This window comes from Triturus cristatus, chromosome 6, assembly GCF_964204655.1.
Source record: "Triturus cristatus chromosome 6, aTriCri1.1, whole genome shotgun sequence".
In the NCBI taxonomy this organism is placed as follows: Eukaryota; Metazoa; Chordata; class Amphibia; order Caudata; family Salamandridae; genus Triturus; species Triturus cristatus.
The window spans coordinates 1,228,495,604-1,229,001,641 of NC_140589.1; the positions used below are offsets into that span (position 1 = coordinate 1,228,495,604).

Sequence of the window (506,038 nt, forward strand, 5' to 3'; positions counted from 1 at the left end):
AAATAACATTATATATTCTGAAAATTGCAAAACAAAATAAAATAAAAATCAAACTGAAATATTGATAAATTTGTTGTTTTCATTTTTTATTTTAATATATTCATATTTTCTTTTTAAAAAATTGTTTTCCAATTTTTTTTCGGAGTCGCGCACTCAAAGTGTACATATCACGGTGGGTGCGCAGATTCTAGCCGCCATTTTAGAACAGTTGTGAAGGATCCGTGTACGGTGTGCGACGGCTGCGTGTATTTCAGTTACATCATATACATTTAATATTACGTGATGTGCGCGATTGATATGCGACCAGTCCGCGACTCCTGCTCATTCGCGACACATGTGCATTACGGTACGAGATGCTTGTGCGGTGGTGGGTCCTGCGTGACGTCATACACATGCTGGGGCACGCTAGGTGCGCGACTCCCGCAAAAAAAATGTGTTCCAAAATGATATGTATGTGTCTTTAATATACATATTAGGGCAAGAGATTATCGAAGATACTCATAAAAATAATATATTTGTACTTATAATAAACATATTATTTTTAAATATATTTTCGAGGTAGTCGGGTGCATGCATCGTGAGTGCAGAGAACCAGGCCAGCAGAGCTGCTCTAGAGACCGAGAACCAGGTCAGCAGAGCTGCTCTAGAGGCCGAGAACCAGGTCAGCAGAGCTGCTGTAGAGCCAGAGAAACCAGGTCAGCAGAGCTGCTTTAGAGCCAGAGAACAAGGTCAGCAGAGCTGCATTAGAGCCAGAGAACCAGGTCAGCAGAGCTGCATTAGAGCCAGAGAACCAGGTCAGCAGAGCTGCATTAGAGCCAGAGAACCAGGTCAGCAGAGCTACATTAGAGCCAGAGAACCAGGTCAGCAGAGTGGCTCTAGAGCCAGAGAACCAGGTCAGCAGAGCTGCTTTAGAGCCAGAGAACCAGGTCAGCAGAGCTGCTTTAGAGCCAGAGAACCAGGTCAGCAGAGCTGCTTTAGAGCCATAGAACCAGGTCAGCAGAGCTGCTTTAGAGCCATTGAACCAGGTCAGCAGAGCTGTTTTAGAGCCAGAGAACCAGGTCAGCAGAGCTGCTTTTGAGCCAGAGAACCAGGTCAGCAGAGCTGCTCTAGAGCCTACGAACCAGGTCAGCAGAGCTGCTGTAGAGCCAAAGAAACCAGGTCAGTAGAGGTGCTGTAGAGGCCGAGAACCAGGTCAGCAGAGCTGTTGTAGAGCCAGAGAAACCATGTCAGCAGAGCTGCTTTAGAGCCAGAGAACAAGGTCAGCAGAGCTGCATTAGAGCCAGAGAACCAGGTCAGCAGAACTGCATTAGAGCCAGAGAACCAGGTCAGCAGAGCTGCATTAGAGCCAGAGAACCAGGTCAGCAGAGCTACATTAGAGCCAGAGAACCAGGTCAGCAGAGTGGCTCTAGAGCCAGAGAACCAGGTCAGCAGAGCTGCTTTAGAGCCAGAGAACCAGGTCAGCAGAGCTGCTTTAGAGCCAGAGAACCAGGTCAGCAGAGCTGCTTTAGAGCCAGAGAACCAGGTCAGCAGAGCTGCTTTAGAGCCATAGAACCAGGTCAGCAGAGCTGCTTTAGAGCCATAGAACCAGGTCAGCAGAGCTGTTTTAGAGCCAGAGAACCAGGTCAGCAGAGCTGCTTTTGAGCCAGAGAACCAGGTCAGCAGAGCTGCTCTAGAGCCTACGAACCAGGTCAGCAGAGCTGCTGTAGAGCCAAAGAAACCAGGTCAGTAGAGCTGCTGTAGAGCCAAAGAAACCAGGTCAGTAGAGCTGATTTAGAGCTAGAGAACCAGGTCAGCAGAGCTGCTTTAGAGGGAAAGAACTAAGTCAGCAGAGGTGCCTTAGAGCCAGAGAACCAGGTCAGCAGAGCTTTGTAGAGCCAGGTCACCAGGTCAGCAGAGCTGCTCTTGAGCCTAAGAACTAGGTCAGCAGAGCTGCTCTAGAGCCAGAGAACCAGGCCAGCAGAGCTGCTGTAGAGCCAGAGAACCAGGTCAGTCAGCTGAGCTTTGTAGAGCCAGGTCACCAGGTCAGCAGAGCTGCTCTTGAGCCTAAGAACTAGGTCAGCAGAGCTGCATTAGAGCCAGAGAACCAGGTCAGCAGAGCTGCATTAGAGGGAGAGAACCAGATCAGCAGAGCGGCTCTAGAGCCATAGAACCAGATCAGTAGAGCTGCTTTAGAGCCATAGAACCAGGTCAGCAGAGCTGCTTTAGAGCCATAGAACCAGGTCAGCAGAGCTGTTTTAGAGCCAGAGAACTAGGTCAGCAGAGCTGCTTTTGAGCCGGAGAACCAGGTCAGCAGAGCTGCTCTAGGGCCTAAGAACCAGGTCAGCAGAGCTGCTGTAGAGCCAAAGAAACCCGGTCAGTAGAGCTGCTGTAGAGCCAAAGAAACCAGGTCAGTAGAGCTGCTGTAGAGCCAAAGAAACCAGGTCAGTAGAGCTGAATCAGAGCTAGAGAACCAGGTCAGCAGAGGTGCTTTAGAGCCAAGGGACCAGGTCAGCAGAGCTGCTCTAGAGCCAGAGAACCAGGTCAGCAGAGCTGCTTTAGAGCCATAGAACCGGGTCAGCAGAGCTGCATAGAGCCAGAGAACCAGGTCAGAAGAGCTTTGTAGAGCCAGATCACCAGGTCAGAAGAGCTGCTTTAGAGGGAGAGAACCAGGTCAGCAGAGCTGCATAAGAGCCAGAGAACCAGGCCAGCAGAGCTGCTTTAGAGCCAGAGAACCAGGCCAGCAGAGCTGCTTTAGAGCCAGAGAACCAGGTCAGCAGAGCTGCTTTAGAGCCATAGAACCAGGTCAGCAGAGCTGCTTTAGAGCCATAGAACCATGTCAGCAGAGCTGCTTTAGAGCCATAGCACCAGGTCAGCAGAGCTGCTTTAGAGCCAGAGAACCAGGTCAGCAGAGCTGCTTTTTAGCCAGAGAACCAGGTCAGCAGGGCTGCTCTAGAGCAGAAGAACCAGGTCAGCAGGGCTGCTCTGGAGCCTAAGAACCAGGTCAGCAGAGCTGCTGTAGAGCCAAAGAAACCAGGTCAGCAGAGCTGCTGTAGGACCAAAGAAACCAGGTCAGTAGAGCTGATTTAGAGCTAGAGAACCAGGTCAGCAGAGCTGCTTTAGAGGGAAAGAACTAGGTCAGCAGAGGTGCCTTAGAGACAGAGAACCAGGTCTGCAGAGCTTTGTAGAGCCAGGTCACCAGGTCAGCAGAGCTGCTCTAGAGCCTAAGAACTAGGTCAGCAGAGCTGCTCTAGAGCCAGAGAACCAGGCCAGCAGAGCTGCTGTAGAGCCTGAGAACCAGGTCAGCAGAGCTGCAATAGAGCCAGAGAACCAGGTCAGCAGAGCTGCATTAGAGGGAGAGAACCAGATCAGCAGAGCGGCTCTAGAGCCATAGAACCAGATCAGTAGAGCTGCTTTAGAGCCATAGAACCAGGTCAGCAGAGCTGCTTTAGAGCCATAAAACCAGGTCATCAGAGCTGCTTTAGAGCCAGAGAACCAGGTCAGCAGAGCTGCTGTAGAGCCAGAGAAACCAGGTCAGCAGAGCTGCTTTAGAGGGAGAGAACCAGGTCAGCAGAGCTGCTTTAGAGCCAGAGAACCAGGTCAGCAGAGCTGCTCTAGAGAGAGGGTATGTATTATTGCTATTTCACATATAACAAGAAGATTAGGGTATGAATGGACATTATGGTTTCACTGGTTAACCCTGAAGCACCTTTTGTTATCTTTGGGTCTGGGTACTTGAACCATAAGGAGTATGTATGATATTTGTATGACTGGGATTGACATGAACTCGAGATTCGGTGAATTGGTCACCGGTAGCCGCATGCACTCACTGACAAATACTATTTGGGGCCTCTTGCCCGATAGATGTGTGAAAGTAGCGGGATTCCCGTCTCTATAAAGTAACACATGAGACATAAACCGCTGTGTATTAAAAATAATTTCTTTTTTGTTAAACATTAGACAATGCATATAACAATGTTTGTGGATGATTTACAGCAGTGGAACCATTATTAGTATTGTGGTTATAAAAATGATAAATCACCTCTATGATCCTAAATGAGGTTTCTTTTTCATTGTTTTAATAGGTTTTTAAATTGCTCAAAAATATTGGAGAGCTTTTATCTTTGTCCTGAAGAAGGTGGATTTTAATTAGAATTTACCACCGAAACGCGTCGACGCCTGTACCACTCAGAATTGGTCTAAAATCCAGAAACTGTCTCACACTTGGATCTACTGTATTAAAAATAGACCTGTGATACACACATACATATTAATGTACACTGGAATTATACCATTCTGTGATGAATGTATTGATTTCACATCGTACCCTTGCTCTCTAACTTTTATGTTTTTAGACATTGTTTATGTTCTTTTTTTGACTGTTTATATGAATTTGAGTATACAATCACCGATATGTGGATAAATTGTTATTAATAAATCACAATATTAATTTTTACTCAATTTGGTTCTTTGTCTTTGAGATATATGCGGCTATTGTTGTGGGTACTTTAGACCCTTAGTTGAGTTGGTTTGGATGTTCTGAGTGAACTTGACATGATTGTAGCCTAGGTGGTCTTATACACCCAAGAGAATCTCTCTTTTTTACATACTTGTGGTACCCTGTCTCTTGGGCAGTGGGGTCCCTCCCATGTTTTTTACATACTAGAGCCAGAGAAACCAGGTCAGCAGAGCTGCTGTAGAGGCAGAGAAACCAGGCCAGAAGAGCTGCTCTAGAGCCAGAGAACCAGGTCAGCAGAGATGCTGTAGAGCCAGAGAAACCAGGTCAGTAGAGCTGCTTTAGAGGGAGAGAACCAGGTCAGCAGAGCTGCTCTAGAGCCAGAGAACCATGTCAGCAGAACTGCTCTGTAGCCTAAGAACTACTACTCACTCTCCACTACTCACTCTCCACTACTCTCTCTCTCTCTCCCTCCTCCTCCTCCTTCTCTCTCTCTCTCTCTCTCTTCCTCCCTCTCTTTTTCCTCCCCTCTCTCTCTCTCTCTCCTTCCTCCTCTCTCTCTCGCCGCCTCTCTCTCTTGCCTCTTCTCTCTCTCGCCTCCTCTCTCTCTCTCTCTCTCTCTCTCTCTCTCTCCTCCTCTCTCTCTCTCTCTCCTCCTCTCTCTCTCTCTCCTCCTCTCTCTCTCTCTCCTCCTCCTCTCTCTCTCGCTCTCTCTCTCCTCCTCTCTCTCTCTCCTCCTCTCTCTCTCTCTCTCCTCCTCCCTCTCTCTACTCCTCTCTCTCGCGCTCTCTCTCTCCTCCTCTCTCTCTCTCTCTCCTCCTCTCTTTCTCTCTCTCTCTCCTCCTCTCTCTCTCCTCCTCTCTCTCTCTCTCTCTCTCTCTCTCCTCCCCTCTCTCTACTATACCCTCTCTATTACTCACTCTCTACCCTTCTCTCTCTACTATACCCTCTCTATTACTCACTCTCTCTCTACTATACCCTCTCTATTACTCACTCTCTCTCTACTATACTCTCTCTACTATACCCTCTCTACCCCTCTCTCTCTCTACTATACTCTCTCTACTATACCCTCTCTACCCCTCTCTCTCTCTCTCTCTCTACTATACTCTCTCTACTATACCCTCTCTACTATAACCTCTCTATTACTCACTCTCTACCCCTCTACCTCTCTCTACACGCACACACATATATATATATATATATATATATATATATATATATATATATATATATATGCATATGCCTTTATATATGTATGTGTATATATAAACATATATAATCTGCATATCTATATAAATACAAATATAAAGGCATGTATACATATATGCATGTTATGTACATGAAAGTTTGAAAAACACTAATACAAGCCAAGCTAAAAAGCCACCTAATTACAAACAGAATTGCTTTAACTTAAACGAGGGTGAGACCTATTGCATTTTCAATGCTTGTTTACTTTGGTTCCATCAAGAAGGCATTCAGATGTGTCACACATTTGCCATAAATTCTGAATGTTAGCACTCTAGTTGCTCATTAGATCACTGTAGTCAAGCTACTGCTCCCCAGGGAAGTCTGCTGCTGGCATTGAAAGTGCATGTTTCAGTCTGCATGTCAGAATTGTTTTAATGAAATAGAAGAGGATTTGAGAAGTCAAAATGTGCCCTAATTTTTCTTTCTGCAGCACTAATCATACTTTCTATGGCAAAATGAATCCCTCATTTTGTTCCTTTTTAAATTAAATGTTTTAAGAGTTACCACTTTATTCCAATCAAGATGGCTTCAGGTGTGCCATATGTTTGTCATAAGTAGGACTGTTAGCACTCTAGTTGTTCTTTAGAACACTCTGGGAAGCTGCAGTAGAACAGAAAGGAATCAACTGACAGGCTCTGCCCTTGTTGGATGTATATGTTTTACTGAGAATGTCAGACTTCATTCTCACATGACTGAGAAAGATAATGTGAATTTACAGAAAATATGCTCTCAGTTTAGCTTATAGATCACCTTCCAAACCTCTGTGGGAAAAGCATGAGAAAATAGTTTTCTCTCAAACATGATTCATGATATCCCAGCAGAAGGCTTTTTCACATGGTAAAATCACCTTAGAACACACCACAATTGCTAAAATGAGTATGGTACCATCAACAAATGATTTATAATGTAACTAAAGTCTTAAAACCTTCTATTAACTGCAATGCTTTTTAATGAGGTGCTATCATGTATATTGGTCCCAAGATGGCTGCCAACACTTATTGGAAGAAGTGCTGACAGCCAATCAGATCTCACAATGAGATGTGTGGTTAGGCTCCACCCAGATATATCTATGATTTTACTTTTGATTTTCTCAGGAACTACTGAACGGATTTACACCATTTAACCAAAAGCCATGAGTGTGAACCAAGGGCTACCTTTTTGCCAAATTTGGTGTAATTCCGTTCAGCAGTTCGGGCTGTAGCTGCAATTAAAGGTTCCTATGGAAAATTGCATGGGGAAAACATGTTTTGGGACCCCCCTTTTTTCTCGGCCCCCGCTTGACGAATCAGCCCGAGACTTTCAGGATAGGAGCGAACCGGCGCCCCACCAGTTTTGAAAATTTTGCGACGATTCATCAACCGGCGCCAAAGTTATTCCAAATAGAATGTTGCAGATTTCCTATGGATAATAGGTCCTAACTATAACTACCTACTGGCAACCGCCAGTAGGTAATATATATATTTTTTCAAAACGAAGGCATCCTTCGTTTTGTGTATGTATATGTATATATATATATATATCCAAACCAAGTTCCCTTCTGAGAAGAAGAACGAGCCACACACGCGCACAGCAGGTCCAGCAGCTTTAATGGGCAATTCAAGGCATGACGCGTTTCGTAGTCAAACTTTTTCAAATGCCTTTAAGTCATGAATGCTCGTAAGTGTCCACCTTTTAAACCAGCTTGTCTCACTGCGATTGGCTGTAGTCATCTGGCAGGTACTAGGGAGTATCTCAAAACTCAGCACTCCGAGTTTTTGTCAAGGCAGTCAAACGGCATAGGTAGTACCCAGGTGGGCGGTGACTGCCTCTTCTCCCAATGTACCTGGATCTAGCTTGTGGAAAAAGCAGCCGGCCTGGACGCTCACCCTTCCGCAAAGCGCAGCCGAGACCTCGGAACATCCCAACAGTGCAAGATGCCCCCTTGTCCAGTCACGGTCCATCCAGCGGGTAGGTAACTGCTGCAAATTGCGGAGGTTCAGTGTTTCCCCGGTCCGCGAGGTAATCCCAGAAGTTTTGCCACTATAACACTGAACAACTTGTAGGGTGGGGGCTCAAGTGCGCTGGGGCCGCGCACATAATATCCAAACCAAGTTCCCTTCTGAGAAGAAGAACGAGCCACACACGCGCACAGCAGGTCCAGCAGCTTTAATGGGCAATTCAAGGCATGACGCGTTTCGTAGTCAAACTTTTTCAAATGCCTTTAAGTCATGAATGCTCGTAAGTGTCCACCTTTTAAACCAGCTTGTCTCACTGCGATTGGCTGTAGTCATCTGGCAGGTACTAGGGAGTATCTCAAAACTCAGCACTCCGAGTTTTTGTCAAGGCAGTCAAACGGCCTAGGTACTACCCAGGTGGGCGGTGACTGCCTCTTCTCCCAATGTACCTGGATCTAGCTTGTGGAAAAAGCAGCCGGCCTGGATGCTCACCCTTCCGCAAAGCGCAGCCGAGACCTCGGAACATCCCAACAGTGCAAGATGCCCCCTCGTGCAGTCACGGTCCATCCAGCGGGTAGGTAACTGCTGTAAATTGCGGAGGTTCAGTGTTTCCCCGGTCCGCGAGGTAATCCCAGAAGTTTTGCCACTATAACACTGAACAACTTGTAGGGTGGGGGCTCAAGTGCGCTGTGGCCGCGCACATAATATCCAAACCAAGTTCCCTTCTGAGAAGAAGAACGAGCCACACACGCGCACAGCAGGTCCAGCAGCTTTAATGGGCAATTCAAGGCATGACGCGTTTCGTAGTCAAACTTTTTCAAATGCCTTTAAGTCATGAATGCTCGTAAGTGTCCACCTTTTAAACCAGCTTGTCTCACTGCGATTGGCTGTAGTCATCTGGCAGGTACTAGGGAGTATCTCAAAACTCAGCACTCCGAGTTTTTGTCAAGGCAGTCAAACGGCGTAGGTACTACCCAGGTGGGCGGTGACTGCCTCTTCTCCCAATGTACCTGGATCTAGCTTGTGGAAAAAGCAGCCGGCCTGGACGCTCACCCTTCCGCAAAGCGCAGCCGAGACCTCGGAACATCTCAACAGTGCAAGATGCCCCCTCGTGCAGTCACGGTCCATCCAGCGGGTAGGTAACTGCTGCAAATTGCGGAGGTTCAGTGTTTCCCCGGTCCGCGAGGTAATCCCAGAAGTTTTGCCACTATAACACTGAACAACTTGTAGGGTGGGGGCTCAAGTGCGCTATATGTATTCACTGAAAAAAACATAGGTTTCAGGGGGTTATAGTTAGTTGGGCATTTCGCTTGTAAAAAACCATTGAAATTCCCCTGTTCTAGTTAGTTCAGCTAACTATAATTTGCGCGCCCGCAATGTACTGCTGATGATGTCACATATTACATCACTCATGACATGGTCAGTGACTTTACTGATGACATCTCAAATGACATCACTGATGACATCCATTGAATGTGTGTTTTTCTGAAAATTAAATGTTTTATATATGTATATCTCAAGGTCGATGGAAGAATAATTTGGTATACAAGTGTCTAAATGGATGATTTTGTTAATGAAAAATTGATTGTATATCTGACTGATTAAGTGTATCTTTTTTTTTTTTCCTTTTTATTTATAATACATTTTTACACAGCAGTATCTGATTTCATAAAGAAGTTACAAAAAAATCGGCAAGTTAATACAGTAAATAAAAGCAAAAACATAGCAAACCTAGATTTCATAAAGAGGTTACAAAAATAGCCAAGTTAATACAGTAAATAAAGGCAAAAACATAGCAAGCCTAGATTCCCAGATTACAGCTTCAGCATTCGCCCGATTCAAATCCAGCCGGTATTGGTGCCTATAATTGCTCTCCCAGCTGCTTCCTTTTACAACCCTTCAATTTATACAAAGCCATTTCCAGCTGATATAAAGCAAGAATCCTAGCTCTCCATTCCAAAAAAAAGGGAGGATCCGGACTCAGCCACTGTGAGGTTATACAAAGGCGCAGCACTGCCATACATAAAAATAAAAAAACCCTATATGCTACTAGCCTTTTACTAATTATCATATCGAACTCGATACCAAAAAAGAAAAAAAGCCCGGATTAAGAACCACCAGTATTTCTAGGGAAGAATTAAAAAAAAATTGCAGTTCATTAAGGAAGTGGGCCAATAATGGACACAGAAAAAACATATGTGCAGCGTCCGCTGCTAACTCTCCACACGAGGGCATTTATCTCCCCTTCCCGACTTCCATTTTGCGATCTTTGCTGGGGTATAGTAGAGATCAAAAATTGACATAAAACACTGACTTTTTAAGCTTCCAGATAGCAAGATTGAATTTGCCAATTCTAAAATCTCCTGAAGATCTATGTTCTGGATTCCCAACCTTCTTTCCCTTTTTAATTCCTGCATAGAGAGATCATCTAACTGTCCTCTAGTAGCTTCTTGATATATTTGCGCCAGCTTCCCCCTGCTTATTACAGCCTTCCGTATAGGAATCCCCTCAAAAGAACAAATACCCTTCTTAATATATTTATCTAGAAAGCTATGCAGTTGTAAATATTTGAAAAAGTCCCCTTATCTAGTTCAAATTTTCCTCTCAATGAAACATATGACATTATTTGTCCATGATACAACAACGAAAACAAAGCTGTTCCTGAAAGTCAGATATGAGAAAGGGGAGGGAAAACTGTGTTCACGGACACTTAAAATGTTGGATTTTGAGGCCCTCACACAAACTCAGGGCTATCGTAATTTACGTTACCCCCTTGAATGTATTGCATCATCATCGGGCTGCTCCTACGTCGAGTCGGCTGGTGCAATACCCGACGGGCTCTTGTTCAAGGAGCACTTTGATGGAGATCTTTTAAATCCAATGAAGCCGGTGGATGCGTGCGTGTATGGGGCTCTAAAGTGATGTAGATGAAAGATGCGTGGGTATTTAAAATAGGGGTCGAAATACTTACTCAACTAATTTATTAGGAAGTCTTCTCCCCTAGTTAAAAGATTCTGAGGTTTAGTGTTATTAACTAGGAGTAATTAACTAAGTTATATACACTGTCTCAGTTAGGTCGACATGTTTCTCGCTCCATTTAGAGAAGTACTCTGGCGATTCTTCAGGACCAAAAAGATGTTTGTCTATCTACATCTAAACTAATATTAAAATAAACAGTATGCAATCTCTGTCACAAATTGGTATTACCTGCAGCTCGGTCTACCCTAATAATTCTTAAGGATATCCCACTGCAGTTCCTGGTAGATGAACGCAAGGAGTTCCTCGCGTTTGACACGCCGAGTCCGTGTCTCGTATACACCTACCCCGTTCTACCAGGACTGGGCGGCCATGTTCACATAGATCTCCAACAGTCCCTATGCCAATAGTGCGGCACTTCCGAGCAACTGAGTCCATGAGCACCACATCACCACCCCCCGTCAACCCAATCGGAGTATAACAGTTAACTTCCTTAATCCTGCATAACGTGCATATCCGTTTCCAAACATAAAACGCTGCAGACAGAATTTTAAATCTAGTTTTTCTGTAGTAACTTGGCTCAATAACTCGGACTAATAAATGTCGTGCTTCTAAACCTAGAACTAATTCATAAATAGAGGGAGAGATAGCCAAATCTTGGCTAGCCGTTTCCCCATTAATCAAAATTCCAAAATATTGGAGCATCGATGCATAATAATAAAAACGGAAATTAGGAATAGCCCATCCTCCACGAGCAATTGGAAGATAAAGCCACTTCATGGCTCTTCTAGCCCTTTTATAGCTCCAAAGAAATCGGAAGCACATCCTTTCTATCCTCAAAAATATAGCATTAGGAAACAATATCGGAACAGCCCGGAATAACCCACGTATTCACTAAGATACACTTAATTCCGGGATTAAGTGTATTTTAGTGAATACGTGGGTTAGTGAGTAATGTTTAAATATATAAATATCTGTATCAGGTCTCACTTTGTGTATAAGTGGCTGCATGGGTTGGTGAGTAGCTACATGAGTGTCTTTATGGGTTATTACTTGGTTTTTCGAGTATCAGTATGAGTGTCTAAGTGTCTGTATGGTTCAGTGGGAGGGTATTACTTAGTGCATAGATGCATAAATGAGTGACTCACTGTATGTGTTGAAGACAGTATGTGTGCAGGACTGTATAGGCGGATGACTGTGTGTATGGGTGTGTTAGTGAGTGAATGACTGTCTCAATAGTGTCTTTATAAGTAACTACATATATTTTAAACCAGTATATGTGAGTATTGGTGTATATAAGTGAGTATTTGTGAGAGTGAGAGATTGGAAGAGTTCCTGTATGAATAAGTATGTTTCTATAAGTGATTGTTCAAAAGAGTAAGTATGTGTAAGTTTCTGTAGAAGTAAGTGTGGTGGTGTGTGTATAACTGTATATGCAAGTAAAGGGATGTTTGATTCTTTATTAGCATGAGTGACTATGTGTGTGAGCAACTATGGAAGAGTGGCGGTGTGTAACAGGATGTATAGGTGTATGAGTACATATGATGAGTGAGTACATGTATGAGTGACTATATAGGACTGTTGGTGAATGAGTTGATGTGTATGTAGATCTTAGAAATCCTAATAGGTTGTTGTAACTGGTATTGGTATGTCCATTGTTTTGAAAATTTTAGTTTCTATTTTTGTATGTGTGTATCAAAGGTTAACTGAGGGTGAGAGGAGGTCTGCCACTCTATCACAAGGATGATGTCATCGGTGATGTCATTTGAGATGTCATCAGTGATGTCATGTGATATCACTGACCATGTCATGAGTGATGTAATATGTGACGTCATCAGCAGTGCACTGCAGTCGTGAGAGTTATAGTTAGCTGAACTAACTATAACGGGGGAATTTCAATGGTTCTGTAGGAGCGAAATGTCCAACTAACTATAACGCCCCTGGCACTCACTGGAGGTACCTGGTGGACTAGTTGGCCCCAGGGACCCTCAGGATCGAAGGGGAATTAATTCCCCAACTTAAAATGCGCCACAGGGCGTGTTTGCACACATGTCACCTCAAGCCCCACCCCCTTCCTTTACCACTGTGCAAACGCGTCCCGTGGCGCGTTTTAAGTTGGGGGATTAACTCCCCTTGAATCCTGAGGGTCCTTGGGGTGCAACTAGCCCACCAGATACCTCCATTAAGCGCCACAGAGCTGCGTTGCAGAGAGGTGTAAAAATGGGTGTGACCTCAGAACACCTCTCTGCAACGCAGCTCCCTGGTGCATACTGTGCATACTGGAGGTTCCTGGTGGGCTAGTTGGTCCCCAGGGACCCCCAGTATTCAAAGGGAATTAGTTTCCCATCTCCAAATGCGCCAGGGGGCACGTTTGCAGAGTGGTGCAGGGAGGGGGCGGGGCCTCCGCACGATGCTGGTCTTTTTTTTTTTTTTTTAAAGCAGGGGGCTGTGTGGCCCCCCTTCTTTTCCTAATTAATTGGCCCTGCCCCCTAATTATTATGTTTTTTAAACTTTGGAAGGGGGGCGCGTGGCCCCCTCCCTAGGCCATAATCGGCCCCGGGGACCCCATCCCCCGGGGCATGGCCATTTTTTTTTTAATAATAGATTTGGAGGGGGGCTGTGTTGCCCCCCTCCTCAGGCCACTTATGGCCCCGGGGACCCCATCACCCCGAGGCTGGATGTTCATTTGTTTTTCTTAATTTTTTTTATATTTGGGGAGCGGGGCCGGCCCTCTCCGTTGGGGACCGTGGGGGGGGGTCCCCAATCCCCCCACTGTCCCGCCGGCTCCCCGCGTCCTTCGGGAGCCGGCAATGCTTTTCCACACGGGGAGCTGCTAAGATGCAGATCCCCGCGTGGAAAAGCAATCGTCTTTGGTTTTTGGAAGAGAGAGCAGGAAACCTGCTCTCTCTTCCAAAAACCAAAGCAGTTTGCTATGTCAGGGCAGGAGCTGCGAGGCTCCCGCCCTGCCATAGCAAACTACAGTGTCCCGGGGTTGGGCACCCCGGGACACTGCAGGAACCGGCTCTGGGGGGTGGCGGTCCCCAGGGCCATCACAGGGCTCCAGGAGGGGGCCGCGCAGCCCCCCTCCCACCTTTTTCCAAGCCCCGAGGTGGTGGTCCCCAGGGCTTGGGAGTCCATCACGGACCCCCCAATTTTAATACTTAGTGCCCCGGGGAGGTGGCGGTCCCCGGGCCGTCTGGGGGGGGACTCATTCCTCCCCACACAGGTTTATTTTTAAAAAAATCCCCGGGGGTGACGGTCCCCGGGCCTTGGGGGGGCTTGGATGCCCCCCACGTTAAAAATTAAAGCCCCTGGGGTGGCGGTCCCTGGGGGGCCTTTGAGCCCCCCCCACCCAATAAATTCAAAGGCCCCGGGGTGGCGGTCCCCGGGGCTGGGGGGGGCTGTGAGCCCCCCCCATAATTTCGAAAAGCCCCCGGGGCTGGGGGGCCCCATCACAATTAAAACAATGCCCCCGGGATTTGGCCCACCAAATAGCAACAAAGCGCAGGAGCCCGCGCTTTGTTTTTTTAAAAAATTTGGGCCGAAATTCTCGCTGGGTGCGCGAATCTCGCCGATTTAAGAAACAAAAAAAAAAAAGCTTTTTTGGGCCGGGGGGGGGGGTGGGGTAGGGTGGGTTCCTTGTGGGGACCCCCTAAGCAGGCCTAGGGGGTCAGGGTGTTTGTACCCTGCCCCCTTTTTGCATTTTGCATGTTTTTTTTCTCTGCTTTCATGTGCCTCGGTTCTACCAAGGCACAAGATGGCTGCCAACACTGATTTGGAGTGTTGACAGCCAATTAGCATACAGCTCGTAATCGGGATGGTGCGTGGATCCAGCACGGCCATAGATATATATATGATTTTACTTTTGATTTTCTCAGCAACTACTGAATGGATTTACACCATTTAACAAAAGGGCACCTTTCTGAACCAAGGGCTACCTCTTTGCCAAATTTGGTGTAATTACGTTCAGCAGTTCGGGCTGAAGCCGCGGCTAAAGTTTCCTATGGTAAATTGCATGGGGAAAACACGTTTTGGGACTCCCCTTTTTTGTCGGCCCCCGCTTGACGAATCACCCCAAAACTTTCAGGATAGGAGCAGACCGGCGCCCCACGTGTTTTGAAAATTTCGCACAGATTCGTCGACCGGCGCCAAAGTTATTGTAAATAGAATGTTGCGGATTTCCTATGGAAAATAGGTCCTAACTATAACTATCTACTGGCGACCGCCAGTAGATAAGATATATATACACACACACACAAACTCTCTGGTTCTCTCTCACACAAACAACAAGCATTTACAATGCAATAGTTCTCACAATTGCGAGATTTTGAGCTATTGGCATTGTAAATGACAATGCCTTTTATTTATGTGTTTAAAAAACATGCAATAATAGAAGGCATTGTCATTTACAATACCAATAGGTCAAAGTTTCTAAAATGCGAGACCTATTGCATTGCAAATGCTTGTTAATAGAGCAATGACTCCATCTGGTGTGCCTGTGGGCCCCATAGGTCCTCTGGCTTATTCTCTAGGAGGTTTTCCGACATCTTTCCAGCTGGCGTCTTTTATGTCCTCATACCAATGGGCCAGGTTTCCTGTGTAATCCGGCACCGCTGGATGTTCCTAGAAAATAAGATCTCATTTGATCCTTCCTCCTATAGAGGTGTCGCCAGCTACCTCTGTACTGACGTCGCAACCTTCAACTCCGGTACCTCTTCTAGCATCTTCGATGCCACAACATATGTAGAGATGAGAGGCCTAAGGACATTATTTCTTTGGAGCTAAAGATCCCCAAGAAGAGGGTGAAATAGTAGAGCAGTCCTTATTTGACCCAGACTTCAAAGGGTTGAGGGAGGCCAGTGTTTTGGATATGTCTCCAGAATGGGAATTGTCTTCAAAGGACATTTTGCCTCCAGAAATCATTTCATACAATTCTGTGATAATGAAATCAGCGAAATGTTGGATTTGCCTTTTGCCACTGCAGAGCTGAAAATCAGATATACTGACTGAGGTACCTCATTCATCTTCATTATCATCTGAGCGTTTGTTGTTCTTCAGTGAGGCCTTAACTGAGCCAATTGGGCCTTAACAAAGCCAAATCTAGACATTTGGCAAAAGCCAATGACTGTCTTGGGCTGTTTTAAAGCCAATAGCCTGCAGGTAACACCAGTACCAGGAGATCCTCTTTGTTTTCTCATCCTTCACCTGAGCATTTAATTGTTCAGGTCTCATGTTCGTCAAAGTTGACTGGATTTTTCCCTTCTTCACATGCAGATAGAGAATACAAGGAGGTGGACAGCCTGCAAAAAAAAGAGTTTCTCATCAGGCAACATGGCATTAAAATATACATCTGCAGCCTTCCTGCGGGGTCTCTACATTCATGCACTGTTGGATTCTGTCAAGTCTGTGCCGAAATTTCCTGATGATGTTTAGAGACATTTTTCTGAACTTTTGAATGATGGCCAAGCTACAGCCCACCAGGTTATACAGTCAAGCTAGATACAGCCGATTTTGTGGCTAGAGCAATGGGTACTTTGGTTTCTACCAGAAGGCATGCATGTTTTTTTACCAAATATTTTTATCAGCATTTTCTTAAGTGAAACACGTTACATGAATGTACATGTGAATAAGCATTGTTATATGTGCTTCCGATCTGCGGAACCAGTCACAACTTCAATTTGAAAGTTTTCTAATACATAGTTTCATTTTTGCTATACACTATGTCACTCAACCTTACATGTCTTTTCACATGAGGATATATCTCCATACCTTTTATTGCCAGTGTGGTAACCACTGATTATGGTATTGAACTACTAACTGGAGGGGGCCTAACTGGGGTAGGGTTCTTATATTGCGGGGTATATGTATCAGACAGGATTTCGAGGCTACTGCGTATCCTTCTCATGCTTATGGGTGATGTCATCCGGTCGGGAACCTGCCCACCCGTCGCCGTCTATCTGGTGATCTAGTATGTGGGTGATTACGTCGTCGTGCCCTTCTATGCCCTTGTAGCTGTGTGGGAACTATTGTGCGTGTTGCCAATCGGAGTCTGTGGTTGCGAGCTTATCAGGGTTTAGGGCGGGTTATCGGAATTGCCTGGTGTTGTTTGCTGTTTGAATTGATGTAGCAATAGGGTCCACTCTATGGATATGGGATGCTTACGTATCCCTTTTACCTCCTCCTCTTGAAGCGCTTCCTCTTCCGCTGCTGCCCATTTGTTCACTGCACCCACCCAGGCTGCTATCGGGGATCCCCCAGGAGCTCGCCACTGCATAGCTACGCCTCTTTTTGCTAATAGTGTGGCTAGCGAATCGAATTGAAAAAACTGCTGTATCCGTTTCCGGAAGATACCAAGTGCGCAGGCCTCCCATGTGTCCATGTTAGGCAGACCCGTGAGTTCCCGAAGTGTCTCGTGGATAGTGTGCCAATAAGGACCTATTGTAGGGCAGGCCCAGATCATATGGTAAAAGTCTGCATCCAGTATTTGACACCAGGGGCAAAGAAACTGAGTGGATGGATAAAATCTCTGGAGTCGCGCTGGCATTTGATACGCTTTGTGGAAAATTTAAAAATGTATGTTCTTAAAGCGCGTCTTTCGGGAAACCTTTTTGGGATATTCGAGCGCCTGTACCCATTCCCTGTCGTGCAACTGGCGCCCAATCTCGTCCTCCCACTTTTCCCTCAGCGCATTCAATGTTTTATTGAGAAGCTCCCGTATGGCTTTATAGAGCCAAGTGACCAGGTGTCGACCCGCCCCCATGTGCATGATTATGTGAAGGACCGGGTGTGTTATTGGTTCTCCCTCTGTAAGATCATGTATTGAGCGGTAGCTTTCTATGATTTGTCTGTGGAGTAGAAATTGGCCGGGAGGAAGGTCATAGACTTCCACCAGCTGGTGGAACGGTCGCAGTTGTCCGTCCTCGAAGAAGGATTCGATCTCAGTGAGGGAGTGTTCTGTCCATATGCGGAGCATATTGGACGTGTAGTACTCCTCTCGTCTGGGCCAGCCTACCAACGGCAGTAAGGGAGAATACAGAGGCACCCCCACAGACATTCTGTGTATCCTCTGCATGCATTTGGGAGCCACCGACACCTGTATCGGGTGCATGCGTTGCGGTTTCGTGCCGGGCAGCAGCAAGCGGCAGAGTTCCGGTGTGGGCGTGGGGCCTGTCACTGCGTGAGTCTCCCCCATGTATCTGGCCGCCTTCTAATAGGACAGCCACTGCAGTTGCGCCTCCAGAAAGTATGACTGTAAGGAGGGTGTGCCCAGTCCTCCCTGAGTGGTAGGCAGTTGCAACTTGAGAAGGCATGCATGGTTGAGGGGTTCTGTGTTTCTCAAGATGTGCAGAACGCTATGATGGATTTGCTCTTTGATGGCTCTCATTTAAGTGCTAAAGCAGATTCGGCCCTAGAACGATTTAGAGAGCAAGGCAACAGATTGTTCTTTGGGTCTTCAATCTCAGCCCAAGGACTAGAGGCAATTTCAAAGATTCCGAGGTTTTTCCAGAAGCTTTTCTATTTGTGGGTGATTGCAGTAGTCATCCAACCCTCTCTGTAGAAGTTGCAGGGGGTATGGAAGGGGTTGACAGCTAGCAGTTCCCAGTCCCCCATCTGCCTCCTCATCCTCTTCTACCAACATTGCAGGAAAGCAGCCCTAGTTTTGCCATCTTAGAGCATGCTTTACCGGTGGGAGGACGGGTGGCTGTTTCTACATCAGTGCAGATTAATAACATTGGACCTTTTGGGTGTTAAATATTGTGGAAAAGGCATATTCCCTACCCTCCCAGGAACTTCCACAACTCTTTATAAATTTGCTTTCCACAGACCATCTTCAGCTCTTCCAATAGGAAGTCCAATCCTTACTTCAAAAGGGTGCAGTGAAGTTGGTTCTAGAGCAGGAACGGGGTCAGGGGTCCCACTCACATTATTTCTGAGAAGGAAGGTTGCCTGCCTCCGATCCTGGACCTCAGGACTTTGAACTGATTTCTCAAGCAGGACATGTTCAGCCTTAGCTCAAGTGCTTCTTGTGCTGGAGAAAGAAAAGTGGATAGTTTCAATCGAATTGTGGGATACTTACTTTCACATCTCTATTCTGTAGTCACAAGGGAAGTACCTCCACTTCATGGTGGAGTCTCAACATTATTTGCAATCTTCCCAATTGGTGCCGCCCCTGTAGTCTTCACAAAGGTGATGGCAGTGGTTGCAGCTCATCTTAGAAGGTTCAACAAGCCCAAGTCTCACCTGGAGCCCTCTCAGCGCACCCAGTTTATTGGGGCAGTACTGGGCACTACAATGAGTTGAACCTAACCTCCTCTTCAGAGAATCCTGGACATTAAGGCTATGCTTCTGATGTTTAACAATGGAGCAGTGGTTCCAGTGCTGAAGGTCTGCCGCCTATTAAGTCTGCTAGCCTCCTGTATTCTGTTGGTCTCCCCTGCATGCGGGCACAAGAGGGCCCTTCAGTGGTTCCTCTGTATGCATTTGGTTTCAGCACAACAGGGATCTCCAGGCTTCTGTCAAGCTCTCCAGAGACACTGCAGTGGATCTTCAATGGTGGAGTGTGTCTGGCAATTTGTGTCCAGGGAACCCATTTCCCCCTTCTCCGGTGGCCACAGTCATAACAGATACCGCCACCCTACGGTGGGTAGTTGATCTGGAGATCATAGGACTTTGATATGAAGTAACTGGTCTTCTGGAGACCAATCTGCTAGAATTGTGAGTGATACGCCTAGCCCTGAAAAACCTTTCTCCCTTCCATTCACAGTCAGTCAGTCAAAGTATTGACAGACAACACTACTGCAATGTGGTACATCCACGAGCAGGGTTGTCTGCTCTGTGCAGAGAAACTCTGACTCTGGTCTTGGGCTCAGGATCTTCATATTTGTGTGAAGGCAAATCACTTGGCCGGAGTTCATAACGTGCATGTGGACAATGTCAGCCAGTATTTTGCAGCCCATCACAAGCAGTATCTCCTTCCAGAAGTGGTTCTACACCCTTTCCAGTTAGCAGGGGGGCTCCTCAGGTAGACCGGTCTGCTACTTGAGAGAATGAACTGCTTGTCCTTCTGCAGCCTCCAGTATCCTATGCAGGGAGCATTAGGGGGACACGTTTCAATTGCACTGGAGCTCCCAGCTGCTTTATGCGTTCCCTCCAATACCTTTGATTCCTCAGGTGCTGAGGAAGATTCACCTTCACTAGGCCCAAGTAATCTTAATAGCCACAGACTGGTCACAATTTAGGGTGTTTTATACTGACCTCATTCATCTCTCCCTATGCCCTCCGATCTGTGTCCCTCTCAGGGCAGACATCCTCCCTCAGTCGCAGAGTCAGGTTTTACACCACCTACTCCGGATCCTGCACCTATATGCCTGAATATTGAATTGGGTCATTTTCACTCCCTCCTGATGGAGTGGATGTTATTTTTATCATCCAGAAGACTCTTCCCCCAAACTGGTTTCTGTTGGAAATGGGCTATATTTTGTAGGTCTTGTGAAGATAATCCATTAGATCCTTTAAAGGCCTATTAGTCTGATATTTCACATTTTGCTGTCTCTGGCTTAGAGTTATTTTATCTGCCTTTTCAGTGTTTCTCTGTTTACCAGAGCAACCATCTCTATTTAAGGTTTGTATGGTTTTAAGGCTCATTAAGGGACTTACAAATGATACCTACCCTCCCTCCTTTCACTCTGCCTCAGTGAGATCTTAATTTAGCTCTCACGTATCTGATGTGTTCGCCTTTTGAACCTCTTCATGGTTGTCCGTTGAGACTTAAAATATTTAAGACAATTTTTCTCATTGCCATAACACCTGCAAGGCGAGTAAATGAGGTACAAGCCTTAAGTGCAAACCTCTTTTTACAACTTTTTTCCTGATAAGTTGGTGTGGAGAATCAGGACTGCTTTTCTGCTGAAGAAAGTGGTCACTCCCTTCCATTTGGTTCAGTCTATTAACCTTTCCTCTTGCTATGTTACTAAACAGGAGATACTTCATCCATTGGACCCCAAAAGGGCTGTCCGTTTTTATGTGGACAGGACACATGAATTCAGGCTGGATGATCAACTTTTGGTGGGATACATCAGAAAAATGAAATGAAAGGCAGTTCACAAAAAGACGATCAAGATGGCCCATATATTGTATTAAGGTCTGCTAAGCAATGACTCATAAAAGACCCTCCTGAAGGTATTTGTGCTCACTCTACTAGATTTAAATCTTCTACTTCTGGTAGAGGAGTCCCTGTAGCCTATATTTGTAAAGCAGTAACTTGAGCCTATCTTCACACTTCTGCAAAACACTATTATTTGGATTCCAAAGTGTGGAGGGATGGTCACTTTGCATGCTATATTTTGCAAGTTTTTTTGGTATAGACAGAAATGCACCCACTTCAGAGTGTGGGATTGCTTGGGTTTTCTACTCATAGGGTGAAAATTTCAGTAGAACAAGTTAACTTCCCTTTGGTAACGCTTTTTCTGGTGGATACAGTGTGTACCTGTGGATTCCTCACCAATCCACCCTCCTTCCGGTTGTCCGTCTGTTTATTCTAAAGAAACCTATTTATCTATATGCATTTTAATATAGAAATCTTTGATTTTGAGTTTAGAAGCTGCATGCAGTTTTGATATTAGTTCTATCTACTTGCCTCAAAGGCTTGTGACAAATTGGTGGAAACTGATGTTAGCATGCTGATGGGGCTTCTTATGGCTCCGGTGAGGTCACGTGGTGCAGCGAGCAGAGCCATGTATATACTGACGTCCCCTATTGACGTGGGAGAGCTATTGCAAAGTTTCCAGTCCAAGCTGGCGCTTGGATATTCAGAAGGTGAGGAATGCGCAGGTAGATACTGTATCTACCAGAAAAACCATTATCGAAGGTAAGTAACCTGTGTAGAAAATAACAAAAACATAGATTTCTTGGATAACTACATTTCTTCAATCACTTGTATTTGTAAAGCTCCACAACCTCCTGACAAAGCTATCTTTGGTGGCAGCAAACCAAAAATAAGACTTCGCTCATAGAACAGAAGGCGTCTGTTATTTCTAACTAGAGGGAAACAGAATAGTCATTAATACTTTATGAAACTTCTGAGGGTCGTAGTAGACACTTCCACTCCATTCAGGTGAATGGGATCCCTGCCACTGTCCTGACAGACATGTGACAGTCACACCAAAGTAGTTGACAGTCCCTAGAAAGGGAGGTTATCCTTAGCTGGCACAGGGTGATAGTCAATCCTGACCTCCCCCTAGATTGTACCCTAGGCTGTGACCTCCCAGATGTTGGTCAGATACCAGAAAAGCCCCCCCCCCCCCGAGATCCTGGTGATCTAGTTCCTACAGTTAGGAGACTGGGATCCCAAAAGAAAGGGGGGAAAGGGAAGCCACTCAATTAGAAATCCAGTGAGCCAAGGGCAGTCTTCCCCAGTAAGTGGCACTGGTAAGGCCTCACCTGGCCCCAAGGAAGTCCTGAAAAGTTAGGCAGCTGTTGACAATCAGGGTGTTTCCCCTGAACTGGCAGAAGAGAGAGTGGAAGAAGGGTGTCTGCCACAGGTTGTGGTAGCTTCCCCCAACAGCATAAGAGGTTCCAAGAACTCAATGTCGCCCCTAAAGCAGCTCAGCCACCTGTCGGTGGAGAGCTTAGACTGTTGTTTTGGATTCTGATAATGTTAGTAGCCTCTGCTGGCCTTCATGGCAGCACTGTACGTGGCATGGGAGGCAGGCACCATAGCCAAAAGCTTGTTAGGCCCCTCTGACCCTGCTGATCATGGTGGGGTTGCTCAAGCATGGGATGACGTGTGTGTGTAAGCTAGGTGTTGCCCTAGAAAAGTTAGGGGTAGATGAGATGGGCACCACACTACCCAAAGTAAAAGGGAAGAGATAAACAACACATCTGTAGTAAAGTTTCAGTTTAAAATGGGTCAACTGCCCAGGGGTGTGGCCTTAATAGGAGGATGTAAGGTAGAGTAAGCCCTAGAATAGTACAGTCTGTTTTCTTTACCTTCTTCTTTGTCTGACAGACCAAAGAGGCTCTCCTAGGGTTAGGCTGAGTCAGCTGGGGGGAAGAGGGGGGGGAGGCAGGGTGTGTGTGTGTGTAAAATAACAGGGCTTTTTGCAGATGTCCCCCCCCCCCACTTTTTCCCCCATTTGGACTACTTGATGCTGGTGTTTGACTCCGACAGAGCACTGAAGCCTTCTAACCAGGCGCCAGTGCTCTCCCCCTAAAAGTGAGGTGTAATTGGCATCCCAAATTGAGAGCTTTCCCCCCTTGTAGTGGTACCGCGGTACCCAGGGAGTGGTTAGTAAAGTGGTACTCGGGGCCTGCAGCACTGTTTGTGCCATTCTGAGTGACCCAGGTAAACAGATGACAGCAGACCTGTCATTGCAGACTTCAGGAACAGTGTTCACTGCTCCATTTCGACTTTGTCCTCACCATGTGTGACAGGGTCACAGCACTGCTCTTAGTAGGTCAGTCACCCTTAGAGAGAGTCTTTTGTGCCCAAGAGGCAGGGTGCAGTATATTGGAATTGGAATCTGGTACCAAAGGAAGGCTGGCATGCACTCAGGTGGCACCTAGTGGTTGCCCACCTGGTTACCCTAGCTGACGTGCATTGGCTAGCAGGCCTGGATTTCCAGCCCCAGCTACCACCAAGACAAGCTTCTGGTCTCCTGCCAGGCAGTGTGTGCACTCCCAAGAGTCGGTACAAAGGTTTGGACAGGAAGGAAGTCACACCTCCCTCCTCCCAAGTAGGCCATTGAAGTGACACACCAGAGTAGAACTTCAATGACTGCACCAACTCTGATATGCATCTAGGCTGTACCCTTGAGGAAAGCACAGCCCTTCCCAGGTGCGCTTGGACCCTGGCACGGTGGGAAATTCGGTATGCAGGAGGTGTACACCTCCAGGAAGGCTGGCCACATCTCCAAGGTGAGCAACCTGTACCTGTACACCTAAAGTTAATTTCTGCCATCTTTGGGAGTGCAGAAATGGTGGGCTCTAGGTACAAAAGGTGACCTACACCACCAAATGTGGTCACCTAAGACTGACTGCCCATTGGCTACTAGCTCCCACACCCCCTAACTCCCCTAAATCTAGTATTTAAGAGACTCAACAGATACCAGAATCTCCGATCTGGTAAACTTACTTCAAAGAGGACCAAGAAGAGACCTGGGTCACCAACACATAAAAACGAGGGATATTGTGTCCCTAAGGCAACAGACTTGGAACTGAGTAAACGACCTTCATCCTTGGCTAAAACTCAACACTCTCTAAGTGAGGGACCCTTGTGGAAGCCAGAAGACTCCCCTGGATTTATGGGACCAGTCCCACGCATACTGCAGTTAAACACTTTGGAACCAAAGAAGCGCTGGCCAGTAGGCCCTAAGAGGAATCGCTGAAAGTAAATGGCTTGGTGCTTTGTGGGAAGTGTAGTCCAGCCTTCACCGAAGTTTCAACTCAAGACACTACAGCACTCCCTTGGACCGCCAGACGTCAAAGTTACATTTACTGCTAACGTGCCATTCGAGGTCCCGGTCACGAGGGAGGTCAAGGGACCGGTCACAGATCCACCACTATTCCTCCAAGTCTTTGAAGTCTTCGCACTTTGGGTCGGGTAAGTCAAAGCGTAGGAAGAAGTCGAAGAAGCACCTTAGCTCTTCGACTTCTCCTCGTTGGTCGGCCGACCCGACGAGGGACTCGGGCGGAGCTCCTCCCGCGGCTCCGCGCACAGAGCCCGAATAGTCTACTCCACGTTTCCCTCTCTTTCTGGGACCTGGAGCGACTCCCACTCAGCTGCGAATGTTCTTCTCCATCGGCAGCTCCGGCCCCGGCAACGCAGGCCCCCCTTGGATCCAGGCCTAGATCCGGATCGGAGCCTGCTGATCTGATTACTCCTCCACCAGCGCCGCTTCCTCCGGCACCACTACCGTGATCAACGCTGGTCGGTCCTCCGGCACCACTACCGGGATCAACGCTGGTCGGTCCTCCGGCCGGCGTGGACCCCGGCCCCCATCCTGACGTGGAGCCGGATCCTGCGCCGAGGAGGGGTATTTATGCCCCTGTTCACTCCTGGGGTCCCTTTTCAACCACAATGGCACCCAGAGGATGAGGAGGAGGACTGGGAGGGGTCAGGTGACCCTCTGACTGACCAGTTGGACAGTGAACAGGACTGGAGAGAGGAACTAGGGGATGCCAGTGATTTGGACACCTACCCTGACCTTGGCATGTTGTCTCCTCCTACCGTGGCTACGGAGGAGGGAGCGTTATACGCAGTGGTGTTGCGTAGGGCGGCCGAGGCTCTCAACCTCGACCTTCCTACGGTGGCGGTCAGGACTAACCTCCTGACAGAGGTGCTTCAACTGGCTGCGAGCTCTTCGGACCTCTTGCTGCCGTTTAATGAGGCCCTCACTGACGTCCTTTTGGGTGCGTGGTCCAGGCCCAACACGGGGGCTCCAGTGGACAGGATGATTGCCTGACGCCACCGCCTGGCTCCGGGCACCCTACTTTCCTTTCCCAACACCCCAGCCCGGAGAGCTAGGTGGTCCAAGCCTCCACTTCCAAGAGCACATTCCCTACCGCACCACCGGAAAGGGAATCCAAGAAGCTGGATCATCTTGGAATCAAAAATGTTCTCTTCCGCAGGCTTAGGACTGCGGTCGGTAAACACTGCACGTCTATTGGACCGTTATTCCCACTCAGTGTGGGATACGGTTGCGCAGGTGCTGCCTCAGTGTCCGAAGGAGGCCTGGGCAGTACTCTCCCAGGCTGTTGCCGCCGGGAGGGATGCAGCAAAGTTTGCCATCCATTGTGGGCTGGACACCGCCGACTCTCTGGGCAGGACTATTTCAACGTCGGTGGCTCTTCGTCGCTACACCTGGATGAGATCGACTGGCTTTTTAGGGGATGTCCAGAACACCTTGATGGACATGCCTTTTGATAGCCGTCGCCTTTTTGGCGACAAAGCAGATAACGCTCTAGAGCGTTTCAAGGACTCACGGTTTTGGCCAAGTCCTTGGGCCTCTCCACCTGCCCTGCGCAGTCTGCTTTTTGCCCCTTTCGTGGCTACGGAAGGGGTGCCCTGCTACATCCCGCCCAGAGCCACAGGCTGCAGCAAGTTAGACAACCTTCGCGCGGCCGGGGATGTGGGAACAACCGTCGTGGTTCCGGGGGCCACCGGGCGGGCCAGTCCACAAACCCTCCCTCTGCAGCAGCCTCCAAACCCTCCTAGTTTGACCTTTCAGGCCCATTAAACGCCAGTGGGCGGCAGGATTCGCCATCACCTGCCCCACTGGCGCACCAACACGTTGGACAGGTGGGTTTTGCAAATAGTCCGAAGGGGCTACTCCCTCCCCTTCGAGACTACCCCTCCAGCCATGCTACCGAGATACATCCGCATGTCGGAGGATCTTCTGGCCCTTCTCCAGCAGGAAGTTACGGCTCTCTTGGCCATGGGAGCCATCAAGCGCATTCCTATCCCAGAAGTAGGTCGTGGTTGTTACTCCCACTACTTTCTGGTCCCCAAGGACAAGGGCCTGTGTCCTATCTTGGATCTCAGGGACGTCAATCGCTTCCTCCGGAAGGATAAGTTCAAGACATTGACGCTTGCTCAGGTCTTGTCTGCCCTCGACCTGGAAGACTGGATGGTAGCGTTGGACTTGCAGGACGCTTATTTTCACATCCCCGTCCTGTCGGCCAACCGGCGTTACCTACGGTTCACGGTAGGCCATGAGCATTTTCAGTTCACCGTGCTCCCCTTTGGCCTTACCAGTGCCCCTTGGGTGTTCACGAAAGTGATGGCGGTGGTTGCATCACATCTGTGCAGATCAGGGGTTTCAGTCTTCCCCTATCTCGATGACTGGCTGTTGAAGGCAGGCTCGCCCCAGGCAGTCGTCTCCCACCTCCAGACTACGGCCAACCTCCTGCATTCGCTGGGGTTCTCCATCAAAGTGCCGAAGTCACACCGGATTCCCTCTCAGAAGCTCCTCTCCATCAGAGCAGTTATGGACACAACACAGTTTGGGGTCTATCCTCCCGAACAGCGAGTCCAGGATATTCGGGCTATGATTCTGATCTTTCAGCCTCTATCCCGGGTTTTGGTCAGAATGACCCTGAGGCTGCTGGGCCTCATGGCCTCCTGCATCCTGCTGGTCGATCATGGCAGGTGGCATATGCGGGCTCTGCAGTGGGACCTGAAGTTCCCGTGGGCACAGCATCAGGGTTATCTGTCCGATTGCGTCCAGATCTCGGAGGGCACTGCACGACAACTGCAGTGGTGGCTCACGAGCCAGGATTGGGTCAATGGCAGATCCCTCTCCCTTCCCCAACCAGACCACACGGTGGTGACGGAGATCGGAGGCCTCTGGTCTTCGGTGGAGTCCGGGCTCCACATCGACCTTCTGGAGCTCCGGGCGATTGTCTTGCACTGAAAGCATTCCTTCCCTTTGTCCGGGGAAGAGTAGTGCAGGTGTTTACGGACACCACCGCCATGTGGTACTGCTACAAACAAGGCGGGGTGGGGTCGTGGACCCTATGTCAAGAGGCCCTCCTCCTCTGGACATGGCTGGAACATCAGGGCATATCCCTGGTGGTTCAACACCTGGCAGGTTCTCTGAATGCCAGGGGGGACGAACTCAGCCGCAGGTGCATGATGGATCACGAATTGCGTCTTCACTCGGAGGTGGTGCAAGGTCTCTTTCAACAGTGGGGAGAGCCTTGGTTAGATCTATTTGCCACCGAAGAGCACGCGCAATGTCAGCAATTTTGCGTGTTGGAATTTCCAAGGCGGCACTCTTTAGGCGACGCTTTTTGTCGTGAGTGGAGTTGCGGTCTATTGTACGCCTTTCCACCTATACCACTTCTGCCCAGAGTGCTGAAGAAGATCAGGCGCGACCGGGCCCAAGTAATTTTTGTTGCTCCGGATTGAGCACGAAGAGTCTGGTATCCTGAGCTGCTCAATATGGCCATTGATCCTCTGATCAGACTGCCTCTTCGGGAGGATCCTCTGTCGCAGCTTCAGGGGACGGTTCTCCACCCGAACCTGTCCAGCCTCCACCTCCTTGCGTGGAAATTGAGCAGCAGCAGTTGACGTCTTTCAACCTGCCTCCTGAAGTCTGCGATGTAATCTTGGCAGCCAGGCGTCCCTCCACTTAGACGGTATACGCCTGCCGGTGGAACAAGTTTGTGACATGGTGCACAGCAAAGGCTGTGGATCTCCTTTCTGCCCATCTTTCTGAGGTCCTCTTGTTACTTTTTTCTATAGCCCAGCTGGGCTTTGCTCTGGGCTCTATTAAGGGTTATCTTTTGGCCATCTCTGCCTTCTTCGGCTTCTGGATCAGCCTTCCCTTTTCAAGTCCCCAGTTGTAAGACGCTTCTTGAAAGGCATAACTCATCTCTTTCCTCCTATTCCCTTCATTATGCCTCAGTGAGACTTAAATCTGGTTTTAACTTATTTAATGTGCACTCCCTTTGAGCCGCTTTACAACTGTCCTTTAAGGCTCTTGACTCTCAAAACTGCGTTCTTGGTGGCCATCACCTCTGCCAGACGAGTGAATGAGGCTTCAGGCGCTTTCTTCTAAGCCTCCTTTTCTCTCTGTACATCCGGACAAAGTTGTCCTTCGGACTCGTCCATCCTTCCTGCCCAAAGTTGTTACTGCCTTTCACATCGGGCAGACTATCGCTTTGCCCACCTTCTTTCTGCCTCCACATCCTTTGAAGGAGGAAGAGAGACTCCACTGTCTGGACCCAAAACGTGCGCTTTCTTTCTATCTGGATCGCACAAAACAGTTTCGGGTGGATGACCAACTATTTGTTGGCTATGTGGGTGCCAAGAAAGGTCAGGCCGTACACAAGCGAACCATTTCTCAATGAGTTGTTTTGTGTATAAAAGCATGCTATTCTCTGGCTAAAAAGGAACCTCCAGTGGGGCTACGTGCCCAAGCCACCAGGGCGACGGCAGCCACTACTGCTTTGGGTAGAGGTGTTCCTCTACATGACATCTGTCAGGCAGCTACGTGGGCATCGTTGCACATGTTTACGAAACACTACTGCCTGGACAGCCAAGTCCGGAGAGACGGCTTCTTTGGCCGTTCTGTTCTCCGGGACTTTCTGGTGGGATATTGGTGCGAAGACCCACCACCGGGGTTGGTGTTGCTGGGGTATCTATTCTAAGGTAAGGAATCTATAACTAATGTGTTTCTTTCAGATGAACAAGTTACTTACCTTCAATAACGATATATCTGTAAGAAACATTAGTTAGTTATAGATTCCTTACCTCCCTACCCATCCTCCCCGTTCTGCAAACTGATTTCTAGGCTTAAGGACATCCTTTCAGCTCCCTTTTTTTGTGCACCAGTGGTCAGTGTCTTGTATGGCTCTGCATTTCTGGCGCCAAAAGTCGTGTACAGAACTGACGTCAGTGCGCGAGGGCGGCGTCTAAGTAGCTGCCGCGATGTCATCTCGGTGACCACGACGCCAACGGCGGACATCGAGCCGACCGACGCCACCGTCCGACGCGCAGAGGTACTGCTGACAACAAAAAAAACTTTCCGGATCCAGTCTGACGCCTGGGGTAATTCTAAGGTAAGGAATCTATAACTAACTAATGTTTCTTACAGATATATCGTTACTGAAGGCGAGCAACTTGTTCATCACTGCAGCAAAGCAAGCACTCTTCTTCTGTTGGTGGCCCAAGAGGGGAAATCAGCTCTGTTTCAGAGGACATAGCAAGCACATTGGCTTCCCTTAAATCCATGTATAAACTGTCATCATCATATTGTGTGGGTAAATTATGCCCATCATCATCTGAGTGGTGGTAAACTCCAATCAGATTCAGAGCCAAAAAGTTGATGGAGCCTGTGAGGATGGCTTGGTAATTGTGGGAATGAATTATCTGTATCATGTTGTACTGGGACTCGGTGTGCTAGAGTGGTGTTGAAGTACGACCATGGTTGGTGTCAAGATGGCTTCAGTTCGGGTGTTGGGCATTGGAGTTTGCACCAGATCCTCCACCATTGCCAGCAGGACCAGAATCAAAACTAGCATTTACAATGCAATAGGTCTCGCATTCACAGGAGTCTGGGCTATTGACATTGTAAATGACAATGCCTTTTATTTATGTTTTGGGTTTTAAAACATAAATAAAAGGCATTGTCCTTTACAATACTAATAGCTTAAATTCTCGCAAATGTGAGATGTATTGCATTGCAATAAAGGGCCTTCTCGACCGCTTGTTACATTGTAAATATCAGAGGAAGAGACTGGCCTGCAACGTCTTCAAAGTAGTGATAAATAGTGCAGTAAAGAAGATGTGGAAGTGTTGTAAATTACACAGACACAAAGTGTGAAGTGAGAGTTACATATGATTCGAGCTATAAACACTAACAAAGCGCTCCAACACTTTTCGCTCTGTGATTACACTGTCGCGGCTCAGGATGAAGAGCAGGAGGGGGGGCTATTTCCTGCCCTCTCCGTGACTTGAGTGTGCAGTGTGGCATTGCGTAATCTCATTGCTATCTTTGGCCTAATAAACACTCCAGCTGTAGTAGGACACTGGCTTCACCTCCTGGTGCAGGGCAGGCTGTGCTTTATGGAAGGCATGGAGGGAGGGATGGTCTCGGCTGCAGCTCCGGCCTTGTACAGTGCCCCTGCTATTACTAGTGAGCGAGACGCGCTGAGGTGGTGGTGGTATTGGTACTATTGGTGGTATTGGCGGTTGTGGTGGTATTGACAGTGGTGGTATTGGTGGTGGGGGTGGTATTGGTGGTGGTGGTGGTGGTGGTAATGGAGCAAGGATTCAAGGAAAATAAACATGCTCGGATCAACCTCTCATTAACGGGTACTAAAATAAGAAATAGTAGATAAAAGAAAACTAACATACACACGACATTTACATATGGGGAAAAGAGCTTTTATGCATGCTTTAAATAACAAAGAATAATTGCTACGTAACTGAAATCCCGCTTGAAACCGAAATTTGTTGTGCGCATGTGCGAACCGCGCAAATAACCCATGTGAGAGGGACACTCTCACGCATGCGCAAAGAGTTACTAACTAGGTCTCGAGGCACCGCGTGCCTGGCATATGCTTGCCTGAATGTAAAGAGAGCTGTCGCTTCTAATGCTTTTACTTAACAGAGAAGAAAATAACATGGGATAGAGTAGAAGTGGGTGGTGAACATTGATAATAACATATTTGAGAAATTAACATCTGTTTATGATTCTTTTATTAAATAGTGTGCGTTTGTGCCTGATGTGCTAAGCAAAGGGAAAAGATGGCGGTTGAAACGTACCACAAGTTGAGTCTGCGCACTGAAGTTTTGAAGTGACCAGCTTGTGGTAAATATTTCATTACCGGTACTATTTTTTATGCGGTAAAGTCTATTAAGAATAACTCAGTAAATATAAGAGGCAGAATCCGTGGTATTAGAGGTTTTAAAAGGCTTTATTCCTATACAAAGGAATACAATTCGAATTGTAGGCATTCTATTCCATCACCACGAAAGTTCAGGAAGGAAGGGCATACATTATTGACAGATAGGCAGTTTTATAGAAAATAAATTACAGTGAAACAGATGCAAGAGGCGTAACAGCTGATAATACAGATAAACTGTGCATACGTAACTAATAGAGGCGGTCTTATGGGCGTAATTTAATAAACGTCATCATACATGATGTCACAAGTGGGTGGATCCATAAGAGAATCCTGCAATGTCAGCAGAAATAGTTGGCAGAGATGCGCGCGCAGCCGCATGACGTGTGATTGACGTGCAACTAGAGGGTGAAAGGGACTTGACATTTAGCTCTACATGTGGAGACAAAAGTCTGGGGGTCATGTCAACCTAATCCCAAATCATATCTAATATCCTATGTTTAAAGAACTGTGTTATCCAAAAGGAGAGGTCTCTAGGATAGAATCTATCTATACTGACTGTTAGTGCGTGTACAAGCGTCTAAGTGTCTACACTAGATGCGAGGGGGTAGGAATATTCCATGGTAACGGGGCTATGAATTACTTGCATGAGGACAGCGAGGCCTGGCCCTTTGCACGGTAGCTGGAGGAATGTTTACCTAAACTGCTAGACAGGAATGCATCGGATGAGGAGCGGAGGAGATAATCTTGAAGGTGAAATACAGTTTTTGGCAGGCGACGGGCTGGATCAGGCACCGTTAGCCGCGCAGGGAGTAGGACAAAGTTCATGGATACAGATGCAGGCTCAGACTGGAGCTTTCAGAAGCAGAAGGCAGGAAAAGGCTTGATGACAGAATTCGGGCCTACTCGCCTGAATCTGTAAAATGTGGAAAGTGAACCACATAAAGTCGGTGGCCTTTCATACTTAGGAAAGGAATATCTGACCCATTCATGGCGGATCTGAAAGAGGACATGTTGACGGTGGACGCACATATATTTGCGTCTTCAAAACTGGAGCAGGAGGGAACATACATGTACTTATAGCATGCACATGGAGCCGTTGGGGTCTACGATAGGGGACATAACTGATCACAAAATTCATATTTCCTCATTCCCTCCTTGTCCCCTACGGACCCTCAGGAGATATCGATCTTCATCAATCCATCGATCTGTTCATATAGCATCATTTGTTCTTCTTTCTTCTTCCGGGATTTTGAACGAAAACTTGGATGTGGGATACATGAGGTGGCACACAGACCACAAATCGCTGGCCCACATTGTAGACATAAGCAGCAACTGAATAGTATGAGAAAGCCAATACCTAGGAAGGATAGGATTCTCCATCCCCAGGCTGACAACACGCCCCAGAACCAACCGGACCAAGTCCAGGTGCCTGGACTCTGGTGTATCTGGCTTACAATCTTATGAAGGCGAGTTATGGCTCTATATACTGACGGCGAATTTTCTGGTATGAAAATGCAGCAACTTGATCCGATGACCCTGCAAGCTCCGCCCCTATCGGCCAGGATGACGTCAAGGACAAGACGATTTTGAAGCACAACAATCCGCATAGCAGACTGCTCTTCTGTTAAATTGCCTAAGGCGGAAATAGTTTCGTTCACTACTGCTTCAAGGGTTCTGGTTAATCTACGTATCAGCTTACTATTAGTGACTGTACCTATATAGGGAAAGAAACCTTTATTGAAATCTGTGTATTTTTCCCATGCTGTTTCAGTGTAATCGACAATTGGGAGATCTCTCTGCTGTCTATTGTGTACTAAATGGGTATTTCTATGATAATCAGGAGGGGCTAGGAAAACAGGTGGTAAAAGGAATGCTATGTAACAGGTACCATCCCAATCTAAAGGTAGACGTATATATGCGGTCTGGCCACATATAAAGTAGGAATGACGGGAAGCTCTAAATGTAGACTTGCCTTGATCACTGAATTTTATTACAGTGGTGCATTTACTATGGCCCATGTGTAAGGAGCCATTCTTTCTTACACATAATTCCCCTTTTACTGGGAATACTGACATGGCGGGCAAGATTGGTGCAGCTTCAGATTCAACGTTCAGGATCATAAGGTTAAGTGTAAAATTACCTAATCCATATACTTCATTTTCTAGATCAGTTCCTGTTCTTCTAGGAAGTCCCTCCTTGTTAGGGTAGCAGACTTTAAGCAAAACTAAGTTCAGGTTTCCCCATACCCAGTTGTCTTGATAAACTGCGGAATTTGAATCTAGGGAATTAATCAAACTAAACCATGCTCCACAGGAGCCATTGTGTGTGAACGGATAGGGAAAGAGGGGCAAAACTCCCTTATAGTTCTGATAGGGAGGGAGTCGGCCACATATCCAACAATTTGTGGCATTGCTGGTTTGATGGGAATGATGTAACATACTAATGAATGTGTTGTTGCGCAGCGCAAATCTATAGGACAATTCATGCGGAGGTAATTCGCTAAAAGAATGTTCTGCAGTTACATTGTAAGCACGTTTAAGAATAGGGTAATACATGTGCAATAGTATGCTGACAATGATGATCAGAAGACTTAGAAAAAACAAAATTAATAATGTTACTGTGCAGTGACTACGAAATGATTTACAATACGCATGCTTCTTGAGCTGCATCTGATGATTTCTTTCTCTATTCCGGTCTAGAGGATACATGTCAGAGACAAATTCAACCGATTCACCTTGGAGAGGACTTAAACAATCAAATTGTCTGACTTACTAGACCTTAATTTTAGTTTGTAAAGTTCTGAGTTTGTCTGCTCAACCAAGGGGAGCTTTGAGTCTGTCTGTGAGGGAATACAGGGTTGAGTATTCACACTGGATGGTAGTCCATAAAATTTCTTGATATGACTAGAGTGCAACCACCCTTTCCGTCCCTCGATTTTCACGGCTGTCCTTGTAGTGAGTAGAACTAACTTCGGTGACTTCCACCTAGGATCCAGTTGGGTCTTCCGGTCAAAATTCCTGACCAGAACCAGGTCCCCAGGAACCACGTCATGGGGCTTCACCTCAGTATTATCGGGAAAAGCTGCGGATACCTGTGAACGACAAGATTGTAGTGCAGACATCAAGGATGCCAGGTAATCTGTCAGCATATTACAGTCAACATCAGTGATTTTGCGAGGTATAGGCGTCCCCCACATATTTGGTGGTCTACCGAAGATCACCTCGTACGGGGATAGCCCTGTTCGAGAATGTGCTACCATTCTCATGTAAAAGAGCGCAACTGGTAAGGCTACTATCCAATCGACTCCTTTTTCTCTACATATTTTGGACAATCTAATTTTCAGAGTTTGATTATGGCGTTCCACGAGACCTGCCGCCTCGGGATGTCGGACACAGTGGAATTTCCATTGGTAGCCTAATAAAAGGGAAACGTGTTTCATTAGTTCGGATGAGAACGGCTGGCCGTTATCTGAGTAGACAACACGTGGTAAACCGTACCGTGGGAAGAATTCTCGAACTAACTGTTTGGCAGTAGTCGGGGCAGTGTAATCTGAAACCGGGTATGCTTCTGTCCAACGGGAAAGAGCACAGACAACTACGAGAACATATTTGAATCCTCGACATCATTCCATCTGGATATAATCCATCTGGAGGACTTCAAAAGCATGATCGGGAGTTTGAAATCCACCCTGTTCTACGGGGATGCTTTTACCTGGATTAAACTGACAACATATCATACAGGTACGAACTTTTTGTTTAGCTGCGGCTCGTAAATGTTTGTTGAACCAAATGTGTTGAATGCTGTCTAGCATAGCTTTTTCTCCTAGGTGCGCTGGACTATGTATAGTGTTAATGATGACTTGAACCATTGAGTCGGGAAGAAACCATATAGATTTTTCCTTCGTCATCCATCCTTGATCTGTTTGGATCCCTCCTAATTCAGTCCATTTCTTTATTTCTTCTGGTGTAGCATGTGTCTGTATGTCAATTACATCAAGGGCGGGATCCTTAACTGTCATGCAATGTGTTGGTGTCGGAACTATTGTCTTTGTCATATCAGTTGTGTGAGTCTGATTCTGAGCAGTCTGTTTAGCTGTTCTGTCAGCTAGGTCATTACCCTGAGAAATGATATCGGTAACCTTTGTATGGGCTTTGCATTTCATAATCGATATTGCAGTAGGTAGATGAATCGCGTCTAATAGGGCTTGAATGAGGGGTCCGTGTTGGATGTGGGCACCGTGAGAAGTTAAATAACCTCTCTCTCGCCACAGTACGCCGAAGTCATGGACGACTCCGAATGCATAACGTGAATCTGTGTATATGTTGACTTTTTTATTTGTGGCTTGAATACAGGCTTGTGTCAGAGCGGTGAGCTCTGCTGCTTGAGCTGACAAAGTGTTAATACAATTTGTTTCAATGACTTCAGTGTCTGTTGTAACTGCGTAAGCGGCCACTAACTCTCCTGTACTTGTTCTCATACATGACCCATCTACATATAATGTTAAGTCTGGATCTGACAAAGGGATGTCTGTCAAGTCTTGTCTGGGTTTCGTCGTGATAGTAATGACTTCGACACAATCATGTGCCAATGGATCTGTTCCGTCTACTGGTAACAGTGTGGCAGGATTTAACGTATTACAACGTCTGATTTCTATATGTGGCTGAAACAATGTTAATTCGTAACCGGTGAGTCTCGCTATAGTCAAGTGTTGTGTCTGTGTGCGGTTCAAAAGAACCTCTACTGCGTGTGGTACTTGTACTGTCAATTGATGTCCTAACACTATGGCATCGCTTTGTCTGATTGCTAAAGCTGTTGCTGCCACCGATTTCAGGCACGCAGGAAGAGCCTGAGCTACTGGATCTAATGTACTAGAGAAATAAGCACATGGTTTGTGTGATCCTGCTTGTTCCTGAGTGAGTACTGACAAGGCAGTACCTTCGCGTTCTGTAACAAAGAGTGTAAACTGTTTACTGTAACATGGTGTTGCTAGGACAGGTGCTTGGCATAAAGCTTTCTTTAAGCTTTCAAAGGCGTGTGTATGTTCTTGAGTCCAAGGGAGGACAGTCGATGTGGCTGCCTCCTGTGTTGTCAACTGGATGAGTGGTTTTGCTAGAAATGCATATTGAGGGATCCACTGCCTACAGTATGAAGTGAGGCCTATAAAAGCCCGCACCTCCTTTTGTGTCTTGGGTGGTGGCATGTTAGCAATTAACTGGATGCGGTCGGATGTAAGCTGCCTTCCCTCCTTGGACAGCGAGTGCCCAAGGTAAACAACTCGCTGGACACAGAATTGCAGCTTAGAAGGGGACACCTTGTGCCCCTTGTCAGCCAGAAATTTCAAAACCGTCAGTGACGCTGTCTCACATTCAGGTTCGCTTCGGGCGGTGATCAGCAGATCATCGACATATTGAAGCAAGGCAGTGTTAGTTGGCATGTGGATACTGTCAAGTTCTCGTTTCAGTGCTTGGCTATAGATGCTGGGGCTTTCTGTAAATCCTTGAGGTGCGCGTGTGAATTTAAAACTTCGTCCATTTAAACTGAATCCGAACAGATATTGACTTTCCGGATCGATTGGGACACTAAAGAAAGCATTCTTGAGATCAATTACAGTGAAGAACGTTGCTTCTGAGTCAATAGCTGTGAGTAATGAAGAGATATCTGGGACCACAGGGTATTGTGGTACAATACATTTATTTAATTCGCGCAGATCAATAACTAATCGATATACTGGTGGTGCTTTTGGATCCGTTCTTTTAAGAATCGGAATTATCGGGGAATTGCATACATTGGAGTCGGTTTCGACAACCACTCCTTGTGCAATGAGCTCGTCAATGATTTGCAGTAAAGCCACTACAGCATCTGGTGGTAACTTGTATTGTCGCATTCGTGGTAGTACTATTCCTGTTTTCAATGTGACTCGATATGGGGTAATGTTCATGCAACCAACATCAGTGGGGCCTTGTGCCCATAAATGTGTAGGTAAATTCTGCAGTCGGTGATCCATGTCTCTGGACACGTAGTGACCTTTAAAGTCACGTAAAAATAGTCGTACTCCTTCCGGAGAACAACATATTATGGCTCCTAGAGCTTTCAATGTTTTTATGCCTAACAAGTTTTCTGGACATGATTTAGTAAGCAATAAATCTGTAGTACGTGTCAATGGACCGACTGTAAGTGGAAGAGGTTGTGTTACGTCATTAATTATAGGTTTTCCTGAGAATCCAAGGGAAATATTCTGTGAGCCTGAGAGGGGTGCCCCTGGAACTTCACTGCGTCTTATAGTTGTTCTGCTTGCCCCTGTATCAAGTAAAAACTTTCTGTCTTCCCCTAATAGTTCACTATGTACATAAGGTCCCTCTTGGTCTACAGGAACCTCAATATGGGGTAAGCCAACTTCCCTCTCTAGGCTATCTCATGAGTATCGCTGATAATCGGGATAATCTGTCTGTGCATACTGATACATCTGTTGTGTCGTTGCTTGTGTTGCAGCAATAGGCTGCGCTTGTGGTGGTGCTACGATCTGTTGTGGAGCTGCCTGTTGCGGAGCTAGTTGTTGCGGAGCTAACCTAGGTTGTGCATGCTGAGGGATTTGTTGTTGATTCTGATCCTGTCTAGATGGACGTGGTCTTTCCTGCGTTCTACCTGTGGCAATATTATGTTTCAGGACTGGACAATCGTGTATATAATGACCTGGTTGTTTACAATAGTTGCATGTCCCTTTCGCAGGACCTGCGGAATCACCCTTTTGATGACTATCGACTGGAACTGACTGTGCAACAAGCATTTTCATTTTTGTATCTTTCATACGTCTTTGTTCGTGTTCTTGTTCTTCTCTAATTCTATTGTGGTGATATTGTAACATCTGTAACATCTGTGATGGAGTATTAGCTTGCCAGGTACTTTCGAATTTCAATACTCTATTCTTGACTTGCAGCAGAGAATTTTCAACTAATTTTGTCACAAACAGATGTGGATATGACTCACTACTGGCTTTTATGCCACTATTTATACTAAAACATTTTTCAAATCGGGAATAGAAATCACTAGTGTCTTCATCTGGCTTTTGTTTACAGGCTGAGATTGCACCCCAGTCTTCCTTTTTCGTAGTTAATAAACGTGGCAGTACCTGTATTAGTAATCCTGCTAGTGCTGTAGTCTTTTCCCCAAGCCCTGCTCCTGCAGCTCGGGCCTTTTCTTCGTTTTCTAACGCTGTCCAATCTATCTTTTGGTCTCCCACCTCCCATTCCTTTTCTTTGAGTTTCTCATAAACACCGGCGGGTAATAGGACTTTTAATATTTTCATAATATCGGGGTAGGTATACTCTCCCATGAGTAACATGTCTTTTATCTCACGGTGGAAACCTGCTGGATCCTTGTCATGGCTGGGTACTACTTTCTTCATTTCTAATAATTCCAGTTTAGTTATAGGCGTGTACACAAACACGCGTGTAAAATTATCACCGGCACCTCTGATTGGGTGCACTTCGCGTAACGGGTTCTGTCTATCTATGTGATACATTTTTCTTCCCTTAATGGGAACTGGAACGTGTTCTGGGCATACGAAATTTAAATATTGGTTTCGGGATTCTAGAATTTCCTTAATCAAATCAGTACCTGACCCTCTCCATATATTCGTGAGTAGTTCTGTCAATATGTCAGGTAAGGGTCCTGGATCGGAGTGTTGGCTTTTATATAATATAAGGAGGTGTTGAATCATGTATATACTAGCTAAACGCTGTTCATATGGGTCAAGATTCAGAAACGTGTGTGCAAGTACATCATCATTGTATTCGCCGGGACTGTCAGCCCATTGTACTGCTGACCTGGCTAATTCTTGTTCGTCCATGGAATCGAGCATGTGGTACCCCCTTCGATCTCGGAGTAATTTATCAGCGGCTTGGAATAGGTGTTCAGGGGATTTTGTATTTAACATAGGGTTTGGAAAATGTCTATTATATTCTGGACGTATTGGACGTATCGGGTCATTAAAACCTCTGGTATTATTATGGGGTCTTCCTCTACCTACATAAGCTATTGTTTCTAATTGCTCTGATTCTTGCTCCTCCTCTTCTTCTGATTCTACTCTGTCGGTTTCTCGTCTTTCTTTATGTATTCGTTCTACTTCCTTGCGGATCTTTCGACACATGGCGATTATACACGCCTGTCTATCATGTTTCTCTTCTGATATGTTCTGACCCCATTTGGCAAGTCTTTGCATGGTATCGTGATCTGCCCCAGGCCTGTCTTGATTCCTGATTACACAATTTATGAAAAAACGTAGTAGTTGTCTTTGGACATCCACTTTCTGGTATTCCATAGCTTCGTTAATACTTTCTGGACCTTGCCCTGTTTGGACAAAGCGATATATTTCGTCTAGGTGTTCACCCATTCCTGGTATTGTCATTAAATATAATGTAGCTCGTCTTATACGTAGTGATGATATGAGCAATTTATCCTGTCTACCTGGTACTGGGTCGTATCTACAATCCACAAGCTGTTCTTTAAACATGTCAGATGTCGCTAGTTGGGGTGTACGTTGGAGTGCTAAATCTCTAAGGGTCTGTTTATTTCGCGGCGGGGTGGCAAACATGTCTGTCGTACCTCCTGTAGCACCATCTGAGGTGCTAGGCACGAAAGGATTCGTTGGGCGTAGGATAGAGATTGTAGATGCGGGAAAAACTGTAGAAACGGACGGGCCTGTTGGAACTTGTGTAGGAGTTTGTAGTTGCGGGGATACCGACGGATGCTCTTGGTGTTGAACACCATCGACAAGCGGTGTGGGTGGTATGGCATTAGCATACTCGGGAGCTGCGTCATCTAAATAGGAGGAAAGGAAAACGTCCTTTGCTGTTTTGGGATGAGTTTTGGGATGTGCTTTTATCGGGAGCAATGGAGGAGTTAAGTCTTTTGGTATTTCCGGGGTAGCCTTAGGTAACCCTTTGGCCAGAAGTGGATACATACCATTCATAAGAGCGTTTCTTTGTCTATCTACTTGTTCTGATTTTACTCGGGTACCTTCCTCAAGTAATAGATTTTCTCGGGTTTTATTTGAATTCTCTCTACCTTTCTCTTCCTGTCTGAGTGCTTTTTCTGTACGTCTATATGATTCTTTACGCCATAATTCAATGGCATCTTTCTGTGACTGTCTGGCTTTCTTTTTCCATAATTCTTCTTCTACTCTCATGATGCAATCTGCATCCCAGGTCCCCGCTGCGGGCCATCTCTGATTCTCTGGTAATTCTTTGGTGTAGTCCACCCATAAATCAAGAAATAATACGGCATCTAGGCCATGCTTATGATACATAAAGTACCCTGGAGTGTCCCTAGGTGGGATGGGAACAGCTTCTTCGAGTACACCTTTTCTAGTTTTGATCTGTCTTAGTTTCGAAAAGAGCGGCATTTTTAGACCTTATTACTAGAACACACTTTATACAAGAAAACACAATAATGAACAGTCATTCACACCACAATATATAGAACGTATTTAAAACATTTAACACTTAACAGTTTTACGAACAATGATAACTAATAGAAAACTAGTTACTGACATAATACTGACACTAGATAATACTTATTTATACTTATTTATATGCAAAACATACTATATATACTGCTAAACAGTACAGATACACTGCTAAAACAGTGCAGACCGGATTTGTGTACCCAAACCCGTCTTGACCGGCACAGACTATGTGCACGTTAAATGCCTCCCCGGTAATGGTACTCACCGGGTAGCTCGGAACGGAAGGCCTCGGAACGGAACTGAAACTGGACCGGACTGGACTCGACTCGACTGGACTCGGAACTTCGGAACCTGGCGGGTCTCTGTATACCTCGGATCTTGCTCTCTCAGCTAGGCTCTGGTCGGGATACTTCGCACTTCTCACCGCCTCGTCTGGGTGTTGATCGCAGCCTCAGTCGTCCCCGCTTGGCCGGAGGGAGATACAGGAAATCCTGCAGGTACGCGTTTTTGTCCGTTCAGCTGTGGCAGGAGACCGGGCCTGCAACGCACCGCCGGCGTGTGAGATGAGAAAGTGTCCCTGTTCGGGCGCCAATTTATGTGGTAAATATTTCATTACCGGTACTATTTTTTATGCGGTAAAGTCTATTAAGAATAACTCAGTAAATATAAGAGGCAGAATCCGTGGTATTAAAGGTTTTAAAAGGCTTTATTCCTATACAAAGGAATACAATTCGAATTGTAGGCATTCTATTCCATCACCACGAAAGTTCAGGAAGGAAGGGCATACATTATTGAAAGATAGGCAGTTTTATAGAAAATACATTACAGTGAAACAGATGCAAGAGGCGTAACAGCTGATAATACAGATAAACTGTGCATACGTAACTAATAGAGGCGGTCTTATGGGCGTAATTTAATAAACGTCATCATACATGATGTCACAAGTGGGTGGATCCATAAGAGAATCCTGCAATGTCAGCAGAAATAGTTGGCAGAGATGCGCGCGCAGCCGCATGACGTGTGATTGACGTGCAACTAGAGGGTGAAAGGGACTTGACATTTAGCTCTACATGTGGAGACAAAAGTCTGGGGGTCATGTCAACCTAATCCCAAATCATATCTAATATCCTATGTTTAAAGAACTGTGTTATCCAAAAGGTGAGGTCTCTAGGATAGAATCTATTCTATACTGACTGTTAGTGCGTGTACAAGCGTCTAAGTGTCTACACTAGATGCGAGGGGGTAGGAATATTCCATGGTAACGGGGCTATGAATTACTTGCATGAGGACAGCGAGGCCTGGCCCTTTGCACGGTAGCTGGAGGAATGTTTACCTAAACTGCTAGACAGGAATGCATCGGATGAGGAGCGGAGGAGATAATCTTGAAGGTGAAATACAGTTTTTGGCAGGCGACGGGCTGGATCAGGCACCGTTAGCCGCGCAGGGAGTAGGACAAAGTTCATGGATACAGATGCAGGCTCAGACTGGAGCTTTCAGAAGCAGAAGGCAGGAAAAGGCTTGATGACAGAATTCGGGCCTACTCGCCTGAATCTGTAAAATGTGGAAAGTGAACCACATAAAGTCGGTGGCCTTTCATACTTAGGAAAGGAATATCTGACCCATTCATGGCGGATCTGAAAGAGGACATGTTGACGGTGGACGCACATATATTTGCGTCTTCAAAACTGGAGCAGGAGGGAACATACATGTACTTATAGCATGCACATGGAGCCGTTGGGGTCTACGATAGGGGACATAACTGATCACAAAATTCATATTTCCTCAAGCTGACCGGACCATTGACAGGCTGCCAAGAGCCTAGGACAGACGCCTGGGAACGCTCTTCAACTGTAGAACTACATATACATTTGTATCTAATCTGTTTCTTTGTATGTTTGTGAAAGGAAATGGCACCGAAAAATGAATACATTAAATGGGAAGGGTTTGTTAGACAAAAAAGTTCATTAAGAAATCGAGAATGACAGAATGAGGTGATGACAACTCCCCTATTCATAAGAAGGGGGGTCCCTAAGGATAGGATGGGTAGACAGGGGAAGAGGGAACAACGAAGACCTTCAGAGAGAACAGACCCCACTGTCTACACTAAAATGATATCGTTAAGCCCAAGGATGGGTCAAATCAAATAGAGTTAGGCCTCGGGCCGGAGCGAGTTCAAAGGAATCAAAAGAGCAAAGAAAATAAAAGTAACATATTTTATTGAGATAACAATGATCTGATAATGATTTTAACCAAAAATGTATACAATGGTGATAGCTATAAAAACACAGTCCCACACAGAGACACAAACACGCACACTATCATTCACACGACACATTCATATATGTGAAAAAACCAAAACAAATAGGTTCTTTATATATATAGTATTCTCCGCACATAAAAATTCCCATCCATATTGGAAACGGGCTGATCCAGTCCCGTTTGGTGGAAATAGTTAAAGTTCTTCCAATGGGCCCACAAGGGCAGGAGCCAACGCACGTTTCGGTGTAAACTACACCTTCATCAGGGCAACGACGATGTGCGGTGTGTGGGACAACACAAAACGGATCACGGGGAAGATGAAATACACTGTAATCCTAATTCAAATTTAGGGTGCTGCAGTCAAAGGGCCACCCCCATTCGGCCTATCAGTGGTAGGTCCCCAGATTATGTAAGTCCAGCCCAGGGAGTATTTCTTTGGCTGGTGGTCCAATCGAATGGTACGCGAATAGTCCACACGCAGATTCTTGGAGATGGTATCAATTCCGATCTTCGCCATTCGGAATTGATACCATCGCATTCATCCTGCTGGAATAGACGTTCGTTTGAGCATCGTGCTCATTTACGATTATCCACTCCATTGACGAACCGGACATCTGCCTCATCCCGTTTTTTCCGACCACCCCCCCCCCAATTGCTGAGTCTCCAAGAATCTGCGTGTGGACTATTCGCGTACCATTCGATTGGACCACCAGCCAAAGAAATACTCCCTGGGCTGGACTTACATAATCTGGGGACCTACCACTGATAGGCCGAATGGGGGTGGCCCTTTGACTGCAGCACCCTAAATTTGAATTAGGATTACAGTGTATTTCATCTTCCCCGTGATCCGTTTTGTGTTGTCCCACACACCGCACATCGTCGTTGCCCTGATGAAGGTGTAGTTTACACCGAAACGTGCGTTGGCTCCTGCCCTTGTGGGCCCATTGGAAGAACTTTAACTATTTCCACCAAACGGGACTGGATCAGCCCGTTTCCAATATGGATGGGAATTTTTATGTGCGGAGAATACTATATATATAAAGAACCTATTTGTTTTGGTTTTTTCACATATATGAATGTGTCGTGTGAATGATAGTGTGCGTGTTTGTGTCTCTGTGTGGGACTGTGTTTTTATAGCTATCACCATTGTATACATTTTTGGTTAAAATCATTATCAGATCATTGTTATCTCAATAAAATATGTTACTTTTATTTTCTTTGCTCTTTTGATTCCTTTGAACTCGCTCCGGCCCGAGGCCTAACTCTATTTGATTTGACCCATCCTTGGGCTTAACGATATCATTTTAGTGTAGACAGTGGGGTCTGTTCTCTCTGAAGGTCTTCGATGACAACTCCCCTGCCCAATCACAATCCATGGTCCAATGAAATTTGCAACTTTTGAGGGAGGGACATGCAGAAATAAAGACTATAACTAGAATGATTTAAGTTAAGAAAGTTGTCGACGTCGATGCTGAGTGAGGTGTAGGCGAGAGCTGCTGCTGGAAGAGAACAGACTGGGAAGATTCAATCCTGAAAGACAGCCTGATTAGATTGAAGATTTGCGGAAGAATATCGAGGAGAGAGAGAGAGAGTGTAAGAGCGATGCACTCCGGTGCGTCGGGGTTCCAGAGAAGTGTAGTAAGTATCATCCTATCCTGCACCTGTCCTAAAGTCTTTGTCTCCTGACTCTTAATCAGGTGACCTCCACCAGTCCTTTTGGCCAGCGGTTGAGTTTCCCTGTTTCACCATTTGGTAAATATTATTTTGTCTTAAAATGTGCAAATCTTTTGCAAAAGTATGAGTTATTACGTCTTTTGTCTCTTCCTCTATCGCTCCTAATGCATTACAATTGTTGAATGCGTCTGTAATTTGAATGTAATTTGATAAATGAATTTTTCTCTCCCATGAAAGTTGAAGGAATTTGCACTGTGAATCTGTACAAATAAGCATTCATTTTGAATGAGTTATTAGATAAAATTCATTGAATCTTACCCGGAGTCTGTGATTATTTTACTGAGCGTTATAAGATAAATTAATGAATTTGTTAATATCACCATCAACTACTCGACTAATGGTCCATTGACCAAAGGAAGAGTGTTGATCTGTGAAAGTTAGTTAGACATTGACTAATTCACATCAAGGGGAAAATAAAACTTGACCCCCAGCGAAAGTCAGGAAACTTGAATGTGTATATGGGCCCATTTTTGAGTAATTAGTTGATTGGGAAATGTTCGTCCTGGCTTTTCGCTGGATCAGTTTTTCTAGTAGCAGAGTGACGGTTATTATCGATTAGTTTGGTGAGTATTGATTATTGAATTGACTAATTGACTATATGATTAACACAAAGAGTTAGTGTCCTGTTCTATGTTGTCTGGAAGCACAGGTACAGAGATACCTGGGAATCTCAGGAATGGAATTTAGAAGTGTGTGGTAAATGGAAATCACACTGCAGAAGGTTACTCGTCTGTTGTCATAATACTGAGAAGCTACGCAGGGCTAGCAGTATTATAGTAGGGACTATATAATATAAGAGTAGAGTGTGAATGACAGCAGAGGGCCCGCCTGTGAAACTTGTGGCCTTACCCAAAGGAGGAGTATCACTCGAGGAGCAGCAGGCACTCCCCGAGCTTAAGTGAAGGGTAAACAGTGGTTTTTACTCGTAGTGGCAGGAAGGAATTTTTCTCTTAGTAGCGAATTAAGAAACTATCTTTGGTTTAGCAGGGCAGACAGAGTAGCGCTGTTTTTTCGTTGTTACTAACAAGAATTTGTATAAAGAAAAACTAGAAAAGACATTGTTGTATTACCTTGTGAAGGGAGGGTCAGTAGTAGGAGCCATACTCATGTCACCGAGAGCCGCGCTGGTATTGGTTGAAGCAGCGGGCGTGAGAAAACTGCTGATTGTAAAGGGAGGGTCAGTAGAAGGAGTAATACTGAAGTTACAAGAGTTGCACTGACATTGGTCATTCAAGTGGGTGCGTTGTAAGCTTTGATTGGTCAGAAGACAGGTAGCGTGCTGGTATTGGGGGAAGAAGGGAATACGTAGTGAGCCCTGATTGGATTGTTGGTGTGAGTCGCGCAGGAATTGGACAAGTGTTGGCTAATAGGTTTAGTGAGAACGCGGAAGAGTTCTTAGATTTTGTCGAGTGAATTAGATAAAAGAACGAGAAAATGAAGTTGAATAATAAGATCAAGAATTTCTATAGGAAGGACAAGCGCATAGTAACTAGGGAGGGAATTCATATGCCGCCCCCTAATACGCCTGCTTCCTATATGATGATGGGAAGTGGACATCATATGGGTGTATGGTTGGAAAATTGGGTGGAGTATACGAAAGATGATGGTGTTTTAGCTTTTCATGGTACATTTAATGTAAGAATTCTTCAGAATTTAAGAAATAGGATGAATGTGTTAGAACCGAATCCCAGGCTAACACAGTATGAGGCTTTGGAAGAATGGGAAGTTGAGGCATTTGAGCATGAGAAATACAGAGGAGTTATGAGGATTAACAGATGATTTTTACCGAGATACCCATTTGACACTTTGGGAGATCAGATGAAATGATGGAGAAGAGCTGTGGTTTGTATCCAGTATTGATGGCTGAAGATCAAGAAGGGAGTGAATGTAAAGAAAAAACGAAACACCTAGGTGTGGCAGGAATTGGGTGTGATGAATCTGATGATGAGTTATTGGAATATATTTTAGTAAAAAGACCTCTGCCTTATCAGAAAAGTGCCAGAGATACAACTCCAAGTGCCCCCATGATGGGAACTCCATTGGTTCCACAAGTTCTATGTGATCCAACAGTCATTCGAGCATCACAAGAAAAGAAAAGGGGTGCATTGAACAAAACTAAAGAAGAGATAATTCAGAAAATAAATCAGTTAGGCTTAAATGCGGAAGCGCTGACAGTACCAGTAACTATTGGTCCTGTTATTCCATTGTATAGTGATAAACGAGGTACACCAAAATCACAAAATGTGGTAGTCTCTCAGAATAGTGCTAGAAAGGAGATAGTCATGGTAGACGATCAAATTAGTGAGTGTGAGTTGAATGTTTCCTTATTGGATCTCCCAAATATCGAGACTATGACTGAAACCCTAAAGAGAATTTCACCAATAGTTGCAAGAAGAAAGGTATTAACTGTCACTCCAGTGGCAGGAGGTTCTTCTGGATTTTCTCCTGAAGATCTGGAGGAATGGGCAAAAAGGATTAGAAAAGAAGAAACCCCAACCAAAAACTTTAGATGTAAGCAAGTTAAGGGTGAATTTAGAAGAAATGATCATTGCTACAATAAATCTTGATAGACTAGGTTCATATGAAGATGAAGAATTGTTTCTGTACAAAAGTGTAACCTCGAGGACAAAGAGTTTACATGAGGCAATAGCAGAAGTTGCTTTAGAATTTGGAATAGGTATAGAAAAGTCAAAAGTACTACAAAATCCCTATAGATCAGAATTTACTGAAAAGGACTTAGAAAGCTTGAATGCATCAGGAAGGAGGTTACAAATAAAGGAATTGATAAAACTTTTGAAGAAATGGGGAGATGTAGATCAATGGAGAAGTAGATGGACAAAGAAAAGAGAGGAAGTAGTTACAAAAGAGGTATCTACATTTCCATTGAGAGAAATAGAAAAGATGGAAGGGATGTGTCGGAAGAGAGAAGTTCCAGGTGGTGGTTATGTTAATGTTCCATGGAGCAGACAGGATATTTTGTCTTTTACAAATGATTTCCCAAGATTGAGAGAAAAACCAATTGAGTGGTACAAGCTCGTAGAGAGGTTTGTCAAAGTTTCAAAGGTTTTGTTGAAGGATTTGGATGGTCTGTTTGACATAGTGGTACCAACTGATTTGTGGACAGAATGTAAAATTACAGTATATAGACTTTATTGTTTGGTTAAAAACCATTACAATTTAAAAACATATTCAATTCATTCATAAAATGGACTGCTGAAACACAATCGATTCGTTTAAAGAAAAAAAGGCTGCATCAAAAAATACAGAGCTTGTAAATTGCTTAAATCCTTCAAATACATTGTGGACAATTAATGTTCAGCTGGGAGGCCAGGGACGGATCGGCTAATATTAGCAGTCTAGGGTTCTGTTGTTGAGCTGGCAGACTGAATGCCGCCCTGCTGAGGTAAGGGAGATTTGGCGGCACTAATGTCTCCCAACAGTTTTGACGCCTTGTTGACAAGTTTGGTAAGCCCAGTGTTCAGCTTGATGTTATCTGGGTTTAGGGCAGCTAGTATGGCCTGGCGGCATGATCGAACTCCTAGCCTGATCCATTCATCCTGCAATAGTAATCGTCTGTCTGTGAGCATGGCGGGGTGTGCACAAACTATGAGTTCCATTGCTTTGGAGTGATAGCTGCACATCCTGCATTCGATACTATTGCCTGAGCGGCGCTAATCAGGCAGGTTCTTTAAAAATGGCCAGTCACCCATCCTCAGAGCTAAAAACTTTTGTTTCCAGTAAAGTGCAAATGTGCTCGATAAGTAGGGCAACTCAGCGCCTGGTTTAAAATTGGAAATTACTGCCCAGGCGTGTTTCCTTTATGACAGTGTTGCCCTGTCTGAATGAAAAGACCACAATCTGACGCTCTTCTTGATGACAACCTTTAGCTCCGGCTGGGAGGGAGGGGTTTGTTCCCCAGAGTTCTTTGAATCCTAGTAATTGTAGGCCGTGATCCAGGTGTTGCCGATACTTCTGGCTGGTCTGGTATTTCGATATTTCTTGCCAAAGTCTGGCCTCCCTGGCATGGCGCAGTCTGTTACAGAACTTTATGAACATGCCAGCCTCTAGGCCATGATAGTCCAGTAGGCCCAGTTCAAGTCAAACTTGGGCTGGCGAAGCTTATTTTGGCAGATGAAAAGTACGTTTAAAAATGTTGCTTGTTAGTTTGTTTAGTAAAGTACTTGTTGTGCTCTTCGTGATCTCGTACCCGTATGACAGAGTTGATTATCTTCACCTTCATCACTTTCAGCATGGGGGCAAGGCTTGAGCCAAGTAGCTCTTTTTGACAGTTTTGCGGCAGCAGCCTCTAGTGACAAGGCTTTGGACCTTAATGTTTCTCTTTGCTTGACGAACGAACATCTACGGTCGAGAAAGATTCCCAAATATTTATAGAAAGATGTTGATTTGAGTTATGCGTTGTTAAAAAACCACCCTCCGCTTGGCCTCTTTTGCTTCCTGAAAGATATTGTTTTAGTTTTGAGCAGATTCAGTTCTAAGGAATTTCTTATTGTGTAGGGAAGAAGTTCATCGAGAAGCCTCTGTAGGCCCACTTTTGTGTGGCTTAGCAACACCAAGTCATCAGCGTACAGCAGATTGCTGATGCGGGTTCCATCTAGTTGAGGGGGGTGGCAGGGGACACTATCGAGTGATGGGCATAAGTCTGATATAAACAAGTTAAAAAGGAGTGGAGCCAGCACACAGCCTTGTTTAAATCCGGATTTAGTTCCGATTTTCCTGGACACGTGGGAGCCTTCGCCCAGCTTGATTCTGATACATGTTTCCGAATGGAGTTGGACGATAGCGTGTAAAAGGGTTGGAGGTATGCCCCAGGACTCAAATTTTTGCCACTGTAGGCCCCGGGGTGCACGGTCGAAGGCCGCTTTAAAATCAACAAAGCAGCAATGCAATTGGGTTTGTTGAGCTGCCGCTTTCTCCATCAGGACTGTTAAGGTGAGTAAGTTAGTTGTTGTGCCAGAATTAGCCACAAAACCAGCCTGGTTAAAAGGGAGGCGCTTTGTTGTATCGGCCCAGGCCTGCAGCTCTTCTAATAAAATACTGGCATAATATTTGGACTCGACGTCTAGGAGTGCTATCATTCGGTAATTATTAGGGTCATTTCTCTTCCTGCCTTTATGAATTGGGTGAATGATAGCGCCTCGCCAGGACTCTGGGACGGTGTTGTTTAGCCTGCAGTGGAGAAACAGGGGGCAGGTAAGCTTACCATAGGTCTACGTCGGATTTAAACATAGCCTGGGGAAGACCATTTGGCCCCTGTGCTCCATCGGCCCTGGCTTTCCTTATGGAGCATGAGATCCTGTCTTTTAGCTCATCCAATGACAATGTGGTCTCCGACGGTAAGTCATTGTTTTTCGCTGAGCCCTCGATTATTGGCACTTCTGTCACGTTAGTAAATGAGTGACTGAGATCAGGTCGTCTTGAGCTCTTGGTTCTGAACATAAAATCACAACGTTTGCTGAACTGTGGGATTTGGGATGGTCATCCTTTGTATTATTGTCTTTCAAATGCAATGATAAGAACTGGCTCCATTCGTCTGCGCTGATGTTTGCATTTCCATCACCATTTCTACCTCGTAGACCCCGGTTTACGAGAGACCAGAATTGCTTTGAATTGGGATTTTTGCTTTCATGAATAAGCTTCAGCCAAAATTGATTCAAAGCCGCTTCTTTTTCCCTGCGTATCGCGATCTTGAAAGCTACATGGGCTTGCCTGTAGCTATTGAATTTGGTTTTGTTGCCTGGGCTCTTCCTAGATAGGCGTAGTGCTCGATTTCTTTGTGCTTTTAATTGCTTTGTAGCTAGTGAGATGCGAAATTGGAATGCTTGTTGTCTAATGCTCCGCTTTGGTGGCGAGTCTTCAAATAGTAGATTTATTAAGCTAGCCCAGCTGCTAATAACCGAAGTATCTGACTCCAGTGGTGAGTGTAGTAGAGCTCTACATTTTTCCATCATAGGGAGAGCCGTGGTATCTGACCATTTAATTCGCGTTAGGTTTTCTATTTGACAATCTGAATTGGTGTGAGCGAGTTCCTGGTGACATGGGATATTGATGGATAGTGTTACAATTTGTGGCTGATGGTCGCTCTCGCCTTGTGGTGCAATGTGATAACTCTTGATCAGGGGAAGTAGCTCTCTGCTCCCTAAGGTGAAGTCCAAAGAGTGTGTTCGACCGTTTGAACGGGTCCAGGCAGGGGAAATGTCAGTGTGAAGACGCCCATTCAGTATGGTGAATCCTACACTGCTAAGCTGAATGACTGCGTACTCCCCCAGTTTCTATGGTCTATTTCCTGTAGGAGTCGACTGGGGAGAGAAATGTGAGGGAACCATTGGGGGATCAATCCCTATGTCCTCTAAAGAGTTGCAATAAAGATTGGTGTTGAAGTTTCCTGATATTATAGTGGGTATGCTGCGTGCTCGCTAAGTAGATTGCAGACGATGTTGGTTAAACTGTCCATTTTGGGGGTTTTCTCGATGGTAGAGGGGGAGATATAAACATTAAGGAGAAGCAACTGCATATCAGTAGGTAAACTTCCCAACACTATGCCAGAGAGCCAGTTTACTTCACATTTTATCTGTGTGATGTGTTGGGATAATTTAGTTGATACATAAATCGAGAGGCCGCCCCTTCGACTGTCTTGAGGCGAATTACGTAAATTCCAGGTAGCCTTCTATAAGGATGCTATCTACTGCCCAGGTTTCCTGTAAGAGAATGATGTCATGTTCCTTTAAACAACCGAGGGTGGCGGCAGATAAATTTTTCAGCCCAAGTCTGTTGATGTTCCAGGAGCATATGGTTAGGCCATGGTTAGAGTTGTTCAATCGTTCCGGCTTCTTGATAGAGCCCCTGGCAACCATGACCAATCTACCCTCTCAGGAATTTGCTGGTTAAATATATGCTCTTAGGTTGCTGTTGGTGAATGGCTTCTTGCTGACTTTATAACTGAAAAAGGGGCCGAAGTTGTGCTAAGGTAATTACCCTGGTTGTTTTCTAATATTGATGGATAGCGGGGGCATTGGGCGTTGTTATTTTTATCCCTCAATTTGAAAATGATTCGTTTTTTGACTGAACCAATTCTAGAATTGCTGGGGATGATAGTGTGAGTAGGGTTGCTTCACACATATTGGATCCTATAGTTGGTATAAATTCAATCGCAACTATGTCTTTCGATTGCAGGGTGCTTAAGTCTGGGGATGATTTGAAGAGTCTAAGAATGTTCCCTCGATTAAGAATGTCGTTGGGGCCTCTTGAGACGTATTCTGGGATTAGCAGCAGTTTGGTGGCTGGACTGTTGGTTGCTTGCATGAAGACCACATCAATCGTTACTGACTTTGTTTGTCTTGAATTTTCTTCAAGGGTCAGCTTGGTTGTGCCTATGGCGGGCGATTGAAGGTGCAATTATCGGTGATAAGTGATTGGAAGTAAAACAGGGGGTCTTTTACTTGTGGCCGCCAACTGTTGACGATTTGATACATTTAAGGGATTAAAGTGGGTTTGCTCCTCGACTGTGCACTGTGTACCCATGGTGTTGTCCTCCACTATAGGTGGAATGCTGGAGCTGGTGTCTACAAATGGCATCTGGGGATTTACGGATCTAGTTGCCTTATGTCGGGTGCTGGCGCTACTATTGGGAGTTGATTAAAGCCAGGTTTTACTTGAGTGAGTAACTGCGAGGAGGGTCGTAGATCTTGAAATGGCCCTACTGATTGACTGTTCTGTCGTGATAGTTCTTTCTGGGTAACCAGTTGAAGCGCCATTGGCAGTGGGGTCAGATTTGCTCCTGTTGTAACTGGCATAGCTTGCTCTTCCCATGGTAACTCTGAATTGGTCTTTGGGGAATAACTAACTCTTGAGCTTTGGTTTCTGTTATTTGTTTATGCCGGCTCTTCCGCTGTCTTTTTTTTCCACGTTTCGACAGCCGGTGTGTATTGTGAAGGTTAGATGATTCTGTAGGAATTACATTGCCATCAGCTGGCTCCGCGAGGGACAGAGAGAAGGGTCGGGGTTGCACTTCCGGAGGAGTAGGATCCTGGCCCAAACTAGAAGCATGGGGCGGCGAGTCATGAAGCCCCGGCTGTGGTAGCTTCTTAATTTCTGTTAATACTGAGGAGTGAAATTGAGGTAAGGACAATAGAGAATCAATTATGGGGAAGCAGCAGCAGTATACTGATTGGACCAGTTGGGCTTGGGATTGGGCTTTTATGATCAGAGAGTAGAGCGCCTCCAGTTTTTGATCAATCCCTGCGGTGTACACCGCAAGTGTGTTTAAAAGGTGCACCTGCAGGTCCATCGTATCTGAATGGTAGGTCAGTGCTGCGGCCGTGGTTTGAAGGGTTTGCAATAAGTGAGACCATGGGTCATTAAGATCAATTGATGGGGACTTTTCATGCACGGTGAACTTTTGGGTTCATTAGCGAAGAACGATAGATCTAAAGAAGTGAGGATTACATTCTCATTGGGCCACTCTTGGTTGACCGTTTGATCTCCTTGGTCAGTGTTGTCTTGAGAATTTTCTGGATGTGACTGGTTGAGATTACTTCAGTGGGCACATGGGTGGGTCATGACCTGTGGTGACAGAACTCTAGTATTCCTTGTTTGATATTCCGGTATGAGTGAGGTTGGGAATGTTAGTGCTATTGGGGAGAACTGACTCTAGTTCGGGGTAGGCTGAAGAGTTGGCAGAAATACATCTTTGGAGATGGTAGCTTGAAGAGAAGCCCGTTCGGTTTGGGCTGTCTGTTGATCAGAGGCCTGGTGTAATTGACTGTCATCTGGAGCATCTAAGGCGTCTGTTAGAAAGGACTCTATTATTACTGGTAGGCTTGTTGGTGTCGGGCTGTCAAGCCCTCCAGCAGCCGCGTGAATCGTGGGCTGAACCAGAATTTGATGCAACGCTGCTTCTATGTTCATAGGAAGGAGAGTCTGAAACTTGTCAGAGGGACTGGAGTTTTTACTCAAGGTTGTCGCTGGTGCTAAATTCCTGAAGAAATCCCTTAATGAGACCTTTTTTATCATGGAGTTTATGGGCTCTGTCTGGCCTGATTCCGGCATGTCAGTGATCAGATTTTCATGTCTTGAGTCAGAAACTGATTTTAGATTTAGATTTGCGGGTGAGTGAGTTTGCAAGAGGGCCATTGATGATACTGCCTTTGTCTTTGCGCTTTGTTTAGTAGGCCTTGTTGGAGCTTTCCTTACTCGTCCCGATCTCATTCTAAGGTGGTTTTTGCTACTGAGAACGGCGCTGCGTCTACCTGATTGTTGACAGTCTTTAGGGCTTATTCGTTTGTGGGGAGGGTGATTGTTTTGCAGTTTCGCCGGTTGGATGTCCCACCTGGGGAACTGATGAATGATGGACGGTGGGTTGGCCGGGTAACTGGGACTACAAGGAACAGCTGTGGGGCGGCCTTGATATCTCTAATCCCGCACCCTGGCTTTTCTGTTTATAGGTGGGGTTGCTGGCAATAGTGGCCTGTGAGCTGAACACAGCGATTTTAACCTGGAGTGAGTCTGTGGCAGGTTTGAGTCAGGTTGTAGTTGTTAGAGTCGTTGCCAAACGTACTTTAAGACTTTAACTGGGGTAGTGTAGGGATGAATACAATGAGGCAGTGGAAAGCTGGAGCAAGGGCGGGGGCAGGCGGGGCACTCAAGGCTGAGTTGCTGGCTGCACCTGAACTAATCAGGCTGCCTCCGCAAGATGCCAGGGGCACACACTTGCTGCAGCCACCTGCTAAAGGGCAGCCGCTCTTGCCTCCCACAATCACCGACAGGCACCAGTCACCAGCACCAGCAATCCCCTGCGACCCCAGGCAAGGGTCTTTCTGTCGAGAGTCTTTCCCTCTCCAAAGTCCAAAAGTCTTTTCCTCTCCAAAATAACCAAGTGAGAATGGTAGTGTTTGGCGGGGGTGGTAGGGGGTTGGCGGGGGTTAAGCAGAGCGAGCTAGAACCGAGGCCGGAATGTGAAGGGAGGGGGAGAGGCGGTTAGAGTTTTGCCACAATGTCTCTGCAGGTTTTCTCCGCTCCCACTCACCCGTGCGCCGCACTGCAACCCCTCACTTTATCTGGTCTTTAGTCCATCTCTAATCCGATGTTTTCGGCATTGTTTCACTTGTTGCTGTTCCCCCGCGGCTCGGGGCTCCTGCTACTCCCGCTGCTCTGCTACTCTGTTACTCCGCCTGCTCGCTGCTCTTGCAACCACATGATCAGAGCTAAGATAATAAATTAACCAGATGATTCAGCAGCATATGCTTTGTTGGCAAAGCAAGCAGATCAATGATATTCTGAAGTATGCAAAATACTGTAGTGATGACATTGATGCAAAGCATAAAAAGTTAAAGGAGAAAATGATGTGGGCACAAGTGAAGATAGCAGAAAGCCAAGAAGCAAATTCTGGTTCTCATAATGATAATCAGATGAATGGACAGAATCAGAATAGTCAAGTCTCGAATGGAAGCAAGGGAAAAGGACGAATGAGTAGAGAAGAAGCGAGAAAGGAATATCCGTGTCATGGGTGTGGAAAGCTTGGACATTGGAAGAACGAGTGTAGAAATATTCAACAAAATAATGGGGTAAATCAAATTTTAAATCCACAGATGCAGAATGAGGTGGATGTGAATCAACAACAGCAGCAGCAGCAGATAGTCACTCCTCAGTTACAGATGCCACTAGCCCCTTTACCCAACAATGTGAATGCTCAGGTGCAGAGACAGTGGAACACCGGATTCCGTGGAGAAAGTGGTAAGAATACACAGACTGTTCAACAATATTGGATGCAGAGTGATGCAAGTGAATTGGGGATGTCGCAATGACGGTGCCTGGGGGGGGGGGGTGGGAGTGTGTGTGCTTGTCACATCCTTGGCAGTAGATCAGTCAGGTTCATTTGTTGATGGAAAGGTTGAAGGAAACATCACTTTCCTAGTGGATACTGGTGCTATCCGTTCTACTGTAAGAACTGCAGAAATTCCAAACCTACCCCTCTCAGGAGAAACCATCCAAGTTTTAGGAGTCTCAAACAAGCAGATTAGAACCCCAATCACGAAACCAATAGAAGTGAATATTGGAAATTTCAGAGACATGCATCAATTTGTGGTATGCGACTCAAGTCCTGTAAACCTATTAGGTAGGGATTTGTTGTGCAAAATGAATTGCACCATCTTTTGTACGCCTGATGGTGTGGCTTTCCAAACACTGGATGAAGATGTAGCTTTCAAAATGATGCTAGCTAAACAAGGAATTGAAGTGGATGAGATGTTTTCACTTCTAACAAAGTGATTTGCCTGACGAATTAAGAAATACAGTGAGGTCAGATGTGTGGGATTTTACAGGAAAAGAAATTGGTCTAATGGCAAAGGTAGACCCCGTCAAAATTATGGTGAAGGGAGGTGCAATATACCCAAATAAACCACAATGCAGGATGACCCCTGAAGTAAAAGAAGGAGTTGCCCCAGTAATTGACCAAATGATTGAACTGGGAATTTTAAAAGAAATATTGAGCAGTCCTTGTAATTTGCCAATCATGGGACTTATAAAACCGAGTGGAAAATATAGAATAGTGCAATAATTGAGGAAAACTAATAAAATAGTAGAACCATGTTGTCCTGTAGTACCAAATCCTGCAGTGATTCTTTATCAGGTACCTTTGGACGCTCACTGGTATACTGTGATTGATTTGTGCCAAGCATTCTTTTCAATTCCACTGCATCTGGATAGCCAGTATCTTTTTGCTTTCCGGTTCGTAGACCGTGTTTTGGCATGGTGCCGAGTTCCTCAAGGGTACACAGAAAGTCCGTAAATATTCAATCAGATTTTGAAAAAATGTTTAGAGACCTTGGTTATGCCAGGAAACTCAGTCTTAGTCCAGTACATTGATGACCTATTGGTGGCATCAAAGACAAGAGAAGCTTGTGTCCCTGACACAATAGCTTTACTGAACCATTTGGCAGAAGGAGGACATAAGTTGTCCCCAGAGAAATTACAATTTTGTAAACAAGAAGTTCAATATCTTGGACATAAGTTAGAGAGAGGAGTCAGAAAGAGGACACCATGAAAGAATAAAAGTGATTCAGCAAATGAGTATGCCTAAAACTAAAAAGGAAGTGCGAGTGTTTTTGGGAGTGGTTGGATACTGTCGTCAATGGATAAGTGGATTTTCACTACTGGTAAAACCTTTAATAAGGTCGCACGAAAAGATATGACAGATCTGATTGAGTGGGATGATGAAAGTGAAGAAGCATTCATAAAACTGAAAAGTTGTTTGTGTTAAGCACCAGCATTAGGAATGCCAGACTATACGAAAGAATTTGCGTTGTTCTGTTGTGAAAAGGAAGGGTGTGCACTTTCGGTGTTAACCCAGAGACATGTATTGTCTCGACGTCCAGTAGCATACTTTTCTGCAACTCTTGATCCAGTGGCTGCAGCTTTTACCTGCCTGCTTAAAAGCAGTAGCTGCTACTTGTGTAAATCTGGAGCAGAGTGAATCGATTGTGATGGGACATCCTGTAAAAGTAATTGTTACGCATTCAGTTGAGATTCTTTTAACAAGACCTCATACTCTTTTGACCCCTAGTCAGCTGACTAGGTATGAAAGAGTAATCTTGGGTGCTGAAAATTTAAGTGTGACAAGATGCACCATGATGAATCCAGCAACATTGTTGCCCGATTCCTATTGTGAGGAAGTGAAAGAGGAAGTTGATCATGTTTGTTTGGATGTGACAGAAATGTGTACAAAGCCAAGACTTGACCTCCTTGACGTTCCATTGGAAGATTCAGATTTTGTACTGTTTGTTGATGGGTCATGTTGGAGAACGGAGAACTGATGTCTGGTTATGCTGTATTTACTGTATCAAGTATCATAGCAGCTTCCTGTTTAAGAGGAATCAAGTCTGCACAAGTAGCCGAACTGTTTGCATTGACGAAGGCATGTAAATTTGGGGAAAAATTGAAAGTAGCCATATTTACGGGCAGTCAATATGACTTCGGCCAATTGTGGCTACAGAGGGGATTCCTGACGTCTTCAGGATCTCCCATAAGAAATGGCAAAGATGTTAAAGAACTGTTGAAAGCATTACAATTGCCAAAAGAAATTGCAGTGGTCAAACGTGCCGCACATAAGTCAGGAAATGATTATGTGACACTGGGTAATCGGTACATAGACCAAGTGGCACAATTTTGTGCAAGAAATACAATGTCTTTGAACAGAGGGATGGAAAAGGAAGTTACCAATTGCCAACAAATGTTTTTCTCTGCTTTTGAAACATGGGATGAAGTTAGGCAATTACAGAATGAGGCAGACATGAAAGAAAAGGAACACTGGATCAAAACAGGTTGCACAAGAAGGGCTGGCGATGAAGTGTGGGTGTGTCCAGATGGTAGACCAATAATGCCAGATAGCTTGTTATCGCAAATAGCTAGGGTATATCATGGAAGAAGGGATGCCATGATTAGACATTTCAGACAGACATGGCTTAATCCCAAGTTCAGGGTACTTGCAGAAAGTCTCTGCCAAAAATGTTTGACCTGCCAACTGCAAAGCAAAACTCAGAGACGAAAACAGTGGTCAGTTGGGGAAAAATTGGAAAAGCAGAAGGACCATTCACGAGTTTGCAACTAGACTTCATTGAGTTGCCACCATGCAACGGTTTGAAGTATGTCCTTGTTTGTCTATTGTCTCGATGGGTAGAAGCCTATCCCACGAGAAGGACCGACAGCCTCACAGTTGCTAAACAACTGTTAAGAGAGCTTATCCCTAGATTTGGATTTTCAGTCACTTTGGAATCAGATAGAGGACCTCATTTTAATAATGAAGTAATTAAACTAATTTGTGAAGCTTTTACAATTGAGCAGAAATGACATTGTGCCTACCGGCCAGAAGCCTCTGGAGTGGTTGAGCAGCTCAATGGTACAATAAAATCTAGGTTAGGAAAGGTGTGTGCATCCACTTCACTGAAATGGCCTGATGCTTTGCCTATTGTATTGATGAGCCTTAAAATCATTCCTGACTGAATACCAGGATTAAGTCTGCATGAAATCCTAATGGGAAGAGCAATGAGGCAATCATTTGTACCTGGAAACAAATTGATGAATATAACTGATGATTTAGTATTGGACTATTGCAAAGGACTAGCTGATCTGGTAGGTTCTGTGTCTCACCAGGTTGGAGAAGATGCAAACGCAGTACAGCCAAATAAAGCTCATGATTTGTGTCCTGGAGACTGGGTCGTGATAAAGAAGCATACGAGGAAATCGTGCTTGGAACCCAGGTGGAAAGGACCTCATCAAGTCATATTGGTCACGACAACAGCGGTGAAGTGTGCTGGATTTCCAAATTGGATCCACGCTAGTCATACTCAAAGAGTCCCAAGTCCCCCAGAAGGACAACAACATCAACTGGTAGAACAAAGAAAAGAACCAGAAGCTGAGAGTTGTGAAATCGCAGAAATCAGAGAGACAGACTCTGAAGAACGCATTGATGAAGAGCAACCAAGTTCAAGTCAAGTAGAGTGGGCACCAGTTACTGGGACTGAAGAGACTTCTGTAGAGACTGAGAAAGAGTTAGAGCTTGAAAGACCAGAACAAAATGAACAAAGAATAGAAGAATCTTTTTATGGAAAATCCAGATCAAGCTCAGGCAGACAAAGAAAACGACCAGAGGATTCGGAGCAAATACAAACAACAGAAGGAAAAGAAGCTGAAAATCAGAACAAGTCCAACCAAAAGAAAGATAAAATAAAAGGACACTTGCAATAGGTGAAGACTGTGAAAAGGCAGTACAGACAAAGAGTTAAGAAGGGAGATCACTGCCAGAGTGGAGTAAAACGACTGAGAAACATTCTAAGAAGAAAAACGGGAAAGAACTAGAGCAAGTAAACAAGGTATCAAGTCAGGTTGAACAAGAACAATCAAGAAGATCATTAAAATTGTCAAAAAGAGCAAGGGTAACGAACAGAAAATATAAGGATACAGAGTGGACCTACATTATATTGGAAGATTTTGAAAATCTTGATCTGAACGGTGAACCAGAAAATAACATTGTTGAAGGTTCTGATGAAAGGGATTTGAGACCACCTTAAAGACAAGACTTTTGTACAAAGGGTGGATCCATTGAGGAATTATCAAAACAAGATGATCAAGAGGGAAGAAGGACTGACCAAAAGCTGAAAGCCTTTAAAGTGTGGGATCACACAAAGTTTTTTTTACTTTTTTCCCCAAACGTTTTTGTAAAGAAAATTACATTTAGAAATAATATTTTAGATACTAAAATGGCGGAAGTAAAAGTGATTGAACATCCAAATTCTAACTTAAAACGACGGTGTTAAATGTTGTCTATGTACTATTGCAATATTAATTTTGATGTGGTTATTATTAACAGTTGTGATACCTGTCCTAATAATCAGAATAACAGAAATGTTAGTGAAAAAGTGAGTGTGGTTACTAAGAAAACCACAACTACAGATTTACTTCAAAGGGATAAAAGCATGTATTATCATGATAAATCAAATAGTGATACGTCAATAAATGTATTTACGAAACTCCTTTACCAGTATGTTAAAACAATGGATGTGAGTGACTTGCATGAAACTACCTACTTCTGTCAAAGAGGGTGTGACATATCACCATCTTCCATTAACTTATGGTGTGTCTTGTACTGTTGTAACTAGTTTGTTTTATGTTACTGGTAAGTTACATTATTATAGTAACAAGGATTTAGTATTTTCAGAAATCCCTATTAGAAGAAATATGAATCCAGTACTTAGTGGTAAAGAAGCAGAGTTCATGAGAGAATTCTTTCTAACAACGAATCCCATAGACATAACACATGCACATAGAAATTATCTAACATGCCTTTTGCGTGATGAAGAAAAAGATTTTTTTAAATTTAGTAGAAGAAAGAAGGCAGGATTTCCAAAAGAAGGCAGTTGAGCAAAAGTCCCATATACCTCCATGGGCTGCTTCAGAAGGGGATTATAAGAAAGGCGAGACTCATGCTGCAATGTCCCTGGACTTGTCGAAACTGGGGAAATTCTGTCTACATAGATTAAAAACTGAATATAATAGTATTTTCATTGGTACTAGCGAATGTGAACATACCTTCCTAATGGGGGATGGGGACTAAAAGGGGGAACTGATCCTGTATTCGCAGAAATTTATTATGAGTGCGGGAAAATTGCCTATTATAGGTAACTTGTACGATGGTTTGGTAGCTGTTACATTGCCATTGTATTTCCGAAGGTATACCACATCACTAACAGCAATGAAATGTGTGACATAAGTAAAGGACTAACAAGAAATAAAAGAGCAAGCTTTTCAGAATTAGTAGGTGATTATTTGGTGCACTGATACCGTCAGTTGGAGTCATATTGAATTCACACAAGATATGTCAATTGTCCACTGTAGTTGACCGTTTATCAACAGATACTGCTGGAGGATTCTTAATGATCAATACTGAAATGGTTGCGATCAGATCTATGGTTTTGCAAAATAGACTTTCCCTTGATACCTTGTTGACAAAAGAAGGAGAAGTCTGTGTCATGTTGAAAGTTCAACACTGCTGTACATATATCCCAGACAAAAGTAAAGGTATTGAGGGATATATCAAGAATATTACAAAGATTCATAAAGATTTGACCCAACTGGAGGTTGACGGTGTATGGGCAAAATTTAGTAAAAGTCTTTCTAAAATAAGTAACTGGTTTTCCACCTTTGGAAGTAGTTTATTAGGAAAAATATTAATCACTGTGATTTCAATAGCATTAATGATAGTAACGACCTATAAATATTGCAAGGGAAAAATGAGAACTGGGTCAATGATTGAAATAAAGAATAGAAGGATGAGAAGAAAGAGAAAAAGGGAAGAAAAAGAGTTAGAGGAAATGAGAGAATCTATATGGTAAGATGAAAGAAATGAACATAAAAGAGAAAAATAAAGAATGTGTAGAAACCAACGTAGGTACTAAGATTAAATGATAAAGTTTGCAATTGGTAATGATTGGTATTTTATGATGGCTCTAAAATGCCATCAGAGGGGGGATTTATGGAGCAAGGATTCGAGGAAAAGAAACTTGCTCGGATCAACCTCTCATTAACAGGTACTAAAATAAGAAATAGTAGATAAAAGAAAACTAACATACACACGACATTTACATATGAGGAAAAGAGCTTTTATGCATGCTTAAAATAACAACGAATAATTGCTACGTAACTGAAATCCCGCTTGAAACGGAAATTTGTTGTATGCATGTGCGAACCAGAACCGTGCAAATAACCATGTGATTAACCCATGTGAGAGGGAAACTCTCACGCTTATGCAAAGAGTTACTAACTGTAGATCTCAGGCACCGCGTGCTTGGCATATGCTTGCCTGAATTAAAGAGAGCCGTCGCTGCTAATGCTTTTACTTAACAAAGAAGAAAATAACATGGGATAGAGTAGAAGTGGGTAGTGAACAGTGATAATAACATATTTGAGAAATTAACATCTGTTTATGATTCTTTTATTAAATTGTGTACGTTTGGGCCTGATGTGCTAAACCAAGGGACAATATGGCGGTTGAAATGTAACACAAGTTGAGTCTGCGCACTGAAGTTTTGAAGTGACCGGCTGACCGGACCATTGACAGGCTGCCAAGAGCCAAGGACAGACGCCTGGGAATGCTCTTCAACTGGAGAACTACATATAAATTTGTATCTAATCTGTTTCTTTGAATGTGTGTGAAAGGAAATGGCACCGAAAAATGAATACATTAAATGGGAAGGGTTTGTTAGACAAAAAAAGTTCATTAAGAAATCGAGAATGACAGCATGCGGTGATGACAACTCCCCTGCCCCTGCCCAGTCACAATTCATGGTCCAATGAAATTTGCAACTTTTGAGGGAGGGACATGCAGAAATAAAGACTATAACTAGAGTGATTTAAGTTAAGTAAGTTGTTGACGTCGATGCTGAGTGAGGTGTAGGCGAGAGCTGCTGCTGGAAGAGAACAGACTGGGAAGATTGAATCCTGAAAGACAGCCTGATTAGATTGAAGATTTACGGAAGAATATCGAGGAAGGAAAGAGTGTAAGAGAGTGATGCGCTCCGGTGCGTCTGGGTTCTAGAGAAGTGTAATAAGTATCTTCCAATCCTGCACCTGTCCTATAGTCTTTGTCTCCTGACTCTTAATCAGGTGACCTCCACCAGTCCTTTTGGCCAGGGGTTGGGTTTTACCGTTTCACCATTTGGTAAATATTATTCTGTCTTAAAATTTGCATATCTTTTGCAAAAGTATGAGTTATTACGTCTTTTGTCTCTTCATCTATCACTCCTAACGCATTAAAAATGTTTAATGAGTCTGTAATTTGAATGTAATTTGATAAATTAATTTTTCTCTCCCATGAAAGTTGACGGAGTTTGCACTGTGAATCTGTACAATTGAGTTATTAGATAAAATTAATTGAATCTTACCTGGAGTCTGTGATTATTTTACTGAGAGTTATAAGATAAATTAATTAATTTATTAATATCACCATCAACTACTCGACTAATGTTCCATTGACCAAAGGAAGAGTGTTGATCTGTGAAAGTTAGTTAGACGTTGACTAATTCAGATCAAGGGGAAAATAAAACTTGATCCCCCAGCGAAACAATCAGGAAACTTGAATGTGTATATGGGCCCATTTTATTTTTTTCGTGGTATCAACTGTTCTTTTATTGCCGTTTCCAAATCCTATTCTAGTCCTCACACTCGGACTTTCAACTTGCCCAATTGCCAACATGTGGCCTGACCCAATGAGGCAGCGCTAAGTCTCTCGATTTCAGCATTTATTTTTTCAAATATTTTTATTGGCATTTTACAATTAATGATTACTGGTACATAACAATGGTATTCAGTGGCATACACATGGTGTTCCAAAATATTATACGTGAGTTGTATATCAGACATCCTAACTAGTAAGTATGCTACACACTTCCACCAAATGTCGATAGAAAGTAACTTTACACATCTTAATCTCTCTGTTTTGGTCCAGTTGTTCCCTGACATCCGACAATGAATCCTCATGTGGGGGCTCACAAATATTCCCACGAAAAGCATTCCACCTGCCCCAAATTTGAGTCAATTTTTGGGGGCATCCCCTGTGGACATACACTGATTTTTCTATTATCATTACATTGTCCTTGTCTCAACACCATTGGTGATGGCTGGGAGCCTGTCATGTTCCCCAGTGTTGGGCTATATTCCGCTTTGCCAATGTCATACCCAGTGTCACCCAGTCCTGAGTCATGTGGTTGAGATCCGTGGGTTCCCAAATGTTAAGAATGCATCTCTTTGGTTCCGGCCCAACCTTGACTTCCTTTACCTTCGAAATTGTACGCATAACCGCCTCCCAGTAAGGTGTGATGTCTGGGCATTGCCAGAGTGTGTGGAAGAATGTGCCTTCTGCGCCATAGAGTCTCAGACAGAGTGGTGTCTCCGCCTTACCTATTTTGTGTAAGAGTGTCCGCGTATTGTAAGTGCAATGCAGAATTTTCAATTGTATCAGCTTGAGTTTGGACGATATTGCTACCTCTTTTGGGGACACGAGTGCCTCTTGCCAATCTGCATCGTCTAATTCTCCCACCTCTGTCTCCCATCTTTCCTTGAGGGCTCTTGTGGGATCCGGTTGATTATTTATTATTTTCCGGAATGTTTGGGAGATGCTTTTTTGTGCAGGTGATCCGTCAGGAGTCTATCCTCCAGCAGTGACGCCTCTAAAAGTTGAGTGCCTGATGGAATTATTCCCATGAGTGCATGTCTAATCTGTATATAACGAAAGGTTTCTGTCTGCGTTAGTCCGTAGTTGACCTGTAACTGTGCAAATGGGACTACTTCACCTTTTTTCCACATGTCCCCCACCTTTGAGATTCCTATCAAATCCCACTGTCGAAAGCCTTTGGTATTGCATAGTTTACCTAAACCTTTAGTTTCCCATAGTGGCGTGGCCTGCGTTATTACCCCTTCGCAGCCCAGCACACGCTGTGTCTCAAACCAGATCTTGACGGTGTGCGCCGTTGGACCTGCAAAAATAGTCCTTTTAGACTTGTTGTACAGTGCCCCCATAATCCCTTCGGCCTCCATGAGGTGTCTATCCATGCGGAACGCTGGGTCTTCTTGGGGTGCGTGAAGCCATTGATTTTTTACAGTGAGCTGTGGCGCCCAGTATTATACTTTTATATTGGGGAGGGCAATGCCACCGTCATACCAGCCCTTCACAAGTTTATTCATGGTGATACAGGCAGATTTTCCGTCCCACAATAGAGTGGTCACTTCGGCATTTACTGCTGCAAAGTATGCTGGGGAGACCGGGAACGGTGTATCTGCAGGACATACAGGAATCTGGGAGCGCCATCATCTTAAAGAGGGCTACCCTTCCAAGTAGTGTGAGCGGTAGTGATCGCCAGTGTTTGACATCGCGCCAGAAACACGCCAGGGGTTGCATTAAGTTTTCAGCGATAAACTATGTTTTTGTGCGTTACATATATGCCTAGGTATTTGAAGCCTCTATCTGTAATCTGGATTTCACAGCCTTGTGGGAGCCTCGGTGGGGGACCATGAAGCACTTAGAGAACCGATTTTTCCCAATTTATAGAGTAACCGGAGACCCGCCCATATGCCACACATATATCCAATAGGCAATTAATAGAGTGTGCCGGGGATGCCGGGTAGAGAAGGACATCATCCGCATATAATGAAATGCAATCTTCCCAACCCATAGCCCATTTCAACACATGGATAACCGGATCCTGTCGTATCCATGCCGCCAGTGGCTCCAACACCAGCGCAAAGAGTAGCGGTGACGGGACAACCCCGTCTTGTCCCTCTGCCTAGCGGGAAATCTGCCTAAATGCGACCGTTCACAACCACCTGTGCCAGGGGTTTTGTATAAAGTAACTGCAACCATGCACAGAACTTTAGGCCAAATCCCAGGTGGCGGTGGAACGTGAAAAGAAAGGGCCATTCAACATGGTCGAATGCCATGCGTGCATCAAGAGAGAGAATGGTCGCATCCTCCCCGATAGAAGGCCTGTACGCAATAACGCTATGCAGTCTTCGTAGATTAAGTGCCGTGTTGGGGTTTGGCATAAATCCACATTGATCCTGGTGGATCAATGTTGTGAGATACGGCTGTAGCCTCATTGCCAGCGCCTTTGCAAGTATTTTGGCTTCTGCGTTTATCAGGGAGATCGGTGGTGGCTTGCCCGGTTTATGTATTGCGACTATCGTCGTGAGGCGCTGATCTCTGGGCAGCACCCCCTTCTCCAGGCGATCGTTGTACATATTAACTAGGTGTGGTATGTGCTGAGTTGACGCTTTCTTATAAAATTCTACTGGGATACCGTTGGGTCCTAGAGCTTTTCCCATATGCAACTCTCCAACTGACAGCGCAAGCTCGTCCGGAGTCAAATCTGCCTCCAGAACTTGAGCTGCGTCAGGGGTCAGTTTGAACATCTGTATGTCACTAAGAAAGGCCAGATTTTCTACTATTGTGTTTGTGGCCGTGTAAACCTTTTCATAGTGGGCTGCTAAAGCATTGACTATTTGCTGGGGGGTCTGAGTCATAGTTCCATTCTCTAACCGGATTTGTGCCACCCACCTGCTAGCCCCTTCCCTTGTATCTAGCCAGGCTAAGAGCCTGCCCGCTTTGTCACCCAGTTCGTAAATAGTGTGTTGTGTGCTGGTGAGTTTGGTTTTTTGTCTCTTCCCATGCATAGGCCCTGTATTCCTGTTGCGCTAAATGTACCCTGTGTGCCGAGTTCTCACTAGTGTCTGCGGCATATTTGGTCTCTGCCTGGGACCCCCCCTGCTCCAGACTCTCCATCTGTTTCCGTTGGTCTCCGTTTATGTCTTGTAACTAGGGAAATGGCCTGGCCCTGCAGTACAGTTTTATATGGCTCCCACAACGTCATTGGGAATGGGACGGAGTGTTGGTTTTCCGCAAAATAATGCTCTGTTGCTTTAATCAGACCTTTACCAATCTTACGGTTTTTAAGCTATCCGGGATAAAGCGGAAACAGACGGCGTCGACCCAGGATGAAGGATATATATGTAATGAGCACAGGGGAGTGGTCTGAGATACCCCTAAGTAAGTGCTAGATCTCCGATATCCCCCCCCCAGCCCTGTTGCCAGTGTGAATATGTAGTCAAGTCTTGAAAGAGTGTTAAGAACTCCCAAGTGGAAAGTGTACTGCCGCTATTTGGCCCGCCAAACCTCTATGGGCCCATTTTTGAGTAATTAGTTGATTGTGAAATGTTCATCCTGGCCTTTCGCTGGATCAGTGGTATTGGTGGTTGTGGTGGTATTGGTGGTGGTGGTATTGGTGGTGGGCTTATTGGTGATGGTGGTGGTATTGGTGGTATGGGTGGTGGCATTGGTGGATGTATTGGTGGTGATACTGGTGGTGGTGGTATTGGCGGTGGTGGTATTGGTGTAGTATTGGTGTGGTTGTATTGGTGGTGGTGGTATTGGTACTGGTGGTGGTATTGGTGATGGTGGTGGTATTGGTGATGGTATTGGTGGTGATGGTATTGGTGGTAATGGTATTGATGGTGGTATTGTTGATGGTTTTGGTGGTGGTTGAATTGGGGTGGTGGTATTGGTGGTGGGGGTGGTTTTGGTGGGGGTGGTATTGGTGGCGGTGGTAGTATTGGTGGGGGTGGTGGTATTAATAGTGGTGGTGGTATTGGTACTGGTGGTGGTGGTATTGGTATTGGTGATGGTGGCTGGACAAAAAATATAAAGCTCCAGATGATGCTCCCGCCTGCTTAATAGGTCATCCAAAACCAAATTTGGTGATCTCGTAAGCAGGGCAGAGACGTTCTAAGAATCATTCTGCTCCCCTGACTGCTCCTCCTGATAAAGAAGGCAGAAGGCTTGACAACATCGGGAAGAGGTTTTCAACTATGTCAGCTTTGACGTTACGAGCCGCAAATTCTCTGGCTTTATTGGGCCGTTATAATAGACAGATGTGGTCAGATTTGGCACCGTTCTTGGACAAACTTCCACCAGATGACAAGGAGGAAGCTAAGATAATTCTTTTTGAGGCCTCTGAAGTGATAGACTGTTCTATGGATGTGGGGTCTATTGGTTTCCAGCAGCTAGCGGGAGCAGCCTTCTTGAGGTGTGAAGGCTGGCTTAAAGCCACTTTATTCAGGCCGGGGACGCAGATGAAGTTTCTTGACCTATCTCATAATGGAGAAGAATTGCTTGGCAGCCAGGTTGACGAAGCTTTACAAACCATCAAAAAAGACCCGGATACGGCCAAGTCTTTAAGTATTCTACAGTACAGAAAGATGCCTTTTCGTGGCTCCTGAGAAAGAGGTTGTCAATCATACAGACCAGGATACCAACAGCCTTGCTTTTCAGCATATTCTTCCACCGCTCAACAATACAGGCCTCAGTTTACTAACTGCCAGCCGACTGCGACGGCCTACAGCAAATCTTCTTTTAGAGGAAAATCAGGATGCAAGGATAGCCTCTATCCCACCTATACCATAACCGGTGTGTGCAAAAATATCCCTTTATCTTCAGCAGTGGCAGGACATAACATCGGACCAATGGGTCTTAAACCTAATCCAATTCGGCCACTCCTTGGAATTTACAGAGATCCCTCCACCAACTCCTCCTCTGTCTCGCTTTCAAAAGTACCTACATCTCTTAAGGATGGAAGTTGCCAACATGTTGCAGGAAGGAGCAATAGAACGAGTTCCCCTCAACCAAAGAGGAAGGGGTTTCTACTCTAGTTTCTTTTTGATCCGAAAGAAGCTAAAGAAGTGGAGACAGAGCTTGGATTTACGGAACGTAAACAAATTCCTCAAAAAGCAATCATTCCGAATGATCTCTATTCAAATGTGTTACACCTCCTCAACGGCAATGATTACATGGCGTCTCTGGATCTCCAGGACGTATATTTTCATATACCCATACGCCAAAAACACGAGATGTTTCTGAGATTCACGGTGGCCGACAGTCACTACCAATTCCACGTCCTACCTTTCGGACTAAAATCCGCTCCCCTCATTTACATGAAGTGTCTAGTGCCAGTCGCAGCATATCTAAGACAAAAACACCATCACATGTTTCCCTACCTAGACTGGCTTCTCAAGGCCCCCACTTACGAAGCAGCAAAAACATCCACCAAAGTCTGGCTGCAACATTTCAAGAATTTAGGTCTCACTTTAAATGTAGAAAAATCTATCCTGCAACCACCCCGTCGGCTGGTGTTTCTTGGTGGTATCCTGGACATCACTTAAAACGAGGTATATCCCACTCTGGAGAGACAACAAAGGCTATTATCCTTTGCATAAAGGGTCCAAAAAAGAGTCTCTTTCCGTACGCCTGTTCCAATCTCTCCTAAGAATGATGTATTCTTGTATCCCCCTCATATCTCACCGTCGCCTCAACATGCGTCCTCTTCAGGAGGCTTTAAACAAACAATGGGTGCAGATAGAGGGCTCATTCGACGACATGATACAGATCACTCCTCCCATGATAGCGGCCTTGGACTGGTGGATGCAACCTCACCAATTCTCGCAGGGTCTGCCGTTCCTGTCGCAGGCCGGTCCTCTCGTGATTACAACAGATGCATCTCTAGACGGCTGGTTCCATCTCTGTGGTCCTGCAGGCTAATCAAACAGTTTCTCAAATGTCACTCAAGAATGTTCCCTCCAGTAAGGGCACCTCCTCCTGCATGGCAACTGAATACAGTGCTCAGTCAACTGATGAAACATCCGTTCGAACCTATTCACAAGACGGACTTGAAGTTCCTATCCCGGAAAGTGGCTCTTCTCCTAGCTCTCACTTCAGCAAGAAGTGTTGGGGATGGGGAACTTCAGGCTTTTACTACTTAAGAACCGTTCTTGCAATTCAAACAAGAGAAAGTTATTTTACGAACAAACCCTAAATTCATCCCTAAGGTTCCTTTGGATTCCCACCTTAATGAGCCAATTGTTATGAAATCCTTCTTTCCAAAGCCACAGACTGCAGCGGAGCGTGCTCTGCACTCTCTAGAGATGTTAAAAGGTGCCTAAAATTTTACTTGAACAGGACAAGGCCACTTCGCAAATCAAATGAGCTTCTCATTGCATACAGTGCACCTAGAAAAGGTTTCCCTATCACTAAACAGAGCATTTCAAGATGGATTTCAAGTGCCATTGTATTCTGTCAACAATAAGCGGGTCATCCTCTGACGTAAGGAGTTTGTGCCCACTCTACGAGAGAGTTATCTACGTCTACAGCGCGGTTCGCAGGGGTATCCTGCATGACATTTGTAGAACAGCAACTAGGAGGACGCCGCACACATTCACCAAGCACTATTGCTTGAATGCTGAGACTAAGCGAGATGCGGTAGTGGGGCAGGCGGTTCTAGGACATCTTTTTCAATAAGGTGAGCCTTTCTTTTCTTTAGTTCCTTCCCACCATCCTTTACTGTCTCACATTTTCAATATTTTGTATTATAGATGGATACTTTGAATAATTGTGCTTGTATATTTATATGACTATATTACTGTTTGTGGGCAATGCTATCTTGCGTGCTTTTCTGCAGTTGTTATATGACATGAAACTGTGCTACTGACTGCTTGCTACTCTGATTCAAGCATGTGAATCTATGAAAATTCCAATCCTGGAGTAAGAAACAAGTTACTTACCTGTAACTATAATTCTCCAGTATTGGAATCTTTCATAAATTCACATGCGACCCGCCCGCCCGCCTCCCCTGGAGAAGGCTCACTTACTTATCTCAGTTTTTTCAACTTGAGCGTACTTGTGCTTGGAAAATCTGAGAGACTGGAGCTTCTCTCAGGAAGGTTCTACTGGGTGGTCTCTTCTGATTGGCTAGTTCTAAGTTTGGTCCTTTTTTTTACTAAAGCACAGAGATATTACAAAAGATTTTTAGGCCTAGGGCCTTCTGTTCTATGTCTAATAGGACATTTCTTTTAATAATACCGTGGACTCCCATCTCGATGACGAGGAATGATTCAAGCATGTGAATCTATGAAAGATTCCAATACTGGAGAACTATAGTTACAGGTAAGTAACTTGTTTTGTCTTCCCAGACCACTGTTCTTTTTTTAATTTTTTTTTTGCACTCACCTCAGCGGATCATTCGGCCACCCTTCTGAAGGAAGTTCAATAGCTTTTAGCCAAAAGATCCATAGAAAGGGTCCCTTGGTAGAGAAGGCAAGGGTGCTACAGCTGCTATTTCTTGGTGCCCAAGAAGGATTTAGGACTCAGGCCAATTTTAGATCTTCTCTCCTTGAAAGCCTTCCTACGGAAGGACAAATTCAAGATGGTGACTCTGGCCTAGGTTTTCTTCTGTGGATCCAAGGAATTAGGTGGTGTCCGTGGACCAGTAGGATACATACTTTTCATGTGCCTGGCCTGCAGTCCCACAGATGCTACCTTTGTTTTGTAGTGGGTTCTGAACACTTCTAATTTGCCACTCTACCTTTTGCCTCACCTCTGCTTCTCAGGTGTTTTATGAAAGTCATGGTGGTGGCGGCCTATCATCACAGGTTAAGGATACATGTATTCTTGTACCTCAATTACTGGCTGCTGAAGGGTTGTACAGTCACTTATTTCACGCGAGGACTCTGAAAACACAAAGTCCACTTGTAGCATATCATTTAAAGTCACCCTGCCCCGTACCTGGAAGTTCGACCGTCGACCGGGGTGCGAGGCTCTCGGCTCCGCGGTGTTTGAGAGATTTGGAGAGGTGGATTTGTCGGCGGATTTATCGGCAGCTGCTGCTGGCTTTGCCGCTCGGGCGGTGAAGGGAAGGGAAGAGAAGGGGGTGCTGCTCCAGTCCCGTTGAAATGTCGATCCTGCTGCGGCCGTCATCCAGCATCTGGTGAATGAAGACAACTGTTCTCTTTAGTGTTCTTGAATAGGGCCTGCTCCTTCTGCGTCGTTGCTGGAGTGGGTCTCGCCTGCACCGCTAACATCTGCCCAGACTGCTGCCTGTCGGGGGCGGCGCCTGGGGGTCGGCCCTCGAGTGTACTGAGCACAGCGGGGTCCAGACTGCATTGAGGCCTATGCGGCGTGGGAATATCGTGGCGAAGACATCAGCCTGTGCGCCGAGGCCTCTGCCTGGAACTGCCTAGCATCTATACAACCCCCCTCTGCCCGGATTGCCGCCTGAGGGGGCTGATGCCCGGAGACCGGCCCTCGAGGATAGCTTGCACCACTGGGCCATCCCCTCCTGCAACGTGCCTGCCCCTGCCTGATCTGCCACTCGCCTGGGGAGACCCTGATGCTGCTGAGATTCCACTTTCCACAGGGGAGCCCAGTATCTTTGTACCTCCAACCTGCCTGCCTGCTACCACTATCACCGCGAAAGACCTGGGGGAGGCGGGGAAGCCTGTTGCTGTTCGGGCTGACCGGAGGCTGGAAACTACATTTCCCAGCAACCCTCCATGCCGTGTATTGTTACCAGCGTGCCAGGAGGAACTCAAAAGGGGCATAGGGCCCGTCCGAACCCGTAGGAGACAGGAAGAGGATGGGTTGGGCCACCCCCTGAAAAGCGTGGATCCTATTTTACGTCTCCGCAAAACTCTGCAACGTATTGAAGACCCAAGGTACTGTGTTAACATATAGAGAACACCTGGTTTGTTAAATTTATTAAGAAGTGTTAGAATGGAAAAAAGTAAGGGGGTTGCTGGTACGTTAAGACGCTTTCTTGGTTAGGGCAGAGTCACTTCTAACCCATGAAATCCAAATGACTGAGCGACGTCTTTCCGTGGACCCGTCTACATTGCAGAGACATATAATAACCTGTACTCCTTCACCTGTACTGGGGGCTACTGGTCAAGAGAGTGTGTCCAGCACTGTTACAAGTGTTCCACTTACCACCTCGCCACCTTCCTTGGAAGTGGCCTTAAACTCTCTGGCACTATCGAGCAGAGCTACTAGGACCTCAAAAAATGTGGGGACTGGAAAAACCGAGGCACTGTTAGATAAAGGAAAGCGGGGGGGTTGGGATAAGAAAAACTAAGGGGAAGGGTAGTAATGGTGGTAAGGTCGATCAAGGTAATGCCTGCGCTAATTGTAACCATAATGGTACTCCTTCCCCTGCGAAAACCACTTCAGTTGGTACACAAACCGAGATGATCCCGCCCTTAGTAGCATCGAGCGATATTAATACCAAGGGAGTCATGACCGATTTTTGAGCAGGGTTAAATAACCCAGGGCTGGGAGCAGCTCTAGCTTGTGTTCGTGACCTGGTTGAAAAACATGTTGCTTTACTTTAGAAAAAATTAGCCTTCTAGAGTCTGCAATAAAAACCTTAAGCTCCACTAATGTGGGTTTCCAACTGCCTAGTTCGGAAAGGGACGATACAAAGTTAATGGTGGGTAGTTGCCCATCGCTTATGCATGATGGGAAAATTGAAAAAATTTACAAAAACTATGTGAATAACGCATCAGGGTATTATCTGAAGGATTGAATGTGTCAGGTTTGCAGGGTCCTCAAAGTGGAAGTGGAACCCCTCAAGTCGGGGGAGACGGTGTGAGTGCCCCTGTTGGGAGCCTGAGAGACGAGGAACCCAGCGGCTCTTCGGTTCCTAATATGGAGATACTAAGTCTTCCTCCGGCTTCGTGTCCTTATGTTTTGATTTTGGCTGGGGCTCCTGCACTAAGGATTGGGCAGAAAGAGAATTGGAATGACTGTAGACTGGTTGACGAAACACAAGAACTTTCATCCTTCGGACATTGATGAGATTTTTAATGGTTCGTAGGGTAGTGTGGATAGGCCAATCTACTAAGAGCATAAGGGCTGATTGCATTGTGGTTAACGTCCGTAGGCCAAAGATGGTTCATTATTTATTACATCACCGTGATGCAACTTCTTCCCATAACACTGGGATCAGCGTACTCCCTCTAAGATATTTTTATAAACCGCAAGATGGGGACAAAGTTCTTAGATTTACACCGATCACGACATCTAATAGGTTTCAAGCATTGTCAGATTTGGATATCCAGGACTGACAATTACATAAAGTCCAGCAGGGAAGGATACTGTTAACTGTCCCCAAAGATTTGGAACCTACAGTTACTGATAAGGTAGCTGCAGAACTCACACCAGTATTGTAACTGCCCCTAGTGTTCTGGGACCTATAATTACTGACAAGGTAGCCGTAGGAACTCTCACTAGTATTCTTAAAAGAGAGCCAGGAAAACAAAGCATGAATATGTGCCAAAGGGATCAGATAGGCAACCTTAATAATAGTCCGAATGACACAGTGTGTAGGAACTCTGAAGGAATATTAAAATGCATGGCAGATACAAATAGTGTGCATGCTGAGACAGACCTAGTAGCTCAGTGTAGCGAGGAGGATGTCATAAATGGTAACTTTACTTGTAACTTTGTTAATTACTGCGAGGAAGCCCCAAGACTAGAAAATGAAGCTGAGGGAATAAACTGTGATCAAAATATGGAAGAATGTAAAACCGAGATAAAACTGATTTCATGGAACATTGCATGGATTAGGAGAAACCTAGGAGATGCAATATGGCAGGATTATATTGGACACAGTGAAATAGTCCTATTCCAAGGAACTTGGGCCTTGGAAAGCCCTCACAAGGTAGGTCATAAAACCTTTAGTATAGCTGCTATTCCCTCAAGAAGAGGAAGGCCCTCGGGAGGTCTTGTTATTTGGATAAAAACTACTCTAGGTGTTGATATTAAGCAAATTGACTCCCCTTGCCAAGATATTTTGGGAATTAAGATTTTAGCACCTGATAAAAGGGAAGTCTATATTTTTAACGTATATAGAAGACCGAATGTAGCAAGTAGAGAATCTGAAGTTATTGAATTCCTGGATCAACTTTTAACTACGGTTAACCAAAGTGCTTTGATAATTGTGTGTGGGGGGGGGGGGAGGGGGGGGGGGTGATTTCAACCACAAATTTAAACCTGTGGTTGGATTTGAAAATATGTTTGAGGATGAGGACTCGGCCAATAACATCCCACAACTGGACAGTAGCCACGTAGTACTGTGCACATGTGCTGTTGCGCAGTTGTTAAGGCTGGTCTCAGGCCACGGTCTACGTGCCTGTAATGGGCGATTGTCTTCTGACAGCCCAAATTTACCCACATTCATACAGGGTAGCTTTAAAAGCTGTATAGACTAATTAAAAAGATCTGTGACATTTATGTAGAAATAGTTTCCCCGTCTGTAAACTTACCAATAGCTGAGATTCCAATTATGGAGATGCATGACTGACTGATAGAAGAATTAGGACCAATACTAAGTAAGGCTCCAAAGGAATCCAAAAAAGGAATTTCTGAGGTAGCCACATTAGAGAACCCATGGTATAATAAAGAATGCTGTGATGCAAAAAAAGATTTGATCCAGGCAACAAAGGTCAAAGATATATCAACCCTAAGGGAAAAAAGGATCTGTTACAAGAGGTTACTAATCCAGGCTAGAAAGAACTGGGAAGATAACATTTGGACTGAGCTGATTATTGCAGGCAAAACAAATGATCAATCAACCTTTTGGCGTTTGATATCTAAGGGTAATAAAAAGGGGAAATGTAATTCTTTTTTTTTGTAAACAAACTTGATTGCAGTTTTATTAAGACATGACAGTAATCACAGCAATGACTAACGTGAGATGGACCGTGCCTAAATAAATCATATTCCCTAGAGCTCCTGTCAAGACCTCCCAAACAAACTATTTTGCATCAGTATTCCTCTACTAGCATCATCATAAGACAGGATCGTTTCCTAAACACTCAATGATGAGTTCTCATCCTGCACGTGCAATATCAAAGGCACCTGGAAAGAACATCACTCCCATTCCCCCTCTTGGCCCTGCAAACCCGCACATAGTCGGTAGTTCCAGGTTAGGCACGATCTATAGTCCCATCCGGAGGATCCAGTTAATAAGTGTCCCTGCAAGACCTCGCTGCAAGCCTCCGCAATAGATGACGGGTTAACAAAACACCCTCTGCCCTCCCCCCACCCCTCCAACTCCCTCCCCCCCCACTGTCAGACATGTCGCTCCGTCCGCTATCTCTCAGTATTAATAATGAGCCCCGCTGATTGGACCACTGGTATCACAATGTCAGGGGACAAATGGACGGGAATAAGGACCTTTTCTGAGATGCAAACACCTGGGCAACCCATTTTTCACAACTTTATTCATCCTCTAACGATGATACTGATTATAATCAAGAAGACTATGAAATGTGTCCAAATAGTGCCCCATTATGTTTCAGTATGAAGGAAACAATAGTAGCAATAGATGCAATAAAAGTAGGGAAGGACCCTGGACCAGACAAGATACCAGGTGACCTATGGAGGCATGAAAAAGAGTTTTGGGCTCCTTATATTAATCTTTTATGTAATTCAGTTGCAGCAGGTGCACCGATTCCTGAAACGTGGAAGGGGGCAGAGATTGCAACTATTTTTAAAAAGGGTAACCGCCATGACCCGTCGCATTATCGACCGATTAGTTTAATTGATGTTTTACAAAAGATATTTGCACGTCAAATTTTAAATAAACTGAGTAACAGGATTGAGGAGTACAGCATTTTATCCAAATATCAGGTTGGTTTTAGAGCCAAAACTAGCACAATTTACCAGGTTTTTAGATTTCTTTGTATAATTTGGAAGTATATCACAGTCAAGAAAGCAGATTTGTATATTGCCTTTGTGGACCTTAAGGCAGCCTTTGACCTCATCCCCAGAAATCTCCTGTGGAAATCATAAGAGACCAGGGTGTCCCAGGGGAAATCCTCGTGCAGATCATAAGACTACACGAGGATAACTTTGCAAGGGTCCGATGGGGTCTAAATGGTGAACTTACAGATCGCATACAAGTAAAAAGGGGGGTAAGGTAGGGATGTGTGTTGGCCCCTACCTTATTTTCGGTGTATGTTAATGACATCCCTGAATATCTCTTGGGCTGCCAACATGATTCTCTCAAGTTAGGGGGCGTGCCAGTACCGGCACTTTTATTTGCCGATGACACAATTTTAATATCACAAACCCCCAAAGGTCTGCAAAGCCTATTAAATACTTTCGAAATTTACTGTGAAAGGAAGGGCTTGGAAATAAATTCTACCAAAACTAAATATATGGCAGTTAATCTACCCAAATCTTTTTTTTTTTTAAAGTAACTGTCAAAAATGAGAAGATAGAATACGTGCTAAATTTTAACTACTTAGGCATTACATTGGATTCTAAAATGAATTGGAGATCGCAGTTGGAAAAAAGCAAAACTATATTAATCCAAACTCAGACCCATTAATAAGGAAGCCTGAGAATAGTTTGTCTAAAGCTGTTTCCCTTGCACTTAAGTTATATAAATATAGGGTGCAATCTGCATGCCTTTATGGGGCTGAATTGTGGGGCCACGTAACAAAGAATACTTTTATGGTGGTCGAGAATAAATTCTTTAGGAAACTGCTTAGCTTACCTATGCGTACACCATTAATGCCAGTAGTGATGGATTTAAATATCCGTTGCATTGATTTGCAGGCAACTTTACGGCCATTTCTGTTTTGGATCCGCCTGTGGTCAACAGATTAACTTGTTCATTATAGAGAAGGCCTGGAGGACGTTTTTAGAATTAAAAATGGTACAAGGCTGCCATGGTTAAACCACGTTCGTGATTGGTTTTTATAAACTAGGACTAAAGAACTTCTGGAACGACCCTCGGGGACTGTCGATGGGCTCAAAAAAACTGTTGAAACAGACTTTTTGTGCTTTTAATCAAGATATTTCATCCCACAGCTCAAAAATAGGCATTTTATCTACAAGGTTTCTTTCAATAAAACCAAATGGGAAATTTGAGTCCTTTTTAGATGAGATACAACAACAGCTTGCTAAATCTCTTTATCTGAGATTCCGCTAAGGTGTTCTACAGATAAATGCAAATACAGTAAAATGGGCACGTAGCGATGGGGATGTAAGCGACGGTTGTTGTGTTATTTGTCACACAGGTGCAATAGAGAACGAACTGCATGTGTTATTCTTCTGCCCAGCTTATATATATTCCTGGAAGAAATGGATTAATCCTATTTGTCAGCTTTTGGGCATTAGATCCTGTTATGAAACAGCAAGAATACTGCGATCAGATACGACTCAAGCAGTAGTTTTTAGTGTGAGCAGATACCTCTTTGGGGTTGACTTAACAAGAAAAAGAATAGGACTGAAATTTTAGAAATTTGTAGGAACCTGTGTGTTTTATCTGAATTTATACTTAACCTTACACCTTTCTGGTTCTGCATGAGAGGGACTATGCCCTAGTATTATTTGAGGTGTACGCCATGGAACCTTGTATATTTTTGGACAGAGCCATTGATTGATTAGATTATAATATGTACTTGTTCTATGAAGGTATGAATTTAATTATTGTTAAAATGCTATCCTATTACTAAATGTATCTATTGACGGAATTTTATTTATATTTATTGAGCTTTTTAATATCTAAGAAAAGTCTAGTATTAGGACATTGATTTTCAACAAACGCGTATCTGTCGGGCGGGGTACCCTTTGAAAATTATATGATGTCTTTTATATGAATTGAATGTAATCTTTTATGGGTTTTTTTAAATCGAAATAAAGATCATTGACTGACTGACTGCTGAAGACAGGTTTGCTGCAGTCAGTCGTAGACAACCTCCAAACCAAGGTGAATCTACATTCATCCTTCGGGGTTTCCATCAGCAATCAGAAGTCTAATCTGATACCGACACAGACGTTTCCTTCATATGGCCCATCATGGACCTGGTGGCACTCAGGGCAACAAGTCCAGGCCCAATCTTTGGTTCTGGTATGGATGGCTATGAGGCTTTTTGAACTCTTGGGCTCATTAATCTTTCTGGTGCTACATGCCCCTTGGCACAGGTAAGCCGTGCAGTGGAACTCTGCTTCCAACTGGCACAACGTTGGGACTGCCTGTGGTACAACATTTGCATCTCAAAAGAGATAGCCCAAGACTGTGGCAGGTGGACATCAACCTGTCAATCGGCATAAGGTTTTCCCTTTTCCCCTCCAGAGATCACATTAGTGACAGACGCATAGTCTCTGGGTCATTTGGAAGAAGTGGGAATCAGGGTTCCCCAGTGGAGCAAAAGCTGCACATCAATCTTCTGGAGTTGTGTGCCATCCGGTTGGCTTTGAAGGACTTCCATCCGTCAAGGGGAGGCAATTCAGGTCCTTACGAACAAAATGACTGCCGTGTGGTACTGCAATAAGCTGGACAGTGTAAGGTCATGTACCTTGTGCTGGGGGCACTGCATGTTTGGACATGGCTGGACCATCAGGGATCTCCTTAGTGGCCAATCATTTGGCCGGATTGCTCAGAACCATGGTGGACAAGCTCAGCTGACATAGGCTGGTAAATGGCTGCTTCATCTGAGATGGGCCTACTGACTTCTCCAAGTGAGGCATGCTCTGGCTGGATCTTTTTGCCACTGTTGAGAATGTGCATTATCATGAATTCCCTCCAAGAGAATCCCTGTGGGCAGTAGTCTAAGTGGAGCACAGGTCTCATGAACGCCTTTCTATCATTATTTTCCCTTGCCTCGACTTCTGACGATGATCAGGATGAGCGGAGCTTAGGTCATCTTTTTTTTTTTTTTTGTAAATCTTTTTATTAAAACTGATTCGACAACATGGCATAGTAGCACAGAATCATAGCAAAAGTGGCAGCAAAACAAAGGTTCTTCAAAATACATTGATGTCATACAGTAGGAATTAAACGGTGAGGGAGACATCTTCTTCGAACAAGTGGGGGGAGCAGATATTACCGCGGTATGCGTTCCAGGGGGCCCAGATTTTGGACCACTTGCGAGGGCAGCCACGAGCAAGGTATACAGACTTCTCTCGTTGCATGCACCAGTCGAGATCTTTTTCCCAGTCCGCAGTTGTGGGTGCGTGTGAGGCCCCCCAGAGTTGCGCAATATTTCTTTTGGCTACCATGCATCCGAGTGTGACCCAGCGCATGGCGTCATTGTTAAGGTCAGTTGGTTCCCAAATATTAAGGAGGGGGAACAACCTTTACAACGCAACTTTTACAACGCACTACCATTACAACGAAACTGTTACAACGCGAGTGCATTGACAACGCAGGACATTACAACGCAAGTCTTTACATCGACTTGCACTAGATGGCGTGCTAACATTAAAAATAGTGTAGTTTACTATCCCAACACCTTCCCTACTGTTACGTGGACTGGAGTTGGAATAGTAAATTACTAATGGGGTATAGGCCCCATTAGGGAGGATCCAGCGATCCATCCGGAACCCTGGAGCATCAGGGGGGTCATAGATGCCGTGGTTTATGGCTGTTAGGTGAGCAGCCCAGTAGTATTTTCTGAAGCTTAGGTCATCTTGATAACTCCAGATTGAGCCAGGTGAGTAAGTTACCCAGATCTGTGGAACCTGAGCATTTGCCCTGCTAATGTTCTACCGCTTCGTGAGGACCCAATGGCTCCGCACCAGGAGCAGGGTGCTGCACTTACATTTCCACAATGTACAAATATATGCGTGGACTGTGTGCAGCAACAACTGATTGGTTTCGATTTATTTACAAGCTGAAGTAATGGATGAGCGTACTGTGGCTAGACGCCATTCTACAAAATCTATCTCCTTTGGACATTGAGTGATATTTATGACCTAGTGTGAGGACCATCAACTTGATCCTCTACAGGTCAAGTTATCTGATGCTTTGTTGTTCATCCCACTGCTGGTCCAGCAAGGTTTTATAGTGGGAACAATTAAAGGTTCTATGTCGATCATTTTGGCCTTTTTGCATTCGCTCAATTGAACTCCATTCTTAACGTCACCAGCTGTGAGAAGATTTTTCAAAGGACTGATGTATAACTTAGTTATGCTGCAAAGTGACCTTCACTTGGACCTTACGTTTCTAATGTACATGCCTTTCAAGCCCATGCATAGATTTCCATGCATCTGCTCACCATCACAACTAAGGAGCATATTTACAAGCCCCTGTCACCACCACGTCGTCACTTTTTTAGACGTTGTGGTGGCAATAGGGACTTTGCCTTATCTACAAGGCAGCGTTAAGCCACTTAACTTGGCTTAACGTTGCCTTGTAAATAAGGCACCCTTTCACGCTAGACTTAGTGTGTAAGGGGAAGGCAATGGGGGGTGTGGTGGGCGTTCCAATGCAACACCCATTGATTTTTTATGCTGCCCCATATTTACAAGGGTGGCGTAAATATGGGGCAGCGCCAAAATTAAGACCAGGGAAAACCTGGTCTTAACCTGGCGAAACAAGGATAAATGTTTAATTTCTCCTCGTTTTTGCTGTTTCTATGTGTGCTGCGTTGTGCAGCACACATAGAAACTGCAAAAGACCATTGATTGTTTATGTGCAGGAAGATGTCCCTTCCTGCACAAAAAAATATATTTTTTTTTTAAAATGATGTTTTGCTAATTTTATGTGTGCTGTATTAAGCAGCACACATAGAAGTTACAAAACGCCATTTTATAGATTATGTACAGGAAGGGATACCTTCCTGCAGACAAACAATTTTCCCCTGCAAAGCAGACACCCTTGCACTATGGTGCAAGGGTGCCTGCGTTGGTACTAGGCAGCTAAAGTTAGCATCAGTGCAGGGGGAAATGCAGGGCTGCACCATATTGTTGTAAATATGGTGCAGCCCGGTGTTTCAGAAGTGGCAGAGCGCTGTGTTAGGCCAAGAAGGCTAACGCAGCGGTCCGTCACTTCTATTGTACATATGCCCCTATGTGCCTTACATAGATTTCCCTGCATCTGCTCACCATCAAAACTATGCTCCTTATTGCAATGACTGCTGTGCAGTCAGTAAATTACATGTGCTGTCAGTGCATCCACAGTGCATGACCTTCTTCCCTAAAGATTTGGTGCTGAGAATCAATGGCTCATTTCTGCTGAGGACTGTACAGCCCTTCCATGTGGCTAGTCCATTACCAGTCTGCCTTTCTCTCTGCTCCATGTCTCTCAGCAAGAATAGAGGCTTCATTAACCAGACCCAAAAAGCGCTCTTAAGTTTCTACATCGAGCTTACTAGAGAAAGTTGATGATTGTGTTTTTTTGGGGGGGTTCTGGTACTGAGGAGGCGGGGCAGAAATTGACTCTGCCCTGGTGGGTCGTCCTGTGCATAAAAACATGCCATGTCCTGGTCACTAACGTTCCCACAAAGACTTATGAACCCATTTCACTAGAGCCAATACTGCCACAACAGCACTGGCGAGGAGGTTTCAGAACTTCACAACTGCCAGGCAGCTACATGGGCACCCGTGTATATGTTCACAGAGCAATACTGCCTTGCAGTCAGGTATTCAGATTTGCCAGTTCTGTGCTGCAGGACTTTTTGGTGTTTGTCAGCTCCTTAGTCCCCTCAACCTTTTTGGGAGGTATTGCTTTGGCATCTATTCCAAGATGAGGAATTGGCGAATAGAAGTATCCATCAGAAGAACAAGTTACTGACCTTTGGTAACGCTCTTTGTGGAAGATTCTTTAACTGCAGATTTCACTCCACCCTCCCTTTTGCATGTTCATTCACCTGAGTTTAAAACGGTTCCAAATTAGATTTGGCACCCTGTGATCTCCAATCTTTCACTGCCGATTGCCATCTGAGGGCACAGAAGAGTTCAAAGTAAACAGATCTCACCACACACCGGTAGTGCTTATATGCGCCAGTTGTGGGCACCAGTAGGAGCACCATTTAGCAGGTACTAGGTAAAAAAATATATCCAGTCTGGCATATGGGAGATGTTCAAATTATGAGTGGTCTGTAGTTGGAAAGAGTATACTTCAGAAAGTTTGTTACAAATTCTAAATAACTTGTGCTTTAGCAGCAGGTTTAAAATTTCATGCTGAAGCCAAACAAATGCAGAATAGAAAATATTTTCAAAACACGACCAGACAGTTCATTAAGAGAGACACATTTTCAGCTGGATAAATAGTTTCCCTTTTCAGTTGTATCTATGTTCGAATAAAAAGTGCACTCACCATTAAAATATTTTTAAAATGTTTTTATTAACATATGTACCATAATTGTGAATTTTCACCCAAATTTTGATATATAGAACATTAGCAAGATGTAAACCGTCATTAACCATTTTCTCATTTCCTATGCTTTGATAGCATTTAAACATTAGCAAGATTCTCTTCTCACTCTCATACACACGCACAGATTTTAAAGATCCCTTGTCTTATGCCTCTTCCCTATCTACATGTCTGTCACATTGTACCTCTATGGTAAATGTACATTTTCAGTATCATAATATCATTCTACCTATATCTGCAAGTTAATCAAAGATTACTGCCCTCAGTGTGCTGGGGTTGAAACAAAAATTTCAGAGAACAGAAAAACAAAATCTGCAAATGACAATTAAGCCTCTATTTGTCCAAGACAGACTCTATTGCAGAGTCCAATCTATATCACTGCAATCAATTACGAAACCAATTCAAACAGGCATTTATGAGAACATGAAGAACTGGAGCCTATTACCAATAAAACTCAACTTTTTGCTTTTCACTACTAGAGACCTGGTCAGAAAACGTCTACTCTTCAAATGGGAAAACGGTATGCCACTTTCCTGAACACCAAGAGCAATTTTTTGTTTAATAGAGAAGTTCCTCTCGATCAAAGGCAAACATTTTCACTTGTTTTTACACAGTGCTTTACCACATATGTTTAAGGGTCAACATGAATATTTTCCCATGTGTAGTTCATGGCCTCGTTGATAAAACCTTCAACCTTATATCTTACACAAAAGTTTGAAACTAAGTTGTAATTAATGGGTAAGCAGCCTAGTGTGAAATGTGAAAGCCTACTGTGTCAAAAGTGCATTTTGCTTAAAAAAAACAATTCCTATACGTCGCTATTTCCCTTCTACAGAGTTTAAGACATTAAAAGATGTGCCATTAGCAATAGAAATATAGTACTGATGATCGAAAAACAGTGCAATGGTAGAGGCAAAAAGAAACCACATTGCAAAATACTGTATTAGCAAAAGCAAATTATCAAGTTTTAGATGCATGCTATAGACTTAATAATCCTTTACCAAGTCCCAGCGGTATTTTTTTTTTTTTTTTGTTGTTGTTGAAAAATGTATGCCTGCACTGCTATACCCAAGAACTGCTTTGGCGCTGATAAATAGCTAGCAAGGCTACAAAAATATCTTTTAGTTATAGTTATGTACACGCTTCCATCACTCTTGAGTACAGCAATCTTTGAACACTTTAGGAGTGAGCCCATTTTGTTTTCTATCTAAGTGCGAAATGTACAGATGCAAATAATATGGTGGTAAGCCTGGAAAAACTATTGTGTGACTTGAGCAAAAAAATACAGCTTTCATAAAAATCCGAAGTGTTCTGTAATGAGTAAATAGTTCTCATGGCACTCTTTCAGGCACAGTATAAGTTTAGGGGTCTGCCCACTGGTTCCCCTGCTCCAGTCACGAAAAATAATTTAATTAGACAAAGCAGGCTTACAATCAGCTGAGGGCCTATGGAACAAAAGACACCCACACCGACACCGGCCATTCTAGAATGGCTACACTTGTTCGATGGACTGTGGAGCACACTGTAAATAAAATGGCAACTTTAAAAAAAAATAAAAAAAGTGAAGCAGCTGCAGCATAACTTGTATGGTTAGAGACTAAGCTGCCAAATACGTCATATTTCTAACCCTGCATGGATATAAAATGAGCTGATCTACAGCTGAAAAAAAAACTTCTACAAAAACAGACAACTGAAGAGGCACATTAGAATTGTGCAGGTGTTGTCATTGTGCTCTGCAGAAAGGAGCAGCACTAGACCTAAAGATATGGAACCAACTACAGTTCCTTAAGCTGGTCCGACAAAGCGGCAAACAGGTTTGAGTTTTAATTTAACTCTCACATTTTCTTCAGTCTTGATCACTTGCAGGTCTGTATAACTTGTTTTTAAACAGATTTACACAAATCATCAAATATGATGAGTGCCTGGCACCTGAAGCTAAATTTAAAATCTCAGTATAATAGTTATCTATTACCTGTGGTGAGGGACCATGATTTGCAAGAGTTTAACCCTTGAGTGGATCAAGATTCATCTTTGCTCTCTCTCAACAATAGGAATAAATAGCATTACTCATAGCAGATCTGAATGTACGATTTAAACCATGCTAGGTATGGAAGTCAGGAACAAATATTTAATAATAAGAAGCAGAAGGGGAAAGAGGTTAAATTCAGGCAGTGAGATACAAATCTCATTTAAATAATCCTTTTGAGTATGGCCAAGTTATTTCCATCTGGAAAGTAATTTCTCTGGTTATTTAGGCTCCACTATAGTAAAAACGTCACAATTGCTTTAGCAGTGTACTGTTAAATGTTGACATGCACGTATATTAGTGTAATTGGGTCCGATAATGTTTCTTGGGGCACATTTATTTTTATCGACACTCACGCTGATACACACAATGGTTTTCCCAAAGAACATTATTTTCGCATGAGTGACTGCTGCACCATTATAGACAATGTGCCATACATTTATGAAAGCTCTTAGGATTTTACACATTACTTGCAGCTGAAAACTAGTTCTGCCATCAACGTTTCACTGATAACGTCTTACCTCACTTAACACAATTTTACATGACAAGAAAGAAAGGAACTATAAAGTGCCACAATCTGTAAGCGAACAGCATTAAAAGAGGCTTAACCATTAAACAAATAACGAATACCAACATGCAGGAAGAAACAGCATGTACTTTTACACAGGCTGGAACGTTGGAGCATCAGAGACATTTAAATAACCCTTGCAGGGACTACACTGGAAGTCTAAGTATGGAGCACATGCGTTATTTGCACTTCTTTGGCATAACAAAAAATACTAATATTCAAAATTTCCTATGTTTCAATATCATTCAATGATTTACAATATCGTTTTGAAAACCGTACTTCCTGCACATTTTTGAAACTTTTTGTACCACCATGCCCCGTCAAGCAGGAATGCTCTAGTCGGGAAGGATAATAAATCCACTGTTCAGGGACTGCAGCTGCAATCTGTCGAACAATAGGACAGCGCAGCTAATCGGCTATTCGAATAATGTCGTGTAATGCAAGTTTACCATTTCTAATCACAAAATCTATCTAACATTTCGACAGACAGCAGCAAAACACATCTGAAAAAAGATTTTTGAGCATATGGCACACTTTGGAAGCAGCAACAGATATATATATATATATATATATAGTAAATGCACTGCTTAATTAACAAAGGCAAATGCAACAACAAAAAATTATCAGCAACAGAGAACTGTACAGATGCCCACATTTCTGAGGAAATGTGTGTATATAGATAATAGCTTGTAAACAACACAAGGAAGTTGGAGTGGTGTTAACGGTTCCTTTGGACGCATCCTTCAATCAATCCATGTTTCCAGTTCTTCACCACAAAAATGTTTTCACACCCACTTCTTTGCTTCCAGATCACATTAGTCTGTTCCACCACACTTACTCTAGACAACTAAACAGCGGCTGTACAATCTCAGCTGAAATCTGCACTATTTTCGTACTCCAATTCCTTCAACTAAGGTTAGAGAGATTTATCCCGTTAATAAATTACTTATAAAATGCAATCATGTGATGAAGATGGGCGCATAGAAAAGATAATTTCTATTTACAAATTTCGTCACAAAGACTATTTGTTTTATTTATTTATCCTTGTTTTTACATAATCATTATTTCATCAGTGTTACCCTCCTTCCTTATTCCCTTCAAGCTAAAAGGAAACATAGTGCTTTGCATCTATGGGTGACTATACTTTTGGCCATATTTTCCATGTCCTATGTATTCTTCTCCTTTCTTCATTTCGGCTGGAAAATTGAGATTTCCAATGCTAAAATGCACACCACAGGTGCATTACAGGGCACACCACATTCGATGCCTGCAATCGAAGCCCAGTAATTGTATAATGTGTACTTGCACTATCTTATTTACAGTCTGTGATATTAATTTGCTAAAAACAGTGCAAATCTGTGTTCAATAACCAAAACAGAATGTCTGACACAAATATCAATCTAAAATTTTCATTATTAAAAGTCATTTCCACCTTAATTTTCCATGTAAAATGAGTAGCGACAGATACTTTTTTTTGTGAGCGCATTTGAACAAAAGAACATGCAAATTTTACAAAAACTGTCACCGCCGAAACCAACCTACAGGAATAAGCTGCATGTAATTCTCTGAAAAGACACAAACATTTTGAACCAGTCAAAAGACTACAGTAATCAGACGGAAGCTACCACTGGAATCCTGTCCGATGCCGCAGTGTATGCTCTCGACAGGCGTGGAGTAAAAATTAAATATATTTTCTTAGCATTATATCTTTTTTAATACGTCCTCCTAAGAAGGGTTTCCTTCAGTTTTTGATAGTCCAGTAAACAAACACAAGTAAAAATCCTTCTTTTATCAAAAGTATTCCACGCGCTAGCAGACATCTGCACAAAGCGTGGAAGTGGTCCCGAAAGGAAAGCCTCACAATCGCTTGTCCTCTGGTAGATCCCATCTCACCTCTGAAGTTCAGTCACTATCAGACTCTTCTTTGTACTTGGCCCGGATGGCTTGGCCATTCTGGAGTGGCATTTCTTCATAGTCGCTCCTGTAAAGAACACAGAGTTTACACAGTGTAGTAATTCATAGTATTCATTTTGATACCGTCAAAGAGCCTGTTGCTGAGGGCATTCCCTGTGCAACACCATAACATAGCAGACGTACTAAGAATGCACCCTCATCCTATATTAAGCCCTGGCATGAGTTGACGAGGATTTAGGCAGGACAGATGTAAAGTGATCAGAGGAACAGATTTCTGTGCCACTTTCGACATGTGCCATACAAGATGCTTTTTTGATGACTTGGAAGTACGGGCACGCAAAAACACAACTGTTTGCGCCTATAAAGTAATGCACCTTTTAAAGGCAACTCCAACGCAGACATATTCTCTTGCTTTCATTCATTCATTCATTCATTCATTTCTTTACTTTATTCGATCAAGTTAAAAATTATCATAAAAGTACAAGTACATACATCATCAAATTGAACAAGTTTTTGTTTATAAAAATTACAGATATTTCAACAATGATTCTAGAATAAAAACATAAATGCGTTAAAATCTTTAAAAATAAACCATTTCATATACACGCAATACTCTTCCTCTTCTTCATACAGGCCCATAAGAATGACGCTACTGAGTAGCAAACCAAAGGGTCAGGTAATGATTTTAAAAAGTAGAGTGCCACCCGACACTGCTTAAAATTCCCTTTCTTTAAAATTGGTTTTAAATAATCATTTCTTTCATTTTTATATAGCCTGCAGAATAAAACTAGATGCAATTCAGTTTGTGATGACAAATTATCACAAGGGCACGCACTAAGCTCAGAATGATTATATGTTTTTCCCGAATAGCCTAGCATAAGAGAGATCAAGTTAGTGCGGAACCTGAGTAATATGAATCTGTGTTGGGTCCAATTTACATTCACTAAATAGGAGAAACCCCCATCTGTTAATGGTGGATTAAGGCTGTATATACGGACGGTGTGTTTCTCTTTTTGCTGTTCTCTACGCTTGTACTCAAACATTAGGAGGAACGAGTTGGCAACCTTCTGCTTGGAGACCTTCTTACAGGTCAATGGATCTTTAAATAATTCATGAAGGCCAATCTCCCTTAATCCTATCTCTACATAGCTAAGCCAGCTAGACCCTTTACACTTATCCATGGTTAAACAGCTCCTTATTATTGATTGGGTAAGTGGCAATGTATCTCTGCTCCAAATTGAGTGCCAAAGTAGGAGTGGGGCTAGTTGTATGTAATCTGAAAAATAGGGCAGACCTAGTTCCGTATGTAGGATACTATTTGCAATAGATGGAGGGAGGCCCACTATAGATTTAAATTTTTTATTTTCATTTGTTTGTAGTGGTGTTGGTACCACCAGACGCCAGCTCCATAGGTTGCTGCTGACTTTACTCTTGCCTGATAGATATTTTTTATTGGTAATAGGGGTTTAGCACCCAGTATTCTAGCAAAAGATTTTACAGCAATAATACCTCTCTCCATCACCATCTTTCTCCCTTCCATCAGTTTAGCTCATGTCAGGTCTTTATCGAAAAGAATCCCCAAATAGAATTGCGGGATTTTTTCCTCTTTTTGTTGTCCCGGCTGCTATCATAAAATATCATGTGCTATCATGTGACATACGCGGTTATCAGCCTTTGTAACCCAAGGCCTGTTCTGGCAATTAGCACCGCGTCATCCGCATAAGCCAGTATTAGTAGCATTTGATTTTCAAAAAGAGGGTCATCCCGTGTGGCCATGGTGAGTGCTTCCTCAACTCCATTCGTATATATGGAGAAGAGAAATGAGGCCAATACGCATCCCTGTCTTACTCCCTTGGAGGTTTTCAAAGAACGTGTACAGTCTCCATTTTTTGTGTAGTGCACTGATGCAGTCGCATTTACATACGACTGCCTGATAAAATTTAATATAGCTGAGTGTACCCCCATCATCTCCATTATGTTCCATAAATTGTCATGGACCACGCAATCAAACGCAGCGCTCAGGTCCATGAATGCCATGAAGATTTTCCCATCCTTCGTTCTAGTATACTTTTCTATGGTCAATGCTAAATTCAAGCATTGATCCACAGTGCCCCTTCCCTGCTGGAATCCATATTGGGCCTGGATTAAGATTTTATTCTCCTTTGCCCATCCCTCTAGTCTAGATAGGAGAAGGCGACCCAAAAGCTTTGGTGTTGTATCCAACAAGGAAATTGGTCTGTAGTTCTTTGGGTTGGCCCTATCTACTTTTTTGTGAATGGGTACAATGACCCCTGATGACCATGATGGGGGGGGGCTACCAGGGCTATACTGTTCAGGACGTTCGTCAGGAGGAGTATCCATAAATCTGGGTTTTCGTGAAAAAAGTCAATTGGGACACTGTCCGGTCCCGGGGCCTTTCCCAGGCTACATGAATCCAGCCCTGCTTTAACTTCTAAAAAAGAGAACAATAAAGACTCTGGGCGTATTTCCTGCGCTACCACCTGATGGGATGAAGTATCAAAATTAGAGGAAAAAATATTCTCAAAATGGGAGACCCAAGCCTCCTCATCGACATTTAAATCTGTTGTTGGATCACTAATGGTTTTTTAAAAAGGTGCATTTACTAGCTTCCAGAAATCACAGCTATTTCCTGAATTGGCTGCCTTATCTAGGTCGGCCCACAAGTCCTCCCTAATTTCCTTTTCTCTACTTTTACGTCCTAGTTTATATGAGGCCCGCAGTGTTCTTATCTGATCCTGGCTTCTAGGTCTGACCTTTAGGGCGTATAACAAAGCCTTTCATGCTTTAGTACATGGTGAGTCGAACCAGCCTCTACCTTTCTGTTTGTTTTGCGCTTTTGTTCTTGTAAGGGCCATTTTTATGTATCCTAGGATATCGCAGAAAGCTCCGACAACCACCCCTGCATCTCCTTCTGGATCTAAACGCAGTTGTATATTATCTTGTGTGTTTAATATGATTTCTGGAATCATCTTGAGTTTGTCTATGTGTGCCCATTTTAACTGAACCCCGTTTTTCCTTGCCACGATTGGTGTTTCAACATTGGTACGCCTTTGTTCCCATGTTGATATTTTCATCTCTATTGAAACTATAGCATAGTCGCTAAAAGTCATGAAGGAGTTACCTATCTTAGTAACCCTTACACTAAGAGGGAGCGTTAAAAGTATGTTGTCAATCGTGGACTTAGCCCCATTTCGGTGGAAGGACTTCGGCAAAGTATCTGTTGGAGGGTCTGGGTCCCAAATTATTTCCATGTTTAAAGAGGCTATTAGCTTACTTAAGCCATTGCCATACTCACTGTGTGTAAAAATGGTGTATCGGATTTCCCGCCATATCCTCAATTCCACAGACAGGCAGTATGTTATGTTTGCAAGAGTGTATATTAAAATCACCAAACCATATAAAATGTATGTTCTCATTATTAATGTTGCGCACTGTATCGGCAATTGCTTTATAACCTCCCCTACAATTGAGTGCATATTTGGACCAAATCTATTATTATAGTAATTTATTAATATCCATGTCCCTTCCTGTTGTACCTCCAGAGTCATTGTATGAAAGTTTACATTTGGTTGGGCATTCATCTTTACTTTTACAGGTAGGTCATTCCGGATTCCCGAGGTAGATGGATTAGCTTGGGTCTGAAAAGATCGATAACGATTAATAAGGAATATGCTACTTACCAGTATGCATCTGTTCTTGGCATGTAGAACTGCAGAGTCACACACTGAGGATAAGATCGCCATCTGGTGTTGGGCTCGGATGATTGCAGGTTGTTGTCGTCTTCGGAAGAAGCCTTTGGTCACGAGGTTGGTGACTCCTCCCCTGGACAACAGTGCGCATGGGCATCCACTCCATCGTCAGATTGTTTTTTCGCCATGAAGGGAAAAGATGGAGTGTATAGGAATGAAAGAAAGGATGTCCATGTGTAATGTCTAAGTAAGACAGATGCTGGAACAGATATAGGTCCCGGGGAGGCGGGCGGGCGTGTGTGACTCTGCAGCTCTACATGCCAAGAACAGATGCATACTGGTAAGTAGCATATTCCGTTCGAGGCATATGAGCTGCAGATCACACACTGAGGATAGATTGTATAGCAGTGCTTCCCCTTAGCGGTGGTCGCCTGTATCCGTTGCAGCAGTTTGAAATAAAGTTTTTAGGACAGCCTGGCCCACTGAGGCCTGTTGTTTGGCTTGCACATCAACACAGTAGTGTTTAGTGAAGGTATGCGTGGTAGACCACGTGGCTGCCTTGCAAATGTCTTCTAAGGGAATGTTACCTAAGAAGGCCATAGAAGCCCCTATTTTACGCGTTGAGTGCGCCCTAGGGGGAACTGTAAGTGTACGTTTAGCCTTTTGGTAGCATATTTGGATGCATTTAACTATCCACCGGGCTATACCGGATTTGGAGATGGGATTGCCTTTATGTGGTGGTGCGAAAGCAACAAAGAGTTGTTTTGTCTTTCGAAAAGGTTTCGTCCTGTCGATGTAATAAAGCAAGGCTCTTTTGACATCTAAGGTGTGTAGGGCCCTTTCAGCTACGGAGTCTGGGTTTGGGAAAAAGACTGGTAGCTCTACTGATTGGTTAAGGTGGAAAGGGGAAATCACTTTTGGGAGAAATTTAGGGTTTGTCCTAAGAACCACTTTGTTACGGTGTAGTTGTAAGAAAGGTTCCTCTAGTGTAAGGGCTTGTATTTCACTTACTCTTCGTAGGGAAGTGATTGCGATAAGGAAAGCTACCTTCCATGTTAGGAATTGTAATTCACATTTGTGCATAGGTTCAAATGGGGGACCCATAAGTCTTGTTAGAACCACATTGAGATTTCACACTGGGGAAGGTGGTAATCTTGGGGGAAGAATTCTTTTGAGACCTTCCATAAACGCTTTGATGGCTGGTACCTTAAAAAGGGACAGGTGTTGCCTATTTTGCAAGTAGGCTGCTAAGGCTGCTAGGTGTAAACGTATAGAGGAATACGCTAGATTGCATCTTTGCAAGTGTAGTAGATAGCAAATGATGTTTTGGATGGAAGCATCCAATGGATGTATGTCATTATTAGCGCAGTAGATGGCAAATCGTTTCCATTTCGCGGCATAACACGCTCTAGTAGTAGGTCGTCTGGCTTCCTTTATGATATTCATACAGTCTGGAGGGAGATTGAGGTATCCGAACTCTAAGACCTCAGGAGCCAGATCGCTAGGTTCAGTGTTTGAGGATCTGGGTGTCTGATTTCTCCATGGTTCTGGGTTAATAGATCCGGGGAGAGGCGTAGCCTTTGCTGTGGAACTAAAGATAGTTCCAGAAGTGTTGTGAACCACGGTTGACGTGCCCAAGTGGGAGCTACTAGTATTAGTGTTAGCGACTGTTGTTTCAGTTTGCGTACCACAAATGGAACTAGTGGGAGAGGCGGAAAGGCGTACGCAAATCTGCCTGACCAGTTCATCCATAGGGCATTGCCCTTCGACTGTGGGTGTGGAAACCTGGCGGCAAAGGTTGGGCATTTTGTGTTTTCGGGAGTGGCGAACAGGTCTATGTCTGGTTGTCCCCATTTTTGGAAGAAGGGGAGTAGAACCTTGGGGTGTAATTCCCATTCGTGGATCTGCTGTGTGTGGCGACTCAGGAGGTCGGCCACCTGATTGTGGATCCCTGGGAGATGTTCTGCTAACAGGTAGATGTTTTGGGGAATTGCCCATTTCCAGATTTGCTGTGCCAGTTGGGACAGTTGGAGAGAATGTGTCCCTCCCTGTTTCTGTATATAATACATTGTCGTCATGTTGTCTGTGCGTATGAGGACAGTTTTGTTCTTTAGGTGTACCTGAAAGGATTTTAGTGCTAGGAACACTGCTAAGAGTTCCAGGTGGTTGATGTGGAGCAGTTTTTGTTGACTGGTCCATCTGCCCTGAGTGGTATGGTGAAGGAGGTGGGCTCCCCACCCTGTGAGAGATGCGTCGGTAGTTAGCACAACTTGTGGAAGAGGCTCTAAGAACGGTCGCCCTTTGGACAGGTTGATGGTGTTCCACCATTTCAGTGAGCTCAGTGAGCGACTGTCCACCAACACCAGATCGGTAAGTTGTCCGTGAGCTTGGTTCCACTGTTGTGCTAGACATTCCTGTAAGGGACGCATTTGAAGTCTTGCGTGTGGGACTATGGAGATGCATGACGCCATCATGCCTAGGAGCTGCATGAACAGTCTTGCTGGAAGAGATGGATGAGTTTGAAATTGAGAGATGAGATTTTGTATACTGGCTATCCTGGCAGTGCTGGGATAAGCAATGGCTTTGGATGTATCTATGGTTGCTCCTAGATACTGATGTAAGTGGGAAGGATGTAGATGGGATTTGGGGTAGTTGATAGTGAATCCCAAATCGTGGAGAGTTTGAATCGTGCGATGAGTGTGGAGAACGCATTTTTGGTGTGTATTGGCTTTTATGAGCCAATCGTCCAGATAGGGGAAGACATGGATCTGTTGTCTTCTGAGGTGCGCTGCCACGACTGCTAGGCACTTGGTGAACACTCTGGGTGCTGTTGTTACTCCGAATGGGAGAACTGTAAATTGATAGTGTTGCCCATCTACCACAAATCGTAGATATTTTCTGTGAGCGGGATGCATAGGGATGTGAAAGTATGCGTCCTTGAGGTCCAATGTGGCAAGGAAGTCTCCCTGTTGTAAAAGTGGGAGGACTTGTTGGAGGGTGGTCATATGAAAATGATCCGAATGTATATACTGGTTTAGTAGTCTGAGATCCAGTATGGGCCTTAGTGTTTTGTCCTTTTTGGGAATGAGGAAGTATAGAGAATATACCCCTGTTCCCTGATGTTGAAGAGGGACTGGTTCTATCGCATGTTTTTGTAACAGGGATTGAACTTCTTGTTTGAGGAGAGAGAGATGATGTGAGGACATTGGACGTTGTTTGGGCGGTATGTTTGGGGGGGATTGTATGAGTTCGAGGCAGTAGCCAGACTGGATAATTTGTCTTACCCACCTGTCTGTGGTGATGGAAGTCCAGACAGGTAGGAATTGTTGGAGCCGCCCCCCGACCGGAGTGGAATGGTCTGGGGGGAGTGGTGGCAAGTCACTGTTTAGTGGCTGGGGAGGTGCGGGTGTTATTGTTGTTGCCCCGCCCTCGACCTTTGTTATTGTTTCCCCGATAACCTCCTCGGAAATATCCTCTGTTAGGGGATGTTTGTCCCGAATTTTTAAAGGTGGATGTGGTCTCAGTTCCCGTGTTTTTGGAGCCTCCTCTATAAAAGGAGCGACGAAAGGAACCCCGGGTTTGAGGAGACTGCAGTGCTCCCATAGACTTGGCAGTTTCATTATCCTTTTTCATTTTCTCTAATGCAGTATCCACTGCAGGGCCAAATAACTGCTCTTGGTTGAAAGGTTGAGCCAGAATTGCGGTTTGAACCTCCGGTTTAAAACCGGAAATACGGAGCCAGGCATGTCGTCTGAGTAAGACGCTAGTATTGACCGCCCTAGAAGCAGTGTCTACCGCATCTAAGGCGCATTTAATGGAGGCATTAGATATTAATTTGCCTTCTTGGATGAGGTCAGAGGCCTGGGACTTAAAGGGTTCAGGCAGATGTTGCATAAGGTCCTCAAGTTGGTCATAATGCGCCCTATCATACCGGGCTAACAGGGCCTGGGTATTCGCAATACGCCAATGGTTCGCCGCCTGCGCGGCGACCCGTTTGCCTGAGGCCTCTAAAAGTTTAGACTCCTTGTCCGGGGGAGGCGTTTCTCCAGTTGTCTGTGAGTTAACGCGCTTCCTGGCATTTGATACGACCAAGGAGTCTAAAGGGAGCTGGGCTTTAATGTATGCAGGGTCCTGCGGGGCTGGTCGGTACTTTTTTTCGATGCGTGGGTTGAGAACCCTAGCTCGAACAGGGTCTTTAAAGACTTCAGTGGCATGCTTTATAACCCCTTTGATCATGGGCAGTATGTGAACAGTTTTTTGTGACTGCTCAAAAGTATCGAGGAGAAAGTCCTCTTCAAGGGTGTCTGTGTGCATTGTGACGCCGTGGAATGTTGCTGCCCTATTTATAAGTTGGCCAAACCCTAAGTGGTCATCAGGAGGGGAGGGCTTGGAGGGGTAGGTAGTGGGATCAGGCATGTCAGGTATTGGATAAGACCAGTCATCTACGGGTCCTGTGTCAGGGAACGTAAAAGGGTCGTTTGGATCAACAGGATCATTAAATAAATCAGGGTCCGCCCCTCCCCCCAAGTCATCATTATCATCCTGTGGAGGAGGTGAATGATAGGGGGATGGTAAAGGTAAAGGTAAAGGAGAAGGAGGAGGAGGAGGGGGGGACGGGTTAGGAGGTAATAAAGGAGAGGAAGGACGAAGTGGTGAAGTAGCACAGTCCTTCTTCCGTATGGGAGCTGGAGGTGGTGTGATGTCCAGCTTCCGTTTCTTGTATGGGACGGCAGTCACATGTCCGGTTTCGGGATTGATGTAGATCCGCTTTTGAGTAGGATCTGGGCGAAAAAGTTCATCTGGCTCCGAAGGCGGTGACGGTGATGACCGTTTCGGGTCTTTATGAACTTTTTTCGGCGTGGACGGAGTTTTCGGTACCGATGGATTTTTCGGTGCCGACAGAGGTTTCGGCGTCGATGGGTTTTTCGGCGTCGATGGGTTTTTCGGCGTCGATGGATTTTTCGGTGCCGATGGTTTTTTCGGTGCCGATGGACTTTTAGGCATCGATGTCGAAGAACGTTTCGGCGCCGGTGGAGATTTCGGTGCCGAGGAACGTTTTGGTGCCGAAGGAGATTTCGGTCTTGAAGCCTGTTTCGGTGCCGACAGTGGAGTTTTCGGTGCCGAAGGTGTTATAGGTACAATCACATGAGGTTTGCTCGAGCCCGAGCCACCTACAGGCTTAGATGCCTTCGGAGCCGGGCCCGAGGGCGGGGCTTCTGAAGAGGATTTCCGGTCTCGACTGGGCCCAGCTGGCGGAGTCTTGACCAATGTCTTTTTGGATGGGGCAGGGGGGTTGGTACTCACACTCTGCCCTGGAGTGATGAGGTCATCGGAATCGTCGGCCTCGGACACGATCTCGAGATCTTCGGTGTCATCTTCAGGAACATCCTGAGCAAAGATGTCCTCCGGTTCTGGAGCTGGTTTGGCCATAATATGGCGTCGAGCTCTTCGGTCCCGGAGGGTCTTCTTGGAACGGAAAGCGGAACAAGCTGGACAGGTCGATTCGTTGTGTTCCGGCGACAGGCAGAGGTTACAAACCTCGTAGTGATCACTGTGGGGGAACTTCGCTCCACACCGGGGGCATTTCTTGAAGGGTGTCCTGTCCATCAGCCGCTTCCGGAACCGGTCCGAGATGATTTCGATGTCGATGGAAAGAAGATTGAAGAATTAAATCGATTGCTGAAAGTTTTCTGCTGGAGCGGAAAAAAGTTCATCCGAACCCAATGGCGGAAAAAAACAATCTGACGATGGAGTGGATGCCCATGCGCACTGTTGTCCAGGGGAGGAGTCACCAACCTCGTGACCAAAGGCTTCTTCCGCAGACGACAACAACCTGCAATCATCCGAGCCCAACACCAGATGGCGATCTTATCCTCAGTGTGTGATCTGCAGCTCATATGCCTCGAACATACTGGTTCCGTGGTCCATGACTCCTGAAGACCTATTACTTCATGGCACTGCCATGACTTTATCCAATTAATATCATTCAATTTGGGGATGATGCCAGTCACATTCCACGATGCTATTTTTAATACTGTTTTTTGTGTAACAGTGTAGAGTGGTAACTGTGCACTCTCTCTGCTGGCCCTAATCTGAGAAGGCTTCCTTTCACAATTAATTTCTGTAGTCAGTCACAGGCTTCGAGGTTGGACAGAGGCGCAAATCGATTCTCGAGCCCCCATTCAAGCAGCCCCGATTTACCTCAAAATGGTTCCCCTATCGGTCTCTCCCTAGGCGATAAAAAGCCCTCCCTTCTCTGCGGCGCCAGAGGTCTATAGAAGAAACCCAGTGGTAAAGCAGTAATCTGAGTACTTCTAATGGGAGCATTGCCTAGTTGTGTCAGGAGAAAAACAACCACAAATTCACTTTTATTGTTCAATACAACACAGTCTCCCGGCATTTCCTTCCTGGCTGGGCCCACCCATGATACTCTTCTTGCCATGATCATCTGACTTGAGATGTTCCTACCCACGGCCCCCACCTTATTTAGGTTTTGAGTTAACCAATGGAGAGCTCTTGACATTAATTGAGCTGTTGGTTCTGCTTGTCTCTCCCGCAATGGTGGTACATTTCCCAACACTAATACCAAAGGGGCAGCTTCTGGTGGGAGATATAGTCTGATGACCATTCCTTAGGGTACCCAAGGCCGATCTCATTTCCCTCTGAATATCATCTTGGCTGTCCCCTTCTTACAGTGTTCTTTCGTAGCCTTTGGGTGCTGTGTTGCGATTAGCCCTTTCTCCATTCTGATTACTACAAACAGAATTACTAGGTATATCTGTTGTTACATTGGGAATTGCTCTCGCCAAGTTATCACTAAGGTGGTGGGCCGTATTTAAAGTAGTGGGGAGCATATTTGGGGCCTTTAAAGTGAGCTCTGATCTAGGTTTCTCCTGGAGAGTTGGGGACTTTGGGGTGGTCAATGGGCCAATCTTTGTTACTATGGCCTCAAGTGCGCACAAATTATCTTTCGCCTGGGCTTCTAGGCCAGTTAATCTCTTTATTTGGCTTAATATTAATATGACAGGATTAAGTATGGTGGAAACCAGTATCTCTAGTCTCTGCCACATAGCCACATTCATCAGGGGGCATGGGGCAATTGTGTTCCAGAATCACTTGGACCACAACCTGCTGATTCTGTTATTATACCCCCCACACATTTTTGTTTGATCTCGGGGCATTTGCTGGTTTCGGTCTTTGTGGCCCCCCCCTCTTTCTTTTTGCCACATTTTCAGTACTGTTTCCCATAGGTTTTTTCATGGCCGCCACCCTGGTGGAAGTTCTTTGTGAGACAGCAGTCAAAACAGAGTCATGGAGTGTAGGTCCTATATTTGTAACTCTGATCGTAGCCATTTCACTTAGCCCTGGTCCATCTAGCATATTATGGTGCGGTATTCCCCCCAGTGAGGATCTTTTGTGGTTAAAGGGTTCCAATGATAGACTACGTTCAGTCAGTTCGATCTCATGCTCCAGAACTGTTGTTGCCCTAGTTAGAAAAGAGTCAAGTGTCCCCACAATGTTACCGCCCACTTTGGTGCTCAGGCCCTCTTGTTTACTCATCCTTCTACTAAGGTGCTAAGGTGCTGTCAAATGACATGGGCCCGTGGTAGTAATAGTAGTAAGTAACAGAGTTGAACACTTTACCTTGGGAGATCAGAGGGGGGCCCAGCCCAGCCTCTTCCGGGCTCCGACGGGTCCGCCCTTGGCCTGGGCGCGTCCCACGCTGCGGGTTAGCACTTCACTTTCGAGCGCAGCCTGCGCGCTAGGGATGATGGGAGGTGTAGTCCCCCTCCTCCTCTGTGACAGTTCCTCTGTCGGCAGTCCCGCTTCCCGCTTTCCTGCTCCTCCAAGGGACCTGCTGGGTTCTCTTCAGGCTATGTCTGACCAAGCTCTTCCTTGCTTCTGATCTTGACCGCGATGATCCACGGACTGTAGAAACAGACGCAGAACTGGGAACGACACGTCTGACCGCAGCTCTACCTTGCTTCTGATCTTGACCGCGATGCTCCACCGACTGTAGAAACAGATGCAGAACTGGGAATGACAAATCTGACCGCAGCTCTACCTTGCTTCTGATCTTGACCGCGATGCTCCACCGACTGTAGAAACAGACGCACAACTGGGAACGACAACTCGCTGCGAGAGTGTTCCGGAAAGAAGCAGCGCGCGCTCTCTCCCAGGAGATGCTGCAGAGCAACAACCAGGCCAAGTCCAGCAGGTCCCAGAGAAGATCTTTCTTGGAAATAACCAGAGGAGCATGCCCTGGAGATGGGGAAACGTTTCTGCGTTTTTAACATTAGAGAAGAAATAAACGCAATACTTTCTGGGTCACGTAGTATCTTCGATGTAAAGGTTTCCACACTTTGAAGACTTATGCTTGAGGATGCCGGCATTAGAGGCGCTGTAGATCATCCACAAATAATTTATTTTGGCTGCTGACAAAGAGATTTGTTCTTGAAAGGACTGACTGTCTCGTGAGGCACATTATATCCCCTGGCCCAGAGAAAATCCTAGAAACAACTCATCACTAAGTGTAGCTAAATCCATTTTGGTCTCAATTACCCAGTGAATACAAGAAAACAAAATTAGTTCGGTAAAACCCCCTGAAGAAATATACAGTTTACAGCTCTGTCTGTGACTCACTCACACTTGCAGTGCAGTTGCAATGTTGATTTTTGGCAGTCTTTTGGGGAGTGGACTGCTCTGCACATTCCACTCACCCACCGGATGAGGTTTGGGCAGTTCCAAATTAGGTGGATGTGCTACTAAACAAACACCAATGTATTTTCAGGGGTATGTTAATTAGAAAGGTACAAAATCAATTTTTTTCGTGAAAAACAGAAACCTTTACTTGTCAGTACTTTGCATGAAATTTGGAACAAAAGGGTATATCCCACTTTCAAACATTGTGCAAGATACCAGCAGGAGGTTATAGATGGAAGTGTCATCTGCAAGGAATGTTTTTTACTCAAACTACTATGGTATGAGCAAACAATGGAAAATTTTGCAAGCGTCAAACAATTTTGCTTACGTGTAATGTTTATATGGTTTATTGTGCTGTTAAAATAGCAAAAGATCCAATGCTCGAGAAATAAGGTTTGCCTTAATAGAAATTAAGGCAAACCTTATTTAGGATATCTTGGACAGTATGACAATTTTGAAACTCCACATGATGGCAGCAATTTTACTTACCCATAAATCACATCATCGTCCGAGTCATTCAGCATGGAAAAAGCAGGATTGTCTTTCAACTGCGACTCTAGAAACAAAAGACATCCAGCACAGCAAATGAAAAAGGGGTTAGTGAAATCCAAGCCTTACGTTGTAATGAACCTTATAACGATTTTCACAAGAGTAGGGTAGAAATAAGGACACACCCTAGTTTCACCCAAAAGGTAGGGTTAGACTTTCATATTCAATAATTCGTCCTCCCTCAAGAAAGACCTCTTTGTTATCTAGACAGTAAAAGGGTGGTAAAAGTTTGCCTAGATACCACTAAAGACTTCAGAAAAACTAAGCATCTTATTCCAGTCATGGCCCTGTTCGAACAGGATTAGCTACTACAAACGTCTTTCTTGGGGTAGTTTTCTGTTTTTACTTTGTTACCAGAACTCCAAGAAGTCAGGTGAACCCAGGGCACACTCTACTTATGGGCAAGGCCTTTGCTACTGCTCTGCTGAGAAACATCCCGATTGCAGATGTGTGCAAAACGACCACCTAGAAGCAAATTCACTCTTTCATAGGGTATTACTGTCTTGAATCAGATGCTGGAACTTATGTCCAAGTAGTACAGACGTCGCTGAGGGACCTGTATGCATAGTAGGCTTTTATTCTTATGTTCTTTTTCCAGCTTTCTGAGAGGATGGTCTCGCTACTCCATTACCTGAATTACTTCTGTTCTCCATTGGATCTGAAATTAGGGACTACCCACCCTTATCACTGTAAGGAAAGGAACAAGGGAAATGAGTCTTATCACCCCAGGATCTAGCTATTTGAAAAATTAGAACTGGCCTAATCACGCCAATCACATTGCATGACACTCTGGTCGAGAAATGGGCTTCCATTGAAGAATTGAGTTTTCCAACGTTTTTTAATTTTTAACAAACAAAATAACATATCACCCCCCCCTCCCAACTTTCGAAGGCATGAGAGCAGTCATACAGCAGAAATTATTCGGAATTTCTGAAGGAACTGCTTTGGCTTTTCAAAATTCGTACTGGATCACATCATATCCCAGCAGCTGGAACATTTCACATCAACTCAAAAGCCCAACACTGGGCCTGGCTCACACCCCAGCAGAATTTTGGACCTTCCCTCTCTCCACATACACTGTTTGCGCTTGCCCCCATCCAGGGACCCCAAAGTTCTTAAATTCATGTGGGCAGCCTCGTGCTTGGTACATCAATTTATCCGCCCCATGCACCAATCCAGGCCTTCTTCCCACTATCGCATGGTAGGCAGAGTCTGCACCCCCCAGTATTTCAGTAAATCCCTATGTGCTACCATTAGGGAGAGGTTACTCAAACGTAAGTTATATCGTTCCAGAGATTGTTCACCCCAGATGTCTAATGCAATCAGTTGGGGAGAGTCGCACCTCGTAGTTCAGGAACTCTGATAGTCTGTTACCCACCCGCTTCCAGTAGACCTCAATCCTCGGGAATTCCCACAGAGTATACAGCAGGGTGCCCTTCATCTGACAGCCCCGCAAGCAGTACTCGTTAGTTGCTCTTCCGATACGGAATAGACAGGTCTGTGTATAGAGTGAAATCTCTCCTTAACGGCGACCACGCCAGGGTAACCACATGCCTGCCCCTAGTCATCACCCTCAAACCTCCCCAGGTCTCTTTTTCATTTTTCTCTAAGAGGTTTAAGCAATTGGAGACTATTGTTCAGTAGCGTAGAGCAGAGGCAGGACACTGCTTGGTCAGTCGGGGGGGTCGGGGGCACCAATTACCCTCTATTCCAGTGGAGATTACTCCTCTACCTCCCCACGGTGGGCCTCACATTTGCTCAGTATATATCCCATCAGTTGCTATCTCAAGATCTGTCTCCCCGATAGCTCATATTCAATCTGTAAGTTGGCAAACAAGATCACTGCACCCTTCTTCCACAAGTCCCCCAATTTGGAGATCCACAAGAGATCCCACTTTCTGCGTCCCTCTACCTCACGCAGACCACTCAAGAGTTTGGAATCCCAGTGTGGAGTCTTTAGGGTCAATCTGCCTCGTCATCCAAATGTATGTGTTGCCCTCTTCTATATACTGACCACTGTTTCTGCAGCCCCCTCTCTCCACAGAGTCATCAGAGGTAGCCCTCCGGGGCCATAGCAGTAAGGTCCACTCTCAGGGACGGGTCCTTCTGGGATAAAAATGCCCAGTCTTTGACAACCAACAACTGTGAGGCCCAATAATGGAGCCAGAGATTCAGGAGGGCAATGCCTCCCACCATTAGGTGTCTAGTCAGAAGTGAAAGGGCAATCCTCGGGACCCCACCGTCCCACAGGTGGTGTTCTGCAAAATGCACAAACATTTCGGTAAGTAGATCATTTTGTAGAGGGCTGCATGGCCCAGGAGGGATAGCGCGTGTTTCCTCCACCATTCCACATCGCGAAAATAGGCCTCCAGGATGTTTGTGAGGCTTTCCCCTGAAAGAAAAAAAAAGTTTTCCAACTTTCAGAGGCCAAAGCCTGTCTAAATTGCAAGGTTCCACTTATGTTTTCTTCAAAAATGTCTGTGAAAGGGATTTTTCTGGCTAATATTCTGCAGCTAAAGCTTACATTTATTTAAATCTAGCATTCTTTAAAAAAAAAAACAAATGGCCAATGTAGCTGGTTGATACTTTCCAAAATGATTCCTTATTTTTAAGACCGGATCTTCCTGTAAAAAAACTTTTAATGTGTATTTTTAAAGTGCTCCGGGATCCAGAACCTGGGTAGGACTGTTCAGTGCTTATGGCTATTAATAAAGACGCCCCGGATGGGAATCGACTTAATTACAGTATTTCAAAGATCCCACTGTTATTATTCTCAGAAACATTTATTTTGATTGAAATTAACATGCTTGTTCAACTGCGCATCTCTGCTTACACTCCTTAGGCACTTGTGTGTGGACACTGGTTAGAGTTTCAAACATTTTTCAGTTGATTTTACCTGCAAAGCTAGTAAGCATGTCTTTAGTATTGAATCCTTAATAAAAAGGCAAGTCCCACCACTACAGGATACATTTCAATTTACAATAAAAATATTATTTTAAAGATATATAAAGCCTGAACGTCTGTCGAGCATCAATCTGAATCCACTCATTATCAACTCAAAAAGTTGTTAAAAAGACTAAGCTCACTTACCATAAAAAGCGAGCAAAAGAACAGGATCTGCTGTTAGAAAAAATTTAAACTATCCTTTTTAGGTCTCGCTGAGTCAGCGCGCATGAGCTGCTTGGAGAGAGATTTAGAAGGTGAGTTTTCAAAGTGTTGCTGGCTGGCCTAGCACTTGCATTCACGCGAGCGTGCACGCACGCAGCCGGCAGCTTTGCACTATGTACAGCCGCGATCACTTTCGCACGCGTAGCCTACTTTCACTTTTCCCATCGCGCGCACCACTCGCGTCCACTTTTTGCTCCCGCTTCTTGAGGACCTGGGCAAAATCACTGTTATCAGTGTGCTTCATAACTTCATCCGAAAGGAACTGGTCTCTTTTAAACCGTGATACGCGACGTCAGCGTACCAGAAGAGGTTTCACGCACAGAACGCGAGGTAACGGTGGAACGCAGTGGTCGCTGCTTTACGAAACAACCAACTTGTGCAACTTCCCTTCTCCCTGTGACCCCACCTCTTTCCATGGGCGTGCGCTCAACCTCCTAGACTCCCTCCCTTTAGGGCGGACCTACCATCACGTTCTGAAGGAGGTAAGCAAAATGGCTGATTATCATTGCCCCTAGAAATGTGCGTAATAAGACAGATCTGTAACTCTAGGTTTGCTTCCAGCCTTCCACCCCTAACATGCATTACAGTTTTGCTACGGCCAGAGTGTCCGTACTCTCTCTATCTTTGTTTCCCTCCTTTGCGTCCTCCCTTCTGCCCGTCCTTCCTGCTAGTTCTGTATATTCATCTCTCTCTTCTCTTACCGATGTCCACTCATCACTCGCCGTCTCTTCCTGCCTCTTTTATTTAGCCTGCTCTGGTGCTTCTCATCCGTGTGTCTAGCATATTTCACCTGCGTTGCTCCCTCTTTCTTCTGCCTTATTCTCTGTCAATGTCTTCCCACTCTCCCCATATCGTGCTCTGCCTTGATATCTCCGTGGCTTTGCCCTCCCCCCTGTCCTTTTGCCCCTCTCTCACCCTGTCCATTGCTCTTTGCAGTGTCTTCGCACCTTCTCTATCCCTTTCTCTTTGGATTCTGCTCTGTTGGCCTCTTCTCTCCATCCCTCCGCATTGCCACCTATCTCTGTCTATCCCACTTGTTACTTCTCCTTCTGTTCTCTCTCCTGCACCCTCTGTATCGTTTTCTGTGTTTCTCCCACTCTGACCAGGTGTCTCTTGTCCATCTGCTGTCTCCCGTGCATTGGCCCCTCCTCCCCGGTCTCCGTCACTTCTCCCATATCTATCTGACACTCTCTCATCTGGCATCTTTTTCCCTTGATCCTTCCACACTCTTTATCTCTTCGGTTCATCTCCTTTCCCTGCAATCTCTTATCTCCCTAACTCCAACCTGCCCCCACAACTCCCTCCCTCAAACCACTTCGCATGACCGGAGAAACAGGATATTTCCCATAGCATGCAGTGCTTAACTATAGTAAAACCGGGAGTTCCCGAGGTGGGTATTTGTAAAGCGCCCAGTCCTCCGTGCTTCGAGGTGCAGAGTGCCCTGTATAGCGCTATACTCTTGTTTTGAGAATATGTGCTTCCAACTTTGACATGTGTGGTGCCGTTTCGAGAGAGGACGCAGGGGCAGAAATCAGGTCTCACGATTCCACAGCTTTCAGTCCAACCATTTAGGGCAGGCCAAATAAATGACCATCATTCTTACTTTGTAGACACCCAGCCATAGATGGGAAAGTTTATTTATTTATTTAATGATGCATTCCCTAGCTGGAACAAAACTCGTTAATGCAGATGCCTTACTGGGACATCCAATGTTTTAATGAGACACTTGACAAATATATTACCCATCTTCATGGTACTGAATATATGAAGCTCTACCAGACAAAATGCTTAGCTGAGACTCGAAGCAGCGATTTGCTGGTTTATGGAGATAGGATGCAGCCCTCCTATTTACATCTTAATTATATCAAACTGATTTTTACCATTCTATGCAAGAATACAAGCAGCAGACACCTCAGTGAATCATGAAGGGTTGCCAGAAGAAGTGTAAACAATCATTGGCATAGCCAATAGGTCTCGCCTTTGGGACCTTAGAAGTGTTTAGTTATCCAGCACAATATACTTGGTGCAACAACATCAAGTGTTGCATGGCTAAACACTTATAAGGTCCCAAAAGCGAGACCTATTGGCTATGCCAATGCTTGTTAAGGAAGAAACCAGGGTGGCTAATGAGGACTGGGCCAGCAGTACAACTTTACACCAGAAGAACACCAGACAAGACACGACTTACCAGTAGGGGCCTCAACAGAGATGGTAGGCAAAATGACTATTCAGTTTCTAATCTTACTCGTAAGCAAGGATCCTTCTCTGTCCCCACAAAAAAAACTGACATCTAAATTAGAAAAATACAGCTAATTACCTATTTTTCTAACAGACCCTGCAAGAGGAGTATAACAGAGCTTAGGCTTCCCTCCACCTTTATTCTTCCCAACGCTGCCATGTCTGCAGAACTACTAGCCTTTAAGAATGTGGTACTTAAGAGACCTCTCTCTACATTTTAAAATCACACCTGAATGTGTTCCATATAAAGACACCAAAGACAAACACATTGCATTGAACCTAATGAGGAATAGTCCACTCTATAACAATAAAACCTCCAGATAAATATGGAAGTACTGTTATATGGAACACCCTAGAATTTGAGCAAGAGAATCAGAAGGCTACTGTTGACCACTACTTGTGACCCAACTGCAGCCTCACAGGACACACACAAAAATGAAACCTTTAAGATCTGTATGGATACATAGGATGGGAGCTTCCTAACTCACAATTAATTGTTATTACTGAATACTCTAGTACTACCTACCCTATTACTGTGCAGTTGGTAGATCTACAAGTACAACCAGTAGGAAAATATAGTTATTTAAAATGTTATACAAGAGACAGCAGTGAAAATCAATAAAAATCGAGTACTTTTCCTTAGATCCTGACCTTGATTTCTTTGGTTTTATTGGACATGGAGTCTCTATACACCAACATGTCACAGCAAGAAGGAATTGGGAGTAATTGAGGGTCTTATATATACCCGTCATATCACAATGGCAGAGTGTACTAATTTCATAACATTATCTTACTACGAACTATTTCAAGTTTGATGGCACCTAATAATTATAAAGCTCTGCTACAACAGCAAACCGTAGACCCAGAGATCAAGGGTATCAAATAAATAATAATACAGTGACTCTAAAAGGTATCATTCACGCTCAGTTATATGTTTGAAAGTTAAATGACGTCATGCTATCAATGCTTGTGTGACAATAAGAGAACAGAAAACCACAAAAAAGCAAAAGGAAACTTTTATATACTCAGTTGTTAATTCAAAGACCAGTGACATACTGAAATCACACAAAAAAGTACATCATTTGGTACAATGTGACCCCAGTGTGATGCACAACACAAAATGAAACAAACACAAAACACATTTACAATGGGGTTGGCTTGTTGCTAACAAACAAACACCTATAGTTTCAAGTACAACAGATAAAGATTCCTAGGCTGTTCTGCTTGTTATATGTTGATGACGTTTCTACCATTAAAAGGTTACAAGGATCTCATGAGGGCAAATATATTATAGGGACATCTGTGAAAATGTTCATCTGTGGTTACAAGCGTGACAGATCAATGCAGAATGCTTTAATCTGTATTAGTCTCATGACACTGATATTTACCACATCTGTTTTATGGTAACATATAATCAGTTATTGATTTGTAAATTCAAAAATCACACATCCAGTACATTTAACAAAGGCTGCAGTATTGTTTATCTAGGAGTTTTCTTTCCTAATGTCACTACTGAACCTATTAAGTCTCCAAAATAATTTCTAAATTCGTTTTTTACACCTTATTAAATAAATGGCCCATTTATTCCTTTTCTTATTGTTATGGTATGGCCAACACAATACACTCAACACTGTATCTTGTACGATCACTTTTAGTGCCAGCCTGCGCGGACGCTCCATTACTGAAATCGACATGAACACCGACGGTCACCGTACCATGCACAGCTTATAAACATAAATAGGTTTCTTTTCTTAATTTACTGATCATTTGATTTCTCAGCAAGTACATCAGTAAATTTAACAAATTACTCCTTATTATAATTGTTTAGATCTAGTACAAAATGCCTTCGAGTCTACAATAAATTTAAGTCATCAAAACATTATGTCTAAGCAAGTAAGTACTACACAAACGCAGTCTTACAATTCGCTTTTCTGTCTTGCAGTGTTTTGTTTCTAAAAATATAATAACTTGTTTAGACATTAGGCTCCAACTTCATTTTAAACATATGTTGTAACTGCACTTTCACACAAGTATACATTTCTCATGTGTGCCACTCCACAAGCATGTCGCTTTTTGACTTACTTTTTTCACCATAACCTTTTACATTTTTTTCTCAAGGGACTTTGGGACCATATCAGCCTTGAATGTTAACCTACATAAGAAACAACTTGGCTACACATAATTGATTTTGCTAAAGAGTACTTTCCCCCTCTAAAACTCTAGTTATACTTGTTCGGTATTAACACAGCCAAATTCCTTCAATTTTTCAGAAATGTTATGTTTACGCTCCAAATAGCCCTAGCCCAGAGGATGAACCATAGAGCACCTCAAGGTTGAAATACCATTGGCGCTGTGGACAATTAGGTGATGAAAATCACTGCTTAAAGTAGGCCATTCATTTTGAACAAATACCATTATTTGGCTCGTATTGGTCTTTTGCCCCATATCTATAGTTACACATGTACCATTTTTTAAAACTGTGGAACCCTTGACCGCTAACCATTGTTTTGCAGAATAATTGCTGATGTAATTTACTAAGAATTAAAGTAAGCTATTCACTACTTATGAACATCTCTGCATGCCACTATCTTTTATTAGACACTGTGGTAGTAGTTGCCTTGTTACAATGAATATGTAATGTTTTTTCTCAACTCAATGTTAAATTCTCTTGATTCTCACACACACCTACCTACAAGGCCATGACATATGAGAGGCCAAGCCTCAAGTTAATCATAATACCCCTCCCCTCCCTCAACTATAGTAATATATATATTATACTCTGCACATCTTCGAATATGGTTTATGTCAAGGTATATTCTTTCATGCGGATTTTCTGCAAAATAAAGGCAGAGAGAGCTTCTTCCTGGTTTAAAGTAATTGTTAAATGCAATCAACGAGGAAGGAAAAAGTAGCTCTCTTTAATCAATGTCGCTTTATTATGTGAATAAACTTGAATTTGACATTTGACCTGTAGTAATTTGCCCACCGACCTGCAATAAGTTGTTGCTCTATGTAACACATTACTGTGCCACCTTTATTTTCACTGTCATGGCATAAATATATACATGCATACCTACATTGTTGCTTACACACTTACCATACAGAGCATTCTTTGATGGTGAATAAACAAAGGCCAGGGTGTAAAGATAGAAGTTCAACAGGCCATAAAAAGATAGAAATTCTGCAGGTGACAGTAGTTAAGGATAGAAATAAAACAGAATAACTTAAACAAAATTCCAAAATACACTACTTCTGTGACATAATATTTTTCAGCTATCAGTAGCTTACTGTGTGATTTTTTTCTATGGTACAAGAACAAGTTACTGACCTTCAATAATACTTTGTCTTGTGGATACTCCATCTAACTACAGATTCCTCACTGTTGGAAATGTGCCCCTTCTGCAGGACTACCCCATTTTTTTGGCTGGCTATCGACCTCTGTGCACTTTACCTCTGCTAACCAGAGGGAAAGTGCTTTCAACATGATAAAATGGTATACTCATGATTGGCATATTTAAGTTACATTGAAGTCCCTAGTATACAGTACCAAGGGCCTTAAGTTAAATGTCACAAGTAGACTGCAGCAGTCACTGTGCCATTCACAACAGTGACCATGTAAACATTGCATGGCTACCCCCATAAGCTTGACTGTGCAGGTTCTAACTGGAAATCTGACCTATCGACAATCTTTTTGAAATGCCTAAACCTTCCTTTTAAATATTTACAAGCCACCCCTAAAATGGCCATATAGCTCATATAGGTTGGGTACATGGTATTTAAAATAAGTACCTGTAAAAGTGTAATGTTAAACATGTCCTTACAGTGAAAAGGCAACTTAAATTGTAGCAGGGTTAGCTGTTACATTGAGAAACATTGGGATACAATATTAAGTTTAATAAATGTTATTTCTGCTTAGGAAGCAGCTAGAGAAATATTTCAAGGACTCTTTTTTAATAGTTAAACAAAATTCAATTTAATGGTAACTTTAATTTTGTCTACTACTGAAAATATAATTTAAAAAAGTTATCTTTTACCTGCCCAAGACTTTGTGTCTTCTGTCACCTGGCACCTGATGGCTCCTCTCTGGGGAGGTGTGAACTGCTCCCAGGAGTAAACAATAAGCTGACCAGAATGGACAGAAATGATCGATCTGAACCCAATAGAATATCCAGAGGAGGCTGTAATGATCCTCTTTTACAAGTGTCAATTCCTGCTTGAATGTCACATCCTGCCCGATAGGTCTGCCAGTGTTTTTCATGGCACATTGTGTCACTTCAAAGAGACTTCCCCCGTCACAGGCAAATGTTAGCTGTCACTTGTGCAGGGCCCTTCTTTTGCCCCACCAGCCAGTCATGCCCCAATCGCAGTGGGACTTTAACATTATAGTGTCAGAGTCTGTTTGAGCATATTTTTCTGGTTGCATGAGAGCCCAGCTCTGATTTTACCAGATTTTTGTCTGAGTTTGTTGGGAGTACAGGGAGTGCCTGAAACTGGATTTTATTGTTAGACACTGGAGGACACCACGATTACCATTGTACACTCCCCACAAACACACACATAGCCCTCAGAGCCCAAGTTCAGTATGACCAAAGACTTCAGCCATCTTGAAAATGTCCAACATGGGTAGGGTTAGCCTCAGGAACCCTTTATCCAGATTGGTTAGGACGTCCACAGGGGTCTTTCAAATTAATCTTTATTCGATCTTGTGGAAGGCAGATCATAAAAGATACATTATAAAAACACAGTATTTTACGATAGATAAAAAAAAGATAAAACACAGTGGCAGACATATAATAAAAACATCAAACTCAGCTAGCACATATCAATTTAAAATGATATAGGACATAAGAATGACAACGCTATCTGGGTAAACAACCCATGCAGAATCCAGTTGTCCCTACCAGAAAAATCATGGTTATAAAAATTAACAATAAAAACGCCAAATTTTGGTCCCCACCTTAGCTCAAACACCTGCATGTATTCCTCATCCAGCAATATTGGTGTTATTTTGCAGCCAATACCTATTCTAAACCATGCAGCCAAGCCACCCTTCGCTCGCCCCACAGTGGGGGAAGATGCAGAACGATTAAAACAAGTATACCCATCAATACAAATATTCTCCTGTGATGTCTCTTAGAAAAAAAAACAATATTGTAAGTCTTAACAAGGGTTATCCACTCGTAAATATATATAATTTAGAAGACCAGCGATATTCCAGCTGACGAATTTAAGGTTGGTGTTGTCCTTAATATCATCCGTATAAGCAAGAGGTGACCACGGACCACTCAGGCTATCCCCAGCTACAAACTGATGCAGATCCGAAGCATGATTATCCCTTGAACACATGTCCAGGGGCTCTTATGGACTACGGGAAGCAGTGGGATGATCAGAAAATATGCCAATGGGTCCAGGAGAGCTCTGCATTGGCAGAGGAGGTGTATACGCTGGGGGGGGAGGGGGGGGGGGGGGGGTGAGATGATGAGTAACCGCATGTGTGTAGTTTTCGATAACCACAACCTTGCTAGGAACACATTCCGTCTTTGTCAAGCAAGATCCTCGAGGTTAGCAAGGGCCGCAATCTGTTCCCATGCAGGGGTTGATTGTGACAGTAAAGTTGATGTTGGGGTTGACATCCACTCAACAGGAGGGTAGATGGCGTCCAACGTGTATAGAAGAAACACAAGGAGCAATGTTTTATAGCTCTGGGATTTGCTACACCAGTTATGGCCTGGAGCAAACTTTCCCCTACAATTGATGGGTTACGGAAGTTTATAACAATGCAATCACCCTGAAACATTCGGGATAGTGGCCCAATCCCCACTCTGTGCATGAAAAGAAAGTCATTATGGAGATTGTGGGCAGAGCCGATATCATTGTAGATCCAGTGTCACCTTATTTCTGAGATCTAGTGTGGTCTCTGTTGCTCCAGAAGGAAGACTTGGGGCGTTGGCTAATATGACCACGTATGGACAAGAGACAGATTAATCACCGTGACATGATCCAAGCAAGATTGCAGGCCATCTACAGACAAAGGACCCCCAGCTTTCAGCAAGGTTCTGGGTTTCCTGGGTATCTTTAAGACTTCTCCGGTAGGGGGATCGGAGGAAGAAGTAGTAACCCCAGGCAATATGATGACATTGCCTCCACCTTGTGGGCCCCTTCCATTGGGCACAATAGTAGGACCAGTTGTGATGGAGGGCCGTGGTTCACTCCTGTGAGCGCAAAGTTGCTCCTTTGGGGAGCCTGATGTCCATCCCTCGTTTTTTAATTTTTTTTTTATTAAGAGCCTTCTAGCGGTCCTCAACAACTGTAAGGCACTCATGCAAAGGGCGGAGTTTACGATATAAAAGATCGCTTCACTCAACCACCCACAAATACTGTCCCAAGGATCCCAGGGAGTTATGTGGGATTTTGGAGAGCTAGGTACTAAAAGTGACTGCCCTTTCCTTGAGTATGTAGTTTTAGGATGACCCCGATTGGATCTAGTTTAGAATGACATTCCCTGAACATAGCCACAGGAGACTTCTCCCTCATAATCCCTCCAGTGTTGTGGTTGCCATGGGAGCACAGACCCCAGGAGTTCGGACTTGAATGCTACCATCAGTCTGGGCCTCGCCGCAAGATTCAGCCAGTCTTCAGTTTAGACCCAGTCATATGCAAATCAGCCGTAACCCTGCTCCAATAGGAACAGTCCAGCCTCAACTGCCAAGCCAGGACCTCCCTCAACTGGAACACAAGCAACTCAAGGCCAGTTTGGTGGTGTGTATCTTGGCTCCAGTGGCACAGTAATCACATGACCCACATATGGGCATACCTGTTGCACTGAAAAAAGTGATTGGAGAAATGCCTGAATTAATCTCAACCACTGGTAATAACTGTGAACTGCATCCCAGTCCATTGTTTTTCCCCCCTAACAATGGCAACTTATATTAGATCCTGACCCATGTGCCTTTAGATACTACATTTTAACGTATGTTGGTGCTGAAGAAGGTGGCACTAAAGAAACAATGGCCACCGTAATGAGTTGACCGCTCCTGTTTGGGTCCATCGGCTGGGTCCCATCTGTATGTAATACATCTGAAATACACACAGCACACTAATACTTGTGTTGGGCACTTTGAGTGATTTTGAGGAACCTTGGTTTTTATTAGGAGTATGATGACAGAGTATGAATGTTTGCAAGAATGCTGTGCGGGTGCAGGGTACAACCACACTTATGAGTAAATGGACTTTTGGACAGAAATAATGAATTATTGTACAAATAACTAACTGTATTTCAATATTAATATGTACAATGTATATCAGAATCAATTTGTGTAAACACATTGTCATGATGTTTTTTGTATGAATTTAAATTGAATATTGTCAATTGGTAGATTGAGATGGTTCATAGATCGTATATATGTTTCACTAAACAGAAGAAATGTAGGTTGAGCGGGAGGATAAGTGTTGACAATCTAATTACCCCGATGGCCAACCCAAAATGAAATATTTTGAGTTACCCTCTGGTTGTGTATTGAAGTTGGTTTAGGTTCTGACATCAGACTCAGTGCAGAGTATGTAATGGTGCCTCTGAAGCCAAAGCTGGCACAGAAGTGCACACTATGGGCGGGGCCTGTGGCAAAGGTGTTGAGGTGCAGTCTGCCATCAGCCAAGAGTCAGGCTGGGGCCGAACAGTGTCAGCACCATGGAAGAACCCATGGCAAAAGTACTACTGAAGGCTCTGACGGTTACGTGGGGCTATAACGCAGGCAAGAGAGACCCATAAACATCCAGAATAACTGCAGCATTGCCTCCCTAAAAGCTTCTACCTGCTGTAGAGTCGACAGCGGCCAAGGAAATTCAAGGTTGCATTGGCTCCAATCACTGAATCGTCTCAGAGTTGGACAATACTGATGGAGTATGAGCTTTTGAGTGCCACATGCGTGTGTACACCCTGAAGCAGGCACAGGAGAAAGGGGTTGAACCCGCTTGACATTCTTATACTTGCAATGAGGCTTATTTTACAACTTCACCTTGGACTTATCACAGGACAACAAAAGGGAATGGGAGTGGGAATGGCAGTAGAAACGGACCTGGGACCTCGAACAGGACTAGCACCACGTGTGCTTGCAACGTAGGGCTTCACTTCACACTCCCTGAGGGCCTCAGGTGCAAGAAGAAGCATTTGTGGCAGACCTCAGAGTCATATTTCGAACCAAGCCACCAAAGGCAGCCCTGTGTGGATCGGTGATCGACATCTGTTTCCAATAGAGGAGGCATAGAAACTCTGTAGTTTCTGGAGGATACATCTCTACACTGTGTCAAGAAAACAGCAGTTGTGAAATCTATAAACACACTGAAAACATTGGGAGCTAAGCAAAAAGGAACTGAAGTCTGCACACAATGATGTAACCTAAAGGCAGCTCTCTGCTGTCTCTTTAGGCGATGGTATGGAGCCGCCAGTCAGATGGCATCCCCTGTTGGCACAGGGAAGCATCGTAGAAAATGTTTTCAGATCCAGTCTCGTGCCCAACAGGAATCAAAGGAGGTGGAACCTGCTGTTACAATGACCCATCAGAAGAGATACAGTTGGTAAGTGGCCAAAAACAGCACTGTAGTGCTTTCCCATGTTTAACCACAATGGTAATGCAAATAACACTTTATAAAGGAGTCAAAGGAAATATCTTAGCTCACTGCAACACATTCAATGTTAAAAGAAAAAAAAAACTAAAATGAAAATTCGGTACTATAAACATGTTTGTGTTTGTAACCATATACAAATCATGAGCACATATGGCGTATACAAATCAAGAGAACACATTACTGTTGTAGGCCCAGCCTACAACATTTTCCTGGATTGTTTTTAGCCTAATTTTATTCAACTTTGTTTCACTCACAGTCTTTTTACTGCGAGATAATCATTTGTGTGCTTTTTGTTTTCTGCTATTGGGATAAAAACTCCCTCAGATTATCCACTTGAAGTTGCACTACCTTCTGGAGGGACTAAAAACTGCTACATATGCTGGCCATTATTATTATAAAGCATGGCTAGCACTGCTTTCAGCCGCTCATGACCCCATGGTCACCTCCTCTCGTATGCCTCCTTTGCGTATACCATAGTCACCACCATTTGACAAATCCTGTCAAATGGAAATGGTGAATCACGGATGATTAAGACTTTACCTTTCTAAGATTTTATGTCCATTTCTCTGCCGTTTCCAAATTCTGGGAACAAATAACCAAAAAAAGACAACACAAGCCAAAGTGAAGGCTTATCGAGCTATCCACACATCTGGCCAACAAATTTCCCTGCCGGTGACATGTATGTATTAAGTTTCAAAGACGCTGCCTCCCTGCTCATGGGATGAGCATACATATCCTGTGGATCATATTGGCCTCTTATTCCATGACAGCCATAAAGGAAAATATATATATGGATGCCTGAAAATATTTTCCACAAGAGACATTTGTAATGCAAGTGAGACCACTGCGAGAGCTTCTTAAAGTCCTCATTTCTTTTAATACTTCAGGGTTCGTCTGCCCTCAAAATAGTGGACAGATGTTTGCCCTGAAGCACAGCAAAGTACTGGAAAATACTAGAAAGCAGACATTCTCTAATCAGCTTAATGGCAATTAAGAGGCAATATTCTAGGAAAGGGGTTTCTCTCATAGACCCAACACATTTGTTCTAAAATATCCATTTGTGAAGCAGGTTCCCTCATAAAAGGAACATGTGAACTGATCCTCACAATCAAGTCTCTTATTGCTTTGTTACCTAAAGAAGCAAACCCTTTCAACAAATGTATGTATGCCCTAATTAAAAAACAATATAATTTTACTAGAAACATAAGCATGGCTCTCTGCTCATTAATGTATTATATACAACTCAACAGACCTCAATCAGGCCGCCCAGAACTTTACCGCCTGGATCACCAACAAAGTCGCCCCACTGAAACCTACAAAATGCAACAAGATCCCCAAACATGCCATCTAGCACACCCCAGAACTCAAGACCACCGAGCGCAACTGCCACTAACTATAGAAATGATAGCGCACCACCAAGAACCCCGCTGACAGAGAAGCTCACAAAACAGCCCTCAGCAACTATCACCAGCAACATCAAAGAACCCAAGAAAGCAGCAATATCTACCCACATCGACTTCGCAGCAAACAAAACACAGAAACTCTTCAAAATTGTCAAAGAATTTTCCAACCCGACAGCCAAACAGAACACCATTCATTCCAAGAACTCTGCAATACCCTCTCAAGCTACTTCCACAGCAAGATCATCAACATCTACAACAAATCCAACCTCCAACCCGCTACCCCCAACCCCAACGACCTCAACCAGCCAGCGAACACCAGCCAAATCATCACCTCCTGGTCACCGCTCACCACCCTCACCACCTCACCCATGATGTCTTTCATCCATGTTGGGGCGCCCACCGACCTCTGACCCCCTCCACCTCTACAACCTCACAACAATCCCAATCAGCACTCAACTCACCAGCATCCTCCACACCTTCATCTCCACAGCAACCTTCCAGGACATATGTAAACACGCAAACGTTAGACGTCAGAACCCTCTTTTGAAAAGCCTCCACCGAACCCAACGTTAAAAAAATTATTGCCAGATCTCCCTGCTCCCCAACCCAGCCAAAGTTCTCAAGGAAGCCATCAACCAGCAGCTCAACTAATTCTTGGAACAAAACCATCTACTTGATGCCTCTTAATCAGGATTCTGTGCCAACCATAGAACTGAGACTGTGATGATTTCCACCAGAGACATCAGAACACTCCTTAACCATGGAGAAACGGTGGCCTTAATCCTCCTCGACCTCTCCGCGGCGTTCAACACAGTCTCCCACAACACCTTCATCAATAGACTCCACAACATAGGCATACAGCAAGACTCCCTCAAGTGGATCGCCTCCTTCCTTACAGGATGTACACAGAGCATCCGACTGCCTCCCTTGACCTCCGCACCCAAAGGCATCATATGTGGCATACCACAAGGATCATCCATCAGTCCCATCCTTTTCAACATCTACGACTACCCTCCCAGACGTCCTCAGATCCCACAGACTCAACATAATCTTCTACGCAAATGACACTTGACTGATCCTCTTGCTCACCAAGGAATCCTCCAACGCTAAAACCAACTTGTGCAAAGCCAATGCCAATGTAGCCAAATGGATGAGAGACAACTGCCTCCAACTCAACTTTGACAAAACTGAAGTACTGATCTTTGGAAATAACTCCTCTGCATGGGACCACAGATGGTGGCCTACAGAACTCAGACCCACACCTACCGACCACGCACGCAACCTCGAAAGTCAACTACCCATGAAACGAAAAGTTAACAGTCGCCTCCTCATGCTTCCACACACTGCGCATGTTTCGTAGAATCTTCAGATGGATCCTTACCAACACCAGAAATATTGTCACTCACAACCTCATCACCAGCTGCCTTGACCACAGCAACGCACTCTTCGTCGGCATCACCACGCAGCTCCTCAGAAGACTCCAGACCATAAAGAACGCTGCAGTCAGACTCATCGTGGACCTCCCAAAACAAACCTACATCACCCCCACCTGACAGACCTCCACTGGCTCCACATCCAGAAAAGATGCCAGTTCAAGCTTCTCACACATGCCTACAAAGCCCTCAGCGACCTAGGACCTGCCTACCTCAACCATCGACTGAACTTCCACCAAACCGCTAGACACCTCTGCTGCTATTCACTCGCCCACACACACACACACACACCCTGCATTCGTTGCAGCAGTGGCTACTCCTTCTCCTACATCTCTGCCAAGAACTGGAAAGACCTTCCTCTCCATCTCCGCACAGCCCCCTCGCTGACAGACTTCAGTGAGAGACTCAGAACTGGCTCTTTGGCGGAGACACACCACCCAGATACCCTTAGGGGTGATGGTGCTGCACTTTACAATTGCTGTTGATTGATTGATATACACTCTTTAAAGTTCAAGTAACAATATTGACCACTTTCACAACTGCTCAGTAGTGGAATCTGAGCCACTTGCTTTGGAGAGAGAGTTCATAAGTAATTTCAAGCATCAGACAAGCCATCATAAATGGGTTTTTTCAGCATGAGGGAGGGGCAGGTGGTGAAGGTGGGTGCGACAAATCTTGCCATTTTCTCAGGTCAGAATAAAATACCCAGAGATCTAAGAACAAACATTGGAATGGCAAGACTGAGACATACCTTTGTATACACATATGAGGATGAGAGACAAAGAGCCTTCTGTCCTCACCCCGACATGCATGCAAAATACTTTTATTAAATGCCAGCGACCACTGCGGTTTCACCCACGACCACAAATGCCTCCACAACACCGGACCCCAATACCTCAACAATGGAATCACCTTCCACGTACCCAAAAGAAACCTTCGATCTGCCAACCTCGCCTTTGCCAAAACCCCACATATGCGCAAAGCCAATGCAGGGGAAAGAACCTTCTTCTACATTGCAGACAAGACCTGGAACGAGCTCCCAACCCTCATCAGACGCGCCCCCTCCCTAAACACTTCAGGAAGGCTCTCAAGACCTGGCTCATCGACTGAATGGAACTGCCCCCCCCCACGCCTTGAGACCCTCACAGTGAGTAGCGCACTTACAATTCCCTGATTGATTGATTGATTGAATGTCCTCCCAGACAATGTCAAATGTATTTGTTAGTAATGAAATTACATTTTAGGGTAAAAAAACAACATGGTAGGAGTAAACACCCAAAATACATAAACAAACAATGAGATTAGATTGATTTGGAAGCTGATATTAGGGGCTTCATACTCACTGAAACCAGCTGTAATAAAAAAGCGTTTGTAATGATTTGTAAAAGGAAAACATAATTTCACAATAAAGGATATAGTTCTGGTAGTGAGTGGACAGCTCAGCTACAAAGTTGTCCTGCAGGGCTCGAGCCCCAAACCTTAAGTAGAGTATAACAATGCTGAAAAGAAAACAAATAGTTAAACAAATGGGAGCATGTTACCTAAATAGGAGCAAATAAACCTTTCAGTAGGAGGCGGGTGATTAATACAACAGCTTGAATACCAACGCTTAACTTTCTTACCAATGGAAAACATTACAAAACCAAATTACGATCTTCACATTATAAACAAAAGATTGAAACTTTATGATAAAATTCATCATCTGCATTCAGTCATTAAAGGAAATACAACTATTCTTTGTTAATTGCAGCAATTTATTTTTAAGAGCAGTCATTGTGTGTTCTTGTGTTCGGTTTTTAATTGTGATATTGTGAAAGTAATTACCATGTGTTCTACAATTTTGGTACATCTTATGATGTTGGCCTACACACATTTGTTAAAACAAAATATGCTAAAATGTAGATGTTGTATTGGAAGAGTCAAAAAGCCTATGGAAGCGACACTTGGTGGCACTGCTACATGAAGATGGTTTTTCATGATTAGGGTTGAATACGTTTCTCAGGTTCCTAAACAGATGTTTGAGGACCTCACTTTTCTATTTGACGTGCAAAGCTAGGACAGTTAGGTGGTACACACTATTTACTATCCAAACAGGGCAGTGAGGTGCTACATGACTTCAGACAGATGTATTCGGCCCTTCCAAAGCCGCCATGACAAATTCCAAGCAGGATATAGACCTAGTGCAGTACCTATTTCTTCACCCTATCACCTCCTTTGGAGTGCCAAGACAGAAAGTAGCCAGAATTATAAGCTAGATACTAGTTTTTTCTGTGTCATTCCTTACCAGCAAAAATCAATGTGTACTGTTCATTAAGCTCCCTTTCTCCGTATGCGGTTAAATAAATGTCCCTGCTGTGACACTCGCTTGCACACCAAAAAACATTTGTGTCTGCTGCATTACTGTATTTTTACCCGTCAGACATTCAAATATGAAATTTGGCATTGCTTAAATTTCTTTTTACAAGATCTGTTGCTAGTTAAGTGAAAGCTGGTTGACATTGTGTACCCATTTGTGATATAGGGTATAAGAAAGAGCTCTCTTTTTGCATGGTTGCCCCCACTATTTGCCAAACTGTTGACGTACTTTGACTGAGTGTGGCCTGGGTTCCTGCCAACCAGGTACCCAGGGCCTATGTTCTTTCCCTGAACTGCATTAATACAAAACCCAATTGGCACTGTTTTGCCCCATGTAAGCCTCTTGTAAATGGTACCAAGTGCCCTGTGGCCAGGGAAGTCCTCTAAGGGCTGCAGCACATATTGCGCCACCCTTAGAGAATGAACACACGCGCACACGCACACACACTTTTATTTTTGCAGGCTGCGTATGTTGGTGCAGAACAAAGTGAATTGTCGACATGGCACACATTCTAGTTTGCCATGCCTACAACCCACTGCCCTGGCATATGTAAGCTACCCCTCTAGCTGGGTGCACTATACCAGTGGTGAGGAGACAGGTGCATGAGCCCTGTACCCCTATAGTGTCTAAACCAATTCTTAGACATTGTGAGTGCAGTATTGCTATTAAGAGTATATGGTGCTGGGAGTTTGTCATTACAAACTCCACAGACCAGAATTGTTTTGCTGAAAACTGGGAACTTTGGTATCAAACTTCTCAGCACATTAAACTCACACTGATGCCAGAGTGAGATTTAATGAAAAATGCACTCAGAGAGCATCTTAGAAATGCCCCGTGAAACGACCTAACTTCAGTGTCCTGGATGAGTGGCTGCTCACCAGCTGCCACCACCAGACATGTTCCTGGACACCTGGGTCGAAAGCCTGCTATTCTCGGGGGTCTGAAACAATGCACATCCTGGGAAGAGGTGCCAAGCCTCCTCCCCCAGGATGGGCAGGGTCCACGAAGTGGAAGCATCAAAGGCTTGCTGCCTATGTGAGTTACCCCAGCCATTTGCTGCTTCCAGCAACTGGCCCCCACTGGTTCTGACCCCTACTTTGGGCGGGAGAATCAGCGGGAAAACCAAGAGAAGAAGGGAGGTGTGCCCACCTCTGCCAACCCCAACCCTCAGGTGGGGGGAGCCAAGGTGAAGCACAACTCTCAGTCCCCGCCATCTTGCAGATGGGGTTCCCAGCCAACCAGCGCGAGGCATATGCCCCCCTCCCACTGGAGGATGGCATAATGGGGTTGTTCCCACCCCAAGGAAGGGACCCATTTGTCCTGACTTGTACCTACCTGTAATGCCCCTAAATTTAGTATTTAGGGGCAACCCTGAACCTTGCCTCCTCAGACAAGAACCGACCAGAAGAAAAGAAGAAGGACCAAAGAAGCCTTGCTGAACTAAGAAGAGGATGACGCCCACTGACTTGGCCCAAGCCCTACCAGCCTGTTCCCACCTCGGAACTGCCCCACCGAAATCCCGGTGTGTCCTGCAGCCAGCAGCCCCGAAGAACCCGGAGGACCTGCCTTGCCTTCCCAAACAAAAACTTTTTATCCCGTTAGCACTAGATTTGCTCACCCAGAGACTCTGGCTCCAGCTAAATCCACAAGTCTGCACCAGACGGTCACGGCCCGAGTTCAAGTGGCCCAACACCACAAGGAGGTCTCCCTGGTGATCCTGACCTGAGATCTGTGATCTCTGATCTGCCTAAAATCTCCAATAGACGCCTGCAGCCCCTTTCTGGAGGATCTCCCCGACTGCGACCGGAGCTGGTAAGAAAACCCCACGCCTAAAGACATCCCTGCACCCGACGTTCCATGGCCTTGGGTAGCCCAACCGACTGTGTCCCAGCATCCCCAGGTATCCCAACTAACCTCTCCAATAGGTGGTCACCTCCAGAAGATCTTCGTCCCCGAGCTTGCAGTATATGTTGCAACCGGAGAATCCCCATTGAAATCAACAGGGCACCTGACGCTAAACCAGCACCGAGCCACCCATGTGCCACTGCGGGTGTACCTTGAGTGCTAACTTGGATCCCCCTTTGCCCTGAGCCTAACACCAGGATCTTTGTTCCCACAAGCTTGTGGCCTGCTCGTGAGTAGCCACTAACCGGAGGCCCCTATCCCCGTTAGATAACATTGGGCCTCAGCACTCTGCACCGGCCACCCTAGTGCAGCTGAGGGAGTTCTGAGAGTGCATCCTCGACCCTGGGGGAACCCTGGTTCTAACCCCAGACTACCAACTCCCACAAATAAGTACCTACCTGTGAGCCGCTAACTTCATTTCCTTCCATTGGATTGCATTGACTGTTGAAAATTCTTTCAAGTGTGGAGTTGGTTTGTATGAAACTAAAAATGAAGTACTTACTTTTTGTCTAGAAAATGTCTCAGTGTGATATCTAGGCATATCACACTGATTAGCAAAAGTAACTTGAAAAGTCATCTAAAACGTAATGTGCTCAGTAATCTGTAAAGTAACTGAAAAGTAATTTCGAACTGTTGACTTAACTGTAATTCAGCCAACTGCATTTGAACTTGCATTAAACTGTAAATCACTGCAAGTTTTATTTCACTTATCTGCACTAGGCTTGGCTTGGTTCTAGAAATAATAACGAAATAATATTTTTATACAAACAAAATTGGTCTTTGAGTGTGTGACATTTCTTGCTTGAGTGTGTACAACAAATGCTTAACACTATCCTCTGATAAAGCCTTACTGCTCGCCCATTCTACCACAAATAGAGAGTAATGTGCTATCTACTTTTACTGCTGCCTACCTTTGGTATTCCACTGGACTCTGTGCACACTATACCTCATTTTGGTGCAGTATATACAGAGCCACCTTCCTACATAGAGAAAATACTAATTTTCTTCTGTAGAAAGCTGCATCTTCATATAGTACACCAAAAAGAGGTATGCTGTGTAAAGAGCCCAGGTATCCTCTATGAGTGGACAGGGGCTTGCTCTAGCAATCCCTAGGTGCTCTATCTAGGGTAGTGTGGTCGAGCAGCATTAGGCTTATCAGAGAGGAGTGTTAGACATTTGTTGCGCACACACACAGTCAATAAATGATGCACACACTCAAAAAGAAGATCCACACCCATTTGGAAAAAATAATAGGTATCTTTATATATATTTTGAACCCAAGAACTTCGTTAGCAGGAAAGTTCTTTTTCGTAATAGACTTTTTACAGTTTTTGCAATGTTAACCAACAGTGTGTCTTTACGCGTAATGCTTTCCGATGGGAGAAAACATTTACTGCATACATATACGTGCAATGCATTTCTGTTGAACTCCTTTCAGTCTTAAGGTGGTAGAGGGACAAGGACCAAAGTTACACCAGCCGATTAGTCATATCTGAGAAATATTCAGTAATAGCACTTCCTGGATATATTTGTAAATGGCAGTGTCTGCCTTAAGTTAAACAGAAAAAAAAGGTTTTTTGATGTTATTCATGAAGAAATGTCCACAAACGATGTGTATAAGTCTTCTGTTATTTATTCTTGAATGCGAAAATTGCCAGCAGCAAATGAAAAACAGGCCAACACGTGTTTCGTCTGTACCACAATAGGTATGCAGACTTTGTCAAGGCTGGAAAAAATGAGAGTATATACAAGTAGATAAGACTTCAAAAAGCAAGTATTGAACAAATTAAGTACTAAAGTAAAAGTCTAATCTTATAGATAAGCATGGAAAGGTTGCGGTGGACGGTGAAAAAGATGTGCGGTAAACAGTGAAAAGGTTACGGTAAGCAGTGTAAAAAGATGAAGAAGAAGGGAGCCAAAGAGAACGAAGAACCAAGATACAACGAGCACTGTGAATAACTAGGAAGAGAAAAAAAAGAGAGAAATAATATATTATGAATAGTGAGACAGGTATCCAATGGGCTATTTGAGAGGTAGAGCAAAAAGATAAACCCCACCACCACAGGTAGTCGAAACATAAAGGAAGAGGCTTATATAGCAGTAAAGACAAGCCTAATGTCCTAAGTATAATAAAGGAGAGAATGAAATAGCGCCAAAATCACACGCACCAATAAAATCGATAGTAGACAAACACAATAGTACTGATGTGCTCCAGTTTTCAGAGCGTGCCAAAACCTGGACAAGGATAAAACAAAAAGAGAAAAAACAAACAAGAAAAAAAAAAAATAACATGTAAAGGACTAATGATACTTAGTCACGGAATGCTCCATATAACAAAGCAAATAAACAAGTCAAGCATACGAATTTGGTTGCTAATGGTAGAAGAAGAGGCCGTATCCCTAAGCCAGCGGCAGTAGCCAAAGAAGCTGGTTGAAGATAACGTTAGTGGTGCATATAAGGTAAGGTAAATAATGGAAACAACTGCAAATCGAGGATCTACCAAGTAGTAGACTCCTATAAAAACAAAGACATGCTAAAGTAAGCACTGAGAAAATATGTAAAAAATAAAGGATATCAAAAATGAAAAGCGCCGTATGGACAAAAGCCATGTGGTCGCAACCTGAGTCAAAGCCAATAGTAATGAGTAAAGGGTATGATAGGTTATGTTAGGCTGTCTAACGTAAAGGCAGGGACGGCAAAAAGAAGGAGCAAAGTAGCACTTACCCATGAAAGAAACGTAATAGGCGTAACACATCAAAGCAGTATCTTGAGCACTCTTGGAAATATATGGTAATCGCTACAAGTATCGGCAGCTGCGGGACAGCAGGACCTAAGTGATAATAGGTAGTACGAGTAAAGAAAGCCAATATGGCGTCACACACAGTAAATAGCTAATGTTGTATAAGTATAGAACACTCACCAATGTGAGTCGGATAGTAAATATAAGCTGAGTATCTCTATCTCGCTGAATCCATTCTGGAGAACTCGTGCAGGTAAGTTTGTTAGGTGGAGTGAACCACGCCTTGATAAGCCGGCTATCTACATAGACAAAATGTAAGTATGAGACACTAGTCTTAATGTGGTTCGTAAAGTGAAACCATGAGTTATAAGGTGGCAATGAAATTGGAGCAATAAGGAGGTTAAGCTCCAGGAAAAAGAAAAAACCTATGTTTAACCATAAAGCAAAACGTACCTGTGCGTATGTAACAAGACGATAACAGATCGTCAGAGTAGTAGATAGGGAAGGGAAAACCACGCCTTGATAAGCCGGTTCCCTAAATGGACGAAATGAAATATAAGAGACTAGTAGTAGGTAAAAGTCAAACCACAGGAAAACCAAGAGGCCAGTGTCAAACCAGAAGCACCACGTACCGTTAGTGACACCACGTGAACCGAGCGTCAGATGCTGTAGTAAGCCAGAGAAGCATTGGATCAATGCTCACTCTAATTAAAGTGAGTATGTACGTAAGTCACGTGTTAACATGGGACCACGTGGTCTGGACCCCAGAAGATGCAAAAAATAAATATAAGGACCTCTGGCGGAAAACTAGGCGCCATCTTAGAATGTATAATAGAGATCGAGAAATGTAAACGATGACTATTAAACATAAGTGGCAAGAGTCAAACAAGGTGCAAAATAGGGCAAAAAGCAATGTATGGCCCATATTGGAGTATATAATAAATATCGAGAAATGTAAATGATAAATCCTAAACATGAATAACAAATATCTAACAAGGTGTAGTAGCGTAATCGCGTGAGACGATGAATGTGTAACTCTGTACGGGCAATGAAGATAAACGTTAATAGAGACACATTGGTAGCCAAGAAATGTTTGTAACAAGAAACCGAAAAAATTTCAAAAATAAAAGAAAGAACAATGTTAAAGACAGTGGTGCTAAAAAATATAAGGGATTGCTATTACCCTCTTCTTGTTACCTAACGATTAGTCATATCTGCCCGGGTGAGTCGGGCTCAGAGGTGCTAGGCGGGTTGGTAGACTTGTACCCTACGCAGTAGAAATGAAGGGGGGCCACCTGGAAATAGGCTGCAAGGGGGGACTTGGGGACAGCTCCCAATGGGCGGCTCAGGTCCTGAGAGTCCTGGGAGCATGGGCAGGAGTTGATCTCTCTTGGCGGTTCCGGTGCAGTGTTTGCAGGTGACTGGCTCTCGTGCGTCAAGGTGCTCAGTGGTGTAGGGCAAGACCAGCAAGGGGGAAAAAAACAGGATACGTGGGCCCCCTCAGTACTGGCCTCTGCAATGCGGTCATCCCTCGTCGGCTGGTTGTCGGAGCTATTAGAGTCTGGACTGGACTTTCATCAAGTTTTAGTTATGGCAATTGCCAATACCTCAGGTATTAGTGCAGGAGGGCTCGTGGAGGTCTTGGCGTCTTCAGGATTGGCATAAAGATGGATGTGACCTCCTTGAGTGCACTGACCTCCTGGGAGGCTACTGCTCAGTGGACCCGTTGAACAGCAGCTTCTTTAAACAGGACATCGTGGTGGGTGCCTGCAGGCGAGTAGCTCCACAGCTCCAAGGGAGATCCTGGGTGCTGAGTGAACTGTTGGCAACTCCCTGGGGCTTGTGGAAATTGCAAAGCTGGAGGACGAGTCGGGTCTTTGCAACTGTCGAGTCTCTGTGTGGAAGGCAGGATTTGGTGCCAAAAATCTGCAACAGTCTTCAGTTCTTGCAGGGGTCGGCTCTTCAGTGTCCTCCTCTCTTTTTCAGTCAGTGAAACCTGAAGTTCTGGATTCAGGGAGCCCATTAAATTCAGGGATGTTAGAGGAGTAGAGAGTGGTAGCAAATAGGCTACCAACCCGTGGGGTCACTACGCCCCTATATGACCACTTCCTGTGGGAAGTGGGCATAACCATGTTCCAGTTTCCTAAATTCTGCCATCACCAAGATGGTGGAATTTTCCTAGAATGGGGCACATCAGGCAGCACACCTTAGGTGTGTGACTGACCTAGGTGTGATCTACGCCTACTTCATATACTGGGCATGCTCCATGCCAAATGGGCCTCAGGGCAGAGGGTGGCATCTCCCTGGTCTGGGGGATGCTGGGGTCGCATATTAAAGGCAGCATGGCTTTGAAGCCTTCTGCCTTGGTATGCTGATTGCTAGCCATCCTGTTTGGAAGAGGTGTAGACAGCTCCTGCCAGAGCAGGCATTGTTCCTGAGCTCTAAGAGTGGGGTTCTCCCCTCCTAGGGGGGTCAGAAACTAGTCTGTGGTGGCAGGCTGGACTGGACCAGTCAGTCTGCACACTAGTGGACTAGTAGGTTTCATGGGGTACCTCTAAGGTATCCCTCTGGATGCATGTATTAATAAATGGTTTAATAAATCCATCACTGGAATCACTGTGGGTTTATTAATGTGAGATATTTGATGCCAAACATCCTTGGTTTCAGCGAAGCCATCAGTAGTTGGGGAACTTTTATTCTACAGTGCCCTTTACATATACTCAAGATGGCTTCCCTGTTTACTGGTAATGTCCAATAATCGACTTGGACATCATAGGGGCATATCTGCACATGCAGATAGTCAAGTCAGCGGAACTTATTAAGCGCACATATCACCATGGGGTCTCATGGCGCTAGCGAAGACTCCGTGAGGACTGACGATCGAATGTGCAGGCGTTAAAGATGGTCAAATAACCAGGTTTTTAGTTCCTTACAAAAAAAGCTTATGGTCAGAAGTGGAAAGAAGATGAGGCGGTAGTTTGTTCCAGAAAACTGGTGCGAGAAAAGAGAAGGATCGACCGCCGTTCCTTGCGGTGCGGATTCTTCGAGGGGTGAGGAGACATTATTTAGTATATGTCCTCACATGTAATATAATGCACTCTGCCTTAGTACTGTAAGGTCTGCTGCAGGGGTGATTTACATATATTGCATGCAGTGTCTGCAGGCATGACACACAGGAGGTGTGCCATGACGTGTCTTCACTTTCGTTGGCACCATGTCACGCAGCCTGCTTGAATGTAGTGAGGGGTGTCCTTTTGGGTGGCACAATACAAGTTGCAGCCCTTAGGGACCCTCTTTACTATCCATAAACCCAGTACCAGGGGTACCATTTACTAGGGACCTACAGGCATGCTAAAGGTATTGCCAAATGGGGGAACAATTGTACGATTTTAAGGAAAAAGATCTGGCAGTGGGGACCTGGACAGCAGGAATCCAGTGCACTTCTGTCAAAATTGCATCATTTACCAGAGAAAAAGTGGGGGTGACCATGTAAAAACCATGTAAAAAAAGAGTCACTTTCCTACAGCTTCTATTTCAAAGTGAGCGAAAGAGACAAAAACGGTGAATTGTGAAAGCTAAGTATGGAAGCTGAATAGAGAACAGTGGGAAGCAAATTCATACACATCTGTAGGTGTAGCATGAAAAGTCAAACCGATTTACCAAAGCGCAACCAGCTCAAATCTACAGAGGAAGCTTTGAGGACCAAATGAAGGAAAGATACCAATAGGGACCAGCAATCCTGACATCCTAATGGGAATGCAAAGCTGCTTCACCGGCAAGATAGACCAAGCCTGAGGCAAAACAGCTGGAAAGACTTGAGCGTAACCTTGAGAGTGACAAAGAAGCAATTTGAAAGGCAGAGGAAATCCTCCTTACTAAGGAGAATAACTTGACCCATGCAATGTATTTCACTGCAGGATGAGGAGCACCTTTGGGAAAAAAATAAGAAACATTCTGTCAAGAAAAATGTGCTCCCAAGTGCCTAATAACCAAGAAAATAAAGTTAGTCCCTTAATTAAAGTGTACCAGGTGAACTAAACGTTAAGTTTGTACTGAAATGGCTAGAAATTTCCAAGAAAAACTCAATCTCATAATGCATCAGAGAAGCCCTGCTGCTATGCCTTCTCTGAATAGGAGAGAAACTGAGGGCAAGAGTAAGGTCCAGTTGAATGGATTTGCATGGAGGACAACTTGAGGACATTTGTCAGTCCTGGGGCCACCAATGTCTGCAGTGTCTTGCCCTTGACCAGACAAGACATTTGTTTCATCTCAGGATTGGGTACTATTTAGGAGGCTGCATCCCTTTGCTTTTAAGGTAAGAGGCACACAAGGGATTTCTCTTTCACTGTTGATCCCCGGGGGAGAGGCACACCAGCATGATGTTCAATTAAACTGGCGGGAAGTACCCCAATTGGAGATTGAAAGCTACTGAAGTACAAGAGTAACTTTGACTCACAGGACAAATTATTCCGAAAAAGGAGAACTGCTGGTCTGCGTGCGAAGTCAGAGTAAAGGGGCAGTGCTCAGAAGGACTAAAGAAGTCCATCAAAGGAAACATAAGATACAAATGCCACGAAAGAGAGTTAGCTCTCTTGGATCATCTTTCACAGCAGACACTCATCTCACATACCCAGAAACTAGTGACTTAAATGAGAAAATACTAGAAGTGATAAAATGACCTTAAAGGCAGACCTTTGGCCTAGTCTTCAAACCTTTAAGTGAGAACGGAGACAGGATATCAAACCTGATCTTACCAATTTTTTTCAATACAGATGTGCCTGAGATGGGGAGGGTGGGTCACATGAATCTATGACAGGTACCAACAATATAAAACCTCAGTTACAGATAAGTAACTTTTTTCTTTTTCAACAGTGGATCTTTCATAGATTTACACTGTTGTATCGGAACAGCAAGCAGTAAGTACCATTCAGCGGATGGAGGGTAACAAAGGCAAACCAAGCTTACCTCACTGAACTATATAACATATCCTTTTGTACTGTTGAATCTAGGCAGTAAGGTTGCTTGAAAGTGTGTCTGTAATTCCATGTTACTGCCTTGCATATGTCCACAATGGGCACACCAGCAAAGAGCTGTAAACAGAATAAGCTTCCTTGTGGAGTAAGCTCCACATTCCTTTGGTGAGAAAGACCTACATGACAAAACATTATAGCTGAAGACAGCCAGCGAGTTAAACTTTGTTTCGACAATGATCATCCTTTTATATGCCAAAGGCAGCAGGTCAGACAACTAAATTGCTTGGTTTGGTTAATTAAAAACTTTAAACATCTTATAATATCCAACTATTAGTGCTCTTTCTGCTGCAGTAGTCCGGTTTAGAAAATATGATTTCAAAATCACTGATTCATTTAGATGCGAGTCTGATAGCACCTTTCCTATAAAATGTGGATTATTCCTTAAAATGACTATCATGACTGATTTGGAAGAATGGTTCCTTGATTGTAAAGGCTTGAATGCCACTGACCCTTCTAGCGGATGTTAGGGCTAAAAGAAGGACTACCTTCCAAGAGAGATAATTTAATTTTGCCATATGTAATGTATTGTTTCGAAAGGAGTTTATCAGTTGAGATAGAACTACATTTAGCTGCCATGAAGTTGGAGGATATCTTATTGAGGCGGAGACTCTAAAAAGACCTTTAATAATTCCTTAATAATTTGGTTAGACAAAAGGGACAGCTGGTTCCATGTTCTATTGAAATGTGAATGGACAGCCAAATGAACACTGACCAAGTGCTAATAATATGATAATAGCTGTTGAAGTAGTGAAGATATAAGAGTGCAAATAATGTTCATTACACCAGATGAAAAACCTTTTCCATTTTGCTGTGTTTATTTTAATGGTGACTACCGCTTTGATTTTGGACAAGATTTCTTTGCAGTCTTTTGGAATGCCTAGCAGTGCGAATTCATTGAGTTTAGGAGCCAAGGTGACAAACTAAGAGTATGTTGATCAGGATGGATAATATAAGCCATACATTGTAGCTTTTCAACAAACAGTTAGGGACTCTCCCAGAGGCTGTTTTTAAAGTTTTCTCCTTGACTAACCAGTTGTCTAAATAGGGAAATATCTGACCGCTTTAGATGAGTAGCTACTAATGTCATACACCAAGATTCTTAGGCCAGATTTGACACCGAAGGGAAGGACTTTGAACTGATAGCGATAAGCCACTTGGAGTTTTAAGAACATTGGATTAGCAGCTGTACTGGGATACGGAGTTATGCTCCCTTATGGTCCAAAAATATCATTTAAAATTTGCTTTGGAGAAATTGTAGACCCTCATGCAACGTAACTATGCAGAATTTCTACCTTTTCGCATGTTTGTTGAAATTCCAAAGATTTAATATCAGTTTCCACTCTTCCCGTATGGAAATAAAAACTCTTCCAGTATGGAAATAAAATTTGACATTCCTTTATGATTTTCCAACCAGTTCTACCACCCCTTTTTAGGTCGAAGTCTACCAGAGAGTGCAGCTGTCTGGTTGCAAAGATATATTGGGGACATACAGAAAGCTTACCTAGAAATGCATTCTGCCCATTGCTTACCATTGGCTTTGTCATTTGTCACTCATTTTTGTTTGCTTTCCATTTGCTAGCTTTATTTATCTTAGGCCGTCCAGCTTGTGTTTGCCCCTCTCATGTAGCATAGCCTGTTTACAACCGCTTTGGCTGGCTCCTTCCATTTTTTAAGAAGTACTGGCTTATGAGGAACTATTTTTTTCCGTATCTGTGTAGCGCTGCATGAGAGGGCAAGTTTTCCTTTTCCAGCTGTTTCCTTTCTAGGCTCGGTCAGCCAGATGGTTCTCTACCCCATCCAATCCTCTTGCTTCTTGTTTAGTCAGAAATTGAAAAATAAAGGGTGAGTGAAAGCAGGCCTGATGTCTGTCCAGTAGAATCCCGATGCCAGTACTGAAGGCAGAGGGAGGTACCTCTGGAGCTTGTACTCACAGCGGTTCGATCTGCCTTATGAGGCTCTGCTGGAAATCCTTAATGCATCAAGCCCTACATTTATTTCTTTGCTTCTGGACGGATAAGAGGGTTTAAGAATGATACGATTTTTTTATCTGTGTAGATGCTTGATAATGGATCACACTGCTTGAAAATGAGGGAAAGTGACATCTACAGTCCAATTACAACAATGGGTGTCTGTCTGAGAAGTGACTTCTAAAGTGTTCGGGAGCTCATTACAGAAGTTCTATTTCACGTATTCGAAAATCAGGAGCAATGTTGCATAGTTGCTAACTCAATATGATAGATAACATTTAACTGCAGGCCCTCGTTCCCTATTCTTTATTGCAACCAATGATAAAAAGGAGGCTATGCATCATACAAAAATATTGAAGCATACATGTTTGAGAACTGGCTGTGCTGACATTAACATTAGAGCTGTTCTTAGAACTGGCCATGTTAACAATAGAGCATGGTTTACTGTATAGTAACATTAGGCACATTGTATCTGGTGCTGAGACACTGACTTTGGAAGCTAGAGACCTAGACTATGGTCCCAAAATCCCAACCGCTATGCCACTCAATGAAGAAACCGTGTTACACAAGGTATATCACATTACTACCCTGCTTGTAAAATTGTAATGTACATGCCTGCAAATGTGAAACTATGCCTAATGTAATCTAAAACTATCTACATAGAGCACCGTCCCGATGATTTGTTTTCCATAATGCATTTTCAAGCAGATTCCACGCCATTCAATTTGCTCGTCCGATTCACCCCCACCAACACACTGGCCCTCTTGTTTAAGAACCTCCTGTTGAAATGATGATCCCACTGGGACTAGATTTGCATTGTATTTAATAAGTAAACTTAAGAAATAAAAAAATATATATATTCCAGAAGAGCTCCAAAGTAAACGCTATAGTTAAATTTGGAGATTTCTTTTTGGTTAATATCCATAATGAACAGGTCTAAGCAACGGATCCTTGTCCTAACCGCGTGTTGCCAAGCTAAAACTGCATTTACTATGAGCTAAGTGGAATTAGCGCAATGTGTACATATACAAATCAGAGTCATTTTTCCATGGAAACATGCATTGTAATAACATTTACATATGTACACATGGCATGGACAATCTACTATGGTAATGACAGGGTATTTACCAACAAATAAGCTCTCATTTAAAATAACGTAGTGTATAAATGATGCCTGCCTAAGGGAGGCCCAGCTCACGGGCATCGATGGTATTGGCCTGACTTTGGTGTGAATTTATATGTATCTGATGTAGTCTGATATCAACACGTCAACAGGACTTTTTAAAGTACATTCTGGGTGTTCTCTTTACGCTCTAGGATGAGTAGGATCCTTGAGTGAGTGAATACGTAAAACCTCTGTCCCTGCTTAAGAGCCTACTTTGAGTTATAATGAAAAATTCATTTGTCAAGTTGGTGTTTCCATTGATATCACAAGCACAGATTTCAACAACTACCCTACACAAACTACTTTAAGTTCTCCAAAGCAACTGCTATCACTTGAAGCACCTGGGGGTAACACTTCTGAAAACAGAGTTCAAATAACCCATTAGCCACACACTCTTGGTTCTCAAACCATGTCTAGCTACGCTATGGTCTTTCTACGCCTTACCAACAATTATTAGAACCACACAAGGGGAGACCTCAGTTTCGCTCTTGGGAATTTGTGCTCCGCATAACAGAGTTCTCAACCAAAGCCTATTCCAGTTATCAAACCAAAAAGAGAGTGCACAAGTGCTGCCTTTCATTCCACTTCTCTTTGAGCAGAAGTGGCTATTTTTCGTTTCCCTGAAAATGTGGCATTACCCAAATGAGGGAAAGAGTATCCACCCACATGGATCCTCACTATTAAAGAAGTAGGCATGAAAGCATAAATACACCAAATAATGTATTTCCAGGGTACTATGCAGGAGACGGAGCCACAACATGTGCCTTTTGGGTGGGTGTGCAAAGGATCCTGAGGACACCCCTCCATCCCCACACTGGTTGGGTAGTCACAGAATTCATATGCTCTGTATGAAGCTGGAGAAGCGAAATGGCCCACTTCCAAAGGGAGATCCTGGCCAGAGACTGGCCTTGCATCAGAGGCAGTGCTGTCAGTAAATGCACAAATGTTTTGCACTGCAGCCTTCAAGGCCTCCAAGTGCAAATAGGAGAGGCTCCTAAACAAACGTAGTGGTAGGTGAACCACTGTATTTGTTTTTCAAGTGCACCGTCTCCAGCACATACGCTAAGTTGTTTAGTTAGTGCATTTAAGGTAGACAGATCTTTAAAGGTCTTTCCTTCGGTTAGCTTTTCCTGTTAGTTATTGAAGGCCTATTCTGTACAATACCAATACAAAGAGTGGGTGGTGGGTGAGCCCACTGCTGCTCATTGGTTGTCTTTCTTGACAATCTCATTTGTTTGCTTCTCATGTGATGGCTTTCCTTCCACTCCTTGTGACTGTCCCTCACTTGGAGCATAGATTACTTACTATCCTTTTGAATGAATTACTTGTAGCCTTTCAAGGCTGACACCATCAAACTACTTTTTTCATTTAGCACTCAGTGGGAGTCTATGTATTTATTTTATTTTGCTGCTTCCCCCTCAAAGTCCTGCAACACGTGCTCCATGTCCCTACCCCAGCACATCTGAGGCATCTCCTGCTCCACCGTCCTACTTCTCTTTGTTGTGGCTCTTTCCCTCACCCTATCTCATTAGTTGCCTCCGCCCACACACTGATTGATACTCTTCTTGCGACACATCAGATTTTATTTGGGTCCCCCAAGTAATGCTCCTCTGCCACCTTTTTTATTTCGGACGAATAAAAAAAAAAAAAAATCTGTTTTGGGAGACCTGGCAGCTCCTTTCTGATATTGGCCGCACATTTCTTTTTTAAATGTATTGCTCCAGGATTGATGTGTGTTCCTCTCTATAGGTAACTAGAAAACGAAAAGGTAGCTGCAACGTCCTGACACCTACGTGGGCATGTCTGGAAATCCCATAGGACCATAGTTTATAAAGTCCAAAATCAGTCAGTCTGATGTTATGTTAGCCCACTGGTTGTAACTAAAAGATCATTCCACCTACAGACCCATTCCGATGTTTCATGACCATCGCCAACATGTCACTGCTTCCTTGATCCCTCATTGCCGCAAGTCTGATTTCCGGTCCTTGTATGATGGGCCTCTTTATGGTATGGAAGTAGATGGTAGCGCCCTATACTGTTGGTGGTCGGACTGACGGTAGTGCAGTTGGGGGGGTAATGTACTGCTATCTATTTGATGGTAGACTCCTCTGTATTAGTACACAACTCTTTCTTGCACTCATCGAAAAAACTGCAGGCATTTTGTTGACTGACACCTAGAGGACTTGTCATCTCAGCATCTTACTAGATGGACTGCAGAGCGCTATCAACAGGAGATGCCCAAACAAGGCTTCACTATCATATGCCACGTCTAGGATTTTCGGCTGTATCTCAGGCCTGAAACAAGTAGATTGCAAACAACTCTGCCTTTGTAAGCAAAGCATCTCCAGCCAGCTGCCTGAAATCAGTAGAAGTGATGTCCATAGTGGTGTCAATTATTGTAGAAAATATCTGCTCTATTCTGTGCAGAATAGCTTTCGCCTCAACATTTTTGTCCCCAGGCAAATGTTCCGGATGGCATTAAAATGTATCTATTATCACTGAAGCGTTTGACGCTCTGATGGTGGTAGCTGCTGTGACAGAAAAACGCTTACCAAATTTGTCCAGTCTCCTGCATTCTTCGTTCAGTGGTGCGGCACGAGGTGAAGTTGGATTTATGAAGCGCCTTTGAGCAGCCTGTATCAATGTTGATGAGTCAACATCGGTGTGACCAATGAGACACAGAACTGCTTTCTGGCACTTTATATTTTTTGGCAAAAGGTGGGTTTATTGCTGGGACTGTGGCAAATATTTTTATGATTTTTAATCTATCCACACAAATGTAGTCAATGATTTGTATTGACCTAACAGTTTTTCCAGCTGGCTCTTAAAAATATAATAAAGAAAAAAAAAATCAGGTTCCTTTATAGTCACTGGCTAAGTCAAATCTCTTTAATGCTCTCTATTAGGTCTACCACAGAGGAAGTGACGTCACCTGGATTAGGAGTAACAAAGTTGTCCCACTCTGGGCCAGAAACCTGAGGTGCATTTACTAACTGCCCTTCCTCTTGCTAATCATCTCTAACTAGACCATGTGACAGAATAAACTTTGCTGCCAAAGGTGAATGACGGAAATAGCCTTTACAACGCAGGCATTACCACTCAATGACTTTACCATGCATCATTTACCATGCACTGCCTTTACCACCCATGCCTTTAGCACGCATATACCTTTACAACACAGGGTAAATATATTTAAGGTGAGGGCATTTTTAGGGTTGGGTAGGAGTAAAGAGTGGTAAGGGTGTATTTAAGGTTTAGGAATGGGTGGAGGCATCTTTTTAAGGTTTAGTGGAGCGTAGGGGTATAGGTTGGTAAGGGTGTTTAAGATCTAGGGGTGGGTAGAGGTAATGGGTGGTAAAGAGTGTTTTTAGGGTTTAGGGATGGGTCAGGGTATGGGGGGGTTAGGGTGTATAGGGGTGGGTAGGAGTATAGGGTGGAAAGGGCATTTGAGGGTTTGTGGTCGGGTATAGGGTGGTAAGGGTATTGTTAGTGTTATGGGGTGGGTAGAGGTATAGGGTGGTAAGGCAGTTTTAGGGGTGAGTTGGGGTATATGATGGTAAGGGTATTTTTAAGGATGCTGGGGTGGGCAGAGGTATTGGGTGGTAAGGGTGCTTTTAGGATTTAGTTTGGGTAGGGGGTATAGGGTGGTAAGGGTATTTTTGGGGTTAGGGGTGGGTAGAGCTATTGAGTGGTAAGGAATTTTTAGGGTTCAGGGGTGGGTAAATAAAAAAAATGTAAATTTTATATAATTTAAAAAAAAAGAGGGGGTTACAATTACAACATATATATATATACGTATATATGATCTACTGGCGGTCGCCAGTAGATAGTTATAGTTAGGATCGTGTTTCCATAGGAAATCTCAAAATTCTATTTTGAATAACTTTGGCGCAAGTTGACGAATCCTCGCGAAATTTTCAAAACAAATGGGGCGCTCCGCTCAGCTCCTACCCTGAAAGTCTCGGGGTGATTCGTCAAGCGGGGGCCGAGAAAAAAGCGGGGTCCCAAAACGCGTTTCCCCCATGCATTTTTCCATAGGACCTTTAGTCGAAGGTACAGCCCGAACGGCTGAACAGAATTACTTGAAATTTGGCAGAGAGGTAGTCCTCAGGTCAGGGAAGTGCCTTTTGCAGGTCTGGTATCAATCTGTTCAGTATTTCCTGAGAAAATAGCATTTAAAAGCATATAAATATCTATACGCGCGCACCGTGCAGGCACGGTGCGCGCACGTGCGCGAGCGAAATTCTGATTGATGTCGGTAAACATTCGAATCGGTCGAAATCAGGAAGTGTCGGCCGCCATTTTGTCTCTCGCACTGAAAAGGAAAGGGGGGAAAAAAGGTGGAAAACGTGAAAAGGGGGCAGGGAAGAGAGTTCCTGACCCCCTAGCCTTTGTCAGGGGGTCACAGAAGGACCCCCAAGTGGTAAAAAAACATTCAATTTTTTTTTTTTTTTAAATCGCGGGGTGCGGGCAGCGCACAGTGCGCGCACGGTGAAAAACCTTGAAAAAAAAAAGAAATTAATAAATACAGAACTTAGCATTTAAAAAACCGTACAAATTCACTTAAAAAACCATAGGTTTCACACACGTTATAGTTAGGAATTAGCATTTAAAAAACCTTGCAAATTCACTTAAAAAACCATAGGTTTCAAACAGGTTATAGTTAGGTGGATATTTCACTCGTAAAAAAACAATGAAATTCCCCCGTTATAGTTAGTTCAGATAACTATAACTCGCGCGACCGCCACTCTATCACAAGGATGATGTCATCAGTGTTGTCATGAGTGATGCCACTGACCAGGTCATGAGTGATGTAATATGTGACGTCATGAGCAGTGGATTGCGGGCGCGCGAGTTATAGTTATCTGAACTAACTATAACGGGGGAATTTCATTGTTTTTTTACGAGTGAAATATCCACCTAACTATAACCTGTGTGAAACCTATGGTTTTTTAAGTGATATATATATATATATATATATATACATATATATATATATATATACATACATTACCTACTGGCGGTCGCCAGTAGGTAGTTATAGTTAGGACCGTGTTTCCATAGGAAATCCGCAACATTCTATTTTGAATAACTTTGGCACCGATTGACGAATCCTCGCGAAATTTTCAAAATAGGTGGGGCGCTCCGCTCCGCTCCTACCCTGAAAGTCTCGGGGGGGATTCGTCAAGCGGGGGCCGAGAAAAAGGGGGGGTCCCAAAACGCGTTTTCCCCATGCATTTTTCCATAGGACCTTTAGTCCAAGCTACAGCCCGAACGGCTGAACAGAATTACTTGAAATTTGGCATAGAGGTAGTCCTCAGGTCAGGGATGTGCCTTTTGTAGGTATGGTGTAAATGTGTTCAGTATTTGCTGAGAAAATAGCATTTAAATCAATATATATATTTATAGGCGCGCTCCGAGCGCGTACCGTAAGCTTACCGTACGCGCACGCTGCCATGTGCGAGCTTAATTCTGATTGGTGGTTACATGACTGTAAACATTCAAATCGCTCGAAATCAGGAAGTGTCGGCCGCCATTTTGTGTGTTTCATACTGATAAAAAAAGGAGGAGAACGTGGAAAGGGGGCAACGAAGAGAGTTGCAGACCCCCTAGCGTTTGTCAGGGGGTCCAAGAAGGCCATAAAAGTATGAAAAATACATTTAAATCTTTTTTTTAAAAATCGCGGGGTGCGCGTACGGTAAGCTTACCGTACGCGTACGGTAGAAAAAAAAAAACAAAGAAAAAAAAAAAATTTAAGTGTTAAGATATTAGGGGGCTCTAAAAAGAGCCGTTGTGTTCATTGAGTGTTTTTTGGTACCTACAAGTAAGTACCGATGCAGAGTGTAAAGTTCAAGAGGAAGACTCTGTTCCCTTCATCATTGAAATGTACACCGTCTCCTCTATAAATGTCTTGCATGTTGAAACGCAAGTTGTTGTGGTATATAGAACCCATACCATAGTCTCTGAGGAAAGCAGAAACAGATTTGTTGACGTGCTTTCTTGCTTTGTCAATCTGCGGACAAAATTGGTTGGACCAGTTCCACTTTTGCCTTTGGCATATGTTAGAATATACAAAGGCAGATTGAGGAAAAAGCGACATTAATTGCACAAAGGTGTCCTTAATAAGCATTTCCAGACCTACACCAGTTAAAGTGCCTAGGTCATTTCCACCACAGTGCACAATAATAAGGTTAGGCTGTGGGAGATGTTGAAAGGTTTTCACCAAAGGCAATAATTGGTGCCACTTTAACCCTCTCTGACCAATCCATTTAATGTCTACATTTGGCAAAGCAAGGTCTCTCACCATACCTCTTTTTTCTGCATACTTTTCACTCCAGAAGACATAGCTGTGACCTACAATCGACACTGTGAACATCTTTCAAGGAGATCTGGATGCACTCTGAAGGTGTCTTTCAGTAGAATGGCAATATGAAAAGAAAGATAGTTGGAAAATGGAGGCATACATATTTTTTTAAAATAAAAAGAACTCATTGGCTGTTTCACACCATTCTACACTAAAAACTAGGCTGTATGTGTACATTTTTAGAAGCATGTTTTGTATTGGTTCAGAAAATTGTGTTCCCACAGAAGAATAGTTTGGATTTGCTGTTAGGTTGGACAGGTGAAGCACTCTTGGTCTTTCGATTTGAAACATTGTGTGGTGAACTTCTGACCTCTCTCCTCACAGCAGTGTTCCATGAGCTGTTGCTATGGTAGCAGGCAGAAGTCAAGTTGGGGGAAGGGTACATTTGGAAAAGTGTTGAAGTTTTCAACCAATAGAAATGTATGATTTCATTTGAAAAAAAGTTGGAAGCACTGAGATTTGTAATTAACATGTATATGTGTGAAAAAAGAGAGGGAAACATTGCCATTAATTGGTTCTGCTCAGAGGAGAGAGGTGTACAGCTCTGATAGTCTGACTCTGATAGTCTGCTGTTTGAGTGCCACATTTCTTTCTCAACTAACTAATTTTAAAGGTGAGTTATGAGTTTGAGAGGGGATGTATGTGGTGATTTTTGCATGAGTCTGTGAGCACAGAGGAATTGCTGTCAGAGATGTATTTTGTGTCTCTCTGGTTCTTTTTGGAAGTGACCATGCATATGTCTCTTGCAACTGAAAATACACAGTCTGCATAAGCAGACTGTTAGCACACACCCAGCAGTTTATCCTGTACAATCATGCTGAGTATTCACAAGTGAGTGGTGTTTCAGGTAGCAGTGAGTAACGCTAATACATTCAACATCACTAAGGCTGATTTCTTTTGCTGGAGTGTAGTCAGTCACCAAGGTCACACATGTTCATGGTCTGAAAAAGCTGTTTGCACATGTGCTGTTTTCTGTATCTGAAAACTGTAATGAAAATGTATGCGACTGTTAGAGTACTTAACACTTGCAGGAAAAAACAGTAGTAAGTGTGCTTTGAAATTGGCAAGCAAATTTCATTTTCTGCCTAAAATCACAGAAAACAGTAGTAAGTGTGCTTTGAAATAGGCAAGGAAATTTCATTTTCTGCGTAAAATCACAGCATGAGTCTGGGAGCACAGAGGAATTGCTGTCAGAGATGAATTTCGTGTCTCTCTGGTTCTTTTTGGAAGTAACCATGCATATGTCTCATGCAACAGAAAATACACAGTGTGCATAAGCAGACTGTTAGCACACACCCAGCAGTTTATCCTGTACAATCATGCTGAGTATTCACAAGTGAGTGGTGTTTCAGGTAGCAGTGAGTAACGCTAATACATTCAACATCACTAAGGCTGATTTATTTTGCTGGAGTGTAGTCAGTCACCAAGGTCACACATGTTCATGGTCTCAAAAAGCTGTTTGCACATGTGCTGTTTTCTGTATCTGAAAACTGTAATGAAAATGTATGTGACTGTTAGAGTAATTAACACTTGCAGGAAAAAAACAGTAGTAAGTGTGCTTTGAAATTGGCAAGCAAATTTCATTTTCTGCCTAAAATCACAGAAAACAGTAGTAAGTGTGCTTTGAAATTGTCAAGCAAATTTCATTTTCTGCGTAAAATCACAGCATGAGTCTTTTATGGCCTTCTTGGACCCCCTGAAAAACGCTAATGCATTCAACATCACCAAGGATCATTATCTTTGCAGGAGTGCAGTCAGTCAGCCAGGTTACACATGTACATGCTCTAAAAAAGCTGATTGCACATGTGCTCTTTTCTGCCTCTGTAAACTATAAAGAAAATGTGTCAGACTGTTAGAGTAATTAACAGTTGCAAAAAAAAAAAGTAAGTGTGCTTTTGAATTGCAAATAAAATATCGTGTTCTGCCTAGAATTACACCAAGAGTCTGTGTGCACACAGGAATTGTTCTTAGAGATTAAATTTGTGTTGGTTTTCTTGTGTTTTTCACTTGTAGCAAAGGGGTAGATAGTGTTATAAGAAAAGAAAAGATCATAACAAATATAGTAATATATTTAAATTACAAAAAGGTATTTTTTTTTAGTTTCTTTCAGGTATTGCTCCAGAGCAGTGAAGGAAATATAAGATGCCTATAAAATCAAGACAGCGAAAACAACAGAAAAAAAAATGTATATTTTAAGACAACTGGAGGACCAAAGTTAGTTGAAGATGCTCATGTTGGTAAAAAGAAAAAGTCTTCTGGTAAGCAGACAAAGGAATTCTTTAAAAATATATTCAAAAAAAGAAAAAAATTAAAAAATGCCCCCATTGGAAAAACTGTTTCAAGTAGAAAACAACAGGAGAATAGTGAGAATTTACTAAATGCTAATGTACAAGCAGAAGCTATAAAAATTAAGTTGAAAAGAAAATCAGCATTTAAAGAGATCCGTAGGAAAATGTTTCAGAGAAGAGTGATGTCCAATTTGCTAAAGGATGTGAAAAAATATAAGAAAAGAGCTAAATTTTACAAGAGAAAAAAAGATATTGAAGCCATTGTAGCTAAGGCTTTAGATTTAAAAAGAAAACTATTCATTTTAATTTTGAACAGGATGCGTACATTAGAAAAAATAGTTAATGTAATGAAGTCACAAAGCAAAACGAAAAGAGTAGTAAAAAGAAATAACTTTTGTAAAGTGTTTTTAGGAGAATGGATGCATAGTTCAAGTACTGAACCATTTTTTAATGAAGAGAGTTATCTTCAAAGTAATAGTTTGTTGCATGCAGTTGACACCAGTGGACGAGCATATGAAGTAAAAGATGGTTGTATAATGGAAAAGGAGAAAATGGTTCCAAGAAATGAGGAAGAAGTGATTGCAGATGAGGTTATGGGGAGACGTCCTAAAGCCCCAGTGTATACTTGGAATTGTAGTAGTATTTGTACTTTGCGACAGGAATCTATTGATAAATTACGTGAGTTTTTAAGAGAATATAGTAAAAAGAGTGTTAAACAGAAGATTAAGGTGCTTCAAGGACTCGATCCATGCAGAGTGAGAGAGAATACTGGTTTGCAAGGACACTCTCTGGCTTGTCTATCTAGGAAAGTTTGTCAAAGTGTTTTTCACCATTTTAGGATGCTGGCAGTTCATCATACTGAAATTAGGACATTTGTGAGAAGATTGTATTTTGCTAAAAGTCCAGCACTAAAGTTAAATGAGTTGAATAAGGCTCTGTTTCGTGGATCTGTATCAGATGTTGAGAAGGTTACTGATGAGATTCAGTTTTGTTACTTTGGTCCAGAACAAGAAAGTGCAGGGAATGACACAGTTATTGAGGAAAATGTGGAAGAGAATGTAGAACCCTCCATAAATAAGAAATTTGAAGATCAAATTACAAAATTTGCTATCATCTCTAATGAAAGACCAAATATTACTTTTATTTGTTGCCGGAGAAGCCATTATAAAATCCAAACAAGGAATGTTGATCTCTACAAAAAAAGTGAAGAAGAAGATAATTATAAGTGGAAGGATTTTGCAACATATATATTTCTTGAAAATTGTTTTGATTTGGGTGAAGATCATCGTATTTGTAAATACTGTTACAACAAGCTAGAAGAAAATAAAATGCCTGCTAGAGCTGTACATAATAATTTAGAATTGGTTGAAGTTCCTGCAGAACTTTCTGATTTAAATACGTATGAGTCTATACTCATTCAATGTGTTCATCCGTTCCAGACCATAGTACGTATGGAGCCAAAAACAGGCAAATTACCTCCTTCAGATTTACAGAGAGGTTTAAAAGGAAGAGTTGTCTATTTGCCGTTGGATTTGAAAAAAAATATGGAAACTATTGATACAGATACTTTGGAAACTGAACCATTAGTTATTCTGGTTAATGGTGTACCTACAAAGAGTAAGAAAATTTGGCAGGAGCTGGTAGATGTACGGAAAGTACAAAGAGCAAATTTATATTTGAAAAGGAATAATAAATGGTATGAATCAATTTATATAGATGAAGATGAAGAAGATTTAGTAGGAGACACAGACACACCAACTGGGCAAATTGAAAAAGTTGACAAGTCAAAAGAAGAAGAAATTTATGAACATTTCAGCATACATCCTCTTCATTCAAAAGAAGTAATGGCAAACACCATTGATCTGTTTCAAATGAAAAAAGCACAAGGAACTCCTGTGAGTGTATGGGAGGAGAGTTTGGAAGCTCGTTGTTTTCCCCAGCTGTTTCCTACAGGAGAAGGTGGACGATATGATGAACGTCCAGTACAGATTCCTGCTTCTGAGTATCGGACTACAAGATTATATGCAGAAGATCCCAGATTTCGTCAAAGTATTCCTTATTTGTTCCAGCTGTTATTTGAAAGTGACTTGTCTGCACTATCTCATGCAGTAAACCACATTTTAAAAAGTGGAACACATCTACATAATGTGTCTGCTAAGGATTTTATGAACAAAGTGCAGCAGCGAGATGATCATTTGGAATCACAATTGATCAATCTGATGGCTTGTCAGCGTGGGACGAATGAATATTGGTACCGACGCCATGGAGAATTGAAATGTATGTTACGGAATTTAGGAACTCCAACATGGTTCCTAACCCTAAGCTGTGCCGAGTACGCTTGGGATGATTTACTGGATTTTCTACGAGAGGCAAATTCAAACATTAAAAACATCGAATACAAGACAGCAGGAGAACTGTGCTCATTGGATCCGGTTAATGTTTGCAGATATTTCAATCATAGATTTGAGGCTATGATGTCCTTCATCTGCAATAAAAAAAATCCACCACTTGGAGAAGTTGTGGATTTCTTTTGGAGAAAAGAGTACCAAGCAAGAGGTGCTCCTCACATTAATATGCTGTTGTGGATCAAGGATGCTCCAAAATTTGGAACAGATGCTGATGAAGCAGTGTTATCTTTCATTGAAGAATATGCAACATGTGCTATACCTAAATGCACAGAAGAGAAAAAGTTAAGAGCAAGTTTTACGTTTCCAAAGTCATCGGTGTGGAAAATACTGTCGATGGAAGTACAAGACCAAAGATAAATTCTACACAAAATGTCGATTTGGATTTCCTAGACCTGTTCTTTCAAAAGGAAGAGTCAACAGTTTTAGGTCAGCTGTGCGACATACTATTACAAGAAAATCTCCCAAAAATACGTACAACCTAAGAAGAAAAGAAGAGTCAAAATATATAAATGACTACAACCCAGTCATTTTATCCATGTGGAATGCTAACATGGATATTCAGTATGTGGCAGACAATTCTATTGCTGTTGCTCGGTATGTCACATCTTACATCACTAAATCTGAGAAAACAGAATTGAAGGAAATGTGGGAAGAGATTTCTCACGAGAAGACTGTCAGTAAGAAGCTGTACAGTTTCAGTTTAAAGATGTTATCACATCGAGAAATTGGATCCTACGAATGTTCAGATAGGTTATCATCTGCAAGTCTATACTCGAAATCAAGAAGAATAATTTGGGTCAGTTTAGGCCTTGCAGGAATGCGAAATCGGGTACTGAAATCTGTTGGAGAAATTGAATATTTGGCCGAGAACGACCCAGAAAGTACAGATATTTTGAAAACAAACATGTTGGACACATATTACCCAAAAAGAAGTCATCATCTTGAGAACATGTGTCTCTATGAAGTGCTGCAGAACTACATTTTTTCACGGAAAGCCACAGAAGACATCAACAATGGAAAATATAAAGTCATTGGAGAGGAAGGATGTTTGGTGAAGCAAACAAAAGGAAGTTTGATTAATCACAGGAAGCTGAGTTGTGACACTACTGACAAAAAGGAATTTTACTACTTGGCACTTTTACAGCTGTTTAAACCATGGCGTTCAGAGGACGAACTACTTGGAGAATTTCAAAGCTATGAGGATTCATTTAATGCATGTAAAGATACCATTGAATGCAGTATTTTCAGGAATTATGTCCAAATGTTAAACGAAGAAATTGAACAGGAAGCTACAATTGCAGCTGAAGTAGCTAGAGACAGTTCTCAAGACAGCCAAAGTTCTGGAACGCTCAGTCAAGATCCACTAGGACAACCAATCTTAGAAAATGAAGCTGCAATAGCCATGACTGAAGTGGAAACGGCTATGAATCAAGCTCAGGAAGATTTAATAGAATTACCAGATTTGGAACAACAACTGAATGAAGAACAACGACAAATTTATGAAGAAGTCAGAAAAAAAATTGATCACGAATTACTACTTGAAAATAAAGAGTGTACATGCACATCATTTGAACCAATTAGGTTGTATGTGAGTGGACAAGCTGGAACTGGGAAAAGTTTCTTAATTAAAGTCATCAGAAGCTACCTACAGCAAAAAACTGATTCAACTTTATCTTGTGTTGTTACTGCTCCAACTGGGTTAGCAGCATATAATATAAAAGGAATTACTCTCCATCGATTGCTAATGTTACCAGTGGAGCAGGAGAACAAAATAGAATATCACAAGCTAACTGGCGAAGCAGGTTTCGAAGTTTCAAGAGTGTTGAAGAAGATGCAAGTTCTCATTATTGATGAGGTAAGCATGGTATCAAACTTAATGCTTGCCTTTGTGCATTTAAGAATGCAGCAAATTCTAAAAAGAGACTATGACGTGTTATTTGGTGGAAAACATGTTATAGTTTTTGGGGATCTACTGCAGCTCACTCCAGTTAAAGGACAACCAGTGTTTAATACTGTGACACATGAGGACACGAAGAAGTCATTAGGAAGCATTGGTTATGCGAATATTTGGTCGTTCTTTGAGTAAAAAGAACTCACTACCAATATGAGGCAAGCAAATGATGAAGAATATGGAAGTATTCTGAAAGATATCAGAATTGGACTACTCACAGAAGTTGGCAGAAAAGCATTACAGAGTCGGTTGCTACATAATTTATTTCCAAGTGAAGAAATAGTTGCAGAGAAAATATACAAGAACATTGCAGAAAAAAATACTGTAATCTGCTTAATGCCAACACTACGTGAATGCTCAATATTCAATGAGGAACTTTTGAAATTGGAAAAGGAAGAGATTAAGAAAATGAAAGCAGTGGACAAAATCCAACATGAAAGAATTACTATTACATTAACAGGCGAACTGAAAAATAAATTGGATTCTCTAGAGAAGAACATTTTGAAAACAGCTGGATTAGAAAAAAATCTATATCTTTGCATGAACTGTCGAGTATTTTTAAGGAGAAATTTGGATGTTGAAAAAGGTTTAGTGAATGGAGCTATGGGTAAAGTTGTGGGTTTTGTTAACTACCAGAAAAAAGAAGGAATTGAGTTTTTAAAAATAAAATTTGATCAAATTGAAGAGGTAAAAGACATTAGTCGTTGTTCAGTCCGTTTTTTGCTTGTGAAAGACTTATATGTACGTAGGAAGCAGTTTCCATTTTCTCTAGCATATGCTGTAACTATTCACAAGTGTCAAGGATTAACTGTTGATAGTGCATTTGTAAACATTGGATCTACTGTGTTCAAAGAAGGTATGGCATATGTTGCTTTGTCACGAGTGAAAACATTATCTGGTTTATTCATGATAGACTTTGATGACTCAAAAGTTAGTGCTGATGCAAATTGTGTTAAGGAGTATAATAGATTAAGAAGAACCTATGCTCCTCATTTAGGTCAGTATCCTGTGTTGGAGAAACGTGTTGTTTGTCGGAAAAGGAGAATTGAGAATTTCTGTAATGAGGTTGTACAGAAGAGAAAACAAAAAGACAGTGATGTGATTGCAAGCAAAAAGAAAAAGGACAATGTTTAAGAGGTTGTTGGTTGCCATTTTGAAAATAGCTCTGGTGTCAACTGCTACGCAAATGTAGTGCTGAATGTTGTATTTTATCTTGAAAGTTTGCAAGAGCAGATAATAGAAAATCATGAAAAATGATTCTGTTCTGTGCTAAGTCTTCTTTATGAGAAGCTGTGTTGATAAAGCTAAAATAGAAAGTGCGACTGAAATTAGAAATCTATTAGATGTTTGTTCAGGACGAACACAGTTTTCTCAAAATGTCCAGCAAGATGCACAGGAATTCTTGATGTACATCCTTTTGGTGCTTGAAGATGAAGAGGTAGAAATAGAAAATATGTTTGGTCTCTCTTATAAATGGGAACATAGTTGTGAAAACTGTTTCTACACATGCAGCTAAAATGTTGATTCTGAAAGGTTTATCTATTTAACATTGCCAGAGACTAAATCAGTGACTTTTAGTAAATTAGTTAAAGATGCCAATCACAACATGGAATGTTCTAAATGTAAATCAGACATGTTTTCAACGTTATTTTTAAAGAAATATGGACAGTATGTAATTTTAATGATGCAACGTTGTAGAGCTGATGGAACAAAATTGGACACTTTAATAAAGAAATTTACAGGACAGCAATTATCAATTTCTGGCAAAACTTTTGTCACAGTTGCAATAATTTTCCATGATGGGCCTTTTGTAACTTCTGGTCATTACACAGTTTTTCTTAAATGTGAAAAAGGCTGGACACTGTGTAATGATTCTCAATTGGTTTTCAAACAACGTTTGCCTTTTGATTTAGCAAATTCCTATTTAATTTTTCTGAAACCAAAATTTTAGACAGAAATTGCAACATCTGTACAAAACATTATTACAATTTAATTGGATTACCATTGAAAATGTCATCAAAAAATATTTTAAAAATTACCATTTGGCCTAAAGGAAAGGTTATAATTTGCATTGTGGATTTCTTTGACAAAAATTATTTTGGTGATTATGCTTATACAACAGAATTTTCAGACGATATTTACTGAAATTAGTTATTGTTCTTAGGTGAGATTTTTATTGCAAATGTTTCATTTCTATTACGGTATGTTTTAGTGAGAAGAGATTCTGGGCTTTTTTTAAACAATCTTTCAGATTGTTTTTTTTTTTTGCCCGCTGTTAAGTGATGAATGCAAATGCTTTTACGATTTACAGTAAAATGCAATATATTCTGAAAACAGCAAAAAAATGTTTGTTGAAATATGAAAATATGTGCACTGTATTCTAAAATGTATTGTTAAATATTAATACCTTTTTCTTTTTTTACAGATTGGGAAAGGAAAAATATGAAAAATAAACTTTTTTATATAAAGTTAAAAAAATCACTTATTTTTATTTAAGTTATTTTCATTGTCAGGTAAGTGTGAAATTTCTGGAATTATCACACATTTACTTTAATGCTCACTTTTTTTCACTACTCTTCTCTATGCTTTTCTCATTTCTGTAGTAGTCCCTCATGGACCTTGTAGACTGATTAAAAAATTTTTGGTTTAAAAAAAAAAAAAAAAAAATGCGCGGACCGTACGCGTACGGTAAAACAAATAAATAAAAAAAAGTCATTTAAAAAATTTAAAAAAAAGTTAAGAGGTAAGGTTGGCTCTTAAAAGAACCGTTGTGTTCATAAAGGGAAAGAAAGAATGGGAATACTAACAAGGACCACAGATGTGCTGGTCTATCCTATTGTTTATGAGGGAAACACTGGTCTCCGCATGAACAATAAGGCCATGACATCTTGTGCACCTCATTGTAACCCTCCCAAAACGAGGGTTTATATCCAGAGGAGCAGAAAAGGGTGATGCTCCCACCGCAGAGGAAGGGCTCAGCTGAGCTGCCGAAGATGTACTCGGCTGAGCTTCTGCAGGTGTGCTTGGGTGACTTACTGGAGATGTTTCTCCAGTATGTCGAGCATAAGTCCTGGGATGTTTATCCTAAATGTGTCTAACCATAGAGTGATTTCCAAAGGAATACTTCTTCCTTGGATTCCCTCTAGATAAGACACACTCACAAAGTGAGCAGGTGACTAAAGGAGCATTTACCTTTTTCTGCCCCTCTGGATAGGTGAAATATTCCCATACAAAAGAAGTCTTTTGTTTCCTCCTTCTCTCTCTGAAGATGCTGCTGCCAGGCTCACTCTCAGAAGAGGACTGCTGTTCTGCCATCGTATCACAAAGACAACTCAGCTCCTTCTCCTAAGGGATCACAAGCAGAAATGAGGGGAATGGGTGTGGTGTAGGAAGGTTCTAGAACTGAAAGTTGTTTAAACCAATCAAAAGTGTTGTTTCCTGATCACATGACCAACCGTGCGCGTACGTTACGCTTACGGAGCGCTTACGGTAAAAGTACGCATGCGCGTACGAAAGACACGCGCACGCGCGCATGCGCATAACAGGCACGCTCGAACACTTCCGCTTAATGTGCGCGCGCACGTACGCGTGAAAAGTATGCGCTTACGCGTCGCGTAGGAAGTACGGACGTCTACGCAAATTGCGTAACCATACGCAAACAGCGTAGAAATATTACGTACATAAAGCAAAACGTGCGCTTACGGTAAGCTTGCTGCTACCAGGCTCACTCTCAGAAGAGGACTGCTGTTCTGCCATCGTATCACAAAGACAACTCAGCTCCTTCTCCTAAGGGATCACAAGCAGAAATGAGGGGAATGGGTGTGGTGTAGGAAGGTTCTAGAACTGAAAGTTGTTTAAACCAATCAAAAGTGTTGTTTCTTGATCACATGACCAACCGTGCGCGTACGTTACGCTTACGGAGCGCTTACGGTAAAAGTACGCATGCGCGTACGAAAGACACGCGCACGCGCGCATGCGCATAGCAGGCACGCTCGAACACTTCCGCGTAATGTGCGCGCGCGTACGCGTGAAAAGTATGCGCTTACGCGTCGCGAAGGAAGTACGGACGTCTACGCAAATTGCGTAACCATACGCAAACAGCGTAGAAATATTACGTACATAAAGCAAAACGTGCGCTTACGGTAAGCTTACCGTACGCGCACGGAAAAAAAAAAAAAAATTGTAAAAAAGATTCACTATGTTATACTACTATATCTTACCTGTTTTTTAAAAAAAAGGTGAAAATTTATATATTGCAGAATGCATTAAATTTTACCATAGTGTTTAAAGGGAAAAAAAAGTAAAAAAAAAAAGATGTAAAAAACCTTGCACAGATAAAAAAATAAAAATGTTTCACACACGTTAAATATAAGAATTAGCATTTAAAAAACCATACAAATTCACTGAAAAAACCATGGGTTTCACACACGTTATAGTTAGGAATTAGCATTTTAAAAACCTTGCAAATTCAGTGGAAAAACCATAGGTTTCACAGACGTTATAGTTAGCTGGACATTTCACTCGTAAAAAACCAATGAAATTCCCCCGTTATAGTTAGTTAAGCTAACTATAACTCGCGCACCCGCAATCCACTGCTGATGACGTCACGTATAACATCACTCATGACATGGTCACTGACATCACTCATGTGGGAGTTCTAGTGCATTTATAAAATTGTCCATTTATCATGTTGTGAAGAATATGAATCTATACTCAAATTTACATGTGTACACAGATCTGATGCTACTGTTTTTTTAAATGATTTTACTATGACATGTTAAAGTGCCTTTTTTAGGCTCATGTTAATTGGGCTTCAGTGCCATCTTGTTTAAAATGGAAGTCTCACTGTGCATGTTCACTATTTATTATTTCTGCTGCAAACAGTCAAGCAAAATAATGTTTGTTTATTTCCATGGATGTTGTTACTGTTCTCGAAGAAAACGTTTCCAACATGGGCTCATTAACGTTGCCGCCAATCATGGTTTCTTCCACTAGCTCACTGTACTGCACTCATTCACAATTGTTTGTTGTTGTTTTTGGAACTAGTTTGTCCTGCCATCTCCGGATGACATAAGCATAGAAGGGCTAAATCAATATTCATGTAGTGGTATAGTGATTAGATGAGGTAAGGCAATGACGTTTAATAAAACTGTGCTCTGATTTGCTGAAATTTTAATTATTTTGCTCCCATCATGATGAATTTTCAAATTTAGTTATGTTCTATGAGCAGTTTTCCTATATAAACCCTCAATTTTGGTGGTCAGCCAGATATTTCATGAGACTTTTCAATGGTGCTATGAATGCTGTCTGATTTCTTACGGATTTTGCTACTTATTTGGGGCTTAGAATTTTCCAGATTTTGATCATTGTTCTGTAGTGCCCTGTTACTGAGAGCCTTCATGACAATGATCAATTATCATTTCTATATTATCCCCTTTTGAATTTTTGTAATAAATATTTTTAAATGTTCTACCTCTGACCTAGAACTCACTTATTGAGTCTATCTTTACTTAATTGACTTTATTTTTGATATGTCCTACGATGCCTTGCCTCATGAAAATGAGGTTTAACACTGTTCCCGAACCAGCCACCAATAGGCGTGCTATTAAGGTGTATTTTTGGTGTGCAAAAATGAAGGGATTCCTTGCGCCCACAACTTCCCCATGATGCAAGCCAAGATCCTTGTAGCAATTAAATCACTTAAGCTTAAAAAAATCATCAGGCCCTGATGGCTTTACAGGACATTTTTTAAATGTTTGTCAATACATTTACAGCCCACATTGTCTCACTTTTTAACACACTGGTAAAATAGGGGAAGTAGCACCAAGAATAGGAGAGCGTAACATCGCTTTTATCCCCAACCAAGGTAAAAAAACAAACTATAATGTGGACCTCAGAAAGGCCATCGCACTCCAGAATGAGCTCTGAGCAGAGTATTTTTGTTGTCCATAAAAGCACATATTTTATTCATTCAGCTGTGAAATCCTACATTTTTATATGAATACAAGATTTACTGACAGTCAGTAACCCTTTGGAGGGTGAATCTGTGCATATCTTGAGAAAATAGTTAGATAAACTCTTACCTGATTACGAGCACCACAAACGTAAGTGCAGTCAAAAACTTTAACCTAAGATCTGCAAAGGGCAAAGCACATTTGGACATTTAGACAAATATTTTGTGATCTATATATTTACACACAGAAATAAATACTGCACTCGATGGAGCCACTATCCCACTATCTCAATCACACCTCCACTGATTTTAATACCTCACAATCATTTTAGAAAAGTAAATAAAACTGAAAGAAAGTACTGCAAATTTTCATTCAGCACCCAGGAGGCGCACTCATGTCAGTCCAGAAGGTACCATTACATTTAAGTAAATTTCTACTAAAAAGAACACTTTAGTAAAGATTAAGCTTGGGGTGTGAGGGAGGTTGCTAAGGGTGGGTTGTATGAATTCACGAAGAGCATTAACCAGACAAGAAATCATCATTATTGGATTATCAACAAGCAGTTTATTCACATACTATGAACTAAACATGAAGCACTCCACAACAAAAGACATCTGAACACCTCTTTGCCTACACAGAATGAAACTCGAAAAAATATATATAGTTAGGATGCTGGGTGGGGCGGGACTGGGGGAGGGTACAAAAATCATCTACTAGGGAGCAGTGGATGACCGACATGGAGCAATGTATGGCGGCAGAGTGGATGGTATATATGGGCAGGGGCTGTCCCAACATATTTGACATGATATGGGGGAAATAAAGACAGTATTATGGCCTTGGAAAGGAGAGGGCAGCCACACACAGAACTTTAATATTTCTGGGGCAGAAGAATAGGCTCAGCTGGGAAAATGGGTCACTAAATAGAACCAGGGGGAAAGGAGGAGGGAGAAGTGACAACAATGCTTGATTATTAACACAATCGTGAACAAGGCAGCAAATGCTGCGGAAAGAGATGTAAGACACTATGGCATTTATTGTATCAACATGGATGTAAGCTGTTATACGTTCTTAAAAATGCAAAAAAAGAATGATAAAAAAAAACATAATTTGTCCACAATTTTAAAAATGCCATTGGTATTGGAAATAGGGCCTAGACGATCTATGGGACAACGCCTGTGCAATCACGCAGAGTTCCAAAGGCATTGCTAAAGGTACACAGATGCATTTCCCTGGGCTAGTTTACTACTAGATGCATTGTTCATAAGCCATTCTCTAGGTATGAAGCATGTTTATTCTATTCCACCACTGTTGGCTAGCTACCCGTTTATGAAGTTGCGTTTTGGAGTCCTTAAAACCAACTCGTCAACAGCTAAGTGGGACAACAGCTCAGACAATACTGCCTTATGCAATCTGTGCACTAATAATGCTGTTGAAAACATTGAACATGTCCTATTTTTCGGTCCAATGTATGTAAAACCCAGATGCAAATGGATTAGACCTTTGTGTATTACCTTGGGTTTTCACACTTTCCAGCCATCACTTCTATTATTTCTAACTGATACCTCATTTATTGTTGTCTTTGACCTGAGCAGATTTTTTCCACATTGTATATTTAATAAGAAAGACGAAAGGTAAAGAGTTTTGATTCGATCTAGCACATGCTGAAGCCTTTGAATTGATGTTTTATTGAAAGTATTTGTATTATTTTTTAAATGTACATATTTGTTCAGATTTTGAATGCACTTTTTGATATCTTTCATTGTGTTATTCATGCCACTCATACTGTATACAGTTTGTCGCAGTATTGCTGATTTGATTGTCATGCACCTAGGTTTGTGCACGAGGGGGTATTCTCTATGACACCAGGTTTATAGGTCCTGCCAGCAGATATTAGCATAGTCGGATCGCATTGCGGACTGTTTTCTAGGTTTTTGTCGCTGGTCTGGGCTTGATATGTTCCTCCATGGCGCTCTTTTTCTTCCTTGTCCCCCCATGCTACTATGCACATTGTTGATAATATGATAATAAATTGTGTGTTTTAATTATGTACTACTTTTTAAGTTTGTTTAAACGAATAAAGTACTTTGAGAGACTGAAACTAAATGAGCGTGCCTGGGGTACAAAAAAAAAAACTGCAGTAAAACTATCATAAAGAATAAGTATTGTATTGTATTGTAATTGCATTTATATAGCGCTTACTACCCCTGACGAGGCGTTGAAGCGCTTTTTCAGCGAGTAGTACTCTACTCCGGGACCCATAAAGGATTAGTGTTCAATTAGTATAGTCAAATATGAAAGTAATTAAAGTGGTGGATAGGTTAGTCAGTTATTTGGATTCTGAAGGATGGCAGAAGGATAGAAGAGGAAAAAAGGTTTGTATCTATATAGCGCCTTTTCTTTTTTGGCAGTACCACGCTACTCTGTAAACCCATAAAGGATTAGTGGTGAATTAGTATGGTGAAATATGAAAGTAATTTGAGTGGTGGATATTAGTCAGTTATTTGGAAAGAGAAGGATAGCGGAGGGATAGAAGGGGGAGAAAGGTTTGAATTCATATAGCGCTTGTTACCCCTGAAGGGGTGTTGAAGCACTTTTCTGGCGAGTAGCACGCTACTCCGGAACCCATAAAAGCTTAGTGTTGAAAATTATTATAGCGACATATGAAGTAATTTGAGTAGTGGATATGTTATTCAGTTATTTGGATAGAGAAGGGTTGGGTAGGGGTAGAAAAGGGGAAAGTTTTGCATTTATAAAGCGCTTGTAACCCTGATGGGGTGTTGAAGTGCTTTATTGGCGAGTAGCACGCTACTTCGGAACCCATAAAAGATTAGTGTTGAAAATTAGTATAGTGAAATATGAATTAATTTGAGTGGTGGATATGTTATTCAGTTATTTGGATAGAGAAGGGTTGGGTAGGGGTAAGAAAAGGTTTGCATTTATATAGCGCTTGTAACCCTGATGGGGTGTTGAAGCACTTTTTTGGCGAGTAGCACGCTCCTTTGGGACCCATAAAGAATTAGTGGTGAATTAGTATAGTGGAATATGAAATTTGAGAAGTGAACATGTTAGTCTGTTATCTTGATTGAAAAGGATTGTGGAGGGATAGGAGAGTGAAGGATTTTGATTATTATTTTTGTGGAGTTCATAGCAGAAGGAGGAGGCTTTTGGATGAGTAAAAAGGTGTTGTGGAGGAGAAGAGTCAGAGGGAAGAGTTTAGAGAGGTTTGTTTTGGGGATAGGGATAGTAAAAGAGGTGTCAGATGATGCAAGGAGTGGTAGAGTAAGGGAGAGTCTAGAAAGGGTTATTTTGGGGTTCATAGTAGTGGTATGGGGTTTGGGATAAATGAGAGAGTGGGTGTAGAGGATATATTGATAGATATAATAGGGTAGTGCATTGGAAAGAGCAGTAGAAAGAAGTTTGAGATAAGTCAGAAAGTTGGGTTAGAAGATATATTGAGAGAGGTATAGGGTGAGAAATAGGGTAGTGCATTGGATATGCGAATTAGAAGAAAGTGATAAATATATAGATCCATACGTACATTGAAAGTATATAGATGCATAAAGGAGGTAGGTATATGTAGATTAAAGATATTGATAGAGGTACAGGATGAGAAATAGCGTAGTGCATTGGATATGCTTTTCTGGAGGAAGGTACATAGATGCACAATGGAAGAAGTACATGTAGACCAAAGATGCACCAGATAAACTCTGGTTTTCAAGTGTTATTGTACTTAAACATTTTTTTTTAACAATTATTCTACATGTTTATACAAAGCAATACACAAAGATAGGTAAATATCTATAGTAAAAATAAATGATTATATACAGAGGGATATACTGTAAATTTCTGTTTGCGTATGGTGCTTATGTGGGGAAGAGCCACTTCTTGAGTAGTTTTCTGAAGATAAGGTGGCTGTATGTGGATCTTATGTTGAGGGGGTAAGAGTTCCATAGTTTGGCTGCTTGAACAGAGAAGGATGTGCTACCCTGGGATTTTGAAGCGAGGTGGCATTTTAGAGCGGAGGTTCCTTTGTTGAATGTGTTTGGTGATTTTATTCCTGATGAAGAGCGGTCCCATTCCATGTATTGCTTTGTGAGGGATACAAATCAGCTTGAACGTGGTCTTCTGGCAACCGGTAACCAATGCAGGGATTTCAAGGCAGGTGAGATGTGGTCTCGCGGTTTGATATCCAAGAGTAGTCTGGCAGCCGAGTTCTGAATCCGTTGTAGTCTTTTCATGGTTGTTAAAGGTAATCCATGGTAGAGGCTACTGGCGTAATCGAGTTTAGACAGAACAAGGGAGATGGTAGCTTGGACCAGTCTGAAAATATCACTGGGCAACAAAGACAGAACACAAAAAGGATAAACTGCTAACAGTGTGCCTGTGGAAAAAAGAGACACTCGTCCTACAATACCCGCCATGCACAGTCAATATGGGCACCTGTAATTTTCAACAAAAATGTTATTTGTAAGTAAACACCAACCCACAACTAGAAATAATAATGAGGGAGGGAACTCTGAATACCCCCAGAGAGGCTCTGAAAAAGACTGGAGGCTGAAATGGCCACTACGAGAGAGCTTAGTAATTATATTTTTTCATGTAGATTACTACGGCGATACTGGTCTCACGTGTCATGTCAATAGCATGCTTTGCATTATAGTGAAACTCCCCACCATACATCCAAGAAACAGGACGCGACTGCCCAAAATTCAAAAGGATCTATAAGCTTCAAACCTAGGACACACGCCCCCCCCCACCCCTCCCCCAAAAATGTGTGTGCTTCTTTATAAGCAATCTCAAAATTTAGTTAAGAAGAGATGTTTTGAAAACAGATATCCACAGAAAGTATGGAGAGAAGTGAAGAGACAAAACAGACTCACAAATTCCTGCTAGGTGTATGATCAGACAATCATTCCTATTGTCTGCAGATCTGCAGAAACAGGAGTAACATGAAACTCTAGACTACCTGAAGGAGACTGTAAAATACTACAGTCAAACTGGTGAAAAAATGGCAGCCAGAAATAGGAACATTTCCAGTCTCTCTTTCGCAAGCACTAAAGAGGGAGTATGTGCCTGACATGTGAATGGATGCTTTATTCTACTTAATGAAAAGGTAAGAGGCTACCTGCACCGACTAATACACTCAACACGTAAGGACTCTTGGAAATAATATAAAGATTGCACAATGTACAGCATCTTGATTATCAACTGGTAAAGAAATTAACAGAAATGTAATTACCAGAAGCTCTAGGTATTAGGATGAAAAATATAATTTGTCTCTGTGCTTGAAAATGAATGGCTTATTTTTTAAGGCAGATGTTAAGGCAACTGATATATAAAATAAAATCCATCTTACCAACATATGGCATGTTTTGTAGTTCTGAGCAAGCACGTACAATTAGGAAAAGCAAGTATAAGACATACAGAGCAGCGACCACGAGGAAGAAAGCTTTCATTCCCTGTAATAAAAATGTAACAATTAGTCACTAACAGCTAACAATGGCTTTGTTTTGAGATAACTAATGTACTAGGTGCAAACCATAAACAGCAAGAAATGTAGAATATATTTCAATATATGCTCACACAAATATCCTATTTGTTAAATTGTATTCCAATTGTTTAAACATACATTTCCGAGTGCAGTTCGTATTAATACACAGATTAGTGGTTGGAAATAGCTCACTTAACAAGGCTATTTAGTCAATAATAAAATAAGGGTCCACCTCACTACCTACCATTCACGGCATAGCATGATGGAGCTGCCATACAGGGTATATCTCTATAAATCCCCAACATTTTACCGCTTTAGCCTGATCAGTGTGTCCAACTTTGCACTCTGCAGTTCATTTCCTTTCACTAACTTAGTCAATATGGGTAACTTATTTTTAAAACTATCTAGGTGGTATGCTATGCATATTTATTAATTTAAACAGGAATATTGATGCAATGGACATAAACTTTTATTTCAAGATGTGCTTGCAACTGAGTGGACAGTTTTACACCTTTATCAACCTTACTCTGAAGTGTCCCAAAACACAGCCTAAATATTATTTCAGATTGACCGTTTCAATCCTATATACATTTATATCTAGAAATATCAATGAGAAAGGTGCAGAGTCAAATAGTAAATCCTTAAACATGCTTAGTTCCAGGACACAGATGGTGAAACTTTTGACCTGATCCAGTTGATGCTTAAACCTGACATGTCCCCCCAATTAGGGAGTAATTTATATGTTTGCTGTAGGGCGACTTGTATACAGTAAACTGTTTCTTGAACGCGGGAACAATATAGATTCTATTCCACATGTTAACTTATTCTTTCCCATGAGCTTTGCCCTCAACGGGAAAGCTAATGGCCCTAGAGCTAACTCAAACAATAAGAAGAACTGCAGACATGACTTTCAATTTCCTTTTTAGGTCTCGCGCCTAGCGTTGCAGTGCGTAACACTGCTTGCGGAGCGCGAGACCTCATGTAGGGGGTTCTGAAAGCTAACCACACGCTTGTGCGTGTGGTTTTGCTTTCGCCGGCAGCCATTGGCTTTAGCGTTTAAAAAATAAATAAGGCACGCAATTGGGCAAAGGCGGGCGCATGTCCTGCCTTTGCTCCGCCCATTCCCATCGGTGTCTATTATGAGCTGCAGCGCGCGTTCGCCTCACTCCCTCGCCCCCGCTCCTCTGTGGTGCACGCGCATTAGCACCCCTGTTTGAGCATTTCCCGTTTTGGCTTGCAGGAGTCTTTCTGACAAGTATTGGTCTTTATGTGGTTGCTCGGCCAGGACACATCCCTTGTGCACTTGAATGTCACGATCGTGTTGTTAACTTTATGCCTACTTTTGAATCTGAGGCGCTTCGATGTCCGTGGTCTGATTTCTTCTTGCACATGTCTTATTTTGCACCTATATATATGGGGCATTTTCATACTTAGTTGGGTCCCACAACATTCACCGTATGTTTGCATTGTGTGTAGTGGGTTTTTATTTGAAAATCAACACGTTTTCGGAATACTTAACTATAAAGACGGGCGAGAGGGTGCAAATGCACCGTAGTTTCTAAATCGTCGTTCAGGATGTGTTGTCACAATATTTTAAAACGCCTACATTTACGTATTGATTTCTTTGGTACAATCTTTGTTCGCAGTAGTACTGGCAGACATCAGAAAAGGGACGCGTGCAGAGTTGCACTTCCTGATGATTTATAGCCTAAGCAAATATTTAATGTTCAACCTAATTCGCCGAGATGTTACATTGGCATCTAATTTTAGTTACTCTGTTTCAATACGATAAATGAATCCATGTATGCTATCTGTGTAGGGCCTGGAATGTAAACATTGCATTTGTTTGAATTTTGTAGGGATGTGTCACCAAGCTCGTTTGCAGTCCCTGTTTCAAAGCAGTCCATCTGAGATTCCTCTTACAGCTTCTCACCACACCCCTGCTCCCCACGGGTTCAGGGGTGAAAGGTCTGGCTGGCAGCACTGTCCTGTGCGAGGTGGGCACGAGTGAAGTATGAGTGGGAGCTTCTGAGGCTGTGAAAAGACCAGAGGCCCCGGTGCTGCGCTCACGAGAGCCACAGGCCCACTCCAATGATAGGTACAGTAACAGGCACAGAAAGATACACTGGAACTTAGACACACAGGGAAAGCAACAGGCAGGGATAGACTGCCACTGGGAGTAAGACACATAGGTACCGTTACAGGCACTGGTGTAAAGACACTGGAATTTAGAGACACAAAAGGACATGAACGAATAGTCTTTATATTCATAACCTTGTGGAATATGAACACTGTTCCACGGTGCAGAACACGCGTGTTCATAATGCTTAGACCTTCGCCGTTGCCTGGAAGCGAGGGTGATATACATGTACAGATATGCGTAACTTTGTAGTTCGTTAAATTGGCCCCCTTTCAGTTCCCTAGTTTGTGTACGTGCTGCGCAAAATTCGTAACACTTGAGCAGTAAAGACTCAGAGGACACGATTTCTCATTGCTAACATCACAGAGAAGTCGTGTCTGTCAGTTTTTAAAATTAATTTCTTCTTTTATTGGGAGCCGGAATCGCCGAGTCCAATGTTTTACAGCTGCTTTGTAGAGCCTAAAAACTCTCACTGCTTTGTTCCATGAGGGCGACATGCGTCATACTGCTGATGACGTCACAGCACATACTAATACAGTCGGGCACCGGGTGTCGTCACAGTGCATACTGTCTCACCGCTGATGGCATCACAGTTCAATCTGTCTCTCTGCTGATGACGTCACAAAGGACTTTATTACTGCAGCAAGATATCTGCCTGCTGATTACACCACAGCGGACAACGCCTCCATTATTTTGTTTTAATTTAAAATGCATATTTTAGGGATGTAGAACGCAATAGGTCTCGCATTAACGCGGGTTTGAGCTATTTTTATTGTAAATGACATTGCCTTTTATTTATGTTTTGGTTATTGAAACATAAATAAAAGCCATTGTCATTTACAATGCCAATAGGTCAAACTCGCGTAAATGCAAAACCAATTGCAATGCAATAGGTCTTGCATTACTGAAACCTTGAGCTATTGGCGTTGCATTATAATGTGCAACGCCAATAGCTAAAACTTTTATTAATGCGAGACCTATTGCTTTGCAAATGCTTGTTTTTAATATAGTCACAGGACTCGTTTCCTAGGGCAAACAATTGCAAATGGACCCTTGTAAAAAAAGGTGATTAGGTCACAGGAGAACCCCAGCAGCTGAAGTAACTGCCCAAGCATCTACTATCCTCTCCTAAGGGGGAGCTTCCCTTTGAAAAAAACCTAAGCAGTTCAGGTAGTAGAAGGCGAACAACTCCACATCAAATCCTTAATTAAATATATGTATCTCAGGGTTACAGTAGTAAAGCAATTATATATTGAAACAAAGATACCCTGGGATACTACAGGATACTGTGACAGTTTTATCCCCATTTACAATAACCATTTTGAAAACTTTCAAAAATGTCAAGTGAAGATACACTGTCAGTCAAGTTAACACTAAGTGAACAACAAAATATATTTGAAATAACCACAGCATCTTTTAACAAAGCCTTATTTATCTGGACAAATGGCAATTTATGTCCTTGTCCACCTGGATAACGACATGAGATTAAGAACAGACTCCGGAGGAGGAGCACAAGATATGTAATCTAGGGGAAGCATGTGCACAAGCATCTGACCCCACACATCTGAACTCGGACAAGACTGGCTGCTACTTACTCCGGATGAGGAGTAGCTGGAGTAGCAGGATTGTTGCTAAACAACTAAACAGCCCATTCTCCTAAGTACAGGAGTTATAAGTAGTATTTGTTAATGACAGCTAACCTGAAAATTGCCGGTGTCGACTCTGTACTGGTATGTTGGGTCTCGTAGTTCATTTACCCTATAAAAAGGAAATTAATAAACAGTTTAAAAGCATCATACTCTAAATAACATTGCAGTCAGTCATATGCCAAACAAATAACCTCCTTTGCTTCTAATATTGTTTTACAATGTGTAATATTAAATTACTTTAATAATTCAGTGGCCAGAAACTTTGTAGGGGCCCTGACAAAACTGATGAGTGATACCACTTGTCACAAATCGGAACTTCCCAAAACCTAGATATCTGATACTGCGACACTCTAAATGTTTTATAACTCAGCTGTACCACGGACAAGCCTAAAACTAATACACTGCAGACCATCATACTTTCTAAACAAATACAGCTGCATCCTCTATATTAGTTTGTCAATATTGTTAAATTAATTGTCACACAAAGGAAAGGTCATTGTGCATGTGAAATGATCACCAGGTAAGAGTAGGCTGATATGAACATCCCACAGCAAGGGTGAAATACACTTTGACACGATATACAAAGTGTTCAGCGTTACATTTTTACAAGAATGCAACTTCAAGCTTTCTAAACAAATTCAGTAAAATCTCTGAATAAACATGCAAACCAGTTTCTAAAGCGTTGGAAGCAAACATTTAGACTAGTGTCTTACAAATTAGAAATCCAATTAGTTTATACTGGAGAATGTTAAGCCTGCATGTCAACTTCTTGAACTGACACACGGACCTCTGCAAAATTACCAAAATCCATGAGTGTGGCAATTTGAGTAATGAGGATTCCCTTCATGACCACACAGACCAGCGATATTGGCTGAAAAGTGTCACAGGTATCACGCACTAGTCTATTGAAAAGAGTTTTGTATTACTTATCTTCTGAGAAGCTAGGTGTAAAGTCTTGCCATCCATTATGTGTGTTCTCTTGCTGCACAAACAAGCACAACATGCACAGAAGATGCTGCCTTTACTTGTTGGTTTAGATCTTGTATCTAGCACTCTCTGGTAATGCAGTAAGAGTCATTGTCAGGCTCATTTTGTGTTTATCTTCTGAGGGCACCCCTCATTGCTTTGGGGTGTAGCTGTTGGCTGGCTGAATAAAGACTGTCTTTCATCTGGATATGAGACCAAAAATTATATAAGCTTCTATATTTCTAACACTCTGGACAAAGACTGATAGGCATAGAGCTTTATAGACTTAAGAAACTATACACTTTGCAGCCGAGGAGGAGTATGTATGGAAGGCATAGTTGTCCGAATTAACAACCTCTGTAGGATACTTCAATGCTGGCATTATTCAGTTACTTGGGTCAATATGAACTGATCTCAGAAGCGCACAGCACGTAGTCAGTAACTGTGTTGACATTCCTGAAATTAGTGCATGCACAGTCTCACCAAGAGTGCTAGAATGATGCACAAGGTTATCATGCTTTAATGTACTTTCAAAACCTCGACTGTGGTATAAGGATACCTGGAACTTGGCTTTGCTCAAAGACCACACTTGTGTTTAGGATGGTCACTAAAATAACATTTTCTGTGAAGGGATTAATTTGGAATCCGTGACATATACGTTGTATGTTGAAGTTTAGGTCTATCAATCTTGCAGCTGCTTGTAGTCAGGCTTCCTGAAACTGTTCTTTAGGGATATTAGCTATAGATAATCTCTTTAGGTCTTAGGAGCAGGTGAGTTTATTACTAGCTTGGCAATCGTGGAATGAAGTACCTAGTTTGGTTAATTCAACTGCAAAGTGATTAAACATTTAGAGAGATAAATGTAGTGGAGTTGGGTAAAGGTGGTAAGATCTGTTTCAGCTGAAACTAAGAATGAAAGGTTAGTAAGCAAGTAACTTATATAACTTGTCTTGGAGGATTTAAGCACAACAAATAAACCCAGATCAAATTCTATTAGCTACAAAGTCACATCTCAAACAATAAAAAAAACAAATAAACAAATAACGAAATAACTTACGTTTGCCAAATACCAAGAGTCACGGATGCCATCCACAGAAGCCCAACAATGAAAATTTTAGGTAAATAGAACGTCAGGCACTTCCTTTCTCCCTGCATGGAAAAAAAAATAAAAAAAAATCATTCTAGCATGGAGAACAATTTTTAGAACAGATAAATTGATTATATATCAATTCACAGTAGGCTCTCAGCTTAGCAAGCAAATTACTCACACCTGTTCAGAAATGGATAAAGTCTTCCTAATGCTAGTGTATTCTGGTTTGCCAATCCTATTGTGAACAACTGCTTTTGCAGAAAACTGCACAAGTATATTGCTTTTCAATGTCAATTGTTATTCTTCAGATTGATAGAAATATAGACTTTATAATATGAGATTTGGATCATTTCGTCATCCAGTCCGCCAATTTCCTGCCTTCTCTTTACAAGAAGGATCCTCTTTGTTGTCTCCATATTTACCTCGTCTTACTCTGTAGTAATGCATCGTGTTTCTATTCTAACCTTTTTAAAACTGTCTGGATTTTGTTTTCACAATTTTAGCTGTGAAGATATTAAGTGCATTTGCTAACCTCAGAGTGAAAAAAGCATAGAACAATAATGCTAACCCCCCCCCTCCGTTTCATATCGAAACATATAGTTATAGAAGCAGTTTCCAATTAAACATATTTGCCAAGTCTACTGTATACATTCCTTTCTGGGAATTTGACTGGTTCCTGCCCAGGCCTCTTTTCCACCAGCTTACAGATTTAAATTGTTTAGCCTTTGCTCATAGGATTTGAGATGTATACTATGAAACCATTTAAGTATTTGGTCTCTGGATATGTACTAACCAGTCTTCATCCATCTGGAGATATTATTTCTAGAACCATGGACATACGACAAGAGAGGGCCCTAAAGTCACACGTATAGTGGTAAGACAACCTTTCATTTTTACAGGGCTATACCCTCTCTTTGAATAGCGAACAAGAACTACTTCTTGCCCAACACGTCAGACACTGTTCGGGGGCCACAGGGTAGACAGGGGGCCAATGGATCACAAATGTTATTTGGGGCCATTTGCCACTCGTGTCCTAGTGTCCATCCTACAATGGTTCTGTAAACTGTGACAAGTGCACACTTTCTGCACTAGACTCTAAGGGTAGTGAGAACGTACAATCAAAGGCTTCAGAGGGAGACCATGTTGGGGGCAGACTCAGTAAATCAATACCAGACCACTGCTTTTTTTTTAGTAAAACACTTCACAGCAGTACAGAATACTACACAATTAGATAAGGGTACAAACACAAAGTTAAACATGGCTGTTAAAACCCATGGACGTTAAACACTGCACCCTCTATGATGCCCTCTGCCCTGCTCTGCAGTGCCCCCTAATGTCCAAGTTCAACTCCCTGCACACTGAGATTAGGCACAGGTGCAAGTTTCACTAAACTGTCACCACATTGGCAACTTGTAGTCCGTTCAAACAGTCTTAGTCTGAAGAGTCTCACCCGTAAGGGCAATTTCCTATTGACTTTGCCTGTGTTACAGTCTCTCAGTTTCTGGAGACCACACATCGGGTTTACCTGTTTTAGTGGAGATGTGGCTGGTCTGCCGCTGGAAGGTGGCGGCATCTTTGGCCTTGTTTGAAAGTGGCGTGGTCTAGCTCCTTGGGCTGGCTGCGTTGAAGTTATCAATGCAGCAGGTCAGACTGGCAGATGCTCGACTTCTGTGGTAGTTACAACATGTGAGTCGGACTAACGGGCCAGCAGTTGCAGACTCTGGGCTGGGTCAAATTTACAGCTTCGACATTGACAGCTCCTGTGAGGTTGCATATCACTTTGGCAGTGGCAGCAGTAATCCTTCGGGCTGCACGGGTGTCAGACAGCACCTTGTTGCTTGGATCAGTTCATGAGAACCATGCTCTGGGGGACCAGGCGACCCCTCATGGCATGGGTCAGTCACAACAATTCTCCGACTTGGTAATTAACTTCTTCTGGGTGGTCCACGCACAGGGAACACAATTCAGCTTCTCTTCCTGAACAGTCTTTCCTACAGGTTCAGATAGTCTCCTTCCCTCTCTGAGCGGGGAGGCTTCTAGGCACTAAGCAGACCCAGATGTTCCTGAACAGTTTCCTCACCTCTTGCTTAATTGCCGTTATGCAGACACCAGCCCTACGCTCACAGCAGCTCGAGTATTCTGCAGGTCACTCCATTCCTTCGTTAAGAAGAACTTGGAACTGGAACAACGCGAGGCGTTTTAGGTTCTACATGTATACTCATTTTGCACACAGGGGATGTTCACCTACTCTCTAAGGTCTTGGAACTGGTTTGGGGGGTCCCTTTCAAATGTCATTTTCTAGCTGTAGTACAGATACATCCTTTGTGAAAGGTGATGCTCTTACAGCAGGAGCAGATGATGCTGGCTACAAGCAGGAGCATCCAAATCAAGGGGCACGATGAAGTGTGAAGACTCTGCATCTGACTGTCATCGGCCTTCCTGAGGTGTCACCAGGGACAAAGGGCAGACATTCTGCTTAACTCACTCCTCTCCCCTACCATCCACCAAATAGCAAAGCTCAGGAAAATCTAATCGCAATCTCTTGATAAATGGTGCTCAAAAGATATCTAAGGGTATCCCTATCTCCATCCTCTCATTTTAGTGCCTGGAGGAATGCAAGCAATACACTTACACTGTCTGAGGAAGCTGTGTTCATCCTAAATCTTGTGCCATGCTAAACAAGGGTTCATCCAAATTGGATCCCACTGGTCCCAGCAAACAATCACAATGCATACATTCATGTATGGGCCACACATACACAATGTACACACAGATTTGACGTGCACACTGAATGTCAGTCCAAAGGTCTGGGTGCCACACTGAAGCATAACTTTTAACAAAGTGCGGATTTATGACAGAGAAAAACATCTGGTCAGGGCAAATAATTGGTTAGACACAAATGGTACACTGTCATCACGGTTTCATGTCAATAAACCAGGACATGGACAGTAGTCCTGTGTTGCCATGCTTGGTACACACTTCCAAGTCACAAAACCATTCCTGGACCTTGACATTACCAGGAACAGGATTAGGCTGCAGTATGCATGCTAAATCAGTGTGCTATCTGGGTTGGTAAAGAGTCAAGATACCATTTTGGCATGCAACTGGGTCACTCTGGGCAAATCCACACTTGTATACCATGTCACACAGTCATAATATAGCCCCGAAAGCTACTTCTAGAATGACATATGAGACCTCGCCGCTAAAACCTGTGCGCCTCTTCAAAAGTGCTGGAATTAAAGTGCACAGCTTTGAACTTGACTACTTGGACCCCAAACTCCAAAATGTAACTATTTTTTACATGACCTCTTTTGCACCAATCTTTACCTCAACATCTTTCTAGAACTGAAAGCAGGTTCAGGAAGAGCACATATATTATCACCAAACAGGGAACAACTCTGACAAAAATCCTGCTATTGCCAAGGCTAGTAAGTGTCATCACGTTTGACTCCCTGGAATGCACAGGCAAGATTTTTATATTATTTAAGGTTGACTGATCTGGTGTACAACAAATACCTGGTGACAGATTTTACAGATGGGCACATGTTAAAGAGGTGTGGCACCTTCAAGTGTGCTGTCAGAGAAAGCTTTTGAGCTGACTGAATCGATGGTAAAATTAGTGTGTGCACCCACAGACGTTAAATAGGGAAGTAATCTATGTGGAGAGCAAAACATGAGGACAGATTTACCAGCATGTAGATCTCACATTTCTGTGCATGTGTGTTGGGAAAGTTGCTCTCATATCATAGCTAGTTTGGGATTTGGAAAATAATCAGACTTTAAAATTAAAATGAAATAAATGACCTGTGTTCTCAATAAGTCGAGAAGAGCTAGAAGAAGCAGACATAGCCCCACTAAAGAGAGGAAACAAAACATCCCAATTCAGGGATAAACAATAGATAGATCCACAATAAATAAAGGTAAACAATGTAGGAAGTAATCTTAGAGCAGAACATTAAGAAAATTAAGCAGGGCTTAAGGAGTGACACAGATGTGGTCTACATTACATCAGTCTCTGAAAGTAACGTTAATGTATACAAGTGGATAAAGCTTCCATATTTCCTTTCTATGCTACAAATCATGGCACCAATGAAAGGAAATACACAGTTCTTTAGCTAAAAACTTCAGAGTACATGAATTTGAGGTTACAATTCATCAAGAATCGGACTAGAAAAAATAATGCAAACATGTCCAAAAATGAGTTTGGCAAAGCCTCAAAATAACTTGTGGGCCATGGAAATGAAATTCTTGCAATGAAACACAAGAATACCACAAAATAAGAACAAAGAAAGGCAAAACCTACAGGATACAACTGTAGATCACAATGGACAAAACCACCATGAAAAGTGATAACTAGAACACACCAAGTTTAAGAAAGAGTCCGGCTTGTAATAGGAAGGACCATGACAAAGCAGTCCATGACATGCCATAATCGATACAGTGAAAATATGAAGACAATTGAGTCCAATACATTATTACTTTACAAAAATACTTATATTGTTCAGCCTAAACCTATTACTTCGGAACTTAATTCTTGATCACAGGCGGAAGTATTAAGACGAGTTGAGAGTCCTGTCTGCTCCTCTATCCCATGCCCCTTGTTAGTGTCTCCAATACCTGCTATTTGTCCTTGTTGGGACAGGGACACAGCCCTAGGGAGCATGGAGCTAGGCCAGCTAAGGCTATTCTTCTGCACCAATCCATGTATCTGCATGCCCACACCTACAGTCTGCTGTTTATCAGCCCTGGCACTTGTGTGTGAGAATGTGTCTGATAGCTGAACCCTCAGCATACAGAGACAAGCTGAATCCACAGGCGCCAAATCCCCATTCTGTGTATATGAGTGAAGGGACCTTGAAATTCTTTTCCCAAGGCTGTATATGTTCTTCAAGCAAGCACAGCTTGCACGGTGAATGCTGTGCTATATCCATTGCTAATACCCAGGTGGTACATGTTCTGTGGATCTAGAAGAAAATGTTTTTTTTGCAATACAAAAGTCAAAAAGATTGGCATTGCTAATACTTGTAGTATTCAGCTGTTACCTGATCTGCATGTGTTCCATCGTTATCAAAAAAGTTTTTAAAATGTACTTTTCCATTGCACCTTCCAATGTCTTTTCTTCATTCTCCCTTTTTACTTTCAAATGTGTCCAGTATTTTAAATAAAGCAACGGCACAGTTTTCCAGTGTGCAACAGGGAAATCTCATACATGTAGGTTAATCTGACACTGCTTGCCCAAGGTGGCATGACGAAGATCCAGAGAGGCGCAACCAAACTTTTGGCTGATGTAACTGGATAAGATCCTGAATGGAAACAAACTGAGATCGAGCATGGAATAAATGAGGTTGTTTGAGACACAACTGACATTCAGGTCAAAATTAATCTCCTAGTTTGCATAACTGGGATGCTGGTGCTCAAAGCCAGGATACTAGTTGCATGAAGGTGCCCTTTTTAGGTCTCGCCTGGCGTTAGCAGAGCGCATGAGCTGCCCTCGCCATGCGAGGGCCTTTTGCAATCAATACGATTTCAGAAGGGGGCTTTAAGCCACGCCCTTCTTTTTAATTGGCTCGCGTCATCGTTTATGTTAAACGACGGCACGTGATTGGCAACCGGGGTTTTTTGTTTCCGCCTAGTCCACTTTTAGGACGGCCCATTCCGACTGGCCGACGCCATCATTGTTTGTGTTGACCTGGGAGGGTTCGGTTTCGCGCATGCCCACTTTCACTTTTAAAGCACAGCCGAGACAAGGCGCCACACTTTCACTTTCAATATGGGGGCCGCCCTCTTTTACTTGCTAATGCATACTTTTAATTTTTTATTTTTACAAGCGCTACTGTCCGCTTGTTTTCTTTATGTTTCTACTGTTGCTTGAGCATATTGCCTGAAATACATCTCCTTCTTAACTCTGCTTTCACCCACTGTCGCACGAGCGACGTTTATCGTTTGTCCCTACCCCTTTTCTATTGGCCCTTTGCCCTGCTACACTCTTGGCTATGCCCAGCGTGTTTCCCCAGACCTGTCCCTCTGGGACAGGCCAGTATTATGGCACATTTCGACAGATCAGGGGGCGGTGCTCGTGGATTAGGCATCTCCTCAGAAGCATAGCATGGCTCGGGATCGGTCACCTCCCTGAGACTGTTTACAGTCTGGTAAGCACTGCTCTCTGGGACTGAGGCTTTGTTAAGTGGGCTCCCGTGTCATGGGTGTGGCTAAGGGGGTGTTGTATTCCGTTGCAAGTAAAATGTTCTAACGTGAACTGCCTGTATTTTTTAATATGATGAAATCCGGGAGATGTTGTGAACGTATGGCCAGAGCTGCCGACTTTGGATAGAGCTGGGGAACCAGGTTCGAGCCTCAGCGTCAGCTCAGCTTCCTGTGATTCTGGGCAAATCTTTTTATCTTCCCGTGCCTACCAACAAACCGATACCGATACAAATAGCTTTATTCGACAATATGTCATAAAAGCACAAACAATACATATAACACAAACAATTAAATAGTACCTAAGTTTACACATGTTAAGAAGTTATTAAATACAGTTCATTATTGTCGAGTAATTCATCATAAAATTCATATATAACCACATTGAAAATGTTTTCCTAAAAACCAGCAATAATAAAACCATCCTACATTATTTAACTAGCAGCTAGGATTGTGCAAAACGTGTCCGTATAATCCAGGCCCCTCTTAAAAATTTTGCTACAGCAATAGCTATACAAGGGGAGCAATCTGACTCCAGTATCCTCATGGCTTCGATATGCCGTCGTGTGCCCATGTTTGAGCAAATGGGTTTCAATCACTTGCGTCTTGGACCAGTGTAAAGGGGACATACAAAAAATAAGTGAACAATTGACTCAGCCATATCAGGACACTTGGTGCATTTGTCATCTGGAGGTTGCACCCATTTGCAAGTAAAAGCTTTAACTGGCAGTGATCCTACCCTAAACTGAAAAAACAGTTTGCGGTCTAGGGGACTTGCAATAATATCCCAGTAGGGTTCACACCATGGTTTAGACTTAAATGTTAGAAAACAGCCTGTAAGGTTAGTATTCATATTGGCAGAATGAAGTGTTGAAAGAACCATTTCCCAATATGTGGCTTTTAGTTGCTTTTTTGATGGAAAGGATGTTGAATCCGGTGCTTCCCATAATGAATTGAGGTCTAATTTTTTTTATAAGCGACCTAATCTCGCCAAGCCAATGGATTTTGTGGAATCGATCAGCCCGAATTACGTCCTTCAGAGCTTGAGCATAATGTAAGAGTTCTGGTGTGGATAGCGGCGGCCCGAGCATGGGAGGCACTGGTGGTGGAACTTCAGGGGCTGATGTCTGATGCGGGGGAGAAGGGAGCACCTCTGCTCGACAGGAGGAAGCGGCGAGCGGGGAGGAGGAAGGGGGCCGTGGTGAGAACTGGATGCATAAAGTGTGGGTCGACATGGGGGAAAGCCCGAGTTGCCTAGGGAAGGTTGAGCACCCGTACACGATTCATAGTAATGAGGGGGGCGCGTCAGGAGGGAGGTAGGCAGAGGGGGGCACACTGACATGGGTTGCGGGAGGGAGAGGGAGGGGGGGCTCCACGCGGGAAGGGTGACTTTTCTCCTGCATACTCGGGGGCAATGCTGAATGTAAAAGTCTCCTTTGGAGGGAGGGGGCTGTTGGGAACTGTACTGAGTTGTTGGTACGAAAAAAATGTTAAAAAAAAAAAAAAAAGAGTTCTGGTGTGGTCCAGATTCGCCTCCAATATAGGAGAGGACGTAACCTCACTATATCAACCACATTTTTCCTACCTAAATCAAGTAAAAGAGGAACAGCGGGAGTACTTTGGGGGACGCCAGCTAAACTACGTAGGGTTTTGTTTTCTGCTTTGGACAGTTGGCTCAGGTTGTTAAACCCCCATAATTCTGACCCATACAAGGTGGCACTCAACACTTTCATATTGTTGGACTTGGCCCTTCTGGCAGGTTCACCCCTGAACTTTTTTGATTTTTACTGGTGACTTGGTGTGGTGATTTGTTTGGTTTTCTGCGCACTTTCCCTGTGTCCCAGGGTAAAGTGCGTGCGTGCTCTGAGTGCATGTGGTGAGATAGGCCTGCCCTCCCATAGGAATGCATGGGGAATGTATGTGTCCCTAGTAGTTCCTGATGCGTGGGGTGTGCAGGCCCGAGTTTGGTATGTGCGGACTCGTGGGAGTGAATGCTGCGCGATGATGTGTGCGGCGTGTATGTACCTAGTGTGGAAGTGCCACTTCTAGAAGTGGGCACTTCTGTGTGCAGTGTGTCTGTCGCGTGATTGGCTGGTCGTGTCATGTGACGGGCTAGGGATTCCCCAGTGTCAGGATGAGTCACCCAGTGGTGAATGGGGAGATCATCAGCTAGATGGGTGGGAGGAGTCCACCTGGGTCCTGAATAGGACAGGGTTTTCCAAACACAATGCTGGCCCCGCCCCCTGTGGTGCGACTGACGACCCTAGCCCTGCCAGTGAATAGAGTGAGGGGCTGAGCACATCAAGGGTGCTCCCCAACCAGCTGCGACTGGTTTTCCCCCTCACCCTGAACCCAGAACAAAGGGTTTGGCTGTATAAAAATGGGGCTGTGTCCCCACAGAAACTGTTCTCTGCCAGGATCTTACCTGAGGGGGGCTGCTGCTGCTGCTGGACCAGAGGACCGCCACTTGGATTACCTCCCTGCCTGGAGGCCCAGTGGGCTGGCTCTGGGTCCAGCCTTGCCCCCCTGCCTTTTGAAGGACTTTATTGCTGGACTTTGGACTTATTCTCCCCAGAGCGTCTGGGAGCTTTTATTGGCCTTTAGCGCTGAGAGCGCTTCTACTTTTTATCCTTAGCGCTAGGAGCGCTTTAATTCTACAAACCGGTGCCCACCCGGCGTTTGCCCCGTCTATACAGATCCTGAAATCCCCTGGCAGGTGCCCACCCTGCCAGGGACCTTGCTGTGCTCGTTGGCGGGTGCCCACCCCGCTTATTTGTTTATTTTACGGCGGGTGCCCACCCCGCCGTACATCCACTGTAACGAGGGAGCCTACCCCTCTTGTGACGGGAAAAATCACCGCTGCAGCCCGGTCCGGGCTCAAACAGGAAGTCAGGCAGCGCTGACTAGGACGTGGGCGGAGCCTGACCTAAAAGCAGGAAGCGGACGGGAGCCTACCCCGTGCTCCTGCACAGAGGAAGAAGATCGGGAAAGCAGGACGGCGGCAGCGGCTCCTCGCGCAGGGCTCCCGCGTGTGGAGGGAACCCTGCAGGTCACCAAGACGAGGAGGAAGCGCCGCCGGAGTCCCGGTGAGTGGGGCTCTGTGTTGAGGTGGTGGGGGGAGTGTCGGGGCACAGCTTCGGTGCCCGCCCCGTACCGCGTTCAGAGCACTGCGGGGGCAGTGCTCATTTCTCTTTTTCGCTGCCCCGCCTGACAGTGGGCAGCGGTGTGGGGGACCGAGGAGGTTCCTAAGGGCGCGTGTGCGCTCCAACGAGGGCCGCATTTGTTTGCTCACGAGCCCCGTGAGGCTCCCACGACTTGGGCAGCAATTGTCTTTAGAGCGCGAGGCGCTCCAATTTGGGATTGCTTAATCCAAGAGTCCAGAGGGACTCCAACTACGGGGGCATTCTGTTGCAAGTAAGAGCGGCCCCGAAAGGCAGCAGGCCGCTCCAACGTCGCCCCCAACTTTGTTCTAGAGCCCGTGAGGCTCCAACGTCGGGGGCAATATTTTAATAGAGCCCTGACAGGCTCTAGGAGGCATTTCCTGGTTCACGAGCCCACGAGGCTCCACGGGGGCAGAAGTTGTGTAGAGCACAAAGGCTCCGACGACGGGGGCATTTCTTTGATGATCTTGAGTCCCTGAGCAGGACTCCAACAACGCCGTGGTTGTTTGATTGAGGCCCACAAGGCAGCCCCATTGTCATAGCTCAGAGAGGGCTCCAAAGGCACAGTAGTGCCCTCACTCCTTGTCCTACAGCTGCCCAGCACTTAGTGGGCAGCTGCAACGTTTAGGTTGTGGCCTCGGTGTGTTGGCTGGCGCAGCTTGCGCAGCCTTGCCCTAACATTTGGACGCAGGGCGTCCTTGCCCCTACTAGGCCAGTTGGCCCAGGGACTGCCACAGTAGTGGCTAATGTGAGTTTTGGCGCTATTGTTCCTTTCCTGCACCTGAAATGTTTTTATGCATCATGTGTTTATTTCCTTACACCCCTAAATGTATTTTATGCATCCTGTGTTTATGTGCTTAGACCCCTACAGGTAGAGTGATACTTAGGTGGTTGTTTTTCCCCTAGTACAGGTGGTACTAGTGAGGTCCTAGTTCCCTGCGTGGTATTCCTAAAGGTGGTTAGGGTTGCGTAGGTGGTACTTCCTGGTTACCAGTAGTTACTGGTTGTGTGCTATATGTTCTATTTTTAGTGCTACAGTGATTGTATGTGCTATGTTCTAAAATATTATTCCTACGTTCTAAGTGCTATTTCTACAAAGTGCTAATTCCTGACAGTGGTCCATGTGGCCCTGTCCCCTGTATATATAATCCCTTGTAAATTCTGCCCGTGCCTGTTGGCACATTGTAAAGTGTGTGTTTTTATCTAATGTGTTGTGTATAATACAAAGGCTATTTTTATAGAATACCTTGTGTGGAGTTTCCTTTGTGGTGGGCCTTGGGTGTTGTTGCTGGGTGCGCGCGCAAACGCTTTACACATCGCCTCAGAGATAAGCCTGACTGCTCGTGCCAAGCTACCAAGGGGGTGAGCAGGGGTTATCTTTGGCGTGTAACTTCCTTGCCCTGACTAGAGTGGTGGTTTCTGCCTGGCTTTGGCGCAAGCCTCAGCCAGCCAGAAATCCCATTTCTAACATTGGTGATCAGCGGTGGGATTTGGACTTGCGTTTGCGCTGTACCGCAGCGGCAACTGGCCGCACTACAAAACTCTGCATTTAGATAAATCACATGGTATAGGGATTATTGTTTTAAAATTGTTTTTAATTGTCATTTCCTTGGAAATGTGTTTTTGTGCACTGTGAGTTAGGTGTCCCTAGCTCGGGAGGGTAGATCATCCCCCTTAGTGCATTGTGTTTTCTGGATTCACCAGAGGGTGGGATCCAGTGGTGGCAGCGTAATAGTGTCCTGTACATTTGTCCCCCGCCCTGCGCCCAGAGTTGGTACCTGTGTCACGTGGTGGTCAGGTTGAGGAATCAGGGGTGGTAGAAACTGCCTTACCAGTCCGAGGGGAGGGTTGTGTGTGGATGAGTGGTGAGTGGCACTAGGCAAGTGAGTGTGAGTTCTCTGGGTTAGAGAGCTTGCTGAATCTTTTTGTGAAGTGTGTACTCCTGTTAAGCTCAGACCCCTAGGTTCCCTGTGTGATCTTTTCTCTAGAACGTCTGCCAGAATGGAGCCTGCTTTTGATCTCAGTGATCTAGTTTATTACAGTATGCAGGAGTTGGAAAGGTTCTGTAGAGAGAGAAACATAGGGGTGAGCGAGTCAGACACGGTGTACGAATTGAGGAACTACATGATTGGATGGCAAGCAGATGAATGGGAACGTGAGCGCAGTGAGGAAGAAAGGGCCCGGGCCTCACACCTGGAGGGTGGTGGGTCCGTGGGGAGCCCTGAAGATTTAGAAGAAGATGACAGTACCTGGACTCCAGTAGAGAGTGAGGACCCCGTAGGTAGGGAGTCCCTTGCTGGGTCCAGCGTAGGAGATAGCGCCTCATCCCTTTCCTTGTCCCCTGAGTATAGTGGTAGTTTTCTGGATTCCCCAGTGAGGGTGGAGTCCAGGGGGGGCAGCGATATAAAGTGCAGTACAGAGAGTCCCAGTCCCCCGAGTGTGGTACCTTGTTCCCGAGAGGAGGAATGTAGGTTGAAGTTCAGGGGCAGTAAGAAGCTGTCTCACCAGTCTTGGGAGGAGGCTGTGGAGGAATGTCATGATGCACTGGTGGACTGGTTGGTGTTTAACCCGGAGCAGGATTTGGATGGAGTACTAAATATGATTATCAAGGAGCAGATGCTCAGTAGTTGTTCTCCAGGGTTGCGCCAACACCTGTTGAGGTATAACTCTTTTTGTCCATTTAAACTTGCAGAGGAAGCAGAGCGCTGGGAAAGGGCCAGAGGTTCTCTAGTGTCATTAGTGAGTGATTCCAACAATAGTGGGTCAGAGATCCTCCAGCCCAGCGTGGTGGAGGAGGCTCAGTGTAGCCCAGCTAGGTCCCAGGATAGCGAGGAGCGTGTAGGGGCTCGCTGCCTGGCTCAGTGGAGCAGGAGTGAGGGGGTGACCGAGGGTCCCCAGACGCCCGAAACCCTGCCTCAGGACTTGGATGGTTTCATGAGGGAACACCAAGTTGGGGACCTAGGCTGTCCTGTTAGTCCACTTGAGGAAGATCTCTTAGTGAGTGGAGGACCTGGGGCACCTGTAACCAGGGCTCCTGTGGTTCTGGAGTCTGGCGGTACCGCTCCGGTAGGGAGGGTACAGGAGTCCAGCGTGAGTGATTGGGGGATGAGTTCCCCAGTGGAAGAGCCGGTGGGTCAGGGACTTCCCAGTTGGGCTAGGTTCCCGTGTAGTGACCAGGGTGACACCACTTCTGTTCTGGGGGATCTCCGCGCACTGTCAGGTGGACAGGGGACGGGAGATCAGCGCCAGACAGACAGTCGCTCGACATACGTGTCATTTGATAGCCTCAGGGGGATGGAGTGGAAATCCCCAGAAGTCCTGGAGTGCCAGGCAATTATTCCACCAAAGGTTCTAGGCCGGAGGTTGGAAGGCCAGGTTTGGGATCAGCCTGACCTGAAGGGTGGGACGTCTGTAACCAGCGTCCCGACCAGTTCTTCTTCCAGAGGTACCGCCCCAGTTGGTAGGGAGCAGGGCTCTGGAAGGGGGTGCGGAGGGTGGGAGAGCCCACCTCTGCCCCCGGTACAACCTGAGGGGTTAAACCCTGGGTTGGAATGGCGTTCTAGGTGTACCCCTCGCCAGAGGAGGAGGAACCCTAGGAGAAGAGGTAGGGGGAGGAGAGCCTTCCCTGAGACTCCTGGTCCGCCTGAGGGTGTAGACCCTAGGCTGGAGAACCAGTGGCAGTCTAGTCCTGTCTTTCAGAGAGGAAGAGTGGAGAATGGCCGCTATGTGCCAGGGGTTACTACCCCCCACTCTGTGGTTAGGCAAAGACCAGTGGCACCTGGGTGGCCTAGGGCCTGGTCTTGGCCGCGGACAACTTGGGAGTACCAGTGGGGTAGCCCAGTTGGTCCAGACAGTGGTGTTAGGAAGAATTCCATGGGTTCGCCGTGGCGTAGAACCGGAGGGTGTCCCTGCAGTTGCGGGCCCGCGTCCGTGTTCTATCGCCCCAAGCAGGGAAGTCCATCACGGTGGTGATTGGGCTGCCCTGCGTTTTGGCTGGAAGGGGGTTGTGTTGGACTTGGCCCTTCTGGCAGGTTCACCCCTGAACTTTTTTGATTTTTACTGGTGACTTGGTGTGGTGATTTGTTTGGTTTTCTGCGCACTTTCCCTGTGTCCCAGGGTAAAGTGCGTGCGTGCTCTGAGTGCATGTGGTGAGATAGGCCTGCCCTCCCATAGGAATGCATGGGGAATGTATGTGTCCCTAGTAGTTCCTGATGCGTGGGGTGTGCAGGCCCGAGTTTGGTATGTGCGGACTCGTGGGAGTGAATGCTGCGCGATGATGTGTGCGGCGTGTATGTACCTAGTGTGGAAGTGCCACTTCTAGAAGTGGGCACTTCTGTGTGCAGTGTGTCTGTCGCGTGATTGGCTGGTCGTGTCATGTGACGGGCTAGGGATTCCCCAGTGTCAGGATGAGTCACCCAGTGGTGAATGGGGAGATCATCAGCTAGATGGGTGGGAGGAGTCCACCTGGGTCCTGAATAGGACAGGGTTTTCCAAACACAATGCTGGCCCCGCCCCCTGTGGTGCGACTGACGACCCTAGCCCTGCCAGTGAATAGAGTGAGGGGCTGAGCACATCAAGGGTGCTCCCCAACCAGCTGCGACTGGTTTTCCCCCTCACCCTGAACCCAGAACAAAGGGTTTGGCTGTATAAAAATGGGGCTGTGTCCCCACAGAAACTGTTCTCTGCCAGGATCTTACCTGAGGGGGGCTGCTGCTGCTGCTGGACCAGAGGACCGCCACTTGGATTACCTCCCTGCCTGGAGGCCCAGTGGGCTGGCTCTGGGTCCAGCCTTGCCCCCCTGCCTTTTGAAGGACTTTATTGCTGGACTTTGGACTTATTCTCCCCAGAGCGTCTGGGAGCTTTTATTGGCCTTTAGCGCTGAGAGCGCTTCTACTTTTTATCCTTAGCGCTAGGAGCGCTTTAATTCTACAAACCGGTGCCCACCCGGCGTTTGCCCCGTCTATACAGATCCTGAAATCCCCTGGCAGGTGCCCACCCTGCCAGGGACCTTGCTGTGCTCGTTGGCGGGTGCCCACCCCGCTTATTTGTTTATTTTACGGCGGGTGCCCACCCCGCCGTACATCCACTGTAACGAGGGAGCCTACCCCTCTTGTGACGGGAAAAATCACCGCTGCAGCCCGGTCCGGGCTCAAACAGGAAGTCAGGCAGCGCTGACTAGGACGTGGGCGGAGCCTGACCTAAAAGCAGGAAGCGGACGGGAGCCTACCCCGTGCTCCTGCACAGAGGAAGAAGATCGGGAAAGCAGGACGGCGGCAGCGGCTCCTCGCGCAGGGCTCCCGCGTGTGGAGGGAACCCTGCAGGTCACCAAGACGAGGAGGAAGCGCCGCCGGAGTCCCGGTGAGTGGGGCTCTGTGTTGAGGTGGTGGGGGGAGTGTCGGGGCACAGCTTCGGTGCCCGCCCCGTACCGCGTTCAGAGCACTGCGGGGGCAGTGCTCATTTCTCTTTTTCGCTGCCCCGCCTGACAGTGGGCAGCGGTGTGGGGGACCGAGGAGGTTCCTAAGGGCGCGTGTGCGCTCCAACGAGGGCCGCATTTGTTTGCTCACGAGCCCCGTGAGGCTCCCACGACTTGGGCAGCAATTGTCTTTAGAGCGCGAGGCGCTCCAATTTGGGATTGCTTAATCCAAGAGTCCAGAGGGACTCCAACTACGGGGGCATTCTGTTGCAAGTAAGAGCGGCCCCGAAAGGCAGCAGGCCGCTCCAACGTCGCCCCCAACTTTGTTCTAGAGCCCGTGAGGCTCCAACGTCGGGGGCAATATTTTAATAGAGCCCTGACAGGCTCTAGGAGGCATTTCCTGGTTCACGAGCCCACGAGGCTCCACGGGGGCAGAAGTTGTGTAGAGCACAAAGGCTCCGACGACGGGGGCATTTCTTTGATGATCTTGAGTCCCTGAGCAGGACTCCAACAACGCCGTGGTTGTTTGATTGAGGCCCACAAGGCAGCCCCATTGTCATAGCTCAGAGAGGGCTCCAAAGGCACAGTAGTGCCCTCACTCCTTGTCCTACAGCTGCCCAGCACTTAGTGGGCAGCTGCAACGTTTAGGTTGTGGCCTCGGTGTGTTGGCTGGCGCAGCTTGCGCAGCCTTGCCCTAACATTTGGACGCAGGGCGTCCTTGCCCCTACTAGGCCAGTTGGCCCAGGGACTGCCACAGTAGTGGCTAATGTGAGTTTTGGCGCTATTGTTCCTTTCCTGCACCTGAAATGTTTTTATGCATCATGTGTTTATTTCCTTACACCCCTAAATGTATTTTATGCATCCTGTGTTTATGTGCTTAGACCCCTACAGGTAGAGTGATACTTAGGTGGTTGTTTTTCCCCTAGTACAGGTGGTACTAGTGAGGTCCTAGTTCCCTGCGTGGTATTCCTAAAGGTGGTTAGGGTTGCGTAGGTGGTACTTCCTGGTTACCAGTAGTTACTGGTTGTGTGCTATATGTTCTATTTTTAGTGCTACAGTGATTGTATGTGCTATGTTCTAAAATATTATTCCTACGTTCTAAGTGCTATTTCTACAAAGTGCTAATTCCTGACAGTGGTCCATGTGGCCCTGTCCCCTGTATATATAATCCCTTGTAAATTCTGCCCGTGCCTGTTGGCACATTGTAAAGTGTGTGTTTTTATCTAATGTGTTGTGTATAATACAAAGGCTATTTTTATAGAATACCTTGTGTGGAGTTTCCTTTGTGGTGGGCCTTGGGTGTTGTTGCTGGGTGCGCGCGCAAACGCTTTACACATCGCCTCAGAGATAAGCCTGACTGCTCGTGCCAAGCTACCAAGGGGGTGAGCAGGGGTTATCTTTGGCGTGTAACTTCCTTGCCCTGACTAGAGTGGTGGTTTCTGCCTGGCTTTGGCGCAAGCCTCAGCCAGCCAGAAATCCCATTTCTAACACATATTATATACCTCCAATGCAGGGGTGATTGGTTTAGTGAGAGAAGATTTAAATGTGGACAATAAAACGCCCGCATGCTGATGGAATTTTAAAGTTGCCATATCCAGATGACGATTCCAACACATATTACTCTGGAGTAGAATTCCTAAGTATGTGAAAGCCTCTACTTGCTCTAAAGGAGTATTATTTAGTATGATGCTACCTCTAAAGGATTTATGTGGATTAATAGACATGAACTTTGTTTTCGATGTATTAATTACAAGTCCACGCTCCTGACAAAAATCACCAAAGGCATTAACTGCCTTCTGTAGCCCGCTAGGAGTCCTTGAAATAATCATCGTATCGTCCGCAAACATGAGGACAGGTATTACAGGGGCGTCAGTGGGGGAGCTACGAAGATGGTTGACTATTCCGTTTATGTATAATGAAAATAGGGTGGGGGCAGGACACAACCCTGCCGAACACCACGCTCGACAGGGAATGTGTCCGTGACCTCCCCCTGCGTCCCCCTTCTGATTCTAGCAAAATTGCCCTCATGCAAGCGGACGAGAATAGTCAGTAACTCCGGGGCCATCCCCAGTTCAGCAAGGACTCTCCAAAGTTTGCAACGGGGAACCAAGTCAAAGGCCGATTTTAAATCTACAAAAACTGCGTAGAGCGACCCTTTAGTTAAAACCACATTCCTCCAATAGAGCATAATAAAATAAAAAACCTGATCTACAGAACTGGTACAGGGGCGAAAACCAGCTTGATATGGGGATAAAATGGTATCTCCCTCAATCCAAGATTGCACTTTATTTAAAACTAATCGACCCACCAGTTTTTGCGCAGAGTCAATAAGACTGATGGGTCTATAGTTACTTGGGAGGGATTTGTCACCTTTCTTAAAAACCGGGATGATTTCTGCTCCCTTCCAGGATATTGGGATTGGAGCACCCCTGGCCACAGCATTTGCTAGAATTACAAAATATTGACACCAGGTTGATCTGTCACTCAAAAAAACATCAGCCGGAATGCCATCCATACCTGGGGCTCTGCCCCCTGTCACACAATCCAATGCCAGGCTGACATCGGTAATAGTAAATACCTGGGTTTGATAGAATATTTCTCGTGGTAATGGACACTCCTCCTCACCTAAGCTGCAAGCATATTGGGGTTTAAAAAAGTCTAGCCATTGGGTCTGGGCAACATTATTAGCTGCACAAGCATGTTTCAAATCCTGCCACCTCTCCTCATCCCATTGTTTTTTCGCCACTAGTTGAACAGATCTATATTGATCACTCGCCTCTTATTTTGGTAGGGTTCCTTGTCCTTAGTGCAGAACTTAAATTGTGCCGAGCAGACTTGCAATGTGTGTTATACCACTTAGCCTTTATTTGCTCTGCGCCTCTTTTTCCTGGGTTCCCATCCCTCACAAAAAAGTTTTAAGTCTAGAAAAGAGGAGAGAATATGTCTCTGTCATGATGGTGGAAAAGGCTGGATCACTGCTTTGGATCTTGAGTCGGGCCAGTTCACCCACAACCTCCGCTTTTAGCGCATCCATTTTTCCAGGATCCTCTAAGAGTTTACTCCACTTGATCCGACGCTGGTTGTTGGAAGCAACTATATCTAGCGTGACTAACCCTTCTCTTGTGCGTTCAGCTCTGTCCCCCTTTTGAACTTGGAATTTCGAACAGAGGGGGTTATGATCTCTTTCCAACCGGGTTTCAATGACCATATCTATTAAACAGCGCCATATCCTTAAGTCCACCAGGAGATAGTCAATACGACTACTATTCCTTCCGTTATCAAACGTATTGGCTCCCTGTGTGTCTGAGGGAGTTCTCCCGTTTGTTGCTCTAAGACCTCTTTCTAAACACAACGCTTTTAATTGAATAGCTATGGAGGACCATCTTTTTATTACGGGAATTTCCAATTTAGGTACTCCCCATCTAAGGTCCTGCTCCTCAGAGAGGTACTGGTCCTCAAGGCCTAGTGGTTCGTAGGTGGTGTTAAAATCCCCTCCTACTATAATAAAAATCTGTTCTGAGAGGGCTCCCAGTCTGGTATCAAGGGCTGCAATTACCTCTGAGCTATGCCCCCCTAATATCCCCCTAGCATATACGTTAAAAATAGCCACCCTGTGGCCATTGGGACATTCTAATTCAATCATCAAAATATCCTTTTCCCTAAACTCCGCCTGTACAACCTTACAGCCCAAACTCTGTCAAACCCAAATCACAAAACCCCCTGCAGGCCGGCCCTTTGGTTTTTTTGTGGCTGGAACATAAAAATTGAGATATCCCAGGCGACATATAGGAGTAGTAGACCAGGTCTCCTGAAAAATGGTAATATCATATCGGTCTATAAATCTACACCACTCCGGGGACTCAATCTTGTTACCCAAGCCCGCAATATTCCACGAGAGCAGGGTTAAATCTACCATTTGTTGTAGAGAGGTATTTAAGATGGAGGAACTCTCCTTTCCTCCCTTTGTTACACCCTCCTCCGTTAGAATCTGATTAGATATGTTAAACCTGGAAGATTGGGAATTCAACATAGTGCTAGTCATTGTAGTACATCCCTCATTCATTCTATGTTTATGATTTATGCCTGAAGGGAACTTAGCATCGTGGGTTAGACCCAGGTTGGCAGGCTGACATACTTTGGAGTAGGGGGGTATAGTGAGATCTTGGCGTGTGACATTATTACCCAAGGTCCGGTTGGTAACAACTCCATTGCTCAGGGAATTATTACCTATAGATTTTGATTGTTCATCCTGAAGTCAATCACAATCTTCCATATTGGTAAGAGCCCCAAACCTGTTCCTTGTACTTATTCTATCCCACAGAGGTACTGTTCGCCTCCCAATTGAATTGTGGATATGCAAATTTTTCACCCAAAACCTATGAGAGTTTCTTGTGCGTCCAAGTTCTCCATAGAAAAAGTCCAATGTCAAGGGTTTTATCATCGACTCTCTGTGTTGTGGGGGAAATAGATTATCCAATACATTTATCAACACATGGGGACTGGAAAAGTTTATAGCTATACAGTCACCCTTAAAACATTTCTTTTGATTACCAAGCCATGGGACCCTTCTAGCCATTATAATTTCACTTGCCAGTTTTTGCCTACCCTCGCTGGATATCCTCATGTTATTGGTTAACCAATGCCTTGCATTATTAATAAGAGTGGATGTTGATTCCACCTGACCTGGACCCAGGGATGGAGCATTGGCCAAAACAAGTACCAAGGGGAAAGCCTCTGGGATAAACTGGAATGGTTCTCCCTCTAATGGTGGCTCATAATTAACCGCCAGGACATTCCCATCTGTCACAGAATTAGCTGGTGGAGCCTCTTTCTCTGTTATTATGCTGTCACCAGTGGTTGGTTCTAGATCTTTTACCATTAGAGTAGAGCCTTCATTCTCAGGAAGGACGCATGGATTAGAGCGACTTAGAGGTATTTTCTTTTTCTCCGCCAGTCTCTTGTTCATAGTAATTGGTTGCCTATCAGCCTCCTGCGAACCAGACATAGGTCGTCTGAGGGAAGGGATAGCTTGGGATACTATCCCAATATTTCGTTCTAAAGCAGACACCTTATCTTCTAAAGCAGTCAATCTGATCATAATAGGTGCTAAGGCGGTGTCTAGTTTCTCTTGAAAAATCACTGAAAGGGAACTAGATAAATCCTCTAGGGAAGGATAGATATTTGGAGACGATTGGTCAGATACTGTAAGTATGGTTTTTGATACCAGACCTCTCTTTTGTTGTATAGCTTTGCTAGTACGTCCCAACCCACCAGCCCTAGTACGTCGTTTCAACATAGGCGAAGGAGATAGTAATAGAGATGTATTGACTAGTCTATCACGAGACATTTCAACAAGGGAATGATCACAATTTTCCTGGGGGACGCCAGATGAGTTTACTTGACTAATGAGGGCCCGGGGAATACCTGGCGATGTGATTGATACCAGGGGAGTAGTGCTTTCTACTCTTTCTCCACCGGTGGGATCAATAATGCAAATTGGGTCCAATGAAAGCCTTCGTTCTGTTCTTTCAATTTCATCATTTAACAAAGTCGAGACCTTCACCAGATATGAATCCAACGTTGCTACTCCTCCTCCATTAGATTTTGCCATGTCAAGACGCTTTTTCCCCATAGTTTTACAGGTTTACGGAGCTTTGCTTGGCACAATACCTCTTTTTCTTGCAGATGTCAGGGGGGTGGCCCAGTCTCGTCCTGCCCCGGACGGCCACAGACGGCCCGCCCTTTGCCCGGGATTCGCCCAGCGCGACCCGCGCGCGATCCCACGACGCGGGGCCTGTCGGTGATCTATGGCGCCTCCGGGCGCGGGAACAGCGGTGCTGAGCAGGCTGGGAGGTGTAGTCTCTCTCCTTCCTCCGCTCGGCGGCCGCTGGCTGGACTACTACGGCGGCGGGAGGGAGGGCGATGAAGGCAGCAGCTTTCAGGTAAGTTTCCCCCTGGAAAACACAGCGCCCCTGATTTTACTATCAAGGGAGTTGCTTTTAACCTTCCCAGGTTTTATACTTCTTCCTTTTACTTAGTAAATTTGGAAAGCCGTACAGTTAAAGGAGGTTACAGATTTAGGGGAGCCTTCTGATGCTTGAATTTTAGACTGCTTTTCTTTTTTCCCCCACTTGTGGCCTTCACTGAGCCCCCAAAAACCTCCAAAATCTCTCTTCCCTGCTCCAGGGAGCAAACCTGTTTCTCCGGTTTCTCCTGTACTCTCGCAAGCTGTCTTGCCTCCTTCGCTGACACAGGCGCTGTCTCTGAAAGTATCCCGTCCGGTGAAGAGGAGACAGGGGAGGCAGAGATGGCAGCAACAGAGGGGGAACAAGTTCCTTGAAGACAGACTCCAGCTTTCTCCCGCCCTACTTCACCGAATCAAGCAAGCTGCTGTTGCTGGCGCTGCCTCCGTCGACCCAGAGGAGCCCGCGCGCTGCCGCTCTGCGGCCCCTCTGAAGCTCCAGGGCGGCCTCGTCTCAGCGTGACAGGCGGGAGGAGCAGCCAGAGCCAAAGGCACCGTACCACATTCCAGGCTGGTGCACCCCCAACAACAAGAGGGCAAAGAAGCGACCTCAAAAACCCTCCGACCTCTCAAAACCTCATCGAGACCAGGTAAGGCGGTATTCTGCTACGGTACAGGAGAGTGGAGCTCCGGGTGCAAGCGGACGCTCAGAACGCGGTCGCCATGTTCCAACACACAACAACCACACAACGCATCCCCAGAGGCCACGTCAGACTCCGGCCTGTAACAGAATGTATGCTTCTATCTGGAGAGTTGCCCAAACTGCCGAAAGCGCCGAGACAAACAAACAAATGTGTCACCTTGTGTAATGTAACTAGTACTCATGTAATGCACTCCAATACCTTCGGGTCGAGTTCGCGCTATATAAAACTGCAAAAAAGAGAGAGTTCCTAAGCCTGATCGCCGGTGCAGAGATAGCTTTAGCCACTTCTTTTTTTTTTGCAGATTTATATAGCGCAAACTCGAGCCGAAGGTATAGGAGCGCTTTACATGAGCACAGTTACGTTACACAAGGACACACTCATTTCCTGACCGTGCATGAAGATGCGCCTAATAGCTTGCTATAAGGTAACTTGGGGCAAGGGATCAACTAAATTTGGCAGACCTGGTCAAGTGAATTGGGCATATTGCCATATGTATGATCACAGAGGTGTTTAACATAACTCTTCATGACGGGGAGCCCGCCCAGCAGCCAGATGGGAGTATGCTTCTATTTCTTGAGGCTAGTGAGAAGTTTTCATGCTGGCTCAAAAGCTGCACCTTTTCTGTAATAAAGCCTAGCTTGAATTCAATCACTGACTGCTGGGACATCATTATCGGAAACCGTGAAATGTTGAATGTTTTAGCACTTTTAAATAAGCACCTATGGTATTTAATTGGCATAGTTAATCAAGTGACGGCACCATGCTGCTTCTTGAGGGCTTGTGGCACAGTTATCTAAACTCTTCTTTCACCCTCCCGTGACGTAGATTTTCATGTTTGGTGAAAGTAGACGTGGGTGTCAGCAGCATTGATGGTGCGCACAGGCATAATTCTAAAGGTTTCTGTTTTTTACAATTTCGGAACATTCCTGCAGGGACATGAAGAATGCACATCCTTATAAACAACCAGTTAGCCCCTCCTAGTTTGGCTTAGACTTGACCTAAAATAACTTCTTCTAATCGTTCTCCATCCCTAATATTAAACACTGCTCCTCTCCTACTAAACTATGCTTTAAACTACTACACAGCTCACAAATACATTTCTAAAAGCATAAACTAACTACATATCACAAACTTAAACAAAGGCGAGACCTATTGCATTTCCAATGCTTGTTGTCATTGTCACCCCCACTTTTTGCCCACAAGTACTGATGTTTTTCAACTGATGGGCACTAGGTCCCTGCTTACCAGGCCCCAGTACCAGTGCCCTTTCCATAAAAAACAAGGTACAATGTCTAATTGTAACACAATTGGCACACCCTTACCACCCCTATAAGTCCCTATTTAGTGGTACCCCTGGTACCTAGTGCATGGGTACTAAAAAGGGTCCCTAAATGCTGCAGCATGTATTAAGCTACCCAAATGGACCCCCATACAAATTGCATGCAGCCTACCATTGCAGACTGCGTGACATTGTGCAAAGCATGACATGGCACACTCACTGTGCACCATACCAAAGTCACTGCATCTAATATATCTAAGTCACCCCTACAGCATGCCTTGTAGCCCTACGGCAGGGTTCATTATATGACATGTGCGGGCATATCTGAGTGAGCAGGTATGCCCCTGTGCTGTCTAGTTTGATCACTAGATGGTACAAGTAAACAGGGAAGCCATCTTAAGTATATGTACTGGGCACTGGTCATTACGAGTTCCCCAGTTACATGATGGCTTTACTGAAATCTATGGTCTATAGTATCAAACACATTGTCTGTACTGTTGCCAGTAATAGATTAATAATGACATGCACCCAGAGGGCGCATTAGAGGTGCCCCCTGAAAAACCTACCAATAATCTAGTGTGCTGGCTGACTGGTGTTGTCCAGCATGCCACCACAAACATATTTCTGACCCCCTGCAGGTGATAGTACGAGTTCTGAGGTCAGCAACAATGCCTGCTCTGGCATGATTCAGGACAACCTCAACCCTCTGATTACCCAGATGCACTGGGACTTTGAGAAGTGGAGGGCATTGGGACTCTCGCTATGGGGTAGAGTGCAGGCAGTCCGCATGGTAACATTACCGCGCTTCAATTTACCCTGGGGATGCTTCCAATGCAGATACCCCTCACCACACTGCGACAGATCGATTCCAAGATGAGGTCATTTGTGTAAGGGTTCTTCGAAGCCTTGCATAGCCTTGTCCAAGCTATAAGCCCGCAGCACCCGTGGGGGACTGGGCCTTCCCTCGATCGAACTCTCCACTCTGGTTCTACATCTCTCCCAGAGGGCGTGCTTTCTACCAGACTTTCCGGACCTGCCGCAATGGATGCCATTGGAGCGCCATTTGATATCAGCTGAGGCAGGACTATCTGCCTTATATAGGACAGAACTAAAAAAAAGTGGCGTTAAACACATGATTCTATCTGCCACACGCACGGCTTGGCACCGGGCACACAAACTACTGGGTGCACACGCCCGTCTACATGTGAAGGCTCCCCTATGGGTGATTCACGCCATACATATAGGAGGGAAAGGCTTGAAGTGGCATGCATGGCAGGCGGCTGGCATCCATATGGTTGACTAGCTTCTCTGCAACTGCTTTTTGAAATCGCTGGTCCAACTCGGGGAGGAGTTCGGTCTCCCTGCAACACAGTCCTGGAGATACAACCAATTACAGCGCTGTTTGAGGCAGTGTTGGGCCCCCCCGTGGTCCTTGTCTACCTTGCTGGTACTATTATTCCTCCTCACCTAGGCGAGGTATAAAGGGTGATGTCAGACCTCTACGGAGTACTTTCGTCGCCCCGCTTCTTGACCCCCCTGTAACAGACGCTGCATACCAGATGGCAAGCGCGCTTGGCAATCACATATGAGGATGACAAATGGACGGACATTTTAGAAGCCCTGGACAAGGGTGCGAGAGAGGCATGGATGAAATTTTGTCTCTTCAAAGTTCTGCAGGACTGGTACTGGATGCCCACAAAACTCCCCAGAGCGGGCCTCCTCCCACATGCCAGCTGCTGGAGATGTCCCAACTCTCGTTGCGACATAACACACATCATCTGCGAGTGCCCATCAGTGCACGCCTTCTGGGAATACGTGGGGCGGACCCTGAGTGCCTCTATGCCACTCCACCTAGTGTGCTCACCTTCCGAAATTCTTCTGCAGGATTTTCAGAGGTCCCCAGACCTATCAAGACCACAACACCGCTTTGCTCATACAGCCTTGACCACAGCTAAGCTTTGCATATTGCGCCAGTGGAGGGCCACAGCCCCTCCGACACAAGAATCATGGCTGGCAGCTATGATCCAAATGGCCTCCCACGAAAAGATCATATACAATTTGCAGGATCAATTAGACACCTTCCTAGAGACATGGACACCTTTTTTACGTACAGAGGTGCCGGACACAGATTCAGACATGCCAGTAATTGGCAGCGGGTGACTTGGTTGCAGGACACGCTTCACCCGCCCTGGACACCGTCCCCCTCCCCTTTAATCTCACACTTTTATTTTCATTTCTCTTTCTCTAGTTTAATCTCAGCACTAATATTCATTTTTATTATCATTAATATCATTATCATTCTTAATATTAGGTGCTGTTCTCCCCCCCACCCTTTCCCCTCCCTTCCCCCCCTCCCGCACACCCTCACCCACATTGTCATATTTGCTTTTGGTCATATTGTTGCACTGGCATATATCCCATACACTGTTGCTGTTTCCTCGCTAGGGCTCCCAGTTCCCCTGTTCTGTTCTTTCTCTTCCATACAATCTCCATCCAAGTCTTCGGCTCTTTTCTTTCACAGGAAGTGAGGAACTAAAACACTCACCCGGTCCCAAGCACTCTGGGGTGACGGTCGGGAATAGAGCAAGAGCCAGGTTAGGGCTATAGCTCACCATAGTACGGCATGAGAGGAAGTAAAGTGTGGAGGCATATAGTTGTACAGGCATATCCATGCCCACCCAGCACCCCTCTTACCTCCCCCCCCCTCCACTTCCGCCCTGTATAAAAAGTTGCAGTGTATGATTGTTATTTGTAGGAACGTTTTGTAAACACTTTGGGACTGTACCCCATTTTATACCTGGGTGGAGATGAACATGTGAAAGTAACACATCTTAGTGCATGTAAATGCTGTGTTCCTTATGTTTACTTGTTTGAATATTTAATAAAGAAAAATATCAAAAAAGCAATGCCTGCTCTGGAGGAAGGTGTTCACACCTCATCCAGTAGGATGGCTAGTGATTAAGAAGATCAAGGCGAGGTGCTCCAAAGCACCTGCCGCCTTTGATATGCAACCTCGGATTCATCCAGACCTGGCAGTTGCCACCCACTGCCCTGAGGCCCTTTGGGCATCAGGGCAGGTGGGAAATTAGCTTAGCAGTAGGCATGTTGCACTTCCAGGCTAGTCACATCCCTAAGGTGGGCTACCTGATGTGCCCCACAAAAGGATTCCATCATCTTGCTTGTGGTGACATTTGGAACTCTGGGACAGGGTTATGCCCACTCCCCACAGGAAGTGGTCATATCGGGGAAGTGTAGTGACCCCAGGGGCGAGTAGCCCAGTCGCTACTCTCCTTAACCCCCCTAAATGTAAAAGTTAGGTGGCCCCGTGACACCAGGAACTCAGATTTGTCTGCCTGAAAGAAGGAGGACAAAGAAGAGCCGAAGATGTGAGAACTGCGGACCAGCATTAATCATGGCGCAAAACCATGCCTGACTGCTGCTCTCTCAACAATCACTGACACCGACTGGTCCAGAAGTGGGACAGCCTCCTCACATCCTTAGAGGTCTGCCCAGCACTTCATTAACCCAGCAACATCTCCATTGGATTGGAGTAGCTACCGCCTGCACTTTCATTTGCATGGTACACAGTTAGGTCGAGCCCTGGGCCCACCGAAGGAACAGCGCCCCAGCAAGAGTTCTTTGTGCTCCAGGAGGTTGGATCCATCGCTCTACCAAGTGTGGGGATGCCAGGACCCCCAGGAGCTGTCCTGACCTGAGGTACCGGAGCCAGTTGCGAGCACCAAGGCTTGTTTGTGTTCAGTCAGAACACCACCACTGCCAAAACGTACCTGCATGTCGAGGAACTTCAAGAGAGACCAGCTCCCCAATCATAGCATTTATAGAGCGCACTACATACCCGTGAGGGTCTCAAGGCGCTGGGGGTGTGGGGGAGCTGCCACTGTTCGAAGAGCCAGGTCTTGAGAAGTCTCCTGAAGGTTAGGAGGTCTTCGGTCTGCCGCAGGAGGATGGGAAGGGTGTTCCATGTCTTGGCGGCGAGGTGGGAGAATGATCTGCCGCCGGCGGTCACTCTTCGGATGCGGGGGGACGGTGGCGAGGGCATGGTCTGCGGAGCGGAGTTGGCAGGTGGGGGTGTAGAGGCTGAGTCGGCTGTTGAGGTACGCTGGTCCGGTGTTGTGGAGTGCCTTGTGTGCGTGGGTGAGGAGCTTGATGGTTATCCTCTTGTTGATGGGGAGCCAGTGCAGGTCTCTCAAGTGGGGTGTGTTGTGGCTGCGGCGAGGGATGTCAAGGATCAGGCATGCTGAGGCGTTATGGATGCGTTGGAGGCGTTTCAGGAGTTTGGCCGGGGCTCCTGCGTAGAATGCATTTCCGTAGTACAGTCTACTGCTGACAAGGGCCTGGGTGACAGTCCTAGTTTCGGTGGGGATCCACTTGAAGATCCTGCGAAGCATGCGGTGGGTGTTGAAGCAGGAGGAGGAGACGGCGTTGTCCTGCTTCGTCATGGAAAGGCTGGAGTCGAGGATGACCCCTAGGTTGCGTGCGTGGTCGGTGGGTGTAGGGGGTGCTCCTAGTGCAGTCGGCCACCAGGAGTCGTCCCAGGCCGAGGGGGTGGAACCGAGGATGAGGACCTCCGTCTTGTCAGAGTTCAGCTTCAGTCACTGTTTCTCATCCAGTTGGCGATGGCCTTCATTCCTTCATGGAGGTTGTTTTTGGCGGTGTGGGGGTCTTTGGTGAGGGATATGATCAGCTGGGTATCGTCGGCGTAGGAGATGATGTTGAGGTCGTGCCGTCGTGCGACATAGGCGAGCGGTGTCATGTAGACATTGAACAGCGTTGGGCTGAGGGATGAGCCTTGGGGTACGCCGCAGATGGCCTCGGTGGCTTCGGAGCAGAATGGGGGAGGCAGACGCTCTGTGTTCTGCCGGAGAGGAAGGAGGTGGTCCAGTCCAGGGCCTTCTCTTCGATTCTGGCGTAGTGGAGGCGTGTTCGTAGTGTGCGGTGGCAGACTGTGTCGAAGGCGGCTGACAGGTCCAGGAGGATTCTCCATTGTCAAGCAGGGTCCTGATGTCGGTGGCGGCAAGGAGTGCAGTTTCGGTGCTGTGGTTGCTGTGGAACCCGGACTGGGATGGGTCCAGGATGCTGTTCTCCTCGAGGAAGATGCTTAGTTGCTTGTTAACGGCCTTTTCGATGAGCTTTGCCGGGAACGGGAGCAGGGAGATGGGTCGGAAGTTCTTCAGGTCCTTGGGGTCCGCCTTGGGTTTCTTGAGTAGGGCTTTGATCTCTGCGTGTTTCCAACTCTCCGGGAAGGTCGCTGTCTCGAAGGAGATGTTGATAGTTTTTCCGGAGATGGGGTGCGATGGTGCTGCTGGCTTTGTTAAAGATGTGGTGTGGGCAGGAGTCTTCCGGGGATCTGGAGTGGAGTGGATGGTATTCATGATCTTGACGGTGTTGTCCTCGTTGATGTTGGTCCAGGAGAGCAGGTGGTTGGTGAGGGTGGTGGTCGTGGGAGCGGGGGTCTCAGCGGTTGCCGGGGTGGTGACGGCATCAAAGCTGTCATGGATGTCTGCGATCTTGCGATAGAAGAAGGTGGCCAGCGAGTTGCACAGGTCTTGTGATGGTGGGATGTCGTTGGTGTTGGAGCTGGGGTTGGAGAGTTCCTTCACGATGTTGAAGAGCTCTTTGCTGTTGTGTGTGTTGTTGTCTAGGCGGTCTTTGAAGGAGGTCCTTTTGGCGGATCTGATGAGGTGGCGGTGTCTCCGGGTGGCGTTCTTGTGGGCTGTGTAGCTTTCCAGTGTTCGTTCACGGATCCAGTTTTTTTTCGAGTTTTCGGCAGGTTCGCTTGGAGGCCTGGAGGTCTTCGGTGAACCAGCTGGCTTTCTTGCTGGTGTGGGTGTTGGAGGGCTTCTTGAGCGGGGCAAGGGTGTTGGCGCAGTCGTCGATCTGAGGCTACGGGCTGTGGCGTCGGGGTCAGTCGGGTCTGCGGGTGGACTCTGGGCGAGGGCGGTGGTTAGCTGGTCCTCGGTGACTTTGCTCCAGCGGCGACGAGGCATCTGCTGGGTGTGGTGGTGTGTGGTGGGTTTCTGGAAGGTGAAGTGGATGCAGCGGTGGTCGGTCCAGTGGAGTTCGGTGGCGCGGTTGAGGAAGACGTGGGAGCTTGCTGAGAAGATGGGGTCAAGCGTGTGGCTGGCGGAGTGGGTAGGTGTTGTGACGAGTTGTCTGAGTCAGAGGCTGGCGAGGTTGTCGATCAGGGTGGAAGAGTTGGAGTTGTTATTGTTCTCGAGGTGGTAGTTCAGGTCCCCGAGGAGGATGTAGTCCGTGGAGGCGATGGCGTGTGTGCTGATGAAGTCGGCGATGGAGTCGCTGAACTGCGGTCGGGGTCCGGGGTGTCTGTAGATGAGGGTACCTCTGAGGGTGGTGTTGGGGTCGGTGTGGATCTGGAAGTGCAGGTGTTCGGCGGTGCTGAGGGTGTCGTCGGTGTCTGTCGATATTTTGAGAGTGTTTCTGTGGACAATGGCGATTACTCCTCCTACTCCGTTGGTGCGGTCCTTGCGGGTGATCTTGTAGCCTTCCGGGATGGCTATGGCGATGTCGGGTGCCGAGGAGGGGTTCAGCCAGGTCTCCATCAGGAAGGCGACATCTGGGGCGTTGGTGTCGAGTAGGTCCCAGAGTTCGACGGTGTGTTTGCGGGCTGAGCGGGTGTTGAGCAGGATGCATCTGAGAAACTTGGGTTCTTCTGTGGGTGGGTTGGCGGGCCGGATGCTGGTGAAGCTGCAGTTCCGGCAGGAGAAGGGTCCTTGGGTGCGCTTCGGGACGGCCAGGCAGCAGGTGCGTGATCGTCCAGCGTTGTGTGCGTGGAGGGTGCTGGAGCCATAGCGGAGGCGGGCGTCGTGGCGTTCGCAGGGCCAGGGGGCCTGGTGCTGGGCGCGGTTCAGGCGCGGACGGGCGCAGACGGGCTTGCCTTAGGCGCGCCTTAGGCGCGCCTTTGGCACGCCCGCTGCGTGGCCTCCATATAAAGGGTTAAAGGAGGGAGGAGCAGCTGGGAGGTGAATGGGCACTAAGGGGGCGGGAAAAAGAAAACGGCGGGAGCAGGCACAGCGGGATAACAGAGAAAATGGAGGATGAAAGCACGTTAACACATAATGAAGTTACAACAATATCAACAGGGGGAGGAAAAAGAAAACGGCGGGAGTGGGCACAGCAGGATAACACAGAAAATGAAGGAGGAAAGCACGCTAACACACAATAAAGTTACAACAATATCAACAGGGGGTGGCAATTACAGCAGTGGCAAAACAACAGCGGTGGCAAAGATGAGCAGCAGTAAGAGGTGTGGGGAGCGGCCTACATTGAACCGGAGTCAAGGGTTGCTCCCAGGACAGGTAAACTTGAACTGTTGGTGCTTTCTTGCACCTTGGCCCCTACTCACCTCAAGTCCAGAACAGACCTGTAAGTCGTCTGTAAGTTTGCCTATGCAATGTTTGTTTGTCCTACACGATAACATTACCACGTTCGAGGCTCATACCTCAAATCTGATAGCTGTCCTTTTCTACTGTTTCTACTGTAAAATTTGATAATAGCCAAAGTACTTACCTGAATCCGATAATCCTGGTGTCTAAAAGGATATAATTTTTTTTCTTTTCTTCTAAATTGGCCTCAAGTTTTTTCTTGATTGTGTGTACAACAAATGCTTAACACTACCCTCTGATAAACTTAAACTGCTCCCCCACACTACCACAAAGAGCATTTGGGGATTATCAATTTAAACCCTGTAACGCCATCTGACCCCGAGGGGGACCCCCCGGTGCATTCTACCCACACAAACACAGGGAATGGTTAAGTACTTCTGAAATGTACCCCAGACTAAATCCTACGGCCGGGAACAGTCGCAGTCGCGGGCGGGGGGGGCACGGGTGGCGGGGAGGGAGGGAGGGCGGACGGGGGGGTAGGGATGGAGGAGGGGCAGTGCTGAAGGGGGGGAAGGGGGGGGGGAACTCTAAAGCGGAACGCAGACGCCCTCCTATGTTAGTGGCAAAAGTGTAGGTCGCAATATAGTTCGGTGTTATGGTACCCTGAATGTCGCTGCCCAGCCTCCGGGATGTGGGCTCATGAGCTGTGTACGGCGGTCTACATGACCACGAGGAATGGGGCGCTGGTAGAAGCGATGCAGGAAAAGTAAGAATGTACACTGCTGATAATATTGTTCTGCAATAAAAACGGTTTAAAAAAAAAAAAAAAAAAAAATCAATTTAAACCCTGTAATCCAATAAATGTAATCTGGACTTTCTACATGGTGTACCTCTTTTTGGTACACTACTAAAGCCGGATTCCTGCACTGGTGGACAAGAAAGGCTGAATTAATCAATATTATAAAGTATATTTCTAATTCATGGCAACATTCCGATTGGCAGCTATTATCACACAAGGTTGTCTTGATTGAGGTCGATTATAATATTTTTACACAGCATTAAAGCGAATACCTATATTGGAAAACGAGGCTTGCTAGCCAGTATTAAACTCCCAGACAACAGTTAGAGTTCAGAAAGGCGAAGTTCGAACAACCCCCGTTTCATTAGTTAAAATAATTTGCAATAAAAACTGTTTCTTTTAGGCAACATGACTAGAGAGTTTTTAGTCATTTCAATGTTGGTACCACACAATCTAAAGCAGACTAGTATCATTCGCTTTTCACCCTTGTCAAAAGAAGCAATACAAGACGAAGGCTATGACTGTAACCCCCTTACAACCTGTTCCTTAGCTTATTTTGGTGACAAAACATGAGCTAAGCATTTACCTTATAGCAGAAAAATGCTCAAAACTCAGACAGACAATCATTCAACAAATAAATATGCTTTTCAATTAAAGTGTTTGATTGGAGATGTAGCAACAAAATACCCCCCTATTTTTTTTTTAAATCCCATTCCCCACCTGCACTCGTATCCCATGGTAGACACACAGCCAGAAGAGCAACAACGAGCAAAGGAAAATGGATTGGAAAAGATCATCCAACATTCCTGGAAACCAACTATTCACAAGGAAGGAGAGTGGGAAAAAAGGGTCTGCAAAAAGACAAAGAAACAATAATTAGTTATGAAAATCTGCACAGCATATACAACCCTGAATGGTGTGTTAAAATTGGGGACAAAGCCATCATCACCAAAAACCCAAGTACAATCAGTATGAATGCCAAGAATTGACAAGCCTGCTTTTACCATTCGAAAGAAGGTACTAAAAATAGTTAAATGTGAACTTAACTTACAATACCCCAAACATACAGGTGTTGCGGCTCCTCCCTAAGTAGGGCTTGCTCCACAATGGTAGCTATTGATCAGTCTTGATTTCTAGGCTTAGTGGCATTATAAAGACTACTGGTGGAGATCCTATTTGCAATGTAGGTCTTTAGGAGTTATAAGGGGCATTAAATAACATTGGCCATCTTGATAAAATGCCCGGACTGGTTTCTCTCTTTATGAAAAATGTATTTGGCCAGAGCTCGATCCCATTTTTCTTTGTGCTTCTATCTTTTGGCTCCTAGAACACACAAAACATTACTTATTCATACTTAGAGTGATGTGTATGTTTGACTACTTTTAAATTGTTAAATGTCAAGTTCTTATAATGATGCTGATGCCTTTACTGAGGTTGGATGACAAGATGACAAACTGACAGACTGAAGAACTGGCTAACTATATGCGTACCAACACCCTTAACTAGAAAGCATATTAGACCAAAGTGATCAAAATAAGTGGTGGTTCTAATCCTGGCAGTGTGTCAGATAGTTTGAAAGAAATTCCACTATCTCGCTCAGGTTTGAGAAATAAATACAAATAACAGCAATACATATTCTTGGTTGACCTACAGCACTGCACCATGCTTGTCAATGTCTTGGTACCTCATGAAAAGCAATGAACAGGTTAGAAATTCTGCTGCCATACATATAGACAAACATGATGGGCATGACTTTCTCAACCAGCATTTTAGATTTGCAATGGTTCCTAGCAACAAAGCACATTCTCTTCAAAGCATGTGTCTGAGCCACCAGGCTTACTTTGTTCTTAGCACGCTTAAACTCTCTTATGCTGATTGATACTAGGATACACATCAGTTAAGCACGACCTATTGGCTTTTCCTCCAATTTTAAAGATAATTAAAAAGGGGAGGGAGAGAGGGGCCTTAAAAGGCTGCTCTGCTGAACACACTTCTATATTTTGTCAAAAATATAGAAGATCATTTTGCTTTCAGACAAGAGCTTAAAGCATGGCTATTTCCACTCTAGTGCTCTACTTTAAGCAAAAAGATTATCCCAAGTGCCTACATTAGCTTACATAATGGAAAGCAAGCAGTGAATGTGTATCACATACACTACACTAGGAAAAGACCCAAGAACATGCAGAGCAATAAAAAGGAAAACAAAAAAACGAATCATGCTACCTGAGCGAAACTGGATTTGTACTATGTGTGTTTTCCAATAACAGAAATCTTGTGCTGTACATGTCTTTGAAATTGCTACTTTCATCTAATATGTTAAATGTTAGCATTTTTGCTAACATGCTTCAATATACATGAATCAATCAAGTCTAGCTTGCTATATTTTACTGACTAATACAGCAGCACAGCTTTTTCCTACTCAGAAGTCGGATAAAGAATGCAGCATGTAGAATTCACATCTACTGTATTTCATGCAATTATACTTTCACCATGAAACTATCTTGCCTGTCCTGAGACACTATTTGTTAAATGAAATGCTAAACGGTTGCTAAAATAGATCAGATACTGGGTCAGTAAGTATTAGGTAAACCTTTTTAATTGACGAGATGTGATTTCCCAGTGCATCATACCATTATAAAGTAGAAGAAGAGGCAAAAGAATGGACATCCACTTCTGTTCAATTCCCCAGTCTCTCATGGAGAATTTCCGCAAGGAATGAGCAAACAGACACTAGAAATCAAAAATGACAAATATAAAAAAGATGTAAAAGGATCCCAACCTAGAATTAATAAAACGTTACTGACAGACAGCAAAGCAGAAATACTTCTTGTCATGGATTAGACTTTTAAGATAATTTATGCAACAACAGCTGACTGACACTAAGCACAGTGATACTGTTCAAGCCTTTTTAAGTGTCTTTTGAGACAGAAACCAGTTTGCTATTTAATATTATTCTCAGCATGAGACAATAAGGCTCGACACAAAATGCAATCTACATCTTAGCATTATCTCAATGGCCTCTCAAGATGCAGGTGAATTGTTGGCATCCTGCACCACAAATATTTCTATGTAGTTATTTTAGAACGTAGAAATATTTGACAAGAAAGCTTACTAACAAAAAGGTAAACTATATTAAGCGCTACTTACCGTGACCATAAACGTAAGAACCACAAAAACAAATCGAAACCATATTTCCACTTGCGAAAAGGACGGGTTGTAAGATTTCCACTGAAAAACAATTGTCAGAATTCAAATAAGGAGATGCACGGTGGGACAGCAAGCAAACATGACATAGTTGCATTAGTACATAGTTTGACACAAAAGACGTTAGGCTCTGATTAAATGGAAATTTAATGTGCATGGAAGGGCACACTTAGGAACATTTCCATGCTCTGTGCACTTTCAGAAGAAACAACAACTGCAACATTGTTGGATGGTTAACTCCTTCACATGGGTGTAGGAATACTTGCCTGTGTTTGTGTTTAAGTAAACTAATGTTTCAGTGCTCGGTGTGAGAGAAGGAAGACATTGAAGTAATTATTTTGCGCTAGTTCATAAACCCCCTTCTTTTATCAACACAGGGAACTTCTTACCACTTCATAATGGGAGTCAAGCCTGTGCAGTACTAATGCATTTAAAACAAGCATTGGCAAAGCCAAGAGGTCTGGGGGTTGGCTGCTAGCCTTTCGACTTTGTTGAGGCTTGTTTTGTTTTAAGGTTTTTCCAGAACTTTATTGTTGAGAAGTCTGCTGGGCCTGACTCAATCTAAAACGAACAGTGGCTAAAAAACATAAAACATGTTTTTGGTCTCAAAAAGCAAACATTGCCGTGGTATACTCTTATACTGTAGGGAACTACTTTGAGTGCGGATGTGCTCCTTGTGAAAGGTAAAATCTGCAGTCAGCAGCAGTGAAGTTTGGAAATGACTGACCCATCCTGTAGTGGTCGGACGAAACGAACAAGTTACTTACCTTCGGTAACTATATATCTGTAAGAAACATTAGTTAGTGATAGATTCCTTACCTTAGAATTACCCCCAGGCATCACACTGGATCCTGAAAGTTTTCATCAGCAGTACTCCTGCGCGTTGGAAGGTGGTGTCGTGTGGCTTCGCATCTGTTGTTGGCGTCCTGGTCGCCGAGATGACGTCACGGCAGCTACTTAGTCGCCACCCTCGCACGCGGACGTCAGTTCTGTACACAACTTTCCGCGCCAGGAACACAGAGCCATGCAAGAACCTGACCACTGGAACATTGAAACTAGGGCCCTGAAAGGGATGACCTTAACCCTAGAAATCAGTTCGCAGAACGGGGAGGATGGGTGGGGCAGTAAGGAATCTATCACCAACTAATGTTTCTTACAGATATATCGTTACCGAATTAAGTAACTTGTTCATCTGAAAGAAACACGTTAGTGATAGATTCCTTACCTTAGAATAGATACTCCAGCGATATCAACCCCAGTGGTGGGTCTGCGAATAAATATCACACCAGTAAGTCCCGGAGAACAGAACGGCCAAAGAAGCAGTCTCTCCGGACTTGGCTGTCCAGGCAATAGTGCTTAGTAAAAGTGTGCAACGAGGACCACGTAGCTGACTGACAGATGTCTTGTAAAGTGGCCACCACGTCCCAATGCCGTAGTGGCAGCCGTCGCCCTGGTGGAATGGGTGCGCAGCTCCACCGGAGGCTCCTTTTTGCCAGAGAATAACAGGATTTAATACACAAGACGACCCATCGGGAGATAGTCCACTTGTGTACAGCCTGACCTTTTTTAGCGCCTACGTAACCAACAAAGAGCTGGTCATCCACCCGGAACTGTTGTGTGCAATTCAGGTGAAATGAGAGCGCACATTTTGGGTCCAGACGGTGGAGCCTCTCTTCCTCTCTGGATGGATGCGGAGGCAGAAAGAAGGCGGGCAAAGTGATTGTCTGCCCGATGTGAAAGGCAGTGACAACCTTTGGCAGAAAGGATGGACGTGTCCTGAGCACAACCTTGTCCGGATGGACAGACAGAAAAGGAGGTTTGCAAGAAAGAGCCTGGAGCTCACTCACTCTAGCAGAGGTGATGGCAACCAGGAAAGCAGACTTCAAAGTTAACAGAAGAAGAGGACAGTTGTGAATAGGCTCAAATGGAGCGCACATTAAATATGTGAGAACCAAGTTCAAGTCCCATTGTGGCATTATGAAGGGAATAGGAGAGAAAAGATGAGTAATGCCTTCGAGGAATCTATTTACAACAGGGGACTTGAGAAGAGAGGGCTGATCAGGAAGCCTAAGAAAAGCTGAAATAGCAGAAAGGTAGCCCTTGATAGTGCCCAGAGCAGAGACCTGCTGGCCCAAAGAAAGAAGGAACAGAAGGACTTCTGAAAAAGGGGATCCACAGCCTTTGCTGTGCACCATGCCACAAACTTGTTCCACCTGCAGGCGTATACCAAGTTAGTGGAGGGACGCCTGGCTGCCAGAATGACACCACAGACTTCAGGAGGCAAGTCGAAAGGAATCAACTGCCACCGCTCAATCTCCACGCAAGGAGGTGGAGACTGGACAGGTTCGGGTGGAGGACCGTCCCCTGCTGTGACAGAAGATCCTCCCGAAGAGGCAGTCGGATCGGGGGATTGATGGTCATACTGAGTAGCTCAGGATACCAGACTCTTCGTGCCCAATCCGGAGCCACAAGAATGACTTGTGCCCAGTCACGCCTGATCTTCTTCAGCACTCTGGGCATAAGTGGTATAGGTGGAGAGGCGTACAACAGACCACAACTCCACTCGCGATGAAAAGCGTCGCCGAGCGAGTGCCGCCTTGGAAATTCCAACACGCAGAATTGCTGACATTGCCCGTTCTGTTCGGTGGCGAATAGATATAACCAAGGTTCTCCCCACTGTCGAAAGAGACCTTGCACCACCTCTGAGTGAAGACGCCATTCGTGATCCATTATGCACCTGCGGCTAGGGTCGTCCGCCCTGGAGTTCAATGAACCTGCCAGGTGTTGAACCACCAAGGAAATGCCCTGATGTTCCAGCCATGTCCAGAGGCACAGGGCCAACTGACATAGGGTCCACGACCCCACCCCGCCCTGTTTGTTACAGTACTACATGGCGGTGGTGTTGTCTGTGAACACCTGCACTACTCTTCCCTTGACAGAGGAAAGGAATGCCTTCAGGGCATGTCGGATCGCCCAGAGCTCCAGAATGTTGATATGGAGCCTGGACTCCGCCGGAGACCAGAGGCCTCTGATCTCCGCCTCTCCCATGTGGCCGCCCGATCCCAGGAGGGATGCATCCGTCACCACTGTATGCTCCGGTTGGGGAAGGGAGAGGGATCTGCAATTGACCCAATGCCGGTTCGTGAGCCACCACTGCAATTGTCGTGCAGTGCCCTCCGAGATCTGGATGTAATCGGACGGGTTCCCCAGATGCTGCGCACACCGGAACTTCAGGTCCCACTGCAGAGCCCGCATATGCCATCTGGCATGATCGACCAGCAGGATGCAGGAGGCTATGAGGCCCAGCAGCCTCAGGGTCATCCTGACCGAAACCCAGGATAGTGGCTGAAAGATCGAAATCAGTACCTGAATATCCTGGACTCGCCGTTCGGGAGGATAGACCCGAAAGTGTGTCGTATCCAGAAATGCTCTGATGCAGAGGAGCTCCTGAGAGGGAATCAGGTGCGACTCCAGCACATTGATGGAGAACCCCAGCAAATGCAGGAGGTCGGCCGTAGTCTGGAGGTGGGAGATGACTGTCCGGGGCGAGCCCACCTTCAACAGCCAGTCGTCGAGACAGTGGAAGACTGGAACTCCTGATCCGCGCAGATGAGCTACGACCACCGCCATCACTTTCGTGAACACCCGAGGGGCGCTGGTAAGGCCAAAGGAGAGCGCGGTAAACTGAAAGTGCTCATGGCCTACCGTAACCGCAGGTAACGTGGATGGGCAGGCAGGATGTGAATGTGGAAATATGCATCCTGCAGGTCCAACGCTACCGTCCAGTCTCCAGGGTTGAGGGAAGACAAGACCTGAGCCAGAGTTAACATCTTGAACTTCTCCTTCCGGAGAAAGGGATTGACGTCCCCGAGGTCTAAGATAGGACGCATGCCCTTGTCTTTCTTGGGCACCAGAAAGTAGTGAGAGTAACAACCAAGTCCTCCTTCTCGTGCAGGAACGTGCTCAATGGTCCCCTTGGCCAAGAGGGCCATGACGTTCTGTTGAAGAAGTGCCAAGTGATCCCCCGACATGCAGTGCTACTGGGGTGGCATGGCTGGAGGGGTAGTCTCGAGGGGAGGGAGTAGCCCCTTTGGAGTATTTGCAAAACCCACCTGTCCGAAGTGATGGTGCGCCAGTGGGGGAGGCGATAGCGAATCCTGCCACCCGCCTAAAAACCCGGACTAGGAAGGTTTGGAGGCAGCGGTGGAGGTGGACTGGCCCGCCCGCTGGCCCCCTGACCCGGCTCGGCGCGTCCCACGTCCACGCTGAGACTATTGCTGCGCAGGCCTGTGGCTCTGAAACGAACGTGTCGGGGCGCCCCTTCCGTGGCCACGAAAGGAGCGAAAAGCAGAAGGCGGAGGAGGGCGCGAGGCGGAAAGGCCCGAGGACGTGGCCGTAGCGCACGAGTCCTCAAAGCGATTCAACGCACTATCTGCTTTACTGCCGAAAAGACGATAGCCATCAACGGGCATGTCTATCAAACTGTTCTGGACATCCCCAGAAAAAACAGTTGTCCTCAGCCAGGCATGGCGACGGAACGCCACCGTCGTGGAAATCGCCCTGCCCTGAGAGTCGGCGGTGTCAATGCCACAACGAATAGCAAACTTGGCTGCATCCCTCCCTTCAGCAATAGCTTGAGAGATCACTGTCCGGGCCTCCTCCGGAAATTGAGGCAGCACGCGCGCCACTGTATCCCACACAGAGTGGGAATAACGGCCGAAGAGGCATGCAGTGTTCACAGACCGCAGTCCTGAACTGGCGGAAGAAAAAAATCTTCTTACCGAATTGCTCCAGTTTCTTGGATTCCCTGTCCGGTAGTGTGGAAGGGTATGCGCTCCGGGACGCAGAGGCTTGGACAACCAAGTTCTCATGGGTGGGGTGTTGGGGAAAGGAAAAGGGGGTCGCCCGGGGCCAGGAGATGGCGTTGGGCCAAGTTCCTATCCACTGGAGCCCCTGTGTTGGTCCTGGACCAGGTGCCTAAAAGAACGCCCAAAAGGGCATCGTTAAAAGGCAGCAGTGGCTCCGAAGAGGTAGCTGCTGGCTAAAGCACTTCTGTCATGAGGCTAGTCCTGACGGCCATTCTTGGGAGCTCGAGGTGGAGGGCCTCGGCCGCCCTACGCAACACCACTGCGTAACTTGCATCCTCCTCCGTAGCCACGGTAGGAGGAGAAAGCATGCCAAGGTCAGGAGAGGTATCAAGACCACTGGCGTCCCCCAACTCCTCTACCCAGTCCGGGTCAAACTCAATTAGTGCTGTGAGAGGGTCCTCAGACCCCTTCTCCGAAGGCTGATACAGGCGGAAAATAAGGAGGATGGACATAGGGAAAGAAATCCGGCGTCGGAATTGGCATCAAGCGACGCCGGTCTGGCGCCGTATCCATATCGGGACTGAAAGCAGGGGCTACGTCGTCCGGTGGGCCGGGCGACGTCAGAGGTGATGCCGGTGTGGTCGATGTCAGTGGAGGTGTCACAAGGTCTACCAGGCCCGGATCCATAGAGGTCCAGCTGGGCCGGGGCCGGAGCCGACAGCTATGCCGGAGCTGCCGGCAGTAAATGGCTAGAACCCCCAGTCAGGCCCGCGGGGCCTAAAAGCGCACCGGCGGGGCACGACAGCCCAAAGAGGCGAGCCATGGCTGACAGAAATTCCTGCAGCTGGGCCTAAGTCGCCGACGGACCCGGGAAGGGCGGGTAGGCCGGCGGCGACTTCGTAGGCTCTGCCGAAGCTGTGGGGGAGGCACCACCCACACCCTCACGACGGGAAGTCGGAGAGCGATGGCGTTTCTTCGACTTCTTGGAAAGCTTAATCTTACCTCACTCCGAGTGCGTCGACTTCGATCCCAATGAACGGTGGTGGCGGCTCCGCGACCGGTCCCTCGACGTCCCCGGGACCTTGAGCGGCACGGAGCCGCACTGCCGGACTTCTAGCTATTTTCAGGACCACTCCCGCAAAGTCTTCGGTGCCATGGTCCGGCAGTCGGAGCACGACTTGGGGGTCGTGGTCGCGCTACAGTCAGTAAAGACACACGCGGTGCGGGTCCGTCACCGACATCGGGCGATGACAGTCCCCGCAGGTCTTGAAGCCGGGCATCCCTACTGCACCAGGAGTCGATCGACTCAAAAAATAGAGACAAAAAGCCTCGATAAAACTCAGTCAAAAAGTGGCTGGGGGGTACCGCTCTCTCCGGATCTGCACTTGCTGGAGCGGAAAAAGAAAGAACTGACGTCAGTGCACGATGGCGGCGTCTAAGTAGCAGCTGCGACGTCATCTCGGCGACCACAACGCCAACGATGGACGCGGAACCACACAACGCCACCTTCCGACGCGCAGGTGTACTGCTGATGAAAACTTTCTGGATCCAGTCAGACCCCTGGGGGTAACTCTAAGGTAAGGAATCTATCACTAACGTGTTTCTTTCAGATATGTGAATGACCCAATCACAGAGCAATGGATGAAGAGGGATAGCAGCCCTTGTAGGTAAGGATATTATGCATGTAAATTTTGTAAAATCTAACGGTCTTGGTTAACATCAGAACTAAAAATATTATGCCGGATTCACAGCTGTTCTCTCGCATGTGTCCTTGGCTGTACCCTATTAAGTTGCCTACTTGTCTTATATCTCAGTTTTAATATTGACAGCTGACCAGAAGCTGTAACTTGGGAGCATATCATTAAGTGGAGAATTTAGAGAAGAGGGTACCAGATCAGAAATCATGAAAGCTCAAAGTAGTAGGACTATCTGGTCAAACTGAGGTCCACAAAATGTTTGTTAGTGTATAAGCAATCACCTAGCTCACACAGGGTTAGAAAAGAGGTACCTGTAGAAGCTGATGCAGCATAAAAAATAAGCATTGCCAAAGCCAAGGTCCGGTTTAGTGTCCTGACTCAAACATTAAAAGAAAATGTGCTGTGGTGAAAATAGATGCATTGCACACAGAAAACAATATATCAGATGAATAATTTGTGAGATGATTCAAAGTAGTTTTTGAGGTGATAAACACTCTATAAGAGGTAGAAACATTCACCTAACAGTCAACTGCATGAGGTAAGCGGAAAAACTCCCCTGGGGAGAGCTAAAGGCCTCTATATGTATATATTTAAAAAAAGATAACAATAGGTCATACAAACACCTACACTATCAAGTAAGACCTAGAAACATACACAGAGCAGTGAGGATTCATGTATCAAAAGGTGCGCTTGTTGGGACTTGTGGTAAGGATGTTACTAAAGTATTCTCTTGGCCCACTAGATGAAAAGCTTCCCCAAATCTCCACACCGTTTTATCACTATACTGTTTGGTATATTTCTAGAGCTGTGCTTCCTGACAAAGGATCTAAATGCTCATTACATTTAGCAATAGGCAGACATTTCTCAATAGAAGACACTTTACTGCAAAATGTACTTTTAATGGGGGCCTTCCAAACATTTCAGGAGTGAACCGAAGTGGCCGGCTAGCTGTTCTCAGTTTTCGTGATTGTTGGAAGGGCCCCTTTAAAAGTAAACTTTGCAGTAAAGCGTCTTCTATTGAGAGATGTCTACAGCCGAGCTGTGTTGATGTATTTCATCCCCAAAGGATTTACCCCACTGAGTTTTCATACAACTATGGATTTCTCCATCCTCAAGTCCTAATGCAGACCCACCCAGATTGTTTTATGTAACGCGCCATCTTGGAATGTCGATCCTCTCAAAATTACACGTACAAAGACCTAGTCCCATTTGGACATTTAAGACCTCATTCTCGTTGCCCTGGATTTAGGAACATTTTTAACTCTGTTATACCCGACAGGCAGCATGCAGGTGGCTGAAGCACTGCAACCTTTTTAGGTCGAGCCTAGAGCAGCGCATGCGCTGCTCTAGGAGATGACCTTTAGAAATCGGTCTGCTCTTTTCAAGCACTCCTGCGTGTGTGGAATCCACCTTGCGGAAGCGAGCAGCGGTGTGCAGGGGCCATCTGTTTTCAATTAGCGTGGCCACGCGCGCTTGTTGACATTGCTCTATTCTCGCTCCCCTGCCTGTCTCACCCTCGCCCTCCCTTGTTTTGTTAGGAGTTTCTCGTCACTTATTGCACTGTATGCACCGGCCTTATACCCATTTCCTTAATAACCTGTCACCCTGTTTTATGAAGTACCCTGTCACCCCTCTTACGAGTCTGGCTCGCCCTGTGGTACAAGTGCAAATAAATTGATCCCACACTTGGTTACGCTGTTTGAGGATATGGTGGTGGACGGCATTATGCCACAGTCGATGAGAGAGGCGGTCATTGTAGCGAAACTGACACCAGACAAATCTCCAGCTGAATGTTCTTCGTACCGACCCTTGTCCTTAATAAATGTTGAAACAAAGCTTTGTGCCAAAATCCTTGCTATCCGACTGACACCGCTAGTTCCGTGCCTAGTGGCCCCAGAACAAGCGGTATTTATTCCGGGTAGGAACTTGACCTATAATTTGAGAACAGTCTTTGGGGCAATACAGCACACCAGACAGGACGTACAGGCAGTGGCATTCTTTTTGGACATGGAAAAGGCCTTTGACTCGGTCGAGTGGCAGTTTATGAAGATTGTTTTAACGAGGATGGGATTAGGTAATATGTTCCTACAAATTATGGGGGTCTTATATAACTCACCAACTGCTAGAACAAAAATCGGCACTTTGGTTACAAACCAGATACACATTACCAGAGGTACACGACAAGGATGTCCTTTATCCCCGATTTTATATGCGCTGGTGGCGGAACCATTAGCCTGCGCCCTAAGAGAGTATCACAATCATAGGGGTATCCGTTTCCTGACCTACCAGCTAATAGTTTCCACGTATGCCGATGACACGCCTCTCTACATTAGAGACCCTGAGAATTATCTGTCTCCTACACCAAGGGAAGTAGTGACATTTGGTGCAATTTCGGGCCTGAGAGTAAGCTGGGCTAAATCTATAATCTTTCCCCTTACCCCGACCACTGTACCCTTCAAGCGTGAATACCCGCTACAGTGGACAACGGAGCCAGTCCGATACCTAGGACGTAAGATACATACTGACTCAGATGTGGTGTTCCGTGAGAACTATGGGGTGGCTGTTAATAAGTTGGGGGATGAAATAGAGAAATGGATCCGACTACAACTGTCACTAATTGGGCAAATCTCGATCATGAAAATAGTAATTTTCCCACGCTTTTTGTTCCTGTTCTCCAATATCCCTATGGTCCTCCCGGGGTTTTTATTTCCCGCACACTCACCACGATGCTGATTAAACTAGCATGGGCAGGTAAACAAGCCAGGGTCAGATGGGATGTACTCACACTCCCTTACCGCTTAGGGGGGCTGGGGGCCCCGAATCTTGACTTATGCTACAGAGCGGCACAAAGTGCACACGCTCACCAATGGATACACAGCTCACCAGAAACTCTGCACTTACAGATAGAACGGGTGGCGGCCTCTCCTCTTCTGTTACTCACCATGTTGTTTACACCCCCTGACCGCAGGTCAGGGATCCTAGACTCCATAAAAGTGACGAGACACGCCTGGCATCACCTGCTGATGTTACATTTTGGAGCGATATTATACTCCCCGCTGGCTCCATTAGAGTGGTGTAATTGGATTCCCTCGTGCAGAGACATAGGAGTGACCAGAGCGCTCAGCTCTATGAGGGCGAAGACTATTGGGGATATGTTCCTGGAAGGGAAAGCCAAGACGTGGGAACAGTTTGAGGGGCCCGATATCAATGCAACACTATTACATAGATTTCAGTTTCACAGAATGAGTCACACAAAAAAACACATAAAAAAACGAATGCAAATAAATGGACATGATAGACCTTTTGTCCCACCGATCCAGAAGCAGTTGAGTTTTGCCACGCTGTCATTTACCTGGCTTGCCTTGTAAGCGTGGACGTGGGGCCGAAAGGAGATTGGCTGCACGGCTGCCTCGAGGCTGTCAGCACAATGGGCTTCACTGGAGATGTGAGTTTGTTTGACAGGCGCAAGTGGTCGGTCACTTGTACAAAAATGGTGCGACTCCACTCGACAAGTTTACCAGTGAACTCGTTCCCTTTCATTGGAGGCTCACGTCGGCTCACTGGTGCCTGTTTTTGCATGTTTCTGGTTCAGTAGCCTTCTGCAGCTTGCTAAGTAAAGAGGTAGCGTGTCAGTATAGGTTCACTCCTGGGCTCCAGGGTCTTTTAAGTGAAGGGCGGTTTTAATTGTAGGTTGTGCCACCTCACAAAAAACAGGCGGAGCGCTGACATCAGATTGGTGCAGTGTTGACCCAAGGGGCAGAATTGTCATGATGAACGATCTCTCCGGACTACCGTAGCTGAATGTACGCCATTAGTATTTTTGTGGTGGATTTGCACACTCCTGTTGTAGCTGACCTTGGTTTTTAGGGGGTTGTGCAAGGAAGGTTTATTACAGTGCAATCGTCACTTTAGTAATTTAAAAAAATGCCGTACCTTTACAAAACAAGCATTTACAATGCAATGGTCTCTGCATTGTTAAAGTTAGAGCTATTGGCATTGCTCATGACATTATTTTTATTTATGTTTTTAAAACATTTAAAGAAACGGCATTGTTATTTACACTGTCAATAGCTTAATCACTCTCAAATGCGAGACCTATTGCATTTGCACCCACACACAGAGCCACCCACACAAATAGAGCCACCCGCACACACAGAGCCACCAACAGAAAGCCACCCACAGAGCCACCTACACACACAGTTATTAAAAAATGGATTATGATGGCGTGACAATTGTCTGCTCTAAATACACAAACACAACCGGTATAGTCATTCGCCGCAAAGCATGGATACACATTAGGGTTTTTATTATCTTTAATAAAGTTTTTTTCTTACAGCCTCACAAGCACGCACAAGAAAGGCACACAAACTTCAACAAACACACATTTGTGCATATGAGTGCACCTTCGTTGGCATAAGGAACTGCGTTCAACGCTTAAACGCATTTCTATATCCAAAACCATCCTAACACAATAGTTAACACAACCACAACGCATGCGTGCATTTCGCGGCACACATAACGGCATAACACTGACACCACACACACACCGGTAAATGTGAACCGGTGGTTGCAGGTGGCACTCACCGGCACTCATTTTTTATTTTTAGTTCTGCCCTGACTGCCCAGCAGGACACGCTCTTTCCAGGGCAAAAGTAAACTGGCCAGTGTGCAAAACTCTGCTCCGGGGAAGATCGCGCAACGTCTAATAGTTATCGAGACTTTTAATGGACGAGCAAAACGGTTCCAGCTTGGGGGTTGAGCGAGCACTACTCAATACAGCCTTCTATAAAGCAGCAACGGTCATAAGAAACATTCCCATAATGCATTCATCTGAATCTGAGAGCGGATGTGATGCAACAGGCAGAGCTGCAGACTTTGGACTTGGGGAACATGACATCGGCGTCAGCACCACATCCTGTGATCCTGGGCAAATCACTTTAATTTTCCCGTGCCTAAAAAAATGAGCGTGACTTTTGATGCTCATATAAACCGTTTCAATACCTTCAGGTCGAATTCGCGCTATATAAAACTACTACAATAAAAATAAATAGACAGCACATTAGCACGACTTTCCTTTGTCCTTAAAGTCGTACAAACACTACATTTGATGCTTATGACACCCACTCCCATGCTAGTGCGAAAAAGTTACATCTTGGAAACAGAGAAAGTATTTGGAAACAAAAGTATATTGGATTAATTCATTTGATGATTAACGACAGAGTGAATACATATGTTTTTGAAAATGGTCAGAGAAGCTATTTATTGCTGACTGAAATAGCAATTGACTCCCCGTGCGTGGTGTCCCGCCACTTAGCAACATTTCTCCCAACAGTGATTTACCCACTTTTCTTTTAAAGAAAAATGTAAACATGTTCAAGCTACATTGTCAGTGGGAGTTGAGGAGAAGCCGCTGGCGTCCCCCAGCCTCCCCTCCCCTGCGCGCCTGATAGCAGCTCTCAGATGTTGTTCAGTTTGTGTGACTCACCTCACTGGGCACACAGGAGGGAAACTGCAACCACAGCACATTCCGGCTGAAATTGGGAAACCTGCTTTGAACCTTGGCCCGGCCTATCTCCCGCCTGCACAATACGAAGTGTTTGTAAAAAGCGGGCTGTGTGCTGACACAGGAAGGGCCCAAGCTCCCAATTAAGGCGAACATTGGACAGATCCTGTTTAGTGTGGTTTACCAGTGGCCACTTTCAACAGTTTGATACCAACACTGATTCATTGCGCCACTCTGCTCACATGATTGCAAAGGGCCATTCATTCGATATCGTCAAAAATGTAAACATGTTTTTTCTCTTTTCTGTTGCTGATTAAAGGATTAAAAAAATCGTATGGTGTGTTCCCAAAATGAAAACACACACACACACACACACACACACACAAGCCTCTCTTATTTTTGCACTAGCGAATTCTAGAATTCTCTCTTGTTCCTGCATACATGTGGCAACCTGAGCCCTCTCCCCTCCCCCAGCCGATCTGCTCTCGCCAAGCATTGACAACCTACAGACGGGTCAGGCCAGATGATCACTAAGCGGGTGGAGAATCTCGGACCGAACTAGTTTCAATTTACAGAGCAAACAACTTTTTTTTGTAACGGTAATTGCTTTGCCAGAGGCTGTTGCCCGTTATTTAATAAATCCATTAGATTTTTCCAACACTCTTAGCAATATATACGTGAACTTGCACGTTACACTGCCTGTAGGAAAGGCATAGACTGTTCACTTTCAGGCATCTTTTTCGATCGATTCACCTTAAGGCAGGAAAAGAGCAAAGTGCCGCTGGTCGGATTCCCATCAATTAATAAAAGTCAGTGCTTTCCTTGTGAAAAAATATGTGCAGGTACTCACCAAAGCAAGCCATGTACCAAAGGTGGAGTTTGGGCCGGGGCTATGGTACGTGCACAGCCTGAGAGGACAGGGGGAGGAGACCAGAGCAGCAGCCGGACACGGGAGCACCGAGGGAGCCGAGAGCAGGGGGAGAGGAGGAGCACACCACTGCCTTTCTCCGAGGTCAAGCAGAAATGCCTCAGAGAAACGCAGCGGCGTTTTCGGATTCAGGGGCGTGTTTTTCTTTCTCTCCTCTTGCCATTGGCTGGAATGTTTACATTCCAGGGGAGAGAAAGAAAGGAAAAAACACGCCCCGAATCCGAAAAAGACGGGGCTTGTTTGGAGAGACAATGCTCTTCTCCAATGGCTGACCAGTATTTCAGAGGCCAGCCAATGGAGAAGAGGTAAAAAAAAAAAAAAAGGAGAGGGTTAAAGCCCCACTCCTAACATTAAATCTCGGAGCGAGACTGCACAAGCGCAGCCTTCGAGCCGAGACCTAAAAATGTGCAACTTCGAGTTGGAACAGTGGCTACTCAGTTGATTTTGAAGTAGTATCAGTGCTTAATTTGTGGGGGGAGGGAGGGGAGTAGGGGGAGGTCTGATGGGGCTAAAGGTTATTTTTAGGCGCTAGGGGTTGGCGAATGCCGGGGTTGTTGAAGAACAAGGCAGCCTTCTACCTGTGCCCACCACCTAGCCACCTTCATAAATTAGACACTTGAATCAGGCCTGCCAACTCACACAGTGCTCCCATCTGATCCCTCAGCCACCTGGGAACAGTCCATATCACACAGCAAACACAAGGTGCACTGGAGACCCGCACAGAGGGTAGTTTATGAGCGAGTGTGTGAGGGCTCTGCAGAGTAAGAATGTATTTCGCATTTTGCAAGCTTCCCAGGAGAAGGGAGGCAGTGCTTTATGGTGGAGAGGTAGTGGTGGTTCTTTAGCCAGTCCTGCTCCCTCTTCATTGCCCGGCCCCCCTCCATGACTTCTTAGGTAGTGGTGGGCTGACTAAACAGTTATAAGGTCCCAAAATCGAGACCTATTGGTTAGGCCAATGCTTGTTTTTGTTGTTGATAGTTTATGTACTCCGTCACTTCATTCTCACTTGTCACGCTGCAAGAGCACTTTCTTCACCTCTCGCACGTTTTGGGCAACCTATACTACAGTGTACATTAATACTTCCATGTTCTTGCGCCATAATATATGCAACAGAGAGAACTTAACTTCTGGTTGTGTTTTCTTTTTCCTTCAATTAATTTTTCTGTTAAGAAATATTGTTTATTCGTTGCCGACAGGCCTACTTGTTTACTGTACTAAACGCTACCCAGGCTTTATTCTCTTCGTCTTCCTTGTTCCCCGTCCCTACTCTAACTGCCCGCCTCAACCGTTGCTCCTCCTCTTCCCCTCCACCCGGATACTCCGCCCCCCTAGCTACTAGACTGCACATAATCTTACAACTGGGTTAACCCACAGTAATGTAATGGGCTGAAGACTTCAATGGGCTAGAAAGTAAAGAATGGCCAGGAAACTCAGGACCTTCGGGACTAACTAAGGTATTGGTTCCGTGGTCACTGATGTCGAGGGAGCCCGACTTAATTATCGACACCTCGTGCCTTTTCTTTACATTCAGAGTGGCGGGACGGGTTTAAATCACACTAAGCTCTCTTATACTTGCACTTAGACTTCAATTTATGCGAAGATTTTGAGAGGGTAGTGAAGAGTTTGCAGGGGCAGCCCAGTGACTTGAAGACGGAGCGTAATCCGTGTGAAGACTGAGAATTCTTGTTTTCGGCAACATATAACTTTGCCTCCTGGTCTCGATTTATCTCCAGGTGCACACACGTCTTGGAGCTGCATACAGAGCCCATGCATTAAAGGCACACTTTGCACGGATCGGTGGCTCACATCTGCTTCTTGTAGGAATAGCACTGCTGGAATCCTCTCATTATCGGAGGGGGCACTGTTCCCCAGCACACTAGAGCGCAGCTCCAGATCCACATAGGAATGCAAAGGAAGGCAGGAACAGATGTCAGCGTGCCGGGATGGCCTGAAATTTATTTTCATTTATGAATAATTACATTTTGAGCTAGGATATACTTTTTTCCAACTACAACATTACACAGATGGTAATAGGATTATATACTTTTTCACAGTCAGCTAAACAGAACATGAAAATTATAATACCACTGTTTGAACATATTACAGTACTGTCCCTCTGTACTGTTCTCATTTAAGAATGAAATGATCTCGTCAGCCACTTTTTTGAGGCCCTGAATCTATGTAAGTGTAATATGCAGGTGTTTAAAGGTTTGTGATGGAAGTGACTGCATGCATAGACACTGTGCAAGCCTGCAATAACAAAGGTGTACATGCACATGTATGTGAGACAATAGCCATGTATAGGTATGGTAAGGCTAAGATAAACCAGACTGAAAAATATTTTACTGAAAAATATCAGTGACCATCTCTGAATAAAGTGTGAATACATGGACCAGCTTCTCTTTTCAAAATTATTTGTCAACATCATCTTATGTGATTCACAAAACATGCCTTTAACTCACTTGAAAAAACAAGATTTTTACAACACACTGAACAAAATACATAGAAGGTAGAGTTTGGTAACCTGATAAGCGAAACTTTAAAGATAAATGGTTGTAACAATAAAACAATTGTGTGGCAATATACCTACAGTGAAATTAACTCCTGCAATTGTATATTGTAGGTCTTCAAAACCAACTGCAATCTTGTATTGAGTGAAGTTCAAATAGCCAAGGTGGACCACAATAATTTCTGCACATTTCTGCAAAAAGACAAAAAATGCAATACATGTTTCAAATAGATGCTTGTGGTGTCCCCTAGTAGTCCTGGACTGAAAAGTTATCAAGCAAGATGTTCATAGTTAAAACATACATATTAATCAGCTAGAAACACCCTTGCGAGACATCAAAACTAGAGGTCCTTCGATTACCACCTTGTCTTGAAAGCGTTCTCCATTTCACAAGCTCTGCCATACATTAAAAATGCAAAGGAGGGCGAGGTATATTTTGTAAACACTTACACACATTTTGGAGGAGAGGGTAAAAATGCAATTTAATTGTGTGTGTGGGGGGGGGGGACACCCAAGGGATTAAGTGGTACAGTGAATGTAGGCGATGACCTACACTTAGTGGAGCAGTAGAGAGGTGCAGAGAAGCCAGACCATAAAAAAGAAATCAGCAAAGTATAGGAGGCCAAGACCGTAGTTGGGTAAAACTAAAGCAGAGAGGTGTTGCTGCCAACCCCGCAGTTATGAAAACCTAAAATGCTTAGATACAAATACATGGTGTAGCAATAGCTGAACTAATTAAACAGCTGTTGGATTCCACCTACCACAGTGCTATGGGGCTTTGCTGAAGGCAGCCTAACTAAAGTAAAACACATGAGAAAAGTTGTGCTGCTTTGTGTGAGCATTACCACATTCTGTGTTTATGTATGTGAAATGTGTGACTTCCAGGGCTAGTGGTCTGCGCGGAGAGGCTGCTCCCTTGCTGGAAGAGCTATCTTGCTGTCTTACTACGTAAACTGTTTTGCTGCATTCTGACCAACTAGAGTTTCTCTAAAGCGCTTTAATAAAAGGGAAAATCATACTAACAGGAAAGTATCTTAGTGAAAGTGGAGCTGTTTAAATGAAAGAAGATTACCTCATTCAAAAATTGGTCGGCGTTTTACTGTTAACCTAAGGCTGAAAAAAAAGAAATAAAAGATTTGACAGCTCCATCTTACACAATGCTACAGGACATTATCCTGGACAGCCTTACTGAAGGCAAACACCTGAGAAACGGCTGAGCGCTACCAGGATCTCTGTTTGAGCATTTGGAATAGCTATGTCTTGATCTAGCTTTGCCTTCCTACATGCCAAATGAAGGGAAACTTTGAACAATTTGTTAAACAAGGGTTTCTCCTGTGCAGGATAAACTGTTTACAACTATTAAATGCCTGTAGGTTTTGCCAGTTCTGCCATGGCATCCAGCATATTGGAATAAAAATAAGATTTGAATGGTTTGTAAAAAGTCAATTTAACAGGACATGACATAAAACATGCATCTGTGAAGCCCACTTTCATCCCAAGTGGTTTTTTTTTTGGTCCTGCATAACAGATGCTACTCAGCTCACTGGTCTTCACTTCATCAATCTCTAGAGTGGTTTTTTTTTTGGTCCTGCATAACAGATGCTACTCAGCTCACTGGTCTTCACTTCATCAATCTCTAGAGGCTCAGTGGACATGCTGCGATTCAAACCTGTGACCTTGTGGTCACAAACTGAAACCTTCAGTCGATGCATCAGCCCAGAGAGCCAACAGTCACGGCACCCTATTCTCCTAGTAATTATTTTATCAAAATAACATTAGAAAAACCCTCGTTTAAATATGCCAAACCAGCTCATTGCGTGTCTGCTCAGAATAGTAATCGGTTGTTAAGGAGTCAGAATGGTGTCCTCGACTCTTTATGTGACAATATAGGATGTATAACTGCGCCTGGGTCTCTACACAAATCATGGTCCCCGCTCGTTAGGCATTCAATATTGTACAAAAGGCGTCTACATTTGGTACAACTAATAAAATAGTTCTGCTTTCCTAAGCTCGGACTAACAAACAAGAAATCACATCCCCCTCACATCCTGGTAGTTTCAATTTACTGGGGCAGGCCACAATGTTCTCAATTTTGTACGGATTTAAGAGAACCATGCTCGCTGTGGGTGCGTTTCAGAAACTATTTGAGCACAATGCTGCTTGAACCAAATAAGACAGTGGTTTACTTAGTTTTAAGAAAGAGACCACTGTTCTCTAGCGCCACTTATACACGGAGAACCAGAACACATCGTAACAGTTTTTACCTGAAGCAACTTATCTTCCTCTGTCCAAAGGGCACAATCATCCAGCGATTTGAAAATTCCAAAGCTTCAACTTTAAAACAATTAAATGTATTTTATTATTCCTGCTATTGCGGGATGCCTTCTTGACTTGCATCGGCCATTATATGCTCTGTTGTTTAAAACAGCCATGCCTTCACTCCCAGTTCAGTCTCTGTTAACATAGGACTGCCCTGATACTTTGACCGATCCTTGCCTGACACTGGGAGATGGCAAAGAAATCGGTACATTGATTTGCACAAGGGTACATCGGCGGGCCACTTGTGTACATGGATAATGTTGCTATTGCACAGAATTATTTTTATCCACAGGTAAGTCTGTCTCTTGCTACACAGGTGGCTCACAGGACATGGCTACAGCTACTCCTCTCCTGATATTGTAAAGGACCACAAATCATTGTCTAGAGGCAGCTAGAAATGTGTGAAAATCATGTCAAAACTAACAAACTTGAAATTTAATTTAAATGGTCTCATTTGGTTTTAAAGTTATCAGAACATAACATGTTTACACTTTATCCAGCCTTTTACTATTATGGGCTAAGAAGAAAATCTAATTTAAGATATAGAGATAGACCTTTTAAAGCCATTTGCTTTCCCAGCCTTTCATGCCTTCTGTACATTAAACAGGGAGATTTCTTGCCTATAATTGGAAGGTAGGTGTAAAAAGAAGTCCATACACTTTTCTGGGGTTGGGTGTCTGATTTCCCCCTGGTTCTGCATGAGAAGGTCCTGCCTATTCCGCAGTACTTTGTGGGGAACTACTGACAGTTCAAGTAGCGTGGAGAACTATGGTTGTCATGTCCATCTGGGAGCAACTAGGATGAGGTTGAGATATGTTTGAGAACCACATATGGAAGCAGTGGGAGACGTGGAAAAGCGTAGGCCAATATCCCCGACTAACTCATCCATAGTGCGTTGCCCTTGGACTGTGGGTGTGGAAACCTGGAAGAGAAGTTTGGGCATTTGACATTTTCTTCTGTGGCAAAGAGGTCTATTTGTAGTTGTCCCCAATGCTGGATGTATTGCAGGAGTACTTGCCGGAGGAGTTTTTGCTGGTGGACTTGTTGGCGCCTCCTGCGGAGGAGATCAGCAAAGTCGTTGTCCACTCCTGGTAGGTACTACGCTAATATGTGAATGTTGTATCGGACAGCCCACCTCCAAATGGTCTGGGCTAAACGAGAAAGCTGAGGGGACTTAGCGCCCCCCTTTGCTTTTGGAGAAAATGCGTGCCTGTCATTTTGTCCGTCTTGATGAGGACTACCTTGCCAATAAGGTGAGGAAGGAAGGCTTTCAGCGCTAGGCAAACAGCTAGTAACTCCAGCTGATTTATGTGGAGATATCGCTGAGTGGCCCTGGACAATTTGATCTTGGAAATGTGCTCCCCATCCCGTAAGGGAGGCTTCTGTTAATATGGTTCTCTGCGGAACTGGGTCTAGAAAAGGCTGCCCTTTTAAAAGGTTGTTGGTGCTCCATCATTGCAGAGAGCAGCAAGCATGACGGCCGACCAACACTAGATCTTCCCAATGACCCTCTGCTTGAGTTCACTGGTGTAATAAGCACTCCTGAAAAAGACGCATGCTTACTCTGGCATGAGGTATTATGGCTATACATGAAGCCATCATACCGAGGAGACCTATGGCTGTCCTTACTGTTACCTGTTAACCTGGTTGAAACTGGGAAATGAGTGTCTAGAATGATGGTTTCCTGGCAGTATACAGGTAAGCTATCCCTAGTTCTGAAATGAGAATTGCTACTAGGTAAGGTTGGATCTGAAAGAATTGGAGGTGGGATTTTAAGGCATTGATGGTAAAGTTTAGGTGGTGAAGTAGGTTTATGGTGACCAGAGTGTGTTGGTAACACTTTTGACGAGCTAGTCTTCTAGGTATGGAAAGACATGTATGCTTTGTCTGTGCAGGTAAGCAGCTACTACCGCGAGACGTTTGGTAAAGACCCTGGGTGCAATGCTTTTGACGATTGTCTATTTCTTCCAGCTGTCTTTGAAGAAGGGATTCCACGGAGCCCGATCCATGAACAATTTTGCTGGAGGCCAACATTCTCGGCTCAGACGCCGATATTTTCGGCTCAGAAGAGCTCGGCCTCGATGGGGTAGGTTTCGGTACCGACAGTGGGCGGTGGTTACATTCCATAACTTTTGGTTCCGAAGTTCAACTAAACTTCGAAGCGGGAGTGGTCAGCTCAGAAGCAGGAAGCATCGAATGTTTCTTTGGCGCCAAGCTAGGGCTGGAAGTGTCCAAAGACGACCGGCTGTGCCGACTATGGCCCAAAGGCAGTGGTGGCACGGCAATGTGTTTAGTTCGGTCTTAAACTGGACGTCGACTATTTGGGGTGGCCTGCTGGGGTCAATGTCGAGGTGGTGGGGGCACAGTACTCACGGCTGGTTGAGCAGGGGGTAGATCTTGCGTCTCAATCTTGGAGCCAGAGCAGTCGCCAGGAGAGAAAATCCCTTCGTCCACAGCAGATGCCTGTGCGTGATGTTCTTCTTGGATGCCTCCGGGTCTAAAAAGGTCTGGTGTATCGTCCGTGGTCCTTCAAGACAGTTTGATACAATGGGCCCCGACGGTCGCGTAAAGTCTTCTTTGACCTGAAAGAGCAGCAAGCCTCGCAGCTGGCCTTGTCATTTTTGGGGGCGCGGGACAGATTACAGACCTGGTGGATATCGGTGCGAGGATACTTAGCGTGACACAGAGGACAGGAACAAAAAGGCGTCCATTCCAGCACAGAGTAGACATGGTGTGTGGGGGGACGCCACGAGCGGCTGAGGTCGGTGAAAGTCACAGACTGAAAGCAGATATGAACCGAGAAAAGTGCACCACGACGGTGTCACACCAGAGCAGAAGAGCACACATTCAAACCTGACGGTGTAAGAAAAAATTCTAACAATGGAATTGATGACCATGCGCATTACCAATGAGAGGAAGAGTTACATTATCTCGTTACTTTGAAGGAATTTCTTTGAACAAAAACAACTTGGACACATCAGAGCGCTACACTAGATGGCAGGATTATGCTACGCATGTTTATCTTCTACAACCACACATGCATTGAACACAATTACTTACACACATTTCTCTCAAGGTTTGGTGTGCCAAAAAGGCCTTCTAACAAAGGTCAGCCAAGTCATCACTGTTAATACTGGGATGAGTGAAAATTCAGCCACAGTTCTTTACAAGACTGTGGCCTTTTCCTTCCATCACTAGCAAGATTGTTTTACTAAGCTTGTATCATACACCATCAAGAGACATGCATTTAGGCACACCCCAGTCGAGATTTTCCACGGGCTCTCAAAAGGAAGAGCAGTGAATCTGAACTTCTTGACTTCTCAAACTAGGGGAACTAGAAGGACAAAATGATTGGTAGGATTTACACAACAAATTCTACCAAATAAAGAGACTTGCTCTAAAAAGGTGAATGTGATTTTGTTGATGGTGCAGATTCCCTTGTTAGAAGGGAAACTCAAGTCCACTTTTGCGGTCGATTTTCTCTAGAAAAGAAAAGGGAATTTGCACTGTAGAACCCATGGGTCATACAGTGAACCACTGCAAGTACAGCAGAAAGCATTTCAAAGAAAATCACAGGGTACTGAAAACTCTTATGGTGTGAAGTTCAGCATTGAGGAATACTGATTTAGGCAACAATACCTTGACATGAGCACTAACGGATATTGACCAGTATATGGTTCAGTAAAAGTATCCAATTGGCAAACGTATAGGTGAAGATGCACTGAGCCATCTGTGGAGGCATAAGCAACATAAGTTGAAACTAGATCCTATTAGGTAGAGTTGGATGACCATCCTCTACAATAACTTTCTCCAGGAGGCTATGGTTCTGAGACCGTGGAAAACTGGAGAAAGGTAAATCCTACATGTCTTCAAAAAGCTTTTATACCTTCAAAAAAGTTGCTTGATATGCTGATGACTACTAAGAAGTCCATCTGTGAGTGCAATGGCATAACACACTGTTGACACAGGATGGGATAATTAATTCACGGACTTTGCCTTGCTAGACACAACCAGGGCAAGGTTTGACTGCAGAAATAAGAAGACAAAAACGACTTTACTAAAGTTAATCAAAATTAATGGTCAACGAAATCAAGCAAATGGCTTTTATTGCTATGTTTAACATTTCACAGGGCGAGTGTAGGAATCCAATTTTGTTGCCTGGTCACCACAGAATGTTTACCTTTTTATGGAACCTATTTTTGCTTGCATTATGACTGCAGAGAGGGAGAATGAGAGAGAGAAAAAGAAAGCGAAAGAGTTCTGTTCCTAAATCTACTCTGAAAATTGGAGAATGAGGCTTTCTAGCTAAATTTTAGGTTTGGAGCGGATTCTGGGAAGGAAAATGTTAAGGGATCAACGCAAGCCACACCTCCCTGGACTCCCACGGGTGTCTAGTTTTCAGACATGTCTGGGGTTTGTAGATTCCCCTAGATGTCCACAAGACTGGGACCAAAAACACAGGTGCCCAATTATCTATCACAAAACAAAATGGTTTTTCAAGGGGGTCATCTGCGTTTTTAGTCCCGGGCTCACACCTACCAAGCCCAAACATTTCTGAAAACTAGAAACTTAGAGGAGTCCAGGGAGGTGCAGCTTGAGTGAATCTCCAATCATTTTCCTACCCAGAATCCCCTGCAAACCTCAAATTTAGCTACAAAAAATGCTTTCCTCACGTTTGTGTGTGGTAAAGTTGTAGGATCACCAGGCGAGGTTTCATTTTTATCGGGAGACCGAGAGGAAAGCTTAGTGATAGGAAATTTGTGCGCTGTGATCTCACACACAAATGTGAGAATTTTTTTATTTTCTTCAGCTGAATTTAAGGTTTGCAGGGGATTCTAGGAAGGAAAACATTGGGGGATCCACACAAACCACAACAAGTCGGTCTGTGGTAGATCATTTTTATATCTCCACAATACGTTTTGGGCACTTCCCTGTTGCGGGTACTAGGCCAAACCACACAAGTGAGGTACCATTTTATCGGGAGACCTGGGGGAGCATTGTGAGGAAGGACATTTGTGTCAGACCGGGTTTCCCACAAATTTCCCACACAGATATGTGAGGAAAATTGGTTTTTTTAGCTACATTTGAGGTTTGCAGAGAATTATGGGTAGGAAAATGTTGGGAGATCCATGCAAGCCACACCTCCCTGGACTCTCCTAAGTCTCTAGTTTTCAGAAAGGTTTGTGTTTGGTAGGTTTCCCAAGATGGCCGCTGAGCCCGGGATCAAAAACTCGGGTGACTCCCTTGCAAAACTGTTGCAGGGATTCTGCTCATGCACAGAACTATGCGCAGGAAACCAGGACCTCAGTAAATTGTGGTGTACCAAAAACTCACCTCAGAACCCAGAACCCCTATCCGACCAGAATCAGTGTCCCATTCGTTATCCGTATTATCTCAGAGGTCCCAATGTATAGACAACCCAGAACAAGCGACTTAGAGTACTCTCAGGAACGGTGGGAATCAGAAATACCTGTTCGTAATTATTCTCATATCAGTCCACAACAAGAGTAATCAGAGACACGGCAAAGTTTAAAAGGTTTATTTTATAAACTACGTGTCCTAAGATGCAGTACTTTGGCTAACATAAGCAGACAAATGATAATTAAAACCATCAGCATTGTTACAATATCATAGAAAATTAAAGGAGAAATCATAGTTTAAATGACAGTGGAGTACAGCCACCTTCCTTTCGCTAGTAAACTAGTACTATCAGACTAGTAGAAGGTCTCTAGGCTTGAATGGGGAACCCCATACCGTAAAGATCAGCTTAGTGGAATCACATCACAGGATCAGGTGTACTCTGCTCCTGGGAAAGCTCTTCTTCCGAATGTGTGTAAAGCATGCAGTCTGCAATATTAAAAGCACTCGACTTTCAGGTATTTGCAGCTGCATGCCTGTTATGGCTAAATAGTGGGCCGATCAACCTGAACTCAAAAACATGCATTGTCTGGCGACCCAGACTGTTTCTTTACACAATGTTCAGACCAAGGTCGTAGCGCACTTCTAGGGATGTGAACAGACAGTTCTCATGCGAAGAAAACAGCGAGCAAGCAGTTTTCAAATAATAACATGTATCTGCAGTGTCGTGTGCAAAGGCAGCAAAAAGTGGCAAGATGGCTTTCTAACATCTAACGCGCTTATGCCAACATAGCAATGTATGTATCTAAATCGCAGCCCTCACTACAAAACCAGGCAGTTTTGCGATCAATAATTTTGAAGTCTCCACAGTATGTTTTGGTGCGTTTCCTGTTACGGGCCTTAGGCCTACCCACACAAGCGAGAAACCATTTTTATATCGGGAGACTTGGGGGAATGCTGGGTGTGTGGAAGTTTGTGGCTTCCCGCCGATTCCAGAACATACCATCACAGAAAAGTGAGATCCATGTGGTTTTTCTTTTTGACAAAGTTTGAGGTTTGCAAGGGATTCTGGGTAACAGAACCTGATGAAAGCCATACAAGTCACACCATCCCAGATTCCCCTGGGTGTCTAGTTTTAAAAAATGTACAGGTTTGCTAGGTTTTCCTAAGTGCCGGCTGAGCAAGGGTCCAAAATCCACAGCTAGCAACATTGCGATAAAGGGGTTAGTTTTCACGGAAAAAATGTTATGTGCCCAAGATGCGTTTTTGGCTGTTTCCTGCCGCGGGCACTAGGCTTAACCACACAAGTGAGGTACCATTTTTAAAGCGGTCTACCAGAGAACCACTACACTAACTTGTCATAAATTTTGAAGAACGTCATGAAAGCCGCCCTGCGAGGGGGAAGAGGAAGCTACAACTCCATTCACAGAGGCTGGGGAAAACTGTGCGAGAGAGCAGCGAGGCAGGGCGGAACTCTGAGAAGAGAGCTGCTATACCATTGTGCCAGACCCAGCCGATGTATGCTCCCAAAAGCTATGGACGGCAGCGAGAGAAGAGGAGGAGCGGTGGGGAGAGAGAAGTGGTGGTAAGGGGAGAGGATTCGCACGTGACAGATATTATTTACAGATAGCTAGCACCAAATTATGCGTTGGGGTTGATTAAATTATGCGGCAACAAAAGCCAAATTATGTGGCATAATGCAGCACATTTGATAGTATCACTTCATTACTTTGCAATTTTTACGCATGGCAGTACTCTGTGCATACATATGTCACCTCATTAGTACCAGTTTAACAACCAAACAGAAATTAGCAACTGAAATATGACCAGTCGACCTGTGCAAAGAGCCTTCCACTGCGCGGGAACACGTCACAACGTTTTAAGTGACTTTTGATATGTTTGCGCTAGAAAGAAAATTTTGCTAAAATCTTGCAGATGATTATGTGGCAAATCGATAATTATGCGAAAAAAGCCAGAACATCACATAATGCCAGTGGCCTTGCTCATAATGACTGCTGAATTGGTGTTAGAAAATGTGAATAAAAGGCGTTTGCTAACCTCAGACCTAAATCGAAAGGTCTTTGCTAACACCCAGTCTATATATCTAGTGACCACATTAATTGTTTAAGCATTATTTCAAGTTCTGCAATTTGGTCTGCCTTTCACATGGACTGCTGACAGCAGGTATTGTTAAGTTAGAACTAAATGGTGGTAAGTAATTAGCGCTAAGACATATCGTTACGGAGATAGCCATCTAAACATGAATATAATGTCTGTAAAGCGCGCACACAGCACCTGGAGCATCTTGTGCTGAATAGGCAATATTTGTCGCCCAGATCGATGGCATTTATTTAATCGCCCATAGAATGATGAAACGCTGAGTGGTTCTGTCGGTATTCGGATTGTCACAGTGAGGTCAAATAGGCGTTAATTCACTGGCCCCCCGACCCCCCGCTTCGCTGACTGTATGCACATGCATGCGTATACATTTGGAAAAAAACACAATCCCAGACCAGCTTTTCTAGCCTGCAGGACTGCATGTGTAAACATAACTAATGGTGTCCACTTAATGCAGCCTATAATTTTACAAGAGTTAAATAAAAATAAATACATCAAGCGTGTGTGCACGGATACTTAAATGCAATACTTGCACAAATACTACTCGAGGGTACAATGTTCCTCCAGTGCAGGGCAGGAAGAGGTTTCTCAAACCCAGAAGGGAAATGCTCGCTCGAAACAGGAAATTGGAACTGGAGTACTTTCCATGACATGGGTTAATAAGACCTCAGTTCATGGTTGGAAAAAAACAAAACAAAGACCAGACAGCGAAAAAAGCATTTGAATATATAACCTTACTCTACCGACACAAACACAGCTTTTCTTGAAAAGAAATGGTGTAAGCCCAGGGCAGACATTATCTGCTTTTCATTCAAACAGACGGCTTCACAATGGGGTCTATGGGCGGACAGGGCAGTACGGGGCAGATTGCAGAGGAGGCTGCCTGGGCAGATGACAGAAAAAACGTGGCAGATTAATACGTGGCAGCCTGGGGCAGATTACATAACGATGTGTACTGGTTACACACCAGGTTAGCCAGGTTGATACACTGAGTACTTTTGATACTACCATCTGCTGGTGGCAGCAGCTAAGTCTATAGGCCATGTAAAAATACATGGTGGCATATTTATACTCTTATTACAAATGTTTAAAAATAAGATAAAGTTTCTTCAAAATTTAAAAAAGTGTATTTCATGAATATGTAGAAGCCTTCCACATAAGTAAATCAGAACAATTTGTTGCTTTAAAGTATTTTTTTTTAAATGATAGTTTTTAAACATATATTTAAAACATTGTTGCTTCCAATCAACCAGACAACAATGCCAATAGTGAACTAAGAGGCAAATCAGTTGTCATGTGAATCCTATTGGTGGGCTGGGTTGCTATTAAACTTGGACAACGTTATGATGTAATAAATAAAACTCGAGAAGGTTTTGTACTGCATATGCCCTGAACCCAAGCATTTTGAGGTTCTCTTATATGTCATAAGGAAGAAAAAGGAGGAAAAGTGAAAAATACAATTGCCATGGATCACACCAAAAAGGTCAAGTGGGGAAGCCGGGATTGAACTCAGGTTTTCTGATTAAACATTGTGCAATTCAGCCACCAGATGTGCATACTTTGCTTCCCCTACACCGACCTTACACAGGTTCCTCACCCCGCCCTTCACCTTGCTGGCATCAGTGCGGCCCTCAGTCACTTCACAAAGCATACTTTGTGGCCCCTGGAGAAATGTTTGCGAGTGCCCATGCTTTAGAGCATGCAACCAGTGAAAACATCTACCATCCTGGCATAACCACCTTCGGACTTGAAGAAACATTGGGCTTATGTGATGCCCATATTCCTGTGATGAACAGTGGCACAAACAAGTCAAAGATGCAAAAAGCTTTAGATTGAAACTCTATATTGTGTCAAACTTAGGTCCTTGAGCACAGTCCCTTTGTCAGGTGTTCCACATGCGTTTACGTACAATAAATCTCAATGAAAACCATTTACATAGCTGCTATCCAGAAATTATGGGACAGGCGCGCTTGGACCTATGTTGGACACCCATCATCGATTTGGACAAAGAGACACAGGAACTTTCCGAACAGCTAAGAATCAAAATCCGTGATTTTAAGTCCTGGAACACACTCTTAAAAGGGTTTTTGGGTAGTTTGTATACAAGAGAATTCAAAAGAAACTTTTAGTATCCTTGCACCGTACGTAGATGTTATATGTAGGCAGGCTGTTTGCCATTACCATATGTTTTAGCACATTATACTGCGCCAATAAAAGCCCACCATTAATGTAACATCAGTAATAGATTTACAAAACATACTGTGTGTATTCCCAAAGTAAAAATAGCAGTGTCGATCGCGAATGGCCAACAATAATCACACCATGCTCTAGAAGGGCAGATCCACTAACTTTGCAAATATTCTGAGCAGAGTTCCTTAGTGAATACTAGTGAGCACTATGCAAACGTTTTCCCTCGCCTCTGCACTACTGCGCAAGGTGTGTATTCAACATTATTGGACGAGGTGGTACTGGTCGCGAAGGTACTGTTGGTGGTACTGGGCATCGTGGTAGTGATACTGATGGCTCTTCTGGTGATGGTGGTGGTACTAGTGATGGTGGTGTTGGATCTGATGGCACTGGCAGTGGTGGTGCTAGTAGTAGTGTTATTGACGGTGGCACTGATGGTGGTGGCAGTAGTAATGATCATACTAGTGGTGGTGGAACTAACAATGGTGGTAATGTTCGCCGTTGCAGTATGGTGGTTGTAAAGTGCCACAGGTGATGGTGGCACTGATGGTGGTGATAATGGAGGAACAGCTAATGTTGGACGGTACTGTTAGGGGTAACTGGTGAAGGTGGTAATTGTGGTGGTAGCATTGGTGGTGCTAAACCCCAATCTTCGCAGTGCTTTTTAAAGGTCTCTTTCTGATGATCACAAAGTGAGTGACCACCGTGAAAGCGGATTTGATCTTCAAAGAGGGAAAATTCTAAATTTAATAAATGGAGAGGATATCGGCCGTCTAAGTATCCTTAAAAAAAAACTAGGACGCCAGTGAATGTCCCCAACACTCTGCATTTTTAGCCATTCAGTCATGCATTTTTGCTACTGTTGAAAGCGGTGCGAAATGGCAGCGTCTGACCTGGAGTCCTTGGTGGTCTCTCGAAGGACTCTGGTTAACAAGCCGCTTTTATTACTTGCTGGTAAGCTGCGTCCCTGAAGACCCGGTGGAGGCGAGCTGCTTTACGGAAGCATTGCTGGCGTAATGCGCATTTTACTTGCTAGGAAGCTGCGTCCCCGAAGACCCGGCGGAGGCGAGCTGCTTTACGGAAGCATCGCCAGTGTAATGCGCATTTTTAGGTCTCGCTGAGTCAGCGCGCATGCGCTGCTTGGAGAGACTTTAATAGGTGAGCTTTCAAAGGGTTGCTGAAGGCTGGCGGTTCGCACGTGCACGCTCGCGTGAACGCAAGCTTGTCGCCAGTCAGCAGCACTTTGAAAACTCACCTACTAAAGTCTCTCCGAGCAGCGCATGCACGCTGACTCAGCGAGACCTAAAAATAGTTAACAAAATAGGTTATGTCCTAGTAAGATGCCAAAATTGTGTAGAAAATGTTGGTTTTCTGACAAAGGTCTGCCTGATCCTGAAAGCTTGGAAGATAGTGATTTCAGCACCACAAACCCTTTGTTGATACCGTTTGCAGGGAAAAAACCTGACGCTTCCTTTAGCTGCACTTTGTCCCCATTTTTCCAAAACAAAAAAAATAATATGTTGCTGTATATTGGCTAATATCTGGGTCCACTCCAGGGGAATCCACAAACCCTGGGTACCTTTAAAATCCTAAGGATGTTGGAAGAAAAGGATGCAAATTTGGTATGGATACCTTATGTGGACCAAGCGTTACAGGGGCCTAAGCGCAAACTACTCCAAATAGCCAAAAAATGGCGTAGCGCGAGGGGAAAAGGCCTAGCAGCAACAGGGCTAACATTCAATTGCATAGTTATGGGAGACTTCCAATTTTGAAGTATCAGTTTCAAATGTTGTCTGCCTTAAATCATGAATATAAAAAGTTATGGTGTCTATTTTAGTTACAAGAGTGTTACACATTTTATGGACTCCAAATGGTAATTTCAAAAGCTAGTTAGGGTATATATGGTTACATCTTAGAGGTCCAACATGTGTATGTTCCTTAACTTTTGGCAATGCATCCTCAACCGGTGCACACTACTCTTGCATAACATTAAACTTTTGCTCAAATAACAGAAAATACATCTTTTATGCGGCTGTCACAACTCTCTAGACTCATTCCTTTCTCCCAGAATCCTTTGACTTTGGTGAGTATTAAAACATGTTGAGATCACCTTGCCATTTATTTTAGAAGTTGGATAATGCATATCCTGCTGAAAGTACCCTATATTTGCCTTTCCAATTGTTGAAAAGTAATTCACTGTAAATACAAGAGTTTACAGACTACCTTTATAGGATCATCATGGGTATTTAGAAGAGCACAGTTCTTGCATGAGTGAGAGGTGGATATTGTGAGGACAAACAAAGCTCTGCAAAACTATGCACTGGAATGCATGCTTTCCAGTCCAAGCAACACTAACCACAATTGAGTTCAGGAAAGCTTTCAGTTATAACTCTTCTTATAGACTACATGTTGATATGTTCAAAGAGCTGTGGCCTGCAACCTGAAGCAGCCATAGGTTTACATAATGCAGTGCAAAAAAATAAATTTTAACATAATATATTCTGTAAAATTTGTTTTCCAATCGGGTTATTCCCACAAGAGTTTATGTACTCAAATTTGTACAACCATTGTACAATGGTTGTTTCTTGGGCAGATCTATTATGAATATATGGCTTAGTCTTGCTGTTGCACTAGAAATACCATTTGATATAGAAACTACCTACAAGCTTGTAAGTTTAAAAATAAATGTTATGGGCTTTGTGTCCTTGAGAAGTACAATGCATTTAGCACCAAAGTTAGTTTTTTAGGTGACAGAATGCTACTCGTCTTGTTAATAAGAAAATGTAACGATAGTTAAATTTTTAAGTAGTGTCAGTAATCTATCTTGACAGCTCTAAATTACAGAAAATGATGTTATGTCTGTTCACGTATTGACATTTTGCCAATTTAAGATATCCTCAAAGTGCTGAGGAGATGGAGGAGTGATGGAACAGGGGTTGGGGGAGGTATGCAAGCAATGGTATCATCTTCCCCAAATACCTACAGGTATCTAATTTGAAGGGAGGAAAAGAACATTACTGGCAAGGGGTGGAAGGAGTTCCACCAGAAGGAAAGAAGTGTAACGCAGGGTAGCAAAAACGGAGATCGGCATTTGAGAAGTCTGAGAGCCGATAGGCAGCTAAAGAATCAGTCTTCACCAACATTTCACAATTGCCTCCACTTTGCCACTGCATTCGGATTGAGAGAGAAACAGATAAAGCTGGTAGGCTCAGGTACTGGGTGTATGGGCTTCTGGGATGATCAAGGCATCTTCTGTGGAGTCCATTACAGGGCACTGACGTTTCGGCCCCTACACAAGTATATGCTGCCCTGGAACGGGCACCCAAAGATCTAGACCTTGCCCATGGTTGTCTATCTGGATGCTCCAGTGAGGCCCCTGTTCTTCTAACTTGACTAGGGTTGGCTATAGGCCACATCTCTTTTGTTTTCAAAGTTTTCTTTACCTTACGTAAGATGGGGGCAATGCATGGAGCAATGTTGCTTAATAATTTGCTGCTACATCAGTAACACTAAATCCACATCACTTTGATGCTAGACATATTTACCATACCTGCACAATTTTGTTTGCACTGTTCTCTTGGTCTCCATTAACATTGTACAGGATTTACAATTCTTAGTGAGCTTAACATACCAATTAAAATCAAATAATCTGTGCACTTGCTAAAGTATCAAGTAAAGTCCAGCTAGAGACTGCGTTAGGGATGCAGAGTGAAGAAACCCATGTTGTCTCAGGATTTCTGTACCAATACAAAAGTTCTGTTTTTGCAGTACTAGGCCCTTATAAAAGAAAGCAGGAAACTAGAGTTTTGCAATACAATAAAGCACAATGTAAAGGTAGTTTATTCCTATAAGAAATAATGCACATGTTCTCAACAAAACAGCAACGGATACATAAAGGACAATTTAGTAGGTTATCTTTCCTGGCAGTTTTTGACAAAATGCTGCTTTTTTTCCATCTGTCCATCACTCGTGGTGCCATGCAAAAATATACTTTCTACCTTATCCTGAACAGTATATATGGAGCCTGTGCCCAGAATAATCCTTTAATTTTTCATCCCAAACTTATATTCAATTTCAGACTATACTGCTACAGCCCAGTTTCCATCTTTTCTTTCAGTCGTACAAATATCTCCGACTGCCATATTACAGTCACTTTCTTATCCAGCAAGACAGAGGGAAATGCACTGTTCTTGTACTTAAAATGGATAAAGTGACTAACACGATTCAGCTAAAAGAACTATAACAACCCATGAGGATTCAAGGGAAGTTTCAGGTTGCGATAGTTTTCTGCAGATGTTGCCATACAGCCATACCAGTCAAATTCCTGTAGCTATGCTAAGAAGGAATGGTCTATGTGTCTAAATGTTCTCTACTGAGACAATACTAGCTCCCAATCTAATACTTTCTTTCCAATCTTTATTTCGGTTGATTCCAACCATAAAAGATAAAATAAAATTAACAGTAAAATACATTCTTAATAAATCCAATAGTTTCAGAATAACGTAGTGGGGAAAATTGATCAGTGGCAATTACATGATCCCATTCAAGTTCGCCAATAAAACCTATCTACATCAATAATTATTTTTTTTAAATACATGTAAAAAGCCAGGGTTTTTTTTTTCCTTTGGCAAAGAAAAGGAAAACAAAAAGAAACCAAACATTTAAAATCATGACTTACTCCAACATACAATTATTATACGGAGTATTTGATAGTTTTAATTTTACAACTAAATAACAAAACAGAACAGTAGTATTGACGGGAAGAAGGGAAAAGGAGAAGAAAAAAAAACAAAGGTTATTCCTTTAATTGCTTGGCTTGCGGGATGATAGAATGGGATAATAAAAGAATAAAAGAATAGTATAGGCATGAACTTAATTACAGCTGAGTGCTTCGCGTTATGCATCTAAGGTGCCGAATTCTGGACTAGGTCCAGATTTTTGGGGCAAGGGTTTCCATGGGTGGGTTTCTAGGGGTGGTAGGGGTGGCAGGGTTGGGACGAGGGCACGGGGGGGTGAAAAGGGTGGGTGTTGCATTGGGAAAAAATAAAAAAATAGTCCTCATTTTCCTTATTACAGTCCATTCTGTCCTTTTTTTGGGAGTTAGAAACATGATAAGTTTGTGTGGGATTTACAGCCAAGAGGGTTTTTTCTTTTTTTTTAGGATGACTCAGAATCATGAATAGCTTAGGCATTCTCTCCTGGAATGTTAATGGCCTGCGCACTAATTCAAGGAGGCATCGGATTTTCCAATATTTACGGGATAGTAGTGCGCGGGTCATTATACTGCAGAAGACACATTTAACTGAGTCAGAACTATCTATTTCAGTTAAGAGGTTGGGCTGGTTGGATTTTGCAGTTTGTACCACTCAATCTGTTAATACCAGGGGTGTAGCTATACTGGTTAAAAAATCGTCTCAAGCAACACTCCTTTCTAAAGTCGTGGATTCAGGGGGGAGATGGGCCATAGCAGAGTGCCAAGTAAAGGATGTAAGATTAACAATTGCTGGTTACTATGGTCCAAACCAGGACGACCCTTTATCTTTCAATGGCATGGCATCTGCTTTAATAGCGTTTTCTAGCCCGGTTATTTTAGCAGGTGATTTTAACCTGATCTTGAATCCCCTGTTAGATAAGACCTCACAGTACAGGCCAATTACATCTCACAAAACTAGAACATGCCTTACCGACTTTATGAAACAATTGGGTTTCCTGGACATATGGAGGATAAAGGCAGGGACTAAAAGAGAGTACTCTTTCTGCAACTACAAATACGGGCATAAGTCTAGGATTGACTTTATTCTAGTGAGTCAATCAATAAAAAGCTGGGTAGAGGATATTTTCTATCTTCCATCTCACCTCTCTGACCATTCTGCGATCAGCCTAGTCATCAACAAACCGGCACCCCCAGTGGAGAGGACATGGTCAATGGACCATACTCTACTTATGCAGGAAGAGGTATTAGTGGACCTTCAGGTAGAAACTAAATTATTTTTAGCTAGAAATGCCCTGACTGCTTCAACCACTACTATATGGGAGGCTTTTAAGGCCTATTTGAGGGGGCATATTACAAGTATCTCCTCCTATAGGTCAAAAAGGTACAAGGCAGACATCGCGGATATCGAAAGTAAAATCAAAGCAATCCAAGCAGTTATTGATCTGGGCAATCGAGAGAGCATTGAGGGTGCACAAGAGACTCTACGGACCCTGAAGGGGGACCTGGAGTCTGTCCTTAATTCCAGACTATCACAAAGATGGGAAGCTAGCAAGATCGCCCATTTTGAGTATGGGGAGGGCGCCGGGAAACTTCTTGCCTGGAAAATTAGATCAGACCGGGCAAGGAATTATATTAGTTCAGTTTCTAAATCTGGGATATCGTATACCTCTGATGAGGATATCAAAACACAATTCTATTCTTTTTTTTCGGACTTGTATAAGGAAGAGGGACACCATGACTCCGCTAAAGCTCAGTCCTTGTTAAACAACATAAACCTTCCTGGGTTAAATCTAGATCAAAAAACGAAAATAGATGCACCTATTACATATGATGAGGTATATAGGGCTATAATGAGCTCAAAGAAAGGGAAAGCAGTTGGGCCGGATGGTTTACCTTCGGAAATATATATATGCTTGGTAAAAGAGATCATCCCTTTCCTAACTACCTTGTTTAATGAAATTTTACAAGATGGTACTCCTCTTCCTCCCTCGTGGAATAAAGCGACAATATCACTAATATTGAAGCCTGGGAAATCAGCTTCAAATTGCGAATCTTACAGGCCAATCTCAATTTTGAACACCGATTACAAGATCTTCGTTTCCATCATGGCCAATAGATTGGGAGGAGTCGTAGGTGCTCTATTACATCTAGACCAAAAGGGTTTTGTTAAGGGCCGTCACCTGTCTGATTTAACCTATGATTTCATTGGAGCCATAGATATGGCTTCAGCACGGTCTCTTCCTTTGGCGGGAATGACACTGGACGCGGAGAAGGCCTTCGACAGGGTCAATTGGCTGTTCATGTCGGAGGTCTTGGCCAAATTTAAGCTAGGCGATAAATTTAGACGAGTCATCTCTCTTATATACTGCAATCCATCGGCTAACATCATGGTTAACGGCTCCCTCACAAAATCTATTGAGATAACAAGGGGTACGCTTCAGGGATGCCCTCTTTCCCCTTTATTATTTAATTTATATATTGAACCCTTTGCGCAGATGTTGCGAGATGACATTAGGGTGTCTCCATTTAAATGCGGAGAGTGGGAAAGGAAAGTGGCACTATATGCCGATGACATCCTTATTCTGACAGACAATTTGAATACGGCATTCCCAGCCGTTATCGAACTAGCCCAGAAATTTGGATTTGTCTCAGACTATAAGATTAACACCTTGAAGACGGAAATTATGGCCTGGAATATGTATGTGGATTCTCACCTTCCCTCCTTAAAAACTGATATAAGATACCTGGGTGTCCATATCCTACATGAAATTGATAAGATTCCCTCTCACAATTTATCATTATTTACAAAAGAAACCAGAAAATTATTGAAAAATTGGGCCAACTTACCTCTGTCAATGTTGGGTCGGGTTAATTTTATCAAAATGTCAATTTTACCAAGGTTTACTTTTCTTTTCGATTGTATCCCCTTATTTTTTGAGAGTGCTTCTCTAGCAAAAATACAGAGTGAGCTTAACACCTTCATTTGGGCTTCTAGAGGGTCCAGGATCGCTTGGAAGAAAATAAGAAGACGTGGAGAGAAGGGCAGCCTGGCAGCCCCAGATCTGCAAATATATGCTTGGGCCTTCCAATTCGTCCATTCACGGATGCTACTAAAGGTTCTAACAAGTAGTGGTATGGGTTTGATGTTCTTGTCCATGCTAAACGTGAGTGGCTTTTCCGAAGATGGCTTTCTATTTAAATATGGAGATCCAAAGTTTTTAAAAAAAGTTAGATTAAAGGTTTTATGGGGTTTGTTAAAAACTTGGGTTAAAATGCGAGCCGCAATGAAGATGGGGTATTTTTCTAACCTAGCCCCAATCTGGGACTCGCCTGGGACGCCTGAGTTCCTAAAGGATAGGTTGTCCTTACCACTGAGGGTAGCCGGTATAGCGAGGTGGGGTGAACTTTTCATGGAGGGCTCACTGATTCCTTGGAAGGCCCTCCGGGAAAATATTGGCTTTTCTATCTCCAGGTTCAAATTTCTCCAGCTCTCTAGCTGGGCCACCACAAATTATGCTATTAGAAGCAATTACATTTTAGGTAGGGTTACACAGTTGGAGACACAGGCTACGCAGAAACCTCCATTTAGAAAAAAGGTTGGTTTTTGGTATCGCTCTATTCTTGAAGAGATCGATGGTGATTTTAAACTCCCAACCTCATTGTGGAATAGCTGCATCCCACAGGTTGATCTTGAGCTGCTGTGGCTTAATTCGTGTAAGACACTATGGGATATTGTAAAGCCTGCTTGGTTAAGAAGGAATCATATCTTCACGATCCATAGAGCCTATTTTTCACCACAGAGGCTAACTAAATTTGCAAAAGATCTTCCTGTGTGCTGTGCTAGATGCGGTGAAGAAGCGGCGTCAGATGCTCACATGTTTTTGACTTGCCCTCTCTTATCGAGCTTTTGGTACCAAGTGGGGAAGGTTCTGTCTAGTTCTTTAGGGATATCTATTAGCCTTGACTTTCCTCTGATTTTCTTTGGATTAATACCCAATCTGACCGGTCCACCCAAGCATCTGCTATTTTATGCCATCTTAATAGCAAGAAGAGAGATTTGTATTAAATGGAAAGATCCCAAGCCTCCGGAATTTTTAGACTGGCAGGCTTCTCTCCTAAGGATATCCAAGATGGACCTTATAAGACCAGGAAGTAAGAAGAAGCAGGAATTTTGGAAACTTATGAAGTGGTGATGGGTTTTTTTTTTGTTTTTTTTTTTTTTGTTTTTCCCCTGTCCAATGATTTCACTGCCCTTCCTACCTTGACAGATTTTCTCCTTCCCAAATATAGGGGATGGATAAGTTGCTATTGCCTCCTCGGCCTAGCAATTGGGTCCCCAGGGTATATCGCCGCTGGCTAGCGTTCGAGAAGGAGATACACCGGTAAGCTTGTCTGTTGATAAAGTTTACAAATCCAGTGCACTGAGGCGGTCTTACTCTTTTCTTCTCGCTCCAATGCCTGGGTGGCTTTAAATGGGCTGAATATGAGGACAAAATAAAAAATAAAAAAAAAGTAGTATTGACAGCAGAGGGAAACACAATTCATCACTAAGGCAATCATTTTTCTAAAGTGCAAGTGCAAAATGTTTCGCAGTTTATGGTTATTAGTCCCCTAGTGGCTGATATTTTAGTCCCAATTTATTCCTTATAAGATATACATTGAATAGGAATCTGCTTACACTGAAGACGACTGTTTGTGACGTGTCTGTCTTCAATATACGTTCTGCCTCTTTGCAATGCCTAATGCTCAGGATTTTACAGAGTGGTCTTATCCATTTTTTCCTAGCCGCATCATATGCAGAGCAGAAGAACAATATTTGTAGGTCATTTTCTACGGCCATTTTTGCACATAAAGTGCACTGATCACCACTGTTATCATCATGGCTTTTGCCCCATCTTGATTTATTAATATTTAGCTGCAAAACCCCATACCTAAATTTCAAACACAGGGATTTCGCTAGCTGGGGGCGCACCTCGTCTAAAAATGGTTCAAACTGCGCAGCTTTTTTAAAAGCTAAGAATCTTAATGTGAGAGACCCCACGGAGAAACCATGTAGCACCCTGTCATTAATGTGTGCCCAAAATAATAGTTTTCGTTGTTTCTTGCAGGCCGAAGTTAATTGGAGGGGATACTCCCAATAATGGGAAACACTCAACTTAGTCATCCATATTGCTACATGTTTGAACCAGGGAATTTCCTTACACTGATCAAAATTCATGATCTCTTCTAGACCTTCTCTATAATGAAGGAGCTCTGGTGTTGACCAAATTCTCACCCAAAAGAAGAGGGGTCTTAGCAATGCATGATGGTCAGTCCGTTTAAGATTAAAGGTCCATGACCACTGGGATTAGAGGTGTTCTAGTAGGGATACTTAATTTCCGAATGAAATTATTTTCTCCCTTTTCAAAGGTATTTTTACAATAAGGCTCCCATATTTCCGCTCCATATAGGGAGGCTGATTGAGCTTTATATTTAAAAACCTCCAGTGCGGTTGAAACCGCTTTTGATGAACTAGCCCAATGTTTTTTTAAAATTGGCGATGAGTTTTGGAGCAAGATTATTTTATTCGTTTCCATTTGCGGCTTCCAAGATAGTTTGGTATCCAATGTTATTCCTAGATAGTTAAAACTTTGCACGTATTCTAGTTTTTGATCTTTTAATGCTAAATTCTTTTAAAAAGATTTAGGAGGATTTATAGACATGTATTTTGTTTTAGTGGAATTGATTTCAAGGCCTTTCGTAGTACAGTATACATAAAAAGAATCCACAAGACATTGCAGTCCCTTTGGGGTTTGCAAGATTAAGATGGTACCATCGGCAAACAATAATGCTGGTATTACTTCCCCCCCCAAATCCCCCCCCCCTTCCCCCCCCCCCACCCAACTTGGGAGAGTCATTTTTACAAGATCCCAGATATTTTGGGATATCGTTTACGTAGAGTGAGAAAAGCGTAGGTGCCAATACGCATCCCTGGCGTACTCCTCTACTAACTGGTATTGCCTTAGTTAGTTCTCCCCTTGGTCCCCATCTTACTTTGGCAAAATTCCCTTCATGGAGCCTAATTAACTGTACAAGTAGTTCAGCCGGCACCCCTAAGCATTTTAACGTATTCCACAATAAGTGCCTGGGTACCAGATCGAACGCTGCCTTTAAATCTACGAAGGCAATATATAAACTGCCTTTCTTTACATTAATATATTTCCAGCATATACATGTAAATCTGAAAACTTGATCGACCGTGCTGGTTTTAATTCTGAACCCTGCCTGATATTTTGACATAACTTAAGTCTCCTCTATCCACTCAGTTAATCTATTTAAAATATGACTGGCAAAAACTTTCTGTAAAATGTCGATTAAACTAATAGGGCGATAATTTGCAGGATCATGCCAGTGACACTTTTTAAAGATTGTCACAATCTCTGCCCCTTTCCACGATTCGGGTATTGGTGTGCCTGTAACTATTGAATTACATAGAAAATGTATGTATGGTCCCCATACCTCAAAGTCGTGTTTCAATAAATCTCCTGGTACTTTATCAGGTCCCGGGGCTTTCCCTCGTTTGATGGCCTCAATTGCCTTATTTGTTTCATCCAGGCTAAACTGCATATTGGCAGCCTTTGCGGCTAGCTCTAAGTCTTTAGTTAAGACAAATTGGTCCCAGTTTATATCCGAGTACAGCCTAGAAAAATGTTCAACCCATGTTTTCTCATCTAGGAACAGGTCTTTATTAGACCTACCCATTTTATTCCCTTTCGCTATTATTCTCCAAAAGCCGGCTTGATCTCTGGACTTGGCTGCATTTATTAGATCTGTCCAATTATCTTCATCCCATTCTTTTTCTGCTTTTGCAAGAGATCTTTTAAAATTATATCTCTTTTCCCTTACTGTTAATATGTTGTTGCTTTTAATTGCTTGGATTAATTCAGTCTTAGCTACCCGACAGTCTTTGTTATACCAAGGAATACCCATCTTGTTGTGCCCATTACCATCTCTGTTCTTTTCTTTAGGTATGTTACTTAATATCGGAGCTAGGGCATTTATCAAATTGTTGTGCAAGTCCATAACTAGGATTTTCTCAACTGGTAGTTCTAGGAAGGGTGTAATTGTCTCAGCAAAGGTATTGTAGATATTGGTCATAGATCGAATATTACCTAAAATGTTCGGCCACTTAACAGCTCACCTATTATTGCTTATTAGAAGCACATCCTCAGTGATACTATTTTCTTTCACCCACTGGGCTAGATACAAAAAGTTCAGGTATTAACGTAAGCTTTAGAGGTCGGTGATCGCTCTCAGATCTAGGGTCAATTTTAAAATCTATAACATATGACCAAAACTCTACAGAAACCAATATGTAATCAATATTGCTCCGCGAGCTGCCTCTACAGAATGTATGTGCATTTGGCCTATCAGAAGGTAAGCGCCCATTACACGCTCTCAGATCATGACCTATCGTAAACTTCAATATTTGGGCCACTGCCACCGTACACTTTACCTCCCTATTACTTTCTAAAGCCGGGATATTGTTTGCCGTATCTTGTTCTTCAAAGAGCTTGTAAAAACCTGTTACAGGTTCGAAATTACAATTGAAATCACCACCTACGATCATCCTCGATTTAGGACCTAAGCCATCTAAAAAGGTATCCAACTGTTCTATTAATAGTGATTCTTTGTTGGTACGACTTGGTCTATTGTAGATGTTAAATAAATATAAGTCTTCGCCATCCCTAGTAACCATTTTTAGACCCATCAGATCACATGATGGTATGTACAATGGAACAACATTAATTTCGAGTGTAATTCTAATCCATATTACCAGGCCCCCTGATGGTCTGCCCCTTAGTGATGGGCTAGCGTCCACACTGAACGTATTAAAACCAATTCTATGGGGGGTTTCCAGTAACCAAGTCTCCTCTAGGAGAATGATATCACTCTGTTCTATGTATTCATTCCATATCATATCAGTTAGATTCCTATTTAGCCCAGCTATGTTCCACGAGGTGAGCTGTGCTTCCAAATTCTTACTCACTTCTATAGCTGAATATCGCCTAACTCCTATATTTTCATTAGATTGTATTACATTTTTGTTATCCATATGATAATCCACGTATGACTTTAAGTTAGAAACCTGTGGCATCAATTCAGGCTCCGTTTCCCTCTGCCTTGATGACTCATTTGTCCCAACCATTGGAACACTCTGTACATCTATGTACTGTCCAGGTACTCCAAGGGAATTTAACCGGGGCACTGCATAGGTATTCACTTTATGTAGTCAGTCTTAATCATCTAAAGACAACAGACCTTCATATCTATTTACCAGTAGAGGAGTGCCCACATTATTAGTACTGCTCCCTATCGATGGTCTATAAAAATAGCCTAATGGGAGGGAACAAATACAAGTGTGTTGTATCTACCCTTTTACTCCCACCTTGGTACCTTCCGTCCACCCCCTCCTTTCACCCTCCTTGGTATCTCCTGGAGCTCACCTTGGAATGTTGGCATACCGCTTGCCAGAGAGAGCGGATGGCCTGAATAAAGTGACAGTTCTACTTACGCTCTGGTGTCACACTTGATTACTATACTGGCAACGAACCTGTGAGGGGGGCAGGACAGGTCATTTCCCCTTTGCGCTTGCTCTCGAGAAGCGGAGAGAATCCACCAGCTGTGCGTTCTCATGCCGGAGGATCAGTTAAGTTCTGTTGGTGTCGGGAGCGTTTGAGCTTCACAGCGTATGGTGCCTTTGCCAAGTGCTCGGTCAGAATTTCAGGGCGTACTTCATTTCCTGTGTTCAGCCACCTTTGTGACGCTGCTGCTGATGTGCAAAAACTCCTCATCGTATGAGGGCTCTGATGATCTTTCGCCAGCTGATCTCATCTTCGCTGCGTAGTCCTTCCTCAGCAGCTCTTGTTCTTTCAGACTTCCGTATTGCTGACGGCTTCCTGGGTCCCGATTGTAGACGCGGCTACTGACGCCTCCTCACGCCCACCAGCGGGCGGAGTTCATCGTAGCCGTGCTCCGTTGGGTCCTGGTGCACCCTGCCTGTTCAGCGTTTGGGGGAATTCTTGGCGTTTCCACGGTGACGAGGTTGCGGACGCCGTGTCACTTCCACCAGCGGGCGGTAGTCACTGCAGCGACCCTTCGTGGGATGTCTGTGCACCCAGACCAAGTATTCGGTTGTCATTGTTGAGGCACGCTTCTTCAGTCTGCTGTCATCAAGTATCCTTTGTTATTGCTGAGGCTCGTTTCTTCTCAGCCTGCTGTCAACATAGAGGTTGGTGTTGGTGCAATTTTCTTCACATTTGGTCCAGCTGGGGGTAGAGTTGCCACGCAGCAGTTTGCGCTGTCGCATCTAGGAAAAAACATTTTTGCTATTTTTGTTTTGGCATACCAGGAACTCGCTCGTTGCGCCAATGCCCATAGCGCTATATATGTACTTTGTTCCTTGAACTTGTGGTGATTTTTCAAGTTTTTTTTTTTTTTTGAAACCGTTTATTACAAGACTCAAAAAATATACAAATATGGGCCTACAACCTTCCGGCCGGCCGCTAGCAATAAAAGGAGCATACGATATACATTTATAAAACACATGGTGCTGCGGCCGAGCATGCACAGGAGGTAACATCGTTGCGAGCCACACTATCCAGACCCCACTATACGGTTCCATTTTAAACTTAAAGAACAACAAATACAAACAAACCCACAAGGCAATCCTCAATCGGAAATAGCAACACGTGCTCCCCTAGAGGGGGGATCCTAGCCATCCATAGGAATCTCAAGAGGGGGGGGGAGAGATCACAACTAGGGCTGGGTACACCTAATGCCCAGGTACCGGGGAGATGAGTTGGCTAAGGGGACGGGGCCGGCGACGGATCGGGCAATAACGGTGGAGCACAGATTCCCCCGCGGTAGGCGTTCCAGGGGCCCCATACTTTCACCCATGTCGCAGGCTTACCTCTCGCCACATACACCACCTTTTCCCGAAACATACACCAATCCATATGTTCCTTCCAGGCCGAGACAGTCGGGGGCCTCTGGGATCCCCACAGTTGGGCAATATCACGCTTGGCAACCATATACCCCAGAGTCACCCACCACGTCTGCGGCACCGAGTAATCGGTAGGCTCCCACACATTCAACAGGCATCTCCTCGCTTCGGGCAACAGCGCCACATGCGTGACCACTCGCAGCACCTCATGCACACCACGCCAGAACCCCTCCACCTCCGGGCACTCCCACAAGATATGCAGAAAAGTCCCCAGCGCACCACACCCACGCTTACACAAACCGTCCTCAGCATAGCCCATACGCAGGAGCTTTGGCCCCGTCATGTAGACCCTGTGGAGTATCTTGAGCTGGACGAAACGAAGGCGAGCCGGTATGGCCACCTCTTTCGGGGAGGCCACCGCGGAGATCCAGTCCTCGTCGTCCAGCTCCAGCCCATCGGCTACCCAAGCCTCACGAAGGGCAGTCAACAAGTCTGAGCGGTCGTTGATCAGTTTTTTGTAGATCAGTGAGATCGTGCTGTCAGGGACGTGTCCATCCAGCACTCTATCCTCCAGGGGGGAACACTCCGGGATGGAGGCAACGTCCGGAAAGACGGAGCCCAGCGCATGCCGGACCTGCAAATACCGAAAGTACTCGCTGCCCTGCAACTGAAATTCCGTCTGCAGCATCTCGAACGTTTTAAATCCTCCCCTCGTCCAGAGATCCCCCACTTTGCTAATGCCTATTAAATCCCACTTCTCAAAGCCCTTCGAGGTCCACAAGGAGCCCAACCGCTCAGATGCGTATAGTGGTGACGCCCGGATCAAACGGTCCTTCCACCCCATTGCAGCATTGGCCGCGTGCCACACTCGCACCATGACACGCGTGGGGCCCGTTAGGCGAGCGTCGGGCGCGCTAGAGTAGAGCGCTCGATTATGGTCACCACCTGGAAGTAGCATCCTATCCATTTCAAACGCCGGGTTTAAGGCGGGCCCATATAGGCCCTGATTAATCGCAGCTAGCTGGGAGGCCCAATAATACCGTTTAATATCCGGGAGGGCAATCCCCCCGTCATACCAGGGGAGCGTCAGCTTAGCCAGGGCAATACGTGGCCTCCCGTCCCAGAACAGGCGGCGCTGCAAACTCTCCACTTCGCGGAAGTAGCGCGCTGGGACGAGGTCCATAGTGTTCTGCAACGCGTATAGGAAACGCGGCAGCGACATCATTTTAAACAATGCCGCCCGGCCGAGCGGCGAAAGCGGCAAACGCCGCCAGCGCGCGACATCCTCTTTCAGACGCTGGAGGGGGGGAAGCAAGTTCCGATTATACCGATCCTCCGGGTCCAGAGTAATGAAGACAACCAGGTACCTAAATCCCTGCGGGGCGACCTGGATCGGACAGCCCCGCGGGAGGATAGGGGCCTCCCCAGAGAGAACATACACACACAATTTAGCCCAGTTGATGACCAGACCGGAGTTACGACCGAATGAATGCAAAACATCAACCAGTACTATGAGTGATTTACGTGGGGAAGCTAGGTACAAGAGGATGTCATCAGCGTATAGGGATACGCGGTCTTCATACTCAGGGGTCCAGCGGAGACCACGGATGGAAGGCTCCCACCGCAGCCACTCCGCCAGGGGCTCCAAGGCAAGTGCAAAGAGGAGCGGCGATAAGGGGCAGCCCTGCCGTGTGCCCCGGCCCAGCTCGAACGGAGCCGACACTCTTCCGTTCACCACCACCTGCGCCAATGGGCCCGAATACAGCAATTTAACCCAACTGATGAACCCTGGGCCAAATCCAAACTTCGCAAGCATCGCCCAGATATATGGCCACTCAAGCGTGTCAAACGCCATGGTGGCGTCTAAGGACACCAAAATGGCCGGCTCCCGTATGAACGGGGCACGTGCAAGCACACCGTGCAAACGCCGCAGATTAAGGGCTGTGTTGCGATGGGGAATAAAGCCAGATTGGTCCTGATGAACCAAATCGCCCACCACGCCGACCAGCCGATTGGCCAGTACCTTGGCGAGAATCTTGGGCTCCGCATTCAGTAGCGAAATGGGCCGATAGGATGTAACCCGGTCCCGAGGTCTCCCTTCCTTGTGGATGACCACGATTGTAGCCAGACGCTGGTCCGGCGGGAGGGAGCCCACCGAGGGTGCCAGCGTATCCGGTCGCAACTTGTACAACTCGATAGGGAGACCATTCGGACCCATGGCCTTGCCGGAAGCGACCGAGCGTATGGCGAGGGCGATCTCGTCGAAGGTGGGAGCGGCGTCCTACGACACCCTGTCCTCCCCGGAAAGGGACGGCAGCGCGATATCACTGAGCAGGGCACGGGAATCCTCTTCCGAGCAGGGAGACACCGGGGAATACACCCCATGGAAATAATCCGCGAAGCAGGAGACAATTTCTTCTGGCTCAGTTACACACACACCATCCGTTTTCTCAATCAGCGGGACCACACGATTCGCTCTCTCTTTTTTGTCCAACCACGCTATAAGTTTACCAGCCTTATCACCCACATCATACAGTCGCCCCTGTTGCTCTCTACTGAGGCCCCTGGCCGCCTCCGTGACGAGGGCCCTGTAGGCCGCTTGCTTGAGTTGGAGGACATGTAATGCAGCATCCGTCACCCCACCTTCTAAATTCCCCTCCAACTCGGCTATTTCAGCCTCCATCCGGGTCACCTCCTCCCGCTCGCGCCTCCGGGCGTCGGAAATAAGGGATAGGGCCTCCCCTCGGAGTACTGTCTTGAAGGCCTCCCATAGCGGTACGGCCGAAGGCACAGACCCCACATTCTCATCAAAATATCGCTGAAGGGATTTAATCAATTCAGCGCGAATGGTGGGGTCGCGCAGGTACCAAGGATTGATTGGGACCACCCTACCCTCACCCCTCGGAAAGACATCAAAGTGCAGTAGGAGCGGGGAGTGGTCCGAAATACCCCGTGGCAAATGGCGCACCTCTCCCACCCTCCCAACATAGGCCGCCGGGACAAGGACATAGTCTAGTTGTGAAAGACTACCATGGGCTCCCGAGTGGAAAGTGTACTGCAGCTGCGTGGGGTGTTTTAAACGCCAGCAGTCCACTAATCCAAATGTATCCAAGAGGCCGGGTAGCCACGCCTGTGCCCGGGGGAGGTCCCTAGGGGGGTGACGATCCAAAGACCCAGATACCACCGCATTAAAATCCCCCCCCACAACTAAAAGCCCCCCCGGAAGGCCAAGGAGAAGGCGCCCAAGGTCCGCAAAGGTGGTCGACTGCAGCCCCGGTGGGATGTATACTGACACAAAGACAACCACTTTGCCCTCCAGCCTTCCCACCAAGACCGTATAACGTCCCCTGTCATCGTGGAGCACCTCATCAATCTCCAACGGGAGCGAGTTCTTCACCATGATGCCCACACCCCGTGAGCCGGACGTGAAGCCCGAGTGAGCCACTAGGCGATAGCCACGCCGATTCATGGCGCAGAAGGAGTTGCCAATGAGGTGTGTCTCCTGCAGAAAGACTACATCGGGCGAGATTCGCTTCAAAAACTGCAGGACCACACCCCGTTTGATCCTGTCCCCCAGTCCATTCACATTCCAAGACAACAAAGTTAGTTCCCTACCCCCCATCATATACAGAAGCCATCATTCGTCCCCCGGAGAGCACTTTAGAACTAACACAATAATACGTTTGCCTTGTGATAAAAACGAACAACACCCCATCCCTACCCACCCACCCCAACAGAACTCCCCCCTCCCTGCACCCCTGCATGAGCCCAAACAGCCCCCCCAACGTGCAGTGTGCCTGTCGCCCCATATATAGTTAGACTAACTAAACCCCCTAGAGGAGGAGGGAGAACCCCCAATAGACCCAACACAACCTCCATAGGAGGGGAACTTACAAAAACTGACGCGGAATCAAAAGTGGCATCATTTTCGTCCAGAGTGAGGCCCAATATTAGACCCTCAGTCCTGATCCAGCGTGCCGTCTCCCCCCCCCCCCCCCGCCCCCCCGATCACGATCCCCGGGCAGAGTATCCAGCCAGTCTCCGGCCGCTTCGGGACGATCAAAGAAGTGCGTGCGACCATCCACCTCCACACGCAGCTTGGCCGGGAAAAGCATGGCGTATTTGAGGTTTAGGTCCCGAAGACGGCGTTTGACGCCTAGGAAGCTCAGTCTCTGCTTCTGGACCGCTGGGGTGAAATCAGGATAAAAATTAACCTCCATATTGTCAAGCTTGACCGGTCCATGCAGTCTGGAGGTTTGCAGGATAGCGTCTCTATCCCGAAAATTGAAAATCCGGGCGATGAGCGGTCTCGGAGGGGCTCCGACCTTCGGCCTTCCCCCGGGAACCCTGTGGGCCCTCTCCACAGCGAAGAATTTGCTCAGCCCCCGTGGCTGGAGATGGGTAGCAATCAGGTCCTCCACAAAGAGATCCGCCGCCGCCTCCTTGCGTCCCTCGGGCACCCCGATAATGCGGATGTTGTTCCTCCGTGCCCGACTCTCGGAGTCCTCCAGGCGTCGATCCATAAGCGCAGTCGCCGGACTAAGCCGGCGCACCTCTGTTTGCGAAGCCGCCACATCTGTCGTTAGGCCCGATGCGGTGTGGGCCAAAGACTCTACTTGGTCGTTGGTTTTGGAAAGATCGGCCCTCACCAGGCCAACATCCACGAGGACCGAGTCAATCTTCTGCGCCAGTGTATCAAACCGCTGGCCCACCGAGGCCTTCATCTCGGCAATGGCGCCCATAACATCTCGCAGAGTCAGATCTGCGGGCAGGTCTGGGGCATCAGGAGGGCTCTCAGGGGACTTGCGCGGTCCATCGGGAGATCCCTTCTGGAGGGTATAGCGGTCCATACTGTTGGCCTGATGGACGGCGCCACGCCGGGTCGATTTGGTCTTTGCCCGGTCTCCATCTTGTTTCGTGGCCATGGCCACCAGTCTCCCAGTCGCACCAGCCACGTCGTGTAGGGCAGGAAAGCAGGGCCACGAGCTCCGGGGGGGCCCCCTCAGAGCAGCGGGGTGGATCACAGCCTGCAGGCAGGCAGGGTCTCCCAGCAAGGCCACACCACACCAACACCAAGGGCTCCGCGACCCAACCTCGCAGAGACGACAAGGTGGTGCGAAAGCGAAAGTGCGGGGTACGCGAGTCGCCAGGCCCTGCCTGCCGCTGTTGTTCACTTTGTCACTGGATCACCCCACAGCGCAAATCCGGGGTCCGGCGAGGGGAAGGCCGCACACCTCAATCGGTGCTCACTCCGGTGTCCGAGGTCCGATTCGGAAGCGGGAAACGGGTGCCACCTCAGCTCAGGTTCACCAACATAGTCCCCTCATCCAGGGCAGGATAATTTCAGGATAATCGTAGGAGGCTGCGGAGGTCCTCGGGAGCCTCGCACCTACGCGGCCATCTTGGTTGCGCGCTAGGCTCCTCCCCGATTTTTCAAGTTTTAATACTTCACACGCTAGAGTTCTGCCTGCATTTGAACTAATTATTCTAAGCATACGTTTTCTTCTTACCTGCCTGCCCTGGACCCTCTGGTGTGTTCTTCACTCACTTTGGATTAACGCATTTTTGCATACATATTCTTTCCTCGTTCCTCTATAATGGGTACTCCAGGAATATGTCAACCTCCTTCATTTTTAAATGAACGTGGAGATCCTGATATCCATTGGAAGGAGTGGACTAAACTTTTTGAGTCTTATTTGATTGCTATGGGTGGAGAAAGGTTTTCTGCTTTACGGAAACAGCATATCCTCTTACACAATATTGGAGTTCATGGTCGCAAAGTGTACGAGACTCTCCCTGAACCAGAGTTGGACGAGGAAGATGACCTTGATGTGTATGAAATAACTATGTTAAAGTTAGGAAACCACTTTGGGGATAAAATAAATGTGGTTTTAGAACGTCACAAGTTTTTCAGTCGGTCTCAAGGGAAAAATGAATCTGTGAAAAACTACATTGCTGATTTAAGAGGTCTTACTCAAAGGTGTGATTTTGGGGATCTTAATGACTCTAATACGTGACCAATTGGTGAGATGCACAAGCAACAGTAAGATCCAGGAGAAATTGTTGTCAAAAAATCCATCGCTGGAAGAAGCTATTTCTATAGCTCAGTCTATTGAACACACTGCTAAGTGTATGAAGGAAATAAAAATCTCTGAGGAAGTGGTTGCAGCAGTTCAGGTTGATATTCCCAATAAAAAAAATTCGAAAGTCAGAAGTAAAGGAGAGTCATCCAATAAGTTTCCAAGAGAACATTCTGACCTCAAGTGCTATAGATGTGGGAGTAATAATCACTTAGCCAATAATCCTATATGCACAGCTCGTAATGCTCACTGTAAGAAATGTAACAGAAGAGGTCATTTAGCAAGAGTGTGCAGGGACAGCGACAGCAGCCAAGTCAAAGCCATCAATGAACCCAGCGATGATCAGCTTAGATTTGTGTTCCAAGTAAAGAGTGCTTGCGGCAGTAATTTCACGGAATACCCCAAATGCAACATTCTAATCAATAACAAATCTATTGAAATGTTCGCAGACTCCTGCTCTCCGTTTACCTTATTAAATATGGAGGATTACAGGAAAATCAAAGGGGAACCAGCTATGCCTATTACTAAACCTGATATTACACCTCATGGGTATACTAAAGACCCTATCCCGATGGTGGAGACACAAATTATTTTCAAAGGGAGATCCACTGTGGGCAAGGTCTACCTCGTCAGCTCAGGTTCTAATCTTCTAGGGTGGCGACACCAGAGGGAACTTGGTATCATAAAATAAAAATTAGACAAGGGGCAAAACCAGTTGTACATAAAACACGCCAAGTTCCTTTACTCTTAAGACAGCCATTGAAGGATGAACTTGATAAACTCTGCCACTTAGGCGTCATTCATCCTATTGACGCCTCGGAGTGGTTATCTCCCATCGTCATAGCTTCTAAAGCTAATGGGCTAGGCATTCGCCTTTGCATTGATTTACGCAGCCTGAATGAAAACATTTGGATCGAACGTTTCCCCCCTTCCTAATATCAACGAAATGCTAAGTACTATGGGTAAGGCTAAGTTTTTTTCTGTCATAGACCTTTCCATGGCCTACTACCAAGTAGATCTCCACCTGGATTCTAGGCCTCTAACAGCATTTTCCACCCCTTTTGGCACATACATGTTCAGAAGGATACCCTTTGGCCTCGGCGGATCGCTGTCTTTCAAAAAATGATGCAAAGGGTCCTGGAGGGGATCCCGAAAAGCATGTGTTTTCAAGATGATGTTTTGGTCTATGGAGCCAATGAAGAGGAACATGACTCCATATTTAGGAAGGTATGTGCCAGGCTGTCGGACGCAGGGTTTACTGTGAAAAAGGAAAAATGTAAGATCAAAGTCACAGAAGTGGATTATCTGGGGCACAATCTTTCTTTCGAAGGGATAAAACCTAAACTCAGCTTAATTCAAGCAGTGGAAAATGCTCCCTTCCCCACGAACAAGGAAGAGCTTACATCTTTTTTAGGCTTGGTTGAGTATATGGCCAAGTTCATCCCTAGATTTTCAGAAAAATGTGAGTCTTTACGTGAACTGTTGAAGAGGAAAAATGAATTCAAATGGGAAGAGATACACTCTGATTCTGTAACTAACTTAAAGAAGGAAATCATTGGCTCACGTGCTCTTGGGCCTTTTGACCATAGGAAGAGAACCATCTTATGCACTGATGCCTCCAACAAAGGTCTTGGGGCCACCCTGTCTCAGAAGGGGGAGGGGGGAGAAACCAATATTGCCTTTGCCTCCCGTACCTTAAGTCAACCTGAACGGAACTACTCCGTAATTGAAAGGGAAGCATTGGCCTGCTACTGGGGCATTAATCATTTCAAGTTTTTCCTTTGGGGCAGTAAATTTACAGTCCGAACGGACCACAAACCTCTGACCCACATCTTTTCATCCAGGAAAGTACTCTGTGAATCCCCTAGAATAGCTAAATGGGTTTTAGGGCTAGAGAAATTTAGCTTCAGAATTGAGTATCTTCCTGGTCAGGATAACGTTCTTGCAGACTATTTATCCAGATCTCCTCTAGCAGTCAACATTGAGGCAGACCCTTTGGATACTCCCATTCTTTCAATCCATCTCCCTTCCTTTTCTAGGGAGGAATGGAATGTTGAAATGGAGAAGGATTCCAAAATGAAGGCACTAAAAAATCTAATCATAAATGGTTGGCCTGACAAATGTGGTGAGGTCATGGATGATTTAAAAGAATTCAGGGAAGTTAGAAATGAGCTGACCATTTGTGAAAGCAAAATCTACCGCAATACCAAAATTGTTCCACCTGAGGCCCTAAGAGACAGAATAAAAGATCTCGCCCACGAGGGTCACTTAGGGAGAAGTTTCACTAAAAGTAAAGTGAGGAACAGTTTTTGGTTCCCCAAGATGGATTCAAGAGTAGAATTAAAAGTAAAGGATTGCTACAATTGTGCTAAAAGTGACAAGATTAAGACCTTACATAAAGTTCCTCTATCCCCAGTGGAGGTACCCGTAATTCCTTGGTCTAAACTTGCCATGGACATAATTGGCCCGATGGATGCTTTAGGTCCACAGAAAAGGTTCATGTTTGTCCTGGTGGACTACACTTCTCACTGGGTAAATGTCAAATTCACCCCATCCACTAAGACCAAGAACCTCATTGCTTTCTTAAAATCAGTGTTTTCTTTTGAAGGGATTCCATCTATTTTAGTAACTGACAATGGGGTGCAATTTACATCTGATGAAATGATGACTTTCCTAAAGAACCTTAACATCAAGCATGAGAAAACTGCTCTTTACTGTCCCAAAGCTAATGGGTTAGTAGAGAGGATGAATCGTATGATTAATGATCACATTCAACTGGCGATGTCTAATGGGTTCAATGTAGATAATTCCCTGAGAGACTGTTTGTGGGCCTACCACACAGCACCTAACCTTGTAAGTGGCATCTCTCCTTTTGTGGTTTTAAGAGGGAGAGAACCTGGCACCAAACTGTACCCTCTATGGCTAGATGAGGGTAAGACTTGTCTATGACAGATCAGAAAGTCATCTTAAAGTTCAGCAACATCAATCCCGCTACAATGAATGGTATGACAAGAAACATGGAGTGAAGAATTTAAGACCCAATGTTAATGATCCTGTGTTGATAAAGAAACCCACCCGGGTACAGGTGGGACAAAGTAAATTTTTCCTTCCACAAAAAGTTAAAAACAAGGGGAAAAATGTGGTGGAGTTGGAGGACGGTCATGTTTGGAGCGGGGAAAGAGTAGCAATGTAAAGTTCTCCTGTGTTCCATGGTTATCTGTTATGTTGGGCAAGGAGATGTGTTGTATCTACCCTTTTACTCCCACCTTGGTACCTTCCGTCCACCCCCTCCTTTCACCCTCCTTGGTATCTCCTGGAGCTCACCTTGGAACGTTGGCATACCGCTTGCCAGAGAGGGCGGATGGCCTGAATAAAGTGACAGTTCTACTTACGCTCTGGTGTCACACTTGATTACTATAAAGTGTTTTTGAGCGAGCTCTCTTCGTGGACATTTAATATGTTCCTAACCAGGTGGGGGCGTCTAAAGTTAATCACCACGCAATCTCCTCTTATGTTCTTCGGTGATTCCCCCAGACACCCTACTCTGCGAACCATAAAAATATCTTCAGTATTTAGTGAACGGAAGAGCTTAAATTTTGATAACCAGTCCACTACTTTATTGCGTAGGTTAGCCCAAGTTTCCTTCTGCTCTCTTCTTAGGGCAGGCACTCCAGCTAACACCAATACATATGGACATGATGCTGGGGGTAACAGTATAACCTCCTCATTAGGTATTAAATCTGTACCTTTTGGACTGTATATTACTGTATTAACAGAGTGACTGCTTGGTCTATCAGGGGCTATTAGAACCTGCGGTCTATTTATCAGGCTCGTTCCTGTTCCAGCTGTAGCCCGCAACCTGCCCTCAATATGCCCCTCTTTAGGATGTTCCAAATTATTAGATTTAAGTAGCGGTGCATCCCTGGGCACATTACCCCTCCTGCATGTTCCATCCTTTTCATTGGTGACCCAACCCTCCATTTGTGGTTGCATTTGCAAATACGTCTGTACTTGGGGGCCTCCATCCTGAGTATCCATGCAAGTAAGGCAGTCAGTCAACCTCGAGTGCCCTAATATAGTATTCAGTTGCTCCATTTTATTCTCTAACAGGCTTAAATTCACACTCATACGCTCCTCCAACTGAATTAGCCTTGCCTTAAACTCAGATTCTAGGGACATTTTTATTGTGTGCTCTAACCTTCCCACTATTTCCTCTGTTTGTAAGGTATATGGAGCATAATCTAATTCTGTCTGTGGGCTAATAGAATTCTTAGATAACATTCGTGCTTCCACATAACAATCTAGTTTTGTCGCTTTAGTTGGCCCCCCCACCTTTCTTACCCTTAGGATTCCTCACAACAGGTTTATCTTTCTTCTGCACCCGCTGTTCTTGCCCCTCTTTCCCCACAATCAGACTTTGCTTCCGTAGCCTCGGTGTTATACCAGGACTAGATGAGCTACTCTTCGCCTCTAACGACACTTGTGGGGAAATTATAGGAGTATTTGACAGCCGTGAGTCATTATGGACCGTTATCACAGGGCTCAGCTGGATTATTTGCGTATTGTCTGTAGGTTTAGGCGAAAGCAGTAACCTATTTACAGAGAAATTTGTAGGGTCAAGAGATAAGCGCCTTTCTACTAGTTGAATTTCGTGGTTCAATCGTGATTCTGCTCTTATGATAAAGGCGTCTAATGTGGCAGCAAGGCCCTTGCAATTACTCATAATTATATCTGTAGCTCTCAACTTACAAAAGCAGAGAAACGCAATAATTAAGGCCAGGAACAAGTATATACAAGAGAACAGTCTATTTAACAGCTACTAAACCCCCCACCCACTAAATTGGGTTTAACACAACTAATTGGGCTTACCCCACAGATGTCAATGTTCAAACGTTAGCGGGGTAGCCCAGTCCAGTCTCAGACGGGCCCGGGAGCCCTGCGTTGTTTTTAGGCGTCTCCTGGCGCTTTGCTGGAGCGAGCGTGGCGTGGGCGGCGTTTCCTGCCGGTAAGGGTGTTGGGATATGTGGTCCCGGCCGGCGATCTCCACTCCCAGCCGAAACCGGGGCTACAGGGCTGTCCAGCTGACTCTACTAGCGGTGGACGGCAAAAGAGCAGCGTTTTCCCCAGGTGAGTTGCTCTGTGAAAGGGACTCCCCTAGCCACAATCACCTGGTTCTACTAGGATTGTGAACTCTCACCTGGCTTCTTCTCCACTCTCTGTCACCCCGGTCAAGCCTGGTTGCAAGTAGCAGGTAACCCACGGGTAACAAGCGAGTAGCAAGCGAGTGGCGAATAGCAGAAGGCAGGCTGTGGGAGAGAGGAGGAGGCAGAGGGTGGCAGACAGTAGGTCTCCAGCAAAACCAGACCAGATCAAATCCGCCTCTTCAAGGAACTGTTGATTTGTTGATGGTTTGGCAGCTTAATGGCCGATTATATGTCCAAGCGGGAGACCAAGCGGGCCTTGCACCTGTGTCTCTGTGGCGGGAAGACAGGCGGGGCACCCACAAATTCACGGCACTCGCGGCACCCGTGGATTCGCGGCACCCGCTGCTCTGTGGCTCCATTGTCTCTGTAGCTTCTGTAAACCCGCGGCTCAAGTTCACAGGCTCACAGTGCACACGGTACCTGCAGTGCTCAGTCGTGTTACCGGAGCAGCCGGATTCACCGCTTCTCTCCAATCTAATACACTTATTGCATAACAACAAGCAATATTTCCAAGCTATGTCAATGGTCTGCAGTACCAAATATGTTTTACTTTCAAAAAGCTTTTTGCGAGAAAGCTGGGTTTCAATGTGGTTAGTAGCAACTATACACGTTTACATAGAAATTCATTACTTTACTGTTTGGCCCAAATGTATTTACAAAACATATTGCAGCCCTAATGCAATATAATATTAAAGAGTCTTACCCTTGCACAACTGAGGGTCCTTCTGCGATTATGAGCCGGAGTACTAATCATCTTTGTTGTTGCATCCCCGACCACTCCACTTATTTTAACTGATAAATTAAATTTGACTGAGATGACGGATTCTGTAATGATAGGACAGAAATAGGTTGGCAAAGTCTGCTCAAGGAATTAGATCAGTTTCAAAAGAGATCGAAAAAACACATAGCCAAACATCCTTAACAAGAACGCTTACTGGCATGAAAGGTGTACAGACGACCTTAAGATAAAGTAGACATTTATCCCACAAATGGTCAGATGATATGAATAAACTGAGGTCAGAATACAACAGGATCAGCAATGACAGCAGTTGGAATTTAAAACAAGCATTGAAAATGCAACAGGTCTCGCCTTTTATTAAGTTAAAACCATTTGCTTTGCTATACAATACCATTAGAAAAGCAAATGGCTTTAACTTAATCAAAGGCGAGACCTATTGCATTTTTAATGCTTGTTTTGGTATTGACTTGAAGTGAATTTACATTTTACGAGGAAAAAAAGCAAGAAAATTTAAGAAAGAGCAATATGTTTGGCTATAAAAATCAAGTAACCCTTGTATATAGGGAAAGTTATTATCCTGCCTTTGTTGCCCTTTAGGGTGTACTGAGAGACACTTTTTAAGTGAACGAGATGATAACAAAAAACCGAGACATCTAGTTACACATTAGGGTAGTGCTGGTATCCCATCACTGATTTACAACAGATTTCAAGAAACCGCTTTGAGTGCGGTGAGATGCGGAGAGCTGTGAAGACAGCGGTGGCATTAGGACATATTTGTGGCTTGTGGACACATTTCTTGGAGGTAGGCAGCTTGTTTGTTCTAGACCTGTTGGCTCCTCACCTCGCAACCTCAAACGATGGTGGGACAGTTAAGGTCAGACCACACTCGTTAGGACGGTTAACTCCATGAATTTTCCTTTGTGCAACTTTTGAATAGTTCCTGCCATTTGTGTCCCTAAACCGAGCCCTGGGGAAAGCTATTAGGGAAAGTGAATTTTTGCGCGGTGAAAGAACAAATATGGCACAGAACTTCCATAGGGACGGTTTGCCGGGCTCCCGCGGCCCTGGCTGATTAGAGTCCACCTGGAAGGAGGGGGGCTGAGGGTCGAAAAAAATGAACATGTAGGAAGTAACTTGCAGAGTGAATGACCTTTCCAAGCAGCACCCAAGCCCCCCCCCCCGCCTGAGCCGCGGGAGTTCAGATTTCACTGAACCTGGTTACAGCCCCTCTCCGCCCTCATGTTTACATTTTCCCTGGCTCACGTTTGGCAGATTTCAAAATCCCACCAGAGCTCGGCACGACCAGCAGCAGCTTCCCTCTGAGGGGGGGGGGGGGGGGGGGGAGCGCACCAGTTAGTCAGTCTGCCTCCCTCCCCCTTGGACCCTCGTGCCGGGGACGTCCATGCACATCAGCTTTCTGTTCAGTGATTCCTGCAGGGGGTGTCGGCAGGCTGAGGAGGCCGCCGCGCAGTGCCTTCGCTTCTCCAGGAAGGTAGGTGGCTTCCATGGTGGACTGAGACAAGGGGGGGCACGGATCTGAACACGCCGGGGTAACGTGGATGCAATGTAGCCACTAGGAGCTAGGTCTCACGGCAACTAGAACAAGTCACGCCCACATAACGAAAAGAATGCTGCTGTTGCCGTTCGAGAGATTGCATGACACCCTAAACCAGGAAGTCAATGACGAGACACCAAGTGAGAGGTACTGACAGAGGGAAAGCGAAAGCACGCCACCATGCACGCATACGGACAAAAGAATGCGCGCGCATGTGCACATCCCTACGCTAATGAAAGTAAATAAAGATGGCGTCGGGCTGTCCACATGCGCGTGCATTTTTTTGGTCCGTACGTGTGCATGTTTAGCTTTGTGGATGGCGAGAGCAGCCATCTTTGTCCATCTGGACACGCGTGCATTCAGCTTTGGCTGAATCGATTGCAAAAGGTCCTCTCCATGGCGAGAGCAGCGCATGTGCTGCTTTCGCCAGGCGAGACCTAAAAAGAAGAGGCAAGAAACTTATTGGACATGGTCATTTCCTCCAAACAATATGCACAAACAGACTTTGAACTGCCTATAACAAGAGGATAAAAGCACAGACTAAAGAGCCTTTAGGTGCAATCACGACAGAATGTGAATTTCAAATGTTTGCGGGTAAAAGACGAAAGTAGAGTGTGGAATACTAAAGAGAAGGCTAGTTTTGAAAATGTCATGTTAAAGGTGATTTGTAGAGCGCACGTTCACCAGGCGGTTTCTTGGCGCTGAGGGAGGATGGCGGCTGTTGCAAAATAGTGAATGGGTTTTCAGTTGTACACCTGGGTGAATACGTCCAGCAGCCGCGGCAACCGGGTAGGTGCTACGGATCACAGAGGAAGATCGCGAACCTCCTCTACTTCCACACGGCTATGCTGACGAGGTCCATCCTTTATCTAAGGAGGGCCGCATCTAGGGACACGCATAATTGACGTGTCCCCTACCTTCTTTCCTACTTGATCTCCTAAATATAGGACTATTGGGATTATAGGGCGTCTCTTCCCGATTCCCTTGTTGCACATTCTTTTTTAAGGTCCTGATGAAGCGCTCTTAGATCCATTAGGGACTCATAAAAGCGCGAAACATGTCGACCCTTTAGATCCACCTTCTGCACTACACGGGTGAGAGAAGAGGGAATGTATTTGTTCAAATTCCCCTCTCATAAAGGCAAGTGACCTTGCTTCTCCATCCCCCGTGACATATCTTAACCAGACTCCAGGGACATCCTCAATAAAGTGCTAGTGTCCTTGGGCTCTTTTTATATCTCACTCACCACCATCACCTTGTCCCACACACCCCCATGCACAACTGCGGCAAACTCCTAAAAGATCTCCACCAAAGAGCCCCATCAAACGGGCCCGTGAGGGACTGCAGCGCCACCCCCACGAGGAGCACCAGCCCGATGATGATGCTATACACCTGAAAGGGTGTGTGAGGGCACCTCTAGATCCCCACAGGAGTACCTCACTCTTTCTCGGCACACTCGAACTCTTTTGGAGACATCTTACACTTCTCTCCAGCCTATCTGGCCGTCTACTTGCATCCCTTTGCCCATAGGAACTGTTACCATCCTATTTTGCTACCACCTGGGTGAATAGCCAGGTCTTAAGTAATTTCCTGAACTCGGTGTAGGAATCAGTGGTGCGCAAATTAGAGGGGTGGGTGTTCCAGAACTGGGGGGCCAAGGTCGTGTATCTAAGACCTCCATGTTTTTTTAGTTTGAAAGTGTGGGGGACAAACAAGTTTTATTTGAGGAACGTCGATCGCGAGACGGGATGTACTGCTGTATATTAGAGGCGATGAAGGCGGGCCCGCGTCCTGAGAGGGCTTTTTGGATGGTACAGCCCAGCTTAAACAGGCAGCGTTGGGGTAAAGGAAGCCAGGGAAGGCTTTTCAACAATGGACTCACATGACTGTGTTTAGGCTGACCGAAGATAAGCCTAGCTGCCTGATTCTGGACCAGTTGCAGCCGATGTAACTGGTAGGCCGGTATGCCAGTATAAAGGGAATTTGCGTAGTCAGTACGCGAGATGACCAGGGCAAGAACCACTTGGGTCAGAGCTGCGGTGGAAAGGAATCTGCTGATTTTCCGAATTCTTCGGGATGGAAAAAACACGCAGAGACCACTGAGCTGATCTGAACCTTCATGGTTAGATCATTACTGATGACGATTCCCAGACTTTTTACCGAGCTGGCTGGGAGGGGGTGGCTCCCTAATAGCGGTGGCCAGAAGTTGGAATTCCAGGGGTTGGCCAGACCACCAGTAAGGATCAGCTCCGTTTTGTCTGGGTTTAGCTTGAGTGATTGGTATTCATCCAATCACTGATGAAATTCATAGTAGATTGGAAGCTGGACACAGATGATGCGGAGGTGTCAATGTTAAATACTTTTATGTTAAATATTGAAGAGCAATGAACACTGCCTCGCACCAATAGGCTCACTGACCTCTGATTTATGCTAGTCAGAAGATGTTAGATTAGGATTGTGAACTAATAGGTTTTCATTGGATTGCTCTGCTTGGGCTACCTTAGGTCGTGCAAGTATTAACAAGCATTGAAAATGCAATAGGTCTCGCAATGGTTTGATTTAGAGATATTGGCATTGTAAATATTGATGTACATGTGTTTTAAAAAAATGTAATTGTAATTTAAAACTGTAAATTGCATTAAATATTAAACCCCCAAATAAAACTTTTATTGTGGCAAAAAAAAAGTGATGGTAGACAATTTTTTGTGGGTTTTGTAGTTGAGGTGAAAAAGAATTAATATAATGTGAACAGTCATGAAAAAGAATTAATATAATGTGAACAGTCAACCACTCTTTATATGCCTTTGTTCCACAACACCCATACTTTGTAGGCAGTCGTACCCTGCGTGTTCCTGTATGCAGCGTTCGGTGTTTTAACCTTATGCTTGTGGTATATATTTGCCAATTTATGCGAATATAGATTTCCTCCACTGTTGTTTCGTGTATTTGTGGTTTATATGACGGGAAAAAAAAGTAACTTCTAATGTTGCCTTTAGGCTACCTTTTTGTGTCAAGCTTGTTTGAAGTGCGTTTGCACCTTGTTTTCGTCTGAAGAAGTCTGGAGTGGTGTTAATCCTTTGGGAATAGATTCTGTATGTGTTTGAATTGGAGGGCGGGGGGCATTACGGAAACGGGGGGGAGTGAAAGGCACGGACATTACGCGCAGGGACAGGGGGGAGTGAAAGGCACGGACACTACGAGCAGGGACATGGGGGAGTGAAAGGCACGGACACTACGCACAGGGGGGTAGGGGTGAGTGAAAGGCAAGGACAATGGGAGTGAGGTAGGGCAGGCGGGGGAAAGAAGGTACCAAAGCAATGGAAAGGAACAGAGCCCAGAATGTCCGTGCTGAAATATATAGACTTTAACCCCATGTAAATAATAAACCCCATGCTGAATCCCACCATAAGAATAACCCAATTGAGAATTAAAGAAACCGAGACCAAACGTAAAGGAAAAAAATAAATAAATAAACAGTGCTCCCAAACTTTTACATCTTTCACTGCGAAAATAGGGAGCATAGCCAAGCATTTCTAATCACAATAAAGCCAAGACAATTGTGCTCCAGACCCACTCTTCATTCATAAACCCATTCTGGCTCGCGCATGTGAAACTCATCCATTTAAACACCCTGTGTAGTTTAACAACAAGCGACTGTGAAAGCTAATCTTAAATAAACATAAAAGGAATATGTGAACACCCACCGCACAACCTACCGTGCTCACATGCAACTATGTGAAATCTTAAAACACGTCGATGCCTATCTCATATCCTAATTAATTAGACAACTTCTGTAAAACGATATTAATCAATGTATCTGGTCCATACACCGACCATCCAACTATGCCAATCAAAACTGTGTCATTAATGGTCTGGTCATCAGGGTCTAGGGCAATTGTATTTTCCCACAGGTCCACAGTTATGTAATTCTGTATTGCAGATGTCCCAATTATTTTGTAAATCTACGTGGTATCACCAATATTCATCAGAGACACTTCGGAACGTTTATTTCCATCTCACAACATTCAAAGTTTCCTAGGAGTGGATGAGTGTGCCGGTTTCAAGCAAACAGATCTCTGCTGGCATAAAATTCACATTTGGAGGGGCCTGGATTCAGCGCAACTAAATCACTCTTTGGCACAAGGACCAAACTCTCAGAACCCATTCAAGGCAATCTAATTGCAAATTTACCTCACACCGAAGGCCATCGAGCTTGCGAGTATTATGGACCCAGACTCAGTTCGGGGCAGGATGATGAAGCCCCGCGTCACTTCTGTCCGTAGAGCTATATTGGTGCATCTTCAAGACTTGGTGAGATAAACACCCAAATCACATCCTCTTAGGTAAAACAAAGTACCAAACATGACCCTGAATGCCAATTTGTGGGACGGTCCTAGTCCACCACTGGTTTACGAGGGAGGAGTTCCAGCTGTCCAACATCAGCCCTTGGGCCAGGGACCAGCCAGAACTAGATAAAATACCACACTCTCCTGCACTTGTTCCAAAAGGGTGAAAGATAAGCACAACAACATGAGCTATCCAAAGAATTACTGACTTTTCAGAAAACAATACACAGGGTTGCTATAATTATGAAAAACAAGCCTTTTCGTTCTTTCCCTTGCCTAGAAAACATAGATACCATGCACTGTCAAACATTCAGTCAAATTAACTCAGGCACTCTAAGAAACACAAACCTGCCAGAGTAAAGAGATGGTTATTCACTCCTGCAGCCAATAACAATAGTTTCTCTAGCCATCTCACCAGATGACATAATGCACTCTCATTCATACATTCTTCTGTCAGTCTGTCTATGTAAGCAACAGCCACCACATTCTCTAAATTCTGTGCAGAAATTCTTAGCTTTAGAAGTGCACAGAATCAGTTGGCAATCTGATCAAACCCCTTTCTACCAGCTGTAAAATACACCTTACACATACAGGCGACACTCATCTGCATATAACAAAGGCCCATTCACACACTCGCCACTAAACTAACCCTTACTATGTGAAAACATTATTTTAACAAAACGTTATCCTGTCCACTACACCCTTTCCCTGGTTATAAATTAGACCAAAATATTTATTGGATATTCTGCTTAGCCAATGAATACGTCACTGAGCGCTTTGAGACATCATATTGCCAATTATCAAGGAGTATGTGCATTTCTAAATTAGCCAATGTCACGCGCAAATCACTCACAGAATATAAAATATTTAAAGGTTTTCGTGATGGTGGAGCTGAAGCATTAAGTTGCGAGTACTGCAGAGCCAACTGTCACACTTCTGTGCCAAACAACACCAAGGGTATAGTTATCGGCGATACAGCACTTGTAGTGGCACCGGGGCCTTGAACGCTAGTTGTTTTATTTGACAAGCCAAATATCAGTCTTGGAGTGCATGTGCCTTGCTTTACCTGGGGCCCATGGAACATATGCTATGTCACTGAAAGAGAAGGGGGGGCTTGTGCTCCGACCCACATTCTCCCACGCTGGTGTCATTTAATGCAGACACACAGCCTGTGCTGTGAAGGTGCGTCTGGGTGACATCACGGGCAGCTTGTGTTTGTACGGCCCTTCCTGGCGGTGGCTGGGCAGTTATTCCCCGGCCAGTGCCTTGTAAAATGCCTGCTGCAGTAGACCTGCAGGATGCTTCTGAAAACACACCGTTCCGGTGCCCACTGTGAGAAGTAAACACCAGTGGCAAAGAGACCCGAATAGAAACGGAGACGTGGTATCTTTCACTGACCTCTTTTTGACTGAGGTAAATCCACACAGGTGAGGTCTAGTGAAGTGCCCAGGCCACCAGAGCTCATTAATTGATCAATTATAAGACGGAGGGAGGCTGGTCTGGGTGAGGGGATTAGGTGGGCCACCTCGGGCGCAAATGCGGCAGCGCGGTTTGATCCAGTATCATGGTATCGCAGACACACGCACTGCGGGCAGCGGCGTGGCTGAGGCCGAGAGCTGCTTGCCACCGCCTGGCCCCAGAGGTTGCCGTGGTGTCTGGAAAGAGAGAGTGGGGCTAACCTGTGGGCCAGGAGGAGGGGACGGTCCACCAATTGATCCTGCCTACACCCGACACGCTGTGGCTCAGTGGTAAAGGCAGGGGGTGGGAGGGGTCGGGCCCTCCTTTTAGCTTGCTTTGGGTTCCTCCTTTGCTTCCCTCAAAGCTATCCCTATAAACAAGCGCGGCCACAAAATTGAAGGTGACTAGCATGAGAACACTAACTGGAGAGAAGGTTAAAGTGACAGTGAAAGACAGTGAGTGAGTCTGTGTGCGTGCAGGATTGTCTGAGGCTTAGGGCCTAGAAAACAAATATTCTGAATGGCAGTATTAACAGTGTGTGTGAGATGAACAAGTTATTTACCTTTGTTAGTGCTCTTTCTGGCTGATAATTGCCAGTAGATGGAGTCATGCAGCTCCACACCAATGACTTCACTCTGGAAGTGACTAGCAGGGCCACATATAAGTGCCAGTCAAGCACGCGGACGTCAGTTGTTTTTGAAGGCTTGTCTGTGCCTTCAGAAGCAGAGGCCATTGCAAACTGGCTTGATATGTGGGCAGATCTCTAGTTTGGGACCTTTTTAGATAGAAAAGAGTCCAATCCACAGAACAGGGAGGCGGGACGGTGGTGAGGAATCTGCGGTTAGCGTTTCCACCACAAAGAGCATTCCGAAGTTAAGTAGCTTTTTCTTCTGATGGATACGTATAACCACAGATTCCTCAACTTATGGATAGATACCAAAGCAGCACCCTGGTGGTGGGTCAGACCAAAACACCTATCCCAAAGGTCCAGACTGTCAAATAAATAGTGCTACAGGAACGTGTGCGCTGATGGCCACGTAGGAGCCTGATAGATATCCAGGTCAGGTACTTTGCACGAAAGAGCAGTAGTAGCCTTGGCTCAAGTGGAGTGAGCCCTTAATCCTTCAGGTGGCTGCTTCTTAGCTAGTGCACTGCAGATTTTAATGCAGAGGGCTATCCACCTAGAAATGGTTCTTTTCTGCCCTGGTTTGCCCATCTTTGCTAGTCAAGGGAAGACTGGCACACCCAACCTCGGAAGATGCGCTGCAATCACCAGCATTACTTTGTGAACACCGAGTGTCTATAGTTAGGCCCAAAGATGAGCACACAAAACTGAAAATGCACCAGGCCCACTATGAACTGCCGATCATGCCGGAAGGCCTGCAGAATGTGAATACATATCCTACTAGTCCAGCAGACAATCTAGTCCCCAGGATCCAGGGCAGACAAAATTTGGGACAGTGTGAGCATCTTGAATTTGTACTTTGGCAGAAGGCGTTGAGAGGATGGAGATCTAAAATAGATCAAAGCCCTCTGTCCTTCGGCACAAGAAAGTAGCGGGAGTAACAAAGATGATCCTACTTACGAGGCCGGAACCTTCTCTACGGCTCCTTTGGCTAAAGGGGCCCACACGTCCTGCTGCAAAATGGGCATGTGTTCCTCTGTCAGCCACACTGATGGAGATGGAAGGTGCAGCCGGTTAGAAAGAAATTGAAGGGTGCAGCCCAGTTGGACAACTTGGAGAACCCATGTTTCCAAAGTGATGTCTGGCGACCCTTAGGGAAAATGTCTGATCCCAACTCATATAGGATGGGTGAGTGTCTAAAAGGACACACTGAAATGGTTTAGCAGTTTTGGATGTACAAGGGGAAGGGGACCGAACTGCAGGTTGTCTCTGATGGAGCCATGGCCACGCAATTTCTGAGAAGGTTGTTGTACTGGTGTTGGGAGTCTAGTGCTGGCAATACTGGAAACCCTGGAAAACTAGGAAAGGGGTGAAACCGTTAGGGAATTTGCCTCGGAGGGGCCAATGTTGCCAGGCAAAGCACTTTGTAGCATTCAACAGTGTTTCAGAGGGTATTGTTTGAGAGGCAATTTCTAAGGAAGCACAATTAATTGCTGTGACCAAGAACGGGGGAGCAGGGAGACAATAAATTGCGGATGCATGTGGCAAATGAGAAACCTTTGCATATATTTAGTCATACATTCAAAGACAAACAAAGCACTGTGATACATTGAATGACATATCCTGTGTTATACTGTGTACAAGAGCTTGTGAAAGAGTGAATGGTGCTGGTGACACGTTAGGGAGTATGTACAGCGGGAGAAGGGCGCAAACAAAACAATTTATATATACAAAGTAAAATCGTAGTGATGCCCATACAATGAATGCAGATAGTACAAAATAATTTAGTTGGGCAATCACAAGAAAGGCGCCTTAAATTACGCTGTGAAAGTCTACGGCGTTTCGGCCTATATACAATGTTAGACCAGGATCAGGACCAGGTTACAGATAGAGAACAGTGCTGGGGGGTCTGACCGATCAAGACCAGTTGGATTGGGCACTGGAAGAGAGCTTGCTACATCTGGTGATTTAAGCAGCACATGAAGTGGGAGCGGGAGTGGATGAATCCCGGAGGAGGAGTAGACAGGATCCTGAGCCAGAGGCTGCAGTGATCCAGTGAGTATGCGATAGTGGGTAGGAGACCCTTGGAAAAGTGGGTCCAGGTGTGAGGGTAATAAGCCCGGGTAATCGGAAGACTTTCGTGAAAGCTGTGAGTCGGGAGACCTGCAAGGCGCATCCCTCATGAATTCTGCGTTAAGCGGGGGGGATCCGAAGATTTAAGGAAGTATTCCTGTGGAGAATGAAACCCTGGGCAGAGGGCCAGAGGAGGGAAGTGAGTGCGACTGTCTCCCTGCTCCCCCTTTCTTGCTCACAGCAATTAATTGTGCTCCCTTAGAAATTGCCTCTCAAACAATACCCTCTGAGACACTGTTGAATGCTACACACTTCTACCCTTGTCTCTACAGGGTTTATTGGCTACCTCCTGTAGTTTGTTACTGTAGGCAAAGTACTTTGGCATGACTTTCCATAAATAATTCCAGGTCCTTCTCACCTAAGCGGCGGGAGCTGTCAAATGGCATGTCCATTAATGATGCCTGGACAGCCAGAGAAAAGACAGCAGACCTCATCCAGGTGTGGAGCAGAAGCACCACACTCTTGCCCGCTGACCAGCCAAAGCAATTAGTTGTGTCCAGACATGACATGGTAACACATGTTACAGTATTCCAGCCATCCATTATGTTTTGGGCAAAGATGTCCCTAGGTCCTCTAGAACTGCCGTCAGCATCTAACCAACTGTATCCCATAAAGCATAGCTGTAGCGGCCTAGGAAGTAGCAGTATTGACTGACTATAAAGCATTGCTTTTCAGAAATGTATTATATGTTATGCTGAAGTAACTACGGCTAACTACAATACGCATTGTTTCTACCCAAGGGAACCATTGTTCTTTATACGTTAAATACCCAGGTTCCTAGGGACACAGGGTCACCCCATTGTGTTAATATATGACTATAAAGCAAGGCTAGTAGAAAAGAAAATGTGCTGGCCAAAAGTCTCCATGCGTTTGAACTTATAGTCAGGAGGGAGGATCAGGAAGAGAGACACGTCCAGTGTCTGGAAAGGTGTCCAGACCAAAGCCATCCTGTATTCCTGCATACCTATTGTCCTTCTCATATTTTAGGGCAAATTTGTCCTCCTCATCATAGTCGCTGTCGTCAGAATCTGAGCCAAAAAACGAATGTAAAGAAGGAGTTCTGCTGCATGTTAAAAGCAGTGTCTCAGAGTCAACAATGGCTATAGGCTGAGCTACAATGGGAAGGGGTCTCTGCCTCTTTTGAGACGAGGCTGTCTCGTAGTCAGAAACCACTATAGGTAGCGGGTCCTCTCATGACACCGGGGCATCAATGTTAAGTGAAATGAAGTAGGGAGTGACACAGTAACCTAAGTTGGTACCGAAGCTGTTGCACAAACACGAAGCAGGTTCCAGAGGCCCGCCGGCTGGACCCTGACTGGTGGCCTGAGCAGATCCTTTGGGCCTGCTGGCATGCTAAAGGGAACCAGAAGCGTTCCAGATATGGACAGCATTGCCACCTGAAAGCCTATCTGCTACAACATCGCTGACAGACCCAAAAACTCGGTTTGCATCGGGATCAAATTCAGAATCCGCTCTTCAGGAGTTCCGGAGTGACACAGTAGCACGTAACCACTCTTGCACGCACTCTGGAGTTCAAGAGCAGCTTGGACTTTTTGTGCTTCTTCACCTTACCCAAAGACTTTGGCAACAAGGACGACCTGTCGGGGGAATGAGTTATGGAGCACAAATGGGACCTTCCTTTCAACCGGTCGCAGTGTAGAGTTTTCCGATGTTTGGCAATGAAACTTTTCACCTTGCAGTTCAATATGGCCTTCAGATTCATGTGGACTCAGTCATCGCAGGCTCTGGAGCCCTGCTCCAAATTCAGGCATACTTTGTAGGCTCCTCTCACTGACACTTGTTTATGAGAGTCCCTAAGGGATTACACCCTGTCGTTTTGTGAGGTAGCATATTTTCCTTTCATACTGGTAAAAAAGAGACATTTTGGAAGTAGAGCTCCGAATACTCATCTGAAGCCACGGAAAGAAAGAAACTGAACTCTGTGCACCTGGGTAATGTTTAAATGTGGAGCTGCTCATTGTTTTCAGAGTGGAACGACTATGGTGCAGAGCCACACCATGCCACCTATGTCACAGGTGTACTGCTTTTGAGTTTATGGATTCATTCTGATGCCTGGGGAATATTCACAAGATGAGGAATCTGCACTTAGAGGCATCCATCAGAGCCCCCAAAAGATTATTCTCAGAGCTGTGAGATGACATTAATAGTGCTAACAAACTACAGAACTGAAACGTTCCAGAAAGTTGCAGGATTACGTACAATGATTAGAGCTGCAAATCTATCTGTTCTGTCTAAAAGCAGGCTTGGAATTAAATAAAATGGCATAATTTGTCTTCCTTATACGTGCTTCTGTTTCAGGAACACTGCTGGCGTTTCAGAGTGATAATATGAGAAGCAGTACAGGAGCTCCACCTCCCCTCTCCAAAGAAAATTGTTGGAGAAGATACACAGTCTCTAAGATTTGGGTGGGGCAGTCACGAGGATCAATTGTTAGCAGGACATGCCAAAGTACAGTCATCCGACTGCAGCCTTGATGGCTCTCTGAGTTATGTGGGTATACTCACATGGCCTGGCATATAAATAGCTAGGGAATTCCAACAACTGTCCAGCCAATAAATTAACCATGAGGCTAATAACATATGTAGATGTGTAGGTAGGGACTAGATTGATCTAGAAGTGCTGACTGCTGAGATTACTGTGATAATTAGTATCGTTTTGATGCACACTATTTATGAACACATAGTGCATAATAAATCTTTTTATTGTATAATACCCATAACTGCATGTGACTACTGTTTCTAGCTGCTAGGATGTTGATCCGCACACGAGTTATTCTGGTAGAGCTCTCTGACTCTTTACGTATAGGAGTATAACTCGTGGTGAGACGTGAGACACACCTGCCTGTTCTCCTTTTAGCCAGAAATAAATCATTATGTATTAATCCTCTTGGGGATTAGGAGATCTACCAGTGTGTGCGCTCAAGAGGCGTTGAGTTCACAACATTGCATCCAGAATGTGGGGCGTGACCCTAAAGGGCCCCTGCAGTCCTCGGACCCTGGATATAAGTTAATAAACGAATTCTTTGCCAGAGACGTCTGCAGGTATTTTATGATCCTCCTCATAAGATAGAAGAGGTGTTCCCATCTTCTGCTGGGGTTTTTAGGGGCTTAACAGATGCAGAGGATCAGCACTAATGGGAGTACTGTTACTGAGTATTTGCGAGCAGAGGCTGGTGAATCAGAGGCGACTGAATTAGATGTGGTTGAGTTACCATAAAAAGGTTCACCAAGCCCTTACAGCCCATTACAGGCTACGGGATTCCCATTAAATGGTGGCAAAATATTACTAGAGGTTGGAGCAGACCCAGTATATCCCAAATATATGTCTCACTCCTACACTGAATTAGATCTGCAGATACAGCAAAGCTATTTACAAAGTATGCAAGGATTTCTCCTCCACCAAATATGATCCTTTTGTTTAGATTGAGTGCCACTGACATACACTGGATACTCAACATTGTTTCAGGGGAAACTTCCACACGAAATGTATGGTTCGGTCCACACATTTTAAAAGGGCAGATTTAGCCTGTATTAGCTACGTACATACCACATCTACAATAGGATCACCTTCCCATACCAGAGACTAAACAATGCTTACATAAGTTGGAAATATATACAGACAATTGAGACCGAACATACTGCAGCATTGAGGTACTGAAGTAGGGATGGTATAAACACCAAAAGATACAAATACAACCATCAATCCACTCAAAATAAGTACTATAATGGGGCATTACCCAGCTAAATGAAATGACACACAGTATTGGTTTATTAGTAAGGAAAACCTATGAATTAGAAGATTTGTTTCCTACTTTTCTCTGTAAGATAAGCACCAAATTTTGAATATGTACTTGGAAATATTGAAAAAGATAACAAAAGAACAGAGCTTTACCTGCAGTAGATTTAGGAGCAAGGCCTACAGGAAACAGACAGTAGCTGAGATAATTATTGGTAATATTAAAAGTGATGCAAAACTACTGGTCAGTCCAGAAAAAAATCTTCTGCAACTCCACAAGATCAGAATGAAGTGCAACTACAAAATTACATCACTATGGAGAGTCAAGCAAAAGTACCCATTCTTCCCCAGAATCTGACCCATCATCCGGGAAGAGAGGGTAGTAATTTCAAGGGGGAGGGGTTGGGTGGGAAATAGGGACTACCAAAGTAACCTTTTTCAGAAGAAAAGAGTAGTTGTGGCAAGGAAGCAAGATGCCTCACAGACAGTTTTATTAAAGAACGGGGCACTAGAGGTGCCTGTACCATTACATATCCTAAAGGAGCATTACTGGTGGTCATTAATGCCAAAATAAGCAACATAATATGCACCACAATGAGAAATCTGTCAAAAAAATAAAGCACTCTACACTGTGAGACCCACACAAGCTCCCTTGCAGAAAGCAGCTCATCCCTTCTAAATTGTGTACTTAGACCATGACGGTCTGTTTCAGTCAATAAATAAATTCAAATATATACAGTAGGGGTTAATTTGTGTCCAAGATTTATATCTGTGTGGCAACAGCATCAATTCACAGCTCCCGCAGCCCAAAGACTTTTTAGGCTTAGTAGTAATGGGTGGATTTCATACATTTCATTCTGATCAAGCACCAGTTTTTACTTCAAAGGCATTAGCAGAGGCACTTGTTAAGCTAGAACTAAATAGCCAGTTCTCATCTCCTTTTAGGTTTGGTTCAGACTGAATATTCAAGAGACCGAACAGTAAGGTAAAACAAGCCTCTACTGCAATGGTTGTAAATAATAGTGGATCAAGAGTCTACAACTAATATAGTACAGAGAGAGCGTTAAATAATAATCGATGATCTGAACTATTAAATTGCACTCCTTATAGGTTGCTGTTTGGAGTCACAATATGTGTACCTGACCTTCCAGGAGGGAACGATTGACGTGATCAATCACTTCTTGCTTTGCTGCAGGATTTACAGCAAACCTGCGATTGTCTAGGCCAAACTACAAACCTATTTCCAGTTTTTGGCTGGCTGCCGTAGGAAGGTTAACTCGTAGTAGAGGGATTGTAACTAAAGGAATAGTTCAGTCCGCCCTGCCGCAATCCTGTGTCAGTGTTGTGGACAAAAGGAACATGTATGTTGATATTACAACCATTACCTTGAAAAAACAAAGAATGCGATTGTGTCAGTGTACACAGTAAAGCCATATCACGTGACTCATCCTATACAAAGGAGCAGTGCAGTACAACTTTCAAGCCACTGATGACTGTGCAACTGAAAACCCTGTCACAGAATGTGTACCAGTCAGATATTCCTCGTGAAACTGAAGTTAAATCCATCCTAAGCAAAAGCGATAAGCACTAAAACAACTGCTGATGACTTATTGTTGCCAACTACACTATCTTTAGTACTCAAAAGTGAATAAGAAGTAACCTTTTCATGTTCAAGTATTTGTACCTCACAAGATTCAGATGCAGAACTATCAGAATGTGAGACTATCCCACAAAAAAGTACAATAAGAAAATATAACTAAGTGAGAACAGTTTCCAGAGATAATTCCTTGCAAAGCAAAAGGATGAACTTTGAATGTGGCATGGAGCAACATGTGAAACCACCTTGGACTTGGGTTTGCCACACACTAACATTTATTTTAGTGGTATTTTGGATCATGATGGAGTGTTGCTTGTAAGGATGGTCCATGGAGAACATGATCCAGATACAGAAATTGCAGCTGCAACAATTTAAATGGCAAAAATATAGAGAGGACTCGAGCCAGATTGTTCAAGGGAGCTTTTACTCCTGCGAGTCAATACAATACTGCAGGAACTATGGTACCAGAGCATCCTGATTCATCGGATGCAACATTAGGGTAAAATGTTGCAGTCACCATTACAGGACTCGGTTCCCTAACCTTGAAAATCTAAAAATGCATATAAAGAGACAGGAAGGGTACCAGCAACTAATAAAAACCTCTTTTCATCACAGGTTGTTCAGTACCATTGCGGCAACTAAAGAAGCCCCTTTGAGGTACAGTGCCACCTACTGTACCACGGTAGTACCACAGCAACAAAAAAATTACATTTTTTTTTAATAAAGGTGGCGTGGACTGGCTCCTTGTGGCAGGTTGGGGGAAGGGACTGGAACGAGGCTGCACATTGCCAATGGTTGTGGCAGTGGAGGTTGGCAGCAGCCTTTGAGGGACGGAGGGGGAGGGCGCGCGTTGGTCATAGGGCGTGGACTGCCCCCAGAGAAGGGAGGTATGGGTGAGGGCTGGGCACTGTGCCTGGCCTTGGCTGTATGATGGCAGCAAATGTAGGTTGCAATCTGCAAGAGCATGAGCACTGATGAGCGAGGTAGGATTCAGATGCACTATGATCCAGTATTTTGTGAACCAACCTTTCAGTACATAAGTTGGTTAACAAACCATCATACAATTCACAAAAACGTTGGAGCCCATATTGTGACCCCCTTCTGCAACTTCAACATTACTAATTCTGGACCAGGTACATAGTAAACTTGGTCAGGCATGAAACACAGAAATAAAGATCTAACCCTATCATTTTTTAAACGCTGTAAAAAAAAATCAATAGCTTTTTTGAGGGGAATAAAATAGCATTTAGTAATGGACACCATCATTTTAAGAAAATTATGATGAATTGAACATATCGTCAAAAGAGAACAAGACTTAGTCACATTGGACCCCAGAAGGCAAATAGAAGACAAGCAGGCGCAAAGAACACCTGGCAGCAAACTGTGGAAACAAATATAAAGTCCCTAAACCACAGATGGTCCACGATACAGAAACTTGGCCAAGACAAACAGAAGAGGAGGCACTGCTGTCCCACATGCCAGCCGGCTTAGAGGGGAGTATGTAAAATAGAAATAACTCAAAAATAGGGTGTCTGGTCATAGGAAGAGAAATAATAAAATAAATAAATCACATTTTTAAAGTTGCCTGATGAGCTATAGTCAGAGTTTTATTAAGCGCACATGTCACCCAAAAGGGTCTCAGGGCGCTGCAGCGATAGCTGGTGAAGACTAAAATAAAAAAGCTGAAAACGGGGAAAAAGTGAGCTGTCAGGACAGCCGAAAAGGGGGGGTGGAAGGTGAGCGGTTAGAACAGCCAGGTTTTAAGCTTCTTTCAGGACTGTTTATAGTCTGATACAGTGCGAAGCTGCAGTGGGAGTTCCTTGCACAGGCGGGGGGCTAGATGGGAAAATGAGCGGCCACCATACCTAGCAGTCTGCACCCTGAGCGGGATGCGATGATGTTTAGCTCCAGACCTAAGGTTCCTACGAGGGAGGTACCAGTTTAGTTTTTTTGGCCAGATAGTTTGGTCCATTCTCAAACAGGGTCTTGTGTACCAGACAGCTGACCTTAAAGCGGATCTGCTTCCTTATAGGGAGCCAGTGAAGGGTTTTCAAACTGAGGGCTGACAAGGACTGAGGAGGAAGGTTTAATACTAGCCTGGCAGCTGTATTCAGTAAAATCTGGAGCCTGGTGACCCGCTCTTCGTTAATTGAGGCTAACAAAGCGTTTCCATTGTCAAGACGATTGATGATCAAACCTTGGACAAGAGGTTTTCTTGACTCTAAGCAGCTATCACCTGGTTCTACCAAAAGTAGCACTCTGCTCGCCTACAGATGTTACTTTGTCACAGTCAAGACATTTCTGACAAAGGACGGGTCACAGTCTCGCTGTTGAGCTTCAAGACTACCCAGGGGATGTGAATCTTCAAGAGTCACCCTTGCTGGAGGGAGGTGCTATATGGAGATGTGCCCTGCTCTTCTTGCCTTTTCCATTTTGCAGGATTGAACTGGCAGGAATGACAAGGCATGGAGATGATTATGCACCCCTTAAGTATCAAAGGAGTACTTTTCCCCTGCTACTCTGCTGAATTTCAGATTTTGAACGTGACTTTCTTTGCAGAGACCTTCTATCCTGGTCACATTGAGAAGAACTAAAGTATTGATTCGGGAGGGTCTCTGCTTTCCTCCTCCACATATTCAGGGTCTCATTCTTTTCTCAGTGGTCTCATCCTGATTGCTTTCTCCAAGTTAATTTTGATCTAATCCCCGAAAAAAAAGAGGCAAGTCCAAACAAAAAAGAAAATAAGAACAGATTGCACAAGTGATGAACCAAATGATATCGCAAGATAATGGGGCTTGAATTACTTCAGATTGGTTGTATACAATCACACAGCCAATCCGAGTGATTTTACTGGGAGTATTTAGTACCATTTTTAGGTACCATGATACTTGCAGAAATTACAATAAAAGCAACAAAGTCTCTCGCTTATTTGGGCCAGTCAGGATAACCCAAAGCTCAAACTTTAAAAACATTACCCCTTCATATTAAACTGAACTTCAGTTAAAACCTCCAGGTCCTGCTGGATTTTTTTGGGTACCATGGGCAACGAAAAGGAAGTAAACTCACTAGAGTATGGTGACACTATCATTGTCTCTATGGGTGCAGCTGGAGTACCATGGTACCAATAGGGCATCACAAAAAACGAAAGCAACAATCTGAATGGACACTCAAGGTTCACTACTCAAAACAGTACACCCACAGGCTTCAGAAAAAAAGCACAAAGCAATTCCCTGAATACCATTTATACAATGCTATTTTACAAAGGAAGGTTGCTGTCCAGGGAATGTAACACTGTTGGAAACCGGGCAACCGGGTTAGCAGTCACCAGGTTCCCAGCACAATGGTAGCTTGGCTCGAGCGGTTGGGGTCAGGCACCGTGTTAAGCGTACGTCACACCCACACAATAACCATGCGTTCATCCGTTCCAAAAACGACACTACACCGTAAAAATAATGGAAGTCAAGTTGAAAATATATATGTCTTTATCTTATTTTCTCTTAGTTGCAGGTTTCGTAACATAAATACAATACAATAAGATTTTCCTTTAAAAGAGCAGGTCAAATAAATAATACCACTTTGGAATTTCAATAAATAGGTTCAGGTCAACATTCAGCAAAGAATAAATAGATGTGCAATAAATACAGATGGCTAATAAATACAGTCAGACAATAAATATAGTGCAGGAATAAATTAGTGGATAACAATAAATAAAGCACCTTCAATAAATAAAGTAAAACAATCAATGACAGTTATAGTTCAAATCATTTTCATGAGGTCACTTGGTCTTACTTTGCCCATACACAACTTAAGGACACTTGGATGGCATGGGGGTGTCCCACCTAGATTGGTCAAGGCTGGGGCCTAGGCTGAGGCAGAACAAGAGTAATCTAAAGATCTGGCCCTCCAAACTACACAACCCTTTATGGAGGTCACTACACCAGTCTCAGTTCACCCCTGGCACTCCCAGGCTGGTTCTAACACCCCTCTAGCCCCTAAAATGGTCTTTTAGGGCTCCACGGGACCTCAGACGCCCCCTCTACCACTTACTGCCCTTTTTAAGATGATTGGCTCCGTTCGGCACCGTGTCGACGCCGTGAGGCGGCTCCGGATCGATGTCGTTGGGCGGCCTCGATTTGATGTCGCTGGGCGGTCTCGACTCGATGTCGCTGGGCGGTCTCGACTCGATGTCGCTGGGCGGTCTCGACTCGATGTCGCTGGGCGGTCTCGACTCGATGTCGCCTTTCGCCGTCACAGGGACTCGGACTCCCCACTTCCTGGTGTCTCCGGAGTGCGATCTCCACTCCCGACCTCCGGCGCGCTTCACCTCAGCTTCCGGCGACTCCGGTGGGCGGACTTCACTCCCCCGTCGACGCCTCACCTCGACCTCAGGTGACTCCGTACTCGACCTCCGGGGCCTCTCCACGACCTCCGTCAGCGTCCTCACCTCGACCTCGGGTGACTCTCCACTCGACCACCAGCGCCTCTCCACGACCTCCGTCGGCGACCTCACCCCGACCTCGAGTGACTCCGTAGTCGACCTCCAGTGCCTCTCCACGACCTCCGTCGGCGCCCTCACTCGACCTCTGGCGGCTCTGGGTACGACGTCTGCTTTCTGTCAGCGCTGCTTCTCGACCTCAGGCCCCAGGTCTCCAGGCTTCTCGACGTCAGGACTCCAGGAGGACACTGCTGAACAGGTCAGGAACTTGCTGTTCTTCTTTAAGGCCTGTTCCAAATATTCAGTTCCTTAGGATGGTTCCTCTGGTCTTGGTCCCACACAGGGCTCTAGGTTGGGCTTGGTCAGTAGAGACTAGCATCAAGGGTGGGTTTCTGGACCCCACTCCAAGCACTGGTTTCCACCTCTGCTGCCTTACTCCGACCTCCTTCTATCTCTGTCCTCTCTCTTCTCCAGTCAGTTGCCAACTGCCACTCTGAGATGGCCTCCCAACATTCTAAACTGCCTCCCACTGTCACAGGGTTCTAGAATGTTCCAGGAGGTTCTGATGATGTCACAGGTGGCCACCATTTTGTGTCTCAGGCCCTCAGACAGAAGTTCCAGGGGTAGGGAAAATGGCTCCCTGACCCTGCATCAACACTAAAAAGTCTGGTGGTTCCCAAAAAGGAAAAATTATAACAGGGTTTGAGGCAAAAGTGGGACAAAATAAATAATGATGAGGAGGGACCACCCAAAGGGCTGACAGGTCTAACAAACACCATCATGGTTTTCAGGAAAAAACTCCAGAGCAGGCATCACCACTCCCTCCTGTGCTGTAATATCACAAGATGATGTGATTGCACTGCCATCAATAGCAACACCTTCCACTAGACTCAAAAACAGAACCAGTGGCCTGGAATTCTTTGGATCATATTCTAAATTTAGCATATGTAAAGCATGGCCCTAGGTCATGAATAGTAGTGCTACTCACCTTAAGAAGGTTTTACATATGTTAAATTTAGAATATGATCCCAAAATATCCCTCAGAAATTCACTGAAAAAACCGAGTTTGGTAAGACATTTTAGTTAGGTGTTTAAATGAGATAAGAACTAACATATGAAAATTTTACAAATACTTCAATTTTCCAATTATAGTTCAGTCAACTAACTATAACTTGCGCTCCCATCATGCACTAGCGATAACCATACATACCATATTTTTCATTTGAAATTACTTTACTTATGACGTCATCCAGTGACTGTGACAGTATGCTGTAGGCATGGAGGACTAAAAATAATTCATCAATCCACACCTGTGCCTAATTTTCTATCACCAACTGAGTTATAATGGATATAACCTTGCGCAACATGCTGGACACACAGCACATCTCTGACCTCACCTACATTTGGAGGGTGCCACCCTCTCTTTATTGGTGTTCACCCGCCTAATAAACAGTATTCCTGTGTACACTTTAATGTGGTCACCCACTTTTTGAACCTTGAACATCCTCCAGAATAGTTGTTTTTTTGTTCAACTTGACGAGATCACCCTCTTAAATACCTCTCATAAGCCACAATTTTGAGTCAAGAGGTTGACTGGTATGCATTAGCCACCGATAACACACCTTTAGTCAGGATGTATACACAACCCTCTATAGTTTGGTAAAATACACTACACACATTACTGAGATGAATATACTATCTTAGAGTCATGGCAACAACTACCATCTGAGTTACACCATCTCTAAGTGTTTCAACCGTGTACATTATTAAATAATGTGAAATGCATCAAATCATCGGGGAAGTTATGCAAATAAATGTCCACACCTTATAAACTTCCAGTTTACATAGACTCGGTCTACAGCAGTGTATGACATATTTAATATGGGCCTACGTGCATCCATCCACAGGCGAATTATCAATTGTGAACAGAAGCTTTCGCTGACAGATTTCTGGCAACGCCTTCTCGTTAACCACAACCCATTTTGAAAAGTGCCCCTGCAACCTGCACCAGATGTACTCATCCTTTAGCTTGCCTAACATAGAATACGGATCGAACTGTAACCAAGCACCATATAACTTTTAACATGCAGAACCAGACTTGGCTCCATGGACTACAATATTTCAATTCTATGCAGCCCCATCTATGCACAAAATATTTCTAAGCTGTATATGGCTATAGGTCCTTTATACTAACATACTATTTTAAAATGGGGTAAAGATTTATTGCATAATGAGAATGCCATAGATATGGATGGTGTCATCAATTATGTTACCAATTATGTAATTTAACATGTTGTGAATGATGTAATATGTGAGGTAATTAGCAGTGAATAACGGAGGCACAAGTTATAGCTAGCTGATTAAACTAGAACTGGTGAATTTCAGTGTTTTTCCATTTTCAACTTTTACAATAAGAGAAGTTTTTTTTTGTTTTACTTTAGGGTTATTTTACTTAAAAAGGGATAGCAAGCGTTTATTTGGGTGTCTAGATGAGTAGTTTTAAAGTGTTATAGCGGTTATAAGGGCTCCTGGTGGGTAGTTATAAGGGATATTAATGACTTTTTAGGGGTGGATAGTGTACATGGGTAGTAAGGAGTTAGGAGTCCCTAGGATTCAGGGATGGGTAGTGTACGGGGCAGTATGGGGTTTAGGATGGGCAGTTTTAAGAGGTAGTGAGGAGTTTTAGGTATTAGGGTGAGTATAGGGGAGTTACAAAATAATTATATATTTTTATATTGACATATTTTTTATATTAAAAGGAATGTGCGTGGGTGGTTTGCCATATCACACACACACATATATATACACACACAAAGGGAAAAATATATATATTGTGTGAATACACACACACACACACACCATATAACAATATTATATATCATATTAAAGTTTTGTTTATCTAATAACTTTGGTACTGTTTAACAATGCTGCGGTACATCGAAAAATGTGTGTGTCTGTAAGCAATTGGGCAGTGGCTGCCCGCGAGGAGTTGAGTGCAGGCCAGGCCCTTGTTCAACCTCCTAGTGGGCCTGGTCAAAGGCTACGCTCATTGAAGAAGTTGGGCGCATATGATCAAAAAAAGATAAGCAAAGGTTAAATTAAAGATATAGTTAGGTATGGTAATAAGATCTGATTTTTTGTTCAAGAAATTCACTGGAAAAAAGTGAAAGTGATATTATAGTTAGGTATAGTGTTAAGATTTTTGCTTACGATAAAAAAAATCCTAGAAATTCACAGAAATAAGCAAAGGTTAAAATGACAAATTAGGATTCATTACAATGTCGAGCGGACGTAGTGGTCTGGAACTGCCCGTCCGTAGGTCAGCAGTTCCGAGCTCAGTATCAGGATGTGACTGCCCTATGGGCTGTCGGAAACATCCATTTTATAACGGCAGCTTGTGCGGCGAGCGGAAAAGGCCCACAGCACACGCTGCCGCTGCAAAGTGGATGTTTTTAAAAATCCCTGCACCGTGTGGCAGGCACCGTGGGAACCATAGGTGCCCCTCAGACCCCATAGCGGAGGGCCAGGGGGGGAATGAGGACCCTGCTAGGTGCCCCCAAAGACACTTTCCAACAGCCTTTCCATGTCGGATAAGCCGACATGAAAAGCCTGGCTCCACCGTCCTTGAGCCCCACAGAAACACGTCCGGATCCCCCCCGCAGGTTTCACTCCGACCGTCCTCATCCTGAAACGGTGGTCAGACTGAAAACTGGTCGGAGGCTTTCCGCAAAACATCGTAATTGGGCCCATAGTTGGGCCTTGTAATAATATAAAAACTTTGGTTTTAAAACAAAAAAATAAACTGAACTTCACCAGTTAGAGTTTACTGAACTAACAATAACTTGCACTAGTTATGAACTCACATATTACGTACAGAAGAGGAAGTGACAAGGGTGGAAGGGATAGGGTTCTAAAGGAGGACCAGGTCTGGAAGCCTAGACACCCAGGAGTGACTCAGGAAGACATCGGCCTAGTTGGGGGGTATGGATAGCGGGGGGTGGGGGGGAGGCAGGAACAAACATCTGTATGAGAACTGTGAGCAAGGAAAATTGTGTCAATCAGTCATGAATTTTAGCCGGGCTGACGAAGGGAGAAGGCTCTAATGGCAACAGTTAAACACATGCCACCTATATATTTTTTGATCTTTGAAGTTAATGAGATTGAAATTTGCTTGGGATTTTTTTTTTTAACTGATTTGTGATGCGGGAAAAATAATTTTCATAACATTTTTGTTCAAACAGAAACCTGCTCTGTAACCTCCCAACATGCAGGATCTGCTCACTGCATGAGTTGGCCTAGTCAGATTGTTTGCCTAGGCATCTACAGCTAACCTCTCCGCAGAACCCCGGTATTCGTGATAACTTAATGGCCTGGAATTGAATGAGGGCTGTCGTCTCCTAGGAAAATCCAGTACCCCACCTCAACTCCCTTTTCACCCATCAGAAAAGGTACATGGTTCCCTGGAAACTGCTTGAGCTACATGTTGACTAAAGACTCCAACCTGTTCAATGTCCATCCAAAGGTTCATTGCTCTGAAGTGCCAGCAAAGGAGGCATTGGAGCAGTCTACAAACAACTTGAAGTAAATAAAATATATAGTAAATAAAATACTTTCTCCAGCAAGGACTATACATTTCCACTCTTTATGACCTTAAGCACATTTTACACATCCATTAATAAATGTTCTTTTGAGAAGTTCAAAGGAAAGAATGCTTACCCTCTGGCTGCTTCAAAACAACAACACATGTTAACCAAAGTTGCTGATCGTATGTAGACAGTGGTTGAGATTCCAATAAATATGGCCCAACCTAAAATACAAGCACAAGAACATCATACTTAATTTTTTAGATTACAAAACAAATCACTTTTGCACCTCGGGTTAACTCTTTTGCGATTACACTCCCACCACCACTTGCTGAACCCCATCACAGAAAGACACAAAATCAAGGTATGTTGCTGTTAAGGAGTACAGTGCACAATCTTGTATGAACAGTAAAGATTAAGTTCTCTATAACATGAACATTATTCAGCAAGAGTTTTAAAAAGGGATTGAAAGAAAACTGTAATTTACACTAAAGTGAAATATTATTACAACTACATCTGACTAATTAAATTTTAAATAGACAAGTCAATCCAACACAGTCAACGTAACTAACAACATGGCTTGGGAGTTAAGAGTTAATGCAGTGGATAGATTCCTGATGTTAAAATTCTCAAATATGTGAGGACATATTGTCAAGTGGTGTTAATAAAACTTCAACAGTGATACTGCTGCTTCACACACAAAAAATTAAGGCAGTGCATTTGAATCATATTCCATTCCATAATATATATGCTTGCTGGTAACACATGTTCAACTTCAGAAGTGATACTGCTGCTTCACCAAAAAAATAATTTTAAGACAGGGCATTTGAATCACATGGCATTTCATTAACAAATATGCTTGCTGATAACAGTTGTTCTTCTGACGCAACATCAGCCTTGTTTCATTGGGCAATCCTTCGTAACAGAACCGACTAGCTAACACATATAAGGATTAATTGTCCAGGTACAAAATAATCAAAATCGGTTATATATTCTCTTCTTCCCTACCTAGCTTTGTGGAAATGTGATTCAGCGGCAGTGGGACCAACAGGAGGATGGGCCGATTTAATCTACAGGGGCATGACCAATCTGGTAGACTTAAAGCACCGTTTTCTCAACTTCTCTGGAGGGCTTCCACTACCACATAGTATTGGTAGTTTAAAATGTAAAGTAAATAAAATAAAAAAAGTAAATACATTTAAAAAAAATTGCCTTAGATGGCACGCTGTTGATTATTACATAATCCCAAAAGTTTCACGTTTTTAATTTCTTCAGCTCACCCAGTGTTCGTGAACAAAGATGTTCACTCCTTGTAGCCCTGGTCCCAACAGCCCAGCAGCTGATTTAGAGATGTTGCAGCTACATCTTATAAAAGAATGTATTCTAGGTCTGAAATCTGCCGAGGGTGGCAAGAAGCATGGAAGTTTTACGGAGGATTTGAGGTGGGTGCGAGGGATAGGTCCACTAGACCCAATGCCCACTTATGGTGACCCTTAAATGAAGAGCAACAAAGTCTGCAAACAGCCTCCTCCCAATTCGTTCTGCTAGCACAAAATGCCATGGAAGTGGCACTATATAAACTGTAACATGGCATCTATCCAACCGGTCTGATACCGTTCTATTAAACCCCTTCCAAAGAGATTACTGGCATCCCTCTCTGCACATTATCTAAGTCAGACTGGAACCTGCAATTGCTATCTTTTGCTGAAATGTCCTTATTGTGCCTGATCTGTGTGTGTACAGGCCCTGCAGCCACTACCATAATCGAGTGCACCACAGATGAATGTATTGCAAAAAAAAAAAAAAGAAATAGAGATGCAGGTTTGCGTATCTGCAGAATAGTTATGGATATAATCCCACAGTGATGAATTTAGTACACAAACAGTACCAAAATGACATAGTAAATACATGGGCCCTGCCAAGTCGCAACTTTATTGGTTTAGGACTGAAAATATACCCAACTTGAATAATAATCGGAACACCATTTTTTTAATCCTACAAGCCTTTCTATAGTGATTACTTACATTTGTTTAATCAAATTATGAAATGCATTGAATATTGTAGAGTTGATGGTATCTTCTGTGGGTTTTTTTTTTAAAAGAGTGGTTGACAAGGTAATGATACAATTTGTGGTTGGTCTTGTTGAAGGTTCATCAAACTGAAAGTGGAGCTGAATCAGTTGTGGACCTTGAAACCACACCCTGTACACCGAGAACTGTTGGCAATTTAATAAGGCAATATTTGTGCAAAAGCAAAGTATATCCATTTTGCAAAGAAATCTGTAGGCATCAGAGTGTGCTGTTTAAAGTGTTCCCTTTCGTTCCTTCTAACATCTCTCTAAAAATTATTTTGAGGCATTCTCATTTACTGAATTCTTCCTCTAAAACTGCTCCGCACTACTCAAGTGCGTTTTTTTTTATAGTGTCCCACCACCCATCTTGGTATTGTTTCAGTATAATATTATGTTAAAACTTAGCACAAATTAGACATTTGTTTATAAAATAATCCAATGATCTTTAAAGTGCATTTAGATTTCTAGGTTAAAGGACTGCTTAGACACAGGTATGTGTTCAATCCAAAGCACTTTGTCGGGTCCACAAGGGATTACATCAGGACGGTCCATCCTAGCAGGACATCTTCAATTGGTACTCTCCTTCTCGTACCCTATGGTTTAGTACTGCAAACAAAATATGGGTCCTCTTCTGCCCAGATGCCTGCGTTTGCTGAGGGGGCCCACGGGGAGAGCCACGCATCGCCTACTGTGCCCAGAGAAGTCCAGGGGAGAGCCTGCTACTCAGTGTATTGCTGGGGAGTGGACTACTATTCCCATCTCCCCCAGCGGTCAGCTACCGGTTCCTGTTTCCGCCTCCCTGATGCCAAAAGTGCGTTGCGCACCGGCGGCCCCGTACTCTTCTGCCCAGATACCTGCTGTTTGCTGAGGGGGCCCGCAGGGAGAGCTGCGCTTCGGCTGCTGTGCCCAGAGAAGTCAAGGGGAGAGCCTGCTACTCAGAGTAGTGCTGGGGAGTGGACTACTTTTCCCAACTCCCCCAGCGGTCAGCTACCGGTTCCTGTTTCCGCCTCCCTGACGCCAAAAGCGCGTCGCGCACTAGCGGCGTGAGAAGTGCGCAGGGACATGCCTGGGCCAAGGGAGGGTCCGTCCACACCCGTTGGAGCCTGGAGGAGGCTAGGTTGCCCCCCAAAATTCCCCTAGTCCATCATCCGCTCTCATAGTCTGGACTTGGATTTGGCCAGGCCAACGCACATGGGTAAAAGGAAGTCCACCACCAATGGAGGTGAGTCAACTAACACTCTAGATGCCTTCCTCACAAGAGCCTCTGACGCCCGGAACAAGGCGATTCAGACTGTGGAGGGCAGACTATCAATGGTTGACTTAGCAGTGCCTGATTGTATGACTGACAACACTAACATTGGGCCTCCGACTGCAACTGTGGTTGACTTGCCTCCCTCTCTATCACCTAAGCAAACTAACTCGCTCCAAATGCCAAAACTCTTGGGCTAATGTCAGAGTTCACTATCCACCCTACCTATGTTGAGCCGCCGACAAAAAGGAAAAAAGGGGGTGGAAGATCAGTAACGAAGTCAACTTCCACTATCTTACAAGAGGTTGCAACAGCCTCCATACCTTTAATGGACGCGTTGCTACCAAAAATGGAGCAGTCTTTCACCCGCCTATTTCAACCCCTTTCAGAGAGACTAAGTAAAATTGAGGCAATTTTGGAGTCCTTAAATCTAACTATAACAAGCACCAACGGTCACAATCAGGCTGGGGCTATGGTGACACCCCTACCCCTCTGAGTTTACTGTAATACCTCAGCATTCTTCAACCACACGGGTAGTGTGAGACTGGATAGCGAGGCCCTTAGTTTAAGAGGTCCACAATCAGTGGGCATGAGGGCCGGTGAAGTTCAGAATCATCTTCAACCTTTAAATCTGCAAGTCACTCACCCCCCTCAACACCCCTCCGCACAACCTTTGCGACTACAGGGGAGCACTTACCCCATCCTTATCATCCTTTCATACGCCAGCGCCACGCCCCAGAGACATTGACTTCGAAGTGAGGTATTTTAACTTTGTTAAAGGACACCTTAAAATTAGCAGTCCCCAGGGTTCAGTGACCACCACGCTAGAATTACTAACCTGGTATGGGGAGGAATTGTTCCGGAGCATTCAAGACACATTAACCCAGTGATAGCAAGGAAAAATGGGATAATTTTAAAAAGGGAAATGATAGATAAAGAGATATTTATCACAGAGGTGGTCAGTAACAGTCTTGATGACATTATGATCTGTCTAGCAGCAAGCTGACCCAATACCCACAATAACAGCCTTTGACAGGGTACTATCAGAGACTAAAAAGTTATTAACTAGGGAAAGAAGAACCCCTAATACCTCAGGTCCTAAATGGTTCGACCAGTCCTGAACGAAGGCCCTTTCAACCTACACCAAGCTCTTAGATCTACCCCATGGGATGCAGCACTGGTCAAGCCCCTACAGCATTGCTACGCATAGGCCAGGCAGCGAAGAATCAACACTCTCAAAGAAGATGCCTGGGAGAAACTCCATCAAGCGGCTCTTTCAAAAAACCCGAGGGATTTCTGGAGAGTCATTAATGCCCTTTTTCTTAAATCTTCTGAAGATCCGAGTACTGCGTGCCATGTGGACGAGGATTCTTGGATTGCACATTTTTCCTCTATTTTTAACTTTCATCCAGAGGGGTTGGCTATTGGCTAGTCAGTTGCCATCAAATTGTCACCCTACAAATCAGCCTTTGTCTTTTAACCTAATTAGACTGGCCCTCTCACGGTTCTCTACCAACAGAGCTCCCGGCCCGTATGGCAACCCAGTAGATTTTTTTCAGGGGCACCCCGACCTGTGGGGGCCGGTGCTCACTAAAGTTTTTAATGTAATTGCCACAGTGGGCCCACCTGAATCGTGGAAGCTGTCTAATATTGTGCATATTCATAAAAAAGGAGACAAAGTCCAGCCTAAAAACTATCGGCCAATTACCTTGCTAGATGGTACTGCCAAACTGAAGGATCGCATTCTACTCAACAGACTTGAGGAATGGGCCACTGACAACAACATTATGATCCCGGTACAAGACGGGTTAAAAAAGGGGAGTGGTACCCAAGATCAAAGCCTCAACCTGACCCTAAAGTAAAGAAGGAGAAACTATACCTAGCATTCACGGATCTCTCAGCAGCATTCGACTGCCCATCACCACCTCTGGGAAATAGTGTCAGAAATGGGTATTGACGATGCAATAACCACCATTATTAGAAAGCTCTATTCCTCAGCATCGGCAACTGTGCGCTATGGAAACCAAGGTGAGTGCTCTAGGCCAGTCCCAATTTTGAGGGGAGTGTGCCAGGGGTGTGTTCTTGCCCCATTCCTTTTTTCCATCTATACAAATGGGGTAGAAACACCCCTGTTAAGCTCCACACCTGACGTCCCATCGATTAATACTATACGCACCCCAATTCTGCTATATGCAGACAACGCTGTTCTGATTGCCCGCACTGGCCGAGCCCTACAACAACTTTTAGGTACTTACGTAAATTACATGAGTACTTTAGGCTTAAAAATAAAATGAGGTGAAGTATCTTGTCTGAATAACTGGACGTAGAGGGAGGAGGGGCCCACACTTTTACCTAGAAGGTCGTGAATTAGCCCACACAGATATCTTCTCGTATCTCTGAATAACCTTTGAGAGACAACTATCTTGGTCTAATACGATCACGACTAGGGGCCTAGCACTGGAAAAAAGTATTATAGCACTTCACTCCTTTACAAAGAAACTGGATGTGAAGCCCCTCGAGATGATCAAAAAGGTTTACTCTGCCAAATCAATATCAGTGGCAACCTACAGGACAGGAATTTAGGGATACACTAATGCCCACTCTCTCCAGACTTTTGAAAACTCCTTTTGGAAGAGATTCATTGGCCTTCCAACCAGCTGTTCCAATTTTCTCTGTCATGCAGAGTTGGATGTCCCTTATATTAATGATATAATTAGGTTGGTACCCATATTGTTGTGGCACTCCATTTGCAGAAGAGCTTCAGCAAACCTTACACAGAGACTAATAGAAGACTGTCTCACGCTGGCACACGCACTAAGTAACCCATGGTTATAATGCAATAAAAACATCATCATCTCCCTCGGAATAGGTAGACTATTTACATCCCCTTTAACCTGTATCACAGTAACAAAAAAATAAATCAAAACATAATTTCTTAACCAATGAATATTGGAGTGTTCTAAATTAAACTGCTCAAAAGCATCTGTAAAGTTATATTTAGAGAGGCCTATTGAACAGGAAGGCGCCCGGATATTTATTTTTCATGACCAACTCACGCCATCGATTTTTCCTGGTACAGTTTCGTTTGAATGTTATTCCTTCTATGTTTTTCTATGCGGCTGGCACCTATTCTTTAGCCGACTTGCTGCCCTGCCTGTGCAATCGCTCCTCCTCCCAATCAAATCTACATATTTCTATCTTCTGTATATTTTATAAGGTGCACCGCAAAAAGACTTATTTGGCCGCTTATGCATAAACACCATTTTACTCCATGTCGCCCAGCTTTGTATTTTTTTACAATCACTACCTAATGAACTTGTATGTTTTACTGTGGCCTCATATTTACTTCTTTCATGGAAGACTCGGCGGCTGGACCACTTTGTTTTATGAATTACGAATCATGCATTTTAATCTTGTTTTTCAATCTGTTGGTTATCAAATTACTGTCACCATTCTAAACGTTTTATTTTCTAATTGTATATTGTGCATTTCAGTACTTGTATGATCTTATAAATTCAAGTATCGAATAAAGTGATTTTGACTGACTGAGTCCTCTTAATAAGAAAATCTCATTGGGGAGTTAGAAGTATTTGATATTCTGCAGCAAAATGCTGGAATTTCTTACCCATCATCTACAATTCCAACCCAATCTTCTGAAATTCAGGAAGGATTTAAAAACCTGGCTTTAACTCTCTAGCTTAATTTCACTTTATCTTCTAGGTTCCTAATGTTAATACTTCTGGTCAATTGTTATCTCTCACTGTTGTTTTCAATTTTGCTCTGTTTCTGGTACACTAGCGCCAGGATGCCTTATTGATATTAGACTGCACTACAAAACACTTAACATAATTGTAACTCTACAAATTGAAGAATCTTTTTCAGTAGTCTCATGTTAGACCCAGATACATAAATTCACATTACTTTTACCCAGGTGCCCAGGTCTACAAAACGGCCCGGTATCTGTACCACCACCAGAACCCGGATCTTTTTAGGGCCAAAAGGCAGACTCGGACAAGGGGATAAAATAAAATAAATCATATGAATGTTTAAAAAGATTGGAGAAGATTAATTGGCAAAGAGTCCAACTCATGGAATAAGCTGGCATATGCCAAAAGTGTGAAATTGGTATATATAATTGTTTATTGTTCGATTACTTAAAATCATGACAATTTAGAATAAAACAGACAAAAAATAGGTTTCATCTTAAATGCAACAAGAAGTTAAAATTGTTAAAAAGATACACAGTGGTGTGAAATATATATATAAATTCACTGAAAATTATATATATATATATATATATATATCACACACGTTATAGTTAGGAATTAGCATTTAAAAAACCTTGCAAATTCACTGAAAAAACCATAGGTTTCACACATGTTATAGTTAGCTGTACATTTCACTCGTAAAAAACCAATGAAATTCCACGTTATAGTTAGATCAGGTAACTATAACTTGCGCGACCGCAATCCACTGCTGATGACGTCACATATTACATCACTCATGACATGGTCAGTGACATCACTCATCACATCAATGATGACATCTCAAATGACACATTGTGGATTGCGGTCGCGCAAGTTATAGTTACCTGATCTAACTATAACGTGGAATTTCATTGGTTTTTTACGAGTGAAATGTACAGCTAACTATAACGTGTGTGAAACCTATGGTTTTTTCAGTGAATTTGTACGGTTTTTTAATTGCTCAGTTATGTATTTATTTTTAATTTTTGCGCGCGTTGTGGTGCGCTTCGCGCACCGTGCGCGCGCTGTGGGCACTCGGTGCGCTTCGCGCACCGAGCGCCCACGTTGCGCATTTCGTACCGTGCACGCCTCGCCATTTTTTACAAAATATCAATTGTTTTTTTCTCTCTTGGGGGTCCTTAGATTTATATATTACATGTGATTGTTAATTCTTCTTTTTTTATTTTTTTTTTTTTTTTTTTACCGTACGCGTACGGTAAGCTTACCGTACGCGCACCCCGCTATTTTTAAAAAAAATTATTACATTTATTTTTCATACTTTTTGGTCCTTCGTGAACCCCCTGACGAACGCTAGGGGGTCTGCAACTCTCTTCGTTGCCCCCTTTTCATGTTATCAACCTTTTTTTTTCAGTGCCAGAGACAGAAAATGGCGGCCGATACTTCCTGGTTTCGACCGATTCGAATGTTTACTTTGATCTAACAACCAATCAGAATCGCGCTCGCGCACGGCACCGTACGCGTACGGTAAGCTTACCGTAAGCGCACGGAGCGCGCTTACAGATATATATATTGATTTAAATGCTATTTTCTCAGGAACTACTGAACAGATTTACACCAGACCTGCAAAAGGCACTTCCTTGACCTTAGGGCTACCTCTCTGCCAAATTACAAGTAATTCTGTTCAGCCGTTCGGGCTGTAGCTGTGTCTAAAGGTCCTATGGAAAAATGCATGGGGAAAACGCGTTTTGGGACCCCCCTTTTTTCTCAGCCCCCGCTTGACGAATCACCCCGAGACTTTCAGGGTAAGAGCGGAGCGTAGCGCCCCATTAGTTTTGAAAATTTCGCGAGGATTCGTCAACCGGTGCCAAAGTTATTCAAAATAGAATTTTCAGATTTCCTATGGAAACACGGTCCTAACTATAACTATCTACTGGCGACCGCCAGTAGATTATATATATATATTATTTTTTTTAAACAAGAAGCAGCTAAAGTATGTTTAAAAACATAATGACCTTGTTGAGGAGTCTAAAACCCACCCCTAGCTTTCAGTAAAACATGCAAAGGGTCCATAAGTAGGAGTCTTGAGGTTTGATAGGGGACACGGGGGTCCCAGATCGGTCATAGATTTAAAGATTGTGGCAATGGTTCCTGCAAACCTACGGAGTTACGTTTTTTTGCAGTTTGGAAAACAAATTTCGTAAACTTAACATTGAGTATCGTGTTGTTGGGGCTCATTGCTGATGACATACCAACATTACATAAATTTAAAAACAAAGAACAAAATAAGGAGAGGAGGGGCAAAGCAGCAGAATTGTACAGATACAGTTAAGGCAATCAATTGAATGAGCCTGTACTTAGGACATCTTCTAATCCTCTGTCACTGCAATGCATCTTTTGGAACTGGTCTGTGCACTAGAAAGTTGCAAATGGAGTGCAGCATGCATCTTCAACTCTACTAAATCATCATAATTTACCAGCTTTATTCGGATAAACATTGTATCTATAAAAGTGCAACAATGGTTAAAAATGGCAAAAGTAACAATACATAATAGTAAGAATTACAGTTGTATAAACACAATATCATAAAATTTAATAGCAGGATGAGACAAAAATCATCAATAGTAGGTAAATCGTTAATAAATAAAACCAATCCATTCAAAATTAAGAACTGACCATGTATGATTAAAACTCAGTGATTAAACATTGTCCTACTCGCCCTAGTAGCAATTCTCAAAAATGTGCTTAAGCGGAAAACCAGCTCTTCATCAGCCAAGGCAAGCATACATGAGTAAGCAGAAACCAAACTAATAGGCCTGCTCTTATTAAAAAATGGGAGGAGAAGCCACTTGATATATTTCATGTAATATTTGCAAAAAAAACAAGTAGTGTTGTGTTGATTGACCACTCACCCCGTCACATGGGCAGGGTAGTGAATCAAGTTGCGGGTGATAACCCAAAGGGAAACACAATGAAAATGTAACTGTCCCAGCCCTCAGGCGGAAAGAAAGGCTCCTTTCCCACCGACTCATGGGTAGGGTAAGATAATCTGGTAGGGAGTAGCAATGCCGTTCGTAAGTCATATATCTGGAGATGGAGGATTTGTTTGATTCCAACACAATTCTTGCGGTGCTATATGACAAATAAAGAGCGCTTCTAATTTCTCTTTTGTTTACGGTTTCGGCTTCGCTAGGGTTTAAGAAAATGCAACCCTTATTGACGCTGCATAAGCTTTGATGCACTCCAGATAACCAGGGAATATCCATCCCCTTCTCACACTTCAAACAATCTGTTATGATGTTTTTTGTTAAGGTGGCTGCCTGATTCTTCCAAACTTATAGCCAAAAAAGGGCTGGGCGTGCATGTATAAAATCAGATATATAATTTAAATTCAATTCCTTGTGGCAAATGTATTGGAAGGTCGAGATTGGGACACTCAACTATTTTCTGCAGAACCGATTTTCTTCCTGCTGAATGCAGGAGCTATCTACGGGGCCCCAAATCTCAGCTCCATACGTAGCCACAGGGACACATTGTAATTTAAAACATTTGAAAATAGCACCTGTATTCTTTGGGCGGGGAAAACTAAAAATGGAGTTAATGGTCTTTGAGAACTTGCTCCTGGAGTGAGTAAGGTGCTCAGTCCAGGAGCTGTTCGCAGCAAAGACTACTCCAAGGAAGGCAAATTTACAGGTACTTGTCAATTTTTGATTGCCAACATCAATAGAGCTAAGCTAGCGTTTTCTGGGGCCGCAGGACATTAAAAACGATTTTTTTAAATTTACGCACAAGTCCAAACTATCCATGTATTTAACAAAGGACTGTACTAAAAGTCTGCAGGTTGCACTATAGAATAGTTAGGCTCTTTGCATGTTTTCAGTCCTCTTTCTTAAAATGAAATGGTTGAGATGGAGATGTGAGGTAGTGGGCAGCCCTTCTTTCCTCGGTCATTACTGCCCGCCATCTCCACCACACACCATCCTGTCAAAATTCCACCCACCCGATGGCTCAGGCATATTTGACAGGAGCTGAGAGCAGGATCTCTCTGGATATGCCTCTACACTGTAGCCCAGCAGAGTTTGAGCGGATGCTTGTGTTACTGTCCTAAACTTCAGCCGATGTGCCTCACAAAGCCCTGCCCAGTTCCCATAGGCACTCTCTCCACTGCACCCTTGGTCTTCATGACAGCGGCACCTGGGACATGTAAGTGACACACTAATAACCCTGACAGGAAGACAGCAGTTTCTCTGGAGCTTGAAATGCTAGCTGTCTAGTTCACTACATCAGCAGCCTATCGAGGTATGTACACTCAGAGACTACATTATATTTTCTCTGTACTGCAAACACAAGGAAACTTCTGTCTTTCTCAAGATCAATGACGGAATCTGGCACTATTCCGAGCCAGCCTGTTACTTTAGTATTAACCTGGGACTTTCTACGTGCTAGCTTTTTTTATGGTATAGGAGGGGGTCACTGCCTCCATGACCTCCCTGCTTCCAGGCACTGTTAACTGCAGCCCTACAGGCCAAACGCTGAACCAAGCCCCTATCCGGAAATTCAAACACTCTCTTGAGGAAACAGACATGCATGTTTGCCAGCTATAAAGCCTCATTCATTAGATCAGCGTGCCATTCTCATACGGATAATCACACACCACTCATTTGGGACTCGTTGATCCCTCTAATAAAATATTTTGCCCTAGAAAAGCTCTACTGCAGTCAAACCTCAAACAAGCATTGGCCAATTCACTAGGTGTGGGTTTAATGTGCCAATACCAGCAGCATTAGCATTTTACAATAAGACACAAAGGGACAAAGCCAAATGGAGAAGACAGATAAGGGTATAATTGTAAAGATGTCCTTCATGGATTTGAATGCAAGCACTTGTGTCAAGGCAGAAGGATACACCTGAACAGAAAACACTAGGTGACAGGTAAAATACTCCAATGGGCTGAGGAAAGACGTGATTTCTAAAGTCTCAAGCCAATGGCTGAAAGGGATGCACTTAAAGCTCACTTAAAGAATATTGTAAGCAACTGTTCCTATGAACAAATGTTCTTTCTAAACCCAGACCTAAAAGGACAATGTGTTCCATAACTAATCGGGATGCACTTGGCATACAACAGATTGCTAGCAGCCCTTACCTGTGTAGTGGTATTTGTATCTATGTGCAAAGTTGAACTCTCAATCACTTTAGGGCCTGCAAGAGAAAATTAGCAGAGTCAGCATTAGATGTTTCCAATAACAAAGAAAATTCATTGATTTGTACATACTACATGGCCACTACACGTCTTCAGGATAGTTCTTGATTTTGTCCTTTACTTGAGAGGGTAATCCAAGTTATTTACCCAAGTTCAACTCTTACTTTTGGATTGTTTATTAGATTTTATACAGATAAAGGCAAGAAACAAAACAAGAATTGTGAAAGGCAATAGGTCTGGGTTGCATTTAGTTCAGACTAAAATATTTAAAAACCTGCAACAGTGAAAAAACAAAACAGTAGATTGCTTTCTCAGTTTGAACACTTCACACAAATGCAACACCAAGCAGAATAAATATGGTGGCAAACCACTGAACTGGTCACTACTAAGCCCAGTGGGAGTGACAACTCAACTATGTCTCCTAGAAAGAAGTTGGATAGACAGTCTTGATGCGGTAAATGATGGACTTAATGAATATGATGAATTGCCAACACGATCACTACTTTCTTGACCCACCTAACTTTAATGCCTAGAAATGTATGAGATATAAAATATACTATGTGAGATCTTTATGATTTTTATATACTACTGTTTAACAAACTGTTGTTTTTGGATAAAGAGAACTTCTATTAGGTGGCTAAAATCACTACACATACGTATCAACCATGTTGTGTGAATTAAACACCCCTACTGTTGCTGTTCTACCAAGTGCTGTAGAAATATTTGATAAAGTGACCTGTGTTTCTATTCATAAGTTCACTGTATGTCCCAAATCATTTTTCTATGATAATGTATAGACATATTTTAAAATGTTTTAGTCTTGACACTCCATCTTTGCAATAATGATATTTATGTGTACGTTCAACAGTCTTTTCAACTCTTCCACTGCTACTCAATGTTTGCAGCATACCTCCTTCTTTTCGTGGGATATTTGGCCCGGGTTACTTTTGCAGGTGTTACCTCTTTATCCATTCTCTAAACGACATGCCACAATCTTGCATCCTAAGAGACACCTAAACCGTGCCTCCTTTCACAATGTGCTAGTTTCTGTGACCATTCCTTTTACATTTCGGTGGGCTCCAGCCAGTGTTTAGGTTTTTGGCCATTCCCTCGTTCATCGGGCAGAGCCGTTCTTCAGTCAGTTCCGCGGCCAGGTGTGAGGTAGGTATTCTCTGTTGGCCATGACAGCTCCTGCAGAAGTGGACACCAGAGCAGTGTCTGCTTGCACACGCCCACCTACTATGCCCCTAAATTCATTTGTTGCTTTCATCCAAGTGGTCAAGGGATGGAGATATCATCTAGCCTGCAACTATGCAAAAGCCCTTTTCTTGACCAGGGATTCTAACTCTGCCCAATACTGGGCCCACTGTCAGCAGTCCAGCGGCTTCCATGCTTGTGTACTTGAGGAGACAATGCATTTGGAGAAAACTAGAACTCAGGATGGACCCCTTTTTAGCATGAAACATCCTCACCACATGTTCCAAAGGCTACAACAAATCACTAAAAATCTATTTAAAACCTAAAAAATAAATACGTCATGTAGCAAGCACAACCAAGTAGTATGAGGAAGTCAAGAAGGTTGGCTATATGTGAAGAAATGAGAAGTGATAACCTGGAGATCAATGCATCTTCTATAATGCAGTCCAATCGGATAGGTTTATTTTCGTGATTAGGTCGCTTTCAAGCAGTATACCTTTCCTCTTCACATTACGGTGAACTTTGACCTGCACTCCAGAAATTTGTTTTATTCTCTTGGGTTGAATATTTGTGTATATGGACTGTTCGTGTTGTTTCACCATTGCTCAATATTGATGCACCTTCTGTGATAATGTACTTTATGATTTGTTACTTCTGTATCCATAATGCCAACTGATGACATGTCTTTCTACTTAATTGTGCCAGGTTAGAGATCAGCATTTCGTGCAACACGCAGGCCCTCAAAGACATATCATCATATTTCCTTTATGTCGGTTGAATAAAAACCATAAAAGGTGCAGTGTAAACGATTAAAATTAAAATGTGCAAATTCATTATGCGAAAGAGTTTACAAATAGTACTGATTTGTGTGGGAAATTTCGGTCCAACAATACAAATCTCATCTTAGATTTTTTTTTCTTATCCATAATATTATAGTAAGATAAATTATAAAAGAAGTTCAGGTGGACCATCCCAAAGCTAAAATGATTTACAAGGAGGGCAAGTGAACTCCTAGATGAAGAGGAACAAAACCAATCAAACACAATTGAGACAGTACATTGAGTATGCATAAAAGCGCAAGGATATATCTGTTCTGGCTGTACCCCCTTCACAGTAAGCAATGACTAGACATTTTTTTACTGTCCTTCAAGCAATTACTGTGCAAACCATAATTCCTAGGGCACCACTGCTGCCTGCTAATACACCACTACACACTGCAGCACGAGGAACAGAAATGGGAGCACTTTTTAGCAGAGTCAGGAAAGTAAAGAGTAATGACATTTCTGGTCTCATTCCCCACCTGTTATCAATTATGACTTTCATGTCTCTGCTGATCGACCACTACACCAAAATTAGAAAACCTTACTAATTTCTATCATTCTACTTCTCTGATAGTTCTACCCCCATCTTTTTTTCGAACTACCGGTTTAGTTTTGTCTCTTGAGCCACACAAACAGCAAATCGGCGCTATGTCGATACAAATATTTTTTGATAAACAAATTTTTTTATTGTGTTTTGCGGCATAAAAGACAGTATCAAGAGTAAGATACAGCAGTGCATTGAACAAGGCATCAGTAACTGCATTTGGATAAGCATCAATAAACCATTGCAAAGACCCTCCCACCCTCCCCCATCCTCCGCCCCCACCCCCCGCGCCCCCACCCTTCAAATCATGCCCCCCAGCCACTTCCCCCATATCCTGCGGAATTTTTTGGGGCAGCCTCGCGCAGCATACAACGACCGCTCCTGGGCCGCACACCAGTCCACCCCTCTACTCCAGGTAGCCACTCTGGGTGGGTCCGGTTGTGACCATACTGCCGCTATGTCTCTCTTAGCCACCATAAGGGCAGTGGTGAGGAAGTACTTTTCGTTACGGGATCCGTCGATCCCATCCATGATGCCCAGCAGGGCCATTCTAGGCTCATGGGGAACCTCCCAACCCAAGACCTCCGCTAGCTCAGTTTCAATCGCTGCCCAGTAATCGTGTAGACGGGAACAAGACCACACCATGTGGAAAAAATCTGCCGGAGCCACCCCACACCGGGTGCAGGAGGCGTCCACGCGGAGACCCGCCCGGTACAGGCGGTCTGGGGTCAGATAGGCGGTGTGTAGGTAGTAGATTTGGATGAGCCGCAGCCTGGCGGAGGTGGTAAGCGACCGAGGGCCCATGAGGGCGTCCCTCCAGTCCGCCTCGTCCAGGGGTCCCACCCAGGCCTCCCATCGCTGTTTGAGCCCGCTCCAGTCCACCGGGGAATTGTTAATCAGGGATTTGTAAATGCAGGATATACCCCCCTTTCCCAGATACCCCAGCATCACCTGAGCTTCAGGTGGGCTATGGGGGGGCAGTCTGGAGTCTAGAGGGACGTGAGCCCGGACCGCGTGGCGCAGTTGAAGGTAGCGGTAGAATTGGGAGGGCCGCAGCGAGAAGCGGGTCTGAAGCTCTTGGAAGGAACACATGCGGCTCCCACGCCATAAGTCGCCCAAACAGGAGATACCAAGAAGATCCCACTGCCGAAAGCCCGCCAATCCCACCACCTCCCGCAGCCAGGTCCCGTGCCAAAGCGGAGTGAGTTGTGTGGACGTCCCCGACCATCTAGTGTGCCGCAGTGCCGCGTGCCACGCGAGGAAAGGAGCCCGCACGACGTCGGGGAGTGATAGGGGGACCGTTGTGCCATAGAGCATGTTTTGGATGGAGGAGAACCCAAGGCCTTGCACCTCGAGACGGTAAGCCGGGTCGCCCCAGCCTCCCGAGAACCAGTCATGGATCACCAGTAACTGGGTGGCCAGGTAATAAAGATATAGATTGGTCATGCTCAGACCGCCATCATAGGAGGGGACCCTGCATCGATCCAAGGCCAGCCGAGGCCTACCGCCGCCCCAAAGGAATTTGGTCACCATTTTATCCAGGTCTCGGAACCACGGGCGCGGAAAAGGGCATGGAGTATTTTGTAGCATGTAAAGAAATTTGGGGAGGATCATCATCTTGTATAGAGCGACTCTCCCTAGCGGATTCAATGGGAGGGACTGCCACCGGAGCATGTCTGACCTGGTTTTGTTGACTACCGGGGCCACATTAAGGGCCCAGCATAGTTCCGGGAGGAGGGTGACCCAAATCCCCAGGTATTTAAAGGAGAGTCTCCGGAGGGGGATGTCCGACTGCCAGTCGAAACATTCCCGCGACGGGTGTAGCGGGACTAGGACGGATTTTTTGGGGTTCAGGTGAAGACCCGACGCTTGGCCGAATCGATGGAGGATCCGACGGACCCGGGGTCCCGAGGTCGCTGGGTCCGAGAGATAGAGGAGGACGTCGTCCGCGTATAGGGCGATCTTGTCGGGGGCCACATCCGGCCATTCCCATCCTCGAAGAACAGGATCCGCGCGAATCAGCACCGCCAGGGGTTCCATCGCCAGAGCGAAAAGGAGGGGCGAGAGCGGACAACCCTGGCGCGTCCCCCGGCCTATGGGAAATGGGCGAGAAAGTGCCCCATTGACCAACACACGGGCCCGTGGGCGCGCATAGAGGACCATTACCATGGCTCGGAACCGGGGGCCGAAGCCCATACGCTCCAGGACCTCACCCAAGTACGCCCATCCCACGGAATCAAAGGCTTTTTCAAAGTCTACCAAGAGGAGGGCCAGATAGGGGGAAAGGCAACCGCGGTGCGCCATCGCGAGGTGGAGGCGCCGTAGACAGTGTCTGGTCCCCCGCTCCGGCATAAAGCCACATTGGTCCGGATGGACCAGGGAGGCGAGCGATGGGCGTAACCGTTGCGCCAGGACCGTGGCATAGATCTTGAGTTCTGTGTTAATAAGGGATATCGGCCGGTAGTCGGAGCAGGACCCGAGGGAGGCTGTGTCTTGGGGAGTGCAACTATGGTTGCTGTATCCGTTTCGGGCCGGAACGAGCCCGTCTCCACCACGGCCGCAAAGAGGTCTCGAAGCCTCGGGGCCAGTGTCTCACGGTAGTGAGCGTAATATTCCTGGGGGAATCCGTCAGGTCCCGGGGTCTTCCCGGGTGCCAGGCGGCCGATCGCTTCTTCAATCTCCTGAAGCTCGATCGGCGAATCCAGGGTCTCAGAAATCTCAGGCGGCAGCCGCGCTAGTGTCGCCCCGTTTGTTCCCAGTAGCTCATTCAGGGAGAGCGTGGACGGTCGGAGACGGTACAGCCGGGAGTAGTAGTCAGCGAATGCCTGGGCTATCGCCACTGAGACCGTGTGGACTCCACCCGCGGGGTCCGCGATGGCTGGAATGATCCTGCCCGCCCGGGGATAGGTCGCCAGGCGGTGGAGAAGAGTGCCGTTTTTGTCTCCCCAACCGTACACCCGGGCCACCGAGGAGCGCCATAGGATCTTCGCCGCTTCCAGGGAGTGCAGGCGAATCTCTTCCCGCAGGAAGGCCAAGCGACGAGACCGTGCGGCATCGGCTAAGTTACCCAGACTACGCTCCAGTTCTAAGGCCTGGGCCTCACAGTCCGCGAGCTTCTGGGATTGAGCCCGTCGTTGACGTTGCAGGTGCCCTTTAGCGGCGCCCCGAACCGTCGCCTTGCCAGCCTCCCAGAGGACGGCGGGGGAGACGACAGAGCCCTCATTATGAGAGTAGTAGTCGACTATCTCGCCCCCGACCGCCCTCCGAAAAGCCTTGTCGTGAAGGAACCAAGCGTTCAGACGCCATATCGGACGGGCAGAGAGGGGGGGGGGACCAAGAGCGAGGAGCACCGGCGAGTGGTCCGAAAGGCCCCTCGGAAGAATGCGTGCGTCCCGCACCCCCACGCAGTCGGTAGAGGGCACAAAGATGAGGTCGATCCGGGCGTGGGAGTGATGGGCCGCCGACGTGTGGGTGTATTGGCGCTCCTGCGGGTGCCAGATCCTCCAGACATCGCAGAGGCCCTGGGATTCCGCCCAAGAGGAGAGTTGTTTTGCGCGGGCGACGCGGGTCGAAGAGACCGGACCCGTCGAGTCCATATGGGGCGAGTAGACAGCGTTAAAGTCCCCGCCGAGTATCAGGGCCCCTGCAGGAAGTGTCGGGAGGATATCCGCTGCGTGGGAAAGGGCTGACGGCAGGAGGGACGGTGCTGCGTAGAGGGACATCAGGGTAAGGGGTCGGCCCTCCAGAGTGCCACACACTACCAGTAGCATACCCTGTGGGTCTAAAAGCACCCGAGTCAGGACAAAGGAAAAAGACTTGCGAAGCAATATGGCCACCCCCCGGGATCCCCGAGCAAAACCTGAGTGCCATACCCTGTCATAACCGTAACGGCCAAGGAAGGGGCAGTTGTTACCCAACAAGTGAGTCTCTGCCCGTTGTGCATATTTGAGGACCGCCATGCGTTTGAAACGGTCCAGGAGGCCATTGACGTTCCAGGAAAGTATGCGCATGGCGGCCCTAGGGACAGGTGGGTCAGCCATAATCAAGGACAGAAGAATGAGCCAGTGGAGGCGCGTCCGAGTAGGTTCCCAGAGAGGAGGGACAGCGGAGCGCCAGGTGAGAGAGCGGGATAGACAGTACATGATACCTTAGCACAACAGATAAGGGGGAGTCACCCCCCACCAACAAATTCTCCCCAACGAGGAAGAAGCAACCCCAAACCAACCCCAACCCCCCACCCCCCGCCCTATACTTCAAAAACGGAAGCATCTGTCGCCCGAACCAAATGGAAGAACCACCAAACTAAAACGCTTGGGCTTGAGCGCTAGTGGACCCCTGATACATCAAAAGTGAAGCCTGATTTACCTGCCCTGGCCTAGAGCAACACTGACAGCGGGACGTTCCACCCCCGCCCAAACATTTCCCACCCCCCCCACCCCAAAGGTAAGCAAAGAAAGTCAGATGGTAGGGCTGCGAGAGAGGTCCGAAGTGTCCGCCAATTTAACCGGGTGGGTTGCAGGGCCTGTAAGCCGAGGTGACGCGGCCCGCTGCCCATCCGCCACGGGACTGGCGTGCGCGGCTGAGGAGGCCGATGAGGTTCTCGATCTCTGGCTTGGCCGGCCCCCAGAGCGCGTGGTGATCGCCTCCCCCGTTGTGCGCTCCCGGGGCAATGTCCGATGCCGCCGACGGGTCTTCGATGTCCGGGGTCTCCCCCGTCTCCCCCGTGGACCCAGAGGCGATCCGCGCCCAGAATGCTGCAAGGGGTGCTCCTCCGCCAACCAGGTCCAGGCCGCCCGCGGGGTATCGAAGAAGAGAGTCTTTTGCTGGAAGATGACCCGGAGGCGGGCTGGGAACTGGAGCTGGTATTGGAGTCCCAGGGAGCGCAATTTTTGTTTCACTTCAATGTAGGAGCGGCGCAGCTCCTGGACTTCGCGAGTGTAGTCCGGGAAGACCATGATTTTGTGGTTCTGATAGTGGAGGGCATCCCTGCGCCGGGCTTCACGGAGAATGGCATCTCGGTCACGGAAGTTCAAGAGCTTTAGGATGAACGGCCGGGGTGGAGCCCCTAGGGGCCTGGGGGCCAGGGAGCGGTGGGCTCTCTCCACCACGAACGAAGCCGACAGGCTGTCCTCCGGCATCCAGGATCGGAACCAGCGCTCCATGAAATCGTCCGCCCGGCCCGATTCAACTCCCTCCGGGAAACCCACCAAGCGCAGGTTGCTGCGTCGGGCGCGATTTTCCGCATCCTCGACCCGGCGGTGCAACTCCTTAGAGTGGGTGGTCAACTCCCGAACCTGGTCTTGCAACTGGCGGATGTCGTCCTCGGCCGTGGATATCCGGGACTCAGCTTCCGAAATGCGGGCGGTGGCGTTCCTCAGATCTTGCCGGAGAAGAGCAACGTCCACTTTGACCTCACCCACCATGCCCTCGAGCGAGGCGCGGGACGAGTTGATGGCCTGCAGGATGGCAGCCAGGTCTGCAGCAGGGGCCGGGGCCTGTTCGCCCGTGGGGCCGGGCCCCTTGTCGGAGGTTGTGAATTTGTCCATCCTGGTTTGGGTGGCCCCGGACACCGGTTTGGCGGCTCTGTCCTTACCCATTTCTGGGCCGTCCGTCAGCGAAGGAGGGCAACTAGCCGGTGACAGGCCCGTGGGACGGCAGCGGGCAGCCGGGCCGCCGCGGGACAAACAGGAGGCTCGTCCGGGAGGGCCACCGGCCGGGAACGGCTTGGAAGCACCAGCCTCAGCGGTCAAGCCCTGCCGGGCAGCTCATCAAAGCGGGATCCAGCAATGTAGGTCTCAGTGCCAGGCCCCCGGCCGTCGCCCGGGGCCCCCAGCCGGCCGCAACCTCCGGCGCAGCCCAGGTCTCCAAGGGAACAATTAGCCGGGTCTCCCCTCAGTGCCCAGGAGGGGCAAAGTGTCACTCGTCAGGGTCCGCAGCCGGGATTCCAAGCGATGGAGGGGGGGGGGGGGGAAGAGGAGGGGGGGACAGCACATACACCCCCTCCGACCGCCGGTATGCGGCCCGAATCCGCGAGGGCCCCCCCGCACCCGGAGTCCGCAGCCGGTCTGGGATCGATGGAGCCGGTTCCGCGCCGCCACCAGGAGGAGAGGGGAGGGAGAAGGGGGGGGAGCCAGGGGCCCAGGCCCCCCCGGCCGCCGACACACGGCCCGATGGGGGGGGCTCCCCCGGACAGCCAACCCCGCAGTTGCCCCGATGCAGCGGTCGCGGCCAGCCCCACTCACCGCCTGATTCGCCGCTCTGCGTCACGCAGGGGGGTCCGATCCAGCACCCCCGGGGCTCCGGATGGCGTCGGCAAAGCAGGGCAGAACCGGGCCAGTGTCAGCAGCCCCCGCGGGAGCCCCGCGGCCACCGCGTCCCCCAGCCAGCAGTTGTAGGCCTGCTTCCCTCGTGGGCGCCGCGGGCTAAATTTCTGCAGCGTGGCCGCGCCGCGGTTCCACAGCCGCCACTGCACGCCGTCGGTCTGGCTCCGCGACGGCTAGGGAGGCTCCCAGAGCCCGCAGCGCCCCAAGATTCGGTACGGGGCGGCAGGGCAGCTTCACGGACCCCCGCACTCCGAGGGAGCCGGCCAGGGCAGTCCAGGAAAGGAGGAAGCCGGATTTGCGGGGACCGATGCCGGGAGCCCTAGTGAAAGGCGGCCATGCCGGTCAGGCGCCACCTAGCGCTCCCGATACAAATATTTTTAATAAGTCCTCTTGTAAAAGTGCAGAGTCCCACTCATCCCAAACTTTTCTGAGTACTATGAACTCCCAAACATCTCTCTCAAATGTTCCTCTTCTTTTCAGCCAATTCACCCAACAGGCGCACACGGCCACTAATCACAGAAAAAAACTTACTACTTCACCTTATCTAATCCATTCCCATCATTCTATCCCCACTAAACACACTAGCAATTAAGAGCACAAACCTAACACAGCGAATCCACGAGGAACATAAAGCACTTGCTACTTATTGATTAGACTCTATTCTTGGATTCCGGAGTAGCGTGCTACTCACTGCAAAGCACTTCAATGCCTCATATGGGGTAGTAAGCGCTATATAAATACAGTTTGCAATTACAAAGGTAAATCTATATATAACACCTGATGCCAATGTCCTATCATACAAGGACTAATTCCAAACCTCAGCATTTCAAACTAGGAATGCCATATGTTAACTAAAGCCCCATAACACGTGTGTATATCTGTGCGTCTCTCCTTCAAGGTTTCTGCTAACTAAGGAATTTTGTGAAATGCTTTATGATGAGGGATGCACTATAAAACAAACACAATATACCTGTGCTAGAAAAAAACAGCAAATGCAAATATGAATGTCCTTAAATTAAACAGCTGCACAAAAGCTAATACACATTATTAAGCCTCCCAAGTTGTCCGTGATTGGCCTGCTAAGAGAATGAATGGAGTCTGACAATTAACAAAGGTGGCAAGAATGATTATGAAATTAATAGCCAGCACAGACATTTCGCACCAGATGCCCTTTAGACAGGGTACAAGATGCAGGGTCTTGCAAGCAGGACCACAATTCACTACGAAAGCAACAACAACAATGCTCACAATCACATGCACTTTATGATATTTTTACTTGAGGCAATTAAGCCAGAAATGGTCAACTTTTTTGCTGACCGGTATCTGAAGCATGTGCCCTGTCATGAGACCTCAGCAGATCTTCTGCAGCTGCCGCGCCATATGACCCTATCCGGATCCAATGAATGGAATGTACGCAAGTGATATTTTTGATCTCAAGGAGTAGCCATTTTTAAACCATGTATAGCATGCATTCGAGTTTTGTCTCTCTCTGCCACTCTTGCAAGTAATTTGCAATGCTCCCTTCTACAGAGGTGGGTTACTGTGAAGGTGTCGTGGGGTAGCTGTTGTCTGTAGGTCTGCTGGGACTTCCTAGCGGTCGTGTAGGACTGCGGGTGGTCTTTCCTATTAATGATCTCTTGTACCGATGGCGTTGGAGTGGTTGCTTGTGTCCCATAAGGAAAGGACAGTGAGTGATGCAAAATGATCGGGCCCCCTGCAGAATGTGAAGAGGGGTTCCTTAGCCTCCCATAAATTGCTAGTGTTTATTGGTCTTAGGATAAACGGGCCCACCTTGAAGAATAGGGGGTGCAGCTGAAGGGTTGGGGGCCCCCCCACCAAAGGGGCTACAGGGACATGGGAAGGGAATTGGCCTGTCAGTTCGAGCTGGACTGTTCCTCCTGGAGCAGCTTTTATTGTACAAAATTAAGGCAACCAGTATGATTGTAAACAATACAAACAAGCATTGGCATAGCCAATAGGTCTCGCCTTTGGGACCTTATAAGTGTTTAGCCATACAACAGTTGCATAAGTAAATACTTATAAGGTCCGAAAAGCGAGACCTATTGGCTATGCCAAGCAGCCACGAAAGAAATCAAACATCAAAGCGGCCATGAAAGTGAAAGTAATCGCAGTAAAGCGTGGCGCACACGCCCGCGCACATGCACTGTAGCTCTAGGCTGGCCTGGTTGCACTTTTTGGAGCCCTCTCAATAAGTCTCGCCAGACCAGCACATGCGCTGGGTTAGGCGAGACCTAAAAAGTGATTAAAGTGCTGTCAAAATGAACCAAGAAAACAACCAAAGGATTTATACAAATCCAAAAATGAGCTGTTTATTGAATTTATAAACAAAACAAATCAAAATGAAGACATTCATTCATCATCTTGCATATCCATCATGTACACTGCCAAACATACTGACATTGTTAAAAAAACATAAGATTAATATTGACAATTGTAATTAAAAAGTCACAAGCGGTTTAAAAATAGAAGACACAATCACAGTGGCACAATTGGGGTGACTAGATGGTTCTACGCGTGTTTCGGCACAGCAAGGTGCCTTCGTCAGGAAAAAACACAGAGCCACAGGAATAATCTAAATAGTTGGTAGCCCTAAAGAGGGTAACTGGTATCCAAGGTTTAATCAAGTTGGAAAACCGATCTATGCTAAAGTTTTAGGAGAATATTAAGTTGGTGACCACTTCGAGGGAATTAGTTGCTTTCTCCACAAATAGTAAAAATATATAATGCTATATATCTTGAATGGAGATCAGTTAAAATGGAGAGGCGTCTATCTCATATGTTGCTATAGTAGCTTGCCAAATACACAATGATGCTGGGTTTTTAAAGTCTCTAAACCGGAAGCTAATTGAGCAGCACCATGTCCGATTTGCCTAAGGTTGATATGTCTGGAGTGAAACAGTGGGCAAAGAACACGAACTGGAAAGTGGCCCAAGTAATTAACAAAGGCAAAAATTCATTCAGGCATCACGTTTTTTTAAGCTGCTATGGTTGTTGGTAGTAAAGTAATGGATCTGCTAGTATAATAAAAAATATTATGAATAAAAATAATATAAAAAATTCCATCAAGTGGGAGACCTTTTACACTCTATTTCCTTTCAGAAAATGATGTTTAATTTGCAATATGTTGCATTCTGGGACATGCAGTTTTCCTTTTTACAATGAAAGTATAGGCTCAAAACTTCAACATGCAAACTGCCTTGGTCCAGAACCCAAGACTGGCCGGCCTACATATACAGGATAAAATAACATCTCAGTTTTACATTATTAAGAATACTGTAAGTCACCGCAGAGCTTTGCGACGATAAAGGGACTTAAGTCTCCAGTCTCATCCCCTTATTCACACACAGAAACTCTTGCAATTTCCAATATTTTATACTGTACAGAGGGGCGACTTTTTATCATATGCAACAGTGAATTTTTTTTCATTAAGCAATTCATAGCACCCTGCTATTGTGTCAACACACTGTATATTATTTGTGTACTTATAGTTGAATGGTAGTGAATGTACTGGCCTCTCAGGGAACTGCAGTTCACTGCTGCCCAGGGTGAGTGGAGTCCTGGCCCGCCTTGTTCATTAAAAAACTTTGGCCTTGTTGAATCTTTTAATGGTAAAATCAAACCACACCCTACTACCTCAAAGCTTGTCATAGTGTCTCAGGCTAGCTTTCCTGGACCCTTGGTGACATACTACTGATCTTTATCATTACAGAGATATCACCCGCAGCCTGCTTTCATGAGTGAGAGAGAGAGAGAGAGAGAGTGTGAGAGTGTGAGAGTGTGAGAGAGTGTGAGAGTGTGAGAGTGTGAGAGTGTGAGAGAGTGAGAGAGTGAGAGAGTGAGAGAGTGAGAGAGAGAGAGAGAGAGAGAGAGAGAGAGAGTGAGAGAGAGTGAGAGAGAGAGAGAGAGAGAGAGAGAGAGAGAGAGAGAGAGAGAGAGAGAGAGAGAGAGAGAGAGAGAGAGAGAGAGAGAGAGTGAGTGAGTGAGTGAGTGAGTGAGTGAGTGAGTGAGTGAGTGAGTGAGTGAGTGAGTGAGTGAGTGAGTGAGTGAGTGTGAGTGAGTGAGTGAGTGAGTGAGTGAGTGAGTGAGTGAGTGAGTGAGTGAGTGAGTGAGTGAGTGTGAGTGAGAGAGTGAGAGAGTGAGCGAGCGAGAGAGAGAGAGAGATTTGTCCCTATTCAGCTGAACTTTTTAGGTCGAACCTGGGCAGCAGCCATACTGTATTGGAATATGGATTAGAAGCCCTGCTCATATTTGTCATTGGCTTCTGTCATTGTCCTTCGTAAATGCTGGCTTCTGATTCCTTAATAGGCTTGTTAGTCCCTCCTTAGTACCGCCTTGTCTTTATTTGTAACCTCTCAAGAGGACTGGCCCTTTTACTTCGGTTGTTACACGGCGAGTCTGTTTTTTAGTCTGTAAGCACTATTTTCGTTAAGTGGTTTCTTTTACTTCAGGCACGACATGCTTTCCTGCAACATTCAGCACAGCATGCGCACTTTCACCTTCTAACCAGCGCGGGACAATGGCGGAAGCTTCTTTGCATAAGTCTCGCAGTTTGAGTTATTGGCATTGTACATGACAATGACTTATTTATGTATTCATTATCAAAACATTTAAAAGGCATTGTCATGTACAATGCCAATAGCGTAAACCCCCACAAATGCGAGACGTATTGCATTGCAAATGCTTGTTTTCTGTCTCTGTAGGTCTATGCCTATATCAATTTGTATGCGTTTGTCTCAAGTCGGTCCGTCTATGCGTCTCAAAATGTCCATGTGTGTTTCCCAATCTACAGTCCGTCTTAGTGCCTGTATGTCTCTCTGTCTCGGTGCCGGTTTGTCTGTGTATCCGTGTCTGTGTGACTCTCTGTGTCTTGGGTTGTCTGTGTGTTCAAGTGCGCGTGCTTGCCTCTGTTTGTGTTTGTCTGCATGTAATAGTCAAACCCTCCAGGGCCTGCCAGTCATAATCAACCAACAGTTAAAGCTTAATTCAGAATTCCCCACACGTTAGCCACAAAATTCCTGTTTGAGTGGCAAAATGTTGGTGGACCAAAGACTACCAAAAGTGCACAGAATTACCACCGAATCCCTTATTGTAGGAAGAACTTTCCACACATTCCACTGTAAGGGTTTCACCTCTCGTTGGCACCTTCCAAGAAAGTCAATAAATGTGTTGAAGTAAATCACTACCTAGTCATGGTTGATCTAGCAGAAGTATTGATGATTTTATAACATGATTTCATGTTTTGTATTTATTTCAAGGACGTTGACACAGGTTGGTTTCTCATTCTGTAGGCAGTCTTGAAGGAGAAACAACTATCAACAAAAGTTGGCCTAAAGGTTTCCAACATTTAAGAGATCTGATTAGGCGAACGCATTCAAAGAAAAAAATAGTCTTTTAAAATTAAAATGATAGTTACAATAAAGTCTTACCTGCAATGCCAATGAAGACTGTTAAACCAAAGCAAACGAAGAACACAACGAACACAAGAACAAAGTGGCGCTTGGAAAGTGTGTAAAGTCGCATAGGTGCCAACCTGAAAAGAACAAAATCGAGAAAATTATTAATGCTATCGACAGGACCCTCAAGACACTGATCACCAAAAATTTAAGAGACATTTTGTTTGAATGAAAGATCCCCAACGTAAGCTCGGGGAATTAGATCCTGGACAAAACTTTGGTAGAACCACTGACATAATAACTAAAATTCCTTTAGATTTAATGTATGTACACCTTCAGCGATGTTCTGATAATCTGCATGGATCCTGCCATCTAGGAATATGTTGGACTCTACTGGCATAAAGGGTGGAAGACCGAGTTAGCGAAGGGTTCCGGAATCAGCAAGTGAGCAGCCATTTAGAGAATTAGTTTGTTTAATTTTAAAAGTAGTGACTGCTCTGATGCAGCTACATGGGCCAACTTCACATCTTAGGAAAACTGTTTTCGGTTATTATTCAATATGCATAGAAGTTGACAGCATACAGAATACCATCCACTGCCTCGGTACGAAGCCAAAAGCCATGCCTGTCCTCCTATAGGACCCAGGATGTGCTTGAAGGTAAAAGGAAGCAGCTTTGGGCGAACAGGTTTTCTCCCTATAGGCCTTGGAATGAGGAGTCCAGGATTCTAACCCAACCTTGCACACTTGACTGCATCAATCTAAGTAAATCACTTCATCGCTTTCTGCCTTGGTTCTTTGATCTGACACAGTTCTGCAGCCCTGACAACAGGGTAGGACTGGGCCTGAAACCTGCTCCGCTCGCTGAGTTTTTCCCACGCAGAGTAGTGCGCGGAGCTCTGAAAAACGGAGCTGACTTTTTTCCTCGCTCATCAACGTTAAGTTGGCTAGCGTGAATGAGAAAAACTTTACTCCAGACCACCTCCCGGCGAGATTTCTCAACGCGGGCGGTCACGGGTGGCCGCCACAGGTCGCGTTGAGAAACCTTCCATTCGCGTTGAGGAATATGGAACTGGAGTAGAAAATGTACTCAAGTGGCAGAAAGAAGCAGCACCCTCTTGTGCTGCACATGGTCCAGTTCGTGCCGATTTTCCAGCGCGGGACAAACACCCGGCACTAAAAATCAGCGCGAACCATGTGACCCAAAACACAAAACTGTTTGCGGAACTCCGTGTGTCGCGGTGGAGTTTTGTGGTCACTTCATGGAATTCCGCATAGCGGAACTCCGCCCAAGCCTACAACAGGGCCAGTATATAACATCAGTATTTAGCGCTACATAAACTCAGTTTTACATTTACTACCATTTCATTAAATAACTAAAAATCCATAGCAGCAAGCTATGAACTTAATGCTGATGATGGATTTCAGTTTACCAAATTATTTCATGGGTAAGTGTTGCAGAGGCTCGGTCCACTAAATGAAACAGGAATTGACAAAGCCAAAAGGTCAGGCCTTTTAGAAGTCTTGTTAAGTCTGAAGCTGTGAAAGTAGCAGACTAAAGCTTTTTATTTCATTCATTTTTTAACACGTCTACATAAACTCTAAGCAGGGAACAAAAAAGAGCGACACATTGGCAAAACAAGCAGTTTTGCCTTTAGTACGGTGCATGTACCTAAAGGCGTACAACGTACAGCAGCACATGCACAGATCGAAATTGCACGCAAATTGACACCCCTAAAGACACTCACTCTTATAAGTCTAAGAGACATACAGTCCCCAGTGCACACAAATCAACAAATTGTTGCACATAAACCAACAATCATAGGTAACTGTACAACAGGACATACGTAGTGATGGGCGTCACAGAGCACAGGAGGGTGGCAGCAAGAGAACACAAGGTGATGCGCTTCACAGGAGTACTAGGTGAAGAGATTTAGGAAAAACACCAGGATATGCCCTGTGGGGAGCACAGGAGGATGCTTCTAAACGGAGTACCAGGGATGCACATGTCAGGAGCACAGGGCTGTGTGCATTATAGGCTGCAGGATTATATTCAATGGGGAACCATAGAAAGTTAGAGGGTGAAAAGTAAATACGCCAGCATGAACCCTCCTTCACAGTCACACACCGTCTTATTTATTTTACTTTGTATTGTTTTATCGAACGCATAGTAGACCAAACAGATGCCAGCGTACTGCTATACAGCATTATAGAAATATTTGTTAAAAAAGCAGTGTTTTTAAAAAAAAAAACATTTACATGGGTAAGGAAGCTCTATCCCACGATTATGCTAACATTTCTGAGAGGAGTAGCAAGGACAGAAATACAAACTGGGAGAGAGCTATACAATAAGTAAATAATGCAACCGTATAACATTACAACAGTAGGAGGAGCCTAAATAATATCAATTCATGAACAGTATTAGGAACAATACGGTATTAAGAAGCAGGTAATTCAAAATAAGATAACAGTGAAAGTACAGTACTGCAGGGGCTGGCTAATCTGTAGTGATTTTTTGATTAACATGTTAAATTTAAGGGGTTTCACGAGGACAACATTTTAATGATTTCATAAAGATGCAGACGTATGTCAGGAGTGTTCGAGGTTCTTGGAGAGTGTCCGGTTAAGGATCTAGCAAAACTGCGTTTTAGTATTTTAGGTCTCAGCTAGACAGCTCTTGTGCTGTCTCTTCGAGACATGTTTACACTCAGTGCGCTTCAGCCCGCCCATACATTTACCATTTGTTCGCTCCGACGTCGCTCTCGTGCCCTCCATTCCAGTTTGTCTCTAGCATGCTTCTTCTTGTGTTTGGCCCTCCCTTAGAGCATGGACCAAGTACTTGTTCCCATCCACTGCTCCCTCTATAGGAGCTAATTTTTCTTCGTGCACTCCACACGATTGCTTGCGTTTTCACTTGTTCTGTCTCCTACAATCTGCCCCATCCCTGTTTCTACTCTCCTTCCACAGAGTGTGCTGTAATGTGCGTCTTTCTCTATCTCCCTCCTCATCCGCTGCCTTTACTCATTTTTTTTTATTACCCCCAACCACCCAGCACCATTTCTGGACAGGAAACCAAAAACCCTGCTTCTTGGTTTAATTGCTGCCAATGTAGATGCTCGTAATTTAATGGGTATCCAAGAAAACATCACTGCAGAGAAGCTGCCATGGTCTAGCAGGAGGAAGAGAATAACTTTTTTTCTGCCCCTCAAGCCGATGCACGTTTGAAATAAATATGTTACCAGAGTCAGAGAGGCAGAAACACCACTGGCCTGTGTTGAAATTTCAAAGCGGTTATAAATCCATCTGCCCGAAGTTGAAGTCGTCTCAAGACTCGAGCGCTGGCAGGTGAGGCATCAACAGCTGCTGGATAGCATTCACACCGTTTGAGGCAATGTCAGGGGTTGAGAGGAAAGAGAAACAACATTGTCTCACTTCCAATGAAGGAGGCTCCCTCAGCACTGCAGTAGATATGCTGCCTGCAGCAATCCAAGTCCTGCAGAGATCAATGGACATTATAGCCAACCGTACAGACTGCGCCCTGCCCTCAGCTGGCCTGTGAATACAAGAAGCATTCAACTCAACACCACACAATCAACTGCCATGCAATTCCACAACACACAAATCCACACCGCATAATTCCACTACGCACAACATATTTCAACATCTCAAACTTCCATGCCACACAATTCGGCTCCACATCATTCCACTCCATGCCACCCAATTATAAGCCAATAAATTGAACTCTACATAGTTTCACTCCGCTTCATGACACATAATTCCACTTCATAAAATACCACTCCATGCAACACAATTCCACTCCAAACCATATAATTACATTCCATGCAACACAATTCAAGTCTAGATATTTCCACTACACAATTCTACTCCAATCTACATAATTCCACTTCATGCCACATAAACTCCTCATATATCCACTCGCTCCAAAACATAATTCCACTCCACAAAATTCAGCTCCACACCATGCCACACAATTCCAGGACACACAGTTCAAAGCCACACAATTCCACTCCATGCAATATAATTACACTCCACATGCCACTCAACATCACATAATTCAATACCACATAATTACACTCCACACCACATTACACTCCACATAAATCCACTCCAAACCATTGTGTTCTACATAATTCCACTACTCAATACCATATAATTACTAGCTACATCATTCCACTGCACACCATACCACATAATTCTACTACACAACTCCACTCAACACCACATAATTCCACAACCAATTCCACTACAACCCACATAATTTAGCATCACATAATTGCAATTCACACAATATAATTCAACAAAACACCACATAATTCAATGCCACTATATGCCACTCGACATCACACAATGCCACTCCAAGTAAACCCACACCATTTATTTTTACACTACACAAATCCATTCAGAATCATGCTACATATTTATACTACACATTCCAACTTCACACCACATACATTCACACCACTTCATAAGGCTAAAAGACACTGACAACTGCAATAGCTCTCAGATTGCCGAAACCTACTGGCTTTGCCAATGCTTGTTTTAATTAGGTCTGGCGAACAGACAGTCATCACCCTCATGTACTAAAAAATATAAATAAAAATACATACTTCTATACATGCACAAGGGGGTTTGGATGAGCCCTTTTTATCATCTAGCCTTTTAAACTGCTCTTCGCGTTCTACTACTGACCATCACTGCACGCAGCACGGGTCAGTTGTAATCCTGCTACTTGGTACGCTCCTTCTCCCCCCTCCTCCTCCTCTCCTCCCTTTGGTTTCACCCTGTCCCTGTCACCAACATTCCACTGCACCCTTCCTGAGTTATGATGGATCCTGTGGTGGTGTATAGACCATTAAAGAAGAGTTACTTTCTTACCTGTTGTTGGTCTTCATTATAACACTGGCGACGATTCGCTGTGTGGGGACGGCTCACCACCATCCCCAATTTCTTCAAGAGATCCAGCTTTCCTGCTCTGACGGCGGTTTTGAGTGCCTGGCTGTCCTTAACCGGTGGTGCTTCAATTTCACCAAGTAAGACTGTGCCAGTGTGCTTCGTTTATCGGCTGCCTGCCATGTGCTGATGGAAGCGCATTTGCCAATTTCATTTGTATTTGGACTGGGTGCTTCCTCATGTTAATGCTTGCCTTGCGCTATTGGGAGGAGCGCTTTGATCGCCTTTGTTCACGTTAGAGGAGCGCTTTGATCACCTTCGAGCGCCTCAGTGGCAGTGTGACTTTTCCCTGCCTGGGCCCCCAGCGCTGCCGCTCCCGTTCCTGCAGCGGTATCTCTGCCCCGTCGGCTGCTGGTGGGTGTGTGTACCAGCGCTTGGCGCTTTCCACTTATAGCTTGTGCCTCTGTGACCTTCCCGACTTAGTATCCCTCGGCGACGGCCTGCCTTTGTGGCGAGAGACTGCATCCCTCTGCCTCAGCGTGTCGCCTACCGGTGCTGGTGATGTTGGCTGCCGTCTGAGGCGCTATCTGTGCGGTCGCCTTCCTTGTTGGTGCCTCCTGGGAAGTTGTGCCTTCTCGCCTAGGGGATCGCTTGTTTTCTGACAGGATTCCGCGCGCTCGCAGCTGATCCGCCTCAGCGGAGGTGAAAGGAGGGTGTGGTTCCGATTTCACCCGGCAGGTGGCAGTGCGGCTCCACGTTTCAGTCCGGTGTGGGAATACAGCCTATGGAACGATATTTTCCCTAATTTTGAGCCTCCAGCTTTATTCTCCTCGCAACGTAGCAGTTGTGGAATTCCTCCATCAAGTATTCAGTTCTTGTTCTTTCGCTGATGGGCTCAGCTTTTGAGATTGTCCTGCCTGTCATTTCACGCTGACGGGCACAGCTGTATCATATTGTCATCACTGATGGGCACAGTTGGTCGTGCTTGGCCGCGTACGCTGACAGGCTCAGCTCCTCCTGTGGAAAATATTGTTTGGTCACAAGTTCTAAGGGTTTTTCTATGTGTGGTGATGCTCACCAGTATGGCAGTGTAATTTTGATGATTTTCTTCTTCGTATTCCTTGCGGACTGTCCTAACGTGTACCATTTTCTTATTTCTATTTTTGTATTGCAATGTACTTGAAGTTGTGCTTTTTGGGGGATGGTAAAGCAATAGTTAGTTAAGTTGTTTTGCTTCCTTTCATTCATACCAACGCTGTCTCGGTCCTGGGTTCTTTATTTTACCTCCCCCAACCAGTTATTGTTAAATTATGGCAGCTGCTAATATGTCGCAGCCCCCACCTTTCCTTAACGAAGCAGGAGAACCGGTTCTGCCTTGGAAACAATGGTTTGGGTTACTGGAGTCCTATCTAATTGCTATCGGGGGGGAGAAATTCTCCCATTTACGTAAGTTACACACCCTGTTACACAATTTGGGCATTGAGGGACGTAAAGTCTATGATGATATTTGAACTAATGCAGAAGGTGGAAGTGATAGTGATGAAGATGAGAATGTGTATATGGTGGCAGTAAACAAACTACAAAAACATTTCAGTAAGAAAATAAATGTAGTGTTAGAGAGAGACAAGTTCTTTTCAAGAACACAGGGTAAAAATGAGAAAGTTAAGCCATTCATCGCAGCTTTAAAGGGTCTGGCGAACACATGTGAGTTTGAGTCCCTTTAGGATTCCCTAATTAGGGACCAGTTGGTCAGGTGCACCAACAATCATAAGATTCAGGAGAGGCTTCTAGTGGCCAATCCTGACCTCAAGGAAGCCATTGATATAGCGGTAGGGACTGAGCACACAGCTGATTGTATGGTCGAAATGAAAGGAGAAGGGGGCAAAACCATGGAGGTCAATGCCATAAGCAAAGATCACAAAAATAAGATGGCTAACACCTTACCTCAGAGCAATAAACTCAAGTGTTATAGGTGTGGGAGCCCAACACACTTAGCCAACAACCCGATATGCCAAGCACGTTCGGTGGTCTGCCACAAATGTGGGAAAAAAGGACATTTGTCCAGGGTTTGTCACGATCAGCGCTCGAAATCTGTGTTGGAGATCGAGCCCCAATCATTTCCCGATCCTAAGTTGATTTTTCAACTAAAAGACCCTGACAACACGGACAAATTTCCTTCTTGCAACATCACTCTTGATAACAAAACCCTAACTGTCTTTGCTAATTCATGTTCCCCATACACCCTTGTTGATGCTAAAGTATTTTCACAACCGTTTCCCTCATGGGAAGGAACGGTACAGCCCCCTGACATTCAACCAGGAGGCTACAACGGGGACCCCATACCCCTTTTGGGCATGACCACTAAGGAAATAGTGTTCAAAGGGAGGAACACGGTGGGCAAGATTTACATTACCCAGAAGGGGTCCAACTTGTTGGGATGGAAACACCAGAGGGAACTCGGGATTAAGTTAGATCCCAACAGTCCCGATCAGGTCCTCTTAGTCGATCCCTCAGTGGGAGGGATGGATGTTTGCAATGATTTCCCCAAAGTGTTTTCGGATGACCTAGGCTTACTCAAGAATTATCAGCATTCCATCAAATTAAAATCAAATGCCAAGCCGGTAGCACACAAAGCCAGACCCATACCACATTTAATGCACGTTCCCCTTCGTAATGAGTTAGACAGATTGCTGTCTTTGGGGGCGATTGAACCCATAGAATGTTCACAATGGTTGGCCCCCATTGTTCTTACCACCAAGGCTACCAGTAAGGATATCAGGCTATGTGTAGACCTCAGGGACCTTAACCAGAACATATGGGTAGACAGGCACCCTTTTCCACGTATTCATGAGGTGCTTACCCTCATTAATGGTGCGAGTTGTTTCAGCGTTCTCGACCTATCCTCTGCCTATCACCAGGTGGAGCTTCATCCTAACTCACGGCATCTCACCTCCTTTGTGACACCCCTGGGAGCATTCCAATTCCTTTGCATTTTCTATTTCTATTTAGGGGGTTTTGTAAAGCGCTTGGTGACGCACAGCGGCGTGTCCCCGCGCTAAGGAGCGGCTGCTAACTGGAACCTACAGATGTGCATACTTACTGTTCAAATAATGCAGTTTTGAGCTTAGCTCTAAAGATTAGTTCAGAAGGTTCGAGACGCAGTGTTAAGGGTAATGTATTCCATCTGACGGCCGCAAGGTACCTGAAGGATCTTCCGCCCATCCGTGCTCTTGATACCTTGGGGACAACAAGGCGTCCTGAGCCAGAAGATCTGAGGGAGCGGGGCGGTTCATAAGGCGACAGCAGTCCTTTCAAAGGGAGAGGAGACCTCCCGTTGATGATCCGATGGCACATGCAGAGTGCTTTGAAATCAACCCTACTTCTGATTGGGAGCCAGTGCAAGGACCGAAGGGCCATCGAAGATGCGGCTCTTCTGGGTAGTCTAAGTACCAGCCTAGCAGCGGCATTCTGTAGGACCTGTAGACGGCTCAAATTCTTTTTCAGAGTCCCTAGATAGAGGAGGTTGCCATAATCCATCTTAGAGGTGACCAATGCGTGCACAAGGGTTTGACGGGCCTTTACCGGTAGAAACTTCAGTGCCTTCCTGAGACTTTTGAGGGTCCCAAAGCATGATCCGACCACCCGGTTGATCTGAGGGCCGAAGGTTAAGTCGGAGTCGAACCAGATGCCTAAATTCTTCGCTTTCAGACACGGAATAGGTGTTGAACCTAAGCAAGGAGGCCACCATGCCGACGTCCACGCCGAGCGATCTCCCCCTACGACAAGCACCTCGGTCTTATTTCCGTTAAGCTTCAGGCAATTAGCGGACATCCAGGCAGCTAGATCTTGCATACAGGCTCTAAAGGTGCCCGCCGAAAGATCGGGTGCGCGCGATAGGGAGATGACCAGCTGCGTGTCATCGGCATAGGATACCATTCGGAGGCCGTAGCTCTCTACCAAGGAGGCAATCGGGGCTACATAAAGGTTAAAAAGTGTTGGGCTCAGGGACGAGCCCTGCGGCACCCCCTGGTCCAGAGCGATTCGCTCAGAGTAGTAGTCCCCCTGCCTTACTTGGAAGCCACGGCCAACAAGAAATGAATAAATCCATTTCAACGCTGCCCCTCTCACCCCACCTTTGCTCAGACACTGTAGCAAGATGGAATGTGCCACAGTGTCGAACGCCGCGCTCAGATCTAAAAGGATGAGAGCCATGGTTTGACCCTCGTCAGCGCCCTGCCTGAGGGTTTCGGAAGCCCTGAGAAGGGCGGACTCCGTGGAATAGCGTGGCCGAAACCCGAATTGAGTCGGATGAAGGAGGTTGCTGTCCTCCACATATTTCGTTAGCTGCTTATTTACCACCTTCTCTGCTACCTTCGAAAAATAAGGCAGGAGAGAGATGGGGCATAGGTTATCCAGCTTGTCGAAGCCGATATTGGGCTTCTTCCGAAGAGGAAGCACCACAGCCTGTTTCCAGTCCTCAGGTAAAGAACTGGAATGAAAGGAGACATCTAGCAAATGCCTGATATAGGGTTCTAGTGTCTCTAGGCTGTCATACAACCTTTTTGGGGAAGCAGGATCACGTGGGGAGCCAGATCTGACGGATCTGCAAATTTTGACAAGATCCTCCGGGGGAGGAGTAGTGAAGTGAAGTAGCAGATCTAGATCGACTTCAGCTCCTGCTAAGTCTGCAGGTTCTTCCGCTAGGGGTGGCGTGTCGGGAAAAGCGGAGTAAATCTTACGCACTTTGTCTCCAAAGTAGTTGGCAATACGATTACAAGCTGTTACTGAGTAATCTTCATCTCCAGTAACGTTTTTTGGGGTGGATAGAGATTTATATATACTAAACAATTCTCTGGCCGAATTTTCTGCCCCAGAGATTTTATCTGCATAGTAGGTGGCTTTTTCTATCCGAATTTTATTATGATTGAATCGTCTCTTAGTGAGGTAGGCCTCCTTCGTCCGATCATCATAGCTCATTCTCCATTGTCTTTCTGCTCGTTTGCAGTCCCTTTTGGCACAACGCAACGCCTCGCTGAACCAGGGGGCAGTTCTTTGTCTTTGGACAGCTTTAGTTGACCGGCCCAGTGGGGCTGTGTGGTCCAGAGCAGCCGTGATACGGTCAATGAGCAATTTATTTGCCGTTGTCACGTCAATCCCTCCTGGGGGCCCTTGCACAGGGAGAGCCTTATTAAACTCTCGCAGGGAGAATCTTGCCCACTTACGTCGAGGATAGTTAAGAGGGGTGGGAGCGCCAGCTTTATGCTTAGGCAAGTGAATAGTAAACGGAACAAAGAAATGATCTGTCCAGGGCAGGGGCACCGGGGGAGCGGCTAAAACACCCTCCCAGTTGGCGAATATTGGGTCTAACAGGTGCCCACGATTGTGTGTAGGCAGCTGACCTTTTAGCTCTAGCTGTAGGGTGTGAAGTTCTTCCCGGAACTCCACCGCCCCTTTATCTAGGGCGTCTTGCAGGTGGATATTTAAATCTCCCAACAACAGAAACTTGTCTCTCCTAATCGCTGTTTCTGTGACCCACTCTAGGAGATTTCCTTTAAAACTGGCCATTTTCGGGTTGGCATCCGCTGCGGCTGCCTTCCAGAGGATCATGCAGCACGTCTTGAAAGACCTTCCCAGAACTCTCTGTTTCCAAGACGATATACTAATCTACGGGAAGGACTTAGCCGAGCATAATGCCACTCTCAGGATGGTCTTGACCAACTTGGAAAAATGTGGCCTCACTCTAAAAAAAAAGAGAAATGTCGTATTGGAGTGGGATCAGTTGAGTACCTGGGGCACACCATCTCTCAAGATGGTATCAAACCTAAAGTGGACCTAGTTAAGGCGATTCGGGACACTGTGGCCCCCAAAGGTGTTCAAGACCTCAAATCATTCTTAGGCCTTTTCGAATATTATTCCAAATTTGTGCGGAACTATTCCTCCATTGTGGAACCCTTACGCAACTTACTCAAATCCAGAACTTCATTTGTGTGGTTTGATGCCTTTGATTTGGTCAAAGAAAGCATAATTTCTGCCCCATCGCTGGGTAGGTTTGACCCTAACAAAACCACAGTCCTTTGCACGGATGCAAGCAACAAAGGGTTGGGGGCCAGTCTCACCCAAATGCATCTCAAGCTCTAAAGGGTGCTGAAATCAACTACTCGGTGGTGGAGAAAGAAGCATTAGCTTGTTTCTGGGCGATCAAACACTTCCGCTTCTTTCTGTGGGGTATTCCTTTTACGGTGAAGACAGACCACAAACCGCTGATGTTTGCTTTCACCACCAAAGGAGCCAACAAAACCACCCCCAGAATTGCTAGATGGATTTTGGGACTGGAAGGCTACAATTTTTGTGTGAAATACATGCCAGGTCATCAAAACACGGTTGCTGACTTTTTGTCACGGTCTCCATCAGAGGGAGAGCGTGCTCCGGTTAGTTGTGAATGTGATGATGTGATACTGCAACTTACCTGCTTGAACAAGGAAGAATGGAATGAAAGTATGCAAACTGATGCGGAAATGTGTTCGATCAAAGAGTTCATCAAGAATGGTTGGCCTGAAAACAAGAGTGACATTCCTACAAATTTAGGTAAATTCTGGGATGTCAGAGTAGAACTTAATATACAAGGTAATGTGATTTGCAGAGGGGAGAAAGTTATTCCACCAGAGAATTTGAAAGAGAAGATTGTGGGACTGGCACACGCAGGACACCTAGGGCGGAGTCTAACCAAGAACAAAATCAGACTGGAGTATTGGTGGCCAGGCATGGACGCCATGACGGAACAAGTGGTGAGAAATTGTGTAGACTGTAGCCGTAGTGATAAAACTCACCAGACCCGCAAGCCCCCCCTTTCTCCCGTCGAAGTGCCTGATCGTCCATGGTCAAAGTTAGCCTTGGACATCATTGGTCCTCTCAACTTAAAAACATTGAAGGAACGCTTCATCTTCGTGCTGGTGGACTATCACTCACGGTGGTTGGTCTACAAATGCGTCCATCAAATCGACACAAGAGTCCTCAGACAATTCTTAGAAAGTGTGTTCTTTGAGGAGGGGTTACCTGACACCCTCATAACAGACAATGGGGTACAGTTCACTTCGGACAATATGAAAGAGTTTCTGAATCACAGGGGCATCACTCACCACAAATCTGCATTGTATTGTCCCCGTGCAAATGGTTTAGTGGAAAGGATCAACCGGTTGTTCAAAGAGTGTTTGCAGAGGGCAGAAGTAATGGGGACACCAGCTAATTCAGCGTTAGTGGAAATGGTATGGGCCTATCGCACTTCTCCAAATAGTGTTACTGGGGGTTTCCCCATTCACTTCTCTTAAAGGAAGGATCCCGAAGACGAAACTTACTCCACCTGTAGGGTCAAGAAAGGACACTTGTGTGGTAAACAGAGGTGCAATCTCAAGAAAAGTGGAAGAACACCAAGCTAAATACAAAGTCAGATACGACCAGACAAAACATGTAAAGAAACAAATGTTCGAAGAAGGAGATTGGGTCTGGGTGGATTTACCTAAAGCACGCAGGAAAGAAGCGTCAAGATTTTCGGATCCATGCAAAATATCTAGTGTAGGAAAGAATGTAGTCCATCTCGACAATGGCCAAACATGGAGCATGGACAGAATCATTCCTCATGGACAAGGGGGTGTCTTCGACAACGGTAGTAACCCAGAGACAGAGTCTCAAACTCTCAGTCCCAGAAGATCTCTGAGAACAAGGAGCTCACCTATCTGGACCAGAGACTACTGTGTTAAGTGAGAGATAATGTAAAATTTTCCTCCTTGTCCTCTCTCAAGCCTTGTTGTTCATCCGCTTACATGTTATTGCAGTGACCTCGTCGCTGCCTGTTTATACTGCCTTCTTCTTTTAGGCTCTTTGTCCTCCCCCGCTTCCTCCCTCCGTCTTCGCCCCTTTTCTCCCCTGGCTCTTTTCCTCTCTCTTTTGCCCTATGCAGGGAGGTGTGTTGTAATCCTGCTACTTGGTACGCTCCTTCTCCCCCCTCCTCCTCTCCTCCCTTTGGTTTCACCCTGTCCCTGTCACCAACATTCCACTGCACCCTTCCTGAGTTATGATGGATCCTGTGATGGTGTATAGACCATTAAAGAAGAGTTACATTCTTACCTGCTGTTGGTCTTCATTATAACACTCACTCCAGCCAGTGGTTGGCCAGACTATGAGGGATGGTATTTTTACTGGTCAATTGCTACATACAACGAATAAGTAGAGCTAGTCAGCGCTAGGATTGGTGGGACAATCTTTCCTTCCAATTCTTTCAAACTTTAAATTTCTATTGCATATGCTTGCAAAATAAATATGTAAAAAATATACATGCTTGCCAAAGTCACACTTATTGGTTTTCACGATTCCTGTTTTTTTTAAGTGCAGGGTAGTAAGTGTCAGAGTGTTCTTACTTCGAAGACTCCTGAAACTTTCAGATATCTTGAATGTTCGTGCATGGTTTTAGGGCGAAGTTTAGGCCGCCGTTTATGGGGCAGATAGATCTCAATGAGCGGTGTGGTGCAAAGGGCAGCCATTTCAGACAAGTACAGGAGTTATACGGTTGATTTTTGTGGCATTTAGTAAAAGGACAGATGAGGCACGGAGTATTTCTTTTAGTGAAGTAAGATGTTGCTTTTTGGTAGATCCGAAGAAAAAAAAATTCTCCATCTGACACTGTTTTTGGAATTACAATGAAAAAGATTTAAAAAAAAGAAAAAGAAAAAAATTCTTTGACTTCTAAAACTGCACGGTGTTCTGTCCTGGCCTTACTTGAGGGTAGGAGGAGGGTTGGTTATAAAAAGGGTACATGCCCCGATCCTCCTTTGGCCTCGCCGTTTTTAGGATGGAGGAACTCGCAGCTAAGAGCTTAACTGTCGAGCAAAATCATCCAGGGCACAGATGACTTCAGCAGCCTCCCCATCTTGCTCACTAACACCCCTTGGAGCCCTTGAGCTTTAAATCACTACTGGTGTTTTCACAAACCTAGATTAAAAAAATGATTCTTTAACTTAAAGTCTGGATCACTACCTTTCACACCGTTGAATGCAACTGCATAGAAAGGCATTTCCATTTTACTCCGGCCTACCCAGGAAGCCAGTAAAGGCCTCTGAATGCAGTGACTGCATGATCTCTTCTGTTTGAACAGGCTTTTTATCAACAGAGCAAATTTATCTTTGGTGACACCTGAATGAAGGGCGTTACAAACGTGGAGCTGGAATGGCCTAGGGATCCTATTACCAACCCAAGAAATCTTGGCGGAATATAATTGAGCACCAATTTTAAAAACCATAGACTGAAAAGTGTATCATTTGACGCACAAATGAACTCACTTCATGAGAAGAGTGATCTACCAGAGCAATCATCAGCTGCAGTGTCGACCAGACCCAAACAGCACACTTTGCTGGGGGAAAACAGTCATTCAGACAGACTGACTTTTGCAGAGGCCACCCACATAGAGGGCTTGAAGGCTGGCACCATAACAGCCGCCGAGCCCCCAGTAGAATCCGGTTTGGGCCGCTGCAAAGCGCCCAGAAGTGAATGGGCGCTACCCCTTGCGCCGAGAGTGCGATAGAGAGGTGCCAAACCGCCGGGCCAATGGGGGGGCAGGCTTTATTCGAATCCCCCAATGGGGACAAACCGCCTTCAGAGGCGGGAAAGCTGTGGGGAGGTTAAAAGGCGCTGCTCCCCACACTACAGCTCAGTATCATCTTGGAGCTGGGGGAGCGGCGTAGTGAACCAGGCTCTCACCACTGAAGCAGCTATGCGCTACAAGAAATATGCAGGAACAGTGATGCAAATAGGAAAAATCCAGGCACCGGGAGATGCAGACGAGAAACGCTGTTGAGCAGTTCATTCAGTGGGCATTCACGAACAGAAAGTCAAGATCCTGGGTGCAGACCAACCTGACAGCAATAGTTCACTTCTCCAATATAATCACAGGTCGGGACTCCATTACCTCTCACTACATTAAAGCAGCAATGAAGGGGTGGAAGCCCTCAGAGAGGGACAAAGCAGACAACCAGCAACCCATAGACTTCACAAAATTGACCCTGCTCATGGACACACGGGGGTTGATAGCAAGGGACACATGCGAGCTAAACCTTTTCAAGGCAGCCTTCGCAACCTAATTTTTGGGGCATTTAGGCTTAGTGAGGTTGTAGCCCCTACAGTCAGGCCTTGCGGTGCGTTGCTTGCAAGCAGCTGACGTCAAGCCCGGCTTAGCAGAGGTGGAGCTGCTGCTGAGATGCTTAAAAACGGATCAGGCTGGCATATGGCAGTGGTACGGCTGGGGTGCATTAAGGACCACAGATACTGCGCAGTCTGCTGCCTCCTAACTTACTTGACATCACGACCAACAGGGGAAGGCCCACTCTTCAAACATAGGGATGGGAGCCTCTTACGTAAATTTCAGTTCACAGCAGTGATTCGCCAAGCCCTCAGTAGAGCAGGGACGCTCCCGGCCGCATTCGGCTCTCATTCATTTAGGATTGGGGCAGCTACCACGGCAGCCCAACATGGGATGACCGAGGCGGGGATCAAGGCGATCAGCATGCGGCGGTCAAAGGCATACCGGACTTAAGTGAGACCCCAGTTATTGTAGACAAACTTAGCAACACCAGGACCGGCGGGACTGTGGGGGGGGCACAGCCTCACGAGCAGGAGGGCATCTGACATTGTGATTATTGCTTCAGCAGGAAGGCGCCACCGACTGTTATGGGTGGTGGGTACTCATTTGTAACCCGGATGCAGTCATGGTAGCAGCGGAGGGAACACAAGCAAAAGGAAAAGGCTTGTCAACACATGCATCCGATGGCTGGGTTGCCCGGGGATGAGATGGACCAGCTGAAAGCGACACTCCAGGAATTACAGGCTGACACAGCGTGGCGTCCAGACATCTTGATAATCCACCTCGGGGGAACAACCTGGCCCAGCTGGGGAGGAAAGATCTCCTCCAGGCTATCCAGACGCACTTAACAGAGGAGGCGATGTGCTTCGGTAGCACTTCCATCACATAAGGCATTTGAAAACTCAAGGACGAACCTTAACATCGCGTTAAGCAAGTTCTGTAAAATCAATGGCCTGAAGAGCATCAGGCACGGCCTAATCAACCCGGGCCGCACGGAGCTTTATGGGCAGGACGGGGTTCACCTATCGTATGAAGGACTGAGGGTGTTTTGGGACAAGCTGTGGGGAGCAATGGTTCTGGCAGGCTGCAAATAAAAACAAAAAAACTGATGAAGCAGGGGGGGAGCCGCAGGAAGACGTTAGCTTTCCTGATGGCGATGCGGATAAGAAGATGAGAAAGGGTACAATAGTTGGTTATGGAGACACGACGACAGGGCGTGTGTACGAGTAGGGCCACTCACTTTGGGATGCCCTACGGCAGGGTGAGTAGGCCTGACAAAAGGGGATAGCAAACAGAGACGGCACTCGCAGCCCAGACCCTGCCAGACGCCAGGGCACAAAAGAGACTAACAAGATAGCGAGTTGGGGCCTAAGTCTGGGGAAAGGCTACCCCCGCCCCACACGCAAGGAGCGTGGAAACCAACAGAACAATTTTATGACCCATAAATGGCAACAAATGAAATAGGCCTGCAAAAGAGCGGATCAACGAACAGGCAGGGAGATTTACAAATCTAGGATGTGCTAATGATTTATGACAAGCTATGAGATATGTAAGCAAAGCAAATGATTTATGACAAGCAATGTATGACAGTTCACAATGGTGATTTATGGCCCGGGCCATAACAATATGATCAGGCTGTTGTAAAAATGAAGAGATGATTATGCATATAATAGTAATAAAGCTGCGGCCAACAGCGACCACAAAAACTACAACGCATGTTGGTTGTTTTATTAGAGATACATGGGTAAGATTATTGCATGCTATTCTGGAGTGGGCACCATGTGGGGGTTATTGAGTTTTCGTAAACAGTAAACGTTATCTGTTTGGCTACTATTGTTTTGGACCTAAGTCAGATAAGAGATAACAGTGAATAGGGGCAATTTGGCAGGAATCTTGCAGAAGAGATCCCAATGAAAGTTAACTTGGGAGACATAAAACATTGTTTTTGCAAGGGTCACAGGTCAGAGAAGAGCCAGACTAAGACTTAACAAACAAGAACTACCAAATCTCTGCCATTCTGCTGTTCGAGCCGACAACATGGAAGCCGGAGAAATTCTCGTCTCACATTTGTCTTGCAGAAATGCCATTTCCAACAAATAATGAAAGTGGAAGTTGTCTAAGAAGATATTTTACAAAGCCGGAGGATGGCTCCTTGTGTAAACTATAAACAGCAGGTAACTAAAAAGTATTGGCTCATGTGGAGGAATGAGGACAGGACGGAGCGGGATGCGTGCTTTTGCCGTCAGCGGAAGACACAAGCATCTCCCTTATCATGCACCCCTGACATCAAAAGAGTTTCTACACTGTATTACAACAAATACAAGACTGCTAAACAAGCACTCCGCCACACTTTGCTGTGGGCTACCCATCAGAAAATTGGATTCAGCACCCCCAACAGGGTGCAAAGCTCAATATAAATGGCAAAATACTCACATCGATCCCCTTTAAAATGGGGTTACATGAGCTTAGCTATCACACTTTGAAGCAAGCATTTGCAATGCAATAGGTCTTGCATTACTGATAGTTTGAGGTATTGGCGTTGCAAATAATAATGCAACACCAATAGCTCATACTTTCAGTAATGCGAAACCTAGTGCATTGCACATGCTTGCGTAGTGAGCCAGGAACCAGCATTGTATGTCTCAGTGCAGTACCACAAGCTGCTCCTAAAGGTCCCTAGTGAGCAAGACACCAGCATTTTACGTCTCGGTGCAGTACCGCAAGCTGCTCCAGAGGTCCCTGGTGGGCAAGGCACCAGCTCTGCATATCTCGGTGCAGTACGGCAAGCTGCTCCTAGAGGTCCCTAGTGAGCAAGGCACCAGCACTGCATGTCTCGTGCAGTACGATAAGCTGCTTCTAGAGGTCCCTAGTGAGCAAGGCCCCAGCACTGTGGACCTCTTTTGGTCACATGTGGTACTACACCCAGTACAAGATATGGTAAATCCACCCTACCCATAATGCATTGCATGCAAGACAGTACTACGAGTACATTCAAATAGCTATGGCCATATATACAATTAGTAGCTTTGAAATGTGACGAAAGAATTAATACATAAATTTCGGATTAGGTTGTACTCCGTGTGGAGCTGATGACGGGAAATTTATAGACGGTCTCATACAAATGTGAGCTGTTCTAGTGAGTGAATCAACCACTTCCAGCCAAACTTTGGACCAAGTGTGTGTCTTTCCTAAAGCCATTTAAGAAAATAGTGTCTTAATGCTGTAATTAAAACCTAGGGAGTAACACCACATGTAACAGGGGGTGTCCTCATGGGAGGTTACAAGAAGAGACAAGGCGGTTCTGAGGAGGGACTACTAAGTCTATTGACCAATGAAAAGACACCATTTACAAAGGACAGGGACAAGAGCAAATTAAAAAGATGGGCGGAAAATGGGCAGAGCTTTATGAACATATCCTGAATACAGCATGTCTCGAAGAGACAGCGCAAGCACTGCCTAGGCAAGACCTAAAAAATTAAAGGTAAGTAGGTATACTGTAATAAAACTCATGGACTGCAAGAAGGTAAGTAAAACTGGATTTATTCCAAAGTACAGCAACCACGACAGGCAGCGACTGGCCAGCTACGATCACAGAGATAACTGACCAGGCCAGTTGGAATATATGCTGACCGCTCTCCGCCGGCACGGGCCGTAAATTACAATGCACAATCAAAACATAACACCATTGAAGATAAACATGCGGTGTGACTCAGCCCGCGAGAACACATGCATGGGACATGTGGCGAGTCACACCGTTATACACTACATATACGTTTCTCAGCTGCAGTATTCATTCATGGCAATTAACCCCTTCAGCACCGTTTAGATGCTACCAGGAAAACACGTACATAAGCAAAGTGGGCGCTGACAGTTGAGAGTCTTTACTTGATGACTTTGTTTTCTACATCTCCCTTATGCCAATGAGTGAGAGCAAGTCGTGGTCCAAGACAGCTCTTTCTTTACAGACAGCAACCCAGTCTATCCATGAATGCAGGATGCCTGTCCAACGGGAGAACATCCCCCTGACACCTATATTTTTGGGAGGTGCTATAACCAGACAATGGAGTTGGCACATGACAGTGATAGCTAGAGTTCTCCTTAGTTGGATACAAAAAGACTGCACACCTTCCGGTCTGAAAACCTGTACATAAAAATCCTATACAATTTTCACCTAAACCAGTCCTCCACAGGGATGGCATTACATTACTGGCGATTAAGGAAACTCTCTTACAGCTGCACCACTAAAGTCCATACGTTCACAATATAGTGGCTGTAAAAGAGCCACTGTGCAGTGTGTGCATTGCCATGCGTAGACCGGCACTTTTTTCCTCTTTGTAACATCAATGACAACAAAACTATAGCACTGCGTTTTTACGAGGACCCAAGTGCTTAATTTGAGCCAGTGGTTTTGGGTACTCAGCATCAACACCGGCGCTTTTCATGAGCACCAGTTACGGACACATGAATTTGTAGGGAGCTCGATTAAGTGATTTGCCCAGAATCACAGGAAGTTGAGCCAACGCAGAGAGACGAACCTGGTTCCCCAACTCGGAGATCAGCAGCTCTGACCATTACGCTATATCCTCTACATTCTTTCATGGTTAGTAGTTAGTTCTGTTTTAGGCAGTGCTGACAGGAAACATTGGCTGGTGCAAGTAGCCTCCTCACTGCCAAGGACTTGGCTCACACTAACACGGACCCTCTACTAAATCCAGTGGCGGTGCGTCCATTGGGGCGCAGGGGCGGAGCCCCACTTAACGCACGCACGCGACGCGGTGTGCTTGCAGCAAATCCAGCAATTAAGCTCAGCTCTGCCTCTTACTGTGTAGCGGCCGGGAGTCGGGACATCAAGGGGGTGGGGCCGGGGGGCGAGCACTGACACTGACTGACAGCGGCTCGCAATGTATTTGCGCATGCTCGAGTTTGTCTCACGACAAGCACGAGCATGCGCATTCGCCGCACTGTCTGCCATGTACTATGTACTGAGAGGAGGGGGCCGAGAGGCCGAGGGTTGCCTCATGCAGCAGCCCCTTCCCTCGGTATCCGGGCGTGCCCTATCCGTGCTCTTTAGCCAATCCAGGGCAGGCGCTGCTAATGCAGCGTCTCTGGATTGGCTGAGAGCCTGAGACAGTCTCAGACCCCGCGCGGCAGCCTAGGACGAAACTGCATTGGGTGCCGCGCAACTATGGCCAATCACTGTGGCTTATGTCTGAACACAGTGATTGGCCATGAGATGCGCAGCACACTCTCTGCAGTCCATCGCGTCATCACGCACGCAGCGGTGCCACACTGTCTGCATACACACCTCGTGGCGGCGGTGTACAGTGTGTGTCAGCTCTCCCGGACCCGTCGTGACTCGTGTGACGGTCGTCGAGGACTCGTGACTGACGTGACTGCCAGTGCCATCGTGACCGTGGTGTTTGTCGAGAAAGGTAAATTAGATTCTGTTCTCTGTTGGTGCGGACATGCATCTACATTGCTGCTAAAAGCGGGAGAATGGGGCCTTGAATCGGGTTACGTTATGTGTGGGCTTTGGAAGTGCATGCTGCTGCAGGATCGGACATTTGAAACGCAAATGCATGCCCGTTTTCGTACATGCCAACATTTCAGAAGAGCAAAGTGGGAGATTTAAAAAAAAAAAAAATCGGGAGAATGGGGCCTTGAATCGGGTTACTGTCATGTGTCACACATGACAGTAACCAGATTCAAGGCCCCATTCTCCCGATTTATTTTTTTTACATCTCCCACTTTGCTCTTCTGAAATGTTGGCATGTACGAAAACGTGCATGCATTTGCGTTTCAAATGTCCGATCCTGCAGCAGCACACTTACAAAGCCCACACATGATGTGTGGGCTTTGTAAGTGTGCTGCTGCAGGATCGGACATTTGAAACGCAAATGCACGTTTTCGTTACTACACCATCAAGTGCACCAGGCTCACAAATAAGCTCTTTGACGGGTTGCAAAGTCCTCTCCGCTGAGCTGAGCTGTCAGACTGTGCCCGCACCTAAAGGTGCATGAGCACAAACGCCAGCTTGAAAAACACTACATTGGTTCTCAGTGGACATAAGCTCCATCAACAAGTCCTATTCAGGTAGATGGTTAAGATACACATGCCTTCAAAGTCTAATACCATACAGAATCCTGCTTTCTGCATCAGCACACTTTGTTACCCAATGAGCGTTCAATCGGATTAAACATGGAGACCTGGGCTCTAGATTGTGGAATGCATTGAACCCACACTTAAGGGGAGAGCCCGAAAACATGATTTTTAGAAGTGCTCCATCTTGGCTTCAATTAAACTATTTGCAGCTGGTGATAGCATCGAAGAATATCGAGCTGCGCCCACTGTCATTGATTCTTCTTTAAATTTCCCACTGAATACCAGCATAAACACCGTGGAACATCTAAAGTGCCTCGAAGTGTGTTCTCTGCTCCTCACATCCTCTTTATAAATGGCCACATAAGAAATTAGTGGTAAGACACACTGCAGCTTACCTTACCTTTGCTTTACCTCACTCAGAACGTTAGTATTGAATTTGCACCGCCATCTCCTAATGACATAGTCCATCATGACCACTTGAGTTCACATGGCCACTATGCATGCAGGTGATGACTGTGCTGCATTGCCTTGTGGCTAGATGAGCCACGAGGCATAACACGAGCTACGTACATCTTTGAAAATTAGATTTTTTGTAATAAGAGTTTGAAGTTATATGATAAATTACGGGACAAACATGCTGTTGCAGAGGGATGTTTAGATGGTGGAAAACGAAAAGGGTATGTAGTCAGAAAGCAGAGGACTTCAGGTTGGAAAAATTCAAAGCAGCACACTGCTTTGCCATGCAGGACTCAGCAGCATAAAGACAAGACGTCATGCAGACATGGGGAGAATGTGAAAAGGCAATGAACTAAAAACAGAAGAGGCCATTATTGTTGAAATGGGACTGACCATTATTTGAAGTTAACTAAAAGTGTGAATATAAACTGAAATTAGCCAAATTTCAGGTTTTAGGATTGTTATGTTTTATGCTAAGTAACGTTGTACTGTAATACAGTCCTTTATAGGTATTTATGGTTATATGACATCTCTTTATTAATGTTATAACTGCATGTTCACAATTGCTTTATTAACCTTCCTGCTTTCTCAAATTTGCTTGAAAATGCACCATTTCTCTTCTCTTTTTTCAAAATTTTCTCGGGGGGAGAACCCCCCCCCGAACCCTCATTATAGGGGTTCGAGCTCGCTCGCTACGCTCGCAACGGTGAAGTATACCGATCATTTTACGCCCCACCACTTTCAAATGTCACCAGCCGCCCCTTACTAAATCATCCAGCTGTCGCTGCCAAGCCAGTGCCATTAACACAAGAACCTCGCTAATTTATCTGCAATCCTGACGCCAAACCCCTTTCACTGACAAAACCAGCATGTGCAGGTGTGACACATAAGGACCTATGTCTAGCCTCCAGCAAAGATAAACGTATTAGATCATCTAAAATGTATTAAGAAAACACAATGCCGTGTGACGCACCAGCACAGCCGCCTCATTGAAAGCAGCGCGGTGCCTATGGCCATAAGGAGGGGCCGACCATGAGTCACAGAGCGCCCTTTGGCTGCAACTACTTCTCTTAATCCATTAACTAGTTTGTCTGGCTTCTGGCTCAGTAATTACAGGCTTCTTTCAACCATGCGCCCATTCGCTCTTTCTGTAAAGGGTCAGGGGTCACAGAAAAGAAACTTAGTAGTGGTGTAAAAACACAAGATACACCCATTTTCTAATAAATTGCTGCCTGTGTAAAATAAAGTGGAGCAAAAAAAAACGAGGCTCAGTTTACATTTACCTGGGTGCAAACGGAAACAAGAAACCGTGGAACAAGTGCTGAACAAGTGCCCACACTTTACTATATGTATAGCAATAAACAAAGAGCATGCCAGTCATTACAACAGAGTAAAGGTGTAATCTCATGTTCTTGCCACACTAAAGATGCCACTACTGAACCATCATTCTAAATCTTCACTGCTCACTGTGGGCCTATACATTGGGACTGCTCTGGTTCTTCTTAAAACATCGGTTTATAGCTACTGCGAAAAACAAAAAACATTGCATGACGTAGGTTATATATACCACAGTGACAGTTTAGGGTGTGGCAACATTACTCTTTGCTCAAGGCTTGGCCTTTCGTGATTGTGGGCGACAATTCTAACATTTATTTATGTGCTTTAATTGGGATTAACGAGACATAATTGACACGTTTGCATTGTGTTTCACCATGTCGAAATGCTTATATTTCCTCTAAGTGGACAAAGTGGCCTCCTTGTGTGTGCATGTTCATTGCAGTGTACCCTGCTTAAAGTATTATGTTCTTTCTCTACATATGCACTGAGAGCCTCAGATAGAAACTTCACTAATGTATTAAATATACGAAATTCGGTGAGCTCAACTGTCTTGTTTGCTCTGTAACATTTAATTCAATGCATTATTTTAAGCTCCTGGAGAGGACACATTTTACAAGTATTAACAACTGAAGGCCACTTCCTTCGGTTGAACTGAGATGGTGTTTATATTTTTGAAATTGCTTTTGTTTTCTGTGTAAGTCATTGTACAGTGTATTCAGCAGATATAGAGCAGAGGTTCTTGATACCAGGTGACGTGTTCTCGGTTTTATCAAAGGGTCTTAAGTGCAACTTTCTTTGTCATACTGCAATGACTGTATGGTTTCTTTGAACAAGGGTGTGTAAAGGCTCGTGTGTCAGACCTCTTATTACCCTGCTGAAGTCTTTCCTTGGTGTCCTTAGAGAGCAGACTTTTTGTAAATCTATTAATCTGCACTTAGAAAATGCCCCTGCTTTCTCGTGCCTTGATGTGAGCAGTCCTTGACATTTTATTTTTCTTGTGCTAGATTATAATTGGTTCTAGCTATTGATAATACAGGTCTAATTCAGCAGCCAATTATATTTTGCATTATGTGATTTGATTGACTAACCAATGCCTTTCGCTTTTTCTATTGATTCTACATTTTGAATAAACCTTCATGGTTTGTACTTTAAATCTGGTCTCCAGTGGATTTTCCTGGGTGAATTGGCCTATGTTTATTATCTGGATAAAGGCTATGATTGTGTTTAAAGCTCTTGTCTCTTGGAGACTCAAACATAGTCTTGATCCATCAATTATCCCTTTTGATGTACAAAAGAACCAGATGAGTCAGAACCCCTCCCCACACTTAACAATAGTAACTGAAGCACATCATGCTCTGCACTTCCACATACATGATATTTCACACAGTCTGAGAGAGTGGCTGTATTTGAGGTAAAGGCCAGTGTTTCCACTGAAAAGGCAGGTTTTCTTTTCTTAGATACTTTGGCACTGCTCAGTGAATTTTAAAATCTGCATGAAACTTTCTCTAAAAAACATGTTCAACCGATTTGGGTTTGGCATGGCAAGTTTTGTGCAAATCTTTCAAAGGAAGGAAGGGAAAGGGCGGTGGCTGATGAATGGAGGAGTCAAAAATACATTGCCCTTTTAACTCAACTCTCACAGCAATCTTTGATTTCTCATTCAGGCAAAAATACTGAAAGGCATTACACCAAACATGCTGTGAAAAAACAATTTTAATCAAGGAAATGCCTCTGCTTGGTTTGGCTCAATATGCCGAGACACTGATATTTAAAAAACATTTTGTAAAAAGTTCGATATCTGAACCATCAGTCTGCAGATGGCCAGTGAATCATGATCTGCGGACTAAATTTAGAAAATAATCAAATCTGATTGGATGAGGTGGTTCTTTCCCTGTCATCCATTTTGGGAACACTGATCCAAAGCTTCTGATTGGCCGCAAAAGAGGCAAATGTGTGGCTTTGTTCCTACGGCATGATAAACAAGCATCTGCAATGCAAAAGGTCTCGCATTTACACAAGTTTGAGCTATTGGCATTGTAAATGACAATGCCTTTTATTTAGGTTTTGGTTTTTTAAACCTAAATAACATTTACAATGCCTATAGATTAAACTCTCGCAAATGCGAGACCTATTGCATTCCAAATGCTTGAAGGCATTGCTGAGTTGCCACCTTCTGCCTCCCATGGCCCCTGAAGAGGAGAGGTTTGCTAGGAGTTAAATAAACAATCTGGTGGTCACAACAGCGCACGAGACACCCTCCTGCAGTAAGAGAAATTCATTAAAGATAATAGTGCTAACAGACTAAAGAAGATGTACCGTGTAACAACTGAAGTAAAAGGGCCGGTCCTCATAGGAGGTTACAAACTAAGACAAGGTGGTACTAAGGAGCGACAAACTAGCCTAGTAACAATTCAGAAGCCAGCGTTTACGAAGGACAATGAAACAAGCCAATTAAAAATATGGGTGGAGAGTAGGCGGGGCTTCAAAGCCATACTCCAATACTGCATGTCTCGCAGCAGCGTATGCACTGCCTAGGCTCGACCTAAAAAACGTAAAGGAGCCAACCTCAGACGCCCTGGCTTATGTGGGGGGGGGGGGGGGGGGGTAGCAGGGGAGGGTGGCTGCCTTCTTCCCCCGCCAGAATAAAAGTATTTTTCAAAGAAGAAATATTTTACTGTTGGGCCCCAAAGGTTAACAAATCCTGCCTTGGTATCTGTAAAGCCACAGAATGGGCTATTGTGCCTTTGTATGATCTCATACTGGGTTGGGACACCAATGCAGGGGTGCATCAACCCATACAGGCTTGTGAACCCCAGCTGGACCTCCCAGAGGGGTTGCGGACTAGGAACCTAGTTTGTGAACCCCAAAGATGCACGAGTGGGCATTATGCATTGCTTACCATGATTAAAGACTTTAGGAGCATTTTCAGTTTTGTGAAATCTGAACCAGAACTAACCTTTAACTCATTTTTTTCTCATCGAATTACAGGGCTCTCTTTTTATGATGCACTGCATTTCCCTCACATTTATCGATTCTATGCTGTGTCTTTGGGGTAGGCCCTGCTCCCAAACCTCATGGGCAGTCAACCACCACTATTACATACAGTGTTCTGCCATATACAGTGCGAGTTAGCAGCACGGCCCGGCCAAATAGCATCTCCTGCACTCAAGTCCTGTAGGTCCTGAAGATAAAGTATTCGGAATGTTTGCGGGAGGGGAGGGGGGGGGGGTGCTTCTACTTGCCTTTGCAGACCTGCATGAAAGCGAGAATACCACAAGTAAGCTACACATGTTAAGTTTCTGACAAATTTCTTGCAGATCCATCAAACAATGTAAAAGTTATTAGCAAAACAATTTTAGTTTGCCCCCTAATATTGTCTCCATACTAACCCGGAAACACTTGGGCTAGGTACAACTTGATAATTGCCTGCTACATTCCATACAGATTCATCACACACTTCCAAAATTATTAGCAAATGAAAATTTTTTCCTCCTCCTTTTAATCTTGAAACCTCTTAATGGACTATATAAAACGTGACACAGCAACAGAAATCTAATCCTTCCAAACGCATGCCAAAGTTTGCGCATATTTGTCACACACTGCCAAAGTTATCAACAAACAAACACTTTCATATCCCTCTTTTTAATTGTCCTCCTTTAATGGATCTCTACGATTTTGAAAATACTAAACAATCTCAATATGCTAAGTGTCTGCCACATTTCAAACACAGTCATCAAATGGTGCTCTAGTTAAATTTTCCCTCTCCTGTTTTTTCTTGTTAAAAGTCAACAAAACAAACCCATTATCTTCCAAGGACTTCCAAACAAACCCTGAAAAAGTCACTAGTTATTAATAGATTTGATTACTGAAACTAGCTGTTCGTCGGCTTTCCTGAAGTTACTTTGCACAAACTTCAAGGGATCCAAAATGTGGCTTTGAGGCCTATCTTTAACCTCCATTGGCTTTTAATCTGCAAGCAGTCCCTCTGTTTCTGTCACAAAGTACCTCTTCACCCAAACAAGATTACTTACCATATCTTTCTTTCAGGAATACACCCCTTAAAGATCCCCCTGCTTCACTAATTCCCATTCTGTCATCATTCCCAGAATCAGGAAATACAGCTTTGGTGATTGAACCTTTGTGTTTGTTCCAACAAAATGCTGGAACAGCCGGCATTTGCTCCATGCCCCCCTCCTAATATTCTAAAAGGCTGGGCCACAGGGGATGAGGTCTCCGGGGCCAAAAGTTGCCGGGTGAGTGGGGCCACTCAGCCCCCTCCCCTTGTAACAGCCATGCACTATAGCAGCCTGGGTAGAGGGGGCCGTGTGCACCCCCCAAATATATAAAAAGTATTCCACCCATCTTCTCAGAGACCTGCCTCACCTGGAGTCCTATTAAACAATCAAGGGAGACCCGGCTTGTGTTTTTTTAAAAGAAGATTTAGAGTATCCTCCGCCAATTCCCAGCAAAAAAACTAATTAAAAATTAAATAGTGTTTTAGGCCCTTAGCACGGTTCCTGTGGGACCCCTATCACCAGGCCTAGGGCGCTAGGGTATTTTAGGCTCCTAAAAAAATCGAAAAAACATTACTATACCTGCAGGTCTAGTAACTTGAATAACCTACTTGACCTAACTGTAATGTACTTGACCCGTAAACTGGTCTCAAATTGTGCGATCCTAGGCAAATATTTTATATTACAGAGCCATCTTTTTCTGCGTTATCACATTTGTGCACACCTCTATGCAATACCAGCATTTTTGCTTTACAAAAAACTCGTTTTATTGAATACACTAAACATTTGCTCCATGTATAATAAGTATCTAGCCTACATGTAGGGCACACATGATGCCTGACTTGCCTCTTAGTCCACTAATAGCAGTGCCATCAGAGCAGGGGCAGGAATATGTCTTAGTTTATGTTTAAAACCTACTTTTAATAAATATATTACTGTAGCATGATGTGGTAGCGCATTGCCATTTACAAACCGCACATTTTTTTATTTAAATTGCCACAAACCTTTCCAGTAACGTAGTTGTACTGATAAAACTAAATAGCACAAACAATCTGTGGATATTGGGATTCAGCTAAAATATTTGTCATTGGCACATCACCAAATAAAATGTTTGGATTTGTTTTTAACCTATTAAATTCATTTTTTCAACACACAGTTACAAAAAATTGCTTTAATAACTACTGAAATATATTTTAAAGTGTTTGTACAGTTCACGTAAAGCTATTTAAATGCTGCGCGTTAGAAATAAACCTGACATTTTACAGCCTTTCATGTCACACTCTTTGTACAGCACAATTGTCAGACTGTTCACTTTACAAAATCTTGTAAGGTTGCAGTCAGACACACTTTTTCTCTGCTCCCGCTTGACGAATCACCCCGAAACTTTCAAGACAGCAGCTGAAGTGAGTGGCAAACTAGTTTTGAATATTCATCAAAAGGCACCAAAGTTATTAGCAAAACAAAAAACGCTTTGCCTACGGAAACTAGGTCTTAACTATAAGTACCTACTCCTAGCTATAACTACCTACTGGCAACTGCCAGTAGGTAATATATACATACACTAATACGTATATCTTCATGCCCATGAAACATTGCACATTTAATAGAGCTATTAAAGAAAAGTCGATAAATAGCCTTTATAATAGAGACGTTGTGCTCTTAATGCCATAATTGACCCAACTGAATTTGTTTCAATTTTTACCTTTTAAAAACAGCTAAAATGCATTTCATATTATACAAAACAAAAGAAAAAAAGTGAAATCGGCAAGCCTTTGTTTGACCTAGTGCAAACAACATTTGTCCGCAAAGACGATGCAAATGAATTTCCAGTTACAGGTTTTTTTTATTTTGCACCAGTGCAAAATATCTTATGTGGCCATAGCAGTTGTTACAGTTGGCTTCTGTCTGCCTTATGTGCACTGCGCTTCTAAAATGTATAATCTAAACATTATATGGCAGAAGCATACTGGTGACATCTAATATACACCTATCCTGCCCAAGGGACTATTTCGATTCTGTGTCTAACATAACGTTTGATAAGTCAAATGTATGTTTAATGCCAAAGAATAATATAAATAAGAGGGAGGTCCTACAAACCTATCATCAAAACGAGCAAGTCTCTTAACTTCTGTAACATCATTTGCTATGTACAGAGGTCTCCAAAGATTCCTTGATTGATCCCCTTCCCAGGTGCCAGATTAGATCTCGAAACATTCCCACAGTTAAATTACATTATTAACGAGACAGGACGTCTGAAGTATGACTACGCTGGAACTGAAGTACCCCATAGATAAAAGGACTCCCGGCCGTTGGTGACTAGTTCCAATTAAAGGATTTCTCACACCTCATTCTAGGAAAAGGGCAGTACAGAATGGAGCCAAAAGAAACAGTGAATGAATACAAGTAAATAAAACACCCTCAAGATGGGAGATGGGAAGCTCACAAGGATCCAGCTGCAGCTCCTGTATAAATTTGAAAGACCGCTACTGATCGTGACTAATGAAAGCTCACCCATGTAGCTTCTCTGATTTAATCATTCAAATCAACAAATCTAAAAGACAATGCATCCTCAAAGAATGTGACATATTCAAGGGACACTAAACAAAGAGCCCTCATCAAGCAAGTATACACATGAAGAAACAGCCACTAAAAATCTTTTACCATGTTGACATTCAGAACTTAAGCCAAACATGCTGCAAAAAGACCCTGCTGTAAAACGACCTTGGGACAGTCTACAGCTCTTCCCCTATACCAAGGTAAAAGTTCACCAACCGATTAGAACACACAGTCCTTTCAGGAGAGTGTCTAGCCGAAAGAACACCACCAAGAACCTCCAACAGGAGGTTAAATTAACTTAAAACCAACCTCCCAGGTTCCAATTATGTAGGCTTAAGATTCATGACTTTGGAATGTAGATGCTCTTCACCTTTCTGAAGCAGAAGATCTACATAAAGAGGAAGATGAATGGGAGGAAAGTGACTAAGTTGAAAGAGGTTAAAGTACCATGGTCTCATAGGACAATTGGGACCACCAAGGATTACCCATGCTGGATGGACTCAAATTTTCTGTATCACAGTATCAGCCTTGAAAGGAGTGCTGGAGGTGGAAAGGCATGATGGATAGAGAATTCCAGTCTGTCATCAAAGCATCTCCGAACGATATCTGGAGAGGGAGCTACATGTAACCAAAAAAAACGGTAGCACTTTTTATTGAAGACACTGAACACAGGTCTCTCACTGTTAACACCTAATCCTTGGACTTGAACTATAAATGTCTCATTAAAGGATATAAAACCTGAAGACAGCAAAAATCTTCATGTACAACCAACACCTTGGTTCGACTGTACATGAATCACCAGATACTCCACAGCTTTCTTAATATATATTGAAGCAGCACAGTTGAAGCAGGGCTGGGTGGATAATGCCGTCTTATTCACAATCATCATTGCCCCTCTCCTAAGAACGAAGTATTCGAATTGGATCAGAATCCGAGCAAACAAATCATGCATTCACTGCACAGATTCCTTGGTTGACTGCTTAGGTATGTCAGTATATCAAGACTCCCTTAAATAAGCCTCAGACTTTCCCTTGGAAGTCAATAAAACAGACTTCGGTCCCGATTTAGAATTTGGCAGATGGGTTACTCTGTTACAACAGTGACGGATATCCCGTCCACCGAAATTTAAATCCCATAGGATGTAATGGAGTTTATATTTTGGGGGATGGGATATCCGTCACCGTTGTGACATAGTAACCCGTCGGACAAGTTCTAAACAAGCTCTTCGTGTTAGAAGCTGAAATCAAACACTGAGTCAGCACAGAAAGTCTTTAAATCCAGTGCCACGTTCTTGGATATCACAGAAATCGAGAACGAAGTTGCAAGTATCACATAAGTCCCAGAATTCGGTCAGAGGTGCCATGGAGACCAGAATGGGTGCATCTGAGGGTGCCTTGCCAACATTCTCCATTATAATCTAATGAATACCTGCTCTGTCACAGTGCTTGCATCAGGAAAAGCAAGATTTGTTAAAGGCTCTAGAGCGCAGGATGAGGTTCAGATGATGGCTATCTCTTTTGCGTTTCTTATGCTTTATGGAGCGAGAAGGGCTTTTAGATCGAGAGTGGGTGCGAGTCGACCACCTAAAATGAGATATTGGCCTGCTATTCATAAAGACCACCCTAAGTTTGGCCTCCCTCTCCATAATTGCCTTCAGAGTGTATCAGCAAAAAGAAGCACCATCAAGGGACTGGCCCAGACACCACCGCGTGAAGATTTGTGATCAATAGCACATTGGAGAAGGGCCTAAAGCCCTAACATTTTGGAGCAGACCCTGTCCCAAAAACAACACAAACCCTTCTACAATGTTGAAACAAACCCCAAGCACTCTGGACCCTACTCGGATGAAGGTCATGAGAAAAGAGGACTGGATCATCAATTGCTGGGGAACCTTTAATATGTGAGGTACTTCATTTCCGTCAGTTGCACTACTCTGTCCACCATGGCATGATGCATCACCAGGCACTGGTGGCATACGCTGCTGAAATGTTTTCGGTCCAAACCTGGTATCTGGGAAGGGGGGTTCAATTACAGAAGCTACATGAGACAGTATTCTTTACAAATAGAATATAAATGAGTAAGAACTATGATTGTACTGTGCGATAACACCATAAATAACAAAGTTTTATACTACTGGTTTCAATAGCACTTCCCTCACTGAACTCAGCAAAGCCAAACGTGGACCCTGTCTGGATTTCAAACGGAAATCTTCCAATTCCAGGCTCTCTACACTGCATGCTAGGGACACTACCTATGCACTGTGCAGCAGTGATACAAAGTAACCACCACATGCGGTCTATGATGGCTCAGGATTCTTTTACAGAATTACCATGTCGCTGTAACGTGGCTTCAAAAGGACAAAGCATACCGGTTTGTTTTTAGATTTCGATATGCTTGCAGGAAGTCAATGTGAGTTGAGTGAACATTGTGCATCAAAGGTACGCACAATCCGAGTGGCCACAGAAGATCTAGAATGGCCACAACATTCAAGGGGCCAGACTGCAGAAGTGCCAGAACACAACAGATGTTTGTGTTCATTTTTGCACCCCCACGGTCCTAATGGATTACAGTATGAATCTTGCACAGTTCCTTCTGTAACACCAATCACACAGGCATATATTTTGCATCCATTTGGTGCCAAAAGCTTTTCTCATTTGCATAGGATTCGGCTACCTGCCAATATGTGAGCACCATTGCCATGATGACCGTGCAGTACGACCAATGCTGGTGAAAGAGGGGCAAATAGGCTCTTGGGAGAAAAACTAATGGCGTGCCGTTTAGAAAGTGGCACAGTCCCCCCGCCCCCCATCCGGAGGAGGATTTTGGCATTCCAAACTGGGGATAGATTAAGATGAGGGTAGGCTTTGATCTGAAGGTTCTCTTGAGTACAAACGCCCTCATGTGGACTTTGGACAGTGCACAACTGCTCAACGGCTATGGCCAGTAGGGGGACTTGGGTTCATCATAAGCCAGGACTGGGTGCTCACATAAATTATTTACATAAACCAGCCATTTCACACACATTCCCTGAACCATGGTTACCATCTTTCATTGACGCAGACCTTAGGGTGACGGTTAAAGTACATAGGGAAAGCATCAGCTTATTGAGAGTATGAATGTGTGTAACTTTATCTATTGAGTATAAATCTAGGTAGGAAGTAACAGAGCTTAATACAAGATAAGTAAAGAATTAAGGATTGCTTATATTAGAAGAGAGGAACTCAACTAGGTAACAGAAAGAGCCTAATTTGCTGGAGAAAGCAAAACCAAAAGGGGATGATGGAAGGAGTGTTGAACATTGCAAGCACTCACCCCCAGTCAACTGATCTGGGTTTGATCCATCATCATTCAGGAAACTGGTTCCAGGATGCTTGTTTCCAGTCCAGGGAGGACCTGGCCTGGCAGTTCGGGCTGGCCTGTTCTCATTTTGTGCAGGGTCAAGACTGATTTGCATATGGCTGGGTCCAAACTGGAATGGCATGGTGAGCAAAAAAACGATGGATTTAGGCACAGATCTTTGTATTGGGGTGAATGTATGACATTGTTCTGCATTCTGTCCATCAATTGTTCTTTTTTTATTTTGCAGGAGAAGCAGAAACCCCATGATTATCAATAGGATTCTCAACAGGTTGCGTTATGACTCGTCGTCTCACCAATGATTACAAAGTGGGGCGGGATTTAAAGAGGCACAGATATAGTCATCGGATATGCTTAAATGGGTAAATATAAAAGGAGACTCACTGTTTTTGAATCTATTGATTTTATTTGATATTCTTTGATTCGAACTGCAGATTTACATATATTTATAAATTGCCAAAACATGCAAAATTCTGCTTAAGGTTTGAGAGGTACACAGACCCCCAAAAGTAAATCTGTAGGAAAGGTCAGTTATTCGAGCTTTAGGAACTATATGGGATAGGCCACACATACCAGAACAAAAAAGAGAGACTTTCCATACTGGTTACCTCCAAAATCCTTCAGTAACATAATAGGAGAAAACCAAAGCAGACATGTTTGAGGTCCTGAAAAACGTACCAGTTTATTTTATTTTTTTAAAGGGAAAGGAAGCTAAGAGCAGAAGTGAGCAGTAGAATTGCCTAGGAACAACTGGCACATCCAGTTCAATAAAGTCAGGCACATGGGAGAGGCAGAGTGAGCCCTGTGCCATGGGTGCTGTGGTTTTCGTGGATCCTTGCTCCTGCCATCAATCATAAAATGTAGAATTAAAAAACAAAATCTGCCTGGTAAATTGTTATTGATGCAGGTAAGGGCAGTCACACCACAAGGCAGCACTGGTTGCTGCCAGGTAAAGGAAAACTGTCTTTTTCTTTTAGTGAACATTTGTTTATGTATGTATGTCCATGTTTCCACAGGGAAACGTGTGGACATGAACCTTTGATAAAAGGCATCAATATGCGATTTGAACGAGAACGGCTGGTCAGGTAAAGTGCAGAAAGGCTAAAAGGGACGACAGGTAACCTTCAACAGCACCCACTGCAAGTCCTTACTGGGCCAACACGAAAACAAAAAGCAACACATCCAACAGTTTAGCTTGCAACGGGTCCATGTTTCTGGTGCCACACCAAGCCACAAAACTCTTCCATTCTGCAGTGTAAGCATAGTTTGTAGACGTTTGCCTGGAATCCAGGATGATAGCCACTACTTTGGAAGATTAATCGACTGCAGTCAACAGTCAATACTCAAACTCCACACATCGTGGTGTAGACAGGGTGGACGAGCTACCCTGTTGCTGTGACAGTATAGCCTCCCAAAGAGGAAGCCTGATAGGAGTACAGATGATCATGCCCAGAAGTTCGGGGTACCACTCTCTCCTCGTCCAATCAGGATCCACTAGCATGACTTGCGCCCAGTCAATCCTGATCTTCTTGAGAACTCAGGGTGGCTGGGAGGCATACAGGAGTCCCGTGCTCCACTTTAAGTGGAATGAGTCTACAAGATAGAGAGCCTTCTTGGGAACTCCAATTTGCGAAAGTGTTGACACTGAGTGTTAATGGAGGTAGTGACGAGATAGAGCCATGGTTCTCCCCACTGCTGGAAGATGCTCTTCACCGCTTCTTGGCGTTGTTCGTGATCTGCAAGTTTGTCTGCCCTGGTGTTTAAAGATGCCCCTAGGTGTAAGATCAGGGAGATGGCCTGACGATCCAGCCAGTTCCAGAGGTGCAGTGCCTCCTGGGACACCGTACAGGACCCAGCCCTGTTTGTTGCAATACCACGTGGAGCTGTTCCTGACAACTTGAACCAGCCTGCCCTTGATGATCAGCAGTAACCTTTTAACACCAAGCAAACTGCATGGACCACCAACAAGGAGAAGTGGAGACGGATCCTTTGATCGCCAGCTCACTCCTAGATGGCCTCCCCAACCCAGCAGTGACATGTCTGTTACTACCGTCAGCTCTGGTTGGGGTAGGGAGAGGTGTTTTCTGCTGGTCTAATTGTGGTTGAGCAGCCACCACTGCAGATCTTATGCAGGCTCCTCCAAAGCCTGAATGGAATCTGACAGGTTCTCTGGTGCTAGGACCACTGCGACTTCTGATCCTACAGCAGAGCCTGCATGTGCCATCTGGTAGGTTCGTCAAGTAGGATGCAGGAGGCCATTAAGCCAAGAAGCCTCAGAGTCATCCTCACTAAAACCCGGGACCAAGGCAGAAACATATGGAACATAGCAAGAGTGACATGGACTCTATCAAAAGGAAGGCCCGAAAGTACTCCCTACCAGGTGGCTCAGATGAGATGGATCCTCTGCGAATGAGTCCGGTGCGACTTCAGCATACTGGTCATGCACCCAATCAATGTAAGGTGGTTCGCCATCATATGGAGGTGGTCTACCACTAACTGTGGCAAGCCCGCCATGAGCAGCCATCTGCTGAGATAGGGGAAAATCGGAACCCTCAACCTCCAAAGATACACTGCCACCACCATCAACTCTGAACATCTGGGGGCACTAGGGAGACCAAAAGGTAAACTGAAAATTCTCATGCCCACCTTGGCCCGCAGGTGGCACCGGTGGTCCTGCAGGAACAGGATATGGAAATTGGCATCTTGAAGGTCCAACACTACCATCCAGTGTCCTCAATCCAGTGTCAACAATCCAGGGCACATACATTTTGGGGGCCAGCATGAGGATCATTGATTTCACCTTCACACAGTAAGAAACTGAGTGGTCGAAATCCTAGAATATCATAGGATGGAGGCCTGAGTCCTTCTTTTGCACACACAAATATCTGGAATAGAACCCAGTTCCGATCTCCAATCCCCTGTGTTGCTCCTTTCCCAAAAGAGCCTAAAGTTATTTTAGCAAAATTGACAAATAGTCCTCTGAAATCGACTGATGAGGTTGGAAGATGGAGCAGGACAAAAATAAAAGGGAGGGCACAGCCTCATTAGACCATGCGCTGCCCCCCCACCCCCGCATGTAATGGCATGCTATCCATGGAGAAAAAATACTGATTCTTCCTTCCACGGGTCGTCACAGCTAAGGGCAAACTAAAGAGGCCTGAAGGCGGCTGCTGCTGCTAAAGGGGCTGGGGACTAGGTTTGGTATCGGCTAGTTGCTTTGCTTCTTTGAAGTTCCTGAGAAGGATGTCACATATGGATCCCGAAGCGTCCCAACAGACCATTTTTCCATGCCCTAGTTACCTCAAAATTGGACTACCCAAACAGTCTTTATCTGATCTTGCCATATGCAAATCAGTCTGACCCTGTGCCTCATGGGAACAGTCCAGCCCGAACTGCCAAGCCAAGCCTTCCCTGGACTGGAAACAAGCTTCCTAGGACCGGTTTCTGGCAGTTCGGGCTGGACTGTTCCCATGAGGCACAGGGTCAGACTGATTTGCATATGGCCATGTCTGAACTGGGGTGGCAGAGTGGGCTAAAGAACGGTGATGGATCAAACCCAGATCTGTTGACTGGGTGTGAGTGTTTGATTGGTTCTGATGCTCCGTCCATCACCACCCCCTTTTGTACCGCTTTGTTTGCCATAAGTTGGCAGGGTATGCTCAGACGTGAGTCCCTTGCTCACTTTGCCACTGGATTCAAGCAAGCCTGGCTGAAGACGGCTGAAATGCCAGAAGCCGGTCCTAGGAAGCTTGTTTCCGGTCCAGGGAAGGCATGGCTTGGCAGTTCGGGCTGGACTGTTCCCATGAGGCACAGGGTCAGACTGATTTGCATATGGCCATGTGAGGAAATATGAATTTTGTGATCAGTTATGTCCCCTATCGTAGACCCCAACGGCTCCATGTACATGCTATAAGTACATGTATGTTCCCTCCTGCTCCAGTTTTGAAGACGCAAATATATGTGCGTCCACCGTCAATATGTCCTCTTTCAGATCCACCATGAATGGGTCAGATATTCCTTTTCTAAGTATGAAAGGCCACCGACTTTATGTGGTTCACTTTCCACATTTTACAGATTCAGGCGAGTAGGCCCGAATTCTGTCATCAAGCCTTTTCCTGTCTTCTCTCTCTGAAAGCTCCAGTCTGAGCCTGCATCTGTGACCATGAACTTTGTCTTACTCCCTGCGCGGCTAACGGTGCCTGATCCAGCCCGTCGCCTGCCAAAAACTGTATTTCACCTTCAAGATTATCTCCTCCGCCCCTCATCCGATGCATTCCTGTCTAGCAGTTTAGGTAAACATTCCTCCAGCTACCGTGCAAAGGGGCCAGGCCTCGCTGTCCTCATGCAAGTAATTCATAGCCCTGTTACCATGGAATATTCCTACCCCCTCGCATCTAGTGTAGACACTTAGACGCTTGTACACGCACTAACAGTCAGTATAGTCAGTATAGAATAAGATTCTATCCTAAGAGACCTCTCTTTTTGGATAACACAGTTCTTTAAACATAGGATATTAGATATGATTTGGGATTAGGTTGACATAACCCCAGACTTCTGTCTCCACATGTAGAGCTAAATGTCAAGTCCCCTTCTCCCTCTAGTTGCACGTCAATCACACGTCATGCGGCTGCGCACGCATCTCTGCCAAATATTTCTGCTGACATTGCAGGATTCTCTTATGGATCCACCCACCTGTGACATCATGTATAATGACGTTTTCTAGTTACGCCTATTCTAGTTACGCATGTATATTTTATTTTGTCTTATCAGTTGATACGCCTACTACATCTGTTTCACTGTAAATGCCTTTTCTATAAAAATGATTACCTGTCAATAATATATGCCCTTCCTTCCTGAACTTTCGTGGTGATGGAATAGAATGCCTACAATTCGAATTGTATTCCTTTGTATAGGAATAAAGCCTTTTTAAAACCTCTAATACCACGGATTCTGCCTCTCATTTTACTGAGTTATTCTTAATAGACTTTACCGCATAAAAAATAGTACCGGTAATATTTTATTTACCACACATGTCTGAACTGGGGTGGCAGAGTGGGCTAAAGAACGGTGATGGATCAAACCCAGATCTGTTGACTGGGTGTGAGTGTTTGATTGGTTCTGATGCTCCGTCCATCACCACCCCCTTTTGTACTGCTTTGTTTGCCATAAGTTGGCAGGGTATGCTCAGACGTGAGTCCCTTGCTCACTTTGCCACTGGATTCAAGCAAGCCTGGCTGAAGACGGCTGAAATGCCAGAAGCCGGTCCTAGGAAGCTTGTTTCCGGTCCAGGGAAGGCATGGCTTGGCAGTTCGGGCTGGACTGTTCCCATGAGGCACAGGGTCAGACTGATTTGCATATGGCCATGTCTGAACTGGGGTGGCAGAGTAGGCTAAAGAACGGTGATGGATCAAACCCAGATCTGTTGACTGGGTGTGAGTGTTTGATTGGTTCTGATGCTCCGTCCATCACCACCCCCTTTTGTACCGCTTTGTTCGCCATAAGTTGGCAGAGTATGCTCAGACATGAGTCCCTTGCTCACTTTGCCACTGGATTCAAGCAAGCCTGGCTGAAGACGGCTGAAATGCCAGAAACCGGTCCTACGAAGCTTGTTTCCGGTCCAGGAAAGGCATGGCTTGGCAGTTCGGGCTGGACTGTTCCCATGAGGCACAGGGTCAGACTGATTTGCATATGGCCATGTCTGAACTGGGGTGGCAGAGTGGGCTAAAGAACGGTGATGGATCAAACCCAGATCTGTTGACTGGGTGTGAGTGTTTGATTGGTTCTGATGCTCCGTCCATCACCACCCCCTTTTGTACCGCTTTGTTCGCCATAAGTTGGCAGGGTATGCTCAGACGCGAGTCCCTTGCTCACTTTGCCACTGGATTCAAGCAAGCCTGGCTGAAGACGGCTGAAATGCCAGAAACCGGTCCTAGGAAGCTTGTTTCCGGTCCAGGGAAGGCATGGCTTGGCAGTTCGGGCTGGACTGTTCCCATGAGGCACAGGGTCAGACTGATTTGCATATGGCCATGTCTGAACTGGGGTGGCAGAGTGGGCTAAAGAACGGTGATGGATCAAACCCAGATCTGTTGACTGGGTGTGAGTGTTTGATTGGTTCTGATGCTCCATCCATCACCACCCCCTTTTGTGCCGCATTGCCCATTCTAAGGGCATGGCTAGTGGAAGAAAAAAATCCTCTTTCCAAATGCCTCAATTCTTTATCTGCAGAAGATAGAAAAAAGCTTACCTGACGAGAAAAAGGTAGGTGCTAGCTCTGGATCCATATGAGGACAAATACAAAGAAAGAACCCGACGTGAAGGTGATGGGTGACACCTATCTGCGGTTCCAGACATCAGTTCCAGGGTAGAGCCTAACGATGCCACCTTCTGGCGAGCAATGGCTATGCTAAAAAAAAGAATCATCCAGATCCAATCTACTGCCTGAGGATAGTCTAAAAGGTGAGGAATCTGTGATTCAAAGTATCCATATACATGCTTCTATGATGTACTTTTAAAATTGAACAGATTTTCCTGAGCCCATCTTAATGGAAATCATGCTTGGAGTAAACAGTTAAGCCAAGTTAATCAATCTATTACCTATATTTCATTTCAAAGGCCCCAACTAAACAACTGCCCCATTCTCTGAGAGTAGTCTTCTCCAGGGAGGGGAAAGGAGCGGGGATGGAATCGCCACAGGTAGGATGCTCCCACTGGGAACGAGCAGAGAGCGGGCATATGCTTGGCTCCAGTCACCAAAGAGGGGTTACTTTGAAGTTAAGAAACTAGCCAGGGTGGGCCGAGCTTAGCCCATACTGAGAGAACCTCCATTGTTCCTTGGGATCTTGATGCTTTCCAGGCAAGCCAGACAGACCGTGGGCTGCTACATTGCGAGTACAAGTCAGAGGTGTTGGGGTGATGTGGCCTTTCTAGATTGGACAGGGACTCCCATCTTCTAGGACCCTCCACCTCCACTTTAAAACCCTTACAAATGGTAGAACCTCTGTCTCGAGTGGAGGCACACTCAGGATTTGTACTATTTTTTTGGACTCCAGAGCTTGGGGCAGTAGCTCGCCGTCTTCCTCTTTGTGCCAGAAGAGAGTGGACTTGGTAGGGACTTTGAATGAAGTGGGTCCTTATGGAATTCTGTGGAATGTTCCTGGTTTGTTCACTCCCTAAAAGAGGGTACTGCAGGAAACGCAGGCACTCTGCCAGTGGAAGGCGGCCCTGGTTGCTTTGGGAGAGCATATAGAGAGAGAAGTACAGCTTACGGACCCCGGGGTGCATCCTAGGTCAAGGGACTACACAAGGCTGGGCAGGAGGGCAGGTTCCAACTCTTACATCCCACATACCGCGATATGTGTTTTTTTTTTTAAATGTCACTGATGAAACCCATGAGCTGGCGGGTCTTGGCAGGTGAGCAAACTGGAAAAAATCTTGCCGCCTTCTCTGGAAAGGGGCCCCTGCTTGTGCCATTGACCCTGAGAAGAAGTGTGTGCCCCCCGCAGCAAGGACAGTGCCCCAGCACTCACTTTCTCCTCTGAGCCAAAGAAGATCAGTGCAGGCTCTGTGAAGGAAGAAAGAAAAACAGTTGATTCAAAAGCAACACGCAGAAACTTGTGCCGGCATCTGGCAGAGTCAGTGACTTGACAACCCCATGGGTTCACCATGTGATGAGCATGCATGCCCAGGAGGGCAAGCACATCACAGATGCAACAGCAACAGAGGCTAGTCAAACCTTACAAAGTGAATATTTACCTGGCTGAAACACAGCTGAATAAAATGTACACAACAGGAGGCCTATGGCAGGCAATCTTCTGTCACAGGCAATCATATCTGCCCTCAAAGTCCAGCTATTGTTTTCAAATATCCAGGCACAGTAATGTATAATCAGACATCTCCATATTCCGATATGAAATTTCTCATAAGGTCATTCTCTGCTCAACTACAGCTCCACAATGGTCAGGTGCCATTATAATATGCCCATGAAGGACCTTTAGAGGCCTATGAACTGATATTAGTGGGGGGATGTATACATGCATTTAGAAGAGTGGAAGCCAAGAGGAGGAGGATATTTGTATTTAGCTCTCCATTTGGTGCATATCACCAATCCACCCTCCCTGACAAATACACCATTACAAGGCACTAAACTGCTGATACTTACAAAATCTAAATACCAGCTACACCTTGTCTGTCCATTACTTGAAGTTTAACCCAATGAAATTCTTATTCTCATTAATCCTCCAAATCCAGGTCATGCTCTTCAACACAAACCTAGTCCGGTACTGCCCCCAACCTCACAACTTGCACCGCGTTACCAGTCTTTTAACTAGATACTTGACTTCCCTAGATAGCATGATGCCAAGACAGCTTCCTCTGCAAAACAAAAATAATTATTTCCACGTCATCCCCTCCCCAACAATATTTGCTCTACCAGGGAAGCCCTTGTCAAGACTCACGTTATTAAGAAGAATACTCAGCCCACAACTCTCCCCATTTCAATCCTGAATATAAACTATGGAGTAGCCCAGCTGGTTTATGGATTATAGACAGTTTAGATTATTTCAATGTCCTACTCTGCCTTAACAGAGTAGGAGAAAAGTGTTTTATCTCAAAAACTTTTTGATTCCTTTTTATTTTTGTACATAAACTTTCGTTGACATTTTAGAACATTTACACAAACTACAGCCATGCGAAAACAAAATTGCTTTTTCAATGCAAATATACATTCCAGATGTCTAGCAGCAGTAGTTTTTCATCCTCTTTTAGAAAGTATTACCCTCAACAATACATTACAAATTAAAAACAACTAGATGTATGAGTAATGGAATGAAAGCTTGATGAGGCCAGCATTACTGTGAAGTATGTGAAAAGTTGTGATAGGAATACTTGTTGAGTCACAATTTGTAGTCCCATAGATCTCCAAAGGGAACAGGATAATTGCTTAGAAAAGGTTTCCTTTCATTTTATATCTTCTGTCAAAATTCACACTATATCCATCCTCACCCACTACTCTGTACTCCTCCTCTCACATAAGTCTTTTTTCAATGAATGTAACCGAATGCTTACATATGTATCAAATGAGCTGCTCAAATGTCCTAGTGTTGTATTCCAAACTTCACCATATTTGAGATGTACGTCTTTGTTCAATGTAGAGCTCTCCTGTTGCTCCTTTAGGCTAGGTGTCCAGTATGTATTGTCCTCATCACAATTAAAACAAAATAGCAGTTTAGGTATGATTTATTGCTTCTGCACCAACCAGTCATTGAAGTCCACTAGAAATTGGCTCCATACATGCTCACAAGCATCAACATAATATTTCTCCGAAGGAAGAAAATGTTAACTAGAACAATTGGGCTAATACTGAAATGTAACTAGGATATTCCTGCTGTCACTTGTCGTATTAAAATCTTATACGAATAATTGTAATATCATAATGCATTCAATGTAATTGCATGATTGGGCTTATACAAATTAAAAAGTTCATAATCTTTAATAGTACTACAAATAAGGAAAAGGCAACCGATTATTCCAGCCTTCACGGATTCCAGCAAATTGTCAATTTTATTTGGTAACTATAAGCATTTGTTTTACCAATTTCTACGGTAAATGCTGTTTTATAAGGAAGTAAAAATACAACTTGACAAATCCATTGCAATCTAAGGCATAGTAGGATTTGGAGGAGGCATTTAGCAAGAAAGCCACACAAACAACAATAAAGCTACAAGGCAAAAGTGATGGGGACTGTGCAACCCAACCCCCTTTTATCCACTATGCCCTTGATTGGAAATAGTTGCCCAAGAAGAAGGAATCCCATTAGAATGGGTCAAAAGATCAAACAACTATGGACTCTAATCAAATTGAGAAAACAAACAGTTCCTACACACATTTAGATGTGCAATAATACACGAAGCCTTCAATCTAACATTGACTATAATTCTATTCAAGCATACAGATATAACAGCTGTACACTTAATTAAAGGCAGTATTTCAGAATATGCAAAGACTGCCCAGGAGAAATTGGAAATTACTGTCCCACATTGCTCAGTGACCCAATCACTGCAGATTATATAGCGTTGAATGGGGGATGGGGGGTTGTGGACATAAACATTTTATTATATAGAGGCCATCAAGACTACTACCGGCCTTTAGAGCATACTAATCAAACTGTGCAGCCTGAAACATGCTTGATCATCCATAGTCATGGACACAAGGAGAGACACCTGTATCTTTAACCCACAGTTAACCATCTATATGGTGATGAAACACGCCTCCGGTTTCCTCACCCAACTAAGATCTAAAAGACAAAATTTTCATTTGAATGATGTTCAGATACAATGAATGTCATTAAACTCAATTTTATTTTTATGGTAATCTACCAACTGAAGGAATATAATTATTGAAAACTGAGTGGACTGTAGAAGAGCTAGTCAATTTGGGGTGTCAGATTATCATAATTCGAGACAAATAAAGTGGAGAGTATCTGCACAAGCTTTCTTCCCAATATTTTCAGTCACACTGACAGTCACTGGGGGTTGGCTGCCCCTTACAAAAACATTTGAGGTGTAAACCATTCTTTTGATAACCATCACTGTTATTTTGTCTATAATTACGCATATGACCACTGCTCAGATTGTTTGTTTTTATTATAAGTTTATTCAAAAGTAGGAACACTCATTGAATTACTGGGCTGAGATCTAGGAGTATTTAGAAGATCAAATACTTGGATTCTGACAGGTCTATTCTTTTATCCTTCCGAACTCCATAAAATGACCTTCATTAGGTTGTCTTTAGAACAACATTAGGCCCAATATGCAAGTTTTACATCATTTAACAAAGATGACTTTAAAATATCTAAAGGTTATGGTACTACACCAAAGGACGTATTCTATATAAATTGAAACATGCCTAAAGGGTATTAAAGTTTATTTTGTTACAGCATTATTAGACTTAGAAAACTTTCTTCTGAACATTTGTTTATACCAGGAACACAGGTCTAAGACTGTCAAGTGGAATTGGTTTATGAAGCTTTTGAAGGATTTCATTCTAGAAAGAATTTCTGAAGCGCCATGGAGGAGTGGCTACAAATGGGCTGCGAGTATTGTGAGAAATAGGAACATGGTTATGAGACATTTGAAAAGTAATGAAGGAATAGATTGCTCAATTTTAATTCTGCAGACCAGGTGGAAGTATCTAAGAGGAAGTTAACTATGAAAGACCTTTATGATAAAAGACAATTTAAAAAGGGAGCACTTTATTAAGGGAAGCGCCATTTAGAGGTATAAGGGATATTTGTGTAGGCTGCTGGCTAAATGCACTGGTAAGAGTTTTTCCGTGCTTTTTGAGAATAGAAATTGGATTGCTTATACCATGCTGTTCTTCTGCTGAAGGCAATTTATGAATCTTCTATTATCCAGGAAGACTTATTTTTAATAATTTTTTTGCCCTAAATTTACTATTATCATCCAGGATTAAATGTGCATGTTCTGATATATAGTTTACAAAACTTAGTTTTATGTTAACATATTTTATTACTGTACTTGTTAACTAAGGTTAGCGATACATAAAATGAGTTTTAATTAGATTTGCAAACTAGGAACAGAGTATACAGATATCAATGACCAGGTAATATGTTTGTGAAACAATGCAGGAAGGAAATCTATAACAAGGTGCATACAGCCATGTCATTATGCACTTTTTTTAAACTTATGAGCTGACCATGTGTCTTGTCCAAGTTGACTTTATTTGTAAACACGCTTCAAGTGCACTGTGTGCTACTGTGTCGATTAACAGCAGAGCACAAGCCACACTGGAAGTGGAGAAGGGCTAAGGCACAATCAGGGGTGCCCAATAGTAGAGGGCGACTTCTGCCCTTGAAACAAGACTATTGGGAGGCTAACAGTATTTAGGAGGTAACATTCTAGTAAGTGGCACAAGCCTTATACTTGCATCCCCAGGAGACGAGTGTGCTAAACCTTGCTTGCTATATACAATAATTTAAATCACCCATTAAGCAGAACAAATTCTTCCTCACAAGTTTGTGTTTGGACTTATATGATGTGGTGTTCAGAAAGACTGCAAATCATATAGATGGTGTTCTCTGCAAGAACATATTGCAGGAAGCAGAAAACTATTAATGCCTACATAGGTGGCAGGCCCTTGAATTTCCTCCATCACAAGAGCAGCCCACAAGACATCACCCTAGAGTCTTTCATTCCAGGTTCCGCCTCTGTGGGTGGTAGTTGCAAATCAGAGTAATCCCACAGTTTTGTCTGAACACAAAAGTTCAGGAACAGTTCTGCAGCTAGACAGGTATACCAGGAAATGAATTCACTCCCATTGAGGGTGTCAAACCTGTACAGCCTAAATCACAACCTGTAACAATCTGTCATCCTCCCTGGGAATCCACATTATTTGTGAAAATTAGGAAGGACTGAAGATAATCTTCACTTTTGTTGGTAGGAGTTATCATTATTTAATCAGAACAGGCACCACAACATACTGGGCTTGGCTTCTCTCCAGAGTCCTCCATTTTTTTAAAATCAATATAGGAACACAGGCCTCTTTGAGCCGGCAATACATTTGTCTGGCCTTCAGATAAAGCCCAGCTGCACCAGAATACATCTAACCAGAAACAAGACTCTAGAAGTTACTGTTTATCTATATATACAAAAGGATGCCCAATATGCCCTGCTATGCGCTGCTGTGACCTGCTCTGGAAGAAGGGGAAGCAGTATTGTCCAATGAGTAGGGAGAAGCCATCTGACAAAACAGACAAGGAATAAGGCCCAAAATGGCTGAAGATTGTGTGCAAGTCATCTAGAGAAAGAGCTGCCAATGAGCTCCGAGAACCTTGTGGTTCAGGAATTGAAAATATTTGTTTTCCAAAAGGATCCAAGACTTGTGACATACGCAGCAGTACATCAAATGTGGCAACATTGATTCTCCTTTGGGAGCCTGTATGACTGCATAGGGTGTTACCATTGTTGGAGCCCTCAGAAACACGTTATGCCTAATATGTAGCAGCTTGCAAAGACAATGCTTTCATCACTTAGAAGAGCTTAAAAATTAGTAGACTTTATAGACTACAAGCTCTTAGCCCTTCACTGAAAACGTCTAGTATGTTACTTTCTTGAAATATTTGCATCAACGATCTATTTTCAAATGAAGAAATAGAAATGCTTATTTTTTATTACCTATTCATTCTTAATGTTTGTTTTCATATATTACTGCTTGTAAATCTGTGTGTTAGATTTGGTATTGTATGTTCATACTTAACATAAAAAATATTAAATACAAAAAGAACTTCAGTGTGGTCGCAGTATCACACAGTAAACATATATGCTGTCCTTGAAATTACAGCAGCCAGGGAGGCTAAGAATAAATCTCTTGACAACCATGTACTTTCAGTAGTACAGATTTGAGAGCAAAAGGTATGTATTATTTAAAAATGCAAATATGTGCAACACAAAAATGCTTTTAGGGGACAGATGACAGGGAGGGAGGAAATAGCAGGTGGGGGCAGAAACTGGCCTGCACTGTAAGCCACAGTTGAAATGAGCCATGAGTACTAATGAGCACAACACAGATTGAGAACATTCATTACAGGGAATAATGGAAAAGCGTTCACATACATTACTCAGCATAATGGAACCTAGCCAGTACCTTAAAAGACAATGCTGAAAACGCTTTTAACGCAGACTGAATTATAAAAATAACAAGCATTTGCAATGCAATAGGTCTCGCATGAGTTAAATGGAGCGTTATTGGCTTTGCAAATGGGAAAGAAATTTATTGAATCTTGAAGCAATCGCGGCATACCACGCCTTAGCTTTAGATGTTAAACGCTAAAGTGTGGTGTGTTGCCATTGCTATAAAAGTTACTGAATAGAAAGAAAGTTTGCGGCCAACGTATTTTTTTTCTATTTATTTACTATTGTAGCAATCATGGCACACCGCGCTTTAGCTTAATATGTGTAAAGTAAAGCGATGTGTGCCGTCATTGCTATAAAAGTACATTAACGGAAAACAATGCACCTTCCGCCCGCCTTTGTTTTTCTATTTATTGACTTTTAAAGCAATGACTGCATGCCATGCGTTGGCTTTAGATGTTTAAAGCTAAAGGGCAGCGTGCTGTCATTGCGAAAAAAGTCACTAAACAGAAAATAAAAGTTGTTCGCCAGCCATATTTATTTATTTACTTTTCTAGCGATTGCAGCAGATAATAGGCGGCATTGATGCGTCATGTTAACCCGTTCGATGCTCATGACGGAATGGTTCCGTCATAAGCATCGGTGGCCCTGTGCTCATTACAGAACCATTCCGTCATGAGGCTAGGGGCACGAAATCCCTCTGCTGCAGGCAGCAGAGGGATTTCTATTTCACCCCTGTGACCTTGGGAGCTGGAGACGAGCTTCCCCAGCTCCCGAGGCCCCCTCTCTGGTTTCTGTACCATGAAGAGCAGCGCGCACGTAGCGCTATCCTCATTGCACAATAACAGAAAGGCTCATTTCAGTTTCACTTTCTATGTGCTCAGGGGGCTATCTCGGTCCCCAAGGTACGTAGAAAGACGGGAGAGGTATCATTGGAAAGGGGAGAATCTCCCCTTTCCAATGGTACCCCTTCCCAGTGGATCCCTGCTTGGGGATCGCCCCAGGAGGGCGATCCCCAAACAGGGATCCACCCACTAGACACCAGGGAGGGGGGGAGCGGCCCCTTGGGCAAGGGCCTTCGCTCCCCCCATAAAGAAATGGGCTAAATTCAGTCTTTCTGCCCCCCTGGAAGGGAAGATGGGGCAGTAGCCCGGGGGGGCAGAAAGCCCACTAAACACCAGGGATTTTTTTCTGCGCAATTTGTTTTAGAGTGGGGTTGCTCGAAACGGGCATGCCAATGCCCTCACCCCCTGCCACCATTACAGCCTTTCTGCCCCGTGGGGGGGGGCAAAAAGCCCACTAGGCACCAGGGATATTTTGGGGCAAATCTGAATTAGGGTGGGGCTGCCCAAAATGGGCATGCCAATGCCCCCACCCCTCCCCCACACAAATTACAGTCTTTCTGCCCCCCTGGATTTTGGGTCCTAGCACAGCCGGCACATAGGGAATCCTAGCAAACCTGCACATTTTTACAAACTAGACACCCAGGGGAATCCAAGATTTAACATGACTGGCTCTCACCAGGTTCAATTACCCAGAATCCCTTGCAAACCTAAAAACTTGTCCAAAAAAAACAAATTTTGCCTCACATTTCTGTGGTGGAAAGTTCTGGAATCTGCATGGATCCACAAAATTCCACCCACCCAGCGTTCTCCAAAGTCTTCCAAGAAAAATTGTACCTCACTTGCGTGGGTAGGCCTAGTGCCCGCGACAGGAAACAGCCCAAAACGCAACGTGGACACACCACATTTTCACAGTGAAAACTGACCCTTTTTTTGCAAAATGCCTAGCCGTAGATTTTGAACCCTAGCTCTGCCGGCACCTGTGAAAACCTAGCAAACCTATATATTTTTGAAAACTAGACACCCAGGGGAATCCAGGATGGGATGACTTGACTGGCTCTCACCAGGTTCTGTTACCCACAATCCCTTGCAAACCTAAAAATGTGTCCAAAAAAAACACATTTTCCTCACATTTCTGTGGTGGAAAGTTCTGGAATCTGCGTGGATCCACAAAATTCCACCCGCCCCACGTCCACCAAAGCCTTCTGAGAAAAATGGTACCTCACTTGTGTCGGTAGGCCTAGTGCCCGCAACAGGCAAGGGCCCAAAACCTATTGAGGCGACATCAAAATTACCTATCACAAAACAACCTGGTTTTGCAAGGGGGGTCCCATGAGTTTTTGGCACAGGGCTTGGCGGCCATTTAGGGAAACCTACCAATCCCACACATTTCTGAAAACTAGACATCAGGGGGATTCCAGGGAGGTATGGCTTGCGTGAATCCCCCGTTTCCTTACCCAGAATCCCCTGCAAACCTCAATTTTAGCTGGAAAAAAAATCACTTTTTTCACACATTTTTGTGTGGGAAAGTTGTGGCATCACCAGGCTGACACACATGTCCTACCACCCAGGGTTCCCCCGGATCTCCCGATAAAAATGGTGCTTCACTCGTGTGGGAGGCCCAAGTACCACAAACCCTTTTTTGATACCATTTGCAGGGAAAAACCCAGACGCTTTCATTTGCAGCACTTTTTTCCCCATTTTTCCCCCCAAAAACTAAATTTAGCTGTATTTTGGCTAATTTCTGGGATCCCTCCAGGGTAATCCTCAAACCCTGGATACCTTTAGAATCCCCATGGTGTTGGAAGAAAAGGACACAAATTTGGCATGGATACCTTATGTGGTCAAAAAGTTACAGGGGCCTAAGCGCGAACTACCCCAAATAGCCAAATAAAAGGCTTAGCAAGGGGGGGGGGGGGGGGGGGGGGGGGGGGCACTTAAGGCCTAGCAGCGAAGGGGTTACAAATTCATTTTGTGCTTTGGTCATGTCAGGTTTCTGGCGCAAAACAAATTTGCTGAACGGTGTTGTCACGCAAGCTCCCAAGTTAAAGATAGGAAACTAGACCTGATTTGGGTATGCCATGGTGAATGTTAGGAAATCTCAGGCTCACATGCTCCCCAATTTTACTGACCAAGCTACGCCTGTTTGGATGTGAAGGCGGCAGGAGGGTTCTGAAGTTTAACTAATGAAAGGGAGGAGGGGAGCCTGAGTTTTGGAGCAGGGTCAACTTTGAGTGGAGGGGAGCCTGAGCTTTGGAGCAGGGTCAACTTTGAGTGGAGGATTGTCTGGATGTATAAAGTGTCAGCCTGAAGCCATGGGAGTCGGTTGAGTTCAGGACACGAAAACACCTCTACGTGAAACCCCCCCCCCCCCCGTCACCACACAAACACACACGCACACACACACACACTGATCTTAAGCAGACGTCAGAGTGCAATTTAAAAAAGCCTAGCAACCTGCATTGCTGAGGGTGGAAGAGTTAGAATAACATTCGCCTCTGTCTAAACAAGCACCACACCCTTTATTCCCATTCAGGCGCCCTGCTTCAGCCAGGTTACCGGGGGCAAACTTCCACAGAGAGGTACAAGAAAGATGCGCCCCAAGTCAATCTGAGTGAACAACAGCACAGTCTAGTATTGACAACGCTCGGGACAAGATGAACAAGTGGCGCTGGTCGCGTCATGCGGAAGATACAGGCTGGGAGGCTCTTGGTCACGAAAAGGAGCCACTGACATTCCACAAGTGTAGAAAAAGCACAGATTTCATTCACGTTCATCTGTTTGCTTTAAGTCTGGATGCTGGTTTATTGTGCCACACACGGAAAATCACTCCGTGAGCAGTTCCGGAACATGCTTACAGATGTAGGCTACAATATGTAGCATATGAATTCCCTGCCTTGCACGCACGCGCGGTGCTACAGCGTTTCAGTCTTTGAACATCTACGCCAACGTGGGGGATAAGTGTGCGGCCACCATGAATACAAAGCTTGGCGTGCTGCACTTTATAAAAATATATACATTTTAAAAGAAAAGCATTTTGGCGGTGCGCGCGATAATAAAATTGCGCTGCCGCCGTATGCGCTTTATAAAACAACCTGTCCCCGTTGCCAAAGCAGAATGAAAAAAACATCGTGCTTGCTGAGTAAATGAAGGAGACACTATAACGCCACATGTAAAAGATCCAGTCCTGATGGGCAGTCACAAAAGGAGACAGGGCTGTAACCAAGAGGTACTAAGAAGCCCCACTAGCAATCGAAAGCCAGCGTTTACCATGGACGATGACGCCAGCCAATGACAAATATGAACGGGGCTTCCACACCACTTCTAAACAAGCATTGGCATAGCCAATAGGTCTCGCCTTTGGGACCGTATAAGTGTTTAGCCATGCAACAGTTGATGTTGTTGCACCAAGGATATTGTGCTGAAGAACTAAATATAAGGTCCCAAAGGCGAGACCTATTGGCTATGATAATGCTTGTTTACTTTTCCAATCGGTGTGAGAGGTATTCACGCACTGTAAGAATGTCAGATATATCAGTCTATATAATAATTACACTGATAACCTTTTTTATAAACTTACTAATAAGTGTTTATTACTACCCGAATTGGTCATGTTTAGCAATTTTAGAAAAACAAACTTTCATTGACCAAAAACAGCAAGGTTCTAAACGTATGCTTTACAGTTTGCAAGTGTCTCGGCAAGCGTAGCAGTAACCCGCAGAGCTGTTACATAAAATACAAATATGTGGCCTTCATGTTAACTGATTTGCAGAAGACAAATTAGCTCTCAGTGGTATTATATGACGAAGCGAACCTGTGACTAAATCGCACAAAGACCTCTCCAGCAAGTGTATCACTCTCCTTGTTCGACTGCCACCATTTTAACTTCAATTCATGGGATCTAGGGGCATTTTTGTTTTACATTTCCAGCACATCCTAAAAGTCAGAATAAATCTATAAAAAGGTCCAGTTCTTTTTGTGTATCCAGTAGCACTAGATAAAACGTAAGCCGTCAAAGTGAAGTTCAGTAATAATTGCCAATGTAAAACTGAGTTGCCAAAGACATTGTTTTTATGTACCTAGCATTCAGTATCCATGTCCTCATTTAATGGGCTTAAAACATCCCTGCTGACCCTGACACCCATCTCCCCGCCATGTGCTCAGACAAAGCCGCCGGGCTACAGCGGTGCCTGTGATGCTCCTAACGGGAGTGTAGCCTCTCCCATCAGCATACTCCAGTGTTCCGGCAAGCTCTCAGCCACTGTCCACGAGCCCGCGCACGGAAGTGTGTTTTAGGGCGAGACTAGATTTTGAGCTCGACCAATGAGAATCGCAGTTCTCGAGGATGTGCGTTCTACGGAGAGGGGGGGCCATACAGTTACTATGAGGAAAGGTCTGTTCAAAACAGGGATAAACCCTGCTTGTTACTCCTCAAACACCCTTCCTGTCAATCCAGGTAAACAAACAATTATTTGCTGCTTTCTTCCGGCCTTCAGTGGTTTAGAACTAAAGTAGCGGTTGAATTCCACAGTGCAGGGGCCACGGAGCGAGTCTCGAAAAGGTTTAAAAGACAAGCATGCAAGACGTAGCGACTATTCAAACAACATTGCTTTGCAAAGAGAGAGTGAACACGGTGTTATGTTAATTTGTATTGCGCACTAATCACCCGAGAGCGTAAGTGCGATGTTCATAGTTATTGATTTCAATAACTGTTATTTGGTCTAATGAATAGAATGCATGTTATTGTTAACATTTAGAATAGTGATGGTAGAATGATATGAAAGGATATTTCCCCGGGCGTTGAATAACTTATGGGCAAATGGCGAACAACTGTCTGTATTGGACATATTTAGCTAGTCGAAGAGTTTTTCCGAAATCTTAAAGTATTTATGTGAAACAGGAAAGTCAAATTGCAGGTCTCGGAAAGTAAAGCAACGTTACTCAAAAACAATTTGATTCAGGCTGTCGCAAATGACATGCGGCCACTTGGCAGCTATGCATGGACTTCTCCTTTTGCGGGCCATATCTAGTCCACTTTCTAAAAACAAAAGAGCAGCAGAACTTGCGTGCCTCGTGATTTCAACAAAGTAACCAAATTCTGCATTTTAAGGTTTGTTTGTATTGGGATAATTGAAATGCGCTCCCACTTCTTTCACAAACACGTAAAGATTTACACCTGCACTAACATAACATTCCGCGTCACATTCCTACCCCCATATACCGCCCTAATAACTGATTGTTGCTCGGGCCCTCTCCTGTATGGCTGGAAAAATACCTTCTGTTGGGTGATGTGTGTGACGGAGGTGCATGCATTTTCAAGGTAACCACCGAGTTAATTGTCTGTTAGTGTTTTTATAGTCATCATCATTTATCAAGTGCAGCTGGGCACCAGAATTAGGATTTAACAGAGCGTAAACATTTGTGGTGGTTTTAAGCTGTCCGTGTGAAGGAAGCGCAGGTACACGCCTTACTGGCTCAGTCTGCGGTGTTTTAAGTTGGTCTGTTTGAATCAGATGTACATTGGACACTACCAAAATTTGCCTGCTTGGTTTGTTTTGCTTAAGAGGGCAATCTAAAATAAACTTAGTATCGGACATTGCATTACCCACAGAAAGTACATCAGCAGTGCGGAGGTCCTAAAGACGTATGTTGATAGGCAGTCTCTAAAATTACCGGTGACTGGAACTTTTCACGGCCGTAACATGCACAAATTACCTTGCATATTGAACAAGCATTGGCCGTGCGGCCATGAAAGTGACACGGCCCGCCAAAGTGATCGTGTTCGCGATCAAAGACAAGATGGCGGCTGCGCGCGTGAACGCAAGCGCTAGGCCACCAAAAGCCTGCGGCAGCACTTTGAAAACCCACACACTAAATTTCTCACAGAGCAGCGCATGCGCGGGCTCAGCGAGACTTAAAAATACCCTAATGAATCATGCCTCACAAAGCGAGCATCGCATGCACTGCACTGCTAGGCAACACCTAAAAAGAACACAATCGAAACAAGTTTTTTTCTATACAGATGCTGAAACGATTGGATTTTGAGATTGTGTGTTCTAAATGTTTGTTTGTTGGAGATTATCCTGGAATACAGCAGGCAAATCCTTGAACAAAAATGACAATACATTTTTAAATAAGTATAACAAGCTCAGCATCAATGGTTAAAGTGCACCTCAAAAGACAAATTCGGGTGCACAAAATAAAAAAGTATTGGTCATAAAAACTTTAACACAGTGGCATGCTTAGTACTGATCCAATTATGAATACAGTTTCATTAAAAATTATGGATAATATTGTATTGAGTAATAATATGATTACTTTCAATAATTATGCTCATCCTAATTTGTTCTACTATATTACATTACTTTAAAGAGCCTGGACTGTGAAAAGAACATTCTTTCTTAACTCTGACAGACAAGTAAAACAGGTTTGGACATGTAAGGAGCAGGTAGTACAGCATTCTTGTTTCTAGCTTTTCTTTAAACTGCATCAGAATCAAAAACTCAAACAGGGAAAAGTATCTCATCTTTTTCAGAACTTGCGAAATGATTCTTTCCACATATGTTTGTCAGGACAATGTTGTAATAAGGCAAACAGAAGATCTTTAAATGAATTTCTGTATTCATTGAAGAGCAAAATCTCAAGCGTGGTATTCCCTCCACCAGTCAGTGAGCAACTGTCGATGGATGGAACGTCCATACACCAACCCACTAACATAAGAATTTCACTACAAAGAACATTCCATTCTTAAAGCGATACTTGGGAGATCACAACATATCCCCCTCCCTTATTAACACAGGCTACAAATAATAGCACTATAAAATCTGATACAAACAACACAAATGTTAACTAAGACTCATCTTACAAACTCTTGCAGATAAATTAGAGGTCTCCTAATTCTAGGAGTTCTTTCCACCTTGACGGCACCACCACTACCATTTCCACAGTTTCCATTCATACCCAACTTGTCACCATTGGACCAGCACTGTGCTGGTTGGTATACGTTTCCATTCCATTTACTAAATCTTCATCCTTCATCAACATAAAATCACAAAACCCTTCATCTATATGGTCTCTTCTTTCCACACAGCCACGCGTGCCATACTTTGCAACCCTCCTGAGGTTCTACCGCTCACCACTGACCAAAACCACATCCCAACGATGAACTTCTTTCACCATTCTTTGTCATCTCCAAAACTGCTTTCAACACCGCATCATTAATCATCGCAAATATCAACTCTGAGTCACTAACATCTCCATGACTCCAGTGAACAACATCACCCACACTGGCAACTGCTCATTCCCCTTCCAAACCATACCTCCTCATCCATACATTTTTGACTCAATGGCATACGAGACAAACAATCCACTTGAAAATGTCTCCACCCTGGTGTGTAGTCAATAGTGTAATGGTATTCTTGTAATTAAGGGGACAACCTTACAAGTTTTGTTGGACCCACCTGGAGACAATAATTTTCATCAGGTGCTTGTGATGGGTGCAAAGAAAAATCTGACACCCCCATACACAAGTACAATAATATTCCATCCCCAATGCCTGCAGTAGGAGCCTCCCTCTCAATTACAGAATAATGACGCTCTATCATAGTCCGAGAGTGTGAGGCAAAGGCAACAGTTTTCTCAGAAGAACCATACATTTGTGGTAATACTGCCCCTATGCCAGTGGCATGCACTTTAACAGTAAATATTCAACTTCTTTCACCAAAAATAGACATTTTTCTTTCCGTAGTGTTAAAAAAAAAAGTGTCTTAAAGTCTATTCAGTGTTTGTTTCAATGCAGTATTGCAACTTTCCACACTATCACCAAACACCAGTATGTCATCTTGGAAGTAAATGACATTGTCCAAGCAAGCCTTTGAACACCACACTCATCGTTCGCTGGAAGAGACTGGCCACAGATGATAAACCCTATGACATCCTGGTAAATGCCTTCCATCGTTCTGAATGCAGTAAAATACATGGAACATTTGTGAAGACGAATCTTCTGATAGGCATGCTTGAGATCCAATTTTGAAAATATTTCCCCACTCTTAGCAATAAAATGAACTAATTTATATTCGGCAGGGGAAAATTGTCAGTAACCATGCTTTTGATTAAGACTTCTCAAGTCGACACATAATCTGATTTTCAAATCGGCCTTCTCCGTGATGGCCACTGGAGAAATTTACCTCGATGTTTCAATAGGCTCAATCACCCCATTTTTCAACATGTCATCCAACAATATTTAACTTCTGTCACTAAAATATGCACTCTTCTAACTTTATGCTGTACAGGCACAGCTCCCGGCTTCAATTTTCTCTCATGTACACACTCTTTCAACTCTCCCATCTCCTCTCTGAACAAGTTTTGCTCCCTCCAGAATATCATTAAGTGCTGTATCCTCTACCACCATCACCTGGGTAGGGGCATGTGGATTTATAATTATGTGTAGATCGTACTGATGAAACCAACCGGAAATAGGTGGCCCTGACTGTCCTAAATACGCCTTGCCCTTTATGCGTCTGTCTCTAAACTCAATAACAGTGTACATGTACCCAATAATGTCTATTTGTTCACCTTGACAACTACAAGGGCTGTTGTCTTTTGGCAGTAATCTCACTTGGGGCCATTCACCCAAAAACACACTCTTAGGTAAAATGGTGTAAAACAAGTCAGAGTCGACCGTTGACTCCACCTTCTCATTCCGTATCATAAACTCTGTTTTTGGTCTGTTCATTCTCCCCACACTTCCTTCACCTCTGCCTGAACTTGCACCACCTGTCACAAAAGGTACTTCCATTAACATTGCTACCTTTGCTTTCCCATTGCCCTTGCACATCCTAACAAAGTGCCCTTTACATCTGCACTTCCTGCATTTCTTTCCACATCACACAATAATTCTTGGCTTCTGATGTATGGTAACTGGAACCACATCTATTACACACTTTGCTAGAGAATTCTTTTTTCTAAACCCCCTTCCCCACTTTCGCACCAAACTTAGATGTTGTTGCCACATCCTCTTTCAATGTATCCACAGCCGACACCTCATTGCTCTCTTTAACATCCCTCCGTTCCATCTCCCACATGCAATATTCAGACTCCTCCACCACTTCAGCTATTTCACTAGCATCTTTTAAAGATGGATCTTCAGCAGCCCCCAATCTCTCCTGGATCTTTCGGCTTTTGCATTGTACAATTAGTTGATCCCTTATCTCACATGTAACTGTACCAAATTAGTATTGGACTGACAACTCCCACAACCTATTTACAAAGTCATCAACAGGTACTCCATATCTCTGAGGCTGTGTGTAGAGCTTGTATTTTCTCATAACTATATGATATACTTTGCCAAATCTCATCTCAAGTCTTTTCCTTCTTTTACAATGCATGTCTTCTACAGGTTGACAGTCATGACTCACAGTTGGAGGTAAATGCTTAAAGAGATGCTACAGTTCTTTCCCCAAAGTACTCAACAGAATTGCTTTTTTCCCAACTGGATCGAAAATTCTGCCCTTCAAGTGCTGCCAAGTAATTATCAAAAATACCCCCCCCCCTCTATTGGTGACACTCCAGGTTGTGCCAAAAAAAGAGTGGTGGTGTAGTTATGGAAGAAACCTCCATGCCTTCAATATAATGAGCCCAAGCAAAAGAAAGTTCCTACATTTTGTACAACTGGTAAAAGGGTTATCCAAGATGAAACCTTCAGATACCCAAAAATACCCTTGAAAACCAGCATAGGAAATGCTAGCTTAAGGGGTTTTCCTCCAACTCTTGCAGTGATCCAAAAGGGATGTGTCCAATGTCTTCACATGGTTGAATCACATGGAATGCTGTTCCCTGAAATTGAGGATGCAAACTCTATGTAGGAAAGAGACTGAACAGAACGTCAGCCTAGTCAAGGATGCAACTAGAAGTACATTTAACCAGCCAATGTCTGCACAGCAGGAAGTGTGCACTCACATTGATAGCTTCTGTTGTAAGAGGAGCCCGCGCCTCAGAGCAAACAGGCTCCACAGAATTCCAAAGCTTGCACGCAGTATTGCTCATGGAGACTGAATTCCAAAGTGGGCTTAATGTCATGCAGCTGCGCACACAAGCACATGGAGAACACGGCAACGTTCACTCTCAACATAAGCTGACAGTATGGTATTTCAGCCCTGGAAACATCCACAACACACACGAGCGCTGGTTAATATATATTCAAATCGATTCCTCCTTCACTTAACCTATGTCTACGACTCTGTGAATTCATAGGTTCGCCATAACCATGCTGAGAAGACTGCTGGAAAACACTCTTGCTGACCTGCCAACTAGTCGACAAAATTATGTCGTAATAAGGCAAATAGAAGATCCTTAAATCAAGTCCTGTGTTTATTCAAAAGTAAAATCTCAAGTGTGCTGTTCCCTCCACCAGTCAGATAGCAACTGTCGAAGCATGGAACATCCACACACTAACAAAATAACACAGGAAGTCCACTACTAAGACTATTCCATTCTTAAAGTGACACTTGAAAGGAGATCCCAACAGGCAACCTTATGACGAGCAGGGATCTGCCTGGACATCTGAGACAGAGAGCATAGATCTATCTCTTAAACGTGAGCTCTGCATTTACACACAAGGTTCACATTTAAGGGCTAATTCAACAATATATTTAATGCAATCTTGGATGATCACACGGAAATGGTGATTAATTATTCAGACCATGAAAGCATTTTTAATTTGAAGTTCTAGTATCGTTTGGAAAGTAACATGAGGAGTATGAAGTTCCTAAAATATTACTAACACTGCACTAATAATGGGCTTGTAAAGTTTAGCTCCTACAATCAGACTTGTATCTAATGTAATGAGACACACAGCCCTACGCATATGCACAGATTCCTGATACTACTCGTTTAGGAATCTATTTGCCAATTCATAATCTCACTGCAGAGCATACTCTGCATAACAGCACACTATCAACTTTTTGGATAATCTAGTATGGATCTTGTACCCTTTGGAAGAGGAGACCCTATTAGAGAAACTCCCTAGCGAAGTCAATGGGTTACACCTGCTTGAGGAAATGCGTTGGCTGGCTGGAACATCTTAAGGAGCACAGAATAAAAGAAGACTTGCATGAAGGACGCTAGCTAATTTATTATTCAATGAGTGGTCTGCTAGCATCAACTTTCATGGATTAGTGGAATCTATTTCCTTACCTGGAGAGCACAGGAGTGAATGCACTCCCGCTGTGCTAAGTACAAACAACCAACCGTATTATCAGTAAGTACACTCTTGGGTATAGATGTTCAATGTATTCTTAGATTCGGTGTGAACCGACACATTTCTGGCTTATTTATTTATATGTATTTATGAGTTTTATATAGCGCTAGCCAGACCCGGAGGTATCGGAGCACTTTACAGTATGAATCACTCGTAGGCTACATTAAGCAATTTAGTATATACAATGTCCCAAGACGCATCGCATAATATCGACGTGGAGTGCAAAATGTCACTCGTAAAGTAAGTTATCGCAGTAGAATGTACAGGGAATATATGACAGTTGTCGCAGTAGAATGCACAGGGAACATATAACGCCTCGCTTAGGTAGTCGCAGAGAACCCAGTGACTCACAGAGGGGTTCGACCGGTGAGGGCAGGAGATAGTCACGCGGAGAGTGAGATAGAGGTCATTGATGACAAAGTGTCCATGTGCTACCATGGTTTGTCTTCAGCGACTGGTTTGTAGCTATCCATTTGGGAGAGATCGGTTGAGGAGGAGGTCCTTGAGCTGCCTTTTGAATTTTATGTAGTAGGGGTTAGTCCTGATATGGACTGGAAGGAAGTTCCATATTTTCGGCGCACTTCCTGTGAAGGATCAAGATGAGGTTTGTCGGCGAGATTTCGGGGGGATAAGAAGTAGTAGGTTTGTACTCCTTAGGGTTCTTGACTGACCGGCCTTCTGGAGTTTAGCAGGCTGGTAGGCAGGTTTCCCTGTGTGCAGCACTTTGTGCGTGAGGCAGGAGGTTCTAAAGTTGGCACGCATTTCAACAGGGAGCCTTTTTAACTCTCTGAGTGCAGGCGAGATGTGATCTTATTTCTTTACACCAGTGACCATTCTGGCTGCTGCATTCAGAGTTGATCTGAGTGGAGCAAGATGGGATTTTGCTGCCCCTGTGAGGGTTGCAATCCCGTAGTCCAGTCTGGACAATACCAGGGATTGTGTAGCTTGTTTGAGGTCACTCGGAGGGATGAAGGGTTTTACTTTGTTGAGTAGTTTAAGGTTGAGGAAGGCACTCTTTGCGGTGTTTTTGATGTGTTTGTTCATGTCTAGTTTGGGGTTCAGAGTGATTCCCAATGATTTTGCAGAATCAGCTAGGGTGAGGTTGTGGTTGAGAGCCGCGATGGCTTTTATCCATTCTGTGATTTGGGGGTTCTCCTCTTTGTTGGAGATGAGGAGGATTGCCGTCTTGTCCCGATTTAGTTTTAAGTGGTTGCGTGAGAGCCAGTGCTGGACTTCTCGTAGAGTGGCGTTTAGCCTCTGGATGTCTTCGATGGAGGTGGTTTCCAGATAAATTTGGGTATCGTCTGCATAGAGGTGGAAGGGAATGTTTTTTTTTTTTTTAGTATGGAGGTAAGGGGCTCCATATAGATGTTGAAAAGTTGTGGGGAAGAGTACTGATCCTTGGGGGACACCCCTACATACGGGGAGTGGGTCAGATGAGAAGTTCTTGATTTTTATACTTTGGGAGCGGTTCTGTAGGAAAGAGGTGAAGCACTGAAGGACCACCTCCTCTGCTCCCGCCCTTTCTTGAAGTGCATTGATGAGTAGTTTGTGGTAAACCGTGTCGAAGGCTGCCGATAGATCCAGGAGTATGAGTAGGCAGCAATGGCCTTTATCCATAGATTTGTGCAGATCGTCTACTACATTTAGGATCGCTGACTCTATACTGTAACCTTTTCTGAACCCCAATTGACGAGGATCAAGAAGGCTGGTGCTGTCTAGGTGTTGATTGAGTTGGGAGGACAACACATCTTTTTGCTAGGAGAGGGAGGTTAGAGACTCGTCTGAAGTTGTTCAGATTGTTTGTGTCAGAGCCAGGTTTTTTCAGTAGAGGAGTGACTTGGCCGATTTTGAAACAGTCAGGCATGACTCCAGTACTCAAAGAGCCGTTTATAATCTTAGTCCAGTGCGGGGCTAGGCATAGTTTGAGCTTTTTGGTCAGTTGGGCAGGTAAGGGATCCATGACGTGTGCTGAGGGTTTGGTGTTGGAGATCATTTTGATGACCTCTGCTTCGGAGATGGGGTTGAAAGATTTCCATAAGTTAGGCGGGTGCTTGGGTGTGATATCTTCTGACTCAGTGTGCGGTTTACTGTCGTGGAGACTGATTTGTACGTCCAAGGAGAGTTCTATCTTGGAGATTTTGTCATTGAAGAAATTGGCAAAGTTGTCACACAGGTCTTTGGGGGCCATAACTTGTGTCATAGGGGGTTTGGAGGTTTGTTGCATGATGAGGCTGAATAGTTCCTTAGGTCTGTTCTTTGCTTTGTCAAGGGCTTTGCAAAAGAAGGAAGTTTTTTTCATTTTTTATGTATTTATTGTATCTCTCTCTTACTGCTGTGTCTAGCTCGTAGGATTGTGGACGGGTTGTTTTGCCACAGTCTTTCTGCTGCTCTTAGTTCTCTTCTTTCTGAGTTTAAGTCTGTATTGAACCAGGATCTAGAAGGAATGTTCCTGGCACTTTTTAGTTTCAGAAGGGCTATTTGGTCCATAATGGAGGTAATAGTGGTGTTGTACTGAGAAGTGAGTTCTGTTGCTGAGTGCTCACCCGCTTGGATGGGGAGGAGGGAGCTTACCCTCTGCTCCAGGTCTTCAAGTGGAATTTTACTTAGATTTCTCACTCAGCACGAAGGGTCCAGAGTGCAGGGTTGGTCTTGGATCCTTTGGTTTAGGTGTAACAGAATGAGATGGTGATCCGACCAATCCGCAGTCAAGGTGTGGTCGATGGAGACTGTATCTGCATGACCGATAATGGTGTCGAGGCTAGAGCCTTTGATGTGGGTTTGCTCTGTGCAGTGTTGGGTGGGATTGGGGTTGCTTAGGAGGTTATTTAGGGTTTTGATTAGCGCGATGTTTGCATCTTTCCAGTTTAAGTTGAGGTCGCCTAGAATTATGTCGTTTGAGTCATGGAGTGAGGAATGAGTTAATAGGTCGGAGAGGTGTTCTCCGAAAGAGGAGGTGTTTCTTGGCGGATGGTAGAGGAGATGACAAAGTAGTGATTTGTTGTCACTCATCTTAATGGTTGTAGTAAGACATTCGAAAGTTATATTTGAGGGTGTCGGTTTCCGTTCTTATGTCTGATTGCTATGCCTCCTCCTCTCTGTTTTTTTCTGTCTTTGTATATGATAGCAAAGCCCGGGGCACAAGCATGTCCATAATTGGGGGAGAGAACTTGTTTAGCCAAGTTTCGGTGATGAACGAGATGTCAAGGTCATGTGTAAGGATGGTCTCTGCCAATTCAGTTGCATGTTTGGAGGCCGACTTGCAGTTAATGAGCATGCAGTTGGTGTTGGTTATTGGGATTCTTCGTTAAAGGAATCCTGGGGATATTAGTGAGGAGGGCTGGGGGCCTTGAGGGTCTGGTGGGGGGGCAGTCTCTTCCCATACATCTTGGAGCTAGAGATGACAGTGGTGGTTCTGTCAAATGTGGAGGCAAGCTCCATCGCTTCCTTTGTGGATATGGTGGCTCTTGTTCTTTTGGGTCTCTGAGCCTGGTTTGGGAGGGGGGTTGTATTCCAACTGAGCCGTTGGGTCCCGTGAGGCCTTAAGTCTGTGTAAATGTTTAGTACCCCAGGCAAGACACAAACTTTCTTGAAGAGTGTTTATGTCAAGTATTTTTGGATGGGGCGGGTGGGCATTAATTTGGCTACGGTCGGTTACAAGACCCGCATGGTAATCAGAAGCCAAGAAGGGGTAGAGGCTGCCAAGACAAGCACTGCTTCACCCCCTTCCCTTCAACAGCTCGATCTAACTGCTGGCACATGAAGAGAGGAGCAGCAAGGTGCTCTGGATACTTTGCAAGTGAGAGCCCCTCCCCCCCCCCTTCACACGTAAGCTTTGGGGCCAAACATTTTTTTTTTTTAACAGAGGGGTGAGCTTGCTGTGTTTGGAGAGGTGAAAGGAGAAAACAAATGTAGGATGGACCCACTGGGGAGTACAGGAATTCAGGACCAAGTTACAGCTTGAACACTCACGACCTACTCGCTCTTCCCATAAAGGAGGTCGCTAAAATAGACCAAGCGGTTTATGACCAAGAAAAGAAGGGCACAATTCAGCTGACCATTTTACTCCCCATGAATTGCTTAAGCAACATTTTCTTAGTAATGAGGGGGAGGGGGGAAGAAGAAGGGTAAGCGGATGGTCATCAACATTAGGCAATTTAAAGATCGGCTGAGATAAGGGCACACCAAAATAAGGAAAGTGGATCACCTTTTAAGGGATTTACCACTATAAAATGAATGGTTGGTTAGGTCAGACCTAAAAACCACATACCTCTTGGTATCTTTGTATGGAACCCACTGAAGATTCTTTTACTATCACTGATCGGGACAGGTGTAGGAGTTCCAAATCATCCTGTTTGGCCTTTCATCTAGATTCTGGTATTCTTCAAAGCAGCTGCATCCACAGGTTAACTGGTTAGGTACAGGGGGTAGAAGGCATGTGCACCCAGATGATATTTTAATGGCTCTGGAGCAAAAGGTCCTGCTTTTGCAGGTACAGATGGCGATTTGATTGCTGGAAAATAGATTTCTGATAAATCAGGAAAAGTTTAACTTTGTACTCCGACATCAATGAAATTTCTCCACAACTCAACTTCAGCAGTGTTCCTAATGCCCAGGGCCAAGGAGGCTTTGATAAAGAAAAAGATTGCACCAAACATAGTCTCCTTGGGAACAAGGACTTGACAATGTTCGCCAGAACTGCTGGACTGCTGCCTTCATCTATACAGACAATTCAACGAGAATCGATTCACTCATGGGCCCTTTAGACACACAATAGTAAGCATTTGCGGAGGGGTTTTTCAAACTCTGAAGAGATCTGCGTCTTTGAAGAGGCTAGATGAGGGATTCATGGTTGGCATATCCACACACAAGCCTCAAATGTTAGGGCAATCTTTGGGTCAGCACCAGACCTGGTTGTCGAAATGGACATCATCAACTGGGACTGTGATTCTTGGTGCAGAGAACTGCCTACCAGAGGAAGCTAGTACAAAGACGAGTTATGGCAAAACATCAATTATCTCAAGCTTTTGCTGGTGTCATTCACTATCCGTTGCCTGTCCAGGAAAATTATTTGGTGCTGTATCCTCCTCAAATTCAGCAATTTGTAAACAGTCAACTGCATCAATCGACTGGATGGGACCAAATCAAGAACGCCGGCAAAGCCTGCCAAGGATTTTTGCCACTCATGCTTAGTGAGGGGGCCTTGGTAAAGGCAGAATACCGCTAGAGGAACACCAAAGGGACTGTCAATTGGAACTCCAATTTTCTAAAGGGTTCCAACAACTGTAAACTGGACCCGAAAGAATTTGTAGTGCTGTTAGAAGAATAATCATCCTGACGACGCACGCCTTTACTTCCAGACAGAATTCCATTGTCCCAGTGCTTCTCAGCTGGGGACCATATGCGGATACAACAGCAGTTGATAACCTTCTACAGGACTGTTTTCCACCATTCATATTGATAATGCAAATGATGGCTCAGGTCAGGAGGCAGTCAGCAGATGGGATTATGTTTTTTCCAATGTTGACATCTCAGGCATGGTTTCTGCTACTGCTGGTACAATTGGAAATGTCCGATCCTTCTTTCCAACTTCTCCAGAGACGTACAATGACAATGCTCTCCATGATCCATGACAGATATTTGCACCTCATGATGCAACAAATTTCTACTACCTCTGGAGGGTGCTGGGAATTTCATAGCAGTTTGAGTTCTTCTTTAAGCAAGTCTGGGCAATCGGTACACATAACGGCTCTAGATCAACCTAAAATGCCTCTTGCCGCTGATGTTTGGAGAGGTGTCTCAAACATGTGGGGGCAGATGTTGCTCATAATGTGGATTTTTGGGAGTGTGGCCAAGATTGCGAACTGATAGGGCGTATTGCCCTGTCCCTCTGTCCGACCACTGCTACACAGAGCATTCGCGGGGAGGCGGCGACGCAGGGGTCTTGTGGGGGAGACCACTTAAGCTGGAGGGAAGTGTGCAGTGGCCTGGCGAACAGAGAATGGCATTGCATAGAGGCCGGGCCTTCCGGCCGACCGTGGCAAGATGGCAATGGCTGCACGTATCAAGGCAGCAAACGGGCTATAGCTGCGAGACGAGCGGACCTCCAGGAACACTAGGAAGCAGCACAGCATCTGCTACACCTGCAGCGGTGTGGCCCTAATTAAGGTACTGCGCCAGCAGCGGCTAGAGCCCGCACACAATGCACTGCTACAAGTGACTGAGGCCCAGCAGTAAAAAGGGGAACTGCCTTGAAGCTGCATTATCTAATGCAATGAGGGCAACTGTATGAAAGTGACGCGCTCGGCGGCCGCAGAGGAGAGACCGAGGGTCAGGGAACAGTCGGAGGCAGAGTGGCCTAAGACAGCAGGGGCTGGGGGCCTGACATCACGGATCCACTTGATGGGGCAAAGACTAAATAAGGTACTGGTGCTGCACCCACATCCACCAGAGAGATGCCCCAGCAACACGAGGAAATGGGTTACGACAGGAGTGGGACGCCACCCTCAAGGTAGGAGGCCAGAATACCCTACTGCACCCCCACCAGTAAGGTAGTTGGGGTGAGGGCAGGAGAGACAGAAGTGCCCCTCATGACCTGAGATCAGATGTGCTTTGAGAGGCTCAAGTGAAGGGAACTATTTGTACGGGTTGGCGGCCCAGAGGTAACGGAGGCCTATTAAGCAAGCTTTTGGAGACACTGCACTATCATTACTTGGCAAATAAATAATCCCCACCATACGCTGCTCACAGGTTAAGGGCAACTTGACTGCTACAACGGCCCACACCCATCCATCCATCCATGGGCTTAGACGCAAGAGTTGTGCCCTATCAGGGATCAGAGAGACAAACTGGGGAACTGCAGGAGGTGAATGCCACGCAGTGCTTTACTCTGAGAGCCCCAGTGGGTGAAGGCGGATGGCAGCAGGCTGTTAGCGGAGCTCCATAGCTGGAAGCCACCATGTCAAAAGGCCAGAGGGGAAAAAGGAACACTTGTTTAAGGATATGCTCACATGGTCAGCTAGAGTCCTGGCCGAGAAGGGCACAAAGACTCCAAGGCCAGCTGCAGTGCCAGACGGGGGAGGTGCGTCTCTACCCGAAGACATACAAGCAGTGAAGACTGGGCCCAGATCTGAAGGAAGTCAAACGTGATTTTGTAGACATGGGCGACAGGGTGTCCACCCTCGAGGAACACAAGTCTGACCGAAATGAGGAAATTGAACATCTCCAGCAAGCAGTTATCCAACTGAGAGAACAGGCTGCCCTGCAGTCACACACCGAGGATCTTGAAAATTGTTCCCCGCGGAATAACATATGCATTCACGGTGTACCAGACAAAGCTTAAGGCTCAGACATCGCAGTCTATGTGAAGGTCCTCTTCCTGCAGATATTGGGTGCACAAGATGAAACGGAGATATAATTGGACAGAGTTCATAGGGTTGGACTCCCGCGAGCAGATGAGCCCGCTCACCGTCCGGACATACTTGCATATGTCCACAACTTCCAATTAAAAGAAAAGCAGGAGATATTCACCACGTTCAGTTCAGAGGCCATACACTGACATTATATCGGACCTAGTGGCTGGGACTCTACAGAAACGCAGGGACTTTGGACCCACTGTCACCTTCATCTAGATCAAGGGGATCTCTTACAACTGGGGCCACCTGTTCAGTCTCATTTTCCGCTGGAACAAAAAACTTCACTAACTTACATCCTTGTCAGAGGCCCGCAGCCTCCTGAATCTACCAGAGGAAGGAAAAGAGCTCACCATGCAAATTCTGAAGACGCAAAGAGCGACGTCATTTTCGGTAGGAAAGAGTGCCTGCCCCTTCAAGGGGCCTATGGCCGGACCCTGCTACCATGGCGCTGGAGAGGCTGGCAATCGACAGTCTTGCTGGAGACCGGGAGAAGCAAAACTCAGCCAGAGATACTTCGGGCGTTTGTAAAGTTGAGAGGTCGACTGTTAGCATACCAGGTACGCTTTGATAAATTGATCCTCACATTTGCCTCCATATATGACCATAATGATAACCAAAAGCAGTTCCTCAAATGGGCCATATGGAAGTTGTTGGCATCCCGATCAGATGGTGGTAATTGATGGAGATCTTAATCTAGTGATGAGGAATGACACAGACAGTCGGGCCAGCACTATGGACAAGTTGGGGCACTTTCCAGTGATGCAGTGAATTGGCTGCAAGAAATAGGCCTGAATGAATTATAGTGGAGCATGCAACCACACACCAGAGAATATACTTTCTTTTCACACACACATAAAACCCATGCTCGTCCTAACTATTTTCTGGGCACAATGGGCATACAAACGCAGGTCGCAGCCATTGAGATGGAACCCTGGAGTGTATCTGACCTTGCCCTTGTAACCCCCACGCTACAGGTGATACCATGGTGATGGACGGATAATCTGTTGCACCGCCGGAAATGGTTAGCCACATTTCTCAGGCGATTAAGAACTTTCTGTGAATGATCAGGCTAAGACCTCTACCGCTACTCTATGGGAGACGTTGAAAACAGTGGTGCGAGGAGAATCCACCGCTATTTTCGCTGCCGACAACAAAATACGAATGAAAACAGACTGGACCTGGAGGGGAAGGGAACTAGAGACTATCCACAAGAAAAATGGGGGGCCCCCAGATATGGCGGCAACTAGTCGGCACGCATGCAGCTTAGCAGCTCAGACTTCTGGCAGAATAGGCTGCACTCCACGTCCACTACTCTTTCTATATAGGGGGAGATGAATGTGGCAGGCTGTTGGCCAGCAAACTGAAGGCTAAGTGGCAAGCAGAGAGAGTGGAAATTCTATTACAATTGAATGGCAATTAAATAACTACCTATGTAAGTACCCATAGCTGCAGCCTTCCAGGATTACTCTATGTCCTTACATACACCACAAGACTTGCCACTTGAAACATTGAGTGATTACCTTTGGGAAGCACATACACCCTGACTCACACCCCAACAGACTGACACTCTGGACCAGAGCATGCGAATGGAGAACGTTGTGATGGCCATAGCATAAACTTTTGAAATCCCCAAGCCCAGAGGGTTCCCCGCCCTCTTCTACAAACAGTTTTGCCAGATACTCGTCCCTATTCGATTTGTGAATCTTTAATTCCTAGCAGACCACGGCACCCTGCAGCCCTACATGCTCGATGCTTCCATTATCGTTATACCTAAATCAGGGAAAGACAAGAAGCAGTGCAGGTCCTATCGGCTCATCTCTCTTATAAATGTGGATGCAAGGCTGTTCAATAGTGTCTTAGCAGCAAGACTGGGACCCTACATGCCGAGGTTAAGCTTTGTACCACATCACCAGTGTGGTAATAGCATTACGCGTATCCTTCACCTAGTGGATAAGGCTATGTGTTCGGGAAAGGAAATAATGCTCCTTGCTATCATCACTGAAAAAGCATTTGATTTGGTACACTGGCTTTAACCGGGAAGCGAAGATGGCCCATTTTTGCATCAGAGACAGATTACTGGCCTGGATTCTTAGGGCTTATGAGGCTCCACGGGCTTGTTCGCTGTATATGGAGCCGATGGTGCAGAGGGTACATGGCAACCCGCACATCACGGGGAGCAGTTTGTAGGAGAAGAGCATATCATTAGCCCTTTATGATGATGATGATGGGATAGTGGCACTAGAAGATCCTCTGAGGGCCTTACCGGTCTACCTTAAAGAGCTGGGGAGATTTGGAGAGGCCGCGGGCTTTCACATCAACCTTCCGAAATCACCAGCTCTCTACCTCTCGGTTGCACCAGGTTGTGCAGATCCAGTTGGCTACTCAATACCCGTTTAGGTGGCAGACATCTCAGTGTCCTACCCGAGTGTTTAGATCGCTGCCACACTAGGGGATAGCATGGCCATCAACTATCAATCCCTACACAGGCAGATCCACACAGATCTCGCTCAATAGAACACTATCAACTTTCTTGGCCCAAATAGGTGGGTGCAATAAAAAAAAATTACCATACTACCGCTGGAGCTTTTCTGTTCCAAGCCCTACCTTTAGCACCTCCAGTAGGCACGCTACAAGCTTGGCAGAAAGAAACCAATTGATTTGTTTGGGAAGGCCGGAGGGCGCGTATGTGCCACTAACAAACCTATCAACCGAGCGGAGAGGAGAGCCTTAGTCTCCTGCGCTACCAAGCGATGCAACTCCGATTTTTAGTGGAAATTAGTTGAATGGAGTCAGAAATTCATTGGTGTTTTATGGACATGGCAATAACGAGAGAACATCTGTGGAAGGCCCCCTTCATAAGCAAGTAGCAGCGGACCTGGGGCTTATACTCCTCTGACATTCACTCCGAGTCTGGAATCAGGTAGCTACTCGACACAGCTTGAACTCCTCTTCATCGCAGATGACACCTACTATAGGTAACGCAGAGTTTGCCCCGGGTCTCCACTCCACTGGTTTTGTGGCCTGGCAAGCAGTTGGTAGCCGTTAAGTGGGCCATATGCTTAACATCACAGGACCCCTTCCTTTTGAACAGCTCAAATCGGATTATCTGTTAGCACATACAGAGCAGATGCGCTACATGCAAAGCAGAAACTGGGTCACCCATCCAGACATTTGAAAGGGAGCACAATGCCCACTAACTTCCTATGAAAAGTGTCTGTTATTTAAGAACAATGACCAACGCATCATCCTTGAATTATATGCTTTCTTAATACTCTCTTTTACTAAAGACAAAACTTCGGGGCAAAAACTATAGGAACAGGAGCTAGGCAGAACCCTGACACACAAAGGATGGGAAGAGATCTACTACGGGGGCGAGACATAGCACATGGCATCGTAAGTATAGAAACAGCTGATAAGATTACAACTTACTGGCACCCAACTCCTGTACGACTTTGCAACTCCTGCTAGACTTCACAGAGGCCATCACAGTGCAGACTGCTGTAGAGGCTGTGGGCCTCCCGGGACATTGCTTCACTTTCTTTGGGAATGTCCGAAGCTTACGTGATACTGGAAGGCAGTCTTGGCTAACATCAAGTATCTGGAGATGCAACTGCCATATTTTCTAGCATATATTGTCCTGGGACTCCTCAACCCCCTGACCTTTACACTCAAATCAAGTAGTGGGCGACACATTTGCACAGCATTGGGAGCAGTGCTTCGAGCCAGACTTTCTTACTGGGGAACAGAGAAGCTCCTGACACACACAGCATGGCTCGACAGTATGTGGCCTGTACTGGGAATTAAGTGCCTGACCCTAGCATTAACCTCTCAATTAGACACTTATCAAGAACTCTGGCAACTGTATATTTTGCTGTTCTCTACTAAATGCTACAAATTGACATGCCCTATATACCTACACATACTGCGCTTAACCGAGATTGATGATAAGACACAAAAGCAGGGGTGAGCTACTGGTACACCACAACGTCTAGGCACATTATAGCGGAGTGAGTACAAACAGAGGAGATATGGAGGGATGAATTGGGAATGCTTGTTTGTCTTGTATTTTATGCCATATAGTACAGCATGGAGATGGGAGAGCTGCGTGCGACCAGTTTGTCCTATGTAGCGTTGTAATAGCAAAAGCAATAAAATACATTTGAACCATAACTTAAATTTTGTACCAGAGTCGACGGATTCAGAGAAGTTATATTGTATGGTTAGGTCATATTGGTCCACATTTTCCGCAAGTTATGTTTAGGTGGCAGATAAACCTTTTGTGCACCCTTTGATGTGCAATCTTTTAAAAGGCATTTGGATGGTGAATCCCTAGGAGGAAACATACACGTGTTTGGGTTGTGAACAAGGTGTTTGGCTTTTTTTTGTATAGCTGGACAATGAAGATTTGGAGCGTAAACAGTTATTTGCTGAGATCGCCATGTTGCTTTATTTTTTCTCCTGCCATTAAGTGTTGAATGTGCATGTGTTGGGCTTGGCTGGAAGATCCTTCAACCTGCCCAGGGTGATGTTTACTGCTTCCAGGTGCGCAAAGTCCATTAAGTATTTCACTTTAACCCAGCTTGCTCGGAACATCCCAGGCTAAGAGGGTTACAATCTTAGTGTGAGAAAGTAATCAGTGCAATGATAACTAGAGCAGCTTCATGAAAACTATTTATGGCAGTCTATTCAATGACCTTAGCAAGAAGGATGATAAACGAGGCAGCTCCCTCCACCTGGTCCCCCCCCCCCATCTGTTTTTCCACATTGATCTGGGGGAGTGATGCCCACCCCACATCCCCCAAGGCTTCTTCTTTATGTGTTCCACGAAATTACCTTTTAAAGGACAACACACAGGGCTTCCAAGTCTACTTTACAAACGTTTTATTTCATGCTGGTATCAGATTTTACCTCTGTGGCAATTAGAAAGCTTTGAACAATCGCACATAAAGTACTGCCAAGAAATGTAAAACTCCCTAGCAATTAGAAAAGAAAGTTACGATTTACTAAGGACACCAAAGAAAGGATTATTCTACATGTATTAAATAAAAGTTGATCTTTCTGCTGCTGCCTCCGTGGGTGATGTTATACCGGATTGTCCAAATTAATTTTATTACCACACTGATGCATTGTTTGAGTCTTAAAGCTTGTTCTCAGCTTTGGTTGCGAAGCATTCCTAAATGTAACCAATGACATATAAACAGAGTTTGTTTAAGAGATCAGACTGAATGCAAGGCAAAGAAAGATGACGGGAATTCATTACAAGATTTTGATGCACTAGGTAGCATGAAATTCATTGTTGATAGCTGTGTGTTTTGTAGGCCCATGGCTTCATTGGTATTCAAATACTGCTATGTCTGTGTGCCCGAGACAAGACTTTCTGAGCCTCTGTAAGCACCAACTTCAGGAGCGTACATGCAGGATATGCAAGCACACAGGGTTCTACTGCAATGCACTCTCTATTTCCCTCCATGCTCGCACAGCATTGCCCAGAAAAGGGAGGGAGCTGAAACAGTCACTCCAAGATTTAATACACAAAGCCCTTGCTTCTAGATGTCTCCAGAGACGGCACCTCGGCTTGAGCAGAGGAGCATCGCACCACAAAGAAAAGTCCCAGGCCAGAAATAAAAATTAAAATGGTGATAAAGTTTATATTATAATCTTATGTATTCTTGAAATGGTACATTCGTTCACCCCTTCCCTTGCCCATGTTGGTAGTGCCCAGCTATTGTGGTTTAACATTCCACAGCTGACTTCAGCAGACTGGAACCTGTGATGGTGTAAGGTACTAATAAAGAAGACCACAGAAATTATCTACGTCTCTTCTTCATTTGCAACATTGGCGACGATTTACCAGATGTACAACCTTTACCTTACTACAAATTACCTGTGAGTAAGAACCCGACTCTTACCTCAGGTCTTCTGCTGCTGTCGACCTACTTCTGCTTATTATCCTCTGATCGTGGCTGTGTGCTTGAACTTTCATCTTTGCATTCTGTTGCCCGTTTTCACCATCGTTAGTGCATTCCTACTACATTTTGAGGGTGTGCCTTTCACTTTGCCTGCGGTGAACCTCGCTTCATGCCCGATTTCCTCTCTGCTGCCGACCTTGCCCTTTGCTGATGCACAGCGATGTGAGAGCGCATTTCCTACTGCGCTTCCTTGGTTACAGTCTGCGAGGAAATTCTCAGTGTTCCGTGGCTGCCCGCATCTCCTCATACAAACCGCTGCCCTGACTCAAAACCAAAGCCTTAAAGATCACCCGTTGTCCTTGGTGTGCCCGCATCTCTGTGCGGTACGCTCCACCGAGCCCGGTTTTCTTGTTTGTGTCTGCAACCGCGACTCTGAATGGTGCTCTGCTTCGCACCGCCGGGCCTGATCTCCTTATGTGTGGCGTGGGAGCATGTCTCCGCCTTCGAGTTCTTGGTCTCCGGTGCAAGGCAGAATCCCCCATTCAAACTTTCCTCCGAAGTCCAGTGGAGCGCTGCCTTCAACCTTCTCGCTATCTCTCTGAGGCAATCCCAGCGTCTCTCAAGACTCCTCCTGGGGCGTGGCTGCATCTGGAGACAGCCTCCTGAGGTGTTCTCTCGTAAATTGGGCAGCTCGTCTTTCTGCCTGCCTGTCACCATACGCTGACGGGCACATCTGTTCGTCTAGTATTTTCACAGCGTAGGAGCCTGACTAAGCTGTGAATTGCCACATTTATTTTAATTGTTCTTCTGCTACGCTTTGAGGCCGTTTTTTTTTCTCCCTTTGCCTGTCTTCTCGCTGATAGGCACAGCTATTTCTATTAAAATCGAAATGTGCAAGCCTGGCTCCGCTGTATGCTTCTCAGCGAATTTTCGCTCTACTTTCCTTCATTAACTGCCTGTCACTGAATGCTGATAGGCACAGCTTTCATACTCTTGAACTTCTACAAGACTCTATTATCCATTTGTTACCCAGCTCCACACCTGTCACCCTTCACGCTGATGGGCACCGCTTTTCCTATTTAAGAAGTCCTCTAGCACTGCTTCTACCGATTTGTGTTTGTTTTCATGGTTATTGCACTCCTAGTGTACAAAGATGACCACAGCTAATATGTCACAATCACCACCTTTCCTAAACGAGGTAGGTGAACCTCTACTACCATGGAAACAGTGGTTTGGCTTAATGGAGTGACCTGATTGCTATAGGAGGGCGACATTTTCTCCATTACGTAAACTTCATACTCTACTCCACAATTTAGGTATTGAGGGCTGAAATACATATGATAATATTTCTGTCTCCTTAGGGGGGATGGTGATAGTGAAGAGGATGAAAATGTTTACGAGGTTGCTGTCAACAAACTAGAAAAACATTTTGGGAAGAAAATAAACGCTGTGCTGGAAAGTTCTTCTCAAGAGTACAAGGAAAAAGTGAGAAAGTTAAACCTTCTGTTGCCCGGTTAAAATGCCTGGCTAACACGTGCAAGTTTGAGACTCTTCAAGATTCCCTCATCAGGGATAACTTAGTCAGGTGCACCAACAACCCTAAAATCCAGGAAAGACTCCTAGTGGCTAACCCTGACCTCAAAGAAGCCACTGACATAACAGTTGGGATCGAACATACAGCTGATTGCATGGTTGCCATGAAAGGGGAGGGAGACAAACTAGCCAATGTCAACGCTATAAGCAAACATGATGGGTGAAAATAGAGTAAGAGTAAAGTTACTAACACATTTGCGTTAGGCACCAAACTCAAGTGCTACAGATGTGGGAGCCAGAGTCATTTAGATATAAATGTTGTTTGCCAAGCTAGAGCGGTTACATGTCACAAATGTGGTAAAAATGGGCATTTGGCCAGGGTCTGTAGGGAACAGCATTCTAAATCAGAATTGTCAATTGAACATGACTCCCCTTCTGACAACAAATTAATGTTCTAACTTAAAAATACCAATGACACTACTAATTTCCCTTCATGTAATATCACCTTGGACAAGAAACCAGTGACTTTGTTTGCTGACTCTTGTTCCCCATACACTTTAGTGGCTGCTAATATGTGTTCCCAAGTGTTTCCTTCTTGGTAATAAGATATGCAGTCCCCAGATATTTAACCTGATGGTTACAACGGTGACCCCATACCTTTACTTGGGATGGCGACCATGGAGATAGGGTTCAAAGGAAGGAGTACAGTGGGCAAAATGTATGTCACACAGAAAGGATCCGATTTGTTAGGGTGGAAGCACCAAGGGGAACTTGGTTTCAAGTTGGATCCTAACAGTCCTGACTAAGTTCTATTGGTGGATTTGTCGGTTGGGAGGGATGGAGGTTTGCAACGATTTCCCTAAAGTCTTCTCTGAAGAGTTGGGTTTGCTTAAAAATTACCAACACTCCATCAAACTCAAATCCAATGCTAAACTGGTTGCACAAAAGGTTAGACCCATACCTCATATGATGCAAGCCCCCCTCCAAACTGAGTTAGAAAGACTATTGACAATAGGAGTCATTGAACCTATTGAAAGCTCCCAAAGGTTAGCCCCAATTGTCCTCCCAGTAAAGCATCTAGTAAAGACATCAGACTATGTGTTGATCTAAGAGATCTTAATGAGAACATCTGGGTGGACAGGCACCCTCTACCACGCATTCATGAGGTCCTCCCTCTTATAAAGGGAGCGAGTTGTTTCAGTGTTCTGGACCTTTCCTCAGCCTGCCACCAGGTAGAGCGCCACCCGGATTCACGTCATCTCATGTCCGTTGTAACTCCTCCTGGGCCATTCCAATACCTTCGCATGCCGTTTGGTTTGGCTGCTGCCTTTCAGAGGATTATGCAACATGTGCTGAAGGACCTTCCCAGAACCCTTTGCTTTCAAGATGACATTCTCATCCATGGGAAAGATGTGGAGGAGCACAATACCATTCTTAGAAAGGTGTTAGCCAATCTTGAAAAGGCAGGTCTCACCCTAAAAAAAGAGAAATGTCGTATTGGGGTGGGGTCAATAGAGTACCTTGGGCACACCATCTCACAAGACGGTATCAAACCCAAATTAGATCCGGTAGAGGCAATCCAAAACACTGCTGCCCCTACTTGTGTTGAAGAACTCAAATCGTTTCTGGGCTTATCTGAGTATTACTCTAAATTTGTTCGCAATGATGCCACCACAGTGAAACCGTTGCAGAGTCTACTTAAATCCAGGACCCCCTATTTATGGGGCAATGACTGTCATTATGCCTTTGGTTCTTTGCACTGATGCTAGCAATAAAGGTCTGGGGGCTAGTCTTACCCAATTCACAGAGGGAAAAGAATAAGTTGTTGCCTTTGCCTCTTGCGCACTCAAGGGCGCGGAAGTAAACTACTCTGTGGTTGAGAAAGAGGCACTTGCTTGCTTTTGGGCGATTAAATATTTCTTGTGGGGCCTACCATTTACTGTAAAAACAGATCATAAACCTCTCATGTATGCTTTCACCACAAAAGGGTCAGTCAGAACCACCCCTAGAATTGCTAGGTGGATTCTAAGACTGGAAGGATATAACTTTAGAGTTAAGTATGTACCAGGTACACAAAATGTTGTAGCTGATTTTTTATTCCGTTCACCGCATGAGGTGGAGGAAGTATCTGATTCTTGTGAATGTGATGATGTTATACTTAAACTTACTTGCTTAAATAAGGAGGCGTGGGATGGTTGTGTACAAACTGATGTAGAGATTAATTCACTCAAATAATTCATTAAGAATGGTTGGCCTGCTGCATAAAGTGGAATCCCAGCATCATTGTGCAAATACAGGGATGTGAGGTTGAAACTTAACATACAAGCAGGAACTGTTTGCAGAGGCGAGAAAATCGTCCCTCCAGAGAAACTTAGAGGGAAAATTGTTGAATTGACCCACATAGGACATCTAGGGCGTAGTCTCACAAAGAACAAAATCCGCCTAGATTACTGGTGGTCGGGCATGGATGCCATGGCAGAAAACATTGCGAGAGATTGTTTAGAGTGTAGCCGTAGTGATAAGATCCACCAAACTCGCCACCTCCACCATCTCCTGTAGAGGTCCCCGACCGCCCATGGTCCAAACTAGCACTCAACATTATAGGTACACTCAATCTTTAAAAATTGAATCAGCGGTACATCCTGGTATTGGTGGCCTATCACACTCGTTAGGTGGTTTTTAAGTGTGTGCATCAATTCAACACTGATGTCCTCATACAGTGCTTTCTTTGATGAGGGCATCCCAGGCATCCTTGTAACGGACAATGGTGTGCAATTGACCTCGGAAAACATGAAAGAGTCCTTGTCTGACATGGGCATTACCCATCATAAGCCTGCCTTGTGTTGTCCCAGTGCCAATGGATTAGTAGAGCGGATGAACCGCATGTTCAAAGAATGCTTACAGGGAGCGGAATTACTGGGTATCCCTGCCAAATCTGCCTTAAACAATACTATTTGGGCTTATCGCTCTACCCCCAATAGTGTCACAGGGATTTCCCCTTTTACGTCCTTGAAAGGTAGAGTTCCTAAGACCAAACTATCTCCTTCAGGGTTGGTGAAGAAAGGTATGTGTGTTGTGGACTGTAATGAGATTTCCAGGAGGGTGGATCAACACCAGGTCAAGTATAAAAATAGATACGATCAGACCATACATGTCAAATCCAGAATTTTTAAGGAAGTAGAATGGGTCCGTGTGGACCTTCCCAAACCACGTAGGAAGGAGGCTTCTAGATTTTCTGAGCCTATCAAAATGGCCAGGGTGGCTAAAATGTGGTCCATCTAGAAAATGGACAACCCTGGAGCATGGACAAAATTATCTCTCACAAGCAAGTGGGTGAATCTTAAGCCAATCTTGATCAAGGAGTGGGTCGGAGACGTTTGCTCCCAGGAGATCTCAGAGAACCAAATCTACACCTGTGTGGGTTAGAGACTATTGTGTAAAATGACTTATTGTATTGCAGTTATCTCCTCTGCTCTACACTGTTTCGCCTTTGATTTTCCTTGTACACCTTCTTCCTTTCTCCCTTTTCCCTTGCTCCCTCTTCTCACCTATCCCCTCCTTCTATTTCCTCAGTCTACGTTTGCTTACCCTATGTAAGGAGGTGTGTTATAATATTATGTATTCTTGAAATGGTACATTCCATCACCCCTTCCCTTGCCAGTAGTGCCCAGCTATTGTTGTTTAACATTCCACAGCTGACTGGAACCTGTGATGGTGTATGGTACTAATAAAGAAGACTCCAGAAACTACCGACGTCTCGTTTTCATTTGCAACAGTTTATTTAATACCATTTTATATTTCAGCAACCAACTCATCCCGAACTGAGTGTCAGGATGGGGCAGGCCATTAATGCTGAGTTTCAGCAGGAAGTCAAGTGCTCAATTTCAAAATGCACGTCTTTTTGGTCAGCGGTCTTGCGATGGTCAGCAAGACATGCAAATTTTAAACCTCTCTAACCCAGCTGTCTCAAGACAGCTGGGTTCGAGAAAGCAAAAGCCTCCAGTGCTCTTGTGAGCGCTGATAGAGGCATCTCCAATCAATCCTAGCGATGTTCTCATGATGAGAGCAGCGTTCGGATTGGCATGGGAGTTTGGAGCCTGCCTGCCACGAGGAGAGTAGACCACCGAGGAGGATATCGCACTTGTAGGTAAGCGCCTTTAATTTAATTTCTTTATTAGGTCGAGGATTTGAGACCTCTTGTATATACTTTAGTATATACCTTTATGTGGCTCTGGAGATCAGCCCTAGTACTTGTCTACTTCCGCTTAGGGACTTTTTCTTCTGTTCAACTGCCTCTATTTAACTTTCTTGATAGGAAACGATCAGCAGAGGTCAGTAAAATACCAGAATCACTTTAGCATTCTTCAAGATTCCAGTCCATAAAAATTTTCTTCCACAAGCACCCGTAGACAATAATATTTTTTTCAAATCTTGTATTTTCAATGATATGACCACCGAAGGCCCTGACATTATATTAAAAACAGAGCTTTGGACTATACCATTTCCCACTGAAAGGCAATATTGCTCTCCATGTGTTCCCATACCTGGCGTGTCACGCAGTTTGGTGCTTACTTTCCCTCCATGTTAAAGAACAGTAGATGTTTTCAGCGCCCAGGCTAATGTGCTGCATAGCTATATACATATAAGGTTCCAAAGGTGAGAGCGATTGCATTGCAAATCGTTGGTTTTTTTTTAATGTCCTACTGCTCCACCACCCTTGGGACATGTCAGCCGCCACTGGATTTCTCTTCCCTTCCAGTTTCGAAACAAAAGGAAGAGGATCTACACCAGCACCTTTTGGTACTACTTATGTTTTCATCCTGAACCTAATGCTCATGCCAGAAAATGTAAAAGAGATAAGACAAAAAAAAGGTGTCAACAGACTCAAGCCCCAACCATCAGAGTGTTCCCACTATGCCTTTGCTCTAAGTTGAACAAAAATAAAAGACTGGGAGTGGGCTTGCAGCTGATGGAAATGGCCATCGCCTAGAGAAGCTCTGGACCTCCGCAGGCTTCCCCGATTATCCGCATACTCATCCGCAGCTGAATCCATCTAAAAAACGGCGTGACTATGTCGGAAGGTGACGGGCTTCGATCTAAATGCCAGAGGCGTTACAAATCCAAAAATGTAAAGAGTTATGCCGTAAGATGTAACCGCAGCCTGCCTACCACATCGCAGCTGGGGCCTCAAGTGATTTGCCAGCCCAGAAAGACTTCAACTGCCATCTCCCCCCGCTGAGGGCAAACAGGGCAGCAATTCAGACGGCGAGTGGGGGGCAGCTCGATGAAGTGACGGGCGACGCTACATCAGCCTGGTGAAGTCCTGACCTGGAGTAACACCGGGAGCCGTGCCAGAGACGCCACGCACCAGCCTCACGTAATGTAGATTGGGACCGGGCGCGGCCTGGCTGCAGTGGGCCGGCAGACGATATGTGTGCGCGCAGGCCTGAATAGCGCTGAAAGGCAGTTCCGAATACCCGGCGGTACCGTAGACCGCTCAGCAGCGATTAAAACAGACAGCACACCTTGTGTGGAGGATAGGGGCCCATTGCCAGGCGCGCTGAAGCTCGATCTCAGCAAGGGAGGGCCCCAGCCGTAACACACCATTAACTCAAACAGGAAACAGACCAGACTGCTGGGGGCAACAAGAACAGTGATCTCCCAGGCCCCACGGATCTAAAGCTCATCACGGCCGAGAAAGAGTGGATAATCACCACAAAGGTACACATGGAGGAAAGAGGCAACCTCGCATGACCTGCACAGCGGGGGAAGGGTGCAAGCTTGCCCACAATACAGATTCAGCTCAATACAATAACCCAGTGACGCAGCCCCTACACGGAGTCCATCGGCATTCAAGCAGGACAGTGTAATAACCTAGGGGTAGGAAACCCAAAAGTCCGCGTGCGACTGCTCTTCGCACTGGCATGCAGCGGTGAGTACTACCACCTATATCTCCGCCAACACATAAATTGATTATACACCCAGAACAATGGGAGGACAGGGTCAGCGTATCACACAACAAACTAAGCTAGACAAATACGCCTGTAGTAAATCAAGCCAGGAGCCACCGGATCATGCTGCAACATCCGTAGAAGAGCGCACTGCAACAAAAGAGAAAGAAGTCAAGCTACAATACATAATCGCCACGCTAAATAAAGTGCACATGTCAGAGTACAGAATAGACACAGTTGCTACAGAACTTATGTTAATCCGTGCAGATTTCCGGAAACTGGGCACAAGAGTCTCAGACGTAGAAACAGCGACAACATATCTCTGTGCAGACACTGACGCCCTCAAATGACAAATGAAACACCTGGAAATGGACAACAAAGCTATGGCTGCAAAACTGGACGATTATGAAGGTCGTTCGTGGCGCAATAACGTTCGTATCGTAGGTGTGCCAGAAGGAACAGGAGGGCCAGCAATTGACCTATTTGTGGAAGACCTCATTAAAAACTACTTGCAACCACTAGGTCTTTCGAATTATTTCTCAGTCAAAAGAGCCCACAGCGTCCCAGGGCGTAGGCCTAAGCCAGGTACGCCACCTCGACCAATACTAGCCCGAACTTTTAATTTCCGAGACAGGACCTAATTTTACAGACTGTAAGAGTGGCCCCTCAGGTATGATATGAACAGAATACAATCTCCTTCTTCCCCGACTACACGGCGGAAGTAGTAAAACAAAGGCACAATTTTTTTTGCAATTAAAAAAAAAAAAAAAAAAAGAACTGGTGGCACGCTAGCTCAAATGCTAGATGTTCCCTGCGAGTTAAGAGTAGTGGCAAACGGAAAAGTGTGGTTCTTTACAATGCTGGAGGAGGCACAAGAATGGCTCGAGGGATGGCACCAATTCCCGATCACGGACAAGCAGGGAGAAATTAACGCAACCGAAGGCCCTGACAGAGAGGACTAAACAAATAGAGGGCTACTTCCCATTAGAGGCTAATTGCCTCCGACGCAACCTGTTGAGATGTCATGTCTCCACACGCAATAATGCTGTGACGATCTAACCATCGACAAAAGTGCACGGAAAGTAAAGACTAATGGCCAGATGCTCATTACTATCTGATGCAACCTCAGACGAAACCAAAATGCGTTTACAGACTAGCCCTTCTGAGTGACCAGTATGGAGCAGTGGTGTTCGTGACCAACACTGTGGATTTATGGACAAATGCACAGATAATGTATAATAGATAAGAGGATGTTCTGGGGAGGGTACCGGGGTTGTCTCCTCCCTAGAAAGGTACTGGGAAAAAAAAGAGTATTGCATTGTTGGGGAGGTGGGTAGTTCGCAAACCGTCATGCAGGGAGGGTGGGACGAATATTCAATTTTACTAGTTCCAGTTCATTTTTTCTTTCTTCTATGATAAGGTTTATGGTAAGACTTTTAGACACTTTAATGAGACCTTTGCCTGGAGATCAGCATCAATACTCCACCACCGACAATCCCAATGACGCATGCAACCACACACCATAACCAAACTGCCTCCTCACCCACACAGGTTCAACACCTATCACTGATTTCCTGGAATGTGAATGGCCTCAGAGATAAATTAAAGAGAGGACTGGTGCTACAATACCTTAAGCGTAAGACACCAGCAGTGGTATTCCTGCAGGAGACCCACCGAGTCGGAACAACTTGTAAGGCCCTCAATAGACGGGGCTTTAAACTGGTAGTCCATTCTGAATTCACATCCGGATCACGAGGGGTCGGGATCTTAATTAAGAAACAGTGCCCGCTCATCAAACATACGCAAACGAGAGCAGGGTCGTTTTGCGGCTGTCTCTTGCCAGTGAGAAGGACAATTAATCAACATTGTGACAGTCTAGATCCCCCCGGCACTTCACTCGCTAGCATTCCCAGGGCTTAGCGCATTTCTACTCTGACATCCAGAGGGAAAACTTATGCGACCCTTAATGTCACTTTAGACTGAATGTTTACCCCGGCAACAACACCGAATACACTCCAATCTAGCAGACTTTCTTGACACATTAGGCCTAATGGATGTCTGGCGTTCATAATTCCCAAAATCGCGACAATATACGTATCATTCAGGCGCGCACAACAGTCTCTCTAGAATAGATTGTATACTGTCACTAGCACACTGTGTGGGGAGATTCAAAGATGTGACACATTTACCACGGGGAGTATCGGATCACTCCCCCATAGTTGTTAAATATACACGGAACACATCCACGTGACGTTGTATATTCATGATATACCCAGGCTATCTTAAAAACCCCAAGATCTGGAAAGGTCTAACCACGGTCACAAAACTCTACTTTAGCGAAAACGAACCCTCGTTCTTTCGCCCCTCACACTGTGGGAGGCATACAAGACAGTTCTTCGTGGACAGGCCATCTCGTTAATCACAGACCACAAAAGAGAAAAGGCAAGAATGGTGTCGACACTTGAGCAGGAACTGAACGCATTAGAATCACTACACTCTCAAGACCCCTCAGACATAAACACACACCGCCTTCATCTAAAAATACAAGAATATAAGGAATGCTTATGGGAGGACGCAAAAACTCGATTAACGGCCACGCTCCATACAATATACGAAGTAGGGGATAAAGCTGGCAGGCTCCTGGCTTGGCTTGATAAACGGGAGCGAGCAGACTGTTGGGTGGCAGAACTCCAACGCACAATAGGAGTAATCGTAACAGACCCCCAAGCAATAGCAGACACACTAGCGCTTCACTATGAAAGTGTGTATACCCCAGTGACCACAATACAGCAGGAGGATGTGGAAGCATTCCTCCGAGACATTCAGCTACCCATACTTACAGAGGAAGAAACATTACAACTAGAATCGGCATTTACAACTGAAGAATTAACGATAGCGATAGGAAATATACAGTCTTGAAAAACCCTAGGTCCTAGCAGCATCCCATAGAATTATATAAAAGAAGTGCAACCATAATCAATACATACTTATTGAAAATGTATAACGCAAGCCTAAAAGTGGGAGAGCTCCCTAAAGACCAGAGGATAGCAACAGTGGTGGCCATACACAAGCCTGGAAAGCTGGCCCGGGAATGTGCCTCCTATCGGCCCATCTCCTTAATAAACGCAGAAGCCAAGATTTTGGACAAAACGTTGGCCAACAGACCTCACCTATCTGAACTAAAACACCCGGACCAATTGGGGTTCATGCTGGGCAGAAATACAGCCCTAAATCTAAGGCGCCTCCACAATGTAATGGGGCGCAAATATACGATTCAGGAAGAGGCCATAATACTATCTCTGGACGCTCGTATGACCTTTGATACGGTCGAGTGGTCTTTCCTTTTTGCTGTCCTCACACAGCTGGGTTTCAGGCCTAAGTTTTGCTCATGGGAAATATTACTATATACAAAACCTCTTGCACACGTAGAGGCGAACGGGCATATCTCTAGAGAATTCGTTTTAGGACGAGGCACAAGACAGGGCTGTCCACTATCACCGCTCCATTTCGCCCTCGTGCTGGAACCATTAGCAGCCTGGATAAGGCAGGATCTGGTTATTCACGGGATTCGCTGAACAGAAGCTGGGAAGATCGAATATTCCTATATGCAGAGGACATCCTCTTATATATGGCCTCCGCCAAATGCTCACTGCATAGACTCCTGAATACATGTGACTCTTATGGGAAGCATTCAGGGTACACCATCAATTGGAGCAAATCTGTACTATATGTCCTGAAGGGCCCACCACCGATGCTACCTAAGGGGTGCGCAGTGAAGATAGTGGATACTAGTTTCAAATATTGAGGGATTCATATTACTTCGGACCCACAGGACTTCATGACCCTAAATCTTCTAGAGCCCCTAAAGAGACTGCGTAGAGACACCAAACACTGGCAATCCTTACCATTAACACTGCTAGGAAGGGCGGCACCTTTCAAAATGATGGCGCTCCCTCGATTTCTCTACGCTCTGCTCAATACCCCGTTCTCAGTTCCCCCATACTACTTGCAAGCAATAGAGGCAGAAGTGACCAAACTCCTTTGGAATGGAAAACCGGCCCGAATAGCAATGGCCAAATTAATTACATCTTGGTATGATGGTGGCACATTGCACTCCCAAATATACAAGCGTATTATTGGTCATCCCAACTGACCGTGATAAATCAATGGATCCATGTCTCTCATGCTGACCCAGCCTACCGCCTGGATAGACTTGTTCTGGGACTGGGAGGGCTCAATCAAGCACTGTATAAACACTAACCAGAAGATGGCCCTATCAGGACCGACAAAGCAGACGATTCATAATTGGCATACAGTACTTAAAAAGCTAGGCTGGGTCAATAAGGTCACGCAGGCAACGCCCCTCTGGGAAACCAGCAAGCTAGGCACACTACGCAATAGCAAAGGGTTCAGGCAATGAGACATCATGGGACTCTCTTAGGTGGGAGATCTCTGGGCCAAGGGAAAAGTAATTCAGTTAACCCAACTCCAAGACCAATATGAGATGGCCCCATTGGAAGGGTTTCATTATCTCCAGGCCAAGCATGCACTAGAGGTTGTTATCCCACCCGACACCACCCTCCCTGAAGCCTCCCCATTAGAAGACAGACTTCTGACAGAACACATGGACAAAAAAGCCACATCCTTAACATATCGCAAAATTATTAACAACCATCCTGACCCCGCACAGTCTCTCCGGGATAAATGGCAGGAAGATATGGGAGAGTTAGGTGAGACGGATTGGCAGGAGGCATTAGAATCCCCGAGGGAGGTAGCAGTCTCTTTGAAATTGCGCCTCGTGCAACTTAAAGTGCTCCATAGGATATATTACACTAGGGTAACACTATGCAAAATAGAAAAGACCGACAGTAAACTTTGCTTGTGGCAGTGTGGAGAAGTAGGTACATTTTATTACACGTTCTGAGAATGTCCAGAAATAGCGACAAACTGGGAGGCAGTTATGTCCACAATAACGAGAGTGAGTGAGGCCCCTGCAACACCAGAACCTAGGTGATGTCTGCTAAATATATGGGAAGCAACAGACCTTAATACCACAGCACAAACCTGGGTGACACTGGGTATGACAATAGCTAAGAGGAACATTGCCAGACACTGGGGTGCACGAAAACCTCCCACTGTAAGAGATTGGGGCAATGATATGACTATGCTGGCTGAAAGGACGGTATACATATATACAGGGTGCCCCAAAAAATGGGAGGGACTGTGGGGATAGTGGAATACTTTCAGAGGTGGCATAGGTACCATACCTACCGTGGAATCTGCATTGGAGGACAGTTAATGAACCACGGAGCGGCGTATGTTTTGTTCTTGTAAATATACTTATGTACTTAAAAATACACTATTATTACTGTAACGGAGTATTGTAAAAAATATGTATACTAGGTAAAGGTTTTCATGATTGCTGATGATAAAAGTGTTAGTCGTGTACCAATTAAAAAGTGTTAATAAATAAATAAAATAAAAGACCTGTAGTGTGCTTGTGCAGTCCCTTCACTTTTGAGTGTAGGTATTTTAATGATCAAATAGTAAACGGGAAGAACATACTAAAACATTATGTAATAAGGAAAGGGGCAAAAAGGCATGGATGAGGAGAAGGTAGAAACTGAGACGCTGGCAGTAAATGGTGGAAAGGGAGTAGTGTGAAAAAGTATGGAGCTGGAACTGACGTGAACGCAGAGCGGTGGAAGACAGCACCAGAGACCATGAAGATTCACGGAGTGCACCATTCAGAATCACTACTGATACCACAGAAGCATAAGAGGTGTGCATCCGTAGGACTGAGTGTCTCATCCTTGTACCTACCAGCATCCCTACGCATTATGTGCTGCAGAGGGAAGGAGCTCGAACTCCCCAATACAAACGAGTACTTGCTGATGGGGCAATAAAAGTCAGGTTAATAGCGCTGTGAGATTTGCTGCAAAGGATGAAGGAGCCCGACCTCACTGTATACAACAATGCGTTGTCCTGATGGACACAGTAACATTGAAGCGCTCCACACTTAACCTCATATTTCTACCCTTTTAGCATAAATATCACTAATTCCATCTACAGCATTTTATTTACAGTAAAGGCATTTATCTCACCCTTCACTGTATCTGCCTTGAAGAGCTTACAGAAGCTACATCTGCCACTCATACAGCTTTTTATAGGTACCCATTATTTGCCTGTATTACCCTACCACAACAAGCACCATGCAAGCATTGGTGTCTTGGGCACATTTCCATATAATGTACTCCGATGGTTGTATAAGAATAGTCGAGATTATCTGTCCGCAGTATATCACGAGCCCTAACTACAAAAGACTGGCTAAGGCTGGCTGGCTTTGCATCTCAACTGCAAAGCCAAGAATGAGCATTAAGACATTTTCAGAAATGACAGCAACGGCTCAATACGAGAATGCCTTTTGCTTACTATACAAGCAATAAAAAGGGACAAGGAGAAAATAGGTGTATGCATAATGTTTTGTAGTAACTATGCTCCTTAGTGCCACAGTCAACTGGCCTGCCCACACTATATTTCATCTTATTCTTCCCTATCAGGGCTGAAAATTCTGCAGACCTTCAGTGGCATACTACTAATAGACTTTGTCCTTCATCATGCTTGAGTTTCGATTTCAGGACAAATACCTGCAAGATGCACCAATAAGAAAGTGCACGTCAACAGGAAAGGTACACTAGCATATACCATATCTGAAAAATAAGTGAAATCTCACAGATGTTAATCCAAATTCTTACTGAAATTTTATAGGGTGTTAAATGATGTTTTATAGTGCACTGGTGATAATCTCATGAATGATCACTAATATTGGTTGGTGCTGGAATACGTGTCGTAGATAATATTATTAGTTTAATTTTCCAAATATTGTGCAAGATTGCATGGAAGTAAACATCCATTCCGAAACAGTTGTTTCTACAAGTGGCCTAGGCAATGAAATGCACAAAGAGGGGAACTTAGCATTAAAAATGGTACATTTGTACAAACAACGTCCAACAGACATCTACTCCTGCACATCCATCAGACCTGCTACATCATACCCAAGCACAAAACAAGGAAACAATATTAAAATACCACTCCTCACCCACAAGTTACTGAACAAAAAAGTGCCTTTTTACCAGTGCATTTGTTTGCTCGACTTGTGGGTGACTATCTGGGTTTCCCTTTCTACAATTCAAGAATACTTTACACAGTGAAAATATTTTCATTAATTTGTACTGTTGACAAAACCTCACCATATAAGATATATAAAGCAAAGGAGAAGTCTGTATTAATATACTGGTTGGTCATTTTTCAGCAACATTAGAAACCTTTATGTATGTAACAAAACTCCCATTCATAATGGACCATCTTTTCTAAGTTCGACAACTCTAAAGCATACATTTCAAATAATGGAGAGCAACATATAACAGTAAGACTGGTTAAAGCATCTCTCAAACGCTCACTCTCTGCCCAACCCCATCAAACACAGAAGCACTGCATGCGAACACGTCAATCCTTTAGTTCACTCTGAGGGTGGGTGTGGGGGGGGTGAGGGGGCATTAAAATCCCAATTAAGTGATGGCACTCTCTCATGGGTATAACAAGGGAACAAGTCCTAAAAAAACAAGCATTGGCATAGCCACTAGGTCACGCCTATTGGGACCGTATAAGTGTTTAGCCATGCAACAGTTGCATAACTAAATACTTATAAGGTCCCAAAAGCGAGACCTATTGGCTATGCCAAGCGGCCGTGCGGCCGCATAAGTGATCGCGATCAAACATCAAAGCGGCCGTGCGGCCACGAAAGTGAAAGTAATCTCGGTAAAGGGTGGCGCGCGTGCCCGCGCACATGCATTGTAGCTCTAGGCAGGCCTGGTAGCACTTTTTGGAGCCCTCTCAATAAGTCTCGCCAGATCAGCGCATGCGCTGGGTCAGGCGAGACCTAAAAAAGAAGTTGGGGGACTAACCAGGTTGCAAGTGAAACCATGATGCGTACCATCACATCGCAAGATGTCACGTTGCGTGGCATTGCACGTGACGTCACAAAAAGTGACATCAGGTATTAAGACCACACACAAATGTTTATCAGGTATATCATGAGTACATTTACGCGCATTATGATATTTAACAAATAAGATTTGGGGTTGTGCCAAAAAAGGGGCGTAATCCTGACGCAAAATCTATGCCTCAACTAATACATTTATTTTTTTAAACCCTGCCACAAAGAAATTGGCAACAAGGAGAAGCATGGCAGTAGATCTGTTATACTTAATTGGTTGCAAAGTCTACATTTTAAAATATTTGATTGGGTAAGGCATCTGCTGTAAAGGTGCCCAGTAAATCTCAGGGAATAGTAATGGTGTGATAACTCTGGAGTTTAATGCATTTGTTGGAGAGAGCAGTTTTTTTTAAGTCCCAGATTTGAATCAAAGTAGCATAAGGTTACTGTGTCTCCTGTAAAGTACATCACATAAAACACAAATGGCAAATTTGTATTTCATGTAGATAGTAAAGTGGGTTACTGCTTTTAACACGGAGATCATTTTGTTACTGGCAGTTCATAAATTGTGATCCTTGTAATATAGCACAATGAGCAATGAAGGACGTGTGACTCCTACACCTTCTAAACCGGTCTCATGTAACTCATCTTGTACATTGATTTACACATGCACATGATTTATTGTCAATGTATAACGTGTATGTTACATAAAGAGCTCCGACACCCTGCATTGGGTTGTGTAGCGCTATAAAAGCAATAAAATTGTGCGATTTAAATGGTTATTTGTGTATATACTGGGACAGACCAACACATCTGACATTCTTACAGTGCATGCATCTCTTATATACAGGAACTGAACAAAGGCAAAAGCATTTCTTTATTAAGTACCTGTGAAGTGATAACAAGCTGTGTGCCTTTGTTTCCCCTCTATGACATTTACATGTGAAGTGTGAGGTTCCCGGCCGCCTACAGTAAGGATATTCAAACAAAAAGGAGGCCTGATGGCCCTTTAATTTCGCCAGCTGAAGGAGAAAAAAAACATCCTCACTGCCTGCATTTTGCTGCTGGGAATGGAAAGCAGACTAAGTACAGGATCTGCTAAACGTGTCCCGGTGTCTGAAAATTACACCGGGAGACGTTCAGCATATTTCTGTGGGGTCCAACTTCTTGGCAGTGGGGACGGCGTCCACCCTGTGAAAATAGTGGGTGTACCCCGACTTGTGCCCTACCCTGGGTATAATAGAACTGTATTTGGGTCTAATTTCAGTATGCTGAAGCAACGTTCCCTTGTGCACCGCCTCCTGAAAGATGTCAGATAACGGCTTCTGTTGAATAATAGCCACACTAAAATCAGTGCCATTTTTTTTCTACTTAGAGTGACCTGTTTAATGAACTCTCAACTGGAAAAACTACTAAGTGGGGAATTTCCGGCAGTCCTCGCGTTGATCTTTTAACTCCCGCTCATTCAATCGCCAGCTGCAAGGTGAGTTTATTCCACAGTTGTCCATCAGAGACTACGAGATATGCCTCGAAAGTGATTACTTAGCTACAAAGTAAACGTTACCCAATCTTACCCAAAGATATCATTTCAAACGAAGGGGCGAAATACGAGGAATCTATGATCGAAAGCTACAACTGATAATAGGGTGAGTAGTGTACAGACACTAGGGCAGTAACTAAGTAGTATATACATCACAATGTACGGATGTGAACTAGTACACTATACTGGACATCTCATTGCTGTGTTTCATTGCTGACTGTCTCCCCCCCACTAACAGCTCCGATATTGAATTCATGTCCGTAAAAAAATATTCTGGAATGTATGTGTTAAGGAAAAGTCATATGCCAGTAAGGAATAATTTTAGGGAGTTCAAAATTAAAAAAGACTCCCAGGTGGACAGCATAAGTGAAAGTAACAGTTAATGCAGTTTCTGCAAATTCAACCCATGTCGGGGACGACTTGAAGCAGAGTCTGAAATCTGTTGCTGACAGGAAGAATATCGGGAACTGTGTGAATCAACATTTTAAAAGTAGAGAAGCAGGAATACGGAGCTTCATCCGCACAGGGCTACAAACTATCCACAATGCCAGCCGCACGCAAGTAGGGGCTTGGAGCAAAGCACAACCCTTTCAGTAACCTGAAGGCTGAGTGTCAAGTAGTTATGGCGGGGCACCGCCTACATTTACGTACTCAGGTGAGCTTCCAGCTGTGCTCGGGCTCCCCTGCCCCTTTAAGTTGAGCTACCGATGGACCCATCTCCCCAGAACACTAACACTAGGAGTCTATCGCCACCCCACACAAGGTGGCATCACCACCAGCTGTAAGCAATAAGCATGACTCACGGTTCCATGTTAAAGCTCGCGCTGGGGAGCAGCGCCTGCTCCGCTGCCCTCTGCCTCCCCGGACGCCACCTCACATCCGTACAGATTTCCCATGCGCGATGGCGTCATTCGGCGGCGTCAGAAGCTCTATCCAATGAGAACCGGCGGCGACAGCAGCTGGAGGGAGTGTTTGAAGGGCTGCTTCAATGGATCCTCCGCGGTCCTCTGTGCCTCCTTGAAGCCTACTTCTCCGGTGCCTGCTCTCATCTAAAGCTGTATCTGTGCAGCTGACGGGAGAGGGCGAAACCTATACGTAATCCTTTTAGCAGCTCTTCGCATAACAGAGACAAGGGCGAATGGTAGGGTGACCAGGTGTCCCGGATTTGCCCGGACGGTCCAGGTTTTTCACCAGCTGTCCCGGCAGATTTCAAGAAATGTAGATTATGTCCCGGTTTTTAAAAAGGGTCGACTGAAAACTGCGGGAGGTGTTTTTTAATGTTTTGCAAAGCAGGGATAGTTAGCAGTTGTTTCAAGACAACAATTTAATTAATTGGCAAGTTTCTGTGTTTAAAAATTGCATTTTATTTATGTTCTTACTGCCTGTTCTGTAATTCTCTGCTGAGGAGCGATGTCATTCAGTGCGCTGGCTTGAAGTAAAATTGAAGCCCTTCTATTTTTGTGACATGTCCCGGTTTTTGGCTTTAAAATTCAGGTCACCCTAGCGAATGGGTTATCAAAACCTATGGACCACCCAGCTTCTCAAGGCTCGAGAAAGGGACACGTGTGTGGGTGGTCCATGATGCACGCCAGAAATCGCATTTCAGAATTGCACCTTAACTTGACACGGTTAAGCCAGGAGATTGTGGAAATGATGAACTGGATACCGCATTGAGATATTGCAGTTGTTTGTCTTTTGGGAGGCTTGATTTTTTTCTGAATGTGGCGCCATATTGCTTTATTCTTGACTACTTCCACATCTCATAAGATGATTACAGCTCAACGGGTTTATATTGCTGCGGGATGCGATGGCGCCTCCCTTTTTTTCGCCAATCTTCAAACCCTCAAAAGTTAATGTGGTGCCACAGGCAGAAGGGAAAACCCTAAACCCTTCAACACAGGACAACAAAGGCCCTGAATACAATACTCAATAAGCCTGTGCACACACAAGTAACGTATCACACAATTGGTGCCATTAAAGTTTACATCCAAACATAACAGCTATCAATCTTCTTATGCTTAGATTCACAAACAAAATTGATTGTGGAACATCTCAGATGATTCACAGTCTGTTTATTGTCAATCACACTGCCCAGCCGACACGTGTTTCGTCAGGGTATAACCCAAGACTTCTTCAGGGCTAGAAGAATATACAATACAAACTTTTTAGCAGCAATTATATATATATATATATATATATATATATATAAATGCATTAATGACGACTTTTAATAGAAAAGTGCTCCACCCTGTGTAAAACACCATGATCATATTTGTAACAAGCATATTTATAAAGGACAGACCAGCCAAAGCATCATAAATTATATTCAACATGTGTATCACAAGAAAATCCCAGTGTGCATAACATGTTTGGAGTAAAATCTCAGTAGTTAAAACAATATAGAAACTCCTAAGCATATTCAAGAGTACAATTTATCAAGAACTTTGTCACAGACAGAATTTATCATATTTTAAGGACGTCAGAATAAGTAAAGCGAATGTCTGAAAATATGTCACAAAACACCAAATTGTTGTGTCAGGGTCAAAAAATCTAAATTTAAAATGGAAGGCAAACCCCAAAAGTTGCACTAAATTCAAGAATAAATAGAAAAATACAGCAGTGAGAGAAACTGAAGAAACTAAGTGTAAGATCTCCCCATGCGCCAGTAGAAGCGTAATAGTCAAATACCAAAAGTGACTACACTACCTTTCCGGCGTGAAACTGAAGTTCTATGTCTTAATAAATCTATAAAAACATAAAATAAAGTAATACATTATCATACCAGACCCGGTTGGTTCAGCTGATATGAAAAATAACCAGGCCAAACAACACTTACCACTTAGCCAGTGATGATTCTATCACGACTAAGGACGCAAAGTGTCGAATCCGTATACATCTATTGGACGGATTGATTATACACTTTCCAATTGCTGTAAAACAACGTCAAAAAGAAGAGAGAGGGGCACGAGTCGCCACATATTCTCAAACAGAGAAACAAAACTGGTTCGCCCAGTCAAATACCAACAAGTTGTGACCTAATAATCTGTTAATCAAAAGAAACACATGAAGCAATGTTTCTATGATTGTCGGAGGTAACAGACACATTCTGACGATATTCATACCAGGGAATACCAATGGTATTCCCTGGTATTAATATCGTCAGAATGTGCCAGTTTGTTTCTCTGTTTGGGAATATGTGGTGACTCGTGCCCCTCTCTCTTCTTTTTGACGTTGTTTTACAGCAATTGGAAAGTGTATAATCAATCCGTCCAATAGATGTATACGTATTCGACACTTTGCGTCCTTAGTCGTGATAGAATCATCACTGGCTAAGTGGTAAGTGTTGTTTGGCCTGGTTATTTTTCATATCAGCTGAACCAACCGGGTCTGGTATGATAATGTATTGCTTTATTTTATGTTTTTATAGATTTATTAAGACATAGAACTTCAGTTTCACGCCGGAAAGGTAGTGTAGTCACTTTTGGTATTTGACTATTACGCTTCTACTGGCGCATGGGGAGATCTTACACTTAATTTCTTCAGTTTCTCTCACTGCGGTGTTTTTCTATTTATTCTTTTATTTGGTGCAACTTTTGGGGTTTGCCTTCCATTTTAAATTTAGATTTTTTGACCCTGACACAACAATTTGGTGTTTTGTGACATATTTTCAGACATTCTCTTTACTTATTTCGACGACCTGAAAATATGATAAATTCTGTCTGTGACAGTGTTCATGATAAATTGTACTCTTGAATATGCTTAGGAGTTTCTATATTGTTTTAACTACTGAGATTTTACTCCAAACATGTTATGCACACTGGGATTTTCTTGTGATACACATGTTGAGTATAATTTATGATGTGTTGGCTGGTATGTCCTTTATAAATATGTTTGTTACAAATATGATTATGGTGTTTTACACAGGGTGGAGCACTTTTCTATTAAAAGTCGTCAATAATGCATTTACATATATATATAATTACTGCTAAAAAGTTTGTATTGTATATTCTTCTAGCCCTGAAGAAGTCTTGGGTTATACCCTGACGAAACACGTGTCGGCTGGGCAGTGTTATTGACAATAAGCAGACGACCGTGAATCATCTGAGATGTTCCACGATCAACTCATAAGATTCCTGGGGCGGGGGTTTTGATTAAGACCAGTGCTGGATTGAACATTACCCCCTCATGGGTCCTCCTTGTCCCAGTCCTTACAAAGTGAGGCAGTCCTGCCTCTAGCCAGCCAATCAAAATGCTACAAAACCAAAAAGTCAACGGTCATATAAACCTCTCCCACCTACCGCCATGCCTGTTTTTTTCTTGCTCTGACGGCGATTGGATCGCTGGTGCTCCGTGTCTCCTGTTGCTGTTTCCGGTTGTGCAGGATGTGTTGCGGTACCGTGAATTTTTATAACTGATTTGTTTAAGATCTTCTATATGTGCTGTTTATTTCTGCCTTTGTTTTTTTTTGTCTCTGCACGGCCATACCGGTGCTCCGGTCGGCCGCGCTCCTGCTCCTGGGTCAGGACGCTCCCCGCGCATGTGCTGGGCTGGAGCGGGAAGCTTTCCTGATGTCTTGGCCCCGGGCCGTTCTGGCGCTGGGGGTTTTTAAGCAGAGTCCGGCCCCCGTGGCCATGTTGTGTGTGTGTATATGGCTATGGGTGGCGACTGCAGGGCTGTCCCTTTGGTCTTCCAAGTCTCGTGTTACACGGGTCTTGGTTCCTTGGTGACAGTGTTATTGTGGAGTGGCTGGGCACTTCCTGGTGTGTGCTGGGCTTCCTGTATGGTTTGCTCTTCCTACTCGTGGCCTTGGGTGTTGAGTATTCCTCTCAAGTGCCTGCGACATCTTTATCCGTGCAGCGTAATGTCCTTTTGCGACTTTCCTGATCTGTTTGCAGGTTTTGTTTCATTCTGCTGTGCAGGCTGTGCTGCTAGAGCCTTCTGTGTACTAGGCTGGAGATGTTTGAGGCCCTGGACTGTTCCCCTGAGGGGAAGTACATCCGAGGCAGGGTTTTTCGAGCATGTTGATCCCTGTTTGTGCGGTGCTGGGGTTTGTCCCCCAGACCTTGTCTGATGATGGATTTTTCTCCCTGCAAGTTCCTCGGTGGAAATTTGCCCTGCCTTTTCATGATGCCCTCACAGATTTTCTGGCTGTGCTGTGGCTTGCTGTCGACATGCAGGAGATTACGTGCTTTCTGGGGTAGCAGTGTCGCCTGGCGGACTTTGTCACCCAGTTCCCTCTGGTTCCTGGGGTCACTTCTGTTTTGTCCTCCATGGTTTCTTCTTCTTCCTCTTTGTCTTCGTGGCTTCCTGGGCTGTCCTAGTTGTGCGGGAGGTGGTGTCCGCTCTTAAGCGTACTTCTGCAACTTCTCTTTTGGGGTGCGTACTGGCGCTCTTCGGCCTATGCTTCACAGGTCCATTCTGACGGTTTGGGTACCTGTTTGACTGTCTTCCGGGTCAAGGGGATCTCACTCCTTTCTTGGTGTAGATGGAGGTCTTGTCTCAGTTTCTGTCTGCTGTACATTTGTGGCCCTGTGGGCCCTCTCCTTAGCTGCTGGGGTGGCGGTGGCTGGTAAGAGGTCTCTCTGGACCGTGCTTTGTTGTCTACACGCTGCTCAGGCACCTTGGTCCGTTACCTGCCTTTTGTGGATCCCGGGCTTTTTTGGCTTCCTCCACAGACAGTTTCTGTGGATGAGCTTGTCTTTTTACCGTGATCTGGGGTTTCCATGTACTCTTTCTTCTGCCTCGCCCTTTCGTGGTCGGGCCCGTGGTTGGGGGGCTGAGTTCCATTTGGTTCCCGGCATCTGCAGCGGTTCTCTACCCTATCCTGCAGGTGCCCCTGGGTGTTGGTCAATTAGTGTTATGGCCAGGTGGTGTCTCCGTGGCCTGGTGGTTATGGTTGCGGTCTCTTCCTCAAGAGGTTATGTTTTCAAATCCTAGTGTTTCACGGGTTCTGGGTTCCTGTCTACATTCTTGGCGATGTTGCAGTTTTGGGGGCTCAGCTCACTTGTTCCTGGATAGTTGGTCCGGTCTGTTTCCGACTGGTGGGGCCTGTCTGTCATCGTTCTTGGTTACCGGATTCCATTCCGGGGCCGCCCCCCTTTTGGCCTGTATTCGAGGTTACCCAGTTGTCCATGGGCCCCTTGATGCGTTCTGCCATGCTCTTTGGTGTCAGCCTGTTTTTGTCACAGGGCACTGTTATGCTGGTTCCGGTGGCGATGTGGGACCTGGGGCTCTGTTCCTGGTACCGGCACCCGTTGATTCCTTCCGCTCAATTCTGAGTCCATGGGCTTTGAACAGATTGGTGCAGCTGGGTCATTTTTGGATGTTCCCCTTGCAGTCTGTCGTTCCCCCTCCTCCTTGTGGGTGATTTTTTGGCTTCCCTGGGTTTGGAAGTCGCCTGTTTTCACATTCCCGTCTATTCGGTGGACGGGTTCTGTTTCCAGGTTCAGGTGTTGCCTTTTGACTCTTTGCAGGGGGCTGTTTTCTCCCTCCGGCTCAGTTCTCTGCCCTTTTGACTCTTCTGCGTGTCCTGCTGGGTCGCCCTTCTGCCCCGGCTCGGGGTTGGTTGCAGGTCAGTGGGTTTGGTGGCTGCCTTCACGGTTGTGGTTCCTTAAGCTCGCCTGCACCTCAGGTCCTTGGTGATTCTTCTGTTGGCTCGTTGTGACCCTTCCCATACAGGTTGCATGGCTCTGGTTCCTCTCTTCCCCTGTTCTGGTTCCTAATCTGGTGTGGTGGCTTTGCTCTCCCACCCTGTTGTGGAGGTGTGTTTTCTGCTTCCTTCTCTCCTTTTGTTGACGTCGGACGCCTGTCCTTGGGGGCCGCATTGGGGTCCTTGGTAGCTGACGAGTCTGTTGGTTCGTCCCGACGATCAGGTGGCTTGTTGTTTTTTGCGCCTTCTTGGGGAGTCCAGGTGCACGTCTCTGTACCTGCTGCCTTCCGTGATTTGTGTCTGGGTGAAATCTCATCTGTTGGCATTGAGGGCTGTTTACGTTCAGAGGCATCTGTATTTCGCAAGGACGGCTTGGGCCACTTCCTCCTGTCCTCTGTTTTGTGCCGTCTGTTTGTTCCTCTGTTCCGGGACCTTTGTCTTCGGATCGGGACTCTCTGGATCGGTCTTTTTGCTTCCCCTCACGACATTAGTCTTCCCCCCGGTTTTGTTCCGAGGTGGTCTGTCCTCAGGCTTGGGGGTTGCTCTCTCGTTTCCTTGGCCTTCCCTCCTATTTCCTTCCTCCTGAGGGTGCTGCAGTGGATTCGGGGGCGGTGAAGGTGTCTGTGCTGTTGGTTGCTCCTTTTTGGCCTCGCTGCCTTTGGTTTCCGCTCCGACTGCTGCTGGCGGGGGGCAGGTTTGGCCGGCTTCCCTTGATTCTGGCTCTGCTTCTGTGTCCGCACCTGTCTTTGCCCTGTCTTTGTTGCTTGCGTCTGACAGCCTGGCTCTTGAGCGGCTGTCGTTGGCGTCTTTGGGCTGTTCTTCTGTGGTGGCCTGTGGCATTCAGTTGTCGCTTCGGCCTTCAACACTCAAGAACCATGGTGCGTGTTGGGGCTCTTTTGTCTCCTGGTGCTCTTCTCTTGGTCTGGATCCGTGGTTGGAGATCCGGCTTCTTTTCTTGTCTTTCTCCGAGATGGGTTTTTGAAGGACCTTTTCCCTTCCGCCTTATCTGCTCGTTGGGCTGCGGTTCGGGCTTGTCGGGGTCCCAGGGCCTCTTTGGAGGTTGTTGCTCCTTTGGTGAGTCGGATTCTGCGTAGTTTTTGGCGTCAACGTCCAGTCTCTCCTGTAGTTGTGCCTTCTTAGGTTTGCCTACTGTTTTGCGGGGTCTGCTGTTGCCCCCTTTTGTGCCTTTGTTGGTGGCTGTTTGTTGTGGTTGTCCGCAACGGTGTTTTTATTTTTTTTTGTTGACCATCACCTCTGCACTTCGGTTGGGTGCTTTGCTTCTCTTCTTCCCTTATTTGCAGTTTCTGCTGGTTGGGGTTGTTTTGCAGCTGGGCCTGGCTTCTCTCTCTGGGTTTCCATTTTCAGCTGGGTGTGATTCATTCCTATTTTGCCTGGGGATGAGGATTCCTTTGTTCCTTCCTCCTTGGGTGTTCACACCCTTTGGTTTTTGTTCCTTTGTGCCTTGGGGTTTCGTCTTTCTCCTGCCCGGTTTGTCTCCTGTGGGGGTGTGACTCAGGGTTGGTTGGTTTCTCCTTCCGCCTTCTCTCGCTATGTGCGTTTGGCAGTCTGCTTATCTTGTGGGTATCTAGATCTGCCTCATCCAAGGCTGAATTTGTTTCAAATGGTTGAATATTTACAGATTCTGCATATATAGAGGCTCTGTTTAGGCTAGCTATCTGCTCAGACTAGGGCTCTAAATATACAAGAGCATCCATTAAGCTTCATTTCAGATTACAGCAGTGTTAAGACTATAGCGCTGCTCTCTTTCTTTAGTTTCTTAGAAAGCATCTTGGGAATCGCTAAGGAAAAAATTTACTTTTAAGCATTTGTTTTTCAATTTCACAAATTCTATTGTAAATAAACTCAGATTCTAGTTGCAGCCCAGTGCTTCGGTTGCCAGCTGAAGACGAAGGAGATCGCCCCTAGTTTGACATATACCACTTAACCACACCTTGTAATTTTGTAGCAGATTACATTGTACTGCAGTTCCCGGACTAATAATTGTGAGCACAAACTATGCTATATCAATGACTGGACTGATATATTTTACAGCTAGAAAACTCTGCAAAGTATTGCCAGAGTGTGAATGTTACTATCTACGTATATGAGTTCGGCTTACATATGTTAAATTTGTTTTTCCAAAAAATGTTCAAACAAAAGTTTGAAAAAAGGCGCACTATCCACCTGCCCTATGAGGTGCAACTTGGTAGATCTATAAAAGTAAACAAGTGTATTTAGTACATCACTCTATTAAACAAAGGTAAAACGAAAAGCACCTATGGTGCCTATTTTAATTCAAGTTATAAACAGCATCTTGAGTGAAAAATAAAGTAAACTGAACTATAGGTATGTTATGAAACAAATTTGACAATTGCAATTGAACAAGAGACAGTAATGGTGAAACTTAGAGACAAAACAGTAGTTTGTGAATCTTCATGAATTTCTGAGATTCTTCTTTATTTTCTTAACGTATTCAAAAAGAACGTCAGGTGTCCCAATGCATTTCGGTGTGACACACACCTTCTTCAGGGGAATACTGTAACAATATATACATATAAGTATATAAGTCAATTCGAAATGAAAACAATACTAGTATCAAAACCAACTTATATGTATGTCCAACTGTAACATTAATTTGCATTTTATAACCCTTAGTATCCAGTGCTAACCAGCCATTGTGCAGCATGCAACTGCCGTGAAACTCGTTTTTTAAAAAGAAGCGAGAAAGGGATGTAAAGAGTAAAACTAGAAAGAAAAGAAAAGAAGATTTTAATAAAGTTTATTGAAGATTGACAACCAAAAAAGTAAAGCTAAGAAATACCAGAATGACACCAGTGGGTTTTGAATCGTGATGCCTATCATGAAACGGTTAACTATCTCACAAAGTGCCCGTCAAAGTGAAAAGTGGATTCTGGTGCATTACGTGCTCAAGTGAAACCGAAGGAACCACCGTAACCAAACCATAATAGCCTGCGGAGGACTCACCTCCCAGCGTTCAAATGAAAAACGACACACAAGAAAGGGTCCAGATCGTCACTCACACGACCTGTATTGCGGAAATAGAAAAGGGCGTTCTAGTGTTACCAAAAAATAGACTCGTGAATTAAACGGAAGGGGAACAGTGTGCCCAAATTTAAAGTGCAGCTTACTTCGCCTCATCCATAATGCATATACATCCAACTTCAAAACGACTTAAGCGTAGCGATGAACCTTGTCCGAAAACGTCTAGGATTAAAAAATAGTGCACAAATGGTACCGTTAGCTAAATGCGTGCCGCGACCAAGATTCAAAGTGATTAAGGTTAACTATGAAAGACCCATAAGTTGTCACCACTACACATACCTTTTAGTACAACGTGCTGTGCGATCTAGAAATGGTCATATCTTCGAATGGCAAAGATTCGATGTGGCTAGAAGCGTGCGAGTGCATATTTAAAAGCTATGAATATCATGTGACCAAAAGGAAACTTGTGAACATCGAAAGAGGACTATTTCGGGCGCCATGTCGGAACGGGTGCCTAATCATAAACAAGGTCCCAGTGAAAGATAAAAGTAGACAATAGAGGGTAAAGAGAACGTGAAAGAACAAGAAAGAGAACATGAAAGAAAAAACCGTTTCAAAAGTATCTAAAGAAGTAGATGGCAAGAATGCCATGTAAGAAAAGTTTGCTGGAATATGCACGCCAAGTGCATAGGTGAAATCACATTAACAAGCATGAAACAAATGTTAAACAAATATGAAAAAAATGCAATCTTCAATATTTAACAGTGAAACAGCTGTGAAATGTTGTTATCATGCAACCATACTTAATCACAGAAAATGTATCAGTTCTATTTTGTCATTCAAACCCCCAGGGCTCATGGTCTGTAAAAAACGTATCCAGAATGTTTCTCTTTGAGCCAAGTGCCTATTGGGGTCAGCATGTAAGAGATCGGATATCTGCTCAAGAACAGTGAAACGAAGTTAGGGTATGGTATGCTTGTGTGTGTTCCAATGTATTGCTAAACAAGATTTCTGATTAAAAGTGCGAATAGCACTTTTGTGTTCAGTTACCCGTATTTTTACTTTTCGGGTTGTTCTCCCCACATAAACTTGGCCACAGGGACATTTGATAGCATATACTACCATCGCTGTGTTGCAGTCTGAAGAATGTTTTAGCTTAATCGATTTGCCCGTATGTGGATGTGTAAAGGTATCACCCACCATGACATTCCCACAATGACCGCAATTGTAACATTTACGCATCCCTGAGTGTTTGAGCGTGTGTACATTGGAAGTTCTTTTGGCCAAAATCTCTCTGATGTTCTGAGATCTAGAGAAGGCGAAAATGGGTTTGGCATGAAAGACATTCGTGAAATCATTTTCTTGCTCTATAATCTCCCATCTCCTAAGGATACTCCGTTTAATCGCCATAGCTGATGTGGAAAATTTTAGAACACAAACTTCACGTTTGGACTCAGGTTTTTCAGTTTTTTTCAATAATTGCATTCTGTCCATACTGTACGCCTTATGCTTCGCCGAGTCCAGAACAGGTGCTGGATAACCTCTGTCTAGGTATTGTTGATACATAATATCGGTGTCAATTTTCCCTTGGTCATCATCAGAACTGATTCTGCGCACCCGAATAAACTGAGATAAAGGTAAATGGTTTTTCAGGGATTGTGAGTGAAAACTCCGAAAGTGTAATGCGTTATTCCTATCGGTTGGTTTCTTGAAAATCCTGGTTGTTAATGTAGAATTGCGTTTTTCAATCTGAATATCCAAATAGTTGATAGTGGTGTCATTGATGGAATGTGTGAATTTGATTTGAGGATGACAGTTGTTCAAGCTTGAAATTGCATTCTCCAAAGCTTCTTTGGTACCCCGCCATAAAACCAAAATATCATCAATGTATCTGAGATACAATAGTAGATGTTCTGTCCAAGAACTGTTGTTCAAAACATGCTCGTCCTCAAATTTGGCCATGAAGATGTTGGCATACGTGGGTGCCCCAGTAAAACCCATTGACGTACCAGTCTTTTGCAGATAGAACTGTTGCTTCCAAGAAAAATAGCTGTGGTATAGGCTGAATTGAAGTAACTCAAGCAGAAAAATATTCAAGGTTTCTGCGTAGTCATGTCGAAGCAACATCCATTCAACCGCCTCAATTCCTTCCCCATGGGGGATTGAGGTGTAGAGGGCTGTGACATCTATGGTAGCCAGGAGCACATCTTCTGTGTTGGGTAGCACGACTTTTTGAAGTTTGTTGAGGCAATCCGTGGTGTCTTGTACATAAGTTACCCATTTCTGAACCAACGGTTGTAAAAAATGGTCGATGAATTTACCTAATGGTTCGTGTAGCGAACCGCAACCTGCCACAATGGGGCGAAAGGGGGGGTCTGTCGGGTTCTTATGCATCTTGGGAAGCATGTATATGTGTGGCCTTTTAGGGTAGTTGTTACTTAAGAATCTGAAAGTATTGTCATTAATCCAATTCAAATCTTTGGCTTTTGTCAGTATCGACGACAAAGTTTTCTGAAAGATGTCAGTAGGATCTGTGTCTAGAACCAAGTACGTGTCAGTATCCGAAACATGCTGATCCACTTTGGCCTCATAGAAAGTAGTGTCCATGATTACTAGAGCGCCACCCTTGTCAGCCGGTTGGAAAGTTAGGCTTCTGTTGGAGGCTAAGTTTCTGAGTGTTACCCATTCTTTTTGACTTAAGTTGCTCTTGATTGTTGTAGCTTGATGAGAATGTAGAAGGTCTTTCTTCACAAGAGTTTCAAATAGATCAATGGCCTTGTGACTGGTCGGTGCCATGAATGTACTTTTGGGCCTAAATTTTTTTGATGCGATGTCCTCTGCTAAGATGCTAGATGAATCCTGTACGATGTTATGAAAGAACCACCGTAGTCTGAGTTTTCGGGTGAATTTAAACAGTGCAATTTCTGTTTCCAGTGCATGAGTGCGATACGTTGGCACGAAAGACATACCCTTGTTAAGTAAGGTTTTTTCGATGGGTTTCAACTGAACACTAGATATATTCATGATTAATTCCTCCGAGGATTCCGTCGGCCTCCGTTTGCTGTTGTCTTTTTTGGAGCCTTTTCCCCTCCTGATTCGCCTGTAGCGCCTCCCGTCTTTCATAACATCGTACAGGATTCATCTAGCATCTTAGCAGAGGGTTAGACCACACTTGGACTACAGTATTTCAAATTTCTAGATCCTACCACGATCTCTTTGCCCAATTTATTGGTACAGGCAATCTACTTCTTTTTGTGTTTGATGCAATGTTATCTACCATAGTCCGGGGCCAAAGAATAACTTTTTTGAAGAACTAATGCAATGTACCCTTGCCAAGATCTTGTACACAAATTATATTATGTTTGGACATTTCATTATTCACTAGAGACAATGACAATAATGCAGCCAACAAGCGGAGTATGCTGGGGTAGGACAACGTTTAGGGTACTTTAATTTGTGAATTTCAAAATATTTGTGATATTGTGCGTAAAGCACTATTACACCCGTGTCAACCTTAAGTTCCCTGTAGCTATATTTATTTCAGGAGATATGTATAAGTACAATATAAGGATATAACAATATAGGATATTCAAAGTTAACGAAATGAGGCCAGATGCTGAGTTCTTTTTTAAAGTGATGGAACTCAAAAGTGATTTGCAATATCTTTTTAAGGCACAGCAAAGGGTATTTTGTTTTTTATAATACATGATAACATCTATTACCCTTCCCACCAGATGCTTAGATTCTTGGTCTCTTGCTCCTTCAGAAAAAAGTATGGTTGCAAATATCTTCCAAAAATTGGATTTCTACAGTGGCAAGTTGAAAACAGTAATTTGTTGCAAAAACCAATAAGCATTTTAATGCGTGTCTCTCTTTTAAACAAAACAACAAAAAAATGGTGGTAGTTCAGAATGCATAGTAATGTACAAAGATATTTCTGCTTTGGTGGAATGTACTCTAGTATGCAAAAACCAACATGTTACCCTAAATGTCTCCTTTCTGCTAATGACTGTCCGTTTGCTGAGAAACAAATCAGAAAAGTTGTAAACTATGTTCTTGTTTTAACTTTTTTAAACAGTATTTTTAAAACTGCTGCTATCACCTGCCTTTCACGCAGTCTGCTAGCTCTGTCTGCAGGCATTGTAACATCAGAACTCAACTGTAATACATTTTTATATTTTAGCTGGTACATCATTTTATTGTTACAGGTGTCTAGGTAATGTCACAACTTACGTACACATGTGTGTGTACATGTACGTGAGTATATGTGTATATATATATATATATATATATATTACCTACTGGCGGTCGCCAGTAGGTAGTTATAGTTAGGACCACGTTTCCATAGGAAATCCGCAACATTCTATTTTGAATAACTTTGGCGCCGGTCGACGAATCCTCGCGAATTTTTCAAAATAAGTGGGGCGCTACGCTCCGCTCCTACCCTGAAAGTCTCGGGGGGATTCGTCAAGCGGGGGCTGAGATAAAAGGGGGTCCCAAAACGCGTTTTTCCCATGCATTTTTCCATAGGACCTTTAGACAGGGCTACAGCCCGAACGGCTGAACAGAATTTAATGAAATTTGGCAGAGAGGTAGTCCCCAGGTCAAGGAAGTGCCTTTTGTAGGTTTGGTGTAAATCTGTTCAGTAGATTCTGAGAAAATAGCCTTTAAATCAATATATATATCTGTGGCAGCTTACGGTGCGCTTACGGTGCGCTTACCGTAAGCTTACCGTACGCGTACGGTGGCGAGCGCGATTCTGATTGGCTCTTAGATCTTAGTAAACATTCGAATCGGTCGAAACCAGGAAGCGGCGGCCGCCATTTTCTCTCTCGCTTCCTGAGTTGGGCAGCAAAAACGAACCCCAAAAATGTGTAAAGAGGCAGTTTCATGAGATCCTAACCACCCAGCATTGATACAGGGGTCCCCAAACAACCCCCAAGCCCAAAAAAAACCCAACATTTTTTTTCGGAAAATCGCCGATTACGCTTACCGTACGCGTACGGTAAAAAATTGTAAAAAAAAATAATTAACCACATTCTCCCCACCCCGTGTGCAAATGGTGCCCGAAGGGCACCATTTGTGTATGGCATAAAACATGTAAGAAGTTAACAAAGAATACATTTCACAAAGATGCGCAAAATATGTCCCCCATGTGCGCACGGTGCGCGAAGCGCATCGTGCGTACATGGCCCATCCCGCTTAACGTGGGCACGCGGTGCGCGCAGCGCACCGCGTGACCACTGTGCGTGCACGGCACTAACTGCGTAAAGTGGGCGCGCGGTGCGCGAAGCGCACCGCGTGCTCACTGTGCGCGCACGGTGCGCGAAGCTCACTGTGCGCGCACGGAACGAACTGCGTTAACTGGGCGCGCACGCCACGAATGGCGTTAAGTAACTTAGCATTTAAAAAACCTTGCAAATTCACTGAAAAAACCATAGGTTTCACACATGTTATAGTTAGCTGGACATTTTACTGATAAAAAACCAATGAAATTCCCCCGTTATAGTTACTGCAGGCAACTATAACTCACGCGACCGCAATCTTCTGCTGATGACATATGTGTCTTTATGAAAAAAAAATATTTGTAATATATGTAAAGCTAAAATTTAATGGAAGAAGACATGGGCAAATAAGTGTCTAAATACAGTATTAGCATCAGCAGAGGATTGCGGTCGCGTGAGCTATAGTTGCCTGCAGTAACTATAACGGGGGAATTTCATTGGTTTTTTATCAGTAAAATGTCCAGCTAACTATAACATGTGTGAAACCTATGGTTTTTTCAGTGAATATATATATATATATATATATATATATATGAAACAACCAACACGTGAAAACGTGTAAATCGAAGAGCACTCAAGCAAAATCCAGGGACAGTGTTCTTTAAAGCATAAATGCTTTATTCAGCAAGTTCCCCCCCGTAGTTCCCCCGAAACGCTGACAGACGCGTTTCGCCGACTGGCTTTTTCAATGTCAGTTTCCATTACATAAAACGGCACATTTAAACTTCAATCATATGTCACATGACAAAAAATATACAAGCATAGAAGATGGACTAGCAGCAACATTGTTCGTGAATTCATGGCGGCCATCTTCTAACGGCAAATATAAACAAGTAAAGTGCCTTATGTTCGTACAAATAGTGTGTATAAAAATTAAAAATACAGATTGGACGACAGTGTGAAGTGACAGATGGCCCATTTAGTGTTTATATATCGAACAGTTTATGGAAAGAAACGCCCGAATGCAGATTGATAATATTCTGAGATTCGATGTGTGGTTGTACAAAGATTATGTTAAGTATTTAATATGTACAAACACCATAGATATTGATTAGTCTACGAACCAAGGGGGCAAGGAGGCTAACATAAGACAGTTTAGTTATACTAAATAGTTGATCTTAACTCGTCTAATATTAATGTTGCCAATCGGCCCCCCTAAAAATTCAGGCATTCAATCCAAATTGCATGGTCATCTGTCTTAATGTAATAATAAAGCCCTGAATGGGCTTGAGGCCAACTACTGAGAGAGAGTACTTACTTATGTTAGGCCACAAAACAGAAAATGAAGAATGAAAAAACAGATATCAGTTTTGTGTTATTAAAGTTAGAAATTGTAACGGCAGACCCCCAACAGAAGGGTATCAAAGACGCATTTAGGGACATACCCATAGAATTTGTGTATAACCACCCCCTCATAAGTGGACCCATAATTCCTCGTCATTATTAAGCCCTATTGGGGCCTTGGTTTGGAGATCTATTATGTAGGTTGACTCTAGGATACGTAGCTTTCGTACTCTATCACCACCTCTCTCCGACTTGCCCACTTGATCCAGACAATAGAATTTTAAAAGATCACGGTTGCTATCATGATATTGCTCGAAGAGTCGGGCAACCGGATACGCTGGATCTTTATTCGTAATTGCCCGCATGTGCTCCAAAATACGTTTTTTAGTAGGGTGTATGGTACTTCCTATGTATCTTTTAGCACAAGGGCAAGTGAGGCAATAGACAGTAAAGTCTGAGTTGCAGTTGAGGAAAAGTTTCATCTTTCGTATAGGTCTGGGGTCATTGGGTCTGCCTGAGTATGTGGTTATTTTTTCGCTGAATTTGCAGGCTTTGCAGTGGTTACAGGGATAAAATCCCGCAAGGCCTATTCTGTTTTTAACTCTGGGGACCGGATCAAAGTGACTGTGCACAAGGTAATCGCCTATTGACAGGCTACGCTTATAAGTTATTACTGGGCGTGCCGGCAACTTTTTTTTAAGGATGTTGTCTGTTTGCAAAATGTGCCAATTTTTTTTGAAGATCTGCATTACCTGGCTGGATTTTTCGTTAAAGTTAGTTATCATCCTAACCTGACCTTCATCTGATTCAGTAGCTTTCTTAGTAATTAATAGATCTTTTCTATCAATGTCTTTGATTTTAGTTTCAGCTATGGAAAGGTCTACGATTTTGTAACCTCTTTCCCTGAATCTCTTAGTGGCTTCTGTTTTTACCTGGGCATAGTCTTGTGCTTTGGAGCAGTTTCTTTTGAGGCGTATAAATTCCCCAAATGGTATGTTCTTTATGGTGCTGCGTGGGTGGTGGCTGTCAGCATGCAGGACCGTATTGCCTGCTGTGGGCTTCCTAAAAACTTTAGTAGAAAGTGTGCCATTGTCTACATAGACCTCTAGATCCAGATATGTGACTGACTTGTCACTGATTTCCCCCGTGAATCTTAAGTTAAGGTCATTTATGTTAAGGGAAGCCACAAATTCCTCAGCCGAGGTACGGCTGCCACGCCAAATTATAAAAAGATCGTCTATGTATCGAGCCCAGAGAGCGATCTTTTCCACCCAGCATTCATTAGCCTCGCCCCAGGCCACGTGCTTCTCCCACCAGCCCACGAAAAGATTCGCGTAGCTGGGGGCGAAGCACGTTCCCATCGCGGTCCCTCGCAATTGTCGATACAATTTTCCTGCAAAGGTGAAAATGTTGTTGGTGAGGCAAAAAGTAATCATTTGTATCAGCATCTTGTTGTGTTGGTAATACTTCATGGGTCTTTTGTTCAAAAACCAATCTATGGCAGTTATGCCCTTCTCGTGATCAATGCAGGTGTATAGGCTGGTGATGTCCAAAGTTATGAGTAGCATGTCAGCTTCCCAGGCAGTGCCTTCAATCAGTCTTAAAAAGTCTTGTGTGTCCTTGATGTAGGAGGCCAAGTCTTTGACTAATGGGGCCAAGAATAGGTCTATGTAGATAGATGTATTTTCCAATAGACTGTTAATGGACGCCACTATGGGTCTGCCGGGGGGATTGGTTGTGCTTTTGTGCACCTTAGGAAGATGGTAAAAAGTTGGAATCATAGGTGTTTCACACCTTAGGAATAGAAATTCATCTTGATTTAGCAGCCCATCTGCTTTCCAGGTTTGTAAAAGGTTATGGTATTTATCGATGCTTTCAAGATAAATTGTTCTGGGTATTGGCAGATAACAGTCTTTGTCATTAAGTTGCCGCATCGCTTCATCCTGGTACTGCTCTTTATTGAAAACCACCATGTTTCCCCCCTTATCCGAAGGTTTGATTTCAATGGTTTGGTCTTTCTCTAAAGATTTGAGGGCCTCCCAGTGTTTCCTAGGGATATTGTAGCGACGTTCATTAAAATCCTTACGGTTGGCCAAGGTCTTCAAATCCAGAATTACTGCCTCACTAAAGACATCAATAGCGTCAAACGGTGTTTTCGGGATTGCTCGGGATTTCATCTTGAGGTTACTGTGTCCCCCTATTTGGTTAATGCCGGATTCCGCCAAATATTCATCGGTCAATTGTTCCCCAGACAGCATGTCTGAAGGTGAGGAACCTAGTTGTTTCATTGTTAAGAGGGTTTCCAAATCATGACCTGTCAGGGCATCTGACTCGCTGATTCCTAAGTCTTCTGTTGTTGTTAGACCTCCAATTTTGGGATGCAACAGATATATTTTTTGGAATTTCAGCTTTCTGATGTATCTAAAAAGATCAATTCTAGTGCGTGCGTAGTCAAAGCCTGAGGTTGGACAAAAAGTAGGTCCTAGCTGTAGAACCTTGATTTCTTCTTGTGTGAGAGTCTTATTTGATAAATTGATGACTGTCATTTCATTCTTTTTTTTTTTTTGAAAACCTTTATTGACAGTTCAATAGAGAACAAGTATGGGCCTACAACCCCCCGGGGCCGGCCGCTAAGCAATCAGAGCAAAAACAGGCAAGTGTAAACACAGGCAGCACATCGGGGAGCAGAATCGTGATGCTAATACTGTGAACAGCGTAAGTAGGGCACCAGGAGAAAAAGGTTTTCGTTTTATAATGAAACGAGGCAGAAGGATCAGGTGCCAGACAATTTTCAAACAGCAATTACAGGTATGCAGAGTAATAGACGTAAACGATTTACAGCAATCTATTAGGTCAATGGCGCAAACACAAGAACATCAGGATGAGGAAGAATATCATAAGCAGTTGCGCCTGCAGTCCCCCGCCAGAACTCCCGGAGAGCACCCCGGAAATTGTGGTACACATGGAGCGGCAACGAGTCATAGCAAAGGAGGTGTATCACACTGATCCCAGAAAAAGAAAAACAAAAAGAATCAGAGAAGAAAAAGGAGGCCATAGAAAAAGAGATAAAAGACGAAAGAATCCCCTCCCCCAACCCCCCACCCTGCACCTCTGCAGATGAGTACGGCCCCCCCCCCCAGCAGTGTGCCTGTCGCCCTGGAACCAGACCCGAAATATAGGAGAATAGGGAAAAAGAAGTAGGAAAAGAACCCCACCAGACGGGGGGGGGTAGAGAAAGTATTAATAAACTGGAGGAGGGCCTTCAAAACATACCCCCGGCTTCTCCCTCCCGCACGGTAAGTTTCCCCCAAAGTGAACAATAAACAGCACAAAAGCGATCTTCTCAAAGAAAGATGGGGAGCATTATGCACCTATTATGCTGTTAGCTATGCCAGGAGAGCACGCAACCCCTGAGCCCGCCCGTCCACTAGATGACCACCCCTGAAGGATCAGCCTTATCCCTGACCACTCTTTGGAATTCTGCCCATGCCTACCCCTCGACCCAGCACCATATCCGACGTTCCAAGGTAGAGGATTGTCCAAAAACGTCCGAGAAACGACGCACACAGGTGGGGTGGAAGTCTCTGAGCATCAACACAGTCCGCAGCGTGGAGAAACAGGCTTCCCAGTGCTGCCCCAGGATATGCACTGCACTCAAGGTCCAGGAAGGCAGAAGCAGCCAAAGCAGACAATAGTTGCTGGAGTTGTCCCTGGGTCGCAGGAGGGCACGTACGGGACGAGGCTACCACATCCCACTCAGGTCCAATGCCTCCAGGACAGATCAGGCCCTCAGCTGGACGAACACATTGTAGCATACTGGCCTGAGTGTCCAGCCGTGCACTAACCTCAGGGGTGGCCGCCAAAGTGTCCTCCTGTGCGCAGTGTGGGTAGTCCCTGTGTACGTGCGGACAGGCGGGCCGCCATTGCCCCAACGCCGACGCCACACCGTCGAGCTTACCCCCCAAGACCCCGACACCATGAATCAAGGAGGAGTGAAGAGCACCAAGGGCCTCGAGGAGGTCGCCGTACCCCGGCACAGCTCTCTGCGATCGCGCCGCCACACTCCCAAAAGTCGCACTCTCACAAGCCCGCTGCGACCCAGCGGACAGGATGGTAGGCTTCATCGCAACAAGATGGCCGCCAAGTATGCCCGACCCTCACCGGGGCCGGGACCCTGGGACAAGCGTCTCGATGGCCACGTCGCTGGTGACCGGGTTCCGGGGGCAGGCGAAAAGTTATCCGTTGCGTGGTCACGGGCAACAGTCGTCCCCACTACGGACCCGCTCCCGTAAAAATCCGGGGGCGGCCCGCAATGATCAGGGCAGGCTACGGGCGGCGGCCGGGCAGCTCACCATCAAAGGCAGGGGCAGCCACCGGAGGATCTGAGAATTGCACCCACGGGCATGCACTCGGTCCACTACACTTGACAGTAGAAACGACCACGACGAAATGTAGGCCGAGTTTGGCACCGCTCCGGTGGACCGCCTCCGCCCAGTCACAACAGGCCGCTGTTGTTGAACTGCCACCCGGCCACAGCGTCCACTTGAGGTCCCGGCTCCAGGGCCGCACAGGCCGCAAAGTTCAAATGAAAGTTTCTCCGGCGATACCGCAGCCAGAAACCTCGGAGTCACACAGTCTGGTGCCACTCTCCTTCAGAAACACGACCACGTAGCACAGGTTGAGGATCTCGTGCAGGATATCCGTGCGGGATGCGGAGGTTCACGGAGCCGGGAGTCTACGCTGCCTTCCCGGTCGCCATCTTGGCTCCTCCCCCTGTCATTTCATTCTTACTTTGGTTTACCATTTCCCCCTCTTCCCTCTGCTGCGTGTCACTCTCGGGGTTGCATTGTCTCCTCCTACCTTTGTTTCCCCTCCTTGTTTTTCGTTTCTTTTGCCTCGTGGCAGGGTCTGTTGCGGAGGGTGGGTTCTTGGTGTTGGTCGTTGTCGGGTTTCTCTCATGAGTTGATACTCCTGGAAAAAAGGAGGAGGAGGAGGTTCCATGTTTCTGCTTGGCTCTGCCGGCGTTGTGCTTTGTTCGCCTTCCGATGTTTCTACTTCCGATTCTGAAGTGTCTATGTAACCACTTCTGCTCGTGCCTTGTTGATTCATTTTTCTCCTGGGTCCGTCAAACTTTTTTGCAAAAGTTAGAACACGTCCTGTTGCGTAGTCTTGTTAGTCTCTTAGGAACTTAGTTTGTTTACGCTTTCGGATAATGGACTCATAATCTTTGAGGCGTTTGATCATGGCATTCCTTAACTCTTCTGCTTGTTTGACATCTTTTTCCTTGGCTATTAAAAAAAAAAAAAAATATATATATATATATATATATATATATATATATATCCATCAGAAAGCTGCACCACCATTGAGGCACCACACAAATCGACGTGAAACCTTGCTGCTGTGCCTCCCTGATACCAGTGAGCAAGGGCTAAGGAAGCCCGAAACATGTTTGGTTACCTGCTGTGGAAGTGAGCCTGGTTTTCCCTGCAACTTGCCGAATAAAAAGGTGTGCAAACACGCACGTGTGTGGTGCCTCAATGGTGGTGCAGCTTTCTGATGGATATATATATATATATGTATATATTATTTTTTTTTACAAAGTGGGGGTTGCCATTGTGTAGTTATTGCTAGATCAGACTTTCCATAGGAAAAGCATACTTTTGTTTTGCTATTAAATTGGACACAGTTTGACAATTATTTACATTTTCCAACTCTTTTGTCTAGTTATGTCACAACTTACATATACACACACGTGTGTGTACATGTATGTACACACACACCCATATATATATATATATATATATATATATATATATAATATACACATGTCCTGATGGAATTTTCGTGTATATACTTGATGTCTTTCACTCCTGCATTTGCACTTTTAAAATCATGAATACTATTGCGAAGTTTGCACTTGGAGAAGTTAAAATGTATACATTGTATATATAATGTGGTGATCTTTGCGTATACAGAGAAACAACTGCTACATCACCGATATGTTTAATGGTACTTAACCTGGCTATGATGCACATTTTGTGATGTGGACATTGCGGAGGGCATTGTACTGATTTAATGTGGATTCAATTGTATGACAGCAGGTTTTTTAAGGTCTTCATTGTATTTATTGATCTAATGAAGGTTCAAATGTAGGGTGGTACCCTCGTTTAGTCATTTGATATGGAAGCCATGTGTGGCATAATATACTTCACTTTTGAAAACAGTAAGATAGAAAGAGCGAAAATGGTGACTGTTATATGCCACGACAAAAAAACGCACTGGTTATGTTAGCAGTCCAGTTGTTGTGCTGAATGGATGAGTGTTGAGAGAAGGGTTTGCCCAATGTACATTCTGCACTACACTGTTGAAGGCTATGGCCAAAACGCGTTGATCCGCACTCTTGCAGCAAAATACTTATCAACATACTGTAGGACCAGTGCTTAATTTGTGCCGATGTTTGCTGGTGGTGGATACCGGCACTCATTTTGAGGACTGCAACTTATGTTGCATCCTAAGGTGTCAACTCAGAGCAAGGGAGAGAAATGGGTAAAGAAGGAGGAAGAGAAAGATGGGAAAACCATGACAAAGGGAGAGAAAAATAAGCTATAGTACTAAAATAAACAGGAACGGCAGTGTGGTGGGTGACCGTGCAAGAAAGAGTAAAGAGGCAGAAAAAAAGGTCTGCAGCCCCGGTATTCGGCAACCCTGACATCTCTTTTAAGGAAGCGCTGTTACTGAGTATCAGAAAAAGGAGTGCTTTCACCACAATAAGATTGCTTCTACCTTCATAAATGTAACTGACATCAATAGATGGCAAGCAAGCATTCTGATAGTGCTGCATACGGCCCAAGGCAGCTGGAGATTTGTAATCGCACCCCGAGAATCCCAATATCCCATTGCTAGCTCTCTCCCTCCAGGGGGGAGGAGGGTGTGTGTGTGTGTTATGCAAGGTCACGCAGTGCAGGTAGGCCCCCTAGTCCTGGAGGGGACCCCCCTCAGCTTGACTGTAGTGTGTGCAAACCTGTCTCCATTTCACATGCTTTCCTGTCTGCAGCACCCTCTCTCTTAAGGATACCCTGTTTGCCCAGGCCTGAAGGGAAATAAAGCAACACATTATAACTTTCTCTTTCCAGCAAAGTTGGAGAAGGCCCCTATAGAGAGGGGTGTGGGGCCCCAGATGAGGCTCACCACAATGGCCCCGGTCTTAGGTTTTGCAATTATTTTTCTCGGAACAGGTCAGAATATAAATCTAACACGCAATGTTGTTGTAGACTTAAGCACCCCCCACAGTTGCGCATCAAAATCAGGCGAGTGGTGAAATTCTTGTGGTGTCAAATGGCTATTTTTATTTTTCTGGATTGCTGCAGGGGAAGGCACAAATGTCTGCTTTGTGTCGGCCCCGCCCCAGAAAAATCTATTGTCCACTAATAGAGAGATGCTAGATGAAGACCTCACTTCCGAGGATTTAAAGATAACGCTAGGTGACCTACAAACTGGGAAGACATCAGGCCCCAAAGGGTCCCTGGGTGAAGTCTTTAAACTGTTTATGAACAAACTTGGAGACCCCCCCTGGTGGTGGTCCTGAAAGAAACTATCAAAATGGGACGACTCCCAACTGACTTCCAAAGGGTGGAGATTGTGGAAGCCCCCCCCATACCAATGCTCCTCCTACCATTGATCTCTCAATATAAATAAAGAGGCCAAAATCTTGGCCAAAGCCCTAGCCAATCACCTACTTAAGGTCAAACCCTCCCATGTCCACCGCATCCAGGTGGGCTTCATCCCTTGTCACGCCACCAGACACAATATCCACAGGGTATATAATTCACTTGCTCTCGCTGATCAACTGGTTGGCCCAACAACAATTTTGATGGCGGACGTAGAAAAAATGTTTGAATGGAGGTATTTATTCGCATTACTCCACCGACTTCACTTTGGAACTAAGTTTATAAAACATGTCCAGCTACTCTACACAGATCTAACTGCTCATGTCTGAGTAGGAATTGCGGTCCCCGGTCCCTTCTCTATCCGGCGTGGCATGCTTTAGGGATGTCCCCACTCCTCTTCGTGCATGCAACAGAGCCCCTGGCCAAATGGCTTTGTACCGACACATAGGTGCGGGGTTTTGAGTGGGAGGGGGGACCTTCAGATAGAATCGCCCTTTATGCGGATGATGCCCTGATATTCCTAACTGAACCCGAGACCTCCAGTCCCTGAGTACTCCAAATCCTTCCAATTTTTGGTGACACATCAGACTTCCCCATCAACACAGCCAAATCCACTGCCTTCCTGCCCCCCCGCCCCCAACCCCAATATTTGGGATGGGCCACTGGCCTTCAGATAACTACACACACCTTCAAATACTTGGGAGTGCATGTCGCTCTTGACCCGTCTGTGGCATGGGAGATCAATATTCAACCGCTCCAGGCCTCACTGACGGACGTCACAACCTGGTCAGCTCTCCCTCATACCTCTTGGGGAGCTCAGCCATATTCAAGATATAAAGAACCCTCCTCCGGTTCTTATATCACTTACAAAACTATCGAAATCTTATACCACGCTCCTTTTTGTCGAACTGTGCATTCCATGTTTCGCAGTTTCCTATGGAACCAGGTGTCCCCCCCCCCCCCCCTAAAGCATTTTCTAATTGCTTTAAGTCCACATATGATAGGGGGATAGCTGCGGAAGAAATGAACACTCAATCATTATTACCGAATAGTGGTATGACACCCAGGGTGACCCCCACGTTTGCTGTGGAAAAATGGGCGCTCCAAAATACCTCAATTCAACATTTGCTATACAGAAGAAAGGCACGAGCCATACTTCCCTCACCAACAAGGGCGATGCTGCGAGGATACGTTGGCAATGATGAGTTGGAAATGAAAGCTCACGGTGCAGACCCCACTGGGGTTGGAAACAGTGCTATGCCAAGTGCCATCTAAATGGGATACTATAGGTATCTCAACCTTAGGAGAAGTAATGAAGGGCATCACGCTGAAATCATACTCCATCCTAAAGTGAGAATTTCACCTGCACCGCAGACAATTCTATTGATCCCTCCAGCTGCACCATGCGTGGATACCACATATACGGGGCTGGAAGAAAATCTTCCAGACCATAACCCCCTCAAGCCTTAACTATTCCTGGGGGTATTAGAAACACAAAACATCATTCAAGTCTACTGGTCCATAATGCACCATATATCCGACTCATTTGATATACAGCACACAACCTTAGAACGGGATGTAGGGACAGTGGCAGATGAGGACTGGACAGAAGCCAGAGCATCCCAAGACACTCGGCAATTACATTCCGACTGTGGCTCAGACAGCTGAATTACCTCCATAGAGTGTGTACCTCACACAACATAAGCTCTGGACAGTGTAAACTACTGTCTCCCCCCCTCCTAGCTTCGATGTAAGGCACCAGAGGCTACCTTCTTACACACTCACATATTGGAATCAAATACATATCTAGGCCGCATGCTGGGGTGCCACATACCACAGGATCACAAACTAATTCTCTTGTATATATCAGCAGAGTTTGAGGGTGACCCATTCACGACCACCTCTGTGGCTAAAAGAGACATTGCCCGCCACTGGAAAGCTACCACACGTCCTTGATTGCAGAATGGAAGACGGGCCTAGACTGAAGCTTGAACAGAAAAAAAAACTGGTGTACAAAGCTAGGGGATGCCCTCAAAAACACACCAAACTCTGGCATAGTTAGGCAGTCTAGGATTGGATAGCGGATAAGAGGATTACCATCACGTGATTGGACAATCGTTCGAACGCAATGGATACAGAAATTCGCAACTATGGCAACCCGGAGTACAAAAATTGCCCCAGGGACTATCTTCCATGTAGGTATATGGAAATCAATTTTTATTAGGGGAGGGAGTATAGGGGCAAATTGGGAATCATGGCGCCTTTATTATATGGTTACTGAACTGTATTGCATTGCGAGTGTTCTATTTTGCCAAAACAAAATAAAAAATCATAAAATGTTTTTCCAAAAAAAGATTTATTAAGGCACAGAAAGAGGCATTTCCCTCCAGTGTATTTCCTTTTTCTCTCTGTACTAGTAGGTCAGAATATTAGAATATTATATAAGGGAGGGGTGTGAGTGGGAATCCTCTTTAAATTACACCAAGGACAAGACTGTTTTGTTCTAGATTTACTAATAATGTTAATTTTGTAAAAGTGGGAGGGAGGGTTTTGGTGTGGGCTTGGCCAATCATGAGAGGCCTGTGATGGCATGCTAGGTATTGCAGATCAGGGACTAAGTGATGCTTTAATGAACCATAGAACTACAAGACCAGCACGTACCACAAATCAACATTTTGTAGGGTTTTTAAATTCAGTTAAAAGGAGTGAATGAAGAGAAGAAGAGTTGTTAAAGCAATAGAGGGTGGATTGTGCAAGGAAGGTGAGTCTGGTGTGCCTGTGCACAGTTAGTGCTTTGAGTAACATGGTGTGATAGTTCTTTGTTAGGAAAGTTTGCGGATTTACAAACTCGAGGTTACCAGACACATGCAGGAGCAGCTCCAAACTCATCTTTACCTGAGCTGGATTAAGTCGTATTGGCAGAACTCTTGACATAGCAGCGGATCATTATTCATGTATTATTATTATTATTATAGCATTTGTAGAGCGCAACAGCTACCTCCAACGGAGGTGTCCCGGCGCTAGCATCCAACCAGAGAGGGTATTAAACCCGAGGAGAGATTCAGGGAGTTAGAGGATAACAGATGTACATCAGCAGAGCAGCTTTTAAGTGCCCTGTTCAAGGAACAGAAGGTTGATAATGCGGCATCTCAGAAATTAGGAACATTGACAGTTACTTGTAAAGAACCTGGGACCAGAAGTACCAAACATTGGTCGCAAAACACTAGTCTCAAATTGCGACCAGAATATTTGCAACCAGTGTGGAATTGTGAGAACCGATCGATGTACTAACAGTTTGGTTCTCAAATTTTCAGATCATAGAGCGTCACAACCTGATCTAACTCATCAACATTCATGAGGTAGGTCTCAAATTGCAACTCATTCTGACTGGTTGCCATCTGATTAAAGGTGGCCTCCTGTAGTCAACAGACCAATATGTCTGTTATTGCTTGTGAAACATATTTATTAAATAAACAAAAAGCAAGTCAGTAGTGGTTCTTTTCCACCTCACAGGTCTTTGGTCCACTTAGAAATTCAAATTTTGTTCTCAGTGCCCGAGGTCCTACTGCCACATAAGTTCAAACCATACACAAATTAAAAAAACACAATTGGTCCAAAAAGACCGATATTGTCAGCCCAGCCAAAATGTTTCATCCCTTCAACAGGACTTCATCGAGATGCTGCCGGTAGTGAGTGGTACGAGGACTCCCGAATACCAGAGTATGTAAAATTAATGGACAATGAAGAGAAGAATAACTGTACAGCTAGTATTTCAAATGAGATAACAAAATAGATCCCAGATGAAGTCTTCTTGAAGGGACAAAATACATTGGCTGGGCTGACAATCTGTTTACTGTATCTTGTAAAGAAGAATGTTGAAAAAAGAATGTAGAATAAATGGAATAAACAATGAATTGGACATATTAATGGACTGAACATAGGACACTTGGTAACAATTACTGATGGAGCAGATGAATTTGCAGTCTCACTGGAACAGGAGACTGGATTACATACATTTTTTAATGCTTCTCTTCTATTTGTGTTTTGTTATACTTCTTTAAAGGCAGCTCTTTGTCCTTAAAGGAAACGGGTCTGCATTTAAGAAAAAAATAACTTATTTCATTTAAAAAAAAAAAAAAAGATTATTTAAGAGTTGGCAGTTGTCCCCTGAACACTGTCCACTCTCAAAACAGGACACCTTCCCATTTGAAATGGGTTACCCCCTCCTTTGAGGAGTCGGTATCCTAGCAATTTGGAAGGTACGCCCCTTCGAAATTGAAATTCATCCTTCATTACTAAACCCATTTTGCGAATCGGTAAGCACTTACTGAATCTTAAAATGAGATTAATATATTTATATACGTTAATCAGCAAATCCTAGGCTTTGTCTCGGCTAAATAGTTTGTACACCTGTTCCCTGTTTCTCGGATAGCAGTGCAATGGGGCTGCATTTCAGGATTCACGTGCGTTTGCATACCTGCTGTGGTAGATTAGGATTGAGGTGCTTGTAAGGGCTTTGATTTTGAAACAGTTTGGCTAAGGGTGCTGCAAGTTAGGGTTGAAATACATTGGCAGGTTTGCTCCTAAGAACCCTTGTTTTTGAAAAGCTGGGTGATGGTGCTGCCTGGTCAGGATTAAGCAGCATTGTCATGTGTCACCGATTCCGCAAGAGCTGAGGTGCTGCAGGTAAAGACAGAGGAGCATTGAAAGACCCATTTGTTAAGGTTGCATTATTGCAATAGTGGGTTTAGTGACACATGGGACCCTATATTGCAATCACTGACTTTTTAGTTAACAATTTACTACATTCAAGAATCTGTAGCTCTGATCCACTTCAACTGGACTGACCCATCGGAAAACAATATCTATAATAGCCGATAACTGGAATCGGTTGTCCCCGCTCACATGGAGCATCTGGTAATGCTTTTAATACTACAAGTCAGGCTTGAGGCGTGTTGGCTTCACTGCTTGTGAGAGCCAGAGATTATTCTTAATTTGCATGCAACCCCCTAGGTTGTCTGTGATGATGTCGAGGTGTATGAGTGCACTTTACATATGTTCAAGAAAGGTTTCTGTACCTCCTAATGAATTTGTTATAAGCCTAAGCATCTAGAAGCATGTACTGGGATTTTAGTTAGGGAGCTCCCTCCTTAAGGACAAAACATGTAATTTTCTGTGATAAAATCACAGGGGCAAAGCTCATATGATGTTGTTTCCAGTGTTTTATTTTGCTTATTAGTAATTTATTATGCTTATTTGTAAAAAAAAACCCTTAACATTGAACTTTTAGGTCACAGTCAGTACATATTTTGTAAGTGAGACAGTATTGCTGCTGCCTGTGTTGTACTTATTTAATGTGAAGCGGTCTTGTACACCTACTGGGCAATCGGAACGGAGGGTCTCTTGACACATATTTTTTTTAAAGACAGACCCTAATGTCCAAAATGTACGGGGAGCTTTTGCTCCCTATGCCCAGGATAATTTGGGGTTTTTGTTTGGCCAGGCCTGCCGCTGTTGTCTTGATGAACCTCAGTAGTACAGATACCAGGTACTACCGTTCTCTCTGGTGTCACCCCAAGGCTTTTCCTGATCGTTGAGTCAGCACTACTATGCCATCAGATACATAATTTTGCTTTGGTCTCTAAATGAGTCATGGAACTCAGGTTGATGATTGAACGTGATTCTGAGGTGAATTTCACATATAGTCACCCTGTAAAACAAACTGGGTTTGATTGCAGAGCATGTTAACATTACATGGCTATAGATGCTCTCCTTGACTTAATTGTATTACTGACTGAAGAAAGTAAGGACCTCTAAGGGAGGGGTGTGGGTATCTGTCAGCTTGTGAGTATAGTGCCCCCCTCACTTTTCCTAGCAGGGGGGCATAAGGTTTTGTTACGCCACGGAGGAGGGAGGTCATGACCACGGAGCCTGATCATTTCATGTTCTCATAGACGGGTAGCAGCCCTCTCTATGGAAAAGTGCATAGATCCACAATGGCTCAGCTGCTCATCAAACAGTAGGACCTCTCTTTGTGGACAGAATATGCCAACACCGATCTGCAGAAGGCGCTGCGCCAACCAGTATACAACGGTGGTGACATCTATGCAGCCCCAGGTGTGTGGGAGAATTATGTAGGATTCCCTTCTGTTCCTAAAGCAAATTCATCTGTTTCTTTCATATCCACGTCAGTGTTCTATCATCTGTAAAAGGCTGCATTTTGCAAACATGTAATGGTGTACAAGGTTTCCCTGTTTTTTTGCTGCGTGCAAGACTGACGAAGAAAGGAAAAAATGCAATCTTTGGATCCTTACATGAATCACATTAGCAAAAGGAATTGATAAAAAAACCCCAGATGGACGAACTGGCAAAGCATGCTGCTTGCAAACAGGAGATACCCTGGGAAGCTGCTACAATGTAGACCGACTTTGACACTGCAGATATATAATGCTCCTAAATACTGAGGACACCCAAGAATACATTCAGCGTAGGTGCCGTTTTGGGGAAATTTGCTTGCACGTGCACCTCTGTCCCCCAACGCTGCTGTGCATAAATTGGATGTATTGCATTTAACATGACAATGACATGACTGAAAATACTTTAAACATGACCGCGATTAAATTATATCTGCTGAAGCTAGAATCAGCAAAAATAACAATGATGGACAGAATGCAGAACAATGTCATACATTCACCCCAGTACAGAGATCTGGGCCTAAATCCATCGTTTTTTTGCTCACCATGCCATTCCAGTTTGAACCCAGCCATATGCAAATCAGTCTTGACCCTGTGCCCCATGGGAACAGTCCAGCCCGAACTGCCAAGCCAGGTCCTCCCTGGACTGGAAACAAGCATCCTAGGACCGGTTTCGGGCTTTCAGCCCTCATCAGCCAGGATAGCCTGATTCCAGTGGCATGGAGAGCAAGGGACTCACGTCTGAGCATACCCTTCCCACTCGGGGTGACAAATGCAAAAATAACAATGATGGACAGAATGCAGAACAATGTCATACATTCACCCCAGTACAGAGATCTGGGCCTAAATCCATCGTTTTTTTGCTCACCATGCCATTCCAGTTTGAACCCAGCCATATGCAAATCAGTCTTGACCCTGTGCCCCATGGGAACAGTCCAGCCCGAACTGCCAAGCCAGGTCCTCCCTGGACTGGAAACAAGCATCCTAGGACCGGTTTCGGGCTTTCAGCCCTCATCAGCCAGGATAGCCTGATTCCAGTGGCATGGAGAGCAAGGGACTCACGTCTGAGCATACCCTTCCCACTCGGAAAAAACCCCAGATGGACGAACTGGCAAAGCATGCTGCTTGCAAACAGGAGATACCCTGGGAAGCTGCTACAATGTAGACCGACTTTGACACTGCAGATATATAATGCTCCTAAATACTGGGGACACCCAAGAATACATTCAGCGTAGGTGCCGTTTTGGGGAAATTTGCTTGCACGTGCACCTCTGTCCCCCAACGCTGCTGTGCATAAATTGGATGTATTGCATTTAACATGACAATGACATGACTGAAAATACTTTAAACATGACCGCGATTAAATTATATCTGCTGAAGCTAGAATCAGGTCAGCTCAGCAGGAGTTGTGTTTGATAAAGTATGAAAATTCTTTTTCATGCCAGGTTCTTAAAGCTTTCGGTCTCTTATCAGTTCTACTATTTTTTTGCCTTTTATTATGACTCTTACATATTTAATCATTCCCTTCGTAAAGCGCTCTCATTCTCTAGGACCTTGCACGGAATATAAATAACCACAAAATAAATAAGACTGTAACTATGTAAACTTCAGAGTATCAGCTTAATAAATAAGATGGTGGATAAGGATGTATGTGTTCCCTAAATGGGTAAAATGTTTTAGGACAATTATGAATGCGTAGTATCCTACATCATTTCATGCATCATTCTATTCTAGGAGCTATGGGGTTCTGGGGTCTATGGGTGTCTGTTGGCTTCAGATGTCCGCTGCATCTGTTGCATGTCTTATTGGGCAGCATGTACAAAAGGTTTTAGCGGTCTCAAACCGAGAATCGGACAATTTCCAACCGCCAAATATCTTTTTGACATGTACTAACCCTATTTTGCGAGTGGGTAACCTATTACCAACTTGCAAAATAGCGTTTGCGAGTCAGTATTAGGAAGGGGCGTGTCAAGGGCGTCCCTTCCTAATAGTGAGCCGCAGAAGATGTATGAATATTTTGCGAACGGAATGCAGTTGCAAAAAATGTCCAGTTTACCGTCTACTCATGTAGGTGGCAAGCCAGTAGCAAATGGGAAGGGGGACCCCTTTCCCCTTGTGAATGGTTGGGAAAACGCTTTTTAAGAGGAGAAAGTGGTCCCGCGGACATTGCCCATTCTTAAAAAAATTCAACTGAAATGTTTAATTTCTTTTTTTTAAAACGCATCCCATTTTCCTTTAAAGAAATGCTGCATTAAAAAAAGTTGCTTAATTTAAAAGCAAACACAGACCATCATCATCCCTGTGTACTTAGTGATTCCCAGTGGATTGCCGATTGTGACCAACCTCATGAATATTGATGAGGGAGGTCAATTGCAACCCCATTAGGAATCGCTAAACATGTCTGACACACATTAGTACATTGCATTTGTGACTTCCTAATTGCGAGTCACAAAAAGTTGCAATTAGGAACTCGCAAAATGCAGAGGTCTCACATGTGCCCCATTGTCTTTAATAAATATCCATTTACCTATTTTATGAAGGTCCTTGATTTTAGACGATGCTTGTGTGGAATGTGACATGGCAGCTGTGATGCACACTAGTGGAGTGAAAGACCCGAGCGTGAACTAAAATCAGCAGTTCACAGAGGAGAAGAAAAGCTAAAGTGTGTCCTCATGTAACGCAACTTGGTGCTATGTAAATCACTCTGATAACCGATACCGGGTCAAGTTTACGCTATATAAAACTCTGTTAAAAAAAAAAAAAGTCTCTCTGAGAATGAGATTGAGTGGACTGAAACGAGGAAGAAAAACAGAACAAAAGCTTTTTCATACTCTTTATGGTTCATTGAGCTGATGCGCTAATGGTTGAGGGGGTAACAACAGACTGGCCTGCATGCAGTGAAATGCATTGTATTCCAAGGAAGGGAGCGCCATCTTGAAGGCTATTTGCAACTGTGCTCTCTCAGGTTTTGAAAACATGCAAAAACAATATGGACGCACAACACGGCCATTTTAAGAAGCTGGTCCTTGTAATAGGCAACACTTAAAAGCACCATTTTGGACGACTGGGATAGGGAGCATATTGCAGTGATACACCTGTGATTACATGGAAATTTGTAACAAAAAAAGCGGACAGTGTGGTAGTGTGCAGTTGAGTGTGGTGTCAGTTAAGTTAAGTTAATAAAGCTTTATTCGATTTATCAATAAATCATAAAAGTATACAAAAACAATTTATGCAGACAATTTAAGAACAGTTTTCATATGAACAAAGTTACAAAAATGGATAAAACATTTCTCCAAAAGTTAAAATCTACAGCAGTCATTTGGATGAGGGGCCTCGTTTTACACTAATCAGTCAATATTAACATGTGTTAGTTAACTCATTGAGTTTCTAAATTTCATCACTGACATTAAGAAGCGAGAAACAGCAAAGATGACATCCACATCTTCTAAAAGCAAACATTTTAAATATGCAGGTTTACATGTTCTTATCCCCCAGCGTTTAAGTAAGGGTAAAAGAAATAATTTCCTCGGGCTGGTATACAGATTACAAAAGAACATGATGTGAATGTTACTTTGTGTTGAATGGTCGTCGCATGGACATATTAATTTCAATGAGGCCCAGTCATTCTGTTTCGGCAAAGTGACCAAGCGGAAGAAAATCCCTAGGCGCAGCCTAGTTAAAAGCATGCGAGCATAGGGTGCTTTTTCAATCCCAAGGTAAGATTGTAGGCCTTCAGTAGGGGTGATTTGCTGATAGCTCAGGGTTGTGCCTTTAAGTTTCTCAGTGTCCCATCTAGCACTCTCTAAGTGTATAGATAATAGTTTTTTAAGGGCCGGTCTAGTCAAGGTTTGTAGGGTCTCTGGTTCGTCGTAAAATTCAGAGTGTCCAATGTTAGAAAACATCGTTTGTACGTATCGCAGCCACTTGACTTTTGCTACACCGTCCAAAGCCATGCAGTCTTTTATGAGATTTCTATTCAATTTGCACTCCTCTGTGGTCCAAATCTTATGCCAGAGCAAACAAGGTGATATTTTTATGATGTCGCTAAGGTATTTGACGCCGGTCTCAATGTGAGTCATAAAAGTCGACGTGGTTTTGGACACACCTAGTAAGTAACAGATGAAAATATTCTCGCAAGTTTGTAATGAGGACACATTCTCGAAACCCCAGAGACCTGCGCCATATGTGGCCGTAGCTATACACTTTGCCCGGTAGATGTGTAACATTTCTTGAATGGGTTTACCCCCAATTTTGGCTGCAAAGGTTCTTAAAGCACCTATGGCACGGCTAAAGGCGAGTTTCCTAGCTGACACTGCGTGTTTCCAACTTCCCCACCTGTCAAACACAATGCCCAAATAGCAAAAAGTGTCTGTGATGGCAATCTTTTGCTGATCTAAATATATTGAGCATGATGGTCTGTTGTTCTTTTGGGAGCAGGGCATGGAGAAAGTTTTGGAAATGTTCACCTTTAAATTTCTTTTACCCATGTAGGATGAAAATTCATTTACTGCTCTCTGCAAACCTACTTTTGTCCTAGACATAATTGCCGCGTCATCGGCATATAAAAGAATGGGTACAGGCCTACCGTTAACAGCCGGATAATCGCTTGACAGAGTTATTAAGCTTTCAGCGATAGAGTTTATGTAAAATGTGAAAAGCAAGGGCGCAAGTATGCAGCCTTGCCTCACCCCTCTGTTTATGGCAAATTTTTGTGAACATTGCCCCTGGGTCCCAAATCTTACTCTGGCCCCCGCTTCTCTATATAGTTCTGTGATAAATGTGAGGATAGCTGAGTCCACCCCGATGTCTTCCAGTGTCGACCAGAGCATCGCATGGTCCACGCAATCAAATGCGGAGCTGAGGTCGACAAAGGTAACAAATAGGTCCCCTTTTTTGGCCTGCGTATATTTAGAGACTAATAGGGACAAGTTTAGGGATTTCTCCAATGTCCCTAGTCCCTTTCGGAACCCATATTGGAACTCCGAGATAACCTTCTTCTCTTCTTCCCAGTGTTGTATCCTCTTAAGGACAATCCTGCCAGCAACTTTCATGAGTCCGTCCAATAGCGATATTGGACGGTAACAAGCCGGGTCGTCCCTATTCCCTTTTTTAAATATGGGGACTACGATTGCGTCCGACCAGGTGGTAATAAAACCGCATTTATTTCCCATATTTAATACATTGGTTAACAAGGGAACCCAGAAGTCCGGTTCTGATTTATAGAGATCCACTGGGGTGTGGTCAGGGCCGGGGGCTTTACCTAAAGGACTTTCTCTAAGGGCATCTTCCACTTCTAGTGTGGTAAATACCAGTTCAATAGGGTAAGGAGGTGCTGGGGAGACAGTTAGGTGGTTATCCTGAATTATGCTATCTGGGGGTGAATTCACCTTGCATGGGTTCGGGGCATTACCCTGTGTGTTGTTGGAATAAAGATTACCATAATGTTCTACCCAGAGCTCAGCCGTTATAGCCACTTCTACAGAATTATCTCTGTCTTTTGAGTTCTAAACAGATCTTATGACTTTCCAGAAGGCATTGCTGTCCTTATTCCTGGCGGCTTCCCCCAAAGCTTCCCAGGCCTCCTGCTTCAGTTTCGCCCTCCGCTGTTTAATTGCCAGCTTATAATCATATCTCGCTTGACGAATTTGAACTCTATCTTTTGGGTCGGCAGACAAAGCTTTCTTTAAGATTTTCAGTATAGATGTACATCTAGAGTCAAACCACCCACGAGTATGCCTCCCCTTGTCTTTGCAGTTCCTAGTCAGTGCATTTTTTATATGGCGCTGAATGTTAGAAAAAGCAACCATGATGCTCTTTGGGTCAGTATCTTCCTCTAAGCAGGCAAGTATGTCCGTGGAGCAAGAGGATAGGAAGTTTTGAAAGAAGGGTGTTGGGTTCATTTTCTCCCATTTAATTACATACCCATTGGTCTTAGATAGGGTAACCTCAAATGGATATAGAACCCTACTAGGTTCATTTACTTTGCCCTCCATGAGATTTACCCCGAAGGTAATGGGATAATGATCGCTCATGGGGTCATCCCCCGTTTCCCAGAAGGTTATAAAGTCAGGATAGGTGGGTGATATCAAGGCAAAATCGATTGTGGATTTACAACCTCTTCCATTGTACGTTGGGGCAAAGGGAACCGGGGGGGAGCATGCCTGGTTAATAAAGGTGAGGTCAAAGGTAAATATGACATTGTTAAGAAGAGACCCCATGTTGGTGTGGGAGAAGTGCAGAGGACCGTCCTCCCCGAGATCTGACAGGCCGCACAAACCTAGCTCAAAAGACGGACAGACGGAACAATTGAAGTCACCCACCCACAACATTATGTGATCCCCCGAACCTTGATCTCTCAGTTTGTGAATATGATGGATCATAATATTCAAATTTGATTCCACCTCACTAATTGGCAAATTATTATAAAAATTCACAAGAATCACCTTTTGCGAAGTGCCCCATTTAAGTAGTATGATTTGGAAGTACTGATTGGATTGGAAATCGCAAACTTTTACATCCCCTACGTTAGATATGTATGTGCACAAGCCCCCCTTGTTGCGACCCTGGGCTGATGGCACAGCTGGGGAATGGAAGGTTCGGTAGCCCAACATGTGCACTTCCTCTATAAGCCAGGTTTCTTGTAGGCATAGGATGCCATACTTCTGCACAATCTCCAGCCAAGGTTTGTGGGTGATCTTACTACCGAGGCCTGCAACATTCCAAGAAAGGAGAGAGTGCATTGGGTTTCTAATTTCCTGTGGATGATGCCCTGCATTCCCCGTTGTGCCTATCCGAACTTGCAGGTATGCAAGGTCTGCCTGAAGTTTGACCTGTGCAGTAAGAGGGTGCTGTTCAGGGGGGTTTAGGTCTATCCCAATGTGGCTTGGAACTTGGGGTATGGGCATTAATTTTTCACTCGGGACAGTTTCCGTTAGGGGATTTTGGGCATTGGTAAGGATTGGAGCGACACTAATTCCCAGTCAATCCACCTGATCCAGACATTCAAACCTATTCATAGTGGGTGCTCCTTCCCACCAGTTGTTAAAGGGTTGCCAACCATCCCCATGTCCTTTCCATCTACGATTGTGGGCTATTGACCAAGCCCCAGGTGGCTCAACAGTCTGTTTTGGAGGATAGAAAAAGGTGAGGGGTCTGGTGACAATAGATTGGTCAGTATCCTGTGAATCCCATATAGTGATATGCTGGGCTGTGTGAGGGTCTGCAAATGAGACCACTATGCAGTCTCCAGGGATGGATTTATGGATACGACCCACCCATGGCACTCTCCTAACCATTAGAACCCTAGTCCTAACAGTATTGGGGAGCTGTCTATTGATGTTGAGCCAGTGAATCACCTTATTCTTTAGGGACCACTGGGTCTTCATAGAAAGCGGGTCAAGTGGTGGTACACCAGCCAGTATGACGACGTAGGGCCCGGCGTCAGGAGGAAGATCAATGTAGCCCCCACGAAAGTTCTGGCGGCCATGGTACTGGTTGGTTATGCGCGCAGTAGGGGGGATATTAGTCTTATTGGGCTTGTGGGCGGCCTTAGGGATAGGGTTGGGTAAGGTCTGGTTCTCGGGGCCTTTTGCCACTGGTATTGGGATTTTTGGTATTAGGGGAAAGGGAACGATTGGCTTAGAGCGGGGTTTGGGTATTGGGGTTGGCTTTGGTGAGGGTAGGGACAAGACCGGAGGTAGCATTTCAGGGGCAAGGGAACTAACGTTAGTTTCTGGAGCCGGGTGAATACCATCGTCATTCTCCTGAGGAGTACTCTCAGCAATATGAGGATAAGTTGCTTCCAGTTGTTTTAGGCTAAGGGTGGCCAGGGAGACTAAGGTCTTATCCATCTCGAGGAGATTATTCTCGATACGAGAGAGTCTGAGTTCGAGAGGTGACAGTAATTGTTTTAATGTACCCCAGACTATCTTAAGAAAATCTTCGTCATCACCCCCCTTGTCTCTATCCCTCCCTGGCTCACTTTGCCCTCCCTCTTTGGGTTTCTCACCATATGTGGGGAGAGGCCCTTGAATAGGGTCAAGGACTACGTTAAGATTGCTGTGTTCCCTGTCCCCCCCTATTAGATGGTTAACCAAATTTGGCGCTTGTATGGTCTCCCCAGTGGTGGGTAGTGTTCGCCTATTATTAAAGAACTGCAACCTTGCAATTTTTTCTTTTTTGCGGGCATAAGCAGATCTTGCATTGTTTTCCTTTTTTAGAGTTGGGCCATCTTTGTTTTTATTTTTTGCTACTGGGGGAGAAAGGTCAGGGGGGTCAGGGCTATCCGACAAGACAATGGCAGTTCCAGGTCCAGTGGGCGCAATTCCCTCGAAAGTTTTGGGGGGCACAGTAGTTAAGGTGGGTATAGACTCTAATGGAAGGGAAAGAGGTGGGGGAGCATGGTGAACATCGGCATGGATTATCAGTGGGGGAGGGCAAGAAGCATGTTGTGGAGATGCAGCAGACGCGATTTTCCCTAGGGAAGATTTTTTAGAGTTAGCAAAGGTCTGGGAAAGCCTACGTGCCGCGTCAAGCTCAACTGACACCCTCTTCTGCATTTTAGTGATTTCAGCATCAATTGCTAGATTAGTCTTAACAAGGAAATCATCCAATGTCCCGCTGGGCTTACTCAGCCCCATTGCAGTTTTACTGCGACTGCCCCGTGTACTCATGATATATTTGAATTGCAGTACCCACAATGTACTTACTGGTGGAAAAGGGACGAGTCAGATAACAAGAACCAAGGGGGGTGGGCCAGGCCAGACCTCTATGTCCTCGAACGGCCTCAAACGGCCCGCTCTTTGCCCGGTCTTCGCCCCGGCCCTTGCCCCGCGCGCGTCCCGCGTGCGCGTGGCTTTGGCAGATTATCAAGGGGAGTGACAGGAGGGGGAGGGAAGAGGACCAGCTGCGGCCGATCAGCGCCGCTCAGCAGGCTGGTCCTCGCAGTCCCGCCTCTGAGCTTGTGTGTTGCGAGGTGGTTGCAGTAGACGCGTTGGTGCTCCTATGCACAACAGGGGAACAAAAAAAAAAAAAAACAGGACCCTGACACAGTCTTGAGCCTGCGAGCGGCTCCCGCGGAGCGGGGGCCGCGAGGCGGTGAGTTAGCAGCTGGAAAAGACAGGCAACCGGGACAGCACTCCCAACACAGCCAAAGGACGAACCCAAGCAGCACAGTCTCCGTGAGGTTTTAAACAGGTGGAGGGGGCGGGAAGAGGACCACCTGCGGCCGATCAGCGCCGCTCAGCAGGCTGGTCCTCGCAGTCCCGCCTCTGAGCTTGTGTGTTGCGAGGTGGTTGCAGTAGACGCGTTGGTGCTCCTATGCACAACAGGGGACCAAAAAAAAACCAGGACCCTGACACAGTCTTGAGCCTGCGAGCGGCTCCCGCGGAGCGGGGGCCGCGAGGCGGTGAGTTAGCAGCTGGAAAAGAACAGGCAACCGGGACAGCACTCCCAACACAGCCAAAGGAGTGTGGTGTCTTAAAACGGATCGTGGTGGAACATGCACCAAAATATGATAATATGAGTATGTTAAAAGGAATGCAGTTTGACAATGGGTACAATACTCTGAACTTATGAAACACAACGTCACACAAACATAATACACCATTGAGTTTAAAAGGAAACTGCATTATGGATCAAAATGTTACTCCACCACCAATATACTACATTAATGAAATGAAAAACGTGACTGAATAATTTCATTGTTTAAATCCGAGAGATATTATTTAGGCCTGGATGAGTACATACAAGAAGAGAAAGAAGGAATGCTGCATGATTTTCAGATAGCATGCAAACAAATGGAATTGTATTTTGAGAGACTGGAAAATTTAGTAATTTAAATAATTTTTTTTAAGAGTGCCTGCATCAGGAGAATCTGTGAACACGTAGGTTGCGGCTCTAAATGTGTTAGTCAACGATTGCAAATTTGAAGGTTTCAAAAACCAACTGACAAGTGATCAATTAGTAAGCTCAAGAAAATTTGTTGGCTTGTAAACAACTCCCATTAGAAAAGGCTATTAAAATACCTAAAAGTGGGGAGATGCCCGAAGAGGAACTGTAGAAGTTAGCGATGGAACTGAGTTGTAACATGGTAGCAAGTGTGGGTAATAACAAATAAATCTCTAGAAGTTCAAAGGTGAAGCAGAATAGTAGGATTAGTGGTGACATATGGTATACGTGAGAAGGAATGCAAGATGTGTGAGCCCTCCAGCCTTTAAGAAGAGTTAATACTGATTGTTATTTCAAGAAATGTTACAGGTGTGATTTATTTATTTGTTGATTTGACAGGCTAAATAAGAGTATTTGGGTTGAGTCTGATCCTTTGCCACAAACATAGATTCTTCTAGGATTTGCCACATGAGCAAGTTGGTTCTTCAAACTCGATTTGTAATCTGTCAATCATCAGCTGATGAAGGGTGACATTTCAAGTCATTTGGTGGATTTCATCACACCCGATGATACATATCAATTTAGGCATATGCATGTTGTGTTTATTTCTGCTGTCTCTGTCTTTCAATGAATCGTGTCACCTCTTTATAAGTGATTGAAGAATATTGTGGCATTTCAAGATGATATACTTCTGAGGGGAAAGCTTGAAGAAGAACATGATGAATGTGTTAAATAGGTATTACGATGCTTGTCTAAAGCCGGTGTGATGCTAAGAATGACAAATACATGTTAGGGACCATAGAGGCTCAGTATTTGGGGCATCTGGTTTCCGGTGGAGGATTCAGATCCAAGTTTAAATAAAGGGATTCAAATAACAGTGCACAATGAGCCAAAGAACAGGTAAATTCTTAATGGGGGGGGGGGGGATATGTACATTTTTTCACAATTCGTGGATGGCTTCATTAACACCACTGAGCGTCTTTTACTGTTGTTGAAAAAGTATGAGAGTTCACAACTTTTCCTTCAAACGACCTATAGTGCTGGGCAATCATTAGATGCAATTTTCTCTAATAATGATCTTTTCTCTGTGAAAGAATTTCTTCCTCTTACTTGGTCCAATCAGAAAGCCATCACCTTTAATCTAAATATTCCATCTCCTTATTTAAGTAGGGAAACAGATTATAACCCCACACTACACTATCTCTGGTCCAAAACTAATCTTGATTTTCTGCAGCAACATCTTCCTCAGGAATATCGCACTGAAATTCCAATCCTAACCTGGCTACTGAGAACTACACACTCAGATTAAACGTTGCCATTTCTAAAACCGTGACCAAAAGCTGTAGGTGCACTCACATTTTTTGTAAATCTGCACCCTGGTTTACAGAAACTCTTCGTCTAGGAAAACAAAAATGTAGAAGACAGGAGAGAAAATGGAGGCCAAACTATAATCCCTCTGATAGAGCTATATACAAGCAGACTCTGGCTGATTACAAGGCCACAATTATTAAGGAAAAATCGGTGTATTTTACTCAGCAAATAGAGACATCCAAGAATTCCACTAGAGAACTCTTCCAAATCATAAACAAGTTTTCCAGCTCTCCTAAATCAGTAACAAAAGCAAAAAGAACAGTTCTTCCTTCTGCGAGAAGATAGCATCCCATTTTCTGGATAAAGTGGAACAAATTTACAATCAGTTTACATGCTCCAAAAAAATTTCTGGATAAAGTGGAACAAATTTACAATCAGTTTACATTCTCCAAAAATTCAGATCCCATGAGAGCGTCACTATCGCACAGGCTTCCACTCCTGATCCTATCTCTCGGCTTAATAATCTTCAACCTAAACTCAGCGAATTCTCCTATGTTAATGACTCAGAAGTTCCTAATCTAATCAAGTCCACCAAGTCAGGGTCACCACTTGATCCCTGCCCACCGTCAATACTCAAAATGATCCCTATCCCCATCACCTCGTATCTCACCAACATTTTTAATGGGAGGTTTAATGCTGGAACTTTTCCAAAACTATGGAAAAAGGCATCCATCCTACCACTCCTCAAGACCCCGAAAATCCAGCTAACTATCGTCCTATCCCTAGACTGCCTTTTCCAGCTAAAATAGTGGAACGTCTCATTAATCTACAACTGACTCAGTCTGTCCAAGACAATCAGTTACTGGACCCCGCCCAATACAGAAATGGCATTAATAAAAACCACTTACAACCTCAGAACCATTCTCGATAGAGGAGGCTCTGTAGCTCTTGTCCTCCTCGACTTGCCGGCGGCGTTCAACACCATCGTTCATGCAACCCTCATCGATCGTCTGAAAAAAATAGGCACTACTGGCAAAGCACTTGACCTACTTATTTCCTTTTTATCTGACTGGGAGCAGTCAGTCATGATGGAGAATGCGACATCTAAATGTTTTCCACTCCCCTGTGGGGTCCCTCCGGGATCTTCCCTGAGTCCCCTACTTTTTAATATCTATGTGGTTGAACTTTCTGCCCTGATTAGAGCTTTTGGGTTCTCCCCCACTTCATATGCAGACGACACACAGATTGTGGTGTCAGTCTCAAACAGCCTGGACACTACCATCTCTCAATTTCACGATTGTATGAGAGCAGTCAGCAATTGGATGGGTAAACAGATCCTTAAACTTAATTCAGAAAAAACAGAGGTAGTTCTTTTTGGCAATAACCCCCTTTTTTGGAACCCCGCCTGCAGGCCTAAAGAGTTGGGAATTCTTCCCACTGCGGTCTAAAAAGCAAAACAATTGGGTGTAATCATTGATGACAAACTGGATTTTAACAAGCATATTTGCTCCGTGGTTTCGTCCAGTTTCAACTTGTTGCGAATCATTAAGAAGATTCTCCCTTTCATTCCTGTCCAAATTTCATCCTATCACAGCATCCTTCAAAAAACTCCATTGGCTGCCGGTAGGTTCTCGCATAACCTTACATAACTCCGAACCCGCCTACCTTAGACGCTCCCTCTCCTGGTACATTCTTAATAGAGATCTTCGATCAAAAAATACATTGATGATCCCCCACCCCAGGCCTCCTCGCCGCTCTTTTTTCCCGCCTTCGGATTCCCCCGCCTACCCGCCCGCCTCCCGCCTCCCAGCTGACCCCTCCTCCCCGGCTACCCTTAAATGGCGGCCGCTGTGAGGCCGCGCAGCGGACGCGAGCAGTGGGCGCACCGCTGGCGCGCCGAAGGTGCGCCTAAGGCAAGCCCGTCTGCACCCATCCGCGCCTGGACCGCGCCCAGTGCCACAACCCCTGGCCCCCGCGACCCCCACCTCCCCCGCCGCACCCGCCTGACCTACGACTCCGCCGTCCTCACCGCTCTCAACCCCGGCCGCACGCCGGGCTGCTGCCACGCCACCCCAAAGCGGACCCACGGACCCTTCACCTGCCGCAACTGCCATTTCACCTGCCTACGAACTCACATCGCACCCAACAGGAACGACTCGCCCGGAAACAACCTCGACTGCATCCTGGTCAGCACCCGATCCGCCCACAGGCACGCCATCGAACTGTGGAACCTCATCGACTCTACAAACCCGGACATCGCCTTCCTCACCGAGACCTGGATGAACCCCTCCTCGGCACCCGACATCGCCATAGCCATCCCCGACGGCTACAAAATCATCAGGAAAGACCGCACCAACCGCACCGGAGGAGGCATCGCCATCGCCCACAAGAGCTCCATCCGCATCGCTACCTACACCGACGACTCACTCCCCGACGCCGAGCACCTCCACTTCTCAATCCACAGCGACCCCAAGACCACCCTCAGAGGCACCCTCATATACAGACCACCAGGACCACGCACAAAGTTCAGCGAAGACATCGCAGACTTCATCAGCCCACACGCACTCCCGTTCACCAACTACATCCTCCTAGGGGACCTCAACTTCCACCTGGAGAACCGCACCGACAACAACACCACCGCCTTAGTGGACAACCTCGCCAACCTGGGACTGAAACAACTAGTCAACACCCCCACCCACTACGCCGGACACACGCTCGACCCCATCTTCTCCTCCAGCAAACACATCTCGTTCAGCCACACCACCGAACTCTCCTGGACAGACCACAGCTGTGTCCACTTCAGCTTCAAGAAGACCAACGTACACCACCACGCCCAACAACCACCAAGAAGACAGTGGAACCGAATCACCACGGAACAACTCGCATCAACCCTCTCTCAGAACCCACCCACCAGCACTACAGACTCCAACGAAGCCGCCAACAACCTCACGAGCTGGATCTCAGACTGCGCCAACCTCCTGGCCCCCCTGAAGACCCAAGCAAACAAAAACAACCACAAGAAAAACTCCTGGTTCACCCCCGACCTCAAGGACTCCAAAAAAGAATGCCGCACCCTCGAGAAGGCCTGGCGCCTCAACCAAACCGACAAGAACATTTCTGCCCTCAAGAAGGCCACCCGCAAACACCACCAACTCCTCTGCGCCGCATGAAAATCAGCCTTCCAGAACAGACTAGACAACAACGCCCACAACAGCAAGGAACTATTTGGCATCGTCAAAGAGCTCTCCAACCCCGACGCCGAAAACAACTCCATCCCTCCCTCACAGGACCTCTGCGACTCCCTCGCAGCCTTCTTCCACCACAAGATCACCGACATCTACAACAGCTTCACCACAACCAACACGAGCCCTCCACCGGAACCCGCCACTGACAACACCACCATCCACACCTGGAACCCAACCACCACCGAGGAAACCACCCGCGTCATGAGCGCCATCCACTCAGGATCACCATCCGACCCCTGCCCGCACCACATCTTCAACAAAGCCAACAACATCATCGCACCCCACCTCCGAGACGTCATCAACACATCTTTTACCACCGCCACCTTCCCGGAGAACTGGAAACACGCCGAACTGAACGCCCTCCTAAAGAAACCAACAGCAGACCCCACCGAACTCAAAAACTTCTGGCCCATCTCGCTCCTACCGTTCCCCGCCAAAGTGATTGAGAAAATCGTCAACGCTCAACTCACCACCGCCCTGGAAACCAACGACTCACTCGACCCCTCACAGTTCGGCATCAGAGCTAACCAAAGCACCGAGACCGCCCTCATCGCAGCCATGGACGACATCAGATCCCTGACCGACAAAGGGGAAACCGTGGCCCTCATACTCCTGGACCTCTCTGCAGCATTCGACACGGTCTGCCACCGTACCCTGATATGTCGCCTCAACAACGCCGGCATCAGAGGCAAGGCCCTGGAATGGATCATCTCCTTCCTCTCCGGAAGAACTCAGAGAGTCCGCCTCCCCCCCTTCAGATCCACAGCTACGGAGATCATCTGCGGCGTCCCCCAAGGATCCTCCCTCAGCCCCACCCTCTTCAACATCTACATGACCCCCCTGGCGAACATCGCACGTAAACACGGACTCAACCTCATATCCTACGCAGACGACACCCAGCTCATCCTATCCCTCACCAACAACCCCACCTCAGCAAGAACCAGACTACACAAAGGCATGAAGGAAGTAGCGAACTGTATGACAGACAGCCGGCTTAAACTGAACACAGAGAAGACGGAGGTCCTCATCCTCGGCCCTACACCCACCGCCTGGGACGACTCCTGGTGGCCCCCCGCCCTAGGCAGCATTCCCCAACCCACTGACCACGCACGCAACCTCGGCTTCATCCAGGACTCATCCCTCTCCATGAACAGACAGGTCAACGCGGTGACCTCGGCATGCTTCAACACTCTCCGCATGCTCCGCAAGATCTTCCGCTGGATTCCCGCCGATACCAGGAAGACCGTCGCCCTCGTCACCAGTCGCTTGGACTATGGGAACACTCTGTACGCCGGCATCACCACCAAGCTGCAGAGGAAATTTCAACGAATCCAGAACGCGGCCGCACGACTCATCCTGAACATACCCCGCCACCACCACATCTCCGGACACCTGAAGAAACTCCACTGGCTCCCAGTCAACAAGAGGATCACCTTCAGACTCCTCACCCACGCACACAAAGCCCTGCACAACCTCGAACCAAAACTCATCAACCACCGCGTCTCCTTCTACACTCCTCCTCGCACCCTACGCTCGAGCGGACAAGCCCTGGCAGCCGTACCTCACATTCGCAAAGCCACCGCCGGAGGCAGGTCTTTCTCTTACCTAGCAGCGAAGACCTGGAACTCTCTTCCCAGCTACCTTCGCGCCATACAAGACCACCTCCCCTTCAGAAGGCAGCTCAAGACCTGGCTCTTCGAGCACTGCCCCCCCCCCCAGCACCTTGAGACCCGTACGGGTGAGTAGCGCGCTTTATAAATGCAATTGATTGATTGATTGACCCCAAATTCAAGAGAATTAAATGGGGGGGGGCAGCTGTTTCTCCTCTGAAACCCCGACACTTTGGAACACGGTGCCTATACATCTCAAAGTGGCACCCACTCTTTGGAATTTTAGGAAACTGTTGAAAACCTGGCTTTTTAATGTTTAGCCACTCTGTTTTCTCTTCCTGATTACCACCCCACTGCAATACCCTATATAGCGCCAAGACACCAACAGGTATTCGTGCGCTCTACAAGTTTATTAACATAACATAACATGGACAAAAGATTATCTGCAATCATTCAAAAAGATAGAGGTTCAGTTGAGTAAGGCACCTGTTTTACAGTCTTAATTAGCTACTAAGGAGACAATTGTGATGGGTGATGCCAGTGCAAATGGTGTTGGGGAACTATTAACACTAAAGGATGGTGGTTGTCAGTTCATTAGTTTTGTCTCATGTATGTTGATAAAAGTGCAACAGAACTACTCCATCATAGGAAAATAAGTTAGAGAGTTTCGTTTTCAGTAAATAGAAGTTTCAAGCACATGTGTGGGGGCAGACACTTCGATTGGGGACTTTCCACAGGTCTCTTGGGGATATAATAAGTTGGAAACATATTAACAAATCCACAGCTAGGCTGCCAAGATAGTCCCTGAATACAATGTAATTGTAGAATTTGTTCCAAGTTGTAAGATTCGACAGTATGTTGTTTTATCTAGAATACCTGCTAGTTTGGAGGGCGACAAAGTGAGGAAGAAGAGTTAGAACAGTGCTTCAGAGAATGTGTTGATATTTGTAGTGTAGGGTGCTGGAGTAAAAGAGAATGGAGTGGAGTTTGTAGAAGGTGAGACCATTCTGAAACTGGTGAAAGAAATGGTTGTTGGAGATTGGCCCTGAGAAAGGAATTTGGAGCCAGTGTTGCAGTGTTACTGGAAAGTAGCAGATTGATTATCTGAGGAACAAGGACTATTAGTTATAGGTTAAAACTAGTTCCTTCTACTATGCAATGGGAAAAGTTATTAAAGGAGGCACATAAAGGGCATTTGAGGATGACAGATGTGAAGAGAGTTTTAACAAGAGTGGATGAGGAGGTTGAAGACTATGTGATCTTACATCCAGTAGCCCTCTACAACCTGTGAAGTTAGCAGAGAAGGAATGGTGCATGATGGGGCTTGAATGTTTTGCAGCCATTTAATGTCCTACCTGAGAAATGCAGAGATGTGATAGGTGGAGACAAAGTTTATTAAAGAGTTCAAGAAGAGAGTTGGTTTGGATTATATGATGAGGTATTTCCTAGGTAGGGGCTACTTTATAACATTTTAACCACTAGCAGTGCTCAATTTACATCTGTTGAGATGGGATGTGTAAGTGAGAATGTCCCTGTATCATTCTCATACTGAGGATTAGTGGGAGATGCAACTGGATGACCTTGAAGTGTTACCAGTGGGAGGTGAGCAAGCTGCGGTTATGGCAGTACAGGAAATGATTGGTTTCTACAGGATTGCTCCACACACTGCCACTTGGACATCTCCTCTTGAGTGAAGGAAGGCTTGATCTGAACTGTGACCTGTGTGGATTAGGGGGTGGAGTGACTGGATACAAGTGTTTGTGAAGATTTGTGGCGTGAGTCAATGGAAAGTTGTGAAGGGGAACAGAAGGTGATGAAGAGTTCTGATGAACAGAGAGCCAGCTCTAGATCTCAGTGGTGTGTGTTGGTGATTTACTGTGTATAATAGTTTGTCCAAGAATTGTGAACCAGCATAAGTGCTGGAATGCGAGGATGTCCGATGAGCATCTTAAGAAACCCATGATGGAATGTGAGTTATGGTGGCGTATTAGCAGACTAGCTAAAGCATCAGTTGAGGTATGTCCACACTATGGGGCCCATTACAATGGCGGGCGGACAAAGTCTGCCCACCACCAAAATGGTAAACGGGACCAACCGCCAGAGGTGTGGCGGTCCCACTGTGCCCATTAGGTTGCGGTCACCACCTCGGCGGCCGCATCCCGCAGATTTAACATTGTGGCTTGCGGTGCTGTAAGCAGCACCCGCCACATTGTCAAATATGCATGTTTTGCATTGGCATGCACAACGTGGCATGCAGAACGTGGCAGGCACAGCGCGGTGCGGCCACCTTGTACATGCCAATGTACCCCCAAGTGCAGCCCCCACCGCCCTCGGGGGCCCGCAACGGGCCCCCACAGTCAAAGACCGCATGCCTTTCCATGGTGGTATCGCCGCCATGGAAAGACCAAAATCCCCACATATCTTAATATGGCGGGCGGTGCCTGCTAGCCACGCAACCATATTATAGCCCAGGACCGCACGGCAGGCAATCGGAACGATTGCCTGCCAGCGGAAATGCGGCAGACGGTCTTGCCGTCCGCCACTGTCCCTCCTGCCATTGTAATGCGGCGGGGGGTAAATGGAGGGCGGACGGTGAAAGATGTCAGGCAGATCGCCACCACCGGTCGGGCGGTGGCGATCCGCCTGACATTGTAATGGCCCCCTATGTTTATTGTGGTGATATTGAAACTCTCATGGTAGGGGATGTTTGAGACGGAAAAGCAAAATGGTTAAACAGTTACCTGCTTGATATAGGGAATTATTTACCCAATGTATTAATTTAACAAAACTTTTAAGAGCTGTGAAATGTATCTTTTAGTGGATTGAAACTGTCTTTATGCTTATAACATTTGTATCCCATGTATGGTGATTTAATATTATGTGATGTAATCTTTTCTGTAAAGAAGAAGATGGGGTAGCATCCCTCATCATTTCATGCATCATTATATTTAGAGTTTCACTTTCTCAGCTAAAATGGATAATAATATTGACACAGTAGCATGCACAATCAAAGATGTTAGCTATGGCATGACCTCCAACTCACCTGCTGTTTTCTGGCAATAATATTGCCTGAACTGCGGCAGTTTTGTGGAACTATACATGTCGGAATGCTTGTGAAGGCCTGGACCTCAGTATTTGTGTCTTTATTCGGTGGTACAGATATTTTGGATCAAATATTCATCAAATGTATTTTATCTCCAGTGACTGTGTCTGTATTTTTCTGTGGAGAGGTGCACTCTTAAGATTTATTTTCACTTTCTTAAAGGTACTCTGCCAAAAGAACACTACTCGCTTCTTAAAAAAGCAGCAGACATTTTCCATTTGTCACATTAAAAAAAAAGACCAGCTTTATTTCCTTAACTTTAAATGTTTTACTGAGGTGTGCCTTGCTTCTGTTATTAATATTGCAACTGTCCGTTATTTTGACACTTGCGATACTTTTGCAGGCAGTGTAGTATTTCTAGCACTTATTCAGATATGAAACCTGTACAACAGCACTCAAATTAAAGGAAGCCGGCAGCCGCTACACCACCTGCCAGGTCCAAAGCTTTTGAGACAAACGACATGTCTATGACAGTAATTCCATAAAGAATTCATGTGATTCCTAGCAATACTGTCACTATATGCTCTGATATTAAGCATATTCTGTGGGATTCGGCAGGGTCACCAAGAATGTGTCCGACAACCAAATTAAAATAAGAGGTAATAAAACTGCAATTCATTACCTAATTCCTCGCTTCAATCAAATAATATTGAAGAAATTATGGCTTGACTGGGAAAATAGAAATCATCAGTACAATCTTCATATATTTAATTTACCGGAGAACACCAAGGGCCACAATTTTGAGATCATTTTAAATCGATAAAGCTCACTGTGTACCATCACATTGTAATTGTGATCTAGCTAAAACGAGGCAAGTAATATTCAAACTGTTGCCTTAACATAATTTCATACTTATTCAGAAAACTGTCAGAGAAATTCCAACCATGATCGTTGAAGGCAATAAAATATGTATCCACCAGGACTTTGAGAAGAAGATTATGGCTATACACAAACAATTTTCTGACGTATGTCCTACACATGGAGATGTTGGTTATAAATATGGACTTTTGATCTATCTGTTATGAGAATTCGAAAGAACGACATTTCTTAATCTCTCTTTTCACCTACAAATGTAATGGCCTATATGTATTAAAATTACCTTGTTGCCCTGGACTCTCAGGCTTCTACCAGTAATGGATATTTATAATATTTTTTCAATATCAGCAGGTCACCATGGCACAGAATCCTCTCCTTGGATTGGACCTCGCTGTCTCATTATTTTATTTAATGTTTTCTTTGTTAGAAACTTTGTGTTAGGTTTCTACATTCTGTCTGTTTATGTAGGCAACTTATTTCTTTGTTACATACACCACGTTACACAAATCTATTTGTAAGCAATAGAAACAGTTATAACTATAAGTAATAGGTATATTTTGAATTTTTTTCCTGAATTCCAAGAGATTATGACATCCAGTTACAAAAATATTTGATATGTTTTATCCAATAAATGCACATAGAGGATAACATATTAGACAAATGATTAGGTTGGTAATGTTGTTTCCGCTCTAGCTAAAGGTTGCAAAAACGGTGTAGCTATAGTTTTCCACTCATAAATTGCAACTCCAAATCCTAAATTGGATTTTGAAGGTCGTTTTATATATGTTTAGTTTCAGTTTGATGAGTGGACTTTTTTTTAACCAATATTTATGCTCCAAGGATGACCCTAAGTTTTGGGAAACTTTATCATTAGAAATACTGAATATTGGAAATGTGCCTTTATACATTGATAGGGATCTGCATATGAATTCAGATCTATTTTTAGATTGAATTTCCTTAGTTAGATTTCACCCTACCTAATCACATGCATCATTCAAAGCATTTTTTGCTAATACCAAGGTTATCGACCAGTGCAGATTTGGGTTCCCTACTAATGACGATTTCACTTTGTTTTGGAACTCTCGAATCTACGCACCCACAAATTGATTACACTTCTCTTCTAGAAAATTTTGTTGCATGATTTCTGAGCCTAAAATGGAACAAACCACATATCAATTCATGCTTTGATTTTTTTTCTTAAAAATTGGAAAATATTCTTAAGTACACCTCTTGTTGGAAAATGAACACTAACTGTATTATCTAATGAGAATCAAAATAAATTATTAGCTGCCATTTCTGATTATTTAAATCCTCATAAAATGGATGACACCCCTCAAATTATCTTAAGGGATGCTTTTAAACCATTTACCGGAGGACCCACCATTTTTGATTATGGCATATGAAAAAAAATCATTCAATTCCAGATTAAATTCCTTGGAGAAACAAGTAGTGAAAATTGAATGATTTTTCTATATCTTCTTCAGATATCAAATTTAAATTACATTTACAAACCCTCTGTTAAGAATCTAACACACGTCGTAGTGAAGGAGCTAGTGTTTTTTATTTCTAAACAAAAAGTAAAATTTCAATTTAATGGTAAATAATCTTGTCGAACGTCTGCTGACAATCTATGTATTAAAAAATATAAAAATTAGATACATGAAATAAGATGTTCAGATGGTCAATTATTTCTTTCTACTGCTGTGATAGCTAATGAATTTTGGACCTTCTAATAAAATCTCAAAAGCAAACATTTAGATATACAAGGTACAAATACTGATCAGTTCTTATCTATTTGCAAATTGCATCTTTTAACCCAATCTGATAGAGATTATTTGGATGCCCCTATTTCATTAAAAGAGATGTATCCAGCAATTAAATCTTGGAATTCCAAGCAAACCCCCAATCATGATAGTATTCCAGCAGAATTAATGAAAGTTTTAGTCCCCAATTATCTTCTAGATCACTCGTTCCATTTCAGGAATTTGTAAACAATGATTTAGTAGAAGTTTTTTTTAAAGAGGCAACAATAATTGTTTTCCTAAACCTGACCAGTATCGCCAACATTTGTTTCTAATTAGCACTCAATCTCTCTTATCAAAAAATATTGTAAGATTTATGCATTCATGTTGGTAACTCCAATTCTGAATTTTATTATACGATTGGACCAGACTGGTTTTATGAAATGTAGGATATCATTGCACAATACCAGACGTACATGTAATAGTTTATCTCCTTTAAATGGATTATGCTGCAAGGTTACTAGCTTTGGATGCTGAAAAATCATTTAATGAGGTTAACTGACATTTTTTATTTAAAACTATGCAAGAATTTAATTTTGTTACTAACTTTACATTGATGGTTAAAGCTCTGTATTCGTCTCCTTCTGCAACAATATGTGTTAATGGTATTAATTCCACCTCTTTCAAATGACTTGGATGGACTAAGCAGGGATGCTTACTATCTTCTCTGTTATTTCTACTAACCACTGAACCAATGTCACTCATAATTCTAAAGACAATAAAGGTATCAATATGAATGAGTCATTTCTAAACTCATCAACATAAGCAAACAATAATTATTATACATTAATGAAACATTTCACACCATTCCATTTATTTTAAATAGGATCAATAGTTATGCATCAATGTCAAGATATACACTGAATATTAATAAAAATGTTTCCGTACTACTGGGATTCTTTGACTTCGGTTCCTTTTTTAAATATCTGGGTTTCTTTCGCAGATCTACAAAATACATTTCATATTCCCTCATCTGAGTACTATCAATATGTCCTATTATGAAATACTATATGGAGTGCATAAAATAATTCTATTCAACATGCTAAATGTTCAGAGCTAGAACGTTTCCTCAGCATCCATAAAGTATCTAATCACATTGTTACCAACACAGACAAAAAATTATTTCCATTAATTGAATGAATTTAATAACATTTAGCGTATTTGGGAAATATATGCTACTGAATAATTATACCGTTCGTTAATGGAAAAATATTGTTACGTAATATTTCGAATTTGTTAGCCTTCTCTTGGTTAAATACATGTGTTTAATTTAAGTAATTGTTATTGGTCTCCTATGAAATTATTTAAAGCTAAATGAATTGACAACCTAGATTATTGGCACTGCAAAAAGATATCTGGTACATCAAAACAACTCTATTTCATTGCCTAGATATGTTTAAATTCTGGTCCGATGTTTTCAAATTGGTCACACCTATTTCTGATAAGCTTATTATATGCAAAGCCACTGCTATTGTACATTCTGTGCCTTTTTTTATAAACAACATTATTGAGTTTATCAACAAGATAATACAATACGTATCCACAACAGATATCATCATTGCTATTATATTTGTCCCCCCAAACATCTCTTATAATATACAGCACATCATTTGCCTGTAAATCTATGGTATTCCCAATGTCGTCCCCAGATCTTATTGTGTTTGCGAGGGCAACCTCTAAAATAATAATGGTTCCTGCTCGCCATTCTGGGAATCCTTTGGGGATCTGGGTATTTTCAGATGTGTGCAGTGTCTCATTTAGTAATCATTATAGCTATACTTATCCAGGCCCACTGTCCTTGGTGCCTCCTACAGCATCCTGAAATCCCAAAAGAGCCACTCTGGGCATTAGTTCTACCGGCCTCTCCAGGACACAGGTCAATATACTTCTAATTGTTAGCCAGCATTAGCCTAACGCCATGCCTCAGTTGGTGGTGTGTGATATATGCGACATGCAGATATTTCAGATGCATTATTCTTAAATGGGTTTAGATGGTGATTTCTCAAGCAGCCATTTTGGTATCTCTCCAGTCCGCATTATCGAGGGGGTCAATCCATCCCTTACATTTCTCTTTCACAGCTACAAGCTTATCTGTGGCAGTGATAAACAAGCATTTACAATGCAATGGTCTCGGCAATAATATAGGTAGAGCTATTGGTATTGCTCATTATTTTTTTATCATTTTTGTATCCCTAAATAAATGGCATTGTCATTTCTATTGGCATTAGCTTTTTTTTTTTGCGTATGTGATACCTATTGCCACAGCAATCTTGTACGAAAAGTCAAGTTAAAGAAACACATTTTCATTTTGGATTTAACGCACCCCTAGTCACACGATATTAGAGTTCAATTGTTTCTGAGTAGTGGCATTCTATTAACCAAACATGTTAATGTTATAGGATTTAAAGTACAGAAGTTGGCACACTTATTTCCCGCCAAAACATACTTTTAATCGGTTCCTCCACAAAATGTAGGCCCCACGTTGCTCTATCATGCGTAATCATACCACATCACCATAATAGGTGACCAGTACCAATCATAGAATTGGAAATCACACAACAAAGATTAATAAACAAAGTCTGATGATTATCCATAATGATAAGAGCTGCCGAACCCATTTGAAAAGCTTAACATGACACCAAGGGCAATACCATGAACTAACTGAAAAATATTTAACGAACATCAGGATCTGCAGCAGCAGTTTCTTTATTCATGGGTTCAAAATTAAAATTCATCATTAATAAAACACAAACCAAGCTTTAAAATAAAACTGAGCATCTTGTTAGCAGGCATTGGTTTTCGCTCGCATAACAGGAACTCTCATCTCTCCGCTCTCGCTTCTGAGCGAACTCTCATTACACCTGCTTATGTTTGTTATAGGCAGAGTTAGACAATGACACGCAATATGAAGTCATCGACACATAATAGCTGAATAAAACGCACGTATTAACCAATTGCCACACACAGGAAGAATTTAGCTGACGGGCAAGTTTCCACGCGGAAATGTATTATGTCCATGCAGGGTAGCAAATAGTCCTAAAAGGTAAATAAAATACCCAGGAAACCATACTTGACTATATCCTAAACACGAATCAGAAATCATTTTCAGATTAAAACGTTGAGCCTACTGCTAGAAATAGAGCAACTCTTAATGCATCCTTATGTTCATTGAAAATCCTTTTCAAGTTTCCAAACAAAAAAAAAAAGGACACCCTTAGTTGTCAGAAGCGCCCATTGATTTGGCATGATCATTGCTGTATGATTTTATTTATTTCCAACTACAATAGGGCAGCATAGAAGATCCATCCTGGACAGCATTTGAAGGTAACTCGTATACTGTTGCTAAACTTATTTTTCTCTCTCTCTACACGTACAACTCTCTGTCCAGATCTGATATTTAAACTGTGATCCATACAATTTTAAGAGTGGCACTGATTTAATAAAACAATCGACAAAATTATGAATTAGGATCCCTAAGAAACAGGTAGACAGGGCTAAATAAATGACTTGGCTCTATGTGACAAACATCTGGATTGCAGAACCTCTATGGTTAGTCACTCCAGCCACACACGTGGTGTTTTTCACATACGTTTTATCCACTGCCATTTGCTTAATCAATTTCAAACACCCCACCTTTAGCACTCATCCAGCACTTGCACCTTTAATTTTAAGTATCTAGCCAAACCATTCTCTCATCCCCAAAACAGCTAAAGTTTCAATAGCCCATTGACCCCACTAATTATTAAAATGTTTACCCTACGCACAAACACTCACCAGGCTCAATCATACTTCTCCACACATTCCAAACCCCGGATGCCTTCAATTACGTCAAAATAGTGGTGATATCAACCCTCAGCGCCTTGTCCGTAACAGCAGCCCACCTTGCCAAAAGCATTAACAACTAGGTTCTCACGCTCTAAAGCTTCTATGCCTCCCACTGGCCTGATTTGTAGGTTTCTGCCTCGTCATTTTCCATGAGATCTCCCTCATCCATTTTAAGATGCAAATTTGATGAAAGCCCTTGAAGTACACCATAGAACTAGAAGTCTCAATCCCAAACATGAGTTGCGTTCCTGGTACTTCTGGCCTATCGCAGACATGCAACTCCAGGTCTTCCCCGGTGAATGTTTTTTATCCATCATAAAGTATTTGCCATTCATTAAGCAATACTCCCTAACCCAATCAGTTCATGTACATGCCAACTGACCAGTCCTCATGTTCTACATTTGGTTGCTGTTGTACAGCGTTTCTTGTTGAGATGCGCTATTTCTGACAAAAAAACATGCTGCCGCCTGATTTACAAATCTTGGTTTTGCTCTCCTATGTCAGTGTTATACGGTTACTTTTGCTGAGGTTTAGGGTCATGGCCACTTGAAGAAGCAGTATTTTCCAGGCCTGGCAGCCTTTACAACTTTACTACCCTAGTTGAGGAATATGACAGTTGTCAAATTCCTTCTGCCCTCTGCTTACCGTTTTGAGACCCAATACATGGGGCATGTGATCTACGTTGTACACCATTTTACTGCACATTTCTAGACCTTGTCTGTTTTATCTCAATTACCAAACGCAGCATAACACAGGCAAAGCAATGGGGTAACCACTTCCTTCTTCACTCGATGAAGTCTCTCCCTGATGTATTCCTCTCCCACATCATTGGCCTTCAGAAATGGATCAGCGTGCTTTCTGAACACTAACGCACATACCCCCTCTATAAAATGCAATCGTATTTCTTCATGCCTATCCATTTGTGTGTCAAATATGCATCACCTTACAAAAAAACAACAGACGCCCATGAAGTACACCAAATTGACCGAGGATAAAAACGGATTACTCAGCTTCCTCTCAAGGTCCAGGTTGGTATTAATAACAGCAGCCAGGGTCGGGCATTTAAACTGCTATCTATTTACAACCACCCAAACACTGAGTTGACAGTTCAACGGCAGCATAAATCTGTGAGGCTGCAAGCCCAGAGGAAACATCAACAGAACCGTGTTTGCCTGCTATCAAATCACCGATCAACCCTCCTCTCCCCCGAGCATTAACCCTGAAAGGTGGGCCCGGGAAGGTGGGTACCTCCATGGAAACCTCAAGAAGATTCTGGACAAAACAGCACAAACAATAAGGAGCAGGCAGGGGAGAATAATGAAGCTAATCAATGAAAGCACTGCAAAATACCCCTCTTCCTGCGGCAGTGTGATCTTTCTTCGCCGTTTTAGCAGCAACCATTCGAGGCCAGAAGTGTTTCTACCACCGAACTCGTGCTCCTAGAGGGAAAAGCTTACCCACTCCCCGTAAAATGAGGACAGGCCGGTTTAGCTGTGCATGAGGCACAGGACAGGAAGAACAATGAACTGCTGAGCACAGTGTTATGCCACCCTGAAATCCCTCGGCCCCTGCCCCCCGGAGTGGCGTGGGGGTGTCCAAGTTGTCCCGGAGCAGGCACTGATCTCAGGCCGAAAACGATGGGCAGCGAAGGAAATACAGAGAAGGTTCAGGAGAAAACAAGTACTGGCAAAACTGTTGCCTTACCTGGCGAGAGCCATGAACACCGCTGCTGCCTTTCTCCGAGGCGAAGCAGAAAGGCCTCGGAGAAAGGCAGCGGCGGTTTCGGATTCGGGGGCCGAGATCGCCGAGACCTAAAAATGGCGGATGGAAGCTTCCAAACTTTTTCGGATTCGAGGGCGTGTTCCTGTTGTTCGAAAAAGGGCGTGGCTAAAAAGTGGAAAGAACAGCACGGAACACACCCCCGAATCTGAAAAAGACGGAGCCTATTTGGAGGGACGGCTCTCTCCTCCAATGGCTGGCCTCCGTTTAGGAAGCCAGCCAATGGAGGAGAGCCAAAAAGAGAGGCGGGCTAAATAGCCACTCTAAGAAACATTAAATCTCTGGACTTCCGGTTCTGCCTTCGGCAGACCGAATGGTCCCTCGACCTAAAAAGGAGTACTACATTTGCGAGATCCCTCCTTTTCCTACTGGTCCCATCAGGATTTTTGTCTTATAATGGACTGTGTTCTGGATTCATCTCGGTCCCCAGCCTGGTGGCTAGTGAGGTTGTGGTGAAGTTATAAGTAATTATAGAACTTGGACTTCACTAGTCCGAAGTGCGACAGAAGCTCCTGAAATGACTTTACGTGCGACCATTGCCAGATGTCCTCCAGACTTGTATTGTTAATCATGTCCCACTTGCTAAACCTGTTTGACTAGGCGGTGTATTTCAATCATTATCGTTGCCATAGAGGGGTCTGTTGCATTATTTTTTGTTCCCACAAGTCAAGTGAAAATCAAAAATACTACCTTAGTGACCTCAGGAAGACATTGGGGTTTGGAGGCATCATAGAGTGTGTCCATGATATGTCAGTACCAAGTAGGGACTGTACAGTTTGGAAGACCGGGTCATCCACCTGCCACACAGCCAATCATTGATTATGTTAATTTGTGCTTCCCAGTAGTAGAGGTCTAGATCAGGCACTCCCATTCCTCCATTGGAGACCGATTGTCGACATTTATCAGCAGCAGGACTGGGAGGTTAACCAGCCCATATGGAGGAGCAAATTATGGCTGCACGGTTTTTAGACCATTGGTTGTGGATCACTAGAGAGAAGCTCCACAGGACATACAGGAATCGCAGGAGAACCATCGTTTTGAAAAGGGCACCCTGCCTAGGATATGTAGTGGGAGTTTGACCCATAGCTGGAGGTTTCTTTTCATTTTGTCAGAAGGGTGGAAAGGTTGAGGCTCCACCTCAGGACAGGTTACAGTGAAATGTAGATACCAAGATACTGAAAGCTGAATTGTTCCATTGAGAGGGAATTTGCCAGCTCATGGTCTCATTATCTCCTTTAAGCAAAACTAATAAGGATTTAGGCCAATTGATTTTAAGCCCGGAGGTTTTCTCATAGAGCTTCAGAATTTGTATGAGAGGCGATCCCAAAAGGTGGGGGCGAGTCAGGAACAGCATCACAATATCAGCATGTTGGACTACCTTGTCCTTTGTCCCATCCCCCATCACAATCACAATATTGGGGTATTGCAGCTGATCAGGCAAGCTAGGGGTTCTACTGCAAGGGCAAATAGGAGAGGTGACAGAAGGCAGCACTGTCCAGTCCCACTCCGGATTCGGAATGGGTTTGAGATAGAACCATTGACTTATATCTGTGTGGGGGTATTGAGAAAAGGAGCTTGACCGTTTCTAAATTGAGGCCTGAAGCCCATGCGCATAAGGACCGATTCTAAGAAGGACAAGTTTACAAAATCAAACGTCTTCTCAAAATTAATAAATACCCGGTGGGCAATTCAGCACCATTGTTTCAATCCCTTCGTATGCAGGCTTGTGTAAATGAAGTGGCATGCATATGCTTAGAAAATGTTAATGGTTCCCTTCAAGGATATTATGCACTCCCACATATCTGTTCTCGGAGTCAGAGGTTATTGCTGATAACGGAGAGAAACACCTATGAAGGAATATAGCCCCCCCCCCCCTCCTCCGAGCCTTTGGCAAACCCCACATAGAACAACGGATCATACCCAAAGGGTCTAGGAAAGGACATCTCAAACCCATCAGATGGGTTTCTTGCCACTTCAGGACAGGTGCAATTCTTTTGCTATATCTGAAGGACGCTTCTCTCTTAATACGATCATTCAGGCCACCGACGATCCAATGTACCTACTGTGTCTTATGAAGATATGAAATTATTTGATTTCTTAAGTTATCAAATCTATTCCAATAAATTGGAAAAAAAAGTTTATTATTGTTTGGTGGATTTTATTTATGCGAAATGGAATTGAGTTTTCTTTCAACAAGAATTGTAAACCACTTTCCATATGTTTTCTAATTTGCAACAAACTTGATAATTTTATTGACAAATGTAAATCCAACCAAATATTTTATGCTTTAAATACTTCCTATTACATAAGTAGTGCTCTGCTGTTTTTATAAGTTCATTTTAGAATAGAATAATTCCAATAAATATGTTCATAATTGAATCCGTATTTATTGTGATATTTTTGGTTGTTCTTATTATCATCGATAAAATACAATAAAGTATTTTGAACACGAAAACTGATAATTACATGATAAGCCCTACCGACATCAAGATTTGAATTCTCGGTTTTCATCAGAAATAACAGAATTGACGGTATTTTTTATTTGGCGCCATCTAGTGTCAAATCAGTATACGTGCAGCCGCAATGGGAGAAAGTTTTGGGAAAACTATCTCAGAACGTAATAGAAACTGTACAAACTGCTGACGTCACAAACAGTTTAGCAATGGTCATTATTTCCTGAGATCTAGGACACTAAAACGTAATGAAATGCATTTGTTTGATAAATCAATCACTTTCTGTAAGATGCACTTATCCCATTACATAACATTTTTTGCAGAGCAGGTAAGTTGAGGTCTCTCTCTCCCCTGTATGCTACACATGGAAATATTGTAGTGGTGGCAGTGATGGCCACTCCCTAGTGCACTTTGTCACTTATAAATTACCATTACTAGTCCATCATTATTCTGGCGTGGCTGTTCAAGCACCCAAAGAGCCACAAATTTGAGGTCGGTGTCCCCTCAGGGCATCCTTTGTGAGCCTATAGTAGTGACTCTTCCCATTTCTGCAGTTTCCCATCCAGTCCAGCCACTGGTTTGTTCTTCTGGCCGTTACATAAACCTCGGCACTACCACACCCAAGCTGGCAAAGCAAGGCTGTTCGGTACCTTAACCAGCTCATTCATGAGAGCCTGGTATGCCCGCTCTCTGATTTGTGATCCTACCCCAAAAGGTTAAACAACTTAGGTAGAAACATTAAATGCACTACACCTAATTCTAAGATAGGAAAAGAGTGTGAAACAAGCTGAGCATTAAATACTTATTGACATCATATAGCCCAATAATGCTTCCTTCACCCAGCTCCAATGCTCCCCTGAGAGGCTCTAGTAGATACCCTCCTGCACACTCAACCTTTGACCACCCACCGGTGGACAACTACTAAAGAATCTCACTGCTTTTAAAACCATAAATATTGGCGCCCCCACACAAAGTCAGCACCCGGTGCGGTGGCACCGGTCGCACCGCCCTAGAGCCGACCCTGCTCTCTGCAGTAGGGAGTCTGGAGGATGAAGCACTATGTGCAGTAAACAGGAAGCCACCCATGGGTCTAGGTAGCCCAATCAAACAAGCTCCTTTTACTGCTTAGGGTTACCAAGGTATGCAAGTCTACTTTCAGAGTTAGGAACCTTAAATTAATATTTTATTTACATGCTGTTCTCGGATACACAGAAACAGTACATTTTAATTGGACAGACTTACTTTTTCTTTAAGAGCAGTAATGATATGGAGATATGCTGCCATTATGTCAGCAGGAGACTTGTAGCAACTTCAAATGCATCATTTCACATCAATAAAAGAAAGAAAAGATGCAAATAGTGGTTTCCACTGACCACTTTCTCAGATTGTCCCAAAAAGCTTCCCAGTTTCATGGGTTAGAAGAGAGTTCAATGTGTGGCATGTTGAGATGCGTCAGCTAATGATTTTCATGAGAAGAGCCGCCATTTTTATGTGCAACAATCATCACTTTCTCATGATGCACAAATAGGCCGTGGTCCACCTCGTGAATGGGTCCTGCAGATACAGTGGCAAATATTTTTTTAAATGTTGTGTGTTAGGATGGCTGAGTGAGCTCACTGCAGAGATTTACAGCAGGCCAATCCTGAACTGACTGAATCATCCTTCCATTTTTCAGCATCAGTAAATTTAATAACATAAATTTGATGATTAGCAACACCTATTATTTATAGCGATTAGAAATGGCAGAATTGCAGTACCACATGCTATATAAAAAGTAGTTACACTTATTAAAGTTAGTTTGTAACCTTATTAGGTTAATGCACCTGCTGTAGTGGATTCTGGCTTGAATGGCACCAGGACCGATCTAGACTTTCATTCTTATGATGGCGACTAAATCAGTCTGATTGATATTTATAGAAATGCACATCTTTTACTGAATCCAGTCAGTAGTGGCTGGTGAACTACTATGCCCTGTTTCGCATGTGCAACAAAGATCTTCTTACTTTCCTGTTATACTCCACTCCCTAATTGCCACTACAAGCACACAAATGGCATATCCAGGCTGTGATGACAGTGCAGACTACAACTGGCAAACACTGTTTGCATTTCCTTCTTGATATTCCCTCCTCCTCTGTCACACTAATTTTGTAATTTAAAAATAAGCTTGAATTGTAATAGCTTATTTTAAATATTTTTGTCTGTAAAATATTCGAATAATTATTAATGTATAAGGTATTTTTCTAAGTAATTTGAGGACTTTTTTGTTTTCAGTAATACGGGCAAAAAGCAATAAAATTCATTAGCGTTGTTTCAAATGTTGATGACATTTTGTTCTTCTCTAGACACTCGAAAAATACAGCCCCAGTTTTTTCTAAGGTAAACTGATAACCACTAATTTTCACTAGATTTGAAATCACTGAAAAACACAGAAAAATCCCACTGAAATTCATTATAAATAGAAACTGAAAATAGGAAGCCCTGATTATATTCTAGAACCCAGAGGCTGTTGTTTCTATAAGAACCAGTTGCCTTCAGGCATCTTTTGCTGCTGTTACATATCCTGTTATCTGAAATTAATATCCTCTTACCAATTCTGACGACTCCTTGTCTGTATTGAATGGCAGTGTATTTACCTGCTAGCCCTGTCGCAGTACAGAGGTGGTCCTCATAGAAACCTTGTCGGACACCAAAATCTGCTCCAGAAAAGCTGCAATCAGTAACATCCACTCAAAACTGATTGGGTGTGAGATACTGTAAGAATGTGATGAACCATAACCCACCCAAAAGCAAAAGTGAATGAGGAGCAACATCAAATACATACTTACAGCGATCCTGCACTGCATAATGCACCAAGCACGAATGTTGAGCTCCACCCAAACATAGATAAGCTTTTGGAGGGCCTCTGTGGCACTGAACTCTGCACCACAAACTATATTTACTTCCATTCTGATACCATTACTCTTTATGGCAGAAAACACAAAAAAGATGAGTTAGCAAGGGCACAGAAGGTACTCCAGAGAGCCCACAACAAAGATATAGCAGTGGAAAATAAAATAAAACACTGCAGGGAATATAAATGAGAAGGCAAACCTAGACCATACCTCTTATGTGTTTGAGAAGGGTTCTTGATTCCACCTCTTGCAGGGATCCACAGGATCTATATGCGAGAGCGATTTTAAAAAAATTAAGCTTTGATGATGAAAAACCCACTTATCCAAAGGAACATAGCTTTAATGCCACTAAAAAGGCGGCAATGGTGCTTTCTCTTCCAAAGCCAATACAATATCTGGGTCTTTAGCAAAATGCTAACTCAGACAATCCTATGGGAAGTTAAAGCCATGAAGAATACATGAAGCAGAACAGATCACAGGTTCACTTGACAACATGGGGGCTTTAACTGAAGCCTGTATTTGAACTGAAGAATGAGTGGTGCCCTTAGAATCCTCAAAACAGGCAGGAACTCAGAAGCAGTACAACAGGTGTAAGCCTTCGAGTGCAAGAAGCTGGAGAACTGGTCTCTGAGGGCAAATTTATGCATAGTTGGAATCCCAGAAGTAATGGTGGATTCAGAAAAGGTAACCTGCTATAGAGAAATTATTATAAAATGGGTAGCTGAACTGATTTAAAAAGCCCTAATCCTGAAGAACTTGTGGCCATAGCTGCTGACCATAGTCCATGCGCCTCAGATACCTACCTCCACCCCTGTTCAGTAATTGTTTATATATTTAGGATTTCTTTTGAAGAAGAGAATCCTAGTGATGGCCTGTGATCAAGGCATTTTGAAGCAACAGTTGGCTTTATATTTGTATTTTTTCTGGATTCAGTTTTTGATACAGGCAAAATACAAAGAGATATACATGCAATTTCTATAAAGTCGCTGAAGATGAGGAAATTAAACAAATCCGGACTATGACGAGACATGGAGGAGAGCCCAGCCCATCAACATATAATAACTCTTAGTTATAGAGGATTGCTTAAGCTGCTCTATAGAGTTTTTTGGAGTGATGGAAAAATCAGCAAATGGGAGCCAGGGTGATATAAGGAGTTAATCTTGCCAGACCTCTTTATCTAAAACATATTTAAGTTGCTATACTTTTTTGTGTAAGTTAGAGTTGTGGCGGGCGATTCTATGTGGGACCGTAAGTGCCGGAGTTTTTAGAACTTCTCAGAAGGAATATTCTATTATTGCACACAGGTAGTTTCTCTGGTGAATTAGACTGGAAGGGGAATGTGTGACCATTTAACACCTTACCCCCATACTGGATGGGATTGTCGCACCACAGGGGAAACATGAGATGTTAGCCTGGCCATTTTTTCTGACAACTGATTTAGGGGCATATGTATCAACATCACCATTTGCGATTCTCAAATAGCGATTTTTAAGGAATCACTATTTGAGAATTGCAAAACGGGATGTATTTAAAAAATTGCAAACTTTTTGCGATTTCTTAAAATTCCTTAATTGCGATTAGCAAATTGCGAAATCGCAATTAAGGAATACCTGCCCATTCATTCCTATGGGCCAGGAGACCCATAGGAATGTATGGGAAGTAATTCTCAAATTGCGAATCGCAATTTGCTAATCGCAATTTGAGAATAATTTCAAAGGTGCAAGGGTGTCAAGATGACACCCTGATACACCCCTGAAATTGGCATTTGTGGTCATATGGCGCACATACATGCCCTAAGGGCATGTATGTGCGTCACGTGGCACTTTGTAAAATTACAAAACGTGCATTTTTAAAAGAAATCGCAAATTAACACCAACTAGTAGTTGGTGGTAATTTGCGATTTCTTAAGGATTAATCGCAATCCTTTGGTGAGTGTTACATTTCATTTCAGAAATCGCAATTTGCGATTTCTTAAATGCTTACGCAAACTTAAGAAATCGCTAAACTAGCGATTCCTGAAATTTGCGTTGGGAATTTGCCTAATACATCCCGTTTTGCGAATTTTTAATTGCAAACGCTGTATTTTGCGAATCGCAGTGTTTGCGACTAAAAATTCGCTTGATACATATGCCCCCTAATGACTTCACTTCAGATCGAAGTTTATTTTAGCTAAGGTAAGTGGGCTGAATAATTTAGAAAATCTAAGTCAGTGATGGCATATCTTAAGAAAGACAAGGCTGATATTTGTCTCGTTCAGGAGAGGAACAGCAATTCACTGTTGGATGTTGGGATGAAAAACACTTATTGAGTTCAGACTACAGTTTGTTCAATGGCCACCACAGCATGTAGAGGAGTAGCTTTAATATTACATAAATGTAAAGATCTGAAAATGAGGCACTGGAAACAAATCAGGGAGACAGATGGCTAATTGCATCAGTTATTGGCAGTGGCAGAGGGAGATGTATTGTGGCTTATTTTTATGCTCCAATTAATGATGACCCACAACTGCTGCAAGAATTTACTACAGCACTTTCTGCATGTACTCCCCCATTTTTAATAGGAGATTTCACTTTAGCATTAACCAACCTATAATGTCAGGCCTGCATTATTCATAATCAGTACAAGCATGGTAAGACTAGTGCATGAAAGCATAAAGTAAGAAAATATAGATAGGAAGCAATAGTGGCCCAGATCTACAGATTATCTGGTAACGTAGGAATTCGGGCAAACTAGGTATACCTTTCTATAGGCACAGATCATGTACAGATTACTTTCTGATAACAGATCTATCATGCTCAGCCACTGAAATAAAATCCGTTGTATTTTTGGACGACAGTATGGTAACAACTAAGGCCTAGCAAGCTCGAAACATGAGGAAGAATCACTCAGATTCGGTTAGTTCAGGGTTCTCCAAGAACTACTTATGCTCCATGATAATCATCCCAAGCTATTAACAAATATTACCTGAGTTGTAATAGTGACCGCAGTAGACATGATTATATTAGTGCACATTATATGTATGATTACAAGCAGAGATCACCTCATTATTGCAGGCATGGTTGCCTGCAAGAATGTCAATAAAGATTTGCAATGCTTCCACATAGGTAATAAATAAGTCATATCTGTTGTGGTCCAGGCTCTAAGGTAATAATATTAGAAATAACTCTTCACAAAGCAGTATCATGTACCACTCAAATATGAGCTTTAAATATAATTTTGAAATTGAGCCATTTTTGTTCAAATGTCAGTTTATGAGTTATGAAAATGTATACAATTTAGTCTTGAAGCTTTGCAATTTTGGTATACATATATGAATTCAACCAAGCTAAAACTTTAACTTTAGTGGTAGAGCTGCAAATTGGAGCGCTACTTACAGGTAGTAGGAGAGACATCAGTAAGTCACAAGCTGCTTATTGGAAAGCCTAGGTTTGATGTCTCGTTATTATCAAGCAAGAACTTTGTTGATGGCTTCCATTTGAAGATGGCCCTCTTTGGTATCACTAATGGTTCTGGTTCACCTTAGGTGGTATTGGAAATGTATAAAGCTGTTCTCTTGGACATGACTACTTTAGAACAAATCCAGCTTGGAAAATGTAAAAGTAGTCAGATAGCTGCTCTGAGTTGAAAGTTGTGTGAGCAACAGAAAAACCAACTAATCAGATTTTGTGCCCAAACTAAAGTAGTGTTTGACTCTACAAAATGGGTTCACAATTACTGTGAGGACTTCTAACTTAAAGCCAAACATTTTTGAAGAAGGAAAAAAATGGGGACATTAATGTGCTGGCAAAGTCTTGTACAGTTTTAAGATAATGTTATTAGAAATATTATGAACCCTGTAACACTAATTGAGTTGAATATCAGATCAGGCTATTGCTCCTGTTTTTCACCAGTTTTATCAAAATCTGTCTTGGGAGAGTGTGTTACGTTCTGAGGAGAAGATGTTTTTATTCTAAACTGGCGCATCCTAAATTATTTGGACCATGGTAAGAGTCTCTAACATCTGAGATTACATTTCCAACAGTTATTGCAGCTATCTAGTCTCTTCTAATTAAGGAGGACTGAGTAGAAGATGTTATTATTTGCGACTGGTTTAAGAGTCTAAAAGCAGAACTTTCTCCCATGCTGATACAACTATTTAATACCATTTTAGCTGGTAGTGTGCTGCATCTTTCATTTAAAAGGGTCTTTTTAAATCTAATAAATTCGACCCACCACTCTAATACTGGTCATATCCGCTATAAAGCTCTTGAATGGGGAAAATAGGTTATTAATGAAAGTACTGTCAACTTGATAAGCAGTCTTAATGGAGGATTTATTAGGGCAGACCTTATTAAATACTTTATGGATTTATTCCTCTTGGATTATTGGCACCAAACAACCATCATTTGAAAGTACAAATGACTTGGCGACAACTTGCATCTTCCTTATGGCGGCTGTTTTTTCTTTGAAGCTTCGAAAATGTTACATAGTGAATTGTGGACTGTTATGACTGGTGTTAGCACAAATGGGATTTCTGACCCAACTGTATGAAGGCGCTAAGGTACAGCTGATTATCATCAACTGAGAGATGATTTGATCAATATCATTAAAGGACCACATCAGGGATGTCCACTTTCAACTTCATTATTTGCCATGTTTAGTGAGCAATTTGGCTGCTATGGTTAAGTAGTCCACTTAACTACTTGATCCCCATGTAATGTTGGTGGAGCTCACTAAAACCAAACTATGTGATGATGCAATTATTTTATATCTAGAACCTAATCATGATAATCTCTCTAATGTGCTTTACTGACTCACTGAATTTGTACAAACATCTAGATATAAAATAAATAGGGGAAACCTGCAATTTTGTTGCTGAGTGGAGAAGAAGCACGGATTTCTGATGCAAATGCAAGAAAATGTATTATTCTCCCAGATCCATTGGGATTCAGATGTCTCATGAGGTTACAGAATTATATTCTCTAACTTGTAAGTCCCTTCTCGTCAAAACTAAAGCTCAATTTGGGTCTTTAAGGGTGTTGCCACCTTTTTTTCATTTAGTAAAAATGTTTTCCTTTCACATTTTCTATTCTTGTTTCAATATATTTTATACCCCTTTGCTAAGAGATTTGTTTCAGGAGTTAAACTCTTCTATCTTAAAATTCATTTGGGATGGTAAGTAGAAAAAACGATATCATCCAGTTCTACATGATGACTGAGCGCTCCTGAACTTTGAAGCATATTTTTGCCCGGATTCTGCTATTATTCTCCAGCAACTGTTAGAATCACAGCTTGCTGAAGCCTATCAAATTGAGTACTTAAATACTATGATAGGGGATCATAAGCTCGTATTTTTTTAATGAGATTTAAAAAATGAAAAAGTTCTCTTTGCGAATTTAGAAATATATCAGATTGGCAAAATTATTCGCCAATTTGGAGGAATTCAAACAAGACAGAGGGATTATCCTTTGCGCATGGGGATAGAAGGTCTCACAATGTTGGGTCAGCCGGTTTATCTGGTCATTTTATTCTTGCAGCTGCAGCAATAGTTCGCTCTTCCAAATTGTGGCTATTTATATATTTGCAGTTTTGTAGTTGGTGGGGTGATATACGTTACTCTAATGAGAATTTCAAAGTGCTTGACTATTTATGTAATAGATCTGGGTCCTGGGTCTTTATTTCTAATGACATCTCAAACCTACTTTGAAACTTGCCTCCCATATCATATGCACTCAGCCTTTATCTTGTTTATGTCAAAATCTTTTTATTGACTTTTCTTCAAAGGGTACAAACATTTTAAACAAACCACATTTGCGTTCAACTTGTCCCACAGGAGCTTGGCCAGTGCATTAGATATCTAGAGAGCGTGTACAGTTTATTCACAAGTTCCAGGCTCCTCCTGCAGAGATTTACCAGGAGTGGGGGGGCCTCGTCCAGGCTGCAAATTAAGAGATATAAACCTCCCACCAAGAGGAGGACATGCCCTCAGTCCCATGCATAGAAATACATGAACGCTAAAAAGAAAATAAGCAAATACAACAAGAAAGAACAGAAAGAAAAAAAACATTTCTAGGGTGTTATAGTGGCTTCAGTACTAGCATGAGGAGCAGGACGGGGTGTGCGCCCCCCACAACCTACGTGGGAGGGCCTGGGGGGGAGACCCAGGGCCCACAGCCCCCAAAGGGAGCCCCAATCAACTATATAAGGAAGAGGTGGAGGGCTCTCAGCCGAGGGCCACATGCGAATAGTGGCAGCCCCTCCGCCAAGTAGCTCACCAGAGGGCTCCAGATATAATCAAAGCTTTTTCGTGAGTCCTCAATGACATCTGTCATCCGTTCGAGAGTCAGGGTGCCCCACAGACGGGCATGTCATTGTGGAAGTGACGGGGCCTCTGGTTCCTTCCAAGCTGCTGCTATAGCTATTTCGGCTGCCCCCAAACATAACCACATGATGGAGCGGTCCCCTGAGTCTGGTATTTGAGGCTGGGGTCCCAGATACCCAGGACCACGTGTTCTAGAGAGTCAGCAATCAGGTAGCCTAAGATGTGTTTAATTTGGGATAGGACTTCCTTCCAGAAGGGTTGGATAGCGAGGCAGTCCCACCAGATGTGCCTAAAGTCCTCCAACAGGCCGCATCCCCACCAGCATCGGTCAAAGGTGTCAAGAACGATCAAGTGCAATTTTTGTGGGTGAAGGTACCAGTCATACATAGTTTTGTAGTGAGCTTCCCTCAGGAACATGGAACGATTGTATTTAGTGATATCTCTGTAGAGGGATTCCCATTGTTTCTCCGAGGTGGGGGGGGAGAGATTTTAGGATGCCCTCCCAGAATCTCGTGTGGCGCGGGATCTTATGTGAGCTAAGGGAGAGCAGGAGTGCATATATGAAGGAGATGGATCCCTTAGCTGTGGTGCCAGTTTGGACAAATCTTTCTATCAGGAGCAATTCTCTGGTAGCCGCCAGTCGCATGAGTGGTCAGTGGTAGGGTTTTGGTTACCATGTCCCATACCTGGAGGATAGTCGCTGTGGGGATACTCAGGTAGGCGTTGTTCGGTCTGTCAGCTCTCCGCTTCCAGGCCAAGTCCCAGATGGTTCTACCTGCCACCTGTCTGTCCATAAGAAGCCATGATTTATTCAAGGCCCTAAGTGACCATTCGCCCAGGACCCGAAGCTGAGCGGCTCTGTAGTACAGCAGAAAATCTGGAAGAGCCAGGCCCCCCTCCGATTTCAGTCTTACTAGAAGGCGTTAGGAGAGATATGCCCTTTGGCCTAGCCAAATAAATCTTGTGATCATAGATCGTAGCTCTTTGAACAGCTCCTTCTCAAGTTCGATAGGTATGCCCGGAAAAAGGTAAAGAAGGCGGGGGAAAACATTCTTTTTTGTAGCATTATTCGCCCCATCCAAGATAAATATGCAGCGCTCCATCTCTTGAGGTCGGCCTTGAGCGGTCTCAGTAGTTTGGGAAAGTTGGCCCTGTATAGGTCACCTAGTTTGGGAGTGATGTGGATGCCCAGGTATGTGATCGCCCTACGCATACAGCGGAAAGGGGACGTCCTCTCAACATCCATTTGTACTTCTGGGGGCAACGTCAGGTTCAGCAGGAAGGATTTAGAGAGGTTGACCTTGAATCCTGAGACCTTCTTGAACTGAACTAATTCCAGTTGTATCGCTGCCAGGGATTCAGCGTCTTTATCTTGTTTAACATGGAGTACTACTTGCACCACATACTTTACTGGTTTGTGAAGGGAATACCATTTAGCTTTCAACATGCACAAATATACTTGCCTCCAGGGTTTAGGCTATTTCCATTCTATGCACCCACGCATGCACAAACACGTACTCTATGCTGTGCAAGTTATACTTAGCTCAGCTAAACTGTAACTGACGAATATCCGTTTTTTTGTTTTAAACTTTAGTTCTTATCTCATTTCAACACCTAAATGTAACACCACCTTATCCTTTGGTTTTTTTCCACTGGATTTCTGAACTTTGTTTAATGTAAACTAAGAGCTCATTACTATACCCAACTATGTCACTTTAACCTTTTTTTTTTATGAATTTCAGTTTTTTCTTTATCATATTCAAACTTGAACATATGCCCAACACCCTAAGGGAACCTATGGCCAATGCCCCCACTGCACACCGCTTTGATCCAGGCACTGAGCCCAATACGCTGTGAGTGCCCAGGCCCTAAAGGGGCGCACAACCTTCAATAGTGTGCAGCGGTGGGTAGGCCCAGCACCTAACTAACTACATGTGCCCAACTTCCACTGCACACAGCCTGTACACTATCTTCTTCACACTCCTCTCACTTTCTTCTTCATTATAGGTCTGCAGTAAGAGGCTGGTCAACCTCCCGCAAAGCTTCCCATGCATTTAACCTTCCCCCCCCACTGAATCCAATGGGAATCTATGTAAAAGGTGACTGGATAAGTGTATCTTCCAGTGGCATCTTCTATGTTTGGACCCGTTAGGTCCTGGAAAGGACTGGGGGCTACAACCCAGGCCCTTGTGCAAAGAACCCTGTACTCATTTACCGCTCCTTCCCCCTTCACTAAACAAGTTGCTTTCCTCACACATTTAAGTAAACTGTTCTTAATGCCCCAGGAGGAGGGAGCAAACTGCCAGAAAGTCAGCAGAAGTTCCCCATCCCATCATGGTTGCTGCAGATCATAGTGTTTTTGAATTACTCACAAGTAGAAAACGGTTTACCACCCATGTGTTGCAACCAGTTCTCGCCCGTCACTAATAAAAAGACTATACATAGAAGCCTTAGTCATTTAACAGAGTCTCCTGGGTTAAACCCATTTAAAATTCGGTGGCTTAACAATACCTCTAGTGGGCTCCTGAACTGCTGATCCCAAAGTGTCTCAATGTAAAACTTCTTAGTGGTTAAACACTGCCTCCAAGAGCAGTTCCTCTGTTACTCCAAAGTAAATCCTATCTAATACCCTGGGTGGTTTAACAGTGAGCCATGGTTTGCTCATCTATCACTCCTAGGTTAATTGCATTTAATACCTCTGGTGGCTTAACGATGCCTACAATGGGCTGCTGAGTTGTTGCTCGCACCTGGTTGGACTTTAATTCTCCTGGTGGTTTATTTGCACCATCAATAGCCTACTCACCCGTGGCTCCAGAGTAAGATTAAATGTAATGCTCCTGATGCACATCAATGGTTGTATCAAATTATGATACTGCCCACCCAAAATAAGGTAAGCACCTGCATGCGCCAGTACATATATTCGCACACTTTTCTGCAACAGCCATGGTTATTTGCAGCAACACACAATGCAGCATGCACAGACTTCACTGTCAGACCTCACACGCTGCACTAAGCATGTCGCACACAGAATAATAAATAAACAACACCCTTTCAACCATGCACTCCGAAGGGTGCCCAGGAACACGATTCAGTGCTTCACCACCTCATAAGGGGAATGAAGGGCTTTATAAATAATATGACCGGACTACCCAAAGAAACGCGCTTTGTAGGGGGTATGGAAAACATTTCAGAAATAACAATTCAATACAGTAAACATGGCGTTGCCAAGGAAACACAGTCAGGGACTTCTGTGACAGAGATAGCCACTTCACTAATGGGTTCATAAGTGCTGCTTTTCTCATACAGGCATGCATTCTGATAAATTGACGGATTACATACAGGCAATGTGTACTACACTGATGCCAAAACGTTCTCGTTCAAGTCCTTTTGTTTGAGGCCGACCTGCTCTCAGAGAAAGGCACCCAGCTGCCTCCATATTCAGGTGGCATGGTAAAACATATTTTAAACTCCAATTACCCCTACCCACAACCCCAGTAAGAGTACTCGCTAATCAAATTCCTAGGGCATGAACTGAAGCAGTACCCAAGCAGTTGCAGGGTGGAAAAGAAGCAAGATTGGGAGAATGAATTTGGTGAGGAAGTTTACCATCACGTAATTAGCCCATTATCTCTTTGTCCATTTTAATTGCCACAGTCTTTATCTTTGCTGATTTAGCAGGAAGCATGATGGGATTTGAGCAACATGAAGACAGAAAGTCTTGCCAACAGACATCATTTACCAAATTAAAGAACCAAGTATAATTACAAAGCTGTCATAAAGATATACTTGGTGCCCTGACATACAGCTGGTAGTATTTAATAAATGTATTAAGTTAAGTCAATGTCTGAGTCCGGCTAAATGTCATGTATAGTCTCATGTTTTTATGCCCCTAGTAAGTAATTATACTTGCCTTTTGTATGGCATAGAAATAGTGGCATGATCCACCTACTCAATGTGGCAGTCATGGTTGATGATCCCTTATGTACACTCCCAAACCTGACAATTTAAAGCCAGACGTAAGGAAGCAAGTTGTGCATACCAGATACATTATGACCACCTTCTCTTTGTCCAAGAAGTACCTAGGGTGTTCCCATGATGTCCAATAAGCCATGGATAGAAAAGGCTGAACAGTATACTGGTTCAGCTGGAATAACTGATAGGGTCTTTGACAGAGACCCCCGAGATGGGTTCAAAACCAAACCTACCTGGCAGGAACTTTTAGGAAGGGATCTTGACATAGTAACATGTTAGCTATTTCACACTTCCGGCTGCAGTTATTACAGCTTTCAACATACTCTTTGCTGACATTAATAATAGAAGAATCCCTAATATTGTTTCAGAGAAGTAGGACTGCAATGCCTTCACAACTAGGGAGGGATCCTGTGAATTAACAGGAGAGTGATCACTAGGTCTTAACACGTAAAAACAGTATAGCAATCAAGAAGCATAGCCATCAACCTTCTTGATGCTAACCCAAGGGCCCTGAACACACAAATAATGGCAAGTTAGTATCTCAGACAGGACACTGAAAAACCCCATGAAAATACCCTTTTGACAGAAGTCCACAATCCTGAGATGCATATAAAAAAAAAGAAGAAGGTACTACAATCTCCTAATCCAAAATTGGCTTTGACAGCTTTCCGCCCAATTGTTCAATAAGAAACAAGTGCCAACAAAAAGCAATTAAGCAAACCCCCAAAGTTAGTGATCCTGGTGTTTGAAAAGACAAAGAGGGCAGGTAGGAGAGCATTCACTTGGAAGACAACTTAATCCAAGACAGGTGTCTAAAATCTTCTGGCTCTTAAAGCTCAATCTGTTGACTGCGGGCTTTGCTATCCAATTATGCGTCCGTATTGACAGTGCACTTTTTCTGAAGACTCTGTGCAAGACTTGATTTTGTGATATCATAGATAAACCTAAACTTGATAGTGGGTTCTCTCATTTCAAAAACATTGTGAAAGTCATGTGCCATGGGTACATAAGTAGCCCAGTGTCCATCTCCAAATAGTTGTGCTAATGCCTCTGGTAACAACCAGTAAATCTAGAAAATTCTGAGCCCCACTGAAAAGATTCTCCAGCAACTAGAGATCCTCTGAGACTGAGGCATTGCCAGGATTTACACTGTTGTAGTCCTAACAGTCCAAAACTCTAGCTCTTTCTCCAGTGGCTCCAGACACAATGTATCAGAGGCTTTAAACGAGTCCTAGCCAGGACATCATGAAGGTATAAATCTAAGGTAGTCTTTTTCATAGTTGTACTTTTGCACTTCCCGTCTTAATTCCACACTTAGTAACAATTACTGTACTTTACTTTGAAAATTCCTGAAAGATGTGTCCACGGCGGACTATAATCCCAACCAAAGGATGATTCAGTCATCATATGGTGTGGTAATTTATCATTCCCCAGTGGATAATTCAGCCATCATATGGTGTGGTAATTTATCATTCCCTGGTCCACACAGGACTTCAATAAATACATTAATATACTTTTTTATGAAGAGTAACTCTACTTTCTACAAGAACAGAAATTTCTTTAAATTGCCTGATTTTCAATTGTTCCTAAAACATTTTAACTACATAAGTTAGTTTCATTAATGTAAGCAAAACAAACAAATGTGTGCATTCCAATAAACTGTGTGTTTTCGATGTTCATGGAAACTTGTAATATTATTAAGCAATTTCATTCAATGAATGTTCAATGTAACTTTATTTAATGAGTTTTGCAATTGCAAGTGAAGTAGTATCTGACAGTATTGTAGAACAATCAATGTAACCCTTCCATATCTAAATGCATATCAGAATAAGTGTAATGCGTCTTCAGGTGTGTTCCAATTTCATACTTGCCTATTACATTGTTTATTTACTGTCTCCCCATCAGGATTTTCAATGTTTGTGTTTCCTTTCTTTAAGTGTCTGTTAGAACGCATTATTTTGCATCTTTACATTATTTCTGTATTTAAAAAGGTTAGCCTATTGATAATCAGTTATATTGCAATCATTATTGAAAATACTTTTTATTGATTTTGTTATATTATAAGCCAATTCCATGCCTTAATAATCATTTTTGCCATATTCTTGTCAGGTCTAATGTGAGTCTCGTAAACTGACCATTCTGTCACTAAAAGATAGAATTTCTTGGTACAGTTTTAAATGTGATTGCTAAATTGAGGTGGATATTTTTTTAATTAGTAAATATTAAGATAAGCCATAACTTTTTGCTTTCTAATACAATTTAATTCAGCCAACTTCAGATTGGCTATTCTTAAGTCACGTACCAAATGTGATTTCTTTTGATTAGTTTTTATTCACACATGATAATTGAAACTCCGGTTTCTCCCTAATAGTGTCTACAATGGTCACTTAATTTCTGGACCTGCGTGTCTACATCACTGTGTGTAAATAACACATCATTTATGTTCTTACATTATCAATCAATTCATAATCAGTATATCAGACGTTTTGTGACCTAACCATTGTTGAATATTACTTCTGTCACTTTGTTATTTTGTTTGTATGGATAGCTCTTCTTTTGTTGTTCCTCAATATATTGTTGTTGTAGGTAGGACCATTGTATTCATTAATACATAGCTAAAGTTATAGTAGTTGACTCTTTCTTAAATCCAGACTCAATTATTATTATTATGCATGTTTCTACAAGAGTTGGACTCTGCTAGCTATCAATCCCAACCACTGGATGATTTACAGTTAAAATATAGAGTGGTAGTTTGCATCTCTATGGTCTGCACAAAACGTATGGACATGAATTCCTAAGTATATATTTTTTTATATAAAGAACAGCACACCTTTCTTCAAGAATTGGAATATATTTTGCATTAAATTACATGAACATTGTGCCTTCAGAATTCACAGAAATTTAATATTTGAACTAAATCAATAAAAACACTTGAAATACATTTATATGAGTGTATCACTTATTTCAATCAGCTCTACAATGAATACTCATCTTAATTTCATGGGATGCATTTTGTAACTAATTGTAAAAGTGCAATTGTGTAACATGTCATTGTTTTTCAGAACAAGAGTATTTCTTTTACTTACCTCAGTGATATATTATCTAATTTACGTTAGCCTGTTAAATGAATCACTTTTTACAGTCGTAGATCTTTATTCGTTTTAAAAATAAACCATAATAGCATTTGCATTGTTAAGAAACCATCAAACGATGGGCAATAAAAAAAATCATATAAGCACATTCCTACACTAAAATTGTTTTAACAGCTAGAATCAGTTTTCAGAATTCATGGCTTGAACACTTATTCATCCAAGTGCAGAGCATATATTACAAGCAGTTATTCCTAATGTTCAAACTGCAATTAAATCAGTAGATCAAAGCTATTCACAGCTCACATATCTTCGTCACTTGCTTGATAATGGTTAGTATGTATCTACAAATAGCTATTTCCAACCATGCAGGCAGACAATGTAGGCATCAATCAATAAAAAGTGCTTGTCATTGAGATGCCACCAATCAGAGAAGCTAAAACCTAAAAGTTACAGTTAGAACAGGCCAGTTTGCCCTGAAGCAATGGCCCTTGGTATTCGTAATATACATTTCATATTAGTGAAATAAGTACAACCATCTAAAAGCAACTTTATTTGAAAACTGTCATCACTCATATGTGCCAAATTTTAAGCTACACACAGGGTCGAAGGCACAACAGAATCCATTCAAATACAACATTTGTGGTTTTACTACAAGTATAGAATTAGAGCAACAAGTCAGTTTAAAGTGATTTGTGCAATAGAGTGCATTTTACATTAGAGTGCCAGGAATACAGTTATTTCCTGAACGCATTGCTCCTAAGGGTTCCTCCCAACTAAAATATGCCTCAAGACTTACTTAGTTAACATTATTAAGTCTCGTGGCCTGCTTCGTTATGTTGCCACTTAACCATCAGGAAAGTGTGAAAACTAGCCACTCAGTATTGCCACAGTTCAATAACCTGATTACATCCCTCAAGTGATATATAGCTAGGGTGCAACAAATGTGAATTATCCATGCCCTCCTATATGGGAAGTACGCGGGGCAAGAGAAGGTGAAGTGCTTTTCAGTTTCAGTACTCGCCCCACAAGCAGGGCATGATAATTGTGTTTGACAATTCTTCCATCTACTGTGAAATGTGTTAACTGGCCGGCTTCCATACCTGAATTCTACAAAAATGGATCTAGCTTGTGGCAGCTCAATTCTATCCAAGAACTATTCAAACTTCATTGTGCTCTAATAATCTTGAAACCTCATTTGCTAGAGCAATGGTATTAACTCCATGACAATAAAAATAAGATACAACACATTGCGAGTTTTCCACATTAGCAAAATAGTTGTAATGTAATACATGTAAACAACAACAATGGTATGAGATAGGTTACAAAAAGTCTGATACACCAAAAATATATAGTCTGTCAGCCAACAGGAGACACCAGGCTATAAGGAAAGAAGCTAGTGTGAATAGTGTGAAGACAGTTATCCCTCTCACAGAAGATTGCCCGGATAAAAGGAAGACTGCTCTATCCGAGGAGGAGCCATCCACTTTTCAAATGAATGTTGATGTTCAGGCGAAGCCCCAAAACACAGTGACTTGTCAGTACAAGAGGCTATTCAACCAAAAGAAACCAGAACATACAATGATGAGATTGCCGAAGACCGCTTTAGCGAGAGACAATTTGCATTGCCTATGTGGTAGCTGACAATGCAACAAGGAAAAGTTCACACTCCAAATTAATTTGACAGAAAATGAATGCAGGCATAGACAAAAAGGCATCCATGAATGTGGGGCCTATTGAACAACTCCTCCACGACTACCTCGATGCCAACTCAAGTACCAGGCACTATCCAGACACTATACCATGTTCCCTTTAAAATAGATATAATATTGAACAAGATGTTTGTGGCTAAGTAACCTTGCAGAGTTAAGTAATACAACTCTGTAATTGAGCTAAAAATTACACTGAACCCTAACTATGTAGCATGCTTCCTCGCCTCATACAGATATTCAAGGTGGACTCACCTAACAGTATAAACGCCTCTGCGCACCACACTGGCAGTGTTGGTTTATCACACTAAAGGGTTTAGGGAGATAATGTTTAAAAATGTAGAGCTAAAGGTCACAAAATAGATCAATTAACATCCACCTAATACAAGGATAAAAACAAAGCAAAGTTTATTAAATTTTTATAACCAACTTTATTGGAACGTTTGGCAGCAAGACACAGCATCGTAAGAGGCAAGGTAAGATCGACAAACAAGCGTGACATAGCAGCAGCCTAAGCATCAATAATATATATCATTGCAGAATCCGATCGATAGACCGTAATAACCACACCATTTCCCCCATATACGTTCAACCTTCTTAGGACAGCCACAAGCTTCAAAGAGTGGCTTCTCCTGGTAGGCACACCAATCCACCCCTGCATGGCAACTCCTAATTTTCTGCGGTTTCTGTTGTTTCCATGCCCAAGCCTCATCGCGTTTGGCAACCAGGCTAGCCATCACCAGGAACACACTTCCACTCTAGGGCCTCCTACTTCCTCTATAAGGTCAAGTAGCGCAATCTGAGGCGTCAACTCCAGGAGGCGGCTCAGGACTGTGCATAGGATTTAACCCACTCCCTCCCAAAAGAGCCTCAGCTCTGGACATTCCCAGGCCACATGGTAGAAGTTCGCAGTGGGAAGTGCACAAAGCACACATTTTGCTTACACATCAGGGAGCGAATGTTGTAGGTGCCTTGGTGTACGATAGATCGCATGCAAATAGTTGAAGTGTACCATACACAGCCGCTTGGAAATCACGAGCTCTCTAGGTCCATGCAAGCCCCGCCCAGTCAACCTCATCCAAATCCCGCCTCCCAGGACAACTACCTTTGCCGGACCTTCACCAGTCCGTGGATCACTAGTGAGCGATAAATCGCTGACGTAGCCCCCTTAACGAGCTATCTTTGGAAAATCTTTACCTCCGTGTATTGTATTTGGGCAAAGGATATTCCAGAAGGTCCTGAGCTAGCAGGGCCTGGCGCAGTTGAAGATAACGAAAGAACTGCGAGTTAGACACAGAGTACTTGGCCTACAACTCTTGAAATGACATAATGATCCCCCCCCTATAAACGTTTCCCAGGTACGAGGTCCCAAGGTGATCCCAAGGCCGGAATCCCTCTAAGGTCGAGAGAGGACCAAGCCAATTTCCTCGCCATAAGGGGTCATCCCGGTCAGGCAGCGGCTCCAACCAGTAACGTGAAGTGCCACCCTCCAGCAACTGAGGGACACCCTCGTGGAAAAAGGCAGGGTACTTGGTAGACGTGCTCCATATTGGAGATCAAGCAGGCCATCTATCCCCAACAAATATATTCCCAAGCGATATGCCGGGTCATTCCACCCATGTGAACCAGTCATTAACCGGCACCATGTGTGCTGCAAGATAATAAATGTCAGATGGCCTCAAGCCTCCATGAAAGGGAGACTTGCGTAATGAATGAAATGACACTCTATGGTGGCCTCCAGCCCACACAAAACTGGTAACCTTCACGGTCAGGGAGTAGAACCCAAATCAATGGGTTATTAGCACCCCTAATTTCTCCTAAAGTTTCTACCTGTAGGGTTACCTATGTAGGACACAAACCTTTAGTTGTATGCTCGAGCTTGCCCCAACTTCTCTTTAGTGATATAGGGGGAAAGCAAGTAAATGTATAAATTGAGTAACCTGTTGCCAGACTTTAAATCGGTTTCCTTTTCTGACTTGATACTTTGGCCGGTTAGTTATTTTGTTCTGGCTCCCTGGGAGCAGGGTGGTAGGGTTAACTGTATCCCCGGTTATGATGTTCTCACTGGTTTCTCTGGCTGCCATTTATCTGTTCTTGATTCTCCTGTCACTCCCCTTTTTTTAGGTTTCGCCTGCGTTGCAGCACATGCGCTGCGTCGCCTTGGCGAGATCTATTGTTGTTGCTTTTGTGTCCCGCTTCTTTGGAAGCGGGGTTGGTGTCCCCCTTGTCGCCCTTAGGCCCCGCCCACCGGACTGGAGAGTTAGCTCGCACACGCTCGCGCGCGTCTTCTCTTCCAGAAACGCCTGACTTAGCCCTGAGGAAGAGACTCAGTTGCGGTCTGTCGGCTGATGAAGGCGCGACATTTCTAAGCAATGAATGTAACGAGTGTCTCTTACTACTACCAACATCCGTAGGCGCATTATAATACAAGGGAGACGGTAGTAGCTATGTATTACAGAACAATTGTCAGCGGGACTCACATAAGTATCACTGTTGCAGCTTAAAAAGAAATCAAATGTATGTATTTACAATGCCTCATCCATACCATACAATTTAGAAAAAGCAATCAATCAAAGTCACTTTTCTCCTGGATTCAGATTTCATCATTCCTCTGAGCCACATGAGGTGTAATAAGTACAGAAAAAAATACTGCAGACTACGCTCCGCTAATAAGGGTGAACTGATATACGGGAGGGAAAATACACCGTACAGAATCACAGACTGTCCACGTATTTGAGCAGATGTTTGCAGGAGACTTATCCGGTTACTAGCATTCCCTCCACGCAAACTGAATCTAGAAACAACCAAGGAACTGGATGTCGACGCGTTTGATCCGGTATTACATGCCATCATTCGTCAAACGCACCTCATTAGTCGTAGGTGTCAGTGCGCCAAGTGATGTCACCGCCTGAGGCATTCTGACCCTCCTAGTTTATTATTCGGTCTGAGAGTACCAAAGCGTCTGTCTCGTAGAAATCAATCCGCACATTCAGGGTAGCGCACCAAACGCCGCTACTTGCAGATAGATCAACTCACCAAAAGAGCCGTGCATGTGAGATTGTGAGGAGTCACTGCTGCGTGCTGCATCGATGTGTGAGGAGGGTTTTGCTCTCAAATGGTAGATATATACATCTGATTTCTTTTGAACTTCAACGGAGGTACTTACATAAATGAGTCCCGGGATATAATTGTTCTGTTATGCTGCCAGAACCAGAACACAGTTTCAAAGGCAGGGTAAACAGGGAAATACAAGCCTGATTAAACCAGGAAAACTGACTTTCAAAGTCTTGTGAGCTCTTTAACTGAAATGAACTACTTAGCGCAAGGAAGCCAGCATATTTATGTTTTGCTTGGGTTTAGTTTATTACACAAACACATGAATTGCTCTGCGGGAACAATATCTTTTTTTTAAAGGGACTTACATTCGACTGCATATGTTTTTGCAATAAATAAATATCTATATATTGGTGAATTTAGTTTTGCATCACATATTCCACACGTATTTTTCATATTTGAAACCATGCTCATTCATTAGAAGGAGAAAGGCCCAAGGATTTTAGTTTTTGCAGGAAGTGTATTGGTGTGATCATGTATTATAAAGAATACAATACTCTCTGCTATATGTTAAAAGAATATTGCGAGGAGGCGAGCAAGGGGAAAGATAGCGACGGGTGGAGACACAGGCTGCGAGCCCTAAAGATGACCCTTCCAGACACTAGCTAAAGTATTATTTAGTCCCTACCCGCTGGTTAAAGACCCCTATGTGGCTCTATTGCTATACTCTTATTCCCTTGCTTATCATCCAGATCAAGTACTGACAAAGAAGGAGTGGGCTCACATGGGCACTGCCAATCATGGGCATGTGGTTTAGTGGCACCGCTCGCTGATCGTTGGCCTAGAAGCTCTGTGAGTCAGTGAGGTAGCAGAAGTAGTGTTAGTACTGGCAGTGTAGGAAACCGCATTGAAGGTTGGTGTAAAGCAGGTAGAGACAAGGAAGAAGCCGGCATAGTTTGGCGACAATCTATCTTATACACCAACCAGAAGGCAATCTAGAGAAAATGTTTTTGGAAGTCATCAAGCCTCAAAAGAGTTTGAGGCTTGACTAAACCTATTTTATGAAGCACGCACATGGAGCATTACCATGTATTTACTAAGCAGCAGACAGGCGTGCCGCAGGCTCAATGATGCAGGTTCAAAGTTTGTAAACGACTTAAGAGACAGAGTACTGCAGAGGTCTGTTAACGTGAGAGGAACACCAGCAATTGTTTCTTCTTCCAAATGCAGAGTAAAAGGTGTAGATTTAGCTGAATTGAAAGCAGAGAGTGTGAAAGACGAGAAAAATAGGTAGGAAATCCAAAGCCAGTCATAAAGGAGCAGATGGGCAAGAATATCATAAAAATACAATGATTCGAAATTACTGAGAATCAAAGGTAATAGGGTAACTATCAAAGCTTCACTTTAAAGTAGACCATCCCTCAGATCTTACCAGAAGATAGCAGCGGGCGAAAAGGGTACTTCAACTAACAACAACAACACAATGGCAGAAAAGGATTATATGTAGATTAACTTTTTCATTCAATTAGTCCTGGTAAGCCCCATAGATTCTCTCCTGTTTGTGACTTAAAAGAGGGAAAAGCAAGGGTAACTAAAATTAGAACAAAAGGCACGGGATTTTAGTACAATGAAGGATCGATGGAAAAGATGAAGGAGAGCAAACGGATAGATGGGAAATTGATGGAGACAGTAGTCCACCAGCACAAGGTACACAGTCAAGAGCAGACAGAGGAACCTTTGATGGCCCCTATATAGCAGTTGAGTATATCTCTATGTAAGGACATGATGACTAAATTCAAACTCTCCTAATATAATCAAAAGGAGATCCTAACCCCTTCTGGTAAGTTTGAGAAGCAATTATATAAATTATCACAGAGGGTCAAAGTGCTAGAAGAGTCTACACACGAAGCAAAGGACACCATAATAACAAGCATTTGCAATGCAATAGGTCTCGCATTTGCGAGAGTTTGAGCTATTGGAATTGTAAATGACAATGCCTTTTATTTAGTTGTTTTGAAAACCTGTAATGTGGTGCGTAAACACAAATTGTTTACGAGAAGTAAGGCTGGCAGTAACTGTGTCTCTTTTACCGCAAGCCTTGCTTTTGGTAAGCATGGACTACAAGTACAAAGAGGCACAGTTACTGCCAGCCTTGTTTGTTGTAAGAAATGCCTATAAGTACAAAGTGTGTGTTTACACAATACCTTGCAGGTTTTCAAAGCACATAAATAAAAGGCATTGTCATTTACAATGCCAAAAGCTCGAACTCTCGCAAATGCGAGACCTATTGCATTGCAAATGCTTGTTATATAATGCATACCTAAGTACACAATTATTTATTCTGCAGTAAGGTGCCAATCCAGTTCAACACCACAGTCATAACCAATGTGGCATATGAGATCAACACAACTGATGCCTAGACTATCATAACAAAGTACTTTTAATGATTGTTACCCAGCTGCCACGCAGACAAACAGCACCATCTCATCAGTTTACAATTTGTGTCCAAACATTTGAGCTAGACAAAATAACGAAGGAGCTCCAAGTGGTTTCCAAGGTATCGCCCTGAGGGGCTACCACGTAGCACTGACCATGAGGAAGATATCTGAAGATGAACTAGAAAAATATGAGAAAAAAGACATTACTGAAAAGGTCGAAGAACCTATTCAATGGTTTTCACCAATGAGAAATGCAAACTGAAACAGTCAGAAGAACTGCAGGCCAGTGCAGAGAAGTGCCTCTGTAAACAAGCGATCAAGTGAAATTGTCAAATCACCAGTAGTATGAAGGGTTTCGTCTGCACAAAAATCTTTATGTCAAGCAAGGGGTAGCTTAGCTTAGTTGATGGGTGTGTGCAAATGTGAAAACATTCTGCATTTGCGGAGAGCGTATTAAACATGAAGGACAGACAAATAGGATGAACACTCCAAGGATTTTCAAAGCAAGCAAGATATATAATCATCGTTTCCCTTTCCCACTATAGTAGGTCAACCAAGGTTAGGGACCTTTCCTCTAGGAACCATATACCCTGACACATTATGGGGCAGATTTACAAGCCCCTTGAGACAGTTTTGCACTGCCGTTGTGTCACTTTTTGTGACCCATCGGTGCTGTAAACAATGCACCACGTTGAGGCCACATTACAACGTGATGCATCTAGGGAGATGTGTCACCTTGTAAAGCCCTGCATCACATTATACCTGTGTCAGGTGGAAGTTGCAACGCAGGCAAGCCTCGTAGAAGTGACGCAGTGAAATCTACAAGATTTCACTGCGCCACTTCTAGGATGTAACTGCGTCAAAACCTTACGCCTGCTTGGAGCAGGCGTAAGGAGTGACGCAGTGTATTAAGTGTAGGCCTCCCTCAAGCATTGCTGGCGGTGCCTCATGCTTGCGACACAACTCCAGCAATACGTGTCTTTTGCGTCGACAGATGCGTCAGAATTTCTGATGCATCTGTCAATCCTTGCGCCATGGTGCACCGTATTGTAAATATGACGCATCCATGGTGGTGTAAGGGTTTCTTTACCCGGCGCAAGGAAACTGACGCATCTCGGCTCTAACTCAGAGATGTGTCAGTTTCTTGTAAATAAGCCCCTATAAGAATAGTCATCATTGCTAAGGATCGTTGCTTCCCTTAGGAAGCATGAAATACTGATCTGTTTCCAAAGGACAGGAGGAGAATGCATTGGCATATGTCTTAGTCATAAATAAGGCACCCTGTTTTCCGTTTTTACTGATTTTTACACATAAATACAAAAAGAAACCATTTATTTTCTTGTCTGTATTAATTTTTAAATGTGGATAAAAACAGAAATTGGGTGCTTTTGAGTGATTCTAAATACACTTGCCATGACTGCCAGGCCAATAACTGTGTGGATTGATGGGTAAGGGGGTTAAAAAAGAAAGGAATTTTAGTCAAGAAGCAGTAGCTGTGCACAAGGCTGACACTGAAATGTGCATATTTTCATATAAGTGCATTGATTTATATTCTGCGGGTGTTCTTTTCAGTGAAACCTGGCAGGCATTCAAGCATGACTGCATATTTATTGATTAAATAAGTGTAGAAATATACCAGTTTCAGCTTTACTTTTTTTCACAAAACCCATAATAAATAAGGATAAATACAGATAAAGTTGCCAAAAAATAAATATGGATAAATACAGACAAAAAAATAAACACCGTAAAACCAGGAGCCCTAGTCATAAACAGATATAGACCAATTGCTTCACATGGACAAATAGCCACATCACCGGAGACTGGTGCCAACCAGGATGACTTCATCAAAATTCTACCCAGTAGACCTATGAGAACAATTCCCAACTGTGTCACCAGCCATCTGCGAGACTCTGACACAGAGCAGTGCATACTGCGTGTGGCCCATACTACTGCCCTGCTGCAGTGAATTGGTCGGGAACGCTAGCGAGGGGTCTCCTTCATTGCTTCACATGGACATAAAAGACTTGACAAGATATGTATCGTCTGCACTGTTGTGTTAATGACTGTTTATTGTTTGAGCCCATAAAACTGTTATGGGATATATCCTACACTTTTAAAATAGTGCTGCTAGTCCATGAATTAACCCATGTTATCAATAAAATGACATTATAATTGCTTTTGGAGCGTTGGTTTTTGTTGTGGCCAATTTACCGCTCTCATTTGCCCACATTCCGTGAAATGTTAAATTAGGTGTTGTTGCCTGCGCACGCCTGTCCAAGACATAATGACAACTGGGATGCGATGCAGGACAGGTGTGTGACACCTTGTGAAAATCTTAGAAAAGTGTGGCAGACCAATGACTTGCAATGGGGGACAGCCTGCACTCCCACGAGGCATTAATCGCCAATCTATTGCAAACTGAATGAACAGAGGAACAAGTTCACAGTGCTGATTATTTAGCACAGGGGAGAGAAGTGAAACCTTTGTCAGTTACTACTGCAGAGAGAACCCAGGAGCAGATTACTGAGAGAGAACTGGAGTGCCCTGGACGATTGATGCAGACTCAGAGAAAAACAATACAAAAAACAAGACACGAAAGAGAAAGTGAAAGAACAAATGCATGGTGCTGAAGAAAATAATGTTTAAAGGGAATTATGTTCAAGTTTAACTACAAGCGATAAAATCTGTTATATTGTGCCAAAACTAACTGCAGTAGCAGGGAGCAAGAGACTGTTTATTTTGGACAGGAAACAACCAGATGTTAGATGTATGTATGCATCAAAAGATTTGTGGATTATAAAAAAGAAAAGCAAGGAAACGTGAAGTTAGAACAGAACACAGCACATTACGTATTTAGCATGGTGATTCAGGGAAAATACCTAATTTTGTTGCATGCGAGGTTGATGTGTGCGGCGATAAGAGAGTAGTGTTATCTGCTAACATACTGTAGGGACATACAGCGGAGTGCAGGATTGGCATGGATTCTCTCCGAGAGAAAGATGTATACACAAGTGTGGCAAAGGTGATCGGATGCCTACAGGGAGTCACACTGGCTTTAAGCTTAGGAAACATACAGGGACCACCACGAGGAGGAGAGTTTCTATGCGCTATATGGTTAGAGTCAGGCAAGCTAAGAGTATCCAAGTTGTAATGACATCTGAAAACTGCTGTTATGGAGGAAATCAAGAATTGTGACAGCTTTGCAATGACAGGACCCCTCTACGAGACCAAGGGGGTGGAGGAGGGGGCAAGAAGACTGTACTCTAAATGTAGGGAAAGAGTGCAGGGAGGAGTTAGTCTTTTGGGAACAGGAACTGGGAGGTCTTAAAGAGATATGTATGAGAGAAGTTCTTAAGTCTTTATAAACACCGAGCGAGGGAGGGAGATGTTTAGTCAAATTGATGTATTGTTTGATTTGCATAACAGAATGGGGTATACTGTGATTTGGGGTACACTTCACACTAGGAAGCATAGGATTGGGTAAAGGAATAGGGGATGTGATATTACTGCTGGTCAAATTAGTTACATTAGACGCATGTACAAAATTGTACAACTAGGAGAAAGGAGGACAATGAGGTGCACAGGTTTGACAGCCTTACTCCTTATGGGATGGCTATGCAGTTGTTGAGCAGGAGCGTCGCCCCACTGCTTTTCTGCTGTGTAAATGAAGGAAAAATAAAACGATATTATTAGCATTTAATTTATCCTGCTGCAGTAGCTTTGCGGGCGGGCTGCTCTGCTCACAGAGCAAGGGGAGAACAGGTGGGCACTCTGTAAGTGCGCATTAATTTTTGGCTGGCCGTCCTGGGCTGGCCAAACAGTCATGCACACTTTGCATGTACTCCACCCAGGCTGAGTTACAGCCTGGGTGGAGAACATGCCCAGGCTCCCAGTCTCCATCTGAATGCCAAACAATATCAGCGTTGTGATTGGTTTAGGCAAGCCTGGGTGTTTCCTCTTCCGGCTGGACGCAGAGACGGCGGAAGAGAGACCTGGCAAGATGGTAAGTTTTCTTTTTTCTTTACCCCCATCCTCCGCATCACCACTCCCAATCTATGCCAACTGCTACTGGCTAATAGAGGACTTAAACTTGATTTACCCAACTGCGATGGGCACTGAGCAAAACTAGTAGCCTTGGTATAACATCATAAAAGCTAATGAACAATTGAGGGAACTAGAGCAGACTGCATTTTACCCCCAAACAATTTGTAGGGCATGACATGCAGCCAATAACTGTAGGAATGAGGGCATGACTGATTAGGAATTATTTGCTCCCCAATCTCCCCTGCCCAAGATTAAAGGAGCTCTATTAACCCTTCTAAGATACACTTAGCAGGGTGGGAGACAGACTGTGGGAGTGGTTGCATTGGTGACAAACCTACAAGAATTGGACAAGCAGAAGGCAGCGAGAGCAGTGGGGAATGGGAACACATAGAAAGGGGGAAGGTGCGAACCATAAGTGTGACCTGGTGGCTAATGTGGGACGATTTATAGTGCCTGGGGTAGTAGACCTGAAGGAACCCGATGGAACATCAACTAGTTTCCAACTGAGTAAAGTAGAAGGCTCTGCAACAAAGAAATAGCAAAAGCTAGAAGAATGTGATAGCAGCTGCATACCCCACAGACAAATTCACTGAGATTGCAAACTGAGAAGAGTGGGAAGAATTAAATGCCATACAAGAATGACAGCGAATTTTAAGTGCAATAGTGAAAGGGAGGTTCCATCTAGAAGCTGTGTTGCCTTGGTCAAAAGAATAGCTACATAGGAACACACTTAAGAAACAAGTAGCGTTGCAAATAATGGTATTAATGCATCAGGATGAGTGAGATTATAATGCATGTGGTGGGTCTGTGTTGGACAGTAAGGATGAATGGATCGAACTGAGAAGGCTGAAGTGAGAATGGCAAATGCGGATTACATACTGAATATCACAGGGTGGATAGGCTCGACATGTACACCTCTTGGTATGGTGTAAGCGGAAAGCACCAAATAAAGTGAAAATATGAGGCTGAATACACCACTGATACACAAACGATGCACGGTGTATTTTAGAGAATGTTTTTTTTCCTTTGGTTGGTGCACTTCTGAAACGTGAAAGAGTGAATGGTGCTGTGAAACATCCTTTAACATATCGAAGACTGAAACAGTCATCAATCATGGAATGTTGGGACAGAAGATAAGGGGACAATATGTGCAAAGCAGTTATCTATGTTACAGTGAATTCCAACTTATTCAGCCATTTTGGATTTGAAGAGGATTAGTGAATTGTAGGAGGTGCCAATGTAAAATTATGATGGATAGAAATTCAGTCATGTACTGCCTGACTTTGTGTGACACAATATGTAATCCGTAAGTTTGTAACATGAGGGCTAGGCTGATTGTGAATATGCCATTTTTGATAAAAGACGTGTTGCTAGCTTTACTGAGGCTAGCTTGAAGGCTATTGAAAATGATCAAATGTGAGTAAAAAGATTTAGGAACGAGAGAATAAGAGCAAATAAAAATGTGGAAACGATTGAGCCTGTGACAGATATGTAATACATATTGAAGTGAAAGTGCTTATATTGACTGAGGAAGCAGCTGCTCTAATGTGCCAAGCAGTTGAAGGGCTACACAAGGGACTGCGAGCCATGAATCGAAAAGAGACTGGCTCCCATTTTCAAACAGCATCAAGTGTGTATAGTGTAGCATGAATGGTTTAGTTTAAGCAAGAAACTCAATGTCACGAGAGGGTTGAGTGAACTTAGTTTATGTGTGTGTAAAAAATGTGAAGAGGTGCTACATTTGCAGAGAGTGTCTTAAAAACTTTACATCATACTTAGTTTTCACTGGTTGTACGACTATTTTCGTGCTCTTGATCACATTTGTTCTGATTGTTTATATTGCAGACGCATCTCCTTGCTCATCTGTTCCGCTTCTTTGTCTCTGCCGTCCTAGTTTGTTCTGTGTAATTAACTGTATTCTCATGTGCATTTTGTGTTGCATGGATTTTACTTGTGTCGCATGTATTTCTGAATATTTACCTCTTTTTTTATTTCTAACTAATAAAAACTGCTTGAACACAAAAATTGTTTTTAGCTTGTGCTAGCAAAATGCTTCCAATGGTTTTTAAAGCAAACAAGATATTTTGCCAGAGTTTCTCTTTCCCTAGTAAGTCAACCAAGCGTAGGCACATTTCCTGACACATTTCCTGGATGGACAGAACACCCTGACATGTTATGAGGATATTTATTATTAATAAGCATAAACGTTCTTGTTGGGAAGTCTGGAACAATCAACTGGTTCCAAGGAACAGGAGGAAAACACATTAGGTTAATCCTTGGGCATAAATGGATATCAACCAATTACTTCACATGGACAAATAATCACATCACCAGAGATAGGAGCCAACCAATATGATTATTTCAAAAATCTACCCACCAGATCAAGGACTACCGCTAGCCATCTTACTAGCTGTAAAAGGCTGTCCACTAGACTGTACCCATGAGACTTTGATGCAGAGTAGTGCATGCCACTACATTTGGTCCGGTCTATCATACTTCTGCCATATACTGGTCTTGAATGCCAACGAGGGGTTTCTGACATTGCTTCACAGGGATGTGACACACTTAATCAGTAATGTTTGTACTCCCCTGTTAATGACTGTTTATTCGTTGAATGTGTGGAACTTATGGGATATCGCTGATGCATTTATAATAGTACTGCCTTTCAATAAATTACTGGTAACTGCATCTGCTGTAGGTGTTCTTGACATTTCCACATCGTTGTTCCCATCTGCCTACATTCCAAGCACATGTTGGGTTAGGTGTGGCTACCTGAGCACCCTTGTCCAAGACATCACCCCAGGGTTAACAGCAAATACAAGATAAAAAGGTCATAATGATTCTCCACAATCCAGAGAAGAGTTTAATACGGCAGCCCTCTTCTTCAGAGAAATAACCTCGATACGTTACTATTTGGTTGACCCATGTGAGCCTTCCGCAGTATAAGCAACTAATTTCATATGCTCCAAAACTCTATTAGGGAGATGCACTTGGAATAAGTGGTTGGCCATTATATCTTACAGTAACACTTGACCAACACCAATGCAGACTCAGAGCTGTACTAAAATGAAACGGACACAGTATGTTACCTCGTCAATTAGTATTGATTTGTTTAGCAACCACTTCATGGAGGGTGAAGTATTTCTCGAACCCCAAAAAGGGCCTGCTAGTAAAGCTGCTTCCAGTTCGTGCCAAAAGTAAGAGGTTTTCTGGGCTAATGATCTACTGTTAATAGTTGATCAAGAATTTGACATTTCTCACAGGACTGTTCCAGGACGTGCAGAATTGACTAATGAACTCAACCAGATCTTTCAGTCCATGAAGGATTCACTATCAGCAGGCACCACTATTAAATATTTCGGCCTCAAGAAAGCGTCGGAGTTGGCTTAGAGGTTTAGGCACTGTCCTGCTCCGAGTGCAGGAATTGAATGAGAGGGCATTCCTTGCTTATGCCAGACATGCTCTCACCACACCAGAGCAACTTTTCCCCCATACTGAAAAGGATACCTTAAAGATATTTTGAGGATAGCAGCACCTCCACCAATGCCTAGATCAACTATGGTAAGTAGCGATGGACCACAAACCTATATTTCTTTCAAGGCAAGGTTTGTGTTCCAAACCACTTCTTGTAACCCAGAATGTGCGTCAACAGAAGATAAGCTTTGTCACTGAGGCACCCAAATTCATTGTCAACAGCGTTGATCTCTCACTCTCACTCTCTTCAACTGGCTCGTGTCAAGCACACAGGGACTTGTCAAAATCCAAGCCAATTAACAAGAAGGTCTAGCACCAACACATAAATGCCAGGGTTAATGCTCTTTGATCAGCTGGACTGTGGGCCAAGCATCTGAACAGCAGCAATTCCTTTTTGAATCATCAGAGATGATGGCCCGACACTTGTGGGCTAGGGTTAGTGCTGACCTGTGTAATCTACATATTGGCAGATATTGCCTCATTGAGATCAGAGACCATACCAAATGTCCAAAGGTTAGGGTCACTCAGACCACATCAGCATAGGAAGTCAGCCCAAGAAATGGGGCGGGCGTGTTATGGTGACTCATGGTTGCTCAAGGCATTCCCATGCCTAATGGCCAGGGTTATGAATTTGCTGAATATCTTCTTCAGGATAAAACACACCCGCACTAAACAAATCCACATTACAGAAGGGTAAGGTGAAAACCTACATGTTGTTGAAGTGTACAGGAACACGTCCCACATGACCACCAGCTGCACTCCAACATCTATGAGCAATGTAGCTACTGAATTACTTACTCATCTTTAATATATGATCTGTGATCTGTGAGCCAACAGTAGCAAATTCAGAAGACATACAACTGAAAAGGCAAATTAACAATGACCTGTCTGAGGTGCAACTTTGCCAGTCAAAGTTTAAGTCGAGAGACTCTGTCCTAGTAGGTAATCAACAACTAAGAAGATAATTCTACATGCCTTTGAGTTAATGCCATGGACCATCACACCTCAAAGAGGACACTGGTCATAGAAACACTGTAACAATGTTGCTTTTTAGGCACTTTTCTCTCACTTTCTGTGGTCACTGGTGACCTCCACAAATCGAGACTGAAGTATGTCAAAAAGTTGCATTCTTAAAGAGGCTCTAGGTCTGTTGTGAAGTGCTCTGATGTCCTAGGGCAAGATTTCTGCTATGTTAAAACAGCAAAAAAATGGGATTCTCCTTGTGACTGACGCTCTAATCTCATTCTCCAAGAATTAAGGACAAGGCATTAAATGTTGATGTCAGAGAAACCCAACTAGTGGTTGAATTTCAGTGTTAAAATGGAAAATCTGGGGATCAATAGCGGCTTCCCTGCTAGACCAAATTGTGTGCTCGTAGACAAAGACTTTATTTCACCTGCTCCTTTTTTGTTCATTATCCTATATGAGAGCACTTTCAAATATGTGAGTTCAGGATGCACTGGTACAAAAAACATTTGTGTGTTTGATTTAGTAGCTTATAATGTTGCTCCATCTATAATAAGAATCTATGCAACATACAGGATACCCAAGCCAACTGACTTGCCGCTTAGCATAATAGCATTGTCACCACCACGGGAGCAGGTATGTTTCTAACTGCATGTTTAAAAGCGTACTTCAAATAAATGCAAAGCTATGATCTGCTGTAATAAGGTGAAACGCTTCCATGTGTTAATGAAATTCACTTTTTTAAAATTTTAAAACACCATACCATATTCTAAAATGATGTTTGTTGCTTGATTAACATGGCAATTATTTTCAAAGATCAACTTCTGAACGGGCTCTTGGAGCCAGAGTTGGCTCTTAACTCCCTGTTAATGTATTGGCTGGCCCACCTATAGTTATTTGATGGGCAGCCACAATGTTGAGGGTTATTCTAAAAAGCTGTATTTAAGAATATTCGAAGGCGATGACAGACCTTTGGTCAATTAATGTACACACAATGTTCCACGACTGTATTAAAGATATACAATTGCTTTCACCAGCCAATAGAAATCGTTCAAAAATTACGAACAAACGGTACTGTCATTCGTTGAACAAGTTTGGCAGTAGGTTAGCCCAAATGTACAACACTTTGTTTAAAGTACAAACTGAATAAAAAAGCAAACATGCAATGATAAAGATGTTGCATGAAGGTTATCGAGATGTGGAAAATGGAAGCCGTGTATTTGGGAAGGCAGGAGCGGTTTCAATCGTGCCTTTTTCCCACGGCCTGTTTTTCTAGGACAGAATGTATTTTATAGCGCTGGTCTCTTTCCTGACAAGTCGTGCATGCTGGACGCGTTTGTGAAAGACAACCCAGCCATTAACCCCGACAGAAACCTTTGGGAAACATTCATGCGTCTGGCAGAGATTAGGTCCACCTCACGGCTCTAGCACTTCTTGGCGACCATTTTCAATATTCATAAATCGTAAAACACAAGGTCACTCCCTCCCCAGATTGGCCTAGCCGGGCGTTTGCAAACAAGCTGTTCAGTTGTTGCCATAAGCGCCCAGTGGTTCCTGGAGCTGGGGGCTGGTTTCCGTTCTCTTTCTATTAGAGCAGGGTTAACACCACAACACCTGACACGGCCTCGTTAAAAGAAATGAGGAACGAGGGAGGTCGGATAACAGGGCTCTCTTGGGCCCATCACAGGGATGTTTTACCTTTTCATTACGCCGCGCGCCCTCTCCCCTCACGCGCGTTCTAATCCGTTAGAGCATCCGCGAGGACAGAGGTTAACGGCGGTTGAGAGCTGTGACGCCACCTGCCCTGTGCCACCTGCCCTGTGAGAGGCTTCTCGGCGGTGCAGAGACATGGAGGACACATTTCCCGGATCAGCTATCGCGTACAGCGCACACAAGGGGTTGTACGAGGGGTCTTCCTTTAGGCGCCCCCCCCCCCCCTTCGTACCTGTAATAGCGGTCATCCTTGTAGGGGGTGAGGTCCTCTTTCAGTTCCTGGTACGTATCCTTAATCCGTTTGCAAAAATGTTTCAGCTCGCTGCAGATGGGGGTTTCGAAGGATGGGTAGTCTGAATCCATAGCGGTAGCAAGACAGGTCCCTTCCGGGGAAAGCGAGAAACGGGCCCTGCTAGAGCATTGCTGCTCGGGAGAGGGGGCGCGCAGTGCTGGGTGCAAGAAAGCTCTGTTCCCTCTCTCCGTTCCTCTGCCGGGTTGAGGGGGTAGGGATGCACCGTATCTACCATACAAACAAATCAAAGGTAGGCTAGGACCCGCCCTGCCATATGCGCCTCGCTCACTGGCATCGCAGCCCGGAGCTGAGTCAATGCTCCCTGTGTGGGAGGAGGGGAAATGGGCTGGGTCCGTGCTGACATCACTGCTGCACAAGGGGTAAGGGGCTGCCCCCTGTGCACCGACAGGTAGACAGACCTCAGTGCAGCGTCCACACCAGGGCTGATGTCAGTGTATTATATCGTATTGGAATTGAATTACAGTACAGCGTACAGTACCCGATTTTAACTACAAGCACTGGCCCGGGTTGATATGTGTGGGAAATACAAGGGCGGGCTTAATTCGTTCCTTTCTGCTCCAGAAATGCTTTGAAGAGCGACTGCACGTATACACCAGCACCACGGACAGCTGCCACATTGCAGCCCGCTCAATGAGCGTAGATGCATACCAGTCTGCGCTTCCTTTGCCTCAGCTGGTCAATGTGAGAAGCAATTTATGTCAAATTAACGAGGAAGGACTGTAGCGACGTAGACGCGGGACTCGGTGTGTAACTTAAACAGGGCATTGTTATGTTACATGCACCAAGCAGATCGCCAACCGACCCGCGCTATGAAGATGTCACGCCGATAGCCCGCTATAAAAGAAAAAAATACTGGTACGGACCGATACAGCAGACACTCTTACATTGAATGCATATCTCTTATCTGCAGTCACTGATCTAAGTCAGTCAGTCAAAATTACTTTATTCGGTTATTTAAAACCATAAAAGCATTCTACACAATAATAAAAGTTAAACACATTAATATGATATTAGTTAACAATGATATTGCATTGGTTAGATACACAAGGTGGACAAACAGTTCAAAATACAGCCTTAAACCCGGATTATTAAAAATTGTTAAGAACTAGATCATGGGAATCACTCTCACTGTTTAACTCCTTATTCCGACTGCTGCTGTGAGGAAACTCGCTATGTTAAAAATTTCCCAGGCATTAGACAACATCTGGAAATATATTAGCACTGGTTTCGCCTGAAAAAATCCTTTGCACTTTAAAATTGGGAGAATAAAACGTTTCCGACCATGCAAAAAGTGCTCGCAGAATAAAACGAAGTGCAATGTGTCCTGGGAGGAGAAATTCTCACATGAACAGACGCCCAGGTCCTCCATCCATTTTCCATTACGGTGGTTCGGCAAATCAAAAGTATAACTGGTTCAGCCTAAATCTTACTAGAAGGAAGCGATGGTTAGAATTGGTTACCACAATTAAGTAGGGTCCAATTGCACGAGAAGTTTTTACAATTGATGGGCACGTACCGTTGGCTTTGCCAACTCTCTCATCTCTCTTTCCAAAAGTGCCATATATAAATAAGATTTCTTAACCCACTGCATGTCTCCCTTTACAAATTTTTCTGGAGAGTTAAATAATTCAGGTTGTCCCAATTGCTCTGCCAGCCTTTTCACATGACTCAACCAAGGAATGCTGCTAACTCGGTCTAAAGCTAACCAATCTCTCAAGATTTCGCAATTCATTTCAAGTTCGGGGTTTAACCAAGTTGCTATCCATTTTAGTAAAGGTGCCATTTCAATTAGATCAGCCACAAAGCCTATGCCAGTCTCTTGATGAATTATGTATGATGGCGTTGACTGTGGCACCGATAGCAAATTTCTTAAGAATTTATTTTCAATTATTTGAATTTCTTTTGCTTCTCTAAAACTCCATTTATCCGAGCCATAGTTTGCGAATGAAATGCATTTTGCTCTACATACATTTAACAGTGCTTGTATTGGTTTAGCCCGCAACCTGCGTGCAAAGCCTAGAACCGCAGATGAAGATCTGGCCAATACATTTCTTTTTGCGTTCATTTGTGGGACCCATGTACCTCTATCATCAAATATAATGCCTAGGTAAGGGAATATAGTGACCCTTGTAATCACGTTACCCTCACAGTGGAGAGTTTGAACCCTTTTAGGCCTAGAGCCGATTATCATTGAGTGTGATTTTGAAAAGTTTACACTTAGACCCAGAGATCTCATGAATACGGCAAAGGAAGTTAAAAGACACTGTAAACCAACCGCAGTTCTTGCTAATAGGGCGGCATCATCTGCGTATAGGAGGGCTGGGATCAGCCGTTCCCGCACACGCGGGATGTCTTCACTGGCGTCCCCTAAAACTAGATCCAAGTTGTTGATATAAAGGGTAAAAAGTAGGGGGGCGAAGATACATCCCTGCCTGACACCATTTACGATGCGTATTCCCTGGGTGCAATCCCCCCTTTGGTCGTACCTCACTGTGGCTGTCAAGTCCTTATGCAAATCGGCAAGGAAAAAAACAATGTTTCTGTCCACACCTAGTTTGATTAGTATAGCCCATAACTTGGATCTATTCACTCGGTCAAAGGCAGAGGAAAGATCCATGAACGCCAGATACAATGCCCCCTTCTTGACAATGGTATACTTCCCAATTAATAGGTGCAGATTCAATCATTGGTCAGTGGTACCCCTTCCTTTCCTAAAGCCGTATTGCAGGTTCGATAGTGTATTAGTTTTGTTTAACCAGACCGTAAGTTTGCTGAGTACCACTCTTCCAAGCACCTTTACCGCAGAATCTATAAGTAAAATTGGTCTGTAGCAGCTTGGATCCCCTCTATTACCCTTTTTAAAAACCAGGACAATGACTGACTTAGACCATGATCTGGGCAGGCCAAAATTGCATGCCATATTAAAAACATGGGCCAGAAGTTTTGACCATAGTGTCACATTGGATTTAAAAAGATCGGCTGGGACACCGTGTGGCCATGAGCTATATTACTTGTCATTTGATTTATGGCCTCTGCTACTTCTAATTCTGTAAAAACCATAATGTATGCCTCGACCTCAAATACGATACCTGAGGGTCCTTGGTTCTCCTGATCGCCATATACAATTTTAAAATGATTAAACCATTCCTGCTACGGCATATTGCATTCTAGAGAGCTACCAGGGGTTTCCTGAAAGAATGGCTTGTTAACGATTTCCCGAAACTTGACACTATTTTTGATGACATCAATGGACAAGAGACCATTCCATGCTTCATTTTTAATCTCTCCTTTGCGTGTATTCATGGCCAGTTTGTATGCTTTCCTTAGGGTTACTATTACACTTTTATCTTGTGGTTTGTGTTTTAAAGCCACCAACAACTTTTGGTGGGCAGCTGTACAACTATGGTCAAACCACCTCTCCCCTTTGTTCTGGAATTTCTAATATGGGCGTTTAAGATCAGAGGCAACCTGATTGCAGATTTTAGCATATGCTATAAGGATCTCTTTGTCGCTTATATTAGCGTCTAAACAGAGATCAATCTCCCTTCCAACAGTGTTCAGTAGGTTCACTTGAAAATCCCCTGGCACTACCATACACCACTTAAGTCTACGGGCTTGGTCTTTAGGTTTTAAGTTGGGGGTGAGAACACATCTATTTGATTTTAAATTGTTCTTAATACCCCTTACCAATGTAATATGTATAGGATTGTGGTCACTAAAGTGTGACCACGTAGTGGTATATCCTATCACCTGGGGGGACAGGGCTGCACTAATGAAAATATAATCAATAGTAGAGTGCGTTCCCCTACCTTTAAATGTTGGAATGTCATCACTATCATGCAAGGTGTTAGGATATAGTAAACCAAATTCCGCTAGGGTGCTCTCTAAAAAAACACCTTGCTGTGAGTGTTCGAAGTGTATCTCTAAATGATTACAAGGGCCTAAACTGTCAGTAACATGACAGTTCGATTGGCATCGATGTACATTAAAATCACCTAAAACAATAACCGAACAAAAGATAGTTTGTTTCCCGTTAAACGACTCAAGGAAATGATTCAGACTGACCAGGTGTTTTTATTTGCAACAGTTCTGTCAAATGAATTATAAAAATTAACAATAAGAAGTTTAGGAGCATTAATGGGTGTAATCTGCACTACTAGACAATTTGGGGAACCAGAGTCAAATTTACGGTGATTGCCTACAACCTTTAGGGAAATCAGGGTTATTAGGCCTCCCTTTGCCCTACCAGCTACTGATGGTTTCGCTGACTCAAAATAGGGTGTATAACCATCCATCCAGAAATTATTCTTAGTTTCCCAAGTCTCTTGTAGCCCAATCATTTCAAAGTCATTTAAAAAATCTTTCCACCTATCATCATCTGTCTTATTTTTAAGTCCTGCTATATTCCAGCTTAATATCTTGGCTTGCTGCCCAATGTTAACCTCCTCTCCCTGTGTAGGTTTGATAATACAGTTCGTGTGAGTATCTCTATCTCTGATGTGCCCTTCCATAGAAGAACAGGAGTCTAGTCAATCATTACTATCCAACTGACTCAGTGGGGCAAATCTATTTGCAGTTTCAAACCTACTTACTTTAACTCTGTCATCTACTACAGCAGTGGGGTTTGAGTGACCTTGGAATGGGTTAATGGTATTTACATGAAGGGATTGGCCAGTATTATACATAGTTCTGACAGTAGGCCTAAGCGACCCTTCTCCTGTTGTATATCTTTGCGGTCCCTTATAATCTCTGCCCCGGTCACCCATTGCCAGAGGATAAAAGAAACCCAGGGGCAGGGCTGTGATCTCTCCCAGACCACAGTTAGAGCTCTCCCGGAAGAGCCAGTCTGCTACATTTATCCAATCAAAATTGATGAATATACAGTCACCATCATCTGATTTAGGGCGGCTTCTCACCCATCCCACCCGCCTAGCCATTATAATGTGTGTGGATGCTCTGGATCCCCCCTCAGAGAATTTGTTACACCAGAACTTAACTTTAGGAATGAGTTCCTCAGTTTTCTCAATACTATTTCTTTTGAGAGGGGGCACCCCTATTAGGACCGCTACTAGGGGGGTAGCTTCTGGTGGCAAGTGCAGCCTTCCTTGCTTAACAGAAGCTCCTATTTGTTGGGCCCTATCAGACATGGTGTTTTGTTCCTCCACTGGGGTGCAGTCGCCGCCCCCTCACCTGTACCACCTCTAAGTCCATTAGAAGCCTCATTCGTTTTTGTGGGCCCCGAAAGTGTTATGATCGGTGGCCTTCCCTCGTCGGAGGTCATCTTATGGGTGGTTTGTAGACTTATGCCGGTATCAGCCATGTTTGGTCTATTTAGTATATTAACAATATCATTTTTATCCTGACTCCTACCCCCAGTAGCGGCATCCCTGGAATCACCCAATTTGGACTCTATTCTGGTTAACCTTTCCATCACGCAGTCTAATCCAGATTTAACATAATTAAATAGGTCCTCCTTGAGCGAACCAACAAGAGTGTCAATATGTAACAGAACAGAGTCCACACTTGCTGTATTAAGGTTAGAAGATGGTAACTCCACTGTGGTCTGGTGGTCATCGACCCCTTCCATGTTGATAAAACCTTTATAGCAGGGCCTGCTTTTAGACATTTTTTTCTCCTTTTTTTACCAGCAGCTGCAACCGCAGTTCTGATCAGTTCCGGACTCCCCTTGCCCTCCATTTGTCCCTTGGGGCGTGAGGTAGATGGGATTTCATTGTCCCTGTGAGAAGTTGGCCTGGCATATGCTGTCTCCTAGTTATAGGGACACCTTGCACCAGTCCAATTCGACTCTTATTGATGATAGGTTTAAGAAAATCTTTAAAGAAAGCTCTCCTAGTGGTAGCTGTGGAGAGCAGCCTTCAGGCTAAGTCTTGAACGAGTGTTAAGCTTATTGTTTTACCATAATAACCTCTTGAATAACCAAATGAAAGAGTAGCCCACACAGGTATATATATAAAATATATGTATTTATTCTAGACAGAATCCCACAGTCTCTTTATGAAGCTGTGGCAAAGTTACAATTCAAACAAGCATTTATAAACACAATAAATAGCACAGGAATCACAGGGCCCCAGGGGGGGACCAAACCATATATCAAAAAAGTGGTATAAGAACCACGACAATTCTACAGAAAATGCCTAGGGCATTCAGGACCGCGGCCCCCCTTAAGAATCCACCCCAGGTTATGAGGAAGGGGACCCACGGGAGGTGCGTGCAGTGGAAATAGCTGCTATCGGGATCTCTATTATAGTCTATGGAGAATGTCGCGGTTGAAATTATACAGATTAAAGTCACTTCTAGCAGGACTACAAAGTTAAAACTTTAGACTTAAGCTTTTGAGGAGCCCACTACCACGAGAGTACCGGAGTACCACTGTTACCTGCCCCAGGGAAGCCGGGTGCATAGGTAGTTTTCGATGTCGGGTCGCGGGCTGATTTTCTATAAGAAAATGTTCAAAAGTGCTGCTAGCCAAAAGCGTCGATGATGCCGTGAAGATCAAAGATGTGAAGATTGCAGAGAAGAACCTGAAAGCAGAGGGGACAGAGTCTGGGTCACGGCAAAGTGACCAGGAGGCTCAAAGCAAAGAGCCCTTCGATGTCGGGTGCTTCAGGTGGAAAGTGGTGTAACTTGGATCTGCAGCCACGGGCTCTGGGAGGCTTCAAGGAAGGCCAGCCTTCGGGAGGGCGACTGTCCCACGTCGGATGAGGGTCGCTGCGGTGTTAGCGTCCGGATTGGATCCACTAAGCCTTGGCAGCCGCAACCCACGCAAGATGAACAAATCTGCTACAGTGCAGACCCACGAGGTCTGGGAGAGGTCTCCTTCGAGGAGACTGTAGAGCAGGCCTGGAGCAACCAGGGGAAATCTTGATTTTAGAAATAGACCTCCGCTAGGGCCCACAAGTCGAGAGACAAGGGACCGCGGGAGGCGGCAATTTGGAGTGCATAAAAGGGCACCCACGGGCCACCGGAGGGGGCTAGGGCGCTGGTCTTTGGCACAATTGCTGTAGAGTGGTTGGCTCGTAAATGGGCCAAAGCACAACTTCCCCACTGGTCAGGGTCGTGTGCTACGCAAGAGGTGGCCGGTGTCCTGGGGTATTGGGGATCTCGGCACCCACGCGGTCCACGGTGCCCAAACTCGTTGAGCACACTCACTGGCCTCTGGGATGCACTGGAAACCCACCTCAAGGCCGCTGGAAGTCGTCGAAGTCCGTAGGAGCAGCGAGGTTCCCACCGGGTCACTTGCAGTGTTTCAGGTGCCTGACAAGCAGGGGGATAACTCCTTTATCCCAAGGGAGATTTCTTCCGTCAGCTGGGCAGCAGCAAGTCGAAGGTCAAGACTGTAAAGTTCAAGATTAATCTGAGGCTCTGGGGCCACGTTATTCACCTTTATCTCCAAGATTAGGGGGGTGTCCAGAGTAGTGTCCACCAATGAGAGGTGAGGCGGGAAAGGGTGGCTACACCCTCTCCCCTTTGTGTGTTTCCCGCCTGGGCGAGGGGCAGGACGCCCCTGAACCGGTTCCAAGCGGTGTATGCAGAATGAGGTCTCTGCAGCTGCCTACGTGCAACTCTGAAAGGACATTTGGTGCACCCACCCTGTTCCAATCCACATTATCCTGTCTGGGGAGATGCTAGCACCTCCCTGCCACAGGAGCCCTATTGTCCAGCTGGCATGGTGGGGTTTTCCCCCGCATCAGCCAGCCAGGGTCGTGAAGGTGGCGGGCAGTAGCCATTTTGTTTTACTTGTGCACTTTTAAATTGGTGTCCAAATTCTACCGCTTTTCCCATATCGCCCCTCTAGCAGGGGGGAATCGTACCCTCATGCCCATGGCTGGACTGGGGGTATGATTCCTACATGTTTGACACCAAACACGATATGGTTCTGTGTAGCCATTCTCAAGTTATCGCAATAGACTTATAATGCGGTTAAGAGTATATGGTATGGCTACACTACAAACAACCCAGCAATGATTTTACGAAGGTTGCAGAGAGGCCCTACTCATGTAGGGGTCCCCCTCACATATACCTCAGCACCCTGCCATGTAGGATTACCAAGGCCTGCTATAGGGGTGACCTATGAGAGTATGTGTTGTAATGGGGTGGGATATAGGGTACCTATTTCCCTGTAAGGGGTGCTAGCACCACCTTACCCAGACTACAGTAGTGGTCTGGTGGTGTCAGTTTGTATGGCTGTCCCAGGGTGGCACAATAAGTGCTGCAGCCCTGGTAGGCCTACTGAGGGACCCATGCCCTGGGTACCTAGGGTACCATCTACAAGGGACTGTCAGGGCATCCTCAGCATCCAATGGGTTGTACCTAGTGTACTCACATCGTTCAACAGAGGAAGCAGATAGGCTGGGGTCCTGGATAGCAGGATCCCAGCCAGACTAGTCAAAAACCACTCAAATACCAGGCAAAAAGTTGGGGGCAACCATTAGTCAGATTACACCTTCCTACAGTCCCTAATAATGTTACTTACTACCGCTTCTGCAATAAGGTTAAGATCAGGGTCTGGACATGGGACATTATCAATGGCATTTACATCCAGTTCATCAGTTCCCAACCCCAAACCGGCCTCCACATTATGAATCTCCGTGGTTATAGCTTCCACAGCTGTACTTAAATAGGAGATCATGGAGGCACAATTGCGTGGTATCGTTGCCTTGGATTTGATGGTATCTACAGAACATGGGACTTTTCGCTCACCCACGACGACTTCTCAACAAAGAGAGGGATGGCCTGGTCCGGTCTCAGGCGGTCGCTGATGGGTGCAGACGGGCCCGCCCTTGGTCTGGGCTTTGCCCAGGCACGCCCACACGCGTCCCGCGCTGCAGGAGCCCGGTGGTGATTTTATGCGTGCCTCCTGGCGCAAAATGCCTGCGTCCGTGGTGGCGTCAGAGGCCACAAGGAATCCTGGAGCTTGTAGTCCCAGCTCCGCTCCCCCTCCCTCAGGCAATGCGGTGGTAGCAGCTGCGGTGATTACAGGCTTCCGTCGCTGCGGGAGCCCGGTGGTGATTTTATGTGTGCCTCCTGACGAAATGCCGGCGTCGGTGTCAAAAGCTTGCCTTCAAATCATAGCTTCTCTCAGGGACCTGTGAAGTGAGGAAAGATACTAAGCTGAGCTGCTGCCCCCCATTGCACTGGCATCTATGTGTGAGGCTCAGATAGCTGCTAGGCAGTATCATACAAACTAAAAGGAGGCTGATGAAAACTTAATTTTGACCATTGTTTTACGCCCAGCCAGTTGCTCAGTTTAAATCTAAAACTCAAAAACCTCACTCTGCCTGCACGTTGCTGCTCTGAAAAGAAAGTAGATAATGTGCAGGTGCAGCTGAATGTGTTCTAGTGTTGGACAATTACACCAGGATAAGTACAGCTTTTTCACTAGGGCCCAAGTTCTTGGACGGTGTCCACCCAGTGAAAAAAGTGTCTCTACGCACGTGTACCACTTTCTCCCCTGATGTGTACCGTACATGTTGTTTAGAATCTTATTATAGGAGGAACGACATTATAAGATAATAAATAAAGGTTTTGGTACGGCGCACACCCTGAACTAATGTATTTGAATGTGCTCTTATAGCTGATAATAAACAGAAAAAAAGTCTGGGTGAAATAAAGTATTTGCCTAAGATCATACAATTTGGTCACGATATAAAGTCAGGATCAATCCCAGATTTTCTACTTTCACATTGCAATTCAGCCACTAGATGAGTATTTCTTTCTGATATCAAACGTTAATGTTTTGTCCTTAATTCTTCTAGGATGAGATTGGAGTGGGTGATGAGACAAATTCATGTGTTCTGGGGCAGTTACACATATCGCAAAGCTTGTCCAAGGACATAGGAGCTTGCTTCACCACAGACTACTTACACATTTTGTTTCAACACAGAAATTTGCCGGAATCCACAGGATGCTGAGCCAAGGCTGAATTAAAATCTGGTTCCCCATGCCCCATGTTCAGCAGTTGTTGCCACTAGGCAACATCATATCCATTGAAGGCTGGGAGGTTTGAAAAGACCTCAAGCTGAGCCAGAGTCAGGTATCTGGCTCAAGCTTGGCTCTAGTGTTCAATGGCTCACCCACCTCTGGGCAAAGCCAGTTGGTCTGGCTCGTTTAGGTGTTTATATTTTTGTTGTAATGGTGGTGATTTTTTCCAGATGCACTAACCGAAAATGCAATCAGCCGTACACATGCATTCCCTCCACATTCACTCAATAGGATGTAGAACTATACATCAAGAAGACCTTAAAAAGAGAGAATCTTGCAACATCTAAGAACAGTAAAGTTTGCGGACTTGAGATATTCTATTGCATCATGTTTTGATGTGGGAAAAGAGGATACTACATGCCGATGTCTATTCCATGTTTTTGAAGAAATGCGCACAGACCCGGTGGGAAGGAGTTCAATACTGGAGACCACACTATATTAAATATGATCACTTTAACCTGGAGTTTGTTAATTGTATCCTTACCTTCCTCTACTCTCTCCCCTTCACTGTTTAACCTTTATGTCGAACTACTCACTGATACTCTACAGCATACTAATACCTCCTACCACATGTATGCGGATGATGCCCAGATTTACACAAAAATCTAATCTCTGGAGGAGATCAAGTCAATGGATGATGCCTTAAAGCTAACCTTACATTGGCTAACCCGCAATCATCTTAAACTCAATCCGCAATAAAATTAATTCCTCTTGATTTCCCTGCCCAATAGCTCCGCAGATGTTAAAGAATGGACTAAGTCGATCACTGCTCTAAACTGTACTCTTGTCCTGGTTGACTCCTCCAAATCCCTGGGTATTACTCTTGACAAGAACTTACACCTGCAATCTCACATCAACTTGATGGCCAAAAGCGCCCGCATTCACTTGAGCTATCTCAGGAAATTGAAACCATTCATTTCACCTACTGACCTTAAAATGGCAGTACAATCCTTAGTTATTTCTAGGATCGAGTATGGTTGCACTACACTTTCAGGCTGACCTAAGATCTCCACCGCTCCCTTAAAAACTTGCCTCAGCGCTGCAGCAAGACTCCTTACAGGATCAAATAAATTTGACTACATCTCTCCACATCTGGAGGCTTTGAACTGGCTTCCATTCGAAGCCAGAATTCAACTTTAATTGGCTTGTATTACCCACAAAGCCATCCACCACAAAACTCCGATGTACGCTGCTAAAAAAAAAAATCAAGATCTTGGGGGGAGGAAGGCTCTCGCGGAGCACCAGGGATCTAGTCCTGAAACCACTGTTATTCCAGAAGAAGAAAACCTTTGACAGAGCCTTATCAGGAGCGGCCACTAGAATCTGGAACTCGCTTCCCCCTCATATCAGAAGAATGAGCTCTACACTTCTGCCTTCAAGAAGGAAGTTAAGATCTTCGTTATGACCAAATTCTTACCATAAGCTGTTGACATAACTCAATCCTTATCACCCTGCAACTGACGCTGCCACCCAGTCCTATAATTTCCATTAGCTATGACTCTGCTTTCTCCAACTAGCTCTTTCAGAACAACTATGTGCCTGAACTCTGCATTACAGCAAGTCCTTCCTAGCTGAGATCTTTCATTTATTGTACACTTGTTTTACTATTTTTCCTATAACGTCTTCAAAGTAACATTGTCTAACTCAAGTACTCTGCATTGACCCTGTTGTACTCCTGTTTTACTGTACCCCATGATTCGTTTTATTGTTTATGGCCTTTTGTCCTAACTTTGTTTTTTCTTTACCAGTATGTACTTGTTAAGCGCTCTGATACCCTTGGGTCATGTTTGCGCTATATAAAACATTCAATAAATAAATAAAAATTGTAGAATTTGAGCCCCTTTTAGTAGTGGAGGAACCTATAATGTAGGAACCGTCTAATCGTACTTAGAAGTGAGGATTTAACGAACACTTATCCTTTGTATGATGTGGATAGGTGGACGGGTTAACCCCTGTACAATTGCCGCTTACAGAGAAGGTATAACTTTGACTTGTACCACCTCAACGGTAGATTCTAAGGGTAATATGGATTTATAAAGATGGTGCCTGTTTTTTTGTGTATAGTACACTTTTGAAGTGAGCTTCGATCAACTTCCCCTTTGAGGGAGTAGTAATAATAATCACATTTTGACCTTTAACTGTCATCCAATCAATGGGGGAGTCTGGATCTTGAAAGTGTCGTGTAGTTCCTACAAATCTATATAGGATCTGCACGTTTAGACAGAATAAACTAAGGGATTGGTGTCCAGACCGATTCTCGACACCCCCAAAGGGTATGTTAGCCTGAAGACCAGTTAGCTCACTGTGCCATTATGAGCCCCCCAACCTTACCATGGAGTGAATAGTTTCTGGCAACTATCGAACATGACAACCCTGATCCCTCAGGGATCGGGGAAAAAGTACAGTACTTTTCACCCCAGTCATTAGTGTTCACTTTGTCTCAGAGAGATACGCAGGATAAATGGTGGGGACGTTTTCAATAAGTATTTATTGAACCAGCATCATTGTAGTATAAAATACGTGTGCTCAAACAACCATTAGACAGAAACACATATATACAGTTATAAGCACCAACAGAATAAATAAAGGGTAGAATTCTATCATGGTGCTAAAACAATGAATGTATGCAGGCATATAGATACATGGCTGTAATCATGAGTACTCCTATAATGCAAAACCCTAACTAGATGTACCTAAGTGTACCTAGCATATATGTAGGTGTATAGCCAAGAATCTCCCAAGGAAAGAGCAAAACCCATTACCTGATGTGAGAGAACGAAGGAGCCCGTCTTGGTCTCGAGAGGGACACCGTGCGAGGGATGTCAGACCACGGAGTGCTGGATTGTCTGCTGGCAGGGACTTCAGCATCACGTGTCAGCTTGGACGTTTTTCGCCTCTGGTCTGCCCCCAGCGAAGATGTGGCACTTATATACCCAAAAAGTACCCTCAGGAGATGTGTCATGGTACTGTGGGCATGTCGGCCAAGGATGACGATGACCCTTATACAGAGTCATTATGTGGAAGATGGTAATCCTGCTGTGATACTAAGAATCCTCATGCGTAATAAATGAGGCTAGTTTTTCAGAGAAAACCACACCATTTATTAAGCACCTAACTAGGTAAAAGGTCAGCGCCAGAACCGTTATGTAGAGCAAGGTAGGACAAATGTATGTAAAAGGTCATGCAACTACATAGTCTTATATTGGGGTACATAACAAAAGTAGAATTTAGTATGTCTAGTGGAATAGAGTTGGTAGGGTGGCACACAACACTGAAAGATGGCGCACACAATTGGACTATTGAGGATGGGTCACCAAGTCTAGTGAGCACATGAAGATTAGGTATTTATAACACACCCAATATGGCACCTGCGTTTCATGCCACATACACACTGCTCCACATAAGGATCAGATCTCTATAATAGATATTTGGGTTGAGTAGAGAACGGAGTTATACAGTAATGCTTGGTTTTAACTGTGCTTTATAATATGTAGAAGAATTAGCTTCTTAGCATTGTCATTGCACATTTCAGGTCTGATTGTGAGTGCAGCTGATTTTGAACTCACTCCTTTATAAAGATATTAAGAAAACAAGTTCTGAAATTAATGTAACTTATTTATAGATGGAAACTATATTTGGGTATAGGTGTACGTGATGGAGGAATCAAAGGGACACATGATTTCATTAGGAACGTTGATTTAATGATATTTCCTAATACTGCAGTGTTACGGACGGTAAGAGAGTTTAGATGATTTTTGCTCGGAACGAAAAAGGTGAGATTTTCACATATTTGTTGCTTTGATATCATATTATGTTGTACAACAGGCCAAATCTGGGCTGATGGCATATGGCCACTTTTACACATGGTGCTAGATTTAGTTTCTTTAGGGTGTATTGGTTGTTACGTCACACTTATGATCTTGTACGACTATAGGGCATGGATGCCACAGTTTAACTATAGGCACACGGGTGAGGAATTGTTAGTCACTGTCATGGTGAAATTGTATTACTGGGTGATATGTCTCAAACACAATGACACCTCATAAGTAATTTTGGTATAAATAAGGAGGTTTAAAGGGCTCTGGTGTTCCAGAAACAGAGAGAGTAATTCTGTTGTATTTTATGGTTTCTAGGCCTGATGAAGTCTGTTGACAAAACACAAGTTGGCTAAAGTGAAACAACTGAATGGCTATTGTGAAACAACGGAGTACTAAAAGTGTTTAGAACATTTGTCCATGAACTACTATGCATGCTGTGTGCTTGAGAGCATCACTTTAATTTGGAACCTCTTAGTCTTTGTGGAGTGTTGGGTAGCTGCTTATCCACTCTTGATTTTGCATTTGTCACCCCGAGTGGGAAGGGTATGCTCAGACGTGAGTCCCGTGCTCTCCATGCCACTGGAATCAAGCTATCCTGGCTGACGAGGGCTGAAAGCCCGAAACCGGTCCTAGGATGCTTGTTTCCAGTCTAGGGAGGATCTGGCTTGGCAGTTCGGGCTGGTCTGTTCCCATGGGGCACTGGGTCAAGACTGATTTGCATGTGGCTGGGTTCAAACTGGAATGGCATGGTGAGCAAAAAAACGATGGATTTTGGCCCAGATCTCTGTACTGGGGTGAATGTATGACATTGTTCTGCATTCTGTCCATCAATTGTTGTTTTTGCATTTGTCACCCCGAGTGGGAAGGGTATGGTCAGACGTGAGTCCCGTGCTCTCCATGCCACTGGAATCAAGCTATCCTGGCTGACGAGGGCTGAAAGCCCGAAACCGGTCCTAGGATGCTTGTTTCCAGTCTAGGGAGGATCTGGCTTGGCAGTTCGGGCTGGTCTGTTCCCATGGGGCACTGGGTCAAGACTGATTTGCATGTGGCTGGGTTCAAACTGGAATGACATGGTGAGCAAAAAAACCGATGGATTTTGGCCCAGATCTCTGTACTGAGGTGAATGTATGACATTGTTCTGCATTCTGTCCATCAATTGTTGTTTTTGCATTTGTCACCCTGAGTGGGAAGGGTATGCTCAGACGTGAGTCCCGTGCTCTCCATGCCACTGGAATCAAGCTATCCTGGCTGACGAGGGCTGAAAGCCCGAAACCGGTCCTAGGATGCTTGTTTCCAGTCTAGGGAGGATCTGGCTTGGCAGTTCGGGCTGGTCTGTTCCCATGGGGCACTGGGTCAAGACTGATTTGCATGTGGCTGGGTTCAAACTGGAATGGCATGGTGAGCAAAAAAAACGATGGATTTTGGCCCAGATCTCTACTGGGGTGAATGTATGACATTGTTCTGCATTCTGTCCATCAATTGTTGTTTTTGCATTTGTCACCCCGAGTGGGAAGGGTATGGTCAGACGTGAGTCCCGTGCTCTCCATGCCACTGGAATCAAGCTATCCTGGCTGACGAGGGCTGAAAGCCCGAAACCGGTCCTAGGATGCTTGTTTCCAGTCTAGGGAGGATCTGGCTTGGCAGTTCGGGCTGGTCTGTTCCCATGGGGCACTGGGTCAAGACTGATTTGCATGTGGCTGGGTTCAAACTGGAATGGCATGGTGAGCAAAAAAACCGATGGATTTTGGCCCAGATCTCTGTACTGGGGTGAATGTATGACATTGTTCTGCATTCTGTCCATCAATTGTTGTTTTTGCATTTGTCACCCCGAGTGGGAAGGGTATGCTCAGACGTGAGTCCCGTGCTCTCCATGCCACTGGAATCAAGCTATCCTGGCTGACGAGGGCTGAAAGCCCGAAACCGGTCCTAGGATGCTTGTTTCCAGTCTAGGGAGGATCTGGCTTGGCAGTTCGGGCTGGTCTGTTCCCATGGGGCACTGGGTCAAGACTGATTTGCATGTGGCTGGGTTCAAACTGGAATGGCATGGTGAGCAAAAAAACGATGGATTTTGGCCCAGATCTCTGTACTGGGGTGAATGTATGACATTGTTCTGCATTCTGTCCATCAATTGTTGTTTTTGCATTTGTCACCCCGAGTGGGAAGGGTATGGTCAGACGTGAGTCCCGTGCTCTCCATGCCACTGGAATCAAGCTATCCTGGCTGACGAGGGCTGAAAGCCCGAAACCGGTCCTAGGATGCTTGTTTCCAGTCTAGGGAGGATCTGGCTTGGCAGTTCGGGCTGGTCTGTTCCCATGGGGCACTGGGTCAAGACTGCTTTGCATGTGGCTGGGTTCAAACTGGAATGGCATGGTGAGCAAAAAAACCGATGGATTTTGGCCCAGATCTCTGTACTGGGGTGAATGTATGACAATGTTCTGCATTCTGTCCATCAATTGTTGTTTTTGCATTTGTCACCCCGAGTGGGAAGGGTATGCTCAGACGTGAGTCCCGTGCTCTCCATGCCACTGGAATCAAGCTATCCTGGCTGACGAGGGCTGAAAGCCCGAAACCGGTCCTAGGATGCTTGTTTCCAGTCTAGGGAGGATCTGGCTTGGTAGTTCGGGCTGGTCTGTTCCCATGGGGCACTGGGTCAAGACTGATTTGCATGTGGCTGGGTTCAAACTGGAATGGCATGGTGAGCAAAAAAACGATGGATTTTGGCCCAGATCTCTGTACTGGGGTGAATGTATGACATTGTTCTGCATTCTGTCCATCAATTGTTGTTTTTGCATTTGTCACCCCGAGTGGGAAGGGTATGCTCAGACGTGAGTCCCGTGCTCTCCATGCCACTGGAATCAAGCTATCCTGGATGACGAGGGCTGAAAGCCCGAAACCGGTCCTAGGATGCTTGTTTCCAGTCAAGGGAGGATCTGGCTTGGCAGTTCGGGCTGGTCTGTTCCCATGGAGCACTGGGTCAAGACTGATTTGCATGTGGCTGGGTTCAAACTGGAATGGCATGGTGAGCAAAAAAACGATGGATTTTGGCCCAGATCTCTGTACTGGGGTGAATGTATGACATTGTTCTGCATTCTGTCCATCAATTGTTGTTTTTGCATTTATCCACTCTTGAAGCACCATTGTATTTCATTTATGAAACTTGTACTGATATAGCCTGAAGTGTGCACCTGAAAGTCTTCCTGGCTACCGGACCCAAGGCATTACACTGCAGTAATACTGCAGTTCTTCCTTGGTGTTTAATGATTGTCTCTAAGCAATGAATGCATCAGTCACACTCTTTTGTTAATCTCTAGTGGACTGACCCCAGCACCAGGGTCAGCTGCTTCTGTCCAAGCATGCAGTCAGATCCTCTTGCAGAGTTGCCTCCCTCCTTCCCCTATCATTCAAGAGTCAGGACCAGACAGGCAGTTCTTCATCCAGATCAGACTCCAGGTGATGTCCATTCATATCTGGGAAGCTGGCTGCTAGGCAGATACCAGCTCTATTTGATCAGTAGTCCTCCGGGTAATCTTTGGAGCACCTCCTTCTCTGTCAGAGAGAATTTGGAAACTTTAACCACAAGTGGATCAACGAATCCCTCACCCATACAGGAGGAGATGTGTATTCTCAGTCTGCAATTTCAGGACCATTTAGGGACAGTTCTCCTTTCAAGTGTCTTTCCCACGATGTCTACCAAGCTCCACATTTGTCTTGAGTGATTCCTTTCACAGCAGTGGTGTTTCCAAGTTGGACCAGGCACAAATAGATGTGAGCAGTCTGCACTTGACTATCACAGCCATACCAGGCAGTGACCATGAAGAGAGACAAAAGGCTGACTCTCCACAAAAGACAACTCACACTCTGACAAGAGGAGCATAACTCCTACCACCCACCAAATAATAGTCTCCAAGAAGAAAAATCTGCATCAAAGGATCTAATTGAATTTCAAAGGGACAATGTTTATCTTCTTTTACCACTTCAGTGTCTGGTTCCCCTACCTCCAGTCTCAGAAATGTCAGCTGTATGCTTCTTTTTTCAAACAAAAACACAATACATTTCAATAGTACAGCAAAACACTGTCATGACACCAGATTATGTAATTGCTCAACCACAAGTCATTATCATAATCACAATTTAAGTTACCTTAGTAGTATCTCAGCTTGTAACAAAACCACATTCACAATGCACCAAACACTTTTTCAGTGTCAAGTAAAACTGCTTCTGCCAGTAAAGTTGTGTTGACCGACTCAACCTATGTAGATTAAACGCTGTTGCTCTTTGGGGTATTTACCAGACCTGTTCCTTGAGCACTTGTCTCTGCATCAGGATTTGAAGCCTCTGCACTATAATGCAAGGAATTCTGTTCTTAACATGTAAAAATGAAAGTGGCTGATATGTGGAACACTGATAGGGGTCATGGCTAGGCTTTAGGAGAACAGTAATCACATCTTCTAGCATCGGTGGGTGGGGGTGGGGGGGGGGGGGGGGGGAGTTCAACCATAGCAATGCCTTCATTTTAGAAGAGTAATGATTTATGAGGCATAATATCACAACATTCCTAATAAAATTTGACTGGGATACCATCGGCTCCTGGGACTTTTCCCATTTGACAAAGCAGTGATTGTGAGTTTAACATCGTTAATCTTAAGGGTGGAGTTTAAAAGCTCTCACATCTCTCTTTCCATACAGGCCAAAGATAGATTGTTCAGATAGCGAGCTATGTCACTGGTTGCATAGCCCAAATGAGATGCATATAGCAATTTGTAGTATTGTTGAAAGATACTCAAAATTTTGGACAGCGAAGTCATTATCCCCAAGAAATACCGATATCTGCGTATACTTCCTACTTGCTCTCAGCACCTACACCAACGTTTTACCTGGACGCTCACCCTCCCCACAAGCCCTGGCCCATGCATTCTTTCCAAGTATAACACATCACGATTGCTGTCTCCCTGAACTCCTTTAAGGTGTCCTGAATTTTAAGCAATATGGCCAGCTCTTTATGTGCTTCGAAATCTTATCCAAAGCATTAAACTTCCCTTTCTAATATGTCCAATCTTGAGCATAAAGATTTAAGGATTCCTGCCTTTGGAGATGCATATGCCCCAAATGTAAGGTTTAAACTGTCCCAGAATGTCAACTTATGCTGAAAGTAGTCTAGTATGCCAGCGCTCTGACTTCGGAGCGAAACACTGGGTCACACAAGTTGGTCCCCCTAAGCTTCCAGTACCTAAGTCTTGAAGAAGGAGTAGGGTCATCCAGCAGAAGCACACTAGTGAGTGATCTGACACTGTCCTAGGCAATATCTTCAACTCTCGGATTCTCCCCATCCGGCACTGCGAGGCAAGCCATAAATTGATATGGGAGCTGGTGTCATGGACTGTATTATGTATAGTCTACCTCTTTAGGATCAATTGTTCTCCAAGCATCTACTACATAATATAGTTGCATAGTATTAGTAAACACCACACTTGCATGTGAGGCCAACTGACGAACTTACCTGAAGCGTCGAGAATACCAAGCTAAAGTCGCCTGTGTGCAGGGGCAGGTCCTCCGCAATAGCGGAGGATCGTCAGTCCACTGGCTCAGAGCCAGCAGCAAAAAAAGAAAACAATATTTCAGTAAATTTTATTTTTAAGGGGCTGGATCAGCCAGCGTGTGCAGGGAGGGGCGAAGCATGGGAGGGGGGAGGGGGAGGAGTGCTAGTGCACTCCCTAATTGCTCATGTGTGTTTGGCCGGCCGTCTAAGGCTGACCAAAACTCACATGCGCACTTATGTTTCTCTAACCCAGCTGTATTGAAGAACCGGGTTAGAGAAACCCCACAGATTCCTTGAGGGGAGTGTCTTTCTAGCCCGCTCATATCAATATGCGCGCTGCAGAGAGTCTGTGACGTAGTCACAGTGTCTGCTGGGACAAGAAATTACCAGCACCAAGGCGCGACGCAGGAGGCGGCCAGCAGCAGGTAATTTTAACTTTAAAAAAAATGTGTTATTATTATGGTCACTCCCCCTCCCCAGCGCTCCCCCCGCACCACTTCCCACCACTTTTTGTATGTGGCAGCCGCCACTGACTGTGTGTCATTTAAGAATAATTTAATCAAAGAACACTGATGTGTCAATTTTAGGGCCATACACATTGTGCAGTGCCATCGGCAGCCTACTGAGCCGTCCCACCACCAGTATATCCTCTGCCCACTCCTCTAATTTGAAATGTTGTTTCCTTAATCAGGACTGCTAAACCCCTAGTTGAATATGATAAAAAATACATGTAAATCGCCGTTTGTCACTGCCTCACTCGGTCAGAAAAGGACGAGGAGCGGACCCAGAAGTTGGTGCCAATCAAAATCACTTTATTTTAAATATTTGTCAAGTCTGTCCGCCATAACACGTTTCGACCCCCACTCGGGCCTTGATCACATGACCAATGATAAAAAATACCTACTATATCCCCAAGAAGCAGCAAAACTAACAGGGGCGGCTCCTCCATTAGGGCGGAGGAGCGTTGCCCCACTGCTTTCTCGCAGTGTGAGAAGCAGAAACATAAAATGGTATTTTAAATACCATTTTATGTTTCTGCTCTTGCACTCCAAGAAAGCAGAACAGTATGCCTGGTTGGGGCGGGCTCGGGGATAAGTGGCTTGCCCAATGCTGTGGGCCCTGACTGTTTGATCGGCCCACTGGGGCTGACCAATCCAGTCATACGCACTCTGCATTTTCTCTATGTAGGCTGCATGCAGCCTACATAGAGAAAATTGCCTCCCTACAGGCCCCCGGCTGGGCGCTGTCCACACCAATCACAATGCGGCCATTGCAGCGTTGTGATGGACTTAGGGGAGGAGAGGGAGGCTGCCTGCTTCCTGATGCGGGACTCGGCCAGGAGCAGAGGCAGCGTGGCTCCCAGTAAGTGAAGTTTGTTCAATTTAATTTTAAATTGCCCCCCCAGCGCAACCGCCCACCCACGAGTCATGCGAGCCCGGACTGAAAACTAAATTGTGCCAATGGCGAAGCATGCGTTCCCTGAAGAAATGGCACTTGTTACCCAAGATAATCAAGATAAGAATGTACCTGGCACACTTTGCAGTGGTTGTTAATCACCATCTCTGTGGGTTTCAGCAAGCTACAGAAAAACGCACTAGGCTGCATAATATAGTGTACATCATGTTTCTGTATGGTGGCAAGCTAATATAGGAACAAGCATTATGACCTTCCTTCAACAATTCATACCTAACCCTCCACCCACACCAAATTCAATCGCTGGTGAGCATCCTTTCACTAATCCAATAAAAAATAGAAAGCCCCGCAGTGACACATCATCGCGATTGCGCTCAATGAAAGGGTTGCGCCTGAGAGCGTGCATCCGGCCCGGGGTGCCTATACACACTCACTACTGCTATGAAACATTGCATAATGCCACTCTGATCCAGCAGCCAGTGGCAAATAATTATAGCCACCTTAATGAAGCGGGGGGACTGTTTCAATATACCAATAATTATAATGTGTCTAGGACTCACTGGCTCCTCTGTGAAAATGGTACCTTTGATAATAACTAGAGACACCATTCTCCTCTCAACAAGTTATGCATGGTTTCCCCATCTGGTACAACATCAATATCACAAATCATTATTCAAAGCATGCAAAAGATCTCAGTCTAAAGAAAACCTAACTGGTAGCATTATCAATGAGTATAGGCGTGCTCTGAAGCAACTCAGAAGGATTCTGATCAAACAATCAAAACCATGGTTTAATGGCTCCCTAAATGAGCAACATCGCAAACAAAGGCTTTCGGAGAGATTATGGAGAAACTCACCCTCCATTACAAGCCTCAAACAGTTAAGGAGGACGAGCAGCGCTTATAACAAACATATCCGTAGTGATAAAACTGATCAC

The 506,038-nt window shown here is 44.5% G+C and overlaps 1 protein-coding gene across 2 annotated transcripts; it reads right to left on the reverse strand.

The window, feature by feature from the left end:
- Positions 1-82,403: 82,403 nt before the first annotated feature.
- On the reverse strand, positions 82,404-484,575 carry TMEM181 (transmembrane protein 181). 2 transcript variants are annotated; one of them, XM_085612151.1, is made up of 17 exons: positions 391,253-391,516; positions 301,537-301,640; positions 287,148-287,203; positions 275,114-275,204; positions 250,457-250,578; positions 211,870-211,980; positions 196,287-196,367; positions 195,770-195,869; positions 193,860-193,990; positions 162,224-162,315; positions 160,252-160,309; positions 156,277-156,379; positions 151,050-151,101; positions 118,206-118,288; positions 108,426-108,515; positions 99,863-99,929; positions 82,404-87,027 (listed from the first exon to the last, which is right to left on the reverse strand). In XM_085612151.1, exons 1-17 carry the CDS (start codon positions 391,258-391,260, stop codon positions 86,949-86,951), a joined length of 1,428 nt encoding a protein of 475 aa, XP_085468277.1. In that variant the 5' UTR covers positions 391,261-391,516; the 3' UTR covers positions 82,404-86,948. The 2 variants fall into 2 exon arrangements, with proteins under 2 accessions (XP_085468277.1, XP_085468278.1); XM_085612152.1 differs by lacking the exon at positions 391,253-391,516 and adding an exon at positions 484,253-484,575 and having other exon boundaries at positions 86,054-87,027.
- Positions 484,576-506,038: the final 21,463 nt, after the last annotated feature.

Coding starts and splice junctions, on each gene's coding strand:
- TMEM181 (XM_085612152.1), bottom strand. CDS start 484,383: ATGGATTCAGACTACCCATCCTTCGAAACCCCCATCTGCAGCGAGCTG. Junction 287,204..301,536: donor AGTCTTCATTGGCATTGCAG/GTAAGACTTTAT, acceptor TTTCTCTTGCAG/GCCCTAAAGTGATTGAGAGT. Junction 118,289..151,049: donor TTTGTGGTGCTCGTAATCAG/GTAAGAGTTTAT, acceptor TTTTCTTTTCAG/CATTGTTATACTCTACTTAA.